This window comes from Syngnathus acus, chromosome 2 (assembly GCF_901709675.1).
Source record: "Syngnathus acus chromosome 2, fSynAcu1.2, whole genome shotgun sequence".
NCBI classification, from domain to species: domain Eukaryota; kingdom Metazoa; phylum Chordata; class Actinopteri; order Syngnathiformes; family Syngnathidae; genus Syngnathus; species Syngnathus acus.
The window spans coordinates 13,852,645-14,319,097 of record NC_051088.1 but is presented as its reverse complement, the minus strand read 5'-3'; the positions used below and the strand labels follow the sequence as shown (position 1 = coordinate 14,319,097).

General features: G+C 41.7%; 26 protein-coding genes and 2 long non-coding RNA genes across 57 annotated transcripts; 13 read left to right on the top strand and 15 right to left on the bottom strand.

Moving 5' to 3' along the window:
• Positions 1-17,421: 17,421 nt before the first annotated feature.
• LOC119138037 (metabotropic glutamate receptor 4-like) lies at positions 17,422-105,231 on the bottom strand. Its single transcript, XM_037277724.1, has 11 exons — positions 104,755-105,231; positions 77,122-78,031; positions 48,499-48,715; positions 38,026-38,161; positions 36,195-36,349; positions 35,160-35,300; positions 30,042-30,242; positions 26,262-26,398; positions 23,984-24,919; positions 21,121-21,367; positions 17,422-19,087 (listed from the first exon to the last, which is right to left on the bottom strand). Exons 2-11 carry the CDS (start codon positions 77,626-77,628, stop codon positions 19,038-19,040), a joined length of 2,727 nt encoding a protein of 908 aa, XP_037133619.1. The 5' UTR covers positions 77,629-78,031; positions 104,755-105,231; the 3' UTR covers positions 17,422-19,037.
• A 12,264-nt stretch (positions 105,232-117,495) lies between these two features.
• hmga1a (high mobility group AT-hook 1a) lies at positions 117,496-122,704 on the top strand. 2 transcript variants are annotated; one of them, XM_037269844.1, is made up of 5 exons: positions 117,496-117,644; positions 118,546-118,644; positions 119,268-119,363; positions 120,229-120,282; positions 120,994-122,704. In XM_037269844.1, the coding sequence occupies exons 2-5, from the start codon at positions 118,561-118,563 to the stop codon at positions 121,066-121,068; spliced, it is 309 nt and encodes a 102-aa protein (XP_037125739.1). In that variant the 5' UTR covers positions 117,496-117,644; positions 118,546-118,560; the 3' UTR covers positions 121,069-122,704. The 2 variants fall into 2 exon arrangements, with proteins under 2 accessions (XP_037125739.1, XP_037125749.1); XM_037269854.1 differs by lacking the exon at positions 117,496-117,644 and adding an exon at positions 117,718-117,866.
• smim29 (small integral membrane protein 29) lies at positions 122,298-126,377 on the bottom strand. 4 transcript variants are annotated; one of them, XM_037269867.1, is made up of 5 exons: positions 126,272-126,377; positions 125,185-125,455; positions 125,070-125,095; positions 124,880-124,985; positions 122,298-123,833 (listed from the first exon to the last, which is right to left on the bottom strand). In XM_037269867.1, the coding sequence occupies exons 2-5, from the start codon at positions 125,287-125,289 to the stop codon at positions 123,771-123,773; spliced, it is 300 nt and encodes a 99-aa protein (XP_037125762.1). In that variant the 5' UTR covers positions 125,290-125,455; positions 126,272-126,377; the 3' UTR covers positions 122,298-123,770. The 4 variants fall into 4 exon arrangements, with proteins under 4 accessions (XP_037125762.1, XP_037125771.1, XP_037125779.1 ...); XM_037269876.1 differs by having other exon boundaries at positions 125,185-125,458; positions 126,272-126,370; XM_037269884.1 differs by lacking the exon at positions 126,272-126,377 and adding an exon at positions 126,012-126,241 and having other exon boundaries at positions 125,185-125,458.
• A 616-nt stretch (positions 126,378-126,993) lies between these two features.
• On the top strand, positions 126,994-143,457 carry LOC119133720 (protein kinase C and casein kinase substrate in neurons protein 1-like). 2 transcript variants are annotated; one of them, XM_037269822.1, is made up of 10 exons: positions 126,994-127,316; positions 136,075-136,204; positions 137,434-137,590; positions 137,668-137,903; positions 138,238-138,393; positions 138,642-138,817; positions 139,498-139,618; positions 139,909-140,015; positions 140,226-140,422; positions 141,092-143,457. In XM_037269822.1, the coding sequence occupies exons 2-10, from the start codon at positions 136,145-136,147 to the stop codon at positions 141,199-141,201; spliced, it is 1,320 nt and encodes a 439-aa protein (XP_037125717.1). In that variant the 5' UTR covers positions 126,994-127,316; positions 136,075-136,144; the 3' UTR covers positions 141,202-143,457. The 2 variants fall into 2 exon arrangements, with proteins under 2 accessions (XP_037125717.1, XP_037125726.1); XM_037269831.1 differs by lacking the exon at positions 126,994-127,316 and adding an exon at positions 134,596-134,768.
• Positions 143,458-144,886: 1,429 nt separating this feature from the next.
• On the bottom strand, positions 144,887-148,244 carry LOC119119443 (SAM pointed domain-containing Ets transcription factor-like). Of its 3 annotated transcripts, none has more exons than XM_037245802.1 (7): positions 147,986-148,244; positions 147,763-147,815; positions 146,767-147,181; positions 145,842-146,039; positions 145,653-145,712; positions 145,428-145,550; positions 144,887-145,084 (listed from the first exon to the last, which is right to left on the bottom strand). In XM_037245802.1, the coding sequence occupies exons 2-7, from the start codon at positions 147,793-147,795 to the stop codon at positions 144,906-144,908; spliced, it is 1,008 nt and encodes a 335-aa protein (XP_037101697.1). In that variant the 5' UTR covers positions 147,796-147,815; positions 147,986-148,244; the 3' UTR covers positions 144,887-144,905. The 3 variants fall into 3 exon arrangements, with proteins under 3 accessions (XP_037101697.1, XP_037101699.1, XP_037101700.1); XM_037245804.1 differs by having other exon boundaries at positions 145,668-145,712; XM_037245805.1 differs by lacking the exon at positions 147,763-147,815.
• A 1,645-nt stretch (positions 148,245-149,889) lies between these two features.
• Positions 149,890-156,858, bottom strand: LOC119117720 (protein ILRUN-like). 3 transcript variants are annotated; one of them, XM_037244204.1, is made up of 6 exons: positions 156,840-156,858; positions 154,399-154,569; positions 153,017-153,171; positions 152,615-152,812; positions 152,213-152,535; positions 149,890-152,083 (listed from the first exon to the last, which is right to left on the bottom strand). In XM_037244204.1, exons 2-6 carry the CDS (start codon positions 154,554-154,556, stop codon positions 151,991-151,993), a joined length of 927 nt encoding a protein of 308 aa, XP_037100099.1. In that variant the 5' UTR covers positions 154,557-154,569; positions 156,840-156,858; the 3' UTR covers positions 149,890-151,990. The 3 variants fall into 3 exon arrangements, with proteins under 3 accessions (XP_037100099.1, XP_037100090.1, XP_037100107.1); XM_037244195.1 differs by lacking the exon at positions 156,840-156,858 and adding an exon at positions 156,306-156,430; XM_037244212.1 differs by lacking the exon at positions 156,840-156,858 and having other exon boundaries at positions 149,890-151,925; positions 154,399-154,676.
• uhrf1bp1 (UHRF1 binding protein 1) lies at positions 155,372-165,995 on the top strand. Of its 3 annotated transcripts, XM_037244128.1 has the most exons (21): positions 155,373-155,616; positions 156,798-156,960; positions 157,229-157,267; positions 157,396-157,487; positions 157,553-157,742; positions 157,869-158,009; positions 158,617-158,787; positions 158,992-159,172; positions 159,251-159,337; positions 159,435-159,605; positions 159,827-159,972; positions 160,491-160,632; positions 160,830-161,023; positions 161,090-162,300; positions 162,397-162,581; positions 162,721-162,851; positions 162,954-163,104; positions 163,192-163,448; positions 163,564-163,672; positions 163,736-163,788; positions 164,043-165,995. In XM_037244128.1, exons 1-21 carry the CDS (start codon positions 155,573-155,575, stop codon positions 164,157-164,159), a joined length of 3,975 nt encoding a protein of 1,324 aa, XP_037100023.1. In that variant the 5' UTR covers positions 155,373-155,572; the 3' UTR covers positions 164,160-165,995. The 3 variants fall into 3 exon arrangements, with proteins under 3 accessions (XP_037100013.1, XP_037100005.1, XP_037100023.1); XM_037244118.1 differs by having other exon boundaries at positions 155,372-155,616; positions 162,954-163,448; positions 163,742-163,788; XM_037244110.1 differs by having other exon boundaries at positions 155,372-155,616; positions 162,954-163,448.
• A 126-nt stretch (positions 165,996-166,121) lies between these two features.
• On the bottom strand, positions 166,122-167,996 carry taf11 (TAF11 RNA polymerase II, TATA box binding protein (TBP)-associated factor). The gene is made up of 6 exons (XM_037244223.1): positions 167,804-167,996; positions 167,410-167,617; positions 167,197-167,327; positions 167,034-167,121; positions 166,635-166,731; positions 166,122-166,561 (listed from the first exon to the last, which is right to left on the bottom strand). Exons 2-6 carry the CDS (start codon positions 167,584-167,586, stop codon positions 166,431-166,433), a joined length of 624 nt encoding a protein of 207 aa, XP_037100118.1. The 5' UTR covers positions 167,587-167,617; positions 167,804-167,996; the 3' UTR covers positions 166,122-166,430.
• A 411-nt stretch (positions 167,997-168,407) lies between these two features.
• LOC119117695 (ankyrin repeat and SAM domain-containing protein 1A) lies at positions 168,408-199,880 on the top strand. 6 transcript variants are annotated; one of them, XM_037244155.1, is made up of 28 exons: positions 168,409-169,168; positions 176,566-176,646; positions 176,805-176,961; positions 177,944-178,006; positions 181,996-182,292; positions 183,134-183,209; positions 183,297-183,398; positions 183,506-183,586; positions 183,762-183,931; positions 184,035-184,097; positions 184,258-184,390; positions 184,487-184,530; positions 184,627-184,705; positions 187,075-187,547; positions 190,269-190,325; positions 191,055-191,124; positions 192,977-193,089; positions 195,038-195,136; positions 195,256-195,402; positions 195,478-195,585; positions 195,674-195,799; positions 195,871-196,008; positions 196,094-196,165; positions 196,271-196,357; positions 196,792-196,929; positions 197,096-197,278; positions 197,773-197,867; positions 198,588-199,880. In XM_037244155.1, exons 1-28 carry the CDS (start codon positions 168,990-168,992, stop codon positions 198,589-198,591), a joined length of 3,435 nt encoding a protein of 1,144 aa, XP_037100050.1. In that variant the 5' UTR covers positions 168,409-168,989; the 3' UTR covers positions 198,592-199,880. The 6 variants fall into 6 exon arrangements, with proteins under 6 accessions (XP_037100043.1, XP_037100035.1, XP_037100069.1 ...); XM_037244148.1 differs by having other exon boundaries at positions 168,408-169,168; positions 190,272-190,325; positions 197,773-199,880; XM_037244140.1 differs by having other exon boundaries at positions 168,408-169,168; positions 197,773-199,880.
• Positions 199,881-200,379: 499 nt separating this feature from the next.
• Positions 200,380-204,900, top strand: LOC119115186 (specifically androgen-regulated gene protein). Its single transcript, XM_037239470.1, has 4 exons — positions 200,380-200,530; positions 202,062-202,213; positions 202,957-203,119; positions 203,241-204,900. Exons 2-4 carry the CDS (start codon positions 202,199-202,201, stop codon positions 204,743-204,745), a joined length of 1,683 nt encoding a protein of 560 aa, XP_037095365.1. The 5' UTR covers positions 200,380-200,530; positions 202,062-202,198; the 3' UTR covers positions 204,746-204,900.
• An 8,781-nt stretch (positions 204,901-213,681) lies between these two features.
• Positions 213,682-272,357, top strand: scube3 (signal peptide, CUB domain, EGF-like 3). 5 transcript variants are annotated; one of them, XM_037264703.1, is made up of 23 exons: positions 213,682-214,071; positions 227,177-227,299; positions 229,435-229,560; positions 237,378-237,512; positions 248,103-248,249; positions 249,449-249,565; positions 254,250-254,321; positions 257,177-257,293; positions 259,674-259,796; positions 262,122-262,238; positions 266,081-266,203; positions 266,320-266,436; positions 266,548-266,643; positions 266,710-266,826; positions 266,905-267,066; positions 267,167-267,370; positions 268,202-268,363; positions 268,444-268,611; positions 268,690-268,851; positions 268,927-269,124; positions 269,206-269,352; positions 269,427-269,506; positions 270,295-272,357. In XM_037264703.1, the coding sequence occupies exons 1-23, from the start codon at positions 213,972-213,974 to the stop codon at positions 270,445-270,447; spliced, it is 3,066 nt and encodes a 1,021-aa protein (XP_037120598.1). In that variant the 5' UTR covers positions 213,682-213,971; the 3' UTR covers positions 270,448-272,357. The 5 variants fall into 5 exon arrangements, with proteins under 5 accessions (XP_037120598.1, XP_037120607.1, XP_037120590.1 ...); XM_037264712.1 differs by having other exon boundaries at positions 213,683-214,071; positions 254,274-254,321; positions 269,200-269,352; XM_037264695.1 differs by having other exon boundaries at positions 213,683-214,071; positions 269,200-269,352.
• A 205-nt stretch (positions 272,358-272,562) lies between these two features.
• Positions 272,563-276,389, bottom strand: LOC119130815 (membrane cofactor protein-like). 2 transcript variants are annotated; one of them, XM_037264760.1, is made up of 7 exons: positions 276,296-276,389; positions 276,015-276,212; positions 273,824-273,920; positions 273,683-273,756; positions 273,445-273,621; positions 273,162-273,347; positions 272,563-273,057 (listed from the first exon to the last, which is right to left on the bottom strand). In XM_037264760.1, the coding sequence occupies exons 1-7, from the start codon at positions 276,348-276,350 to the stop codon at positions 273,020-273,022; spliced, it is 825 nt and encodes a 274-aa protein (XP_037120655.1). In that variant the 5' UTR covers positions 276,351-276,389; the 3' UTR covers positions 272,563-273,019. The 2 variants fall into 2 exon arrangements, with proteins under 2 accessions (XP_037120655.1, XP_037120646.1); XM_037264751.1 differs by having other exon boundaries at positions 272,898-273,347.
• A 125-nt stretch (positions 276,390-276,514) lies between these two features.
• On the bottom strand, positions 276,515-283,951 carry LOC119130798 (6-phosphofructo-2-kinase/fructose-2,6-bisphosphatase 2-like). 2 transcript variants are annotated; one of them, XM_037264733.1, is made up of 16 exons: positions 283,836-283,951; positions 283,293-283,424; positions 282,482-282,607; positions 282,123-282,219; positions 281,955-282,021; positions 281,636-281,710; positions 281,513-281,569; positions 281,220-281,344; positions 280,771-280,978; positions 280,069-280,215; positions 279,891-279,995; positions 279,687-279,816; positions 279,372-279,434; positions 279,211-279,275; positions 278,375-278,572; positions 276,515-278,190 (listed from the first exon to the last, which is right to left on the bottom strand). In XM_037264733.1, exons 2-16 carry the CDS (start codon positions 283,366-283,368, stop codon positions 278,137-278,139), a joined length of 1,593 nt encoding a protein of 530 aa, XP_037120628.1. In that variant the 5' UTR covers positions 283,369-283,424; positions 283,836-283,951; the 3' UTR covers positions 276,515-278,136. The 2 variants fall into 2 exon arrangements, with proteins under 2 accessions (XP_037120628.1, XP_037120635.1); XM_037264740.1 differs by lacking the exon at positions 276,515-278,190 and adding an exon at positions 278,920-278,949 and having other exon boundaries at positions 278,433-278,572.
• Positions 283,952-285,834: 1,883 nt separating this feature from the next.
• dlgap4a (discs, large (Drosophila) homolog-associated protein 4a) lies at positions 285,835-327,134 on the bottom strand. The gene is made up of 12 exons (XM_037276967.1): positions 326,867-327,134; positions 296,658-297,897; positions 296,198-296,433; positions 295,687-295,764; positions 295,013-295,154; positions 294,355-294,595; positions 289,935-290,353; positions 289,725-289,822; positions 288,851-289,278; positions 288,237-288,328; positions 287,957-288,103; positions 285,835-287,884 (listed from the first exon to the last, which is right to left on the bottom strand). The coding sequence occupies exons 2-12, from the start codon at positions 297,831-297,833 to the stop codon at positions 287,660-287,662; spliced, it is 3,282 nt and encodes a 1,093-aa protein (XP_037132862.1). The 5' UTR covers positions 297,834-297,897; positions 326,867-327,134; the 3' UTR covers positions 285,835-287,659.
• A 3,909-nt stretch (positions 327,135-331,043) lies between these two features.
• Positions 331,044-335,766, top strand: LOC119137620 (poly(rC)-binding protein 2-like). Of its 2 annotated transcripts, none has more exons than XM_037277100.1 (13): positions 331,044-331,212; positions 332,019-332,141; positions 332,227-332,250; positions 332,336-332,368; positions 332,444-332,560; positions 332,651-332,782; positions 333,116-333,244; positions 333,323-333,397; positions 333,826-333,867; positions 334,110-334,182; positions 334,259-334,314; positions 334,406-334,575; positions 334,655-335,766. In XM_037277100.1, the coding sequence occupies exons 2-13, from the start codon at positions 332,073-332,075 to the stop codon at positions 334,689-334,691; spliced, it is 957 nt and encodes a 318-aa protein (XP_037132995.1). In that variant the 5' UTR covers positions 331,044-331,212; positions 332,019-332,072; the 3' UTR covers positions 334,692-335,766. The 2 variants fall into 2 exon arrangements, with proteins under 2 accessions (XP_037132995.1, XP_037132985.1); XM_037277090.1 differs by having other exon boundaries at positions 333,826-333,885.
• Positions 335,767-335,873: 107 nt separating this feature from the next.
• Positions 335,874-344,442, bottom strand: map3k12 (mitogen-activated protein kinase kinase kinase 12). The gene is made up of 14 exons (XM_037277080.1): positions 344,196-344,442; positions 342,538-343,061; positions 341,032-341,215; positions 340,756-340,947; positions 340,297-340,455; positions 339,987-340,145; positions 339,764-339,872; positions 339,336-339,445; positions 338,989-339,105; positions 338,774-338,908; positions 337,961-338,681; positions 337,820-337,887; positions 337,441-337,738; positions 335,874-337,167 (listed from the first exon to the last, which is right to left on the bottom strand). Exons 2-14 carry the CDS (start codon positions 342,998-343,000, stop codon positions 337,012-337,014), a joined length of 2,871 nt encoding a protein of 956 aa, XP_037132975.1. The 5' UTR covers positions 343,001-343,061; positions 344,196-344,442; the 3' UTR covers positions 335,874-337,011.
• On the top strand, positions 340,018-342,464 carry LOC119137628. The gene is made up of 2 exons (XR_005100956.1): positions 340,018-340,112; positions 341,114-342,464. It is a non-coding gene; the product is annotated as an uncharacterized LOC119137628 (long non-coding RNA).
• Positions 344,443-345,046: 604 nt separating the features above from the next.
• On the top strand, positions 345,047-349,918 carry aaas (achalasia, adrenocortical insufficiency, alacrimia). 2 transcript variants are annotated; one of them, XM_037280323.1, is made up of 17 exons: positions 345,047-345,120; positions 345,353-345,485; positions 346,146-346,273; positions 346,493-346,548; positions 346,618-346,709; positions 346,791-346,837; positions 347,007-347,105; positions 347,187-347,330; positions 347,486-347,606; positions 347,676-347,800; positions 348,019-348,079; positions 348,158-348,248; positions 348,412-348,505; positions 348,591-348,658; positions 348,947-349,025; positions 349,140-349,224; positions 349,323-349,918. In XM_037280323.1, the coding sequence occupies exons 2-17, from the start codon at positions 345,378-345,380 to the stop codon at positions 349,473-349,475; spliced, it is 1,551 nt and encodes a 516-aa protein (XP_037136218.1). In that variant the 5' UTR covers positions 345,047-345,120; positions 345,353-345,377; the 3' UTR covers positions 349,476-349,918. The 2 variants fall into 2 exon arrangements, with proteins under 2 accessions (XP_037136218.1, XP_037136228.1); XM_037280333.1 differs by having other exon boundaries at positions 345,086-345,124.
• Positions 349,919-350,155: 237 nt separating this feature from the next.
• On the bottom strand, positions 350,156-364,987 carry col2a1a (collagen, type II, alpha 1a). Of its 2 annotated transcripts, XM_037280302.1 has the most exons (54): positions 364,669-364,987; positions 363,173-363,379; positions 362,483-362,499; positions 362,361-362,393; positions 361,828-361,860; positions 361,657-361,710; positions 361,237-361,338; positions 360,986-361,063; positions 360,637-360,681; positions 360,476-360,529; positions 360,281-360,334; positions 360,068-360,121; positions 359,934-359,987; positions 359,769-359,822; positions 359,642-359,686; positions 359,506-359,559; positions 359,382-359,426; positions 359,245-359,298; positions 359,063-359,161; positions 358,927-358,971; positions 358,729-358,827; positions 358,600-358,653; positions 358,412-358,519; positions 358,271-358,324; positions 358,095-358,193; positions 357,963-358,016; positions 357,709-357,807; positions 357,561-357,614; positions 357,396-357,449; positions 356,902-356,955; positions 356,567-356,620; positions 356,429-356,473; positions 356,196-356,294; positions 355,976-356,083; positions 355,834-355,887; positions 355,683-355,736; positions 355,528-355,581; positions 355,367-355,420; positions 355,155-355,262; positions 354,999-355,052; positions 354,837-354,890; positions 354,602-354,763; positions 354,417-354,524; positions 354,084-354,191; positions 353,921-353,974; positions 353,712-353,819; positions 353,556-353,609; positions 353,359-353,466; positions 353,228-353,281; positions 352,620-352,727; positions 352,245-352,533; positions 351,683-351,870; positions 351,366-351,608; positions 350,156-351,268 (listed from the first exon to the last, which is right to left on the bottom strand). In XM_037280302.1, exons 1-54 carry the CDS (start codon positions 364,760-364,762, stop codon positions 351,122-351,124), a joined length of 4,473 nt encoding a protein of 1,490 aa, XP_037136197.1. In that variant the 5' UTR covers positions 364,763-364,987; the 3' UTR covers positions 350,156-351,121. The 2 variants fall into 2 exon arrangements, with proteins under 2 accessions (XP_037136197.1, XP_037136206.1); XM_037280311.1 differs by lacking the exon at positions 363,173-363,379 and having other exon boundaries at positions 364,669-364,986.
• A 4,372-nt stretch (positions 364,988-369,359) lies between these two features.
• LOC119118321 (glutaminase kidney isoform, mitochondrial-like) lies at positions 369,360-378,463 on the top strand. The gene is made up of 18 exons (XM_037245260.1): positions 369,360-369,664; positions 369,851-369,932; positions 371,127-371,248; positions 372,011-372,140; positions 372,262-372,341; positions 372,418-372,581; positions 373,121-373,179; positions 376,493-376,525; positions 376,600-376,658; positions 376,744-376,810; positions 376,875-376,925; positions 377,041-377,217; positions 377,297-377,428; positions 377,493-377,585; positions 377,661-377,722; positions 377,911-377,987; positions 378,129-378,192; positions 378,294-378,463. The coding sequence occupies exons 1-18, from the start codon at positions 369,462-369,464 to the stop codon at positions 378,448-378,450; spliced, it is 1,812 nt and encodes a 603-aa protein (XP_037101155.1). The 5' UTR covers positions 369,360-369,461; the 3' UTR covers positions 378,451-378,463.
• A 1,343-nt stretch (positions 378,464-379,806) lies between these two features.
• Positions 379,807-381,242, bottom strand: spryd4 (SPRY domain containing 4). Of its 2 annotated transcripts, none has more exons than XM_037245323.1 (2): positions 381,068-381,242; positions 379,807-380,425 (listed from the first exon to the last, which is right to left on the bottom strand). In XM_037245323.1, the coding sequence occupies exons 1-2, from the start codon at positions 381,198-381,200 to the stop codon at positions 379,848-379,850; spliced, it is 711 nt and encodes a 236-aa protein (XP_037101218.1). In that variant the 5' UTR covers positions 381,201-381,242; the 3' UTR covers positions 379,807-379,847. The 2 variants fall into 2 exon arrangements, with proteins under 2 accessions (XP_037101218.1, XP_037101228.1); XM_037245333.1 differs by having other exon boundaries at positions 379,807-380,392; positions 381,068-381,239.
• Positions 381,243-381,905: 663 nt separating this feature from the next.
• On the top strand, positions 381,906-402,525 carry LOC119118344 (acid-sensing ion channel 1-like). Its single transcript, XM_037245303.1, has 10 exons — positions 381,906-382,771; positions 385,046-385,241; positions 398,504-398,654; positions 398,730-398,857; positions 399,002-399,152; positions 399,395-399,451; positions 399,579-399,732; positions 399,883-399,974; positions 400,076-400,155; positions 400,826-402,525. The coding sequence occupies exons 1-10, from the start codon at positions 382,410-382,412 to the stop codon at positions 400,937-400,939; spliced, it is 1,485 nt and encodes a 494-aa protein (XP_037101198.1). The 5' UTR covers positions 381,906-382,409; the 3' UTR covers positions 400,940-402,525.
• On the bottom strand, positions 383,889-403,524 carry LOC119118370. Its single transcript, XR_005096706.1, has 2 exons — positions 403,452-403,524; positions 383,889-384,109 (listed from the first exon to the last, which is right to left on the bottom strand). It is a non-coding gene; the product is annotated as an uncharacterized LOC119118370 (long non-coding RNA).
• On the top strand, positions 403,455-408,217 carry LOC119118354 (glycerol-3-phosphate dehydrogenase [NAD(+)], cytoplasmic). The gene is made up of 8 exons (XM_037245311.1): positions 403,455-403,702; positions 404,562-404,739; positions 404,920-405,060; positions 405,135-405,273; positions 405,873-405,985; positions 406,171-406,407; positions 406,475-406,581; positions 406,660-408,217. The coding sequence occupies exons 1-8, from the start codon at positions 403,659-403,661 to the stop codon at positions 406,754-406,756; spliced, it is 1,056 nt and encodes a 351-aa protein (XP_037101206.1). The 5' UTR covers positions 403,455-403,658; the 3' UTR covers positions 406,757-408,217.
• Positions 407,706-413,922, bottom strand: LOC119118329 (glucose-6-phosphate 1-dehydrogenase). Of its 3 annotated transcripts, none has more exons than XM_037245273.1 (13): positions 413,886-413,922; positions 412,674-412,795; positions 411,021-411,058; positions 410,783-410,891; positions 410,493-410,710; positions 410,232-410,390; positions 409,895-410,020; positions 409,628-409,721; positions 409,365-409,551; positions 409,034-409,269; positions 408,865-408,941; positions 408,647-408,739; positions 407,706-408,560 (listed from the first exon to the last, which is right to left on the bottom strand). In XM_037245273.1, the coding sequence occupies exons 1-13, from the start codon at positions 413,905-413,907 to the stop codon at positions 408,470-408,472; spliced, it is 1,572 nt and encodes a 523-aa protein (XP_037101168.1). In that variant the 5' UTR covers positions 413,908-413,922; the 3' UTR covers positions 407,706-408,469. The 3 variants fall into 3 exon arrangements, with proteins under 3 accessions (XP_037101168.1, XP_037101177.1, XP_037101185.1); XM_037245282.1 differs by lacking the exon at positions 413,886-413,922 and adding an exon at positions 413,733-413,879; XM_037245290.1 differs by lacking the exon at positions 413,886-413,922 and adding an exon at positions 413,737-413,860.
• Positions 413,923-415,275: 1,353 nt separating this feature from the next.
• On the bottom strand, positions 415,276-440,178 carry LOC119118317 (adenylate cyclase type 6-like). The gene is made up of 24 exons (XM_037245246.1): positions 439,979-440,178; positions 437,226-437,478; positions 436,205-437,135; positions 425,735-425,884; positions 425,203-425,324; positions 424,541-424,652; positions 423,810-423,937; positions 423,579-423,737; positions 423,350-423,491; positions 422,818-422,946; positions 422,710-422,738; positions 422,486-422,633; positions 422,300-422,397; positions 421,505-421,592; positions 421,301-421,417; positions 421,060-421,218; positions 420,756-420,931; positions 420,503-420,529; positions 420,386-420,415; positions 420,167-420,299; positions 419,246-419,509; positions 418,973-419,177; positions 418,761-418,885; positions 415,276-417,911 (listed from the first exon to the last, which is right to left on the bottom strand). Exons 2-24 carry the CDS (start codon positions 437,243-437,245, stop codon positions 417,783-417,785), a joined length of 3,621 nt encoding a protein of 1,206 aa, XP_037101141.1. The 5' UTR covers positions 437,246-437,478; positions 439,979-440,178; the 3' UTR covers positions 415,276-417,782.
• A 2,721-nt stretch (positions 440,179-442,899) lies between these two features.
• Positions 442,900-453,982, top strand: LOC119137278 (voltage-dependent L-type calcium channel subunit beta-3-like). The gene is made up of 14 exons (XM_037276484.1): positions 442,900-443,270; positions 444,686-444,778; positions 447,038-447,157; positions 447,658-447,780; positions 447,866-447,981; positions 448,194-448,273; positions 448,359-448,378; positions 448,519-448,596; positions 448,723-448,781; positions 448,875-448,975; positions 449,037-449,188; positions 449,258-449,353; positions 450,036-450,206; positions 451,642-453,982. The coding sequence occupies exons 1-14, from the start codon at positions 443,205-443,207 to the stop codon at positions 452,053-452,055; spliced, it is 1,689 nt and encodes a 562-aa protein (XP_037132379.1). The 5' UTR covers positions 442,900-443,204; the 3' UTR covers positions 452,056-453,982.
• Positions 453,983-454,319: 337 nt separating this feature from the next.
• On the bottom strand, positions 454,320-459,830 carry ddx23 (DEAD (Asp-Glu-Ala-Asp) box polypeptide 23). Of its 2 annotated transcripts, none has more exons than XM_037276462.1 (17): positions 459,720-459,830; positions 459,074-459,231; positions 458,529-458,642; positions 458,101-458,194; positions 457,965-458,030; positions 457,748-457,886; positions 457,529-457,662; positions 457,311-457,423; positions 457,071-457,214; positions 456,759-456,984; positions 456,514-456,659; positions 456,260-456,437; positions 455,767-456,009; positions 455,545-455,696; positions 455,356-455,464; positions 455,053-455,227; positions 454,320-454,844 (listed from the first exon to the last, which is right to left on the bottom strand). In XM_037276462.1, exons 2-17 carry the CDS (start codon positions 459,229-459,231, stop codon positions 454,621-454,623), a joined length of 2,415 nt encoding a protein of 804 aa, XP_037132357.1. In that variant the 5' UTR covers positions 459,720-459,830; the 3' UTR covers positions 454,320-454,620. The 2 variants fall into 2 exon arrangements, with proteins under 2 accessions (XP_037132357.1, XP_037132365.1); XM_037276470.1 differs by having other exon boundaries at positions 458,101-458,191.
• Positions 459,831-466,453: the final 6,623 nt, after the last annotated feature.

Genomic DNA, 466,453 nt, shown 5'->3' with positions numbered 1-466,453 from the left:
ATTAATTTTTACCACTTGAAAATGATGTCTTAATTTGTCAAGTCAAACTGCTTTGCTGATGTCTTTATTTTTAATTATGAAAACGTTTTCTAAGAGTTGTTTGTCGTTGCTCTCATTTAGGTCAATTTTAAATGGAATATCGAGTTACAGAGCGATAAGCATGACTACTTCCTTGACCTCATTTCTCTCTAGAGCTGAAATATGCAAAATATCGTTCATGGTCCATGTTCACATATATTTATGGGCCGTGTTCACAGATATTTTTATTGAGTTGTACTCATCATCATCCGCTCGTTTATTTAAGGCTGGAGCTTTATTATATTTCAGCAATGATCCATAACCAACTGTAATGAATATTCATGGTTTATTTAATCGGGTTTAACTTATATCTCCAAGCTTCCTTTGATTTTTTCATACATATTTTTTCATTTACATAACATATATTGCATTTACATTTTTCGAATTTATTTCTCAAGCTTCACATTAAATCCCTCTACAGAGCGAACTGTAGTTGCATTGATTATGTGGGAAATGTCAATAACTAATCCAAAAAGTAACTAGACATGGTTATAGGACATTAATGTAGCCCTCTAGATCTATTATTTATAGACTGAGAACAATTTATCACAGGCGAGAACCTGCAGTGCTCACATTGTGACGGAGGCCCATCTCATCCTCATTATTTGTAGCTTCAAAGACTTCGGTCCTGATTCCTTCACCCCTGCCTGACAAATAATCTGTGCGCTTGAAACACTCGTATTGTTGCTTATATGCGCATGCTTAGCAGCTAAATTTGAGTCCCATTCTTATGAGGTGACCAATCATATCCAAGGTGCACATGGCACCGAGCTTACACAAAGGCATGACTAGCATACTAAATGAGTATTCAAGACATAGCATTAGTGTTTGCCTAGTGACGATCAGCCTATTTAAATCAAAACTAAATATAGCCGAGTCTTAGATACTTTATTTTATAGATCTATATTATTATCATTTCAATGGAATCATGCTGTAGCAGTCCACAGACAACCGGGCTGTAGTTCCTGCTAACTCACCAGGTTGATTAAGTGTGTCCAGGAGGCTGTGGTGAGTCAAATGAGTCAGTGACAGGTTGATGGGTGCTCAAGGCTCAGTGATACATGCGGGCTGTGAAGGGTAGTCGGTATCGTCCATTCCTACGGAAGAGCCCAAGTGCAGCTGAGGTTTATGCTGCTTGCAATAGGAAAGCATCAGAACAGAGAAGATAACACACACAGTTGTTTGGGTTTGGGTCCCACTTTATGTCCAATCTACGTTCTAATAATTAAAGTCATACATTGTATTAATACATTTTGGCAGAACTTTTTATGTGGGGAAAACAGTGTGGGCTTTATTTATTCCTTGTTAATTCCACTTGATGGCAGTAGATTTCCTTTATTTGTCCAACATGGGGCAATGTCTGTGTCATGCAAACAAGAGGCTAAAACATAAAACACAGGAAAGGAATTTAAATCAATAACAGTTCTGTGCACAGGTGAAATGAACGGGGCTTGCAGTTTTGTTTTCTACGGACAAGTGTAACGTTATTACTGTGCATTTGGGACAGGGCGAGACAAATCATAATTGCAACAATAACCCATAATATTGCCAAATGAAGATTTATTACTGATAATCCTTCTCATTGGATTGTAGGCTATTTTCACAGATTTTTTTCATTTTGCAGGATATGAGAAAAGCACTATATGATGATATGGTGAGGCAATTTCAGTGCAATTATTGAAAAAGGCTCTTCTGGGTAGTGAGAGATGGTCATTCTTTAATGGTAGCTCAGCTACTCACTTTGGCTTGGTGGCAACCTTGCACCTCTGGCAGACACTTTGACCAGAAAACACAAAAATTTTTAGCTGTCCACTGCCGAGCAAACACGAATTGTTCACCAAAAGTCATCTACTAAAGTATAATCAATACCGGGGAAGGCCAATCGGCAGACTGTAGGTCATACTTTGACGGGTCACTTGATAAATTCCTACACCTTCCTTTTTTTTTTATTATTTCCATTTTTTTTTTCAAAACCCACTTTCAAAAAACAAACATTAAATATACAAATACAATATGAATAGTGATGTCGGAGGGTATTTTAAATATATGATGAAAAATAATACATCATTATAACATTGTAAACTAAAATGGGCTGCTTTTAGCAATGAAACTCCAGGGCTGAAAATGAGTCCCACTTCAGCCCTGCCTAGAGAAAATGAAACTTCACCTGGTGCAAATGATCACATAGATTAGAGGAAATTAAAGCTTCTCACTGAATCTTGTTCCATTTCTATTAGAACGTGACAGAGGCAAGCATAGTGGGTCTACCGCAGGGGCGGGCAGTAATTCTGCGAAGGGGCCATGTGAGAAACTGGAATGGGTGTCAGGGCCTATGCCATTATAGTAAACTCAGTTGTTGTCCATATTAATTGAACTTTTTTGGTTATTTAAAGCTACTGTGGATATATGATCCTCCTTTGATATTGGCTGAGCACTTGTGAGAGCATTTTGTCTGGAGTAATATAGGGCTAAAGATTTGCTTTGTGTCGAGGTCATAGCCTGACATCTAAAATTATAATCAACAATTTGTCAACATCATCAGTCACAATACAACAACCGAGGAGGTGAACTTAGTCTTTGCATTATTTTATTATTATTATTATTTTTTTAAAGCTCCATCTGTTGCTCGTCCCATGTGTTGTGTATGACATCTGCGCTGTGTTTATGGCCACCAGAATTGGCCCACAGGAGAAACTGTATGGTGAAAATGTAAACTGTTGTGAGGGCTATCATGTTTGTGTAGTTTTTTTTATGTTCATGTGACTTCCCAAATTCTCCTTCTTTAGATTTTGTATTTTAATACATTTTGAGCAGACCTCTGGCTTGCTTCCAACCCTTGCTTGTGGGTTCTCCTAAATCCACCACACAAACGCTACATCAGAACACAAACAAACCCTGCATCAGTCTACAAATTTGTTTTCATTGCACTACTTACAATCCCAAATAGGCCCTGCATCTTATTCCATTTTTACAGTAAATGTTCAAGTTTAAAAGATTTTTATTTGGAATGTCGAAGTAATGCTTTTATTAGTTTATAGACTAAAGCAAACAGACTAACTAACAAACAAACTAACAAACTAACAAACTAACTAACTAACTAACTAACTAACTAACTAACTAACTAACTAACTAACTAACTAACTAACTAACTAACTAACTAAAGATAATTTTACTAAAACACATCCCAATTAATAGTAAAACTATAGCTACTGTTTTGGTCTTTTTCTCATTGTTCATTTATGTTTCCTCTTCAGCCATTCGTTGGGAAGGCTAATCCTGTAGGCCAGAAGGGGTTTCTTAAGATAAAGATAATGAAAACTATTAGGGCATACTAATTTATCATGAACTAATTAGTGGTAGTGGCTGTGAATTTTAAATGATTAAATGAAGCGGCCTTAATAGTTGTTTAATTTGTAAAGAGCCACCAGCATTCGCTCACCTTGGGCACTGACGGATAACTCAGTTTAAAGTTAAAACAAGGTCATGGCTTTGTCACTGCCACCTGAAAGTTAAGAACTGCCCAATTCCCTTGCTGAAATAAAAACTCAATAAGTTAACATAATTTGCGACAATAATTTAAATGTTCCATCATTCAATTTTGCGAGCTTGAACGAGCTTAACCGTCTAACCAACTAACTAACTAACTAACTAACTAACTAACTAACTAACTAACTAACTAACTAACTAACCAACTAACCAACTAACCAACTAACTAACTAACTAACCATAACCAACTAACCAGCTAACCAGCTAACTAACTAACTAACTAACTAACTAATTAGGTCGAGAGCCGCTATCGGCCTCTGAACTACTGCTTAACTGCAATGTAGCAGAAGATCCACTTAATGCAGACAATTGAATATAAGACATTTGAATTTCTGGGCCCATAAAAGGATTGGTTTAAAGCCTTTTGTATATGGTAGATGCAGAAAAAAGTGTCACCTTATTGTTACATTGCGAAACACTGAATCAATTTTAATAAAGCTTTGATGAGGTTGTTGGATAAACAATAATATAAATGTGAGCTTTTTTTTTTTGTTCCACTATGGCATCGTTAAGTTTGGACTCAATAGGGATGCAAACTGAGAAACAGATACGACTTGAGAATGCGAATTTTCCATTTCGTCTTTTTCTTGTGTGCTGCTGTAACTTGTCGAGACAGAAACTGTTTCGCCAACGTGATCGCCACCTTCCCCATCTCATCAGATCTTGTCGTAGGTCACGAGAACAGGATCACTTTCTAATCAAGCGCTCACCCTTCATCATCTCCAACTGCCGCCTTTAAGCAGTCATAAATAAGCATGGGGTGAGCTCCTCATTTGTCATTTGCGGTCCTGCTCGCTATACATCTTCCCCTTTAGGAGCCATAGCTCTTCTTTACAACACCTGCCTTAAGTAGAAAACGCCGGCAACAAATAATTCTGGGAAAATAATGGGCTTCTCAATGATGAGGAAAGAAACCCCTCGTAAAATACCCTTTTAAGTTTTCATTTGAGCAAATAACAGGACTCCTATTAGCATATGTCATTTATTTTGTGCTGGGCCATTTTCGACCTTGACTGGCTGTATCCTCTGGAACAGGCGGAGCTAAAGGGGGGCAGGAGCACTGAAACCCTGCCCCTCTAAATATGTTTGGAGCCTCCAGGTGCCAGGCCACATCATTGACTTTTTTTCTGGGAATTCTTTTGTTTTCTTGAATTCTTTTGTTTTCCACATTTCCCCTCACCATACATAAAATGAATCTTTATCACCCTTTTTGGAAATTCCTTTTTGGATTTGTAATTTATTGTTTTTGGCTTGAGGAAGCCCTGAAATATCCTTGACTCACCCACCATGGCCCCCCCCCCAAAAGAAATACTCTGAGAAATATTTTAAAATTGAATTATGTATTCTTATTAGCATAAAACAATGTGCAATAGCCTAGTGTAGTATTGAAGTTGTGTATTTTCTTGGAGAAACTTGATCTGTCCAAGCGACTCTCTGGAATCATGGACGAGCCATTTCTGGGTTGACGATGAAAGAACTCTCTTTGACTCAACATTTTTGGTTGGACAAGGAAGGAAATAAGTTTGACATCTGTTATCTACATAAACAATGTATGTTCTACCAAAAATGCTTTCTGCTGGTATTAGTTTAATAAAAACTGATGTACGTATACATCAGGCTTACCTACTTTATATTTATGCTAAATGTTATTTGTTGGCAGACATACTGAATAGTTCAACATTAATTCCCAAAGACTATTACATTAAAATTATCTGCAACAACAACATGATTATCTCACACTGAAAAGCAATTTGTGAAGTAGGCAGTTGTTCAGGTCAAAGCCATTTCCTGTTCTGCTGATCAACATTGTAAATTGAAGAAAATGTCCAAGGTCACGGGTTCTTGTCATTATTTAGAGAGAGACTAGCTAAAAAGATACTGTTGATGCTGTATAATTAAGAAAAGACAAAACATTTGAGATAATTGTTTGTGATTGGGTATTAAAGGTTGAGCCTTGACATATTTGCAAAGGAAAAGGCAGTTTTTCTCATCAGAAGTAAAGTTTGATGTATTCTGCAATATGGAGACTACACAAATACTGTTGTCATTAAATTATTATTTACTAAATAGATAATTAAGAAAGATGTGTTTTGATTCCCCGCCCATTCACAGTCAGTGTCGTCAGACTGCTTTTGCCAAATGGTTTCAGTGCCTTCATTTGCTCCGAACGCTTGATGAGTCCTTTGTGGTTTGTAAATTCCCCTTGGGTCAATCCCCTGGCAATCCAGTCTTGCCAATATTGATTTCAAGTCAATAATGATGTGTATTGATTATATTACAACGGAACTTGTGGGAATTCTCTGGAGAAGGTTGTTGTATGACCCGTGAAGAAAAAAGAATGGGGAAGTTATATTGAATAGGCCAGTCATGAAAACATTTGATTTATACAAATGATTCATACATTGTCTCTTTTATGATATCAGCGTATTCATCAATAATCTACCAGAAAATAAATCCACTATGAATCTGAATGTATGTTGCATGTTATTTCTGTGTGGATGGAATACAATTCTTGTAAGAGGTTAACTGTGAAGTGAAGATCAGGTAACTCTGACTGTATTTGTAAACTGTATGTTTGTATAACTTTAGCTAGCACATTTGTTTAATCAATTTCTCAGTCTGTCTACCTCGCTGGTTCCATATTTAATAGTTGAAATTATAACGATCACATTGTATCCAAACCTCAGCTCAGCAGGTTTGTTATATGAGCAGAGTTAAATTGATGTGAAAGTTGGTTATTTCTTGCTTACTTGGCTGGCCAACCAACACCTGAGTCATAAAATGATTTATTTGTCTGCCCGGTACTTTCACAGCCCTTGCTTTGTGACTTTGAGATGGAAATAAATGATCACAGTATGATGTTGTGCTTTGCAGCCGCAAGCTGCGTGTTTTGGGCATTGATTACATTCTAGTGAAAGCTCTGGATGAATGCATGAGGGAAATCAATGGATTGACACTAACCATTACTTTCTATTTACTGTAATGTCTAATATACGTCATCGTTGTTTGGGAATGAACGGGTTTTAAAACATCACATGATGCTTACAGTACATCTAAAACAAATGATTATAACAATATAGTCGAGAGAAAAATCATGTTATTTTGCCTCATTCAAATCATGCAAAAACTGTCTATCATATCTGAACATTTAAATATGTAAACTAAAGTGCAATCACATTTGTAAATGAATGGCTTCTGGTTTTTGAAATGTAAATAAACCAATCTACTGTGATAAAACAACAAAATTGCAATAACTGCATTAACCATCAAAGTGAAGTCTAACTGTAACTGCTACCACTATTGTTGGGGAGCCAGAGGACTGTATAGGGGGTTGGCTCGGATGGTTATGCTCTTTTCGCCCCCGGGTGTCGGTCAGAACACAGGAGGGAAGACGTGGTTCAGTTACGATTGCTTTACTGAATTATTGGCAAAAAAGTAACAGGCACTGTGGCTCATAGGGGCATACAGGCAAACTGGCAAAAGGGTACAGGCACATGTTTGGTCGTAAGGATGTAAGAGCAGGTGTGTGTAGTGTACATGGCTGAGTCTTTGGGTGTATGAATGTGATTCTTGTGTGTGTGATTATTTTATGAAGCATGTGAAGGGTGTGTGTGTGTGTCCTGTGTGTGTGTATGTGGTTCTGCAACAGACAGAAATACAGCACGCTCAACTTCTGCGTCACACAACACTAGTAGACGGCACACATTACCGAACTAACTGTGCGTAACGGTTCCCCTAAATGAAATACTCTTGGCAACACACCAAACATAAGTCATCGGACAACAAAATACATTTGCTGGCGACCGTTAGTCGCTGTGCCGCTGCGTAACGGCTACTCGTACGATGCGAGGCAAACTTAAAGGAGGGCGCCGAAGCTATAAATCAAACGGCGCACACGCGAAACAAACGGCACAACAGTAGACAGTAGTAACAATGAAATGTATATACTCACTTTGTGTCAAAGACGCACACGATCACAGCAACATACTCAGTCGATACCAGCAACCTTTAACTTACCGCTGTGCACAAGCTCCAACAATCGCGATAAGCTGAGGTAACTCACGGGAGACTTAAGGCGCGGTGACGTAACGTTCCAACATTTTAACATCAATATAGGAACCTTTCTAACAGCTATTTTTATTTTTCTTCTTTGTGACAGGGGTTCGCTTTAAAGATATCTGGCGCCATCTAGCGTTGTGAATGGGCATAATGTCTAGACCCCGAATGTAAGTTGACCCCAACTTTTTCAGTCTTATTTCAATGCAAAAAACACCGTCTTATATTCGGGCCAATACGGTACTTTCCGTGTCCCAGTTGTTAGGCAGACAAGCTAACCCTTATCCAATGTTGCCTATGACAATATCCTTTTGGGGGAAATATATTGCCATCTAAAAAAAGTATGTTTTGGACATTGCCCTTCACATCGGCAATTTGTCAGCCGCAATCTGGAACGTCCACATGTTAACAGCTGGTGGCCACAAAGGGATGGATGAGGCAATTTTTTTTAATCCGTTCAATTGTGGCTGTGATTTGAAAACCATACTGAGGCAAGGCAAGACAAATAAAGTCAATACATGTCACTGAATTCCATCTTTTTCCCAATGCCAACATTGGATTACAGTGGATTGCAACATCCAGTTCAAACCTAGGTCAGGACCCACCAAACATACACAGAGTGGAAATTCAATTTAACGGACTCCAGATTGAACAGACCGAAAATGGGCACTCCAGTCCACTCAAAACAGCCCTTTGTACAATCGTTGTCACAGTCTGTTAGTTCCAGAATTGACCGCTGATATTTCCTGGCGCCATATGGTACAATCAAAAGACTGTTGCACGTATATGCGGGATGTGCCGTTATTGTTACAGGCATAGAGTCACTTGGAGTACAAACTAGATCTATGCCTATGTGGCGGCCATATTGGCATGTGCAGTGTTTTCAGCCGAGGCAATGAAAAGGACATTAGCTTAGTGTCATGATAGGCACACAGCTCAGAGGCATATCTACCTTTTCATAACTTTCACAACACAAGAGCAATTAAAAAGAGAGATTAAAAATACATTACAGGTTTCATTAGCGCACACTTTATGTTGCTCCGAGCACAAAATCTATGGATTGATCCTGACTATTGATCGAAATATTGATTATGCTATGTAGATACCCTGAGCTAATGTACATACACATCAAGTGTTTGTTTGAATATAAAAATAAACAATGGAGATGAAATCTAATAATTGAAATCCAGGCAATATGCTGTAGGAATCTGATGAAAATATATGTCTTCAGATTGTGATTTTAAGATAGATGGAAAGTTTACATGTTTGTTGGGTTGATGTAATGGATTAATTATAGCCACACGTCCCTGAAAATGATGACGGCACAGCATTGGATGGAACAAATGGATTTCTATAGGATATAAATGTGAGGTTTAACAAGCCCCCTCAATTACAGGGTAGCAAATGTCTTGGAATTAATATACGTACATTCATTTTATTTGGACTGATGAACTGATATCAAAGATTGAAAAGAAACGTGTGGGCCAGGAGCCAGTTTTTCATGCTGCATTCAGGCTTTTCTTTACAGGCATGATTTTAATGGGCTTGACATTAACATTAACACAATTGTGGTGGGCTTTATAGGTACAAAGGAAAAGTTTGAATTGAACAGGTTGGGGGATTTGGAAGTTGTGGAGGTTCTGGAGGACAGCGGCCATTTTGAAGAAGAAAAAGTTTTTGCCAAAGTTTTAAATTGATGTCTGGTATTTGGCAGTTTCAGCGGCAAATATCTTTTTTTCAGTCATTACTTTTTAATGTTGTCCCTTAACGTGCAATTGTGATGTGCATTCCAGTTTTTAAGTGAACAGAATCTTTAGAATCAGTTCACTCAAAAGATTTGTTCAAACAAATCGTTCAACGAAGTAGTGGTTAGTGCTCTGGACTCTTAACCCACCGACCCGAGTTCAATTCCCAGTACAACCTTATTTTTCTTTTCTTTACCTCGTGTAGTGTACCTATCGTAGGGTCCATGAGGTGTACCTAATCACAGGCCACTTCGTTAGGGAAAAAGCTTAAGTGAAAGTGAAAAGTGTTTGATCTGTGACATCCCTTGGACACTCCATTAGGTACACCGCCATTTTCAAGTGTAACTAATAACAGTCCACTTTATTAGGGAAATATCATGGTCAAAGGTCACAGGTGTCAAGCTCTAGTCCTCGGGGCCGCATTCCAACATGTTTTCCAAGATTCCCTCGTTAAGTGCACCTGCGTGAAAAGTTTTTGGTCATTTTCACGTTCTGCAGGAGCTAAAACTTTTCACGCAGGTGCGCTTAACGAGGGAATCACACGGACACTCCATTAGGTACACCGCCATTTTCAAGTGTACCTAATAACAGGCCACTTTATTAGGGAAATATCATGGTCAAAGGTCACAGGCGTCAAGCTCTAGTCCTTGGGGCCGCATTCCATCATGTTTTCCAAGATAATAAAGTGGCCTGTTATTAGGTACACTTGAAAATGGCGATGTACCTAATGGAGTGTCCATGTGATTCCCTCGTTAAGTGCACCTGCGTGAAAAGATTTTGGTCATTTTCACGTTCTGCAGGAGCTAAAACTTTTCACGCAGGTGCGCTTAACGAGGGAATCACACGGACACTCCATTAGGTACACCGCCATTTTCAAGTGTACGTAATAACAGGCCACTTTATTAGGGAAATATCATGGTCAAAGGTCACAGGCGTCAAGCTCTAGTCCTTGGGGCCGCATTCAAACATGTTTTCCAAGATAATAAAGTGGCCTGTTATTAGGTACACTTGAAATGTACCTCTACCTCTAAATGTAGCTCTAAACCTAACCCTAGCCCTAAGCTTTAGGGAGGTGTATGGTTATATGGGGCAGCACACGAGCAACTGTGTTGCAAATTTTTCTATGACAAAATATTTTAGTTCCCAATGGGATTTGAACACAGGTACCTGGGGTGAGAGTCCAGAGCACTAACCACTACACTATGGAACACTCGCTTATGGTAAATGGAATATATATGGTTTTATGGAGCAGCTCACAAGCAAATAGTTTAAAGGGGCAGCACACAAGCAACTGTGTTGCAAATATTTCTATGATAAAACATTTTAGGTGTCACTGGGATTTGAACCCAGGGCACTGGGGTGAGAGTGAAGGGCACTAACCACTATACGATTGAACCCTCGCTCTCATTGCATGAGATATATATGGTTTTATGGAGCAGCTCACAAGCAAATTGTTATAATGGTTATATGGGGCAGCACACGAGCAACTGTGTTGCAAATTATACTATGATAAAATATTTGAGGTCTCACTGGGATTTGAACCCAGGTCGCTGGGGTGAGAGTCCAGAGCACTAACCACTACACTAGGTAACCCATGCTTACATGACATGGAATAAATATGATTTTATGGAACAGCTCACAAGCAAATAGTTATAATGGTTATATGGGGCAGCACACGAGCAACTGTGTTGCAAAATTTATTATGATAAAATATTTTAAGTCTCACTGGGATTTGAACCCAGGTCGCTGGGGTGAGAGTTAGGGTATTAACCACTACACTACTGAACTCTCGCTCACATTGCATGGAATATATATGGTTTTATGGAGCAGCTCACAAGCAAATAGTTACAATGGTTATATGCGGCAGCACACGAGCAACTGTGTTGCAAATTTTTCTATGATTAAAGATTTTAGGTTTCACTGGGATTCGAACCGAGGTCACTGTGGTGACAGTCCAGAGAACTAACAACTACACTATGTAACACTCGCTCACATTGCATGGAATATATATGGTTTTATGGACCCTACCCCTAACTCTAACTAACTCTAGCTCTAACCCAAACCCTAACCCTAAGGGAGGTGTATGGTTATATGGGGCAGCACACGAGCAACTGTGTCTATGATAAAATATTTTAGGTCCCAACGGGATTTGAACCCAGGTCACCGGGGTGAAAGTCCAGAGAACTAACAACTACACTATGAAACCCTCGCTCACATTGCATGGAATATATATGGTTTTATGGACCCTACCCCTAACTCTAACCCTCACCCGAACCCTAGCTCTAACCCAAACCCTAACCCTAACCCTAGCTCTAACCCTAACCCTAGCTCTAACCCTAACCCTAACCCTAACCCTAACCCTAGCTCTAACCCTAACCCTAGCTCTAACCCTAACCCTAGCTCTAAACCTAACCCTAATCCTAGCTCTAACCCTAGCTCTAACCCTAACCCTAGCTCTAACCCTAACCCAAGCTCTAACCCTAACCCTAGCTCTAAACCTAACCCTAATCCTAGCTCTAACCCTAGCTCTAACCCTAAACCTAGCTCTAACCCTAACCCTAGCTCTAACCCTAACCCTAGCTCTAAACCTAACCCTAATCCTAGCTCTAACCCTAACCCTAACCCAAGCTCTAACCCTAACCCTAGCTCTAAACCTAACCCTAATCCTAGCTCTAACCCTAAACCTGGCTCTAACCCTAACCCTAGCACTAACCCTAACCCTAGCTCTAACCCTAACCCTAGCTCTAAACCTAGCTCTAAACCTAACCCTAATCCTAGCTCTAACCCTAACCCAAACCCTAACCCTAAACTTTAGGGAGGTGTATGGTTATATGGGCAGCACACGAGCAACTGTGTCTATGATAAAATATTTTAGGTCCCAACGGGATTTGAACCCGGGTCGCTGGGGCTGAGAGTCCAGAGCACTAACCACTACACTATGGAACCCTCGCTTACGTTACATGGAATATATATGGTTTTATGGAGCAGCTCACAAGCAAATAGCTATAATGGTTATATGCGGCAGCACACGAGCAACTGTGTTGCAAATATTTCTATGATAAAATGTATTAGGTCTCGCTGGGATTTGAACCCAGGTCATTGAGGTGAGAGTCCAGAGCACTAACCACTACACTATGGAAGCCTTGCTTATGTTACATGGAATATATATGGTTTTATGGATCAGCTCACAAGCAAATGGTTATATGGGGTAGCACACGAGCAACTGTGTTGCAAATATTTCTATGATAAAACATTTTAGGTGTCACTGGGTGAGAGTCCAGAGCACAAACTACTACACTATGGAACCCTCACTCACATTGTATGAAATATATAGGGTTTTATGGATCAGCTCACAAGCAAATTGTGATAGTTATATGGGGCAGCACACGAGCAACTGTGTTGCAAATTTTTCTATGATAAAATATTTGAGGTCTCACTGGGATTTGAACCCAAGTCGCTGGGGGTGAGAGTCCAGGGTACTAACCACTACACTATTGAAACCTCTCTGAAGTGTAGAAATAAGATAGAACCTCATAAAGGAAAATAAACAGTTAAAGGCAAATTGTAAAATGTACTATACAACATACCTTTCTGGTTGGGCTATGCACATTGTTCCCCATTGTACACTTGATTGTACTTAATTTTCTTGGACAAAAAAATAACACATAGGAAGCATCATAATAATATTTCTTCCTCTCTCCCACTGGTAAATCCTGTGGAGAGGGTTACGATTTTCAAACACCTCTGATAAAGACACCCAAAATAGCTTACACATACTGTAGATGGGAACTGGGAATTCAAATTACATAACAAGGAACAAATGACGCCAATCAAGAGAAAATCACTTTTTGATAAGACGACAAATACGTTCCAAAAAGTCAGCCAGGAGGCAAAGTACAGATTTTGGCCTTCAACCCCCCTAACCTTTTGTATTTACTGTACGTTTAATGGCATTTTGTAATTCTGCACAGCGCTGACATTTTCATCTCACAGCTTTTCATCAACTACTAACGATCAATAACTGATTTCAGTGCTCCGGTGGCGTCTTACCATGCCATTATTTGACGGTGATACATCATAAAAATGTCACTATGCGAAATGCAGTATGCGGAATTAAACAAAGTGCAGAATATACACTGACAAATCCATTTTGATCAAATACACTGATAATGAGTTACCGCTTATGAGCGATAAAAAAATGGATAGCCTTTTAATGCTAACGCAAAAAAAATACACATAACTTGGTATGCAGCAAACCTATTTGAGATCTGACAAAAGCAACACTTCACAGAACCAATGTCTGCATGGATGGATTTCGATTCCAGCTGGAAGAAACAGATGACAGATGAAGGATGTCTCACAAGTAGAATGGGGAAGCTAGTATGTATGTGTGCATCCGTATCTGAGTTTCTGAATTTTACTTTGAAACACACCCATTTTCCCTTTTGTCTCCATTATTAATTATATAATTCAATATAATTATGTAATATAATCATATATTATATAATACAATATAATTAATAATTTCAAAAAATTAATTCTAGAAACCTATTTTTACTTCTTTACTATTATAATTCTTTAAATGTTTGTAAAGTTTTGGTTCCTTTAGTAATTTGGCTAAGCTTTTGTTTTCTCTCCTTTGCTTCTGATTATTGTGTTTTTAAATGCTTATAAATATTGCGTCTTTGCTTGTGAAACACATTAAGTTGCTTTGTGTATGAAATGTGCTGTACAAATACAACTGCCTTGCCTTCACTGACAACTCCAACATGACGGGCGGGAACGCAACCATCATTCAATGATCCGAATGCTTGGAGGTGGCTCATTAATATAGATGGGGTTTTTATAGGAATGGCTGTTGAGCTAAATTATTCAGGGGAGGGGGGGGCAGGAGACCTATGGACTGCACAACTAACGTAACATGTAAATAGTGACTGAGGGGCAGCAGGTTGAAGCAGGGGAGCGAACATGTGAAGAGTAATGGCACAACGTCATGATTGTCCTAAATCAGGAGCCATACCAAAGTAGCAGCGGCCGCATGCACATGCAAATACAACAGAGTGACCAAGAAACAAAAAAACATGTGATACATACCAGTACTTAAATATACAAACAGCTGTGCATATCCAGTCGTAATCACAGCCCAAAGAAGGCAGGAAAGCGAGACTGCGTACGCCGCCATTCGTATTTAAAAATAGCTGCTTTAAATTTTGGGCCTTCCTGTCTGGCCATTTTTGATTGACAGCCCATCACTGATGACAATACTGCTGTCAACATGAGCACTTGACCCCATGGATCAGAGCTGTTTATATTGCTGCGTCTGTTTTCGGTTTGTCATTACAGATGCAATTACAAATCGTCGTTGAAGGGGTCAAAGCTTCTGTTTTGTCAATTAAGATGTTGGATTTATAAAAACACAGACAGGGGAGAATGGAGACAAATCATCAGTTGTTCACGAGCATTGATTTTTGACAGTTAATTGCCAAAATAAACCCTCTGCATTTATTAGGGCATGTTTGTCATGTGCAATACTGCTGTGCTCCAATATGATCACATTTTTACCTTTGGTGGTCTGGCAATGTCGATTTGAGCAGTAATGTAAACCTACTGTGTCTTCTTTGCACACTAAAATTATACTATACGCATTTCAAAAGCAAACGCCCAGACAAATATATATTCTGTGCGGTGGTTCTGTCATTTTTAAGTGATCAAACATTCATAATCCAGTACGTCCTATCAACTGGTTCCATTGTGCTGTCAAGAATTCTGTTACAATTATTTAATGTCCAGAAAAGGGCTGCTGTTATGCATAATGGGTTTTATGCCTGAGTAATTTAAAAGTTTGTCAGACAGTTTATGAGCCAAGTTGAGGATCAGTAATCCGACTTGTACATGCACGGTGATGCGTTTGATTGTTTGATGGAGCGTGCTCATAAAGCCCTCCACTTGTTGCCAAGTACGGCCGTAAAGTCGTCTCCAAAAGTAATGCTGAAATAGTGAGTGTCACCCTATGAGACACAAGACCTTTTACCCTTTATAAAGAAGTGTAGACAGATGCTTTAGTTCAAATGAACTGACACACGGTGGGGGGGGTTATCCCTGCAAGAACCACTTGAGTAACCTTTCACATCAGTCTCCGTGTGAGAGGATCGCATGACAGGTTCAACGTTACGGCCATATGTAAGGGATGTGACTCATCGGTTATCAATGCCTGTCACATATACCTGTCCACTTGCCTTTTGTAATTTACCCAACTGCACTAAAAGCCCACACTGCAGTCTTGAAAGACCATTCTGTTACTAGATTAGATATTCTGTCAATGACGCACTTGGCATAGACATGAAGACACTTCAGTCTTGAACTACGTGATACACAGGTAACCCTCCGATGTCTTCTCTTTAAATGGAAACACACAAGATTTTGTGTTCTTCCATTCGGAGTTCAGAAAAGTTGAGACTAACATTGAAGGAATGACAAACAGAAGAGGACCCAAAAGGGTTTGACCACTGCAGGGCAGCCATAGTGTGCTTGTGACCTCATTCGTTCCGCACACCATATTTTATGAGGCGGCGCAGTGGAGCAAAGGTGAAGTCAGCCCGCCCAGCATCCTGCTGGTGTCCTCACAGAGAAACTAAAACCTCACGCTACATTGAATGCTTTCCTCATGAGGAAAAAAACAACAAACACGCTTGGTTTAAGATGAAGTGTGAAATTATTAAAGTGATATTTCAAATGAAGAGAACCTTGGATTTTCTTGTATTCCCTAAATGTTCTTTTGAACAGTATTTAATTATTTGCACAACAGGGATTTGGCTGTTAAAATTATACACTTAATGGAGGCAATATTGAGTATTTCTACTGAAAACCACAGGATCTTTGAAAAGGCCTGATAATTGCTTAAGCCACCATACACGCTTACACGCCAAATTGGTGTAAAAAAAAAAAAAAAAGGCAACCTTAACAGAATCCAACCAGAAAACACCAAAAATGAATCATACTTTGCGGTAAGCCAGATAATTGACTTTCAGGTATTTTTTGGGCCATTTTTTCCCCAGATTCCTCTGATTTTTTTTTAAATTCTTTGGGGGGGATTTCTAAAAAAATCCATCTCTATTTGGTATATGTACCCTGTGACTATCTGGTGACCAGTTCAAGGTGTGAGTCAGGTTGGACAGGCTCTTAAGTGATGTTGAATATTGCTGCATATTTAAACTCACTTTACTGGGTCTGTTTGATTAGAAGTCAATACAAAGCATGTATGTTTTCTTTGAACTTTTTTCATCCTTCATTATACCCAAGCTCAATATTTGTCTCCGTGTACTGCCCGAGGGAGACCTTCTGTGGCTTTAAAACGCTGCTTAGTATTAATGGAGGCAGCTTGTAATTGCTTTAATTTATCACGTCTGATGACAAATGATTGCATAATTATTTCTAATAGATGCATCACTATGGAAAGCGGTTACGAGAGGGCACGGGGAAGAGGAGGTTCTCGTATGATGGCTGTCATTATTTTGGCACTCAAAGTGACCCATGACGAGTTAATCAGTTGCTGGTGATGGCATTTTTTTTCTGGAGAGCTGCTTTACCAAACGCTACAGGGAACATTAAATGTGGCCCGATGGCACTGTGCATGTTTGTATTTTAATTTGGCTTTCCATATGTTCATTATGTCACATGCTGTTGGAAAACCGAACATTTCCCAATGGGAAGTCCCCCCTGGATAAAAAGAGACTACAGTAAATGTATATTGCTACGTACGTCCAATGATGTCTTGAATTGAATTAGCCATCTATGCATACCTAGCATGTATGAAATTGTATCATCTATTGAACTCTTTTTTTTTTTTTTTTCTTCCCAATTTCAGTTGTCCATATTTTTGCTTGCATCTACCAAACCACAGTTTTGTATTCTAGTCAATATCATAGCTGCAAAACAACAACAACTACAACAAAACTATTCATAAAATAGTGAAGATAAAGTAAAACACATTATTACGAAAAGTGTGCTTTTATTAGAAACATCTCGTATAAAAATGAACATGCTCTACACATCTGTATTCTTTTCTATAGATAATTCATAAATATCCAGGCACTGTATTTATTTTTGTTTCCCTTTTTTTTAAATAATTTCCATACATAAAGCAAACATGATGAAACCATTTGTAAACATACATTTACTTGCCACTTACAGTAGTTTCAAAACTCAGCACTTAACATTTTTTTTATTTTGTTCCACATACAATGTTTTAGAAAAATAAAAGCAATATTGTGACAAAAAAAGCCGTTAAGTGTATTCATTATCACAAACACTTTTCCCACAAACAATACTTTATCCAAATAATGGAAAAAAATGCCTATGCAGCAATATCTTAAAACCATTCTTCTAGCTGAGAGCTGCAAGAATTTTTAATAAAACCCAATCCCTTGGTGTGTTATAATTCTCTTCAACAGTTACCTTCCGGGACATCAGACCTGAATATCAAGTTGTTCACATGACTTACATTTTTCGACATGCAACAAACGTATTCTGCATGGCTGAGGATAAGTATTGTGACAAATTCAAGAGTTGCTCTTTTCACGAGGAATACGGAAGGAGAATTAGAGAGACAGACGACAGAAGTGGAGTTTACACATTTCGATTTTGTACACTGAGTTCTTTCGTAGTGTTTGAACAGAATGCACTCAGACGTTACGCAAAGCATACGACACCATGAGCGGTCCGTGAGAGATGAGAGGTCAGTGCACAAAATGAAGGGAATGGATGCTAGAATACACGATCAGCCTTGATTTTGTAACTATCAATAACAGCTTCCAAAATCCCGTGTAAGGGGGGGGGATCCCAAATATATTCCATAAAAACAAAAGATTAATTAAATATGGGCCATTTAATTGGACATTTTTAAAGTAGACTCCATATCCTCATTGAGCTAAACAAATCAACTTCTGTGTTGTTGGACTCCGTTTTCAGAGGTTGGCTAATGGTCGCTACTGTTAATGACAATCATGACACATCGCATTCCATTGACAACACAGCACAGTACACGTGATGCGCCCACAAGCATGCTCTGGGACTGTACATTAGGTTTGCCCCAAAAATTGATGGCGATGTTGACACAATTATGAAACACTGATAGAAAACACAAATAAATCGGAATGACCGAGCGATTTCTTTTTGACTGTCGCCAGATATGGTTAGTTCACAAACTCTTGTAAGGCAGTGTACAGTTTGACGAGTAGCAACTCCATCAAGATTTAGTTCATCCCCCACCACCTAGGTTTTTATTGTTTGTTTTTTGAGTGAGTCGAATGGCTCAGCCAAGGAGATGCCTGAAATATGTGCTATTGACTTCTGAAAGCAAACAAAGTGTTGGTTTGAGGTGGCGCATTCATCCTGTGCCTGGAAACATCACAACCCAACATTATGTGTCTCAGGGAAGGGGGAAATGAACGGTTCCCGACTTTTCATCCCTCATCTCTTGCTTGCATTCGACTCATGTCTGATAGAAGTGGTGTTTATTATCTAAAAAAATATGACATCCTTTCAATCCCAGCTTTCGTCTGTGCGGCAGCATATCTTCTAGTATCTCTCCTTGGGCTCACACTCGGCTGCCTCTTAGATGGCATGGTTACTGTAGCTTATATATGTCTGCTTGGAGGCCAACACTGCAGGGGAGGGGGGTGCAACAACAAGAATAAACATGATTAAAAATGCTCACTGATTGATGTGGAAATTGGCATTAAACGGAAATCTTGGGAACACATGTCCTGATTGATGAGTTCTATTTATGACTTAATAAAATTAGGGCAAAAAAAACAGTTTCCCCCCCTTTCCATCAACCATTTTGCTGGATTTCAAAAATGTTGCTACGCTGTAGTAAAAATAAGTATTTCAAAAGCAGTTGCTTGGATTTAATTATCCTCTTATTATGGATAACTTTGTGGCATATAATGCACTTTAATATATATATATATATATATACGTATATATATATATATATATATATCAATCATGATGCAAAAACCTATTTACTCCGGGCATTGTGCAAAATGTGCAAGAATATAAAGTGAATTAGCTGTTGCTAAGTATGCATGTAATACCTCTTGGCACTGTAAACGTCGTCATTCATGTTTGATAGTAGAAACACTCTTTGATATGCTGTTGCTGTTCATGCAATCATATGTGACCTGCGAGTCAAACTTGTAAGACTGATAGAAAATACGTTCCGTGTGTCACAATCAAACAGTGAGCATGCACGGTGGTGGTAATCACTATACCAATCAGTCCGTGCAGCGGATTGAATGTCAGATGTGATGAATCTAGTCAGAAAATAGCTGAGTACCAGCATCAGGCCAGTGGTACCACAGACAAGGCGATGTAATGCTTCCAGCGTCAGCGGCACACGGTATAGAGTTGTAGTCACTTCATTCCAAACCTTTCCTCCAACCAGAGCATTGATAAATGAATATTATTTGAATATTTATAGGCTGTGAGGCCTAGATAAAAAATAGATGGTCCAGGAAGAATTGGAGCCATCTGTCTTTAACACTGTGTTGCTTTTGTTTGGAAGCACCACACACCGATTTTGTCATCCATGTTGTCGGTGTGCACTGATCAAGTAAGCAGTCACGATTATTGTTCCTAATGCTTTTTTTTTTTTTTTTTGCTGGTGTGCACACAGTGATGGTGAACGTCTGCATTAACGTAAAGATACAAAAAAGTGGTCACGAGGAGGAGCATCCAGTGGGTTACCTGAGAGCTTAAGATCCCTCACAAGGCTCCCTTACCTCAACATAGTCTGACACAGACACACAGAACACTTGTCAGCTTATCCCATTCAAGGAAGCACGTGAGAGTCAGCACGTACACAGATTTGCTATACTGCATTCTGAGGTTGCAAAAAAAGGCATACACCCAAGATAGATGTACGTGTGGGCGAATGCTTTTGAGTATTTCATACAGTTGAGTTTGTCTGTGAATCAGATCAGGACTTGGAGTAATCATGCACGGCTGCTTGATTTAATCCTTCTCCCCACACGTCGACCGCCTTTATCTTGGTGATTGAAAAAAAAAATCTTTTTGCAACACTACTCGGCTCTTTCATCCCTTTCAAAATCAGACCAGTGTGGGCTCCCCGTCACTCCCCCTGATTGGCAATTGGCGGTTTTACTGGAGATATGAAGAATAGAACCTTTTTGTGTACCCGAGGTGAAAGATTTTGAATCAACCCGGTGGAACAGACAAGTCACCTCCTGCTTTTCTTGTTACGCTCTTACACTGATTTGCTGATTTGTTTGTAGGATTACACACACACAAAAAAAGCATATTTAAAAAGATTAGTTCCATCACGCTTTGTGAAGTAGCAACACACGGATGAGTGAGAGCCTGCTTAATTTTGCAGCAGATGAAGAAAAATTCTATTTCATTCTTATTAAGATTGCAACAATCTATTATGGTATTTCCATAATTAAAGTAAATGGAATGCACAAATTTTATGAAAAAAAAAATTCGACTCTTTTCACTGTATTTCATATAAACAAGTGCGTTCAAACGGTACTGTGTGCATGAGGTGGGTATTTGATAATACTGGAAAGTACAAGATAAGAGCCATTCATTATTTGTAGACTTCCTTGTATGTCATCATCGGACATTCAAAGCTGTCACAACCGCTTACTACATGTGGGTGAGCAAGACCAACCTTGTGTTTCCAGACTTTCGCAGAGTTCTGACTTTGCCTCCCCATTGGGCCTCAGACCACCTTTTGGGTTGAACTTGTTGGACATGGTGGCTGCGGTGACCACAGCCTTCAGGCTGCGCTTGCGCTTTGGTACGTTCTGCTCCGGATGAAAGAGAACCACGTAGACCTTGGGCATGTAAAGCATACCCAGAGAGACGGATGCACTGAGGCTAACAGAGATGGTCAAGGTTGTGGTCTGGATGTACATCTGCATTATAGAAGAGACAGAATATCAGTAAAGTATTCTTTGTTGAGGCATGATGACACATGTCAAGAATGTGACCTATTCATCGGCGTTAGTGTTGACTGAATGAGTACATTTGCAGCTTGTCATAGCTTCACTGGTCTGTCAAAAAATGGTCAAAGATTGAACCCAAAATACAAACCACAGGAGTCATTGCTCCGTCAATCAATATTTCTCACTGTGTTTTTTTAATTATTATTTTTTATACTGTACACCAACTAAAGGAATGTCTCGATATGGATGTCAGTGTAGGCTGCTCTTTTATTTTTGCCTTGAGGCTTTAGACCACAGCATGAAGGCTTTCGGCCAGTGACAGCTGCAGCTCACAGCTGGGAGTCAGAAACATGGCTACAGGCTACAAAACGGAGCACAGACAAACATCTTCCCGTTGCTCAGAACAAGTGTTTTATTTTTTCAGGGTTTTTGGTTTTCTTTAATTCTGAGGAGGTGGGTAAATGCTGAGTTTGCAGAGGGTTTGAAAAATGAAGTTGTAGACTCAGTCAGGTACACCAAAGCAAATGTAATGAATGCTTGTGAAATACCAAAGCATCAAAAGGTTGGCATCATTTTCCATAGTGTGAATTTTATTTATATCTTCAAAAATGTTTGGAATGTGTTGCCTTAAGTGACAAAGCCTGTTGCATTGTGGTGGTAGAAATCCTTCAACAAGTTTGTCTACAGGTTTTTCATTGGCATGTAAGCTTGTGCAATAATAGTTATTATCCTCATACTAGGGTTATTTGATACCTCTTCTTTTCAGACCGATACCAATATGAGTCCTGAATGTTTTGAGTACTCACAATACATCTAACACTTTTGACACATTTGCATTTAAGCCAGTGCCAAAAATATAGTGAACAATGACATTTCTTTGTGACACAGATGACGACTTGCCAATGTGTCAAACTGCTGCAGGATAACGCCAACTCCTGCCGAGAAGGACTTAGTCAATATCTGATTTTTTTCTTTTTTTTTGATGAATGATTTTTGTGTGTGTGTCAAACAGGGAGGTGTTAATATGATATACATTTACTTTTTTCTTGTTTTTGTGTAGCTAATGTTGCGGTTCTGTGAATATGATACATAAAATGTAGAGTGGGCCAGTCGATGTCTACCAGGTAAGATGTCAATACAGACTGGACGTGATGGGTCATCGTGTTCCATCAACATTCCTTCATGGCGGAATGGCACTCTTGTAATCTCCAGAGAAGATTACACATTGCCTGGGGTAAAGTCACAACACTGTACAGACTAGAGTCACAGTGAGCGGAATGGAGACCATTGTCCACTTCCTGCAGCTGTCAATTTTCCCTGACGTGTCGATATGATTGTTGATCTGCTCCATGCACAGGTAGAAAGTGAGTATTTTCACACTTTGTTCAAGAATGGCTTTCTTTTGTCACAAGGTAAAACACGTTTTCTGTATGATGGACTCCGGTTGCACAATATTCCAAGGTAGCTCTTCAATCTACACTCACAACAATTATTTTATTTTTTGTGGACCTTTGATGATGATCTGCGTTTTGGCTGGACGTTTTTCCTCACAAGCTTGGTGAATATGGAAGTCTTTTGAAATGCCACTATCAAGAGAACATTCTACCCCGATAGAACATCAAGTCGAATGACCATATGATTAGGCAACTAGCATAATTCTAGTCTCTTCTTCTACATTCTCTCACACAAACACAGATTCCAAGAATTAACCTCACAAGCGTAATCTCTGCAGAAAGAAATGCTGGATCATTATCGTGATGCGTAGTCAAATCAGTGCCGGCTCTACGCAGGGGCAAGAGGGGGCAACGCCCCCTCAAACAGATGTCCTGCCCCCTCGAATCAAACTTATAGAAGTGAAAAATCCGCTGATAGAAACACACGTTAATCAGCCCCCTCTCTTCTCTCATGTCGGTGCAGTGTGTGTCCTCCCTCACACGGCCTGCTGTCAGGACTCCGCGCCCCTCCGTAAACATCCAATCACTGTGAGTATGCAAATGAGGCAAGACGCAGCCAGAGAGTGTCAAGTTACAGTCAGCGCGGTAGGAGTTGGAAGAAGCAGTAAAAACTCCACTAAACTCGTCGTAGCGACCCGTGATATAACTAATGATTAACGACAACTCAAATAATAGTTAATATAACATTCATATTATATGTCCCCCCCCTGAGAGATTGCCACCTTATTGTGGTCAGGGGGTTTGCGTGCCTCAGTGACCCTAAGAGCAATACCAGCAGAAGCTTTAATCTTCAGGTGGGACACCCAAGCTGGACAGGTCTTAGTGTAGAGGCCTGACAGAGTGCAATCCACTTCTCCAGGTTGAGATCTGGACACACAGCTAACAACCGCCGTGAAGAAAACACTAACAGTGTTGAAAATGTGTAAAAAAAAAAAAAGAAAAAAAAAAAAGAACATGCACACATTTCTGACTGCCCCCTTCACATCTCTGACTGCCCCCTCTTATGTGCATTCCTAGAACCGGCCCTGAGTCAAATACGACAAACAATAGTCAAGTGGCCATTTTGCACACAGGAAATAAAATAACTCAATATTGACTTCTAACACGTGCGAGTCAAATAATATTTATTTACCTTTTCTGCCGATTGTGACGTCCCAAAGAAGATGGGGATAAAGGCAAGCCATACTATGCAGGTGGTGTACATGGTGAAGCCGATGGGTTTGGCCTCGTTAAACGTCTCCGGAACCCCTCTGGTCTTGATGGCGTAAACCGTGCAGGTGACCATTAAGAGCATGCTGTATCCCAACAGACAGATGAGAGAAAGGTCCGATATGTCGCACTTTAAAACTCCGCGGGCCGTATCGGGATTGGCCGTGCGTTGGTCTTCGTAGTCGATGATGGCTTGCGAGGGGTCGACGCCAAACCAGATACACACCCCGAGGAGTTGCACTGAAATCAGGCTGAACGTGATGACTAACTGTGAGGCCGGGGAAATTAAGCGAGGGGCACTGACTGACATCTTGCCTTGCTCAAAAATTCTGTAGATACGATTTGTCTTCGTGAGCAGGGCTGCATAGCTGATACTCATACCCAGGCCAAGAAAGATCCTGCGCAGTGAACATATAAACACATCAGGAGCGGAGATCATGAGGAACGTTGTGGCATAGCACAAGAAGATACCAGTCAGAAGCACGTAGCTCAGTTCTCGACCCAACGCCTTGACAATGGGTGTGTCGTTGTAGCGCACAAAGGTAACAACCACAAACACGGTTGCCATGATGCCCAGGACGGCGATCAGGACGGGGATGACGGCCCACGGAGAGCTCCACTCCAGCTTGACGATAGGAATGGGAATGCAGCCAGTGTGGTTGTCATTGGGCCGAAGGTCGAAGCGACACATCTTGCATGTGTAAGTGTCTGCCTGGTACTGGTAGCCGTCACAATTCTCACAGTGCCAACAGCACGGTATTCCTTTCACAATTTTCTTGCGCTGGCCAGCGCGACAGGGTTGACTGCAAATGGATGAGGGCACTTCTTGTGTTTCACCTGGCCACTGCATTTCATCTGTCTGTCGGAGGATGGATAAAATCAAAAAATCAAAAAACATTCCTTTGGTACAACAATCTACATTCTTATTTCTTTTACTTTTTTAAATCCTAATACTTTAAATTATTTACTGACTGCAAAGTCAAATATTTTTGTTCTCTCGTGACTTTAAGGAAACAAATAGAAAAATTCTACCTTCTAAGAGTGAGAAGTATAATATTAAGGACTGTTGATGAATTACAGTTGACCAACAGAATCTTTTAAGCATGACAACACATTATGTGAAAGCCAACAAAATTAAAACAAAAAAAATATTCCCCCTCAAAAAATAATCTAATGGCTTCTGTTGGCCCATGGTCTCTAAATACTTTCAGATAATGATGACATGCGAAAATGAAGCTTCAAATTTGCTTCATGAAACAGTTGTTTTATTTTTTCACTGTTAGTTTGATCAAATGATTTAAGAAATGGCACATCAATGTTCTTTCAGCCCAATTTTGAACAGAGTGCCATCTAGAGAAGTCACAAAATATATTTGATTCATGGAGCAAATTGAAACGTAATTTTCAAATCACTTCTTTCAGATGTTCATACGCCAAAATAGTTGTAAAATCCTGCACTCATCTTGTGTTCATGACAACATAGTAAGCCTTACCTCTTCGGATGTGGCAAATATGAACAATGAATGAACTACATAGAATAGTTACTTGAGGGAAATAGGAGTAGATAGAGTTGATCCGTTTTCAGTTTTACGTGTATATCATGTTCCTATGACTTTTGATTGTGTCTGTGTAAAGAGTGAAAGAAAAACTAAAATCAAGTTTATACAACTACAAATCTATAATATAATATAGTTTAGAGGTATTGTTTTTACATCTTCATAGGGTGTTCATGATTATCCTAGGCAGTGCTGGGTGAGTCGATCAGTGCGCAAAAGAAACACGGAACCTTGATGTCTGCAATAATTCAATAGAATACCTGTGCTGTGTGCTGCAACAAAAATAGAGTACCTGGGGGGTTGAGTATAAAAGATTCAGAACCATAAAAAATAAGCAATGCTCATTGTTCCTGTGGTAGTTTGATGTTTGCATATGCGACACTGTTCGTTCAGATGTTTTGCTGGAGAATGAACTGGAGTTTTATTGCACTGACGATGCCAAAAGAAATCAATGCTAAAAGCTTTACTTGCACCTTTACCACATTAAAGTGAATGTTGCTTGTCTGTGAGTTTATGAACTGTTAACATAACCTGAAACCTTAACATTAGCACAACTACATGCATCCATCCATTTTGTCATAGTTAATTAGCGAGTTAGCTTTCCTTTCAAGACATTAGGTTAAATCATTAAGGAAGAGATCCCTACATCCAAGTGCAGATGGTCGGTCCAGTGGCCAATGATTTTATACTCTGTCGTGTTATTTTTCATCTGGTATTGGTAGATTTCATAGCGACCAGGAGCATCTCCGTTCACGTTGAAGACCACGGGCGTGCCAGCAATTCCTGCAGAGGACACAATCATAAAACAAAAATGTGTTATTGTAACAGTGCATTGTTTTATTATGCCCAATGTAAGTGATTTGCAAAATCGGAAATCTCTTGTTTTTGTAATACCCTGAGATTAAATGACTCCGCAGAGCTGTTAATGACAGGATCAAATGGATGTTGACAGCGAGGCTGTTGTGGTTCTTTGACAAGGGTCCACACAGCTGTCTGTTCACGTTCCCATATCACATGCCTTCCTTCCGTTTACTGCCCCATCGCTTGTTATGTTCAAGGTTGTCCTCAGAGTGCAGACAAACGACAGCACTGATTTTAATTACCGCTTTGAGGTCCCTATTGAGGTTTCATCCGTCCTCCCCATGTTCCTTTCTGTTACGAAGCAAACCTTTTGAACCTTCCTTGAATATCAGTGAATTGTGAAGTAGAGCATAAAAGATTAAAGTTCAGTAATCAGCTTCCACGTCTGCGAAAAGTCCTATTACAAGAATCTTCGTCTGTTTTCACTGACAACCGCAAAAGCTTGAAAAGAGATTCTCGGTTAACTTGCAGGCTGAACACATTTTCAATATCGTTCCGCTGTTTCAGTATGATATTCCATTAAAAAGACATATTAGATGTCATTTTATTTCATTTTAATTCATTCTTTGAGCGGTTGAATATCGGATACAGTTTTATGTTGTTTGCCTTCAAACATCAACCACAGTGGCTTTCATGTGATTGCAGGGTAACGTTTTTATTTAATAGCTCTGTGCCGCGCTGGTTAGCACATCCGCCTCACAGTTAGGAGGGTGCGGGCTCTATTCCATCTCCAGCCCTCCCTGTTTGGAGTTTGCATGTTCTCCCCGTGCCTGCGTGGGTTTTCTCTGACACTTTGGTTTCCTCCCACCTCCCAAAGACATGCTTGGTAGGCCGATTGAGCCCCTAGGTGCGAGTGCGAGTGTAGCGGTATAGAAAATGGATGGATGGATGGATGGATGGATGGATGGATGGATGGATGGATGGATGGATGGATGGATGGATGGATGGATGGATGGATGGATGGATGGATGGATGGATGGATGGATGGATGGATGGATGGATGGATGGATGGAGGTTTCACTTGGCTTTTACCACTCAGGAGGAGGACCAATTTATGCAGAATATCCATTATCAGGGGGTCACAAGTATTTTGACTTGGCACTTTGGAGAGTGGTTATGGAGTGTCTGCTTCACTGTCAGTTTGCATTTTCTCCTTCTTGCATGGGTTTTCATGAGACAGTTTATTTCCTCTCACATTTAAAAGATGTCCAGTTTATGGAATGCGCTACATCAGGGGTGTCAAACTTATTTTCACTGAGGGACACATACGTATGAACGATACAATATAAACATAACTAAATGTGACCAAATGTATGAAATTACTCCTTAATGTCAAATAATGCTGAATGTATTATTTATTTAAGTTAAAAATATTACACAGGCATTTGCATAGATCGTTGTTGTTTGGCGGAAAACTTTATGTCCAAATAGGGTCAATTTAATATTTTTTCATAACCTGATGCAAATGATTTGTCCTGACTTTGTTAGTTATTTTAGTGCAATATTAACCAATTTAAAATATCAACAAAAAAATCTTGAGAACAAATGCATTACCCTCTTGGGATCAGAATCAGCACCTCCAAATCTGAATTTTGTTTTGAAAGAAGAATGAGAAGAAATTATGTCAATCTCTCTTAGATAAATATTTCTACCACTGAGATGACTTCTAAAAAAACCTTTTAAATCTTAAAATGCCTAATTTAAAGTTATGATGTAACTCTATTCCTCTGTTGATAATTAGCCAAAGAGTATGGTGACTAATGTTGCAGGGAAAAGTGTTCATTTAAATTTGTACACTGATAATGTAGCTATTTATGATGCTGTCTGAAGTGGACCCAATTTATTTGATTTGTCACGAAATACAGCACAACATGCTTGCCACATGAACGCTGTAATTTAATAACAACAATATTATTCTGCTAAATATTTTCTTCAAATGAAGACTGCTAAGCATTAGGGGCAACATCAAATGCTGATTCTCTTAACATTTTTATTCAATTTTTTAAATTAAAGCATGTAAGGCTGGTTTAATAACTGTGCAGAGATGTCAACTAACACTTTCAGATTCTTCTGATTTATGCACCCATGTAAGCATGGCCTCTTTCAATCTCTTTCATTTCCTCCAGTAAAGTCTGAGCTACTCACTCTAATGTCCATGCTACAGTGATCCCGAGTGGTCCATCCACAAAGTTAAATCAGACCAGGCATCAATAACGGCTTTAAGTATAAATGTGACAGCAAATATTGAATCTTGCGCATGAAGCCGTGCTTTACTGTCTTATTAGGGAATTATAATGTTCCCCCATAAAAGACAATATTTTGCTATAAAGGGCTCTAAGTACGTCAGTAATTATTGAGTGCATAGTTAAGATTATGTAGGATACATGTCAAGTGTGTCCATCAATGCATATCAACGCAATCTTGGTTCATAGCTTGGTTTCTCATTTCCTTTAGTCAGCAGATATGGAAAATTCCCATCGTTTTCCAGGATTGTGTTGATGATTCCATTTTGTTTACCTACACAGCTTTTAAATTCATTTGTGCTCCTGAAAGAAAGTCAGGTTACTGTATACTATTATTATGAAATACGTACATTTGAATTCCAATTCCATGTTATGAATAATTCTAGCTTAATGCAATGTTTAGGGAACATATCTACAGTATTTTGTAAATTTGTATAATGTTTACACCAAGGCATACTGTACTATGTATGACTCAATGTATGTATGACTCAATGGGATTTTCTTTTTTTTTTTTTTAAATGAGGAATGACCTGCTTAGATCCCAATAAGGTCACTTGGGCTCGGGTCAACAACGTTTTTGAAAAGGAGGCCTGATGAGTTACTAGACAAGTGTTTTGAAAATCTATGTATAAAAAAGGTTGACTGCATTGTTAAAGGCTAATATCGTTTTTTAATCCCAACTCCAGTCTCCTCTTAAAACATTATCTGAAATCCTAACCCACTCTCTAAGAGCCAACTGTGCACGATCTGGTGGGTGTTTGTAGACCTTGGAAATTATTTTGTCACTTCCTTCTATACTGTAATTCCCATCAAGACTAATCCTCGGGGCTGTCAACCGCTGGTTCCCATGTGGAGGCTGGCGACTAACATGTACTCCCACAACTAATTCCCAAATCATTTTCTATGGGAAAAAAGTCCAAAACTAACTAAAGTTGACCTCACGTGTGTTCCTTTCCTATCTGCACCACAATAAAACCATTGCCGTTCTTTAAGTTTAACAGGAGCATAAATATACAGCAAGTACAAATTACCGGTGCTTGTTTTGTTTGATGTGCTGCCTACTGCTCTTCTTCTCCTTGTGTATAATTACAACCCAATAGAGAATGTATTTTAAAAACAAAGTTCACTTGTGAGAAGACAAAGAAAAACACTCTCCTGCTTTTAATTGTCAAGCCAATGGCCAGCCTCTCGGAAGAATTTCTATTCAGCAGCCAGATACTTGGAGACCAACATATAATCACGAAAGTATACACCTTGGATGTTGGTAGGACAACATACTTCATCTTGGTTCTCTTGTACTTTGCTATATCATGAATACATACCTGAGAAATTGACATTTCGAATGTATTTGAGCAGCAATGTGCCATTGATGGCATCCATCTTGGAGCAGAGGCCAACTTTCCCCGGGCAGAGATCTTTATGCATGTTGTGCAAAGCGTGAGCCATGGCGTAAACTGCATCAATCACAAACTGGACCTTTCCCTCTTGTTCATAGGATGAATCTTTACCGATCCTCTCGTGATCTGGTGATGAAAGTACAAAGGGAGATCATACATGGGAATGAAGAAAACAAAAGTGGACAATAACAAAATCAAGAAGACGTACCATATTTTTCGGACCATAAGTCGCAGGTTTTTTCATAGTTTGGCTGGGGGTGCGACTTATACTCAGGAGCAACTTATACGTGAAATTATTAACACATTATTACTTGATCATTAACATATTACTTACTCAATAGTATATCACTTCACGTGTTGTTTTCACACTAAACCGCATAAGGGCGCTCTAGGCCTCTGGAATAATTGGAACTGCAACTGACGATGAGTCTGACGTCAGCGCCGCATTTACTTCCGAAGTCAGCGGAGTTGTTTATAAGTGACACAGAGGATGAAGATTTCGAAGTATTTAATGATTTGGAGTGACAGATGGTAAACTTATTTATGTTATAGTTATTTGAATGACTCTTAATATGTTACGTCAGGCACGATCTCAGTTCCTCTTTTATGTGTTTATGTAATGTTAGCATAACGTACCGTTCAGCCTGTTGCCTATTAATGTCTGTTCTTGGTGTTGAATTTTGTCAAATAAATTTCCCCCAAAAATGCGACTTATACTCAGATATGACTTATATATGTTTTTTTCCCCCCTTTATTGTGCATTTTATGTGCGCCTTATACTCCGGTGCGCCTTATACTCCGGAAAGTATGGTAATCATTTTAATTATGAGGCCATTACGGCAAGCTAGGAATTGAAGACTTATTGATAAGACTTGGTGCCCTTCATTTAATGAGCAAAGGAGCTTATGTCTCAATCACAATGCATCTTACCACCGTCTCCAGATATCGACCCCATAATATTCTTCATGGAACATATCTCTTGTCTAACGTCTTGTTTTTGCGATCCGTTTGTCTCAACCAAGCTCAAATCCATTAATCAACAAGAGACAAGATGATTGAGTGGTGATCCAGGAGTGGAGGACAGAGCATCATTCTTCAATATTACCATAGATAAAGGATGATGTTTGTATATTAATCTTAGCCAAGCTTGTCTTACTATTTTGAAAATGTGTCATTTTGCAAAGTTCAGTTGGCAAGCTTATCCTTTGCTGGAACACAGAAAGAGATGAATCAGATAACACAGAAGACTACACGAGAGTAAGCGCCGTCTGGATTTCTTTCATAAGCCTTAATTGTAAGTTGTCTGTGACAGTCTTTGTAATCAATACAAAGACCCAAATTCAAATTTGGGAAAGAGAACGCTGAGACAGGAGTGCATGTGCCCAGATGGAATACAATGTCTTAAGAGGAGGAAGATTGGTTCTTTTAAGTCACTCTTGGAATATAATGAGGCGAAAGGTTCCCAAGGATTTCTGTCCTGATGCAGTAAAATTACAGAATAGCCAATCAATATCCTCCAATGATGGAGCTGCATTGTCAGCCTTCCATGTGTCGACCTTGTGGGTCATTGCAAGTGGGTGGTAACAATAATGTGAGCCAGCAGTACTCTCTCGTTGCATTTTTTCTAACAAAAACTGAACATTAAAAAATAACAATCTTGAGTGCTTATTTTGGGCATAGCAAAATATTGTGACCGTTTTACACATTACAGTATTTTGATGCACTCACACTTTCTTCAGATCCAAAGCATTCAGTATTGTCACTCGTCAGACACAAATTCACCAAGGTCAGATGTTGTGAACTACAAAATTGTATAAGATGCTAATAAAGAATAATTCACAATAAGAAAAAATATGATAACCACAGCGATGACTTGCTCTTGGGTGTTGAAGTAATACTTGCTGGATGTTGGTACAGAATATGCTTAGATGGAGAGATTTGAGAGAATCAAACAGCATGTCAAACACTGTTTATTTATTTTCTTGATGCATTATGTGAATGTGAAAATTGGGCTGTGGTTTTGATGACTCACCTTAATGACTCACGCCTGCAAGGATGCAAAGCTCGCTTCATTCAAACTGAAACCTTACTGGCCAGTCAGACTACATTAAATGAAGCAGGCATACTCATCTCTTAAATCTAATCCAATGATCATGAAGCAGGGCAAATAATTATATATGGACTTTTTGTGTAGAGTAGAAATGGTTTGACCAATGTCGTGCCCTTTATGGACCGAAGCGACTGACAAAACCATGATAGCGTGGAACATTTGTCTGGCTTGTGACACATTCAAGGTTATATCAGCAATTCATGACCCTCCGTCTGTGTAAAACTGAATCACATTTTATGCTTCAATAGTGTGAAACAGTGTGAACTGTGTGTCTGTGGGGAAAGAATTATTGAATTCTCTTCTTGCCTGCAAGAAGTTCAATGTACATTTAATCCTTGTAACCTGAAGGTTTATTTTATTTTCACTGTTAAAATCTTTTGTTATATATTTTATTATTAATACTGCTTGTTTAGTTTTATATTTTGGAATGAGGCTCATGATCTGATGCCTTTGGGTGATCATGCTGTCCTGTATATGTCTGACCTTTTAGCATACTGAGCAGTCATGTATCCCCCAGGTTTTAATGTCTTGCTAAATCCAGTTTTAGCTCCAGACTCCAAAGAGCATGCGACCTAAAAGGTCACATAAAAGGGTAGTTCTACTAGTACATACCCCCCAAAAAAAAAAAAAAAAAAATATATATATATATATATATATATATATATATATATATATATATATATATATATATAAATAAATTAATTTGGTGTTCAAGAAGTCTGTTTTCAAACTTGAGTCCTGAAAAAGAGGGGGTCGTCTTATAATCAGGGTCGTCTTATATTCGGGCCAATACGGTATGAGCTAATTCTCCTGGACAAAACAAAACAGCAACAGGTACATATAGTCATTTGTGGCCTTCGGCGAATTAGATTTTATACAATTCAAGTTGTGTGTTTTCACTTCTTTTTCAAAGTCAGAGAACCCGTCAAGGAGAAAATGAAAGCGCAACAACGGCGCAACAGAAGGCGACGGCGTATATGTTGGCAGTGTTTGAGACACCCAGGGGCATGGATGTTGAAATAGTTGCTGATTTTGTCCGAACCCTGAGGCTATCATTCAACCTTGCTGACTTTTGGAAAAGCAGCTTTCCAGCCAGACCAATCATTTCCATGCTTTACCGATGCTCGAGGTATCAGGTTAAATAATCTCACAGCAGACACACCATTTTTTTTTATTTACGGTCATAAGCATGGTATCCTGATTAAATAACACTTCGGAATAATTTTATACAGAATGAAATATATATATATATATATATATATATATATATATATATATATATATATATATATATATATATTAAAAAAAAAAGAAATCATGCTGTCTTTCAAAGCATACGTGAAGCTCTTTGTTTCCATATTCATTACTAACTTAACCAATTATGAAAAGTGCACAAGGTCAGACTTGGAAAGAGAATAATGTCCTAAATAATTGCATGGTCATCTAATTATTTTGGCTCATGAAGAATATTACATTCTCCATTCCAGTGGTTCTTACCCTGGGCTTTATTGAAAGAGCTGAATAATTTTCAGGGGTTCAGCAGAGTTTGAGAGTTCGAGTGAGTGTGTTTGTTTTTCTTCCCATTGTAATTTTTGTACATCCTCAAATGATATTGTCACTTATTCGTGGGCCTTGTACTTTGTTCCATCATTACAAATAACTGCTATTTACTATCTGCTTCTTTTATCAGCAAATGAGGATGATGTTAACGTTATTATAAAATAAGAGGGTTTCTGAGTTCTCCAATGTTCCTTTACATGCTTGCTTTGATGGTTGTCCCAGATGCAATTTATGAATTTATCTGCGTGCGTACGTGTATGCTGGGCTTGTACGACTAATGTTCTTGTAAAACGTACAGCGCATTACAGAATATACACCGACTGACAAGTCTGTTGGAACATTCTGATAACTTGCATAACATTTTTAAATGGATGCCTGCTTCTGCTTTTGTGGTTAAGGTAATAATGTTGATGCGGTGGACTTGTTTATGGCCATATTTACTGTAGCGCTCTTTCATATTGGTTAATGAATACCTTTCTCATAGTGTCAATTGAAACCGAACATTATGATCATTGTAATGGCGGAACATTATTCGGTGCAATTCGTCATAATGTTGCGGCTGTTTGGTGCATGATATTAATTATGTATTAAATGCCATAATGATTCAAAAATACTGCGATTGGCATCCCGTCTGCTGCCCAAAGACTGCTGAGAGAGGCTCCAACAAGCCCGTCACCCTCATGAGGATAAAGCAGTTCAAAAAATGGATGGATGGATTATAAAATATTCTTCTATCACAAGCACTCTGACACAACATTATGCAAAAAGATCATAGGAAATGTTTTTTGAATTGACTTTATATTCTGTATAGCGCTATGTGCGAATGCGAGCAGCCCATGTCTCCCGAGCACAATGAGGATTAGTTACAGAGGTTGAACAGGAAATGGGCTGATGCAAATGTATTAGGAGATGAAAACCTCTCTCCTCTTTGTGTTTTGCGACTCTTTACCATGCTGGGAATGCATCTGTTAGGTATGTGATTAAACCATTACTGGCTGTAGCTGCAAATCAGCCTGCGAGCATTGCAGTGTCGCATACTGAATCAGTGGGAGACAGTCTGGGGGATCCCTCTGACTTTAATGCCCTAAAGGCTTGTTGTCAGCATACTTTATTGGATTTACTTTCGATTATATTTTCAGCGCATGGGGTTTGTCGTCTTCCACAAGATAGGCAGCACACACAAAATCATTCATTTCAACAAAATTAGAGGCTCACCTTTGCTTCTCTACATCCATTACATTTTGGATGGATATGAGTGTGAAGTGTGCTTCTGAAATCCCAGAGGCTTTATAAATATACCTCAAATTACATGGTGATTGATTGAGAGTATTCCTATGCCTGAGTGCAGCTGGTTTTATTGCGTGTGTACTCACTTGTGCACTTTTTGATGCCAGAGCCTTTCTTCACAGCATGTCGACTAAGTTTGCACTGGAAGTTGTTCTCCCAAAACTCGGCGAACCAGATGTTTCGCCTGTTGTTTTCCAGTGTTCGACTGATGAAGTAGCGGTCAAACCCTAAAAGAGAAGTTTCAGAATTATACTTACAGACCTAAATCAACTGTTTTAGTTATTTTCCACAAAGTCAATCTGTGTCATTATCAAAGTTAGTGTAATGGTGAGAAGATCAGTGCCACTAGCTGGAACTTATCTCACTGACGGAGACATTGCAATGACTGATCAATCAATTCTGACTGATCAGGTCTGGGCTCTGAATGGAGCAATCACGAATGTTCACAGAGTTGTCCTGAAGCCACTCTTTTGATATACTGGCTAGGGGCTTAAGGATTTTCATCCTGCTGAAAGATGATACATCGCTCTTGTCTGAGTCAAAAGGGCTCTGGAGCAGGTATTCATCCGAGATGATCTGTATATTGCTTCACTTTCCCACAATTCCGACTAATCTCCCTGTTGCTGTCACATAAAAATATTCTCACACTGCTAAGCATTGTTGCGATGTTACTTGTTGGGCGGTGCCAACTTTTCTGAACATATCGCCTGGCATTTATATAAAAAATGTCAAACATCGTCTTTTGTCTTTAAAATCAACCAATGCGGGGCTTTTAGGCGAAATCAAGGGTGTCTTATCTCTACCTTGAACTAAGGAGTTGATTCTATCTGGTCCCACTACAGACCTGATTGGTGGATTGCTGCAAAGATGGTTGTCATTATGAAGGATATTTCCTCTTTACTCTGAGGAAGGCTTGAACTCCGACAGAGTGAAGACTGGGTTCTTTGTTGCCCCTAAGAGTAATGCCCTAACCCTCCCCCCCCTTATAGGTGCGCCTTATAATGCGGAAAATACGGTATGTCAGTTATGTAACATGTTTTATATTTTTTCTCAAGGTATTGTCCTTACTATGTGTGTAGGTGGAATGTTGTACAACATAATGTTTTTCAATTTCACAGCACCTTTGATGGATTGTCGTTTTGGCAGGATGGTTACAGCACCTTCAGCCATCTCTTCCTGGTTCAGTATTGGGGAGATTTTGGACCCCCAGCTGTCTGAACCTACCCAGATAAAATGGCCTGTTTGATTGGCCTTCTTTGCCGCTTGGAGCAGCCGCCTAAAAGACATGAAAGGCTTTGTAAATTTGGGCAGCATGTTGTTATTTGGTGATCTATTTAATGCAAGCAGGCATTTATCACCTGAAAGCATAAGGTTGTTATTCAATTGCACCCCAAAGAGTCAGCAAAGGCACTATACAGGTAATTCCATGTCTAGAATACTCTATTGACTCTAGGTGTATTTGCATATAAAGGCAATAGAAATGAGTGGCCTCCAAAGGCGGAAAATATCCTTAGAGTACATTCAGGTTTTTGCACAATCACCCCCGTGCCACATTTGTCCAGGCTTGCTGCCAATGGAAGTAAATATAAGGCCCTGTGCAGGCGCAGTTGAAAGCTGGAGTGTAGCAACATCAAAATTTTAAAATGCCATCTGGCCTGTGCGACTTTACTGACCCTCAATGCTCCTACAACACAAGCAACTTATTGTATTGTAGATGCATCCTTTATACTCGGAACTAGCTGTCAGAAGAAATATTATCAGTCTGAAAAGTTCCATGCAAGGCCACTATATCCTTGGGGCTACCATTTTTATGACCACAAGGTTGTGTACTTGATGAGGAATAATAGGGGGGGAAAAGTCTAATTTCCACAAGTGTGTTATGTGCCCTTTAGACCAAATTGTGAGGAATAGATTTTCTCACCACATGACAATGGTGGCAGATAAGTGAGCTCTGGAATGTTTAAGCGAGAAGTAAAAGTATGTATTCCACTTGGGAACTTTGTACTTTGAGTTCCCTTCCCCCATTCAATTTTCTACAATTAAACTATATATTATATATTTTAATATGATATACATATTATTTATATAAATATTATATTATTTATTTATTTTATGTTTTTTATTTAATTCATATTTTTGCAATATCAACCCTATTTATAGCAATTAAATGCAACAAGTACCCAATTAATTAGTCAGACTGAAACTTTAACAGTACAACTACAGGGTTCCATTTTCATTGTTTTCAACAATATGCATCCAAATTCTGAAATAATAAATTTGACAGACAAGTTGAAGAAACCAGCAAAACCAATGTTGCACAACAAGCCCACTCAACTAAAGAACCCAAAGTAATTCATCTGCAATGTGCAATGTACCTTGCGCTTCATTAATAGGACACTCTATTCAGAGCTAACTGCACAGGGTTCAAGGATGCAGCGGAAGTGTGCAGATCAGATCCCACTGGCTTTGGGTAATTACTATATATCCACACAAGGAGCCGTTATCTGGATGGGATTAAGTCAATGAGCAGCGGGACTTCTGGCCTTGTCATCACCAAGGGACCGCCCTAATTCACTGGCCCCGAGAAATACACTAGCCTACTAAGTGCTTGCCAGGGGACAACTTCCCTTACAAAGCTACAACAGTACTGTGTGTGATGATTATGCCTACAACTAATTATTCTTAATGGAGACAATCAGTCTTAAAACCAGATAATGAATTGGAACAGATATATTTTAGTCGGCACAAGGGGGACTTTAGTATTTCAATAAATGGAAACCTGTTTGTTTGAATGACAAAGGCATTCATTTTATGATGTACTCTTCAATAAAATTGTAGAAACATTTAGTGAAAGGTTACTCGTATAATGCTTCAAATGTTGGAGGAGCTAAGATTATACGCAACAAGACACAAACTACACATGACTACACAACATGATCTCATTTAACTTACCTGATGTCATCCTCGTTGGCAAATATAATGACCACCCGGGCGTTTGGGTTCTCACTTAGCCTGCGAATTATCTTGTCAAACTCCCCAGCTTTTGGTTCACGTGGGATTTTCACAGACTGGGAAATGCAGAGGTCACCTAAAAAGGGAGACAATTACAAAACATTTTGTCGTTAAAATGCCAATGATAACTTCAATTTCATAGTCCAACCTTTAGTGAGATTCTGTGTTTAGTGCGAGGGATAGCGGTGGACTTATTTTATTCAAGTGGACTCATTGTTTTTGTCTTTGACATTCTGGAATTTGGTCTTTCAATACATTAGAAAAATTCCATTGTATTGTCCAGTTAATTCAATGATTTATTCTTGGGATACACTTCAATAATTGCCCTCTGAGTGGTAGAGAGGAGAGAGTATATGTTCTCTTTGAGATGATCGGCTATTGACCAACAGTCAAAAGGTGACATTGGATTGGTCACCAATGAGGCTTTTAAATTCCCCATGCACAACTTTAATTTTATGTAGCATCTTGTCAAAATGCCAAAGGGACTTAGTGCATGATAATGAATGCTATTCCGTCGACCCTTTATCCAACCCAATAAACAATCAATGCAGGAATAAGACCTTAGTGAGTTCACAGCATACACACGACTCTGACATCAGAAATGCGTGGAAAAGTCTGACCTCAAATTTGAGAAATGAGGTGAGGAAAATAGCGGCTACCGTGAAACTAACTCTGATCATATACATGAAAAGTCACGCTTGATGCTTAACCGTTGGCCTGTACTAACATACAATGTGTAGTCTGTGGAGCCACATTCATCCCACCAGGAGAAGCCCCCGGGGATATCCCAGGACTGTTTCCTGGTTGGCCTGGGAATCGGAAATCCCCCGGAAGAGCTGGATGAAGTGGCTGGGGCCAGAAAAAAAGGCCTGTACCAAAGCTGCTAACCCTGTGACCCTACCCGAGATTAGCAGAAGAAAATAGATGGAACAAGTGAGTCTTTTATGTCTACGTCCATGTACTATCTTGTATTCAAGTGTATGCAGAACAGAAGAAACATCATAGACTTTTGCAATTATTTGTCCATATGTACCATTACCACTCTCTCCATGGCCATGGATAGGCAAAGCCTTGGTGAAACTGAAGTAGAGGTTATCAGCCCCCCTTTCTCTATCATTACACTTACACTACTCTTAGAGGCTCATGGGAAATTTAGCGGCGGTTCTCTGCTCTCTGAGACTCTATCAATCATTGAATTCTATGCCTTTGCTTCACCGGTACTTCAGTCCCCCATTCCCACAACATCTGCTATGTGGAAGCAGAGCACTCATCCCTTCCTTTTCGTCTCTCCTCACATCACTGGCAGCCGCCAGCCACCTCGGAAGAGAATAGAGGGAGGAGACAAGGGGATAAGAGTCCAGCCGCTGGGAGTTGGGCCACAATGCACTTGACTGGTTCGTTAGTTATTTTGTTAACAAAGCAATTTGATTCTCTGCTAACACAATCTTTTGTCAATGTGTGCATCTTCATATTGGTCATTGAAAGAAGTCTTCCCTGGACTGGAAGGACGTTGCTGAACTTGTGATAAATGAACTGACCTAAATCTGTCTCTTCACTCTTTGATTACTGTTTACAGAAAAGCCCCTGTGCAAATATAGTACGTACATCCGACAGTCTTTATAGTCAAATTTATGCTGCCTCAAAATAGTTTGACGATTCAATCTAACGATTTCAAGAAGCTCTAAAGCATAGGTGTCAAACTTAAGGCCCGGGGGCCAGATACGGCCCACCACATCATTTTATGTGGCCCCCGAAGACAAATTTTGCATCGATTTTGTGTCATTACTAAAATTACAAATTGATTTCACTTTTTATAAATAGAGATATTGCTGGCAATTGTTATTGCCATTCATCTTTTTAAACTAATTATTTGTGATTTCAAAACTGGTAAAAGGGACATTTCTTCCAAAGCAGTTTTACACCCAGGAAGTATGTTTTCTAATAACAGCTAATCAGAATACACTTACAAATATCAGATTTTTAACATTTTGTGTTTGTGTTTGTCTCTTCAAGAAAAGCTCTGGAGGCTCAGAATTTTAGAATGATTGCAAAGTTACAAGCTGTGGCCATTGTAAAACCAAACTCAGGTGGCTTTCAACTACATGACGCCTTAAGAAGGAAACTGGTCCCTCTCAAGTCCTGGTAGGTTGCAGGCCAAATAATAATGCTGCACGACTCCTGTCACTTTGTGTGACATGAGAGGCGAGGTGTGACAGCACCTGCAGAATTAAAGCTCAAAGTGACCTTCACGCTGGCAGTGACAGCTTGTGCCAGTGTCACACATTTTCTCTGACAGTTGAATAACGGATGGTGAAAATTATCAAAAGGGTCCAATTTAAGGCTCTTTGAGTCAAAACAGCAGGAATAGAATTAAAAACAAGTAAAACCAATAAACACAATTAAGTGTAAAATTAACAGTTAATATTAAAGTAATCATTTGAATGCTACATTGGCCTGTAAATCAGGACAAGTGATTGTACATTACGTTAGCACTTTTTTTTTTTTACTTCTTTAGCATTGGATCATGTCCTCTGCAGTAAGTCATGGTTGATACGAAATTAAATAATAAACCTGTGGTGGTTATCAAATTAAATAAAGTGGGAAAAAAAACTAGTTGTATTAGGCCCCTGCATAAATTAGATAGATGACTTGATCTAGGCTGTGACCTTTTTCAAATAATTTTTCCACATGAAATAAATCTTTGCCACCTCCGGACATACTACAAATTATTCTACACAAATAGATCACAGTCTATTTTCCTTGAATCACTTAGGTGCCAGAAGAAGTTGTATCACTAAATTTGATTCACCACAATTGATTCTACCATACAGCGATTAACTCAAATTGTCAGTGGCTCAAAGTAAAACGCTTTCTTTTAGCAGCATTTGCCTGTTTTTTGTGAAGATGCTCATAAATAACTTTGCTGAACAATCGGCTGTCGACAGACATCTTTTGTTCGTTAGTTCATGTGGATTCTCGCTTGCAAAGATTCAACCAATAAATAAGCGGGTGGCAACGTAATCTTTCTTGCCACGTTAATGAGCACACTGTGACAGACCCGTACTCCGGGGTGAGCCCCGCCCACCTCTGATAAAGCGAGAGGACGCTTGCTTGCTGCTGATGCAATAAGAGCATGAATATTCATCCTTATGAGAAAATCAGTTTTGGTTAACTGTCAGCATGTAAAGCAAACTGTAAATAACGGTGTTGTCATGTATGATAAGAGTAATAAAAATATAAGAACTGGAAATTGGCAATTCCAGTCCAACTATTTAAAAGACATGTTCATTTATTGCATGGCCTGCTGAAGCCATGCCAGACTAATCAAGCCATGAAACACACAATAAAATGGACAAATTGAAGGATCCCATACTATACTGCAGCAGCCACTCTTGAAAACTTAATGAGGAGTGTATTTCCCTCCCAACACTCATTGCTCCTAACAGCTGACCAGTTCTAAAAATAGCCGCAGGAAAGGAGACGGCAAGGCTCTTCTCTCATGTCTTCCATCGTTTGCCCGATTACATCAACAAATATTAGTTTTTGGTTGACACCTGTGGGTGAGTAGCTGCCTTGATCGTTGCTCACATTTGCATATTGGCTCATTGCAATTGAACAAAAGCTCACGAAGGGTTCCAATGCTAGAAGATATGAGCCATATAAATAAACTGTTCAGTCAATCTGACGATCGTTCTAATCACATTACATTTGTAGCTAGGTAGTCAAAACAACACCCACAGTAAACAGAATTAATTGTTGAACTTGGCAAGAAACATGACAAATATGATCTTCACATTGCATTGCAAAGAGGAAAAAGAAATCACAGCTTCTTTTCAATCATTTAATAAGAAACACTTAATAATTACAGAGCTGTGAATTCCCATCAGCTTTGATGGGGACTTTCAAAGCCCTGTGCAGACCGCACTGTATGCCTGGCTCCGGACCAGTAATCCAACGTGACGAATATCCACAGCCTATGGGACAGCGTGATGAAAACCCCCCAACAAAAATTCACAAAGTGAACAAAAAGACAGTGAAGCTCAACGTTGGCAAATAAATAATACATCCCTCTGATTTGGTAAACTATCACAAAGAATTTATGCAGTTGAATGTGGGCTCCATCTTAATTAAGATTGCAACATGTTTTTCTGCTTCCCAGTCGGCACATGCTGGGATGCTTTGACTTGCTTACTGGCAAAGTGAATTGAAAAACCCCCCCCAGTATTTTCTGCACTATAAGGCGCACTGGATTATAAGGCGCACCTTCATTGAATTTTTTTATTTTAGAAATTATTTCATATATATAGGGTGCACCGTATCAAAAGGCGCATAGAATATAAGATACTGCAACAAACTGGGGTTGACAAGGGTTGCGTTCTGCATGGAGCTGTGCTAAAGGGAATGTCAACCCAGTCAACGAGGTAAAAAAAAGAGTCCAACTCCCATTCCGTATGAAAGTGATACGGTTCTGCTTCTTATTTGGTCCAGCAACCCCACTCATTTTTGATGGTCATAAACATTCTTTAGTTTAAAAGAAAAAAGCGAGTGCGTGCGTTGAGATATATAAATATATATATATACGTATATATATCCCTGAGGAGCTAGTCGGTATCTGTCACTGTACCCTCCTTTTACATGGTGCGCATAACAAGGAATAAATTTCTCCTTGAGCAATCAATTGCAATGTAATACCCTATTACATTTACCGAAGGCTGCGGAGCCACAAATGTCTTTCTTATGAACATTGCTTTGAATTTATCGACAGACACTGACCTGCTGCTGAGATGATATTAGAAATATCGTTCAGTATGTTGCAGAATAATCACACACGCTACACAACAACAATAAACATAATGTTAGCTGTGTATCTCTGTCAAAACCATTGAATGGCATCAAAACTATTATTAAAACTGTAAATAATTTTCTATATACAGACAGACATATTTTTAAGTCTTCTAATAAGACAGGTAGGCTACAGAATGACTCTTTGCTTGTGTGAAACACATTGTGTTGTCTTGTGTATCATATGTGCAATATGAATAAAGCCGCCTTGCCTACAGTATACAGAATTCATTTCAGTGTATTTTTTTCTAAAAGAGGTCAGGTAGTAGAAAAGCACTGCACAGCTGCCATGATGTTTCGATAAATTAGATTTATTTCAGCTATAATAGCTAGAATATACTATTGAATATTTTAAGTGAAAGATTATTCAATACATCTTTGCAACAAGAAAAACTGTTTGCAACTCTTTGCAAACTTTTAGGAACCATGACGAGATCCCAACATTCGCTACGTGCACAAACCCTCAGTGAGATACAGGCTTTATAAACAACATGGTCTTTGGACACTGGTAGCAAAGAAATCAGCTCAAACTTACAGTATATTGATGACAGAGCTAACAATGCAATAAGGTCCTGTAAAGCCTAGCACTAGTCACACTCTGGCCTCAAAGTTGATGGATCAACTAATAACATGTGTTGGCATTGCTGTTTTCTTAAGCTGAACGGCAACCGGTTTCATCTGTCAGCAAGTCTGCTCTCACGTCAGCATACTGGAGGCTCATGAGTGAAAGTGGATGCTCTCCGTTTATCCCCTACATTGTTGAAACTTGCAATGGACAAAGCTAATCGAGAATATTGTGAATAATATCAGATGTCAACATTCAGGCCCGGAGTGGCAAGCCTGGAGCACAGGGAGAATTCCTGGTGGGCCAAGCTTCTTTAAGGGCTGCCTGGGGCGACTCTTCCGGTCCACAAAAAAAATTCCTACAGCCCGCAATTCTGTTTAAAAGTCAGTAAATTAAATACCGTTGGTAGAACGAGCTGGGTTTTCACCTTCTCGTTGCAGCTATGTTTTCCATATTCGATGTGACGGGTATGCATTTGTGATTTACATAATACCGACTGCACCACCTTGGTTACAAAGGGTATCAGCAAAAATCACATAATTTATTACCCAAAGGTAGAAATAATTTAATACACGACTAGAAACGACACCACTGTAACTATAATGCACTCTGTCTGTACAAAATAATACACTGAGAACATCCTTTTGCATGAAAATGAATCCCACAGAGGTCCTGCCTACATTTCGACATGGTCGCTTTAGAATGTGGACCTTTTTAACAGAAAAGTTAAAGTAGGTCTGATAAGTTAAACATTATGTCATGAAGATTTGATGTGAATCATTTTCTGTCTTGCGATACAAGAGTCATGAACCCACTTTGTCGACAAGCATGACGACTAATAGAAGATAAGATTATTTTGACTCACAGTCACTGCCACAAAAGATTTGTCTGTCTGCAAAAAAGATTTAAAAAATCAAACTATTTTCTAGTACGTCAAGTTCCGAGCTAAACTAGTTGATTTGTGGGTATGTTGACCTGCACATTTCCTTTTGGATATATTTTGTAGTAAGCAAGTGTCCCGATCTCGGCGTATACCACAATTGACATGATTTTGCCTGCTCAGCAAGTCTGCGCCAACATTTTGTTTGTAACCACAGAATCACAGCGGCTGTTAGGTGAGACGGGCAAAATTTTAGAAACGCTACTCAGCACGAAGCAGTGCCACCCCCACACCACCGCAAACAAAAACCACAATCACAAACATATTGATAAGTCAATACGTTGATGAGATCGTCAATCCAAAGCATTTTTTTGTGATAGTTATTGAGCGATGTTTATTGGTTGGTGAATTCGGACTCGAGAAATACTGGATCCTGTATGAGATTTTTTTTTATCTCATTTCAAATTCACATTGTAAAACTGTACCCATTCTTGTGCCAGTGCGCATATTAAATTTCATTTTCAAAATCTTTTCTGCACAGTGAAAAAAAAAAGAACACTCAGGCAACACATGTGTCTAGCACTAAAGTAAAAACGGGGGGCCTCGATGTGATGGCTCGCATGGTGAGAATGCTCATCAAAAGTCAATCAAAGTTGATAACGTGCATTTAGGACTCATTTTTGTCTCTGAGCACGACACGATTCTGTATTCCATCATGCTGCGGACATGATAAATAGCTTTGTGGCGAAGCACTTGGAACTGCACGTCTGAATGTGCATATGCAAACTATACAGCATTCGCTGTGGTTGTCATGGTTACAGCCTATTTTCTCCTCGCAGTATTTCTTTATTGTGGTGTAAATTATTATTATTATTCAAATTTATGTCAGCAGATTTTTTTAAACGATTTTAGATTAAAGAGAAAAAAAACATTTGCAACCATTCACACGATGTAAATTGTGTTTGAAAAACAATGCTGCTTTTGATAATTACTCACTAGACCTAATTGACTACAAGAGAATAATTTTCCGGCACCTTGTTTTATTCATTGCTGCTCTTGAAGTTCTTGAATGTCCTTGTTCCCTGTGAAAGGTCCAAATAATAAAGTACTTTTTTGTGTTAGAGGGTTCACCTGAAAATTTGCCTCCGGCAAGCCCCGGGACTCCTCCTGCAAAGGCCGCATTTGACGCAAGGCATTTCCATGATGAAATAGAAATTATTCTTACTAGACTTTTTCTTTTGTTCAATTATTAATGTGACAAAATGTTGCTCTAAATGCCATTGCCTTCTGTGTACACTAGAATGTGCGCCAATCCAAATACAATTAATGTTATGAAGAAAGATTTTAGTCACTGACGTCGTAATACACACAGGAGAGATTGGTGCAGCCAATGTGGGAAAGAATGAAGTTTGTTTTATGCACACCGTAAGGTGGGAAAGGCTCCAGCTTTGCCGTGCCCCTGACCAACTTAAACAGTTGAACATGGAAAGATAGAAAGATAAAATATATGATGGGATACTTAAAGCTTGACAAACTGACTCAAATATGAGTTTCTGTGCTCATCTCTACCTAAAGTTTCAATCGAATACGTATCAAAACTGGCGTGTGTGAGAGAGAGAGAGAGAGAGAGAGAGAGAGAGAGAGAGAGAGAGAGAGAGAGAGAGAGAGAGAGAGAGAGAGAGAGAGAGAGAGCGAGAGAGAGCGAGAGAGAGTTCTGAGACTGGCTTTTCAATCTAATACGTATCAAAACCGCCGTGTTTAACAATCTAAAAATGAACCAAAAGAAATAAAATAAGAAAATAAAAAAAGGAAAAATAACTTAATAGTAACCCTGAATTGAACACATGCTTACATCTTTGTCCTTTTCTCTTTTCTTTTCTGAAAAAGTAAAGATGGCTTGGAAAAGTGAAGTACGTTCCAGCGAGTAGATGTACGGAAATCTTTTCATCCCTCAGACACCAACAAAAGCAGCTCTACTTGTTGAACCCAAACATGAATAGCGGAATTCCCCTTTTAGACAATGTTAAGAATAATATGTTGTCAGATGATCTTTCCTTTTGTCATTTTTCTCACGACAAAAGGTGAAGTATGCGCCCCTCATGTCAAATATTTGCATAATTTCCCCGGTCACGATAGGAATACACTCTTTTTGACCTTCTCCTGAACCTCAACTGTCATTTAAGATTACCCCAAAAAATATTTCAAGAATGATCCTTATATGGCAAAATCACATCAGGGAAAACACAAAAGCTAAGCATCACCTTCCCAGACCAATGTGATGATTCCAGCAAACAATGACAGGTGCACAGTCTCCTGTGAAAGTGTCACACTTTTCATGAGAGAATAAAGTGACATGTCAGCTGCTATTACTGCACACGAGGTACGAGGGCTTTTCAAAGAGAAGCTCACACAGACAAGGAGCCACTGAGCAAGCATGAACCGCAAGCATTGAAAACAAGGCAGGATGACAGCGGCGAGGCATCAGATCGGAAAAGTGTTTCATCTTATCTTCCATAACGACAATGAAGCCTCATCTCACTGGAGGATTTCACTGATGTTGCAATGAGAACGTGTCGAAATGAAAATTTTGCCTTTTGGTGCCAAGTCTTAAAGAAGACTATTTTCAGCAGCGGTCCTCTCTTCATGATGACGTCCCCCCCCCCCCTCCCCCCCATTCGGGGGGCTCCCCATGCTGTTTCAACATCACAAAATAAACATTGCCAGAGGAGACGCAATGTTTGTGTACACTAAATGGTGACGTGAGCAGCAATGATTTTGCTAAAATAAGCAGGATAGTGTTCCAGCTAATCCAGTAGTTGCGGTTGCCATGGTTTTCAAGTCAAGCAATCGATGGGACAGAAACAGGTCAAGTACAATTTACTCTATATTGCTATTATCAGAACCAAGATGTCAGTAATTGCATCTTGAACACAAGTACTCATCATTTTAATGCAATGTAATGTACTCCGCTACTAATGTGTACAGAAGGCTCGCAATTTAAAAATAACTCCCGTAAAGCTTGTACAATAATGTATAATAGACAAGCTTATGTAAGAGGAGACACAAGTTCACTTCCCAGGAACAATAAATAATGTTCACAACCTCCAATGAGACATTAACTGTTATGGTGTTAACAACGTTCACCCGAGCGCTTTGCAAGCTTTCTGCTCGAATAATATTGCTAGCGCGCAAACGTCACATCAGTTATCAGCACGCCAAGCTTGACCTTGTGAGTCGTTTTGGTTGTAACTGGCTTTACGTTCAATTGTCAAAGTGACAGTGATGTATTTGTATAGCAGAAGACAAATGTTGCAAATGCTCATGAAACAAGTCAGCTTCGCGTTGCATTTGATCTTCCTGGCATGCCGGCTGTGACGTGACTTCAAACAGTAGAAAGAACGACGGTAACTGGAGCTGGAACAGGTGGAACGTGGATGTTGTTCCTGGCTGTTAAGTTTAAAGTTTGAAGGGCTGCAATGTGGTAGGAACCTTTTTCAGTTAAAGCAATTTGAATTATTGGATTCTGACTTGACACCAATTACGTCTCTTGCATTGAGTGTATTTTATGTTTCCCCGTTCTTGTTTCATATTATCCCACAATTGCCAAATAATTACTTCAATCTTAAACAAGTCTTTAATCTTGTACTAGATTGTAGGAGAGGGAAAAACATGATTATAAGGAAATGGACATTGATTTCTTGGAAATTGTGCCTGCACTTTTTAAAAGATATACTAATAGATTCTATCAGCTCTTTTCCCAAATTGGTTTCAGAGACAAACTCTGAAGTGGAGCAAATCATCTGGTTTGTCAATCCAGGATTAAAATACTTCCCGAAATGATGGCACCAGGGTGTCATCATACTAACAATATTTTACAACTGTATTTATTTATTTATTTATCTCTGAACAATTTACTGGAGCTATCAAACTGTGATCATGGAAGATATACAGTACAATTGGTGGTGCCCCCGCTTGACTTCTGTGCAGTCAGTGCAAGTTCAGTTCCCACTCAGTGATCTTGTGTATGAGAGTGTAAATGGTAATCTGTCTCCATACAGTTTGTGTCCTCTGATTAACTGGCAACCAGCACAAAATGGTATTTGTTGTTTGAGAACAAAAGACTCACCGTCCTCTCGAGACTTTTGAATGAATGCATCCACACCACTTTCTCCGTAGTTTCCCTCGGAGGCCACAGTGGAGACATAGTTCCAGTTCATGGCTTTGACGATGTCCACCATGGCCTGAGCCTGATAGGTGTCAGGCGGCACCACTCGGGAGAAGAAGTCATACCGCGTGTTGTCACTCAGCTCTGGAGCTGTGGAGGCGTAGCTCACTTGGGGGATCTGTCAGGACAAAATAATGCGGGATGAAAAGCTCTTGTTGGGTAACATGAATGAATGAATGAATAAATATGTTCTGTTAATTAATTTTAAGAAATTAATTTCACCATGCTGGTCAGTGCCTTAATGTCCAGCCGGTATCAGAAACAAGCACGGATAAAAATGAGTGAAATGCATCAGGAAGGGCAAAAAACTGCCAAACAACTGACTCGCCATGGCGACCCCTGACCATCTTGTGTCCGAGACTCGTGCCTAACAAGTTTTCCATGGACAATTGCAAAAACAGAAGAAACTGCGTCTGCATTTAACAATAAAACCGTCATTGCATGTTTAAATCTTAAATGTGTGTAAATGGAGCTTTTGACAACCCACGCACGTCACATTGCTTCATCCTAGAGTTATACAAATTGGAAGAATGTCGCTCAAGTGACTCATCCTGTTCTGAACAAAGTCAAGCAAAAGCATTCATCTCAAAATATTTTTACTCATTTCACATCCAAGTCACATGACAACTGAGTAATCCTTTCCCCTTCCGCAAGATGTGTAATGAATGTTGAGTCATTGCAGTTCATTGTATTGCCGGATTGCAATGTTGTAATCAGGCCAGATGTTAAAACAAATGAAGACGGTGTTACAAATTGGTACAAAAACTGCAAACTAGTAGTAGGTTCTTTATTAACTTGATTTACATCCGAAGAGCAGAGGAAGGCAGTGAGCTCTGTCTCAGGCTATCACGCTGCCTCTATAGAACATTTCCTGTCTTGTTTTGAGGCTGAATCTGGTGTGCAAACAGCATGCGTCAACGAGCGAATACCCGTGTTCCTCTGGGATGCTCTGAGAGGCAAGCCGTGTCAAGGTTGAGTATGCGTGGTGTTTTATCTGCAAGCACATGCCAGCCCTTTGACTCGTGTCAACAAAACCTTTCACACCTACTAAGGAAATAACGACTTTGCGTGTAGGAGAGTATGATTTTGGTCTTTCGAGATGGTTGAGGAACCTTTGGGGTCCAGGACACGCCGTCGCAAGTACAAGAAGCAATACCGTAGGACTACTCAGAGGATGCAATTCCAAAAGACTTAAGTGTAAACATAAAGTCTCATTGTAAAATTGTCACCTACTGTGTATCCAAATCCAAACATAGATGTGATTTTTTTTTTTTTTAATACTTGGCAGACTTGTGAGAAAGCCATCTACCGTAATTTCCGTGTCACATATCCCTCCGCCCAGCAAAGCGGTGCCGCACAACAGCGGCCCACAGCCTTTTTACGAGTGTATAAGTGATCAAGTCATCACAAAAATCAGGAAAAATCCATAGATACGCCACATCGGACAACAAGCAGCAGGGTTCAAAACTTGAGCAAAAAGTAGCAGCTTATAGTCCGGAAATTACGGTAATAGACTGTGTTCAAGTGTTGTTCAAAGGTGTTTGCAAGGTGTTAATAAGCTCACATTTCAGAATATTCTAGAATTCTCGCACTTACTGTAAAAACAAGGCATTACATTCACTCTTTTGTTCAATTTTGCAGTTGAAGCAAATGTGTTTTTTTTTTTTGCATATTGGAACAAGTAGAAGGATTCAGACAATAAGCTCCTCTCATTAACATGCTTCGCGGTTAACAATACTAAGATATAATAATAGTATTAAAAGTCATTGTGAATGATAACCAGCCTCTTTCGTGGAAGCTTTCTGGTCGTATGGATTAACTACACTCTAAAATTGTTGGGTTCAGTCGAAACGGCAAATACATTCTCTATTGTTTCTATAATACTGACGGACGTGGGTTTCAGGTAGAGATGGGCTCCGGCTTATCTCCTGCGCTTCTTAGTTACTTTGGCTACGCCTGTCAAGCTTTACAGCGCAGCATGGATGCCGACAGCGGCAGATTAAACATTTGAAAATCCTTCTAATATAGAAAGTAATTTCTGTCTGTGCTTCCGTGCCCCAGACTTTGCTTTGACTGTGCAAAGTGATCTATTTTATATTAGTGAATGGATCACTAGCACAAAAGGGGGCATGATAGAGTTGGGGATTTTCAATAAGATATATATATATATACTCAAATGCAAAATCTTGCAGCTTGTGGCAGATCTTATACTGTAGTTGATTTAAAGTACATATATACATATAAAACCTTGTGCATTTATTTTTTCTACGAAACAGGGCTTTTGGTTTAGTCCAGTGAGCAAGCAATGTCAGCCACATAACATGATAAGCTCTGCCTGCCCTGGTTGGTGACAGAATGAGGAAATGGTGTCATTGTTGCCGCACTGAAAAAGCCTGAAATGAAAAAGCACAGCGTCACTTCCCGCTTGATCTCCCTGATTTGGCCGAGACGGACAGCCTTGGACGTGCAACAGCACTCGGTATATGAGCAGCGAAATTCAAGGAGAGAAACTAATCAAGAGTAAAATAATTAAATTTACATTTAAATGGAGGACTTTTATTTTTTTTAATCATCTAACTTTATAAAATATTATCAATAGTGATAATACATTCTAAAAAGTCTGAAAAGAGAAATGGTCCCAGCGCTATGGGTGGGTATAAGAGAGTGATAATGAATTGAGATTATCAGACTTTTGGGAGAAGGCGAAAGCTTGAAGTGACTGAAGTTCATAGCCAGGGTTTGGTCTTCTAATTATAGTTTTCCTCAAGCAAAAATGATATCCCAATTCAAAAATGCTGAATCATAAGGTAAACTGAGATTCAACTTAGTTTAATTTAGTAATATCACAATGAGGGCCACAAAAAAGAAAAAAAACAGACCCATTTGACATCAGGGCCAAAATCTCAATCTCCTTTTTTTCTACCAGGGTTTGGTAAATAATCCCATATTCGTTTTGTAGTTGACACCTGTTAGTCAAACTTCACTTGTGAGGCGTGTCGACTCGAAAGTTTTGCATTTTATTTTACTGAATACCAGCGTTTCATACACTACTCACAATTTATCTACCATGATTTTTCACCTAAAATGAAGTTCACTGATTTTTTTTCTGGCTCCTGAGCTAGGAAACATTCGTTTGACTTCCCCATTTTCGAATTAAAAGTTTTTATTTCTTGATTTGATTTCAATGATTTATTTTTCATTTCAGATTTTTTTTTAAATTGGCTACACATTCATATATTTTATGTTTGAACAATTTATAAGATGTTGAAGCGTGATTAGATGTTTGATGGGCCTGGCACTGCTGGTATTTGTGCTTGTTAAGCGGTGACAAGCATTAATTAAGGCAATGACAACCGTGATTAATCATCTCATTACAAATTGAATTATCACTGGGGTACAACATGCAAATGGTGTTGATAAAGCACAACGGTAAAGTGAGATTTTAACTCAATGACATTTGTAATGAATGGAAGATACAAAACAATAATTCTCTTGTTTAACAGGATGCATGAACATCTTTGTCATTTTCTGTTTCTATCTTTGACTGTTTTGACAAAAATGTTCTATCTGTGTCATCCCTGGTTTGACTTCCTCGAGCTTTACCGCCCAGGCATATGTTCAATTTTTTAACAGCTCAAAAAACATTGATACAATGATGTGACGTGACATTCTCTACAGGCTTGCAGGATGTTGATAGGATTATTTTTTCAAGAACCAATTCAGCCCTGCTCTTGCAGGCTGTGGCAGATTTTACACTGTAGTTGAGTTATTCATGTCTTGTACATAAAAGCGTGCGTGATTCACAAAGAATCCAGTTTAGTGACGTGTCAGCAGGTTTTTTTTTTTTCCCGGAAAGTTCAACAATTATGCATGATTCATTATTCTCTAACGCTGATTTATAATCTAAAGAAGAAGAAAAAAAACCTGATGCCTCTTTTTGTGTGTAGCAGCTATGAAAAACAATCTGTCAACGCGTACAAATGTTTGTTGACAAGACAGTAACGCCGCTGTGTAAAATGGCTGATAATGGCCAGAGTGGCTAGAGCTAATTAAAAAGAATGACTTCATGGCCAATCACATTTTCCTGAGTAAACAGCCTAACCTAACCTGAGGCAAAGTGTACTTGCACTTTCATTCGCACTATAACACATTTCATTTGGAATTCATCTTATTTAACCAGCTGTTTTGTCTCACCGTTATGATCATCAATCACGCTATAACAATTCGATATGTAAATTAATAGATAGCAATCTTGGGGTATAATCATTCATTTATCCATCCACTCATTTTTTTTAGACATCTTATCCTTTTTTTTCATCTCATCATATGTAATGCTCCACAATCCACAGGTAGCAGGTGAAAAATACAAAATTTTTTCATGATGCCCAATTTACAGAGAACAGGTGGGGAAACTCACACTTCATTGCTAAAATAGAATGCAGTGCTTCTCAATTATTTACTGTTATAACCTCACACCCCTCCAACCGTTTGCCACAACTAAAATTAGTAATATTTGTCGCTTAAACTTTATGCACAACGTCATAGCCTCTATTAGCAACAAAAAGAAACCAAAGAACTTTGTTAACAATGCTTTTCACAGAATATTTGAAGTGCAACAATTTGCCTGGTTAAAAAATAAACCAATACATGAGCACCACTGCCACCTACTGTTGTGGGTGTGCAATTACAATCTAATATGTCCATAAAAAGCAAAATAATAATAATAATGATGCATGTCACCCCTTGCATTGGACCATGACCTCCCGTGCAGAACTATTTGAGAAGGACCGGCTTAATTTCCACCCCTGTAAAGAAGATTTTTCAACCAAACAAAACTTGTCCACTGTGGAACACAATGTTTATTTATATCCATATTTTTTTATACATATTTGGTAGTTAGATGTAGTAGTATAACTATAGCCATTTGATCCTCCATCTATACAGAACAAATTAAATGAAAAATGAATCAGTGACCCATCTCCTTGGCAGAAATTGATCTATTGAGCAGAAAGGGGATATTTTGAGAGTACATCCAAAGACAAATGGAGGACAAATTTGCCATAGTAGCCGCTTGCTTTTGTCTCACACCTGAGAAACTAGAACAAGATGGAATGTGGAACATAATGTGTATATACTTTTCCCAAGTGAATAAAGTAAATTGTCTTGTTGTCCAAGTGATGAAGAGCAAACAATGGAGGTCACTTTGATCTACTCTAACATCGGGGGAATGTACCGTAAATCACAAAAGAGAGCAAGTGATTGGGTCTTGATTAAATTGCTACATTTGGTGAAAGCCTTGTTCTAAAAACACAACACAAGGGATCTAAAGAGGCTGAAATCAAGTACACTAGAAATATTTCACTGCAGGTTTAAGGTTGAAGTTGAATATAAAAGTCGAGGCAAAGCTGAGTACTAAATTTCCTCTGTTGACCACATCAAATATTAATAGAGACGACATGTCTGTAGACTGCAACGCATACTCGGCAACTACCTGCTCCTTGAATTGTGTTTGTTCTGGAGTGCAAACAGTTGATTTTGCAAGCGCAGTATGCAGACATTCAGTGATTGGCCATAGAAAATGAGTCACAATTCACCAATTTGTCTCTTGAGTTGAAAATTACTTTTATCTTCACGCTGATTCATGTCCGTATTTCGACAGTCTCTGTTCTATGCTTCGCTTCAAAACCGGATATGTTTTCGTTTGAGTTGATCAAAGTCGTTTAATCAGCACTCACTGATTCAGGGTCAAATGGAGTTGCACTTCCATATACTGATTGTTTCGGTTATTGCTGTTTGAACAAGCTGCAACCTCCATTATCTACAAGTGGGAAACATGATTACACCATACGCCGTATGGCATACGGTATTATCATTTCATCCTTAAACACTAACAACATACTATAACCACAGTAAGGAGCAGGTTGGAGTCATGCCGTACATCCTCCAAAGAAAAAAAAACATCTTTACGTGTTTTGTATGGAAGTGTAGTTAGTAAATAAAATAAAATAAAACAGTATTATGGCAGGACTGTATGCAAGGCCTTCATGGCATCATGTATGGCTTTATGTTCATTCAGCTGAAAGTTCCCATTCAGATTTTGAGTACTGTCTCTTACTCTGCATAAATTGCACAATGTAGAGATATTTTGCATATGGTGACAAATTGATGTAGAATATACAATAAAAACTACCCTCATAGTCTTGAAGGTTTCTCTCACAAACGGTTGGACTTTGATGAACCAATAGATCCAATTAAATGGATTAAATTAGGGTCACCACTTTGTTCTGTTATTTTCAAAAGCTCAATGCTTTAGCAAGAAGAGTTTTAAATGATGTGGCTTCTTCCTAATAGAATGTAATACAATGATGCAGAAGCATGGGAGAAGAATGAGGGGTGAAGATGAAGGACAGCACTGCAACAAATTTTACAAGCCGTTCAAATCAATTCATAAAAAGAAAAAATCTCACATGCGCCACAGCACAATGTCTGGAGCAAAACAGAAGATATAAGCTTATGCGGGTCAAGGGGTTAACCTCCAAGAGAGGTCCACTGATAAATACTGAGGCAGAGGCGTTGAGTGAACAGACATGCGTTAAACATCCCAGGGTTATCGAAGTCACAGGCGGCAATACATTTATCTGGAGAATGTGCTATCTCCACCGGCAAACATTTGGTCTTCCACCTTGTTCTGTCCCTCATCTCTTATCACTTTTGAAAGAAATGGATGGGGAGGAATATTTAATAAAGCATCAAGACTGTGGACTCTTCATAGATGGCTGTTTCACCACCGAGCTGAGGTATGGCTTAAGGTTGGTATTGTCCTAGTTTCCAGAATCGGCTTTAAAATATTAACCGTGTTATTTGAGAACATTGTCGTTTTGACTGAAACTAAAATATCAGAGGAAAAAAGTTATCTTACAACAGTTATTAATTAAGTGACCCCTTTCTAACGAGAATGAGAGGATACACTTCTCTCACCATAGCAAGTGTAGCCTTGAAGATAAGCGACCTGCAAGGTTTGATGGACTTTTTGTGGGGCATACCACTGGCAGAGGCAAATTAATGACCCCCCTGGAGAGAGACACTGGTGTATTGGGAGCCTTATAAATAGAGCAATGTAGAGATGACCCACCAAGACTAGGACAAAAAAAAGTAGCCAAGCCCAGTCCTTCCAAGAGGTGTATTTTACCAATTTGGATCTATTAACCTCACAAAGGGTTTCAAAATAAAGTTTAAAACTATGGTCAAGGTTCCGAAGTAATGTTTAGAACTAGGGTTAGGGTTTCAAGCTAGGGTTAAGGTTTCAAACTAGGGTTTCAAACTATGGTCAGGGCTCCTAAGTAGGGCTTAAAGCTAGGGTTAGGGTTTCAAAGTAGGGTTTAATAGGAGGGTTAGGGTTTCAAAGTAGTGTTTAAAACGAGGGTTAGGGTTTCATACTAGGGTTAGGATTTGAAACAAGGGTTTGGATTTCAAGGCAGGCTTTCAAACGCGGGTTAGGGTTTCAAGCTAGGGTTCGGGTTTCAAACTAGGGTTAGCGTTTCAAACTCGGGTTTGCATTTCAAGGCAAATTTTCAAACTGGGGTTAGGGTTTAAATATTTTTTTCACTGAATCTTTACTTACACTTAAGTAATTATTCAGGGGACTACTTTTTGTTGTTATTGATGTTATTGTGGCCCAAAGGTGCTCTTACCAAAGCTTTCAGACCCCAACGATCCGAGGATTCAAGCTTGAGAACCACTGGTCCACGGCACTCATTTAAGAATATTACAACTTGGAAATTCACATAACAAAACCCATCAATATCAGATAATACTCTAGGTTTAAATCAATCTAATCCCAAGCAAACCAAGACTGTTTAGGTTTAGTCAATATGTTTGAGTATGGGGTAGCAAGGTAAATGGACGGTTAATGAGAAAGCGAAATTACAATTTATTTCAGTGTATATGTACAGAAAAGGACCAAAGCAATCCCGCAACGTTATCATCAACTATCAACTTTTCTGCACCTTGTCTGCATATATCCAACCCCAATCACACATATTGTATCGTATGTTCATGTACCACCCGCATCCATTATGCAATGTCAATACAAGCTCAAAAAGTTACAATCAGTACATCTGTATCCGGAGGACAAAACTAATGAGATGAATCCGTATTTGCTTTGTTACCTGCCGAATATTGAAAGCAAACCCGGCCAGATCGAATCACTTTCTTGTCATTAAACACGACCTTTCCCTCAAAGCAAAATCATTCGCCACAAAGTCAGCGCCCTCTGCCTTATCAATACTGGCCTCCGATAAAAGGTACTAACCCGTAGAAAGTCCTCCCTGACTTCTGAAGTACACAACTTCTCATATATGCTGCCGGAGCTGGAAGATGTTGCTTAACAGTGAAAGAGAATACTAGACAGACACACCTCCTTTGTTAAGAGCTTAAATGAAAGTTAAATCTCTGCTGTGCATGCAAGCAGCCAAATGTTTAATCCATACTAAAAAGACCAAGAAAGGCACCAGTGGAGGCTGTTGTTTACTTTTCTGATATTTTTTTAAGGAGGCAGATTACATTACAGTGAGAGGTTCCCGCTTGATGATTCTTAATAGGGAGAATGCTCAGTCTGCTGGCATTCTTATCAATCATTAAAAAAAAATCTCTATTTGGATTACTTCTTTTGATGCATTTAAAATGGAAAATTCAAATTTATAATTCCAGTGGTATATAATGATAATGGAAGAGACCTTTGTGTGACCCCTTTCAAATGTTTCTCTCCATTTTGATTCAGCTTGCAATTCCCATCCATATGGTAATTGGCCATTGGTAAACAATATATATTCTGCAGGTATGTTAGAAAGTGTGATTTGAGGAAATACTTTAAAATCTGAATGGCTCCACTGGGAAAAAAAAAAATCTAGCTCTAGGGCCTGCGGTCCCTTTCTCTACACAATCGAGGTTATTTCTCTCCGTTTGTTTGAAAAAGCACATCTTAAACCGGTTAGCCTGCACATTTAGAGATTACACTCACAGTTGGGGACAAAATAACTTCACTTCCAAACAAACATGATTTGAATCAACCAAGAACCCGGATAACAAACAAAAATGAATAAAGCAGCATTAGCGGGGTAAATAAAGGCATCATCGTGGAAGGAAGTAATCACACTATGTAAGCACCCTGCACATGTACACAAAATTTGACGTAAAGTACTACTAAAACCAAGTAATGGAAATGTGCTTAATATCAAATAAGCAAGGTTGAAATTAGAAATAGGATTTTGGAATTATCACCAGTGATGGGCATTAGTGGTGTTACTTGGAGAACTAACTATTATCCACTATCGTCCACACACTATATTTGTTATCCAATCCCAAAATGAAGCTGTGTAAACATTCAAGAAGTCAAACATACAGTAAATTCAAGTCACTCATGGATATTTGATACAATATGAATTCTGTTTAACCATTTTTTTAACGTGCTTTTCACAAGGCAGGCATTTTCACTTGTTAGAGAAATAGCCACCAAAATAACTGATCACCTTTGTGCCAAAGGTAATAAATACATTATCATATATACGCCTAAAATAAAACGTGAAAATCTTAAAATAGGATGAAACAGCTCCTTTAACACATGATCATCTCCTCCGATAAACAGGTCAAACTTTTTAAAGCTTCCGCCCTCTACTATATTCAGAAATATACTTGCATTGGAGATTGAAATACAGGCCAGTAAACCTTAATGGTCAAGTTGTTATTGAAGAGGTTTTACTGTTACTAGTATGCCCATTTTCTCTGTCTCCCCAATGACATTTTCTGATTAATTCTACCTGTTGCCCCACACGTTACGCTTATTCCAGACAGCAGGCTTTCATTTCATTTCTCCACTTTGAAGGAAATAGTAACAGTCAAGGCCGTTCACGTGTTAACCATTCGGACAATGCTGTTGTATTTCAGTCTCTACAACAACCACAGTATTCTTGAAGGGTAATCACCACGTACCACCTCGGTATCATCATTCCAAGACGGACGAAACGGGTGCAAATTGTTATCTTACAAGTGGACAGCCCATTTATCAACACATTCCCGTGGTTTTGTTTCCCCTCAAGGTGCAACACAACCATGGAGGCTCAGTGCTCACAAGACATCCCAGTCGGTTACAATTGATCGTCATTTACGAGCCTCTTGTCTTAGACCATAGGTGTCAAATCCAAGGCCTGGGGGGGCAGATACGGCCCGCCACATAATTGTATGTGGCCCGTAAAGATAAATCGTGCATCAACTTCATGTGTCAATACTAAAATTACAAATTGTCTTTTCTCCATTTTTATTTCCATTCAAGTTTTAAAAAATATTTGAACAGTTGTTTTCTAGTCTCTGACTCCAAAACTATTCATCAGTTTGTTGTGTAGCCTATACTGTGTATAGAACACTTTGACAGTCATAATGGCTGATACAATGACTACGATGCAGCCCGCGCTAAAAATGAGTTTGACACCCCTTCAGAGACAATCACCTCCTGTAGTTTTCCCTTCATGCCTTTGTGACAATAAACAGGCTGAGAAAAAAAAAATTGTTTGGTGACATTCTGGGAATCATTCTTTGACTTCAAGTGATGGCATGTTTGATTGCGTCCATATACTGTTTGACTGAGTTTTGTGCTCTCGCACGCTTACCTGCAGAAAATTTGATTACCTCTCAGAAAATATTATCCTGCATCCCCGGCATCACCTTCTCTCGCATATGGTCTGACCAAACTACAGCACAGTTTTGATTATAAAGATGGGAGTGAAACTGTCGGCTCGTAATCACTGCAGAACACCGCTCATTATAAACCAGAAGTATGTATTTGGGTGAGAAAGAGAGGCTGCATGCACGAAAAATACAGCACTGTCAATTATGTGGCCCTTAATTAGATAAAAAGTGAAATGTGCACTTAAAATTTAAACTATTTGTCAGTGATGTTGGTGGTGAGGGTGAGAGGGGGCGTATACGTTTATTGCTTGTGATTGCATCACATTGATATGTACAGCCGGTGCTCTAGAACTGTCAACCTCTTTGTAGACGTGTCTCAAATTGAAGACCACGTGTGCAATGCTGTACAGTGTTATGACATGAGGGGATCGCGATTATTTCGATTCACGTAAAATAGCCATTTATAGTCTGTGATTCTGCAGCCTTGATCTCACCAGTAATAATGTTCAGGGGTTTTTTTTTGTGGGGGAGGTGGGGTTATTTTGTTTAGTTTAGCTCTACTCCCCGCCAGCAAGCCAGTTTGGATGCTTTGATGCGTGTGCTGTGAGTCTTCACTCACAGATTGCCATCGTAGTCCCTCCGGACGACTTAGGAATGGAATTTGATGAGCTGATCACCAGTGTGAACCATCAGCAAGTTGGTGTGAAGATGTCATGGTGCAGGCCCAGAAGTGGGCGGGCCGGGTGTGAATCAATGCATCACCTGATGACAGGCAAATATTCTTGAGCCGTTTCAAGCTGCTTTGATGAATTTAGAGAAAAATCTTTTTCACAGAGAATTCATTTTTGGAAAAACCTTAATACTGTTATATTCCTACTTGACATTTTTTTTTTTTCCCAAATGGCTGTCAATGATTTACAGATTTTCACTATCCGTGTTCCTATTGCCCACAAAATTTATGAAGGAAATTTAAATAGCAAATAAAGTGAATCCTAAAAGTTTTTTATTCACCTTCCATTTCCACGTCAAACCATCTCAACAGTGTGACCATGCAAAGTATTCTGTACAAAAAATAATTTTATCTTTACAACCTTTTAGTTTTGCCATTTGTCTCATTTAACATTTCTTTTAAATAGCATCAAGTGTGTCAGTTTATGCAAATAGCCACCAGTCTTCAATACATAATCAATAATCAATTAAAAATACAAAATTAATTGTAGAACTTGAAAAACAGCAAATGAAAGTTTTAGAGACCAATTAATAATTGATAATTAATTAATTAATTAATTTTTTTCTATGCATACAGTAAACTTCTTTCAGACTAGGCAAAATTTCTTTCTGATGCCAGCACTACTCAAGAAAAGGAAAACTGTTTGAGAAGTTTTGCTTCACACAACATAACAGACTGTGTGAAGCTACCACAATGAAAAAGCTCACTTTATTTTAGGAAGATGAAACTGAAGAATGAAGCAACCTCTGGCAAGCATTAATTAAAAACTCAAGCACAAGCAAGCGAAAAGCCAAAAAAAAATAACAATTATCACCCGGAATCCACGTTGACTGTACATCTAGATTGCCTCCAGGGTTTTGCCGCAATGAATCATCACCAGCTTCTCATCTTACAGCACTCCCTTTTTTCTTCTCCTCATTGTTGATTAATTATGTTATCTATATTTGTCTTGTCTGGATTTTTGCGTGCGTGCATCAAAAGATAGTCTCTTTTGTTAAACTAGGCCACATCATCATTCATTAGATGCTCAGGAAGGGAAAAACTGCAAGAGGGTTTTGCGTTTGATTATTATCCGCACTAAAAGAAAGTACTCTTCTTTTCTCTTAAATGATTAAGTACATCCTCTCTGGCTCGGAGTATTGCACCACTTTCCCTTGGTTGTTTTGGAGCCATTAGAGGGGGAGGAGAACAAGCGGAGCTAACATTTAAACAAAAAGGCTTGGCACATAGCAATATCGGAGCTTCTCTCTCTCTCTTGGTATCACTGTCTATCTGCACACATACATGGAATTCAATAAACGTGAGTGATGCAAGAGCTACTTTGTATTTTCATTTATTAAAGGGAAGCGCTATTCCTTAAGACGTAAGATTTCAGATTGATTTGACAAAAAGTTTACCAGTCTTCTATCTTAACATACAGACCGGGTTGATTGGGCTGTGGTGCTGGACTGTCCAGTAGATTTGTGTCTTTGAGGCGCCGGCAGCCAGAAGGCACTCATGAGAGAGTAATACTTTGCAAATACTGTAGTATATGGGTCAAGAGGAAATGGACACAAGAAGAATGAAAAGTGAAATTAACAAGCAAGGTCTCAAGTTATCCTCCCTGAGCTGTGTTATGATGGTGGGGTCGGAGTGTCTCAGGGATCCTTGGAGATAAGAAGTCTGGGGCTTCATGCTCTTGGGAAATCGGATCTTAGGAAGCCTTCCCGTGGGTAAAGAAGAGTAAAACATGGAACCCTGTGATTGAGCATTTTTGCTTTTCACAGATTATCCATGACACCATGGAACATGGAAACTCCAAGACACCCTCATATAATCATTTGATAATCGACTTTGTGATAGTGTCGTTGGGCTTGTGGAAAATGCCGGTCTGACCTGGTACACCCAATCGTATTGTAAGGGTCCACTGGAACCATTTCACAGAATGTTTTACCAGAAATTGTTTCAACTCCCAACTCCGGCAGAACTTCAACCATGGGGACCATAAATTTAAGTAGGCCTGACCAAAGTTACTTACCATATTTCCCGGACTATAAGTCGCTCCAGAGTATAAGTCACACCAGTCATAAGATGCATAATAAAGAAGAAAAAGACATATATAAGTCGCACTGGAGTATAAGTCGCATTTTTGGGGGAATGTTTTAGGACAAAATTCAACACCAAGAATAGACATGAATAGGCAACAACAGGCTGAACGGTACGGTATGCTAACGTTACATAAACACATAAATGAGGAACTGAGACCGTGCCTGACGTAACATTAAGGTTATTTAAATAACTTTAGCATAAATAACATCCTAACAAGTTTATCAAACCATTCGTGTCACTCCGAATCATTAAATCCAACAAAATCGTCATCCTCTGTCTCACTTATAAACTCCGCTAATACAGTATTTCAGAAATTTTATATAGAGTAGCTGTTGCGTTGAAAGACTCTGCCAAAGTTAGAATGTTCCAATAAGTGACATTTAGCTTAGTAAGGGAATATAATTCTCAAAACCTAACCATTTGATTGGATTGCAAGAACATTTGCTTCATGAATCCGAAAGGATGCTGTTGTAAGCAAACAAGTTAATGTGATGTAATGCAAAGCTGGCCCTGAGGATCCAGACAGCATTAGACCTGCAGCCTGAGCTTTCCTTGCCCTTCGATTTAGGCCCGGGCTGGGCTTCACACAGAAGAACCGTGGGCTGTTGATTTTGGTATTTCGATCAAAGCAGCACTGCATCAAACTGTGCTCCGGGATATGCATCCACTTTCCCAAGCATGGCTGAGCTAATGGGTGTTCACAAACAGAATCATGTGTTAAACTTTTAGTGATGATGCCTCTATGAAGGTGCATACCTCAGCAGCAGCTGCGTTCAACTGAACATGTTCCCTTTCAAAATAATAGCAGTGAGATGTACCTAGCTCCATTTGCATTCTTCTTATTCTAAAAAATTATGTAAAAGTGTTTGACATAAAAGTTGACAAATAAAAATCTCCAAGCTACATTTCTTCTCAGGTTTTGGCTTAGCTTGGCTTAGCACTGTAAGATAAGCACAAATAACATTTATGTTATCTGCTGCCCAGTGGTCCAGGATGCCTCATTATCCAAAGAGGTCATAGGAAATTGGCTGGACCTTGGCTATCAGGAAAACTACCATTTGAGGAATTCAGGTCAGGTCAGGCGTATATTTTAACACAAGCATTGCACGCTTTCCAGCCGAAGCCTTCACAACAACGGAACTAGCGGAAATTAAACTAAGCAATGGCAACACCACATGATGCAGACAGTGCACAACACATTGACAGGGTGCACATACTGAAAAGTGACTCATGGTTGTATGCAGCAGCTGGCGGGATCTCACTGCAAGCAACTGATTGCCATTACAATTGAGCATATTTTTACCACTGGCAAAGTATGAGACCATACACGTATATATATATATATATATATATGTATATACCGTAATTTTCGGACTATAAGTCGCACCGGAGTATAAGTCGCACCAGCCATAAAATGCCCAAAAAGTGAAAAAAACCATATATATGTATATAAATCGCTCCTGAGTATAAGTCGCCCCCCCACCCAAACTATGAAAAAAAAACGCGACTTATAGTCCGAAAATTACGGTATATATATATATGACGATATATATATATATATATATATATAGAAAAACAATCCACACACTGTATTGTAAAATGGTCATCCCTAAGCAAGAGGACTTTTCTAAAATAAACTGTGCAAACTTTACAAACACTGGACTGAAGATATTGAAGAGAATAAGGCCCTAACTTGCATGAAAAGGCCCAAATTTCTGTATTGTGATTCAAAAGAAGCTGAATATGAGGCAATCATAGTTTTGACTGTTTGTGCAGAAAGCAGAGTAAATGAATCATTTAGTCAGACAAATCTCCACACTTCAGAGTGACAACTGATGTATTCCATTCTGCGGGGCTTCATTAGAAAAATGATTCAGCTTGCACACGTCAGAGCTTTTTTTTGCCCCAGGTGTGTAAACACTGATGAAATCACATTTAATTTGAGGGAACTAAATTGTCTATTCTGCACTATTCTAATTTTCTAGCTTATGTTTGAAGTAGCCTTTGTATTTTTTTTCATGATATTTATCCCAAAGATTTTGTCATTGTTCCTAGCTCCTGCATCAGCAAGGAATCAGACAGCAATCATTTGAAATTATATAGAAAGGTTAATCTCAAAATGTATGTTAATCTGCATAAAGACTATTTTTGAGCGAGACAGATGATTTTTTTCCTTTCGTCAACTATTATATAAGCTTATACTTGTTTTGGGGTTTGTTTTGTTATCAAAACAATCCAAAATGCAGTGTTCCGATTTATTATGCACAACAGTTAAAAAGTCAAGTAAATTGTAAAAAAAAAATGCATTTCAGTAATTCTATTATAAAAAGAAAATACAAATTCTATTTCATGAAAAATTATGTTCACTGACCAAATTACACGCATTGTATTTTTTTTTCTGTGTGAGCTGTGAGCTTTTGTCAATGATTGACAATTGACAATTTATTTTCTCGTATAACAAACGCTTCTTTTCATACAAAAGCAAGAAATGGTCAGTAAGAAATTTTACATATTTTGCTGAGGTCATTTTGACACATCCAGGCACTCGAAAGTGGCCTATTATCTCACTCCTCATTCCACGCCAAAGCATTATTCCGGCAAATGCTTTCTAATGGTGCAGCCATGTTGGGAGATGGTGGCCATCTAACAGTCATGCAGAACTCGATCCATCTGGACCAAAGTATGCATCACCAAGCAAAACTGCTCGGAAATCAGACTTAATGTCTTCCTAAGACCACCGCAACCATTTCTCCTTTGGTGTGGCCGAAATACAACTTTATGCATGACTGTAAGACTGCATCGAGAGTTCCTTAGGAACAAAGAGAATGGCTTTTTAAAAGCTGCTCACTTAATGTGATTTGTTTTCCTCACAGAACATTTCCTTAATATGCCTTTATCAGAATAAACCCCAGCGCTCTCTAAGTAACACACAAATTATTTAGTAGTACAATAATTTTCTTAGAAATCCATCTATTGCTTTATTTGGAGTGTTTTTTTTTACCAGCAAGAAAACTGATTTAAGGAATCTTGGATACTTAGATTTGTTTGATGATTTGTTTAAAAAGAGGATGTACTAATTTAATACTGCATTTAAGATATGGTTCATGTTTTGGTCTGAATGGAACAAGCAATAATATAGTAGTCCTTAAGCCTTCAAGCAGACATAAAAGACCACAAACTTCAAGTAATTCAAGTTTTGCACACAATTGTGCATGACAGAAACGGATAGAAGGTTAATTGCCTCTCTTCGGCTGACATGTAGGAAATCAGGGTGAGGGATAAACCAAACGGTACAGTTGCGTTTCTGAGTGCTCTCGGGTTTGAAGGGCCGCACCGCAAATCATTCCGAATTGGGTTACTATCAGCTGCTTGACTGATCGCAGTATTTTATGCACGTTAGTCTGCTGCCTTTTGAGCATCCAGTCACAAAACAGCTGTTTAAGTAAATCCCAGTAGGGATTTCCTACCTCACTGCATTCAGTAATGATCCCAGTCAACTACCAAGCAGTAAGTCGCTGTCACTGTTGTTAATTAGCTCAGCATTAATAGTTGCACCCCTTACATCCTTACAAAACGACACACGGATGGTCAGCATTGATCTCTTATGGCGATGAATTTTCTCATTCCACCGGACAGTCCCGATTGCAAGAACTGGGTGTTAATGCCTTTTTAGATGAGATTAAAAACTTAATATTTTTTATCATTATTTCGATTAGATTCATCATGTCTTCAAATTGCTATATATATATATATATATATATTTTTTTTTTTTTTTTTTCATTGTCTGAACAAAACAATCCTACATATATTTCTTATCATGTTTCCAATAACCAAAATGATCAGTTTAGTATTATTACAATACCAAAATAAACATCAAGCCAAACATTTAAACTCACCAATACACCCACCGACTGCAGGTAATATTAATAAATACTGGAAGATATAAACATAACCTTTTGCGTTCTCGAAATGTCATTGAGCATCTCATTATTGTTTAACTAATTGTTTATCGCCGCATCTGACTCTTTCTGTGAGGTTTTGAAATTGATTGAACAGGGAATGTCGGTGACAAGGTATGCTCTCAGGGAAGCACAGGCAATTGTGGGAAATGTCAATGAAATTTATGCTGGTGATGAATAACTCCACTGGTAATGGTGGTAAAATGAATGGCTGCAGGTGGGAAATGATTTTAAAGTGTAAATTGGGAGAAGTTTCTTTTCTGTTATAGGTGCTTGCCTGAAACTGCGGTTCTTCTTCTACCCTCCAACAATAACAGCACATAAAAACTCAATCTATTTTCGATACTGACTTAGGGGGGGAGTAGAAGACACCCTGGACTGATCACCAGTCAAGTGCAGGGCTGACAAAAATCTTCATGTAAAAATAAAAAATGCAGCATTGTGTCAGTATACGCTGCATTTTTTTGTCACGTTCCCATATTCGAACAGCCGGCACTAAATCCTCTCCACCATTCTTCCACACCCTTAGGTCTGTCAGTGTCAGTGCGCTAAATTACTGTATGCTCACAGTGGGCCGCCGTGCCAGGGGGCATATCAGTAACAGTCTCACTCGCCAGTAAAATGCAGAGGCTTCGCAGAGAGAGACAAAGAAACTCGGAAATATCCACTTCTTTCTCAAACCATGATATCACTGGCAGCAGCCTAATCCATTACCCTTGACGCCCACACTGGAAGGGATCTGTGGATGCCTGATAAACAAACAGGAACAAAGCCTGGAGACTCTTCCCACATTTACTGTATGTTTATCTGCCATTATGGTGCAGTGTTTTAAGAAGAGACGGTGGAAAACAAGCAAGTATATTCATCCCTGTTTGCTCAGGACAATCTAAGTGTTGCATGACCCTTATGAAATGCCATTTCATAGGCTGCCTAAGTACCTAAGATGCTTACACCGCTCGAGCTTCTCAAAGTCGTCTACATCCATTTGCTCAGCCTTCTTAAATGTTTTTGTGCCATTCCTCTCTAACAAATAGGTCCTCGTACACAGATTTCTATCTGGATATTTTTTGGCTCTTGGCTGCTCTGCGCCTTCCCTGCTTTTATCTTTCCTGCTTGCTGAGTTAGTTTAGACAGAGAGAAAGAAAGACCATCACCCCCCCCCTGCTGTATTTTCCACCCGAAAACCAAATTTCTTGAAATTGATCGACTCAAAGCAATCAATCAATTTTTCTCTTTAAGAAGATCAGGTAGAGCTGATGCCACCTGTCCAGATGGAACGTAAGGTATGCGTCCGGCGACACGCTGGACTCCTGGGGGACGAAACTCTACTTTGAAACGAAACTCATATTTAAAATCAGACTTTAAAACCCGAATTTGAAACCCTAACCTGTGTTTGAACCCTACATGTCGCCTTAAATGCGGGGCACAGATCGTAGTCCTAATGAAACTGCGGGGGACTTGACCCCCCCAACCCCATCCCCAGTGCCATCTGTGCCTATGTCAACTTGGACAAATCAACAGTTCACCTCGAAGGAACAAATTTGGCTAATTCTTGCCCATTGAGATGTTCTACGAGAGATTCAAAGCAGACTGACAATCAACGTCGGCTTGACCTAAAACAACTGTTATCTTTATTTACTTGGCCCTCGAGAAGGCCTTATCGCCTGGATTTTACGCAGACCAGACACTCAGCCGACGACATCGCCCTCAATCCTTCTTCTTCCGTGACCTTTGCAACTGGATCAGGATTCCCTGAGGACGTCTCGAAAGTGTTACACCATCAGTCAGGAGACGGCAGAGACCATGTTTGGGAGCCGGGTTTGAATCAGACACATAGAAATTCGTATGGATATACAAATGCAGCTCAGAATCTTTAGTCTTTCTACAGTGCATCATCTAGCAAACCATCAGATGATAAATCTTTTTAGAAAGTGATCCTTCGCAATCATTCAAACGAGCCTATTGATTTGCACTGTCTGCCCATTTTAACTGTGGCTGTTTTTTCATGTTTCTTGGACAGGTTGAAACCAAAACCAAAAGTATTCCATTGCTCTGCACTCACGACATGTCCAATGACAAGAAATTTGATTACGTGTCATAACAGTGAATGACATACGATTCCATGTTCTCTAAAATAAGACAACTTGAAGCCTTTCAGGATTCCTGAATGGAAGATGATGAGTGTCGAACTGTAACGAGCTTTCTTGGAAATGAGCGCTGGACAAAGGAGTTCCCCGGTAAGTAGCAGCAGCTAATTACATCTTGTCTCCTCGAGCTGCAGGTGACAAGTCTGTGCGGCCCAATGTTTTTGAACAAATGGAACGAGGATTAACTTGAGTGCATCCTAGTGTTGACAACTAATTAATTCTACTGACACCAAAACACAGAAGGCCAAAATATATGAAACTTATATAACTCATAAAAATCATACTTATTTAATATTTTACTACAGCGGGTGTGTCTTAGCGTTCTATTTCCCTCCCAGCTGTTAATAGCTTACTGTTCTGCTCCGACCTGTGAAAACTTCTGATATTTCACATCTTGGTCACTGCTCTTTGGAATGTTGCTGCGTAAACAGTCTGTGCTGACAAATTCACAGGGCTGTTAAATAATTCAAAGCACTCTGCAATCCATTCTCCCTGCCAGCTTTTAGAGCTCCAACCACCCTATTGATTTGTGTCGTGCCACCTCATTGAGCGTATGTGTATGTGTGGACACAACCAAATTAAAATTTGTTTGAAATAAAAACAAAAAAAGTTTGGTCAGTGGAAGTAGACAAAAGAAATGTATGTGTTATTTAAGACTTTTTTTTGATAACTGAACAGAATGTAGGGTACTTTTTTTAAATCCTTGACTAATATTTGAGCCCTTGTTGAATATCTCATAAGAACTTGAAGGGAGCTGATTAGCACCACTAAATTATCTATTACAACAGCTATTAAGAAACCATCACTTGAAAAGAAAAAATATCCATGAAGTGATTATTTTTCCTTCCATTAAAAACTGATTAGGGCGGTTCCCTTTGAAATAAGTTTCTGAATTAACTTTCAAAGGACAAGGACGGAAATCTGTAAAAAAATAAATACAACCCTCTTAATGATACATTCAGAGTACCTTGGGCATATGTGTTACTACAACTGCATGGCAAACATGGCTTAAAAATGCAGCGTGCATATCGCTGATGTGCAAAAAACACCTATGAATCTCCGGCCATCTATTACAGCAAAGCTTTGCATTTGCTGAGCAGTGCAAAAGGAAATACGATGAGGAAATAATGGAATTGACACACCAGATTATTGATAGATATGCACGAGTATTTGTATGTAGCGCTTTTCATAACTACACATAGTAGGTAATGTGAATTGGAGCCATTCCTTGTAACATAAACGAAAGCTTACACCTCCAGTACATGTTCAACTTCTCTACAACTTTAAAAAAGTACTCCTTTGCAAACCCCAATAGTATGTTCCATTAAATATTTGATTATTGCATTTTCCAGCTGTACTTGCAGAAAAGAGAAATGGGGCGCATTGATAGTGCATGCAGCTGAGTTAAGTGAGTGTGCCTGCAGTCTCTCAAGTTTAGAATCAAGCGGGAACTTGCTAATGACTAAGACCTGATAGCGGGTATGTTCGGATCGTGTCATTCCTGGATGTGCTTTGACGCTGACCACAGCAGACAGCTAACGTGAGCAAAGCATCCTTTTCATCCGAGGTGACTTTAGGTCCTGCAAATGGAGTAAATAAGGAGAAACTTAGGCCCCAGTCAGTATTCTTGACATTGGCATTGATTGATGCAACTGATCTTTTTGAGAGTCAGTGTTTGTCTGAATCTTAAATAGGGTCCAATATTAATGCGTGAAAATACACTAAGAATTACAAAAATCACTTTTTTGGGGGGTGGGTTCATATCATGATGATAACCAGGGGCTGAGTATGCGACAAAGTCGACATCATTCCTTCGCTAGCTAATAGCCAAACTACGGTAAAATAGCTAAGCTGATACCTAAAGCTAAGTTAAAGTTACTTTTAGTAAAGTTACTATTTTTTCCAAAAGGTGACAAGCAGGACCTTTTTGGCATAAAGCATCCTGATTGTGATGTGTGAGGATGTTTCCTTTAAAAAAAAAAAAGCTGTCTGCTTCACTACAAAGTCTGATATCCTCCATTACCCTTTTTTTCCCTTCTGCAATTATTCCAATGGGTAGAAAAATTAAGCTAAATCATTTTAGAGCGTAATGAGAGAAAAATGGAAGGACCGAACAATGTGATTAAATTGTTGCTCGGTGGTGTTATTCCAATTACAACAACTCAAGTGTGAGTCACTATATAATTTCAAGTGGCCCAAAATGAAAGAGCTGTCATGACGGTGCTGCTTATAAAAGGAGCACACACAAAAAACAGCTACAGAGTTGCAGATATTACAATATCCTTCACAATGTTAGGAAGCCTTGTTTAAAATCAATACAACCTAAAAGTGGCTAAATGCTGACTCTGAACCACACAGTGCCAACATATTTGGACAAGTTTTTATGAAATATAGCTGAGATTATATATTTGTATTTTTTTTTTTAAACGAATGGGCTTGTTGACCGGTGCAGGGTGCGCCCCCACACACTCTCCCCGAAAACCAGCTGCAGTTGACTCAATCTCACAGAGCATAAGCAATATTTCATTGTCCTGGCTCTCAAATAAATCAATGTTTTATTATTGTATTCATTTGTGCTGAGCTTAGTATAGCCAAGCCCTGAGTGACATTTCAATTAAACTTCCAACAGAGACGGCTTGTTTTTGCATTCATATTATTATTTTTTAAGTCACATTAGAATAGCCGCAAATTAGTTTCACTTGTATTATGTTTGAGATCTTTGAGTTCTATTTGATAAAGTATCCATCCATCTATCCATCTTTTTTAACACTTATGCTCATTAGGGTGCTGAAGCCTGTGTTCACTGACACCAGGGCTGAAAGGTAAGGAACACCGGTACCCAGCAAATTGGTAGATTCACAGGATGCTCCCGATTACTCGGCAAATTTGTTCCAATAAGATGAAGGTAACAGCTCAAATAAAATAGATAAAAATAATAATTACACAGGTCAACAGAAAATTTGATTCTCCATACCTTCATAGCAGCTAAACATCCTCTCTGTTTGTAGGTTAAGCCAGTATATTTTTTTTCTTTCAGTTTGTATTTTATATAGTATTTTTGGGGTGGCATGGTGGTTAGCACGTCTGGCTCACAGTTCAGAGAGTGCAGCTTTGATTCCACCTCCGGCCCTCCCTGTGTGGAGTTTGCATGTTCTCCCCGGGCCCGCGTGGGTTTTCTCCGGGCACTCCGGTTTCCTCCCATCCATCCATCCATTTTCTGTACCGCTTAGTCCCCACGGGGGTCGCGGGCCGGTTTCCTCCCACTTCCCGAAAAACATGCATGGTAGGCTGATTGAGCAACCCAAATTGCCCCTAGGTGTGAGTGCGAGTGTGGATGGTTGTTCGTTTCTGTGTGCCCTGCGATTGGCTGGCAACCGTTTCAGGGTGTCCCCCCCCCTACTGCCCGATGACGGCTAGGATAGACTCCAGCACACCGACGACCCCCGTGGGGACAAAGCAGTAGATGTTTTTCATTATCATTACAACATTCCCTGCTCCATTCCCTTTTGACAGTGAGCCCAAACTATTGTGTTTAAATTATTCATTAACACAGGTCAACTCTGTTTTGTGCTCATCTTTGACCAGATGACATTGTCGCTGACAGCTCAAGTATTAAAAAGTGAAATGAGAAAAAATGACTCGAATTGCCGCCCTTCACACAATCAATATGGCAGCTGTCATGAAACTATTGAGCGCTCTTAATTTAACGTGCTTGAGTTACTGAAGGCTTTCTGATTTCTTTCCAAGCTTTGTTAAAGTCAACTAAATCCGAGGCACGGCAGCCTGGATGATGGATGGTGGGCTGATGCTGAGATCTTGCAGGTTAGACAGCTGCCTGAGCCTTTAATCCCACGCTCTTTTCAAGGATGCGATGGCGCCGCCTCCGTTTGCTGGATTTTGTTCACTAAAATTGTTTTTTTTTGGGGTCTTTTAAACTTTTAAAGACGCGTTAGAGTGGAGTTCCACACGTACATGGCAAACGTGGGCGAGTCAACAGCCAGTGCGGTAAACTGACAGCAAGAAATCCTGTTGTGTCTTCCCTATTGGATCTCGTTCTGATTTTTACAGCAATGCTCAGCAGAATGCAATTAAACATAAAAATAAAGTCATTATACCCCCTGCCCCCCTGCTAACATGCCCTCAGTAGACCAGACAGTGCACACTAATTAAACAGCCAAAATTAATTTGTGTGAGATTTTTCGAACGAAGCAAGAAAAAGGTGCCAGAGGAGAGAGGCAGACTGGTGCTTATTGCGAATGTACTTGCTGATTACCAGCAGTGGCTCCAATTGCTTGCAGAGGGATTTCAAAACTTTAAGTGCAAATGGATGAAGTGGAGCAAGAATAAAAAAGGTATGATTTCTTAGAAAGCTTCACTTTGGGAAATGGCTGTGTTTTCTTGGGCTGGAGTTAGAGCTGAGTTAATCCTCACCCTAAAGCAGCTCCCTGTACAAGCAGAGATGCAGAGTTTCATGGATTTGGTGTGTTGAGCTGTAAAAGTCAAATTGAAGGGCAAAGCCCACCGCTCTGTAAAATGATGAGGGTATTTTCTTGTTGCTTGTTTCCTTCGCCTCAAAGTTGTTGGAGGAAGAATAAGGTGGTTTAATGGTTATAATTTTTACTGGCCATGGTTTGCGGGTTTCAAGGAATGTGTTGTGTAAATAAACTACAGCGTGTTGGCATGAAATTACTTGTTTAATGTAATTGAACTCTGAAATGTAGCCTTTGTGCAAAGGTGCTAAATATGATACAAAGCATGGATGCTCGCTTGTAAGACCTCATGACTGCACGAGGACTTCTATTTTCTACTGCTAATGCCAATTTACATAAAAAGATTTCGAGTTATAGATCAGGCAGAAATTGTATCATCATTTAAACCGACACTTAAGTCTGCCAGTGATAAAATACAAAAGCGCACATTATATGCTATCCCTTTATTTAATCATCTATCCACTCTTTGTCATGGTTGTAAACATCATACGTATATAAAATGCTATTTCGCAAATCTAGTAAATGAAAGATTGGTGAGGACCAACAAAGTTAATCTAAGCACGAGGAAGTAAAATGACTTTGTTTGCATTGCATTTACATAATGCTCAGTGATTGTGTTAGCAAATTATTGCTGAAGGTATAAGAATATAAACTAAAAATGTTCTTGTTCTCAAAAACATGGCTTATTGCAAATCTTCAATCATATTCTTCTACAGAGTCCTATATTTGTGATATGTGGATGTTAAGGTGTCACACTGTAACCATTAACTGTCTTAATTAATGTAGGCCCTATTGACATGCAAGGGATAACCTTTACATTAAACATTTCAACTCCTGACCGTATTTGGCCTTCAGGGTCCGATGAAGTGTGCATTTCAAGCACGTGTATGCACATTTTGGAGCTTCTCGTTTAGTGAAGGCTGACAAGTTGATCCAATAAGAGCTTGGTCTCAACACAGCGAAATGTAGGGATGCATGCGTGCGTGTGGGTGTGTGGGTGTATATAGGTGTGTGGGTGTGTATGGGGGTGCACTGCACTTCATGCCCTCTGTATGTCTTTAATGAATGATGAGAGGCAGACAGAACTTCTCAGAATGCACAGCAGGAAAGTTAAACCCATTTCTTGGTTCTGAGAGAACCAATCCAGCATCCTCCCTCATGGCTTTGCAGTGCCAATACACAGGAAAGACTTGTGCACACTGTCTGAGCTGGCTTGTACATTATTTACAAAGCTTCTGGGTGGAAGCTAACCCCCCCCCCACACACACACACACACACACGCTCCTCACCCCGTTTCTTTGTCTCAGCAAGTTAATTTCAACACCCGAAACACTGCCTTGTTTTCTGACTGCTGATTTCATATGCCCCATGCCGTGTCAGTAATGCTCAGGTGGGAGGAGTAGCCAAGAGGTGTACACGAGTATTGCTACTTTAATGATTCAAGTAAAAAAGTCCTACAAAAAACATCTAAAGTTAAAAAAATAGAAGAAAACTGAAGTTCTGATTTTATTTTTAATCAGAGGATGAATGGAAGAAAACTTGCAGCACACAATAATCACTTCGACTGCACCAATGGTCAATTACGTCTTACAAGACTAACAAATGAAGCCATGAAAAATTAAATTGTCTTTGTTTACTGACAGTAATTACGCAGAAAAACTTTACTCTCAACAATTTATCCACAAAGACGCTTATGTAAAAGTAATGATGTAAATGTAGCGCATTACTACCCACTTCTGATAATACTCTATTTAGAGATACATAGATACAGAAGAGGCCCCGATTATAATCGATATATCCTCCACTAACTACTATGTGGTCCAAGTGGTGTAGTCAAAGCTGGACTCGGGAGTTCAAAGAAGGAGCTTTCAACCTCAATCCCTTGGCATCAATTACATAACGGTATAGTAAAATATTCATAACACGCAACCAGGACGGACTCCTGCTTACCCGAGAGTGCTGAGCTAACACTTCACCATCAGCCACTCAGAGACCATGGGGAAGATAAAGAAAAGGCCAAAAGTTTAGAGGCTGAAAACATGAAGCCAATTACAGAGGACAAATAAATTATTCCCTCATGAATATGGCAAGCAGCTACAGAAGGACGACACAAATGAAGTTGGCCGGAACACTACATCAAGTTAGATTGCCTTTAGACTTGTGCCAGAACATCGAAAAATGATAAGCAGTTAACGCAAGCTAAGAAAAATACGATACAGCCGCGAGATTGGAGTATATCGTCTCGGTCCGTAAACAACTGGGCAAGTCACCATAGTGATGTATTGCTCTTGTTTTCAAGAGCAGCAAATTTATTTCACACAAAATGCAGGCTTTTGGAAAAAAAAAATGGGTTCAAAGATACCGACTGTCACGTTGCTTGTCTTATAAAGAGTGAAAGCAGATTCACAGCAATCTGTCGAGAGTCTCTATCTGTCAAATAAATGCTTGCAATGAAGACCACTGCGGTTTACCTATTCATTTGTTTTCGATTTTAACAACAGCAATGAATAAAATCACATCTTAAAAGAAACATTGAGGGGATACTCACATTATAATAAATAAATATATGCATTATTCAAAACAACAGTAGCTTTAGCTGTGTGATTTGAAATTGAGTGCAAAACTATGTTCAGCAAAAATGCTGCTATTGATCGAATACGAAGGAGCATATGGATCATTGCGTATTAAAAAGTCCATACTGTCATAACGGGACGGCAATAATAAATAAAAGTACAGCTTCAAGTTGACTGCTCAGCACGAGAAACATGCTGAAAGATGCAGACTAGAGTCTTAGCTTTCTAATGATTAGAAGGAAGTGGGGAGCGGTGAGACCTCCTCACCACTCAGAGGAGTCCTAATTATGGTTTTATGTGACTATAACGCTGGAGAAAAGAGCCGGAACCCGCTGGCTGAGCCGTGTGCCATGTGGGAGCACAACCTTAAGTTTACTTGCTAGTCAATATCCCTTTTGTGGCCTCAAAAGCTTACAAATAATGCCAGCAGAGTGGTTTCTGCCTGGTCTTGCTGAATTTCACACTTTGCTAATCCACTGTATGAAATTCTGAGAGATAATGGACCATTTTTAGCCTGGCCCATGTGTACTTTTTTAAATCAGGAAAATGATACTCACTTGCATTATCTTGGAATACCTTGTTTTCATCGACAATATAGATATGATCTCCCTGTCTGCCCCTTTATCTTTACGTCAGTGGCGAAACGGTCAAATCACGAAATGTCCAAAAACCGAGCTAAATTGTCACCAACAGCTCATCCTTGCACACATCTTCTCATTTACTTGCACTGATCTGTGAGTGAACAACGCCTGAACGCCATCAGTCTATAGAACACAGTTTGCCACCTTCTCCTATCAAATCCATTGTTCCCAAGAACACTATGTCCTGTGCTGTTAGCGCTCACAGTGCAGCTCAGTGACCTTTTTGACAGATAAAATTTAAACTAATTTGCTCCCACATAGTAATTGGAAGATGCGGCAACACCAAGGCATAATCCTTCCGACAGAATGCCTGGCCAGTTACGTTTGTGAAGCCGTATCACAAACTTGCTGTGGGTCTTCCTGCCATTAATGAAATCAATCTCTGCAGATTAAGTTGTAACAGAGTATATGAGGTGTTATAAGGTCTCTGCTGCGACCCTTCTCTTGTAGGTAAAGGGAAGAGGAATAAAGTTTCTCTTCAGAGCAAATATACAGCATCCTCTGAATGGAGCATGTCTGCACGTAGTGGGTATAAAATAAAAGTCTTCACACCCTCATTAAAATGTCAGGATTTTGTAGTGAGAACAAGAGCACCTTTATTATCTGTAATGTGAACACGGAATTGAAAAGAAAATTGGAATTTTTTTACGGGGCAAATAAAAAACAACTTGGTTGCATAAATATGCACACCCTTAAACTAATACTTAGCTGGAGCACCTTTTTATTTTATTACAGCACTCTACAGCACATCTTGGCAGGGCCATTCCAAAATTACACTTCTGGGGAAGATTATTTTTCTTTATTTGGAAGTATGCTTTGGGTTGGCGAAGGCGTCTAGCAAACGATCAAAGATTTTCTGCCAAAATGAAGATTTTAAGTGATTGCCATCTGACTGCGTCAATCAAAACTAGCCTTTATTAGGTTGGTAAAAGAATGTTTGGTGAAGGTCTTGTAATAATCCTGAATAGCTGACAAGCATAGCTACTAGCTGTTTACATTTTAAAAACACTATATGGGGTTCGTTTCAAACTACAATGAGACTCGCCATTGATTAATTCTGATTTATTCTCTTTGACACAGTTTGTGGTCTCGAAAAGAGAACATGAGAAGATGTGTGAAATAAATGGGATTTACACTGCTGAGCTACTGTCGACAGAGAATAAGATAATTTTGCAGATACCGAAGAAGCGGTGATTGTTGTTGTGCAAGGACTGACCTTAAAGAGACGCAGTATATTGGCCACCATGATTGACACAGAGCTCGCAGACGCGCCGATCACGCCGACCACCCGCTCCGGCTTTGTGATGATGGGCGGCCCTCCGCTGAGGCACTTGACATCGGTCGAGTCCTTCTCAATCAGAGCCTGTACGAACGTCAGCGATTGCTCCAGAGCGTGAGTGTCGCGGGAGCAGGTGTCCAAGATGCGAGCGCCCAGAGTGATGTTAGGCAGCAGCTCGTTGTCATTATTGATGCGGTCCAGAGCGAACAGCATGGCCTCCAACCGGTGAATCCCTTTCTCCTTCTTGAGCTCGCCACAGGCTTTGCCATCATTTCCCCTTGCATGCACTGGGAAAAGCCCACCCAGAGATATGTCCCCATCAATGCGTATTGAGTTGAGGTGCGTGTGGCCAGGCATTCTGGGCTTGGCCGCCCTGGAGGTGTAGAAACAACAAGCAAGCAGCGACAGCCACCAGCACCAGACAAAGCCACCTGGCAGGTTCATTTTGAATCAGCAGCCACCTGTCACCCTTTGACCATAAAAGAGGTGAGCACGCATAAACGCACATGCAAACGCCACAATATTCAGACCAAAGTCATCTTCTTTCCAGCGAGGACACAATTAATTATCCTAGTGCAGGTTTGTTGGGTATGGCTCTTTTCTTCTTTGCTTTTTCAGTCTTCCTGCAGTGGAATGCGGTCACTACGTGCACAACCTCAACGATGTAGAGAGAGCCGAGAGTGAAACTGCAAAGAGCATTCTTAGACAGCTTGAGTAGAAAACAAAAGGAAGCACGTTAGCCTTTCTTGTGCTTGTGGGGAAATCACTATGGAGCTCCTGGCTTTCTTGCTGTCCTTCAGGCTGGGGGAAATTCACACGAGGGCCCAGCGGACTGCACGGAAAGTGCCTGTGGAGAAAAAGAGGAAAAGCATATTAGCAACATTCAAAAGTAAAGGAAAAATAGAGGGAAATGTGCTTCCTCGCATTAGTACCCCACACAGTTAAAGGTTAATAAATCATTTGAAATCCAATTCAAGCGAAACACGTCTGGCACGTAAAGCAAGGCCATGAACTCTTTTCACCTTTTTTAAGTCCAGGTTGGCCCAAGAGATCATGTTTTGGATTTCACTCCTCGAGCGCTTTCCACAGTGAATTATTTTCCTTTTACCTTGAGCGGACCAGATTTGCTGCCATTGGGTATTCCAGTATACAAATGTTAACGATGAACTGATGGTATATTCCTGTCTCGACGCTTAAAAAATATTTCTAGTTCTATACCACATATCATGGTCAGGGTGACAGGGAAGCTGACTTATGAAGAGAGGATGGATACATCCTCAACTGATTACCTGTCAATCACAGGGCGGTGAGCTTTGCTTTGAAGCCTACTTTGTTTGATAAGTGTGGTATGAAAGAGGAAGGTGCCTTTTTTTTGGGCTGAATTCAACATGCCTTTCTGGCTTTACGTATGATCCAGATCTGACCTTATGGAGTTTCCATGAAGCAGATTGGCTTATTCCATTCTCTTGCTAAGTTGTACAAAATTCTAACAGTCATACTGAGACAAAAACCATTTTAGCCAAACATGTTGTAAACATATTATGTGGGTCAATTCATTTATTGGTTATCAGTCCATCCCAAGTGAATTATGATCGAGTCCAACACTTAAGTGACCAGATCGAAGATGTGCCAAATGGACGAATGGAATATTCCTTCATAAGCATCTGCTCTTTATATCAATATTCCACTTGCTCAGTATATATAGTGCTTGGGCTGCACATTTCTTCTTGGTCTTCTTCTGAGCATCTCAGCTTCGTCAGTATATGTGAGGTTCTTGTATTCCATGCTGCTCCCGTCTATGTAAACAAAGCCTCCTACTGTGGCCATAGCATGCAAGACCACAAATTCTGAAGCCCCATGGCTTTTTCAGTTATTCCACCAAAGATATATCGACGTCACTACTCCAAAATAACACGTTTTCCCCAATTTTGAGCTCGCCTTATTAATGAGAAGGTTTTGAAAGATTTGCATGAATTCTAGACAGCTTTTATGTCTTCTAGCATCCGCAGCACTTCTCTTTCTTTTACATCAACACGGCATCAGAACGATGCCCTGTACACTAACACAGTTCCCATCCTGCTGGGAATGAAAAGGAGATATTTATATAATCTGCACAGATCCACCTTCTAAAACGCAGCATCCATAATGGATGAGTGCTGAGCACTCGCTGGAAAACACCTTGTTCTGAGGAAAAGCCTCCATCTGATGGAAGCGGGAAACCTGGGAATGGTCTCTTTGGAAATGAGTTTAAAACTAAGATGTTATCAGCACACAATCAAACATTGGAGCAATAATGGCACCTGTCTTTTAGCCATAGGTCCGATACAACTTAACTATGCGATACTCTTACTTTGAGCAGAGAGCAACTTAAAAAAATGTTTTCGCTTTTAAAATATATTTTCTTTATTTGAGTCACATTGGGGGGGGAGCCCTCATATCACGGTGGATTAGAAAACAGATGCAGAACATTTAACGTTAATAAAGCACGTGAAAAAAAAAGTGAAAAAATTCCTTTGGTGTCTGAAGAAATGTGTCTAGACATCTCAGCGATGGAATCTTTGCTGCCACTGCATTGCTGTCCTCGCTCGGTGAAACTCAGTATGCACACTGGCACTTTGAGCAGCCGTTTGGTCAGGGTTAGGGGAGGGGAGGGGTGGGGGGGGGGATTTGTGCAGATAAACATCAGCTGTCTGTAGAGGCCAGGACTTGTGTACCAAATCCAGGCAGGCATGTGTATTGTGCTAGTTTTAAAGCAACGCCACTTCATAATATTTGTTTATGTTTCCTTTAGGAAATGCTTTGGGGTCAGAAGTAAGGCATAAGAATTGTGAACAACTTCAGGGGATTTTTAACTTAGAGAGGATTTTAAAAGTGGGGCAAAGTATAAATCTCAATTCTGACAAATGATTAAAGTTTGATGCGAGTGATTCTCCATTTTGAATGTGTCTTTGGCAAGTCGCCAACCAGCAAGCAAAAATAATTTAGCAAGCTTACGCATGCCAGACGGCTGCGAGGAAACCCTGCAGAACAATTAGCGACTGCGGCGCTCTCGTTTTGTTTTCAAGTCAAAAGTGATTCCCTTTGTGTCAAGCTGCAGGGAACAAAAATGTTGTTGAGGCTCTTCCAGCCTTGATGTGAAATGAACATGGGATAGTTTTACACACGTGAAAATAATGATGATGATATTCAAAGAGTTTGAATTTGAAATTTGACAGATGTAAATAAAAATGTGCTTGGTCAGCAGTTTACTGGAACCGCACAGTGGCCTCATTCTCAACAGCACTTTTTAAATAATATATTTATGATTTTTTGGTACTTTCAAAACAAATGTTATTTGATAAATGGCAACAGCCTTCAGACAAATAATGTATCCGGGTAAAAAAAAAAGGTCCCTCAGAGACAAGCTTCCTCCATCTGATAAAGTTGTTCAAATCCAACAGGGATCCATATGTCCATTGTGACAACTTCAGAAACAGTCTTCAAGTTGAAAGCTTGAAAATGAATATTTGATTGCTGGTCTGCTCAGAACATGAGAAAACATCAGGCGAGCCTCCATTCCATAATGTAGCACTCTGCAGTGCATGCTATTGACATTCAGCAGCATATGGAAACAGAAACGTAGCCTCTTTGCTTTCCAAACATGCAGCCATTGTTTTCTTTCCCACCTACACCAGGATGCAAGACTTCTCCGCTTTCTTTGTCAGTGACATAAGTTTAATAATTACCCTCATCAAACCGACTATTGTTCGTCGACAATAGCGGTGTCAAGAAGAAGGAAAGGAGTGACACATCTTTGCAATTCGGTGGCTCACTCGCGGGGTGACAAAAATGAAAGACAACAAATTACCGTGGGTAAATCACAAACATTTCAAGCCAAAACATTTTTTATACGTGTATCAAAATCGCATTGAAATTCAAAATATGACCCAGAGCCATGTTGATTTAGTCCGAGGCAAGTCAAGGTAGCACAAATGAACTGGAAAAGGCAGCGGGCATAAAAATGCGATGCAAAGGAATTTTAAAGGTGGTTCATTTCATTACATGCAATGCAACTTTCTTCTCGGCAGTCTTTATCCACACCATCTCAATAAGTGACACCTCTCCACGCCGCCATGATCTTAATTCTTGGGAACACCCACCATCAGCTCGCTCCACCAGACACGACTGATTCTTATTCACCCGCTAACATTTTTTTCAAGTAAAATGCAGATTCCATTAACAAACAATCGGCGCCTGCCGCAGCCCGGGGCCAGCCGGGTCTCATTTAATGGGGGAAATGCAGAATAGGACACTTGTCAACATTTATTGGAAAGCGAATCATTCTGAGAAATGAAATGCTGGAAGCCTGCCGAGTTTTGTCGTTTCTTACACACGTTATGTACAACAGGACAGTATGTTTCCCACCCGTAGGCTCATATGAAAGATCTGAATTATTCACAGGCAAAACTGAAACGTTACTCCCAACAGATGCACAATTAATGCAACAAAGGCATTATGAGGAAGGCAGTTATGATTTGTTCTGACTCAATGTCTTATTCATGACAGAATGCATTTCAAGATGGAAAGGTGATAACAAATGTGGTGTATGTATTTCCAAGCACGTAACTCACACAATAATTTTCCAAGCACAAGAGCCTAGTGGTGAAAAAACATCACAGATGAGGCTGAGTTACAAAATGACAATTGTGAGTCACCGTTTTTTTATCCAACGACTGAGTCACACAGTAACTCCATCCCAATCTTTAGACTATGGAAACGTAGTCTCTTTATTTCTAATTTTAAGGCACATGATCAGCTCTCCTCCTCACAAGTTAGATAATTTGTTGCACTCAATATTCATGGGATGTCTCCATGAAGTTCTTGTTAGCGTTCATCTCGACAGCAGTAGTGGAGATTTATATTTTTAAGGACTTGAGCTTTTACATTATGTGCATATTTTGTGACGTCTCCATAAGTATTTTATATTGCATATCTTGCGTACACAGAAAGTGTCCATAGCAAATACTGCTTTAAAAAAATAGTATGTTTTATGAGCTGAGTGACATGACAAACCACCATGGGAAAATTAGAACAATTATTTTCACTTCGCATTCCATGCATGTTTTTAGAATGTGGGCGGAAACTGATGAAATCCCGCACAAGTATGTGGGTATCATCATTGAACTTCAAAAAAAGTCCCGAGCCAAGATTTGAACCCACCCCGGAACTGTGAGGCAGACGTGCCACCATAGGATACCTATCCTGACAAAATGTATGCTTAATTAAATATTCATTACCAACAAATTTATATTTGATCATTAATTTACATGGGACAGCAATTTGTTTATATTAATTGAATTAATGTGGGAAATGTCTATGTATTCATGTCACCCAGTTCTTAACAATCAGTTTTTAAGCAAAATTTGCATGGCTCCAGTCCATATGAAGAGTTTTTTGTTTTTTTTACCACACGCTTAAACTAACATTTTAATGACTACAAACTTTGCAAAAACAAAGTCAATTGAAGCACCTGATCAGACAATGAAACACTAACAAATCCATATTATGTGCAACCATCATCTGGTGGCATCTCGCCTGCTAACTCCATCTGAGTTCTTACTAATATTAGCTGTGAAGCAAGCAGACAATTTTTAGTTTGATGCCAAGAGCAAGACCTGCCGAGTCCAAACAACTAACCAAGGTAGCCAAGCTCTGAAGCCCTCTTCAGAAGCCGCTTTCAGGCTGTAACATGAAGTAATACCTAGCTAACCCGTTGCGGAGTGTGCACCGTAGATAGTTTTGCCACAGAAAAGCGATTACTCCAACGGTGCCTCCCTCAGCAGCGACAATAAGCGGGCATTTGTCAGGATCCCAAATTTCGAATCACACTGGGTGCTTCTAAGTATAGCTGGGCTTTAACTGCACTTCTGGAAGCAGGAGCTATGAATACTGCCTCCCTCTGATTCCCACCACCCTGTCAAAGAGGGTTTCACTGTTGAGCCATGCTTGAATGGATAAAGTGGAATTCTTATCATGAGAGCACCACCATTTACTTCCTGTCTACACAGGCAAGGAGAGGAGCAGATTGTTCACCTCGGGGGCACGGATATTTGGATAGAAAATACAAGAGCCTGGAGGTTGTATTTGGAAATTTCATGATTGATTATCACCAGTCTAATGTGTAAAACGTGTGACAAAATGTGTAGGCGATGTGTAAAGCACAGATATTCTGTAAATATTTTCCATGGGGACTAAAAGTTTCATCAAGACATGAAAACAGTTGGGAAACAAACAATGTGATTTCCTAATGGTGGCCATCTTGTCCCCCCACGTTCAAGACTTCTTTCTCCCTGGCATGGTGGATGGTGGATACGTTGGCTTTCGATGGCGCCTTATGTGGGGTGGATGAGAGTTCCAAACCAAATTTGGCTGAGGAATTGACGCTTTTGACAGGCTGAACCGACAGCTTGTGGTGCAACTCACAACAGGGACTGACTGACATAGATGCCCAACGAGGCCCATAAAAAGTCGTAAAGCAAAAGGATTGGGGTAATTCGGTCTTCAATTGATTGGAGCGTTTCTAAGAATGTGCACGCTGTGCTGACTTTTAATCTCTGTCTGTCTGCTACTTTAGTCACAGCAGCTACTTTAGTGGTCTACAACAGGTGGCCTGCGGCCCACATGCAGCCCAAGCCCATAAAATGAGTGGTATCATATTGAGTAAAGCTCTCGTGACGTTCTGTTTCGAGGGAAGTGGCCTACAAACCAATGTAAGGACCAGCTTGTCAAATATTGTCGACCAGCACTAGAATGGCTTCATTCATTCGACGAGATCTACTGTATGCAACTTCAAAGACCATCCATGATTTGGATTTAAATCCCATTCCTTTTTTTCCATCCAGTTTTCTTCCTCTCACCATGAGTGCTTTCCTGGCAGCTGGAGTGTGACCCATACTTGATGTTATGGGTCCAACCAGGAGGAGGATAAATACACTAATATAAACAGTGAATCAGAGGATGTTTGGCTTGTAAGCTTTACATCATTGCTAATGTGGCTGCCAGAGCATGCTTATTAAAATCTGCCGCTTTATTCCTCTTGTGAGCCATCGTCTTGGATTCTGGAGCGGAAGATTCTTGTTGACCAGTCAATTGCTTCAGGCACAGACGTCAAAGTAATCTTCACAGTGAGATGAGTCAGACTTTGGGTGTAATTAAGCTTTTAAGTACATCACAAAAAAAACGACAATTAACTTTTCTCAGCTATTATTTTGCAAATGTTCTCTTTGGCATTCCGCCATGATTATTTATTTGTGTTTGTTGACCTTTTCAAGATTTTCTGAGGTCTGTTTCACCAATTACTGTTAATTGCTTCTTCTTGTCTCAAATATCATTTCTAAAATGGAATTGTAAGCTATGACATTTTAAATGGGGGGGGGGGACAAACAATTTATCTGGACAACATATCAAGACAACTCATTTAATTAGATGTTCTTTGGTTTGTTTCCTGTCCTGGGAGAACAAGCAGTTGGAAGATTATTTGTACGTGAATCGTTTTAAACACCCGCAGGAAAAAAATGTGCTGTTATTATTAGGTTTTTTATATGAAACCAAACTTTTACCTCAAATTTTAATAATCTTTACTATAACCTTTTATTCAGGCCTTCCTTATAGGCTGACATAACTGTCACTGTCCATTAATGCCACGTTCCTACAAAACAAGGCCCGGTCAAAGCGAGTTGAGTCTATTTACATGAAAAAGCACTAAGATAGAGCATAAAAATACATCACTTGGTCCTATTTTTATGATGACATACTATAGATTCAGACATGTAAAGCAGGTCGCAAGAGACGTGTAGTGCACAATTTAAAAAAATAAATAAAAAATCATAAGAATTGTAACATTCAGTCTAGTACTTGAAATCTAAAAATCAGAAAAGACCATGAAAATGGAAAGATTAAAGCAAAGTAAGTGTTCAACTTTGTTGCCTGCAGCCTGAAAGAAGTCCTTGATGTCCCTGCACGGTAACAGAAGAAACGTGCTTGGCCTCGGGGCGTCTTAAGCGTTGCCAGCCGCAAAAAATATATGCGATAACCGAATAAATGAGTCTTAGCTTCAAGGTCTCTCAAATGTCATTTTCCCATGCAAATATTTCAAAGTCAACGTCTTTTCAAACGGCCGAGTATCGAAATGCTTTGATTTTCATGAACTTGTTGCGTAAAAGTCATTTTTGAAAGGTTCTGTGCGGAGATGACAATGGGTATTATTCACTAACCGTACGTATGCAGAAAGTTGTCCGCCAAATGTGTGTATGCACGTTTGACACACAAATCTATGATTGAACAATATCATCGTACACGTTCTCCAATCTAAGATTGAAATTAATTAGAAATAAATGACATCATTATTATTTGTTGTCGGGTTCTGTGTTCAGCAAACTTTTCGATAATGCCGACCATCTGACAATACAATAAAGACTGAGAAAGTTTTGTGGCTTTAGGCTTTGAACCTCTTCTCATTGGCTGGGATGCATCAAGCAGATGCCCTTTTTGAGGAAATTATGTTGCGGGTTATGCAAATTGAAAAGCCGCCAGCACAAGATGTCATTTACAATGAATTCTGATTCATCAACAAAAGCACAGTGGTGTGAAGAAAATAGGCCGGTGCGCACGTTGTCAGGAGCCTGATGGTAATCTTGCTGATAAGCTCAACCTTTTGCACACAGTACAAACATTTCTATTCATTTGTAAGTAAATGAGTTATTAAAAATATCCTTCGTCACACAGAGCCGAGCATACTGGTGATATATAAATATGTCTATATTTAAGTAGCGGCAGCAATGTTTCTCTATTGGTTTCAATAAATGTACATTTTGGCAGAAAAGCATTATCAAGCTTATTATCTTGTGCAACACACAACAGTCAATCTAATAAAACTGAAAATAATTATGCATTCAATGAATTGACTTCTATAACGATTCTGAAGGTTTGATGTTTGGGTTGGTGTCAGGAAGGGCATCCGGCTGTAAAAAGTTTTGCTCCAAAAATGTTCTCAGTATAGGACTCTCAACCACGAGATGGCCATGGACCGTCCCCGGTGGAAGAAAGCCATATTGAGAATCCAGTCCAACCCAGCGGCGCCTGGAATGCGGACTTTAAACCGATGATGATAATGATGATGATGCAAGCTGTTGACTTTGGCCAGAATCTGACTGCCTCCAAAATCTCTTAGACCTGGTTTCCACGGAGCGCGTGAGAAAATTGCTAAAATCGTAGCCAAAACATATTTGTATATCTTTTGTGTCGCGTGAAAATGGCGGCCAACCAATATGAAAGAAGATGGATTGAAAAGGCAATTCTTTTTTCTCCACTTTTAAAAGCCAAAGTGCCAACATGACTTTGAAACTGTTATTTCCAGCTTTCACCTATTTACAAGTAAGTGCACTAATGACAAGGTTTGGATGCTGTAATTCAAATGCAAAGTGAAGATGTTTGGTGAACACACAAAATTATTTGTGATTGAGACTGACATTGAGAGCCAATCTTATAGAGCAAAAATCAAGCTACTCATGATAAGTTTTCAGAAATCACTATCATCCTGAAGTTGGAAATCAAAATAAAAGGTTTTGGGAGAGCTGAATCTCTTGTCGTAAATCTACACCTCAAATTTTTATGTCATGTTCCCAAATCCTCACGTTCACTTCCGCAGTGATCATACAAAGGCTAAATTAAAAATGCTGTCTTGGTAATTGTGCTTGAAAATTAATGTAGAGTTGGAGAAGCAATCTTCTGCTAGCATTCATCATGCACCGACAGCTTTGCCTAAAGATAAAGCATGCAGGCAAAAGGGGAGGGAGCAAGATGACAAACAGGGCAATTATCTCGCATCTTCCTCACACAAAAGTGTCTGATTGAACTATCGGAATATTTGGCTAAAGACAGCATTGAAAAGTCTGCATCTTGGTCAAACGTCTGGATCATCGGTGATGCTTTACAGAGACTTATCCAATCAGCGTTAATTCCCAAGCGATTCATTTATTACAAAAGCCGTAAGGTGTGTGGTGATCAACAGTCTTGCGAAGCAGATTAATTGCACGGTTGCCTCTTGGCCTGGAATTCATTTATAAAGGCGCGTTGGCTGCCCGCAGAAAGAAATAATGACACTTTAGCAGGTACTTGGGGTTATTTTTTTTCTTCTTACGAAGACAATGAAGACTCAATATTTCTAACAGAACAGAGGTTTACTGACGAAGCCCTAGTTCAATAAATAATCAAGATTGGACCTATGTTCCTTCACAATCTTAATTCTTTAACCTATTAACATTTCTTGTGCTTGTCTAGCCACTGCACATTCTGCTCGATCCAGTGCACATTTGATTGGAATGCGCATGGACAGTGACTATACCGTAAGAGGCACATCCAAGACGTCTTTACTGTCTACATTTGAGTATATAAGACTGATGAGCATGACAGCTAAGGTTGGTGCACAGTCTCAGCTGGAGGCTGAATTGAAATGAAAACCCTCACTTTTATCTATGGGTCACTGTGTATCGCCTGCGGGCTGCAGCCTTGGACTTACTGCCAAAATTCCATGCAGAGAAAAACATTTTCACAACAAAACTCTAACTTTGAAGTTGTAGTACGCACTAAGCTTTCGGATCTGCAGAGCAACGTGCAGAATGATTGCGGCAGCACACATTTGTAATGCGGTTCCAAGGCCACACGATTGCCTCTCTTCTGTCCAAATAGTATGAAAAAAAAATTATATGCCAGAACAAGCCGAGTTAAATGGCCATTATAGCTCAATTGTACTTGAGCCACAGATTGTCAAGTGTGTTGCTTGTGCCAACAAAAGGCATATACTGTCTCAATAATGTTGGCATTGAAGAAAATGAAAAATTGGATGGTAGTTGACCAGCTGACTAGTTTTTGAACTAATAAAAATGAATAAATTCATACCACAAAATCAAACCCAAGCCTGAAATTGTGTTTTTTGAAAGCCCCTAGTCAATGTCTTTAGCTTTTTAGATTCAACTTAATCATAAAATCAAGTTCGGAAGAGTAAGAAAGAGTAGAATCTTTGCAGAGCCAGCGAATATTTCCCATCACATCAAGTAGACATTCATGCTATTGCACCCAAAACCTTTACTGCACACTATGTATTTCTTTTATCATAATGTATCGTATATGCAGCGTGTGTCTGCTAGCCAATAAAAGCTCCTGTCAAGCTGAGTCTATGTTCGCCACAGGGCTGCTTTGCTCTGCTATTGCATAATTGTACAGGTCTCCCTTGTCAGCTCTCCAAAGCTCTCCGGGCTCAACGGGAGGTATCGCAGCAAAAGAACAAGGGTCGCGAGTACAAGACATATCATTAATCACACAATCTTTGGGGTTTAGCCTGGGATTATCTGTCCCTGGAGTGACTGAGTCGGTTACCGAACAGACGTTTGGTGTTGCTGCTCGACAGAAATATCAGTCTGCTGGTCCCTGATAGACTCTGCTGTGGCCCAGGCAAATATTACAAAGAAAAAGGTTAACTTCCAGGTTGGCTGCTACAAAAGCACTTCCAAATATAGGCAAGCTTGCACTGGTACTCTTGTCCCTGAGTGTTGACAAACAACAAAAAAACTAAGTGCAGTGTGAAAAGGTCTACATAACTGCACCAACGTTTACTGTATTTTCCAGACTATAAGCCGCTAGGTTTTGCACATGCTTTGAACCCTGCGGTTTATAGTCCAGAGCAGTTTATCTATGGATTTTTTTCATAGTTTTTATGTATTCATTTCTTTCTCATTCATTCATTCATTCATTTATTCATTCATTTATTATTTAGTATGAATTGTGCATATTCTCCTACATGCGGAAATTAAAACACCTGTGTTTATAGTCTAGTGTGCCTTATACTATATGAACAAATCTGGATTTTCCCCTAATTCTAGCTAGTGCGTCTTATATTTGGGTGCGATTTATGGTCCAGAAATTACGGTATCACTATCAATGCCCACATGAACTGATGAGAAGGGCTGAGCAGACCTTGGGTAACACCTATGCTAATCCCCAGACAAATTACGACCTGGGTTCCTGATGATATGGGTGGTAATTGTCATGTCAACTGCTCCCAAAGCTGTCGTTTTTACCTGTACGATGAGTAATACATTAACAAGATGGCAGGTCTTTGAGCACATCATACTGCTCACATTGCCTCTGCATTATTAATGTGACTGTAAAGTGCTTGTTTAATGAGCCATAACTCTCACAGTGGCTGTTGATTAGGCATACAACAGTTGTAAGGCTCGCCCTTATGGATGTGTCTACATTTTAGGAGGCCGTTTTGTTTTCCATCCTGAAGCGCTGCCAGGCAAGCACAGGGCAAATACAGTACAGGAATCTGTCAAACTAATTTAAACATCAGCTAGAGTTAGGGAGATTTTATTTATTTATTTATTTATTTTAAATTGAGCCAAGATTTGCATTTACAAGTTTCCAAAACAGTTTATAATAAGTACTTTGACCAGTTGTTATTATCTTTTCAGACAACAGTAAGGATGCACCAAAAGGTAGCAATTATGCCTCCTTCTTCTGGAAGACAAGGATTCATTATAGAACGCAATTAATTGCTGTAAAGTGTCCAACTGTTCTGTGTAAAATGGTCCCATCACAATGCTGCTGACGCTGATATGAGGAGGTCTTGAATTAGATCATTGAGGTTTAAGAGAACATTTTACAAGGTAGATTCAGATGCATAGTGGGCAAATAATTATAGTGGAATTGTAAATTCAAGACTAAAAGTGCTCTAATTTGTGTGTCTTTGGATTGAGGCTGGCTAGCAGTTCTTTGCATGAAGCATCTATTTTTTTTGTGTCACTTTTTGGAGTTGCAGCAGATGGATAACCATTCCGTGGCAGACCCAGACACAAATGGCCGCCAAATCCGCCAGTAGGCGCAAAAATATTTGCATTATTTCCTTCACAGTTGGCTCAGAGTGTGATATTCAGCATCACTCAAGCAACAGTGAACACAAGCAGTGATTCACTGGCTAATGTTTTGGAGCGGCACAGTTTTAATTTGTCACTCTTGAATAAATGAATGTCACATGATCACACAGGGGCTATTTGGAATAACTACATAGAAATATGTCCTTGTAAAAAAAACAATGGCAGATGGTTCCATTAACAGTTTTCTTCAGGCGGAGGTGGAACAAATTGCTAACGTTCACATTACTCGTCCCATGTTAATTGCTTTTGTCGATAGCTTTGCTTCTAGCACACATATCACCCGACACAATGACCCATCTGGGTCTGGTCCCATTATCAGCAACCTCAAAAGCATTCATTTGAAACTTTGATCAATATTTTTGCATTGCTTTCCCCAGGCACTTCATTTCAGTAGTGGTAAAAAATTATTTATCAATTTATCACAAGCCTTGATTGCAGCAACACATTGTTCTGACAGTGTGCATAATCCAACTTCAAATTTGACCAAAACTGAAGTACTGTGCATTTAAAAAATATATATTTTGTAATATGCTGTGATATGAAAGTAAAATAACATTTGAAAATCCTTTTGGCTCCTTACCTTCTGGTGGAGAAAATAGAGGATCTCTGATTAACAGTGCTTTGGGCAGAGTTTTAAACTGCAATACAAGGCCAAATATCCTCTTCTTTTTTTTCAGATCTGGAACATGAATGCAAAAAGACTTGAAGTGCAATTTACGGGAAAAAAGATACAAATTGGGGGCGGGCTCATGTGAAGGGTTATACATTAAAACCCATCTGCATCAAGCGCAACCTTAAGCAGACATGACTATAGCACTCGTGCTAAATTTATAATAAATGTAGAAAATGTATTGCAGCTGCCTCACAGTTGTCTATTTTCAGAAATGAAAAAAAAAAAGCAATTACCAGACTCAGTTAATACTCAATAGGTTCAGAAATGATTTGAACTTATGTGCCTTAGCATGTGCAGGAGGGAAGAATGCAGCGGGTGGATCCAGTGGAGACTCGCTACTGTACAGTGCCGGATCACGACACTATCGACAATGAATTTTTGCTCGTTTGCCTACTGACATTTGACAGCAGAAGAAGAGCCGAGAGCTTGTACACTCACAGTGACAATGCCCGTGGAGCTTTTAGATGAACTCACATAATCCCCTTAGCTATTCTCATTTCCAACAGTGTGGCCCTAAGTTTAGGTCAAGTCTTCTCATTTCTTCTGTCTCACCATGCCAGACCATGATGGACATGAGGTAATGATGAAAGTACATCAGACGTTGACCATACCTGAGGGTGGTCTCGTTTGTCCAGATGTGCGAAGGTGTGTGTGAATGGTTGACTATCGTTACAAGTCAGTCCGGGAGTTGCCGGTTCCACTGTGCACCCCCCACACCACACCTGCCGACCTCAAATCACCTGGGATAGACTCCAGTTTCTGATCAAGCAATGTATTGACCTACTGGATGAAAATATGGATAACGTTCAATTTTCTTTCTACATTTAATAGAATGTCTCCTCCGCATGAACTCCTCTTTCACTCCATTCTTTTTGAATGTCATGCTGGAGAATGGAGTACTCTGATGAAAGTTTTTGCAGTACCCATTACCTGATCTGCTATGAGTCACCTTTCAAAACTGCCTTACTGCAAACTTTTCCCAAATGCTTTCCATGAAGGAACGTCTTGCTATCATTTTGGAAGCTAAAACGAACGATTTGACTAATGGGGCCCTCCCCTCCACTTGTGTCTTGATCCCCTCAGCGAAATCATCAGCTATAATCTGAATACTCTCGACCCTCCACGTCGTATGATTTGACACGCCTGGATTACGCTCGTTGTTATCCTGTCTCCAGCCGTGGGAACGTTCACAAGCTCAAACACCCGACTGTTCAAAGTAGTGCAAGAGGATCCCTCGGAGAACTACATTGGAATGCCTGAATCTTCCCTGCTTTGCATTCCAGCATCACGCAATGCATTCACATGGCATGCGCTGTGTAAGAATCTTCAATATTTCATAATTCCTATGGGCTTCAATATGTGATTAAAAAAGATGAAGACAACGCTGAAACACACCCATCCATCTTACACACAGGGAGGCATCACTGAAGTAATGAACGTGGCGGGGACGGGTGGGGTAGAAAGATAAGGTAAAAAATTAAAAAGGAATTTCTTTAAAAATGAATGCAACATATTTCTCAAAGACAATTCACATGCTAGCGCTGTTGAATCAACCATCTATTTCTCATCGTTTTTTCATCACTAGGTAAATGCACACATTGGGATATTATGCATCTAAGGCATTTTAAAAAGGAGAAAGGTGAAGAAAACTAAGAGCGCAGAAAATAACTCTGGGAAACTTGTTGCGAATTCAAATAGCCTTAACCATTAGGCAAAACTAAAAAAATATTACAAAAAATAATGTGTTGAAAAATCAAGTCTCGGATCAAAACAGTCAAGAAGCTTAATTTACTTGAAACTCCCACGGATTGTTTCCCTTTTTACAATAAGACGCAAATTCCTTTTTGAATTAATGAGCAGGCATAAGCTTTAATACCAGAAACGTTGAAGTAGTATTACCAAAAAAACTGTCACAATATTTTACGTAGCCTATTCCTTCAGATTTTTTGGAGGCGTTACTTTTGTTCAGATTCACAACACATAAAAGATTTCGCACAAGATGAAAGAAATTAAACAGTTAGAAAAGTCATTTCAAAAGGCCAGCAAATACGATCATATTTGCTGAAACAAAGTGGAATTAAATTTGCATACTTGATAATACAAGCCAAACAAGTGGAGAACATCGACATGACACGGGGACAAAAGAGAATTGTTTTGTTCTCTCTGTTTCATCTCTGCAAGTTCATTTGCAACACAGCTTGGCCACTATGGTACCAGAGCAAGATAAAACAGCTTTAAACAGTTTTAAAAGGCAGCATGATGGCTGTGCCGCAAAGTGAGCATGACACGATACCCTGATGAGGGTTATTCTCTGTTGAGGTTTAACCGCTCTGCCGTTTCGAATCAGCGTAGGCCGTAAATGAATGGATGTTGGATGTTTTGTTGAGACAGGCGACAGACCAGCTCGAGCCTACATCGCTCCGACACTGCCTGCAGCCGACCATTCAAGATGACAAGTGTCGCTGTGCGGGGAAAACCGCAGCCCGCAGGAAGACGCCGGCCCGCAAAATCTTTGCGGGCGATTCGTGACAAGGGTCAATCGAGAGGCAGGAAAACAAGCCTTCGATTCTGACTCCTAAGTGCCAACTTCTGATGACCGCGGCTCCCTTGCACATTTGTTTTTGTTGTGACAACTGTAGTTGGACTAGCATATTTTTGACTTGAGGGTACATTAGTGTACACTCTGTGCCTCTGACCCTTTTTCACAACCCTAGGCCTTCTTTCTTGGCAGTAGCTCAGAGAAAAGAGCAGGGTCCCATGTGTCAGCACAACCCCTAGCGACAAGACTCTTTACATAACCACTGGCACACACTGAAACGTGCACATACCAAAAAAAATCTGCGCAGGAGCATCCCTAATGCGGTGAAAGACGGGGCCTTTGATTGGCTGGGTGTAACATTTGGATGGGAATTGGATGCATTGTCTATGAAGAGCTGCCAAAGTGAAGTAAGAATTTTTGCCCGTCAAAAAGTTGAAAATACGTTGCACCGTACTTGTACGCTAAATGCTACACATTAGCTTTATTACCCCATCATGCCACAGCGTATTAATTTGGCGCATGAGAGTACAGAAAAGATATTTTTAGATTTGGCATTCACATTAATGTCAAACAAGTTAAAGGGTACCTTTGGTCAACCTGTATAACACAGGCACTGATTTAGTATAAAGTAAATGTACAATATCAAAAAAGAAATAACACAACACCTCTTAGGGACAAGCGATATATAGCCTGTAACATTGCCGTTTGACCGGCACTTTTGCTGCCTGGGGAAGAAATATGGCGCCCCGGATATGACGTCACAAAGTTGATTCCGTTTTGGGGCGCCCCAATCAGGCCTATATATTACCTTTATAAGAAATCGATTATGTTAAAATTTAAGGGTAATGTAATAATCGCCCAGTAATTTATCAAAATCGGGGACAAAAACTGCTTATCACAGATACATACCTGTCTCTGGGATCTCTTTTCATGATGCTGCTGCCTTTTCACATCAGTTTTCCTCTGTTTAAGGGCAAAAATTGTTGGCACTGCACCAAGCTGGGAACGAGATTGGAGACAGCCAAGGTGATATCAACCTGCTGATGTCACGCAGCTGCCTGATCCGGGCCACAAACTAAGCAACATGGCTCCCAGTATTTCCATGTCACACTTCTAAAGGCCATTTATTTCCTACATGAGTTGCTTTTTTTTAAATAAACTTCAGGGATTTGATTAAGCCATATTCGTAGAATAGAAAAATGTTAATATGGCTAATGACCAAAGGTACCCTTTGAACCACAGGTGTCAAACTCAAGGCCCGGGGGTCAGATACGGCCCGCCACATCATTTTATGTGGCCCGCGAAGATAATTTGTGCATCAAATTTGTGTCATCACTAGAATTGCAAATTGTCTTCACTTTTAAAAATCTCTCTTTTTTTTTAAATATTTGACCAGTTTTTACTAGTCTGATTTGAAAACGAGTTATTTGTCAGTTTGTTCTGTAGCTTATACTGTCTATAATATGAGGTGCTCATACATTTATTTGGGTTGACAGTCATAATGGCCCTCCGAAAGAAACTATGACGACAATGCGGCCCGCGAAAAAAATGAGTTTGACACCCCTGCGTTAAACATTGATGGAAAATAACGGGGAAAAACACCAATTATGGTGGACGAGTAGCTGGCACATCTGCGTCATAGTTTGGAGCTTGGGGGTTCAAATTTGGACTCTGACTTTTCTGTGTGATGTTTGCACACCCTCCTCATGCTTGTATGTGTTTTCTCCAGATACCCTAATTTCATTTTGCATTCCTAAAACTTGAATTCTAATTACAGTAGGGCGATATGGGCCCTAACAGCTTCACCGAGTAATCAAGTATGTGCCACCTATAGGCAGGTAATGTTATTAGTATGAATTAATGCTACTTCACCATTTGATCATTCAACAATATCCCTCAGAGCCAAAATTGTTTCCCTCTGTGCATTTTCACCTGACAGCTTCAACATCTAAACAGACAGAACAGCTTTGACCTCCCCAGCTTTAGGCAATGATTTTTTTTCATTTAGCACTCTTCCCAGGAGAGAGCGTAAATCAAATGTTGGCTACTTATTTGTTAATTAACACTGTTGTCTCCATGGACTAGATCCAGTAAATCACATTCATTATTTGGCAGTGATGCAGAAGAATGACAATGGGGATGACACGGTCACTCGGCTAAACGCTAGAACCGTATGTGGCTCAATGGAGTAGTAACGTGCCGTGGGAACATTAAGGTTCATGACATTAAGTGTGAATGTGACTGGGAATGATTATCCGTCTATACATTGTGTCTGTCCTTTGACTGCAATAGTCATGGGTTGGTCATTCATTTTTTGTAGGACGGAATAGTCTCAGGTAAAAAAAATAATGGCAGCATTTTATTGTGACGTAAAGACATGAAATAAAATAAAATAGTCATTCCCCAGACAGGGACTGGATGTTCTTTATAAGTCATTTCCTTAGTGTCTGTCTGCTTATCAAGAGAGAAATCTAGGTGTTCTTTTTGTGTGTCCTAAAAGGTGTTCATCTCTGCCATTCATTAAGTTCTACCCACTGCAAATTCTGCCGATTTTGTAATGATCCTAAAAGTGGTCTGGTGTGGATCCATTGTTGAACTACATCAAGACACTTTTACCATAAAGGCGTGAAAAATGTCACGTGAACTGAGATGACATTTTGTGAAAACCTACCAAATGAAAAACTACACTCATTATTTGGACAAAAGTCTGGGCAGGAGCTTCCTAAAGAACTGAATAAAAAAATAAAAAAAACCGACATGGCTGATGGAATATGGACTTTCTGTCAAAGTTGGTAAATGGGCCAAAGAAAGGAAGTAATGTGACAAGCAAAACCCAGCAAAAGAGTGCAAGAACAATGATTTCATGCCAACACATCCTTTTAATTGTTAATGTTTGCTGTAATTTGAATGCCTCTAATAGCTGCCTGCAAACCCCTAGATTGAAAAACTGACTTTATTTCCAAACCCTCTGCTGTGGTTCCATCAAAAAACGTGTTCCACTTACTAACCTTGACAGTAAACCCAAAATACTGACCCAAAACCTCCTTTTCATGAGGAGCAAAAGGGCAGAGAGGTTGTTCTCCCGAGCCGCCAACTTCCAGCGGACAAGTCAATCTGTCAAACGGCATGTAATCTGGACCAGCACGGTCTGATCATGCCGCCCTGTCACCAGCAGTCCTTGTCCTTGATTAAGTCTTTTCATCCTCCGTTGGGCTTTGGGCTCTGGGCTTCCCACACTTTGTCTTGTGACATGGGTAATTTCCTCCACATAGGCCCCATCTTGATAGCGAGCTAATAGAAACTCTTTCCAGATCCGCTCCTAATGAAGACAGATCTCCAGATGGCCGAGCAGTCTCATTCATATTACCAGTCTATCAACTTGTTTTTAAATGGATTAAGCGGCTGCCGTGTGACAAGCGTGCAAGGGTGGGGAAAGGCGTTGAGTGAGCTACAAAAAGATTTTGGGTGACATTTTTACTTGAACCATACCATTGCGGGGCTAAAACTTTATAAATGACAGGAGAGAAGGTGAAAGATGGGGAATTGAGAATTTGGTTTGAGTGCTTAGTGTATTCATTGTGTGTGCTGAGCAGATGGTTTTAGATGAGATGAAAAGTTTAACATCTGTACGTAAGTGAAGTATTGCGCATCTATGAATTTATACAAGGGGAAATTCCATCAAAAATGAAGGGATCCCTTTCGCCCAACCATTTAGTTAGTCTAATCATTCATTCAACAGTGTTTGTCTGTCGGTAAAAATCCTAGAAATAATGGGGGGGGAAAATCAAGAAAAATCAATAATAACAATAAGAAAAACTAGAAAAAATTTGCAAGTATACGAGTCCCAATATGCGATTTTTTTGCGAAAACTTCAAATATGCATGTTTGTCGACTGTATATTTAAATTGCAAAATCATCCATCAGCACAAAATGGCAGCCAAGTCAAAGTCAAAGTCAAAGTCTGCTTTATTGTCAATTTCTTCACGTCAAGACACACAAAGAGATCGAAATTACGTTATGTCTGACTTGCGCTTACAAAAAAAACTATTTAAATTGTGTTTTGCCTAAATATAAATGCACCTCTACTGTGTTTTTATACAATATTTTTGACTCAATATGGTAGCCAATATTAGTCATTATTGCATGAGTGATCAAACATGACTGTATGCCAGAGAAGATAAGTCATGATCCTTGGTGCAACACATAGTTGGATATGTTTTCCTTTGAGAGCACCAGCAGCTGTCCAAAACTAGAAGCGGAACCATACTGACACTTGAACCTGAATCTCTCAAAAAAGCCGGAGGAAACAGAGTGTTCCATGTCATCTTTCTCATCTCGCTCTGCTTCTTTTGCATGGGGCTTGGTGAGATTGATAACTCACCAGAGCCTCATGAATGTAAAAATACCAATGGAGTATTTAAAAAAATAATTGTTTCAGTGTAGCAAAGGTATTTATGGATATTCTTGTGAATTGTATATATATGATTCATTTATTGGGACTGCAGTGACAGTCAGCAATTATTGACTTACTAGTCCCCACATTACATTGCCTATGAATCTAAAAGCACTTTAGTTCGGTGCGGATAGAGTCACAGAAATTTGCAACAGGAATTCATGATATTTTTGATAAGACAAATAAAACCAGAATTGACTCATTTCCCTTACAACAGATTTCTCTGAAGAGGCTTGTAAAAGTGTGCCACTGACCATTGCTCTCTGATCTTCTATTCTCATCAGAATCTGATACAGGGGTGCAGATAGAATTGTTCCAAGTGTTGCACTCGTCTGCACGGAGATGTTGTTACTGGTATCTGCTGGAGCCATATGTCTCCGAAGGCAACAACTACACATCCAACGCACTCGGCGAAAAGGAAAAAAAAAAAAAGCTAAAGCTCAAAGCTATGCATTTTCCTTTTTATAGTTGTGTGGACCAATTAGCAACTTCACAAGTACTGACTGCTTTTGTTTTACTGTGACATTTCAGCTTAATTGCACAAACACTGTGAGCATATGAATGTCGTTCTTATCGGACTGCAGCTGAGTGCCCGAGTTTCTGCTGGAGTCAGTGAACCCTCCCTTTTGTTTTCTAGCGCATATATTTGAACTCCCTCAAACATGATTAAACTGCAGAGTGCGCTCTTTTTTTTTTTTTTTTTGAATCAGCACTTTCATGAATAAAGTCATCGGGTACCCGTAGATATGAGCAATGAAACATTATTGTAAAATGCACCTCTATTGTTTTACAACTTTTTCTTCAACCGTGTTTGCAATGTTAATTGCACTTGTTTTTTTATCCTGTGCTCGAGGCTTTGTAGCCGCCTCTGCAGACCACCGCTGCAGGATGTGTGTGTATGTATGCAAGACAAGCAAGGCAGTGTGATTTTATAATCCCCCACTTACAGGTGTCAAACATGAAAGCTGGGAGTGGTAGACGCAGCATCCCATACTGCAGCCGTCGCATTTTTAATCAGGACTTTGTGTGCATGCCGACATCTCATTACGGGGGAGCGAGCTGCGATGTGGTACCGAAGGCCGGGGTGGGAGTGTGACTTAGGGGTGGGCAAGGGCAGTGACAAGGATTCTGTGAGTAATGTGCTCCTAACATCAGCACGCCATTAAGTGGACCTACGGTGCATGCTGCAGCCCTCCAGGCCCATTATGAAGCGAAACACAGAGGCGAGCGAGGCCTCTAATGGCAGTCTCCCTTTACAATTTAATCTTGTTAAACATAGCTCAGAAAGTTGTCGAGGATGTGATTGTTTGGCCAAAGTACACCAAACAAGTGTTAACAAGGACAACAAAAGCTTCCGTCTCTCTCGTCGGCGTCCCGCTGTGTTTTTTCGATTAGTCTCGCGGAGGCTAATTTGTGCAACGCAATCAACGGTGACCTGAAGCAGGATCTTGAAAGTCAATATGTTGATGCTTTTTGCTCGGGGACAATGACATTCTGCTTCCTCATATTTATCCAAATCCTCACTTTGGTGTGTGGATCACAGAAGGACACGTGGCTGTAATTAATCAAGTCCGGTATTATTCTCATGCTTACATCAACTGCATGTCAGTCATGATATATGAAGGGAGAGGGACGTGTAATGCATCTATCTTTTTTTGGTGCGGCTGGTAAGTTAATGGGAAAATAGTATCTCAGTCGTGGATCTATAAGCATTTAGTGCAGAGCAGAGCTGACACAAAATGAGATTACTACCTGCATACTGTTTGCTTTGCTATTTTTAAACTGTTCAGTTGTAATGAACATTTAGGCCTGGTATGCTACTGTATTTCTATGTTGGCCATGATTGTGGTAGTTTGAGCGCTCAGTATTTCTTTAGGCGGTAGGCCTACTTACAAAGAAAACGACTGCTGTACCTAAAAGTAAGTGAAGAAGTCCCACCCAATTAGACAAACTGCAGCTAGACAGAAATAGTGGATTGCCGGATTTAGAAACTTGGGCTGAGCTTCCCTCTTGCTGATGGCAAGAGGAGTCTGCCTGGCACTTTTGTGCGTGTGCAACAACTAATCCCGAGCAGAAACCGGCCCTTAAAACCTTGCATTATTTCCCATTTGGGTGTATATATTCTTATATCACATGATTGGATTCTGAATTTTGATTATAAGCAAGATTTGGAAATGCCAATGTTACAAATGACTGTCAGGCTGGGTCTTTCAAACTAAAAAAATGTGATCAATAAATTCAGACAAACAAATGGAAAACAGATATAAAATGAACATAAACATCAATTACAGTTGTTATAAATAATTGAAAACAGTCCTCACCCAATCAATCATCGCTCCAAAACCTTCTTTTGTGCCTATCTGCATGCAACTATTCTCTTAAACATAAAAATGATCACAAATCTGTGACACAAGGTTCATTATTCCACTGCTTCAACAGGTTCAACATGATTTGCGCGCTGATGATGAGCGGGAAGCAGTGAGAACAGGCAAGTACTCAACGATTGCCGTCCCTCATGATGTTAGTTGGGGATGGCAAATGCCTTAAAGCTGTCGCAGTCATCTTGTGGTTTTAGAAGTCATTTTGTCTGCACTTGTCTGAATCACTTGCCAGCTCTCATCTGCTACCTGTTTCATGACGCATGCAGGAATCACACTCAGTTACGGCTATCATGAGCAGTTTATCGCTTTGTAGCGAGGTGCAATTTCATCTGGGCCAGCCAGCTTTGGGCAGTTCAACGGTTTTGAAGTGAATTTGTCACTTACTGTCTTACTGCTTTAAATGAGCACTGAATAAAGATCTCAGCGATGTCTCTTGGTTGTCATCCCCGCAAAGCGGCAATAATCAAGTTTAATGACGATGGAGCGGGTGGTCGTAAAGTGTTTCATAAAAGTTGGGAGTGAGGTCGAACTTTATAACCTTTGATGGCGGCATTTGTTCGAGGCTAAACCTCAAGGCCATCCATGGAGAACACGCACCCTTGAAAAGGCTGGGTTTACAAATGGACCGATTCAGGAGGTTGATCCAATTTTTAAATCAGCAGTTATAAAAGGTATGGGAAGGAAATCAAAGAAAACAAAACAAAGCCAAAGTTGCTGTAAGTAAGTTATTTTCTCAGGGGACTGGAAGGGCATATAATAAGAAAAAGACGGATGGGCGGGCAGGCGGAAGCAAGGAAGGAAGGAAAGAAAGGAGATTTTTCATTTGCAGGCAAAGTGGCATGGTGTTCAATTGCAATCATCTGCTCATCTCTTGACAGAAGACTGAGATCTTCCATTGAAAAGAAGTAATGCAAGAAATGTATCAAAAGCATCAATCATCACTGCTCTTTATGGCACCATCCATAAATAGACACCACGGGCATCACAACCTTTGCCACCACGTAACCCTTGAAGAAATGAAATCATCTCGCCTCCTTCATGCACGACTACATTACAGAAAAAAAATGAAAGACTGCACGGCGGCGATGTAAAGTGAAATCCTCCTTTCGGCTTGTTTCTCGAAGGGGTCGCCACAGTGAAACACCCGTTTCTGTCCAGATGATTCACATGAGAAGTTTTGGCTCAGTTTTTACGCCAGATACCCTTCCTGACGCAACCCGGGCTTGGGACCAGCACAGGGGAGACACTGACAAGTGCCCCCCTATGGCTGCATATGGTTCCCTGAACGGGAATCGAACTCTGGCCCTGGCAGTGAAAGAACCACTGGGCCATCAGAGATAGAAAGATGAAAAAGTAAATTGCATTATTTTACACCACAAAGGTTTTTAGCAGGTTTTGAGATCTAACATGTTGCATGTATACAATATCACTGAAGGGGAGAAGCAGTCTTCATCGCTGTCACCAAGGCAACAGATGAAGCATTGTTTGAAAACTGCTGCCACAGAAGCATAACTAGTAGCTTGGCAGTCGTGCGTGCCAAAACGAGAAAAGTACTCATCTTCTCTGGTGGTAAAATAGGCTGGTGTTTGGTTTGTGTCATGACAACCATCCATTGGGCTCCATTGTCGATCCGAATACATTTTCCCTCTTTCAAATTTAAATTGAATCACTTCGTGCAGGGTTGTGTGTGGTTTTTGAAATATTTTGCAACTATCAGCTAACAATTCAAAGTGAGTTTGTTAACTTTCTTGTGGCCATAAAAGTGAGTGAAAGACTTGGAAAGGACCATTCAACAAGATTGTTTATCTCAGAAAAATTGAACCTCTTTTTGCCTCTGAGAATGAGCTCTCGGGGTTCGTCCCTCCTCATAAAGCCACTCTGACAAGTGTGTAATTTGGGGGAAGAAATGGTGAAGAGTAGAGAATCGTAAAGCTTTAGAGAAAACAATTTCGCCAAACGTCACACGCAGCAGAAATGACAAAGTCTTAAACCAGCCAATTGCCCAGAAGAGAAATAGGCGGTTTTAAAAAATAGGATCAAGATAGGACGGAACATTTTGTTTGGGAGACCCTCAGCCTATGGTCAACTCGCTGAGGTCGGAAGCTACCACTAAATTTTATCAAGCTTTTTTTTTTATCCATGTCTGCTTGTCTGGTATTAGAGGGAGCCCGTGTGCGGACATGTCTGCTAGTGTCAGACAATTGGAGCAAGAGACACTTCGAAGGGTGTGATGTATCACGCAAGTAGCACATAACTGCACAAAAAAAAATAATAATCAGGCCGATGATTGCTTAGATGTAAAGGTTGAAAGTGGCAGACGCTGTGCTACGTTCCTACTTTGTTTACTGCCGCTTGGCCAAGCGTTGCCTCTTAATGAGAACTTCCAGGTAGTCTCCCGAGACAAGACATTTTTAGGCTTTGTTCTGTCAACATTAAATTCTGCAGTAATTGTTTTTATCCCATTACTGATCCTCTGCACCCAAAGCATCATTATTATTCCGTCACGATGAATACACTTCAGTGGCAGCAACCAAATACAAACATTTTGACTGCATGCCAGTATCTGGAGTGCGATCAAAAATCATTTGTATGGACGTTGGGCTAAGAGGCACAATGCACATTGTACACAGTGCAGTTGTTGTTATTAATATAAATATATAAGTCAAAGACAACCCAAATATAAAATGTAGTTTTTAAAGAATCTAAGCTACCTGGGCCTGACTGGAAAATAATTGACTGCTTTGAATTTGAACTTTTTTTTTAGGGGGTGGGGGGCTATGTTAATCATCACTTACTTCAGTTCAGTCCTGAAATCACTTCAATAAAATCTGTCTGACAGAATGAAGTTGACCAAAAGATCTCAAAAACCAGTAACAAAATGCCCCGACACAAAGAAATTTCAAGAGCACATGAGAACGTAATTCACATCAATCAACCTGGAAAGGCATACGAAGCCATTCCTAAACCTTCAGAACTCCAGCAAACAACGTGAGCGCCATTACCAATAAATTAAGAAAACATCCAACACTTGAGAATAGCTGGCCCGCAAAAATGAGTCCAAGAACACAGGAAGCCCTCAGTCACTGGACTGACACAACCAACTAATCTTTGGGGCTCCCATTCAAACCAATTGACTAAATTTTGGGGGGATTGTAACAGGAAGCTGCAAAAACCTCATCGAGAAAGGTCTGAGCCAACACAGATTGCAATCTATGAAGGAAGAAGAAAGCTTGAGTCACTTCTTGTATGTGGTGCTGCCAACAGCTCTTATCTATGACATATTTTCGATGTACGATGAAAATTTAAATCATAATTTTTCACTAAGAAGCCTAAGGAGTCTTTTTTCTGTCAGTCATGTCACATCTGATGAAAAGTAACATTTTTCCTGGCTTTTTCTTCAGTTGGGGGGCAGGGCGGGGGATAAATCATTCTAGGCTGTTTGAATTCACATTTGATCATTAGTGGACTGTTTTGTACCAAGCAATGTCAGGGTGCAATCCGAAACTTTTTGAGTATGGCAGGTTGTAGCAAATCCAAAATTAGATTTTATATATAGCTTTATATTTAATTGTCTTGCCAACAGCTTTTTGCAACCTATTTGCTGTTTTGACATATTGGTAATTTGAGAATGCATATGTCTGAATGCTAAATGTGATCAAATGTCCAAATGTTGCTTAAAATTGAATTAATCATATATACTTTGCCTTTTTTCCAACAAATTAAATACACTACGCAGAATCCATTCATTATCGAACACCACTGATACATGTTGACAAAGCAAACCTTTCCAGCATCACACTTAATTGCAAAAAGATCACATTTTTGTGTGGCACACTGACCGTATACTTGAAAATTACTTCTCGCGTGACGTCATCGGACAGTTAAAACCTTCTGAAGTACGATAGGAATGCATTGCATGAATATTAGCTGACGGTGATGCATATACACAAACACTTAAAAGAGGCGTCCAACCAACATAAGAGACGTCGAGCCAGGCTTTAAAGTGATGAAACGCAACTACGGCTCGTGTGCAACAACAACCCGCTAAAAGAGTGCAAAATCCTTTCAGCGCGTCTGTGGGAATGCGCAATGCAAACTCATTTGCATTGCATTACTTTGAAGTTGTGTTGCTATGTGCGTGACTGAATCTATATGGATTCCTCTGTGTGAGGAGCGCCGCCAAGCCAAGTGAAGCGGAAAGGGGATTTGGGGGGCTCCCATACATGCAGCCAATGAAAGGCTCCATTGTGAAGGCTCATTTGCGATCAAAAAGCCTTTGGGCGATCCCCGTGAATCTGTTGAACGTCTGATGACAGAAAAACTAACGTCGTTTTTCTCTAAACATCAACATGTCATTAGAAGAGGTTTCGTATTAAACCACGTGCGCATTGGTTACGCATGACGCACATTGTTTCATCAATACAACAAAAGGGTGCTCCGAGACGCAGTTGTGTGACTATATGCACGCTGTCGTCACACACCCACACGTAAAAGAAATACAACAAACATTTGCCGTAAAAAATCTTCCAAGTGACATAAATGGAAAAACTTACCGTGCAGTTGTTTGTTTGTTTGTTTGTTTGTGTGTTTGTTTGTTTGCTCCTCTTGCTTCCTGGTTCGTTGGCGCAAACGAGACACGGATGCGACAAGAACGAGTGCGTACAAGTGCACAATTTAACTTCCAGTTTGCAGCTTTCCAGCGAATCTCCCGCTTTTCTCCAACCAGTCCACTGCTTCAGACGCTGTCCAGGGGCGAGTGGTGCTGAAGGGCTCCCCTCCTCTCCAGACTCCTCATTTTGATTGCACACATACTTCCCGCCCACACAGGGAGATTTTTACACATACACACACATGCACACACACGCCTCACCACATCACCGCTGGCGGTTTGGTTTTGAATTCCACCAGAACACACGAGTGCGTAAAACTCGACAAAATGGCACCTAAATGCGCTGCGTAAAAAGACAGGCACCCATTATGATGTATAATGACAGAAAAGAAGAAATGTACAATCCAGTGTATGTGCTTCAGAAATGCGGTTATTTAAGACTGACACTTAAACGTGACGTGAGTCAAACAATCCGTTTTTTTTTTTTTTTTACTTTGACCACATCTGTTTGTAAAGCGCCCACTTGCGTCTTTTTAGCATTACTGCAGTTTATGGACTCAACACGTGCACACGGTTTGAGTTTATAAAGTGTACATCTCATGAGAATCACCCCTCGAGTCATTTCAACATACCCTCATTGGAATTGCTTTTCTTTCTTTTTTTTAATCACCATGGCACTGATTGCACATATTGATCCATCAGTCCAATTAGTGTCGCTTTGATTATTAGACCACGTGATCAAGTCGACTCCATTTTCCAGATTCGTTTTTTTTTTCTGGGTGTGTGGTGGTTGACTGCATTTTGGGAGCGCCACTATGTTAGGGACTTAAAAGTAGGTTACTTACATTTGTCTAATACACAATCTAAGACACTGAACATGCCACTTGAAAAATGTCCCCACAAAAAAACTGATTTCATTTGAATTAAAGTGATATCCTAATGATAAGAAGCACATGAATGTGAAGGTGACATTTTCCGCCACGAGTGTAATCGTTATGTGTTTAAATCACCTTTTTTAAAGGTTGAATAAATAGCAATTACATTAATTTAACATGATAATTTAATTACTATCTCCTCGGAACAACAATGCCAATGTGAAAAGCAAACACATAAAACAAAACAGCATGTAGAAATAATTCATTCATTATTTTAGATCATTTGTGTTGCTCATTGCAGAGGGTCAAATTAAGCACGATCATTTGTCACGGCTAACTAATAAATGTTTGATTTAAACAGCTGCGTCATAAATTCCTTCTATGGCAAGGCACAAGCAATATACAGAACCGGATATTTGCAATTATAAAACTAAAAGTCTTGAACATAGTCCAACACTTGTGAATAAATGTTTGGCCTTCAGACAGAAATGTCCTCCAGTATATTCACTGGTGATGCTCAGCTTCAAATAATAGAATGTGTTCATATACATTCAGTTGAGGTGCAAATGTGAGTTTCAATGCTTTGTTTCCATAATGTATTTGAATAATTATAATGTACAGTATTTATTCATAATCGTAAAGATTTGTAGTAATCCAACGTGAACTGTACAGAATATGTAAAAACTCTTGTTTTATGAAAAACTGGCTACAATGCATGTGGAAAATATCAAAATGTATCTAACATTCCATCAGCTGCAACAGCTTGATGGAAAAGAAACCGAGACAAATGACAGTTCATGCGCCCATGCAAAATTCATGAGCTAATCATTGGAACAAATATAAAATAAAGCATTGTCTGTGTTCTTCACAAGCTAGACTGTCTTCATGTTGCCCAGCCAATTTGTTAATATGCTGCTCTGGTGTAACATCATTCTCAGATGTTGCTTCAGCTTGGAGGTAACTGTGCCCTCATCGCGTCAGTGTTGCCTCCATATCTTCTCGAGTTCTGCCTTCAGCTCTTTCTCCGGATGTTGCTATGATTTGGGATTGCTACATCTATCACAGATGCTGTCTGTCTACGGATGTTTACCCATCATAACTATGTCAGGCTGGTTGGCTCTCACCAGATTTGTCAGTCTGGATCTGGTAGTCCCACGAAATCTTGGTCCGGTTGTTTGCAGGGATTTGGTAATATCCAGTGGGATTCTTAGGCAAGACCCTTCATGCTATCCGCCGATACCTCAAGGTGTGACACAACTAGTGAGAAAATCATACTAGGTCGGACACGTTGCCCGGGACAACAGGGTCTTCGCCAGCTGTTAGGAAACCAGGACACAATGGTGTGAAACAGGCTACTGGAAAATATCTCCCAAAAAAAAAAAAACATTATCAGTGATACCACTATGGAACTATGGAACTACAGGTGCATGCATGATGATTTCTGGAGTCCCCAACAATTGAAATCCCCTGTTTGATGCTTTTCTGTAGTACAATATACTGCCCTCCATTGGTTGAGGGTAAAATTGCAACTACCCACCTGTAATTGCTTTTCCTGTTCTGGGTCAATTAGCATCGTCTAAAAATCACAAAGGCAACAAACAGCTTACAGTAACTTGCTGTCTAATTTTAACTCTGCTTTTGTAGTATTTGTAAAACTGGGTTGAAAAGTCAAAATAGGCCATATTGTAGATAAAGAAGCAATTTGAAGACTTACAGTGCAATCAAGACCAGTTTACAAATATTTTAAGAACTTTTTGATGAACGACAGATATTCATCCTCCATGCAGCAAATCTGTTAGCAAAATACAGATGTCTCTCCTCTACAATGCCTTCAGACCCTTACTCACACAGAAATACTGTGACAGCCACCTGACAGAGACAAAGTGCCACATTAAATAAAGATAAAAACACCCCTTAAGCCACATAAATCCCCACAAAAACAAAGCTTGGAAAATCTTGTGCAAACAACAGATGAAAGTTTCCAACTGCCTTCCCACAGATGGCTCCGTGCATGTTGCGCAATGGAAATCTCATTTCAGTACATCCGATTACACTTTAAGAAGTCATTTTTGGCTGTGCGATGGCACTTTTCTCCGTGGTCAACCCGCCTCTCTTGAGAGGTGGTGATTAAGGTTACATCAGCTGCGAGACAGACGGAAAAGTTCCGGGCACAGTGCCATCAAAGTGTCTTCCTGCTGTCCTACCTTTAAACACTGCAGCACTCCCACAGATGTAATTGTCACTGCAGGTGGCACTCACTGCAATAAGCATTCATCAACTGAGCGTTAACCTCTGCTCTTATATAGAGGAGGACTTGTCTTTGTGTCTGACTTTGTCACTTGTAGGTTATGGCACCGACAGTAGACGCCCGGATTTTGAATAGTCTGTTGGTCGATCACCTTTTGTAAAATGATATTAAAATCACACAAAGATAACCAGTAAAAAATAATATGTTCTTATAACTATCTTAAATTACTTAAATTTCAATTAAATCAAAGATTTAAAGGAACCACTGGCGGAGCTAGGATTTTTTTCTATTGGGTGGGCATGGAGGGGCCCAAGGATATCTCAAAGGGATCCGCAAAAATAATAAAAATACAAGTATAAAAAATGTGAGTGGGCCAAGACCTGCTTAAAAACCATCAGAAAATAAGCCTTAAGATCTCACTGAGTCTGTTTTGGGTCTCTGCAGACATCGTTTTTAAGTCTAGAACTATAAAATAAAGTAAGTACCAATGTTGGGCGCATTAGAGCGGAGCTTTAAAGTCCTCCTGGAACAAATTGTTCTCCTCGTGCTTTGCCTACAAGGATTTGTGTTTGGGATTTTAATTGCGCCAGGGTTGTTTCAAATTGGTTGTTGAAGAGATTCACGTCCCTCCTCGGCCCAAATGTGCCCGGATTGTTCTTTGTGTGATGTAATGCAAGACATAAACGTACAGGAGAGTAAAGAAATAAGTTCAATGGGATATATGTAATACATGGAAGGAAAGGAGGGGGCAAAAAATCAAATGCAATTAAAGGAAATACATCCCTGGCAGCCATCTGGTAAGCTAATAGCAAGGATTTGACAAATTGAAATGATCACTTATTCATTTATGAATTCTATGAATACACAATGTAGCCAACGTCTATCTTGTTCTGTGTTTTGAATTTCATTTGCACCACTTCATTAAATAGAAAAAAATATGTATAAAAAAAGTCAGCTCCTTTTCTATTACATATCTAAGCCACCATATTTCTCATACATACTTAAAATATCAGAATCAAATTCGTCTGCTCTCATCCTGAATAATAAAGGAAGAAAAATATTTTTTCCTGTTCTTGACAGCTGAACTTGTCCACTCCGAAATGGTCGTCAGCCAATTGCAGCGCAAACAACAGCAACGTATTCCTGTTGCGATGCTGTCGGAGATGATACACTCTCAGCTCAATGGCCATCAGACTTCAATAATTCTTCTATATTTATAAAACACTCGAGCAGCCATGAGGGATAAATGTGTCTGCATTTGCTCATTTGCGCTACTTGAACACAAATTGATCGATCGCTCACTGCATCTTCTAATGCCCTTAAAATCCATATTGCACACACACCAGATATTCCTTTTATGCATCACACGTCACATGATAAGACAGGAAATGACACTGCAGTCATATTGTATGATGGACCATTATGTTTTCTTGTCAGGCAGATGGCTAGGCCTGCTGTGATTATTGGACAGAATTAATAGTGCTATGCTTTTATTTTTTTCGCCTTTAAATATTTTGACAATATTTCAAGTGTCATTCTGAATCGCAACTCCAGCGCCTAAGAAATAAGGCATGTTCATGGTTTATTTATCAAACAAATATGGCATCTAATTTATAATTTACTTGCCTCTCCCAGCTTCGAATAAAGAATGTTCAGTCACATTTCTTTTTGCACCCATTCATCTTGAAGACAGTACACCTCAGATGACTTCACAGGGAACGGGTATCAATAAAATTAAACAAAAAACACTCACACATACACACAACATGCACTACTAAGCCACAGCAAAAAAAAAAACTGAAATTCCTAACATGTTACAAACCAATTTGATGCAGTATTGTTTTTTTTTTCACTGGGTCTGCAAAACGTAATTACAGTGGGACCTCTAAAGCTGTGATTCTCAATTGGTGGGTCGGGACCCAAAAGTGGTTCGCAAGCCATCTTTTGGTGGGTGGTGCACAGTTCCGATATGAAATCCATGTAGGCACATAATATTATAACTTACATCTCTGTGTATGGCAGCCATTCTATCCAATTCTTTGAATTTTTAGCCCTAATTCTATCTGATCACCAATATCCCTCCGTTATCTCTACTGAGAACCTTCTCCTCATTCTTTTATCCCTTGCCACAGATTATCTCAAGTGAGAATATTGTGTGTGAATGTAATCCGGTTCAGAGAAATGTTCATAGGTGGATCCAAGAGTCGTTCACGTTATCTGAAAAAAAGCCACCAAAAACACCTCTACAGGATGTCATGTTTGGCTGGACTCATTGGAAGACGTTGGAGTCAGACTAAACCTGGAGTGTATTTTATGTAAGATGAAGCTCTACATTATGGAAGGAAAGGCTGCCTCGGATGAACCCATAAATAGATTTACACCGAAAAAATAAGGCGTAGTGAACAGGATTACCACTCAGCAGCCCCAGGAAAAATAACAAAACAAAGGTTTTCTTGTTATACAATTGTACAGTATGTGTCCCAATGATCAAAACTATGACCGAGTGTGAAGATGCAAAATAAAGTGCACTGAACATTCACGCTTATCTTAATTGGTTTTACTTGTGATAGTTCTTACCAATCCATCAGTGCTAAACCGTCTTTGCGGCGGCTCTATTGAGGATGAGTCAGGGTGGGTTATCACTGCTTGCCTGGTATTAAATATGATATCTAAAACAGAAAGGCACATTTTGGTACAAACACATGATAATGTTGCCTCCAACGGTAAAATCAAAAATGAAGCCAGTTTGATTTTGTTTAACCGGTGTTCAAATGTTTCTATTTGATCTTACGGTCTTCTTCTGACTGAAATCCGTCAAACGCATGACAAAGTTAAATATACATTTGTTAATTCGGATTTTCCTTTGATTTGCAGGATTGAGGCAAATGACAAACCTCGGAAATGACACCTACCTATTCCCGCCAAGTGGCACAAATACATAAGAGTCAGGCTGGTTATTTTCATTTTTTTTTAACTTTGTACCAGTGCTTGGTCTAATTACATCCGTGTCTCTTCTTTCCTCCAGTTTCATTAGTTACTTCCGAGGTGACCTTTCTATCGGAGGCAGCAGCAGTCAGAGGCCTGAGTGCAAGTCAGTTATTGATAGAAAGACGAAGGTCATTGCCAGCAGTTGTCTTGGAGAGGCCTTTAATCGCCCCAGAGAGTGAGGGCAGAACTCGGGCTCTGCGTGGTTCTGTTCTGATTACTGACTGAGGCTAATTGGCTCCTCATAGGGGCTGCAAAGTCGGCAGGAGGTGACAAGGCAAGACTTCCAGGGCTGTTTCCCCTTTACGTCAGCCGCATTAACCTTCCCCTTCCACCTTTCTTCTGCCTTTTACGTTCAATTAAAGGCAATATCGAAATGTGCTGCACTTGTACAACTAAGAGTTACACGGGGAATATAAAAGGAAATAATTGCATCCCAATTTGCTATTCAAGGGCTCACCCTCGAGGTGAAACGTTTCGCCGTTTCTCCTCTCAATTATTCCTTTCACGTGTTGCATAAGGGTTCTTTATGAAGATGATCAGTGTGTGAAATGTGTGAAGCTATTGTTGGTTTTGTGGGTGTCTGCATTTCAGCTGTTGTCTATGTTTGCAATTTTCAAACCAAACAATGCTTCTCGCCGGGGAAGCTAAAGTCTGTAAAGTGAAAGCTCACTTGCTTTGGGTCTGTTTTCATATCCAGTAATTAATCACGCCACCTAACTGCATTTATTCACAGTCCCCTTTGGTTAATTGGACCGCAGCTCGCGAAAGTGCTAAGCAATGATTTATTCAGTGGGCAGGTCGAGCACCACTCTGCCTATCCCTACAGAGAATAGATGTCTCAATTCTGCACTCCTGGTGCATCCTCATCCCAATCCACTGTGAGGACAGAAAATGGACTGCAAGGTGACAAGACAGGAGAACATTGAACATTTATGTGTTGGGAGAGTTTTCACAGAAAGTCTTTCATCTTCCCAGGGCCAGGTAAAGGTGAAGAATATTTTTTGTAGAAAAAGTTGCAACTTGTTTGATTTTACAAATCATGCTCTGAGATACTTTTTGGCAAGCACAATTTCTTGCTCCCATATTGAGGAAGGGGCATGTAATGGAAGCCATTTAAAGATGGAGTAATCCATCAAGGTGAGCTTTAATTGAATCATTCAGTCAGCTAAGTAGCTGGAGGCAACCACCAAATCCAATTTAAAGTACATATGACTTCAAATGTGTAGGTCATACACTGTAGTTGTGATGACATAGCATGCGTTTGTGTCATTTTACACTGCGTTCACTGACTGCGCATTCTTTAGCAGCCACACGTGGCGTTTAGCAGATAATCAGTCAAAATGGAGAACGGACCTTATAATCCACAGACGCAGGTCCCATTTATCAACATTAAAATTGCACTTTCTCTTGTGGGACTCAGTTGCAGTGCTGCCGGCGTACCATTACCCGGGGATAACCACACTTGAATAGTTAATGCTGCCGCGGTGGCCCCTCTGCATTACAAATGGGCCCATCCGTCTCAGCTAGACCCCCGTGGGTGGCGGTGGCCCACTTCATCCTCAGCAACTCTAATCATTCATCAATAGACAGCTATCTGACGCACGCCGGTGTGGGATACCCAACACTGTCATATGGTCAAGAGATGGACATCCTGGTGTCAGGGAGATGATCTGTCAGGTGATATTGGACCTGACACAGTATTCAGGTCTCCATCACTCAATTTGCCATGGCAGATATGTAAACATAAAGCAGCAAACAAAGATGAATTTTTGTACCGGTAGCATATTCAGTGCCGGTACATAAGCTGTTCCCTTTAAAGATGAAATAAAATAAAATAAAAACATTGTTCAATCAAAAGCTGTGCATACTACATGTACAAATAGGATAGTGTGTTGTCCCCTGTGGAGTGCATGTCTTAGCCTGACACAGTAGGAATTAATCGATGATATCAAGAAGAAGTAGATGGTCAGTAACCTGAAGCTGAAGTAACCTCCAGGAATTCTAATACTCAGATGTTTAACCCTTAGGGCTCCTGCACATTGAGCGATAAGGCAGAACTCCACACACAACACTCGCCACTATCTTTGTGGCAATTCAACATATGAAAATGTAATGTGAATATAGTAACCAATCAAAATGCACAAATGTTTTCGCACAGGCAGAAAACAATGTACCGTAATTTTCGGACTATAAGCCGCGCCAGCTAATATATACTTTCATACTGTATGTTAGCATTAAGCTAGAAAACTAATGTTACACTCAATATAATGGCACTCATGTATGAAAGTACTTTGATAAACTTTCATGGAGAGAAATAAAAGCTTGAAGCAAAAAAAGATTTGCCTCTCGTTTGGAAAACTGTTGAAAATTGCTGCCCAATCACAGAGGGCACATTAGTGCAAAAACAAAAACAGATTTAAGGTTCATCAGCTCTGTTTGCTTTTTTTTTTTTTGTTTATGCTACGTTGTCATTGCAGTTGATCAATATACAGTGTATGTTGTCAGAAAGAAAGAGAGCACATAACCTCTCCCTACTTCAAAGTCATCATACGTCCCTGCCAATATTTGTTCCTTTCAAATTAGTTTGGTCTGTTGTGACAGGCAGTGGTGCCTTTTGTCCAACCTTCTTGACAGGAGGACAATTAAAGTGGAATCGATAGGACAAATGTTGAAGCCACTCAACTCTGCAGCTGAGCCTTGCACCTGTTTGAAGAAGTCTGTAAACACCGTTATCCACCAGCCCAGCTTTTATTTGTTGTGGTGGTTTTGCAGTCACATCAGTACTCCGTGAATGGATTCTGTGCCCCCTTTCTCGCTACATATAAACAAAAGTGCTGATAAATGAACACCGATCGTCGTTGTAGATGTAACAAGCACGGATGCCGTCAGGATTGTCGCCTGTCTCTGGGGATTGCAGTGGCTTTGTTGGAATGTGAGGAGGATCCCCTCCCCGTTTGATCAATCAGGTCAAACAGAGGAAGCGTGCAAGAAAGATAAACAAATAAACAAATGCATATATAGATATTTTTTTTCATATGTACCTCCATGGTGCAAGAATGCCAAAACATACGCTCATGTCAGCACTGAGCTTCTGTCCACGTGATGAGCTTCAGAGCAGGAATTAAGTTTCAATTCAATTCAAAAGCTTCTGGTTGTTATTTGTGAAGAGCAAGCTTCAGATGGCATTAAAGTGCTAACTGTATGGCAAAAAATGCTTGTATTCCTATTCTGTATTTTGTAATTCATCATCAACATCATCATCATCTTTAAAAAACAGTGCAAAACCTTAACGGCTAAATTAAGTGGAGGGTGTTTTTATTTTATTACATGATGTGAAGATTTCACGGCATACGACTGCTCTCTGGTGGATGATATTATTTCTGCGCCTTGCAATAGTTGTATGTTAAGTGTATCAACACCAGGGGGGGACATTGGTTCGGATTGTTGTGTTAGACCTAAAGAACCAGAAAGCCCGATTTTAATTGACTAAATAAATGAATAAACAAACGAATAAATAAATAAATAAATAAATAAATAAATAAATAAATAGGGTATTAAAAGGCTGGTAACCAGCCAAATGTAGAGCAGATATACTAATCATCTGCTCATCTTGCTATATTTGCTTGCCTTATCGCTGTAATATTAGAGTGGCTAAAAACACGGGGGACAAATTCCTTGAGTGTTTTTAATAAATTTGGCCAATCAAATTGATTCTGATTCTAGGATTGGTCCCAAGTCCAAAAAAAATTGAAGAATTTTAGTTTGACTTTTTTTTTTACTTGAAAAAAATGGAATATTCATGAGTGTTAATAAACTAATATTGGTGTGTGAAGTCTGTTCCATAAATATATCACAAGACATCATTCGAATTAAGAGACTTCGCCATTCACACACATGCCTGTGGACAATATAAAACCTTAGATAAAAATAAGGCATGTGTTGTTCTTTTTAAAAACATACAAACCACGAGTTCACTGTCAACTATAATAGACAACACTGACACTTGAAAGGCAACAGCACTTTCAAGTACACTGGACTACCGGAGCCCTTGACCTCTGACCTCCCACTCACAGCACTATGTGAATAAGGGGCAACATTGCACATTAAGATTTGAAATCGTCTCGTGCATCACATAACTAAAAATACATTTCTCAAATAATTCTACTATTCAAAAGATGAGTCATGTCCAAGATTGTGAGTGTTGGTGCCAAAACGAGTTTCAAATAGAACTCTGTTTTCACTCTTGAAAATATCAAACGCTTGAGTCACAGGGTGAGTGACGCTCAAATGTCAGGATGTGGCGATGTAAAGTTGACTCAGAGACGAAAGAAGGTAAAATGAAGTATTTTGAGAGCTCCAATTATTGTCTGCATATGGGGCCTCAACATAAATACAGCAGTGTGCTCACCAAACAAGCTGCACGCGCTACTTCCTGTGTTTGTGTGACTCAGATACTACTCATAAACGGCCCCATCCCCCCGCCCACTAACCTCCATCCACCCCCTCTCACAAGGGGAAAAGACGCCCACACACATTTGGGTCTCCACCCACCTTGCTACTCCCACACTTTCTTCACTCCTCCCAGTGGATGTGTCCGTCCCTCCTTCATGCTTTCCTCATCCTCTCCTATGGCGAGGAGGAGGATGTGAGTGGCGTGCGAACATGTTTGTTACTCAGCCCCATCCAAGGCCAGGGAAGGTGAATGGATGGTTCCGTCCACATCTGTCAGCCGGTTTGGCTGCAGCAGCGTTTGCGGTTTAAACACTGTGGATTGCTAGAAAGTGCGTGCCAGAGGGCAAGTATATATGAAGACGGAAAAGGGTAAGAGGACATCAGTGTGAGCATGAAAAAGTGGGCTAAGACCCCCACGCTGACCATCCCTCCCACTGAGATGCTTAATAGGATCTGTCTGCTTCGAGCTGCGGCACAGTTCAAGAGCCAGGAGAGGGTGAGCGAAGTGGTCGCCTCTTAGGAGATTTCAGTTTGGATTCCAAACCGTCTCACCAGTTCCTTGGGTGGCTTCTTTGAACGTAGGTTCCCAGAAGACCAGTGCTTAAAGTGGGGGAAAAAAATAGATGGCTGTAAGCTCCTTACACAAGGGAATTTTAAGCAAGTTCAAGAATGGTTTTTTATTTTTTTATTTTGTTGAAATTGAAATTTGAAAATAGACATTTTTGTGCACTCACTAATGGTAAAGCCACCAGAGTGAGGAAGGTGGATTCATTCAGATTCAAGCCCTCGCCCCAATCACAAGAAAATGTATTTTCACCTTCATCTTAATTGGCAAGATTATAAAAAATGGAATTGTAGAAAATTATAAAAGGATCTCTGGAAATATTGACTACTTTTCCATGTGCGAGTTTCAATTCACACTCATCATGTGCATGCATTGTTGCTCAATCCCCGCGTTGGGCTCCAGGTGGTGCCAATGGCTGAGAAGGACAAACCTACACAAGAGGACCTATTTCCTCCTCTCCATCCACATTCTGAGGGGCTGCTGTGACAGAGAAGGGGGATGGGCCTGAAGTTGTTGGGGAAGATGAAGAGGAAGGAAGTGAATAGAGTAAAAAACAAGGAACGAAGGGGGTGGCCACGCAAGGCTCGCACATGCTGAGCAGAACATTGGCCTCATTGGGACAAATGCATCCAACACACCCATACAGTGCATGTTAGATGTACATCTTATCATATGCAAAACAGCAGCACACGATGGAATGCGAGAATCTTTTGTCACTCGTGGAGCTTGTATTGTCATTCTGCAGCATATGGGCGTTTGCGCCGCAGTGGGAGTGAACACACAACAGTTAATATGGACGGAGGGGCTACTTTTAAATATATATTAACTCATTCACTGCCAGTCTATTTAAAGTGGATATTGGACATCTACAGCCATCAATGGCAATGAATGAGTTGATGAAGCGCTGCAAGAAGATGTCTTCGGTGAAGTGGGTCCTTATCAAAGTGGGTCCTTATCAGGAAATCTCCAGATCAAGAGTATACAAATAAGTCTTAAAACTACTGTTAGATTTATGTATAATATCACCAAGCAGAAGCATGTAGCTGCTGAGCAATCCCGCAGGTCAGATTGTAGTTATTTGCTCACTTAGTTTTAGTAGTTAGATGTGAGGCAGGCTTATGTTTAGACTTCTCAAAGGCCAGTGAGATGGTTGAAATTTGAGAATAAAAGGTCAATTCAATTTGAAATGTCTTTTTTTGAAATTGCTTCGACATACTTAATCCAAATATTAACAACACGATTTTTTTTTTAACTGTCAATTGTGGTAGCGTTGGATTCTGGAGAGATAAATTTGTGAACAAAGTGTTCTTTTTTCTTCATTCATTTATTTAAAGGACATCTTCTCCATCACTGTAAACTGCAGTTTCATGGGGAAAGATGCCTTGTAAAACACTTGAACACTCCCCTCCATTGTGTTCAGTAGTTGCAGTGTGCGTGCTGCGAGTTGTACACGCATTTTATTGTGTGGCCGAGTCCAACGAGGGAGGAAAGACATTGTGGGGGTGGGGGGAGGGCGCTTGAGCCGGTCCAGTGCCGTTGGTGGCCCACTTATCATATCTCCGCCCCCAGTCCCCCTGCTCCCATGAGGGCGGCTCTTTATATTGCCCCAAAACTCCTCCTGACTGGCGCCTTTTTCTTTATCTGCCGGAGAGGAGACGCACATGCTATTTTTAGGACCACGTTGGAATAAACCCATTAACCTGCCGGTAAGAAAAATGTTGAGGGGAAAACAGCCTTTTCGCCAATGCTGCGTTGCTTTAAATGCTTCACGAGCTGGGAGTTAAAGGGGCGGGCTGTGTGTTTGGATGTCGTCTCAACGCGACGCTTTGTGGGTCGGTGCAGGGCTCTTTAACCGGCTATAAGCACCCGGCTTAAAGGGGAAATTTCGCTGTGTAATTTAAGCTGGAGGTTAAACTTGAGCGGTAGAGGTGAGTGCATATTTTGCAAAGACCAACGCACCGTCACGATGGTTTGCGAATATTTTCAATCGCTCGAGCTCCGGTGAAAGGAGGGCGACATGCTTTCAATGAGAAGCCGTCCATTGTTGCTGTAGGCCCGCCACAAAACACGACGCGCACCTCGCAGGCTCGTTCGTACTCTCGGGCTCATTTTTTGAAATGCATTCTTGACATTTTTGCGCAGATGTAAGAAGGGTGCGATAGCAATAGCACACGCAACGCTTCCACGGGTTATTTTGTGCATGTGTGTGTGGCCAGAGGTGTGCGTGCATGCATGCACGCACGCACGCATGCATGGGCCTTGGGATGCGGTCGGTACGTGAATGCAACGGTGAGGCCTGCGGCTTGTGGCTACACCGTGCAAACCGCTTCAACGGAGATCCGCGAGGCGGAGGCGTGCGCTCCGTTCCGCTGTGGAGCGCACGCGGGACCGAAATAGCGCCTCTGGGAAGAGTTGATTTAAGGGCTGGATGCGTCGTGGCTTTGCGCCTTTTTTTTTTTTTTTTTTTTGCCCCCCTCCCTCCTCGCTCTCTCTCTCTCTCTCTTCCATCACGACCCATCCCCCCCCCCCCCCCCCCCCCCATTTATGTGAGCTCGGCACGTTGTCTTCTGCAAGCGACTCTGACCAGGTGTGGTTTTTATTTCCTAGGTGTGAGAAGTAAATATGAGCGACAAGGGGACAGTGTCATCTAAGGAGAAGGAGACGACAGAGAAGAGGGGGCGTGGAAGACCCCGCAAGCTTCCTCAGGTAAGACGGGCAAAATAAACTTTTAAGTGCAGGTTTTGTGATAAGGTGCATCAAGTTTGCATGACTCATCACTTTTGGGAATGTAGCCCGCACATGATCCAAAGTGTCTCCAAAGCTAATGGCGCATTTCAGGCGTCCCGTGAAAAGCAAGTCTTTACTTCAGGTACGAGTCCCAATTTGAACGTGCGTTTCGGCCATGATTAATGGGAGGTGTAGAAGCCCCCATCAACAAACTTCCTGTGTTTGTCGGGAACTTGTAACCCAACACACACAAACCAGTTTTAACCCTCTCAGACCCACCGCCACTCCTCATGCGTTGGCTGACATTGCAAGGTTGAGGGTGGCTGGTATGGCCGTCACGCTGCGCAGTCTATTGAATTGCGTTGATCGTCAAAAGCTGCAGTAGTAAACAAGATAGAAATTCAATCAGATGAGTCAAGGCCCACAAGTGCATGTTGTCACAAGAATACGAGTGGATCAATGTATTGCTTGCACAATTATTGGCACGTTTTGCAGTTTAGGTGTGTCTGCATATTTGGCATAGTTTCTTAGATACATTTACGAGCGCAGAGTAAATTGTGCGCAAGTCATTCATCACTCATTTTGTTTTGTTTTAACGTCAGCGTCCCGAGTCTCAGGAGCCCAGCGGATCGCCGACTCCAAAGAGGTCCAGAGGACGACCCAAGGGCAGCAAAAACAAACCCAGCAGCAAGGGCAAAGTAAGTCCATCATGTCTTCATGCGGCAAAGTAGCGGCTGCAAAGACTGGCTGACCGGGTCATAACCAGAAAATAAGACCTGGCAACCCATCAAGTTTGCTTATAGATTATTTCATTGTTTCCCTCCTGTCAAAAATTGTCTTCCCTATTGTAAATCCAGTTTTTTTTGCAGGAAGTACATGACTGTACTTCCTGATCTGCAGCATCCTGCAGCGTGTCATGCAAAGGGTGACGTAGGTACAGAGGCTGCAATGGTGTTTCCACGCTGAGACCCCGCCCCCAACACCCCGCTCCACACACTGTCCAAGTTCTTCTCAGCCTGTTGTCTCCATAGCAACAGCTGATTTTCTCCCTCGCCCTGAACCCTGCGACTCCCCCCATGAGCATTGTCCTCGCTGCTACTGTACGTGTGAGGGAAGGCAAATTGCTCCTGCATGCGCACGCGTTTGTGATATAGAGTTAGCAAGAAAAGCCAAGTGTCTGAGGGTTTACGTCTATGCCGGCTTCCACCAGCTGTCTCTGAGCTTCGGACCAGGTGGCCAGCGAACTGGAGTGCCCTGTGTGCAGTTCCTGTTGGCCTTCCAGATAATAGCCAATGAACCCAGTGCCCCTTGTCCAGATCTTATTGTGCAGGCTTTGCTGCCACCTGCAGGCAGCAAAAGCAAAACAAATATTTTGTGTTTAATATGTTATTTCAGACAATATTACTGCTGATATGTGGTTTGATTTCCCCCCCCCAGGTGCCCTTTTTAAATTTGACTATAATATGGTCAACCTGAATATGGGGTTCATGCATTTAGCATGATGCACTGATACTTAAGTTTTGCACAGTACTTTATCTAACCATGCCCCTTCCCTCTCCAAAGACAAAGGCAGAACCTGCTCCTGGTGCCAAACGCAGAGGAAGACCCAAGAAGGAGGTAAGAATTGTTTGGTTGTAACTGCATTAGAATTGATACGGTGATTTTGGGGCAAAATATTTTCCATACACGCATGCCAAAATCCTTCAAGATGAGTCACTTTTTGCTTTGGGTATTTTGACTTTGACTCTGCTGGCAATTGCTGCTGCCTGTCTTGAAATGGGTGATTTATAAAAGGAACAATCCAATTTTGTTTTCGACTCAATATGGTGAAAGAGGTTAGAGGTTAGCCACATGCTAACCAAACATCCAAATTTAACAGTTGATAAAAGACCCCAAATTTGGATAATAGTTTTCAACCCATTTTGCAAGTTTTCTAGTTGGAACACACAAAAACAAACAAAATCTTGACTTGACACCGTTCCATCAAGGAAGCCGATGTGGTTTCGTAGTAGAAAGTGTTCTATGCACGAGTAGTAATGGGTGTGTTTGGATTGCCGCCTGGATCACATTAGTCACATGAAGCAATGACCCGTAGTTACCCCGCCACTTCTTTTTATGAATGAACACATCCAGTTGGGAGTGAGTAAAGGAAGCCGGATGCCTCATTGTGACTCATCGGTCCACCATCCTGAGTCACCCATCCCTCCTCATGCCACAGCAGTTTGTCAAGATGTAGGATAACATTGATCCAAAGAAAGACTCGTCGAGATTTGACTCAGCATTTCTGTTGAGACACAGACTCATTTGTTTTTTTCCATCTCCTTTTAGGAAAAGGAAGAGAAAGCATCACAGGAGTCGTCGGAGCAGGAAGAAGACGAAGAGGATGAGGAAGAGGACCAGTAATAGCAACACGTGCTACCTCTCTCAGCATACTGACTTACTGTTAACTGTAACTGGACTGTATCTTCAACACCAGTGCCACTTTCATGACCACTATCCCCCTGATAGGGCCCTCGGCTCAAACAAGGGTCTACGCAGTACATTTCTCATGCAACAGCACTGGATAAAAACGCTGGACCTTGCGCAAGCGTAGCTCTGAGCATCACATACATGACAGATGACAAGCCCTTTTCTCTACGTCATGACATCGCAAGAATTTTTATGCCGGAGAAGGTGGGCTTCTCGGGGCCGAGTGTATTTTCATTTCTGCTGAAAGATGGTTTTTAGTCTTTTTTTTGTTTGTTTTCTATTTACTCAATGTTACTTATTGATTATACCCAAGTCTGAGATGGTAGGGGCTCTAGAGTTTCTCTGTTTTGTACAGGACAAAGGTGATTTTTACCAATACTCGTGTTTGTGTGGTGTGTGGTTTAACCTATCCTTCCCATCGTACGCTAGATGGAGTTGAGTTTCAGTATTTAGGATGAGAATAGGTCACTGGTGGTATACATACCCCCCCCCCCCTTTCCCGATGTCACCGCTCACAAGTAGAACATCTGCTCATGTAGGACATTTTAGGTGTTAGCTTATCTGACGGCCTCCTCTGTCATTGGTGTGTAGCGGGGGAGACAACTCGTGTTTGTAGTTTTTTGTTTTGATTACTTTCCAGTTCCATCCCATTTCAAGTTGTGTGCTGCTTCTTTTCAAGTGTTGTCAATTTTAAAGTATAGGGTTCCAGGTTGAGAGCATCAGTGTCGGTTTTTCAGGGAGCTTTTTACAGACGGTTTCTGCCTGCGCACACGCGCGCCCGGTCAACGGAAAGACAAAATGTACAGCCATAAGCAGTTTAATAATAAAATTGGGAGTTGTTGGTACTTCGCTAAAAAGGCTGCTCATGTTTTTTTTTGTTTTTTGCGCTTATTCACCTTGCGTGGGTTCCCATAAACTTACTTAATTGTAATAAGCCTGTTTAAAGGATGTTTTGCTTCCTGCAACAACAACAAAAGAACGTTCAAGTGTCCTCTTGGCCGTTCTTCAACACACCTCAGCCGCTACAACCTCGGTTATAAAACTGCAAAGTGACAACACAATGCCTGGACTTTCATACCTCATTCAGCAGTTTATATCATTGCATTTTACCGTTTTTGTGTTACTGTGTACTCTGGACACGAGTCAGTTTTTTTTTTTTTTTAAATACCTGACTGAAGCAGGCTGGCTCACAACGGAAGCTTGGCTGGTGTGAGTGAGAAGCAAGTCAGGGAGACTTGTCAGCTTGACAATACTGCGTTCGCTGACTGTGGTAGTTTAGCAAATTTTCATTTTTTTCTTCTGGTGCACTGAAACATTTTAAGGTTGGACACCTTTCCTGCTTTTTGCCTAACATTTTCCATCAAGTGGTTATGTTGTGCATTGACTTTCACAAAATCTGATTTACATCGCAAACTGACGTCTACATCTGTTCATTTATATACTGTAAACTGTTGAGGATGGAATCATTCTTTTTAATGGACACCGTATATAAATGTGCAATGTATATATTTTCTATGGTGCCCTGCAATTTGTATGAGATAAAACGGTCAATAAAGATAATTTTCTGTCATTGTCCTGTCTTTTGTTTAGTCATAAGTTGCTCTACTTATGAAGGTTTTTGTTCATAGTATATTTTCTGCCATCACTCCAGCGTAATTAATAATCATGACTGATTTCATCAGGAAAAAAAAAAAAGTTCTCTTTGACAGAAATGAAGCTTCATAACAGTGCAGACTAATTTGCATCAGTAGTTTTCCCATTCAGGTCCAAGTGAAACTCAGCAGCTCAGTAAAGGTACAGTTAAAACATTTTTGAGGAAAACCTGAGCAACAACAAATCACAATTCAAACAACCTGGCTTACGCACATGTCCTCTCTCCATCACAATGCACAACTTGTTCAAATGAATTGAATGGTTTAGAATTCCATGAGCTGCATCCGCACTTGCAAGCTAATAACAATCCTGAGTGGCTTCAAACAGTTGAGGGCAATAAAGTAGGCGGGTCTATCATTGAGTACAGTCACAATCATGGCATTCAACTCTGGCTGGAGGTGAATCTTTTCTGGTGACATGTGCTTGGGACATATTTGGAGCAGGAGTCATTCAGAAGAACACCGGATCGTGTTTATGTGCATATTGTGGCTTACATGCCTCACCCAAAGATCACAAATGGGGGGCTTATGATAATTTGGTGTGTAAACAAAAACAAAAGCTAGCAGCAACATTTGTTGAGTGAATTAGAAAGTGAAACACATGTAAAATACACTTTCATTCAGAGCTGACTTATTCAGAAAGAGTGCTAATTGAAATCTTTTCTTTTATATGTGACGCGGCTTCTCGGATGTGCCGCAAAATCTGCAGTCTGGAATGAATTCCAATGTATTGATCAATTCCAGAATGTTCAGTAACACCAGAAAGATGTGAACAAAGTGTGTTCTGGAGGACATGCACCTGTTTTAACAATAGACCCTGAAATTCAGTGTATGCTTGAGAATAAATACTTTACATTAAATACATTAAATGTTGAATGCATTTTGAAACATAGTTTCAATGCCTTTGCTTGTTGTACTTTAAGATAGGAGGGGCAGGCAAATAAACAAAAAACTATCTTTGTGGTTAGTGCAGGTTTGGATTCTTCAGGCATCTTTGGTCAGAAGAGGGCGTTGCTGTTGATAATTTCTTGCCCAACCTTGAACAACCTAACAAGACAAGAAAGCATTTTAGTGTCATCCTCAAATTGAAATCAAATTCAGAGAATCTAAATGTAGGTGATTTGTTCTCACTTTACAAGAATTACAATTTGAATGCAGCAGAGCACCTTAAGCGCAAAGAAGTCAGTGGTCATGTTTAACTTTTTTTTTTCTTTTTTTTACTGTTTTTGCGTAGTGAACATTGCCATCTACTGGTTTCCAAGCATTTGGGCAAGACTTGGATTACAGGACACCAATAAATTGCTGGGTTTATCTAATTAACAAAACGATTGTGGAAGAGTTTTTAACGTGACCGCAACACCAACATTTTCCAATTGCAACAAGACAGCTAATTTAGCTCAAAGTTCCAGTCCAGGGTGTACGTGACCAGAATGAGATAGGCTCCACCTCAATGTGACAAGTGCTATAGGAAATGAATGTACTTTTCAAATAGCTGCAATCGGCAGCGGTACCACGAGATGGTAACAATCCTAGCAGAGGGGGACAAAAAGTTGAAGCTTGAGTTACAAGTATGTGTTTACAAAATTTGTATTTTCTTTTCTCAACTTGTTGCAGCTGTTTTCCTACACATTAGAGGAACTGAATTGTGAAGAAACAAGAGTAAAAGCCTGGCCACGTCACCGTATGTTGCAACCAAGCAAAACCACAGATTAAAAAAAAAAAAAACTACACAGAAATCAATCGATTTGTACAAGTGCGCAAAAACAGGAACAGGAACCCTTGTGAGTAATTTTTCAATTTTTAAATTAAAGAAACCTGCATCCAGGCAAGGAAAAACTGAGTTCCATTAATTTCATTTGTCATCAGTGGTCAATGAACCGTGCTTTGTCTGGTTCCTCACTTAGGACTTGTTTGCTATGGGTGACCCTGCCAGAGGCATAAAACCCCAGAAAATGTAGCTCCAACAATTATTGGGACACACAAACCCCTCCACTGGGTCACGGAAGGTGATTCTTTATTAATATTTATCAATTTATTATTATTTTCTAATTTTAACTAAATAATGATTGTTTTCAAAGAAAGGTGTGCCTTACTCTGGTGTCCTCTTCTCGCCACAGCATTTCTTGTTCAGCTTCATTCACCTCTTCTGAGGGGTCATAAGAGTAGATTGGTAACAACTGATGGCGGAGTCTGTCAAGTCTGAGAAAACAACAAAGAAGACCAAAACACAGATTAAAAGGAGACATAAGTCCATCTTAAACAGGACTGGAACTGTATTTTTACCTTCGTTTCTTACGAACGTACAAGACCTGAAAAAGAAGTCAGAAATATACATTCTTATCCAATCATGACAAACATGACAGTTTGAGAAGCACCGGTACAGAACATGTCAACTTACCACTGCTACAATAATTCCAATGATGGTGATGAGGAAGAATGGCACCAAGACATAGCCCACCGCCGCATCTCCATTAATGGTGGGGGACGCAGTGGTACTATTCATTGCATATAATCAGGGCAAGGGGCGACAGGGGGTTGCTTTACAGCGAATGGAAACCCCCCACCCAGGGACACACACTGTGCAGTGGCTCTCTCCTTAAGCTACGCTCTGGTTGATCAGGCCTCATCCTTTTCATTCATGTGACTTCCACATGGTTTCACTGCTCCTCCTACTTGGGACAAACCACACAGGGGATTATGAGTACAGGTCAGGTCAATACATTTTGAAGGAGCTGTATGCTATTTTTAAGCTTTCCAAAATCAACTAAAATGATTTTTATGATTATATATTACCTTGGCGATCTAATTACTTGTTAAATAAGAGTTATTTTGGTGGCTTTTTTCTTTTTTTTTTACCCGGAAATAAAACGCCAGGTTCACAAACCCTCGCCACCTCGGTACTCCCACGCATTGAAATAGACTTGAGATGCGCTCAAAGATCACTCACAAAGTAGGAAATCTAAAAATTACATCGAAAAAAAACCATATTCAATGCTCTTTTAAATAACAGAATAGATGTATCTATTAGGGCTGCACAATTTTGGAATACCATGCGAAATTACATTTTTTTTACACTTTGTTTCCCATAAGCAGGCTCAATGATCAGATAAAGCATCCATTTGAAAATTATTGTAAGCCTTTGCGATATGCATATTTCGTCGTAAATATAGGAAACTTTCTCGTGCAAACAAAGATGCCATTTGCTTGCTACCGGGAGACACCTACCTGCACGACCTGTCCTCAACGCAACACAGTTGAAGGAAAGTAGACTATGAGCTTCCGGCTTACATATTGTTGCGCGTCCAAATCGATTAGCTTCCAGCTAACGTTTAGCTCTCGTTGCCGGCCGCTGCTCTAATCAAAGTTATTTGAACCAGTAAACACTTCCAGGCCAGCCATCTTCGCAAAGCTATTGTTCGTTTTAAATTGGTGACACAAGGCGCATCGTTGGTTTCGGGAGGAAAACAATGCGGCATTTCACTCACCTTCCGTGAATCACGTCGATTTGTTTGTGTTGCTTCCGCAACCAGTTTACCTTTAGCAAGCTGGGCGTAACAGCGAGTGCAATCGTAGTGATTCCGTTTTCAAAATAAGACGTTCGCTCACATCGGGACAATTTATTAACCCAAACCCAAAGGGATATCCTGATAAAATTTTAGTTCAACCAAATAAGGGCAAAGTTGTATTTTTAAATTGGACCCATCGAACATTTACACTATCAAGCGTCGAATAACCCGTTTTTCCTAAATAAATGCATAAGATTAAATAATTGGTGAATTTATTTCCTGTCAATATGTGTTTATAAATATTTTCTACATATATGTTTAACATTTTCGAATGTGTTTCATTTAAAAACATGTTGACTAAATTAGTGAAAATACTTTATTGTCCCACCAGGGAGCGCCACAGCGAGCCACTCGCACGGTTTGTTTGGTACACTAACAGTGGGCCCAGTTGTTCAAAGGTATAATCTGAAGAAATTATGGATGGTGGATTGATCCAATTCTTGAAAATGTGTTGTCCAAACTCTAAGATGCATTCTGAAATTAATTGGATCATGTCATACAATCTCGATATTAATCTGCATCAAACCCTCGGTTTGTCATGTTTAAATATCTCCTGCTCAGCGATTGGTTTAGGAAGTGGAAGTCGCATTTAGGGCTCTCCATATGGCTGAAACTCCCACTTTACCCAAATTTGGAAAAATCCACTACGTTCTCATTAGCAAAAATAGCGACCACGATTGTCATTGGAAATTAAATGTATTCAAATATAATAATAATAATAATAATAATGTTTGCATCAGCCCCCTTTTGCAGTCAATTTTGTGTGGTCCGTTGAAAGCAAAGCGTCGGGACATCCTCCCACGTCGCGCCTGTGCTGTTGTCCTCGCTCTTGCTGCGTGCATCGTGATCAGGCTGCAGAGAGTCTTGCGGAGGTCACCTTCTGTCACCGCAAGGGGAAATACTGAATCATTTGCAGTCAAGGCTAGGCTGGACTCGGTGCAGCTCGGCAAGCAGCGTGTATCTGGTAAGCGAGTGCGCCACGAATGTTTTGCTCTCTTTAGATGTTCAAATAATTGCAATGGTGAAGGTTCGATCGAGCAATCTCGTTGCATCATTTGCCTACCTTGTCCCTTCGTAATTTACTTTCATTGGCAATCCTGTACCTTCTAAATTATGCATGCGTCATACGGTATTGTTACCAAGTGAAGCATCTTAAGTCATGGCGGGTTTTTTGTTGCTAGAGACGGAATTAAATTGTTTTGCCGCGAAGACTATTTATGTCACATCATTTCGAACTCAATTAAATCTAGTTATTATTTTTCATATAAATGGATGCGTTTTATTGGGCAAACTGCTATAGCGATTCAGTATGGGGTGGTTTTCTACAAATAGAGGCTATAGGGGATCCGTGGCGTCTTCAAAGGTTGTTGCCATGTTATTGTAGTAGACAGAGATGGTGGCCATGTCTGCAAAGGATGGACATTTGTACGTACACAATTTCTTGCCTTTTCCATCCATGCAACATATTGTAAACGGGGAGGCAAACGACAAGCAAAATAACAGTTGTTTATTAATAGCTGGGTGAAAATCACTGCCTGTTAAATTTATGGAGAGGTGGGAGGAGGGGGACTCCAGTGTGGAGGACAGGACTATAAATGCGAGAGCTCCTCTGTGCCGTTATGTAATTGTTGTCACAGCTCAGCGAGGAGCCATCTCTCGCGTCATTTTCTTTCTTTCTTTCTTTCTTTTTTTTTTTTTTTGCATCTCTGACCAACGAGCAGCAGCACAGAGGATCATACATCCTGCGTTTGGTGCATGTGGTCTTTCAAATCTAAGGTGCACCCATGCGTCGAACTGTTATGGAACCATTACTCCGCAGCCACGTTTATGCGTTTGTTATAAGAGGCGGGGCTTGTGTGACGTCACGTGGTCTGTGTTGTAGGGGCTTGTCAACATTTTGTCCGACATCAATCGTTTTCAAAGGGTGACACGGAAGATGACCAACAGAATTTACTTACGGAACTGTCCGAGGTTCTGAATGCTCAGCTTGCCTGGCTTGGGTGTCTGCCAAGGGCCAAGGTGCCCCCAAGAACGAGAAGACGATGATCATACCGTCAAGGACGGTCATTTCATTTTATTGCAGGGGGAGTGGGGATGATTAAGTGCTTTTCATCTATCTATCTATCTATCTATCTATCTATCTATCTATCTATCTATCTATCTATCTATCTATCTATCTATCTATCTATCTATCTATCTATCTATCTATCTATCTATCTATCTATCTATCTATCTATCCATCTATCGATCTGTCAATCCACATCCGCACACACATGCTGTTTGGATGTTGTTTACACCCGTCAGTGAGCTCACTGAATGAATCATTGTCTCCTCTTTTCCTTTACTTCTTACCATTCACCAGTTTATTGCTCCCACTGCACTTGTTTACGCATGACTGCGAATAGCAGCGCCGCCAGCCTATAAAAAAAATCACTTCCATCACACTTTACCTGAATTTACATATTTTCTTCTCATTTTGTCAAGAAAGATACAGTGGAACAGTTAATATATTGACGCATTAACATTGCGTTATGTTTGTTGCAGGTTGTGAAAGAATTTATAATGTCGGAACCAGGAGAAAATTTGAAATAATCATTTGCGTTGATGTGCTAAATGAACAACCTGCTCAAAGAAATGAGAACCTATTTTTTTTTGCAAGTGACACGTTGATGTGAACATTGATTCAGTCATTTTGAGGAATTCAATCCTGATCTGAGAAACGTCCCAAAGCAGAAAGGAAAAACTGTAATGCCTTTCGCGACGTCATGACAGCTTAGCAATTAGCATGGCTTTTCTGTATTTCTCTCGTTAATTAGTCCTTGTCCTCCGTTTGTGTTAACGCTAATTGTCAGAAGTTGTTGTATATCCGCGACCGTGGTGAAATGATTAGTAACTTGTGCTGTGTTGACTCTGCCTCTGTAAAATGGCAGCACTGCTTTGGATGCTTGGTCATGTTTCATCCGCCTGGCTCTTCTTTGTGACCTTTATGCTGTCATCACATCATGTGTGGTGGCTCACAGAGGACAATGTGGGGAAAGATGTTGTTTTATTTTACACCCTCAAATCCCCTGCAATATAAAGAGGTGGCAAGTGCATTTCAACTGTTGGAAGTGGATGTAGCACTGTTTGACAGGGTGTGAGAAAAGGGGCCGCTGAGTGCACACATGGGAGAAGACTGTCCTTGGCGGAGAGGATTAAACTGAGTATATTTTACACGAAAAGCATGAGAGATAAACATTGACGATGCGTGTTTGCTTTATTTCTGTCGAACCACTGCAACCTTTCATATGCTTATTTGGTCTGTTTGCATATTTGAGGTTCAGTTCCTTGTTTGTTATTTATTACCTGCAGAAAAAAATGACTCAGCATTTTAACGTGCTTTATGCAAGACTCAGTGAGCCGTAGCTTGCATCTGTTGCTCGTGTCGGAATGAGTCAGCTTCATTGCACTTCTGTCCCAAAATCAGTCAGTGCAGTCATCAATTACTGTCCCTGATCTTCTGCATATGGTGTTTGTCATCAGACTGTGTAGATGACTTTATTGCCATATTTAAACAGAGAGAATACAATGAGAGACAGAAGCAATTGAACTCATTAAAGCCTCATCATCATTATATGTACATGGAAAGCAATAGACAAGATGGATGCATGGTAAAAGAGTGCTAATACGACCGCGTGGGCGCAAAATTTGCAAAATACACCCATTCGATTTTTACCCAATATGCACAAAGGTGCCTCCCAGCTATCTAAAATTAAAATAGGCACAATTCATTAGGTTGTAAAAGTGAAAAGCAGATAAGCAGTGTATGTGTGTGAGAATGTTTGAGATCGTTTCGACATGTATCAGTGATGATAATGCTACAAAAACAGTCCATGTTCGAAAATTATATCAACATTTAGATGTATGTTTGCCTAAGTGGGCTTTTTCACTGGCGGAGCTAAAGAGGGGCCACGGGGATACTGGCGTCCCTGAAATATGCTTTGTGGCCAGATAATTGACTTTATTCTGATTTTTCTGGGAATATTTTCCACATTTCCACCCATCTTCTGTAGAGAACTCTTAAAATAATTGACCTTTGACTATTTTTTACATTTTCACTCATCTTCTGTAGAGAACTCTTAAGGAATCTTTATCAGGATTTTTTGAAGAATTAATTGGGTTTGGTAAATTAGATTGATTAGACAGCACTATTGTATCCATATGAGAGCTCCTATAGCCAACGGAAATTTCTCTCCTCCATTTATGGCAGGGGTGTCAAACAAATTTTTTCGCAGGCCGCATTGTAGTCATAGCTTCTTTCGGAGGGCCGTTATGACTGAACCCAAATAAATGTACAAGCACCTCATATTATATACAGTCAAAGCTACAAAACAACCTGACAAATAACTCGTTTTCAAATCGGACGAGTAAAAACTGGTCAAATATTTAAAAAAAAGATATTATTAAAAGTGAAGACAATTTGCAATTCTAGTAATGACACGAATTTGATGCACAATTTGTCTTCGCGGGCCACATAAAATGATGTGGCGGGCCGTATCTGGCCCCCAAGCCTTGAGTTTGACACCTTTGATTTGTGGGAACCTGTTTTCCTCCTGGTTGAGAAGGTACGTTTTAGTTCCTAACAAGCCGACAAACACACATCTAAGCAGCTTTGGAGGTTTGTCAGGAATGTCTTCGTGTTTTGCTCTTAGGGGAGCTTCTTAGAAAGTTTAAGCATAGCCTTATCATGAACCTCCCTTGTTGACAGCTCATACAGAGACTTATAGATGAATTGTTGGATTAATGGATATGAGAGAAGTGTGCTAAACAAGGAGGGTGAAGCAACAGCCAAGACCTTTTGGGATACTAATGATAATAAAAAAGATAAATCTAAAAAAAAATCATGCTATTTGTAATGATATGGCTTAAACTGTGTCTCATCGGACTTCTCCGCAATTGACTGGGTGATTAAGCAGTGACTCGCCAGAATAAATCTTAAATAACTGTCGTGCTGAGTATAATAATATGAACATTAAGGAATCTTATTTCACCATTACACTTTTTCTTCTTCTTCACTTTTCTAATCCCACGACAGTATTAACCACATCAAATCCTATTACAATTTGCACATTACACTCGGAAAAAAAGGGTACTGGAGGGGTCCATTTGTCTTTCCCAAGATACACATTTTCAGCAGGGTTCACAATTGAACCACTAGCTACAAATAAGTTATTTTTATGGTCAGAAAAGGTACACAAATAGTCTAAACGGGTCAAGAGAACATCTGAGTTGGCTGGTGACATTCATTACCCACTGTGAGTGGCTCTGAAATGACTCAAATCGGGACGCTCCACCCAGAGTGCGTACATTTTATGAAAAATTAAGTCGATGGGAAAATATGCCCCCAAAGAGTGTCGCACCCTCAAGCTATGCCACATGTCAACATCAATGTACTGCTGTGTTCATCTCCTCATCAGTCACCATAGCACTGAGTCCCGCTCCTCTGTCCATCTCTATTTGCCCCGGCCCACCACCACCTCTCGTCTCCTCCATGCTGTCACTAGGAGGCTGGTGGCAAAAGCTTTGCTTGTTACATAACACTGCAGCATCATGCGGGACGCTGCCTGCAATCATAACTCAATTCAATTGTGTCGTGATAGTTGAGCAGTCACCTATGGATGATGTAATGCAGGGTGGTTGAGGAAGGCAGTGGATACTCATGTCCAATTATACCTTTGTATTTCCATACAGTATGTCCATCTACATGTGTGTTGCAAATGTTATTCTTATGCTAACATCATTTTATTCAGATGTACCTTTTCCTTGCTTTCATGTTGTTTCCATGTATCCATGTCCAACATCAATTAAATAGCAATGCTAGCAGCACTAACCCAATGTTAGCTAGCCATGGCTGCTGTGCAGGTAGCAGCACTTATTCATAATTGAGTGTTACTATAACGCAGAATTTATTGGAAGTTTTGTTTTTGGGTATGTACAAAAATAGAGTCCAACCGCTATCAGCAAACTCTGCAAGAGCCTGATAATGATCCTAAATATTTGAATTACCGCAGGTGTATTGGTGGCGGGAAACATCGGAAACATGCAGGACCGGAGTTTGCCAACTGTGATCTAAATTCTTTGTGCTCTGTTTCTAGGCATGACCTCTAATCTCTACGTGGGGCAGATTAAGATGAACATTATTTATATAATTAGGGCCTTTTTTATTCAGGTGGATTATCATCGTCTGACTTGTGGTTGACTCAGAAAAAAATTATATTTATTTTCAAGGACAAGATGTGTAAAATCCCTCACTAGGTTCAAAGAATGCAGAACCTTGAGTAGTGTAGCATTGCTGGAGGCGTTCATGAGGTAGCTGAGTCATCCCTTTACTATATAATATTCTGGTTTCAAGCCGTGATGCACAACACAATCCTTCATAGACTACTTCTGTGGGGAAAAAGGTTAAAAATGAAATGAATGTCATCTGATATTTCTCTAATTTACAAAATGGAAACTTTAATGGCGATGCAGCTGCCTCAATATTCCTGTGTTTGCTGCGGAATTGCTAAGTATGCTAAAAATGCTATTTGTGTTAGCTTCCAAGCCATAGTTGATAAATCCTTTTATAGGTCAAACCTAAATAGACACCCCAAAATATTTCAAAAACCTGATGTGGTAGAATAAAGTTCCAGACAAAATCAGCAAAAATACAATAAGGGACACATAAAGACACCTCTGATTCAAATTTGCTGTCACCTAACATGCAAACGCTTGACAATGTCCCCAGTTCAGATACTTGAAGCAGTTCTCTCTGCACTTTATCCTTAATTTTTGGTAATTTTTTTCCTGGTTCTGCATGTTAATGTTGGATGAAAAAATGCTGTACTATATACATCATGTTCATGCATTGTCACTCAGACAGTTAACTTAATGATGGCCAAATCTGCACCAGCTAGCTCTGTTTCCTGGCAACAACCAAGAGACGAATCACAACCCCGTTCTGCTACCCGTGTGACCACCTCCACTCTGCTCCTTGGGATTGCCGCACCTTCACTCTCTCTGCTGCCCCTCCGCTTGTCCCCAGCCTCCCCCATGTCACATGCCGCTCTGCCTCCATGTCAATCTCCATTGCTTGTCACCACCCAGACGCTGTTGTCGCACCCTGTTTGTCTCTGTCACCCCTGTGTCATTCTGCCTAAGCCCATGTCTCAATGAAAGACCTCCCTCTGTCTCGCGCCTAGTGTGTCCTGTTTTAGCCCCGTGTGGCACACGGGGTGATTCAAACACCACCCACGCAGGAGAAGCTCGTCGCCTGTGCAAATGTCTGCGGCAACATGAGTAGCTAACATTATTTTACATAACTTCCTACCTGAATTCTCAATCATCTAAGCAGTCAGGAGGGCTAATGTGCAGCAGGGTAAAGTTAGTTCATCTCTATGAAATCTTCTTACTGTAACAAGCTTACATGTTTGTTGCGATTCCCTTTGAGTGCTATAAGTGCTTCATTGTGGACATTCAAATGTATCAAGGACATAGCAATAGTTCCTTTTACTTTTGGATTTGATCAGTATTTTCTTTTTGCATATGTTAGGTTAACTGAAGACTACATCTCGGTTATAAAAGCAATTTTATTTTCAATTTCCGTACCTTTATTCTAAACCTGGTTATTATTTCAAATTGACAGAACATGCACAAACATGTATTGATTATGATGCAGTTACAGGTTTGGTCCATAACATCTGTGAGAAAATGGCCAAAAATGTTGATCTTTTTTTTCTCCCAAAAAAGTAAAAGTTTGCAAATGCTGAAATTTGATCAAAGATAATCATTCTGCTTTCATGGAGGACCACACAAATCTGAGAAAATTTACTGTGGAGAGGAAGAGTTGGACATGTCTAAGCTAAAAGTTCCAAACGATTAATCGGTTATCAAATTAGTTGTCGATGAATCAGATAATCACTTAGTTGTCGATTAATCGATAAATGTTTTGTGCCTCTGATTGAATGTGTTTAACATCACAATGAGGAGACATATTTGGTTTGTATCCAAGTCTTTTTTAGCTCCATGGCATACGGTACGTAACAATTTCGCATCGCCGCTATCGTTTCTGAATGAAGTCGCCACGACCAATCTGCGTTGCTGCCAGAGTTGTTGCATGGCCGTAACTAATTTGCATGTCAACCTCGCACTTGTGTCCGATCCACCTCTTTGCGCTTCTTGTCGCCGAGTTCCCTCCCCCTCTAAAGCTATTCAAGTGGAACACCGCAGGATTATCCCTCAGCCACCGAGACGCAGTTGTTTGCTCGACCTCTCCGAGTTGCCTTGATCAATCAATATTTGTTTTTCCGTTGAGTTCCCTATTTTTAAACAATACATTTGGACTACAAAATCTTTGAATCTTCTTGTGCTTTTTTGTTTTGTAATGGAGGCAATGATGGTAAGCAAATACGATGTTTCGTTACATACGTCCCATACTTAAGATGTGATGTACATTGAACAGGACATTATTTTGATGAATAGGAAAAAGTATTAGAAACAGTAAGTGTGAATATTACAGCAACCTTCTCAGCTATGAGATCCTGGAAAGTCTGAACGGTGTTGATTTTTCATATTTCATTACACTTGAAGGGCCACCTCCCACTATTGTTTTCTCTGTCGAACTGTAGGATGCCTTGTTTTGTGCTTTGCAGCCTTGTGAGTCACCAGTCTTTTATAAATTGTGCATTGTGAGTAACTCTTTAGTTCTTTCCACCTACATACTGTAAGTATGCACATGTGCAAAAATGCATGGTGCACAAGATTGTTCGTTAGGGTTGATTTTAGTTTCTCGCAACTTTGTTTGGTTTGTTGGGGGATTGTTGCATCATCCTCTATAGAGTTCACCTGACGTGTTGTCGTCACAAATTCAGAAGCTGATTGGACAACTCAGGTGATGGACAGACTACTTGACCAGCACCTTGTGATGGTTGCCGAGATTACGAGTGCTTAACTCCGAGGCTGCTTTTAGGCTTTCTCGGCATGACATGGCTAGGTAACATTAATCATGTCTCTGGGCTTGCCGTTTATCTTTTTCCATCAGAAACTTTTTTCTTGAAATTGCTTTTTTGCTACACTAACCTTCCATGTCAATGAAATTCATCTGTATGAACTCAGTGGAAGCTACGAAAATATTTGGTTGGAAGAGAACAGGGGGCCAGCTCCAAAGTGTTACCACAAAAATAGGAGCATTGTCCAGAATTGTTCAGAATCTCTTGGTATTCTAAATTTGGGAACCTTTGATGCCCAAAGAAGAAACTGATCTTGCTGGGCTTGATATGAATGTTTTTGCTCACCAGCCACTGTGGCTAACAGTTTGTCAGCGTTACCAGACCACTCGAGATTCCACGAGAGATTTACTTGAAATGAAACCAGCAGCTGCTGCTGTGACTACCGTGGAATTTGAATTTTATGTGTACACATTATAGTGTACAGTGGATGGATTCTGCAACATGCGTGTGTGACGGCAGTCGGTCTTTTCTAGGACATGCCAATATGAGCTGTGCATTTTCGTTCCTCGAGGCAGGGAAACTGGATGTGCGGCTGAGAATGCTAATTTTATCTCACTATTATGAAGGTCTCCCTGAAACAGTTCAGTAATTGCCACGTTGTACCGCAAGGGCTGCTTGGTTATTCTTGTGTGTAAATATTCATACATGAGCGTCTTGTATGTTTTATAATCATCTCCTTTCTTCCTTTTCTTTCAGTGTACGAAAAACCAAGTGCCGCTGCAGAGCACAGGTTTGGTTAAGATAGACAATTGCAACATCCGCAGAAATGTCTGGCTCCTACGATGAAACTGCAGGTGTTGACGACACCATGGACAGCTTCTGGGAGGTACAAAAACACAAGTTGGCACCTACAAGCATGACTCTGTTATCACCGGCAGATAGGATTTTCTTCTTTGGGGGAAGGGCAAGAATGTATCAGGAGGTCCAGTCCGCAACACCAAAAAGAAAACCCCCCAAAAATGTCAAACCCCCTATGGGGGATCGGGGAAAATGTGGAAAAATAATTCCCACACATCATAAAATACCCAAAAGTCATTGAATCATCCAGCTTGGCACCTGTAGGGGGGTGGAGGGCATGTCCAAGCATATTTTAAGGGGGCAGTGCCCTTGCAGCACCCCCTCTAGCTCCGCCAGTGGTCTGATTTTCCAAACACTTGTCCACCACGTGCCACAAATTGAATTTAAATTCAAGTTCATTTTAATTTTCAACGAAAACAAGATTTTAAAAAACATCTGCAATAACTAAAAAAAGAATATCACAAGTTGTTTTAGACAACATACAAATCCCAACAAGGTCACCGTACATTGATTGCGAGAGCATGATCACTTTAAAACCCATCAAATTAGAGTTAACGAATTCCCTCTGTACAGAGTCTCCTTTGTGTCACGGCACTCAACTACAGTGACACAAAGAGCCTCAGTCATCACAATTCTGAAGAGGACTTTCTCTCTGTGCACCACTTGTTCCATCCGCAGACGAGTAACGCACCCCGGCTCACTTTCTGCTGCGAAAATGTTATTCATGATTTCCAAAGAGAAATCACCTGTGTTGTTGTGGTTTTTGAGAGTACACTAAATGCACACAGACTCACACATCAGCTTCACAGCCTTCTCCAGAGACTGCACATGCGTGATCATGGTAGAGCCCGTTACAATGCGCGCAGAGCCACATGAAACTGTCTCTTCATGCATGCATGCATTTGACGTGTATACACATACAGTCTGCATCCTCTGTTCATTTCTGTCTCTTTTTTGTCATCCATCCCTTCAAATCTGTCCACTTGCTCTACACACCACTCGGGGGGGGGGGGATTAGTGTGCGCACACTCACACTTACGTCCACACACTAACAAGCCCATGCCATTGCATAACTACACATGCAAAGGCACGAGCCCCTCACTACCTCCCCTCCTCCATCATCATGCTGCATGAGCTCACAGCCTCACACCCCCCTGCAGGCACTGAGGAGGCGGAGCCACGCCGCCTGCCCCTGCTTTTTTAAGGACGTCCATCTTAAGGTGCCATCTCATCTCATAAATGTTCATGTTCTCCCAGGTGGGGAACTACAAACGTGCCGTCAAGAGATTTGACGACGGCCATCGACTGTGCAATGATCTCATGGGCTGCCTGCAGGAACGGGCCAAAATAGAAAAAGCTTACGGGGATCAGCTGACTGCCTGGTCCAAGAGATGGAGACAGCTTATTGAGAAAGGTGGAACACTATCAAACAATCAGTTGGTATAGTTGACATGAATGTAGTCTCAATGAATATTATTGGACTTGCCTCAGGGCCACAGTACGGCTCAGTGGAGAGAGCCTGGTTGGCTGTAATGACCGAGGCGGAGAAGGTAAGCGAGCTGCATCAAGACGTCAAGAACAACTTGATGATTGAGGATGTGGAGAAAGTCAAGAATTGGCAGAAGGAGGCCTATCACAAGCAAATGATTGGAGGCTTCAAAGAGGCAAAGGAGGCAGAGGAAGGATTTAAGAAGGCACAGAAACCCTGGGCAAAAAAACTCAAGGAGGTCAGAGAATGTTTTATTGCTCTATGTGTGTATAACTCTGAGAGACAAGATCGTTTTACTTGGATTCATAAATTCCTCAATAAAAAAGGGAAGACATAAAGTATACAACACACTCCATGGTGCTGGCTTGAGAAGAAGCCAGAGTGAAATGGTTTCTTCAAGATCAGCCACAACTTACAGTTTTAATTTGACACATATCAACATATGAAGCTAGTTAATAAAAGCAGTTTGGGATTCTTCACTTTTGAATTTGAGCACAGCATTATATATATATGTGGTCGCTGAACACTGTCCTCACGTCAGATTGTGAGAACGCGTGTGTTTGGACATGCAGATGGAGACAGCGAAGAAAGCTTACCACATGGCATGCAAGGAGGAGAAGCTGGCTGCGACTCGAGAGGCTAACGGCAAGACTGAGGCTTCTGTCACACCGGACCAACAGAAGAAACTCCACGAGAAAGTGGACAAATGCAAACAGGATGTGCAGAAAGTAGGGGAAAGACAGAAAAATTATTATCATCTTTGGTTTTGTAGATCCATAAAGATATTCCCATAATTGCTTATATAGTAGTATAAACAATTTGCGAGGTTTTTTTCTGGTTGAAGAACTGTAGAGAGTAAGTAATGTCTCTACATAGTACGCTGTATGTAAAATGTAAATCAGGACTTTTATCATGTCAGGTTTTCTGATTTTAAACAAATGTTGGCAAGTGAGTTGATTGTTTTAATTCCACTCAGGCTAAAGAAAAGTATGAGAAGTCTCTGGAAGAGCTGAACAAGTGCGCACCGGCCTACATGGAGTGCATGGAGCAGGTGTTTGACCAGTGCCAGCAGCATGAGGTGAAGAGGCTGACTTTCCTGAAGGAGGCCTTGCTGGACATCAAACGCCACCTCAACCTCACAGAGAACCAAAGGTCAGCCAAAAGGAAAACAGTTAAAACACCATAGACTCCGAGGTCTAATCATTTCTGCATCTTGCGAAGGATGTGTGACCTGAAAGTTCCGTTTTCTTCCCATGTGATATTGCAAGTAGGTCGTTCCAAATCGTGGTGTGCAGGGAGTGAAATGACCTACCACTTTCCTCATTTGAGTTTTTACATTACATTATATTGCATTACATGTGTTTTTTTTTTACAAAATGTACAGTAATATAGTGATAACATAACTGCTACATGTAGTCACTTCGTAATTGACGGATTCATCCAACGCATGCCGTAAGATTAAAACCATTGGAAATTGAGGCTCATCTCGGTATAACTGCCGTTCATCCATTATTAAATCCCATTTGGAAGATAATCGTGGTCTAATTAGTTCTGTACTTCATATTTCTAACAATTCATTAAAAGAAGTGACGTGTTTGTACGAGAGTGAAATTGGTTTGCATTTTACAGTGAATCAATCTACCAACAGTTGTCGTACGACAACTAACAGGTAAAATTATTTCATAATGAAGACAGTAAAAAAAACATAAAACCAGTTAAAGATGCTTCTAAGATAACATAACGAGATCATAATCGATATTTGAATGTAGGAAATACAAACTGGCAAACTGGACTGGATATTTCATGTCAATTTTTTATTTTCCTTCCCTCAGCTATGCCACAATATACAGAGAATTGGAACGTACCATCCTGTCTGCGAACACACAAGAGGATCTGAAGTGGTTCAGCAACAACCATGGGCCCGGCATGCACATGAATTGGCCCGCCTTCGAGGTACGACCCCAGACGGATTCTTACATAGGTTTGATTTTATCTTCATCTCAAACAGTCAGTGCAAAAAGGACAGAAGAAAGCAAAAGCTTCTCTTGTCTTTCCCCTCCTCACAATCCAAATTATTTCCTATGAACGTGGATTTATGTAAATGTTTGCTTGTGTATCCTCTACCCCACCCCCCCTTTTTTTTTAAACAATTTTTCACCATACATTTATGAGGCGGAGGTGTCAAAAAGCAGCTTGAAACTCAAACTTTACTTTTTGCACCCATTTGAATTTGTTTCGAGCAGGAATACAACCCAGACCAGGCAAATGCCCCTCCAAAGAAGAAGAAGCCAGATGGAGCACCACCCACTCCTAGCACTGACCACGTGGCGCCCCCTGGTGACCGGAGCAGGTTAGTTCCTTTGACTTGGAACAAAAATAGCAATTCTAAACAGAAAAGTATATTTGACAACAATTTTTTTTTTTGACACAAAAACGATTAATCTCACAACATTGCTACTTACTTGCAATGCTCACTCAAACCAATAACGTGATGTAAAATTTCATAGTGAGACTTATTAGTAACATATTCAATGTTTGCATTTCTATTCTGTTTCTCTAGCGTGAGCAGCTATGAAAAGAACCAAGCATACTCAACCGAGTGGTCTGACGATGAGCAGCCCGCAGCCAACTCTGGCAATGAAAACGGTGGGAACGGAAACTCATTCGAGGAGGATTCTAGCACTGGGAAAGGTGTTCGAGTGCGAGCGCTCTATGACTACGATGGCCAAGAGCAGGATGAACTCTCTTTCAAAGCAGGTAAACAAACACAGAAGAAAGATTTTTGCTATAACGTTTCGAGATATTTTGAGCAACTGCACTTTAGTTGCTGTTTATAATGACAGGAAGTGATCAGAAATTCTCACTGTTGCCTTCAAATGTATCTTAATGTGTCTTGCGCTTGAGAAAATGACTGTAATTAATCAAGAATGGCCACAAGGAGAACTAATTATATGTCAAATAAATAAATATAATAATAAATCAATTATGTCTCAATAAATGTGTAAAAGAAATTAACAGAACAGATAATAATAGAGCAAAACCAATTTTTGTAGTTTTTTTCTCTGATTCCAAATCTATGAACATTTCGCTATTATAGTACAATGCATGGTAAAATCCATATTGGGCAAGCTGTTATAGTGTCCAACTCTGTTTCAAATGATCAGCTCATTGCGGAAGCCTGATAATGATCAGGATCATATCACGCTGGATGGTGGCCCTTCAGGGCCAGATTTAGACACCCCAGGCCAAACTTGACATCTTGATATCTCAAAAACCTAATGTGGTGCGAAAAACAAAACGTAAAGACATTTGTTTTAGAAAAATATTTTTGGGACACATAAATCCCTCCCTAAATCAAATTTGCAGTTATTTTTACCATTTGACGCCATCCTGTGTATTGATCAAAAATATGCTACGACTTAACAGGCGATGAGCTGACCAAGACTGAGGATGAAGACGAACAAGGCTGGTGTCGAGGTCGTCTGGACGGCGGGCGAGAGGGACTGTACCCGGCCAATTATGTTGAGCCGATCTAGGCCAGTGGCCGGACAAAGAAAAGACATGCTCCTGGAGGCAGCTTGAACAGCACCATCAAATTGCACCGCACATAGCCAGAGACTTAAGAGCAACACATTCCCTTGCCCAACAGATGTGTGAAGCTGTCATCGAAACTTAGTAAGCTAAAAGACAAATATTTTATCCAGCTCTTGGGGTGGTTTGACTTCCACATTTCAAAATAAGAGAATATACACACTCAACTATAGACCTTGACAGGAACACATGGCTTCTCCGTGTTGTATATAATGTACAATGCAAGCTTATTTCAACAGGCAGTCTGTTGTGGAAACGGAAGGCGAATATAATCAGTTATACCCATTCGACAAATACGAGCTTCTCGAACCTGCATTGAGTATGTACAGTGCGATGCCATTTTTATGTAGCTTTTATTTTTTAACGCTTTGTGTGGTCAGTCATCATTCTTACATCAGGAATGCTGTGTCGTGTTTCAAGTACCACAAACAGTACCCTCTTTTATTTTTCATTTTTGGTGAAGTATTATTTTATCGTGCTAGTCCAACCCCTTTTGCGGTGTGTGCAGTGTTATGTGTTGAACTGTTCCCGAGCGCGCATAGCAGCATGCGCTATGCGACAACTCACATTCCCTGGATCGTCCCGCCTCGTCCGGGTCACGACCCAATGCAACGCTACGACTTCCAATGCACTTTGAAAGGATCGCATGCATCACCAGAGGAAGCTTGCTGACAATATCCTCGATTTTATGTTTGTTTTGTCATCATGCGATCCATTGAAAAAAGTGACACGCCCCCACAGCAGCTTTCATTCTAAAAGCATGTCTACTAACTAACCACTGCTGTCAGTGACCAAGCAAAGCCGGATCGGCGCATCCTTTTTGCGACGAGTACTGCAGTATGAGAGGGGTTTCGAACAATGGCCATGCCAGCATTTTTGTTTCTTCCAGGAAGGGGTCAATGGGGGCATGCTGAGCCCCATAGCACTGTGTGAAGACCAAGCCTCTTCAACAGGACATGAATGTACTAGTGTTCAGGCATGAAGAAGCCATGCTGTCACAGTTCTTCACTGTCGGAAAGCCCTAACTAGTCATGCTGAGCCAAAGAAAGACACGCTACCATCAACTGCGTTTTCCCTCCATGCTATAATCTTCACATATCATGTGACTCGATTTGTAGCTGCCTCCCAGTCCACCAAAGCTTTATTTGTCAATAACACGGGGAATCATCATCAATACACTGCACGTACATACAATGCTCGCAATGTATTGTGGACTGATTTCCATTTTATGTCTCAGAAGTTTCAACCATATCTTCATTTGCGTTCAGCAAATCGATGTGTGTGTTACTCTCAAATTTGTTTAAGTGGTTACTGCATGAGCGATATCCTTTTAGAAGCGCTGGAGTTTTGGACCGAGATGTGTTGAGCTCTCCCCGGGACATGATTCGACAGCTTTAGGTATCGCAGTGAGGAGAAAAACATCACCAGCTCACAAGTTGTGTCTTACGAGTCGAGTTGTCCAGCAAAGCAAAAAGGACTTGTATCATCCGTGGTCCACGCACACACAACAACAAATGCATCAGCCACAAAAAGTAACTGCATTGCCATTTTGAGGGAGACATCATTCCGTATGTACGCGTTGTGTAGAAAACGTTCAAAGAAAAAAAAACATGCAAGTGATTGACTACTAAGACAAAATGTAGTGTTATATATGTAAATGTGTTTCATTCAAATAACAGCAATGAAATATAAAGTAATAGGCACCATATCGTATGAATTTCATGGCGATGGTTAAGTGTATCATAAAAGAGTTACACCCCAAGCTGTCAGATTTGTAAATGAAGATGTAATTTAAAGATTATCTATTGTAACTGTACAACTGTGTTGAGTTGAAAATGAGACCTAACCATGTTGGGGCAGTAAAAATGTGTAAGTGTGTAAATGCTCTTTCTTTCTTTCTTTTTTTTTTTTTAAATGTTGATCTCTTCCTTATGCACACAGGGGACCACAGCTCATGACGTGGAAACCTGATATTAGGTCTAGGTGATGTATGTTCATAGTTAGTGATGTACTTTTATCTCCTAACTGGTGTAGTGCCTGTTCATCTGGATGTAACAAGACGTTCATTTAAATATGCATAAAGATGATTATGATCACAGATAAAATCGACGATAGTGATGAAAAAAATCTCAATCAAATTTGTTGTGATGATGTCAATATTACGATATTGGTATGAAAGGGAAACAAGTTTGTTTGAAAAAGCGTGGTCTCTTGTTTTTATTTGATCTATCTAGGTAGCTAGCACATAAGAGAATCTTAATATGAATATGTGAAAAGTGTTTTGTAACTTCCATAAATCACTTCTCAACTCTAGGACTAGATGATATGTGCTGGAAAAGAGACTTAGATATTGTGGAAGTAGAGTTGTCTCTGTAAATGAAATGTCAAAACATGAAGCCACTTGATTTATGACATAAGCAAAACATGGTGGATATCAATTTGTACATGAGGTGGTCTGATCTGAGCGCATCAATGTAAATCTTTGAGAAGAAGAAATCCTCAACTTTATTTTTTTTTCATATTGTAGTATTCGATTTGTAGAAACTCAATTCATTTTACAACCTAAAATTCAAAATGATTTAAAATGTCTGCAGTGGAGACATACGATCATGGAAAATCCACTTTTTTTGCTTTTATATTCATTTTATTGTGCACTTGGAGTCTCCAAGATTGTAGAAAGGTGTCGCAGAGATACTTTTATGATCTGTTCGGGGGCTATTTTTTTACTCAGTTCCGATTTTCTATAATGTATTTTTATTTATTACGTCACATCATTTGGGGCGGGACTACCAAACAAGGTACCAGGTGCGGCCAAACGGTTTTGCACATCCGCCATCTTTATTACTCGGAGAGACTTTTGTAGTCCAAACAACTCAAGGATGCCGAAGTGGAGAGATCAAATTGTTCCGTTGTTGGATGCATCAATCCACACAACTCCTCACACCGTACCCCAGCATCAGAACCATAAAAAGGTGCCCGGTTAAGTTTCGTTTTTCAGGACAAAGTTCCCGCGTCTGTGTGCAAAGTCTTGCTTAATCAAGGACGAGAAATCTCGTCAGTATAGAAAAGGATTTGCAGAAATTTTTTGTTTGATTGAGGGGTCAGTTCCTTCGATTTATGGAAACGACGGACACGTAAAGCTTGAGATGACACATTGCGTGTCTACGATGCCTTCGTTTTTATAGCAATAGCATCAGTCTTTTTGCTGATTTTAGTGCTGTGCGTTCTATATTTTCAGTTCTTGTTGACGTATTTTTAGTAGTCGTATCAGATGAATTGTGTCAAATGTGCTGTTTTATCCTTGGGGGACCACAATAATGTGTTGAACGCATTCGTTAGCTTCTCGCTAATGCTAGCAGTTAGCATTAGCTTACTTCTTAGCTTGACTGCAATGCTTGTTTACAAGACATTTTCATAAATTCATAAATATTGAGGAGACCACAACTGAATGAGTAAAACGGAAGAATTTATGAATGTGATATGCAAGATTTCAAACAAGAAAACTTAAATCTTTTTTTTTTTTTGTGGTAATAGGCAGAAGTGCACATTTTAGTAGGCAGTCTTTACAATTGAAATGATCAAGTACATCAGGAAGCTTACAAGTTCTTATGCTTATGTCCAGCACAACCTGATGCAACAAACAGCTCGGTCATATAGGATTTACAAATTGGTAGACCAATCTGCGTGACACATCCGGCTTTCGAATGATGCCCTTCTTGTAGTACTGACGTATAGATCGACTCAGTTTGTCATAGTTCATTGCTGGGCGGTTCTTTCGGATGCCCCAAAGCCTGGCCACATGAGCCGAGTCTTCTATTTTGAAAATCCCTATGGACACATTAGAGAACTTATATACCTTGAGAAAAATAGAAGTACAGTATGTGAACAGTACACCATATGTTGTTGGTTCACATCTACACTAGTGACACACAGCCCTACAAGTACCGTATTTTTTTTTCCAGATATGATCTTTTCTGGGTGATTAAATAACGACTGAATAGGAGAAATATAGACATTCAAAGATGTTACATCAGTCAAACCAAACCAGCTCTTAATCAAACTTAATTTACAATGGTGTCATGATATCAACTTTTTTCACTATTTCAGTGGTTTGATCTCATTCTCAGAGCTAACAAATATTTGAAATGGATGCCAGTTCTCTATGGCTTACCCTTTTCTTTGTTGATCCAGCGAATACAGCGGCTGTAGTTGTGCGGCTTGAGGAGCAGCTCCCGGAGGAACTGCCACAAATGGATTGGCTGACTAGGGCAGTTGCACCAAGAACTGTCATTTGCTAAAAATATTTTTTTTTAAAAAGGAGAGGTAGAGTCTCAGGCAACGCATTCATAGCTGTTAGTGGAAATAATGTTGTAGATCTATGCACAAATGTATAAACCTGTCCAAGATTTACCTGACTTAAAGTCTTCTGGTGGCCACAGGTCCTTCATTGCTGCAGCTAATGAAAAACAACACAAAATTGAATTCAGTAGCCGTTTCCAAAATACATCAAACATCTTTCTCTGCCCTCTAGTTTGCCTCTGGACATCACGGCAAGGTTCAACTTTGCACCTGCCTCGATTCTTACCAGATCTCCAGATGTCGAGATGAGCATATAGTATATCTCCAAACTGCAAGGAACGTTCTCTGAAGTTAGCCTCTGACATGGAGCACAAGTCCCTTCCACTCAGCTCCTTGAAGAGCAGGCTCATCTGTGGCAGTCCGTACAAGTGCTCTGTCCACAGCAGCCACTTGTAAACGTGCATGCAGCTCCATTCTTGCGGGTCTGTGGAGGAAAATTCAAACAAGAATAAACACAACGAGCCACATTATGTATTCCACAGGGTTCAATGCTGGGGCCCCTTCTGTTTTCATTACTTTTGTTGCCTCTGGGTTCCATTTTAAAGCATCCTTCCACTACGATGCAAAATTTCCACATAAAAGTAGCTGTGTTTACTGCATGGTGACGTAGGCCTTAAAGGGGTCCCTGCAGATGACACAGTCAGATCTATAGTATGTTCTTCCGAAGCAAAAATGACACTTTCTCCTTAGTGTACTCTCCTTGTGTTCTGCCGAGAGGAATTCAAAGACTGGATGACAGTACAGTAATCCCTCGTTTATTGCGGATAATTGGTTCCAAAAACCACCCGCGATAAGTGAAATCCGCAATCAAGTCCCAAGTATTTAACTCCCAAGTTCAAGTAAAGTTTCAAGTATTTACATTTTTTTTGTCAAATCCAATTAAAAATGATCCAGTGACTTCAGTCCAAGTTGCAATGACTGGCGTCATGACATTTGTATGTCTGCTTATTTCTGGGACTGAATGTGCTGTCACACAGCAAACAATCAGCATCACCAAGAAAGATTTTTAGGCTGTCAGTTCAAAAGGACCTATTAGGATTGTCTGTTTGCACAAGGTGTGGAGCTCCCCAAGGGTTGGGTCATATTGATAGCGAGCGCAGTGCAGTGTTTCGAGTTTAGCCAATAATCTGACATGGAACCAGCAGTTGTACCTGGTGCAATGTTGAGCAGCTTGCAGGCTTTCGTGACGTCACTTAGCACTTCTGCCACCACCATCGATTGGACCTGCTCCAGACAGTAGTCCTCTGCTTTACCCTGCACATCAATGGGAGGGTTCTGAGCCGGGCTGAGTATGGGCGGGTTTGGCTCTGGACGTCCAAGACCTTGAGCAGGAATTGCGGCAGCCTCTGCCATCCACAGTTCTTCACTCGCTAACTCTTCATAATCAGTTGGGCAGTTAAGAGATGGGAGGCTCAACAAACTGTGGGAAGGTTTGATATCCTCGAGCTCCTCCGCCCAGTGAATTCCATCGTCGTCAAATGGAGGACTTAGGCCGAGAGATGAATGTCCTCTGGAGCTCATGATGTCATCATAACCTGAACTCCCCATCCTCAACTGCACGCAAGGCTGCAAAAAAGCAGATTATTTTGTTGACGCACTTTGACAATGCTTATGATAGTTGTTGGACCAAAAGAAAACACATTATATTGGACAAAATTGTTCTTACGCTGATATCGGGAAAGAAAAGAAAACAAGGTACAATTCTGTTTTTAGTTGAGGTAGCGGATTACAATGAGCCTGACTTATATAGTTGAATGCTCCAATGACTGCCGTTCCAAAGTTTGGCTGCAGTGAAAACTTGCTCTTCTGGATATTCCTTCATCCAAAATAAACAATATCTCTCTCTCTCTCTTTTTCTCTCTCTCCCCTCACAGAAGTATGCCACAGATGAATTAATCAAAAGCAAGGGTCACCAATATGGAGCCCCCAAGGACCTTGTAAGTCGCCCGTTGTCAGCGTGTTGTAAAAATTGTTCACTAGAGATGTGTGTAATTCTTTGCATTGCTATTAAAAATAAAAATCCGATTCCAAAAGTGCATATCAAGTCAGTAATCAATTTGAATGTCAATGTTATGATGAGATTCATCTTCGTAATTATATACTGCAGATTCTTTTGTTCAGACAAGTAAAAATATTTAAGATGTTACCTGCTTGACAGTTTCGACTGTGTCTCCAGTCATCCTCAGATGCGTCCTCGAAACTGTCAAGCAGGTAGCAAATTTTTACTTGTCTGAACAAAAGAATCTGCAGTATATTGAATGTCAATGGTCGCATAAACAAGTACCCAAGAAGTAGTTAAAAAATGTTGGTGACCCCTGATCTAAAGGTTAACTTGCAGATGTGAAATAATAATGAATGGGAATTTCTTACCTTATCTGTTATCCCAAAGTGGCTGCCAGTGGAGATCAGTTTCCTCTCCTGATGCAACTGCTCCACCTTGTCTGTGTCCTTCCCTGAAATGGTTTTGCGCTCTTCTGGAGCCCTTAAACTCACTTGCCTCTCGGCAAAAATAGCTGCAGTGTCAAACGGAAGTTCTTGTTGGTTTAGAGCTGTTTTGCTTCAATCCACGATGACCCCTGAGACACCTTGTTTGGTCCCTGGCCCTCAGCAGAACATGCCTGACTTGTAGTTTGACATCTCAGTTGTGTAAAACGGGGTGTGACAAAATCAGGGAGGGGCTAATTTGGTCAAAACTTAAACGTAATCATAATCAGTAATCATTTTAGAAATGTTTCTCATGTAGACAAAAGTACATTGTATTTAAGGATTGTTAAAGCACGGATCACAATGTTTGAGTGAAAAATATATTAGTAGACCAGGTAACTGGCAAAATACAAACAAACCCCAACTTAGGCCTTAAGAGCTTTTTATTTTGCCAGCTTCTGTATTTCTATAAATAATCTGTTTTTGGTATCAATAAATGAAACCAATACAACTATTCCCACGAGTTGTTTTGTAAAGTTGCAGTCTCATTGGAAAGTCAAACAACAAGAAGTGGCAGAGTTAGGAAGAAATTGTGTCAATGTTTGCTTTGACTAAACAGTGTTGAATTATTCTAAAGAGCTGCTCATATTATCCCCCGATTTTAAAAACATTTTTTATAACAGGTTTGCACAACTTTATATTTATCCGCCTCCACATTTCTCTTGTGCTCCTCAGATCAGCAAGCATTTCCAGGTCGTTTTTAGTGCTGATGGACAGGAGCCGTTGAGGAGCCCCATGCAGACCAGTAAGCCTCCAGGCAAGCAAGTAACCTGACTCCTCCCTCCAATAAATGGAGGGCAAGAAAAGATCTGATAACATGTTCAGCTCTTCCTCTGAGTTTGATGCCAAAACTTTCTCTCTCATTAATTTTTTTGTTCATGTTTCAATGAGCCAAATGAGAGACATGCATAACTGTCCATTTACATACAGTATGACTACGCCTATGACAAATAAAATATGAATTTAGTTTGAAATCTTGCACATTAACTGCCACCCCCTTCACAATAATTATGACAGCTTAGAAAAAGGCTAAGGTGTTTAGTTCAAGTCTGGAACATTTTTTCCCCATTCTTTTGGCATTTTCGTAGTCGAACGCAATTAGACATGGGGGCTTGTGCTGTTGTGGTACACTTATTTATTTCTTTACTGATCATATACTATTGTATTTATATTATATATTCTTTACATTATATTAGTTATATCCACTTATATGTTATTTTACACTGCCTACGCCACAACTTAGACCTGGTTTCATCTGGTCTCGAGGCTAGTCTACTTTCTGTTACCGACTTATCAGGTGTGCCGCAGGCGTGTACAGTAATCCCTCGTTTATCGCGGATAACAGGTTCCAAAAACCACCCGCAATAAGTGAAATCCGCAAAGTACGGTCACCAACAAGAAGTACTAGGCAGGCTAACGAGTTAGCGGAAAGATGCTATTTTGTGATCGTGCTAACACGCGAAAACAGACTTCTAAAGGAATGTAAACGAACATTTGGAGCAATATCACATTGTCCTAAAGGTTAGACACGTTTCCTCAATTTAGGAGTTTTATTTAGACTTTTAAATGTTTTTTTAATTTGGAAAAAAATCTGCAATGTAGTGAAGCCGCGATAAACGAAACGCAAAGTAGCGAGGGATCACTGTATTTCAGACAACACAAGGCATTTGAATTTAGCCTTTAGGCTAATGTGATAACTTTGACGCGGGGGGGAGGCTTTATTTGAGCGTTCACGCCAAGGAGCAGTGTTCCATGTTTGTTTGATGCAAACAAGAAAAAAAAGCCTTCAATTATCAGTGATAATTTATTCATACAAACATTCATCAAACTTACAAGAAAAAAAAAATCTTTGAACACACCCTCGTCCTCAAGCATGCTGCTGTATGTATAACTCATCATTGGTAACTTCAGACAAAAACACATTGCACTTGACAAGTCACTACCCATTTTTTATCTCTTTTTGGCATGCTTCGCTGTTAGCTGGTTTTGTCAAAGTTCACCCTGGTTTTAGGGTTCACAAGATGCAGCCGCATGGAAGATGCTCACCAGTCAAAGTACTCTTAAAATTAGCTGTAACTAACACTCTCAGAGTCAATTAGCCCTTCGGAACTCAACTGTAGGAAGAAACACACGCGCACACGCACGTACACACAAGCCTGAAGAGGTCATGTTACTCAGTGCATAGATCAGCCAGTCCAGTGCTGCGAAATATGCAGCAAAAAAAAAGACACCACCACCATTGTTGTCGTGTCTGTTCTTAAGTAACGACGGGATTGATGATGTTTGCATCCATCCAAGGAAATCAAAGATGCAGAATAGTATTCAACACAAACACAAATGTGAGGGCTATTTAATCATTTTGCCAAATGTTTTTTCCTTCTCAACATTCATCAAATACATTCAAATTAAAGGATATTGTGCAAGCGCTATAAAATGAAAATGGGCATGATTTGACTTTTTTCAATAATGCGTTGCAGTTCATAAAAACCGCAGTCCGGTGATATGGATAAATTGATTCTGTCGATAGGGAATTGCGATAAATCACGCAATTCCTGAGCTTATAAGATGGAGACATGATTAGAATAGGTGTCAACTATAAAACAGCATACACGTTAAAGAAAATAATTCAAAGGCAGCACGGTGAAGCGCGTGTTTGTTAGCACATCAAAGGTTGTGAGTTTGAATCTCAGATTTCGCTGCGGAGTCTCCAGCTTCTCCACATAATTGTGTGAATATTCTCTGTATATTCTGGCTTTCTCCCAAAAAGATACATGAGTTTAATTGAATGCTCCACAGAAAAAAAGGTCGTTGTCCAAATTGTCTCTACATTGGATCAAAAGCCTATGGCTCTTATTTAGTAATATTTCCTCACCAGATGACTTGTGAAAAAATTGATTTTAGTCAATGAATATTACTTTGATATTTAACTTAATTCCATACAGCAAACCAAAGTTTGGGTTCAATCATCCCACACTAGCTTTTCCAGTCTAGTTCTGATGAAAACCAGTGTGAGGCATCCTAAAGAGTGCAGAATATAAGTTCTGTAAAAATTAAATTCTCGCAGTAATTCAAACGTGGCTGAAAAACTCGGGTACGAACTGTGTGAAGCGGCCCAGTACAGTGAACATGACACCCTCTAGTGGAAGATCATTGTAGTGTATTCTATTTCAGAAACTATTGCTTCAGTTTTAATGGGTGACCGATTGGGTGGGTGGGTGATTGTGTATAAATACACTATCTGGCTTAAGCTTTTCATATTTTCTGGAGTCTCTGTGTATTAAAAAAATAAGACATGCGTTTTATGTAATGACCACATTATTTTTCTTTGTTAAAGGGAAACTTTCCCGAAACCCAAGCAATCGATACGTTGGGCCATCAAAGCGGAAACCGGAGAATAAATTGGCAAAATAAATGGCTTTTCTTCCAAGGTTTCACCTTGAACTCACACTCACAAGAATACACACCCAATTTGACCAATACACGTAACTTTGCAGTCCGACTACTAAATTGTATGAAAAGAAGAAAAAAAAAGTGATCACTCAAAAGACTCAATTGCGCTACTTTTTAACTTAGCATTCACGTGAGCATACAGTGGTGGTGGGATGTCGGTGGATCCGACTTCAGAGACCTCTGCTGCTCAAGAGTGCCGCTGCAGGGTACAGTTGCTTTGCATAAATTGATTACAGACTTTCCTGCAGCAACTGATAGAAGAACCTCTTCCTTCTCTCATCCACGTGGTAGGCTCCAGAGGCGTTTATTACTGCAGCTTCTCTAGAACTAGTCCCAAAATTCATGAGTGACCAAACGGGGAAGGCTCCTGTAAACCCTGTAATGAGAAAGAACAAGTTAGGCAACATCAAGTGTACAGACCAAGGATTTTCATTTACAATATCACAACTGAGCTCGTGCAGACTTGTCAAGCCAAAATGTGGGCTCAGGCTGTTGGAGGGGAACACTTGGCTTTAATTTAATCCCACTTGAAACCTGAAGTATAAAGTGGACATTTCTGGTGATGAAAAAAAAAAAAATGAAATTGACCATATGTGACATATGGCATTTCTGTCAGACAGTTTGGAAATCAAAAATATCCTTGTGGGCCTTGTGTCACCTTACCTGGTTATAAGTGACTATTGACAGATTGCTTTGTAGGCTGTTTGCTACTATGTCCACAGAGTTGTGTGAAAGTCCATTCTGATCTGGCTGCAACTGGTTTGGGCTCCCCTGCCAGTGTTCCTCTGAGACTTTATGGCTGCCATCGTGGTGGAGGTCGCTGTTGCCGTTGGGCCATTTGCTTTTCTCCGGTGAGGCGAAGGGGTTGTAATCTCCCTCTACGTTGCGATGAGGTTGGGTGTTGAACTCCGCTTGGAAAGATGAAAGCTGCTGTGTGACACCAAGAAGGCCGCCGACCTCCACGCTCAGGATCACCCAAATAATATCTGTTCCAAAAAATCAGGGTGGATTAGCCTGATTGGTGCCTTGCAACAGTGGCTATGTATTTTGTTTGGTCACGCCTACCTCCATAGTAAAGTCCTGTCACTGTACACATTCTCCAAAGGCCCTGGTACATACCAGGAGAGCCTGGGCTATGCATAGGCACACTCACATCCGTCATTTCCTGAGGGGCTAGAGACCGGACCGTTATCATGTTTACATGACCAAACTGATCTCCTTCAACATACTTCAGGCAAACCCCAGGAGGCCAAGACTCTGCACCTAGAAGACAGGCAGGAATGAATGTGGCGCTATTTAACTTGATGTAACATTCATGTAGTACAAACTGCAAAAAAGGGGGAAACCCCCAAAACTCTTCTAGATATTCCACTGAGAAGCACATCAGAGCTACTTAAAATGGTAAATCCTCTTTTAAAAGATTTTACACCTGAGAGATATACTGCATGACTGTTGTGTGGGCTTTACCTGTGTTCTGTATCCTCCAGGTCTTGGTGAAACGTGTGTCAGGCGGAACTGATTCCCCTTCACCAATAGTCACATCTTTCACAAGTGACATGCATGGCGCACTGATATTAGGACTCTCAAAGTCATAGTAGGCTCCAATGGCTGCTTGTAAATTCCTGAAAAAGGTAGTCACACAACATTGATTAGCACTACTGTTTTTCATATTAATTTCATAGCTATCAATTATAAAGACTTCTAGAAGCTTGACTGCTTTTGTCATCAAATGTGAACATGACTATTGCATTAAATGTTACGAGCCAGTGAGATGTCACACATTTGGTGATGGCCAGGAAAATATAGATTTGACACATCACAAAAGAAAGAAATAATCCCAGACACATTTCTTTGCATTCTTTTTGGGTGGTGACTCGGGTTATTTTGCTCGATATTTTAATATAAATGTGTCTGCAACAAGCAGTAGGTGACAAATCAGGTCTTTTCTCATAATTCAATTTTAGCAGAGGGCAGAAATGCTTTGAAATGAAAAGAAGCAAATCCTCAGCATAGACGTCGGCGTCACTGCAACGTTAGCTCCAGACAGTCAAAAGGAGCATTTAAACATTGACTTAACTTGCCATATTTCAGCCCACTAAATGTGTGAGTGGGTGTTTCACGTGACGCGCTCGTCATCCATAAACCAGCAGATCTTATTTTTAGCAAACTGGTTGCGAGGAGCGCTTACAACGTTGTCACGTGACTTGCGCTAGCTCACAGCCGAATGTTGACACGACAGTGTAATAACAATATTTGTCTCCAAAGCAAAGTACAATCTACCTTCATTCATACATTGTGTAAATTGTAAGCTTATACTGTTACGTTAACATCTAATAACATGGAATGACAATTGGTCCAGGCTTGCTACACGTTTCGGTTTTGGCTGCCAGGTTACATAACACAGGACTCATGAGCAACTATCCTTCCGTGGATTAATGGTGTGTTTCACGAAACCCACGCAAAATTGGCATCTCGTGAAAGATATAGTAGATAGTTATTGCGTTCAGTTTAGCGAGTTTAACATGGGTGGCAAATATAATGATAGCCGTGGAAAGCAATAGATGAGGAAAACTACATGTATTCGTTCAGCTAACGGCGTAACTTTGTATTGTGACCACATAGTATCTAAATTCCTTTCAAAGTTAGCGTCAGCAATTTATCTATCATATATGCTTGTTCAAATAATTATCATAACATTATAGCATTCGATCTAACACACGCTACATTGATCAAAAAATATTCCCCGAGTATAAATATTGTCTTCCCTCCGCGAAAGTAATGTTAGCTGGCAAGCGTGCAATAGCTAACACCAAGTCCGAGCGACAGGCCAATTCAGTCCCCGAGCTCACCAGTTGGTCATGTCCAGAAAGAAGGCGCATCCGGCGGGGTTAAGCTGAAAGCCGAGCAGCCTCTGGAACTCCGAGATGAGGATGTCTTTGTCCGTTGTGCCCATGCAACTAAATTTCTGCGTGAGCTCCTGGTCTACGTCCAGGTCCATACCCTCCATCGTCACTTCGCCTCTTGAAAATGAAATTCAAAAAAGAAACTCCTTTTACAGAGGCAGGCCTGCTTTTGCCATAACAAAACTGTGAACAACAGAGCCCAGTGCGCATGTCACAATCGCATCGCTCACCTCTGACACCGCCGAGGCCATGTGACTGGGAAATACTACGTACCAGGCAAATAATAATGATAATCATAATAAGAATAGCAAAAATCATCATCATCGAAATATATGAATAATAAAATTAAAAACACGTATGTACCTACATGTACACAAGAACACATACTTTTCTGCTGTGAAACCTTTTGTTTGAAGCTACCCACCTTTCATGTGAACTAATGTATTTGAACAGATATTATTAATAAAGTAACCTAATTGAATGACATTTAATATTTGGTGGCATAACACGTACTTGAAATTTTGCTATCATAAGAAATCATGAGCATGATGTGTTTTTTAACATATGATATAAAAAGTGTTATTTACATACATAAAAAACATTAATAAATAACCTTTCATTTAAAATGTGTTATTTCAACCCTTTGCATCATAATGCATAGCCTTGTCCCCAAATAGTTCTCAAAAGATTCCAGCTTCCGGTTTTAACAGAATACGTACCGTGTTTACCTATAGGTACGTATTCTGTTAAAGCAATATATACATATATATTAATAATATATATGCGTATATACGTATATATTGTCCCGACAGATGACGCTATTGCTTCTTTAGTGCGGTTTATGGTGGCGAGCGTGAGAAAAAAAGGTGAGAGAGAGAGAGAGAGAGAGAGAGAGAGAGAGAGAGAGAGAGAGAGAGAGAGAGAGAGAGAGAGAGAGAGAGAGAGAGAATGCTCTACGATGGGGAGCGAGATACTAACTAGCCTAGCAGCATCGCCATGGCTTTTAAGATACCCCCAGCCAGTGATGCATTCTCAATAGAGCGTTTTCCAAGCTAGTAAATGTTGATATAAATAGAAACCCATTCGGCAGAGATACGGTACGACCACAGCAGCCTCAGCAATGGCCGGGATTATCAAAAAGCAAATTCTGAAACATTTGTCAAGGTAAGTGTCATGTAGGATAGCCTGCTAGCCTTGCAGGATGCTGGCTGGCGGCGTCAACAATCACTATAAAATGCTTCGCATCGGCAGTTGATGTGGCACTTGTTTTCTTTTTTTTCCTTTTTTTTTTTGTCGAACGTGTTTAAAACGTCTGCTTGCAGAATATCAAATGAGCAGAGAAATTACAATTATGCGTTAGAAGGCACATTCTTTATGAAACTTGAAAGCCCGTCTTTTGAATGAAAATCGATTGAATTAATCTTGGTACCATCACAGTTTTCCATTACATTTTTGGTTGGTGGTACTGCAGTGCGTTAGCGGATTTAGAGATCTAACTGTATCGTCGAAAAGCCTAACAATAAATAAACGTGACATATTTAAGAAAGAATCACAAATTCTTGATTTCAACTGATACCATATTAAGTTATTCGTTTTATCCCTACTTAAGTAATATTTAGATAAGACATCAACAATTGCATTAATGTAGGATAATGTGGCTGTACTCATTTCTAGCGGTTTGCCATGTATTCAAAGCCAGTCCAGCATGTAGTAGTCCCATTAAGTATTTTAAAACGGATCCTCTTTGTACATTGTTTAAGATCAATTTTAGAGCTGTTTAATTTTCAGGCCAACAGTTTTACAGTGCATATTTGAACTCATTTGAAGCATGTTAATCTTAACATTAATCTTACCTTAATCCTAAATTAATCGTAACGATTAACTTAAGTTACCAGAGCCGCTATAGTCTTTGAACTAATGTTGTTTTTAATTCCAGCAAATCAAAGTAGCAGAAGTGCAAACAAACCCGCATTTTTGTCTGACATTTGAAGTTTGTTATTGACCAAGTGTTCAACTGGTCTGTCAGGTCTGTCAGGCAGGTCACTGTGTTGACTAACAATTTTGCACAATTCTCTGAAATGTCACGTTGATGCGTCAGAATCCTGCTTTGTGTGTGAACTGTAGAGATTGTTGCTTGATTGCTGTTGCGTTGCCTTTTCCTTTTAATTCTGTCATTATTTTATTGGTTCTAGTTAACCAAGCTGTCTAAATATAAAATTGGAGTGTTTCTTTGGTGTTAAAAAAGCCCTGAAATATATTGTTGAGATTTTTCCCCCTAAATCTGTGACCTGATATTGTCAGATAAAAAAAGTAACGATTGTCTTTGGTCTGTTTATTCTTCTTAGGTTTACCAAGAATCTGTCCCCAGACAAGATCAACCTGAGTACCTTGAAGGGCGAAGGGCAGTTGTCCAATCTTGAGCTTGATGAAGAGGTTCTGCAGAACATGCTGGACCTGCCTACCTGGTTGGCCGTCACACGTGTCTACTGCAACAAAGCCGCGATCAGGGTGAGTCACTTTCAAAACAAGACAAGCTGACAGCTCTATTGGTTTGACCTATGAAAGCACCTTTTTCATTGGTTGGTAACTTGATTCAATGACCTCTATAAATCATGATCAAAGTAGTGCTATGTCATTATTGGATACTTAATTGGATTTAACATGTTGAACTGGATTTAACTTGCGTCATGCCTGGTGAATACAATGAAGTGTGGAATCCTGCACAAAAAATTTTGTGACGGCCTTGACTGACTTTGACTGACTGCTATCTTTGCAGATACAATGGACTAAATTAAAAACAAGCCCCATCTGCCTGGTAAGAAGTTCCCTCTATTTTCCAGTATTTAGTTTTCATTGCAAAGGTTGTTCTCTATCTTAAGTAAACTTTTTTTTTTTTTTTTAAATAACATCCTCAATTCTACTCTCTTTTCCTCTTTTGTGCAGTTTCTGGATAAAGTGGAGGTAGAAATGAGGACATGCGAGGAGCCACGTCCTCCCAATGGCCCCTCTCCTATCGCCATCACAGAAGGCCAGAGGTAAGCCTCCAGAGATCCTGCTGAAATTCAGCACATTGCCTCACCTTTGCCGCCACTCTTCGCAGCGAGTACGGCTTTGCCGAGAAAGTAGTGGAGGGCATGTCTGTTAGGATCAACTCCATCACCATCAAAGTGCACGCTCGGGCTTTCCATGCCTCCTTTGAGCTGTGGCAGTTGCAAGGCAACAGCCTCAACCCCAAATGGCAACGCAGCGACCTCCGCTTCACTCGCATCACAGACCCAAAGAGAGGAGAGGTACCAGTGCAATGCTTTACTCAAATCCTTTTCCCATCAACGACTGTCAGGTTTGCTGTGTGTGTTGTGGACCCATTCGTTCATTCGTTCGTTCACTTATTTATTTCTTATTTTTGTTTTCTGCAGGTGTTGACCTTCAAGGAAATTAACTGGCAGACTTTGAGGATCGAGGCAGACGCCATCGAGAGTGACGACCAGGATTTGGGTAGCACCCCGTTGCGCCTCATCACTAACCAGGGACGCATTCGCATTGCTCTAAAACGCAGAGTGAGACATTTTCCACTTCATTTGAATTTTTATCTTCCATCCATCCATCCATCTTCTGAACCGCTTAGTCCCCACGGGGGTCGCGGGCGTGCTGGAGCCTATCCCAGCCGTCATCGGGCAGTAGGCGGGGGACACCCTGAACCGGTTGCCAGCCGATCGCAGGGCACACAGAGACAAACAACCATTTGCACTCGCACTCACACCTAGGGACAATTTGGAGTCTTCAATCGGCCTACCAAGCATGTTTTTGGGATGTGGGAGGAAACCGGAGTGCCCGGAGAAAACCCACGCGGGCCCGGGGAGAACATGCAATCTCCGCACAGGGAGGGCCGGAGGTGGAATCGAACCCGCACCCTCCTAACTGTGAGGCGGACGTGCTACCCAGTGCGCCACCGAGCCGCTTGAATTTTTATCTTTTAAAATAATTTTTACATGAGGTCGAAGAAAACGTGCACAAAACAAGATACATTATTCTGTATTTTTTATTTATACTAATGTAATGTGTATGTGAGGATAAAAGTTGCCGGTTTTGGCATGAAAGCCCCTGAAAAGTATCATCACTGCCATTCGTGCATTTGGATCACAAATGTTTCATTGTCCCATCCAGATAAAGGACTGCAACGTGTTGGCTTCCAAGCTGCTTTTCATTCTGGATGACTTGTTGTGGGTACTGACCGACTCTCAGCTCAAAGCCATTATCCGCTACGCCAAGTCGCTCAGCGAGGCCATGGAGAAGTCTGCTCAGCAGAGGAAGAGCATGACTGCAGAGTCCCTGCAGGTCCTGCTGCCTATTGTGATCTCGTCACGTTGAACCTTCAAAGTCCTGATTTTGATTTTATTTGTTTTGTTTTCATTTTTAATCTGAAAACACATCTCAAAGATTGCATTCCTTTTTCAAGAACATAAACACGTTAACTTCAAATGTGAGCCCAAATAAATTTTTTATTCCTAAATATTGACAATTAGCTTTATTGTATTGCAGACTGCTCCGCCATCACCTGGGCTCCACAACCTTTGGGCCCAGTCAACACCCGCTCATATTGGCTCACCCAACAACATGAGTCAATATTTTGATCGCTTTGATGTGAAGGAATCTTCTTACCACACTTTCATTTCCCGCTTGGACCTTCATGTATGCAACGACAGTTCCTCTGTAGCTGAAGGTACGTTCGACAGACTTGGGTTCAAGTATAAAGGCCCAACAGAATCACTTTTAACTGCTACAATACGTATATTGACAGATCTAGAAGAACCTCCAGGTTTGCAAGGTGCAATGCAGTTGACCTTCAGGAAGTTGGGTTTTGACTACTATCCTGTTCACCGGCAGGGTGAGTGCGACGAGCCCTTATTTTACGATTAAACTCACTTCAGCCACTCGTTTTTGATGTCTACGTTTAACTGGCGCTTAATGTTGCTCCGCCACAGCCGATGGATGTCGACACTGGGAACGCCACAGCGGAGCTATGGAAGCTCAGGCGCAGTGGGCAGGCAAACTGCTACACGACTACCAGATGAGAGCAGAGTCGTTCGGGTTTCCGGGTCCGTGTACCGAGACGCCCGAGCCACACGACGATTCCCCCGCAAGGACGCCTCGAGGTATGCATTCAGAATTTATTTCACGTACTAGATGATACACACTACACTAGCACTGTAACAAATTATTTTTTTTCTTACAATCAATTATTCCATCGATTAGTCGTGTAAACATAACTCTCCACGATTGTTCGGTGGCGGCTTAAGGAGGACTTAAAACAAATGAAAGTTCACACTCAACTATTTTGTCTCTTGTAGTCAAGAGGTGCGCTTTCTTATTTCAGATGGAACAACAAGCCCAAAGTCAAATCTCTCTGACAAAGAACAGTCAGCCAGAAACAACTCCGGCGCCAGTCCTTCGAGCTCAACTCTGAAGAGTTTGCGATCAAGCTGCATGGTGGTTCGGATAGACGACGTTGACATTCACCAGGCATGATTTTATCATTCCCTCATTTGATTTGCCTGTTTACTGTCGTGCTCTGCAAGCAGGTTGCTATTTAAACAAGCTACAAAGTCGAGCAGATATTTTTTGGGGTGTGTCAAATTTCCATTTATTCAGGTCGGTTTGGTCACATGCAATAATACTGTCATGTTTTAAAAATGTTTTTCTTTTCATACAAAACAACAAAAAATAAGCTAAACATGTCATTACCATTTTTACTTAAATGGAAAATTGAAAAAAAGGTACTACACTGAATTTGTTTTTTTTTTTTATCTAAGTGTGTTTCACTTGTTATTTTCAGGGTTATTTAAAGGAGCTTTTAGTTCCCCTTTGGCCTGAGTGAGACCCTCAAGGGGAAATGTTTTTGGCTTTTTTTTTTTTTTTTTTTTTTAAAGAAAAAAGATTCATGTTTTCTTTTCTCTTCCTCACTCTCAACATATTTTTTAATAATTGGTAGCATTTGCCTAAAATTCTTATGATTATTATATTTTTCATTTTTCATTCAGGTGTCTACAAAGAGCCGCCAAAACAAGAAAACCCAGCCACTGTTGTCATGTAATCGTAAAGTTTTGCATCTGCCAGATAGTGTACCAGCAGTTCATCTGCAGTTTACTGAATACTACTTTCCCAACAACCCCAGTTTCTCAGGTAACTGACTTGATTTATTTTTATTTTATTGTGCTGTAACACAAAATCAGATGAGTTAGTACTGAAATGTTTAGCATGAATGAAGTCTACAATGTATTTGCATCAATGTACGTTTTTCCCTTAATTTCATAGTACTTTGACTTTATCTTGAGAAATTTGAACTAGACTTGAATTTAAACCTTGTTTTATACTTGCAGTGCCAACCTCGAACCTGTACGGCCAGGTGAATGGCCTCCAGCTGTGTGTTGACCCAGAAAGTGTCTTGTGGATTAATCTGTTTTCAAGAGGGCTGCTACACACTCTGGACCAGGTCAAAGCTTTCTACCATTTGCAAGACAGCAGCAAAGCAGACGAGCATGTTGACATCCGTCTGGATGCAGCTCAGCTCAAGGTGAGTTGTGATATTCGTTTAAAAAAAAGGCGGAATGGTTATTTTTGTTGTTGCTGCTTTCTTTAGGTGGTGATTCCCTTAGATTCTTCTATATTGGACCATCCAGAGCGTCCTCGGTCCCTTTCTGTTACTGTACCTCAGATGGCTCTCAGCAACACCCGCCACTGTCCCCACGGCTCCAAAGCTGACCTCAGCATGACCTGTGACACCTTTGCAAGCTGTTCCTTCTTCCAGCCCGAGCCGCCATGTCCTTACCCCAGAGACCGTAGTGCCTTCTGCGCCATCCCCTCCATTTTCTTCCAGCACTCCCAAGAGCCTTCACCGACCGTTCCGAAACAACTGCGATCCCAAGACGTCTGGTCCCTAAGCCTGTCCCGTGTCGCGCTAGGTTTCGATGGAACACGAAGACTCCCTAAAGGCAAAACGCACCCTTTTGTGGAGCCCTTTGCTGTGTCCGTATGGATGTGCAAGCCCGCTGCCTGGTTCGGGGATTCATCACATTACCCCACCAGCCCAAGCGAGGGCCATCCGCTCCCCTCTGAACAACTTGCCCACAGAGATGCCGCGCTTGCTTTTGTCCACGTCATTGCTCACGTCATCACGCCGGTCAAGATGTGGCTCAACCACTACCAATATGTTGCCTTGCTGAGAATGAAGGACGCCATGGCGCGTTTGGGAGTGGAATTAAGTCGGGATCTAAAGGACATGAAGCAGAGTTCTGACCAAAAGTCAAAACCGACCTCGGTTTGTCTTGCCCTGCTTTTGGACTCAGTGGAGGTGGGTCTCCTCTTACCACCAGCCGGCACGGACCACGAGGAAGAAGTCCCCCATACTCCAGAGACCGACAGCCCCAGTCTGACGGACTCCGACATCTCCCCTGCGCATCATTCTACAGATTTGATCCCCGAGGACAGCGGTTTAGAAAACGGCGTGTGCTCCCTCAGCACAGCCCACGATGATCAAGACGGAACGGTGGAGGAGGCTTGTGAGGCTGTAGAAGAGGCACTGGAAGGTGATGTCTCGGCCATCCTTGAGGACACCCCAGTCCTGTCACCTCAGTTCTCACCCGGAAACTCCCCGAGCCTCTCCAGAGAGCCTTCCACCTTCAGCCTGGAGGGAGAACTATCAAGCGCCATCAATGTCACCAAAGATGTGACCAAAGATGCCATCAGTGCCTCGCTGGACTTAACCAAAGGCGCCTTTTCAAAAACAAGAGACGCCTTTAGCATATTGAGCCGTGGCTCCGGGATGAGCAAACTGTTCAGTCCGCAGACCAAGTAAGTGTGATTGCTTTCCCGCTGAGCTGTTGTCAATTTAATCAGGCGTTTCCGCATCACAGGCTGACGCTCTTAACGAATGCGTGTGTTTGACAGGGAACAAGTCCAACATCCAGAGGAGCCTTCCCCCTCCCTGGTGTCCAGCCTACGGCACCAAATGATGAAGCAGTCGCCTTCCCTGCATTCTCTTGACAGTGCCATCTTGGATGGCAGTCTGCCAGATGAAAACCTGTCTGTGGGAAGTGACACCAGCGACAATTTTGTCGTTCTCATGGATTCAGGTACTTGCAATGGTTACATTTTTAATGACATGAACTACCACATACATCCAGATATGTGTGTGAGTGAGTTGGCTCTCATTAGTGCACGTCTAAACCTTTTTGTAAATCGGGCCTTCAGCGTGTTGTTTGACGTTTCCAGAGTCCGGCGTAGATTCCGCACGCGCCAGTGTCAATCCTTCAGGCAGCCCTGCTCTTGGCACAGAGGGAGGCTCATCAGCTGATCTCAGCAGCTCCTTGTCATTCAGTACAGAGGACGTGTCTGCGGATATGGTTGGTGTTTATATTCAGGGGTTACACATTTATGGAATTGCTCAACAGATTTTATTTTCACAAGTAATTATTCCGGTTCTTTTTTTCGTACGTTCCTTGTAGTCCTCTGTGTTGTTACTTATTCTAAATGGGACATCCTGCACTGTGGAAATAAAGGGAGAGGACCAAGTTATTGCTGTACAAGCCCAGAATCTAAGCTCTGTACAGATGGGTAACATCAGGGTTTTAGACCTGCTGGCTGGTGTCATTCAAGGTAAACTTGAACTGCTGCTAACAGACACACTGCTAACAACATACAACATGTATGGGTCACCTTGCCCTCAACTTTCCCTTTGTGCAGCTCCTGCCTACAAGTTGAATGGGCAAGGTAGCAGAGGCTCACCCGCAGTCCGTATGCGAGCAGAAAGTGGTCCATCTGCGGCACGACGCGCTGAAACGAGCGAGTCTTTGGGTTTGCTGGATGTCAGAGTGCAAGACTGCCACGTCGAGGTGTTAACCTCCACCGTAGCAAACATCGGACCTTTTCTGGAGGATGAATTTAGCGTGGATGGTCAGCCGATGAACGTACACGTCAGCAACGTAACCATTACAATTAAGGTGCGCCATTGAAGTCATTTTTTATTTAGAAATGTTTCCGCATCAGCACAGATCTAATTAAAAGGCTGTAAGGCGTTCTTTAATTGATCGTCGCTCTCGTTTTTCTTTTTAATAGGACGATAGCCCGAGAATTTACCCAACAGCTCCTCAGCCAACTTCAGCCACATTTGTTGTCGATCAGCTGCTTCTCAAACGCGGCGAAGATGGAATCATGAGGCTCAAAGGTGGGCATGTTATATAGTACAGCAAAAGTTTTGCTGATTTTGACCATTTTTTTTCCTTTGTAGCTGAAGGTCTGGACAGTCCAAAATATTCCTGCTCTGGTAAACAGCAGAGTGAGGTAAGCCATTTCCATGCTGGCACAACCATACACACCGAATGTTTTACATTTGTTAGACTAGTTGTGAAATCGAATGAGCCAATCAGCAAAAAAGTCAAAAGCAAATGTCTTATTTTGATTAAACACTAAAGATAACAGAAATCAGAATTGTTACGTCTGAGAGGCTGAAATCAAAACGATGTGGACAACGTCAGTTGAACGTAACCACTCTGCTTAAATGTAGGAAAACTAATCTCATAATGGTGCCATTACAGAGGCAAAACCTGCAGTCCGAGCTTTCGGATGCCCAGATGGCCCTCACGCAGGCCCTCAGTGACCGAGATCGCCTCCTACTAGAGATAAAGAAGTATGACCCTGAGTTTAGCCTCTGAGCCTCGCGGCTTTCATGCCTCTATGCTGATCTTGTCGAAGAACATCGTCAGAGGCCACTACTACTCTTTCCAAGCACATTTGGAAAGTCAAGCTGATTATATGATGACGCTGCAATAATTAGGCAGTGCAATTAGCCTACTAAAGTGGAACATGGTCCGATAACTAGCTGATTATATGATGACGCTGCAATAATTAGGCAGTGCAATTAGCCTACTAAAGCGGAACATGGTCCGATAACTGGTAGTTTGGTAATTATCTGGACAATGACAGTTTTTTTTTTGACTCAGTGGATTTGAAATAAAACGTTCAAATATTGACTTTTGAAGAATTTCAAAATGATTGCATTGCAATGCTTTGTGCGGCACATGTTATGATGATCGCTATTAAAGCTAACGTTTTGACTATATTTTTTTACGGAATAATTTCAAATCCATTGTGAGATTCTATTGAAGAAATGTATTGCTTTTCACTAAGTCAATGTCCAAATAATTCCTAGCCAAGTACACTACGCACTGTACTCTTATCAGACAGTGATTCAATTGTTTTCTGCCCACATGGACAGTAAACTCATTGTATGGTTTTTGTATTTGTCATGCAGCATGCTCCGTTAGATACCATCAAGCTTTAAATTCTTTCCACTTGATAGTTTGTGGCGTGGATATTAAGATTGATTGCGTGTCAAATACACACTAATCGCATGACTTGGTACTGTAGTTTGTACAATAGACGTATTTATTTATAAAATTATAACGTAGCATCTCAAGTCGAATACAACAAAACTGTTTTTTTTAAAGCGTAATACATTGGCATATGCAAGTCGAAGTTCACCTTGTTGCCATCTTCACAGTTTATTATTTCCGTGCAGTGTTGTAAAGGTTACGAAAAGTATTGTATGCATTTTTATTTCGGCGCCTTTGCAGCTTGTAAGGAAACAAGCTGCTAGTGTTACTACCTGTGGACACTTGACGGTGACAGCACACCGAGCTCGTTTGTTTACTTGTATGCGCGTAGGACGTATCGACGCAATTTTTTGGTTCACTAACACTCACAGTATTTTGGAACCATAAGATGTCTTTGCGGTACTAATTATGCATGCTCATGCAGTGTCACGTAAAGCACTTTTCTGAACATTCAATAATCCTGTGAATTAGAATTGATGTATTAGAGCAAATGCTTGCGTTTTCTATTTAATGCAGAATAATGACGTAGCCATTCATTGTAACACGTTATTCATTACATGAATGCTTTATTGAAAATGTTGATATCTTCTCTGTTGTCATATGTTGTACGGTATTTTTGCCTCCTATTTATTGCCTTTGGAGAGGTGCGCAATTTACAGACCTCTCAGGTCACTTGATCATCTCGGCCCACAAGGGAGACCTCTTGTGGTTCTAACTCGCCAATGCACTCCTGTCAAGGTTACTCCGCTGCCTTCCAGTAGTGGATGTAAAGAGGAATGTTACATTTCTAAGCAATAGAATGATCAAGAAAACGTAAATGTAGATTATCTCTGCCCTCCAAAGCAAATGTGTACTGCAGAAACGAGTGGCCCACTAAAGAGGATTTCTTTGTGTGTTTTCTCTCGAATGCATGAACTTCCAAATATCAAGGTGTTGTTTCCTTTGCACTTGTGTGAGTAAAACCACAGAATTTTTCACTCACTTTGACAAAGTAGCAAGATGGCAGGTGTAAGTGTTTTGAACCCTGCGGACATTACTTGTGTGGAATATTACAATTTATGTCTTTATCACTTAAGACTAATATGAAATTGGTTCTGTGAACCATTAGCGAGTGTAAAGTATTTTAACAGAATAAATGAACACTTGCTGAACACATTGAAGTTGTGCTTGTGTGGTATTATTGCACGCAGTCCTCACTCGGTCAAGAGCCAAATTACTTTTTTACGGTGGATATTGCAATTCATTTTTTTTTTTTAAAGCTTCAATAAAAAGGGCAAATGGTAATGTTATTTTCAATAATAAAATTTACTGTATTTACAACGATACTTTATCGGTACAACGTCATCCAAACTGAAGTGAATGTTTCATCAAACCTTTATACTGACAGTCTGGCGAGAACAAAGGCTGCTGCTTCGATTTCATAGTCCTTGATCAAAGTTCCTTCAGCAGAATGCACACTGATCTTGAGGTCTGCCCAGCCAGTGGTAAGTAGTCGGACCCTTGTAAGGTTTCTTCGGAGCAATGGTGCCTCTTTCTTCTTGGGTGGGGCCAGTGTATTCATCACTGAAATCTAATTTGAAGCTGCGCTCCTCAGTGAAACTGAATGTTTTTGTACTTAGTGTTGGGAATCTGATTGCGGCTCTTGAGCCTCCTCACTGCCTCCCTCATGTGTTTGGGCTGAAGAGGTGGCGTGTCTCCCCACTTCTCACAAACATCCAATGCTGTGAAAACCCAAAATATTTCATATTACTTATTTACATCTCAGTCTACCCAAGTGTGGTATAGATATCTTACCTTCCTCAACTATTTCCCCAGCAAAGACTTTGGAGATACCAGACATGGCAATGACCACGTTCTGGGACACTGAGGATCCCGTAATGGACTGGATCAGCTAGAAAACAAAGCACACATCAAGGTGATTCTTCGTCACCTTATTGTAAAATTATTACAATTATTATTTATAACCCCTTCAAATAAGATATGCTTCCTGCAGGCATAAATGCTTTGTGTTCAACTCAGAAGAACCAGACTATAAAGTATGTAAATTTGTGGGTAACAGAGATAAGATCATTATTTCAGTATATACTTTTTGAGGTAGTTTGGTAGTGTCCCATAACATTTTTCTGATAGTAAAAATGATGTGCCTTTGCTCAATAAAGCTTTGGAAACACTGCAATAGTCAAAACTTCATACCCTCTTAATAGCAGCCTTAGGGAAAGCAGAACGCCTGTACATTTCATAACGATTCAGTTGGTCTTCAGAGAAAGATGACACCAAAACCCTTCAAAAACGCAGGAAGAAATGTGTTAATGGGAATAAAACGAATAAGGCTTGTGTTTGGTTGAAAATATCTTACTGCATCTTTTGTATTTCATCCTCATCAACCTTTTGCCGCTTCTCCTTTTTCTTTTCTGATTCCACCTTCAGTCTTTTCGACGCAGGCTGACCCGAAGTCCCTTCTTCTTCATCCTCTGCTGCTGCCGGTTCCTTTAGAGACAAGAGAAAACAGTGGGCAAGAATTAGTAGCCAGTCAGCTAGGTATGTAGACCTAAACTTTACATTTATTTACATTTGCATCATCCTGTTTGTGCTGGTCTTGTGGGGAAGACTCCTTTGGTTCGTCTGTAGTCTTTTCAGGTGCAGGAGACGGTGTGTCCTCGGTCACCTTGGCGTTAGGCTTCTCATCTTGGCCGGCTGCTGAGTTCTCAAGTGTGCCCTCAGTTTTGATCCGCGCAGGATCAGCCATTATCACTCAATCACGACGACAGCGTCAGACGCTGCAGGATCAATAAGACTCTGACTCTTAAGCCTTGTTTATCGACACACAATAGTATTCGTAATATTGCAAAAAATGCGTAAGAATCGTTTTTTGTTTTTAATGCATGCAGTATTTGTTTAACTTTACTTAAATGCATGCGATGCTTGTTGGCTAGCTAAATAAACATTAAGAAAAAAGTCATTACCTTTAATGTTGTCAGGCGTCAACCTAACTTCAGGGAGCCTAACGAAGGTAAGCTAACACAAACGATCGTTTTGATGGGTAACTATTAAATAAACGCGGCCGATTTATCTTCAAATTATGCTATGTATCCAAAGAAGAGTCGGGCAGCACTGTAGTGCGTTACGTCACTTCCGGTTCCTGCCTGTACAACCTTTATTAACAAATAGCTTACAAAACAGACTGCATTTCGTCAAACCTTTATTGATAAAAACCCAACTTTTGAAACTGACACCGTTGTTTAAAATGGTCATTAGCGCACCATTTTCTGCCTTTTGAAGTTTGCTTTTAAAAATTTGACAGGATCATGTAAGAAATAAAAATAATAAAATCCTGTTGTAAAATTAATCAATTGCCATACACTTCGTGCGTGTTGATGAAACACGGCAAAAGACAAAAACCGAGCACCACTGCGCACGCTGTGATTATTGCTTTAAAGAGCAAACGTTATACAGATAAGCAAAAAGGTGTATTTCACCCTTTTTCTTTTATTGACTACAACTACGGATTAAACGTCACATTGTTATTGTTCACTGCCGTCACCTGACGAGCTATTGTGAAATGTTGCCGTCCACACCCACCGAGACAAGTTGACAGGTGACGCATAAAAATACAGAGAAAATCAAAAGGTGTTCAGGGATGACGCCGAGGTCCGCCACACTCTGTATTTTTCACTGATCACCAGAATACGGAAAATTAGTGGACACTGGACAGTTCACTTGGAAGGGACGCAGCCTGTCTCTGTGCCCGCTTGCGTATGTGCCATCACCTTGCTGGCATCAATATCGAGCCGTTCGGGGAAGGGTGTGTGCCATGTCCGGGTCCGTGCGTGTGATCGCCTGCGGGGGGCTCGGCTTGGAGATGCAGCAAGAGGGAGCAGTTTCGAGGAAGTGACGGACGCCGCTGAGGGGACTGGCCAGAGGAAGTTTGCTCCATGGTGGTGCCGTGCGCCGCAGCGAAACTTTCCCCCCTTTTTAGGCGCCAGCGACGCCGTGGAGCGGGTGGACGCGTAGAAAAAGCGGCGGAGGCAGCTTTTTGTTTCCGCACAATTGAGGAATACTAACTTGGGATCGGGAGAGGAAGGAGGGGTGTCGCGGAGGAATCTCACAAGCAAAGCCCGTCCTTCTCCTTTGGTTTTTAACGCATCCACAATGGGGAAGGAGCAGGAGCTCCTCGAAGCGGCGCGCACGGGAAACCTGGCCGCGGTGGAGAAGCTTTTATCCGGGAAACGACCATCGGCTGGCACCGGCAGCGGGTCGTACGGAACCGGTGGAAGTGGCAACAGCGGCGGCCACGCTGCCTCCTCGCATACGCTCTCCAGTCTGCTCAGGTAGGCTCTATTGGAGGGAAGGAGACGCTGAGTAATTCCATTCCGTTTTGCAATATTTCTCTGTCAAATAGTAGCCCTGTCTGTTCTGTTTTATTATGTTGACTAATCAAATCTGCAAACTCATATGAGTATGTTTAGTTGATGGTGCAAACATGATGTCAAAGCCAGCCGAGTGTATGCGCATGCATGCATGCATGCTTCTTTGTTAGCTCCAAGCCAGTTGTACTGTAATGTGCACAAACCACTGGCAGGCTATCATGCAGCTACATATCTATTATAAATTAGTACAAGTAGTTAAAGAAAATGATGAAAATAAAGTAAAAAAAGACTCTGCACTCTCACTGGTGAAAGTGTAGTCATCAAAGCAGCCCAACTTTCATCTAAACAAAAGTCAAATGTGTGAGGAAAGCTGATGTGTATAGTGCGTGTGCGTTGACTGACTTCAGCTGCTTGTTGCAGAGGTCGCAAGAAGGGGGAAGTCCTTGGTGAGGTAAACGGTTGATAAGGTTTTAGCCACCATCTTAAGGATTCTGTCTTCTAGCTGACTTTAATGATGCTTATTTCCATACAAACGATCAAGTCTGTACATGCCATTTGCAGTCTTCCAGGAGTCTGTCTTATAATAAATGCTCGGCCCTAAAAGGATGATATTGGTTGTGTGCCAGTAGATCCATTTCTGTTATCATTTTGAGGTTGATTGTTTTGCGAAGATTTTCCCATTACCTGAAATACCGGCGAGCCAAAACAGCATGCACTATCTCCACTTGTTCTATGTGTAAGTCTTTTATCCACAGTCTGCGTCATAGCTACGATGACAACTCAAAGTAATCGTAGCTATGACGCATCAGCATCATCAAATGCGGATGAACTGTCAGTCAAAGCATCCGAGCCAACTTGGTCGAAAGTGTTACTGTAAAATCAGGAGTGATAAGTCGGTCTACCTCATGCGGGTCATGTAGCGCACTCAAATTTAATTACGGTAAAACCTAATCGGAAATCCAATTCAGAGTCATAGTTGTTGAGGCTGACTGCCTCACAAGGGTGGCTCGCCCACCTCCTCAGACAGATTAATGGGAACGTTGTGAAATTAGTTATTTCAGAAATGATTGTGTATTCCACAAATTAAGGACGTAATAGTGAAAGCAGATTAAGCCTACCCTAACCCTAAACACTACCTTTATTAACAGGCTAAATGGAATCATTAATATCATGTAACGCAGTCTGACGTTTGTTTTCACTAGCTTTTGGCGTTCTTGCTTTGGAATGGGGCGCATGTCAAGACCTGCAGTGTTGTCATAAGCATGCAGTTGTGAAGCTCGGCTGTGCGGAATGTCAGCTTTCCCAAAAGGCCTCACCCCAGTAGTTGCCATGGGACAGGCATGGACCCAGGCATGTAAATGATGCCCCGGCCCTAAACATTTGCGCCATTAAAATCACAACAGGACAGGCAGGGCATCTTCAAGCTGCAAGGTCACGGCAGCCTTTGAATTGCAGACACGTGGTGCAACCTATGTAAGGCAGTCTAGACGCTAGCTGGTTAAGACTTAATCAGCTGCGCCTCTGCTGGTTGCAGGGAAGTAATCCGTGCCATTTACCCTCAATTTCTTCATAAAGCATTATTGACAATCAGTTCAACTTAATTAGCAGAATTCCAAGAATTAGGCTGTCACTATCGAATATTTTTAGATTCCACCGATTATTGCACAGAATAATTGAATAATCATATACAATTATTATTATAGTGTAGTAATTTGTCCATCACAAAAAATAAATCGGTCTGCTTTCATAAAAGACTAGGTAAATCAAAGAATCATTACTTTGGAGAGGATTTTTTTTTTGGTCCACTTTCTGCAAACGTAAGCAGTGGCTGTGGGTGAACTGAAGGTAATAAAAAGTACCTGGCAAAAAAAAAAAAAGAAGCAAACAATCTGCCTATTGAGAGGGAAATTAACCGAGGAATGCTGGGAGATCTGGACGGACACCCTGAGAGCTTAGCCAGATGAGGGCTTGTCTCGTAGCTTCACAGCCACATCCTTTGTCCAGCTGACAAAGCCTTGCAGGATAGCTTTTCATATTCATACAAGACCATTTGGGGGGGGGTTTCTCGCCTGTTTTGGTCTCACAAAGAAAATTGAGCTGTCATCTGGCTCGAACTAGACCACCTATTTAGGGTGCCCTCCTCATTAGACCAATAGAAATCTGCAGTATTTTGTGATAGAATACGCTGAAAAAGGTTCTCTGGATCCGTACGGTTTATTGTCTTGCCGGGTCACTTTTCGTAAGAACTCGGCTTGAATTTTAATTTTGGCTGGGCTCTGCTCCAGATGCTTCCATCCCATTACGTCCGCTATTTCTGGCTCATCCTAATCAGACTGAAGCTGTCAGACTCAAGTCACCTTCAAAAAAAAGAAATGTGCTGGAAAAAAACATTAACATCGAAGTTGCTCTCTTAAAATCAGCGTATGTGAACGAAGTGTTTCAATCCTGCAAAAATTGAGTTCCAAGTTATGCTACAGTACTGCACTGCGCTGACCATTCTAATGTGAGTGGCAGGCTTGCTAGTCACATTGCATCAATTGTAACCTCGGAACCTAGAGAAACTCTATCTGGTTCAACCGAGCCGGCAGCGTGGGTAGCTGGGAAAGTTTACACTGCCATGTTAGCATTCCAGGAGCATCTGAGTTTGCGACACGCTGTTCTGCGTGTGACGTTTACGGTGTTACGCGTTTGACAACAAGACACCTCGTAACAGTGACGAGTTCCTCGTATGTGTGAAGGAAGAGTTGAAAGTGGTCTTACATGTGGATGCTGAAAACCTTTGTAGACAAATATTGCACAGTCAAAACGCTATCTATGGATTGTTTATGAATATACATTCGTATCACAATGCAGAATGTCCATTCCGTTAAACATTAATATCTTGGATGGATCTGTCCTGACCTAGATTGTCGCTCGTGTGATGTGTGATGAATGAAATGGTACAAAACAGACTCGGGTAATCCCATGTGTGCGTGTTAATATAAACTTCAGTTCACTCCCCCATTGAAAATCTTGCAAAAACAAATAGATGAAAGAGAAAGATAAGAACTCTGACAGTTGTGGGGGTTTTTGTGGAAAGAATTTATGAGATATGGGCTCCCCACTGTTTGGACATGTGCAGGCCCATTAGTGGCCCAGACGTTTGTTCTGTGTGGTCCCGTGCATGGCGTCTCCCACCATCTCCCAGTCTTCCCTTCTCAGCAGTGTTTCTGCTCACCTGCTGGGTGCACAGCCGCACCCCTCTCCATATCCTGACTACGAACATCTGACACTCACTTTAGTTGAAGGTTGGTTTGCAGGAAGCAAATAACGTTTTTTGCAATTTTGCAATAAGTTAAATAAAACCTTTCTGGAATGAGGTTGACTAATTCGTATATACACAAATAGATTTTTTGGTTTAGTTTTCATGAGTCGCAAGTATCAAGATTGAACTACACTGTCATTAAGCAAAACACTTGATAGATGTTGGTGGTAGAGTCACAAGTTCAGTTTGGAAAAATGCCAGCGAGAAAATGGGCTGTGATTTAATGTGTGTGTGTGTTTTATAGCTTGCCATCCTTCTTTTCTACAAGTCATCTCCGCCCGTTGCCAACATTGCTTTTCATGCCCATCTTTTTGGTTCTGCTGTAGGCCTTTTGACTGCTCCCTTCTCAGTCTGTGGGCATCCGTAGTTAATCCACATGTCACCTCCTCCTCCTCTCTGTGAAATGCAATACCGCACTTGATGTGTTCATGAGCCCCTCTGTAGACTTTTAATTGGCTGGGGTCACAATTGAATTTAGCTTTCATTTCAGTAACAGAGCGTTAGTCTCTCAGATCTCTTTTTAATGTTCAATTTAAGGACATCATCGCATGTCACGTGTGTTTTATAGCTTAGTGCTGTGTGGTATGGAAAATCCTAAATCGTGACTTACCAAAGTAATAATTTTATATTCCGATAATGACATATAAGGTTTGTTTTTACACTTAAAATAACTAATGGTGGCAATTGAACTTTTCTCCATATAGTAATCAAGATAAAGAAAATACATTAAAATTAATAAAAGTTTGCTAGAAATAAAACAAAATCATCCAATGGCCAAATAAATACCACCATTATTTAAAATATCTCTTAGTATAAATATAACCAACAAAGTGCAACAAACTAAAATAAATACATAAATGAAACCATTATCAGGTTAGGTGTTTAGTTTTCGTTTTCTTATTTTCAGAAAGTTATAAAGACTAAAATAATAATAAAAAAAAGTCATCCTGATGAAAGACAATAAAAACTGAATTAGAGCTCTGAAGCAAGCATTTTCAGAATGACTATTATATTGAATAGAATAAGCAGGCATCCTGTTTTTTTCCCTTTGCTGTGTTACATTTTCATTTAGTCACTGTTTTGCAATCTGAGGTCATATGGCTTTCGAGAACATCGAAGTTTCAACTGTAACCAGGCAGACCATGAGATCACAAATTCCTCTTGTGGAGTAGTTTCCCGACATATGTGTCACAGACATCCCGAGGACTCATCCTTACTGCCATAGAATTGTTGCATAATTTGCTAGCGAGCTAACTTCAAGTGTTGCTTCAGAGGAATAGCCCTGTTGTTGTTTTATCTGTTTCAACATGCATCCATGCACGTTGCCTCTGTCTTCTGACTGATATTGTCAGACACTTAAGCAAGACTATAGTCTTAGTGTTATGTTCTTCAGTGAATTTGTGGCAGATCAGACCATTTTGGCTATTGACTGATTTTATGTTGGTTTGAATTGTACTGTAATCCTGAGTTAGGATGGTACAGATTATCAATAGAAATTTGCCAATCATATTGTCTGTCTAACATTGAAACACAAACTGAGCATTTAAGAAGAACAGTGGGGATTTATGATTAATCCAACTGTACATATATGCAACATGTCAGCATTCGACTAGTATCAGTAGGCTAATGGATAGGACTCGAGGGAAATATTATTATCTGTCGTCTCTTTAAAACCAAGCTTTGTACAGCACGGAATTACAGCAACCGAATCTCTTTCGACTTCTAGTTTCATCCCGTTGATATTCCCTCAGGGAAATTAAGGATTAATGTAGCCCCTTCAAAGAGGAATTCCTTCGTCGCTTCCCTTGAATGCCCACACCCCCTCGTCCGCTCGCGCTCCAATCCAAATTGTGTGTTCTGTCTTGCCCACCGCCCAGCTATTGGCCTTAAGCCCCGTCCCTGCGCTACGTTGGTTGTGAGCCCTAGTAAGAGGATGATGGTGGATTGTCCGGCACCACACTGATTTCTGGCCTGAGTGCCAGCTCGCCAAAACTCTGAGAGGATGAGGTGTTGTGACTTTTACTACTGCCTGCTGTAAATGTAGTGTGTGTGTGTGTGTGTATGTGTATGTGTATGTGTGTGTGTGTGTGTGTGTGTGTGTGTGTGTGTGTGTGTGTGTGTGTGTGTGTGTGTGTGTGTGTGTGTGTGTGTGTGTGTGTGTGTGTGTGTGTGTGTGTGTGTGTGTGTGTATACATACATGCATATACACACATATATATATATATATATGTATTATAATATTATTATATTATAATATATACATATACATATATATAGTACTATATGCCACCATTTCCCTTCCAAATAATGTTATGTAATCTCATACAACAAAAAACCCTGATTATAATTCACAATTGCAGTGCTAAAAAATATGTAAGTCCTCTTTGGAGTAACTATAAGTCCAACTAAATATTAAAATAGTCACACATCAGAGCCCTGTAGCAGATTTTGTGACATCTATCTACATACACTGTTAACATTGACCAAGTAACAAAAAGATTTGATTAAACCTGGCTCTAAATCTTGTATGAGAGTCTTACGATTAAACTACATTGTAGAAACTATCAATATTCAAGAGTGTGACCATCAGTGCAATAAAGTCAAAGCCGTACTAATTGTGTGCCTGATGCCAGGCGGGACTTCTTGTTCTTCTCTGGTAATGCTTTCTGCACTCTGCCTGATTTCGTTAACTTCTCCTGTCCTAGTTGCTGCTCTGTTCATGTTTGTTAATTTGTTTATGGTCTTTTTTCCCCCCTCCTGCTGTAAGCTGTTACATAATTCTTTCATCTAGGACAGAAACCAAAAGTCGGGTTCTCTCTCCACTTGTGCTTATGATGTGTTCACTGGCCACAGAAACGTGGCATTGGTGTACACTTTGAGCCACGTTGTGGTGGCCATTACGACTCCCTCGCACGGTTTTCAACCTTATGCAAAATGACAAATAAATACCAGCACTATTAATGTCGTACCCTAAAATGTCATTGCTGCTTCTTAGAGGGACGAGAAGGAAGCATGATTGTAGCTTCCCTTCTTACTTCACAGAAGCTTATCAAGGCCCGGCTTTTCCTTACACCCGAATAATTTATCCTTGCGCATTCTGTTTTTTTTAGTGCATCCTCTTGGCTGCCTTTTGTGATAAATGAAACTTTAAAGACATGCTGAAGGGAATGAACTGTCTGTGACTTGGAGATGGTTTCATCCCTGTGAATGAGTGTCAAGTTCATTGTTCCGTGGGCCGCAGATGTGCAGCGCTGACTATATAATTACACACTGCTAAGAACTACTATGGGACATGTGGTGTGAATGTTAGTCTACTCTTTCTCTAGCCACGTGGATAGAGGGTTCTTCCGATGTCGAAACAAATATAACTTTGTGTCTAGCCATCCACCCATCCATCCATCTATCTATCTTTTTTTTTTTTAATTCACCCAGTCGATCATCTCTGTAAAGACAGCACCTTGCAAATTCAAAGAACCAAATCACTGTTAGTTGAGTTAAGTGCATCTTCAACGGTGGAGGAGAGCGAGATTGGAGTTTTCCAAACTTGCAGTCGTTCGGTAATTTATTACTCAGTGCTTTATCTGGGTGCTGCTCACGATCGAATACATAACAAAGGTCTTTTGTGCGTTGGTCTTAACTGGGAATAACAAAGATACTGTAAACTAGATATGGTGAGCTAATTTTAGCTTCAGCAACCTGGTGATTTTCCTTCCTGGTTGGAAGCTGCAGACTGTCTCTACTGTCCTCATAAAGATCTTGCTCGAGAGGGAGCTTGCGATTTTCTCCCAACACGGGCGTTTTAGGTTTAAGCTTCGATTTCCCGTTTGTGGAATGATACACTAAAAGAACAAATCTTCATTATTTCTATTTAATTTTGTTTTGACAAAAGTTCTTCCCAAAATGCAGATACCCAAAACATCAATGTGATTTTTGATTAAAGGTACAATAGCTCTTCAATGATCAACAAATCAGCATAATGATTGTAACTTCGCTCAACAATAAAGAGGCAATTCAGCATTTTGTTAATTAATTATCACTCTCTTTTTTTGACCAGCATCTGGAGAGGTCCCAACGTGAATTGTGTGGACAGCACCGGATACAGTCCGCTCCATCACGCCGCCTTAAATGGACACAGGTAGTGGTTAAATGCCACATCTATATATCCTCCACATTACACGAGACCGCGAACCAGTCCCGATGGGACTATAAGGCTATTGATTACCTGTTTGTAAAGACTATTTATTATATTGCTCTTTAAAATCTGACCTGCCTCATCCCTTCTTTAACCGTCAGCGAAGTGGTGGAAATGCTCCTGCGAAACGAGGCCTTGACCAACATAGCCGACAACAAGGGTTGCTACCCTTTGCACCTGGCGGCGTGGAAGGGAGACGAGCGCATTGTCAGGTTGCTCATCCACCAAGGACCTTCCCATCCCAAACTCAACGAACAGGTTGGATTTACATTGTAATGGTGTGTGTTGATGTTATTATCGGAAGAGGTCAGCCATTAAATGTCTCAAGAACAGGCGTGTCAGACTCTTTATAGTTTTAGGGCACACAAATTGAGTTGTCATATAACTGGATAAATGTTATATATTAAAGATAAACAAATACATTGATACATGTATGAGTTGGAGTCCACCAAACGACGCTTTTTGTTTTTGTTGTGAAGATGTTTGATTACACATTTTGAAAGGATGGTGGCTGATAACAACAGAGGTCAGCTCAACATTCTGCTCACTTTCATACTCGCACTACGTCGGCCCTTTTGACTTATCCAATCACCAGTGAGGAGTCATCTTATAAATATTCATAGTCACATCAAAAGTCAGATAATATGGAACTCATAACACAACACATACTAACTGCAGGGTTGCTGCACTATTTTTTTTCCACATTCAAATTCATCTTGCGGGCCAGAGTAAATTATTTTGCAGGTTGGCTTTGGCCCACAAGCCATTTGTTTGATAACTCTGGGCCATTCGCTCTCCTACAATGGTCATCAACTGTTACCTCAGCATTGCACGTCTGGATGTTTCTAAGTATCTGACTTGTGTGCATTCTTCTCCCAGCATTATGACTCACACTTGATACTGATACTATGCTACATGGAAGTTCTTTGGCACCCAGTTTGCGTGAGAAGTGCTTGTTTGTGCTAACCATTTTTAAGCCAGTCACAGTAGGCAGGCCTATTTTGGACACGCAGAAATGACCCACTCTGAGCTTTATATTGCAGCTATGGTCAAATATTCTTGGGGGGGGACAGATCATAATCTAATTCTCATTGTGGGCCATTTCTCTTAAACTAATCCTGACATCTAATTGGTCATTAACAGTTGTGTTCACATATTTAGTTGTGATGATCATTCATGTGTATTCATTTCTTGTCTCTGATCCAAATCCATCAGCTTATCTTCTTTTCCTCCCTCCCAGAGCTCTGTAGACCATAAAGAGTTCAAACGCTGTGGGCCCTTTGACCCTTATATTAATGCCAAGGTGTGTACACTGCGCTGCTGCAATGTTTTCCTTTGAGCGCTTCTCTGCTTTGCTGCTGTCGCTTCGCTGTGGGTTTGTCGCTGCTGCTGCTTGCAAGGCCGCTCCGCTGCTGAACCTCACGGATGCTTTTATGTAGCTCTTGTGGTACTACTAACGCAACATTGGAAATGTTATGGCTGGGCCACCAATGCACATACATTTATTATTAGCAATCAAGTGTTATATGTACATGTCAGCAGTTATGATGAAGTGACACTGTAAGAGTTACTGTGTTCCTTGTTCACGTTAAATAATATCTTCATTTAAAGAGGGGCACCCATTACCTGCATCAATGTTTAAATTCAGTTGTTGACTCTGACTACCCCCCCCAACCCCCCCACCCCCCCATTTCTCCTTTGTAGCAGTGCAAACATTTCAAACCCAGCCTCCATAATTGTATTCATAGCAGGCATAGCTGGAAGCCCACCGAGGCCTGTACATAAAGCCGCACACTATTTTTGAACATGGTCAACTAATCCTCTTAGTGTTTGGATGGCTAAGGATGACTTTCTGCTATAGCGCCACGAAGCCTCGCTGTATTGTCCAATTTATCGTTGCCTTGCTTTTCAGTTGTATCTGTTTGGGTTGTGGTTAGAAATGATGTCTAAGTAAGCGCATCGTGGCAATTTGATGAGGGCACTAGCTACTTTTGCGGCTAAATAATTGATTTATTGTTATGAATAAATTAAAAAAAAAAACGCAAACATACTTTGGTTGATGGTGTCATGTGTGTCAGTGAGCCATTCCAAGAGGAGGAGGAGGATGGGTTGTGTTCAGTGTCGCCATCGCTTTGCATCAACATCAAACGGAGATTTCCATGACACACTTGTCCGTGCGGAGTGTGCAAATGGCTGGATTGGCCCCGCCTCCTACTTGGTGCTCATAAGGTTGCTCAGGAGAGGATGAGGCAGGCGGTTGCCATGGTAACGTTGTTGTTGGCCCTACGGTGGAGGCAAATGACCCACTAGAGAGGACAAGCAGGTGTAGGCTGGAACTTTCAAGAGGGAGTCTCGCTTCTTCTGTGGTCCACCTCACGCATTGGAAAACCTTCCCATCTGGAGTTGTCATCTTGGATCAAGAGGCCCAAATACCTGAATGCTGGACTTGCACTGTACTTTGTCAGAAGAATTTGTATCTAAAAAAGGTCCAGTGGTTTGGCACTGCCCTTAGAGCCTCTTAATCATTATTATTCGGTCATTTCTATAGTGCATTATCTTTTGTATTCAATCCATATCACTTTCAGTTTCAGTTTATTTTTTCCATCATTATTTTTTTTTATTTTGTGCAAATGGCAATTTTTTTTTTGCAAATCTTATTTTTTGCAAATAAAATTGATCAACAAAGGATATTTAGTGAAATGCATTTAAAGGTGCTCCGAAATACAGTCGTCATCATCGTTTCAATAATAGTATGGCCATTGGTCTGCTCAGGCTCATGTCACTGTACCTCTCACGCAGGCTTCATATCGCTATGTAGGTCACTTGTCTAATTAAATATATGTTTCGATGAATTCCTCCAACCATGCGTGCATATCTGAGCACACCACATTTGAAATGTAAAACCGGCTCTACTAGTGTTGCACCAAGTACCGGTTACCAATACCGAAACAAACACACGTATGGTATCAAAGTCAAACATTTTGGTATCGTGAAAACACCAGCTTGTCATAATAATCCACTGCTCTTATTTTCAAGGGATGTGGTGCCTTTTGCATGTCTATTTGTAATTTGAAATGTTTTTATGTCAGTTGTGTATTGGGCCCATCCCAATAAGTCCTTATGGAACCGAAGCTAATCTTTCATGCAAAAAGGAGTTAAAGTCCAGTGCAGAGAATCATAGTTTGTGGCAGGAAGTCAGTGAGATTCACCTCGTCCCCAACGCTGCAAGGCCTATTTACTCTGGAATGTGTGACGGTGTCCAAAAAACCAAAAAAAACTATCATTACAGTTCCCGCTCATAGATGAGCAACGCTATCATCAGAAGTGATGAAAACTAGTTTCCCAGAACCCATTTTTGTCTCACTTAAAAATCAAAATGGTGTTGAATGTCTTTAAAACCTGCTGTGGATGAATCTCCTGTTCATACGAGCGAGTGTATTATTCGATTGTGACCACAGGCAGATGAGACGCTGGCACACGCAGCCTCTTGGTGCACAAGCAGCAACAGCTGCTCCAGCCCACGCCTCCTCGGCCACCGCCGGGGGTCCATGGTGACGTAACCTCGCTGTGCCGCCAGCCAGCTTGGTCACGTGACAGAGGTCGCTCGTCAGACCGCGTTATCGTCTCTGGGGCATGTTTGCTTCTCTCTGTCACTAAGACTTCTCGATGGAGAAAAAAAAATAAAATTCAAGCCTAGCACAGTTATCGGTGTTGTGGCCATTTTGACAGCCTTCATGCGTGGAAAAAAAAAATTTTTTACTGAGGACATGGCACATTGTTTCAGGTGTGACAATTTGGGTTGCTAGAATATAAATATATGGCAACACCCACCTGTTTCATTTGCAATTCCTACAACATTCTAAGAAAAATCACAGTGTCCCATCTCTGGTAAGCTATTCCTAGAACAACCCACGCAGACTACTCATGCGGTCCATGGGTGCTACCAGGTGCCCGCGAGGAACATGTTTGTGACCCCTGGTCCAACCTCATGCAGAATCACTTGTCTGTGGGTGGTTAATATGTGCAAGAATAAATGAGATGGCCCCTGAGGCAGCAAACCTATATATTTGAGGAAGTGAATCATGCTGATGTAATCATGGCATGTATGTTTGCACGCTCAAGTCATCTGCATCCTCTGAGTTTATCCTACTAATAAGCAAATGCTTAACGGTGCATCACAGATGAAAGTCAGCACGCTCCTCTTAGGCGACGTCCCGCCTTTTCGCCGCTTGCACGTGACTTTGTGCTGTCACAAGACGGCGAAACAAAGCAAATGAGATCCAGTCCTGCTTAATTGTGTTTCTTTCAAGTGTGGACAGTGCCTTTGTGATGATGACAGGGGTTATTTGTTTTTAAGCTTCACCCCTTGCTTCTTGTCCAAGTGGTCACCGGCTTTGCTGGCATCTCTCCTCACCCCAGGAACCCAGAACTACCTGCTGATCCCATCTGTGGATGTCAAACGGTCTCCTGAGGCCACACAGCACGTAACTTGGCACCGTGTGTTGTCGTGTGTGTGCGCGTGTGTCGTAATAAGTGGGGGAGGTTTAGGGGCTTATCTGTTGAATGACTGGCCAGTGGCCATACAACTCTGTGGTCTTATCTGACACACCCATTTCGACACTCTGACTGCAGCAAAAAGCCTTCCGGGTATCATGTTTGCAATCGTGGGTCAGCATCACCGGTTTTTGTTGGATTTGTTGTGGTAGATACCATGTGGAATGTTCACTACTTTTTTTTTTTTTTATGTCGTTGACTATCACTACAGAATGTGAGTGCAGCACTCTCATCTTAGTCCCTGTACCGTCAGCTCTGCAAACTCTGCCTCCTGCTGGCTGTGATTGTTACAAGTAACCTAAATCCGTGCTGATTTCGTTGCAGCGTTGATTCAGTTCATGCAGTGAGTTTATATAACAACCAAATAATTAATTACTGCTGAGTCTATTTCATCAGTTCGGAGCGCGGAGCCACGATTACTTACTGCTTCATGGGATTAAGCGTGAATATAATGTTTGATTTGATGGTTAAAAATCCAAGTCTTCCAATTCCACACCTGCCTTGGTGCCTCTGTCTCCGTCAACGCCTTTTTGGCTGTGGCAATCCCTTTTGCCGCCGCTAATCGTCATCCTCCGTTCTTTTCCTTCTAAATGGCATTTTATTGGTGGTTGGGACATTTATTTTATCTAGTCCAATTGGTGCCAATAATTTTGGTTTCATGTTCTGTTTCCCCTAATATAGTTTTGTCCAATTTGCGCGTGTTGCCGCTTTTACACCCATTTGTCTACCCCTCGACAGAACAATGACAACGAGACGCCGCTGCACTGCGCCGCCCAGTACGGGCACTCGCAGGTAGTGCAGTTGCTGCTGGAAGAGCTGACGGACCCAACCATGAGGAACAACAAATTTGAGACTCCCCTAGATCTGGCTGCGCTGTACGGCCGGCTCGAGGTCGTCAAGCTGCTGCTCAGCGCTCACCCCAACTTACTTAGCTGCAACACTAAGAAGCACACGCCGCTGCACTTAGCCTCCCGTAACGGACATCTGTCTGTGGTGGAGGTGCTGCTTGACGCTGGCATGGACATTAACTATGAGGTATGTTTTTGTTCATTCTTAATTTTCCATCTAACCAAGTTTAGATATGCAGTCACCATTATTTTTTTTCTTCCCACTTGGCTCTAATGTGTTTTCTATCACAACCTTCAATATTACCTAATATGCAAACCCAGAATCGTCTTGCAGCATTTCCCGTGGCTTGTGCTACTTCTCCCTAAAACTTTGCAATATGGAGTTCTTGAGCACTGCAAAGGAAGACAAAAATTATACTAATCAAACCACGTGACAATGATTTAAAGTAAAAAAGCTGGATCATGAAACGCCACAAGCGGGAGGGGCATCTGTAGCTTGGTCTGTACAAAACCATCCATCTGTTTTGTCTTTTCTTCTTCCCTCCTTTTCTTCTAAATCAAGACTTGTCTCATGACTTCAGGCCGTGCATCCCGCTGCTTGTAATTAGCATGATCCTGTGACCCGGAAAATGAACTGCTATTAGAGGTGCTTACTCGGTGCTACTGCCAAGTAAATAGATTATATAGGATGCTCATTCTTGCCCCTAAATATTTGAATGTAAGGATGTAGAAAATAAAAGGGCCCGGTCTGCACCACAGGTGACGAATAAAAACATGAGCGCAATCAAGTTTGAAATTAGTGTGTCACAAAAAAGAATTGATCATTCTTGCACATTTTTTTGCATAAACTTGCTTGCTCTGAGTGAGAGTTAAGAACAAACTTCCTTTGTGGCTTGGTGATTATAAATAGCAATAATTGAGGAACCAAGAGTCAAAACCTCAAATAATCTAAGGAATAGTGTTCGAACACAATTTTCAATTTCCCTTTTTTACTTTCTCTTATTGCTTACACTTTCTTTTCTGATCAGACGGAGAAAGGCAGTGCGCTCCATGAAGCGGCCTTATTTGGGAAGATAGATGTGGTACAGAAACTTCTCAGTGCAGGTCTGACGTAAAATCTAATCTATTGCCTTGACAAATTGAGTGAAGAGGCTAAGTGCTAGCATAACTCTTCCGTGTGACGACTCTTAGGTATCGATGTGAACATTCTGGACCAGAAGGGCTTGACAGCGCTGGACACCGTCAAAGACATGCCCTCTCAGAAGAGCAGAGCAATAGCTGGGCTTATCCAAGGTAGGAGCATTCAGCCTGGAAAAAATAAAAAATAAAGCACAGAAATTACATTGGAAGTCCCCTCTTGTCGTGATTTAGTGATTAAATCGCATGTTTGTCTGCTCCAGGGCTTATGAGCGGAAAGCCTCCTGACATCGACCTTCCCCCTCCACCAATCCCACAATACCCGGAGAGCCCTCGAAACAATGGTGTGGTTTGCCAGATTTAAAAAAAAAATAAATAATAAAAATATTGCAGCAGCCCATTCTACTACAACTATAAAAAAAAGTGTTGCTTTTTTTTATGTGTCATGTTGTTGACAACCTGCTCATAGTTAAAACTGAATTGAGGCTTGATGAACACGCATTCTGAACTGTTTTGTAGGCGATCTGGAGAAAGTGAGTGAGTTGATCTCGGGTCTGGCCCCGGACCCTGAGGAGGAGAGTCCTTATGAAGCTCTGTTTGAAGCTACCTCTTGCCATTCTCTGGACAGCCTTACAAGTGGCAAATCCTCTGACAGGGATTCTGGAAGGCCAGAGAGTGAAGCGGGAAAGGTACACGTGGACGATGCAAACTGTGATACCAACTAGTTACCGCTAGAGGGGGATAGTGCTCTTCTTGGTTTTCCTCAACTTTGGAACAATATGTCTTTTACAGAAAGATCGCTTTATCCACTCATCACATGCTGGTCCTGGTCTTGAAGAAGATGTGAGCTCAGAGGTGAGGTTGAAAATTAAGAAAAAAGTTGTCTGAATTCAAGAGAAGTGGATAACTGGTGTTAACAGAATCATAGGACTTGATGGACATTTAGATTTTTTTTTTAGATGTAGGTCATCCAGTTCATTTCAAATTATTTTCTGCTCACTTCTGCTCTGCACAGGGACTCATTATGAATAGCAGTATTGCTGAGCGCGGAGAGACTGCTGAGGAAGAGGAGGATCACACGTATGAGTTATTAGTGACTGCGCAAACCAAAGTCCCATCGCCAAGCCAAGAGTCACAATTTTATGAAGGTGAATGCGGGGAATAGCTTGACAAACATTCATAGTCTCATCAAAGCAGAATGGGATGGTTCCTTCATCCATATCTTGTGCCTTTTGTTTCCTTAGATGAAAACGCACGTATCCAGTCATCTGACAGTGTCCTACCTCAGGTATGTTTCATATTCTATGTTTGTGAACATTAGCAAATTCCAAGATTGTTGGATTTGCTGGAATAAACGGACTGTTACTCCTCTGTTCCACTGTAGTGCAAATCCAACGTCCCAAATAACTCCACAAAAGAAACGCTGCATCCCTCAGGACGGGTGGACCTACGAGCATTAGAAGGTGACGTTAGACATCTTCGCTAAGGAAATTGTCCTTTTTCTGCCTTGTTTGTCCTTTGGTTCGTGTGTGTGTTTTGACTCTTCATTTCATGTTATATATGGAAAAAAAGCTTACCAGATTTCACTTGAGAGTTAACATTGAATTTGCAGGAGACAAATGTTTACACATTTGGGAAAGAGCTGCACCTTTGCGCCTGTTTTGGAAATTGCTTCTGGGCTAGCTTGTTGTGTGAAGAAAAAGGAGAGGAGGGGTTATCTATCATTAAAATCGCAAACCCAGCGTATCAGCCAAATACTGTATGTACCCTGCCAGGGTATGTACTGGAACAGCAGAGTGGACTTGGCTTGTCAGTGTAGTAGATTGGGTGATGTTCTGCAGCAGGAAAGGGGCAAGACCCATTTGACTGATAATATCCAAAAAGTTTGGAAGAGAGTATTGCTTTCTGTTTTGCATGATATCATTTCATATATGAATATCCTTCGACAAATCCTTTTAGATTAGAATGGACTGTCGTTGCCATGACAACCAATATCATAAGGGGAAGCGCATACTTGACCAATAAATGACCAATTCTGGTTCTGATACAAATGTTTTTCCCTCAGTGGTCCCCTCGACTTGACGCACCCCAGCAAATTGAAGGCACAACTTTCTTGCCATGATGAAATCCAAACCAGCTGTCTCAGTAGAATATTTCATTTTGCTCATGTGGGCGTGACTTTTGCTGCGCATGAGGCAGATCTGATTACCCGTCGTCCTGTGAAGCAGACCTCTGTACACTCAGCATGTGGCAGGTGGAGGATAAATGCATAGTCAGCGATACTTGTGCATATCACAAGTCACAAACTCAATATTGTTTGTTCCCTGTAGGAATGCTCTGCTCTGCATGAAGTTCAGACATCCATGGAGGAATAGTTCTTCCCTTACTGTAGGCAAAATATTAAAATGCAAATCAACCGAAAACAAGTAGATATGTCGCTGATTTTGACCTTCACAAATGGCCCCGCAACCTAAGTCCGGTCAGGAAATGCAACGATGTGGAACGATCGTTGGCACCATTGCATCTGTTTCCGTAAACCAAACATGACATCATCATTGAAACACGGTGCTTGGCGTGCCAAAGGAAACACGTCCTCCACATCTGTAGTGACCTAATCTACAGCATATGAGCCGCAATAATATCAAGCCGTGCTCTCGAACAAAGTCTTAAGATGAGCAGAGGTGGACGGTGTAGCGATCCTGGAGGGCGTTAACCGGTTGCGATATTGTGGAAAGCAGTGCTCGGAGGGCGTTCACGCTGCTTCGAGTTTGGCGAGGATCCCGACATATGTGCACCGTGCAACCGCTCACCTCTTTTATTACACATTAACCCTCCCATACTTCAAATGTTTGGCAGTGCATGACAAGAGTTCAAGGTGTTGTCAGCCAACAGAAAAGACAATGCAACTTTGTCTGTTTTGAAATAATGACCTACCTGCCCTTGCTTTTTGTTTAGTTTTTTCCTCCCCCTTGTGACCACTGCCCCAGTTTCCCTGTCACCAAACACGCTGACCCCATGACCCTACCAGAGACAGTCCATTCCCCTCTCTCTGCATGTGTCACTGTGCTAATTACCTCAAGTCTGGCCACCGAGGATGGGGGCGATTCAAATTACCATTCCTGAGCCTTCATCCGAGTCCAGAATTAGAATTCAGAAAACACAGAGCGCTACCAGTCAGACAGGCGGACAACAGCACACGACACAGCAGCGCCCAAGTGGGAGAGAAAAACGTGTTTATACCTCTTTAAAGCAAAGCCAAGCTGTGTGGTGGATTTGTTGGAGGAAAAAGGGGCTTACTTATGTGGCTGTAATTCCTTTGGGGAGGGAGGAGGGAAATGTAATTGTTTTTAATTGCACTTGCTATGCAGCAGTCTCATTGCGCAGTTGTTTTTGTTGGAGAAGGCTCCCTCTTTAAAGTGGAACTCCCCTTGGTGAGTCTTCATTCATTTCCCTTCTGCGTTTTATATGATGGAGCGTAGCTCTGTATGTCGTTTGGAGGAGTGTTTGTTGTGACCCTGTAAGGGAAAACAACAGACAAACGAAACGGCTCATACAGGCAGCTTGTCATCAGCTTGCCGCGAAGCGGGTGTGGAATCTTGAAATTTCTCTCGCAAACATATGCCGGCTGTCTTCTTCTCCTCCAACAACCCGCCCCCACCTCTCTCCATCACCCCTGCTAGGAAACAATTACAAAACTGTTTCAGCGCCCGCGTGGGCGGTTTCTTATGAGCCCTGCCCCGAGGATCTGACGCTCAGTCTTCCATCCACTTGCAGCCCTCCCAAAAAAAGCTCTCCCCTCCTTGCTGACCTTGTGATGTTTTTCTCTGTCTAGATAACTCCCAGCTCAGCCCGGATCAGGGTGCAGGTATCCCGGAGCAGTTCACTGGCCTTCTGCACGGATCATCTCCAGTGTTTGATTGCAGCGAGCAGCCGTTCAGAATTCCAGGTGTCCCGTCACCTGGTCAGAGCCAGCCGCAGACCAGAGCCAAAACCAAAGAGCGAGCTGTTTCAACTGCACCGAGCCGGCCCAGTATGGCTGCCATCCTGACCGACTGTGATCCAAAAGCCATTTATGCAACTGTGAACAAGGAGCCCAGGGACTCAGGCGCAGTATCTGGTAGGATGCGTCCTCCTGGGGACCTGAAGCTGGCCCGTAGCCTCTCCAAGTCGGACTCAGATTTGCTCGTGTCGCCTCCGAGTGAGGAAGACGGAGGACTGGGGAACCGAAGTGAATCGGTTTCCAATTGTAGCAGTGGGAAGAAAAGCCTCGAGAAATCGCCGTCATTCACCTCAGAATGGGATGAGGTAAGTTCCATGCGTCATTGTGCTGACATAAAAAAAAAAAAAGTCATCCAAAAATATCACTGCAATCAAACTACCTTGAATGAATTTTCAAAATGCTGGCTGAATGCAGTGCTACCAAATTTTACCAAGTATGAAAGTACTTTGTAGAGAATGCAAAGTATTAACATCACTACATTTTAAACAGTGGCTGTCATTTCACTGCCGTGTTATAAAAGTGTAACAATTTAGAAGCTTGAACACACTTGTTACTTAAGCCCCGCCCCTCCACCCCCTGCACAAAGCTCCTGCTGTTGACGCAGACAAAACTCTTAGTCACAAAGCTTTAAACCATAGGGTTGTTTTGTAATATAATGTATCCTTAGTTTAAAGCCAACTTTGATTTTACATTTCTTTACAGCTCCATTTTGCTAGGCAATTGTGTGCTATATATTTAAAGTAAACACACCGTCAACTTCCTTCAGCATGTTGATGTTCAATCTGGAGATTAGCCAGAACAAGGATACGGGGATAAACACGGAGAGAAGCTGAGGAAATAAGACGACAGGCGGCGATTTGTAAATTAAGATTCAGAAAGAAGAGACGGTAGACATTTTCCTTCAGCTCTGCTTTTCTCTTTTTTTTTTTCTTTTTTTTTTTGCAAAAGCTGCACAGAGGACCAGTCAAGCACTGCAGTTTCTTAAAGTTGTTCCTCACCATGTTAAGAATCTTGTTCTGGTACTTCTTCACACGTTTAATCCATTCATGCACTTTTTTTCAATCATGTGCAGCAATGTTAGATTTGTCAACATGGTTTCTACAAATGTCTTCGCCTGCCAATGAAGTGTTAGCTCAAGCTTGTTTGTTGAAATCCTATTTTGGACCCTCTCTATTTGGAATGGAATCCCCCCACACATTGTCTAATTTAAAAAAAAAAAAAAAAATCTTTTTAATCCAGTTTGCTAAAAATACACATTCTGTTTCTCTGTCATTCCCACACCTCACGTCTTTGGTGGATTTTAAAGACAAGCACATTTGACTTGCATGAGGTCTCGGCCTATCTTGGGCACTCTGAATGCGTGTGCATTGGTATGTAACGTGCATGCCAATGTGGCCTCGGATTGGTCCGTGGGTTCAGATTTAAGATGACAATCTGGGGGACACGATGTGAAATGCACAGATGGGAGGAGAGGCAGGGAGGCTGAGGGACACTTTCCCCCACCACCGTCACTTTTGAATGTTGCCCGTTAAGACCCTGCTATGAAGCCTGCTTTTGTGAGTATTGATTCCCTGTTGGTGGCTTGTTTTCCAAAGTAAATGATTCCAGTATTTAACTTTTTTTGTTTGAAATGTTTGGTTTGTAGCTTCATGTTATGAAAAGGCAAGGAGTAGATTGTTGCTCTAGCACAAGATTCTTACTCCAAAATAATTATTTGGTGTCCAAATGGTTTAAAAACCTTTTTGTTACAATTTATACAAACTAAATTTTGATTTCCAAAATGTATGTACATTTTTATTCCTATTTCCAAACTTGCTGTCAGTGTTTTTCTAGCACGTCAAGTATTTTTTCCCCCCCTAGTAAACACCAGATAAGCAAAATTCCAGCTGTGGTAAGACTTGCCAGCTTATTAGTCACAGTCACAAATGAAACGGTTCCCAATATATCAGTACTACCAATATCTGCAAACAGAAAGCTAGCATAGCAGGAATTAAGACGATTAGTGCGAATTTATCCTCACCAAGGGCCTACCATTCTAAGTTCTATTTTGTGTTAGCATCTTAGTGTTGTATTTTCATACAGACACATTTATTTCATACTTTTTAAGTAAACGTGGATCCTATAGCTCAAAAACCTGATGTGATCAAGAAAAACTGAGATCACTTTTAGATTCCGCTCCCAAAAGTTAGTTCAAAACATCTGTCAGACCGAATTAAACAAATATTGTGTTCCCCAGAGGAGCATTAAATGAATACTTTTCACTTTTTAACCAAACAGGATTTAATGGTGAAGGGATTTCCAATCTGCAGAAGGAACCTTGTTTCTAAAATAGTGAGCATGACATTGGACTATCATTGGACTCGTTGACAGGATTGCTGACAGTGCTTTGCCCCTGTGTGCCATTGAGGTGCTGACACCTGCCTGCTACAGTGATTCACTCGTTCCCCTTGACGTCATGTGCTAGTCCTTAATTTCCATCCAAGCCCAGCGTGTGTGCGCCGGCTTCCCAATTTAAGGCTTTTTGGTTTGTGCGCTCTATCCGTGCTGCCACCTTGTCTCACCTTGAAAAGCATCCAACTCTCCTTTTGCTGGTGTGCCTGAATCTCAGCCTCATTTCGTTTGAGTCTATTAATGAATAATAACGTAGTAGCCAAGTTATGTTGTGCAGTCATCCTGCTGTGAGACGCTTGATGAATGAGTTTCCTTCGCTTTAATCCCATGCTCGCCATCTCCTGCACCGGCTGGCTTTTCAGCTGTTGACCTCAACCTTAGCCGGTGACTTTTACCCCCCCATCCATTGTATGTCCTTGTTCATAGGCAGACTTTCCCACAATTCACCCAACTCCCATTTTAGGTCTGCGCAAAAACGTTTTCATTCCCATGAAGGTTGAGGCTGATTTTGCACAATTATTTGTGTGTACAGTTTTATTTTGGGAATTTATGGAAAGGATTGTTATAAGCCTCGGCACACTTGAGTGTAGGTATCGCGTGGGAAAAATGAAAACCCAGTCTGGATTCTCTCTCAGCAGACACTGATGTCCTCTCCCAGTACAAAAGCACCAGGATCTAATTCCTATGACAGCGTAAGATGTTGATGCTTTTTAATATTTTCTGGTTCTCTTGGGATTCGGTTCTCTTTCCTTCAGAGGCCTTGTTTGTGGAAGTTAAATTGGTTTCTCTTAGGAGTTCACAGATATGTTTGGAATTATTGAAATTATCCGCCGAGACTGGTTTGCATTGCATCTTTGCTCTTCTGTATTTTCCAAATGACTTTTTTTTTTTTGACAAAGCTTTAGAACGCTGCTTGATCATTCAAACTAAATCCGTGACATCAGTTATGACTCATAATGGAAGTTATTCAATTCACACTTTAAAGGTATGGTGCAAGATTAAAAAGATTCCATTGTGTACCTACGGACATTTTTTACAATTTTTTTTTTTTTTTTTAAAATATGTTTTGTAATAAAAAAAAAGACACGTTTATACAGTATGCTTTATTTTTTTTACAGAGGAGCAAAGAAGATGAAACAGGGATGAAATATTTGTGTATTCATTAAATATTAAACATGTGTTGCTTACTGAAGCTCGTATACTACTTGACGACTGGAAGAATTCTCATGCATTGTGCTGCGATGCATGGACGGACATACTTGTTTCTTTTTTAAGCCACACATTTGGCTGTTTTTTAGAATGAGTCCCAACAATGTTTATTTGAGGCATGCGGGCTTCTTGTCATTTCTGGTGGTTGGTGGAGGAGAAACGCTCATTGATCCTCCAGGTGCATAATGTCCCTCTTCTGCTTGTGCCCTCAGATCGAGAAGATCATGACGCTGATTGGCGCTGGCATCGACTTTTCCCGAGATCAGCAATACGCTACGCCAGGTACAGTATGGTCATTATTATCATGAATAATCATTACCTGTCAAGTTACATGTACTTACACTGATTGGATGGTGTGAAGTTTGCTAACGCCATCTAGTGGTGGAATGGATGGAGCCAAGTCACATTTTTACAAGCAACGCAAAAGGGAGGGGCAATCCTTGTATCTTGAGGAACATGAAGGTACCACATATGCTAATTTAAATGTAGTAGTTACCAATAACGTTGACAAACCAGCTGCTAACTTGCTTAACAGGGGCTGAAAGGGACGATAGAAAAAAATACATTTGAGTACTGCCCTCTCTGTGTTTCAGCCGTAGTTAAATTACATTTTTCGGGACCTCACTGTTACCTCGTGAGTTAAAAATAAAATAAAAAAGGCATCTTACACAATGAACAGAAAGAGGTGCATCAGGTTCCTTTTTAGTTTCTTTTAGAAAGCAGCAAATCACATTTGTGTGTCTTGTTTTATTCTGCTTGAGCATTTCCACATTTCAAATCACTTCCTCCTTTCAACTTTGACTATTTCAAATAAACCTCTGGTTTACAGATTTGCCCTCTCAATTAATTACGCTCAACCAATCAACCAAGTACCTGACTCTCCCTCCAGCATATTGTGTCATTCTATATTCCTTGTTTGTTATGCCACGTACAGGAGGGACATGTTTAAATATTAAGCATTACCCATGTCAGGGGATGAGCTCATCTTCCTTTATAGGCTTGAGGAAAGATGAGAGCACTGCAGTCAATCAGTAGGCGCCTGCACATCCCTGGCGCTCTCTATCTCCCCCTCCCTCCCTCCCTCCCTCCCTCCCTCCTTTATGTTGCGCTCTTAACTCTGCTTGCTGTGTGCATCAAAGCTTAAGCTTTCATCCGAGCACTCGCATCTTCGCCACAATCAAAGCAGAAGAGGTTCTGTGCTAGGTTTGCATCTTTTCAATTTTGTCTGGTCAACTCTGGTGTTTGATTGGCCCATTGCTTACGCAACTGATTTCTGTCAGGATCAAAAAGGGTGTTGTGGAGAAGAAAATGACCAGAACAAAAAGTTAATAAGGATGACGGTTGCCTCCCATTGACACAAAATTCACCCACCGCCTTCAGGCTGACATTGGAAGAGCAACACTCAAGAAGAGTGTGTGAGAGAGAGAGAAAGAGAGGAGAGAGAGTTGATAAGGGAGGGAGGGAGACATCACCAGAAACAAATAGACACTACCTCAACCATAGCTCTGGGAAAAGGCAGAAGGAGTCTTGTCGAAATGAGCTGACTAAGCACAGCCCCTCCTGTGAGAGTGCATTTTTGTTTCTCGCTTTTACTGATGTCCAAGTGATTGACTGGACCTTGGATTGGAGAAGTTTTGAGCTTTTTCTATTGATGGATTTATTTGATGGTGTCATCACCAGCAGGGTTGGTTTTGAACAAATTTAAGATGTACATTTTAGAAATCTCAATGTGACGTGCATCTAATAATTATCAATCGTGAATGAGAATCGTTGGCGGCTTGCTGTCGCCCACTTTTGAACCTTTCCAACGTAATAGAAGAACTTTTTTGCTATCTTCCTGAATCGACGACTAATTCAATGGTGGTCAACCAGCTCTCATCGATTCCACAATCGTCTCTGGCCCTCAGAACGGGGACGCTTAAGTCCGTCTTTGGAAACTGTGGCTCAGTCCCAGCCGCCCCGCGGGAGCTGGCCCCATGCCCGCAGAGGACACTGTCTCTTACGCCGTCCTGTTGCCGGTGTGCTCGGCACTGCTGGTGGAAGATGATGTGGTTATGTCACATGTCATCCTCAGCGTGCCGCTGTTACCGGCTGAATGGTTTCTCACTGCTGAAGCGTGTTCCGCTGTCGCCAGGTGCCTCTGTCCGACTGCTGCAGCAGCCCGTGGGAGATTGGCTGGAGCTGCTGGGGTTGCCTCAGTATGAAAGCAAGCTGCTCCTCAACGGTTTTGATGACCTTCACTACATGGTGAGTGCCTGCTGTTCTTTTATAATTTTGGGACCTAAAGATATCGTAGGGGCTTGGGGGAGGATGGGAAGGTTTGTTGTCTATTTTATGTAAAGATTTGCAGCATTCATTTCTTTTTAATCCTCTTTCCTGTTTAACTTAGTCGAGCTTTGATTCTTTTGATGTTACCAACAGCCTTATGTAATTGAAGTGATACTTCAAAGTTACTCGCCTAGCACTAATTCCTTGTTGGAATCATAATGTCCATGAAAACACACATTTGAAAACTCTTGATGGGTTCTTGATTATTTTGAAAGAAAGCTGAAATTATAAATAGATATACTTTTTATACTTTGTAATGATTTGAGGGAACACATTTTTGTTTTCCTGGCCTGCATGCAGCGCGTGCATGCGGGTCTTTTAATGGCTTTTCCCTGCCTCTGTTACAATAAAGTTGAATAAGCCGATGAAACTCGGGTTAAAACTGTTGTCAACTCAATTCAACCCCCACACCCATGTATCAGTTACCGGTAATCTGCAGTTGGACAGTAATGCAATGATCCATGTTCAGTGAATGTGCTATTATCTATCCAGCTCCCCAAGTAATTTAAGCCCCCCCCCCTCCCCCAGCAGAAGCAATCAGCAGTTTGCCTCAGTGCGATAATGGACTTTATATCGTCAAGCTACTATTTCTTCTGAAAGCATAAGAGATGCCTTGCGATGTCCTGCGGCATTTTGATTTGATTTGAGATTTTATTCTTGAAGTTAAACGGGGACAAAAAGGGCGGGAATCCCAAAAGGGTCTCCCACCTACCCTGGAACAACATGTGAGCAACCTGAAGCTTTTACTGAAAAGCAGCAACTTTCGACCTCATATTCAATCCCAATATAATCAATCACAACAGTTTGTGATAATCATCAGTTCATTCAATCTACAATTTTGTAGGCTTGATCTTGTCACCAAAAAGGAATCTTAAATCGTTTTAGTCGACCCCACTCAGTCGTCATGGCCGATTGACACACTTGCATTTTCCGTCTCATTGATTTCCTGTGTTGTTCCTTTTTGTACTATCCATCAATATGACGCACGGTCTCAAAGGTTGTATTGTGTGCGCAACCAGAAATGGCTCATCATTCACACTGTCAGCCGCTCCCTGCACTCAAATGTGTCTTTGGATGTTCTATTGATGCGGCCCCCCCATTTGCAGCAGGTGGGGCTCCCTGAAAGGGGTTTTTGCACGTCTTACCTAGGAAGAAATCGACATTTGTTTCTGCAAAGGTAGCATTTAGTTGTGATCAATACAAACCCTGAAGTGCCGACTCTTATTTTGCTTGACTGAAAGTAGTGGTCAATCCATAGCAGTGTTTTAGACGACTATATTTAGCGCTCTGGCAGGATGCTATAAGTTACTGATTTGAAGTACAACTTTTACAAAAACCTAACGCAAGTGTTGTCTGTAGCAAAAAACTTGATGGAAAGGAAAGCAAAGTGTACTTTATTTATGTGCAGACATCCTGATGTTTACCCCGGCAGAGAAGACCCATTTGCATGATTAAATTTGTAAATGCACCCCGGGCATCGTCTGATGATACAACATATGCAAATACTTCATTTCACTTTGCTTTTGGACTCAGTATGGTTCCGTCCATTATATCTTGATCCCTCTGGCTTTCAGTTCATTTTGTGGTGTTTATTATAAGATAAAATACAAACCGTAATACGCTCACTGGCGGAGCTAGAGAGATGGTGGCGCAGGGGCACTGCCCCCCTGAAATATGCTTGGACCTCCCCCAATACCAGGTCAGTTCATTGAAAAAAATTGGGTATTTTTTTTAATTTCAGGGAAATTGTTTTTCCACATTTCCCCACATCCACTGTAGGAAACATCCTACCCCAAGGAACAATCCTTGCTCTACTCGTGACTACAGTACAGTACATAATTTAGCTTTTCTTTACGTGGCATTACAGGGGAGCAATGTAATGGAGGAACAGGACTTGCGAGAGATCGGGATCGCAGACCCAGGCCACAGAAAGAAGATCCTGCATGCAGCACGTTCCCTACCCAAGGTATAAAGCGCAGACACTACGTCATTCTGAACTTGACTTCAAAGAACCACATTCAGTTGCTTGCTGGTCGTTGCTATATTTCTTCTTGTGGCTATGATGTAATGACTTGCTTCTTGCAGGTGAAAGCACTGGGCTGTGACGGCAGCAGTTCCCTCTCTTCCTGGTTGGAGAATCTGGGCCTGAATGAGTACCTTCATAACTTCCTGGCCAGTGGTTACCGCTCTCTGGACTGTGTCAAGAACCTTTGGGAACTGGAGATTGTCAACGTGAGTAGGCGTGATAAACCTTGTGTGAGTGTCTTTGTGGAAATTGGGATTTCTGATTTTGCTTGTTTTCCTCAGGTCCTGAAGATCACCCTGCTTGGTCACAGGAAGCGCATTATTGCATCATTAGCAGAGAGGCCTTATGAAGAACCTCCCATCAAGCCACCTCGGTTGTCTCAGATCAGGGTGATTGCAACCTTTTCGAGTTTAATCTGGTTTGATTGAAATGCTCTTAGACCTCCTAGAATCACAGTCTTCATTGTCACTTGCTCAGATGGACTCCTCCACATCTCAGTCCAGGGATCCTCTGCTTCCAGCCGGGGAACCGGTGAGGAAGAAAGCGCCAGATAACGACTATGACGTCGCCCAACGACAACGCCATGAACGCCGCCGATCACATGTGCGTTCATCAGCCTCTGTCCTTGCTACTCTTAAGACGCACCTGCCAGATGACTCACTTTTTCTCTTCAGGAACGCCAAGAGGAGCGGCACCGGGAATCCCGTCTGATTCTTCGGCCGCCAAGCCTGGCGGCGCCGTACGCTCCGGTCCAGAGCTGGCATCACCAGCCTGAGAAGCTCATCTTTGAATCCTGCGCATATGAAGCCAGTGTGAGTTATTAGCTCTCTGCTGGCAAAGATGCTCACGTTGAATATTTGGCGAATGCGTCAAACCACAATCTGGGTTTTGTTGCAGTACCTGGGTTCCATGCTTATTAAAGAGCTGCGGGGCACTGAGTCCACCCAGGACGCCTGCGCCAAAATGCGGGTCAGTACCAATTTCATAAATGTACCAAGAGCTGCGCTGTACATTTTAGCACAACATTATGACGTGCCTCCATGTCCTTACTACTTTATTTGCTGTTTCTTCCAGAGGTCAACAGAGCAAATGAGAAAAGTCCCCATCATTGTCCTCTCGATCACATACAAAGGTGTCAAGTTCATTGATGCAGTCAGCAAGGTCAGTGAGTCGTGCTACTTCATCTGAAAAGTAACTTTGAAGCTGGGCTCAATGTTGTGGTTTTGGTGAGTCACTGTTGGTGGTCTTTTACTGACACCTACCGGTGAGAGGTGGTGGTGTTAACCAAACTGGCTAGAAACTTGGGAATATGTTCCAGCTGTAGTTTAACTTCCTGGCCTAAATATATGAATACAAATATATAAAAACGGTCATGCCGCTATGAATGTATTTATGTCCTTTTCCCTTGCTTCCAAGGTGCCCCCCCCCACCTAATCAAAAATGGAAGATTGTTGGCATTTCCTATGAGACATTTTGTTCCAGTTGCAGCTGCTGTGCAACGATGCTTCAAATTTATATAATGGCTCCAGAATATATTCATCCAATCAAAAGCTCAGAAGACATTTGATTTGACCTCTTTTCCCGTCTTCCTGCAGAATATCATTGCAGAGCACGAGATCCGCAACATTTCATGTGCGGCGCAGGACCCGGAAGACTTGTGCACATTTGCCTACATCACCAAGGACTTGCAGACCAACCACCACTACTGTCATGTGTTCAGCACTGTCGATGTGGTAAAGACAATTGCACATAAGTTTCTATAAATTCAACCTTTGCTATTGCCTCAATGCGATAGTAAAGTAGTAAACACAGCTTAGGCAAAAAAAATGAAACTTTTCCAACCATATCTTGTTTTCTCAGAAAGTAAGCTTGTGACCTTTTTTGATCACGCTCTTTTAGAACCTTACCTATGAGATCATACTGACACTGGGTCAAGCTTTTGAGGTGGCCTATCAGCTGGCTCTGCAGGCCCAGCGGACCAAACAGCACCAGCACCTACCGTTGGGCACTGCTCCAGAGCTCATTGAGACTAAGTCAGGCCGACCTGTGCCCAAACCACGAGGAAGTGTTCGAAAGTCAGGGGTGAGTAGATCATTTAGTACAGAAACGTAATTTGAATGAGAAGCTGGAAGCTAACCTAATTATCCTAATTTGACCGTGTTGATGTTTTCCTGCTGTTAGCACGACGCCATTAGTGAGCAAGTGAATATGGATGAGACAAACAACACTTCAGGGATGCATATTTTACAGACTGCCGGCTTAATTAATGAGCTGAATAGAATCATGCGCTGTGTCGCATGCTGCTCAAATCTTCGTCACAACGTTCACATTACCATTTCAGCCTCTCCTTCCGTGTTGGCCCCGCCTCTCCTCTGCTGTTGCGACGTCTACAACTTCCTTTTGGAAACTTCCTTCCTCCATTTTAAGTGACAGTTTAGAGTCTGCTAACCTTGATTTAACCTTAGTGGCTGGTGTTCTCATTTGCCTTGCTGGGATAAATAAATTCTCTGAGTCTGAATAGCACCATTATGCAAAAAGAGGTTACATTCTTACGGTAATCTGATTTGTGTTTCTAGGGTGACCTTTTGGAACAGGATGGAGATTCCCAGTCGCAGGGTGGCGCCACGTGGCTGGTGGACTCCAAGGAACCCAAGCGTACAATCAGCACTAAGTATGAGACCACCATATTCTGAGTGGAACCCCACCCTCCCTCCTTCCTGACATCTGAACTTTTTACTTTTTTTCCTTTGCCTCGCCCTCAGTGTGCCTTTCACTGCAACTCTTTGCCCCCCCCACACACACACTTCTCCCCCCACTCTTCCAGGTGGTATTATGTACACTGCCAGCCTGCCAATCACTTTCACTGCTATGTCTTCTACCTTGTATGCTCCCTGAACTCGTACATCTCTCTATTTTTCTTTTTTTCTCCCCGGTCAACAATCTCAGTATTGCCTCTTGGTGAAAATACCTTTTTTTCTCGGTGCTTTTCCTGCTCTGCCAGGCGACGGCCACTCTGAGGCTTTTTACTTCTGCCACCCAGCGCTTTCCCACAGTTGAGAGGTTACACATATCCTACACATGGAAGCCATGGTCCTGTGATTATTATATATTTTTTTAATGTATCACTTGAAGCGACTTGGAGCAAAGGTTAGAAGCATTCTTTCTGCCGTAATTGTCAGGAGTTAGTTAAGGTCCAAAGGAGAGAAACATCCCTAAACACTGTGATACAGTCATGTAGCTTACAAAGTTAGCATCGAAGCACTTTCACAAACTCTCCAAATCAATTGTATCTTCCCGTGTTTTGGCCTTATTTGAAATGGGGGGCTGAATGATTTAATGTCTTGTAGTTTGACACTATTTTAACTGTGTGCATGTGTCATCTTCCCTGTAGCTAAACATTCCTCCCAGCCAGTATAAAAGGACAAGCCTATTGCATGATGGGTAGGATGTTTTGTGGGGGGACAAAAGGAGCATTCCCAACCATCGCCAGTCTGGAGATGGTCCGACCTCACAGCCGTCATCGCTTCAATTACCCTTCCTGCCCATCAGCGATGTTGCATTGCATACTGAGCGCCACACAAGTATGTCTTCTTATAGTGAGGGGTATTTTTTTTTTTAATTGTGTCTTTTTAAGATGCATTATTTAATTTGTCCTTTTATCATCTCAGCCTCAACATATATAACTGTGATCAGCAATCTTGTTTCTTAGTGTAACCAAACTGAAATGACCAGACGTAACACTACAAAGACTGTTTTCGAGGTATGTAACAGGGTGCAGCGTTGGCGTTAGAACTTGTTACCATGTAGTTTTATTTTTTATTTTTTAGGACATTGGAACTAATGCAGCAACTTAATTTGTCCCCGTGTTTCTTTGCCCAAATAATTGAGTGAGATTATTCACCAGAACTGCCCTGCAGGACAGTACTTCTTTGATTTGATTTGATTTTATTGCCACAGTACAAAAATAATGATAGGGAAAAGACTTTTCTCACTGTTAACGGTACTTGCTTGTCAGTTGATGAGTAAACAGTATATCTACATTAGCTAGCGTGTGATTTTCAGTGCTCTACATCAACAAGTACGTCCAAGTATTCAGCCACGGACGGGTGAGTCTAATTATTTTTGTGAAACGTGTAGAAATCTTCCTTTTCAGAGTGGCTGTACTTCATTTCTGTCGAGCACTGTGCAGCCTTTTGGTTTTGCTGCATTTGGTACGTTGTCACACCGGTTGAGTTAATTTTATGGTACACTGTCTTTAACACTCCGGTGACGGCACCTTCGGCCATCAGCGTGGTCCTGTTTTGCCTTTGCACATCACTGAGGATCGGAATAAATATTTTGGGACAAATCTGATGCAAATGATATTGTACATGAAACTAGTGGTCTTTATTTTGATACTTGAATGATTTTTGCTTTTATAGATCTCTATACAGTATGTAATATGTATGTATGTATGTACAATATGTATGTATGTAATTTTTGACTGATGTCAAAAGAGATTAAAAGGACTATGTCTTATAAAGTTACACATCGTTGTAAGCACCCCGTGATTATAGAGGTTGAGTGAACACGAGGGACCTCACTTTAGAAAAAAAAATATTGTAAATAATCTTGGGCTTCCGTTTTTTTTAATGATTATTTTCATGATTGTTCAATTAATAAATTGCGCAGTTTGAGAATTTGTCATTGTTGGTTTTTGATTCATAATTGTCATATTTTTAGTAAATGACGTTGATTTGGCCTGGAATGTTGAGATGTCACTCCGAGCATGATGTGTCTCGAGACAATAATAGCATCACTAGTAAAATTAGTGAAGTCCTTTCCATTAACTAGTATTTCTTTTGAGCATTTTCCCCTCAAACAAGTACCACTCGTGAGCATGTGGCAGTAAATACTCCAACAATGAAACTAAACACAGTCATAGCATTAGTTACTGCTACTATTTTCTATTAGTTACTGCTACTATTTTCTATTAGTTACTGCTACTATTTTCAACTAGTTGACTTTAAACGTGGCGATAACACCTGATAACACAATAAATACTCAAATGGTTTGTCATGCATTCACATCAAAACATGAAAACACTTTCAGTGCTTTGCTTAGAGTTTATTTAGACGTCATTCAAATTCCAGCAGCGCCACAGGTTAATTGCCTCCACATGACCACATGGCAGAAATCTGATTGGCTAAGCATAAGACACTTTTTTGCCCAATGTGCCCCACCCTATTTCTCGGCTTCAGTGGAGGCAGGTTGTGCAGCCTCAGCGATGGAATGACACACACACACACACACACAGCTCGACTCAACCTGCCTACATTAATGTCAAGCTTTTTGGTGAGTTCCGATTTTATTTGACTACACTTGCAACATGATTCCAATGTTAATCTCTTCCCTCCTTTATTTACGTGCTTCTCGTTAATATTTTTGTGTCAAAAGCAAATCAGTTTCTATGTTTCCTGATGAAGGCTCGAGAGATGTTTATCTGTATTTCCATTCTGCACCACTTCAACCCAAATGACCGTGTAAAAATTTATAAAGGCTTTTAATGCAACATGGAAACTGTTTGGTTACGAGGGATCGACGAATGAAAGAACTGTAAATATTTGCCATTGAAAACAAATGAGGGTACAATGTACTGAGTTTAATCATTAATCCGCTTTTGTGAGTTACACAACTGTGATATATTTTAAGACCAACATATTGCTATCACATATTTTAAATATTCTTCCCAAGTGCATCAAAGGCATTTTGCTGACTGATCCTCTCAAATGTTTAATGTGCTTCAAGTTCAACGCCCAGTTACTGCGAATGACAGCGTTCACTTTAATGTCCTAGTTGTCATGAAGGCATTTGAGCAAGCCAAGTGACATTCCAACTCACTATTAGATCCTGACTAAGCTGTGGGTGCACCCTGCTAGTTCACTTTTTGTGTGCAAAGGTGTTGGCTATGACTGAAACTTCTCATTTTGTTCTGCAGATTGTCAAATCGAAAGCAGTGAAACATTATTTTGTGTTGCTTACTTGTACCATTGCGTTAGGCCTGATTGCTCCTCGGTCAGACATTTATTTTCAGAAGGGGACACTCATACTTCTAATAATGTCTTTGTCACTTCTGTTCCTTTCTACAGCCGTAAAACAATTTAAAGGCTGCTCAACATCTTCATGTGGTGATATGAGGTGTTATCATAAAACCCCCAATTACAGTGAAGTTTGGACAAATACTGAATATTAGCAAATCCATTTTAACTATTCAATTGAATACACTACAAATAAAATCTGAAAATGTTCAACCTGGTGAATGCTATTGTAACACATCGCATTCCCCCCCAAAAAATTGGACGGGGAATCTTGAGGAATGCTCATAAAACACCTGTTTGGGACTTTCCACTGGAGAGCATTCTCCAAAAGGCTCAGGGTGAGGTTCACTGTGTGAGTAAGTAGTTGGACATTTCAAGAACAATGTTCGTCAATGTACGACTTCAAGGAATTTGTTGATTTCATCATTGATGGTGCATAATGTTGAAAAATTCTGAGAATCCTAAGCATCCAGACCAAAACTTTGCATTGAACCAGAAATGCCGGCAGGTTTTTTGTCGCCAAGCTCATCTAAGCGGACACAAAGTGAAAAGGTGTGCAGTGGTCGGGCGAGTCCTTATTTCAAATTATTGTTAGAAATCATAAATGTTGTGACCTCCGGGTCAAAAAGGGAAAGGACCATCCGGAATATTATCAACACAAAGTTGAAAAGCTAGCACATGTATGGTGTGGCATCGTAGTAAAAAAGTGCAAGAAATCCAAACCTGTCCCTTTAAAGATGTATGACTCAATATGAAGCTCATGAAATGTTTTCTCCTTAACACTTTAGATCCTGCCGCAGCTTGATGAACCAACTCCAAAACTGTACCCTGTGCAATGTGGACGGGTGACATGTGGAATGATGGTGTTGCTTTAGCACGCTAGAGCAATAAGGACAGCAGTGGAAGCCGTGACCGTGTGATCAGTATGAAATCTGGCTGTGTGAGTCAATTGTCTACTCACTGTTTTTGATATTCGATTCGCAAGTCTTTAACCATGTTTACATGCGCATCTGTCAAACTATTTGGTTTGACTTCTGTAGACACGCGTTACATCATACAAGTTTGAGATTTTTCAATGTAGTTATCATTTATGTCCTTGTGACTTTTTGTTGTTTAAATACAGTTAGTTTTAGTTTTTAGTGTTTTTTTTATTTTTTTTTAATTCAGAGTATTTGTCGCGTGCAAGACAAAAAAAACAGACTGTTTGAACTTCTTCCTTCTGTACGAAACGGTAAACCAAAACCGGAAAGCTTATTTATGATATTAGTCGACAAAGATAGAACTGATGTAGGTTTTCGTTAGAATTATATGGTGGGCCAGCCAGCGAATAGCAAAAATGTATGTGTAATTGAGGCCCATTGAAATGCATTGGAATAAAAAACAAATTTAAACGCAAAAACTTAAAATAACTGAAACTAATAAACCTATACAGTACCACAAAAAATGGGAGTTACACTCCCAAAAAACAAACAAAAATTCTTTTTTTTTCTTAATTTCTTAAGCACATTAGTCTTTTATTTACTTTTGTCATTGGGAATGTTTTTTTTTTAGTTATTTCATGAGTTTGCATTAACTGTAAGCATGTCTTCAGACTGACATTCATCATGATGTGATAATGAGAGAAAGGGAAAGAGAGGTGGAGAGTGAGACATTGGTCCAACTGTATGGTCAATTTGTCTGCAGAGTGACGACAGCATGGAGCACTTATCCCCTGAGGAGAGGGCGTGCCTCATGTTTCTGGAGCAGACACTCGAAGCATTCGAGTTGCAAGAGGATAGTGGACTCTCAAATGATGAACCAGACTCTGGACAACCCCCAGACAAAATGGCTCTGAATGAAATCAATGGTATGTAAAAGAGTGATCTCAGTACATTTAAAAAAATATATATATATATATTTATTATTTATTTGTTCATCGGTTTGTTTGTTGTCAACAAGGACATTGTTACTGTGCATTTGTCTTGCAGCTATTTCCAGACTAAATGGAGGGTCTGGAATGGATCGTCAGTCTGAGACCTTGCCCACTCCGGGGGGTGGCTTTCCAGTAGTGAAGAAGTCTGTGGTAATCAAGTTAACTGAAGAATACAAACCTGCCCAGAATTCTGTGAATCAAACCTATCAACCAAACTTCACCACTGCTTCTGAAGAGCGTCAAGCTTCTATGAATGTCACTGACTCAATCAGCGGTTGCAACATCCGTGATTTGCATACCGATGAACTGTGTTTAAGAACCGTTGGAGACGCTCCAAACACAATCACTTGCATTACTCCTGAGTTAGATCTAGGACTCATCCCACCGCCATCTGACTTCATGGATGACCCTAAATCTAATCGAAAGCTCGTACTCAACCCCTATCTAAAACCCGATCCAGGGACCCATCCAGTGCCCAATCCAGTGCCCAATCCAGGGACCGATCCAAGGTCCGATCCAGGGCCCGATCCAGAGCCTGATCCGAAGCATCATCCAGAGGCTGACATCATCAAAGCCTCCCCTCACTCCAAGAGCAACAGGCCAGTCCCTATTGACTTGAAACATCTATACCAGAGAGCCTTGGAAAAGAGACCTCCAGCTAGCCCCCCTGTTAACAAGAAACCTAAAGACAAGCTTTTGATCGACGCTCGTCAGACTCCCACTGCTTTGGAGTCTCTTCAACCAGGACTCTTTCATCATGAAGTCAAAGAGCCAGAGAGCCCACCATTTGTGGCTCATAAGCCAAAAAGGATTTCACTCAACTCACCAAAGGAGAGAAAAATAGAAGAATCCAATTCACCCATTGATAACGGCGACCGAGAGCTGTTGGACCATGAGCGAATCCACCTCCAGGCCCTCCAGAAGCTCGGGCTGCTCAAAGGTTCTCTGACTGACTTACGCCCCGACCTGAATCATAAGCTTTCCCCACAAACTCGAAGGTCGTGGGGAGATTTTCCAACTCCAAGCACTCCGTCACTCCCAAGTCTATCCAATCAAAGCAGCGAGTCCCCCGGCGCCATCTCTACTGCCTCAGATATTCTGCCCATCTCATCTGGGTCCAATGACCGAGCGAGACTTCTCTCAGCTCGCAAACAATTTCCTTCAGAGAGTTTAATTTATACTCAAGGAAAAGCCCCTGCTCGCTCAACTTCAGACCTGGTCAAGCAGTTAACCAAGGTCACGGGTGCCCACTCAGGAGCCGTGGCGAACTCCGGCTTCCGCCCGAGATACCCTGTAAATCATCATGAAAGAATTAGTGTTGAACAGTGCCTCAATCATGCCGCCAGCCCTGACCTTCGGAGACGTGAGTCCTCCCTCTCTGCCTTCAAGCATTCGAGAGCCTCTCACAAGGTTCCACGGTCGCAAGGCATCAGCGTGCTGATCTGCCCCCAGGATACAAATGGAGTGGACCACCATGCAGCTCTGAAGAAACTCGGATTAGGGACAAACCAAACCAGCCCCCCCGACCCCAAGGCCTTACACAAAATGAATGACCTTTAAATTACATCATATTCAGAGCTAGAGGAAGCATGTGTATTTCTCAGTGTGTTGATCACTGCCTCAACACCAGAATAATATACTCACAATTTGGCACCTGTGGATTAACCTAGGTTTGTTCAAAAACAATGTATATTTTTATTTATTTGTTTCTGGGAGGCGGCGCACTGGGTAGCACGTCCGCCACACAGTTAGGAGGGTGCGGGTTCGATTCCACCTCCGGCCCTCCCTGTGTGGAGTTTGCATGTTCTCCCCGTGCCCGCGTGGGTTTTCACCGAGCACTCCGGTTTCCTCCCACATCCCAAAAACATGCTTGGTAGGCCGATTGAAGACTCCAAATTGTCCCTAGGTGTGAGTGCGAGTGCAAATGGTTGTTTGTCTCTGTGTGCCCTGCGATTGGCTGGCAACCGGTTCAGGGTGTCCCCCGCCTACTGCCCGATGACCGCTGGGATAGGCTCCAGCACACCCGCGACCCCCGTGGGGGACTAAGCGGTTCAGAAAATGGATGGATGGATGGATGTTTCTGGGAGGGGTCAACCCTTATTTGCAGTATATCCCCACTTCGTCAAGAATTTTGGGAGTCAAAAAATGCATTTGAATGGGCATCATCTATTTGTGGATTTGCGGGCCAGCTCACTCATTGCCCCATGAATGGCGGACTTTCAATATAATGTTTTGCATTAGTAGTATTGATAGCCACATAAAGTGCCTTATAGTCTGTCTGCCTCTTAAGCTTTGATGGGCATATACCTCCATTAGCATCTGCTACTTTGATTGCAAAACATGCACACTATTGCACACACTCTCTCCTGAAACTGTCAGTTAAGCACTCAGGGATTCCTATTTAACTCTTATGAAGAAAATACTTATCGTACCTTATATTGATGAACGTCTTTTACTGTCTGTTTTCACTAGTTGTTCCTTTTGGCTGTTTTCCGACCACAGGAATTTTGGCAACATGCAAAGGTTTGTATTTTTAAGATACCACATTGAGGGAGTTGGCAGTGTATAAATTAAGTTGACGAAAAGCAGGACGGTGTTAATTAAAAAGAAAGAAAAAAACGTATGTTGTTTTGTGTGCATTGCTTGGAAACTCCCTTTTGTAACACAATTGCACTTATTGTGATACAAATGTCAGATGTAGAGCTTGTGTTTTCACAGTAGGTTTGGAATGTCACCTTAAGATTTGTAGATTAGCGCTGATTTTTAGTTAGAAAAGATTGAATTCAATTAATTAACTAATTGTGTGTGCACTCGGAATCATTCGTTTTGTGTGATTACGTGATCTCTTTGTATCATGTCAAGTCATAAATTTGAGGCACCAGTCGCTGGCTTGTCTTCACCGCTGGTATCTAATGCGTGGGTGCGAGAACTGGTGCAACCTGTTTCTCTGTAGTTAACATTCGCGTGTCTGCGTGTCTGTCTGAATAACATGCCTGATGAGATATTAACTCAAGTGTTGAGAGAAGAATTTGGAGGGAAGAGAGCCTAAGAACAGGTTGGGTTGGGTTTTTAACTTCTTGACAAAACTACACATTGGTAAGCCACTAGAAAGTAAGATACTGTAAATTTGGCCTAAACCTTCCAATTATTTATTTGTTTGTTCATAAATAGATGGATAGATGGATAGATGGATGGATGGATGGATGGATGGATGGATGGATGGATGGATGGATGGATGGATGGATGGATAGATGGATAGAAATACGTGTTCCTGGCCGCTAGAGGGCGGTCCTGATTAAGAAATTAGGTCGTGTCACTGGTGGACTGACAAGTTTGTTCAGCCATATCTGAACTACACAGTTTTCTACTTACCTATTGTATGCTAATTAACACAACTATTGATTGAAATAGCAATCAAACATCCTCGTTTTCAGTGCTTTATTCATTAAAAATAAAAGAACAAACAAAAAAAAAACCCGGTAGATTTCATTTGTTTAACATGACCTCGAACATCAGCATAAACTTCGTTGTCATGATAGGTGTGTTGTAATATTTCCAATGACCTTACATTTACATGCACATCGTGAAAGAACTTTAGGATAATGTTAACAAATTAGCCCCCTCAACAGTGAAAGTAATTGTCTGGAACTTTACTGCTGAGGATTAAACTCCCAGCGAACAATGCAAAAATCAATATTTTGAAGTCAATATCCATTTATGTGGATTTAAACTCCAAACGTGTTAGATTGTTTTTGCAATTGTATTTTATTTTGGACGACTGAGTAAACTTTTAACGCGTCTACGTTTTATATGGTTGCTGAAAGCTTTTTATTTGTCCTGGTGTCATCAGGACCTCAAGATGAGATCTGGTGTCGAGTGTTTCACTGGAAACGGGGGAGTTTTCATGACGCGCAGACAAACCATCTCACATAGCGTCTACTAAAAAGCCTCATCCTTTTCTTGACTTGCAAGGGCATCATTAGTGCTGACAAAGTGGCACAAAGCCATCGTTGAAGTTCAGTGCTGACGCAAAGCTGTAGTGTGGGAATTTTACGTAATAATAACAATAAATAGATGGCCATTACATCTGCAGCTTTGCCAAATGGCTTCAGACAATAATCAGGGAGCTAACCAAGGCCAAATAAGTCTTTTGAAATGAGCTGTGCTGCTGTTAAAACTTAGTACGCCTGAGTATTGTTTACTTTGGTTCTTGTAATTCATTATTTATTCACGGGAATCCCAAGACATTGTCGTTGATGGATTATTTTTGGGAACTTGCTTAAGAGCACAGTTAGTGTTCTTGGTGGGGGGGGGGGGGGGAAGAGATTAATTTGGTTTTGCTTTATTTTCGCCTTTTCATAAACTAAGAAAAATCCGCCATTCCTTGCCATTTTTTATTATCGAGAATAAAAGATAATGAGGCCATGATGACTTGTAGGAAATGCTTCATTTTTTGCTCTCTGCTCCACAGACATAAAGTTTATTTACGATCGCCAAATGGCTTTGTGTGAGGGGCAAACACACAGTTGACTATTATGACAGCAGGGCCTTGGTATTCAAAATGATGAAGAGACATGAAACTTGGCATTTATCGTCGCAAAGAAAATTACATTGTTTCCACTCACGCGAGAGGCAATTTAATATCCTGCAGCTTTCCAACAATAGCAGACAGCATGATTGGTTATCAGGCCGCTTTGTTCCTCACTCACTTCTAAATATACTTCCATTTATTAATTCAACTTTTTATTTATCCCCATTTAATCATTGTTGATTCTCCAAACACTGCACTGAATGATGAATGCCCTGCATTTGAATGGCGGCTGTTCCAGGGTGCACTCTGCCTCTCCCCCAAAGTCAGCTTTGACAGCCTCCAGTTCACCCGCAAGCCAACTAAAGTTAAGCTAGATAGAAAATAAATGGAAGGATGATTTTATAGGGTGGACCCAGATTTATTTGCGTTACATATTTGTCTCACTAAATGTAAATCAAAACTGAACTTTATTACCTTTATAAACTGAGCTATATTACCCTTGCTTTTATTGGATCTCGTCACATAATATTCTACCACTGGTCTTTTTTGGCTACTGTTGTCTTATCCCCTGCTAATCAGGGATCACATTTTTGTAGTTCAATATTATAAACACCACAGAAAAATAGACATGGAGTGGAAGTCAATACTTCTCGGAAAGTATTTCTGTTTGTTTGGAAGCACACAAGTAGTTTGTGTGGAAATACATTCCTTAGATAGTACAGGCATGTCAGGAAAGAATAATTTGGAATCGAAACCGGGATAAAGGTGTCTGTCCGTTTCTTATCCACTTTATTGCCTGTTTGCTGTACTCGCACGTCTGACAAAATATGACCTGAACCCCCTCAAGCGTTGGTGTGTTCACTCACACGACTGTTAAGCCTGTCTGTGCGTTGTCGACCTGCTGCAACAATGAGGAGACCTGCGAAACATGAAAGGGGATCTCACTTGAGAGTGGAGAACATCAGCGCCTGAGGGTCTATGACAAAACTGTAGTTTGAAGGTCTCAACTCGTTCTGTATGTCAGACAACTTCACACAAACTCGCTGTGGGAATATTACATGTGTCACATAAAAGCGGCAACAAAAGTAATGACTAGTGAACGAAGCTTCAAATTTGCTTCATGAACCAGTTCTCTAGATTGCACCATTTTTTTAAGGTTTAAGAAATGACAAGATAGTGTGCAATGTAGAAGAGTAAAACAAATTGCAACAACTGGTTCATGAAGCAAATTTGAAGCTTCATTTCCCCATCACTGGTAATGACTCATTGGGACATGTTAGCCCCAGATGTGGTTGAACAGTGAGGATGTTTGGGTGATTGTTCCTTGTAGAATGCGTCAATTCTCCCAATGTAGATGCACGACCTCAAGAGAGCATTTCATACCAAACATCCCAAAAAATTGACTGAAACCGTAATTTTCCTCTTGATCTAATCTGCAACTGCAGGAACAGTTTGGTTGAGGTTAGTGCTGCCAAAAGGAGGCTCAACCAGTTATTAAATCCAAAGACTTGCATACTTTTTTTCATCCTGCACTGTGACGTTCACATGTTATGTTCAGTCAAAAAAACATGGAAACAATAATTGTTTGGCGTTTGTCCAGCGCTTGGACACAATCCAGGTCATTTCAAATGGTTTGCGCCTTTACATGGATAATAATGGTATGGTTTCATTGGTGTTAATGATGTGACTGCTGACAGATGTGGAATTGTGAGGTGTATAGTGCTTTTCAATCTGCTCCCATTCAGTCAAAAGCAACAAAAATGATGGCAAAATGCTTCAGTGCAGATGGACAATGACCCTGTGAAAGCAGCCTAAGATTTTCTTTCGAAGGCAAAAAATATTGAATATTCTTTAATGGCCATTGAGTTATGCGAGCCAGTCGAGCATGTGTTTCACATACTGAAAGACCACAAAAACCACAAACAAGAGCTAACAGAGGAGGGGACCCAAGAGCATGGCACAAATGAATACAGCATTAAATCCTTGACTTACGCAAGAGAACAAAAATGTATCCAACAATACAAAAGTAATTCAAACACTAAGAAATCATGGTGAGACGAATTTGAGCTAGAATTCCAAGCTCGGGACAAACTGGCAGAAAAACACAGCAAAACTGAAGTATTGGACACCAATAAAAGGTGGAACACAACTAGTGACAGTACAGAATAGGAGTTCAAAACGTTAAGGAGGAAGTCAACCCCCAAATTTTCTTTGTAATAATATGTGCTGTGCAGCCAGACTAGTCAAAACACAATCTTCTGATTCATGTTTTGTTTTGGGAATATGAATGAAATGAGCAAAATCCGTTTTTGTCCATCTCATGGGAGATGCTGTCCACCGAAAATGACATCACAGTTGCCAGGTCACCAATCACGGCTCACCAGTTTTCTGAAGCTGGGCTGTGGTTGGGTGTGACTTGAGACCGCCCTCTGAGATTGCTAAAAACAGGTGAACTTTGTCGCTTAAACATTGTGGGAACAGCTAGGTCTCGAGATAAGTCTGAGAGCAACCCGAACCTAATTTTTGTGAGACAAAAGTAGCACGTTCGTGGAAAGTAGTGAATGGTGAACTATTTTAGAGACATTATCCCAAGTCGATGGGCTGGATAAATAGAACAAATATTCAACATATGAATTGATGTTGGAACTGAAAATGAAAGTAGGTCAGAGAAGGATGAAAGCAAGACTCCCAGTAGAAGAAAGTTGGGAGAAAGTACTCCCTTGTTGAGCTTTTGCTGTTCTTGTTTAAATGACTCTTATTCCACTGGAGTCCTTTTCAGCAATGATGCTGCAAAATGAGATTTAAGTGAGACAGGTTGTCTGTGACTCTGTAGCGCCACATTAAGTGCCAATGACTGAGGCTGCGGTCTGGAAGAATTCCTTGGGCCAGCCCACAGCCTTGACCCGTGATGCATGCAGCTCCCAAAAGCCACTCCGCTTCCCCTGTGGTGCTGGCATGGCGAGTACCAAGAGATCCTGCTGGGCCTGCGGCGGTGTTGGCATGCGGCGCCCACCGGGAGGAATGGGGTGAAAGTGGAGAAGGTTCTGAGCCTTGGCAGTGAGAAGAAAGCAAGTGTGGACCTGTGATATGTGTCTCTGCCTATGACCAGCTGGAAGAGAACATCAGGCTCGCTGCGAGGCTCCTCGCTCAGTGGAGCGCCGTAGTGGAGTGCGAGGCACTTACCCACGCTTCCCAACATGCATCCATCTTCTGTTTATCTTCCCCGAGCAGCTGTTGGAGCATTGTCTTTGTGCGATATGTCAGTCAGAATGAAAACACAGCTTGTAGCAACAGTCAGCTCGCCACATGTTTTTGGCTTGTCTTTTTTAAAGTTAGAATTCAATTTGTTTTCTCACGATGTATAATGGTTGAAGTAACTGGGCTCATCAGTAGAGTGGGGTAGGGCAACATTTTATAAACCACCTAAATCCTTCAAGTAAAGACTGAACATTTCAGACAAAGATAAAGCAATAAAAATATGCACTAAAAGAAATAAATATGTGCCGAACTTTGAATATCCAGTGGTCAACTGTAGTTTTAATAGTTTTAAATTGTAATATCACCAATCACCACTAGATGGCAGACCCGTCTTAGTAGCACTTACAACGGATCTTACACAGCCCTATACAAAAACCTGAGCAGGCTTTTTTTGCAGGTATGCAATAATATATAGAATGAACGACGTACCTTTATAATCAAACAAAAAAAAATACATTTTGAGTGCGTTGACTATTGTGGAAAAATGTGCAAAATGAGTTGTTGCACTTAAAGTTGGCTTTTAAATATTAGCGTACTTATTTTGCGCTTACGCTCATATTTTGTCCATATTTAAAGTGGCATTTTTGTCATACATCTGCTTAGGTCCAAGTTGCACTGATGGAAAAATCTTAGCCCCCCCCATCCCTGATGTTTTCTGTCATTACCATTGCATGAGTTTGACTTTTTACACTTTAACAATTTGTCAGGTTAGTTCTGTCATACTTCCCATATAGTAGTTGCTGCTGTTTTTTTTTTTTTTGTATTTTACATTTAACAAACTGAGAACCTGGGAAAGTGTGATAAAAATAAATTCTTTCTTACCTACAAAACTGAATATCAATACTAACGACACTCGAGGGTCTCTGGGCGGCCTCCTGCTGTCCAACTCCTCCATAGCCGGTGTGTATTTCATGATGTGGCTCATAAATGAAACATCACCCGGTCTTCCCCTCATGCGTCTGCCCTGTCGACGTAAAAATAACTCCTTTTGGTGCACAGCGTGATGCCCGTGTGAGGCCCACGTGTATTTAATGAAGCGTTGCCATGAAAAGTGCACAGATCCCACCGCAAGTCTCACTGCTCAGGCGGTGTGTCAGCCATATTGTGACTTTCTCAAACTCCCCCAGTGACTCTCTGAGCTCATTTGGTTGTGCAAGGACTTGCTGTGATCCAAAAATGTACACACAAGGACACGGAATATGCATCCACATCCCTGATGGGAGTGATTTTAATTACACTGAATGCTTCGGCTTTGCGCTGCACATTTGCATGTTGATTGTGTTGTGTGGGTGCAAACTGGGATTTCTTCGAAGATTGTTCTGTTGTGCTGAATATCTCATTTAACGAGAGCCCTGCTTTGCGGCAAAACATGCACACTGAGCTCATTTGAATGTTTCTTGCGCGGGGTGACATTATTTTAGTTTAATGTTGCTCCAGTTCTGATTAGACAGATGATAATGAAGAAAGATCTTCTCTCCTCCTTTTGACTGTAAATCACTATTTTTAGATTTTGTTCCCTTAACACCATGCCATGAAGACTGAATTATCTCCAGTCAGTCTTGTTTTGAAGTTGTAATTATATTTGATGAAGAAGACAAAAAGTACAGATGGAAGCAGCGATGATAATCATCCACCAAGTCAGAAATAAATGACTTTTTAATTTTGGCATTAATGTGACAAATGAAGGTAGGAGTCGTGATTTTTATTGTTTGTTTTACTGTGCAGGATGTTGCTGGAAAGCAAATGTTTTGTCACTCGTTAGCCCTACAATGTGACACTGTGGGTTGCGCTTGCGGTATTGAGAGATTTTGATTCATGGGACTCGTCAAGCCTCAGTCCTCTTGGGGGTGATGGTGAATGTGCAGCGCTGCAGTGGTCCGAAGGCCCCAAGTACTGAAAAGTAAATTTTATCTTGAATCCTCTCAACTTGCTAACTCCTCACATGTTGCTAATACCACGTGTCGTTTGGGTCCAAATGTGCGCTGTTGCTTTCTGGCAGGGCAATGTGACAGTTGAGCTTCATCTCCTCATTACACAGATAAAATGGTATTTGTCAAGGTTCTGGAAAGGTTTTGGTGATTATCTAAAGCTTTCATCACTGTTTCTGTAAACAATTACTGATTGTTCACCTGAGGAATTAATTCACCTTGATCTGGATTTTCAACTGCTGGAACTGTTTCAGCATAATAAAACAATTACAGCGGGACTTTTTGGGGTAATTAAATAATTCCCCCCATGGGCATTGTCTCAGATAATGTAGAGGTTAAGTAGGTCTCTCTCTCTCTCTCTCTCTCTCTCTCTCTCTCTCTCTCTCTCTCTCTCCATCTCTCTCCATCTCTCTCTCTCTCTCTCTCTCTCTCTCTCTCTCTCTCTCTCTCTCTCTCCAGCTCTCTCTCCATCTCTCTCTCTCTCTCCCTCTGTCTGTCCGTCTGTCTGACTGCTTTTGCTCATGTGCAATCATTAAGGGACACGCACGCAACAAAAGCCATGCAGGTAAGCAGCACCTGCATGAAGCTTGTCGATAAAAAGGAAAAGAATGCAAAGATCTTGCGCAGATGAGGAAAGGAAGAGCCCGTAGTGCATCGCAGACGCCTCTCTCCTCCCCTTTTCTTGCAAAGTCCGTCGCACGGCTCCATCTCTCTCTCTCTCTCTCTCTCTCTCTCTCTCTCTCTCTCTCTCTCTCTCTCTCTCTCTCTTAAAATGACATCGGTCTGCCTCGAAACATGATAACAGATAAGCCTCCCTGCGCTCCGCGTTGTCGGACAGTCCGCAATGACTCCAACTTGAAACTAAAATAAACGGGTTTAATACATTTATAAATCAATCAATCAATAAAGAAATACATTTATTTAAGAAAAAGGAGGGTTGCCCTGGATCCTGGTCCACGCGCGCCCACGAGGAATAACAACAGGAGAATTTCGTGGCGCGCACACGCTCCGCCGTGCTCCCGCACCTCGTCGATCTTGGCTAAAGTGCTCAACTGCAGGCAAAGTGAGCATGTATGTGCACGGTTTGATACGAGCTAGCCTTGGATTTGTTGGCTTCTGCCTGGTCGCCTTTGTCCAACAGTCCGCTTCAGGAAGTAAAAGCAGCCAAGGTAAGTTGTCACCTCCTGCACTTATGATCTAAGTGCAGCTTTTTGTTTGTTAGTGTTGTTGTTTTTGCAGCGTGTCCTTTTAAACAAATGTGTTTGCTGCATGGCTCATGACGGGCATTTAAGCGCGCTTCCCACTGAGCACTTGAAAGTATCCAAAGTGTGTTTGTCAGACACATTTCAAAGCATTTTATTCAGAAATGCAGGAAGCACGCGTGGAGTTCAAGCAGTCGACTCCCCTCTTTTGCGGTCACTTTGAGTCATCAGACAGTCGCTTCAACTCAAATGAAGTTTGCTGTCATTCCAGTGCTTGACTTTGATCTTGAGCGGTGTGAGCAGTTATGTTTCATAGGCCTGCAGGTACTTCGGCATTTGTCACAGTCCAGACAAGTATTTGACATCTGGCTGTAACGCACACACGCAGGAGCCTGTGAGTGTCAGACAGTGCAGCTACAGTGCCGAGCTGCCCCTGCCGCCTGCCCTCTTGCTCCCTTGTCCTGTGAGAAATGCTCCAGAGCACACAAGCGGCCCGGAGCTCAATCCCCTCGATTCCCGACACCTTGCGCGGAACAACGAGGCACAGTATTCCACAGCGATCCCCGGCCCCCTCGTCACTTCATGTTCCCACAATACAAAATGCCAGGCCGGGCCTGCCAGAAAGTATTTGCATGCAAAGAAAGACACATAATGGTTTGTGTGCGAGTGTTGATTGTGGGTTGGTGATGTTTCACACACACACACACACACACACACACACACACACACACACACACACACACACACACACACAAAAAGACATCTCTCGCGCTGTCGACAAGGCAAAAAAAAAAAAAGGGGGGTGGGTGACTATTTTGCACTCTGGGTGGTCTGCCCCCCTCCACTTGTGGGAAAACCCAATATTTACATTTTGCTATTAGAACTACTTTTTCCTCACTTTATTCTCCACAACATCAGACACGCTGCCTCGTAGAGAGGAATATATGTGAAATGGCGTGCACCTGTTTGTGGGTCACCAGTTAGCGGCCACCGAAAAGCCCTCGGGGCCACTTACCTACCGAGAGCATTGTGCGGCCTCTCGGCGCCTGAACTGAAAAACCCCACTTTGCTCGACATCGGTGCCAATGACGAGTCGACAAGCTGGAAGAAATGCACAATTTGTCATCTCAACACTTACTCAAGGTAGATGTGTGTGTGTGACAATCATCTTTGTCTTTTGTCATTGTCAGACTAATCGTGGCACTTCAGACATAAGTCATTACTCAGAGGGGTGGGAAGAGGTGCAGTGGAATGAGGGCGGGAGAACTTGAGGATGTGATGGAGAGGATGACAAAGAAGAGGAGAATGGCGCAGAAAGCGGAGAGATTAAGTGTGCCGAGAGGAGCGGCCGCATGGCGGCAAAGGCTGGAGGAGAGCCGCAGACGTCGCGGCAAATCACTTTCCTCGCAGGCAGGCAGGCAGGCAGGCAGTCAAGAGCGCTTCGCTAATGCGGCGGCACCAAGGCAACGGTTGGTGTGGGCCTGACATGTTGCTGTGCTTGGCTGTGTTGGTGTAACCTCTGCTCCAGGGCCTGGGGGCCTAAAGACACAGGGCCGCCCGAGTGGGGAGGAAGGCCACGTCTCGGTCCGCTCGCACTGTGGGAACCGGGCGGCCTTGGCAATATGAGACCCCGAGTGACGGGGCTGCTTACCTAGAGATGCTGCCGACCTCCCTCCACTCTGGAGAGGAGACGAGAGAGAGAGCGTGAGGGAGGGGAGCCCACCCGAGCCCACCCACCCCCGACATTCACTTTCCTTCTTCACCCAACTCTTGCTTTGTTTGCTTTGTCTTCGCTTCCTTTCCTTTGCATTTAATGAAGTAGCGCCGCTTTTCCTACTCGGCCATAGGGAAGCCCAGCGCTATACGAACACACGCACACACAAATGCACACACCACAAACCAAGCCATTCAGAGTTTTGCATATCAAAAAGGGTTGGGACTAAGCGCTTTTGACACTAAAATATACCAATATTTATTGCATTTGGAAATTGGAAAGTTTGGGAAAGTAAATGGAGAAAGTAGCAGAAGTTCATGTTTTCATTATGTTGTAAAAAAAAAAAAAATTAAAAAATGGTGAAAGGTACCAAAGTTCACAATTTGATTCGTACCATACGTATGTTGGCATCCTTTCTTGAGCTAGTGTTACATCTAAAAGGCAGAGCAATTAATTGAGAGAATGAAGAAGACATAATGCATCTTTTCTCAAAGAAGCCACGTCCACCCACCTAACAGACACCCTTATGGTCTATGAAACAGAAAATAAAAAGAAACAAAAAAAAAAGTGGGCAGCGGGGTTCACGTAAGGAAAAAAAGATTTTGGTCTTGTCCTTTCATCATCTGTGTATTTTGTGCAGTAGCCAGCGACGCTCCTGCGGAGGTGTTGGCTGAGTTGTTTGACTTTCTCCCTCAAAGGCAGCATGTGCCTTGAAAACAAGACAATGCAAAAGTCTGCCTGTCAAGTTGAGTTGCCAAATCTCAGTTGGTTCGCAAATATTAGATTAGAATTGATTTATGAATGGGATTTGTTTTCATTTTGCCCTGAGGACAAGCCTTGAATCCTTTTCAGGGTCAAATTTTGTTAAGTATTGTTTTAAATTATGGCCTCCACAACTTGGCCTTATAGGGCCACCATTAGCTGTTTCCTAAAAGTTGTTCTTCTTGGAAAAAAAACAAGTTTCCTTTTGTGAAAACTATCTTGATACCTGCTGGAAAGTTCTTCTCATTTGGATTCTTTCTGGCTTCTTGGAATTGTCAGCTACACAATTATTTCCCGGCCATGCTCACCCACCCCACTCTCTAATTGCCAAATTCAACCCGTTGAGCGTCCTAACCTTTCCTAGCCTTCATTCAAAACAAAGTGTTGTCTGGTCACAAGAAGCTCACCTTAGTCTGTGTCTGCCTCTGCAGGCAGCTCTCATTCGTTCGGCCATGACGAATGGGGTCGAGGGGATCGATTCGGCGTGGCTTTAGGCACTCGGCAAACGCGGCCACAAAGCATCTGCTTGCCAAGCGGCGCGCCAAGAGCACCGTACGTGTTGTTACACAGCAGCCGACGGAGCGCCGAGATGATTATCTTGCCATTACTTGAGTGGTGAACACATTCGATTGCAATTCTGTCCAAGAGCGATGCTGGATGATTCACGGTGAAACTTTGATCAGTGGGTGTGAGGGTGTTTGGCGGCGATGAGTGATTGTAGGTTGGCTATAAATGATTGCACCTCGCAGATGCAAGTGCTCCCACTCTCGCAAATGAGCCTCCTTTATGGAGAAGGGTTTTCTTTTTTGACACCGTGGCTTTTTTTTGAATGGTGCAGTGTGAGCATTGAGCTCCATGTTTGCAGGTGACACCAAGCATTTATTGTCTGTCATTCACTTTTCTCTTAATGGTGGAATGGTTAAGCGTGACATTTTCCTCTTTGCAAGCTCGTGTTAAGATGCAGTCCTGACGTTTTATACTGTAATGGAAATTGCATATTTGATTAAATTAATCACTCGGGGTAACAATTATTTTTCTTCTTATCAGCTGCTTATTTAAATGTAAGAGCTGGGACAGCTGCATTAGCATTTTGCAATTTTGTATTCACCTTGTACAAAAATAAATAAAAAAATTTGGTCCGTCTTAATTATGGCTACTGTTTTTATTGCCATGGTGACAAGTGTCATTCGCCAACTCGTTTTGTCTGTATTGTCCTGGATATTTAAAAAAACAAACAACCTGGAGCAAAAATAGTTGGCAGATAATTGCAATGTGTTTGACAGCACGTCAATTGGCGAGGCGGCATTGTCCAGCATTAGTGCTGTCTGCCCGCCATTTCACCAACAAACCAGGGGAAAAGTGCCCCGATGCTTGAGTGAGAATATCCTTGCACAATTGAAGCACATGACACATTATGAAGTGTCGGATGTGTCATGCAATTCACATGAGTTCTTGCATTGTGAGTTACGCAATTAAAACCACTTTATCCTACTTTTTAAAATCTGAACTTTCTAAAATCTTGATTTTTTTTTGCAACATACCTACATCGTGTAATTTATTATTATCTCAGGTTTTGAACTGTTGCGATACTGGTTTGACCGTTGTGTGCAAGTCTGATGTTGCTTACCGTGGTCCAAGGAATGTTCAGGGAGTTTGTGTGAATGTCACGCATGAACAAGTTAGAGGGAACATTGATTCGGTACAAACTTTACTGCTCATTAAAACGAATAGACATTGATTATTCCCAGACAGAACGTCATAACATAGTTTTGTTGGTGTTGAGCCAGTGCAGTTGTTGGCTTCACTCCGTTAGTTTCAGCTTGAACTTGGTTAGTTAATTCGAGTAACAACACCAATATAAATGAACTGAAAAAAAACAACATACAATATAAAGACTAGCAGAAGAGTGTTTACTTATGCAAGTCAATAATTTCAAAATAGAAGACAAGGCGTCCTGTTCTTGCTTCTTAGGGGAATTTACCAAACCACTAAAATGTGATTTAAGAGTTTGCATCCTGATTAGTTTGTCCGCTGTTTCAGCTTTTGATAGTTGTTGTAAATCAAAATTGTTTCACATTGCTCAGGGGCAATGTTGTTGGGTTTTGGTGAAGAACTCGAAACAGTATTCGTGTGTTTATCCATTCCAGTGTTACAACAGAAGTGCTAACTTGCTAACCCTTGCTAGCATGTCGCCACCGGTAGATGTAAACAATGAGTTCTTGCCTGGACAAGCAATATTGTGATTTTACTGTACCAAAAATGTGCATTACTGTTTGTAATTTGCATACAGATGTTTTTATTCATATAGAGACAAGTATGCTTGGTACTTCCCAGGGCAATTCTGATTGAAAATTTACACCTAAAAGTCCACGAAAGAGACAGCTTGTTAGCTCAAAAGGACGTGCGTTCCAAAATTTGGGGACAATAGACTGCAAGGCTCTATCATGTTTAGCTTTTGTGTCAGGGACACTAAGTAAAAGGCAGTTAGTAGACCACAGTGACCTAACAGGATGATCAAATGACACCAAATCCACAAAGTATGGAGGATCCTGTCTATTGAGGTCTGTGGGAGTGAACTTTTTGTTCTGCATCCGAAAATGAAGAGGGAGCCAGCCCGTGCGAGGACGACAGTGACTGGCGTCAGTGAGGGAGGGAGCGCAGAAAGCATTCAAACGAGCTTGTTTGTTTGTGGAGCTTTAATCTGAACAAGATGTTCCAAATGAGGCCTGGGATGCGTCTCTGCAGTGCGGCATTGCGGTTGAAATGACAGAAGTCACTCCCCTTGCTTCCATCTTCTCACCCCGTCAGTGGCCTTTGTCCTGCACGCAGACGCGACGGCGTGCTGACAGCATCGCCGTCGGGGGAGGATGGAGGTGGTGGCTGAAGGCTCTCTGTCTCCTCAAGTCTGAAACTCACCTCCAAAACACCCCATCTCCCCTCCGACCCCACCAGCGCTTACTGAGGAATCACTCTGCCGCTCTTCAGCCAGCTGCAGCAGATCATTAATCCTCAACCCCCCCCCCCAAATCCTCCCGCCTCCCTCCACCGCAAAGCCCACATTTGTTTTTTCTGTTACTAACTGATGGGACATGTTGAGGATCTCTCAGTAATATGAGTGGGACTGTCATCTTCGTAGGCCCTCTTCATACTCCTGTCACGTGCGGGCTGAATAACATAGCCGTGTCGCTCTTTGCACGATGAATCGGGGACGGCTGGGGGGGGGGTGTCAAAGAGGGACGTCATTAGGCCAGTCTTGTAGTGGTCAGTGATGTTTGAGGGGGTTGGGGTCACAGAGAGCCTTGTTTACAGACTGCGTGTGTTTACATTCCTGACGGCGAGCGCCAACTTTACTGTTGGAAGTGAAAGGAAATGCTTTTATTCTGCTGAGTAATGGAAAATCCAAGCCAATACATCAAGGAGTCCACATGAAAAAGAAAGAGCAAAGTTATTTATTTGGTGGGTTCTCACCAGTGCATTCAAGGCACGGCGGGGTGGGAGGAGTGAGAGGGGTCATTAGAAATGAATTTGAGGTCCTCAATGGACATAGGCATGGGAAAAAAGCTGAGCCACCTTCTGTATATTGAGCTCTTCTGTACATCTTGCAGTGTCTTGTTCTTTGTCCATCTTGCTGCTCATTTTTTTTTGACTGGCCACAATATAGGCAAGATATGCTTCTGAGATTACACACCAATACATTTTACAATTTAAACTCATTCACTGCCAGCACAGTTCAAATATCAAAATCAAACATAAATGTGACAGTTGACACAAACATAAAAGTCAAACACCATAAGTCACATTTGGGGGGATTTAATATTTTTTTCAAAAATCTATACTTTTGGTCAGTCCTGACGTGTAGGTGTTATTTAAAAAAAAATATTGATCAATCAAAAGTGTTAAACATGGCTTGTTTTTTTCATCATCCAATGCTAATGCTATTTTTCGGGGCCTCTTGACAAGTAATGATTTTGGAGATAAGAGGATTCCGTCCAACACCAGCAATATATGACATATTGGGAGAAGATGGGATGTGGCAAATGGCTGATTGAGCACCAACGCCCTTTTCATTCATCATTTTCATTCAATATTCACTGTGACCGGGAACATTTTGCTTCAACTTTCATTAATGAATGATTCAATTCATATGGTGTAATAAAACAGCAATGAAATGATTAATCATTTAGTTGTTGAGCAACTATTAAGAAACTTAGATAATATCTCTCATTAGCAAAGCTAACAAAAAATAAACGAGCTTTCACACATTTGATGTGACATAATTTAATAACACTGACAGTTTTCTAATATTAATTCCAACAGTTCAGTTAGTTCATCTTATTTTTTTCTTACAAGTAAAAGGATTAAAAGCAATATTTCTCCAGTTCTCCAATGTTCCCTTATTGAAAGTGACTGCCGCTCTTTGACAAACACCATTAAGCACTTAATACGGCGCTGTAAACAGATGTTTGTTAATTGTTCCGTCTCGCAAGTTCTAAACGAGGGGCCCATTCAGTCATTTCCAGGCCGCCGAACCTTTCATTTCAAAAGTCCGCTTCACAACTCACACAGAGACGCATTCACTTTACGTATAACTGGCTTGGACAGGAACAAACTAAAAATATCACACTTTTGCTGTAATTGCTATGTTGCCATCTTTCTAGTTGGTACCGTAGCTGGCTAAAGTGACCGCCAGTGAATGTAATGACTGTGTGCAGGCAGGGAGAGTGTCATGTCAGTTAACTCCTGTTGTATAAATATAAGGTGTATAGCTGGACTAACTACCACTCTGCACTGCAGCCATATAAAATAAACTGCATGGGCCAAGGATTTGTTAAGGAGCACACGTGCCATGGAGGGTGAACACTCCTTTGCATGTTACAAATGAATTTTGCACCACTCCAGCTGCAAACTGCTTGTATTCAATAATTCAGTTCATACATCTTCTAAAAAATGTTTTTGTGTTGTGCCATTTTTATTTTTCTTAATATTAGCTTAATTGTTAAAATAAATGTTTTCCATATGGAGCTGGTCTGAGGTCTGTTAGGACCGCATGCCAAAATGAAAGGCACAAGGAATAAAATAGGCACAAGGACCAGATTCTCGGTAGAGGTTTAAAATTGCAGAGATGCAGCGAGTTCATTCATTGTAATGTAACCTTCAAAGGGTTTTAATGAACAGTTCCTTTGCATTTTCCAACATCTTCCGGAGTCCTTGGAACTTTCTTCAGAAATTCAAAAACCCCTATTATGAAATCAAACAGTAAGACGTCACTGAAGACCTTCCAAAAAATAAATAAAATGGAATCGTCACCATATTAAACCTCTAAAATATGCATTGATGTAAAAAGAATTGATTCATTGATAAACTTTTCAATAATGAGGAAAAAGTTACAGATCTAAAAATAAAAATATCTTTTGATAGTAAAAATAGTTTGAGTGAATTGTTCCAGCCTTAGCTTTTTTTTTTTTTATGACACATTGTATGTCTTCATTTGACATTACTCACTAGTTTCGTATCAGCAAATATCAGACAACTTTGCCTAGAGGCTAATCTTAGTATAATATCTAAGGAGAATAGTGTCTGTCATTGCCATGGCAACCACGGATAACCTCCTTTAGTTGTCTAAGATTGGTGGACCAGTCAAGACACATCAAGAAAGGCAAGTGCATTTATTAGTTTGACTTTTGAACGTGTCTCTTATGTACTAGCTATCTATTTACTGCATTGTGGAGCAGAACCAAATTGTCAGCCTGGCCTTTTATTGAATCAAAAGTGAGTCTATTGAACGATTGGCAGCAGTTGTATCTGGAGCAGCGCCAGAAGGTCACAAAACATCAAACAGCGTACAGTCTTTCAGAGTTACCAGTGTTTGGTTGCAAACGGACCTGCAGGCAATTACCACAGGCGCCACACTGCGGGTTGTCCACACTGACCCCCCCCCCCCCCCGGCGAAATAAATCTCTCTGAAACGCCATCAACACGTTCTAACGCCAGTGTGTCTGAAAGTGGTGAAATGCTTCTGTTCAGGCTTGACATCACCAGCCCGGTCATGAGACGGCTAAACATGCTGACCTGGCGTGAACACCGCTCGTGAGAGCAACCGGATAACCGGTTGGAAATGTGCCAGGTCAGAGCACAAAGATCAACTATGAACCCAACTATGCAACTCTAAAAGTGAACTGGCATGTTCTTCTTTATTTTTTCTTCATGGTTGGTGGACATAAGCAGGGAGGGCTGGGAGGTGTTTGATCACCGTTTTCTTGAACGCAAAAGGATCAGTCAGCGGTGGTGATTCCTAAACATTTAGAGTGTGTGAAGGATGAGTGTAAATATTCCGAATGGAAGCAGTTGATATTTTTATTCACAAGGCTGGCCGGACAACCAACAGTGTGGCCCTTCATTAGCTCAAGGCAATCGAGACCGGAGTGGGGTGGAGCGGATGCTAAATTTTGTGTCCGTGTCGATGTCTGCATTTAATCAAACCATTTCGCAGCTCCGTTTGTCTTCGCAGCTTAAAAATCAACCCCCTTTTTTTTCCCCCCAAAAAAATACACAGCTTGGCCTGATTCAAGTCCTCTTCCTTACTTTGTGCCTGCTTCCTGTGCATCTGATTTATCTTGTTGGGTATTTGGCGAGCAATATTGTTGATACGTGATTAGTGCTGAAGCCACTCAGAAAAAAGTTTGGGGTTCAAATCTGTTTCATCTTTGACCTTTCCGTGTGGGCTTTGCTCAGCCCGTTTCACTGTAAATTTTCCGAAAGGATGACTGTTTCCGGTGAATGGTCCAGGTTGTACCCCACTTCTCACCCAAAGTCAGCTAGCATGCGTATCTGGCCTTGACCCTGATGCACTGTGCAGGTGTATCACAGTTCTTGCGTAATTATGTGCAGCAAAGCAAACCCGAGAACACCTTGTTTGCAGTTGACCTCCACCCTTACTCCCTAGCTACAAGAAGCTCATGGGAGCTCAAATGTGTGTGCATCTGTCCCGTATTTCAAGTCTATCTTATGCACCAGAAGGAAAGGTGAAGGCTTTGGGGAGGAAGGGTTAGGGGTAGGTTGTGTGGTGGGTGTTGGCAGATTTGGCTGCAAAGCAAGCAGCAATGGTCTGAGCGCTCAAAGTAAACATTGCCCTATGTTTGAACTGCACACCTACGAGTCCCTACAATTCTCCCACACACTCGCGCTCTCCCATCCGCGTCCTATTTCATCTAACACCCCCCTCTACTTTGCTTCTTATCCCAGGCCTTCTAATAAATCAGAGAGGAAAAGCAAATCTGACAAGGTCTCACCTCCGTAGCGAGCAGCTTATAGCAGGAGTTGAATGTGGTCATAACCAGGATTGGGCGGGTTCATTCAAAAATGTTCTGGAATTCAAAATGTTTCAGAAGATACACTTGGATCAGATCCAGGAGAACAAGCAGTTATATAGTTCATAAACCCCAATGAAAAAACTTTGACGATTATCCAAACATTCTTTTGTGAGTTCCACTTTGTTGAGTCGGGAATATTCAGTGTCGCGAGCAGGATTGGCCCGAGCCAATGTAGTGCCCCAGGCAACATTTTATAAGGCGTCCCGCTTCATCGACAATTTATCTAGGCTTACAAAACAAGTCACATTTTTTATTTTAACATTGTCTTGGATTCGTAAGATTTTTTTAAATTGTTCAGAACCTTTTTATTTTCATATAACATTTAAGTGCAGATCACCGATAATTCTGTTAAATTTGTTTGTCACAGCTCGTTCCTTCAAACTAAAACTAATTAGTTTGAAATGTGCTAAAACAAGGAGAGCTTTGGTGTCCTCATGGAAAATATGTTCTCTGGTGGAGACTATTTCAACTAAATGTCATTGGGTTTTCCCCCTACAGCCCTTTCTTCTTTGGTATTTTGTGTGTGTTTTGACTTTGTTTATTCGCCCTTGTCCCAACGCATTGGCTTCATCCTCCGCTGGCCTAACTTGTTCCCAACAAGTACGATTCCTCAACACAAAAGAATGAAAGAAACTCACTGGGAAAACCCAATCTTTTAATCTTGGGCATGAGTCAATTACCAGAGCGGCATTACTGAGCAAGCGGCATTTGGGTTTCAGACTGCACCGAAGGATGTATTGAGTCTGACATGTTTATTTCCTTGCCAAAGCAATTTGGAGCATATGCAACTTTTGTTGTCCATTGGAATGTTTTTATTCATGGGTACATACTTGCAAACAATAACGTGTCAGACCATGATCCAAGTCCGTGCGACTGGCATTACTGTGTTTATTTCCGTTTGTGTAGCTAACACCAAAGGCAACGGGGAAGTCGTGTATTTGCTTGGCTTCCCAGCCTGCTCATTTTGGTAAGTTTCGTGTCACTGCAAAAAAAAAAAAAAAAATTAATGTTTTGGCTGGTGGTTGGCATTTCCTTTGGTGACAGATTTGAAGAAATATGCAGCGGTACGACAAATTTCCCATTTGTCATTGATTAGAAGGGGATTTTTTTCCCCCCTATAATTTCTACATAGTTCCATTTTCCACCGGTTTTAGGTGGTTTCACTGAATGAAGTCGTTTTTTTTTTTTCTTCTACATAACGCCCAAAATATTTCAGTAGTCTGTTACATGGCATAGATTGTTGGAGGATTGTCACAACCACATTAAATCAAATGTAATCTCTTCTTTAAATGTTTAAATACAAGTCAAAGGGCTGCTTAACAGAAAACTTGGGAAATTAAATGTATTGATCCAATGGGAACATTATAAGCAGGATACCTGAACGCCGGCAGTGATGCCTGCTGAGAAATATGGACAGCCATTAATTTGATTAAAAAAGTGGAGATGTTTTTGACCTCCAAAATGCTTGACAGTGTTAGAAGATGATGAAGATGAGGAGTCAGTGTGAAACAGGTGGAAAAGTGAAAGCTCATTTACCATTGTCCAGTGATTTAGCTAAAGTGACATTTTCATACGAGATGACTTAGTCACTCGCCATCCCCGGCGTAGACCAAGGCTACAACACCGGAGATGTTGAAATCTTCACACATACTATAAATCAATACTGCAACTGGGGGAGCTTCTGCAATTCTAAATGGCCAGAAGGAAACTTGGCAGGAATGGAGCCACGACCACCCCGACTGCATACCGAATTCCATTTTCGCACAGTACTCCAAAATGTTTTTAGACAATAAAGTACTGATGACACGAATGCTTCGCTTACTTGAACACCGTACATCGTTACAGTCAATCATTTAATCTGCGGAATAATGAAGGTGATTAATCCCGAATAAAATAAATCTTCTGGTCTGCAGTCAGCTGTAACAGGGCGTTTGAAGACATTGTTCTGCCTTTAAATTCTAACCTTGGAGCTCAATGTTCTTGCTGAAATAAAACCGAGTTTATGAAACTTTCATGGCACAAACTTAGATGTTCTTCCCATTGCAGTTGCAAACCAAATGGGTCATGGAGCTGCTCCAGTTTAGGATTACAATCATGCAAGCATTGTTACAGCGCTCATCTCCATAGCGGCCCTCGTGTCCTCCAGGAATAGGCAACGTGCTAAGCGTGAGGGTTTATGTTGCAGGTCATTTCCCAGTGGGATCAGCTGACTCCTGCAGAGGACTTGTGATAAGAGTGGATATTGGAAGCTATGTAAACCTCATTAAACTGCCCTTCCCCTCTGTGCCGAGGGGTAATCCTCAACACCTGGGCTAGTTAGCTAGGATTTGGCTGGATTAGGGTTTCCGTAAAGGCTGACCAGACCGTGCGTTTGTTTGAATCCATTTCTTTGCTTATCTTTTCACATTCTCACCCGAATTATTCCGACGAGAGTAATTAACATTTAAAACGGAATACTTCAATTGAACTCACTGAGAAATGTCAAAGGTTTGTTTTATATTTAATTTGGGTCAGACGGTGTTTACGTGTAAATCCACACGTGTTAAAAAAATAAAAACATATAAGACCACCGTTACTGGTTTAGGCGGCTAATTGATTTATCAGATCGTTAAAGGCCAACTTCTGTTTGTTTTTTAGTGAATATATTATTTTTTGATTGTGGGTTTTGGCGTTTTATGGTCTTTGGTCCAGTCTTCAGAAATCTAAACAAAACACCTAAAGTGAATGGGCATGACCATGCATGCTAAATGCTCACACACGTACTTGCTAATTGATATCCTATTGAACTGTGAATGGTATGTAAACTCATGAATTTTTAGTACCACATCCCATTGACAGCATTTGCACTAGCATTAGCATTTCACATTAGCAGCAGTTGACATCAAATGGTCTCAATGACGTTTGTTGTTTTTTGTTTCTGTTTATGCTGAATTAAAACATGTTTTGTTATAGTCCCAGAAAAAGTCAGTTGCTACATTTTCAATGGGTTTGAATGTGATTGGCAGAAAAGTGTTAAAAGAAAAATATCACAAATAACAAAAGTGTTCTCTCCTCTTTCTGTGCTATACAACCTTTTGAAAGAAAAGCGCGTCAGTTCCATCAATATATGCAGATTGAGCCCGTCTTCGCTTCGCTTTGCGTTTTACAAGTCAAAGTCAATTGAGGTTTACATGGATTTTCTTTTCTGTGGTCGGATCGACTTCACAACCTCTTTCTTTCTTCCTAGATGTGGACGAGTGTGCAGAAGCACTCGACAACTGCAGCATCGACGCCATCTGCCAGAATACACTGAAATCCTACAAGTGCATCTGCAAGTCGGGCTATAAAGGAGATGGCAAACATTGTGAAGGTAAAAGATTCTGAATGAATTTTCACACCCACACACACACACACACACACGGTTAGGAGGCGCAACATTCCGTGGGTCCTTTTGGGACCATGGAGAAAAGTTACTCTCAAAGACGTCCACTTAATGTTGATTTTGCTTTATCACTTTGAAAACATTTCCACTTGAATTGATAAGAGCTTCTGCTGCACTCGGCGTTAGCCGTGAGACCGAAGAGAAGCGACCAGGGGATGAGAAAAGCCAGTTGCCAAGTATTACTTTATGACCAGACAAAATGAAGCAGTAAATTTCCTATACACATGTTGGAGAGAATTAAGACTGCGGCCGAGGCACAGCCAAGCAGTCAGGGTTATTTCCAGCAGGGGTTCTGAAGACTTTGCTCCCTCCCAAACTCAAACACTCTGGATCAGTATATTCCACCAATCTTATTTGTGTTATTACAAAGCCATAATCACAATGTTTTCTTTTTTATTACTGGTTGGGTGACGTCCATGGCTTTTTGCCTGTTGGCCCTTCAAGATTGATTTGTGAAGCTTTGCTTGTGCAATGTTCAGAGTGCATCAATCAGGGGATTAGGGTTAGCGGACCGTTTGAAAATATTGTTTTTGCAAAGCAAGTACAATGATAAGGTAGTTGGGTTCAGTTCCTTTTTCCAAGTTATATTATTGTTATGTTATTAGATACATAATAAATATTTGTTACTTGACTTCCCGGTGTCGAGAAGATACCCATTACTTTTACGATTTCTTGTCTTATTGAATTGTATTTAAGGTGCTAGTCACGATACACTTAAATGAAAGAAAACAAGGTCGTCTAATTTTTTTTCTCCCATGCCAGGAAATGTTGTTTCGTGCCATGCTTGATCAATACACAAACTTTGAAGCCTTGGCTTAACCATCAAATGCAAGTGGTTCGATGGCTTTTCCGGGCGCATGGTCAAAGTGTACTCATGCAATCTGAGCATTGAGTGACAACTGCAGACACTCCGATAGCGGCAGATTTATGCATAAGGTGCATACACACTTGAAGGGCACGGGGGTGAAAGTGATGAAGTGTCTTTCACGGTTATTTAGGACATTAGTCATCTCATTAGCAAATGCGCCACTGAAAATTATAATCAAAATTATCATTATTGATTTCATTATGTTCACTACTTGTACGTTGTGCATCGAGGGTAAAATGCATTTGATGCATTTTTTTTTTTCAAAAGTTAATCCATCAATATGCGTATGCGTCATCTGAGGGGGTTCTAAGTTTGTTTGCAAAATATATACATGATGGCGGAGCTAGGATTTCTTTTCCTTGGGCGTGGCATGGCCAAGAATATCACCAGGGGTCAGCAAATAAATATAAAAATACAAACCTTCCAAACACATTTGGAGGGGAGTGTACTTACTCTATATAATTGTGAGCCACATCTTACTGTTGTAATTTAGTCAGCCAAATGTTTTTGCGTGTTCCTGGGTAAAAGACAAATGGGCAAGTGATGGGTGAATTTGTGCTGAGCTTGGCAAATGGCGCTGATGTGTGGGAAGAAGAGACGTGGGGAGCAAAGTGTGTTCCTTTGTCTCGGTCCCGTCCCTCCGCTGTCAAGTCTAATTAAGCCTTGAGAGCGGCAGCCTCAAAGTGAAGCTGAACGACCAGGATCATAGGGCCTAAATGGGCCAGCAAGTGCTGAGTGGATATGCACAGTGTTCGCAATCCATCGTGTCCTGGGCTTCTCAGTGGGGCCCCGCGGCCATCATCATAACCATTACGGACAGCCTCACTCTCGCTGTCAAACCAATCTGTGATCTTTCTGTAAACGTCAGCCTGCACTCCGTTTTTGTGTGACACGTTTGTTTGCTTTTTGCACTTGTGAACTTACTTTCGGCTGTTAATGGTTTTTTAGTATGCGCCATTTTTTCCTTTGTATCATTGACATCATGAATAATAATGTACAATATGAATTGTAAATAAATAAACAAAGCACTAACCACTTTGAAATGATTGTTTGGTAGTGTTGCGGTAATTGTATATATTTAGCAGCTACTCCTGCTTCCACAATGGTCCACTTATTAACTGGAACATGACAAGTTTGCACCATTAAGTACCTGCTTTAATGCCAATTCATTTGTTGTTGTTGTTTTTTTTTGCAGATGTCGACGAGTGTGCGACCGAATACAATGGTGGCTGTGTCCATGAGTGCATCAACATTCCGGGAAATTACAGGTGCACATGCTATGATGGCTTCCGCTTGGCACATGATGGGCACAATTGTCTAGGTGAGTGTGTGAGTGAGTGTGTGCGTGTGAGCGTATGAGTGAGGGTTTGTGATTGTGTGTATATCTTTGAATTCCTTCCTCCCAGTTTTTTCTGCAAGTGAATTGTCTTTCGAAGTTATGCAAGAAAACCTTGTCATATATAGATTAGAGGTATGAGTAGGTTACATACAAGTCACAAGGAAGTCTCAAATCAAAATCTTCAAGTCTAAATTTACTGTGGCAAAAATCAATCAGTACATCAAAGCTGATTTGTTTTAATGGATGCCACTGGTTTTGATGCCACGTTTAGTCCTCGTTTGGATCAATGCTGACGCTATCTGCGGTGCTTCAAATCGGAGTATTGAGAAGCATGCAAATCAGCCACTTTGTGCTCACTGTTAATATGTAGAGACATTTAAGCGGGTGTCTGACTGAGCAGCAAAGGTTAGCGAGGATTTGCGCATGGCCTGAAAGTTGATTTTTTTATTAAAAAAAAAAAGAAAAAAATGATCAGGTCACAAACAGTTGCAAGGATGTTCGCCAAACATTTGCCAACAGTTTTAATAGACTTCAACTTTTTTTTTTTGTGGCAAATAAAAAAATTCTTTGCGACAATAAAAACTGTTTGCAACCGTTGGCGACTGTTTGCAACCTTTTAGGAACCCTGATGAAATACCAACATTCGCTTCGTGCACTAACGCTCGTGGCTCAGTGAGATACGCTCTTTACTCACATTAATGCATACATTCACTGCTTTTCATGTCACATCACAAATGCTATTAAATGCCCCAGGGCTCTTATTTCAATGCTTGCATGACATATTGGAAATATCCTCATTTCACAAACCCTGCAATTATCTAGTCTAGTTTCAGGAAAGAAATTCTGCTCTTTTTAATTAGCCTGACAAAAAGAGAGTGAATTTTTGAAGGGTCTGACCCTGAGTTCAGATCTCTGAGTGTGCCACTGGGTCAAGTACTCTCCCATGGTTTAATATTTCACCAGTGCGTTGAGCACATTAGCCACACTGAAAATAGTATTTTAAAAGTCTTATCAAATAATGTCTCCTTTAGCTAAACGTAGACACCACCCCTGCTTTCGAGCTATCCACCTGACCTATATCCTTTTATCCAATGCAAGTGCACTCAAAAGCTCCTTCGTCATGCTTTTAGTTTTCTCGTCACCTTGGTGTGGAAATGTAACCAGCTCTACGATAGAGCTCACATTCAGGTAAAACCATTACCCGTTTATTCATGGAGAGTCCGCTTTTATCTGCAGACACGCAAAGTAGCACAATGACATAAACCTCATAAATCATTTAGTTAAAGTGCATTGATGCCAGCATTAATGTACCTTTTAATGAAAAACACCCGCACCTCCTTGGTTTGATCATAAATGAGAATGGTGGCAAATTAGTCGTGTATAACGACATCCTGCAAATATCTGAATTTTGTCGTTTCGTTTTGTGCTGTGAAGTAAAAGACATCTGGCATCGTGTATGAAGCTCACTGGCGGCAGAGCCAGAAAGAAGTTCAATGGGTTCTTCCTCGGCTCGTTGAATGCTCTGCACCTCTACAAAGAAGTCTGTTGCCCTCCTCTTCAACGGAGGTTACCAATTGTGACTGTGAGAGGCCGCCATGGCTTTCTTTTACTCAGTCAGGCTTTCCCTCGCTTGTTCCCCTCTCGGCGTATCTCACTTAGATCTGCAGTGCAGGGCTATTTTCCAAGCCATTTAGAAAGTACATCCAGTTGCGAGTGGATCATTTGATGTGCTCAGCTCCTGACTTGCATGCAGGTGTGTAATTGCCCAAAAATGGTTGTATGCAGGTTATATCAAACTGTTTTATTTACCAGTCTTTTTGATATAGTTTGCGCCCGTAAATCAGGCGCCATCAAATCAACCCAACTTTTAAAGTTTTACTTACTTGCGGAGTTTAACTTTTGTTCTACAATGGGCCAGCAGTGAGAACAGGCTTCAGTTTTGAGTGACACTCTCAAGGAGTTCTTAATTTAACAGTATGTTGATATTATTGTGGTTGTGGATTTTTGACAAGTTCATGTCAATAATTTGGAACCCAAGTGCTAACAGTTCTAAACCACTGTTAACTACAACCGCATTGTGTTAAATGTTGTATGTCAACATTGTCAATAACAATTGTCCATTATTTTCTTTATAAAGATAGGATTTCATCCACCTCCTGTATTGGATGTATGACCAACTGGACGCCCATTGAAAATGTCTTCATTAGCTGGGACCTTTCTCGGGTGAAGAGCCTTGACTGCTCACCCACCAATTGTAGCACAACCATAATGTTGTGGCTTGTCGGTATATACGTCTGTAGCTTCCAAGTCCTTCTATTATCTTGAGACATGAAAGGATTCTTAGAAGGACTCCTTCTACAAAATTCCAAGGCAGCAACCCTCAACACAAACCTACAAAGAGAGGGAGAGGTATATTCACCTCAAGGCCCCAACTTGGTCTTTCAGGTTTAAGCTTCTTTTTGGCCCCAAAGTAAAGGTTAGTCCCTCTTGGCCCTGGAGTGGCGCACCTAAGCAGCTGGTTCCCAGACAGGGTCAGATCGACCCTCAGAGCCCTTAAAGACCAGATGTGCCCAAGGCTGCGGAGCAGTAGACGTTCTCTTGAGCCTTAAAAGTTCATGTTGAGTTCAGAATCCTAAATTGTTAAGGTGATTCTTTGTTTGTTTTTTGGAGGTTACATGGAAGTGGTAATCATGCGCATAACTTGCAGCTTTCGTCCTCTAAGGCTTCTTTGTGATACTGTCAACCCAGGGACGTCTCCTTCGTTCCATTTTTTGTGTGTGCGCGTTGCGGCACGTGCCACATGACTCCTTGTAATTGCATGTGTTGGCAGCATAATGGCACTGGGCGGTGGCAGAAGGCGGCGGAGCGTGAAGCAGAACGCTGCCTTGTGTGCCTCAACAGAGACGCTGTGGTTTCTGAGGTCTCTGCTGTCTGCCCTAAGCCTCACAAAGATGTCAAGAAGTCAGCAAGGTGGAAGCAATGCAATATCACGCTGCTTCTGTCGACACGGAGTGAGATGTCACTCACTGTATACGTATAATTAGCCCGCAGTGAGATTTTTGTAGCCTCTCCAGCTTCCCTCAGAAATAACAAGCAACGTGGCATTCTAGAGCCTGATTACATCTTTTATAACCATCATGCCCATTTGCTGGTGGAGGTGAGGGACGGATGGTAGTTAATCACCACATGGCCAAGCTGTAAAGGATTTTTAGAGTCTTAGGAAAAACAGAGGAATCAATGTCAATTTAATCCAAAACACACATCCCCTTTACAATGAAAACCAGATGCAGGAAGTCTATTAGTTCCCCACTGTAGCACCGCCGTCCCCACTTAGTATGACCTATGCATCTTGGACGAGGTCCTTTTGGAAACCCAAGTACATGTCATTATCACTGCGGTTTTCTACAGTAACTTGTCGGCTGAACATTTGCGATAATACTATTTCTAGTTTGAAAACAGGAACATGTTTGACAAGCCTGCCGTAAAAGATAAATCACGATCACCACATTGTTTACTTACTTCTCTGCTTTGTCAGACGACACATTGCTCCCTCTTTTCAAAGAACTGACTTCAGGGTCCACCCATAGACCGTGCTCCTTTTGATTCTTGTTGACTTACACTGATTTGGTTTGTATTGATTCAGTAGAGCTCAATTCCCTTTGCAATCTATAGGGAAATGAATGGCCTTTTACTTTAACCTCCCCAAAGTCATAACATGATCCATAACACAAAAGCAATGTCATTGCAGCTTTGGTGCATCAACAGCTTTGGAGTATCGCTTTTGAGAAGGTTGCATGAATTAACCCTGCTAAGTGATTAGATTTTTGCCAATCATTGTAAAAGTCATAATTGTATTGTGTTGCAATTTTGCAAATGCCGCTAGATGTAAAGAACGAAGTGAATCCTTTCTGTCACCCGATTAGTGGTAACTTCAGTCCCAAATCTTGTAATCCTCAGAGATTATTACCCAAGGGGAAGTTTCAGATGGATGCATTGATCGCGTTATCCAATGAGTCACCAAAGAGTATTCCAGTTGCTCTTCTAAATGCAATTCCTTTAATTATGTTGTGAATCAATCACGCGCTGTTGCTGACTGTTTGTGCAATGAGCTTGACCTTGGCGGCACAGTAGTTGAGTGGTTTACACATCCGCCTCACTGTTCTGAGGTTGGAGGGTTGAATCCAGGGTGGATTCCGGTTGGGGCAAGAGTCTCCACAGCTCGTAGGAAAGGAAGCGTAGCGATGTGTTAAGTAAGGTACAGATTTGAAATTGGTGCGTTAGCCGACTCCTGAGGATTATATCAACAAACAGCTTTCTCTATTCTTGGTGTTGTTCATTCCTATCCACCGTGAAATGAACAATTCCAGCTGAGCCTATTGGCAGAGAAGCTTGAGAGGAAACTCAAGCCTGAGACAGGGTTTAGCCATGTAAACGTCAAACAGCCTGGTAACCATCAGACGTCAGTATGAGGGCCTCTTGTCTCCTTGGCATAAGGTTGTCCACCAAGAAACCTATTCTAGGCTTGTGTTTCTTAAATACTTCCAGATTGTATGGGAGTCACAGCGAAATGCTATTTTGAAGCTCATTCCATGTAGTCTGTCTGCGTGATTTCTGACCGCACCTGTAAAGAAAGACCTAGGCATGGGATTTTCATGTTTAAATTAAAACAAAATAAAAACTAACTATAATGTAGAATCTGAAACTATTGTAACCCCGCTGATCACAATAAATAAACAGAAGTGTTCTCAAGTTCATTATGTTATTTCAATGAATTTATTTAATTATTATTTGCACTTTAAGATCCTTTTTTTTTTTTTAAACGTTTGCATTTTTATTCACAACACATCAATCTGTAAGAAAAGAAACAAGTAAAGAATCTGCTCCAGCACTCAGCTGACGCTCGAAAGACAAGATGTATGTTTGCACTCGGCTGTCCTCTCCGACTGGGTTCAAACCTGTTGCTGTGTTTAGTCAAGTGGCCGGGGGAAATGTGCTGTGTCACTGAACTCGCGAGGAAAGCTATCGGAAAATCGGAAATCCAGTTGAAAGTCTTTTGAAAGTACCAAATGTTGTTTTAATAGGAGCTCACCATGTACTTGCCACCTTTTCCTCATTGACGTTCAACTAAAACCGCCTATTCACAAACCCAAGCGGCAACTGAAGCCCCCACCCCACCCTGGCTTTCCTGTTGCCCGTTCCTGCACATGGGTCTGATTTGCTGCCTTATTAGAGGGTGTTTGCCTCCTGTAAATGAAATAGCCAAAGAGGCCAGTGTCCGTCCACTCACCTCCTTGTCTCTGGTCTGTCTAGACCACAGAGACCGTCCTGTCTGCGCCACACACAAGCCAAGCAGCGAGTCGACAGCCCCGATGACAGACGGCAGTTGTTTCTTCACTCCTACTGTACAATTAGTCAGTCGTAACTGTCACCGACATCGGTCAATCTCGGCGAAATAAAAGCGAGCGACAGAGTGAGGATTTTCAGGAAGGCAACCGCCATGTTTACATGGCTCTAAATCTCCGCGCAAGGCCAAATGTTATATATACAGTCAAGGCTATCTGAGAAAGCGGCGGACATGGCCTCCGCAAACACAACCAATCTCTTAATCTGGCTCTGTTTGAACCTTCCTTTTCCCTTTCGTTCCCTGGACGTGTCTCAATTCTCTTTAAACTTGATTAAGATGTCTGTCCTCAAGAGAATTTTTAAAAAATGCTTAAAGACCAAATAACATGTGCACTTCTTCGAGCCGTGCCAGAAACCCTTTCCGCTTGGAAATATTTGCTTTGGACGCCAGCCTTGCCCAGCACACAACATAGGCAATTATGGGAGCTATTTTAAACGGCAGAAATCTACTGACATGCGACGCCTCATTTGGAGGGATGAAGGAATCAGGAAATGAAACCTTCATTGATGCACTGAGAGTATGGAAAGAGAATTCCCGCAGGCCTTCTGAAGCTGTTTGCATATCTCACAGCTATGCTGTGCATGTGTAAGGGACTTTGGGGTTTGTGCACGCATTAAAACAACTTTTGCTGTCAAGTGGCTTCTTCAAGGAAAACCTAGCTCGTTGGTAATGGTTTAGTTGCTCAAATGGATGAATCGGACAGCAGATTTGAGTGCAACCTGCCCACTGACTTACTTGAGAGCTCGCCGTCTCTCTCGTAAGGTGCCGTTCCGCACTCGCGACTGTCTGTGCATTTTTGTAGGGAAGAAAAGAGAAGGCCGAGTCCATTTTAATTTGTAACTCTGCCGGGCTGAGAATTCCCCAGAAAGGAAACTTAACCTAGAGGCCTTCTCAGACTGGACAAATAGACAGTAATTTAGTTTCGCATGACGGTTTATTAAAAAAACAGCCTTGTATACACAGCAGATTATTGATGCAACGAGCGGTGGATAAGGATAAGGTTCCAGTAGTGATAGAGCCCAGCTCTCCGGGGGGAGAGAGAGAAAATGGAGTGTTACCTCCAAAGCCACAGTGCACTCACGCACACTTCTTCGGACCAAGAAAAGCAAGCAAGAGAGAGTGAGAAAAAAAAGATTTGTGATATTGAGAGACATATTTGGGGGTGAGGAGTGTGTGATTTATTATCAGTGGAAGTCTCAATTGTGTTCTGGTCCTGCGGGAGAGCGAGGCCTCAGGCCATACCTTTGAAAAGGCCTTGCCGCTGTGTGCACTCGAGGTGCATTAACTTGGTTGCTTGTCACCATCCTGCAACCGCGCTGGCCGTCAAGTCAGCCACCCCCACCCCGCCGACCCCCCACCCACCATCCCTCCCTCCTCCTCCACTCCTGCTTCCTCCCTTCAAACTGCATGCATTCCTCCGCCGTGGGGCTGACAGACACTCGTCATCAGCAGGTACTCTAGCCCAGGTGGATCGGGTTTCTCACTTGCCAGGGGTTTGTGCCGCATGTGCAATTTTATGGGTTAGGCATGCTGCAGTAGGCAGGCTGCCATTTCGGATACCTATTAGTGAAGTCATGCCCCCGTCGACAGATTAAGACAAGCCCTTTTGACATTCCTATATGCTGTATACAAATATACATCGATATTTCTCCCAAACTGAAATGAGATGAGTAAAGACCAGCTATATTTTCTGTTTTGAACTTGGTCACTTGTCACAGTTTGCCTCGAGCATTCGATTGTTTAAATTTTTTGGAGTCCACCTCCTGGCTGTCTTGAATTGTGTCCATTCCAATTGTCCATACCAGCTCTTATAACATTTACTTGAATATGTCACTCTATACAGGTTCAAAAAATCAATTACTAAATTAGGGACTGGGATTTATTGTTAGTCACAGATGATATTGAATTTCAGCATTGTGTGACATTATTGTTCTGGTTGTCCTGAGATTTTTTTTCTACAGTAAAATGAGTGCTTTGGCTCATCTGAGAATCAACCCGTAGTGCACAAGGCAAAGTCTATAAAAGTCATTTTTTGTTTGGTGTGGAAAATGTTATGACCTGCCACTTATGACATTCAAATTAACCCCAGAGGTACTTTGTGTTTACCGCATGCAGAGACATTGTGTTTGCTAAACATTATATTACGGCTTGTACTTATACTATATATTGGGATTTAACTCAAAGCATAAGGTCTGTCTAAGGCTTCGCAAAGTGACTGGAGGCTCTTAAAAAATTTTCATCTGTTCTGTGTTAGACCTCTCTCTGTTCAAAGACTTGCGTATTATGATTGTGCTACATGTAGTTTTCCAGACTTTGGCAGTTAAGCAGCCCTAGACATCACTTTTGTTCTAACCTTATTGTATTAATGGTGTCTTGTACGTGTCTCTCTATGTAGATGTAGACGAGTGTTCAGAGGGAAACGGTGGATGCCAGCAGATCTGCGTCAACATGATGGGCAGCTATGAATGTCGTTGCAGAGAAGGATTCCTCCTGAGTGACAACCAGCATACTTGCATCCAAAGGCCAAAAGGTAACCTATGCGCAAAAAGCACACATGGACTCCAGTGATGTAAGCGAAGGAAAAAGATTCGCCACAAAAATTGTATTGATTATTTATTCTAGCACATTAGGCCTACGCCACATCTTAAAGCCATTTTTACAATTTTATGACCACAATTATTTTCTGCTATACAATTTACTTATGCTGATGGGTAAGCAACATATGTTTTCATTCTGAAAGGGAAAACAAAAGAAGAGTGGTATAAATATATATTTTTTCCCTTCTGAAACTTCACATTGAACCCATTCAATGTTTGACAGCATTTGGTGCCATCGGCTGTTGGGAGTTAGCCCAAGATACTATGAATAGGCAAAACAATTAAAGGTAGCACTTAATGTTAATGCATGTTTATATTTACTGAAATAGAAAGCGAGTCACTATTTGTGTAGGCCTTGCGAGGATGTTTACAATACTTTTGACAACATCTTGTGGCAAATTATGTTGAACATTCTTTTTCAATTATTATTATTACTAACATCAGCATACCACAACAAAGAACAAGGACAAAGACGTTCCCACAATATAAAACAAGTGTACACAAAACAATCAACATTATATCGGCACGCATACATAAAACACACAAAAGAATGTTAGCGCAACAACATCAAAATTGAGTCCACAAATGTCTTGGACAAAATTCAATGACAGTCATATTATTAACATTTCTAACTTTTACAAGTTAACCACAAAATAATAACAGAAAAACAAAAGAATTCTGTGCAGTACTCGTCGATGTTGTAGATCATTTGTGATGGAAGGTTTGATTCATGAGCAGCAGGAGGAAGGAAAGTTGTGAGTTGCTTTGCATGAAGAAAACACACAGCAAACTTTTTTTTTTAATTTGTATTATTAGCAATTTCATGGTTCTGAAGTTTTTTAATTAGTATTAGCAATTTTCCGTCATAGTTCTGAATTCTGGGCCTTGACCCATCAATAAACATCCATTGGTCATCTCAAGCACAAAACAGTTTTTTTTGCAAGGCGTAATTATTCAGCAGATTCCAGCCCAGTTTGACCCAGCATTGAAGTGCGAGTCAATGGGCTCTGACTAGCCTGGATTGCGAACCGTGCATCTTGGAAGTCTGGGCTTTATGGGATCAGGCTGGCCCGGTGAACTGTCGCTGTTTACATTTCATAAAGGCAGTGTTATTTGAGTGGAGTAAAAATCTGGATTGTGTGTTTCAACGCACCAATATGCCAGAAGGAGAGCGTGAGCACCGGGTCGGTTTGACAAACGGCTCGCTATTCCCGTTAAAGTTTCATTTTTATATTAACTTCATTGCTTCCAGATGAAATTCAGATCAAGCGATAGTGGAGATAATGTAAATGTAATAAAAGTCTCCCTTTCACTCAGATAGCAGCTCTTTCTGTCATTGTTTCATTGCTTTGAAAGATGACTTGCCTGCGTATTATTCAACACCTTCTCATTTCTAACTCCTCCAAAGTGAACACTTAATAAGTGAAATACGAGTGGAGCTTAATAACTACCGGGAACAGTTCAAAGGGTGACTTTTAGATGTGAAAGCTCACTTGGAGACATGACGTGCAAGTAACGAGTACATTTATTAAAAAAGCCTTTGGAAATCATTATGTTATATGATGTGTGAACGCTCAAATTGAGCTCTGCTTCGGTTTATGCTCAAAAAGCACCTGGTTAGAGTTACACTATATTACGGCTTGGCCTTAAGTTATTACTTCCTCAGGACCGTGTGAGCTTTACCTTCGTGTTTACAGTAAGACTTTTTGGAAATGCTGGGCTTGTAAAGAACTAATGAACCAAGTGTTCTGTTTTTTTTTACTTGTGTAAGCTGAATATGAACTTTGGTCACCAGTAGCAAAGTATGGTGCGTGTTTGATCCATCTCTTATAACACAAATGGCAGCACCATCCATCATTCTTTGCGTTTAAAGAAGTAGAATCCTTGACGCTTGAATACTTGACAGCAACGAGCAACCCTGACAATTTAGATGTGACCTGTGTTGCTATTCATTTTTTTTCCAAGTATCATCACATCATTGTGAATCTGAAGGAAATTGGATGGCATGATTTTGTCTCTGCCTGTGGATTGGACTCAAAAAATAGATTCACGCTCGACTTTTTTTCGCGAGTGGCTCAGGAACATAAATCCTTGAGAAAATGAAGTGATCTTTTCGCCTGGCCAAGTAGGTTTAAATGCAACTCTCCTTCCATTCGACGGGATTTCTCCCTAATCCTGAGGGTGCAGTTTTCCCATAGGTTTTACTGTTACCTTGAAAAAGATGCTACCTTTTCATTTCTTTCAGGAATAGATATAGTATTGTGAGCAAATTTTGGCGAGCTCTACACAGTGGTGTCTGGCACTCTGGTTGCAATCTGTTTTCCTCGGCCTGTTAGCAAACACTTGTTAGCATTGAACCTGTGGCAATTAGGCAGCAGGGGTCTTGCTAGCCTCTCAGCGAATGACTAAGTTGCTGCAGGTCTGTCTCTGATTAGATTTGTCCCCCTCACACACATGCACACACACTAGCACCCCCCCCCCCCCCCCCCCGCAACCCCCTGAACAGAAATAACTCCAGCCAAATGAAGGTTCCATCGTCTCGCTGGCCAAAATGTAACAGTTCATTTATTCTCTCTGACCATTTCTCCTCATGAAGAGATAAAGTGTTGGAAAGGCCAGCCAAGGTGCTTGGTGGTTGATAGGAATGACATTTAGGTCAAGAAAGGGTCCAGTGCTTTGGATTTGATTTAATGTTTACTTTTAAAAGGAGGAGAACAGGAGCCCTACAACACACACACTTTGTGTGTGCGCGTGCATGTGTGTGTGTGTGTGCATTTGCGTGTGTGCGTGTGTGCATTTGCGTGCATGTGTGCGTGTGTGTGCGCATGTGTGTGTGCGTGCATGCATGCATGCATGCATGCGTGCGTGTGTGTGTGTGTGACAGGATCCAGTGCCCTGGAAATGGAGAATTTCAGACTCAGGAAACCCACACATCCATATTTTCTGTTTTGCACATTTATGAATGCAAAGTAGGGCAATTACTTGACGTGTGCGTTGATGGATTGATCCAAAAGTCACATGAAGCAGCTAATGTATTCGCTCTCCTTTCCCCCTGCTGCTTATTTCACAAAATGGAAATTGTTTGAAAGTGGAATCATAAAGTAGAGCCGCTTGAGACGTTGCGATTGAAGGAGAGATGCAATATTTAATACTATCATATATATTTTTTTCAACTCCTATGGGCTACACATCTTGTCATCGCTGCGCATCCATGTGGCCGCAAGTGTGGCCAGCATTTCATATTAAGATGAGAAATAACAGAAAGTAGTGTGAATATTCTCACCAGCCGATGATTACATGACAAAGTATTTGTGCTGGAAGAGGAAAATTATGACATTTTGATGTCTTTGAATTCCTGGACCATTATCGTCAACTGTCGGTGCTGGAGCGAAACTGCTTTGAAATGAACATGCATGTTGTCAGTTTTGCTGCATCAAAATGTTTTGTGGGTCTTGGCTGAACAAGTGTAGTCACCCGATTGTCTCTCATCTCATGATTTGGTAATGTTGAAAGGGACCAACATGGAGGGAAGGATGGTGATAATGTTGGTGCTATCTCAGGCAGCACAGTAGTCACAAATATTATGGCTGCTATAGTGTTGGTTGTGACCCGAGCGATGGCAGCAGGCCAACCCCCTAAATTTTATGAGGTATTGTGTCAGACATAGCGGAGGTATACGGGATGAACTTTTACATTGGAGGTTGTGATGCCTCGGTTTAATATCGATACCGTATAAATTATTACTATTATCGGTTAGCAGCTTGAAGCCACAATTATCTGTTATTTTCAGAAATATTTCAGATGTGGCAGCACTCTGAGGTTAGTGTCAGTGTTGGGTGTTTTTTTCTCCCCAGGTAGCCGCTACTGTGGCTGGCCTTCTAAGCTTAATGTTGCCAGTGATGAAGTCACTTATGAGTAAGATGCAGGGGAGGGGAGTTCTCCATGGCTAACACGCACTTTAGAACTAATACTAGCCAGGAGGGATGTCGCTCTCATGTATTTTTGAGTTTCACAACTTTCATTATATCTTCAGCGTGCTGTTGGCCCTTGTGCCGCACCTCTTATTAATTCTTTCACCACATTTAATTTTTAACACGCACAACTCTGTAGCTTTTATTTTATTCCTTCCTGAGACTTATTCAGACATGTTTTTATGACATTTAACCGCAGGCTGGGTTGTGTCTACTTGTGTGAGTGTGTTTTTGTGCCGGCCAGCCAGAAGTGTAACAATGCGAGGAATTTTCCAATAAATGTGATTCCATAATAAATACTGTAGTTGCATCAGTTTTGCTTTACAGGGCCTGTGTGAAAGGGTCTGAGTGATTGAAACCTTTTTGTCTATTTTTAAGTGTTATTTATTTATTTATTTATTTATTTATTTATGCTTTGAAGGAATGATGAAGTAATGTGCCATATAATGGCCAGTTTTTGTTCTTCCCATGATTCAAAATCATGCTCTGCCAGTAGTGTGAGGGTGTCCCACTGGGTGGGGGACTACCTGACGCATGTGTCCTGTTGGCTCTCAGTATGCCTGCCTGCCTGCCTGCCTGCCTGCCTGCATATTTGCCACAGAGCTGTTTTTACAAGTGCAGAAATCTCTGCTCCATTGCTCTGCAGCCCAGCCGTATAACCAGGCTCTTTTCCTGTTCCGGAGAAGTGGAGCAAACAAAAGGACACATTTCTGTCACCAGTCTTGCCCCCACCCTCCCCCTCTATTCTTATCGCCCTCTCACTGTGTCCATACTTCGTTATCTTACCATCATCCTTCCTCTTTGTCCACTTTCACAGGGTCTAGCCGCCCCCCCCCCCCCCTCCCTGAATAAATATATGTCGGTGGCTTGGGTTTTAGCAAATGCCGTCTTGCCTTGCCACTCCGTTTGCTGGACCTCAGTTTAGACGGGCATCCCTTTTGCTTGTGGCTTTCTTGAAGACTGAATCCTGAGGCTGGCCAGCCCAGCACACTGCGGTGGACTACCTCTGTGCCAGTGGGGTTTTTCCACTAACACTTGGCTGTCATGGCTATAACCAGCGGGCCAGACGGAGCTCTTCTGAGACATATTCAGCTGTCTGGCCCTTTTTGATTTCGGAAAGAATCTGCCTGTACAGTAACATACTGTACCTCTGCAGATGGCACACTTTCCTTTGTGAAAGGATACGCAATTGTAGAGGGGAGTCCTTTGGGACTGCATAGCAAGGTGACCCTGATAGAATATGAGTGAAGACAAGAGACGCTACATCCCCAGCAGGTGCTGCGCGACAGTCTGTGACACAGATGGACAAAAGCACGAAGATGCAAAATGCATACATTATGCAGATAAACCTCAATGCAGACCTTTGCATTACACACAATACGAAAAACGAGTTTGCAATTGCTGGCTGTCACAATATTCAAGACAGTTGAGTGTACATTTTAATAGCCATTAACTTTTGCTGCTACTAGTGGCCACTTGCAAATTAGCATATCTGAGTAATTTACTTAGTGAGGCACAATTTTAAAATAAAATCTGTACTTTCAGCACTTTGGTGGCATGTGTCCACCATCATATCGCAAAGTATTTGTTGTTTCAATCAGAAAAAGGGTCAACCCGCTTCACCCAACCAAGTTCAAACTGCACAGTAGCACATAGATGGCTCCTCTCTTTTCATATCCCACTAGTTGCCTCGTCACTCAATGTGACCATCTGTCGTGCAGCTCGGCCTGACCGAACCCTGCTCCTTTCCCATTCTTCTCTCTATGTGCTGACATTTTTATCCTTCTATTAAAACTTTTAAGGGCCCATTATCTAAAAGGAAGGAATGTTGCTTTTAATAGCGTGGCGGTTTCATACTTAGGCCCCTTCTTTTCAGTTCCTAACCAAGCAGCTCCCACTAGCTGCTCAATGTTCCCCAATCCGTAGAGCATCTCTCCTCGGAGTCGTCTGACAGCAGCTCAGTGTGGACCATGAACCCTCTTTTCACTGCTGCGAGTACTCAGAGCAGACTATAAACTCTTGGCATGCCTTGCGCTACTTCAGAGCCATTGTTTCAGTCTCTCGACTATGTGGTTCTCAGGTTTGAACAGAGCTTGCAGCGCCAACTTCAAAAACGTTTGCCGTCCTTGGATCCTTTGTTCCAAGATCTGTTGATTCGGCTTCTGAGTGAGCTTATATACCAAGCAATATGAGAGAGAGAAAATGTAGTATATGAATAAAAATTTGGGTTGAATCCGAGCAAGAACACCACCACTGAGTCTCACAGTTTGTGTTTTTACAAATAACATATTGATTGGCTGAGGTGTACATACAAAGATGTGCTATGCTAGTTTGATCTGAGAGTCCCATTCATCAGGATCAGAACATTTCCAACATTTCCAAGGAGATGGAGGAGCCGCGCCATAAGCTACATGAAAGGAATTTATTAGCTTTGAGTAGCGCTTCAGGTTCAGAGGTCACGACCTGTCCTGGGGAGAAAGAAGTTCCTGAGGGAAAGCTCCCACTTGTTTTCACGCCTAATTGCAGCGTTCTCATTTATTTACATGAGATGTCACGCTCTTGCTTCCCCGCTGCTTGGTTCCGTTCAATCTTAACATGTCTGACTTGTAAATCGTGCCTTTGTCTGTTTATTAAAAGGTCTGAGCTTTATGAGTTTCCCATTGTGTATGGGCAAACATGTTGCTTTAATGGAATGCGGTTCATATCTTGAGTTATTTTTCCCTTTCACTTTCCCATCCGTATTCATATTAAGGGTTGTTTTTCTTTCTGCTTCCCATCATTTAGTAATGATAAAAAAGCCCGAGCCAGTTCGAGAGAACGGCACACTGTGGATGATAGCTGTGCTTGGCCCAGAGAAAAGGTCCATTGTGTCAACACTGTGACTTTTATTGGTCCTCGGAGAGATGAAGGCCTCGGTTCTGGCCCCGGACCGGCATGTTATTGATGGATGGGTCTGTAGCATTCGGGTAGCGAGGCTGTATAAAAATGATGATGGGTTGGTGTGAGTTATGGGATGCATAATAGAGCTTCAGGAAGTAATTTTCAGTCCGGTGGGGTTACTCGGATAGAAATTGAACCCTATGTTGGGTTCATGGATTTTGCGCTCGTTTTCTTTCACCCTGGGTCTTTAGAAGAGGCATAGATGAGGAAGGAGACCAATGAATGTCTCACCCTCCTTACCGCCAACAGGATTCACATAAGTTAGCGTATAAGCACTTTGGTTATTTATACACCACATTTATCTACCGTACTTAATAGGCTCGACAAATTTAAAAGCAATTACCGTAATTTCTGGACTATAAGCCGCACCTGATTATAAACTGCACGAGCAAAAATTAGGGGAATATTTAGGTTTTTTTTCATAAATAAGACTCACCGTACTAAAGGCCGCATGTGCACGCGAGTTATTTACAAAGAAAGACGGTACACAGAAAGCCTTTTTAAAGTTTTAAGAACATACCTTAACATTTCTTTCCAAACACTCCCTGTGACATGGCAGTAATGCAGGAGCAACATGGAAGTAACACAGCACTAATAGGGCTGGATAAAATAAAAAACATACCGATAAAGGTCACTGAGACGCGGTGGTAACAAAGCAGCAACACGGTAGCACAGCACTAACAGGGCTGGTTAAAAATATATACCAGTAAAAGTCACTGAGAGCCGTCTTCATCTTCCTCCTGTGCACTGAAACCATCGAAGTCTTCCTCCTCAGTGTCCGATTGAAATAGCGTCAGATATACTTCGCCACACACTTTCTCAGTCTCTCTTTCATTGTCACTTTTATGCATTTCTTCTAGCATTTTCCATGATGAGGGTCTGTTCATGCTAATTTTATTCACGCACAAAGCGCTAAGTCACATTAAACTAGCGAGCTGTACGTATCGCTCCAGAGTAGACGTGACCAGGAAATAAAGAAAGAAAAGGGTGACGCAACAAGATGTCATCAACAATAGCCCAGTGCCCCCTAGTGACCGTAAGAAAACTCTACAGTGTATGAGCAGCTGTAGTTCCTACGGTAAGAGACAAATCGACTGCCTTTAACTTAAAAGCGGCATCATATGCATTTCTTTTGTCCCCCATAATGAGGGTTTGTGTATAAAAGCTTCCTTTCTTCAGTAATGTCCGTCTTGATCTCGTTCTGTCTCTTCTTTGTGTCAATTATACGGCACTATTTGCCTGGCGGATGGACATGCGATCACACACACCACTCTTCTCCCCAGTGACTGTGTCACTTATCCCTCCGCCCAGCAAAATGGTGCCGCACAACAGCGGTCCACAGCCTTTTTACGAGTGTATAAGTGATCAAGTCATCACAAAAATCACGGAAAATCCATAGATACGCCGCACCGGACCACAAGCCGCAGGGTTCAAAACTTGAGCAAAAAGTAGCGTCTTATAGTCCGGAAATTACGGTAATAACATGAATTATGTCAATGTTGTTGACACAGAAATGGATGATTTTGTTTTTTTATTTCAACCACAGCATAGTCTATTTTTGCTCAGTCCTTCATGATATTTTTGGACGAATGAACATAAGTGATAGCGGCATCACCATAGAAACACAAGCGAATGTGACTTGCTAATAAATTAGGCATAGGCGATAACGGTGACGTGGTACAGTGCTACATTTTGAATTCATACTGGAACAAACAATACAAACTTGTAATTAAATACCTTCCTTTGTCATAAATCACAGTAGATGGTATGTTTTGCTTTAGTTTTTGTTTCAATATATTCTTGCATTCCAATCAATAAATCCATCAAACCCAAGTACCTTCTGTTTTAACATTTCCGATGAAATACAATATAAATACAAAACTATTATCAATATTGTAGGGAATGTGGAAATATTTTTACCATTAAAACATGAACTAAAGTTGTCGGGTCCGAGCCATAAAACTCCAGGGCTGAAAATGAGTTTGGCTTCATTGTCGACATGGAAGTGAGAACTCTGACAACCAGTCATTGGACAGCGGCATAACTAGCTCCACATCACACAAGCAAACTATCATACTGCATGACTGCAACCGGTACCCAAATGAAAAGGTTTTGAAAAGCGGGCTAGTACGTGTCAGATATTTTTGGAACCCTCATCAATGAAACTACTTGAAAATGTGCGCCGTATCAAACGGAAGCACTTCTGACTCAAATAGTCAGCGTCTTATCGAGTCAGGTTGCATAAACCAGGAGACCAGAGTTAACGCAGGTTCTGGTAGCTAGAATCTATAAATATGCAATTAGGCCTGTTTCCGACATGCTGAGATCGTTCTCCCCTTGTAGCCCCTGAGTCGGAAAGTGTACGACAAGCACACGCGAGTCTCAAGGGTAACAACACACAAGGTTATACAAGCTTTAAAAGGTTACAATGCACATGTGGAAATTATTAAAATCATAGGAAAATGTTGGTTTATTATGGAAGTCAGCCCTCCAAATGCCCTTCGGAGCGGCAGCGTATATAATGAGACATTAATAGAGATGTCTTGGTGCTCACCGTCTCCCTTGTGCACCACAAGAGAAAGAGAAGCAGATGAGATTTGTTTGGTTTTTAATGAGCAGGGGAGCTGGGGTTTGTCACTTTGTCAGTGGTGGGACTGAGGTTTTGCAACAAATACATGCAATATCGGTCTTCTCCAGCCAAGGATGTTGAGAGAACATCTGTACATGAAGGTTCCAAGTGGTTGGGGTGGGGGGGGGGGGCTCTCATCTTTCCCCCCTTCAACAATCACATTTGCAGAAGTGTGTACATGCAATCACATAAATATTCAAGTGCTTATACGTATGCCATGTATGCAATGGTCAAGCCTCAAAGCGTATACATTTGTTTCATTGCTGATCAATTCATTTGAGGATCAGCTTTATCATTTTCAACTTTTTCATTTTGTGAAGCATTTTTAAGAGGTTAATCACAGGGAGCTAACGCAAGAGTTTTGTGAAACAAAAATATGACCACATGCCACTGGTGTCAAACTCAAGGCCCGGGGGACAGATACGGCCTGCCACATCATTTTATGTGGCCTGCAGAAACAGTATGTGTCGACTTCATGTGTCAATACTAAAATTGCAAATTGTCTTAACTTTAAAAAAAAAAAAAGACACATTGCTAGCAATTTTGTTGCCATTCATCTTTTCAAAATATTTTACTGGTTTTCGCTAGCCTCTGATTTGAAAACCAGTTGTACTTGATGACATATAAACATATACCTTGAAAGCCTTATATAGTCTTATTTGTTCTCTGTTTGCACTTTCTTTCTCCTTTCTTTCCTTCATGGTGTGCAGAATCAAGATGAGAGTTTTATCCTCTTTCTGTAGGCATCCTCCTTTTAATAGCCTGAAACAGGCGAGCGTGTTCTAACAAGTGTTTGGAGCTGAGCAAAGGGCTGCTCTGCACGTCAGTCACCAACAGTAGGCATAGATGTGATTTTAGCGCTTGTGACATTTTTTTACCCCGCTCACCAACCCTGAACCTTTGAAACCGAGCTTGTTGTAAGTCATGCAAAGCAGCGTGAATTCTGTGGAAGAGTTAAAAAGCTCTCCGTTTTTGCTTCCCAGTGCGACCAGAAGGAACAAAGGAGGGACCCACCTGCATGGACAAGAATCATGGCTGCGCACACATCTGCAGGGAAACACAGAAGGGTGGCATCTCCTGCGAATGTCGACCTGGATTCCAGCTCACGCGTAACATGAAGGACTGCAAATGTAAGGCAGAACTCACACGCACACACACACACGCACATGCATGAAACAGGGGAAGGATTTATAGGCTCCTCAGGAGAAGGTGAAAGGGGTTGGAAACCTGCCGATGATGGATAATTACTCTCATTCCACACATACCTCCAGGGCCGATTCAAAGAAGACATTTATATTACATTAGCAGCGAGGAACTAATCTACTAAATGATCCTCATCAAGAAAAGCATGTTTGTCAAATCGGGAATGCTCGTTTACACAACCTGGGCAAGTGTGGAGGTTACGCCAAGGGGACCGCTATGACGGACAGCGCGCACTTCCTGTTGCTGTGCAACCAAGATCTTCCTGTCAGAACCGGGGCCACGGTTGATGGGGGATTTGTCTGTGTTTGGACAAGGATTGGAGAAGTGTTATTCTATAGTTTTTCTGTGACAGCCCAGGAAAAGGGCAAAAGGGGCTGGGATGGTCGAGTGGAGACAGGATGGCGGTGGAAGCCTGAGCCGCTTGGTGCTCTTTTTCACTCTGTCATCACAGGTGTGTTAAAAGTGCCAAAGCCAAGGCTTCCTTCAGCAACCAGCGCAGAAATGTGGACTTGAAAAAAAATTAAAATGGCAAAGTCGTCAATGTGTACACACACGTAGAACAACAAACGTCCGCCTCTCATACATCTCAAGGGAAACCTCGCTGATTTGCCGTGTTCAGGAAATGGGGCAAAAAGAACCGCTGTTATGATCACAAGTTATTCTTGTGAGGTAATTCCACTTCACACTTGCAGATCTTGTTAAAAGTGAAATTCTTGTTGTAATTAACATTATAAATGTAAGTGTGACTTCTGAAACTTCACTTCAGATGTGACCTTGCGTGATATGTTACCCAACCATCCACCAAAACATCAAATGTTTTGGCCTCATTATTACTGTAGAAGATGCCACATTATTGAAGATGGCTGAGAAGATGCTTACTCTTGAGCAACTTCTACAGAGGCACAGTGGGAAAGCATCCTGACCAACTCAATCAGTCTGCTAAGGGAACTGTACCGTAAAGGACTGGAAGTCTCTGCAGCGTGTCATTAAAAATGTACAACGCATCTGCGGCGTTGCCCTCACACCACATATATGACAGCCGTGCCACAAGGAGGTCATGGAACATTACCAGACCGCACACATCTCCAACAGATCATTTTCAAATTGATTGTGTGCTCTTTGCTAGTGACGTGCAACTATGGGAATGGCGGTTGCCAGCACATCTGTGAGGAAACAGACCATGGCCCCAAGTGTTCGTGCCACATGAAGTTTGTCCTGCACACGGATGGGAAGACTTGTGTTGGTAAGTCTTAACACCTTTTTGCAAAAAAAATAAATAAACAACAGGAAGAAAATAGAGTAGAATCCCAAATTAGTCAGTATCACATGCCCTCAAGTAAATTCATTTTTTGTTAGATTTGAGTGTATTGTGATGACTTGAAATACAGGCCGTAATCGCTGTGAGCCTTTTCTCCTGATGTGTGATATGCAAGGGTAAAAGGCTACCACCGGCTGTGCATTTCCCTTTGCTGCTGCTCCAATAACCTCTCACTTCCTGCATCTGCTTTGGCTTCTCTTCCTCTTCCTCCTCTTCCTCCTCTTTGCTGGTCAGCTCGAGCAGTACCTCTCAATTTCTGCAGCCATGCAGACAGACACACACCCGCTCTTAGTTCCCGGGTCAATTCCTCCGCTGCTGCCCGTTGGGGATTAACTCATACACCTGACCTAACCTTCCATTGGCATTTATCAGTGTTTGCCTCAGTTGACTTACGTTGAGTAAAAATCATTCAGCTCCCAGAGCATATTGAACCACCCCAAAGGGCAGTTTTATATCAGATGGAACCTTTGGGTGCAGAGCAGTCAAAGCGCAGGCCTTCGTGTGGTTTTTACAGTTGGCCTTGTGGAATTTGCACAGGCATTCGATTTTATGATAATAATAAGTTAAAGCATAGGATGGTTCTTCTTATCTTTATTTGTTAATCCAAGGCTTGTGAATGCAATAGAAACACCTACTTACAGGAGGTACTACTATGCGATTCTTATGGCCTGTGTTTATGTTGGGTCGAACATTGGTTCCCGTTCAGAAGTTTGAGGACATTGCCAAAATTTGATGCCACTATTCCAGAAAAGGTTGTTGTGATGATTCATTGATTTTGGAAGGTGTTTAAGTTGGGAGCTCGGTTTGGCGAGCGGCTGATCCTCCTTACTACCGCAAATCCCATAGAGGCCACATTTACGTCAAGCTCTGGTCAACCAAGCTTCCATTATTGAGAGGCCAACGGGATGCCACAATGTTGACCACAACCTAATTGTACATCTTAGCCAGGCCATTTCCAAAGAAAAGCACATGTGAGCAAATAGGAAGAAAGCAGTTTGTTAAAGATCAGATTACCCGTCAGAGTCAGACTCCACATTTCCTCGACACGCTATTAGTTAATGAAACCTCAGGTAACAAAAACACGCTGCCAGATGAACCCCCGATGAGCTACTAAGTGATGACGCAACTGTGTTTCTACTGTGTAGTAACCGCATCCCTTTAGCATACACAGTAAATGTTTTTTGTTTGTTCTTAAATGAATACATTTCTTAAAATTATGGTAAATTTGACCAAATTCAAAGTTTGCTATAACCTTGGGCAATGATGATCATTTGAATTTCACACACACACTTTAAAAAATAGCATTCCTAAGGAAATAGATTTGATTTGTTTCTGAAATTGTTCCTATTTTTTTTTACCTAAAAACAAGAAAAACATCTTGATAAGTGAGTTTTGCATTTTAAAACGAATCTTTTTACACACTAAGTTACAAAAAAAAGTTCTTTCATTTACTGCTAATTTTAAGATTGCGAAAACCAATGTTAGCATCAGATCCCAGCCAAAGAGCAAGACTTTTTTTAATAGATATTTTAAGCGTAACACCAATTACATAACGTTTAGTTTCAAGGAATAAATTGACTCCTGTTTAAATACGATGGAATTCAAAAAAAGCAAGCATTCAGCAGTCAATGCAAATTGTTGTACTGAATCAAGCTCGGTTGATCCTGCCCATGTTGTCACGAGTGTGCGCCTTAGCTTACGTCAGGCAAGGTTGGGTGTTTGCATCTTATTTCATGAAATACTGACTGTGGGTTCCGTGGCAGACATTGGCCTTCAGGTCATGTCTACTGTCTTTTTAGAAGTTATCTGCCAGTTTACCAGTTGCGTAATATTATGCGTATCCTGCACAGTGTGTGTGCTTTGGTAACTTGTTTTCATACATCCGAATAACTCTTGATTAAGGATGAAACTGTTTGCTTCGTCGCTCTGGTAGAAGTCATAAAAAAAAAAAGATTTATAAATTAGTTTTTAGTTCATTTCATTCAACATCGTGTTTAGTATGAGTATTTCACCAGTTATTTTATTTTCTTACATAACAGAATTTCTTGCCTGTAATATGCAAGTTTTATAGATATTTTTCACTCCAAATAAGAAAATAGGACCAAATTTGAACAAATGCCTATCACATCCAATTTCAAATATTTGATTTCATCAGTAATCCGGTGAGCATTTGCAGAATTCAGATGCATGTCGTCCATCGTTGTCATTTAGATGTCTTTCTGACATGTTTTTTTTTTTGTGGTGTCTCTATATCCATTTTGTTAATACACCAAATCCTGCTCAGCTTGTAAGTGTTCTTGATCCCATTGTGTCTCAACCGGAGTCGTCGTTTGTTTGTCTTTTTAAAGTCAGCTGGGTGTCAGTCAGCTTTTCTTGCCTACACACGCAGACACACACACACAAGCACTTTAAGAAATACAGTATTTGCTCAGTTCGAACCCCACAATCAGATCTTTGATTTAAACCGTCAAAGCCAGGTTTATTTTTGCATAAACTGTCTTGTGTACCATGCTGGTTCAGATGTCAGAAAGGAGTGGCCATCATGTGGAAATGTTCACGCTGTTGGCAAATCATAAACATTCACAAATAGCAGGCAGATGCAGACATGCTCAGGAGTTCAGTCATCTAAAGAGTTGACACACACACACACACACACAAAGTTATCCAAATACCCTCACAAATATACAGCGCATATCGAGCATGCAGACGCACGCATATTGCCCATAACGTAAACACATTTAGCTTTCATTTCAGGTGGTCTTATGTTCATGCTGGCATACTGCAGGCTGTGTGCCCTTTCCCCCTGGCTGCTGATACTTGTTTCTGGATGTTGCATGTTGAGATGGTGGTGGAGGGGGGGAGTGCAGCTTAGGTGGATGTGCATAGTTTGTAGTGTTTATTTCTTTCTCTTAATCTGGCACCACATATAAATGTAGGCAGTAAAGACTCAAAGGTAAGCGCGCTCCAAACCACACATGCGCACTTCCCTGTCACATACTCCATTACATTCAAGTCTGACCGCAAAAGCGAAGATTTGTTCCGATCCAAGTCAGAGAATTATGATAGGGCAATTGCTTTTCCACAGCCACTTGAAACCCAGCCCACTGAGCAAGCCACTATAGAAACAAAGTTGTTTCCTTGTAATGGGCCGACATAAAAAGACAGACAATCTGGCATTACCTGATTTCGCCCCAAAAAAATTGTTAGAATGCTGGTTTTGAATTAATTATAGCCTCATTTATTTATACAAACATTATTTAAAACATTCACTTTATTACTGGTCCCATGAAAGTAAGCATGAAAATGTTACAGCATTTAAGAAAAAACATTCAAACACACTGTTGAGCCTGACCCGGACGTTCAAAATTGAGTCATTTGGAGGTCATGTCGACGTACAAATGTGGTCATGATCTGGTGATACACCGGACGTCGCACGTTTGGTGGGAATTTGAATTGCTACCAATTTGTGTACAGTCGTATTTTTCTCCGTTTTTTCATCGTCTTTCCATGGGCTTGATGTAATTGGTGGCTGGGCAATTATGACCTGCGGACCGATAGTTGTCATTAAGTCCTTTTCAAATGCACTTCCTAACCAGATGTATTAAAAAAAACACCATTTAAAAGTGCTTGCAAGCCTACAAAAAGCAAAAATCCACATATAATTGATGTCTATTGAAATGTAGAAGGAAAATTTGGGCCCTTTGGGAGATTTTTCTGTAAACCCTAAAAAATCTTCAAAAAACCACTGATTAACTTCCAAAATGCATTTGACCATAAAAAACGTGAGTTGTCTCACCCCCGAAAATTTTAAATAAAAATAAACTGGGGTTCCATGATCCTTACTTTCTAAAGATGTGATTGCTTCGGTAGCATGAAATTAAAGAAGAAACATTCACTGTTATAGAGAATTTTTTTTAAAATACTTTTCCCTACCTCTATTTATTTATTTATTTATTATCGAGGGGCCACTCAGTGAAAATGTGGGCACAGGCCACATGCATTTGCCCATCTCTAATCGAACTATTTTATTCCATGTTCACGTCTAATAGCGTGTGGCCCCAAATTTCCACCTCAAAGCCTATCATATAAAAAGCACGTGTTTGCTGACGCTAGTACCTGCAGATAAACCTAATATTGTTGAGAAATTCACAGAATCACAAAAAACTTCTGACACCACAATGAAACATAAAACACAAGTCGTCTCGTCTTTCAGCTTGCAGCACTAACCATTCCTCGCTCTGTCTGACAACGCTCACAATACTCTCGCTTCCCAGCAAACAGCTCAACTTACACACCAAACCACAACTACAATGTGTGTGAAGCATTTATTTGCATGACATGCATGCCGTGCGATAACACCTTTGCCTTGAGATGTCACCTTCAATCGTAGTTCTGTCACGCTGCTGTTGCCAATAAGAATCTTCAAGATGCCAAATGTCATTTTCACCGTTTGTATAATGAGCCAGCTCAGAAGACATAATTCCTCCTCATTATGTTCCTTTTTTGTGCACGTGCTGTGAAGCTCAGATGATTTACGACAAAGAGCAATGCTGCAAGGTTCAAGTGTAACGCGGGACTAAAGTGGTGTTTTTGCAATGTGTGTGTGTGGGCGTGGGTGTGCGTGTGCATGCAGGGGAGAGGAGTGTCCAGTCCCAGGCAGCCCCACAGCTGTTCCCTAATGGTAAATATGTGTTCCTCTGACTCCTCTCTCTAGGGGTACACGGGTGTGGGGAAGGATAGGAAGCTAACCTCACAGACAACTATCAGGCCCACAGGAGGGGCGTCATCCCTATGACCCTTGACCTCTTCTATCTTCCTCTTTCTTCTCTGAATGCCCTTTTTAATAACAACTGTTCCCTGTGTCAAACCGCACCTTTTTCAAAAACACAGCTGCAAATACAGTTCTTCTCGCAAGCGGCAGGAACTTTATAAAAAGATACCGAGGAGATACTCGAAGCCAGGTTGATGTGTTTGCACACGAAGGGTAATTTGCCACGCTCAACCCCCCCCCCATCTTTTTAAATGTGATGCCTTTAAAGACGTTTCTTTGTTTTGATCTGAGTGATCTGAGTGAAATGAAGCTTGCGCTATTTCCAACTCTTAGTGTAAGTGTTCCCCGAATACCATCAGTACAGCCTATTAGCTTCGGCGAAGGAGCCAATAATGAGTCCATGATTGGCACCAATACAAAGGAGGGGAAATAATAAGAAGTACACCATGTGTAGCAGTAGAAGTGGAATTAACTTAATATGGCAAAAAGGTATAGCTGAAGGTGATGATTGAAAGATTTGATTAGTGGACGCTAAATTGCAAGTTTGAGCTAGACTTTTTTTAGACATTTTATAACTTGGCCCATTTGGAGGAAATCGTGCTTCAAAGTTTGAGCATTCATACCTTTGTCGCGTATTCAGTTGAAGATAGGTTGAAAAGCACTTACAAATCATTCTATTTTATTTTTTATTAAAAGATTTTTAGCAGCAGTTGCAGCTCCATTTGATGTATGATGCAAACAAGGTGAAAAAGCAAAAGCTAAATATTTACAGTGTAAAAAGGGCAATTCAATCCAATTAGTGGCACATGTTTTAAGTCAACAAGTACAGCAAACACGGGAGACCTCATGAAACTCAGAGTGGGTAAAGTCTTGCCAGATCAAAGAAGCTCATGTTTTAAATATATCACAACAGGGGCGGTGGGAGGAGGCTCTCTGAGGAGCAGACTGCTCAAGGTAGCCATGGGAGACAACAGCGTGTTTAAGTTCCTACCACCGCACGCGCATCAACAACCACTTTTTCACAATTGAGTTGTCTGATTTATTTCTGGATATTCTGCCCTACTTTCTGCTATTTCTGTCCTAGAAAATAGGAAACATTAAAAAAGCTAGGCTGATTTAGTATCCCGCTTTATCTCATTAATTTTGTGTGTAGATGTAGCCCATGGGAATTAGCTTTTTCTGTTGCACCTCAGGGGAACAGCTTGATTTCTTATCATGTGGTTTCTAACGACAGCTCCGAGACTGATCTGTCTTTCCGTCCTGTTCAGGGTCGCAAGGTGCTCGGGGGTCTACCCCAGGTGACTTTGGGTTGTGTGCGATCCAAACTGCAGCAGCTCAGCTTCAGGCCGACATATTGGGAAATATCTGCCCGTTGTTAATTGCAGGTCCCGACCCGTTGATGCGGCTGGTGTGCATCCAAAACTCACAAAACCCGAGACATTCCATTGCGAGTGCCTTTTCGCCCGTCTTCGCTCAGCCAGAATGTCAGAAATACTTCTTTGCTCTCTTGCTGGAGATGTCTGGCTAAGCGTTTTAGAGGCATGTCCTGACACTGTCTTATCGTCATGTCTGCCAACCGTCTCCGCTCAGCATTTTGCAATTATGTGAAACCACAATGCTGAACTCTGTCCTGAGGGTTGAGGGCAGCGGAATCGACCGGAAGGCCCGCTCTACCCGCTGCTATCGGGTTGCACATCAGGATGTTCAGCCAGTTACGACACTCGACCGAATATTATCAGTAGATTACGAGAATGATCAACTCACTAGAGCGAAGAAAATGCGGTATTGTTTCTCTTGAAGATTTCGTTATCGAGAAACCCAGGGCAGGGCGACCCGCTTCATAACTGTTTGGAATGTTCATTTTTGAGTCAGACGTTCTTGGTCGGGTGTTTATTTTATGTAGCGTGTATCTGATATATTGACGTGTCATGTACAGCCTTCAGCAACAACATGCAATGTTTTCATCTGTTGTCAATGAGACGCCTATTAAACATCAAATGACATCACGCCAAGCACCTGTTTTGCTTGGATGCATCACTTGTGCCGTGTAGCTAAGCATTTTTTTTTTTGTCCGTGCCGTTTGTTTGTTTTTGTGAAGGTGAATAATGTTAGCAATTGCTCCAGTTTGATCCTCATTTGAAATTACGGTGCTTGATTTCACAACCAGCAGTAAAGAACAGAGTAGATGAGGAGTTACCTCCAATTAAAGTTACTTTTGTTTGTTTGACCTTAGACGACTTTAAAAAAAGCTGTTTGCTCACATTCAGGCTTCTTTGAGGGCACAATGCTTTTCCTCTGCTGTTACTGGAAATCACTGTGAAATTTGTTTCCGGCTCATCCCAGTCACACCGAACTCTGCCACCCAGGCTTGACCCCCCCCCAATCAGCCTGGCCATGCAGCAACCAGGTAGCTGAAATTGTTATTTCTTCCCCCAAGCACCTGGAAGATTTTGTTACAATCAGACCGAAACAGGAGCCACCTCAGAAACCTCGTTTCGCTGTGTTTGCAACAGGGCATGACTTTATTGCTAACCATTTGCATTTTTACTATTAACCATTATCGCTCCACCGTCATCATTCAGCATCTGCATCCCAACTTCTTCCAAGTTCTGTCGTTTCTGTGTACAACTCAAACCTCTTCAGTGCTTCTCCTCTTCCTTTTCTTCTGACACAAAAAGCTATTTGAATCTAACAGTGGGCTCAGAGACATAAGTAGGTCAGAGCAGCATCGTTGATTTTGATGGCCGTTGTCTGTTTCCCCGCAGAGACCTGCGCAGTGAACAATGGTGGCTGCGATAGCACGTGTCACGATTCAGTGACTGGAGTTCGCTGTAGCTGTCCTGTCGGCTTCACGCTGCAGCCGGACCGCAAGACCTGCAAAGGTGACTTTTCGCTCGTGTTTAATATGCAGCCGCGCATTGGACTCATTTAGTGGCGTGTGGGATTTGATTATGCATTTCAACCAAATGGCTTTGTATTGAATCAATCACAGCAGTGAACACAGCAAGGACACTTCATTAATTGAATTGGTAGCGAGGAAATCGACCTTCCAGTCTCCAGATCAAATTATTATAGACGCAGATTCTATTTAGGTTTCATTAGGTAACATGTGGCATTGTTTGACAGTTTGTCCTCAACTCTAATCCTTCACGCATACATTTCAAGACATTTAGGCCAATTCGAGACTTGCTTGCTTGTGGTCCAACATGACTGCGCAGAACGTGGTCCATAATTACACGGTTGAGAACTATGCTTGTACCCCCAGGTGCCAAGCCAGAAAATTTAATTCTGAGTATTTTTATTTTTTTCCCAGGAATTTATTTCCACATTTAGCCCGGTCCCCTGCAGTAAACATCGGTTATCACTGAATTTCTATCAGAATTTTCTGAAGAGTTTAATTTTCTAACCCCCACCACCACCACCACCACCCCAAGGAAAAAAGTTTAGCTCCGCCAATGTTGTGACATCCCAGTAATTCAGCCCTTCAGCCTAACCCCTAAATTTCTGCTCCATCTGCTAAGTTTTTACCCAAATGAAGTTTTGGAAAACAGTTCAACTCGTTCATGGACAGAGGCGTTTAACGACTGTCATTTTGCATTCCTAAAGAATGATCATTCGTGGTCCGTGGAGTCCCTCCAACTCGGTGTTTGAAAAGTTATCCTTTCCACAGCAAGCCAGGCTGGTGCAGGCTTAATAACCCTTCTTGCATGAAGCCTTCTCGAATGAGAGGCAAAACATCTTCTAAAACAATCAATACGGTCCAGTTTCAATCATTTGGGTGCCTCGAGGATCAGATGAGCAAGATGAAAGAGAGGCACAGCTCGTCTAACAAACCAAAGTGATTGTCGCTTTCAAGACTATCAACGATGGTTATTTGAACAGTCTCTAGATGCACTCTCCCTTTCAGTTTCAGTAGTTTTTGTCACGGTACCAGCTTTCCAAGTCAAAAAGTCTTATTTATATGAACGCTAACAGAATAAAATAAGCATTATATCAGGATACCGAGGAAACAAATATTTTACCGAAAGACAGTGAGAAGACACAGTGTCCAAAAAAAATCATTTTCCTACAGCTTGGAATCGCACACTAACTAACACCAAAGTCCATCTTCTGCTGTTAGTTTGGTTTGAGAGGAAAGCGCAGGAAAATAAACGTGGGTCCTTGTGGGTCGGCCACTTCTGAAGAGTGGAAAAGATGATCAAAACGTATTTGGAATAATTATTCAAGATGGACCCGAATGAGTTCCAAGGCAAAACACCATCCAGACAGAGATGGACACATGATATATTGATTGGGTATTGGCTGAAGAAATAAAGTGCCCACTAATCAGAAGAAGATGGCTAATGAGGATTTGGAGGCCTGGCTCAATCGTTAAAGCCAAATGGATTCTGCTTGCAGTATTTTCTGATTAAAGAGATAGCATGTTAAATGTAAGTATGACGTACCATGAACACACTGCCAATTTCTGTGTCTTAAGAATCCAGACTTTCAGTCCTGGAAAAATACATATTTTTATTTATTAAAAAAATCTCGTGGGTCTGAAAATGATACTTTCAATTAGGGCTGTGGTGGCCTTCAAAAAAACTTTGACTCTTGACATAAATTCCAAATTCTAATTTTAATTCACTCATAGCAAATGACAATGGTTAAAATCCAAACATGTTAAGCTTTTTTTTTGGGTTCCCACCTTCTGGTATTTGGTTTCTTCCTCCTAATAACAAACAAGCTTTAAAACGGTTTATTTCTTCCCAGCATTTTTCCCCTAACATTAACTTATAAGTATTAGTCATTAAAAAGTGCATCCTCTTTGAGAAATGTACCTTTCGTCAAAACATGCATGTTAAATGTGATTCTTAATAAATTACCGTTTTAAATGTTCAATAGTCATATCATAAAATGAGCCGTCAAACCTCATTCTCGCAAATTTTAAATTATTGGATACAATGGCTTTATTGCCATGACCTACTTTCAATGTAACTTTTGTTTGTTTGCTTTTTTTCACTGAATGAAACAAAAATATTTTTCTTATAGCATGGAATGAAATACACTTCCTGATTTGAGATTTTTGTTGTCAACTTTTGTAATTACAAATGTTTGTCCCATATTCCAGAAAGCGGATAGATATTTTTTAGTCATATTTATTCCAAGGTAAATCATAAGGACATCACTTAATCAGGTATCTGCATAGCTCTCTCATTGCAAGTTCCGCTTTTGTCATATTGTCATATGTGACCTCTCCTGTCGTTGTTTTCCCTCTCGCAGACATTGATGAGTGCCGGCTTAACAACGGGGGTTGTGACCACGTGTGTCGGAACACAGTGGGCAGCTTTGAGTGCAGCTGCAAAAAAGGTTACAAGCTGCTGACCAACGAGAGAACGTGTCAAGGTAGGGAGATGCTTATATGTGTGCCTTCACTTCACGAATGCGGCAATGAAACAATTACAAAAAAGGATTTGGTATTTATAATTGAAAGCACACATACTTGTGCATTCACGGAGCACAAAAAAACGTCTGCACATAGGTGTGGGAAATTACGGTCTCCATTTCTAAAACCTCTCCTTGTTGGATAAATGAAGCCACCTCAAGAACATCTGGTAGAAGACAGCAAGCAGGCTGAAACTACTCAGATGAGTTCTGCCTCATGCCGAGTCGAAAAACGCAAGACATGCCACGTTCTTTAATCTTCTGCTTTTTACTCGTGTGGTCAATCACGCTGCCGCCTGGTTCGCATCAGCATCTTGCATTTGCTTTCCAGCACAACCAGATAAACATCATATGTGTGAAAAGAAAACAGCGTGTCCCTTCGTGTGCTTTTTGTCACTTCAAATCTATTTTGGGTACAAGGCGTTTTCTCTTGTTACTTGGAAGCCTCATAATGATAAGTGAGAAAACGTGCAAAGCTTTTTATTTAAAAAAAAAAAAAAAAAATGAAAAAGCTTTTCAAAAATTGTTCTCAGGAGTAAAAATAAGGAGATTAACGGAGATTATCTGAAAAATTCTGCAAAGGAGCGAGGCCAGATTTACACTCTGAGTGTGACCTGTGCTGCAGTATGTCGACGCTGAGGCATTAAATACACTTAAATAGCAGTTTAGCGTCTCTCGCTCTCTCGCTCTCTTACTCTCTCTCTCTCCCCCTCTCTGGGGTGTTGAGATGCGCCAACTGAATGCTAAAGTTATCTTGGTTTAAACAGTCACGGTGCTTCCTCGCCGTCAGTGGACCGTGGCCCATATATCAGGATGGGGCATGTCTGCTGAACCAGGGCCAGCATTCCAAACTCAACACCCCCCTGTGTTATCGTCTGCTTCTGCCTTCTAATCCACATGAGGGCGGTCCGGGACACGTTCTTTGCATCCCGTGACGTCTGTAACGGCACTCTTAAATGGCATTACCTCACTTTTTTTTTTAGGTGTTTTATAGATTTGATGATTTGATGCCATATTATAATTTTCATCAGTCTTCGGGCCTCGTAGAAGGAGGCTAATGTTTCCGTTTTAGTGATGTTGCCCTGCCCAGGTCGTGCATACTTCACCTGAACTGACTGGTAAATAAGGGTTGCGCGAGTCCCAGCTGTCTTAGAGCGGAGACTCGGCAGCACACATTACATAATGATAAGTTACGCATCGACATCCCCTATTGCAACACCGGATTCAGTCAGCACTTTAAATCCCAACATGGCATAGCTTGCGCAGTTGTGCTGAGTGCAAATAAAGCTTGATAATCCTAAAAGAAATCCACACAGAAACACAAAATTTGACTCTGGTTCTCTGCGGCTCATCATCTCCACCAATCCTTTCACTGCGATGATTGTACGACACTTTACAGACAATAATGTCAAGGTATACCTCCAAAGCAAATATTCAATCGGTGCTTTGGCGCACTTGTCACCTGTAACCAACCTTTCAGAATACCAAGGCAAGGCAGCTAGCTTTATTTGTAGAGTGCATTTCTTATACAAGGTAACTCAATGTGCTTCCGTTGATTTAAAGTACATTTAAAAGCAAGTCAAAAGAGTCAAAGACAGTTCAAAGCAACATGAAGAAATAAAAGTAGCTTACTAACAAAACATACGGTGCAAGAACAGAAATCTAAGGAAATGCATTGCAAAACCTGACAACCTGGATTTGAAAACATTTTCATTTGGGGCTGACTTCACTTCGGTTGGCAGTTTATCCCATTTGCATGCAGCATAACGGCTAAATGCTTCTTCACCATGTTTAACTCTTTTCATTGTACATATGATGCCAAAGTGAACAGCTTATCAAAGTTGCAAACATGTTATGGGAGCATTTGTCGTACACAGCATTCGGAGAAATGTTTTTGAGCAGATGTCACACTCGTGTTATACGTTGACATGAGGTGCGTTGCAATCTCTGGACTCTTTGTATCTTTTTGATGGAAAAGAAAAAGACTGACAGGTGCTCAGAGGGAAGAAAGAAAACTCACTTGGCCACCTATTATCAGCTGACACCTGCCACTGCCGCTCACCGTTTCCAAAGGTTTTCAATTCCATTTCGCATCAAAATGAAAAACTTAGTTACTGCAGGGGGGACAATCAAAGCAACAGACGTGGGAGCAAAAGTACCAAGCTTGGTTGTTGTTTTGATGTGGCCCATTGAAATGCATGATAAACAATACAAAGAGTGTCCTGCTGTTTGTGATTTTTGGGTGATGGCAACATTTCTAACTGTCTCTCTTTCCATCTTGTGCAGACATTGACGAGTGCTCCTTTGACCGCGCCTGCGACCATTTCTGTGTCAACTCTGCAGGAAGCTTTCAGTGCCTTTGTCACAAGGGCTACGTCCTTTACGGCTTGGCGCACTGTGGAGGTGAGCCAGCGACGCTTTTTTTCTTTCTTTTTTTTTTTAAATCTCCTGTCTATCACATTTCCTTTTCCTCTTCAACACCTCAATGAGTTTCTGTCAGGAAGAAGCAGAGTGATTTATTTAAATTCATAAAAAGGTGTTAGCATGTTGAAACCTTCTGCACGCCATGTCAGCTTCAATATGTATAAACGTGAAGGTATGCCAGATGCCCTGGTTGCCCTTGAAGAGACTCTTAAGTATTCTTTTGAAAGGCTGGGAAAAAAAACAATGTTTTGTAATTAGATTAGTCTGAGAAGCTCTCGAGTCTTAAGATCTCTCAACCAACAATTCAACCTGATTTTTTATTACCATGGTTTCAGGGTGTAAAGTCTTTACACCGAGCGACTCATTAATCTCAATGTCACCACATTGAGAATATCAACATAAAAAAAAGTCCCTTCGTGCAACCGCATCTAAAGACAAAATGTAACTAAATGCTGGCTGTGATGGATTACCCAGCTCAAGCTGGTTTAAGTCTTTGCAAGTTGATTTCCAAATCGACTCAAATGAGCAGAAACAGGTGGCTGCCCGGAAGGCAGGAAATCAATCTAAGATTACGCTACACTTGGCAGCGATGTAAAGCATAGGTGATTTGTGCTGTAGTTAATGGACTTGAACATCATTTCAAAAATGCGTTAGGCTACTTCACTTCAAGGTGGAGCGTGACCTATGACACTCTAGTCTGTGGACCAGATAGGCCACGGAATAAGCTCTGAAGGATGGGTGTGTCACAGCTCCCTGACATGTGGTAAGAGGCCTGCTTGAGCACATCAGGCGCCCCGTTGAGTTTGTGCATATCGCCGCTGACAATCTTCCGCTGTCTCTGAAGCCTCAGGGCCTCACTCACTTGCATTGCAGGCGAGACAGTGTGAAGATTAAGTATGGGATTTTTTTGAATGGGTTAAATGACGTTTGACACACAGTATACTCAGTGCAAAGTCCAAACGAATCATGCACTACAAAAAACACAACATTTAAAAACATTTAAGAGCTTGAAAGCGTGCTATGAGCACCCCCCCGACCCAAATCAGACTTTCGGGTATTTTCCAAATTTCCAGGAATTTTTTCACACATTCAGTGTTTTCGGAAGAATTTCTTGGGTTTGTAAAAACAAAAAAAAAAGTTTTGCAAACACCTACTTGTCTTTTTCACATTTTTTACCTCGCTTATTTGCATTCCTGAACCTCAGTGTTTTTCTTCTCCTGTCTAATAATGGCTATCGACGCACACTTTGTGGTGATTTCGAAGCAGCCGTTATTTCTCCGTAGTGAATCTAAGATTATCCATACGACCTTGTGCTCCCAAATCTTGTGCGTATCGAGCATTTATACAAATGAATCAATGTTATACTAAGCACTATCTGGGAGGTTCTTGTGCTACATATGAAGGTACCATTCCCTCTGTGTAAAATGTGTACTGCTCTCACAAAGCAAAATTTCTTTTTTTTTTTTGAGGAAATAAAAGCACTGACAATATATTTGTTGGGCTTTTTCTCTCGTGATGGACTGACCTGACCAACATAAAGCACGTTCTGCCATTGTTTAGAACGCTGGTGATGAATGGCCTTTTATCACCGCTGTCTGAACTATTAGATAACCCTGAAGATTTATTGAGCTCCCCCCAGTGTACATCCTCACTCGACGCTCATAACTAAGCTTCGCTTGCTCCCGCTGTGCTTCATCAACCCCGAAAATATCGCAGAGGGCCTGGCTCGGTGTTTTAACAACAGGTCGGCACTCGACAAACCCAATCAGGTCGGCGACCTGCTGTCGAGTATTGTGCCGTGACCTGTCAGCATTCTTCCCAAGTGAGACTTTGTTTACCGGAACAATCAGCTTGCTTTTTTGCTTATCTGCTAAGAAAATACACTCAGTGCCATTTTAAAATGTTCCAGGTCTCATACGCAGAGCACAAATACATTCCTGGCATGTGTGTGTACTCATTAATATTGATTTATAAGCCAAAATCAAAGGCAAGAACTCCCTCTCTTTCACTACTTCAACAATGGTAGCAACAGATATTTGCTAAATTTGTCAAAACATCACAATTCCATGAAGTCAGTCCCTCTCGCTGGTGTAGGCATTGATTCCACATTTCAATTTGTCTTTTCTACTGTCTTTGTTCCTCTTGACTTGTCTGTCTGCGTAAAAAGGAAAAAGGCCTAAGGAGATTCGCAGAAAGGTCAGCGGAGATCTATTTGATTGTATTTCAAGGATGGAAAGGAATAAAAGAAGTCGAAACAACAGTTTCTGGCAGATGAGCAGCGTTCCATCAGATATTCATTAGAGTTTTTCGTCCTTTAAATCGGGTGCTTTGATGCGGAGGGTAAGCAGCGCATCTCTCGCCATGTTTCCAAGGCGTTCTGAGCGACACATTGGCAGACTGCGCTTGATGAAGTCATCATCCTCTTCGGGGAATGAAGACCATACTTCATTTTGGTTTGTTTTTTTGACTCGGGCTGAGCGATTGAACGAGATGAGCAGGAGCGTTTCATTTCAACAGTCAGCATCATTAATCACTGACATTATCTCTGTCTCTATCAGTTACTTTGATTCTTTATTTTATTCTTTCTCTTGACCTGGAAACCGTCCTAGTAGGTCCTGGAAAAAAAATGTCTCCAAATGTTTGTACCTCCTCACCATTTCTTTTTTTTTTTTAGTGTTTGTAGCCCTGCTTGTGTTAGCGAGCGGGATATCGGTCTTCCTCACTGCGATGTTTTGACCAATAAATTGAAAGTGGACTCTGTGGACTGCAACGGTGCAAACACATTCCATCTATCCATCCATTTTATATACCACGCTCATCATGTTCAGGGTCACGGCAGGGCCTGGAGCCTGTCCCGGTGACTCCACCCTAGGCTGACAGTTAAAGCAATATACTGAGACTGGATTTACACTTTACACTCCAAGTGCTGCGATTCCATTTTATTTTTATTTTTTTTGGGTGTGTGTGAATTGACCGCGTGCAAGCTAAGTGAAAGTAGTAAGTAAAACATCTAAGTGATAAGAGCCACTGGACAATCCACACACAGCTATTCTTTGGTCTTCCTCAAATGTCAGATGGACCTGTGGGACGAGCAATGCACTAACAATGATGCACCCTTAAAATAAAACGGTTTTGTTTTGTTTCTCCAAAAATTCAATCTCTGATTATAATCATTTATTCACCTTTAGTTTTAAAAACAAACAAGTTTTGCTTTTCTTCTTTCTATCTCCTTATTCCTCCAAAACCAAACAAGCTTTGTAACAAAGCAATATCGTGTCTCAACTTCCACAGAAATATATATTTTTTTATGTTCTTTGCAGGTAAAAATAGTAAAAAGGTGGACAGTGATAACCACTCCTTAATAAATTAATACATTTATATTTAGGTAGTTTGACTCAAAGGTTTCCAATACGTATGTCAATAAGTCACTGCTTTGATTGCCTTTCCCTGGAAAACACACAGAAAATAATGTGACAATAGTTCCACTCATCGTGGCTGCTTCTGAAGATAGTCTATTAAAAAAAACAGACAGCACCAAACAGAGAGGTTGGAAAAGTCCCTATTTTAGCAACGTTGACTGTTTAAACTTGCTCCTCACTGTCAGCAGTTGTTAGAACAAGCGAGAACTCATTTGAACTAGAGAAGCCACTAAAAAAGAAAACACTTCAAAAAAATAAAACCTTTCTGAGCAATAGACAATCAATAAAAATGACTTATCTCTAGCTATAATGTCGTGACGGTGATCTATTTCTCCCCCTTGGATGAAATGCAAAACACTTTTCTGTAATCCAAGGCCAATCAATGTCTCCTATATTTTTCAGATATTGATGAATGCAGTATAAATCGAGGAGGATGTAAATATGGTTGCATTAACAGTCTGGGAAGCTACGAGTGTACCTGCCCACCTGGATACAAGTTGCACTGGAACAGAAAAGACTGCATTGGTACGTAGCAACACTGCCCTCTAGTGGTAAAAAGCAATTTGTGTTTTCCCAGCTCTATTTCAACGCGTTATTTTGCATCATTGTTTGGTATGTCCTCCACTGTCTTGTCACCTCAGAGTTGGTGAAATGCCCTCCCGGCCTTATGGCCCCTAAGGCTACTCTGACCTGTAGCAAAACGGGCAAGAAGGAGAGCTGCTCGCTCACTTGTGCCTCCAAGGCACATTATCTGGCAGGTATGAATGAATGCATAGCTGCAAGCTTCAAATATGTTTGATTGTGTTTGACAACTACTCATTTAAAAAAAGAAATCTTTGTTTCAATTTTGCTTGTGTGTCTTCTAAAAGAGTCCGACAACAGCTACTCAGTGAGTTGCGGCATCCCCATCGTCCGAGGGAAGTCTCCTGTTCGGCTCAACTCCAGCAGCAGTCAGAGCTGCATAGGTGCCAACCATCAAATCGTTTACTTTTGTTCGATGTTTGGCCTCCTACTCACATCTTTGTCTGTAGAGACTTTGGCGCCGCCAGTGAAGCAGACGGCGTCTTTCAAGATTAAAAATGCCAAATGCCACCTGCATCCTAAACTGACTGGCAGGACGGAAGACAGGGGGCGGACCCTAGGACCAGGTCTGCCCTTATTTGGATTTGTCAATACATTTATCAACATGCCATTGGCTGACTGACTGTGAGGCTATTTTTTTGCAGGAAGTGGTCAGCCGTGCAGTAACTGCCTGGTGACATTTGTCAATCTCAAATGTGACTCGTCAAAGAAAACAAAAGGGCGGCGTGCTCGCAACCCTGCTAACAAAGAGGTAACACGCATAACTTTGGAGCTGGAAGCAGAGGTCAAAGCTGGAGACACAACAGGTCAGTCTTGCCATGTAACGACGATGACGAGCAGCCATTTTAATGTGCGTTTGTCTTCATAGATGTAACTGCTTGAAATGATTTTCTTTTCCCATGCCAGGGAGTTGTAACCTCAGTTGCCTCAGGCAACGTATGGAGAAGCAAGTTAAGACCTACATCAAGGCTCTAAAGAAGTCCATCAACCAAGAGCGCTTCCTGATCAGAGTTGCCGGTTTGGAGTATGAGGTGGCCCAGAAACTTCCGCAGGCCTCTCCCGTTCAAGAGAACTGCGGCCCAGGCTCGGAAAAGGACAGTGGCCGATGCGGTAAGAATTCACCTCATTCACTTTCCTTAACTTTGATCACAAAATGAAAGGCAAACATTTTGTGATGTAATGAGCATCATTTAGTATCCATGTAGCAATTTGAAAATAATTAATTGTGATCCGTTTAACATATTTCTTCAAAGGCTCAGTTTATCAAAAAATAACTTTTTTGCTGATGCAAACTATACAAGTTTAAGTTGTAATATCAGCAGTCACCACTAGATGGCAGACGTCTCAGTTGCGCTTGCGTTACTACTGCCCTATGCTACAATGTGAATAAGTCAAATCATTTTGAGATTTATAATGACATCCAGATCAGACATAATAACAGGTTAATGTTAAAAGTTTGTGTTTTTTCTATTTTTGTGGGAAAAAATGAACAAGATGAGTTTTTGCAATAAATGTTCAGCAGTTTTGTGCCATGGTCACTCTTATGCTCAAGAGCCCTTTGCACTGGAAAAAAATAACTCGGTGTGTAATTATGTTTTGGATTGTTCAAACCCTTTGTTATAGGCTGCGTCTTTTATTCATGCAACGAGCTTGGAATATATTAAGATATTGTGATTGGTTCCGTAAAAAAAAAATGGCATGCAGGTATTTTTTGTATAGATTTAAAATGACTCTCCTTGTCATAAAACTGATTAAGAAGTGCAGTAGAGCTAATAAAAAATGACGGCCCTCCACCATCATTTACTTTAAGTTGCCCATCCCCGGCTGTAGCAGATGGTAATCAAAACGATCATGTAAAATGATTGTAATTGAACTATAAAACAAATAATAGACTCATGGCGCTTCCTTGTTACTGGAGCTGTTGTGGATTTTGTTTTTCAGTCAGGTGCTTGCCAGGCTCGTACTACCACGGTGAGCAGGAGCGTTGCGTCCAGTGTCCGCCTGGCACCTTCCAGGAGAGGGAGGGGCAGCTGGCGTGCGATCTGTGTCCGGGCAGCGACGGCCACGGACCCACGGGAGCGCGAAACATTTCATCGTGTGCAGGTAGTAAAAATCCAACTTCCAGATGCAGTCCCGGTCAAACGTTCTTGCCAAATGTCATGTGGCTTGTCTGTGCTCCGCAGGCCAGTGTCCCACCGGGTCCTTCTCGAGCGACGGCTTCAAGCCTTGCCAGCCGTGTCCCCAGGGCACATACCAGCCGGATTTGGGTCGGACGTTGTGCTTTCCTTGCGGGGGAGGCCTGAGCACCAAGCGTGAGGGATCGAGCTCTTTCCATGATTGTGAGGTCAAAGGTGAGAGGAGCGTGCATGGAAGCCATCTGAGGGGGAAAAAAAATGCTGATGTCATGTGTGTCTTCATTGGTGCTGCAGTGCAGTGTTCTCCGGGTCACTACTACAACACCACGGTGCACAGGTGCATCCGCTGCCCAGTGGGAAGCTATCAGACGGAGTTTAGGCAGAACTACTGTATTACCTGCCCCGGAAACACCACCACGGATTTTGATGGCGCCACGAGTGTCTCGCAGTGCAAGAGTGAGTGTCCAAAAGACAGTTTGAGGATTTCACTTTGGAGTCAGACAGTAATGCGTCGAGTTTGTGCACGTCTAGACAGGCAGTGTGGCGGTGAGATGGGCGAGTTCATGGGCTACATCGAGTCCCCCAACTACCCGGGAAATTACCCGGCAAACGTGGAGTGCATTTGGAACATCAACCCGCCCAGCAAGCGCAAGATTCTCATTGTGGTGCCGGAGATCTTCCTGCCCTCGGAGGATGAATGCGGAGATGTGCTGGTGATGAGGAAGAACTGTGAGTGTGAGCGTCAGCGGGGGCCACCGTGTCCCTATACTTGATTCATCATTGCCCTTTCTGTGCTCTTGCAAGGGTCAGCTACATCCATCACCACCTACGAGACATGTCAGACGTACGAGCGGCCCATCGCCTTCACGGCACGCTCCAGGCGCCTCTGGATTAACTTCAAGTCCAACGAGGCCAACAGTGCCAGGGGCTTCCAGATCCCCTACGTGACTTATGACGGTACGTCATTCAAATGGCCCGCGGCGCTTCTGAACATCTCATGAAGAGTCATTGTGTTGTCTGTGTAACTTCAGAGGACTATGAACAGCTGGTTGAGGACATCGTACGGGACGGAAGACTCTACGCTTCAGAAAACCATCAAGAAATCCTCAAGGTTTGCTCGACTAGCCATTATTACTCTATGCTAGAAAATCAACGAGTGGAAGTGGTGAAGCTACATTAACTTTGACCTTAACTCTGAAAGAAGAACTTCACCCCATTAAACCCGTATAGAATACAGAAGTTCTCCTTTTCTCTGTTGTGATTTATGGGCAGGGGTGACACTTTAGTCTTTAATTACATGAGAAACCTGCTGAGGAACAAAAAGGTTTTATTGGTGGTATTGTTGTTTGTCGAAATAATTGGATACACTGCTGATTAAAGATCAATACAGCGGAACCTCCAGTCACAAATCTCCCGCTTTAAAAACAATTCCGGTTACACACAAAATAATCTCCATTTTCAAGTGCATTTTTTTAAGACAAGCGGTTAATCTTTCTTCCCTGGATTGGCATGAATTAGAAAAGAAACTGACATAATTTGAAAAATTCCCACATTATTGTGGAAAAAGACTCTTTTTCAATGGAGGAGCTATAGTCCTCTACTTTTTCCCCCCTCCTCAATTAAAGTCAATGAGTCATGAATTTATTATTTACTTTTAATTCTTTTATTTCTTATTCTATAGACAAGTTTGGACTTTTTTGTTCCATTATATTTATTCTTAACCACACACTGGCTAAAAAACATAAATTTTTGTTTTAAGTTGTCTGAAATGAATTAATTGCATTTCCTTTGATTTCCATATGAAACATTACCTTGTTCTATGAACTTTTTAACAGGTTACAAATAGGCTCACAGAACCACTCTTAATGAATGCACCCATGCCTGTTCTTGTGTTTGCAGGATAAAAAACTGATAAAGACTCTTTTTGACGTGCTGGCTCACCCAAACAACTACTTCAAGTACACCACACGGGAGTCCAACGAGATGCTGCCCCGATCTTTCATCCGCCTCATAAGCAGCAAAGTCTCTGCTTTCCTGCGACCATACAAGTAAACCTGCATCAGCGATTCACTTAAGACCCCCCCCCGTCGCCCTTACGGGCTACATCCCGCAACTCATAAAGGACTTCAACACACAAAATATACACACTTCTTTTTTTTTTTTAATCCTCTTTTTATTTCCATTGACAAACCTGACAAACGCTAAATATTTGTCAGTTTTCCCGTCACAGGTCCACAGTCCGGAGCGTAAGCGTTTAGTGGGGGGATGTAGAATATGTGAGTGGGTTTGGTTTCTATTGCCGTGTGCATTGAGACCATTCAAACGGATAGAAACGGCAATTTGAGACAGTAGGCGTGATGTTGTGTTAGAGCTTGTTGTTGTATTTGCTTAAATGACTGGTGTGTATTCCAGCTCCGACTGCGACGGTTAAGTATGACTGTAAGTGTTGTGCAAGATTCCAGGTTCCATCGCGTGTTTGTGTGCGTGCGTGTGTGTGTGCGTGCTGTGTGTGCGTCCTCGAGGAGGAGCAGTTGCTAACTAATTCATGTCGCAGCTGTGTTCCAGCTCATTTAAAGCCTTACTATGTTTGAGCTCTTAGAGCAGTTTTACTGTTAAAACAGTTCATCTGTGCTGTCTAGACTGCACCAGCCTTTTCCAACCCGCCCAGCATTTCTGTTGCTCTTTTTCTCCTTTTTTTTTTTTTTTTTTTTTTTTTTTTTTCTCCAAGGCAACTTTAAAGCAAATACAAAAAAAGAAGGTGGTTAATCATTCCAGGAACACAGAGGACATTTTTGCAAGATGAATAAGAAACTAATAAGTGGGAGAGTCACAGGAATGAGATGATGTGGAATGTGTCTGGGAGAGAGAGGGATTGAGAGTTGAATGTCTTTGAGGGACATGATGTTTGCTGCTTCTTGTAAAAGGTCACTTTAATTCTTCAATCTCATCTTGTCTTTCTCATGTACTATACTCATGACTAGTGTAAAGGTTTGAAGTGAAAAAAGGAAGCAAAGAATTTCAAGTACTTGACTTGTTACACGCTGGCAGGTCGATGATCTCGTCACCTGTCCGTGAAGCAGGTTTTTGATGTTTTGACTTGTAAATACGGAATATTAGTAAAACAACGGTTGGATTCCTTGAGGCCGACCACTAGAATCACACCTGCACCCCTGCCCCCTATAATGTCGTGCCCACATCAAATCCAAAGACACCCAACTCCCCTAGCTCATGTTTGGTCTGTCCCAGTAAAGACAGCTCTTCCAAAGAGTTCCCACAAAGGCGGCTCATGTTGTTTTGTGCACTAGATCGTGAGCCCATCCTTCTACCTTTGTAGTACAAGTGCAATGAATGAAAATAATACACCCTCAATTTGGTTTTAATCACCACACTGGCGGAGCTAGCGGTGGGGGGGGAGTGGGGGCACTGACCCCCCCCCCCCCAAATATGCTTGGACCCCACCAGGTGCCAGGCCAGACCAGATAATTGCCTTATTGGTATTTTCTGATTATTTTCAGGATTTCTTTTTCCACATTTCCACCCGTACCACATAGGGATCATGGAAAGAATTTTTATCAGAATTTCAGATTTTTTTGAGGGGTCTGTAAAGCAACATTTTTGTTTTGTGGACCCCCTGAGATATTCTTGACCCCCTCCCCAGGAAAAACTCCTAGCACCGCCAGTGAGCCGAAAATAATGTTTTGGAAAGCAGCACTGTTGACCCTTCATATGATTTTGCAGAGGGAGTCAAATATGTCATGAACATATAGCAGTTTGGAAAAAAAACTTTCTTTGTGATCACAGAACAACGACAGCAACAGGGTATGATAATTTAACTTTAAAAATCAAAGAACGCTCCCACAATACAAGCTAATGAGCAATTTTGAGCGTTCCACCAAAAGATGAAAACCTCACCTGGCTGTAAGCCAAGTGGGCCGCCATGGCTTGTTTTTGGCTTGGTTGTTAAAAAAAAAAGACTGGAAACGGGAAGCGGCTTGACTGGTTTAGGAACACACATGCGGGGGATTCCTTTGGCTGGGACGCCCTAAAGAAATTGAATAAACTTATGTTTGTGATTCTTACTAAATTTCCTTTAAATAGTATTACGACATGGCCCTCATGGGTAAAAAGTCCCTTCCCAACAGAATCAGCTTCTTCCCTGCAACCTGATTTTTTTTTTTTTTTTTTGGGGTTGAGATTGTTGCCTTTTAAAAGAGAGTTTGCTATGATGTATCATAGAGTTGATATTTGCACTTGAATTGTTATTGCTCATGTAAATGTCTGGATTTTGTATTGTCTTTTTAAATGAATGGAATTGGTGTTCTTATTTCCTTGTAACTTGTTTGTTCATGAATGCTCACTAGCAGCTTAGCCCATAGATGATGATACACATGGCGTTATCGACAGTAAAAAGGAAAAAAAAAAATGTATAGAGGTGACCGCAACAAGTTTGTACTCATTCTTGCCCAAAAACACTTATTGAAATAAACACCCTGTATGTCAGCTTCATCTTAAAAACATGTTTAATGTGTATAAGGCAGAGAAGTCTTGAGGTCCAAAGCTAATTTTCCATCTTCTGTTTGCTTCTATTATGCTGGTCTTGGACTGACTAATGTAGCATCACGTATCAGACACCATATCGGCTCTGCCATTTAGTGCGCCATGCTAATAAAAAAAAAAAGGGGGGAGAAAAGACGAGTTAAATGTGTTAAGAAAAGGAATTACAATAATAATCCTGTGATCGATTTCCACCAGAGTTGTTGTCTTACACGTGCGTCTACATTTGGGAAGGCTGGGACTCCACCGACCGTCGTCACCACAGGTGACTGTGCTCGCACCCACCACTGTGTAACCATGGCGACAGTCGATGTCGATCGTGTCCCGGTGTTGATAAAGCCTGGTGTGAGCTCGCGTCCAGGAGGCGTTGGGCACTTTTGGAGATGGACATGTGATTTCTGTGGAGAAACTCCCAACTTTTATTCACTTTTCTTCATGGCAAATTGTAAATAAATTTGTGTAAAGATGACCGTGTGGACTATTTGTGTGGCAGACCTCTGCATGAAGGCGGTGTGCTCCATGTGCCGTTCTCCATGCACCATATGACCTTGTTCCCCAGGAGGGTCCCCGTGCGACAGTCATACGCAATCACACTCTTGTACTTGTACGATGCTTCCTCGTTGCCGTTTCGCTCTGCGTTGGCCACCTCTGGAGGCTCGTCGCACTCCACCGCTGGAACGGAGAGTGAATGTCGTAAGCACTGTGGAAAGCGCAAGAAATGTCATCGCTGCACCTTCACAAGAGGGAGGGTGACCATCCCAGCCGAAACTCATGCATTTCCTGGTTCGCCGTCCGAAAAGCTGAAACCTGGTGACAGAGTGAACACTCACAACCTGTCCAGCGGTGCTAAGGGGAGATTGTTTGAATGTCTCACCCATCATCACAATGAGCTGTAGCAATGTCTCCAAATTCTACGCCGGTATACGTAAAGCGTCCGTTTCGAATCTCCCCAGCAGAGCCACACAGCATCCCTTTACAGAATTGAAAAGAGGACAAATATTTCATGACGCCAAAACCTTTCCATCCTGTGATTGGGTAGTAGTCAAAACTACAGCCAAGCAATGCAAATTAGCGATTTGCTCATTAATACATTTCATTACACATATTAAATAAGAGACCATTGTAATGTTTATCCTTTGCTGCTTCGCTTCAACTTGAATCACAACTAGGGTGTGGATTTAAAACTAGGGTTAAGGTTTCAAACTAGGGTTAGGTTTTAAAATTCGGGTTTCAAATTAAACAATAAATAAAGGGTTCATTGCACAATAAAAGCACATTTATTTACATTCTCACACCTGGGATCGAACCAAATTCTTACCGAGCAAGAGCCCGTGTCATTATCCAGTCGGCTATTTCGACCGGGAAGCCCACAGTCGTCTGCACTTTTTTGTACTAGTGATGTGCATTCCAGTTCTTTAGTGAACTGAATCTTTAGAATCGGTTCACTCACAATATTTGTTCAAAAGAATCGTTCACCGAATTGTTCACTACACTTTTTTATTTATTTATTTATTCTTTTTTCTTTTTTTTTTTACCTCGTGTAGTGTACCTATTGTAGTGTCCATGAGGTGTACCTAATCACAGGCCACTTCAATAGGGAAAATGCTTAAGTGAAAAGTGCCACACCCGCCCTCACCCCCACCTCCTGATTGGCTGTTTGATCTGTGACGTCACTTGGACACTCCATCGTTAAGTGCACCTGCGTGAAAAGTTTTTGGTCATTTTCACGTTCTGCAGAGCTAAAACTTTTCACGCAGGTGCACTTAACGAGGGACTCACACGGACACTCCATTAGGTACACCGCCACTTTCAAGTGTCCCTAATAACAGGCCACTTTATTAGGGAAATATCATGGTCAAAGGTCACAGGTGTCAAGCTTTAGTCCTCGGGGCCGCATTCCAACATGTTTTCCAACATTCCCTCGTTAAGCGCACCTGCGTGAAAAGTTTTAGCTCCTTTCACGTTCTGCAGGAGCTAAAACTTTTCACGCAGGTGCACCTAACGAGGGAATCACACGGACACTCCATTAGGTACACCGCCACTTTCAAGTGTACCTAATAACAGGCCACTTTATTAGGGAAATATTATGGTCAAAGGTCACAGGTGTCAAGCTTTAGTCCTCGGGGCCGCATTCCAACATGTTTTCCAACATTCCCTCGTTAAGCGCACCTGCGTGAAAAGTTTTAGTTCCTTTCACGTTCTGCAGGAGCTAAAACTTTTCACGCAGGTGCACTTAACGAGGGAATCACACGGACACTCCATTAGGTACACCGCCATTTTCAAGTGTACCTAATAACAGGCCACTTTATTAGGGAAATGTCATGGTCAAAGGTCACAGGTGTCAAGCTCTAGTCCTCGGGGCCGCGTTCCAATATGTTTTCCAAGTTACCCTCGTTAAACACACCTGCGTGAAAGGTTTTGTTCATTTTCACGGTCTGCAGGAGCTAAAACTTTTCACGCCGGTGCACCTTATGTATTTACACATAAATACTTGCATTTGTTTGCATATGCAGCGAGGTTCCAATTCTAAAAGCACATTTAGGTATATGCTCAGACCTGGGATCGAACCAAGTTCTTTCAGAGCGAGAGCCCGTGTCACTAACGAGTCAGCTATTTCGACCTGGCAGCCCTTGGCCGTCTGCACTGTTTTATACTAGTGCATTCCAGTTCGTTTAAGAATCTTTAGAATCGGTTCGCTCAAAATATTTGTTCAAAAGAATCGTTCACCGAATCGTTCGCGACACTTTTTTATTCTTTTTTTTTATCATAAAATAAAATGATGTGGCGGGCCGTATCTGGCCCCCGGGCTTTGAGTTTGACACCTGTGAGGTAGATCATCAACATCACTACAATATCTTTATTGAAAACGGGCAGAGTAGATTAATCAGACTTAAAATAAAATAATCAGATCTTGTTTTCCAGTTAAATAGAAATTGTGCATTTATGAGGGAAAAAAACCCTAACGTGCAGACGTCCCCCCGTGGCCATACGTGGAAACGACAACTGTCTTGAATTATATCACACTAGAAAAGAGGCCACTTCTGGCACAACCGTCACATTCTTACTGTCGCATTTGAGTGTCAACGTGGTCCAGGTTCCATTGACGCACATCACTGACAGGCTGCCCGCGGATGCGACCAAGTTCTCGGTGCACTTGTAGTAAACTTTCTCCCCACTGTCGAACTTGCTTCTGGTGCTGAATTTGTGGTGGAGTCTGGTGGATGGATACTTGGGCGGCGCTGAGCATCGCTTTGGAACCTCGGCTATGTATTTTAAGATTAAATGCTATCCGACTGTCGAGTCCAATAACTGGAATGTGCTATATAAATAAGAAAATTACACTTACCTGTGTCAAATAATAAAAAGAATAAACAGAGAATAATGCACACAATGGTCCTCATGATGTTGATTGCATTCAGGTAGACAGAGGATAATCACATGGGAGGATGATGGCAGTATTTATAGAGGGCTGACCCATCACCACCCACATGCGAGAACGGGCACACGCACACACAAACTCGGGCCGGCCAGGCTACAATTACATAAACACAACATACTCAAACGGTTCAGCAGCATATTGATGTATTTGGCTATTATAGTATTTATCAGACAGCATCTTTGAATAATAGAATGAAAATTTAAAAAAAAGAAAAAAAAGCTAAGTTAAATCAATAAAACAAAAAATGTGTGAAATGCAGGCAATTTTAAAAAATACTGTATAGTACACAAAGATGAAACTTGATCCTTATACTTTTCCCGTGAGCTTATAGTTTTAGATGACACAGAAGTTGTGTGCTTAACATCAAAACAAGTAAATTTGAGTTCCCAGACAGTTTTCAGACACTGCAGGCACAATTACATCATCGCATGCCCTTGTCACTGTTAATCAAAGTCAAAGTCTGACAGTCGAGCAAACCAATGGCTTCGACACAGTTGTAACTCATTCAAAATGGTGATGATTCTTAAATGCAAATCTGAAAACAAACAGCAACCAAACCAAATGGATCATGCAAAGGGAACACATTTACACTGCACATTTGAAAATAAATATTTCATTGATTCAAGTAGATTTATCATTGATTGCCTGTAAAATACACAGTTGTTGGTGTGATGCCAGCATGTGTGATACTTTAGAAGTAATATGAAACCAACCACAGGTTAGATGTGTAGAAACTTCAAACAACAAAACCAAAGTGTAAAATGTTGACTCGTCATTATTTTATCATGGTCATTTTAAGGACACTACTTCAAAATGCACCTTGGAGTGATAGGAAAATGAAGCTTCAAATTAGCTTCATTATCCAGTTGTTATTTTTCTTTTACCTCCCTAGATGGCACTCTGTTCAAAATTGGACTGAAAGCACATCAACCTATCAATTCTTAAACCTATTTTTGAAACCAACAGTGCCATCTAGAGCAGATAAAAAATACAACTGGTTCATAAAGCAATTTTGAAGCTTCATTTTCCTGTTATACAATATTCCTGACAATGCAGAAGGTAATTCAAACAATCATATTTAAACGCGTGTCCCTTATCTTTAAGACAACATTTCCATTATTTGGTAGACTTGATTACACTTGATTTTAGGGTGCACCATCTAAAAAGTTCAGACACCTATAGGACAGTCTTAAAATAATTTACATTTCACAGCAATAGCGATCATGAAGCCTCATGAAGTACTCAAAAATTTTCCTTAAATCAGCATATCTACATTCACGGCTGCCATTCCATTCTGGTGTGTTGTTTCCTATTCTATGTAATGAAAAGTTAAAAAGAGGGATAGATGCGGTGAGCATTAATTTACATCATCCGTTCTTAAGAACAAGGGGAAGTGGCAGACAAAGGGACAACAAAGATACAGAATAGCAGGGGACAAAAACAACACTTGACTGCTCTAATTGCTTGCTTGACGGACTTTGGCATGTTTGATAAATTAAATACAAATAAATGGCCCTTGCATTCTTCCATTTTTATGTGTGCGTCCCTAAAACAAAACAATAGTTAGCTGTTTGTAAACAACTACTGGATGGACACTTAGTTTATATAACAGACCTCTACATTGATTTTGTTGAGGTTGCATGTGGCAAAGAAACATTATTGGGGAGGTGCAAAAGCAGAAGGTACAAGGGGCCAGACATTTGATCAGTGATGAACGAACGTCAAGACTAAATTCAAGAAACCTTTCTTTAAGTGCCAGCACTGTCGTCTGTGTCTCCTGCACTGAAGCCGTTCAGGGAGTCCTGCAAGAGGCAAAAGGGGAGAGCTGAGGATTTAGCGAAAACACCGCAGCAAGAGTCACACAAGCATAACTTGTTCTAATTTTGACATGTGAGCTCACTAGCCAGGGTTAAACACTCCCTGTCTGGACGGCAATGACAAACACTTCATTTTCAGTTTCGCCTCCCTCTCAAATTCAACACTGACCTCACATTCTCGCTGCTCTACGCCCTCCGATGCCTCGGAGAACGGCATGCTGGATAAAACGAGAGTCTGGGACGAGCGAGGCTGCGGTGGGTTGCCGACGCTGTAGAGGCGAGGCCGTTTGATCTGGTCGTGGCTGGACAGCGGCGTGAAGCTATTCCGCCGGTAGAAAGCTGGCGGGACATCTTTCCTTATGCGGTCCTACTCGGCGATGGCAAACACACACCACAGAAACTTAGTAACATGTTTTATGTCAAATGATTTGGATCTCCCATAGTGACCCAAAAAAGCACATTGAGTGTTTTCTCTGCTGCTATGACATTGCACCAAAAATACAAGCGAAGATGACAGTCAGCTTTGAAAAGTGAGGGTGGGGTGGGGTGGGGGGGGGGGGGGGGGGTGAACATCAAGCTGCAGCGTTCGGCAAAACCAAAACTTCTAACACCTCCCCAAAGTCTGAAACATTTGTGTGCTTTGGAAGCCCGGAAGCCATTGTTAAGGTTGCGCTTGGCTAAACGTCCCTCAATATGTTCATGTAGAGCACTCACTCTGTCTAGGACTCCAGGCTGAACGTCTCACTGCAAATAACAAACAATTATGACCAGAAAACAAATTCGGAGTTGTTCCCAAAAAAGGTAGCAGGCGCAGGCTGTTGTGAGCTTGTACAAATAAATAAAGAGAAATACAATGCGGCAAGTATGTCAAACCTGCATCAACAGGAACATCTTTTGGACTCCAAAACCAAATAGTGATCCAGAGGTGGCCTCTGTTCATTTTTGATGATGAATGTTTTCAGGTGACACACAAATAATCCTCATAAGACATAATGGAAAGCTTACTAATGGTCTGTCCCTGTGAGTGTTGACAGCCTCCACCTTTAGGTCAAACATATCCACTTTACAACCTAGCGGCGGGGGGGCAAGAAAAGACATCTTAATACCACAAATGGATACGACGGATGTCAGGTTCAACTGACTCGAGAATGGTAGGGGGGGCTTACCATAAGCCACAGGGGTCAGTTTGAGGACAGTGTGCAGGGGACACTTCAAATGCGGAAGATCATCTGTGGCCACAGAAGTACAAATCATTCATTTTGTGCAGAGAAGAAAATCACTTTCTGTGCCTCTTTTTGTGTATATCAACCCCCACCCAGAAAAATCATGTTAACTGGAATGGCTTCATTTCATGTTCAGCAGCAAAAAATAAAAGAACTCAGACGATGAGTTTGCGATGCTTGTGAAAATCCCCGCAAGGATTCGTGGAATGTGAACTAAAAGTCAGGCTCGACTCAATATGATAGTTATTTTTTTTCTACCTGCGCTCTTGTCCAGAAAGTAAGCAAGCAGGCAGCGCATGACGGCTTGATGACAGATAACCAGCACGTTGCCCTGCCGCTCCAGCTCCATGATAACCGGCTCCAGACGCTGCACCAGGTCCTGATAAGACTAAAGCCAAAAGAAACACATAAACACAGGCGAGTTAAAAGCAACAGAGGTGAATTCATGAAATGGAATATTACCTCTCCTCCAGGATAGCGGTAGTGATACTTGTCCTGGTACCTCATGGCGTACTCATCTGGGTACGTTTCCTCAATGGTTTTGTATGTCATTTCTTCACAAACTCCCTGAAAAGCAAGGCCATTAAAGATGACTGACTCCCGGTAGGTTATGCCCGTCGTCTCTTTAAAGAGGACATACAGCATCTATCTCGTTCAGGATCTTCCACTGCTCGTAGGGAACGCCAAGCTCCTCTGCAGTTTGAATGGTGCGCCGCAGTTGACTGGTCCAAACTTTTAGGTCTGACAGACGATGTTCTTCTACAAAACCCTTTAGTGCCACAGAAAACTAAAAAAAAAAAAAAAAAAAAGATTTAGTATATTTTTAAGAATTACATGTCAAAGCAAATTCCCCAGATTATTATATATATATAATATTTTTAGAATGGATTATTCAATCTATTATTCCTACTCTTAATCGAATCATTTTATTTTGCATGAAAGAGTATTACAAAACCATTTTCGCAATTTACTGTTTATTTGTTATTGCTTTGTGATGAAAACAAGTAAATAATATCAAACAAGCGAGATTAACGTTGTCCTCACCAAACTTCTTGAAACTGAGTCAGTGAGTGGCGTGGTTATTGATTTCCGTTTGCAAATGTCTTGTTTTGATAAAAGACAAAAGATGTTCTCATGAATTAATACAAAAAATAATGAATAATTGCTATTGAGACGGACATTAGAGGATTAGAGGACCATTCTAAAGTAAAAATTCCTCGAAACGATGACTCGATTATTAAAATAGTCGATTAATTTAATAATCGATTACGCGTCAATTAATCGATTAATGTTGACAACTCTAAAATCCTGTTTCTCTGAAACACAAGAGTGAGCTCAGCACCTGTTTTCCTCGGTCTGACAGCTCAGAGTCGCCGCCAATGCGTCCCTGCAGATTGTGATGGCTCTCTCCGTGTCGACAGAGGTAGATGGAGTGGGAGTGCACGTGGATGTTCATGAGGTAGTAGACAATTTTACTCTGAATGTAATCCTGCACTCTGTTGACCAGGAAACGACGGCCGACGTTGATGACCTGAATAAAGGACAGGCTCCTACAAGCACAAAATGACTATTTGAGTCTCGTAGAAACGTACAGTAACTGAATAGTTTTAATTATTATCAGATAGCTCAGGGCTTAAAAAGGTATCCTGGAAGTGTGTGAATACCACAATTCTCACAAGTAAGTAACTGTAACTATAAAAGTGTACACAAATGACAACCTAATACTAGAGGAATCTGTCTCCCTCTGCTGGCCATTTTTAGCAAAATTCAATGCCATGTAAAACGTCTTACCTGTCATGTTCGTCTGGATCCAAAGGCTGGTAAGTTACTTTATAACACTCTATCCTCTTGAGAAAATCGCCCATGACACTTTCTCTGTCTCTCTCTGGGTAGTCTGGACTGGACACCTTCACGTCCTATAATTTAAAAAAAAAAAAAAAAATTTTTTAAAGCAAGCCGAAAAAAAATTAACAAATCATTATGTTGCCAGAATGTAACTTGAAGGTCGCAATACAGCATCAAGAATTTAGTTAGGTTTTTTTTCACCCAGTCTAATAAAAATATTATTTTGTTGATTTAATCACCAGGATGTTTGCAGCAATGACATCTGGATCATCACATATGGATTCCACAAAAAACACCTGAAAGGAAAAACATAGATATTATAAAATGATATAATACCGTACAATTAATCATCGGGTTTTGACCTTATATGAATGATCCTTCGCAAAATTAAGAATGAGTTCCCTCCTCTCCCTGGTGGTGTTGGTAGCATCAAACACCTGCACAACAAAATAAAGCATTCAGCCCAAATCAAGAAAAACCTCAGACATAGTGTGTTTTTGGATGGTGAAGAGAAAATGAAGCTTCAAATTTGCTTCACGAACCAGTTACTGTATTTTTTTACACCTCTAGATGGCACTGTTGGTTTGAATAAAGTGGTTTAGGAAAGCGTACATAAATACACAACTGGTTCATGAAGCAAATTTGAAGCTTCATTTTCCCATCAGTTTTTAATATTCTTACCGCAATCTGCCCTCCTTCCTCATTCAAGTAGGACTTGACATCTTGTAGTGCCACCAGAGCGCATTTTCTGTTCAAACAAAGACGATATGAATGTTTTGGCAACGCACAACCTGTCTTGTTTGTTTAACGTTTGTTCAAGAGCTTGCCGGGCGGGCTAGTCATACGCACTTTCTTATTTGCATAGCTTCTTCGTTGTCATGTCTGAAAAAGTCATAGGACTTGTACGACTTCACGGCTTGTCTCCTATAGACTCCAAGGTTGAATACTGTGGGGAAACCATACGAGAGTGTAAAAAGACAAAAAGCGTTCAATGCGGTCACCTTCATGTCGACTGCGCCCTACTAACACGTTCACCTGCATTCCAACTGTGTTGACATAAGACACTATCACATAACCTCTTATGCTGTACAACATGTGAGTGAAGGAACGTCTCTGAAGATAGCAATACTTGACAATTCATAACAAGCAAGTCACAGCATGTGAGTTCATGGAGGCTTTGTATTTACTCATCATGACTTGATACCAACCTTTAGTTGGCACTCCAATCCAATTGAGGTAGCGCGTCAGCTTCTTGGACATGTAGGTTTTCCCCCGAGCAGGCAACCCGATCATCACGATCACAGTTGGAGAATTGGTCATGTAGGAGGCCCAAGCTGCAAAATAATTTTAAGAATAAACTAGCTTTAATTGTTTGAGCAGTGGCCTGAGAATAAAGGTGCTCTCAGTTACCGCTGTACTTACTCCCCTTTGATTTTTTTTTTAATTCTGTTCTACAACTGATTTTATTTACATAGGTTAATGTTCCATCTTGCACATTTGTGTGGCGCTACTGCTAATGTAAAAAAAGAACTCGATCCTAAATTGACCCCTTTTATTGGATTTTTTTTTTTTTTAATGAGAACAAACATATCGGCATGCTGGGGAATAACACAAGTCAATGCAGCGTATCACATTTAGATTAATGTTTCACTGCATGTTTGTTGATTAACTTTTTAGCCAGCATGAGTAACCTAGTGGCACTTTATTGAAATGAATAACAAATTGTTTCTACCCAAACACGATTGACCTGTTTCCATAAAAGCAAGACAAATGTGTATCAAAAATTGCCTGACAAGACCAGACTTGACCCTAATCCTTTAAGGCTGTCAAGATGAAATCATTCAGAAAAATGATTCAAGGAATAATTTCCACTCCATCTTGACAATCGCATTTCTTCTGGTTCTGAATGACTCACCAGTGGTAATTCGCTTGGGTTATTATACAACGTTGAATAGTTAATACTTGAGAACCTCAACTGAATTCACCTTTAAGGCCTAGAGGCACAGAGGGGAAACTTACAGCACTTTTTCCCAGTGCGTTTGGACTCCATCAAGCCGTCTGTCATGTCTGTAGGTCTCTGATGGCGGGCAGCCATGGCGAGTCAGTTTGCTGATGTCCCCGAGTCACTCTCACGATGAAGTCAGCATCTTTCTGTGAAGGATCCGATAATATGGCCATACAAGGATAGATCCGTGCAGCCAGAAGCAAAATGTTAATAAGCAGCATGTGATTATGGAAATATTTTAAAAATGACAGTATAAGATAACGACACATTTGGAATCACACTTTTTAAACACAAATTGATTATGAACGATAATCAGCAATACAATGTTACAGGACATTAATTGCAAGATTAAATTGAGCACTGTTAACAGCAATATTTGTGAAAGTTTGAAGTATGTGCATGACGATCAAATGCGCAATTAAAGATACTAGCAAACATCAAATCTGCTCGAGAGACTTTAACAGTCCTAAGGAAACCGGATTTCAGTTTTATACAACATTATAGTGACAGAACAAAAGCGCTTGACAGCACGGAAAGAGCAGACGTTGAAAACTGACCAGATCTACGGCAAGTGTCCCAGAAAGGTTCGTTTTTTTTTCTTTGTTAAAGTGTCCGCATCAGTTGGCGACACCTTCCTCTCGTCGGATGTTTTCCTGCTCCTCCTCCAGGCGTCTTAGCAGGAAGTTCAGCGCGCTCAAGTTCACCTACACAACAACTACAAAATCCGGCAAAAGCGTCAAATTAATAAAATGATATCCTCCAAATCGAAGATAACACTTATTTGATTTATTCTAAGGCGGCATTTCTTTGTTTTTTTAAGGTGCCGTCTGTGGTGTTTAAGATGCACAGTATACTGCACAGTACACTAAATGTATACAATATGTTATATACAATATATATTGCATATATTTGGTATATTTCTCTTCACTCGCCTCTCTGACCAATTGGGGTTCCATTCAACCAAAGCAAAACATACATGCAATATGAATGACTTCATGTTGGAAAGATGCCAAACATGAAGTATTAGGTTTTTTTTTTAAATATAATCAATTATAATTATGTCAGAGGTGATTAAGTTGCTTTACCCCGCTGAGAATGGCGACTTAATTACAATATAATTAATTTACCATTTATTTTATTGAATGCTAAATCTATATTTAAAAATTAATTTGACAAATGTTTTGACCTATTAACAAGTCATTTAATGAATCGAATGACAAACAAACACACACATACACATTCAACGTATACTGCACAGCATAAATACAAATTCATGTGTATGTGTGTGTGCACCACACAGAGAATAAGAATTAAAATTGTCAACCATAAAATTCTGAGGGTGAAGACATAACGTCTCACTTTTATTGTGAAGGCTATTCGGCGCTTGTTATACCGTAGCATACAGTACGTACTTTGTTAATTGTCAATGACGAAAGATTCACAATGCAACCAGAAGGGGGCGCTATGGCCTTTATTTATGACGGAAGGGGCCGATCATTGGCAAAGGAGAATTATGCCCATTCTACTTTAGCTACAGGCGCCCTTGATTTCTTAGTTGAAGAGCATGATTCGGACATAAATTCACTTACTTGAAAAGGTAATTGAGGTGTAGCTGTCAGAATGGAAATATGTACATCTTGGCTACTTCACGGATTTTCAACTTGATTCAGATATGAATCCTCTGGGGAGGGCATTATTTTCTGCTAATTTTGCATTGCTTTGCAACAACAGTGCACTCTTCTCATTTAGACCGCACGTATGATTATTTTATATATTTAGCAGAAATGTAATTTGTATTTCAGACTCAGTATTTCGTAGAAATATGGTATTTTGTCTCAACGTATAACAAAGGCAAAAGGGGAAAAAACACAACCTCAAACAGTTAGTGGCATGTTCCACTTTAATTCGACAAGTCAATTTCTGAATGGGATTATGTCCGGTTGCGATCAAAATGTTTTATGCTCGCAGAAACCAACCTTATAATGTCAAACTAATACACCATAACATTAACCAAACCACCATCTCTAACATATGTGCTTAGTTTGTATAAATATACGCATTTGCCAAAGTTTTTGCTCACTTCTTGTTACGCAATCACCGTGTCGACAAGTACAAGGTGAATTTGCAGCTACTATGGACGTCGATTAGCCAGCCCAAATTTGATTTACCACGTTGCATTTAAGAAATGGTGGCGAAACGGCACATTGAAATAAAATCTGACTCTAGAGTTGTGCCTTCGCAACATGTGCCCATTTTGTAGCCCTTGGAAACTTGGGAAATACAGGTAAACAAATTGCCCGTACTCTCATGATCATAATGAAAATGAATAAAGGGATCCGTCTTTTACGCACGTTTCCAGGACACTTCACAGCAGTCCACATTTACAAAACACATCGAAAGGAATACTCGTTCGAAATATATTTTTACACGTATGAAAGCCATGCGTTGCGATTACAGTCAGGATAAAGGGACTATAGTTTATGATTATATTAATGGGAGCAGCTAATACTGTAATTAAAAAATAAAAACAAAAGACCCAGAATGATGACCAGGACATGTAGCAAAGGGATGTTTAATGATTTCTTTGGACAATGAAACGCACATGTCCGCTGTTGATGTCATACAAATTAAAAAAAATAAAATAAAATCAACAAGAATGGGATGCATTGCCAACATTGACAAATCAATGTTACTGGGCAGGACGAGAACATTGAAGTGTAACGCGGGGACTGACCAGTAGGGGGCGAGTCACATCTGATTAGTGGCTCGATCCTTCAAATGGGCTTCGTGTCAGATTCCACGCGTACCATTGGTATTTTTGCAAACAACCTTTGCTAAGACTCAGAAGTACATTAAATAATAAAAACATATTCAAATGACACAGATGTTGGTGACCACTACTTCCTTGGCACAAAAGGAAATCCCTTGCAGCACCGTAGGTGATTATAATTACACTCACCTCGTTTGAGCTAGAAGTCATAAGATGTGTCATACTAGGGAAGGGGAAACCACAGTTATTCATGTTCTAAACACGGGTGGGAGTGAAAAGTGGTAGGAAAACAATGTCTGTGCTTTGCACCAAAATCTATGCATGCACCAACTTGTCGGTTAAAAACATTTTTATAATTTACTTGGTTCGCATTTGCGATTGTTAAAAATTTCCATTTGATTCATAGTGGTTCTTACTGCCGACTTTAAGCTTTCAACCTGAGATTCAAGTGAATAAAGATGTGAAAGGAAACATTCATCCTTCATGCCAAGAAAGCCTTCCGTGGCCAAGAGTTAAAGCACTTAAAACTGGGCATGTCCTGCACTGCATGCACTGATGAAACTCCATTTTGTTATTGCGTTTCCATTTCCTTCCCAGTGGTCTGAAAACTCCCACACACTTGTCTGGTTGAATGGGAATGACTTATCAAGTGGGTGGGTGGCTTGGTCCCCCTACGTCACATGTTGCAGCTAAAGTCATAATGATTGGGCGAACAAAATAAAGACAAGGAAAACTTGATCTGAGGTGAAAGTGCAGTGATCAAGTTGGAATGAGCTGCAAAATGCATACGTGCTATACATTCATTGCCCCAAAGCTCATTGGCTGAGCAATGCTCCCAAAAATACCACCTAAGAAACAAACCCAAGGACTGTTAAGACTTAAATGACGATAATCACAAACACAAAATGTGTAGAGTGCGTTTGTGAGAGAAGGTATGGGGGGAGTGAAGTCAAAAATCATTGCTTCGGGTGCTAATATATCCTGACAGTACATGGACTTGATCTATTTAAAAAAAACTACCTTGGTACTGAACACGCAGCTCGTTCTACCAAATAATCAGGTATACAACATTTACAAAATGAACATCTTAATAGTGTTGTTATTATATATATATATATATATATATATATATATATATATATATATATGCTACTGCCTTCCTCTGGTTCTCTGCACTCCAAACCTCATCGCATAACTTTTACACATACAGCCAAAGAGTGGCAGCCATATACAAATAGAGAACAGGAAGACTCTGTGGTCAGTGAGTACGCCTGCAAGTGTATCCTGAGTGTATGGGGATGGTAGCTCACGTCGTAAACCAGGCAGCCACAACTTGTCGGTCCACTCCCGAGAGTTGAGAGACGGTAAACTTCTGCGATACCAAGATTCTTCACCGTGTCCTTGTCTGGAAGGTACTCGCACATTTCAGACGGGCTTGATATATTTGGGGAGAATATCACGATCATAATGTCAATAATCATCCTATGAAACAGCTTGCATGGTTATTTCTCTGTCCAATGTTCGGATCCCCATGTAGAACCGATGCATCAGTTCGGTCTGGGATTGAGTCGCTGGAGTCAGTGGAGACGTGGATGACGAGTGATGGCCCGCTCAAAGGCGAGTCTGTGCCTCCGGGACATAGATTTCGATGCTGTCGGCGCTCTCCGTCGCCGAGTTCTGCCGCACAGACGCGGCGCGCTTGGCTGCCATCAAGCGTTTTCTGGCTTCCTGTCGCTGCTTGTCCACAGCGGAGTCCACGCTTCTGTCCTTGCCGGCCGACAGCCTGAGCTTCGATTGCTTCTTTGGCACGAATGATGGGAGCCGCTTGTTTTCAACCTGAGGAGACTTAGAATTAACGTCACCTTTTTTTTTTTAGGGGAGGGGTCCGATTTCGCCGACAAAATTCACCTCTGATTTCTCAGGAAGTTGCCAGTTGTTGGTTTTCAATTGGTAGAGCTCATCAAACTTCATACTGATGTCTTCTATTGAGAGCTGCAGTAGATCCCAGAACCCGGCGAGGTCCTGCGCCGTTGGCCGTGGATTGGCATTCACGTTCTGATGGGAGATACACGACTAGAATCAATGAATTTGTGGCTTTGAGCTGAGCGGTGCAGGCATGCATGCGTCCCATTTCAAGGCAGTAGAAGAAAAATGACAAGTCAGTCATGAGGTAGTTTCAGTCTCTCACCAGATTTTCATTACATAGCCCCCTGAATTGCTCAAACTTTTTTGATATGAGGAGCTGGGCACTGCCGACTGCGCTGCGGATCGTCCCCAATACTACAAACGAGAGAAAAAAATCGTTAGAACAAACAGCTTGTCATAAAAAGGCCTAAATATGGAGATGGGTAGAGTTAGCGGGCTGCATCAAGAGCAAGGAGAACGTGAATGCACACCAAATATTGTTGCAGAAAAGTAATGAAATATTTATGAGCACTTAACATTCTGTGATGGTAAAAGGATCATTTAGAAGACGTTTATTAACTCGGTCCCAGGAAGGGTGGCAAATCTCTATTCTGCTGTTTGCCACCTAATATTAGCATGGAAATGGAAATGCATCATTCAGGTCTGTGGAGAGCTGGGACGCCTGATAATCTGATGGAGGCTCTCAAGTGAGTCGGCTCTCAACTCATTCATATTTCACAAAGTGCAATAATAGATCTGCCTAATGGCCCGAGTGGTATGCTGGGAGTGTTTCTCCCACCTTTTTTTAAAGGGGGGGGGGGGGCATGAAAGTGAGCAAACAGCAGTAATCCATTCCTCAACATGTTGCTGAAATAGTGACCTTATCACATCTCCTACCTTCCTCTGACAGCTTGTTGTCTTTGGTCTCCTGCTCCATCTGTTGACACCAGCCCTCCATGCGACCCGTTTCCGCCTGCAGCAGCTTCAGGAACCAGTTCCCGTCTCGGAGGCAAGCCGGCGTGCCGCCTTGTGCCGTGTCTCCTTGGGCGTTGCAGTTTCCGCTCGCCAAGCTAGGATCTGGTGGCGGCAGTGACGAAGGATCCAAAGCCGGGTCCAGTGTCAGAGAGGGCGGGGCGGACGTTTGGGATGGAACTGAGCTTTGTTTAAAAGACGTCTGTTCTGTGGCTGTGTCCTTTGCATTGCAATTTGTGGTTTTGGGGCCGGTGCCGTTGGCTATGCTGCTTTCGGAGGGTGCGGCTTCGTGGTGCTCCTGAGGCTCAGTCTCTGTGTTTTGTCTGGAGGCCATGCTGCTGTCCCGGCTAAGGCTACACAGACACACAGAAATCAGTCTCTGACAGGCACTTTGGTTGGAGAAAAAACAAGACAATGACGCCATGCCTCTAAAACTGATTCCTCACTACCACTTTGAGGTTTCTCAGAATACCACAAAGCTGACTTGCACGATCCTCTACTACACGGAAGCGCTAACATCAAGGTCAGCGGAAAGTGTTAAAATCTGGGTCATTTCGGATTTTCTTAAACATGGCACTACAAATGCAAGTTCCACAAAAGTCAAACTATTTTTTGAAACTGAAGTGGCCGTTTATGCCAACCTCTACAGTAGCCTCTACAACCGCTACATGATGCTATGAAATAACTCAATTTTCGCAAGGAGGCTGAATGAACTATTTCATGTCTCATCAAAACGTTTTACATTCAAAAGACAATTTTGCATTGCAGCAATATCTGATCATTTTGCGTCTGCACTTACGGCCTGCCGTTCTCCACTTGAACTCCAATCGACTGGAATTTTAGAGGGGCAGTCAAAGCTAAGATTTCCTCTCTTGGAACAGGTTGAAGGCAATCCACCTAATAATTAAATACAACAACAAATTATTTTTAACACACCCTCTGGAAGTAATAGATTGGCAATCTAACTTGCAAAACTCCCAATATACAAAACGGAAGCAAGAAATCTCACCTGAATTCCAATAGAAGATAGCTTTCGCTTGGGTGCAGTGGGGAGCTGCTCCAAAGTGACGCAGAGGCTCAGGGTGTCATTTTGGGGCTGAATAAATGTTGAAGCAGTGGAAGAGGTGGTGGGTGGAAGGTCACGAGGAGCTGGAACCGGGGCCACAGAGGCTGCGGCGGGTGCAGGGGCGGCAGCAGCAGGCTCAGAAGTAGGAGCCTGCTTCCTCTTAACCAGATCGCTAGTGAGGATGCTACAGAGACTCTCAGAGGAATTGCTGTGTTCTGATTGGCTGAGGGCTTCACTGACGTGGTCTTGTTGCTCAAGGTATGTGTCTTGGGCCGACTCTGTGCTGCTCTGAAGTGTCACTGAGATGAGAGGCTTGGAGGTGGTGCGGGGTGGGACTGGAGGTGGAGCTTTCCTATTGTTGACTGCAGAGGGGGAGAAGAAAAAGATAGATAAAAATGTTTAAAATTACTTATTCCTGCTTACAGAGACCTGCCATAGGTTGAATGGCTCAACGTTTGAAATGGTTTGGGGAAAAATATACTGCAAGCTATAAGGCATTAGATTCAAGCAAAAAATAAAACCATATCTGAAATTCTACATACTGAATGAAAACCTTCACTTTGTCCTTATTGCTGGCTGCCTCTATCAAGTGCAGCAAAAGCTGCCACTATTTGTCTTGTCAATCTGCTGCGGGTTAGGTTCCACTGACGTCAGTCCTACTCTCAGGGGATCGTCCTTTGCATGCTACTCCTTCACACTTCATTAACATCTCTGCTCAAAGTTCTTTTCAAACAAGTCTCATGACCCCGAATAATGACAATTTAAAAACTTATTAGGCAGGTGAAATAGCTAGCAAGACTTTAGAATCAATAATGATGCTTGTTGAAATAACCTGTGTTCCTCTAGTCAAAACAATAGTGACTGTTGGCCCTATGATGTAATTCTCAAAGTACAAAGGGCTAAACAAAAAGCTAGCAACACACCGAGTGCACAGATTAAAATGTCAGTCAAGGTATATAACCTCAAGAAAATTGCATTCATTTGTGCACAGATTAAAATGTCACTCAAGCTATATAACCTCAAGAAAATTGCATTCATGCCATTTCCCAATCTTCAATAGATAGGCAGGTGTTTGGAACATGGGAGGAAGTCGAAAATAAAACACATGTAATTAGGTCGAGAACATGCAAACGCTACACAGGAAGGCCGTAACAGAAAAGTCAAGTCAATCCATAAAAAGGGTTAAAAATGTAATTTGGGGAGTGCAACTCAACACTATGGAATTGTAAGGGCACTGCTCGTTACCACTATCATTTCCAATGACAGTTGGAAGATTTAATTAGGGTGTTAAACAAACATCCAAGCAAGGGCACGGATTGTTAAGCATTTCCAAATGGACTCAGATCAATGTACACAAACAACCAGCTCACAATCCCATTGTGGCAGAAATTTGTAAAGCTATGGATATGAGCCAAGCATTGTATTAAAAGATGATAAAATATATAAGGTCAGCAGTCCTTTGCTAAAATACAATGGCTAGCTTCCAAGTGTAGATTAAAAGGTCAAAACATTGCTGAGTAAAGTATCTGAAAAAGAAAACCAATCATTGCTTCAGAACAACTGCAGCATAAATAGTGCACAATGAGAACATTATAAAACTGAACAAGGCCAAAAAAAAAAAAAAGTACACTTGATACTGTTTCAGAGTTTTCTTTCCCACCCCCAGTCAATTCTCATGACAAGCAAACCAACACTTACTGGTAAATCCTGTTGAACTGAAGATAACAGAATAATCTGATCATGGATATCAACTTCAGGATGTGAAAACAGGCTGCAGGCGTGCACCTGGATGACCTGGTATTATTTACATACAGTTATTAAACAGGTGTATGGCATTGTGTTATTATAAACTAGGGGTCTTTGATAGCATTTTGATACCAGTAAGAGTACTCAAATCTTGAGTCGTCACAGATACGATACCACCAGTATTTGTAGACATAAAAGTTCCCCCCAAGAAACAATGACGACTCCACAAGTATTTGCTTTGGAGTTTACTGTGAAACTAGTGATGCGGTCTCCCATTCAGTTGAAAGGTGACCTCATCAATGAGAGAGAGGAAGTGTGTGTAATAGTTCTGGATGACTCACTGTCTCACCATGGTGATAACTCAGACAAACTGGGATCAACCCAGCCAATACAAGAAACACACCTTAATTGTGTATGAAGCTTAAAACATTAATACCAAAAGCTGCACTTCCCAAAACAGGTTAAACAATCTTCATCAAGCTAACAGTTTGCTATTATTAAGTTTTGAGTGCACATCTCTCTCGGGCGGTCAGGCAAGTTTGTTTTTTTAAAGAGCACTTATGAATTGAAATTGCACTAACTTTCAGTGTACACAAAGTAGGGAGCTGGACATTATTAATTCAGTATGTAACGTTAATAACCACGAAACTGCGATTTAAACTACTCCGTTCAATTCATCGGTTCGCAAGATGAATCTGGCTATCTGGGGTATGATTTATTTTATCCCCACGGCAAACGCCAAAGTTTACTGAATGAAAGAATGAAATTCTTAATAACGTACAATATCTGAAAGCTCGGGTTAAATCTTGTCGTCGCATTTGGAGACCGAGCCAAATTATGATAGTGGTCACGATGGATTGCAAATATTAGGCAAAAATATTACGATCGTGACGATTTCAACAGTTTTTTACCTTCTATTGACGCCTGATTGTCCCGTTAGCTTGCGCTGTGCTAGCTAGCTCGCCCCCGTCACGGTGTGCTGTTGCCACGCAGCCTGCAGGGCATTTAACTTGGAGTAGCGTAACCGGGGTTAGGGTTCTATGTCGGTTGCTAAACGCACCCAGAAAAGTGTCAGCGTTCGCCACGTTCACGCCACGCTGACAAGGGCGGCCCATTACTGCCAGCATCCTCGTTCCTTTCTTCACCCACGAAAGCTAAGCTACGTCAACCCCACAATACAATTTGGGTTAACCCAGGATAGCGTGTTTCAGGGAACGCGAGGGTTTCGTCTACTACAATGCACATCTCGAGTGAGGAGAATACAATGAAATGACCTACGGTTTCATCGGCGGGTCGAAAAGCATGACTCTATGTCCATTCTTGAAACAGAGACGAGGAGAAGCAGATGGTGAAACGAGCGCTGCCATTAGATACACGGCGACAATGTGAAAGAGGATTTTGGAGTTCACGCCCTACGACGAAGATTGGCATACACGTCTCGTCTGGATTTATTTCCTGAACAGCGATTGGACGGTTTCATCAACGACGTCACCGATGTCCACAGCCATTGGTTCATATGTCATCGTAGCGCGCTCTCAACCATCGGTGAGCTGTCGCGGGAATGGAACCGATATTTGACGTGCGGTCAATATCGAGCCGTCAGATTTAGATTTTTTGTTGTTGCTTATGTATTATTTTGCCTTTTCGGCACACGATTCGACACAAAGAAATAATGATCATTCCTGTAACCTCTCAGAACCTCTCACAAAAACACAAGTCTCCTGGTAACACAAAGTATACAGTAGCAACATGTTGCGGGCTTCTGCAAGCCAAAGGGGAAGCGATGCCACGGTTACAAAAATAAAGGACATTCTGCTGATTATTTTAGGCAAAACCCTTACATTCTTTATGACTGCGGAGGCTATCTGAAAAGGTTTTTTTCCTGCCATCTTGAGTGAGATCGTGCAAACAATTCCACATTGATGTTTTATTTATATTATCTATATAAGTACACTGAATTTTCGTTGAAGAAGTCAAAATGATTTAGTAAATTCACACACTGACTCAAAACAGGCAAAGCACTCACGTACATGGATGACAAATATAGTGTGTCAGGTCAACAAGTAAGTAATTTCATACTGGCCTTGGCTTGTGAAATGTGATGATGCTTCACATCCCATTCAGATTTATGTCAATGGCCTTGTTGCCTTTTCAACAACCACAAAACAGAGTCCTCCACAACATAATTAGGAAGACATAATTGAAACCTGCCTTGAAATCAAACAAGACAGTCACTGTTTTAAAAGAGCAAAAGGGATCTTAACCCATGAACGCAATCGTCAAAACGCCAAAGTCCTTCCAGATGAGCTGGGACACCTAAAAAGTATGTTATTGTAATCCATTGCGACATTATGCACAGTTTGAGTATTAACTTAAATAGAATTTAGTTTCTAAAAATGTAAATGATTAAGTGAAAACTGTACTGGATATAACAGTTAAATAAAAATTGTACTTCAAGCACATGATTTTATTGGATTCATTACAATGGTATAATATAAATAATCAATATACAATTTTCAGTATTGCATATTTCATAATGTGGTGATTGAATGATTTCCTCTCTTTCTCTGTTGTATCAATTTTGATCAATGTTATCAATGGGTTGAAAAATACTCACTGGTGTTTGAGTTGTAGCTTTTGGCGGTGGGCGGTGGTGAGTCGGAGTCCACAGAGGCCGTATCTTCATCCTGGGAGCAACCAGCCTGGATGGCCCTCAGATAGCTGTGACTTCTTGACCTGAAGCAGCTAGGTGCAGGAAGGTCCAAGGCGTCTACTGCCTGTGATTCCCCCTCGCAGTGCGGAACGGAGTGCCCAAAGCCACGCCCGCATACCTGAAAGATCGTGTGCAGATTCACACGCTATGGACAGAAGGTGGACAAACTAAGAAACAGACTAGTTACACCTTTAAATGCATTCTGCTTGGGTTTCAAGTATGTATTGATGAAAGCGAGCATTTTGCTTTTTAATGTCATTCAGTATCAGCACTGATTGTACACTGTTGTTGGGAGGGAAGAAAATATTTTTGTTACTAAAAATAATAGTGGGATGGATTAAACTGGAGGCGGTGAGTCATGAGATGATGTATTATTCTGTCTCTATAGAGACATCATGGAGATTAATAATTAAAAACAAACAATCCTCCTCACTATCATGATCTCACAACAATGTATTATATTGAAAATGAGTTTTTTTTTATTCTTATGTATAATGTGTGCCTTAAATGGCTTAATGAAGGTTGTGAAACACTGGTGTAAAGTTCCGTCAGACATTCATACCTGAGCGGAGGGTCCTCTGGCCAAAGTAGCGGGATAATAGCTGAAATCTTTATGTCCCGGTGATGTCTCGAGTGGGCTCACCAGGCAGTCTAAGTTGTCCAGGCTCCGATTTGTGGACAGCTCTTTTAGAGAGGGCAGAGAGCTGTGAAAGAGAGTGCAGTGCGCCAGTCAGCTTCAGAGAGGGCATCCAAAGTGCAGTGCAGAAAAGTCTTTAATATCCAGGAGAAACTTAAAATCCTACTCCAAAGTTCCCCTGGGTATTTTTAGATTAAAAACTGAGATGTGTGAAGAGTGACTCTTGGGTTTAAAATAGCAGCACAGAGGAAACATTCATTTATGAGAAAATATGCTTTCATAATTTGAATTGTCACAACTATTTATGGCACGTTTCCTCTGTTCTGGGCAGCAAAACTGGCACCAGGGAAGTTTGCTCCAAGCAGTGGCGGGACTTAAGGGGCTGCCATGGTCACTTGGCATGATATAGAGAGAAAAAAAAAAAGGAGGGAAGTCTTGTGGAAAAAATACATTGCAGAGTGAAGGTTCAAGAAGGCAGAGGCAAAAAAAGGCTGGGGGGGAATGTTTGACCAAAAATGATGCTGGATAGTGGGGTGGGGAGGGCAAGTGAGGTGGGCTTGACTCATTGGTCATACAACCTGCCCATGGATGGCACTGACCTCAGATGCTGCATAGAGCATGCACTCTGTAGTGGAGCCCAAAGAAAATCCTCCCGCATGAGAGCGTAGCAACGAGGCCTGTCGGTGTGGATGAAGGGGTAAATCACATGGCAAATAATCGCCTATCCTCGTTTTATTTCATCACAATATGAATAGTTAAACCAGGATCAGACGTCCAGGGGGCCCTACGCAAAAATATGTCAAGCCCCCCACGCTACGCTGCTGCAAGCAATACAGCGCTACTAGTTTACACAAGTTACAACACGTGACAGAATGATGATGTCACGGGAGGCCTAACGCTAACTGCATATAGGGGGCGCCGGTACTGACCATGATGCTGCTATACGGCCACAATTTTCATTTTTGGCTAAGTGTTCCCCCCTGCTGTCTAGTTTTGGAAACGTGAGGAATGCCACGCTAACGAGTTCTTTTCTGCTGGACTGTAAGAGAGGGGTACGAAAAAATAAAGCGTAACTATAAATATGGCTCTTGTACTGTGAGATCGACTCACTTGCGTGCAGGTGGAGGAGGCTGTTGTTCACTGAAGGACTGCTGAGTGGCCTTCAGATAGCTCTGGCGACGAGCTGCAGATTTGGGTGAAGGTTTGGGGCTACCCTCTGAGTCATCGCTGTCCTCCATGTCTCCCATTGCTTTTACGTAGCTGCCACTGCGCATCCTCCGACACGGGATTTCTGTTCCTTTTGCCCGGCCGGGTCCTAAAGTGCAAGACCAGTCCCCAAGAGGAACCTGAATTTAAGAAACACATTTTTAGTTGTCAATGTAATCCCGATAATGGCACTCATTGTTCGGTTGAATAAAGATTTTGAATTTGTTTTGTGAAATATGATTATGGAGGCTGTGAAATGAAAGACTTGCAACCAAAATAAGCATGTAAAACAAAAACAGCGCATTGACGAGTATGGTTTTCAAACTCAAATTTACCAAGAATAATGATGAAGATGAATACTCACTGGTACTCCTACCTGAAGGAACTGGTTAGCCAAATCTTGGTGACACGACTTTGTTTTTAAAAGTGTCCTGTTCACTGTAGCGGAGCCTTTCTGCAACACTTGCCGGGCCTGATTGAGGGTGAGATTAGACCAGGATCCCCTCTTCACCGATGTATCATCTTTGCTTCGAGCTCGTTCCTCCTCTTCCTTTGATCCAACTTGTGATACCGGACAGCCCAGGAGCTTGAGGTCACTGCTGCTTTTCGACGACTTGAGAGAATGTGCAGAAATGGTGTTGTAGCCATGTGGGATATGTCTCGGGTGGGCCTGGCTGTCCGATACTGCTCGACCGAGTGTCATCATGCACAAGGGGTTTCGGTACCCGACAGCAATAGTGCCAGCTTTGCTCGTATCACTGTCAAGAGCGTTGTCGGAGCTCCACAGGCCTAATGCATTTGGCCTTGATTTCTGCTTTGATCCTTCAGTCTTAGCCCTATCTTTACTCTTGCTCCTGTGGGTCGCTCTACCACCGTCCTCGCTGGCTCCGGTGATTGCGTTTCCTTTAACCGAAGAGTTTTCCAGGGATTGAGATTTGGCAAAGAGCTTCTGCACAGAATGCATCAGGTGGCGTATCCGTCCTGGACTCTCACTACGTTGTTTGGACATGCGTCCTCTGTGAAACTGCAAAGTGCTGAATCCGTCCCGCTGCAGTGGCAGATGCCTTTCGAGTTGATCCAAGATGTTGGATGGTAATCGATTCATTTTGGCCGCCGCAGCAGAGGAGATGGTGGCCGAGCCGCTCGTGATCATGGGAGCACCGGTGAGACCCAAGCCGAGGCCCATACCCATCGATAAAGAAGTGGAGAGCGTACCTGCCCGGCTGCCCTGCCCGCCTCCAGCACAGCCCTGGGGAAAGTCCGACTGCTCTGTCTGCGGGATGAAGCTCAGACGAGGGAAGGTGCCACTATTGGACATCTGGTTGAAAGGCAGCAGGCACTCTGAAGCCAAGGTGGTCGGGCTAGTTGGAGGATACTGGTGGAGGTGAGGATCTAGGGTGCCATAGTGGTTTATGGTTGGGCTCAACATAAAAGAGCAGTGAGGGTCAGAGGTCAAAGGGCAGAGAGGTTTCTGCGGGCACCCTGCCGGCTCACACGAGTCAGAGAGATGTCGACTGCGGTTGGCTCCTAACCCTTTCATGATGGCTGCTGGGTTGTCTTCAGCGCATGTCGCCAGTCAGTGCAGCAGAGCTGCAGTGCTCATCCTGCAAACAAAACAATACACGTAAATACCACCAGAGGGCGTTTGAGTGGACAGGACAGGAGTGACATATCCACTATATTTAATGCATACACACATTTAGAAAGACCCAGGAAGGGATGGAGAAGGGGATTCTAAGATGGAGGGCAGGTTAAGCATTAAAACACTGTGACAACAATTAGATTAGGATAAGATTTTCTGTCATGAGCCCTTTTCCGATCATCACATCTACTATAATACTGTATCATGCTAAAAAAAACACACCAAACCAGAAGGTTAGAGACCACAAGCACAGAAAATCAGAGGGCAAAGAAAACGAGAGGCCAATTGCGGTGCCATGTCCTCTCAAGGACCTTCATATTTTTAAAGCCTAGCGAGAGTCACATTTTACGTTATCTTATAAAGCTCCCTAATTCACCCAGCACATCTAGGCTGCATTTGATTCCCTCTAACAGATGCTGTCTGTATCATAGTGGAGTGAGTCACTGATCAGTCAATGGCGAGAGCCCTGTTGCCACCGCCGGCATGAAATCTTGCCCGGGAGCTAAATGTGAGGCGCACACATTTTCCCGACACTGTTGCTTTTGCCACCTCTCACAACTCTTTGACCTCGCATACAATTGCCCTTGCTCGGGAGCAGCCACTTATCTGAGTCAGTGTTCCTGGATAGATACAGCAGTGTGCTGACAAACGCACCAGTGTTTTACAACATGGTCACATGCTGTATCTCATCCCCCCCGTGTCCTGCAGGCGCCACCGCTGACACACTGACACACACCCACCTCCACACTGACACGACGCAGACATTTCTAACCTTACGCCCACCAACCTACTGCACTGATGAACCCCCGTCAACATCACAGAGCCAAGATGAAATAATGTTCAATGTCGGTGGCATTTTCTCACAGGTTCAAAAGATTTTTTGCAAGATGGACGTCAGCAGGCTTCTGTGTGACGACATGGCGAGTGGAATGGATTGGTTTTTTTTGGTAACTGCCCCTTGTAAAACATGTATGCACGCGTGCACACAAAAGGAAGCAATAGTTGATGGTTGGAGTTTACTCAGTCACTCTTGCTTGTTCACCGAATTCACTTGTCGATGCGCATGCAACTCATTGAAGCTCAAATGAAAGAAATCTTCAAAACATGCTGATAAAGGTTCACTATGTTCCCTTTGGGAGATGGGTTGGAATGTGGAGGAAAATTCCTGAAAAAATAGGAAAATACCCAAAAGTCAATTATCTGGCCTGACACTTGGGAGGTCCAAGCATGTTTTATAGGAGGCACTGCCCCTACGGCCCCCCCTAGCTCTACCACTGCTGTCTTTGCAGATGAAGAGTGATGAATGACTAAAATGATTGATACCATTGACTGTGATAAGAGCTACTACTAATATTACAGAAATATCACAATATGTCACGTGTAGGCTAAACATGAGAATTAATTTCTGAATATAACTCTCTATTTCAAGGAGCACGTCTGTAAATTATTATAATTGGTCTACACATCACGCTGATACATACACTTATTTGAACAGATGCAAAGTGGACCGTTACATTTATTTTTATTTGGCATCCAGCACAATACTGTGGCTAACCAATTTGTATATTAATATAAAATGATTTCTAATAATTTATAGAGGACAAGTGGTCGGACTAGTTATTGATAACATAATACATTCTGGACCCCGACACCTGAATTTGCATTAAGATTTAAAATGAGCAATTTTATGTAATTATACAATAAATCCTGATCATTTTAATAAGAAACAGATGGTAATTTGTGGCAAATGGAATATTATGTAGGCCTTTTTCTTTTTATTCCTTTTAGCTCTAAAGCAAGAAAAAGACAAATGACAAAGACAAAGAAAAAAATAAATCCCAATGAGATTTATTTTTCCACAGAGGTTTACCATGTAACAAATGCGCTTTGACACAACAATGATCCTCACAGGGTCGGTGAAATTACTGCTACTTTGTCACATTCACCATCATTGGCCCACTGGGAAGTACATAAGGCCAAGCAGACTCTTGGTGACATATAGCTTCAGTTGGCGTCATGCAACGCCTGATAACAAGCAGAATCACAACTATCGGACTGCCAATTGCCAAAGCAGCCGTGTAATATATGTCTCTTGTAGTCATGTGCCCCCACCCCCCAACCCTCACCTCTAGTAATGAGCAGAGGAGGGGAAATTTAAGTATCGATTTGGGTCTTGCTCCTTGTACAAAGGGTGAATTATACAGCTGCTGTGTATTGAATTGGCTTCTCTATGTCTGAGACAGAGCCGACACGACATCCTTTTTCCTTATTTCATATCCGTCTGGTTTTCCAACATTTTTTATTTGTCTTTATTTTTATCTTATGACATCAGATCATTTGTGTCATCTTTTTTTTTTTTTGCACCTTATTCGACAGCCTGTGAATAGATGGCTGCTTCCCACCGATCGTGTAAGTACATGGTCCACATCTATGGTAACTGACACTTGAGATGAGCCATGCGTTTCCCCGCTGTGCTTTGAGAACCTTCTAGTAGCTTGTTAGTGATGTCATCTGTGCTTCCTGCTGATCAAATCAAGTGTTGTTCGTTGCAGCCTTTCCAAACCACAGACAATTTTAATGCCCAATCTGTGGCTTGTTCACTTAACATGTGACCATGCTGCCTTTTCAATTGTTGGTCGGTGGGCTTTAGATTTTAAGTATATTTAATGTATAGTGTCACAATACATTCTTTCGAGGTGCAGTCTACATGTTTCATGAAACATTCAAATTTAAAGTGAAAAAGCCACAGATTTGCTTTCATTATTGTTATAATCTGACCTATTCTTTTTTTTATACCATAATTATTTGGTAGAACTTTGTAAAGATGTCAACGAATGCTTAAAAGAGTTATCTGTAATTGAAGTCCATAAATAGTCTTCATATTAATTCATGATTTATTTGCCTTTATTTCAAGGTGATCTTAACCTATAAAACCAAAACTTGTACATATAATAAATCAGACATTTTGAACTAGAGATTAGATGAATTATACATTTGAAGAGGACTTTGAAAAAATAACCGCAATACAAATGACAATACGATATGCCTGGGGGAAAAAAAATGCAAAGAGAAGTTTGTGACTAAGCTGCACAGCTCAATACCCGTAAATTCAAACATGGTTAATTTTGCCAAAAGGTATATAAATAGCACTGGGCTGCTTTTTCCTGCAGTGGGAATTAAACTGCCGAATGTTGGTCAGTCACATTGATCAAGGAGACCCCTACTGTTAAAAGGTTGGAAGAAAAAAAAAACATCCCAGAAGAAGCGGGTACCTTACGACTAATTCCTCTCACTGATGAGCTAATCAGTCCAAAAAGAGGACGACCGTTCGGATGTCATGATATGATAATGTTGCTCCGAATGCCAAAAATGCTGAACTATTCCAAGGTAAGTGCATTTGGCAGTTATTGGATGTTCATCAGTGCTTTGGCCATTAAAGCAATCCCAGTGCACACTTCTCTTTTCACCTCTTGCACGCACTGAAGTGTAATTAGAGAGAGAGCTTGTGCTTTTCCCTCAGGACATTTGCCAATCTGACTTCACTGCTTCTGCTTTCTTTCTACATGCTTCTGCTCGCTTTTGTGTTTTTGCATTGGCTGGCCACACGGGTCTGAATACAAGACATGGAGGTCTCGATATCAGGCCAAGCACACAGCAACGGTCGATTAAGTAACCATGCACATCTATGTTTTTGTGCCCCCAGAAAGCATAGAGCAGAAAATGCACGTGTGCCTGTTGTGATCTGTGATTAAATGACGTGCTGGTGCCGGGTGAAAGGAGACATAACGTAGCCAATAAGCCACATGCATTTCCCTGTGCAGTCATGTGTGCTTGTGTCATGCATGCTAAACATGTAGAACCTGCTGCGAACACTCTTAAAACACACTCGCCGTACATTTGCCTCCACACTGGGCCCCCGGGGAGTTATTGCATGCCATCGGTTATAGCTGGCAGGGTGAATCTCCGCCAGTGCTCGTTTAAAAGCCTGTCAAAGCTTTAATGGTCTTGGGGGGCTTGGTCTTAAATAGGAAATGCTTCGGTCTATTCTAGAAAGAGGCAGGGGAGACAATGGTGTTCCATAGTGAGCAGCACAATTTGCTTTTTTTTTTTTTTTTGCATCCAAACTGTTGGGGCTAAAGCTTTGCAAACTGGATTAAATTGGATCAGTTTTATGTTGAGCTGTTGGGGTTTATCCTTCTCTATGCATGCTGTGCCCCCTATTTCAACCGGCCCTAAATTGTCTGATGACATGCACGTTATATTAACACACAGCAAAATCACCGTTAGCATTGTTTGTACATTTTTATGGCTTGCATTTTCTCTGGCGACAAATTATCATGCTGAAAACGTTCTCCGAACTCAACATTACAACCGCAACTAATGACGCCACATCTAGAACAAAACGCTCTAATTTAATTGAGCGACATCAAAGGCATCCACTTCTATTAGCATAATCTCAACATTTTTGGCTCCATCGTATTCCAATCTGGGGTCTCATATTAAACGGATTTCTTGGAGATTGTCACACACAAATCCCATGGGAGAGATCGAGCTAGCTGTCTCCAGCTGCTTAAATTGGCTCCAGCACCGAAGACAAGAAGAACTTAATATTCAGCTTTGCTCTCGCTATAGCATGAGTGGGATTAGAGCATCATCAGCAGGCTGCAGGATTTAAGACTGGGTGTGTACGCAGTACGGCCACCATGACTAGTACCTCTGCAGGAGCCACAAGCTGTGTTCAAAATGACCTCCTTTCCACTATATAGTGGTCAACAGTATATATGTTTATATACCTACGGGATATGTTGATAACACCCCCAGAAGTCTTGAAAAAGATTTTAAAAAAATTACGAAAAAGAGAGTTTGACTCCTTCCTCAAAAACAATTGAACATTTTAAAGAATATATATGTTAGAATAAATCTGCAAGTAGGTAAATCCACTTCCATAAAAACAATAAACGTAAAAAAGAAATGCTCATTGAATAATGATTCAGCTGTTTGAATCTTGGCTGTCTTGTTTTGCTGTTTTGCTCTTATTGGTGACCACAAGCAAGACCAGCACGAAAGCACAACAAAATCATTTTGGTCCATGCAGAGTGGTCTAATTATGGAGACTGAAAGCTGGCACAGTGAGGGATGGACATAATGGGATCAGAGAGAAAGCTATGGGATCACGTTTATAAAGCAGTATACTGTCAGGTATTAAAAAGGATAGGATGTGATATTCTGGATGAGCCTGTGTGCTATTTGATTGGGGGTGACGGTTGATGCCAAAATCATGTTGACATTATTCCAATATTTATGAAAACATTTAGATGGATTAGAGAATTTACTAAATCAATTGCAAATTCGGAAATGAAGATTAAGGGAATGTCTAATGGGTCATAGTGGGGGTTTGTTTTCATGAGAGATTCATCAGGCGCGAGAAATTAGCAATTCCCCTTGATGTGTCCGTTTACCTATTATGACAGTGATGTAACCTATGTGTCCAATTTTTCATTATTTATTAGACTACATTTTCTTTATGGTAGTCTGTGTGAGTGTGCAATGTATCAAGAAACAGACATGATGAAGATGCTTATGGATCTGAGGACAGCGGGAGGGCAGCGCCTTAGCGCCCTCTATTGACAATTGGCGTTCCTGCTGCTAAAGTGTTAGTATTGCACAAATGACTGAGACTTATTATTACTAATTACCCATAATTCAAAGTTGCACTTGGGGCGACAAATTGTAGTGAAACGTGGCCGAAGACATTGCATTGTTTCATTTAGCGTAATTGAAAGATCATTTGATTATAACAATCAATCATGTGGGACAAAAGCAAAGTTGTTTGTGCCATTAAAATTGACAGTAAAGTCAAAGGTGTGCTTGAGCAGACAGCGGCTTTTCAGGGGAAGAAAAAAATTGTGAGCATTCATCCTTACAGGATTGTAAAATGCTGTAGGACAGAGTGTAAAACTGGCTCTGTCTCCTGGGTCTCCTGGGTTTTCTCGTCACCCTGAGTCACTCTGCTGTTAGGCATTCGGAATTTTGTGAAAATGGGCAAGCAGCCGCTGAGGTCTGGTATTCAGTGCAGCCCTGACATTTGTGCTAGCAGCTACTCCATTTGCTCTTGGCTGAAAAACTAGAATACAGTATCAATGAGAATCACAGTATCGTGTCACTTTGCTTGAATGCAGATTTGTCTTTTGTTTCCCCAGAAAACATGAGAGAGAAAAAAAACGACTCGTCATATTTTAATTTCATGGGTCGAAGTCAATGTTCTGTTTAAAGGATGTAGGCAATTTTAGCAACTCAGATGTCATCATGAGTTTTTGCTGTCAAATGTTTAGCAACTAACTCATCTTGGGCAATTAAATGAATGCAATTACTCAGTACGTTAAAGGAATTAAATCTCTATCGTAGATTTTTTTAGCTCTTGAATTCAATGTACTGAGTGAAAAGAAGAGTATAATAAAATAAGATAGAGAAAAATGTATTTGTATGTGTGCAGTAATTATGACATGAAACTACAGTAAATAGAAACAGTGGATTTTATATTTCACAGCTTCATTAGATTTCTTTTTCATCTTTCACTGTGCGTGACACTGATATTGAATAGTTGACATGATGGCGTGAACACAGACATTCCTTCTCACGCTGTTGGCAGCTCAGATTGTGTAGTCAAGTCACAATGCTCGTGACAACAATGGTACAAGCGTCGTGTCATCACATTGCCATTCCACCAACTGGGTGATATCGTGCTCCTGGATAAACAAAAATAAGAAAAAAAAAGATCCAAATGGTGGAGTGTTTTATTTAGAAAGATTGAGAAAAAACTGTGCATGTAAAGCTCCTCAGAGATTTAAGTTATTATGAAGGTTATCCATCTGTGGCCATTTTTATGAGCCTTCTGTTCTTTACTTAGAAGGCCGCCTTGTGTTGACAAAGAGCCGTATTGTCCTAGTGGCGCGTAAGTCCTTTTTAAGAGCCCAGATTTGCCTACCTTTTCATTTATGAGGATTCTCTTGCCGCTCCTACGCAGAGAAACCGAAAAGACGACCTATATTCCTTTTTCCCCCTCACCATTTTTGTGAGCAACAAATCGTCACTGTTTGGGCCCCAGCGGAGCTCCGTAGCTGCTCGATTGCCGTCGTTCACCGGGCACGTAAGTATGGCTTTGACCACATTAAACTCGGCTGTGTGCTAAACCTGTGACTGATGAACGCGGAGTAGGCTACGTTTCCCAAAGTAGTGTCGGGCGGGAAGGACACTCATTTACCAGATTGATGGGCCACTTTATTGCCTGCCACCTCTCTTCCGTCTCCCTTGCCATCCCATCCTTGCCACTCTCCCAGACCTATTTACCTCTCTTGCCTTGCTGGCATACAAACACACACAATGTAGATTCATGAAGTAGCCCTTGCTGTCTTTTACAATGTCAACACATCGAACCACAAACGGTCACTTTAGCTATTTTAAGTGCGTTTCCAGATGCAGTTCCATCCATCTATCCATTTTCTATACCGGGGGTCGCGGGCGTGCTGGAGCCTAGCCCAGCGGTCATCGGGCAGTAGGCGGGGGACACCCTGAACCGGTTGCCAGACAACCGCAGGGCACACAGAGACGCACTCGCACTCACACTTAGGGGCAATTTGGAGTGTTCAATCAGCCTACCAAGCATGTTTTTGGGATGTGGGAGAAAACCGGAGAATAAATATGATAATTATGATCATGAATGGATCAAGTTGCTGTTTTGGTTGAAATTGTCACACGGAGAGAAGCCATTTTATTAGTCATAGAACTTTTCTGGTAATATAAAGTAAAATCAGGAAAACCAGATCCCAGCAGCAATATCACATGGCAAATCAGATCAGTGATCACCTGGAAAAGTGCTGCCTCATCCATAAGTAAACGTTGCCTCTCTGTACACTTAAGCTCATCCACACGCAAAGATATGACACGCGAGTATCTGAAGAACACGTATGATAACTTATTAATAAGAATAAGCAGACCATAAATTGCAGATGACATATGGCTTTTGATTCCCCTAAGCTTAGTAACAGGAGGAATAACACATGGCGGCACAGATGTGGCAGCCAATGCCACTGAGCTCACTGCACCTCAATGACCTGAGAGAGATCAAGGACGCTAAATAAATCAAAACAACACACACTAAAAAGGTTACTTTGGAACCCTTCCTTTTCTTTCGACTCACCAGAAGCACTCACACCAATGTCAAAAGCTGGATATGACAATGTAAGTCTTGTTTTCTTTTTTGCAAACTCTCCTTTGAGGTGTTTGGGGGCCCTCGGCAATGAGTGACTTTTTAAGGTTGCAGCTCTGATGCTGAATCGTGCCAGTACTGTATTCTGTTTAGACGGATGCTGCTTTTTCAAGGTCCACATTAATAAGGTGGTGATCATTATCAATTTCCCACAGGTAATCATCAATTGTCACATTGCAGGCATCAGCAGGCTTAATGCGGCATAGCAAATTGCCCTGTGATGAATGAAAACAAAATCTAGTCTGTACCCACGGCCTCTGTGCTCGCTGTCAGTATAATGTAGTGGTGCAACACACCAAAATAAAAAACATTTGATCCATTTTTAACACAGTCCTCAGGGATGTACAAGTTTATCAAATTTAGCTGTGTTGAAGATCTTAAAAATTAAAGAGGTCAACCCCAACATTTTCTTGATGATAAAATGTTGTATGTGGCCCTACTTGTCTAAACACAGCTTTCTGATTAATATTCGTTCGTGGAATATGGGTTAAGCAGTAGAATTCACCCCTTTTTATACGTACATCTCAGTGGGGGGCCATTTTGCCACTTGCTGTTGACTGAAAATGACATCACAGTTGCCAGGTTTCGGGTAACAACAAATCACGGCTCACCACCAGAAGTTGTTTAATTATTGTTCTTGTAAAAAAAAATATATATACAATAAATGTTTATAATGATGGACTTCATCCGAGCTAAACTAGACTCACTTGAAATCAGTATTGTGTGCTTTGACCTGCCTTGGGGGGATTTTGGGAAGGCGCGAGTTCAATGTCGCCCACCAGAGCAGAGGTCAGCACCACGGACAGTTCCACCAAGACAGGCCTCTCTCCCTGCCAGTCAAGTCAAAGACGGCCCGGCCGGCTGTCAGCTTAGTACCAGGCAGCATTAGCAGTTCGGATCTCTTGACACTCTATGGAGACTTAACCTCAGCTTGTGTGGAACTTCATCATGTTACATCCTCTCCAGCTGTATCTCATTTGGGCCTTTGGTCTCGTGTGTCAAAGGTCACATTGTTATTACTGAATTGCTTTTTAATAAATGTCTGCCCAATTGTAAAACATGAATCCAACCCTAAACACCATTTAACCATAACATTTCAATTGAAATTAGGGGAAATGTGATTGTATATCAATTTAAGAAACGCTAATTTTACAAAGGTGAGCTATCAAAAAAACATTTCAACATTAAAACACATCATGGATAATAACGAGCTGTAATTTAAAAGCTCCATGAGGTCTACTCAAATTGAGGAGATTATACGCACATGACCTAGAAAGCCTTCTTATTCTTTGCACCGCCAGATTCATCTGAATTGACAACTTTCAAGGCAGCAGCGGGATGAAAATGGGAAAATAAAGAATGCAAGCACGAGAGAAGCAGACTGACAGCCATAGAAGATTTTGGTGTGAAAGATTTAGAGGTTGGGAATGAAAATGCATACAGGAAAAGAATGCTCATCTCCTCGACAAGATTCTTTTGGCTACTTCACCGTGTTTGAAACTGAATTAAATAGGTAAAAGCCTTTGGGGAGGTCCACGAAAACACAAGGCCAAGTTACAAGAAGCACAAAAAGATATTTTCTCAACTGCAGAGCCACAGATTTATTACGTGTGGTATTTGAGAATCGTATTTATTGCACAAATCTTCATTCAAGATTGTACAACTGTAAAGACTTGCAGAAGTGGATTTTGTTTCCATCATCTAGCACAGGTATTTTAGTTTGCGTCTTTTATGCGTTTAGACGGTTCCTGGCACACTTACAGTACGGCAAGTGAGGAGGGACAACACAATAGGGTCGGCAACTAAAGAGTCATTTCGACCCGTTTCATATAAGAAAGTAGGAGAACCACAAATCCTTTGGATACCTAAAATGAACAATAATGTTCTCTTTTAATTTCATTTCAGATGTCAGGGCATTCACAATATTTGTTGCAGCCATTATATTAGCCACAAATTCAGCAAATAATTGTCATAAAATTGAGTTTGAATGACATAATGCAATGAAAAGCAATGATTCGTTGATGATCCATCTCCAAGGAGACGCGAACGAGGCATCTTTTACAAAATCGCTCCACTGAGCCACATCCAATATGGCGGCAGCGGCCTTGATGTACACAACGCAATAGTATACAGTAACAACAAATATATTTGAGCAACGTAAGTACTGCTGATAGGTTCATAATAATAATAATTGCCCCCCCTCCCCACCATTTCATTAAGTCTCATAAATCAGCCCTCTGGATGGACATGCGTGTTGATATAGCGCAAAGGTGCTTGAAAGATAAAATAAAAGCTCCAGACAGATGACTTAGGTTAATTAGACACAAGCGCCCACCTAAATTGAATCATGCAACAAATATTCATACGTCAGTACACGCTGACCTCTTTCTACAGGCACTGCCAAGTAGGCGACATTGTAGCTCTTTGTGGACTGGTGTGTCATGAAATATAGCCTCCAAAAACTCATTAAGCAGAAGATGACTCACTTGACTTTGGAAAAGGCATGTGCCATATTAACCCGTTCACTGCCGTTTATGACTATAGACGTCAAACATCCATTTGAATTAGGCTGGCATTAAATGAGTGAAAGGCATTTGTTTGAAGATATTTAGCTCAGACAAGTGTAAACTCAGCTTGCTAGTCACTTTCTAAAGATGCTTAGAATGTAAAAACTCAGCAAATTGTTTTGGCGCAAACAAATTTCCTGTTTTATTGTGGTAACATTGTTAGCATAAATGTAAATAATTTACATTTTAATGACTGTTTTACCTGTTTTAGTTGTGCTCCAATGTAGCTTGTAAAATATTTACTAAACGGGTTTTGTTCTTGATGTTCTCCCAAAATATCGACAAACAGAGTAGAAGGACATCAGAGTGCAAGGCCTGCGACCATTATGGTTTTAATCTAAGTGCACACTTGCGTCAGCTCAGGTTTCGATAGCTGAGTGTGCAATACAACTGGACACATTTTGCTCCTTTCTAATATGTTTCTGGCGCCCAGAGGAAAGAAAGTAATAGAAACAGGTATTATCTTCTCCTATTTCATCCTCCTCAATTGCACCATTATTTTTGACCAAGATTCCATGTTGTGGTGAGTCTGTCACTTGCATTTGGTTCAAGCTAGCAAAAAACAAATTTGTCACCAATTAGGGCAAGGAAACTGAATGACTGAGAATACAGTCACGCAAAGTCACATCTTGTTAATGATTCAAAATGTCTTATCCCATCAGCTTTCACTTTTCTTGATGAATATTCCAGAATCTGTAATTGGCATTGGTTTTTTGGGATCAATGCTGATATTGGCACAGATTGTTCTACACGTATTGATGGTAGTTGGGCAATGTGTTCAAATCACTTCATCAACTTGTCAAACTGCGACTGTGTTTTCACAAATATTGCCTGTTAGCTCCCATTTGCAAAATAAGATTCTGCAACGGTTACATTTTTCTCTTCATCCTTTGTCAATATTTTGTCGAGCAACAAACAAGTGTCACCAGTAAGCACAATTGCTGCATTTGCTGAAACAGCAATAACTTGACAATTGTCCCGACTCTAAATAAGACCATATTTCGCTGATGGTGTTCGTATGACTTTCTGACAAAATACTCTATTAAAATTATGTTACAGAACGTTAGTTGTATTTACATTTCATGCCTTAATGCCCAAATCTGATTTAATGTCCATACATTTTTATACTAATAGAATTGCCGCACATTCGCTATTACTGCGCACATGCCCAAAATGCAAATAAAAAAAATGTACAGCGGTACAAAAACAGAAGCAATAACATCTAGCTGCAACAACATAATAAACAGATATTAATATAAAGACAATAATAATCTGTCCAACATATTTATTTCTAGCAACGATTCAGAGGATTTGTCATAAATTAATATATTGCCATAGCTCTTCCCATCTTTATGTCAAAATATTAGTGAATTAATTTCTAGTTGTTTTTAATAAGGTGGAACGGTGACACGCTGGTTAGCACGTCCACCTCACAGTTTGAAGGGTGCGGGTTCGATACCAACTCCGCCCCTCACTTTGTGGGGTTTGCATGTTCTCCCCGTGCCCGCGTGAGTTTTGTCCGGGCACTCCGGTTTCCTCCCACATCGCATAAACATGCTTGGTAAGCCGATTCAGCACTCCAAATTGCACATAGTGCGGATGGTTGTTCGTTTCTGTGTGCCCTGCGATTGGCTGGCGACCGGTTCAGGGTGTCCCCCGCCTACTGCCCGATGACTGCTGGGATAGGCTCCAGCACGCCCGCGACCCCCGTGGGGACAAGAAAATAGATGGATGGATGTTTGTAATAGTTCACTTGGAACTTCCTGCAATCTGTATTACTTTTCAACAAGTTGTTTTCGTGATCTAAAGCTCCAACACATTCAAATTGCTCCTGCTCATGTCACTCTGAGTGCAGGCTCACGAGGCTGCTTGCCTGCACGACCGTCGTCGTTACATAATATGAACATTGTCGTCATTTCGGATTTGTAACAGGAATGGGAAAAGGAAGTGATCCGACGCTTCGTATGCCTACTCAGACAAGTCACCTACCGCTCCATGCCAAAAGGGAGGAAATTAAAAAGCTTTTATTTGCTTCCTTGTGTTCATTAGCATAAGCACTGTAGCGCAGTGACTGTGGCAGCTGTTTTTAAAGACAGCGATAACCGGCTTGAAAGACCAGCTTAATCGCCACGTCTTAGAGGACCGTGTGAGAGTCAGAGGGACTGATCTCAAGTGCCGTCTGAATGAGGGCACCTGGATGCGGGGCGTTGTTTTATGGAGCTCACCGTCACTAGCTTTTAATCCACATCCTGTTCACGAGAGTCACATCTTCACTTAGATAATGAATTATGAATCCAAGCCGGGATGATATTCAATATTGGATGAACTTCAGTACACTCGCCGACGTGTGGGACAATCCTCACTCAGATGCTGAAGAAAAGCATGTTATCACCTCTAAGTGTGATGGGGATGTACAGTGTGCAAACCACTTTTAACAAAAAAGAGTAAACGTCTAAGTTCAAATGTGCAAAGACCTCATGCTTGCTTCACCATCTTCCATTCAAAGGTGTCCTTCAGACACTCAGGAGACTTGCTCGTCCAGTCCATCACATTGATCCTCTGCTTCTTTCGCAAGGTGGCGGTCGCCTTGGAGGTGTACTGTTGGGAATAGCTAATTAAGGCCAAAGCGGGTATTTTTACTCATGGTATACTGGACTAACATCAGTTGCTGTATAAATTTACACCACACTTTCATTGACCGCGAGTCACTGTAGCAAAGTGCCATTTCTTCATTGTTGTCTCAATGTACTATATCATTTATACTTATATACATATTCATATAATATATGATATAATCATTTTGTTAAGATAACATAAATGCAAGCCTTCGAACAATGGTGAAAATAAATGTCTGACTCTGACGTGAGCAGGTTGATTCTGCATGGCCTTTCAAAATAGTGAGAGGAGGATAAAAGTCACTAGTCACTACAGAACACAGCATAGTTTTTTCTTCTGCCTGAATTCACAAGTGGCCAGGCTGCTCTTTCCTTTGCTCTGGCTGCATTCAAAGACGCTAAGATGCTCAACACAGGACTGTATTGTACATTTATGAGAACACAGGAGAGACTGAAGGTTTACTGGAGCGTTAGCAAGCAAGGGGGGGGGGACTAACTAAAAAGACTATGACAAGCAGCCCTTAACTGCTGAGCCACTATATGCACCACTAGAAATACACTTGCCGCTTTGTGGGCCTTATCTATTTTTACTGCCTTTATCACGGGTCATTAAAGGATTAATGCTTAAAAAGTAATTGTCTGAAAATAGTCTGACACCTTCAAGATTCAAATGTACAGTCTTGCGTAACACTTGAATATTACAGGGTCAAAACCTTCCAAATGAAAGTATTAAAATATGTTGCGTGAGACAGACAGGTAATTCGTGTATCATTTGCTGTTTGTTTGAAGAGGTCAAGCCTGATAGACATGAGTATCAGTTAACTGTAAACTGTATTTGAGTTGAGCGGCACCATCCTGGCAGACAACAATTTTGGTGGCGAATAGGGCTTCACTAGCGTGTGAAATGCAAATGTATTCGTAGCTACACTATACTTATGTAACTATCTTTGAGGTAATATTTATTGCATAATTTTATTTACACATGTGCAAATAAAATTGAAAGCAGAGGGATCAAGACTAATCAAACTGTTAACCAAATTGGGTGGACAGAGCTCTGAAGGAAAGCGCGTGTCAGCTCCAGTGGTGCCGTTTCAAAAGCCCTCAAGTCGCACGCACGCACACACACACAGCAGAACTGCGATGCAAACAACACTTTGAAATGACAAACTTGTACTTAAGCATTCGGGCGATGGTTGAGGCAACCTCCTTGCTGTCATGCTGCTGCAGCGGCGCAGTCTCCGCGTTATCATTTGTCATGTGACAGCATCTGAATCATTTGGCCGAAAGGGGAAAAAGCCCACAGTTGCTGCTAAACTCACATGACAAGTAAAGCAAAAGCAAAAATCTCTATTTATTGGATAGGAATTTTTGGTCACACTCCATGGGCTTTATTTTCCACAGGCTGTGGGTCCTGTAGTTCACATCTTGAATGTGGTCCACGTTATGCTGACTTTGCTCTGGACTTTTTCAACAAGAATACAGCTTTTTAATTCTGCTGCTTGCAATCTGGTCCGATTTATTTTCTATAATGGCGGAATAAAGACATTGCGTATGATTTAATAACATTACAATGATTTTTTTTTACATACAAATCATAATAATAGCTCAACAATAGGATATTAAAAGAGATATTTGGGAACTAATACATTATTCAGACCTTATTTGTTTCTATATGTCTATATTTTATATGACGCAAGATTTATTGTACACCGGCTAAAGTAAACTGCAAGCTCCTAAACATTCAGTTGTAGTTTCATTGATTCAGAGACAAACAGAGCTCTGCCAAGGCAAAATGAAATTGAAAATCGCAATGGTGCAGCAGTTTAGTCTAAAATCAGCTCATTCACATCAAGGCTATCATGGTGATCAATGACACCACCAACCAAAATGCACAGCACGGACTTCGATCCTTCAATGTGAACATGAAGCAGGAATGCAGAGCCAAGTGCTGCAGGAGGAAATAAAAGCATGTGGCAATTTGTTAACCTGCCCAATTTTATCCCGTGGCCTTTGTTGGGAATTGTGTGATGATACACTTCCATTTGGATCAAGTGTGACAGCATGAACAGCTATTAGATCACGCAGAGAAGAAAACATTACAGAGGTGAATTGTCAGCGCTATCAAATGATTCAGCACGCCTCTCAAGTCTCACCTGCAATACAAACCGATCCCAGACAGTAACGCTCACACTTGCATGTGCACTCCATCATTATTATTACACACAGTGCGCACTACATACACAATAAATATTATTTTTGCCACCAAAGGCTCATTTTTCCTGCAGTCATTTTGACACAATATCCTTTGAACCTCAAAAACACATTTTTCCAAAGGTTCATTCATAGTCAGCCTCACGTGTTGTGTAAGTCTGGAAGAATTTCACTTTGAGACAACACGCAGGAGCAGAAGAACACTTAATGGCTTTTTATGGCACCGTGTCAGACATGAAAATCGTTTTGAGCCACACTGTTGGTGTGATTAGAACATTTTCAGAACCCGAGGGTCTGTTTAGGTTTGCTGAAGTGTGCAGCTTAACTAAAATCTAGGTGCAGTGCTGCTAAGAAGTCTCTGGTGTATTTCACTTTCAGCAAATTCCAGTACAGAGCCCAGCGCAATCCTCTGTGCGCACTTACATTGCTGAATGTGTCACATAATGTCATGTGTGCATTCAAACAGAGAAATCCATACAAGCACAAGGTTGGCTGCTAAAAGTTAAGGTCAGACAAAATGATGGCTCCCCGCACGATGCGACGGGCACACTGAGTCTTTGTGCTTGTTAAGCTGTCGCTCATTCAGTTGGATGAGAAAGTTGCTATATATAGCTTAGTCTTACTTGCCCGTCAAGTCCTTTCTCTAATAATCAAGCTATTTTCTGGAAAACGTCTATTTGCGGTTCCAATTGTGCTGTCACGTACCGGCTGCAGCCGGGGTGGCTTAGTAATACGGGGCTGATCTTCACATCAAATTCTGCGAGGCGTTCTCAAGAATAGCATTCACCATTTTGGCCATTCCTTATTCAGCTAATGCAGCCAATGAGATGACACTTTTTGAATGTTATTTGGCCATCATGTACATATGTGGCCCATTTGCTAAATGTGATTAGGTGAATCAACTCTGGCTTCCAGTCATTTATTTAGTTCCAAGCAGCAACTTTGTTGACAGAATTTGGGTATGTTAACCAGTACAAAGTCAAGGCCCGTATGTTTGTGTGGCATGTCCCCCCACCCGAAGGCGGAGGGAGGCTACCCTCTCGTTCACCGGGGTGAACCCCAATGTGCAGGCACCCAGCCGGGGGTCAACAAGTATGCCCACACCTGCTCGACGCCTCTCACTGTGGGCAACTCCAGAGTGGAAGAGAGTCCAGCCCCTCTCAAGAGGGCTTGTACCAGAACCCAAACTGTGTGTGAAGGCAAGTCCAACTATGTCTAGTCGGAACTTTTCTGCCTCTCACACCAGCTCGGGCTTCTTTCCAGCCTGAGAGGTGACATTCCATGTCCCAAGACCCAGTTTCTGCAGATGGGGATCGGACCGCCAAGGTCCTCGCCTTTGGCCGCCGCCCAGCTCACTTTGCACCCGACCCCTTTGGCCCCTCCCACAGTGAGCCCATGGGAAGGGGCACCCACCTTTCCTTTTCGGGCTGTGCCCGGCCGCGCCGCATGGGCGAAGCTCCGGCCATCAGACGCTTGCCTTCAAGCCCCACCTCCAGGTCTGACTCCAGAGGGGGGCCCCGGTGACCCACGTCCGGGCGAGGGAAAACCAAATCCTATTTTGTTAATCGTCATAAGGGGTTGTTGTGAGCGGTGCTTTGTCTGGCCCCTCACCTAGGACCCTTTTGCCATGGGTGACCCTGCCAGAGGCATGAAGCCCCAGACAACATAACTCCTCGAATCATTCGGAAACGCAAACCCGTCCACCACGATAAGGTGACGACTCATGGAGGGGTGATGTCAACATTCCAGTTGAATTTGCAAACACACTATAAACACTTGTGCAGCTAATGAGCAGCTAAGATGCCTCTAGTGCATGCTTTTATGAAGCTCGACTAGCAATTTAAGACTTCTCCCAGTAAATGAAGTACTAATATGACATATGGTGTGGATAACAGGGATATGTTTTATGTTTTACTGCGATATTTTAGTTGATTCATGACTGCGAATTGATTGGATGGCATTAAAAATAAATGAAGTGACCTAAAGTATTCAGTGTACAAGAGGGACCCAATTAGTTTGGTGCTTTCAGAGGCCTGCGTCTTACTGGACATTATGACTGCAGAGTGGTGTCTTTTCATCATTATAGAGATGACATTTTTAAAGCCACATTAGAAAAGAAATCCATAATGAGAAAGCAATTTCATATAGTCAAACAAAATTATGAACTGTATGACATTTTTGTTTACAATTACATGTTTGAAGTGTCCTTTGCTAAGAATGTTTTCACCCAGCAGTTGAATGTAAATTACTTGGTTTATGTACGTGTTCCCCGCAATGTAATAATCTGAAGAATAAATTCAATGCTGATTTTGGGTGCTATGCTTCTCTGAGAGTGCGATTCTGGTTTGATTTTCCTTTCCAGAGAGACACAGCATCACCAGATTTGAAGGTGACATTCTGCCTGCTCAAAGCTGCTCGTACCTCTTTGGTCATCAAAGGTTTGTTGTTAGCCCCTGATGTGGCGATCGTGGTGACGTCATCGTCAGCGTACATTAGGATGGACGCCCACGTGGTAGTCTGTGTGTCCATTCTATTTTTTTTAAACATGTTCCTTTCAAAGCAGTCTTGCAGCGACGACATCCCTCACGCTATTCTTGATATTGTTTGCAAAATATTATCGTATTGTCAGCTACTTTATAACTTCCCACCTTAACATTTTTATTCCGAGCTACAAACAGGAGCCACCTTCCCCCCATCCTGGCCCCTAAAACTGACCCACTGAACTGGACCTATCATTTTTTTTGTCTGACACTCACTGTGCCAAGATTGAGTCTGAGAATTTAAATACACACACAGATAGTGATAATGAAGCAAAGACAAAAAAACAGATGGATGGATGGATGGATGGATGGATGGATGGATGGATGGATGGATGGATGGATGGATGGATGGATGGATGGATGGATGGATGGATGGATGGATGGATGGATGGATGGATGGATGGATGGATGGATGGATGGATGGATGGATGGAGGACTCGGAATAACAAACTGCCAGCACAATGTAACATAACTGCCAGTCAGCAAACCTATATGACAAATAAATTGCCAAAAAGAGTTGAATGAGAGAATATAAATGACAAGGCGCCGCCGCCGTTTGATTTATAGGCCTCTTCTAGCAAGCAGCAAACGCATTAGCAAGAGAACTTGGAGGATAATATGTCAATATGTCTCACTGTGAGCACATGACGAACAAAATAGGTGCGTGTCAGTGTCTCTGAGTCATGCCGGGAAAGATTCCCAGCCCTGCTGCGAGTATAACATGGAGCAGGTGGGAGGTGGAGGAGGGAGGCTGCGAAACCACAATGATGTGATGTCTTGAAGTCAGATTTAGCAGGAGAGGGCAAACTACGCAGCGGGGGTCTCAGCGATCACAGCTCGGCAAAGCCCAGCTTGCCGGACGTGTTTATTACATCAATTCCTTTGGTAGTTTCACGCCCCCGACCCCTCTTTGTGCTGCGTGGCCTTCGGAAGCGAGCAAAGCATGACTCGGGGAGCTGATGCTGTGAAAGCTAAAAAGGGAACATTGCATAATCAGGTGACTTTGCAAAGGCAGTGAGGTTTCATCTTCCCGTCATGTGGCTGATGGCTGAATGAATGAAAGCCAAGAGCGATGACTCGGCAAGATATTGTCCGGGGTTTATCCTTGGGCCAAAAGGGATGGACAAAAGCTGATGTCCTTGAATGTGCAGCGTAACAATATTGTCTTGCGTATTATTGACCTTTTTACTCAGATGCTTTGAATATCAATCAAGAAAAAAGTTGAATTTATTTTTTGAATCATTTTTGTGACGGCACTAGCACTGACCTAATCTACACTTTTTTTTTCATAGACAGCCTGATATACTTAACACACAAGTACAGTTGCTATGGTTATTCATGAAGGGGCGCAAATGAATTTTGTGACAGTTGCTCAAACAAAAGACTTAGAAATAGACAAAGGTTTTAACATCATCTTGTGACAATGATATTATCCTTACTGTAGCAGACAGGTTACAGAAAAGATGACAACAATTACGATGTGAGACATTAGTCTGTCCGTTCATCCATCCAGCCAGCCAGCCGTTCTTTCATCCGGCATAGGTAAATCCCTTCTCTGTAGAAACATTTGAGGGTGCTAAAAATGCTATAGCATAGAAATGATTACATGACTTGAAGAAACTGCCAGACTATTAAATCTAAAATTAAATCTAAAAGGCATACTTGACTCACTTACAGTGACAGAGCCACAAGGACAAGCCATTTTTAACGTTCGAGAACAGAACAAGATAGAATAAAGAAAATCGTGTGTTGGCTCTATTGAAACTCAGCAGGCCGTTGGCGGAATAATGGCCAGCCACTGCGGCGCAGTGTCACCCTCGAGGGAACTTTGTTTTTTGTCGTTTTTGTCTACGTCTACCTCCATGGTGAAATTGTGCGACCTCACAGCCGCCTCGCAAACCCTTGGAGGCCAACTGAAAAGCGTCCCCGGCTGTTTTAAAGCTGTTTGCTACTTTCATCACTGGAAGAACTAGGATTTTTTTCTTGGGGTCCATGAGTGGGCCAAGAATATCTCAGGGGTTTGCAAAACTTTTTTTTTTTTTTAAACAAAAAAGTCTTCAAATAATGCTGAAAAGGATTGTGTACCCACCATCCAGCCATTCGGACACTACACTAAATTAAGACTTGCCTTTATACTGTAAAAATCCATGAAAGCAAATAATGAGAGTGAAAGATAAACCACATAAATGTGAGGGGGGGGGGGGGCTTCACTGTATAGCCATATGAATCATGAGTTATCCTCCTTCAGTCCGAGGAGGTCATGTCGCTCATTCTTGGGAGGAAACAGCAGCGGCAGTCTCTAATCAGCCATCCGGGGAAGAATGCGGCAGTTAGGCAAGCAGCTTGACTACAGTAGTGGCATGGCAGGTTCAGCTGAAGGAGAGACGCTAACACCCATACTAATGAGACCCTACGCCGCTCACTGCATGGAGGGGGATCACACACACGCACACACTTTCATAACTACCGGAGGGACTTTTATTTCACAGATGCCCCTTCAGAAAACTCCAAAAGCATATGTCCTCTCAGAAGTTCTTTGAGATAGGCAGTGGTGGGGAATGAAGTGCAAATACAGTCAGCTTATTTTTTTAGCCAGCTTGTCATGCATGACTATGAATTACTAGATATGACTGCAGCTGCTTAAGAGTCAAGTCAGGTTAAAGCTAGCCCCTAGTCATGGATATACACTCAGGCCTTCTTGCATTATGTCTGCAAGTCATCCAGGATGCCCAAATCTCCCGAAATGGAAAGGAGCATCTCAGTGCCACATGGCTTGCAGATCTTACACAACAGCTGCCGCCCTCCTGCTGTGAATTATGCAACGCTTGTGTGTTCAGGTGCGCTTTCCCAAGAAATGGAAGCAAGGACATATGAGGTCAGCGAGGTGAAGGATGGCTAAGGAATGAATTCCCTCCCTGAATATACCAAACTGACAGCTTGTATGACCTGCTTGCTGACGAACACTCCCCGGGGAGGTGGGACATTGTGATCTAAGGAGGACATCTGTGTGTTCCTCGAACTTTACGTGTACATCAATGAAAGGAGTCCGTTATTTTGCAGGCTTCATTCAGTTGCGGCAGAATAACTTGCAACTGCTTCCCCACAGGACAGCGCACATGCTCGCAATGCCCTGAGCGCCAATCCTGGAACTTTTCTGACACACCAGTATGTATGGTTAACACTTTTCCAATAATTATTGAATGTTATATTTGAAAAGAAGGTTCCAGTCTGACAATATACTGTAGTCTATCACAGGCATAGGCAGCTGCCATTATTGTATACTGAGATATGGAGTTTTTTTTTTAATTGTCTGTAATTATTCATGCCATTTTGAGTGCTTCTTAGCGTCATTCTAAATAATAAAACTGATATAAGGACGAGTTGAGAAAGGCAGTCATCGTACTGTATCTGCTAATGCAATTGTTCACTTTAAGAATGTGAGAATGTCAGCTCATTGTCATGCAAAGCTCATCGTTAAAATCAAGCGGGGCCAGATACAGTACTTGTGGATTAAAGAAACAGGGATTACCAAAGAATGAATACATTGTTTGACAAAGTGAAACTCTCCTTAAAGGCAGACAGAATGAGTTCCGAAAGTACGAACGTGTAGTATTTCTCAAATTTTCTGGGAATGCTAACCAAACAGGAGCACTGTTTTTTAACTACAGTAAATTATTGTACAATTATTTCACACCCTGACAGCACGTGCGATCATATATCACCGGGCTATAATGAATCTCCCCCATTTCACAAATTAAAAACCACATAGAGGTGCAGAGGGGGCAATAAACCCCAGATTGAGTGGTGTCTCACAGACCAATCCTTGTTTTAATCAGCAGAAACTATGGGCGGGCATCACCATGGCAACCGCTTCAACTGCAGTTAAACCCCTCCTGACAAACACACTGAATACGTCCATCATTCCTACATTTCAAATTTATGTAGCCCTAAAAGCTTTAGTGCACAATAATGTTTCCAGTACTTTAACTATTATTTTTTGTCTTTTTTTTTTTGTCACTCACACACATTCACACCGTCATATGTGGGCATCGAACTCACGGTGTCGGCAAACAGGATAAGCAAGTGCACCCCTACGCCATCAGCCACTCTCGTACTTTAACTATTGATCCCCTCATACTACAAAGTAACATTTAGTTCCAGGAGATTGTTTTTTTTAATAGTTTGACACGCTACAAAAGTAATTAAAATAGATATCCCAGACCATTGCTGCTGTTATCTTAAACTAACACAGAGCGCTCTGTTATTATGCAAGACCTATGCAAGACAATTTGCACATGCAGGATTAAGACAAAAACAAGTCTTAGTGTGTGTGCGCGGGTGCATGTGTGTGTGTGTGTTTCTCCCTCCTGTCTCCAAACGAAAGCTTAGTCTAAGCAGCAATTCACAAAGAGGCACAATATTTTTCCCTGAGTTCGTCCAGACGGATGTTTACATCTGCAGTACGTCTGGGTCAAAGTCAATAAATGTGGAAAATAATGCAAGTAGAATTTGGCTTTGTGTGTGATTATTAGTTTTAATTTACACCACAGGTGTCAAAGTCAAGGCCCGGTGGCCAGATACGGCCCGCCACATCTTTTTAGGTGGCCCGCAAAGACAGATTATGCATCGAATTCCAAAATTTCAAATTGTTTTCACTTTTAAAAAATAGAGATATTGTTAACAATTTTCATTACCATTCTTTTTTTTTTAAATACTTTTCTTTTTAAATATTTGATTTGATTTCGATATTTCATTTTTAAATATTTGAACAGTTTTTATTAGTCTCTGTTTTGACAACTACTTATTCATCAGTTTGTTGTGTAGCCTATACTATATATAGTAAATATATATATTGTATATATTATATACAATATGAGACGTTAACACATTTATTTGGGTTGACAATTTTAATAATAAATAAAACATGTAAAAATAAGTTTGACACGTCTGTCTTACACTATTCACAAAAAAGTTAGGGATGAACTTAAAGTGCAATAATATATTAACAGGTGAAGTTATTTTGTCCTGCGCTAAAGCTTTGACTCCACATGGACAGTACTTTTTTTTCTCCACGTCCTGCTCTCTAATAAGTAACCAAAAATAGATGTTTGCTGGCCGTGGATGTATTCTGGTTGCTTCTAAATGCACTTAACAGTTTCTCCTTCCACCATGTCAAGGACTGTGGGCCTCTCAGGTGCCAATTCTAAAGGGAATGAGAGGTAAGGCTTCGACTGGCAGTGAATCAAGTCGATGGTGTTCACGCCCATAACGGCGCAAAACTGCCTTTGTGAAAATACCAAAACTTGGTCTAACCTGCCTCTGCGGAGATTTAGACCAGGCCTCATGCTAGATTGGCACTAGGCATGAAAATAGCGCTCAAAGTGTCACATGGTCTTATCAGCAGGTTGCAGCAGAGACTGTAAGAATCACAGAAGGGCATAGAAGTGGATGACCTTGAAAATGATGTTTTTATTGGATTAAAACACATGCTGTGTATTTTGCTGTTTGCCTCGTTTAGAGAACAATGAGTTGTGCAAAAACGACAACATGCTGAAATGTTATGCCAAAGCCAAATGTCCTTTACTTTTAGGGAGTAGTGTATGCAGATCCATCCTTTGTTTTGTTTTTTTAATTCAAGCAGAACAATGCCGTGAAGTATATAAAGGGTAATGTTTCACTAGCCATTGGTATTGTGTACAAACACAACGTGAATAACTAGCATGGTCAACATATCAAAAATAATTTAAGACTAATTTAAGACACAGTACTGTAGAAGCAAATAGAAACAAGCAAACCTGACAGCAAGTGGAGACTGTGAGATATTTGTGATTTGAAAATATCAATGAAATAAATAAATGAAAACGCCAATTAAAAGGTGTGAGAAACAAAGCAGCGTAGATGTGAGACTCAATATGACATATTTTTCCAAGAAAAACATGTTTTTACTCCCTCAATGGACACCTTTTCACTCTTTCAAATTGTGCTTTAAGCTGTTAGTGCATCCATATTTGCTTTAGTAGCTACATAACGTGATTTATTTTCATCACCAAATGGATGATTTTTCAAACATACTCATTTCAACTCATTTACTGCCAGCCTAGTTCAAATGGATCATCTATAGCCGTCAATGGCAGTGAATGAGTTAATATGATGCAACCAGGCTTGATTTTTACTTAAGAGGGCCTCATTGATCAAATGTCAGCGTCTGTATCCACCACGTTCATGATCATCTCTATTGACAACTATTCCAATCTCATATCATGTTCGGCGTGCAAGTTAAGGACACCCACAATGTCAACATGGCCGATGACATGAAATGTGGTGTCCATATGGCGCCGTGTCAAAGGCGCACCCGGGGTCAAGTCTTGCTTTGAATGAATGTAATGAATGATGGTGGCAGAAGGCGATGTCCTGTGGTGTTAATCTTCAGCAAGCTCAGATCTGATCTCTGACTGACCATCAAGGCTCATGTCTATGCATAGTGACTCCATATTGTTATCGTGAGACTATCGCAACTTGCAAATAAGAATATTTTTTTATATACACAAACACCCACAGACAAAATCAGCAAGTACTGCCCAGGAAATCCAAGTGAGGGTTACACAAATTCTCTTTATAGTCGCAAAATAAAATATCCCCAAGCTTTAAGTATCACCCAGCATCCTTTAGCGTTGCTTATCTTTTTCTTTGACACAACAATTGCCCCTCAGTCATGTTGCGCAACTTCTCCCTCAAGCCTGTTTCGCCCGTTGGTTATATAATAAAATCATTTTAGGGCTATTTATTTGTAAACTGCAAGCGGAGCAAATAGCTACATTTCCCATTCATCTGTTTTCATATTTGCATTTAATTTGTATTTCTGTTTTTCTGCAGCACATTACCGACTGAGGAAACGATTATCATTTGGAGCGCCACAGAGAAAGTGAAATGAATAAACATCTGTTACTAGGCTCTCCCTCTCAATGGACACACGAGACATAATTAATCACCGAGGGACAGAATTTCACAATTGCAGCACACTGATGTATTTGTCCCTAGCGAGGAGCATTTGATTTAACATGCAAATTTGTGTCAGAGGATCTGTACAGTGAGGCAGCCCAGGAAGTGGCTTAAAATGACAAACACAGTGTGTGTGCGTGTGTGTGTGTGTGTGTGGGAAGGGCGGTAATAAACCAGGTGCATTTCAGTGATCTATTCTTAAAAAACATTGTTGAATTATTTTCGTGTTTAAGTTTGTACAGTTACTACACAAAAAAGAACCATTAGCACAGGTGCTAATGCTAACATCACGGGGAGTGATTGCTTTTCCTCTATTATAGACCGCAAAATAAGGTGATCGGGGGGGTGGTCACTTTGTCAATGACAGTTTTCTCTTTATCAGCAACTTGTTTTGAAGCACTTATTTTAAAAGTCAAATTGTTGTATAATGTTACATAAGGGTGCCCTTGTATGCTTTTATTTGTCCTTGGTCCACTGTTATTGTTCTCATACACGCTCAAATGAAGGAAGTTAGCCGAGCATGGTGATCTGTCGGCAGGAAAGCGGGAAAGGTCATTGGCTCTGCGATGACATCAGACTTTAGTTACCGCCGGGCAGTGGCACACACAAATGCAGGGCTGTGAGAAAGTATTTGTAAGGTACTCAAAATAATAGTAATAATAGTTTTGAATGGTGATTTTAGCTACCAGGCCCTGTGCAAATAAGTACCCCTAAGTGTTCTGTAATAAGTGGTTGCTCCAACCTCAGCAACAACAACGATTATATATTCTATACCTGGTGAAAAGTATTTCACAACTCTGCCGAGATATTTTTGACCCACTCTTTCTTCCAGAATTGCTTCTGTCCAACGACACTGGAGGATTTTCCAGCCCGTATGGCCTTTTTATGGACAGAAGTTGACTTACAGGTGTTGTCTATATCGTTCACCTGCTGCAGAACTTCATCTTAAGCTCATGAACAGATAACCAAATAGCCTCCCTCAGGATTTTCTGGTAAAGAGCAAGATTGATGGTTCTATCAATCACAGTATGTCATCCAGGTCCTGAAGTAGCAAAGTAGCCCCAGTCCATCACACTACTGTTGGTATGATGGTCTTTTTCTTGATACAACAAGGGGCCAAGTGTTTTTTTTCCCACAATTGGCCAGGTAGCTTTGATTATTTTTAATTATTAGATCAATTCATCATTTAACACTTGCATTTGATATTCACTTGGGTTAACTTTAGGAGTTTACCCAGGCTAGCCCTGTTAGGTTACACAAACTAGCATGTCAGTAATTCTATGTATATATCACTTTAACTTTGTTTACATTTACTGTCTCGTGACTGTGTTCATGGTGACACTTCTCAACATATCAGTAAGTACTTGTTGATTCAAAAGAAAGTTTTAAGCTTGAATAACTGCTTGGTTTTGAATACAATAATTAAAAAAATATTTACTTGACTTGCGCAATGAAACCGACCGGTCAAGATGTATACAACAAAAAATGCCACCCTCTTTAAAAGATGAGACCACACCATTTGGTTCTCCACTTCAGGCCTCTCGACTAAAAAATTGAGAGGGTGACAATGAGACAATAGCTGAACAGATGGAGCAGTAAGACACTTCTAACAGTGGTAAGGAGGAAGTGTACACAAGGCTGAACTCAAGTTACACCGAGGCCTTGTTGCTATGGTAAATGTGGAGGAACAACAGCTTGACATGATACATCGAATGTATTTGAAGTGTTTTATATCTAAGTCAGGACTTAACATGCAGCAAACGCATCAGTCATAGATATTCAACTGAAATTCCCAATGCGGCTCTTGCGTGCGATTGCACACTACTATAAAGCTCCACAGAGAATTTTGCATTGCATTGCACCACCTATGATTTAACAGGTATAACCTGGCTGAAATATTGAACACAAGGGACAACAGAGGCTTCTCTCTGTTGTGTATGTCGTGGCGTTACACCCACCAAACACAGCCAAGAGAGAAGACAAGATAAGGGGGAAAGATATGCAAATAAGACAGTTAGCTTTAGCGACATTCTTCTGCATCTCGTGATGCGATTAAGGTGCCCCAGCATGGGCAGTCACAAAGTGTATGAGAAGGCCTTATCATGTTCTAAGACAGTAGGTCAGACACACAATATTGTAACACTCTGTTAAAAAAAAATCCTCTGCCCTTATGAGACACACTTTTGCTTTCAGGGGGAAAAGGGTCAAAAGTAGAGCATCTGTACCTTTCTAGTGACAGTTGTATGTTCTCCTCATCATCAGGATTATTTCAATAGACTGTATGATGCCTTTTCTGACAGCATTGTTTTTTCTTTTCTCCTCTATGCTTGACTGACAGCCTGTAGCTATATGTCCCACCCAAGGTCATCTGGGATAGGTTGGCCCTGCACAGTCTGAGGGTGGATGATTTAGTATCTACAGTATCTACTTACAGTAGATGCAAAAGTGGCTACCTCTTGTTATTTTTGACAACTTCTTTCTTGGCCAGGAACCTGGCACACCTCAACAACAACATCCATGCATAAACCTAGAGCATAGAAATGTATACAGAGTCCATTTTGGTTTGCTTTTCTGCATATCAGCGTGTCCGCCATATTTGATGTGGCAAACTAATGCATATGAAATTGACTGAACTTCAAAAAGCCACATCCTACAAAGTGGACAAAGGTAATAACGCTTCTTATTCATTCATTTACACACGCAAATAAATTTGAGAAACAGATTGGCACCCAAAACAACATAACTGTAGTTTTTAAATCTGGTCATTCATATAGTTAACTTGTCAAAATGTATCATCACAGTGTTGATACATTTGTACTAGCTGTAAACAAAAATAACAAAATAATACATAAAATAATACATATTATAATTTCAATCTCAACTATCATTTATTGCAAATGCATCTTGCCTCCATGTATAGATTCTGAAACCAGACCAGGCTATATTTGTCAGAAAGAGCAAATCTTCAGCTGCCAATCATTCAAGGTGTCTCAGAGGCTGACAAGCTCCCCCCCCCTCCCCTCCCCTCTGTGCGCCATCCACAGGTTTGCGGTCCCATCCTGCCGATGAATTATTAATCAATCTTCCACTAACAAACGAGCTTTTAATTGTCGAGATTGCTGTTTGACAACAAGTGAAACACAGGCCTCGATCCAAACAGGCTATCGATCAACACAATGCAGCCTCGTCAACAACAGCAGAGGAGGCGAGTGGTGATATGAATCAACCCAGGCATGCAGGACCAGGCAAACTAAAAATAAATCTAATCTCCCCAGGAAATAAACTTTGAAAGGCAAGTTAATTCATTTTATTATTTCAAATTCTGCACCAAGTTGTGCAATCACAGAAACCTGCATCACTGCGCCTTTCCAAAACTTGCCTCGAGGCCACACACGCATGTTGCGAACGTCTCCCATGCAGATATTTGCCTCAATCCACAGACTGGGCTGAGGTTCCGAGGAGCATATGTGTACTCCATAGGCATCCTGAGCTGAACCTTACTTGCCAGGATCATGCAAACAGGCTGTCGGCGTCACACGCACCTACAAGTCTCTGCATCTTGCGCGCTCCTACACTCGAAGACGGTGACTTATTCGAAACGGGAAATCGTCAGTAGGTGGCCGGTCGACGTAACAATGCAGCCTGCTGAGCTCCCATCGATCATCGGGGGCTTGTTTGAAATGACCGAAAGGCGCAACGCCTGGCGTGAAAACGGCAAGCGTACCTTGCTTACCTTTTATTGCGATGAGCTGCAGATGTTGCTGCCTGTCACACGCCAATAGTTATCCTCCTCTTGCATGTCGAGCAAATCTCCGCCAAGCGACTCTTTCTATCTCTAGAAGGTAAACAACACGCCCCAGTATCACGGCGTGGAAAAACGCAAGAGTCACTCTATCGAGCCGCCCTCCGCTGGATGCGGCTCAGCGGCGCACAAGCTCCATGGCGGCACGGGGAGCTCTGTTGGGAGGCTGCCGCTGATGCAGCAGCCTTTTACTCCGACGAGACGTGGGATGAGTGCGCTGCGGGTGGGGGTGGGGTGGGGGCGTCCGAGGGCCCACGACTCGGCCCCCGAAATCAACCCTACGGAGTCATCATGACGGTTTCACAGTGGATGAATCACACCACGCGTGCGTGTTTTATCAGCAAGTCGATCAGAGAGAGCTCATCTTGGATGATTCAGCCACACCAACAAAGTGCCAGTATGGACAATGTAGAAGCACTCTAAACATTCCGGAGGAAGAAAAGCTCTCATATTTGACTGTGTTCTCTGTCTTTGTTAAGAAGAGATGCTCAAGTCACTTTTTGCAAGTTCAAGTGCTGCATGAAATACATCTTTTTAATTGGCCTTTTAAAATGAGTGAATGCAGTGTAAAGACAGACATTATTCCCCCCAAAAAATTGTTAGTGATCACAACATTATGAATGTATGATGTCAAATGCTGTCAAGTTATGTCTAATTATACACGTTTGCCTTTTGACGTCTCAATTAGCGCTTACTTGAGTTCCTCTTTGACCAAATATTGGTTGCTGAGCACAACACCAAAGCAACTCATGACCTATCGTCAGTTTACACAAGTTGTACTGTGTTGAACTCCCTTTATAAATCATTATCTTTGGTACCCTTGAGTGAATCCAGGCCAGTCAAATGTTTCAAAGGCATGAATGCATGCAGCATCAAGTACATAAATCGGACAATTTTTTGAATAGCGGAGTAAAATCCAGGAACAAAGGGTGGCTTGGATGATTGGATAACACCATGACTAATACTGTAATAGTGTATCTGATCCAAGAGTGCATATCCTAAGGGGTGTAAAAAGCCGGCCAATGGCTTTCATCTTTCAGAAAATACAATTTAAAAAATCCATGTCACTATGGTAAAGTTACCAGTCTGATGAAAACATGCAGGCTTCCCCCAGTGTCAACAGCACATCTTAGCAAACCAAGTTTCAGTGTGTGTGTGTGTGTGTGTGTGTGTGTGTGTGTGTGTGTGTGTGTGTGTGTGTGTGTGTGTGTGTGTGTGTGTGTGTGTGTGTGTGTGTGTGTGTGTGTTATTCCCACTTGGATGTAATTTCTCTTCTTCCAGGATTGACATAATTGACGTTAAAATCCAGGCGGTTCCTCATCTTTGTGCCCCCGAGATACCATACCAATTATTTGTCTCTGCGGGAGAAACCTATTTGTGAAAGTCCTTCATCCCATTGCCGCGGTGCGTCACGGTGCTGCTGCATCTTTTCTGCTTTCCGTCTGGACAGTTGACAGAGAAAACATTGCCCTCATCACTGTGACCCTCTGGGGATTCTATGGCTGTGGGAGGGTTGTGACATCGCAGTTGCCCTCCTGCAGAGAGAATTCATTCTAATTTGGGGGCGTTAACAAGTCTGTAGATATGCCCACGGCTCGAGCAAAAACACAAACTCCATCCTACTGCACACACAAGTGGAAAACATCTTCACTGTGTAGTGTGAACAATTTGTGTTAAATTATGAGTTATATTATGAGTTAAGTTAATCCTCCTTAGTGCATCTATTTTTTGGGAGACCTTTCATCTTTAAAGCAATATTCTTCATGTTCATTAATGAGGTGACTAATTGGAAACATTTCTGGCTTTGAGTTTGTCATCCAGTTTCTCACTGTCATTGCTTTAACAGATGAAAAAAAATGGAGCCAAAGAGAGTAAATAGCACTTGATCTCAGAGGCGTTTTCTGTGGTCTTATATGACATTGGATCATTTGCCCATCTCTTTTCACATGACAATATTACCCTGAACATGCCATTTGGAATACACAGAGAGAGTGGGTTGTCAGGGGCCACTGACAAGAGGATGTTAAGTGGGCGAGTGGCATTTCATCATACATTTCATGTGCTCTAATCAATGAGCACTCAGTAGTAGAAGAAAGAAAGGAGAGGAGAGCCAGTAAGAGCGCTAGGCAGCATTGTGGATAAAAGAAGCCAAGGAGAAAAACAGGAAACTCAAGGAGTTTACATTGGTGTGGGAGTACAACAGAGTATGGGAAAGTGTAATGGAGGAAAAAAAAAATTGTGATATAAGTACGCAGACAGTTATTTAAGAACAGGCACACACTATGAAGACGCACATGAAAGGCAAAGCAAAACAATGGAAAAACTGAAGAGCCTCCATTATTCTATTGCACCCATCAATTAAAAACTGCTGTACATTTATCTGAGAAGTGAGCAAACACATTTCTTTAGTTGGGACCAATCTGTATATGAATCCACTGACAACAGAAGGCAGGCAACAATCATGCAGCTCCGCAGATGGTTTAGCAAAATAATCTCTGCCTTGGCTTTGCCATGGGGAAAAAATAAAAATGTAAACATTAGAGTGAAATGGAGGCATATAGAAATGTTTGCTTTACCTTGACAAAAGTGTGATTATGGGGAATCTTTTTTATTTTAATAGGCTGGCCATTGACTGATTGTATTGTGGGTGCTCTGATGTGCACCAGATTAATGAACATATGCTGAGCGCAGTCAGGCAGAATATATGGCAAGCAGACCATGAAAACATGGTCACAGGGCTATACTGTTCCATTTGGAAATCCCTTTTTTTTCTCCAAAGTTCATAAATAGCTTGATACGACAATGTGGTTCTGCGGATTTTACTATCGAGCCCTGTGTTTCTATTCTTCTGATTCAAGTTAGCATCATCTGACAATCAATTTCCTTCATTACAGCAGAATGTCAAACAAGAGGGAAACAAGAGGGAAATAACCAAAAACAATGGCCAACTAAGCAAAACGATCTATCATGAATTCTAAAGTCATCAATCAAGAAATGAATAGGAAAGCAGATTGTATTATTTGCAGGCCAAAGGTCGAATATCGAGAGACTGGTTGTTTCCGCATCAGCAAAACTACTTTTGAATGACGACAAATAGCATCGATGACCAAAGCCTGAAGGGACATTTTGCCTAATTCATATTTAAAATACCCCAGTCCCTCTGACCATGAGTACAGAGAAGGCCAATTGAATAGAGATTGGTCACGCAACTGTCTATTTATTATATGGCAAATATGACTCCCTGCCTATTGGTATAATTCTGCCATCTAGTGGCTTCATATTTAACTTTAGCAAGGACAAAATTGAACTGCAATTATGGAAGTCGCCATTTCTAATTTATTATATGCGCGTGTTAATTTTTTATGGGAAAACTATTTGTGTAAATTATGTGCACTGGTTTCCAACAGCATTGATCAACTCACGTTTATGTACACCGGTCACGGATGCGTTGATCGGTGTTTTAAAAAATATATAGGTTTATCATAATGGTTGTGGTTAAAGTGCTGTAAAAATGTTACTGTATAACAGTAATTTAAATACAATTTAGTACAAATATGAAAAAACTAACTTCCTATGTATATTTATTATTATTTTTTGTTGCGGCGACCTGGGAGGTGCGCACCTGTCTGCGGGTACATGTGACCACAAGGGGTCACTGCAGGTGTACGGCGTGAACGCGCAGCACGCAGTGGAGCTCCACAGAGCGCCTCAACATCCGAGCGCAATTTATCCTTATTGAGAACGTGCACACACCAGAGTTCATAAACTGCAAACAACACAAACTAAGCTGCATTGTGTTATTTGGAAAAATATTGTACCTTTTTATTTCAACTCATCAATTTTTGTATGTTGTAAAGGTTTTTCACCTTGATTGTTTCGCTCAATAAAAACCCGAACAAAGAGTGAAATCCCAGTCTGGTCAAGTCCTTCCTTTTCAAGTGTGGAAACCCATGAAGTTAAAATATACTTGCCATTTTTATTTATTTACTATTTAAATACCAACTATTCATTGTACCCGTCTTTTCAGTTTGGAGAAAAATAGCGAAGTTGTGTATTTTTTCTGTCAGTGGAAGTAGCGCACGCGAGGGGCGTGGCCGTCGAGAGGTCAAAGTTGAATTCAGTCTGGCTTTTGTGCGAAGCGGAAGAGTGGAGTCCCATCGAAGCACGGCGTCTTTTCCCTCTTCCCCGGATCCTTTTCAAAGTCCCTCCCGAACCTCTCCCCCTTCTTCCCTTGTCACCCTACCCACCCCCTGGACATACGTCGACGGACGGTTCGGGTAAGCGATCCAAACGCGGCGGCAGTATGTGCGTTTGGGCGCTCTTTTCCCTTTAGCTTTGCTAGGTAGACTGAAGGACAGCGAGAAGTCGCTGCTCCCCATTGCTTTTGAAGGCCGCGGGTTGTGACTATTTCCTGGATGAGGCGACGATTAAGCTAGCAAGCCGGATGGAAAATTACCGGTTATGCTAACTAGCCGATCGAGCGTGCTAGCTTGTCGCTGCCGATCTTGATGTTTTATTGGTATGATATTGTCAAAAAAGCCAAATAATCATTTGTGAAATAAGGCATAATGTTAATTGGAATCCAGTTTGTATAGTCTGGTGTCGAACTTCCATCTGCCGTCTGCTTGCGTGACAGACAGATTGTGATGTAGACTTACCTTTTAAGTGGAGGTGTTAGCTTCCCATTCGGAGCCCCCTGCTGCCTGCTAAGAAGCTCTTGGCACGAACGCACTCGAATCCCAGGTGATAAAACAATCGTTGACACTTGCAATAACCGGATAGTACTAGTAGCATATGTCGCTTCTGCTTCTCGGTACCATGAAATAGCCGGCGCCCCACGTAGACAGTGGGTCATTGTACTGCCGTGAATGGGTGGACTCGCGCCAGTCGAATGCGAAATACAGTACAGCAGTCAAATGTGTCTATCTCCGTCATTCGCGGTTGCAAAGTGCTGCAGAAGTACTTTGTCACGACCATGCAGCATCGCACATCTACACATCTTCGTAAATAAACACTTCCACTTCTTACACAGATTCAGTTGCTTGAATTGTCTTTGACATTGCTGTTTTCCACGCTTTTGCAGGCACTTGGCCTGTGACCAAAGATTCACTCGTGTATATCACATCCAGCTGCATCAATGGACTCAAGTCTCGTTGAAGGAGGACTTAATGTCACCTTAACTATCAGGTTACTCATGCATGGAAAGGTGAGTTGTGGCTGCAGACTTTTAAGAGCTACCCATTGTCCCATTTGTGCACTTATAATTTACGTTTTGTGTGTTTATTCCGTAGGAGGTTGGAAGTATCATTGGCAAGGTATGCTGTTTTGCGCATTTAAATGGATCTTGTGTACTTCTCGCACTCCTGTTTGTTATGTAAATGATTTTTGTCTCCTCAACAGAAAGGAGAGTCAGTGAAGAAAATGAGAGAAGAGGTAAGATGCAAGAAAGCGATCATATGATTCCACTTGTGCTTCATCATTTGCGACATGGCTTGTCTGTACGTGCAGAGTGGTGCCCGCATCAACATCTCTGAGGGGAACTGTCCAGAGAGGATCATAACCCTGGCAGGACCCACCACCTCCATTTTCAAAGCGTTCTCCATGATCATAGAGAAACTGGAGGAGGTTTGGATGCGTAAACTACGTTTGATGATGAGGCGAGATTCCGCCGGTGAACTTCAAGCTGAACAACTTGCGTGTGGCTTTCTCCCTCAGGACATCAGCACCTCCATGACTAATAGTACAGCCACCAGCAAACCACCAGTCACCATGCGCCTCGTTGTGCCTGCCAGCCAGTGCGGCTCGCTCATCGGCAAAGGGGGCTGCAAGATCAAAGAAATCAGAGAAGTGCGTCTTCATAATCTGACAACTCCTATTGCATTTGGTCCGCTCAAGAGTGTCCTCTACCAATCACAGTGCACTTTGCAATTGTTTTGCATAAGAGGCAAATGACCATTGAGAGGATTCAAACAAATGTCCTCTGAAGTAATACGTTTAAATTGTGATAACACCAGATTTTCTCAAATAGACACCCTGCCTCAATTCATTCATGTTGTACATGGGAATAAATAGCTGCAGCATCTTTAATGAGGTCTTTTACTCCCTCAGCCAAAACTAGCATAATCCAATTCGCCCGTGTCAAGTTTTTTATTCCATGTGATTGTTGGTGTCCACCCACAGTCAGCAGGAGCTCAGGTACAAGTAGCAGGGGACATGCTGCCCAACTCAACAGAACGTGCCATCACTGTTGCAGGGACTCCGCAGTCCATCATTGAGTGTGTCAAGCAGATCTGCGTTGTCATGCTTGAGGTAACACCTCTTGAGGGTGAAACAACCTTTTGAGATCTGCCATGTTTTACTGATTTTTAATTGTGTCCGTTTCCTCAGTCCCCTCCAAAGGGAGTGACCATCCCATACCGACCTAAACCCTCAGGCTCTCCAGTCATCTTTGCAGGTGGTCAGGTAGGAATGTCTCTGTTTGGCTCTCTACAGTAGTGGTTCTTCAACTCGGGATCCCAAATGCTCATCTCGTAGTACAGATGAAGCGAGACAATATTTGAAAACTTCACACAGCCAATAAGGTTTGACAATTTGGATGTGTGGCGACGTCAGCACAAAAGCGGCAACACTTCCTTCCACTCATGCCTAAAGCACTCAACTTTACCCACAGGACAGCCAGTCGGCTTAGAATGTCATCGACTCAAATTACTTTATTGTTGGGTTTGCAGTCCTGTCAGCCTGTTAGTCCCGTTTGTTTTGTGGGGAAAGTTGCCTTTATAGCACTTTTGTAGTGTGCATGTGAGGACCTCAAGGACAGAACCCTGATGGATATTGAAGTACACTGCGTGTGACACCGTCCCAACCTCCTAAGTGCTTTTCTCTCCTTGCAGGCATATGCTGTCCAAGGACAGCACGCCATTCCTCAGCCTGATGTAAGTGAAGGGCCCTCTGTAAGTGATCCAATATATTTGCAAGTTTGCGCCCGAGATGCTTCATCCTAGTTTTCCAATCACCTCACGTTGCCACGTCCCATTTAACGTCTTCAAACAATATCAATCCGTGTCACGACCCAGGGAGAAATAATCCATTTCATTTGTTCCTCTCATTGACGCCGGGCTGTAATCACCAACATGATATGAGTAGTATGTTTTCTGTCTGTCTGTCTCTCTGGTAGCTCACCAAACTTCACCAGCTGGCCATGCAGCAGAGTCCCTTCCCCATTGCACACGGCAACCAGGGCTTCCAGGGTAGGCGGGCAGCCGCTGCTTTCGATTGGTCCTAATGCGTTCCGCTTTGTGACCGTCTTTCTTTGCAATTCCGCAGCTGGGATGGACGCCTCTGCGCAGACTGGCTCACATGAGCTCACCATTCCAAACGACGTAAAGCCCCAGTTGTTTTCAGTCGCACGATCCTCAAACGATGTCTTTCCCGGGTTTCGCTCTGTGCTCACATTACTCTTATTTCTCCCAGCTCATCGGCTGCATCATTGGGCGTCAGGGCGCCAAGATCAACGAGATCCGTCAGATGTCGGGCGCTCAGATAAAAATTGCCAATCCTGTGGAGGGTTCCACAGACAGACAGGTCACCATCACCGGCTCCCACGCCAGCATCAATCTTGCAGAGTACCTGATCAATGCTCGGTAAAGTTTGCTTCTGGCGTTCTAGTGCTTAAACAGTTCAAAATGGTGAGTTTGCAGCTTTCTGTTTTTGTTTTTACAGGCTGACCTCGGAAGCCACCGGACTCGCAGCCAACTGACATGGAGGAGCCTCGTTCGCATCTAATGTTGCCCCCGCCCCGACTTTTTACCAAGAGGTCCCTTATTGAACTTCATGCAAAAATACTACGAACTCACTGTCTCCTCTGTTTGGGTTCGATACGCCTCGGTTGTAACTATGGCGTCATCACGATCACGGTATGCTATTTATTTATAAACTTTGAAATTCCCATTACAATAATTTCGAAAGACTTCTTTTTCTTTTTTTAATGTATATCTTTATGGTATCGATAAAGGTTCAAATGTTTTAGAAAAATCTGAAAATGCATAAACGTTTTTTTATGTCAGATTTTTCTTAGAAAATGTAAAAATGAAGAAAAAAAACACTAAACATTATAGATGGACTGTTCTTTCCCTTCCCTTTTGAATATATTTATTTTTATTTAAGACGGCTCCTTGTAAGAAGAGAATCTATTGATGATATTTGGAGCTGTGCTTCTTGAGCAATGCATTGAGTTTGACGGGTTTTTAACGGGTCAAGGCCTCAGTTGAAGTCTATTGCAGGAATAATTTGGAAAGTTTGCCATTGTATGAATTTGAAATTGTTTGGTCTCACCTCACCACCGTAATTGTCATTCCTGTGTTTTATCAGTTTTAGTTCTTGATCATCAAATTTTGACTTTTGTTTTGTATTGCATTCTGATGTGGGCGGGTGGGTCTGAATAAGAAAACAAATATTTTTCTTTTTTCCAAATTTACTAAAGACCATACTAATTATGAGGATAACGTTTGCAATGTTTGTTTTAAATAGAGAAAATATTTTTTTTAACTGCTGGGCTGGGGAATGCTGCAAGACTACAAAAGATGTTGGTCTTTCAAAATATATTATGCTACGGTAATAAATTATGATAAACTAGAAGGATAATAGAATAACAAACACTAGTTTTCTCAGATTTGTTTTTTTTTTTTGCCTGGGTCAGATTTGTATTTTTATTCTTTGCAGGATGAAGAAACTCACGTTTTGTGCACGATTTCAAACTATTGTAGATCTGGGTGCATTTAAATTGTTGAAGACTTAAAATGCAGAAATAAAAAAAAAACATGTGAGATGCTTAACACATTGTTTTACTTATCTTCTTATTCAGAAAAACACTGGCCTTATACTAAGCTTAGGTTGGAAGCTTGGATATATTGATCATGGCAAGAATCAAAAAGCACAAACCTTGTTAACCAATACATTATTTATTGTAGCTCATATTTTTTTCTTTTGATATACTTCCTATATTACAGGTAAAATGTGCAATGCAGTATAAAAACAAAACATTTCTATTCAAAGGATACTTAACATTTCAACGAGTGACCACAAAGTGCTCTACGTGTATATACTTGACCAGGCAGGCTACTCCTGCAGAAATCTTAAAGGGTCGTGGGGGACCGTGGAGGTTTTTATGAAGGCGACCAGTCCTTGAAATTCATTACAAAAACACATTCACGTTTATTAGCACCTGCACCAGTAGCGTTGCTATTTAGAGAGAGTTGAAATAAATGTTGTCCTGGTTCAGTGCATGTCAGAGGAAAGTGTTGCCGTGAGTGCAGGCATGACTTGACACTCACCAAAGACAACACTTGGGACTTACTACTGGACAATCACAACCTTTTCATTTCACGTGAACCAAAAGGTCTCCATTCCACCACAAATCCGACAACCTTTGTAAAAACCTCACGCAAGTCTTGTGTGCTGGAAAACTTAGCGGGAATTGTGTTTTACAACTCAGACCTCCTAAATTTTCCATCCGTTTTCCCCTCCTTTTTAGTGCTAACATTTATTAACATAAGGAACAGAGGAAATACTTTCAGGATTAAAAAAGTGTAAACTTCCACAAAATATAAAACGGATACATTCGAATCATAAATTATAAACATAATCATGCATTTGTTCACAGGGCTGCAAACCATTTATTCTTTGTTTTTGTTTTTTTATAAATAAAATATTTCATGGTTATTTACATTATTAGTATTTTAATGCATTAGTGTATGGGGGTGTTCCCAGAGTGGGGATGGGGGGGTGAATGAAAGGTACCTATTAGTACCTGGTACCTATTTTGACGACAAAGAGTAGATGTCTCAATTATCAGAATATCACCCAAGCTGACAAAAGAAAATCAAAAGAATGTCAGTCAGGTTTGACAAATGTGTGTCACGTGCTGGAGTCTTGCCAGCCAGTGCGCTCGGTAGCCCTCGTAACTTTGTGAAAAACGTGTCATAGCTGTGACCCTTCGTGACATGCCGCACTGGCCGACCGGTGCACTGTGACGGTGACGGTTCAATGTATGCAAGTTAGAGGTATTTAAGTCCAGGTGTCTATGGGGGTCCTGTGTGAGACGCCTGTGGTGACCCTTGATGGGCTTGAGGGGGCGGCATCCATGCTCCAGCACTGGGAGGTCGGCTCGGCTCCCCGCTGCCCGACTGGTCCAGCTCGGCACTGTCGCAGTCCGAATCGTCACAAAGGACCCGACCCTGAGGAGAGCGTGGAAGACGTTTGTTAGACTTTTCAGGAAGAAAACATGGCACTGACACTAGCAGAGCTAGAGACTGTTTTCCTTTGGGGCCTGTGGGGGAGTCAAGGATTTCTCAGGGATCCACAAACCCTCAAAATTCTTCAGAAAATGTTTCATTATACAGTATGTTTCTTACCGGAGATTATCAATTATCTGGTCTGGCACCTGGGGGGGGCAGCTCCCCCACGGGCCCCCCCTCTAGGTCCGCCAAAGATGCAGAGCTCAAGCGTACCTCATTTGGATTCTGCTCGCTTTCCAGCTTTGCTTTGGCCTGACCCAGCATTCCGTCTTTCTCTGACAGGCCATCGGAAGCCTGCGCGGGATCCGTGATGTCTGCCGGGATCTCTGAGCCCTGAGAGAGGAGGTCGTCACTGCGGTAGTCCAACCTGTCATCCGTGTTGGTGCTGACCACATCGGGGGTGCCGCTGTGGGAGTGATCTGTAGTATGGCCCTCCTCGCCATCCGAAACTGACAGGTTCTCCGAGCTGAAGGTTGACACCGACTGACACTTGGTGATACTCGTCGGACGTCTGAGGAATGTGACGCAGTTCAGGTTCAAAATGATTATTTGAGCTCAAAACGTGTGTCCGAAAAATGAGTAAGTTACACACCGTCTCCGTGGTAACTCCACCTCACTGTCAACTTCCCCCTCCTCTTCTTCTGATGACACCCCACGCCTCTGTAGTGACCATAAATTGTTAAACAGAAAAGCATTTTCTGGGCAATTCCGGGACCAAATTCCCTCCTCTTACCTGTTTTCGTGTAATAGCTGCCCTGTACAGAATGGCCGAAGGTGTGAGGTGCTGACTCCCAATTCCCCCTGAAGCCCCCCGGGGCAACCTCACAGCGCCTGCTCCGTCCTCTTTATCCTCGCCTCCGTCATGAGGCAGACGGGGAGATCCAAGAGATCCGCGTCCGGCCGTCGCCCCCCGCCCACAAGGCGAGTCGGGGCTACTCGAGAAGGGGAACGATGCTGCATCCTCGCTAGGAGTGTCGCTGCGCGGGGGAGTTTCAGTGAGATCATCCAGACCGGCGACCCCCACCTCCGATTCCCCTAATCCCGCAGAAGCGCCTCCTCTTTGGAGCCCACCCACAGGGGGATCCTCTTTTCTCTGGCCGCCCACCTCTAGCGTGGTGCAGATCAGGTCAGGGCTGGAGGAGGATATCTGCCTTTGCTGTTGCTCGGGGTCGAGGCCCCGCAAGGCTGCAGAGGGCTCCAGCAGCTTCTTGGCGGAATCAGCGGGCAAGCTGTTAACCTGGGCCGCCGTCGTCTCTCTATTGGGAGACGACTGATTGGCTTTGAGTCCTGCCAGATCTCCACTGCTGCCTTTGCCAGGCTTACGGTGGCGTGTTTTTACCCTCCGAGACCGACTGGGAGAAGTGGAGCTTCTCGTGGGGCAGTTTGGGATGGTGACTTGCATTACGGAGGAATCCATTTTGGGAATGATTACCTCAGACTTAAGGATGTCTGGCCTGAAAGAATGGGGAGGGAAACAGCAAATCAAATCTATAATCCTCACTGCAGAGAATGGGTGTTTGGTTTGTTAACTGAAATGAGATCGCACCGCTTTCCTGAGGGCAGTTTCTGTGGGACATTTCTCTTCTTGATGAGCTTGTCCATGCTGTTGGAAGAGCTGCTCTGCCTGGAGCTGTGGTGTTTAAAAAAACCTGGATACTTTTTATCCAAAGACTGCTCCCTCCTGCAGATAAACATACGGCAAGTGACTTTGTACAAATTCCGTTCACGAGCCAAAGACAAAATGTTTGAATTCGGTCGAACCTCTGCAGCTCTTTTTCTTTGAGCTCCAGCTGCAGCATGACGGCACTGAGCTCCATGTAAAGGTTGTTAGCTCTCTCCAGTTTCCTCTCATAGTGTTCACGAATGTCTAAAGCATGTCTGACACAAGGGGGGAAAGCTGGGTGATGTCATCGTGCATCCGCATGAGAGACTTCCAATCCTCAGCAACTGGCATGCACTCAAGTCACTTTCATTCACCCTCGGGCATGGATAAAGGAGTGACATCAAGAAATGGCACAGACTCCGTGACAAGTGGCCTCATTCGTGACGTGTGCGCAAACACACTAAGAGCACAACTTTCCAAATGGAAAAAAAGAAAAGCCCCAAACCTGAGCTCTTCTCTGCGTCGGTTGATCAGCTCCTCATCGAGTCGGTGCAAACAAGTCCCCTCGGATTTAATCTTCTCAAAGTGCTGTTTCACCTCCTCTCGCCATTCAGCCTGATGTGAGCAGATTTTTTTTTTTGATCAGCTGCATATAGTTAGAGGCTGACTTGAGAGGTGGTTCTCTTTTGTTGGCACACAACAGATCAGATGACTAAGCAAGACTGTGTGGGTGATTGGCTGCGTGCATCCACAAATACTGTAGACTGGATGTACATTATACAGAAGCAAGCCTGTGTTCTTCACAATATCCAACCAACAGCTTTTGGGATAAATGAAATGACACAGAGATCACAAAACCAAAAATTCAGACACGCCCTTCAAAATCAAAGTCTTCTTAGAAGACAAACATTCGACCGGGTTTGTCAACGATACCTGCGACTTGAAGTACGTCTCCTGAGGAGTAGACAGAACGTCAGCCGACGCTATGTCAAGATGGAGAAGGATCTGACGGAACGAAGGCCGGTTCCTGGGTTTGCAGTTCCTGCATAAATCCAGATTGAACCCAATAACCATCGTTTCAGCTTTTACTGTATCTATTTATTTATGCCTCTAATCCTCTGCTCTGCCTCACTTCCAATATCCACTAATTGCCCACCAGCATTGTCTGAGGAGGACCTTGAAACCATCGGGGCAGCTCTCAGGTACGGGCAGCTGCAGGCTGTTGTTTCCCACGCCCCAGATGATGGCTGATGAATCTACATCTTTGTAAGGGATCTCTCCGGTGAGCATCTCCCACAGCACCACTCCAAATGACCTTAAAGTCAGGTTCAAGCTCCAATAAACAGTCTCACGAGAAAATCATAGAGAATGCAAAATCAAAAATAAGTACTAGTAGCAACACTGACTAGACGATTTGGAACGTTATCCTCACTAGAAAGATAGTCGGTTACAAAGATGGCACCTACCAGATGTCGACCTTTTCTGACACGGGCTCATTCCGGATGACCTCAGGAGCCATCCAGGCTACAGTGCCTGCAAAAGACATCTTTGTGCTCTTGTCGCTGAGCTCCTTTGAGGTTCCAAAGTCCGAGATCTTTACCAGGTCATCGTGTGTGATCAGCATGCTGAAAAAAAAGAATATCAAAGTGCTTTTACTGTCAAATATCCTGTTCTTGATAATACGGTGCAGAAACATGTGATTCTTGTAATGCTACTTTTTACCCAAAAGTACAAAAAAGCCACGTCTCCATGTGTAAGCGTCAAATATTAGCTAGCAAGTTAAAAAAAGTGAACATTTTCTTTGTATTGATAGATTTGGACAACCAATTGTAGCACAATGCTACCTCTGCTGGTTTGGAGTGTGACAAACGGATGACAGAAAAAAGCAGCCTTAGAAAATGTAATGGGGTGAATTGCTAACTTACTTCGGGGACTTGAGGTCTCGGTGTATGATTTTATGAAGGTGTAGGTAGTTCATGCCTCCTGCGATGCCCATGGACCAGTCAACTAGGAGTGAGGGGGTGATTTTACGACCTGCCCTCAGCACCTCGTATAGTTGCCCTTGGGCACAGTATTCCATCAAGATACAGTAACAAGGAGCCTGGGTACACACGCCCCTAGACAAAAACACGGCAATTCCATGAGGACGCTTAATGATCTGGTAAACAAATGGAATGTAGGAGAACTGGAGGAGAACCTACTTGAAAGTAATGATGTTGGGGTGCTTGAGCTTGCGAAGATGTTTGATTTCAGTCTCCTTGATGTCTCGTACTTTCTTCACAGCCACATCGTCTCCGTGGAACTTGCCGAGGAAGACGGCACCCTGCGCCCCGCTGCCCACCCACTGCAGGTCGGAGATCTCCTCAAATGGAACCTCCCAGCTTTCTGAACAGAGACCGGCAAATAGAAACAAACTAAGAAGAAACATTCCATTCATTTCAGACCCTCCAATTTGAGTCAATGGGTTCGGAACGTGCTTCACCACAGAATGGGCATCTTGCAACGCGCAGGCTGACAAATAATAGCGATTAATTAAACAATTAATCAAATTAATTAAACAGACAGACAAACAATACTGTGATTAGCATAATCAGCAGTGTTGTTCTTGTTGAAAGAAAATGAATGGATCTGTCTTCCACACCTTAAATAACAGAGTTCTTGGCCACTAAAGAGAAATGCAGCAGGCAGAGCCAAAGAGAGAAGCGAATCTATTCTTCATGAGGTCCACTGAAGTGTGAAGCTCTCTGGAGGCCCGCTTTAGCAGAGACGGATGCACACGACGTTTCCCCATAGCTAGCTGCTAAAACTCACTCTGTCTGATTTGTGTCAACAGACAACAGTGGCAAACTGGTGAGAGACAATCTTTTTTTTTTTTTTTTTTTTTTTTTTTTTTTATAAATATGTTCATTTAATCCTCCCATCATGTTAGCCCTGAGAGGATTGTGAGACAGCATTCAGTCGGGCCTATTTGGAAATGTTCTTACTTCATTTTAGCTGGTCGACGAGTGTAAGAGTGATGATGATGATGATGTAACCCTGACAAAATTGAGGAAATATGTTTTTGGCAACGAAGAAAACAGGACTGCTGTTAGCAAACACTTGGAGTCACTATTTTTAAAAAACAAAGGCCATGTCCAAAATCTTGAAATGCTACTAGATTGAGACCTGACTTTCAGCGGTCACATCAAATGACTTTGAAAAATATCTCCATACTGAAAGGGTTGCAGACCAGAAGAAGCTTTGCCATGCTTTTATTTCCAGGGTCAATTAATGCAGCCCAGGTTTCCAAGCAAACACGGTGAAGCGGCATTTAGCTGTTATGCTACACGCAAATCGAATAAGTGATATCAGCCCCAAGTATGAATGATTTTAAATCCAGGTTAAAAACAAAATTTTATTTTTCACATTCCATCCTTTGATTTTTTTTAAATATTTTGAAACTCAATTTCGTTTTTTCTTCGCTCTTTTGCTTTTGAATGTCTTTAAATCTTTAGTTTGTAAATATATTTAAACATCAATCTTCATTCTTTTAGTATTTTAACAAAATATGAACTTTTGTTCTCTTTGCTCTGCCTTTGAATATCTTCGGCTGTTCACATTGAATTGGCTTGTGTATAAAATGTGCCAATATGAATTGCTTTGCCTTACAAACTATTTGTCACGTGGTGCCAAGCATCCCGAAGCACAAAATTTACAATATCACGTACCTTCATGGCTATGCTTGTGCTCAGTGGAGTAGGCCTTCCCGATCATGGTCCACACAGGTTTTAGACATCCAAACAGACCCTCCAAAAACCCTCCACTACCCGATTGAAACCGAATATTCTCCGAATGGCTCCGGACGGCGCCGGCCTCCGGACTGTGGCCCGCCTCGGCCCCACTGCCACACTGGCAGGCTTCATGTTCGTGTAGTTTCAGCACACTGTTGTCAAAATGGCCTGAAGGTCCATCACTGGGCGTGGGACTGCTGCCTCCCGGTGCCCCCGACCCACCAGTGTCAATTGACAGCACGTTTCGGAGGACACACTGTGTGGGGGTCAGGTCCGTTTCCGGGGTGCAGGCTGGGGTGTCACCATCAAGTCTTCGATAAGGGGGTTCTGATACCGGGGTACTGAAGCCTGACAGGGAGGGGGAAGGGGCACGGGGCTCATGGATACAGGTCCCACTCATCAGGGGTTTTCCCAACCCAGCAGGTTAGGGTGGATGGTGGATGGACAGTGGAGAATATGACCTAAAGGTAAAGATAATGAAATGCATTGTTATTAGTGAAACACATCTCTAATTCAAACATCAGGAGATTAAATCTCGGTAGCCCAGTGGTAGTACCATGGCAGTAAGCATGTCTACATCACAGTTTGGTTTAATTGTCGGCCTTCTCGTGTGTGGAGTTTGCCTGTCCTCTTCATGCTTGCTTAGATGTTTTCTTACAGCTACCTCCTCCCACATTCCAACAACATACATAAGGATAAGCATATAAAATGGATGGATGAAAAAAAGGATCATTTGGGCAAAATAATCACACATTTCCAAAAGGTAAGCCATGTCTGAGTCGTGCAGAAAATCCTCATTCTGCTGCCTATGAATGGAAACTCGTGCAACCTGCCCAGTGGAGCTATCAACCAGCGTGGAAATGGGCTTTATGAATGAGTCGACGAAAGCATGGTGCTGCTGCTGCTCTGTTACCTGCACTTCTTCGCGGAGATGACGGCACACAAACCCCCACCACCCCCAACCATGACTCCATGCATTAAGTATGTGCATGCCTGGAAAATGATGAATTGCATAATCGTCCCCGTGAGGTTGTTTGTGTGTAGGAAAGGAGGGGGGGCTTATGCCCATTTCACACAGTAAATCACACAGCGGCTCCGTGACTTGGACTGCACCGTCGCATAAGAAGAACCACGGCGAAAAACAGAGCGTAGAAATCAGGGAATAAACAATCAGTGGGCCTTTGAGATGCGCGTACTCGCGCGCGCGGCCATGCATGCATGCATGCATGCAGTAAACTCAATCTTAAAATAACCGAGGATGTGATGTTGACAGTCAGTAGTCGAGGTGCAGCGTGCATTGCAAGCCACTACGCTGCGTGCCAAGTCAAAGTGCCGCAGCGTCGGTACATTTACTCAATGTTGGCACCGGCGCAAATGATACGGAATGTGCGCTTTCTCGTCACACACATACGATCTTCAAACAATCAAGCAAGCAAGCAAGCATCGTCGATGGTTCTTCGTTCGTCTATAAACGGCATCGTTTATTGGTGTAGCGTGAGCGGCGCCGCACTGAACCTCACGCGTAAAAGCACGCACTGTGATTCCAGACCTGGCGTTTCGTTAGCATTTAAGCGGTCAGGACGACATTCCCATACCTTTCAGCTCGCTTGTTGTCGCGTTGTCAAGTGAAAGGGTGGACTCGGCTTTCTCTTATCCTCACGATGAACAACCAATCGTCCCCCCCACCCCCCACCCCTCTCCCGTCCGTCTCTTCTATTTCTCGTCCTGTAATCCAGCAGTTTTATGTCGCCGGGACGGTTCCCAGCGGGCAAATGTGTATCGATAGCTGGGGACCCATGCAACGTGCAGGCGCGCTGGGTTTCGTAGGGGGGGAGGGAACTGTCTCACTCCCAGTGCTGAATTGACGTCACGTAAGTGACGGGATGCGCCGCGAGAGGGCGCTGCACCACCCCCAAAAAAACGGGATTACTGCACTTGGCTTACCTCATGGCAGCAGAGGTGGCCAAAGTACTCGCACTTTGTACCTAAGTAGAAGAACAAACTTTACAGTTAAAATACAAGAGTATGTACAGTTACTTGTTTAAAGAAAAAAAAAAAAGGGTTGGGGGAATATCTTGCTTCTCATAATCTGTTGCTGTTGTCATTAATAGGCCCTGGTTGACATTTCTCTCTACCGTCACTGTCACTGTTTCTTTGTACTAAAATCTTAATCAATCAATTTAACTTTTTTTTATTATTGCTTATGTAACTTTATTTATTACTGCTTATATCTTTTTATTTATGTCTATGTCGTTTGGAAAGGTAACCAACCTTTTTTGTGAAGGTAAGGATTTGAAAGTACATATATCTGCTTTCAAATGTCGCAATTATGTGTAAAACATGGGCAAAGAAAAGTAAATACTTGAGGCATGACATTGTTTGTTTGGATCAGTCTTTATGCACTGCTAACATTTGTCCTCTAGAGGGCGTTGCTTAAGTTTACAAGAAGGAAAACATTACGTCCTGTTTGTTCCTCCTGAGGACCCGTACGGCGGGTTACCAGCATTTCAAGTACCAAAAGTAGGTGTACAAAGACTTTGTTTTGTATTCATCAGAAACATAGCAAACGTCATTTGACCTGGCATATGGTTATTTAAATTTCTTATGAATCAAAACGCAAATAATAAGAGCCGTGCTGTCATCTTTGTCATTTGGCTGCGAAAGTGTTAGCTTGGCGTAGCAATAGCATAAGCACTTCGATGGTGTGGAACGGTTGTTTGTAACAAACAGTTGCTCTTCATTTGTACTTCAGGATTTGTTCCAACTCCTTCCAAAAGATGTGTTCTCTGGCTTTGTTTAACCCTCCGCTTCCCCCTGGACAAACGACTCTGTGCGAGACCAACAACGAGCTTCTGACGGGGAGCAACACGGAGGAGCTGCAGCAGGTCTAACCTAAAAAAAACTTTAGACATATCATTTTTTCCTCAGAGCTAAAAAGTATTATGTTTATATACAAACTCAGACATTGTTCACTTGACTACTAAAATAAAATCATGATATTTGCACATGTTGACAATTTTGCCACATATGCCCATTAAACTCTTAGCCAAAACAAGTAAACAACTATAGAGCCACTGTGTCGACAACTTACTGCCACGTGCTGTTACAAATTTCACGTCAAGCTTTAATGGGGCGAAATTTTCACGTTTGGGCAGACACACCACACTTCACTATGAAACTGTTTTTAATTTTTCTTCAACCACCCTTCAAGTGAGTCACAGACAGGCCGACTTCATGCGCTTGTTTGATTGGTGAAACAGAGTCAAATGTCACTTGTGATTACGTTTGATTGGTGAACAGCGCCTGAGCGAGAAGTCTCACATGACACACAAACAAATTATTGCACATGTATTAAATTGCAATAACATAAAATGGATAAAAATAAAAGCAGCAAATTAAATGTAGCTCTATGTCAAGTAAAACATGTGAAAACCGCATCAAAACTACTCTGCCAAGTACATTTTACTTTCTGTTTTTATACAATACATTGTGAACTGCTGCTTGATGTATAAATATCTCATGGTGACATTGTATGCTCTCGCCAGGACTCAAGTCCTCTGAGTTTGTACTTCCCCCGAGACTCCCTCAAGCTGCACAGTCGCACTGAGAACAGCAGCAAGGCGGCCTTCTTGGACCACTCTGAGACCTTGTGGATGAGGAGTGCAGCAGCTTGGTATGCGCAGTGCACCCTAAATGCTGACATGACGCAAACAGGATTTCAGTCAGATGGCTCGGCCAAGTGAAGGTTTTATTCCTGTTGTTTTTTTCTTCTGAAGAAGTTGAGTAGATATGGTACAAGTTCGGTCAGGGAAGTGTTTTGTAGGGGAGGAATAAACTATTTGAAACTGTGACAATTATTATGTATGTTAGAAAAGCTTTCTTTGTCTTTCAGGCGTGATGGTGGTTTTACAGGGCTGTTAAATGAAATCGCTAACTCCCACGAAGAGGGTACGTGAGTCATGATGAGTGAGGCGGGACATATTCAGTCATGTATATCTTCTACTCCTTTTTCCACAGTGCCGAAATGGTTGTCTGTGAGTTCTGGGTGCATCCTGGCATTGCTGCAGAAAATCTCCTCTTTTCACAACTCCTTGTTCCCTCATCTCACAGTAAGTGAGATCTTGGATCAATGGATCTCACAATGATGTTCGCTGCAAAGCTGAAGTTTGTATCTGTCTTGTGGTCCGTAGTTGAGCAGCGAGGACATGATTGCAGAATTTTCACAAACGCTTCACTGGTGAGTGAGATGTATGAAGACTTTAGACTTTAGCTCGAGTCAGAAGCATCTTGAATGGACGGATGGGTCACATTCAATTTTTAAGATTTTGTTGATTTAGAAAATTAGTTTAAAAAAAAAAAATCACTGTTTAAATGTGTAACTGTGTGCAATCGGTATGGTTTGTCAGGTCAGACTGTGTGGTGCGAGCCTTTGCTTGGCATCCTCACACAGATAAATTTGCCGTTGCCCTGCTGGATGACTCAATAAAGATCTACAATCCCCAAAGGTGACAAATCTCCAATGCTTGAAAGATCCTGAGAGACAATGAGGCTTTTCTTCATAAAACCATGCCCTTTGTTTGTTTTAGCGGCACGACTCCAACACTGAAGCACCGTCTCCAGAGGAGTGTCACGGCAGTGCAGTGGAAGCCGCTGTGTGCGTCTGGACTCGCTGTGGCGTGCCAGAACTGTTTACTGGTCTGGAATGTGGACCCTTGCTCGCTGTCCACCAGGCATGTAAATGCGGGTATCGTGTATTCCTACAACAGCGATAGAGAAGAAGGCGAAAATCATCACTTTTTATTCCCTCAATCACACTACTAATGGCAAATAGCACATTGCTTGTTTTTCTTTGTGGTGAAATCCCCCATATGTCTCTGTGAAACAGGCCTTCGTCCGGATGCGCACAGGTGTTGTCTCATCCCGGCCACTCGCCAGTCACTTCCATTGCTTGGTCACCCAACGGTTCTCTCCTGGTCTCGGCCTCGCCGAAGGACACAGCGATGATGGTACAAGGTTTCACCGTCGTTCACAATCATTTGGTGAAAGTGCTAAATTGTCAGTGTGACTTGTTTCAGGTATGGGATGTCGCGGCCGAGAGCTGTGTGCCTCTCCAGCGCGTTGGAGGTGGAGGGGTCAGCTTTCTGTCCTGGTCCACAGATGGGAGCCATCTTCTTGCCTCAACACCATCTGCGCTCTTCAGGTTCAAAATTCAAATCAGTCTCATTTGTAGACTGTCGAGGGTTCAGGGTTAATCAGAGTTACTTTAAATGTTGATAAGTTATTGGTCACATTGATGGTTGAAAAAGTTTACATTTATTTATCGTGGTTTCATTTTTTTCTACTTGCTAAAATCTGCAATTGAACAAGGGTGTGTAGACTTTTTATATCCTCATCAAATGGCGTCTGGTTATTCTTCAGGGTGTGGGAGACCAGGAGATGGACGTGTGAGCGTTGGCCATGTGAGAAAGGCCGCTGCCAGGTAAGCATTAGCGCCACATTTCAATCACTCTCATTTCTAGTTTCATTACAGCAAAGCAATTTTTTTTTTATGCTTTAGTCCGGCTGTTGGAGTCCAGATGGGAGTAGACTTCTATTCACCGTACAGGGAGAAACTGTTATCTACGCTCTCACCTTCACTGAAACACCAGGTTGCTACATACTATATACAAAATTGGGATAGTGCCATACAATTTGTCTTTCTAAATCAAATGGAGTACTAAATGTTGGTTCAGAGTCTTGACTTAAGAAAAATGCAAAGTAGCCAAACAAAGCGTGTTTTGGCTCGACTGTGATTTTATGATTGTTTGATAGGGGTCCTCACAGGCACAACCAAAGGGTCACCAGTGGCATCAGTGGTGGCCGACCTATCAGAGACAACCTTTAACACATCCCAGGGAGATGTCACGTAAGAGCTGTCATTTGAAGCAAAAGACCAAAAAAAAAAAAAAAACGGGTATGAAAAATATGATAATGGGAGTTTCTTTGTGCAGTGTCGGTGGAGAGATCCAGTCTCTGACTTGGGATCCGAGAGGAGAAAGACTCGCTGTGCTTCTCAAAGGTTTGCTTATCTTCACATTGACTAATTTACAGTACATTCTTGATTTTCATTTTTTCTCTTTCACTTTATTTTTTATTGATTCAGGCCACATAGCACAGAAAGTCAAGACGATTAGGAAACGGGAGTTTGGGGTTTCAGTCTGAACAGTAATTTTAATCGATGCAAGTTGCACCTGAGTTCTCGACAAGCTATGAAAAAAGTGACTTCCAGTCACAAATATGCTAATGAGAAATGTGGAGTATTGTTGACATTACATACAGCAGTTGCTCATTTTTATTGGCCTTCCAGGTGATCCACAACTAGACCGACCTGCAGTCATTCCCGTCTTTAAAACCAGAACAAAGCCCATTTTCGAACTTTTGCCATGGTACGTGTTTCTATCTGTGGTTGCCTTTCATACTTGTGCGCTGGAGTTTCTTGATGGCATTTTCAAAGGAAATGTATCCAAATGCTAAGATGGGTTTCTGTTTTCTATCCGTAGCGGTTTTGTTCAAGGGGAGCTTGGTGCCCAACCGAGACTGCTGCAGTTCCACCCGAATTTTCAACACGGAGCTCTGCTCACTGTGGTCAGTAGTCCCCTCGATTCGACTCCTTTTTAGAAAACAATGTGGTGTTTTCTCACCCCAACTGGCTAACGTATGATATCAAATGTTTGGCTCCATAGTGTTGGTCCACTGGAAGAATTACCCACATGCCTTTCTACTTCCAAAGTGACATCCGTCAATTTAGGATCAATGGCAGTCCGTCGCTACCACGCCCTCAGGAACATTCTGCCGACCTCGTCAATCAGTCGCTCTTTACTGAGCTCTTGTCATGACCATCAATCGCATCAAATTAGCGTCAATAAAATGTATTGAATTCATTTTTAAACTGATTCCTGATGTCAGTTTTTTTTAAATTAGACAAAACTATGGAAAATTCCATTCTGCTATCATAACTTGGGATAAAATGACAAAAGACTATTTGTAACGCTTTTCATTTACCTAGTTCCTATATGGACGCCTCTCACAATTATATCTCTATATTACATATGATTCTTTAGAGACAACAATCCTTAGCCACGCACTGAAAGCGCTTAAATTCAAATTTGTCGCATTATAAATGTTTCACTTTATAGCTAATGTTAGCTAGTATGATCTAAAGAAAGAGAAAACTTTCCCACGCCTGTGATATTTTTATTGAAAACTCAAAGCAAAAATCAACGTCTTCATTCTGTTTTCCTTTTATTTCCAATTTACATCAATGAGAAGTGTAACAAAATAAAAACAAAACGGATCATAATAAAATTAATTTAAAAAATGTACACACCCTCATGCACACAGAGGCGTCCCACCCTGGTTGTTATTGAGCCACTTGGTTCAGCTTTGGTGTGTGTGGACTTCAGCAGAGGTCTCGAAGTGTCCCCGGTCGCCACCTGTCTTACCCGACGGCCCCCACTTTCTGCAGAGGGGGAGGGGGGGGGGGGTTGTGTGAGCGTGGTGTGAGGCTAGTGGGAAATCGGGCTGGGGTAGAGGAGCATTTGCTACCGACTATTACAGAACTCATAGCACCTTCTGAAGAGAGAGCCACCTGAAGCAAAGGCAGCCGTTTGGATTTGAGATGTGTTTGTAGTCATCTCTACATTTTTGTTTTTCAGCGTGAGGTAGCTTCAAACCATCTGGGTGACTACAAGAAATGGCGAAATTGCTTAGGATTTTTGCAGAGCAAATTTTGCATGAGAGTAATGGGCAGTGAAGGGGTACAAGACTTTGGAACATACACCCCAAATGTGACCTCACTCTCCAAAAAGTGTTAGTGTGCATATAAACACATGTACACACATAATGTGGAAATACACATCAAACCATCTGGTTGCTTATAAACACAGACCTTTACAACAATAGAACCAAGGCTTTATAATACACAGTAAAGGTTTTGCTCCTGCTCACGATGGACAGGCGTGGAGTACCTGGAATATTTTCAGAATATTTTATTGGTCTACACGGATTCAAAATGCCATATTAGTGTGACAGGAGGGAACAGGGAGGGAGGTGGAGTAGGACTGGGACAGAGGTTGTGCGGCTGTTCTGTAGTGGAAAGGGGCTTGTCGTACTTACAAAGTGAAACCCCTCCAGTCCTACCTCATCTCTGCCCGTTCAAGTGAGACAATAAATAAGTGACATCAAGTCATGTTTCAGTTCTCCACAACTTTTGCTCAGTCCCTCTTCCTCCGGACTCATACCCGTCAACAGTGGGCCATGACTGGAAACATGACTGGATCTCAGGAAGCGTGTTGACAGAGATGTACACTTATTGCCGATGCCCTTCAGTGCTAGCATCCAACTTGGAGAGCACTTTGTTGTGAGATCAATTTTCTTTTCGAATTCCAGTCTTCTTTATTGTGGAATTGTGTGTAGTGTTTCATGGTTGAGTTTACTTCGTTCCTGTTATTCTGGGGGGTTGGGGTCACTGTGATATTCCACTTTACAAGAAGCAGACTGGGCCTACATCCACGCCAAACTCCTGATCCGCTCCTCCGATATCCATAGGAGCAATGTCCACGATAGGCAGACGGGAGGTTTTCTGTGTTTTGTACTCAAAGACAGTTTTGCCCCACCGGCCTGTGTGTTTCTGTTGCCGCAAACGAAAAAAAAACAAAAAAACATGTCACCTTCACTCTCGTTTACACTTCACGGAAGGTTGTTTTCTATCTGGCATCTGCACTCACCTTGCAGCCATCTTCCAACACGCTGTATGTGAAACGGCTGTTGCCTTCTGCGCGGACCTCCACATCGTTGGAGCCCTGCAGCAGCAAAGCCTTCTTCAGGTTGCCTGTGGCCTGATCCATGTAGGCGATGCTGTTCTTGCAGTGGTACGTGAGGTTCTGGGAAGCCTCATTGGAAAGAAGCCTCAAGAAGGTCAGTTGAACACTGGCGGCGTTGGCGGCAGGGCCATCCTGGGCGTAGCTGAACTGTAAACAAACAAGATGATTAGCTACTGTCATGAAATGCCAAAATGATCGCGAGGTTGTTCAGGTGCACTCACGTGGAATCCTCCATTCATGGTCTCTCCAAACCAGATGTGCTTGCGATCATTGCTCTTGTTGGTCCACCAGGACTTCTTTGGTATATTGGCAATAGTTGGGTAGACGCAGGTCTCGCCAGTCTCCATGTTGCAAAAGACCTTGATGGCATCAGCTATGCTTCCAATGTTGGGGTCAACCCAGTAGTCCCCTTGAGAGATGGAAGAAAGCCGTAGAGTTGAATTTATAAATGTCGCTATTACTTCAGGTACACGTGGCTAAGAAGAATTTGGCCCGTTTTTTTGGTATGAGTCACTGACCATTTGTATCTTCCTTTATTATGAGAACCATAACCCTTAATCCGACCTATCCACCTTTGTTTGTTCCGATTATTATTTGACTTCTCACTGAGGCTGAGAACAGATCCTTGTGGCGCTCCAATATATAGCTGTGTATTTCCCAGAGTGGATCGGATAGAAGCACTGAGTAATGCTTGAGTCTTCACAAGTTAGACTTTACCTTTATATCCGATTAGTTTTTATTTCTGTCATATATTTATTCTTCTACGACAGCGAATATACTTACCGCTCTTCCATTCAGGGTGGCACAGTTTGAGGTCTCTGCAAGAGCGAGCGGGGTTCTTCTGGGAGCCATCGGGGCTGCGCAGGTTCTCAATCTGGTTGTTGAGCGACTTGAGTGTGGAATCAACCTCAACATCGTGCTGTCTCAGGGAACTGGAGGCCTCATCAGCCCTCATGTACCTCAGTGGATCGGGAGACTTCTCAGTCTGACCCAAACCAGCGAAGGCAGACATGTCAATGCCAGGGCCTGGGGGCCCAGGAGGACCAGGGGGTCCAGCGTTTCCAGGAGGACCCTAAAGAATACCCAAAACAGCAAATGAAGCGGAAATACTATGCAGAAGAAATAACATGAAATAAAATTGAGATCTGATTCACGTACGGCTGGGCCACCCTCTCCAGAGCGTCCACGAGGTCCAGGTGGTCCAATGGGGCCAGGCTGTCCGTTAGATCCATCTTTGCCAGCGGGTCCAGTTGGTCCAGGTGGTCCCTAAAGAAACAGTGTTAAGCCAAATGGAAAAGTGGATGATGTAAATGTGATTTCTAAACTTTGCATATTGAGTATAAAACCTTCCTTGGTTCAGTGACGACACCCAAAAAGTCCAAAGTATTCAAAATGTACTTTCAGCTTCCCTGTATTACTCCAATCACTTCCAGACCACTTCCCTTATTATGCATGAAGATAATTGATGTGGTGACATTTCCCTTCATTCCTCTTATCATAACCCTTCTGCTTATCTCATCTACAAGAGATATTACAGCCTATTCTGAACCCCCCGCCCTCCCCAAGAGTGGTTACCCCCTGTCTGTCAACCTCTTTTCCTAATTACAAAATGCCTCCAGTGCTCATCTTATCACATGGACGGGGAATTAAGTCCTCGCACTTTGCTGTCCCCATCTTTGCCAAGAATTGCTCAGAGTGCACCCTGTGACCCTCATTACCATCAAATAGCACACGATGGAAAAATGTACGTGACTCATTTTTCACACCTTAGCTCCGTTTGGTCCTGCGGGTCCAGAAGCGCCAGCATCTCCAGCGGGACCCTGTTGGAATAAATGAAACAGATTAAGCAACAAAGTGAATGCAAATTAAAGATGCTTAATGGTTATGAGTTCCTTACGGGAGGTCCAGGAAGACCCTGCAAACCAGTGAAGCCACGGTGACCTTTCTGTCCTCTCTCGCCAGACTCACCACTCTCTCCCTTATCTCCACGTGGTCCTTGGGGTCCCTGGATTATAGGAGTGATGTCTCAAAATTCACAACTTAAATAAAAGCATCATCTTCACTCTAAAGTAGATTTTCATTTTAGATACTCACAGCCATTCCTCGTGCGCCTGCGAGTCCGGGAGGTCCAGCAGGTCCTTGTGAACCCTAAAGAGGGATGTTCTTTCTTGTTCACATTCAATGTAGTGCATTTCTCCTCTGCTCCTATGCTAGCTTTTTAGAAGTGTCAGTTTTTCCTGTGTTACTCACAGCTTCTCCTCTATCTCCTTGCTTGCCAAGAGGTCCAACAGGGCCAGGGGCACCAGGAGCGCCGGGAGCTCCAGGGGCACCAGAAGGACCAGTGTTACCTCGCTCTCCCTATAGGAAGAAGAGCTCATTGACTTAGCTGTTCTTGCCATAAAGTTTTTCCAATCCCTTTTTTCTCTCAGATTTGAAGAGCTTGTACTATTTTCTCTCACCTTGATTCCAACAGATCCATCTCTGCCAGGTGGACCATCTGATCCAGGAGTACCCTGAAACACAGACGGATATACTGAATACAGTATTACCATTTGTGTATACATATAGATTCACGTAAATTATGTGATTGATATGTCCATCTGTCTCTGTATTTAAGTTCACCTCTCTTCCAGTCTCTCCAGAAGGTCCAGTAAGTCCAGGGGGTCCTACAGGTCCAGGAGGTCCACGGTCACCACCGGAGCCAGGAGATCCTTGTTTACCAGGCTCACCCTTGACACAAATTCATTTTATACTTATTGTTCTTCTTTGGTGCCCCATCGATGTCCCAGAATCATGGTCTCTCTCATGACTTGAGAATATTCATAATTATAAGAGCGATATGATTTATAAGATGCAAATCAAAAGAAGAAAAACATTGGGGCAGTGGATGTTGAATAGTTTTTAAATGCAACTACAGTATGTAACAGAAAAATCCAGAAGGAATCAATAACTTACAGAAGGTCCAGGAAGACCAGGGAAGCCTCTCTCTCCACGCTGGCCAGGCAAACCAACAATGCCACGAGATCCAGCCAAACCCTGAGGCCCTGAAGGTCCATCAGCACCCTATACAGAGAGACAGCATATGAATCTAGTACAGATCCTCTCCTGGCAGTAAGAGTCAGTCGGAAAGGGCAACCCACAGGGGGTCCATCTTCTCCGGGTTCTCCCTTTTCTCCTTGCGCACCAACAGGTCCTCGAAGACCAGCATCTCCCTGTCTTCCCGGGGTCCCTGCATCACCACGGGCACCCTTTGGTCCGTCTTTACCAGCGGGTCCAGCAGGTCCAACGGAACCAGGGTTACCCTGTGACAGAGAAAACACCGTTGGTCAAGAGGAGTCATAAACAGAACTTTTGAGATCATTTGGAGATACTTACATTAGGCCCAGGAGCGCCTACTCTACCAGCAGCACCAGGGAAACCAGTGGCACCCTGTCAAAGACAGAACCGCTTGTAAATATAATACATTTTTACATTGCACTTTCACAACTGGTTATTCTGTTCATCCTGCCCTTGTAAAATTTTCTTGAGATGACTTACAGGAGCTCCCTGAGCACCACGTGCTCCTTTAGGACCAGAAACACCAGTTGGGCCCTGACAAAGAGAAACACCACACATAAGTACTGTACTTATATCTCATATAGAATCACCTTCTGTGGAATCAGATTCAATTTAGGGCTAATTCTGAGTACCCACCACAGGTCCGGGGGCTCCTGATGGTCCCTGAGGCCCGGAAGTACCAGCCTCTCCCTTCTGTCCGCTCTCACCAAGCTCTCCCTTGACTCCAGGCTGACCATCTGCACCCTGTATGTATCACACATGACAGCAACGTTGCTACGTTTGATAAAGAGGACTTTAAGATGAACGTTTCGTGAGATCAAATGTAAAGTAAATATAAATATACATACAGGAGGTCCAGCAAAACCAGCAGGCCCAGGAGGACCTCCCTCACCACGGTCACCCTGTAAAAGTTTAGAAGAGACTCAATCAAATCAGGCCGAATTGTAACAGGATAATACAAAACTCACTGATCAAAACAAACATCTAATGACAACAAGTACAAGCTTACAGGTGCACCACGAACGCCAGGAGCACCAGAAGGTCCTGCAGGTCCATTCTCACCCTGGGTAGAAGAAAAACAGTCAAGCCGATCATAATAACTTACAACTTGGATAGTGTACTATACAAAAGGGTTGATTTCAAATTGTGTCCTAGAAGTAGCACCTTGGCACCATTTGGTCCAGCAGGTCCAGGAGGACCAATAGGACCGGTCAAACCCTGAGGAGGAAGGGAAAGGACCCGAGTTATTGATGTTCATTAATGTTTAGGATTAAAAAAATAATAATTAAAAAGCACAGCATCGTTGTGGACTCACTCTAGAACCATCCTTTCCAGGAGCTCCTTCAGGTCCCTTTGCTCCATTATCACCCTGTTGGACAAAGGTAAAAAAATGTTCATCATACATATTGCCATAAGGTAAATGTGAAAGGATTTTTGAACAAGAAGTAACGACGCACTCTGTCTCCTTTGGCTCCTGGGATTCCACCGGCTCCTCTCTCTCCGGGCATACCCTGCAGGCCAGGGGGTCCCTGGGGTCCTGCAGCTCCAGCAGGTCCAATGGCTCCCTAAATGACGATCAAGGTAAGGATTTTGATGATGAACAAAAATGTTGGTGGTACAGACTGAGGACACTATTTTAGGTTGTATTCAATAAAAATGTTTTGGATCCTTACTGACCTTGGGTCCATCACTTCCAGGTGTTCCGGGAAGTCCGCGTGGTCCTTGCAGACCCTGAGGACCAGCGCCACCCCTCTCTCCAGGGAAACCACGTTCACCCTGTTTGGAAACAGGTAAACTGAATTAGCAGGAGCAACACAATTGTTATCATGGCATTTATGTACGATGAAGCGGTAAAGGTGTCGAAATTGTATTTCTCCTTTAAATAAGAGAAAAGGAAGACTAAAACGTACTCTGGGTCCAACAGCACCAGGAGCTCCACCTTCTCCAGGAACACCCTGTAGAGAGAAACCAAAAAAAGTTGCAATGACCACTCTGACAACAACATCACACTTTGTAGTATGGAGATGTTGAACTGAAAAAGTATTTACCTGGTCTCCGGGTTTTCCAGCCTCCCCAGGGGAACCAGTTGGTCCAGGCAGACCCTGTTTGACAAAAAAGGGAAATTTTTTCTATATTGTGTTTATCCATCTTTGTGAGAATAAATATAGTGGTAACTTTTTGAAAACTAAGGTTTTGACTGGTACACCTGTACTTGGTTACTATGAAAACACTGTGAGGTTTTGCATCTAGATCTCCATGTGTATTTCCCTAATGGGTCAACCATACATGTGTAGGATAATAAGCAGAGATAAATTCTTAGCTGGGAGGGACATTCATTGTGTTGGTCCTCAATATGATTGTAGGGTTTGATGAAGGCACTAACCTGGAAGCCAGAAGGTCCAGGTGAACCTTGCTCTCCTCTCTCCCCAGCGGGTCCCTGAGAAAGAAATTGGTGTTAGAAAAATAAAAACATTAAAAAAAGGAAATAGGAAAGACTTTGAAATCCAATCTTGTTCCAATAAGTTCCGCTATTTCATCGATTTTATTGTTGTTGTGAGACATGTAAAATGTTTGATAATGCCACTGCTGGCCATAAGATGGCGGCACTATTTTACACTTTGTAAGTTTGAAAGAAGAAGATGGAACAGGAACTAGGTCACCAGTACTTCAACATCAGCCTAGTTTATTCTGAAAATGAAAATTAAAAAAATAAAATTTAAAGTAATCATTTGAAATCCTCTGTAATCCTGCTTTTTTCATCTACAGAAATGTACATCTTTGGGCAAGATTATTGATGAGATGACAAGTTAAACGTGTTAGCTGGAATAGTCTTGAAGAGATAAGCAATCTAGTAAAGTGAGAGAGAATGACACTTACTGCGGGGCCTGGCGGTCCGGCTGATCCAGTCTCACCATCTTTTCCGGGCAGGCCCTGTTCAGAGAGGAACACTTCAGTTAGCATTTTGCTAATAGAATTTGATAAATCCATCAATGGGCGTGAAGGGCAGGTAGAAAACATTAGCAGTAGAGAAGGAACACTTACTCTCAGACCAGTACGGCCAATAAGACCTTTCTCTCCAGATTTCCCAGGCTCACCCTGTTGAACACAAATCAGACAGCCTTAGAAACATTCTCAATGATGAAACACAAAAGTAACTGGGATTTTTCTAATTCTATCCTGACAAACTTACATTGGCTCCTTTTGGTCCAGGGAATCCCATCACTCCCGGTTGTCCACGGGCTCCCTGAGGACCAGGGGGGCCGGGGCGACCATCCTCACCAGCGGCACCCTGTCATGATCAAATACACAAATGAAAACTGAGAAACAGATTTTGCTGCAGATGTAAAGAAAAACATTAAAGTGTTCTGGCTGGTCAACCATTTTAATTATTTATTCATGATATTGATTATCAGGCCACAAGGAGGAATTCCACTTAGTACTCACAGAAGGTCCAACTTTGCCCTGAGGACCAGTATCTCCAGGACGGCCAGTAAGACCCTGCAAAATGCAAAGCAGTTAGTCAGAGCATTTCAAATGTTTCACTAATTTATACTGTTGATGTGAGGCAGCACTCACTCTTGCTCCAGGAAGACCAGACTCTCCTGTGCGTCCGGGGTCCCCGGTAGCACCTTTAGGCCCAGCGGCACCAGCAACACCACGGTCACCTGGGGCACCCTGAAGAACACCAAAAGTCACAGTTAATTACAAGTGTCACCAGTCCAGCAGCCAATGCAGCTCAACAACGGACCCACCTTAGCGCCAGCAAGACCATCTTGACCAGGGAAACCACGGTTCCCAGGAGCTCCCTGGAAGGATTAGCGGCAAAAAGCATCATCAGAATTAGAACAACATAACTATATCAGATTTTCTTGCTAGATGGAGGCAAAGCCTACTCTCTCTCCGGGAGGTCCGAGTGGTCCGGCAGCTCCGGGCTCTCCTCTTGCACCTCTCTTTCCTTCCTCACCAGCTGGGCCAGGTGCACCTAGGGGACCAGCGGGGCCCTGGAAGCATCAGGTTATATTACTATAGCAATTCAATCATGTTGCAATATTTAGTCAAATATAAATCCAAAACCACTTACAAGTTCGCCCTTAGGTCCTGCTTCACCTTTGAATCCGGGAAGACCAGGGTCACCCTAAGCCAGACATGAAAAGGAAGAAGATGAGTAATGGTCAACAACTTTCAGAGCTTTACAAATCAAGTGACTCACAGACTGTCCTTTGGGTCCCAGGGGGCCTGTTGCTCCCTGTGGTCCAGGGGGGCCTCGGGGGCCAGGGAAACCAGGGGCACCAGCAATACCAGGACCACCCTTGATAATAAAAAAAAAAAACACAGGACACAACAAAAGTCAAAACTGAGCAAACACACATGCTTCACAATGTTATCAAATTGAGGAGCGTGGACTTACAGCAGATCCTTTGGCTCCAGGAATACCATCAGTTCCGGGGTTACCCTGTTAGGCAGTGATAAAGGACAACATGTCATAATCAGATCTTGAGGACAGTTTGAGGTCATTACTGGTGTGGACGATAATAATGACAAACCGATGCTCCGGCAGGTCCAGGAGATCCTGGAGTACCGGCCTCTCCACGGGGACCCTGTTGGCCTTCAGCTCCGCGGGCTCCAGTAGGACCAGCTTCACCCTGCCAGGATACGATGACAACATTTGTACCTCCACAACAAGCTGTTTTCTAAAACATAAAGTCCACTGGAGGTCTGTACACACCTTGGCTCCTGGAGATCCTGGGAAACCTGGAGCTCCAGCAGGACCAACAGGCCCCTAGAGACAGAAGGGCAACCTTCAGGTTAGTGCTGTGTCATTTAGAATTGAAATAATTTGAATGAGTTAAAAATATGACATACAGGTGGACCAGCAGGACCGGGCAAGCCATCATTTCCACGAGCGCCCTGTGGAGTTGGAACAGGAAAGTCAGGGAAGAGAAAGGAAAGGATGCTTGGACAAAATAAAAGAGAGACGAAAACTCACTGCGGCTCCAGCAGCACCGGTGCGTCCCCTCTCGCCTGGCAGACCGCGTGGGCCCTGAAATGTTGGAAAATCAAGTTGAATTGAGAATCAACCAAAAAGCAATGAATGAGAATTATCACTAGTGAGAAGCACTCACCATGGGTCCAGGGGCACCGTTCTCTCCAGAAGCACCAGACTCTCCCTATTTAAAACAGCCACAAGATTAAAAATCGATCAAATGCAGGGACTGAACGATGAATACGATTTTGAAGCGTTGTTCTCACCTTTGCTCCTGCAGCACCGTTCTCTCCTTTCGCTCCATCTAGACCAGGGTGTCCCTACAGTGAACAGTGACAAGATTGCTCAGACCTCAATGAGGAGCGTCACATTGCGTCATAATGCCCTTTTCACGAGGATGTTTTTGATATCAAGGAGTGATGCCCACTTACTCTGTGTCCTTTGATTCCGGGAAGGCCAGGAGTTCCGGGGAATCCACGAGCTCCCTGAAGTGAAAGAATTGAAATTAGATCTCGCTCCAGTTTCCTCACGTGACGTCACCAAGTGATTGAAGTTCATCTCCAACCTGAGGTCCGGCAGGTCCACGCTCACCAGCTTTGCCAGGTTTGCCACTCTCACCCTACAGTGAAACAAGTTGAAGGGTTACAATTGAATGGCAGCAATTGGTAACGACTGTGGTTGAAGGATGAGAATCCACAATGGAATAATATGGAGCGCAATTTTCTGTCCTGTCATATTATGACTGCTGTCTCAAATTTTGAAGATAACATATCCTTACATCACTTCCTGGTTTTCCTGAAGGTCCAGGTGGTCCACGGGGTCCCACTGCTCCCTGTTTTGAAATAAATGGGCAGTGAGCGTCATCTACGAAACAAACTTTAAAAAAAATACAAGCATTGCTGACGTAATATTCATCAACCGCTAAACATAAACGTTGGTTATCTCAATTATTAGAGCAATTGTGAGTACTTACAGCTGGACCGGGCTCTCCAGCCTCGCCAGGGGCACCCTGAAAACCTTGTGGCCCCTATGTGAAATATAACATATATATCAGGAAATGTACTTAAGTAAAAGCACATATAGAAGATTATTTTTTCCATGATTTGATTTTTGTGCGATAATAAATGCACTTACAGGGGCTCCGCTTGGTCCAGGAGGACCACGGGGACCCATTGGACCCTGCAAGGGAAACATACAATGGTAAATTAATTTTGTAAAAACATGGATATAACAGTATTAATGCATTTCTCAAGCACCTTGAGAAGGATGTCATTTTACACTTAAATTAAGTCGCAAAAAATATTGTATGCAATTGTGTGAAATGAATTATGTGTAAAATTCACAATTGTACATTAATACAAAAAAATAGACAAGAATCTGTGTATGATTATGACGTTGACCGCAAGAGGGCAGCATTTCAAACATTTCATTCAGCATGTCGACTTGACGTTGGAACTGAGCGCAAAACAGGATGCACATGTACCATTGGTCCCTGCATCACTCCCATCTGAGCACCTCCGGCCTTCTCATCAAAGCCTGTAGACATCTGTGCAGCAAAGTTCTGAAAAAAAAAAAAAGGTTTTGCACTAAAGGTACACTCACTGTGGCTTTATTCCAAGTAACACATGCCAGCTCCAAGTTAAACAAAAGCACCCTTTGAAAAGACATTTTCTTCCCATTTGCACAGAAAACAGTCATGGGATTGAAATATTGGCAACATGGATTAAGACTCACCCCTCCAAGTCCAGGGGGTCCAGCTGGGCCAGCTGGGCCAGGGGGTCCAGGGTTTCCGGGAATCCCAGGCTCTCCATCCCTTCCACGAGGTCCAGCGTTTCCCTTGGGGGGAAAAGGCATTACATTAGCCTTCAGTCACAGGTCATGTATTGAAGAAAAGACAAAGCTAGTGCTAAATTAGTATTTCTGTTGTTTTCTGAAGTCACAAAAAATGAACCAAAATTTGAATAAATTATATTATTTCAATTATTTTATTTCAGGGGTAGAATTGAATGATCTGTTCAACTAAGTATGTAGTCGATTTTAGCAAAGGACCCCCCCCCCAAAAAAAAAATCAATATACTTATCTGTAGTGCGTCAGTATTTGCGTGAACAAGATAATAATAGTACGCTTGATTTTTTTTTTTTTTTATCTCCTACCTTGTCACCCTTTGCACCAGCCGGTCCACGTACTCCCTGGTCCCCTGGGGGGCCCTGCGAGAACAAAATAGTTCAACTCAGCAGCTTTCCAAGTTTGGCCAACACTTGCTCAGGCCAGCAAGAAACAGCTTTTAGCGACCTAAAAGAAGGCCAAAAGATGATGATATTTACCATAGGGCCTGCTGGTCCTTTTGGTCCTACAACCTGCAGACAGAAAAGAAAATTGTTACAAATGGACAGTAAGCAGTCCTTTGTCTAACAGCAACAACATGATGGAGATTTGATTGGACAGGCCAAGTTTGGCTAAAAACATCACCTTTGCATGACCTCTGCTTGAACTGACTTCACCTGACGTGTGTGCGTGTGTGCTATGAAGCTGCTGAGAGGATCTAAGAGGATTTGATGGGGTTGACTGCGTGCAAAGAATGTTGGATTTTGCTCATTTATAGAGAGTAACAAGGCCCCCATGTCGATAACCCGTAATGATCATAAGCCCCTTTAGGGGGGCTTATTGAGCACTACAGGGATAAAGAAAGGGACTTTATGTGGATGATGAAGTGAAAGGGCATAATGGGACATTAAGGTGAGTCACTTTGAAATCTTTAAGAGGTGCAGGATTCATTGTTAGTCCAAACAATTGTTCTTTCGTGTGCTATGATCCTGTGTTATAAATTGCATTTCAGCCACCAAAAGGATTTACTCACATCTGCAATATCACCTGGTTCACCTTTTTGACCCTGGTTGATAGAAAAAACAATGTTAGTAAGCTAAACCTCAAGTTTAGAGAAATAAGAAAACTTCATATTGAATTTTCCCAGTGGCTCACCCTAGCGTTGATCGTCTCTGTCGGCGATGGGTGGGTGATGGGAAAGAAAAAACAACATATTTAAAAGCATTTCAAGACATTTTATGGGTTATTTTAAAATTAAATTCTACTGTTGAATTTGAAGGGAGGAGAAATGATCAAATATATCATGATGTTATAGTGACCAAACCCACAGGCCAAAAATCCATCTTGGTTAGTGGAGCTGAAGCAAAAGCAAGCATGCAATGTGATGTGATGATGATGAAGATGAATGGTGGTGGATTTCGCTTCTTTAAGATAAAAGATGCCAACAGATGGCATCACTTCACTCCAACCTTTCAATCATGGTCCGGTTCTATTAGAACCTTAGCAGAATACCTCCTAGCTTTGTTTGGGTTTTATATAAATCTAGACCACTTTGACGTCACATTGCAGAATTAATACAGTGTGGAACAGAACTGTAGTGATTAATTTGGACTTTAACTCATTCACCAGTTAGAATCGACGTGTATGTCCGTCAATGGCAGTGAATGCATGTGGATCCAATTTAAGTGAACTGTTCAAAATGAGTGATTAAAAAATGACACAAGTGCTAATCACGCAGCCAGTTTGGATCATGCAGCATTCCCCATTCGGTAGCGTTAGCAAAGGTGAGACAAGCGGAAAGAGTAATTTATTTATTTATGGCTAGGTGAATAAATAAATTACAACCAAAGGGGGCACTGGCATCAGCAGGGCACACGGGGCAGCACTCTCCAGGTGGGATGACAGGGTAGGCACACTCCTTCATCTCATCGCAGATTATCTCATCACACAGAACCGCGCCGCTGTCACACACACAGATTCGGCACGGCTCTGGCTTCCACACATCCTTATCGTGATACAGATGGGCGTCCTGGATGCAGCCGTCTGCCGCCTCTGTTGTGACAGCAGGGCGTGTGTGGAAGGGGTGAGGGGGGGGGGGGGGGGGGGAGTCAACGAAACAGTTCCAGAGAAAGTTAGGAGAAGTTTTAGCTTTTTAGATGAGCATTTGTTGTTTAGAAATTGCTTGGGAAAAGGAGGATGTGAGGTGGCGGGGGCATCATCAGGGTGAGATGGAAGGTGCGTGGTTTGTAAGTCACACAGGTAGACAATGGTGTCCCTGAGTCTGTAACAATTCAAAGCATTGCAAGGTGTACAAAGTTAAAACAGTAAAAGAGATTCAATCGTGTGATTGAATGATTTGAATGACATTTGCTTCAACTAGTGCTGCTGTGACCCACAAACACAAGTTTGAATTTTATTTCACAAACTTACAAAAGCTAAAACTTGGCATTTAAGTTGCTGTGTCCAAAGCTGGAGTGAGTTTTTTTTACTGTGTACAGTACCCAACGTGTTGGGCCTCTACTGCAGCTATGAATGAAACGCTCTTTCAGGAACACTGTGCCCAATTGACAAGCTGCTGCCTTAGGTAAACAGCGAGGTCTCCAAAAATTCTCCATCTGGACCACATAGTGGCGTCAAGCACCCGGACAAACACGCCGGCAACTTAAGAAAGCCTGATTTGTTTGTCTGGCCAACTGCTGCTATTTGCTTTTTAGGAGTATTTGAGGTGTTGAAGCACAGCATGAAAGTTGCCATCTACTCCCCAGCCAAAATTCAGAATGGAGAAAAATGCACTGAGCTATAAATTGTGTCTTTTATCCGTCGCCTTCCCACTCAATTCATAACCGCCACTGACTTGCTGCTCCCCTTTGAGCCTGCTAGGCTGAGGTCACACACACTGTTGAACCCTGACATTTCCTATCACGACAACAATCATTTTTGCTCCCAAGCTGAACCTTCCTGACTCTCCAATTGCATCCATAGCCAAGCATCCTTGCTGTAACTTTGAAACCCAACAGACAGGTGTCCCCTTCTGAGGCAGCAGAGTACAACCTTGAAGAATTTTGGAAAAACCTTTGTCTGTGCAGTCGGCACTGGGCGAGTACAAATGAGCACTTGTTCACCTGCTCGGCCATCCCGCACAGACAGACCTTGACATCCTCACCGAAGCTACAGAAGAAAAAACGGAATACCCCCCTCCCTTACAAAATCACAGTATTTCATATCGTACTGCAGACTTCAATCGTCTCGTAACTCCTTGTCCAAAAGAGATGCTCGTCAACATGTTTTTTCTGTGTCAAAACAAAAGTTACAAAAAGAAGAAAGAAAAGTGGACTACTTACGGCCCTCCTCTTGCTGACATCTGACGGCAGCCAGTAAAATAAGTTGGGATGCTACAAGTAGCAGAAGAGTCCTTGAATCCACAAAGCTGAACATGTCTAAATGTTAGACATGCAATAGCTCGGGTGAGAAATGAAGGGATGGAGGAGACGTTGAGTCACTTGTGTGTTGAATGTGTGTTCCCAGAGACGAAAGGCACCATGCAGTCAAACCCTCCAAAGACTAAGTGGAATCCAACGCGGGGCCCCAGCTGGCACTCTGCACCCACCGCGTCAGGGCAAGCACCGCGGTTTTATGTCCACGCTGTCTTGCATGGATCTTCGTATATTCCAAAATGCCAGTCCTTCCCCCAGACCCCCTGTCGAGCTGAAACCCGAACCTCATATCCCTCCCTCAATTCAGCACCGTCTACACTCCCAGGGATTTTTTTTTTTTTTCTGCAATTCCTTCTTCCCTTGACCCGTTTGGCCTGGCCAAGAGATGCACCTTCACTTGCAGCCGATGTGGAGACCTTTTGCGATATCAACTCCAGTACAACAAACTTGAAGGACGGGTATTCTCAAATTTGTTCGTACCTATGAAATATTGAGTACATCGAATAAAATTGAATTTCTGGCTTGAACCAAGCCGTGGGTCGGCAGGGTTGATTGTTACGTCTGTGGATTACGGATTCAACTTTTAGACAATGTGTTCAACTGGTCATTGTGTTATGTTCACAGTCCAGTCCAACTTTCTGTGACGTTGCTATGTTTGGACAGAGGTAATTAACAGGAAGTTGTGATGAACAGTAAAACATTCTGTGAGGAACTCATTGATGAGGTTTGACCACATCTTGCGGAAACATTTTGCTTCATTTTTTCAAAGATTTGAATCAGATTTGAATTTGAATCAGCAGGCGCATGATTTTGCATCTTGCCTCTTACATTTCTGTCACTATTGTATTTTGCGAAGCTGCAAGGTGATGAAACGTCCGCGTGATCGTTATCGCAAAGCGCCGTGTTAGCTCGGGCCAGGTGAGCAAGCTTGAAAGCGGGTCTTTGTCAGGCAGAGAGGCCGCGTAATTCCAGGGTTGTGACCTTCTGGCATGCGCCGTCATTCCACATGAAGCAAAGAAAGATTTGGACTGGATATCCTCGCTCCGGTTAATCAGTTTTATGGGACACCGTAGCCTGGTTCACAGCTTACAAATTCACAACAACTAATGTGCTTTAGCTATGTGGTTTAATTAATTCAAAAATGATAATGAGGTGCGCTTGGGTAACATTTCAGGAGTTTCTCAGCTGAATTGGCAATCATAAACTGTGTCATGTAAAAAAAAAAAATGTCAGTTTAAATCTCCGTATCGACCAAGCAGTAAACTCATAGCACAAATGTAAGAGCGCAAAGAACGGAGAGCATCTACTTATGAATGCAACCCTAATGCAACAACAGCCGTAATGCTAAATGCGAATCATATGCAACCTAAAGAGGGAGCATTATAATAATGTTGTATTAAAAGTTAATTTTTTAATTTCATTTCTCCACATCCCTTCTCTGTGCTGCTCTGACTGTACACTGCCGTCTGCCATCCCCCAGCATGCACAATAGGCCTCTGTGTGCACGGCGGCCCGCGGAATGCTGCGAGATGGCAAGGCGGTGGGATAGCTGCATGGTGAGGATGGGGGTTGGTGGGTGGATGGGTGAGGAAGGGTGTGCAAGCGGAATGGATTTAGAAGAAGGGAGGGGGGCCTCCTTAGGAGGTAGGGGAAGAGATGGCGGTGGCCTGAGGGTGGGGTGACGGGGATGTGATGGTGGGTGGGTGGTGATCTTTCACGACTGTACTGCTGCACACAGGCTCCAGGGGTCTACAGGGTGTCTAGGTTTCGGCATAACGGCCACAGAGCAATGAGGTGCTGCGCATCGGAGCTATTGGCTCATGCACTATACACATGGCCGTGGGGGTGTATCATGATAAATGTGACCAATAGACTCTCATGTCAATCTAAGCTTTTTGGAGGGGAAATGGATTTTAAACAGAAACTGCAGAAATAAAAATACATAGACATTTTTTTAATTGATTTTTGACTCCGATGTGAAACCAGCTTCAGCACAATACGTCTCTGAAGCAAAGTTAGTTAGTTTGTTAATTAGTTAGTTAGCTAGCTAGCTTGCTCGTTAATTAATGCCTGTAGAGAATGATCAATTGAATATGTTGTTGTTAAATGTGGAAATGTGAATTATTGAAGGATTTTCGGAGTGTCGCTGATGCTCTATGAAATTCTGTATTCATCACACATATGTATTCGAATGGAACATACGTTTTTCAAAGGCCAGGTTGATGTATGCATAGACTAAAGTCTGAACTAAGTGTCAATCAATCACAGGCAGACGGACAGTTACACTCACATTAACACACACATGGACTTCAGCCTTGAGTACCACGGCATTATGTGACTGCTGCGTTAAGGTAACTGAGTGGCCAGCAGGTAAGATAGTTCAGTAGGTAGGTAAGAAGATAGCTTGTACTTCAAACAACAAAGAGATACAGTACGTAAACTATAATACAAAATGTTATCTGTTTGTTAATGAGTAAATATGGTATAATGTACACGGTATCGTGCTAACAGACTTTAATCCTTAGCTAATGCCCAACGTTGGGCTGAGGCCACTAAAGCAACTCCTCAGCCAGTCCTCACTTTCCTGAGCCTGAATCAAAGCCTCGGGCCCGGTATGCTCCTTTTCCTGTGTGAGGTGTAGGGGGAAGAGGTTAAGTTTGTGCAGTCTCGGTGAGTGTAGCGAGGGGGGCTTTCTCACACAAGATGCAGGATGAAGGGACAAAGGTAGTATTCATTGGCCCAGGAATGGAAAACATTTTGGGCTGAAAACAGAGAGGGTACAACCGGCTGACATAGGACGCAGAGGCTGCGGGAGCCGCTCACCCCCTTGGACAAGTCGCAGGTCCAAAAGTGCTCGATAGACCTCCGGATGCCTAATTAGGGCCTGAACATTTGGAGATAGATGAGTGTAACTCAGCTCCCAAATGACATTGGTCACTGTCCACATGCTTCAAAAGTGATGACGATACGCTGATGATGATAATAATCATTTTCATTGACAATTTTTTCGGTTCCAAAGTGTTAGTTGCTATAATTTGTCATCCTAAGAAATGACTTCACTTATGATCAAGCTACTTGTGGCCTAAATCTTACATAGCCCCTTGGCCTATTCTAAAAACAGGTCATCAGGACATTGTGATTTTCTAGGAATGTTGTAAAAGTGATCATTTGAAAATTTAATTTCTTGCAGATTTACAGAAATTACGTGATACATATTAATTTTCATCTGTTCGTGTAAAATCGTTATGATCAGTGTCTTCACATAAACAGATAACATTAATTATTAATAATATCATCAGGTCATTTGCGCACATCTGTTATTTCAAAAGTGTGGATCAAATTGGTAGCCCTTCACATCCAAGAAGTAGCGTTCGCTTTCCAAACGGTTGGTGACCCCTGCACTAGAGGAAGCGTCTCAGACACATGAATGTGAAGTGTCCTCTCAGGAAGCCAGCCCAGAGAGCGCTTCTGGAGTGAGGGCGCTGCCTAGAGGAGGAACTTATTAATGTTCAGTAAAGTGATCTCACCATGAGGTGTCACTACAGGATCTGAGCAGCACCACTCAAGCACTGCAGTAAACTTCTTGCTCACTACACTTATGATGATGATGATGATGATGATGCCCATTACAAGAGCTGTGTGTTAAAATGTGCCTTTGCAAAGGCATATATGTGATTAACACTGTCAGAGTTAGGAAGAAGAAGAAGGAAGTCAGGAAAAGCCTACAAGAACTCAAGAACTTCATTTTCAGGGTTAATCTATGGCACTTTAAATGGTGGGAAGTGCTGGAGGGTTATAAGAGTTTTCATGATTGGTAGTTCTCAATTTTCGTGATTTTTTTATTTAATTCAGTTAGTTTTTATTAGTTTTTAGAGAAGGTTTGCATGTTTTTATGGGTTTTATTTGTTTTTTTATATATGGAGTATAGTATGTTGAGCACAACAAGAAAAAAAATGGTCTCAGTGTTGTGTAATAAATTGAAGTATTAGCTACAATTCAGTTGACCTTCCTTAATCAGTAGCTACGGATGTACAGCAATATCAAAATAAATACGTATAATAAAACTTGAATGCTCGTGTATTAAATTAATTGACAAACTTGAGAAAGAGGCCCTTTTTTGCAATAGTTATAGCTAGTTTTAGTCACTTTTATTGACTTACTATGTAGTTTCACGTCGTTTAGTTTTTATCTTATTTTGTGAATTTTTTCAATTTATTTCATGAGTTTTTGTAAACTATAATAACCTTAGTGTGGTGATTTTCATTGAACAATGATGTGTAGACATGGATCATCTGATTACAAAACCAAAATAGAATACGTGCAAATATTTGCAACCCACATCTAAAATTGAGATTGCGTAATCATGACTCAAAATACTTGCCATTTTAGTCTGTTGTCAAACCTCATGTGTATTTTGCAGTAGATAAAACTGCTGCTATAATATTTGACCAATCCGGATAATGAACGGTAGCTCAAAGTATATCCACTTTAGTCTCTGCAGCTGCTGTTGATTATTTACCCTGGCATCTCAACCATCACGCTGCGTGGCCCTGCCCCCTTACAGCAGCATGCGGTTGAAATAGCAGCTGCTTAGAACAACCCAGTGCACTGGGTACAGTAGTCTGGATCAAGCACTTGATGGGAGGGGGGAGGGAAATCAACTCCTTTCAATCATCAAGAATTAAGGCCTACTTATCACAATGCATTGTCTGAAAGCTCTGAGGACAGCCAACTTCCAACTATTTAAAAATGCCGGACTCACCACCAGAGTTGGAGCTGACAGCAGTATTTTGTCCAAGACGCAGCAAGCTGTTTTTCTGCCCTGTCGGGTCACGGCATCACCGCACACCCACAGAGCCCTTCATCAGCACACCGGTCCTGATGTGGACCCAGGACATACCAAGTAGGTCATCACAGGCCACACTTCTGTTGTTATAAATGAACACTTTTTGGTGAAAGTAATTTCACCATCTGGAAAAGTCATATACTATACAGTATCTATATATATTACAATAGGCCATGCTTTTCATGCTCATACTGTTCAGGGTGTACTGTATATGTCACTGTGTAATTTGTTTTGTGTAAATAGGTTGATGTCCAGTATGGAGGACCTTCTTTTCTACACCATCACCGACGGTAGGGAGATGATCCCCCTGTCGCAGTTCATATCAGTGAGTAAACAGCAACCACACATCGCCTGTGTCACATTGGTTTGACTTTTCCGTCACGGACATTCTGTTAATGTACACAAGCACATGTTCCCCTGCTGCCACTTGTGTTTCCTAAACACACCTCTGACATGTGTGCCAACTAACTTCAGGAGACATTCAACAGCCCAGTATAAAAATACATCTGCAGTTCAGCCAAAAGTCATGTGGTGTCTAAGTTTTTTTTTTTTTTTTTTTCTTGTGATAGATATAGTGGCGTTGACACGCTGGTAAAGGACACCACAGCCAAATGGATTGAGCTAATTTCTCATTATACTGAAAGAACTTTTAAAAGTATTTTTCCAAAGTGTCCAGTTGGACAATGTGATGTTTTTGTGTATTCCTTTCATTTATTGATCACATTATGTAAAATCAGATCTGGTGAACTTTGTGTCGACTTTCTTCCTTAATGGAACATTCTGGGTACCTTGGAGAAGAGACCCTTATGTACACAGTTGGTTTGCTCGCGCTCTTCGGATGACTGGATGTGTTTGTAGAAGTGATGCAAGTCGAATTAGTCAGTTCAACTAGGTGAGATTGCGCACAGACAGCAAACAATTGGCATCAGTGGTTGCAAAGACGCACGTTTGTTCTTGTTCTTTTGTATAAAATCTGTTGCTGCAAGAGTTTACACAGTCGAGGAACAGCTGAGATGATAATGTGAATAAATAAATTGTGTGACTTCATATAATCTTAAACCATGGAAAAAATATTCATATTTTGCCATTTTATTAAAATCATGTCACATATCATTGAATTGTTATTTTAGTATTTAGAAACACAAAACTAGCTAACTAAAAAAATGCAATGTTCTACAAAGTCATTCTTTTGACATTTTGACCTTCCATCCCATTCCCCCACCTCCTGAAATTTCCTTTTTTGCCATCCATGACGACTAATGCCCCTTGACCCCTCCACTCATGCTATGCCAGCTGAGCGAATCTCACGGCACACTATAACTAACTAACTAACTAACTAACTAACTAACTAACTAACTAACTAACTAACTAACTAACTAACTAACTAACTAACTAACTAACTAACTAAATACATAAATACATACATACATACATACATACATAAATAAATAATGATGATATTTCTGTATGTATATGTAACACATATAACCAGACAACTCTTCTTTTTTGGTCTGTCCAGGCTTTGCGAAAAACAGGTCTGTGGACCTCTGACCCTCGACTACGTGACTGCATGCGTCAGATTCGCAAGTTCACACTTGACTCCCTGGAACCAGCCATGATGGACAAAACGTTCTTTAGAAGGTATTTAAAGTGTCTTGGCTCTACTGCAATGCGCTCACGTGCTTCTATCACTTTGAACCCGTCGGTCATTCCGAGAATATGAAAGGATGAGTAAAGTTGCTGGGCTTTCTACGTTTTGAAGGTGATATTTAGGAAATGCTTTGGCGCTTGTGATATTTGAGGAGCAGAGACTGACAGAGACAGGCGTTTCGAGGCGACAGGTCTCACCAGAAACTTTTCACATGCTCAAGGGCCTCAAGGAAAGGCTGAGATCCATTACGTAACCACGCTCAACACTTCCATGTGCTAACAGATTGCTTCCCAACAAATGGAGCGAGAGAGAGAGAGAGAGAGAGAGAGAGAGAGAGAGAGAGAGAGAGAGAGAGAGAGAGATGGGAGACAAACTGGTTTTATGTGCTTTATTGTGTGTTCGTTTTTTAAATGTCTTTACATTTTCTAGCAGCTCAGGTTTGGAAGCGTTTGAAATATAGATTTTACCATGTGTTGTAAAATCAACTTGATGGTGAACCTAACCCATAATTCATAAGTATTAAACATAAACATATATTAACATATAACATAAAATACTGGCATATTCTATTATTGTTTTGTTATTAGTAATGATATTTTGACAACCCAATTTTAAAAAATCAGGGCAGATTTGTAATTAGCCATGGGAAATTTTAGTTGCATCTCTGATTGAAAAAAAATATTAAATATGATTGGCGCAATTCTTTCTTTCTGTGTTTTTTTTTTAACTTCAACTCTCTAATACTTCTGCAGGTGTGTGGGTAACAACATTATGCTGCTGACTAAGGCTTTCCGAAAAATGTTCATCATCCCAGACTTTCAAGTGTTCACTCAGAAGATCAATGAAATGTATGACAGTGCACAGCGTCAAGATGGAGGACAAGTAAGTAATAGATGAAATTTTTAGTACAGCTATCATTAAGAAAATTGTACATGTGTATCTAATGTAGCTAACATGCTAGCTAACAGGAAGGATGCGCGTCATTGCTTATGTCTTCACACAGGTCGCTAATTATATTCCTCAACTTGCAAAATTCAGCCCTGACCTTTGGGGAGCATCTCTGTGTACCATCGATGGACAAAGGTAACCATCTTCTTTCATCAAATACATGATTCTATTTGAAAATTATTCAGCACATGCTTAATTCTTCCGTGTACAGGCACTCAGTGGGTGACACCAAGGTTCCCTTCTGTCTACAGTCGTGTGTCAAGCCACTGGAGTATGCCATTGCTGTACATGAACTGGGCAGCGAACACGTCCACCGGTTTGTGGGCAAAGAGCCCAGTGGATTCGGGTTCAACAAACTGTCGCTGAATAAGGAGGGTAAACCAGATGTTATGCTCATTATTCTTTTTTACTTGAAAAACTGAAGCTGTATATGCAACCATATTCAGTTTAGGGCACCATCTGGCGCTGGTTTCCACCGTGGAGAGTATTTGCCATCTCGTCAAATTCTTACTTTTTGTGCATAATTTTCAAGATTTAATATCAAGGATCATCAGACAAATGTACAAGTATTTTGCTTTTTTGTTATAAATCATCATCTAGAAACTGCCTTTTATTTGTTCATTTGTTCACATTATCTTTGTCTGATTTTGATATTTGTTTGATGATCTAAAATATTACAGAGGAAAAACTATGCAACATTAGTCTGTATTCCCTGACAACTTCTGACAATGTAAACACGCTCTAAAATTTACTACCAAACAGTACAACCCCCCCCTCCCAAAAAAAAAAATTAAACCAGGTCATACAACTTTTGTTTTGCTAGATCCTGACCCATTACAACACATCTTGTGATAAGTGGTTACAAAGTAAATCTTTGAGGACGAACTGATAACATGCTGCCATTTGTTGTGCAGATAGACCACACAATCCAATGGTGAATGCTGGAGCTATCGTTATCAGTTCTTTAATAAAGGTAAACACTGCATGCCTGTCACCAGTAGGTTAGGTTTTTTATTTTTTATTTTTTTTTAGAAAATGTACCCTGGCCTTAACTTCTACTGTGCTATTTAACACTTTCAATTACAGGCATTGATATGATGCAATGGCGATCTGATTTCTTATGAAACATGAGTAATTTTGGTGACTATTTTTCTAACCCGGAAGTAAGACGCCTGGTTGGGCATGTATTTAGTCTGCAATAAAGCAGTAGCTCCTCACATTATGACGTCATACAGTGAGGTTCCGGTCATTTCTCTGGATTGGGCGGGGCTGTTGCTTAGAAAGCGAGCAAGAATGCTTCAAGATGAGTGAAGGGAGAGAAACGACACTGGTGGTGTTTTTGGTGAGGAATAGCATAAGTTAAATGTGGTCTTCATCCTGAAAATTCTGAAAAGCAAGCTGCAATTGAACCCGATGACCTAGTTGTTCATATCAGACAGATTTCTTAACCAAAAACTGTCTGCAAAGCCATCTTATTTGTATTTGTCTTGGCAAAGAGTCAGCAAACACCCAACAATCTCTTCTGGCCAGTCAGTTGTTGCAGATGCTGGACTTTGAACGTCACCGTTTAACTTGATGGACGACAAACTTACCTGTGGGCACAGAAAAACATTGCGTGTATTTGTTCCACCATTTGATGAATTTAGCTTAACGTTCACAGCTGACGAAAGTTAACTTTGGGTCAGTTGTGAGGTCTGTGTGGGAGGGGGGGGGGGCGTGGTGCTGCAGACCAATCGGAGCATCCACAGCAGTCGCGCCCTTGTCAGTTATGTATATTTAAGTGGTTGTATAAGGTAGAAAAAATGTGTTTAACTTATGCACTATGTACTGAATATTTAACTGAGGTGTACCAGGCAGCAGTTAATAAATATGACGTGAAAATTATGACGTCATGTCACCAGTCAAAGTACGCAAACACTGCCATCTATAGGACTGCTATACATCTTTGTTTCACTAGAACAGTGTTTTCCAACCAGTGTGCGGTGTGCCGTGAGAGATGTTCAGCTGTGCCGTGGGAAATTGTCCAACATTAAATACCGAGCGCATTGTAAACAGGATCGCCAAACCACAGATCAGTTAGCGCAAGGCCTGGTCAGCCACTTGCTAATCGTGCATGCGTGGCAAATCGGAGAATCTTGAGATTTCATGTTGTGGCATCGGCACATACTCAGTTTATGTGTGTGTTGCTGTTAGTGTTGGCTCGTGAGTGAACGATTCGTTCAAAAGAACGATTTTGTCTCAGTGAACGAGAGTGAACGAATCACTTCGTAAATCAGAACGAAGAAGAAAATGACGTCACTTCCCCTTCACAAACGAGTCGTGAATTGCATTTCCTGTTCACCAACTGAACGGATCTGTGAGTGAACGAGTCAGTGAGTGAGTGATTTGCATTTCCAGGGGTGTGGCACTTTTCACTTTCACTTAAGTTTTTCCCCTAATGAAGTGGCCTGTGATTAGGTACACCTCATGGACACTTCAACAGGTACACTACACGAGGTAAAAAAATAAATAAAGAATAAATAAATAAGAAAGTGTAGCGAACGATTCGGTGAACGATTCTTTTGAACAAAAATGTTTGAGTGAACCGATTCTAAAGATTTAGTTCTTAAAAGAACTGGAATGCACGAGTACAAAAGAGTGCAGACGGCCAGGAACTGCCAGGTCGAAATAGCTGACTCGTTAGTGCCACGGGCTCTCGCTCAGAAAGAACTTGGTTCGATCCTAGGTGTGGACATATACCTGAATGTGCTTTTAGAATTGGAATCTCGCTGCATATGCAAACAAATGCAAGTATTTATGTGTAAATACATAAGGTGGCCCCGCCCCCAAGTTGGCGGAGCAAACCAATGGATCACGCCCACTAACTAGGGGGCGGGGTGGAATCCAGTAGTGTAAGGGGCAGGGTGAAGAGAGTTAGGGTTCCAAAGTAGGGTTTAAAGCTAGGGTTAGGGGCGGGCCACCTTATGTATTTACACATAAATACTTGCATTTGATGGCATATGCGTACGCAGCGAGGGTCCAATTCTAAAAACTCATTCAGGTATATGCTCACACCTGGGCTCGAACTAAGTTCTTTCCGAGCGAGAGCCCGTATCACCAACCAGTCGGCTATTTCGACCATATTTCCCTAATAAAGTGGCCTGTTATTAGGTACACTTGAAAATGGCGGTGTACCTAATGGAGTGTCCGTGTGATTCCCTCGTTAAGTGCACCTGCGTGAAAAGTTTTAGCTCTGTAGAACGTGAAAATGACCCAAAACTTTTCACGCAGGTGCACTTAACGAGGGACTCTTGGAAAACATGTTGGAATGCGGCCCCGAGGACTAGAGCTTGACACCTGTGACCTTTGACCATGATATTTCCCTAATAAAGTGGCCTGTTATTAGGTACACTTGAAAATGGCGGTGTACCTAATGGAGTGTCCGTGTGATTCCCTCGTTAAGTGCACCTGCGTGAAAAGTTTTAGCTCTGTAGAACGTGAAAATGACCAAAAACTTTTCACGCAGGTGCACTTAACGAGGGACTCTTTGAAAACATGTTGGAATGCGGCCCCGAGGACTAGAGCTTGACACCTGTGACCTTTGATCATGATATTTCCCTAATAAAGTGGCCTGTTATTAGGTACACTTGAAAATGGCGGTGTACCTAATGGAGTGTCCGTGTGATTCCCTCGTTAAGTGCACCTGCGTGAAAAGTTTTAGCTCTGTAGAACGTGAAAATGACCAAAAACTTTTCACGCAGGTGCACTTAACGAGGGACTCTTGGAAAACATGTTGGAATGCGGCCCCGATTCTAAAGATTCAGTTCACTTAAGAACTGGAATGCACATCACTAGTACAAAACAGTGCAGACGACCACAGGCTTCCAGGTCAAAATAGCGACTGCATAATGACACGGGCTCTTGCTTGGTAAGAACTTGGTTCAATCCCAGGTGTGAGACTGTACATAAATGTGCATTTATTGTGCAATTATTATTTAATTAATATATTTTCAAAAACTGTCACTTTCATTTACAAAAGAAATACAATTTAAAGAATATTTTGTATTTATTTTTATTCAATTATTCGACTCTCCATACATATATAGGAATAGAACTTTACGTCTTTTGTTGTAATATAACTGATTTTAATATAGAAGCTGGTGTAACACTTAACAGATTTTTGTTGGTGGTGTGCCTCGAGATTTTTTTCCAATGAAAAGGTGTGCCGTGAATGAAAAAAGGTTGGGAAACACTCCACTAGAACATAAAGTTTTTACGTTTGTCTTTTTTTGTTTGTTTCTTTACAGCCTGATTCCAAGACAGCAGAGAGATTCGACTATGTGAGCAAAGTGTTTTTAGTTTCATTCACTGTGTTTCCACTTCCCGCAATGGCATCTGCTCACATCGTTTGCAGGTAATGGACTTTTTGAAGCGTACAGCGGGATCAGAGTATGTTGGCTTCAGCAATGCAACGTGAGTATTAGGAGTACCTGCTAGCATTTTATTATTATTAAAATTATTAATTATCATTATTATTATCGCTGTAATGTGCTCACAGGTTCCAATCAGAACGGGTGACGGGCGATCGGAATTATGCAATTGGTTATTACCTCAAGGAAAAAAAGGTAAGTTTGCTAAGTTTGTTGCTTTTATTTCCAAATGAAATACTAATTTTTTTTATACTTGTAGTGCTTTCCCGAGAACGCTGACATGATTGATGCCCTCGACTTCTACTTTCAGGTGAACGTATTTCCGACTCTGTAGTGACTGTTGCCATATTAAATCAAATGTATTGATTTTGAAGAGCTAAGTCTCAATGGACCGATACATACTGTATGAGTTCTTTGCATCCCAGCTGTGCTCCATCGAGATGACGTGCGAGTCGGGCAGCGTCATGGCGGCCACGCTGGCCAACGGCGGCATTTGTCCAATCACTGGCGAGCGCGTGCTGAGTACAGATGCGGTTCGGAACACGCTGAGTCTCATGCATTCCTGCGGGATGTACGACTTCTCCGGACAGTTTGCCTTCCATGTGAGACTCTCTTTCAAAGGGCTCACCCACAAGAGTTGTTTCTTTTCCATAGATGGGGCTTGTTTGTTGTTCTTTGCAGGTGGGCTTGCCCGCTAAATCTGGGGTTTCGGGTGCCGTGCTCCTGGTGGTCCCCAATGTCATGGGTATGATGTGTTGGTCTCCCTCGTTGGATCGTCTGGGGAACAGCGTGCGAGGCATTCATTTCTGCCAGGTACATTGCAGATTTATCGATGGTCCTCAAAAAAAGTGATTGATTCAAATATTTGTTTCGTAAGGAGCTAGTGTCTTATTTTAACTTCCACAATTACGACAACCTGAGACATTTCACCAAGAAGCACGACCCCAGAAAAGGCTTAGGTGACGAGCCGGTGAGTTCGCAGCCAGGTTGCATCTGGTCTCAAGATCAAAACGTCTTCATCTTCATTTCCCTGTCCATCCTTTAGAACCAGTCCATTGTAAACTTGATGTTTGCGGCCTACAGCGGCGATGTCTCTGCTCTAAGGAGGTACCAGAAGGGTTCTTAATTTTCCCTTCCAAAAAAAACCCAAAACGTTTTGGAACCGTTTTATTTCAGGAATAAAAATGTGTTTTGTTTTGTTTCTCAATTTCAGCTTGACCTAAAATAAGCTTTCTATTGAGTTTTTCCTGGCAAACAAAGTCAGTGTTTGTGTCCCATCTCTTCTTGACCTGCAGGTTTGCTCTTTCTACTTTGGACATGAATCAGAGAGACTACGACTCTCGAACAGCGCTCCACGTTGCTGCCTCAGAAGGTGGCTCACTTTTAGTCTATCCATCCATTTTCTATACTACTTGCCCTCAGGTCAAGGGTAACTAACAGCTTACTAGTCTGCGCAGGGTACACCCCTTAACTAGTCTCTTATCTGACACTTCCACAAACCTTCTTCTTCTAGGTCACATAGAAGCTGTGATCTTCCTCACTGATGAATGTAAAGTGAATCCTTACATCAAAGACAGGTAGATGCAATTTACAATGTACTGTGCATTCATTGGTGTAATATTCAATAAAAGCCATCACCCAAAGATTTTTGGTCTTCTGGCATGGTGCTCATTGGCAGATGGGGGAACACACCTCTGGATGACGCCAGGCAGTTTGATCATCACGTCATCGCCACCATTCTGCAGCAGTACCAGCTTGCGTACAGTGGCGGGGAGTCGGCCAGCTTCAAGGAGGAGCGGAAGACCACCATGGACACACTGAACATCATCAACTGAGGGACCAGACCAGGATCAAATGTAAAGCACTTGAAAGGAAGCAGCAGGGTGACTCAGATACGGGATGAATGCTGGATTTTAGATGTAATTTGGGCAATTTATGCACATTTTCCAGTCAGAAAATTAGGTACACTTGGGCATACAAAAGATCCATGAAAGCGCTGTGGATCATGGAAAGTGTAGTATAGAGTAACGTTGCACAATATTTTATGGTACTGTACTGTGGAGGAAGATTTAATTTCATTTGTGATATAACATGTATAAGTTTACGTGCTGTATATACTAATTGTAGGAGTTGAGCTTGTTTCAATAGCGATAAAAAGCCAATTCCATTCAGGTAGTTTTATTTGTCCTCCCTGAACAGATAATGTAAATCTCAACTTGACAACATTTGTGATAAGCTCAGGATAAGGAATAATATTCTGAACTTCTGTTACGCACACATTGTTACTTCAAACATTTTTAGTAGCTTCATTCAGGCTAAGTTTCATTGAAGTGTGGCAGAAGACAAAATCCTTCATGTTGTTCTCTTGTATAAAAATGACACGATGATGTGAAGAAAACAAAATTGAAGTGATGCTGTTTTAATAAACAATATACAATATTAACATAACCGTGTGTGTGTGTAGCACCAGAAAAGTTGATCAACGCATGGCCTGATCAACATTAACAAGCTGCGTCAAAATTGATTTGACAAGCCTCACTTGTAAACACTAATATATGAGACAGCATTAGATAATTACAAAATTAATTTATGGACACAAGTAAGGAATTAACAAAATTGGCTCTTGAAAGGAGACTTAATAATGTTGGATGTTATCCTGACTAACAATCCTATTGCATGCAAGCACAGCGCTCTTGACTTCCAAGTGCCCCAAGTTACATTTTTTTTTTTTTTTACTTATTGGCAGAGCTAGAGGGGGGCCGTGAGGGCACTGGCCACCCCCCCTTAAAATACACTTGGACCACCCCAGGTGTCAGAGTAGATAATTGACTTTTGAGTGTTCCCCAATTCTTCCAGTAATTATTTTCTGCATTTCCACCCATCCCACAAAAGGAACATCTAATGAATCTTAATCAGTGTTTTCTGAATAATATTGCGGACCATCTGAGATAACCTCGCCCCCCCCAAGGGAAAAAATCTTAGCCCCATCAGTGCTTACAAGCAGTTTCTTAGTCAATGATACATAACCCAGAAATTGAATGAGCAAGCTTCTGATCCGCTGACTAAGTGAACTGAGAAGCAAAATTGGACGATTAAGGCACTATAATGTCTTCGCGTGTTAGCGAGGTGAGCTATCAAGTTAGCATGCATGTCATCTTAACACACAGCAAAATGCTTGAATGGGACACTTCGTTGAAATCACCCAAATCAGTCCTTTGCAGGCCTAATTGCGCTATCCCTCGAGACCCTCCGGCTCTGTCAAACCCGAGTGCGTGAGCAGCTCCCCATCCCAAAGTCCAAAGGCAGGGCAGAGGGGAATCTTGAAGCGCCCCCTAATGGAATGAACGATCTTTCGTTTCTCAATGTCGACCAGCCCCAGAGTGGCCGCTTCGAAGTCCAGCAAGATGCCCACACGGTCCGCTTTGCCCACCAAGGTGACGGGAACGATCTTATTGTTGGTCATGGCAAACCACTTGCGCTGAGCATAGCCAAACACCCATGAGGAGCTGCTGGTACCCACGCAGTCGTCGCGGGACATCAGCGCTTCGGCCACGCCCACGCGAAACTCCTGGGACCTTTTGACCGTCACCTCCCAGTAGTGGCGCCCGCCGGTGATCTTCTCATCGCCAAACACCACGGCCCAGTCACGAAAACGCTCGGGGTTGTCTTGCGTGTGGCTGGGGTCCAGACCCAGCATGCGATAAATGACGCCTGTGTCTTTCTTGAAGAGGTCCAGACTGCTGTGAGCTGTCTTCTCATCAAGGCGGAACTGCAGGTCTGCAAATGGGCCAAATTTGCTTTTACTATTTGCTTTGGGCAACAGAAATTATTTGTCAAATATTTTATACATGAACTCTTTTGTTTGTTTGAAGTCTGTTAAAAACTCATTTTTCTCTCTCTTTCGTTCTGCCTGTTAATAAATTAAACCCTGAATCAAAATATATTCATTATTATTATCATTACTCTTATCATTATCTTCATTATTATCATATTTATAACTATTAACCTGGTGAAGATAACCTTAGGCACATGAGAAAAAACGAGGGCATATTCTGACTCAACGCTATAAATCACCTAGAAAGGTTTATTTGCATCTTTGATAAAAAAAAAAAAATCCTAATAATCTGTTGACCAGTGTAAACCTTTCTTTTTTGTATTAGAACGACTAATATACTCACAATCCACGTAAATGTGTTTTCTAATCTACAGTACTAAACAATAAACAACAGGAAAAGATATTTGAAATGCGTCGTTTTGAATCAGAATAAAAATTTTACGCATCAGGTTGGGATTAAAAATTAAAAGTTTGCAAAGTTATCCAAGGCGCTGTGCAGTCTCTTACCACTTCCGTCGCGTTCGAGCGAGAGAAACATGAGCGCCTACTGACCTCCGAGCAGCTTCGAATTCCAAGTTATCTTTTTTTGTGTGTGCAATTTTGAAATGTTCACTTACTGTTCGCAGGCGACGTAATGAATAGTCTTCCCGCCGTCCAGAGAACAATTTTTGGTCTTTGTCTCGCTGAAATAAAGTTGACAGTTCGTCCGGCCAGACAACACAATCGAGCAACGCTGCCCGGTAACGCCATGTTTACTTGCTCATGCGCTCTCTTCGCTTCCGTTTTTCTCGTAAACCAAGACTAACTGACGTTATCGCCCCCTGCAGGCACGGGGGAGAATAATTAACAGCACCATGGACAGCGACATCGCAAAATCTGTGGCGTCAATTTTGCAATCCGGAAGTTCCAAAACATAAGAACGGAACGCGCGCTAAATAATAAAATTCGTCGTATGTATAGTAAACTAAAACTCCTAAAAATAAATAAATAAATAAATAAATAAATAAATAAATAAATAAATAAACAGTCAAGAGTTCATTGCTAAAACAATACCAGTGTTGACATGTCAACATGATGAAATGTACTATGAGTTATTATGACTGCATCTGTTTATATTATGTCTAATATTCCAAGCAGGGCCAGTGCCCTAGATAAAAAGACTTCATTGCAATATCTGAAACTTGGATTATAAAGACTCTTATGAACTTTCAAGAATCCTGATTATTCGGACACTTGCACACAAAAATTAATCACCACGTTGTTGTTGTATACAACTTACAATGTCACTCTTGTTTGGGTTTTTTTTGGTAGCAAAAGTCACATATAGAAGTGTAATTATGGAGCTATGTGATGTAAATTTCTGGTTAAAAATTTCTGGCTATTATTAGTCTGTTCAAGACCTCCGCCACTGCTGCTATTGCTGTTTACTCAAACACACAAGAACGCGTACACGCAACCCCTTGCGCACACACGAAACCTCCCGACTCAGCAGCGACCGCAACAAGCAAGCGTCTCACACGCACGTCCGGGAGGAGAGAATCCGGACGTGAAAATGTTCTCCTCCAAAGAGACACTGGTGGTTCTAACTCTTCTCAAATGAGCTGATTTGTCTGGAAGGATTTGCAAGTGTCTTGTTTTTTTTTTTCGTGACGTGCAGACACCACGCGCGCTCCACTGCACACAGAATCGACGATCAAACGTGCAGCCCGATTTCGTGCTGCGTTCGCTGCACTTGACACTGACTCTTTGTGCTTATCGGGACTTTTTTGTCTGGTCACACCCATGTGGGTGGAAAATGGCGAGACGACTCCGTGAGTGGTTTTCTGCGTGTCTGCACCTGCGCAGGTGGACGGTCGGCGCCACAGGTGAATGAATGAGTGAGTGAACGGAGGAGTGGGTTGAAGTACGCGGTGACGCTCTCGCTGGCATCGAACGTTTGACCTGCACCGCGGCGCGACGATGGACCTCAAGGTGGAACGGGAGGAAATGGACGGCGATCACCCCGCACCGATTGAAGTTTTCGCCCATAGGTCCACCCTGCACGGCATCTCGCACATTTTCACCTACGAGCGCTTCTGCTTCCGACGCTGCCTGTGGCTCGTCGTCTTTTTCGCCTCTCTCGCCGTGCTGCTTTTCGTGTGTGTGGACCGGATCCATTTCTACTTGGAGTATCCACACGTCACTAAACTGGACGAGGTCGTCAGCCCGATCTTGACGTTCCCCGCTGTGACTTTCTGCAACCTGAACGCCTTCCGCTTTAGTCGCGTGACACGCAACGACTTGTATCACGCAGGGGAGCTGCTGGCGCTGCTGAACCACAGGTAGCCTTCACTTACTTTGCAGTACGGGCGGCTCGCTGGGCAGCTCCTTGAATTCAAAGCTCATAAAATAACTTTTTTGTGTGTGTCTCTGGTGACATAATTCCAAACACAACAATTGGGTCACTGTCACATTTCTACCACACATCAAGGATCATGCCTATTATTTACCAACGAGCTTAGGGTTAGTTGTTGATGCAGTGGGGGCGGGGTGAGGCTTTGGGGGGGCTTGCGTGTGCTTCAGTTGGCAGTAGCCCCCACCCCCATCCCACCCAAATATTTGGGACTTAAACTGTGGAGTCCGCCATGGTGATGCAATCCAATTGAGACACTTAAAATGTCTGATTTCAGCAAAACAAAATCGGGTGTGTAATGTGTTTTATAATTGTTTATCCTTGGGATATTATGACAAAAGCAACTTTTAAATGACACCTGGGTTGTTTTGTTAGTGTGGCTGGGCTCACAGGAGCGAACAGAAAACTCTTGTTTTCTCTGATCACAAAATGTGGCAAAAGCCGTGAGTTAAACGTTCATGCATTTAAAATCACCATGTTTGCAAAACCTGAAGAACAGATCTCAGGGAGGAAAACAATGTCCTCTTGTTTCTGGGATGTTCAAGATGCAGCTTACCTGCTAAATAAAAGAAGAGTTTGAGTTGAATATTGTTCGAGCAATCATTTCAGTGTGTGAGATCATGCACAGAGGGCTGCCTGAACACACAAAGTGGGAGAATGCAAAAGTAGCGAGGCAGCTTGCGAGACTTGGAGTTGTAAACTCCATTTGCGTGTCGAGATCATACCACTGAATCAGGACCAGAGCAGCTTTTTATTAAGGTGTTATTATTTGGAATGAATGTTTGAAATTAGACTGTGACATCGCTGCCAGCCACCACAGGGAAGGGGTGATGGTATTGTTCACTGTTCCGAGAAGACTTTCATAGAAATGCTATGAAGGAATTTAATGAGGTCAAATTTGACCCGACCCTGTCAAACACTTTCAAGATCAACCTGAACAGAAATTTAGTTCTTCCAACCTCAGTGACCTTTTGACTTTACAATGATTTTCTGCATGAATGGACAAGACGGCGCACTTGAAGAGAAACCTCTCCCAGAATAGCGAATGATGTTATGGCTGTGTTTTATTTTTCCATGCCGCCAGTTATCGCGAACAACAATGAAGGTTAAATATATTAGAAAGAGAAACGTAGCTCGGAGCTTGAGGTGACGTCATCCTCTGATGAGCTGCCGCTGCAGTGATGTTGACAGTCTGGTGGCGGGCGGCAGATTCAACTTGTATCACCAATCTTTGAAGGTCTGGATGCACACCACCATTGCACACTTCCTGGGAGAAAAAAAAACACTCAGCTCAGAAGCATAGCTAACACTAGCTCATTATCCTGCTTAAGAAGTGAGGCAATTCAAATGCAGGTGGAATCCGAGTAATTCAAGTCTGTTTGAATGTCGTATTTGTACGAAAGTCCGCAGCCGATGCATGCGCGGCTATTCAACTCGCTTTTGATGCGAGGCGCTGCGGCCAGAAATTTATGAGCTCCATTTGATGAAAGGAAACCTTCCCGGGGCAAAGTATAATGCCGAGGGTGATGTGGGATATTTGGCTTCCTCGCTCAGTTCCTCGGCTGGCATTTAACACGGACCAATGACGCCTGGTGGCTTGTGCAAGACAAATATCAAGACATTTCACTGAATGCCAAATTCCTGAATCCATACTGTGATTATGTGGGTGACAGATTACGATTACCTCTCAAATATATAATAGGGCAGGAAACCACGTAGGCTAAAGCCGAGAGCTACTGTTATTAAAAGAAAAGAAAAAACGATTGCGACATACAGAATGTTTCTATGAGGGGCCGTTAGGGATTAACTTCTATTTCCTGAAAGCTATTGATCTTAAGTTTTTAAAACAAAAATGCAAATGCAGTGTATATTCTTTTAATCATTGGGCTGATTAATCAGTCTTTTTTCTGCCAAAATTTGCCATCAGCCTCAAAAATAAAATGAATCAGTTTGGTTTTGACAGACAAATTTAGCTTAACAAAATTCATGTTTTTTTTCTTTTCCTCAAGCTGTTTGACAACTGGGGAGCAAGACAACAAAATGAACTTTTAATGGGTATTGTCCTACCTGGAAGAAATGTCAGTACTGGAATAAAATTTGATTTTTATGACTCCTTACTGCTACTTGGGTTGAATTTCACACAATTGACTTCTAATCAGGCAAAATGATATCATTTCCATCTCTAAACGATGGTCTACTTTAGGTATGAGATCCGAGACGTGCATCTTGTGGAGGAGAGCGTTTTGGAGAGCCTGAAGGTCAAATCGGACTTCCACAACTTCAAGCCGCGACCTTTCAACATGTTGGAGTTCTTCGACCGCACCGGCCACGACATCAATGACATGTTGCTCTCCTGCCACTTCCACGGCACCGAGTGCAGAGCCGACGACTTCAAAGTGGTACGTTTGGATATCATGTGATCTTTTTTTTATTCTTGTGAGTATGACTATAACTTTATTGATACTGTCATGGGAACAATGAAAATCAGGTAGTAACATTTTTCATTTGAAATCCCACAGTCTGAAAGTTGGATTGATGGTATTGATGAAGCGATAGCCGGATTACAAGCTGGTTTGCTGAAGTGTGTTTTGAAGATTTTACTCTGTTGTATTTCATCACACAACAAATACATTTACATTTCTGGAATTATAATTCACGGAGTCCTTTTAAGTTCTGTTGATCTGTCGTATTTTGCTGCACAGTTTAGTCAGCCCCTCCGGTCCTAAGCAAATGTTTACACCTGTCTTTTTCATCTTTTCAGTGTTTGCCTCCTCTGTTTGAGAGTGAAGTTCTGTATAATTAAGCAGTTGTGGAGAGTAAACGAAGTGAGTAGCCTGTCTACTGCGATCATGACTGAAGAGAGACATGCCTGTACTCGAGTGAAATTGCAAGGCAACAATAGGACAGAAAAGCCCTTTTTTTTGTGCAACAATCCAGACTAGGTAGATCCACTTGTAAAATTACTCACTGAGCTCAAGCTGGGGAAATGGTTGTTGTTGCTTAGAGCTGTGAAAATTAAATCGATTAATCGGCAACTATTCGATTATCAAATTAATCAACAACTATTTTAAGAATCGGGTAATTGTTTAGAGCCATTTTTAAATCACTAAACAATATCAAATAAACAACAATAATTGGTTAATAGACAGTAAAAGGGGGCATAAAAGATTGTTTTCATTTCCATGCAAAATACATTTTTAGCCGATTAATGGATAGTATAATCGATTCTAAAAATATTCAGTAGTGACAACCTGATAGTTGTTTTTGAATATGAGCAAACTGACACAACATCTCTTCTTGGGCTGTGCCCCGAAGTGGTTGAGTGAGTGGATGAACATTCCCCTCATAAAATTTTAAATTAAGGGATGAAACTGGAGGTTGTTTTTTTTGGGGGTGTTTCAATACAGTAAACTCAGCTCACAACACAGACAGGACTCTCCAGTAATTAAAAAAAAAAAAAAAAAATCCTAAACTGTACCATTGATAAAACTGAGTGATGATTTTTCTCCAGCCTGTATGTAAGTTCCTTCATTTGTTATCAGCATGACTCAAAAACGACTTTACCAATTTTCAAGTAACTGAAGCAGTGTCAAGATGAAAAGATTTTTTTTATTTAGAGAATAAAGGAATTGGGACTTATTTTCCTGTTCGCTCGGGGCTCAAAAACGGACGCTTCGTGCCATGCCAGACTCGTTTAAGAAAGAAAACTCCAGTCATGCGCGCAGGTAGACTGCACTTCCTGCTAGACTTGCACTTGCCACAAAATAGGGACTATAATGTTACTAATTAGTACAAATTGTAAGATTAGTGATTAGTAGTATCAGTAATCAGTGACTGGGTATCAACGTACACCAGCTCCACCCCACTTGAAATTAAAATTGAGCCAAAGAGCAGATGTGAGGTTTGGGCTGCTGCCGTGCTGAGTTTCCCCTTCGATGTGGTTCACTGATCAAAAGTCTTGAAACTTTAAGACTCCTTAACCTTTTCTTCTCATTTGAGACCAATGTATAATTGATGTGAAGAATGTGAAGGTACACTGGCAGCCTGACGACTGTGATCAAGCCATTCCGGTGGGCTTTGAAGAAAGCGCTGCTCGGTAGGAAATTACATCTGTCCACAACGCAGAGGGAGAGGGGAGGGGCTTCCCCCCAGAGCATTATGGGGCCTTTATTTCCCTCCGTAACTACCCTTTGTTGCCTCAATCTGTGCAGAGTTCTCTCCAACATGGACTCTCTTTGAAGACGCCTTAGATGCAATGCATTGGTAATCTGTTCATTGTTTTGTTGGCGCGGTGCTGGATGAATGAAGAAAGACGGGCGTCCCGATTGATTTTTGGTGTCGAGATCAAAGGAGGGGGGGGGGGGGGGGCAAAGACGCTGATAGAACATTTTGAAACATTTGCATCGAGAATGCTGAGTCCAAGCGAGATGGATGGTCGACTTGCATGTTAAGCTTTTTCACCTTGAAGCTAGAAACTGTCAAGTTTCACAATGTGTGGAGTAGGAAGAGGGTAAAGTTGAGAATATGCAGTGGATGGATTGGAAATGTTTTTGGAGCATGATGAAATATTAAATCGCAAGGCCAAGAAAAGTCGGTCGTTTGTGAGTTTTGTCTTTGTTCCTACTGCCAGTTCCAACTTCTCTTTTTTGTCAACTTGTATCCAGATGAAGCCCCAACAGCAGAATGAACTAAATTCCATATTTGCAAATCAGATCCCAAGCGCATGCGGGGGTGGGCATGAATTAAGATTAATTCCAGACGATATCAGATCCATTTGTATTCATTCTCTCACTTCCCCGTTTATGTTCGCAATTGCTATTTCCCCGGAATTGCTTACAGCAATAATGTCGTAACCGCAGGCAGCGAGACACGTTGCTATTTTTCCCATTTGATTTTTCAGCTGTATTAGCATGAGGTGAATCCAATAGACTTGTCGACAGAAACAAATGTGAAATGCTGCTCGCTGCAAAGCGGTCATGAAAAATATAGTCTTTAGGGATGAAATAGAACCACAAAGGTTGCATTTCAACGCTGTGATGTTTTTGCACATACTCAGCATGACGCGCAGGTCTGGTTTTCAGTTTGAGTGCTCTTCAGCTCAAAGTGTTTGGCCCCAGTCGGAATCATCTCATAACAAGCCCGTAGCACCCGCCGGCAATCTCTGCCGTTGCTTGGAGATGGAAGTGAAGCACAATCCTTGGAGAGGGAGCCTTCCACTTCCTTGATGGTTTGAAGGGACAGATTTGAAAAACTGCCCAGCGGCTTGTGGGTCAGCAACGCTCCTGAACATGCTAGCATCGTCCAAGTCATGTCACCTCTTGTGTCCCCTGGTGCCCTCTCGCCAGCTTCACTTGCATTCCTACTTAGTCGAAAGCCCTGTGCAGCGAATCCCTCACGTCAGCCCCCATGGGCATGACAATCCTCATTATGTTTTCATGTCAGGCTCTTTACTCCCTTCCTTCCCTCCCTTCCTTCCTTCCTCCCTCCCTCGCTCACTCTCATGCTTTCCCCTTTGTTCTGCACATTCGGGTGCTGTCCCCATTTTCAATTAGGAGTTAAGGGCTTTGCAGGCAGATAAATAATTCTGAATGAGTCCAGCTATTCTTTTTTCGTACCGCTTAACGTGTAGCTCAGCAGACCGCACGTGAAAGGCGGACTACATTGTGGACTGGTCCACCGTCGAGTCCCTGAGACAGACCACCATTCAAACTCACATCCCTGCCACTCCGCCTGCAACAAAATCAAGCCAGTAACTTTTTACTCATAGTGAAGATATTAAGCAGCAAATCTTTCAAACGACCTCGTTAATGTTCATTTCTCAGCACGCACTTTGGTGATAAACAAACAAACACAGGTGGCGGATTAAAGTCATATTTGCCACACATGCTGAACTTGGACTATTTAATGCTGACCACCAGCAAAGAGTCATCAGGAGCTGAAGTAACCACATTTCCTAAATCAGCAGGTGAATAGTTTACTCAGGGCTCATAAAGGAGACTAATCTTATGCGCAAAAGACATTCGTCAGCGGTGGGACTATTACATGTAGCAGGAGTTGAAATTTGACTTCACCAAGCATCTTTTCAAAAAGGACCTTGAGAAAGACTGACAGTGCTTGTTTCATTGATTTCTTTGTGTTTGTTAATGAAACAAATACAACAAAGTCTTTAGGGGAAGATTAGAAAGTGTTCTTGGTGACAGTTTAAAGTTTAATTACAAAAAAAATTGTGAAATACGACAATACACAGTAGGACAGCAAGTCAGCAGGCAGGTTAGCTCTGTTAGTTCAAAGTCACAGTGTGCTTTTAACTCATTCACTACCGTTGACGGGAATAGACGTCAAACATCACTTTGTACTCGGCTGGCGGTGACTGAGTTAAGTTAGTCGTAGACTTGTACAACTGCTGGTCAACAGGGAAACGTGTGGGTGGAGTCATGGCCACTGTTGACCCAATTATGCTCAACTTGAAGGTCCTGGAGATCATTCCATGTTGTTAAAAGGCGGACAGCCACGCAACAACTTCGTGACTCCGGCTGGTTTTCTAGACGGATCAGTAGTGCCGCTTCAGCACGCTCTATTTGCCCAGGCCGGTGAGGGGATGGCGGGGGGACGAGGGGGGGGTTGCTTTTTATGAAAGCATTTTGGACCGAGTGATGCTGAAAATAGCTCAAGTGGTCTGCATTGCTCTACCCATGGTTTATTCATCTTGAGGTTTAGTGCAGGTGACTCTGCAAGTCCAGGCTCTGTTTGCTAGCTTCAGTGACATGCTGACTGCAGGAAAGCGGGCAGACGCCCAGATCCCACCTCGCGTCACCTCACCTCAAATTCAGCTCGATCGTTCTGGATGAAATCAGCCACAGGGTGACAGCGTGGAAGATTCCAGTGGCCGGCATGATGAGTTTTTCCTGTTTATCCCCGCTGAGCGTTGCCAAGGTCACCACGTCAGTCTGAATCGCAATCATGTGCTTCAATATTTCACACTGTGTGAATGGGAGATCACTTTAATGACATGCAGTAACAAGCCGCTGGGTAAGAGAGTGGAAGGAATGAAGCTTTGTAGCGGGAATTTAAGGGAGAGAGTAACAACATCTGTGTGGTTAAAATGGGTTACCCAGGCACGCATGTTGTTTTTCTTCTGTTGAGACTTTGGGAGAGGGAATTACAGCTTGTTTTGTTTTGATTACAATCACTGTACAAAAGCTCCCCGTGTGGGAAGGTGGATTTAGTGACGACAGACATTTGCAGGAATAGGTACGGCGAATTTGGTGCACAAAAACTGTAGACCAAATGTAGGCAAGGAAAGAAAGAAGATTCAGCTGCAGGCGAAAATTAAAAGTTATAATTAGGATGAGAATAGGAGGAGAAAGCATCGGGAAATAAGGACATGGCCCGGCTCTGCGCGCTCATCTGACTCGGGGATAATGAGCGACTTATTTTATAATTCAGGAAGCGCCATCCCAAAATGCTGGCTTACATTAAATGATCTTTAAATGTTAATGCGGAGCTCGGCGATGTCAATAATTTGCCGAGAGCTGCTACAGCGCACACACGGAAAACAAAAAACACACAAGATAAAATGCGGCGGGGAGCGGTGGCATTCGGCAAGAACAACAACTGCCTCGTGAGAGATTATCTGACACACTGATTAGTATTTCTTCGATGTGCCCTTTCACTTTTCTATGGGCTTCGGTCTGGCAGTTCCTCTGCAATTACTGAGCGAATCTATTCACTAACTTGGCCTGTAGCCTGAGTTTGGCCTACTGTTATTTTGAATCTTGTCTCTGGGGAAAATTCAGACGTGCCCACGGAAATCCATCTTCAGAAGTCAAATGATGAACGTATGCTCCACAACCACATGGGAAATGAAAAGCATCATTTCCTCTCGCTTCGCGGCGATATGAGGAAAAATAGGCATTAGCGGCTAATGAGTGATGCTATGACTGCCACCTAGAGCAGAGGACATCAATCACTGCAGCAGGCAGCCACGCTTAGCAGCGGCAGGTCCAATTGGCCGTCACGAAGATGAAGGTGGAACCAAGATCACGTCGTCTTTTTTCTAAGTGCGTCCTTTGAACGCACCTGTTTAAGGTAGCTGAATCTCGCTTACTATGCACCTCCAGTCTTCAGTCACCGCTCCACCTCATTTACGCCCTTGTGCTTGAGTAAAAAGGAAATGGCATTGCACTTTGCCACAGAAACTGAAAGAACAAGGTTGAGAGAAATGTACGTGGTTTTTGCTCTGATGATTCAGTTCCTTTATTCGCTTTATGTCTCCGCGAAGCTTTTCACTACCGAGGTGAGTCAGATTGAAAATGATGCGACCGAAAGCTGCTCAGCTGTGACCAATCTCCTCACTATCCAGGGACAACGGGGACAAAATATCAGTCCTGACATATTGCAGTCTATAAAGTTTATGGGGTGAATTTGAAAGCAAACAGACACATCAAGAAAATGATGGTGAACATTTGGAGAAGAGGAAGAGGTCGCAGAGGTTCAGAACGTGGCGGCTGAGTGATTGCTATGGCAAAGGTCAAAGTTCACTAGTTCAGATTCACGGTCAAATCAAGTGAACATCTTCAAGTGCTCTGATGAGTTCTGTCACAGAGAGAAATTATGCGCCGGGGGTAGAAGGTTAATTGAAATATGAATAACTTTAGACAACAACCTGCTTGGTAGGTCATTTTGTAATCACAACGTTACCCCTTTTACTTGCAAATGAGTTGCTCCTCATTATAACGTTATTGTTGCCTAGCAGCATGGGGGTGATTTCTGTTTGTGAATGTGTGTCTTTTTGAAGTTGTTGCCACTTTGTGTGGTCACCTAGCTCCGACTCATTAATGCCGGTCTTGTTTTAATCATACGTTGATGGAAAGGGAACGAATTACGTTTGAGTGGCATTCACTGTGGAGATCATTAGCATGAAAAGACACACAAATGAGCTCCACTGCAAATGTTCATATTTAGATATACAAGGAGCGACTCTCACCTTTATTATAATAAGGATATATGGATAGAATTTCAAACATAGAATTATTCAGATGAAAACATCATGCTATTAAGACATCCTGGCACTGTTTTAACTTGTTTCTTCTTTAAAACATATTTTTTCTGCTGAAAAATACGTACAATGGCCAAAAATATAACCACAGACTATGAAAATGGAATGAAATTAATTGATGAATAGATTTATCATTCTGTTACTCGAGGGGAAAAGAGCCAAAAAACAGGAGTGGCACAAGAAAAGTGAACGTTCGCATGATCGATTGAAACACTGGAATACTGGCTCACTGTGAAAATGCTTTTGAGCAAAGCAAAGAGAGACAAAGAGCCAAAATTATAAATGAGTTCATTCACAAGGAAACAAAAAAAGACACCGAGGGGGAAGGAACGTGCTAGAAGGTGACCTGAGACTCAGCGGGAAGTTGCACCTGGGTCTCTTTTACACGGCACACGATTCCTCTTGCCCCGAAGCTTGTTTTCATTTTAATTAATTCATCTATTTGCATTCAGAAACAGTATGCGAGTAGCTTGGCGGTCCTAGTTTTTTTCCTCTGCAGAATGTGAAACTCATTTGTTAGTTTTATTTGTGCTTTTATTAATTAATTCCAAATAATCCTAAATTAGAGTGAGTTATGTTTTATTTTTAAATTGAAGTCATTCTTGGAGACTTTTCAACCCCAAATAAAATAAATTAAATTTGAATGAATGAATGAATGAATGAATGAATGAATGAATGAATAAAACATTGGTTTCATTGAAATTGTATGTATCTAGAGTATGAGTGGTATCATACTCGTATTGGTATCAATCTGAAAAAAGTGGTATCGACCATCCCTAATAATGCACAATTAATTTGGTCTCTGAGCCTGGTTCCTGCGTTTGCCGTTGGACTGGTTTGTACTACAAAATGGCCAAAACATCAAATAGTTGTACCCTGCTACCGATACATCTCTGGAGGGACAAACAATATTTGAAAACCAGCATTGCTTGGAAGGTCCAATGTATGAAACCAGTCCCATCCCAACCCACACAGAGCTAAATAGTTTTAATACTGCCACCCGGGTGATGAATCATAGAGGTATGCCAAAAATACACCAAAGAGTACTCCAATGCTCAAGTACGCTACGCGAGAGTGTTGCACGCAAGTTGAGAGTGAGCATATTTGAAACACATCTGTGTTCACCTTGTGCATCTATGCGCATCTTCAGTTCTGTGCCATGCTGCCATATGTCCATATTTTCATCTCACCGTTGGGCAAACTGCCTGTGACTTATTCGCACGGCTTTCTCTTAGAATGCGGTCACGGTCGCACACAACACCCTGAGCTACAACAAAGTCCACAGAGTGCTCAACAAATTAGATTGCGGCTCATATATTCTGTGCACTTCAAAGATGACCCGGAAAAAATAATTGCTATTAAAGTGATGTAAGCATTCTAAATCATTTCATTATGTGACTATTGAATGAAGTCAGGGTAAATTATAAGAAGAGCTGCGCTGTCTCAAGGAAGTGATCTCTGAGAATCTTTGCTGAGGTCAAGTAAGGGAAATTAATACGTATATCTAAATCGTAATCCATTTCGGGCTACTCTTCCCACTTCTGGCTTTTAAATGATCGACCTGGAAACCATCATGGAATTGAAAGACATAAAGAGAGAGAGAGATTTGCTGTCTACATCTCTCCATCACTTTTGAGAAAATCATCTTTAATCCTAGTTAACCCCACTGTCTGCCACCTAGAACGTTGTCAGCTGTAATAAGGGGATGTCTTGCCTCTGTGACTGGCCTCGAGGCTGTTTATGTCTCCATGTTTACTCAGCTATGCCTGACGAGGGGTTGGTGCACAGTGAATGTTGCTGTGCCTGCGCCTGTTTCCAGCAGAGCTGGAGCATGTATACATGTCTGTTTATCACGAATGGACGTGCAGGAGATTAGTGGGTGGGGATTCAAACATGCATGTCGAAAGACCAACAAGTTAAGGCATCCTAGAGGAAATGTAAAGAAGTATGACGTATGGTTGTTTTCATAAAACTGCTTTACAATTCACAATAAATTAGCAAAACTCTGGCCGATTGTGATTAACTTGAAAAGATTGATCGGTGAGATTTAATTTTACCGTGTTATTCATCTTTTATACATTCAGTTGTCATGTTCATGCTTTTTTTTTTTTAGGTTGCTTTTTGGATGCTTCGAAAGAGATGAGCACTTTATTTATATGTATTCATTCATTTGACTCCTGGATCATTTTCAGTTTGTAAAATATACCTATACATTGAGTGACTTTTATGAGGAATGAATTGACATTTAACCAATACTGCAGCTTGACAATAAATGTCGTACTGCTATAAATTACACTTGGGGAAAAACCAAACTGAGGGAAAAAAAACACTAATTTAAATGTGTTTTAAATTAAAGCTGATAATTTGCCTTGGACAACCTCTGAAGTCCCTAACGTGATTTCATTTCTCCCTACATCGTCCGCCATTACTTCAAACATCATTCTAATTTATTGCATTTCTCACGGGCCAGATGGTTTATAGTGTTGGAAGCAAAGGCAGCTGCTCTCCTAAACAACTCCCTACGGATTAAAAGGAGCCATCTCAACATTAGCCATGAACATATTAGACGTCGACTCAGTGACTTTTCCTTACAACCTCAACCTTTTTAGCCCCTTGTTGGAATATTGCCTTGCTTTAAATGATAATATCCATCAAACGCCACAAATGTTTCAAAATACCGTAATTTTCGGACTATAAGTCGCACCGGAGTATAAGTCGCACCAGCCATAAAATGCCCAAAAAAGTGAAAAAAAACATATATATGTATATAAGTCGCTCCTGAGTATAAGTCGCCCCCCCACCCAAACTATGAAAAAAACCGCGACTTATAGTCCGAAAATTACGGTATGTGTAAATGTACGTGCGAGTAAGTTGTGGATGAGCCCAATTGATGAATGGATGGATTGACTATAACTACCATAGCATACCATAACATTGTTTTTAACAAGAAAGGAAACAACTTAGTAAATGTGTTACAGTATTTCTAATGACTTACTCGACTCTAAAGAAAAACACACACCAAAAAAACGTGGGATTTAATAAGCCGTCCTGATATTTCAAGAAGAGTAACGCTCATCCGTACACCCACCCAGTCCCCTCAAGTGCCCCTATCGTCTCTGAGGGTGATAGGTAGTGAGAGGCTGGACAGAGCCTGGGAATAGGATGAGAGAGGCAGAGCGTCTCTACTGGCCTGTGAAATATTCATCAAATGAAGCAGAGGTGGGTGGGGAAGTGCGGCAGGAGATGGAGACTACTCCACAGGGCTAAAGTACGTCAGACTTTTCAGATAAGGTGAGGCAGGCGAAAAAAACATGACCAAGGAGAGGGAGGAAATTAGTATAATTATCACTCGACGTAAGCAGCTTCTTAAAACCCAGAATTGTCGTAGCCAAACTTAAAGGAGGGTTTTAATTGATGTTTTGTTGGAGCAACTGGCATAAATTTCACATCATGGCCTCAAAGTCAGGAGCGAGTTTAAAAGTCTTGTCACAAACCGCACGATCAATTGTTAGCCTTAATTTTGACTTTGAGCAAGGTTTTACCCCTTATATCATGATGCAAACAAACTAAGATATGTCCATCCAGTCTGGCTAGACTCAGCTGAATTCTGACTCTTAAGAGTATACCAAAGTAGAAAAGGTTAATGTATATTTTGCCCCTTGCATTCGACTGAAAATGACATCACTCTTGCCAAGTCTCAGGTCACAACCAATCACAGTTTAGCTTCAGAAAACTGCTGAGCCGTGATTGGTTGTGAGCTGAGACCTGGCAACTGTGATGTCATTTTCAGTTGACAGTAAGTGGCAAAATGGCCGCCCCTGAGGTGGATGAAAACAGAAGGATTTTGCCTCTTTAATTAATATTCCACGAACGAAACTTTAATCAGAAGATTGTGTTCGACTAGTTGGACTGCACAGAACATACTATTACAAACAAAAGCCGCAGGGTTCAAAACCTGAGCAGAAAGTAGCGGCTTATAATCCAGAAATTACGGTATTTATAATTACTGCAAATTTATGGTCAAAATGATGTGCATATATCTCTATGGACGTGTATAAATGCTGAATGTGTAAAGTGTACATATGTGCTTATGTTTACATGGATTATATATAGTATATATAGTAATCGTAATGAATATATATATGGATGAATGTGTGCATGCATTGTTTAGTGTTTGTGTGGGTGTCTCATGATTGTATGTATGAATTTCAATGTTGACTATGCCAATTTTTTTTTGGGTGTCTTTTTTTTCATTAATATCCTTTTGCCCACCAAAAGGGCAGACAATATAAGCCCAGGCTTCAGGCTTAAGTCTGTACCCCTTTTGCTTTTAGTGTGATCTTTAAGATATTTGACTGACTATTGCTGTGTGGAAATAGCAGAGCCAAATTAAACTACCGTGTGTTTGAGCACACCGTGTCTTCAGTCCATGAAGGCGTATTTAACATTAGCAATGTCTCCTTGGAGATGCTTGATTTTGACTTCAACCTATTGGGTCTGAGAAGGGCATGTTGAAAGCATCATTAAGTCATTTGCATTTTCAGTCTCACTGAGCCTCTGGCTTTGATTCTCTTACCTATGATTTATTCTTTCAATGCGGTGTCGCGCTCTCTTCCAGCCAAGAATGATTATCACCTTGGCCAGTCAGCAGGGTAATCAAACATTTCAGAGGATTGGGTTGCAGGGGATTGCCTTGGAGCTGTTTTAATTGTTAGTAAGTGGCATGGACTGTACATTGATGTGGAGTTTGATATTACAAAACCAGGGCGCATAATATAGGCAAAACTGTCTGTCTTTACCAACATGCTTTAAATCAGGGATGTTTTTTCGCAGGCCGCATTGTAGTCATGGCTTCTTTCGGAGGGCCATTATGACTGTCAACCCAAATAAATGTATGAGCACCTCATATATACAGTAAAAGCTACAAGAAAAACTGACAAAAGACTCGTTTTCAAATCAGACGAGTAAAAACTGGTCAAATACTTTGAAAAAAAGATATTAAAAGTGAAGACAATTTGCAATTCTAGTAACGACACCCGAATTTGATGCACAATTTGTCTTCGCGGGCCACATAAAATGATGTGGCAGGCCGTATCTGGCCCCCAGGCCTTGAGTTTGACACCTGTGCTTTAAATCTTCCAATAATATGAAAGTGTTTCCATAAACGCGAGAGCACTAATGGAATGAAGTTACCCTGTCGGGACCTCTTTTAACAGCTGTAGAAAATACCTTGTTAACTGGATGGGAAAGTGCAAATCTAATGTGCATCTCAAGTAAGACATGAATATTTATGTGCAGTATGTTTAATAACAATAGTGCTGTACTGGGTGTTTCTAAAGGCACTCAACCGGCAAAAATGGTCATGACGGATAACTTCATTTATCCGAGCCCTCCGATGGGTTCTTTGTAAATGAAGTGCCGAAAATTGTGGGGGGAACCAACTGTAAAGTACTATAACAAATTACAAGTAAAGTTCATCGTAATTATTTATAATCACCCGTGACTACAATGATCTGTGATGTCAATTTTTAACACTTGCCTCATACAGTATGCATGATGTGTAATGCACATGTGCTTTGTGATTTATTCATTCCTCTGAACAAGCCTTTGCGGGCTGCGCACGTGTTGGATGCTTTTTCACATATCCCATCTCTACTGTCACACGACCGACCATTACACAAGACATGACGCGCCCTCACCATAATCAATTGTGATGATGCTGAACATCATGCACCTGTCATGGCCGTTCAATTTACGTTTATGCATGGCTGACTTATTTATGAGTAGCAGAACATGCAGGAAGTGTTTGTAGTGTGCAGCGTAGCCTACAGTGATGGGCTGAAGCTGTTCTGACAGCAGATTAGTTCAAAACAGAATATCGGTTTGTTTTTAGGTAATTAAGCAAAAATTTCAAAATACATCACAAGTTTTATCAAATGTCCACACTTCTAAGTATGATTGCATTATGTGAACAAGACCACATTTTGAAAAATACCTGATGCATGATGTTACGGGGTTTCAGGAATTGTTGTTCATTATCCATAGCAAGCTCAATGGACACTTCCGCAAATGTCAGCATCCTTGAACTTGTTTTTTTCATCCTAATTAGGTTAAGCGTGTATCTTTCCACCCCTTTCACTTTGACTCTTGCTCACATTGCATTGCTGCCCTCCCATGTTCGCCAAAATAACATAACCCCCCCCCCCCCCCCCCCCTCCTTATGTCACATTGCTTCTAACGTTTGTTAATAGTGCAGCCTTTCTTAAACATCAAGGCATCAATCTTCCTGGCAGGTAAGCTTGGTCACCATGGTAACATAAGGGCGATGAAAAGGAATGCTCAATCACAAGCCTGCAGGTCTCTATAACCTCACTGAGATGAGTTTTCTTCACAAATGCAAGAGTAGGGGAGTTCAACCTAATTTCCCCCCTCTTTCCTAGTCTTCAACGTTTTTTACTTCGAAAGGTTATTTTTCTATACTACACGTTGAGCCACGAATGGAGACAAACAGTGCCCTCTAGCGGAACTACCAAAAACAATAAAATAAATAAATAATAATAATAAATAAATAAATAAAAATCTCTGCACTGGTGTATCTTTCAGGTCTTCACTCGCTATGGCAAATGTTACACCTTCAACGCCGGGGGTAATGATCGCCCTCCCCTTATTACCACCAAGGGGGGGATGGGGAATGGGCTTGAGCTCATGTTGGACATTCAGCAGGACGAGTACCTGCCTGTCTGGGGAGAATCGGGTGAGTTGGAACACTTTTTGGGGAAGGCACACTGGTATGGCGGCTGTGTTGCAATGACGTCACATTCTTTCTCAGATGAGACATCATTTGAAGCCGGAATCAAAGTGCAGATCCACAGTCAAGATGAACCTTCTTTCATCGATCAGCTCGGTTTCGGTGTGGCTCCCGGATTCCAAACTTTTGTCTCTTGTCAAGAACAGAGGGTAGGAACTTTTTCTGCTTTTATTAAGTAAATCCATCCAGGGTCGCTGCACTAGAGCCTATTTTAAATAAATGTATTGTTTATTCCATTTTTTTTTTTTTTAATGATCAAGTTGGAGAAAAAAACATTTTATGCATGGTTTCAGCTGATATATCTTCCACCACCATGGGGTGACTGCAAGGTGACACCCATGGACTCCGACTTCTTTGATACTTACAGCATCACAGCCTGTCGCATTGATTGTGAAACGCGCTACCTAGTGGACAACTGCAACTGCCGCATGGTGCACATGCCAGGTAGGAAATCTTCCATCAATTACTACACGCTAAAAAAATTAAATATATGTGTTGTGGATTTCTTTATTAACCGGTCATAAAAAAAAAAAAGTACATTTACTTGGATGAGAGAACCTACATTTCATGCAGTAGGCCTGTCAACAACAAAAATAAACACTATATATCACCTAATTCATGGAAATAATGATTATAAAGTGCATTTTCTGCAAGACCTAAGACTTCTCTTTGTTCATGTGTTGCAGGCGATGCACCCTACTGCACCCCGGAGCTATACAAAGAATGTGCTGATCCGGCTCTTGGTAAGAAAGAGGCTTTGTTCAACTCTTCCATACACCCATTCTTGTAAATGATATCATGACATTACCTAATTGGACCAAAAAAAAAATCTATTCGTCTATGATGCGGTTTTTTTTTTTTGCCCTCCAGATTTCTTGGTGCAGAGAGATAATGATTTCTGTGTGTGCGAAACACCTTGCAACATGACCAGATACAGTAAAGAGCTGTCCTTTGTGAAAATCCCCAGCAAGGCCTCTGCTAAATATCTTGCCAAGAAATATAACAAATCTGAGCAGTACATTAAGTAAGTATCAACAGTGAACAATGAGTCAATCAGATTCAAAGACTATAGACTTTTTAAAGGTGGAGTCGGTGCCTCCCCACCCGTCAAGCATAAAATTAAGTTATTAAAAAAAATGCTTTAAATGATAAATATGAATTCTGAATTCTTCAGGGAAAATCTCCTGGTTTTGGACATCTTTTTTGAGGCTCTCAACTATGAAACCATTGAACAGAAAAAGGCCTATGAAGTGGCCGGACTATTAGGTAACAGTATTATGTGAATCATCTATAAATGAGTATATAGTCAATGTGTACTTAATGTTTTTAACTTAATTATCATGCATGGCTTGATTGAACTATTCCAGGTGATATTGGTGGTCAAATGGGACTTTTCATTGGCGCAAGCATACTCACCATTCTGGAGATATTTGACTACCTTTATGAGGTGAGTCATCTTTGAAGATGTTCAGTGGATATAAAAAGTTTACACACCCCCTGTTCAAATGCCAGGTCCAACTATTTTAAAGCTGTCTAATCTATGAATGTGGCCTTAACTCAGAAACAAAATTATGAAAATGGAATTATAAATAGACAACTGAGATAACAAAGTTGCACAAGTGTGCACACCTTATAACAGGGGATTAAACGCAATCTATTTATTTTTAAACTAAATATGGCATACTTGGCACATTAAGATACTATGTGTACCAGGCAGAGTTTAAATGAACGAATGAGTGAATATTACAATTCTGCCTCTTTTTTAGTTAATCTCAGAAGTCACATCACTGGTGGGCTATTTTTAGAACAGACCAGCAGGTTATTCACAATGTCCTTGTGAGCTTCTACCCTCTGGCACCATGTGTTGTCGTTGCTGTTGTTCTTAGGACAATGCACATTAATCAACATTGCCAAAAGGTATCTGTTCATCTTTGTCCGTCCTCCAACCCTCGTAACTGCTCACCCATCCCCAGTTCAAGTTATAAGTCACATTAATGTTAAAAAGTGTTGCAATAATTTTGGGCTCGTTTTTTTCAAAGGGGTTGTCGACTTTTTATATCCACGGCAGTTGAGTCTGGTTTCTTTAGTCACTGACCATTCTGTTTTTATCGTCTCAGGTGATAAAGTACAAACTGTGTCGCTGCTCTGATAAAAAGCACAAACACAACAATGGTCAAGGCACTGTGCTCAGCCTTGATGATGTCAAGTGTCACGTCAGTAACTTCCATTAGGTGTCCAGAGTCTCAAAGCCTCTTCATGGACTTTGCTCAGTGCTGTGAGCCAACAGGCCAAGTGTCCCAACCGCTCCCAAACTTGTGGCAGAAGCGAAGAAAACAACATTCTTGAATGGGCTCGACTGACTTTGCTCATCCGGCTCAGCCTCACAAAACATTAGCATGAACAAAAGTGATGCGTTTGGGTTATCAGCTTCAAGAGATTTTGGTTTGTGGTGAATTAATTGTGGTAAAATCAACATTTTTTAAGCCATCCATACTTGATGACTTGCATGTAATTTGCATTGATAACATTTCATTTTTATTATCATGCTATCAAAGATCATATCTTCCCCTGTGAAGCTCCTGAAAACATCTTGATGTTATACCGTTATTCTTACGGTTTTCTACCTCATTGGCCAAATTGACTGCAAGTGCGATTGGTAAAAATGGGCACAAATTCCTAAATTGGCATAGCAAAGTAGTATGCTTTCATCAGGACTTCCGAACGGAAGGAGATGGGTGTGTCGCACTGTGCTGCAGTTTCAAACGTGACAGGTTCACCTGCAAGTGAGGTTGCACCCAAGTATGTTGGTGGTTGAAAAATGCAAGTGCCGAAGGCTGACGCTGATATCGGAAGAGCAAAGGTTGTTTTCCAGCAGTGCCTGTTTGAAAGTTTCTCTCTTGCAACATTACCTTTGCATATTATTTATATTGTATATAAGTCATCAATCATTCCCAATGAGCTCAATGCAAAGGTCCGACTTCGAGACCATCAGCTGACATGAAAACACGAAACAGTTCTTTTGGATCGTAAAGCCGTTGCATTTGTCTAAATTGTATATGACTGTACTCCATTTGCGTCTCTGTTTTCTATATGATGTCATCTGTAAACAATATGAATATTAAGATTTACTTTTCAGTTTTGTGGATATGGTCAGAGCGTCTTATATTGTTTGACGTAATTAGAGAGCTAGATTGCGTTTTGCAGCGGGCGCCGCATGAAATCTTTCATTTTCACTGTCCACAGAAAAGCATTCATCTCCAAATATTATGGCTCTTTATTTATTTATTTATTTATTTATTTATTTACTCACTCATTTATTTATTAATATTAATCCAATACTTTCTTTGCTTTTAAGTCTACAAATACTGTACGCAACTCTCATAACTTGGAGATACATGCTTTCATGGGACAGTTCTTATGATGACATTCGAATGATGAATATAAATGATGGAATTGAAGAAATTGTTTCATTAAAGTTCAAGTCGTAATGTTATCTTTTAGTCAACCTTCTGTCTTCTGTGTCTGTTACTTCAAAATTTTGGTTGCACTTCCTGTTTATCTTCCTCCCTTCCTCCACTAAGTTTTTCTCAATTCAGAAAAATAAGAGGTTACAGAGAGGATGTTTATTTTTCTGAAGTTTAACAGAGGTCTCTTTATAGAAAAGTATTTACACTAACTCCAAGGTCTCAGCAGCCGTACTTGAAATAGTGCCACCATGTTAATAAGCAGTCTGCTATACAATAAAATCACTGTAAGCATGTCAGAATAAATGCAGAAATCACCGTAAGCATGTCAAAATAAATGCAGATCATTTTTATTACTCACCTTTTTACCTTTTGTGTTGAGTTTGACACTCAAATTTCATTTTTCTAAACTAAGCTGGTTTATTTTTAAACCCCACAGAACACCAGCAGACTGCTGAATCTGTACTTAACAGTTCTTCCACAACTCTCTGCCCTCTTGTTCAAGTCTTGCACAACAAGGTTCTCTTTATCCGAGTCCTGCAACACTGAAGTTTGGATGCTCCACTTTGTGACTTTCAATGTGCTGCTTATATTTTTAAGCAAGAATTAATACACACGACTGTTAAGTACTTCATCTGCTGAGGGATTAAATACAATATTATAATTCTAAAGTTCTAAAAGCACCATTAAATTAACCAACTAAAGGCAAAGTAATGAAAATAATTTTAAAGCCATCATTAGTAGTCCATGTATTATAAAATACTGTCAACTTGGTAAACAACATGTATAAGTCAGAAAATGATATCAATCTCAATTGGACGCACACAATTTAAAATCATGCAGATTTTCAATTTTGATTTCAAGTGCAGAAGAGAATGAAAAGATTGAATTAATGATTAATTCAATAACGGAATTAAATTGGCGGGGAAAATCTATCTTATTGAAAGACTTTAAATCTATGTTTAACACTGCTGTCTTAATTATCTCAAAGGGTAGGTTGCTTGTGTAATGATCAGTTTTTGTGACTAGTTATTGGAAATAAACGTCTAAAGGTTGCGTCGAGATCAATGTAAATAATTTGGAACATAAGACGATGTGCCAGGCCAGATCTGGCCCCTGGGCCTTGACTTTGACACCTTATCGTTTTATTATTATTTGACATTTTCATGATGACGGGTTGATAAGGACGGGACTATTTCCGGTCATATTTTTGTTTTAACCCGGATAATAAAGACAAGCGAGCTGAGACTTTTGCCCGAGTTACTTTGAGCCCACTAACCTCATGTCGGACTCGATGGATGAATGAATGACCAAGCGGGGTTGGAGCGTCGACAGCAATGGGCGGTCCAGAGTCTCCCCTCATGCGAAGTGCACGGCTAGTGGACATCGGCACATTTGGCAGGCTGGCAGCTGCTTGAGCGTTGTTGCATAACCTCACGAAGAGTTCTCTCACTCACGCACTTACTCATCGATTTGCTTTTTCACCATGGCAGCCGCGAAGAAAGTCTGCATCATCGGATCTGGAAATTGGCAAGTAGTAGCGGCGATGCTTCAATGTCTACCGAGCGAGGGAAAGGAGGTGCTGGATCGGGCTGACTTCAAAACGCGTGGCTGTCTCCACTGTATTCCCCGGTGCTACTTTTGTTAGCCCAATTAGCATCACCGGCCGACCGGGTGTCAACAGCTAGCTAACCAGCAGCTTTTCTCATAGCATTTGCTTCGCTAAAATCTCTGTGGTACTTCGCCATTCATTTGACCGTGTCGTTCAAAAAAGGACTCATTCGCTTATTTTTATTTCGCACGCTGCCTTTTTGCTTACTGTTGGTAGTTTTTTGGCACCTGACTCGACCACTGTATGACGTCATACATCACAGACCGTTCGTCCAGTCACACAACTTAGCTCTCAATTATATATTCAAATATGCAACTGAGGTGTCCTTTTAAAATGGTTTTTGTTCATGGTTAGACAGGTGATCGTGTATATTGATCTGATAACACTGATCATTTTTACAAAGTTTTGTAAATCAGAGATGTAAATTAACCCTTTTTCTGCCCCGAAATCTGCCCTCATTTTTTCTGGAAACTTAACTAAAAATCTATGATGTGCAACCTGTAATAATAATAATTTAAAAAAAACATGATCAGTGTCTTCACATGGATGAATATAATTATTTCTAGGTTGAGCAAATTTGGTATTTCAGACGTGTGTCTCCAATTGCTGGCCCTTAATATTAATCAGTGCTCAAGACGTAGCTCTGTTTTAAAAAAGCTGGTCAACCATGCACGAGGTGAACAGCTTTAATCTAGCAAGACTCCATCAATTTTTATGTGACTAACTAAATATTTTGGGGTCAAGTCAAAAACTAACGATACATTATGAACAACACAGGGGCTCTGCCATTGCCAAGATAGTCGGTGCCAATGCCGCTCGGAATTCCAAATTTGACAGCACGGTAAAAATGTGGGTGTTTGAGGAGTTGGTGAATGGGCGCAAACTGACTGAAATTATCAACACTGACCATGAGAATGTGAAGTACCTTCCTGGGCACAAGCTACCAGCAAATGTGGTAAGACCATGTTGGTTTCTTATCATTTACCAAAACATTTGTGGGATATTGCTTTGGCCTTTTTGCATGAACGCTTGTTAGAATGCACATTTGACTTCCTACTATGTGGATGATTTCTGTCTGTCTCTCATAGAATTTGATAGCGCATCACATAAATGCCTCAATGTCATTTGTCCTCAGCTGGCAGTTCCAGACTTGCCGGAGGCAGCCGGTGATGCAGACATTCTGGTGTTTGTCATCCCGCATCAGTTCATTGCCAAAGCCTGCGACGCCATGAAGGGCAAGATAAAGAGTGACGCACTTGGCATATCTCTAATCAAGGTTTGACTTTGCGGTATGACTGCTTACCTGAACACGACTTCTCAATTGGATACGCAACAACTTTTTTTTTGTAGGGTGTTGACGAGGGGCCCAATGGACTGAAGCTCATCTCTGATGTGATCCAAGAGAAGCTTGGCATTGCAATGAGTGTGCTGATGGGGGCCAACATTGCCAACGAAGTAGCGGATGAAAAGTTTTGTGAGACCACCATCGGTTAGTGTTTATTTTTTGCTTGGGCTTGTTTTGTTGGCCTCACTCCCACCGTGTTTGCTTGCCCAGCCTTATTGAATTTGTTTTTTCATACCACATATTTGAACATTATGTATAAGACTTAACAACTCCTTTTTGAAGGTTAATTATTTTTATATGCTTCCTTTTTCTGTTATCAGGATAAGACAAGAGATGGCTATTGTGCATGTAATTAATTTCAGTTTGGAATGTCTTACAGAGTTGATAAGCCTTGTGGAGAGAAATCAAAGTTCAGATGTAGTAACAGTCTCAAGCTACAATTTTAAAGCAGCCATTCATGCTGGAATGGAGATAAAACGGAAAGCTGTGTTTAACATTGAAAGTAACTTGAAGAAAATGTTCTTGCCGGTGTAGGTTCTAAATTGCACTTTTAAGCCTAGGTTGTTAAATCCGCCGTCTATTTTCTTGTCAAACGAAAGAGCAGGCTTGTTTGGATTCACATCTCCGCAGTTTGAGTAACATTTAACACAGCCTGCTTCTGCCTTAAGCCAAACCATAGCTGAAGGCAACATTAGCTCTGGTAATCATTCTTTTCAGGACTTGGTTGGGTTTTTATCTTTCAGGATGCAAGAACGAAAACCACGGGGCTTTGCTGAAGGAACTCATGCAGACCAACAACTTCCGCGTGACTGTCGTGCCAGAGCATGATGTGGTGGAAATCTGTGGCGCTTTAAAGGTGAGCTTTCTACACAAAATGTCAGCTGACATTATTAGCATTTACCACATTACCAGTTTTTAACTTGTATTTATTGTGAATGTGGAATTGTTACATTAAATATCCATTGAATTCATGAGAAAGTTGTGGGAGTATTGTGTAATATTGAATAACATTGGAGCTTTTCTCCTCTCCATATCGTATAGAACATTGTTGCCGTGGGAGCAGGTTTCTGTGACGGTCTGGGTTTCGGGGACAACACAAAAGCGGCAGTAATCCGGTTGGGTCTAATGGAGATGATCGCGTTTGCCCGTATTTTCTGCACTGCCGGGCCTGTGTCTTCTGCAACCTTTCTGGAAAGCTGCGGCGTCGCCGATCTCATCACCACCTGCTACGGTGGGCGCAATCGCAAAGTGGCCGAGGCCTTTGCAAAGACGGGAAAGGTGAGTGTGAGGAATACGCCTCAAGTGTGTCTGAGTTTTTATCGAGACGTCATTTTCTCTCTGTCAGTCCATTGAAGAGCTTGAGAAAGAGATGTTGAACGGTCAGAAGCTGCAAGGACCGGCGACTGCGGCTGAGGTTTATCTCATCCTCAAGCATAAAAATTTGGTGGACAAGTAAGCCAAGCATCAAACACGCAACCCAACTTGGGACAACCAAATGGCTAATTTTTTACACTCATTGCCCTCCATCAGGTTCCCACTATTCAATGCTGTCTATCAGATCTGCTACCAAGGCCATCCAGTCACAGAGTTCATCAGCTGCTTGCAAAACCATCCAGAGCACATGTAAAATGCAAAAACACTGACCAAGTGCCTTCTACATGAAAAGCGTTACCACTTCCGTCATCTGTTACACATCCAAAACGTGAGGCGACCAGTCACTCCGCAGCCGCAACGCAGTGGCCCTCGTGTTCACTCCATGGAGACGCTACATAACATTTGTCAACCGCTTTGGCCTTAATTCAAGTGCTTTTCATTTCACGAAATCATGCTGAAGCTTGAAAGATTTTGCCCTCCCCTGTATTAAGTGCTGATAGATCTTGACCAAATCCAGGCTCTTAATGTCATACTTGACTTCTACCACTAGGAGGCTGTCAACGGTGACTTGGCCAGATTTATGGGACATAAACGCATGCATTCAAATTCAAACTTCCAACAGATATGGACAAGATCGATGAAACTAGTTGGGAGTGAGGCGGAATGATGATGATGATAATAATGCCGTCCAGTGGACACCTGTCCCATTACCTGAAGTTATTGCATCATCATGTAACCCTGCTTCATGTCTTTGTAGCTTTTAGTGTCCGCAAATCATTTCCTGCCTTGTATTTTATATTAATCACGCCCGGCAACTGATTTGACTAAACGCAAGTGCCTTTGAATACACGGTTGCTACATTAAGTCTCGGATAGTGCACCTATTTGTGCAAAGCAAATACTTGCTTCTGAAATGTCCGTCCATTTGTTAACATGACTGCCAAAGCGCTTGCATTTTTAAATGTTATGTCAACATTTGTCTCTGAATAAATGACTATCTGGGCATTGGTGGAATCATATTTTATCCAAGTTACAACTACATACAGCACCAAAGTAGGAAATGCGGATGTTAAAACTTCCAAAATAGGAAATGAATCCAGAAACATTTTGGGTAAAATTAGATGCAAACGCCGTTTGGAAAATACTGCTGCCAGTTGAAATTATTTATAACTGAAATAAAACTTCTACTGTGAAACATGCTCATAAAGAAGCATAAGTAGTTTATTACGTAATAGAGTATTGCTAGCATGACATGACAGAAAAGAGCAGTGCACCGTTGGGCATTACAAGTAGTGCACCGTTGGGCATTACAAGTACAATCAAAGCTGACGTGTAGACCTGCTTCATGATTTGTAGAATATGGAATACATGGAATGAACTTCAGTAAGTGTGAATATGTAAACTGCTGTAAATGCTGCAAAGATAAAATGATCAGCACTCTCCTGTGTGTCTATTTACAAGAGCCATTGGTTTTTTTTGGCCACAGGCAGAGAAGGCAAAAAAGTTCCACTAAATGTGATCAACAAAATGCAATCAAAGCTTTGTGGTATTACAATCACAATGATAGGTTTTTGCTTGTGCACAGTCCTTCCTGTGTTCCACTCTACTGTAGTTACCATCCTTTTTGGTTTGGTATAAGACTTAAGTGAATGTGTTAGTTGCCTCGTTAATGAATGATAGGGAGCATGTTTATCAGACTAGGTCCCAAAAAAAAATCAATTGGTTTTGTTTCCAAAGTGAAGTGAATTTAAATGTTCCCCACAACCAATCACATAGCGGGATAAAGTCCTGATTGTCAGCTTTGTTAAATTGCTCACACTTCTAATAAAGTGGCTCAGAGGAAAAACCTATTTACCTGAGATAAAATAACCAGAGCCACCGAGTGGAAGTGTGTCACTCTGTAAAGCGCTTCGGGACACACTAACTCACCAAATATGGCGCACCCCTCAAACTATCGAATTTCTAACTCAAAGTTTGTTGGGGTTCACCCATACGTAAGTGCCTTCATAGCGGAATCCAACTCGCTTTACGAGGTCATCTGCTTCTGCCGGGCCCCGGCTAAAAAAGGAGGGAGGGAGAGGTGACTCTCAAAAGGTGTTTAGGGTGTTTTCCTTCCAATTGAAGACATAAAAACTGTGACTAACCTTCCATATTTGTAAGGGATAGGTTCTGGCTTCTCCTTGTCTATTTGATGAAGGAGTGGAGTGAAGATCCTCCAGGCTTCCTTTAATTCATCACTGTAGAGGCATTAGAATCTTTCATTGTACTATTTTTTTTTTTTTTTTAAAAAGGCACGCAAACTGCTTCAATGCCGCCAAACGTCTCTAAAAACAGTTTTCAGGTGGTAGCGTCGACTACAGACCTGCGTACAAAGTGCATCTGACTTCCGCAGAAGACATCCAGAATGAGACGTTCATAGGCATCTGGTAGCTTCACATCCTACAAAAAACAACAATCATTTTGTTTTGCGAGGTCGAGCGCTTATTTGCAACGCGCGGTAGGTAGCACGAATGAAACCCGTCAACGCATGCCTTATATCTGCTCTTGTAGGTGAGGTCCAGCTCAGTTTCCTCAGGGCAGAAGTACACGCCGGGTTTCTTGCTCATCATCTTGGCGTAGACGGCTTCATTGGGTTGCACGCGGACCACCAGCTCGTTCCGGCGACACTGATTTCCAAAAATGTCCCCTGGGACATCGGTGAATTGCAGCCGCACCTCGGCCTTCCTCTCGTTTAAAGCTTTTCCGCAGCGGAGGATGAAAGGAACGCCTGAGGAAGTAGCAGGCGTACAAATTTGGATCAGAATACGTGCGAGCGATAGATTTGTCAGTGTGGACGTTTTCTAAAGAGCCACACAACTTTACCATCCCAGCGCTCGTTGTGCACGTAGAGCACAGCTGTGGCAAATGTGGACTGAGTCGAGCCTATGGGAACGGTGGGATCATCGCGATAACCCAATTTGGCATCTCCTTCCCCCTCTGGGTCACCCACATACTGACCCAGCACCACATCTGACATTACAATTGGATTGATGCATTTCAGCACTTTGACCTTTGAGAAGAACAAACATGAAAAGAATCAATCATGAAATTCCATATTGCGGCGCTAAGAACAACGAGTACCGCACCTTTTCGTCCCTGACATCATCAGAGCTGGTGGAGGCTGGTTTCTCCATGGCAACCAAAGACAGCAGCTGGAGCAAGTGGTTTTGCATGACATCTCTAATCAGGACAAAGAAGAGGAGAGATTGCAGAAAGGAAGCTGCGACGCCTGCCGTGCGGCACGTGATCATGCTGATTATTATGAGAGCTGATCATGTGACTTAATCACATCTCTTCATCGGTGAACGGCCAAGTGAATTGAAACGCGGCGCAATGCCATTCCGGCCTCTCACCGGATGATTCCAAAGTCGTCAAAGTAGCCTCCTCTTCCCTGAGTGCCAAATGGTTCTTTAAATGTGAGGACCACACAGGCCACACTGTCTCTATTCCAGATTGGTCCAAAAATGCGGTTTCCAAATCTGTAACAACATCACATAGAGCAGGGGTGCCCAAACCTTTTCAACTCGCGAGCTACTTTTGAAATGACAAAGTCACAAAGACCTTAATTGTGACCTTAATTAGTTACATAAGAAAGTCATTGTATGTATTTTCTATGGGAAATGTGGTTGAGCATCCTAAATTACAGAATTTTCAAATACACCCAAAAATGCAACATTTGTTATTTCTTACCTGAGCACCATAAGGTTCTGCACCATTTCCTTGCCAAGGTAGTGATCTATACGGTAGATCTGGTCTTCGGTGAAAAGGGAAGACAGGTGAGCGGACAGCTCTTCGGAGCTCTGAAGGTCGTGTCCAAACGGCTTCTCGACAATCACTCTGGTCCAGCCTCTACAAAAACCAGATGGGAGAACACATCTTTTTGCCTTTATTTCCTTCAAAACATCCAGTCGCACACAAATGATAAAGGAGGGGAAAAAAGTGCACACTGACTTTTCACTCATACAATGGTGCTTGATGTTCTTGGTAACGTCGTGGTAGACTGTGGGTGGCAGTGCCAAGTAGAAAAGCCGGTTTGCTTGGGCTCCTCCCGGCAAAGTGAGGATGTGTTTATTGAGATTGGCGAAGGAATCTTCATCTGCATATCTTCCGCTTATGTACGAGTTTCTGCTGAAGAAGACTGACAAGCGATCTGCTTCAGAGTCGGTCACCTAGGTCGGGAGATGGAATGCCGGTGAATCACAACCAGGTGACATTTCCGTTCTTACAAAGAGCTTTGCTACCTTAAGGTACGGCATGCAGGATGCTCTGATGGCGTCTACCGTCAGGTCAGAGCGAGCAAAGCCGATAAAAAATGTTTTCTCCGGGAGGAGACCGTCTCTGAACAACCACCTGGAAGACAACTTTCAGAAGTTACTCAGAACCTCGAGGAGTACTAGTCGACCGTGGAACTGTGCATGGCATTGCTATTTTCAATATTACTGCATGTAAGGATTTTTCCAAGGTTATAAATGGACTTACCAGAGAGTTGGGTAGATTTTCTTCTTGGCCAGATCACCCTGCAGGTCCAAACACACAAATGTAATGTTGAATTTAAAATATTGTACAGGTTGCCCGGCTGAACTAAGTCATGACTCAACAACACAAAGACGGCCTCTAGCGGAAACGTGTGCAAAAATAAATTCTTATGGCTAATGGGGAAAATGCTCAAACTGGGTTCAATGATTTATAGACTTTGCTAACCTTATGTTTACTTGTTAGTTATGATTAGTAGAGTGACCAACAAGCATCAATGAAATAAAAAGCATTTACACCAGTAAACAGGTTCAACTCGAGTGAAACAACACATGCTTTCCATTTATCTGCTAGTAGAGCGGCCTGAAAGGAAAATGCTGACAACCAATGACCTAGCAAAAAACACAGGTCAACCAAGAGCAAACAAAGCAAAAGAGTGAAGTGGTAACCCTGGAAGGCAATACTTATATCCTTACACGGCAGAGAAAGTGCTCTTTTGACTGTACAAACAAACAAAAAACAGAAACAGAAAAAAACCGGACCTTTAAAGTTTCATTTCATAAGGCCACAAACAACCTTAGTTAATTAAGTCGCGCCGCTTCCTCTTCTGGCCAGCAGGTGGCAGTAGTTTTAACGAATTCCGTGATACTCAAGTCCAGAACCAGAAAAGCTATCAAAAGTTAAGAGAACATTAGCCATAATCAATTGTGACATCACGAGATGTAACTCGGTTTGGCGTTCAACTCAAAACTGGAAAAATGTGGCTCAAAAGTTACATTTTTAAAGTTTAATTTTCAAACCAGAAAAGTTATCAAAAGTTAAGAGAACATTAGCCATAATCAATTGTGACATCACGAGATGTCAGCAAATATTACGAGACTCCAGCGAGTGTGTTTTTTTCCTTTGCCTTTTTAGCAAAAGAGAACCAGTGGTGACAAAATGAAAATCATGATGAATGTACCTAACTGCCATTTTGACCAATACATTTGACCACACTTTCATTAATCTTTCATCCGCAAATGAGACACAGATCACTTTTGCTCTTTTGTTTATCATTCTGAAATGGTAAGTCATTCCGACTTCCAGAGTTAAAATAGTCAACAATGCCTTCAAATGGCCGGTGCTATAGTGACATTGCAGAATGGACGACATCATCCAAATTCTGAGCTAAGAGGAACCTTGAGGTGTTGCTTTCGAAACCTTGGACTACTGAGCCACCCTTTTTATTTGGAGAAGCTCAGCGAAATCACTTTCAACATTTCCTCAATCAGGTCACGTGCAACTTCTTTGGTATTTTTGAATACTTACAACATACTCTTTCGAACATCTATTTGTACAAATGGATTTATTCAATCCACTGTAGTTAACGTAAGTGGTTACCTAAGTGCACATCTGGAAAGCACTGGTTAATAGATAATTAAATTAGGATGCAGTATGTCCAAATTACAATATCAAACCCCAAATAACATTTCAAATTCATTTTTCAGTATTACTCATGAAAAGAAATAGATTTTAGATTGCAAACAAGCCAGGCTAAATTTCACTTGTCTGCAAAGATGTCTCTCAGATGGGTTCTCCAACTCTGCTTTCCTATTAACTGGGGCTTTGGCGCCATCCTGTGGCCTTTTAGAGTGTTACAAGTCACACTTCAATTCTCACCGAAGCTCCCATGATGATAAATACATGAACGTCGGAATGTCGGAACTCATGATCGTTGTGCAGCTCCTTCCTCAGCTCTCCAAACACCTCAGAGCGAGACAGGGGAATGGCGCTCATTTTCACTATAAAAAGACAGCAAAGAGGACAAAGGCATGTGAAACTGAGAATGGATGGATAGTTAAAAACTTCATGAAACAACAACGCTCTCTACATTTCAACACAGATATCTGTACATTCTACTCTTGACATTATCTAAATTCGAGGGGTATCTTTCTATCTGTTGATGGAAAAAAACAGAAAGGGATTAATGAAAAGAAAACCAGGAAAACCATGGAGGAATGCACACCGGGGAGCATTGGCACAACAGATTTGGAGAAGCAAAACATTCAAAAATGTATTTTCTTGTTTAATTCGCTGATTACTTATTTACAGAGTGTGCGTACTTTTTACCGGCTTTGGATAGATTGTATCATGCCATGGGAATGCTGTACTACTACAAAATTACTTCCTCGTCCATTAGAAAGAAAGTGGCGGTGTAGGAAATTCCTCCACTTTGAGTGATAAGTAAAAAGTTGTACAGTGCTTCCTGGTCTACTACGATTATTCTTTAAGTCGCTTCTGACAAATAGCAGGTACTAAACAACGGACAGCACGTGGGTTTGGGCTCAACTAACTAACAGTCACTACAACTCCTACAAATAGCCAAGACAAAGTATAATGATATTAGTCAAATCCTCCCCCAAATCCCCGTATTAAGCAGGGATCAACCTTTCCGCTGAGCACCTTTATAGATGACGATTCTTGTCCATCATTCAGGTTCCCTCATTGAAATCAAACGCTAACACTGGCTCGTAAAAGTATGACAATACAATTTTTGGCTTCTGCGGTTTTGCTTTGCATGAGGTATTTTGCAGCTGACTGCCAACCGCGCACACTAATAACAGAAATCGCCGTGTCATCAATAGCTTCACGTGCTGTTATGACAACACAAGCTGCTTTCTTCCAAGCTAGCAAGCACAAGCTCGGCAAAAGCCCATTTCAACAAAAACAAAGTCTTACCTACGTGCCCGTTCTGAAGACGACTAACAGAACACACTTTGTTTGCGGGTAATTAATAAACACGAAAACGCCAGCGAACCGGGTCGGCGCGTTACTTCCCTGTTCTGGTGACAAGGCAAAATTGAGCGATATTATTGGTTTGTAGAAACTCACCAGCGCTCGCTCGAGTTCCCATTGCTGCCAGATGACGTCACGGCCTGGCTGGTGGGCGGGGCGACAGTGTACAGTGTAAGCCTACTTTGCTCGCTCACGCCACGTGCGCGTGCACGAATAGTCCTGCAAAACCATTAACTGTAATCTTTTTATGAACTATTTAATAATTGTATCATATGTTCTGATGGGTTTGTATCAGCAGCCCACGAGCACTAGGTAGACAGAAAGACAACAACTGAAAAATAAGTAAAAATAATAGAATTTTAAAATATTCACAGCGAAACAGTGTTTTTTTGCATTGCTTTTCTAAAATATATCAAATACACACTCACATCTGAGCTGTACTTAACTTGTGTTTGTTGCTATTTTTCTTCAAACGTACTAACATGAGTGCAATTGTGTAAACAACAATATTTTAAAACTTTATTTTAGGACTGAACGGTAGAACTACAAAAAGAATAACCCCAAACAAATTCAGAAAATTTGTCATTTCAGGAGTGTGTAGGGATCTTATAGACCTTTGCATTATCAGTACCCAATAAGTATCTCTCGGTTTCAATTTAATTCTAGTATGACTCTAATGACACCAACAGAATTGTTTCAAATCAATGCTAAAGTTTGTTACATGCTAGCTATGTTAGCTGATATGCTAATTAGTGAAGAGCAACGTTTGATATATAATTAAAAAGAAAAACATTGATATTAAACATGTCTTTTGTTCACATGTGTTGTAATACTGTGCTTGAATAATCTTCCTAACCTGATTTATACAATATAATCATTGTGTTAAATGTGCAATACATAGGTCACATTCAAATCCACGAGTATGCAAGTAAAATGAATCCGTCAAACTCCGAGGAGGAACCTATAAACAAAAGTAGATTTGTTCAATGACTCTTTAAACGGGTCTAAGGTTCTTCCTTTAAGATATGGCAGAGCCAGTCTGACTAGTATGAGGAAATGAATTTCACAAAGTGTTTCATCATCTATAGGTGACTTAATGATGGTTGACTGTTGCTACAGCTTCTGTGCTTCTTTAGCAGCTTGCGGTGGCTCTTAAATACCTCTTACAAGATACTTGTAAAGCCACATATTAGCGAAAATAATAGAACTTGTTAAAGATTGTCTGGAAAGTAAATGAAGGGTAGCAGCGAGGTGGGCAGTTCTTCAGTTTTGTGTTTTCACATTGCCACGGTTCAGTACAGTAAAAGCTGCCAAACCGGTAAATCACGTAGGGACTGTAACTGCTCATATAATGCACTGTCAAATACTGCACCTTTTATTGGTATATACTAATTCTTAAACCATTTAGTTATCTGGCCTAAAATGTCCTTACATTTCCCACCACTACATTTATGCAGCACTTATCAGTAAAAAAAACATACAAATGAGCCATTGATCCCTGTTTTAATTTTCTTTCTTCAAGGGGGAATTTTATTTTTCTCTTTGTCATAGTCCTCAACTCTTGTCATGTGGCGCAAAACACGGCCACTCCCACTCAGGAAAAACACAAATAAAACCAAACAAGTACGGAAGGTTATTTATCAGGCCTGAGCAAAAATACTGTTTCAGTTGTGTGGGGAGAATATTCTTCTCCTGCTTCCGCAAAACATCCCAAGAGTTAACAATGAACAGAGGTCCGTGGACAGCCAATAGAAATAAATACATACGTACAATGCACATTTTTATAAACGCTTGTCCAATCTATCTGCTTCTATGACCCACTCTTTGTTGGTCACACTTTAGTTGGTGTTCCCCATTACGTTGCTGTCTTCCGGCACTCGTGCAACACCTGATGAGCGACAAAGCAGAGACTGAAAGCACATGGCTGCACGAGCTGGCTTTAGTCCAAACTTTTTGTCGCTGTTGGTGTGGCAAAAGTCGAGTCAGGGCTTTCGCTTGTGGCCCAAAAAAAAAAAAACATGGGCGATGAGCTGTTGCACGGAGAATATTCTCAACAAGCCCTTTTTCTTTTCTCTCCATCAGCAGTCCAGAAAGGGCCAGCAGGCACAGTTCCAATATAGTGTCATTCTAATAAATGTCTTATATTAACTTAAGGCAATCAAACTCAGCCGACAGCACAACTGTTTCTGAAGGACTGGGAAAATAATACGTGAACTGAAGAATTTTTATCCTGAAAGAAATATGTGCAGCCTCCAATCCCCCCCATCCACTCACCACATAGTGGTATAATACCATGAAATATAGGTATCTTCTGTTCTCTGCTAAGTCGTGGAAAGGAGACATCACTTCAAAGCCTGGCTGAGATTTACAATACTGCGGGAGTGTCATAAAAAAATAAAATAAAATCAAGAAGCACAGTGAATCCTTCAAAAATCTGTTCACTATATGTGAGCACACACCAGCCAGCAAGTTATTACTTGCCATACATGATCGCACCAACGGCCAGCGGAAATACCGCGTCGTATATTAGGTCGGAAAAGCAAAATTCATTGGCTGCATGTTGAGCGGTTGCTTTCCGTGAGCTTGAGCTTTACCACTGGCGTTTAACAAGAAAGCGTGCTGGTCTTTGATCCTTTCACTGGAATGGAATCATCAGAATAAGCGTTATAATTAATCATCATCATCATAACATTAAGAATATACAAATGATGGATACAGAAGTGGTAGAAATTCCCCAAAGCAAAATGAACTGAAGATAGCACAATAAGACATGCTTCAAAGCGATTATGTTTGGCAAGAAAGCAGTTTTGCTGCAGAATAAAAACCTCACAGTGAAAATAGTTATGCCCCTCCAGGATTACAAAGCACAGTATTCAGTCAAAACAAGATATACTTCTTTCATTCTTCTCGTTTTTCAATCAGGCTGCGGCAAAATCCAAACTTCTCTCCCCGATTCCTTCGCAACTGCTCGCTAGCAAAGTTCCCGCGTTTGCATCAAAAATCAAACCTCCAAAAAAGGGGAAAGAGGGGTTGACATAATCGGCTCCAACTCCGGAAAAAGCAACCAATGATGTTGTGAAACAGGAGCTTGAACCCGAAGCTGAAGCTACTTGCGCTCCTCAAAGAGCACAAATAAAATATTGAAAATAGAGCCATCTTTAAAAACATCCTCCGTCATCTAAAGGTTGAGGGCACGATGATAATTTAGACTTAATGCGCTTTGCTGCCAGAACGACAGACAAAAAATAAATACTTTTTATTCAATATATTTTATGAAAACAATAAAGCAGTCTTTACCGCCAGCAGCTGGGCAAGAAGAAAAAAAAAGGTTCAGGCCGAGCAAACAGGCGGCGATCGTTGCTGACGTTTGCCAGAACATATCACAAAACATGTCTTGCCTTGCTTTTAGTAAATACTTTAGTCTTTGGTCAATATAGTCCTCCTCATTTTATCGTTATATTCATACACAAATATGCATGTACGTACACACTTATTATCGTGTGGTAAACTGGATATTTGTGCACGCACTTTACGTAGTCACACTTTTTCATAAAGGACCTTTTGCACGATACATTTGAAATTGAAATAAATAATTGATCCGGAACTAAAATACTATAGTACCTCTTCTTAATCCATGTAAAAACATAAACAAAGTCAAAGAATGTAGCCTTATGTACAGCATCACATCTTCTTTTTGACACAGGCTAAAAGGCGTTGATTTGAAATAAACAGACTTTGCATCTTTCAAGAAGCCCGACAGAGGCTCGACATGAGAAAATAAAACGGCTGTCCTTTGAGTTGTGCCGCGAAGGCTGTCACGTGAGACATTTTTTTCCTCTCTTCAAGGACATGTTTTGTCGTCCACTTTCCCCCTCCTGGCTTGGGATTCAAGTGATGGCGTTTGTGGTTGGTTCAGCCATTTGCTCACCCAGTGAGTGCTCACTCAGCGGTGCTGTGTCCCTGCAGTATAGCAACCTGCTGTTGCCGTGGCTGCTAACTGTTGGGTGGCCCGTCATTGAGGAAGTAGGTTGTCATTTCCCCTTTACCTTTGACCTTAACCACCCCGCGACACTCCAGCACATAGCCTTTACTTGCCAGCACCTGGTGGAGGTCTGTTGTTACCTGAGAACGGCACAAGACAAGACATGAAGCTGAAACCTTTGTCAACTTTAAATGAACTTTTGTTCATTATTGTGTTAGATAGATGATGAAAATGTGAACAGTGTTGGCTGTCAATGTCTTGTGCAATTCACATTAGCATCAAAGCTACTAGCTGCCTTATTCATGGTCCGACTTTATTATTGTTGCCTGCAAAAAGGCTCGTTGTTCAAATGAAGTAACTGTTAAAAACTTGTTTTGCTAAGTATTTGTTTTAAATTGTCCCATTAAAAGTGTTTCGAGACAATAAAATACAGTTTGCCGCGATGCACAATGTACATTTAGGGAATTAAAAATTATATTAAAAATGTCTCTAAGATGGTACTGTAATGTCATGATAAGACGGTAATACTGAAATATTTATATTATTATAATAATAATATTTACTATTTACTTACTATAATATTTCCCTCATAGCGTTAATTTTGACGTCACACTTTTTTTGTTTTAACACTATATTTACGATCGAATATTACAAACTATTGACTGACAGAAATCCAAATACTAGCACCAATCCTACGGGGAGTGCGCCTTCTGCTGGGGGTATGAGGTACAGCAACCCCTCCCACTCATTTTCAATGTGGAGGACGTCTTTTGTCTTTTTCAACTTTTGAACCCAATGGCCTAAACACTCAGACCCAACGTCGACTTCCTCATGTTGAGGATCCTCTTGAAAATTAGCAAGCTTCTCCTCAAATATAGTGCTTGATTAGCAAAATTGCTAGCTGTTTTGGGCCTTGTCCTCATTCACGTCAGATGTGGGCTAAAGCCAATCCAGAGTGAGGAGATGACAAGCAGAGGCATGCAACCCACCTGTATGCAGTCCGGAACGCCTGTGCTGTCCATCCGGCTGGCCACATTGACAGTGTTTCCCCAAATGTCATATTGAGGCTTCCGTGCACCAATGACTCCTGCTACCACTGGTCCAATGTTCAGACCTGGATATTGAAGGGGAAAAAAAGAGTGCACAACCCATTTTTTGCTATGTTGGAGAGAGAAAAAAAAGATACATCTCATCTCGTTACCTATCTTCATCTGGAAGTTGTTGAAGGAATGCTCATTGATGTATTTCATCTGCTCCCTCAGTCTCATGGCGTAGTCGGCCAGAGCTGTAATGTGGGTTCGACCTTCTTTGTCATAGGTGGAGTCATTGAGGCCGGAGGCGGCCATGTAGGTGGAGCCAATGGTCTTGATCTTCTCCAGCTGCCTGTATTTCTCCTCACTGATAATCTGCCGATAAACGACCCACAAAAGAGGTGAAATCTGTCGTGTCACTGCAGCCTCGCCGATATTCGTACCTCATCAAAGTCAGCAATGATCTCATTGAGCAGACGTAGACACTCCACTCCCTCATTGTTGGCCTCCAGTTCTACGTAGAACTCTGAGAAATTGCTTATGGAGGCAAACATGACGGCCACGCACTCGCAGGACTGGTAGTAGAGCTCATCGTTCCGCCGCTCACGTGCCAAGAAGTGAGCAGCCACGTCTTTAGGCAGAATATTGTGGAGGAGGCGACGGTTGTAAGCTTGGAGTTCCTCCATCTCCTCCTTTTCTTCAGTGGCCTGAGAGGAAAGGTTCTTTATTAGTGACATTCATATTGAATGTTTCTGGTTCGCGTGTTTTGAGCACACTTGTAAAACTAATCTGTCATGTCAATAGTGTGTGGTGAAATAAAAACAAATTAAAGCTGAGATCAGGACCCCCCATACTCATCAGGGACATGGGATAAATCTGCCAGGCGGAGGACTAGATGTGAGTACTTTGGGCTTGAAGGAAATCAGAACATCAGGACCACCTATGAATCTCAAGGGTGGGACCTTCATCACACAAAAACATTTTGTTCAGTTCTGACTTTGTGGGGCCAAGCTTTTACGCTCTTCAACAAATATAACTGTCTATTAGCTACGTGTGGTTCTAGTTTTGTTCCAGTGGGACAAAATATCTGGGACACGTTAATCTTAGAAGGAACACAGAAACTGGCCTCAAATTTCATTTCAACCTAGAAGTGTCTGAATTAATCGATTCATTGATAACCAATCAATTATCAAATTAACTGACATCTATTTTAATGGTCGAGTAATTGTTTAGAGGCTTCGGGAGCCGCTATACTGTATATTTTAAAAGTTTCTCTCCTCCAACAAACCTGATTCAAATAATAAGCGCAGCAACACGTAGCTTAAAGTTTTAGCATGACGCCCTCTTGTGGGCACAGAAGATACCTGTAATTTCCACAGGAAGTCGAGGCGTGCAGTCGATTCGACCTGCTGAGCGTGCAGGTACAGCGCCAGTACAAAGACTGTGAGGATCACTGGCGTCATGACCCTCAGGGACACTTTGGTCACAACAAATGGGCTGCAAAGAGGACGGACGACATGTAACAAGGCGGGAGATTAAGCTGACAATTGATAGAAATGCAAAATGGAGCTGAGGCATCTCACCACTGGTTTGTAGTTTCATTGAAACTGGACCTAATTTACAAACACAAGGAAATTAGCTCTTGAATAGTTTTAAGAAAAAAAGTACAATTTCATTAATATTAGAATGTTATTGCTTACCACTGAGTATTTGTTTCATTTAGATCACTACAATGACAAGAGAAAAACACTATTAGAAATCCTAAAAAATGATATCTTCAAGAAGTTCTTGGTTGACGTGCGTAGTACCGGTAAGCCCACCGCAACCCGCGTTGAGTTTTAAAATGAATGAATTTTGCCTTGATCCATGAACATGAAATTTGAGGAACAATTGGAACAACATAATGAAACCCCATCCTGGTCGTCCCAGGAGAGGCCCTCATGTGGCACTTACATGGCATTGGAGGTGACAAAGAGGTCTGCATTGTCGAACAGTGCTACTTGTGGCCACTCGACCAGCAGCAGGAATGTGAGCTGGATGAGCAGCATCAGAGCCAACTTGCCAATGCTGCTGATCTGCAGGAACACTGAGCAGGCCAGCAGCGTCAGCAGCACACTGTAGCTGAAGTACTGCCGCAAACAGAAGAGCATCTTCAACTACGGAGCTCGCAAATGCAAATGTGACATTTGCTCACTCGCTAGAACCAAAGCGGTTAATTGGAGGTGCACGACGGACTCGCCATGGAGTCACCGCTCACCTCGGGAAAGGGGCAGGAGGGGCCTTGACTGGGACAGATCTCCAGACCTCCTTCAACAGACACATTCAATCGGCGGATCACACAGGGCGTCACCATGGCTGCAGATGTGTTGGACTTCTCCGCAACACACTCCACTAAGCTCTTGGTGTCACATGCAAACTATAACAAAGCCAAAGACAAATGCTTCCAGTGCCGTTTAATTTATTGTGTGTGTGTGTGTAGGAAGCGATTTGGATCGTACCATGTTGACGAAGGCAGAAATGAAGACGAGGATAATTGTGAACACTCCAACTAGAGTGCTGTTGGTGCGAGACTGGACAATCTTCTTTGAAACTGTCTGCATTGCAGCAGGAAAGAGCTGTGAGACAAACCAAAGGAATTGTGTCACCTCAAATCCACAGTGGAGAAAAATTGCCTTTTTTTTTTTTTTTACAAGCTCTTCTACCTTAATGCAAGAATATATGGCACAGATGAAAAGGATGTTGGCCAGGATGATGAAGATACTGATGTAAATTCCCAGCATGACCGGAGTGCTGCAAGAAAGAGTAGAGTTTGAGAAACATTGAGGATTATTTCTCTGCTTATTTACTCGACAGTGGAGAGGACGCATTCATCGTTTAATTGCATCACACGCATCATTAAAGTGAAGGCCACTATTTAATTATTATTATTATTGTGAAAGCTGTCAATCATCTTGAGTTATTCGACAAACACCACTCAAACATTTGTATTTGATTTGCCGAAAAAAAATGGTGTCAATTAAATGTTAGTCATAGAAGTACTATGTTTTCTTGCTGGTACAAATTGTGTGAAGGGGGATAAATGTTCTGGCAACAGTACAGTGTGTGTAAAGAGTGACATTTGTGGAGGCGAGACAGTTTTTTTTAGACTTTCAGTCACTCCCTCACTCTGCAGTCCGTGTACATTTCGTCAATAGAAAGTCTACCATATCAAACAAAAATGGGTTTAGTTTCCTTTTGAAGAGAAAAAAAAAAGAAACTGATAACTAATGTCAAGAAAAATATTTTTGTAAACCTGGATTAAGATAGATGGGAGTGCAGTTAAATTATACTGTACTGAAAGTTTATTTTAGGAAGTTTCCTCTTGGCCTCAATTCCCTGTACTCCATTGCGTCTCTCTGAGTTAAGTGCATGGAAATAAACAAGGCTAGAGATTTATTTATTTTTTCGTTCCAGAATTAACATATAATATACATTCAGAGTATGTGTAAGCTACTCACTGTGGAAAAATAACAATCTGTATGAAGCATATGAAGCAAAATACTAGTAGCGTGCAAGCCACGTAGCCACCAAAACGATCATCCACTTTCTTGGAATACTGAAAAAAATGAAGAAAAAAAAAGGTAAGTGGAGGTGAGCTTTATACAGCATCCAGTGATGTTTAAAAAAAAAAAAAAATCTCAGACCTTCTTTTCCAAACTCGAGGTTTGAAAGGTGAGTAGGAACTTTTTAACATGGTCTTTTCTTAGCTGGTCGATGCTGCGAGCATCAATAGCGCGTCCCAGGAATTCATCCACCTCGTCCTCCGGATTCATTGTCTCCTGAACACAGCGGCTGAAAAAGGAACAGATGGTAAGAAGAAGAAGAAAAAGGGATGCAAACAGTTCATCACGTTTGTAAGACGTCTTACTTGTCTTTACTGGAGGTTTCATCGATGCCCTGAAGAAGACAAACACGGTACTTCAGAAACCATAACACATCCGTCCTAGCTCTGTCCACGCTGTTGGTGGAAACTCACCATTTGTCTGAATACTTTCGAGTCTTTGGTCCTGGAGAAAGTTCTGTCAGGGACCCAGCGTGGCATCAGTCCCTCGTTGGAGTTGGCTCTCGTCCTCTGCATCTTAGCCATCATCGCCTTTTCTTCCTTCTGTTCGGAGAGAAAAACATGAGGGCTTTACCAACTGCTCTCATGCTGAGAGCAGCGCAAGACATAATTGTCATAAGTGTTTCTCAGTTCAAGATCAAACCTTTTTTTTTTTGCATCTTCTTACTGACTTGTTCTAGTATCTCATTGACTTAGGAAGTGATGCTTGTCTTTATAGTTACTTGTTTTTATGGTAAAAGCTTGTTGGAACAATATTAATGAGAAAGAAGTCAGAATTTTCTTCTTTCTTCTCCTTTTTAGCCATTACTCTTTATCGTTCTTGTATTTCCTTATTAATTACGATATGAAATAAGGATTGAGATTGTTTATCTCATTGTGTATTATTGTAACATGCTTTGGGCTGAAATAAATGCTGACATGTTAAAAAAAAAAAATCCTCATTGACCCGCTTTTGGCTGCAACCGAGGACCAGGAAGGTCTCGATGCTGTTCTCCTTCAGGTAAGCGTTCCGCTCGCCTCCGAAGCCTGGCTCCACTTCGTAATCTCCATTGAGATATTGCAGGGTGGCCTTGGTGATGTGGATCCGTCTAAATGGCGACATAAGGATCAGGTATCCCATAATAACCGAACTTGAGTCCACGCTTGCTGTCAAAAAGTGTGCGAATTCTGCCCACCCTGCTTTGCCTCCCGCTTCCATGTGATTGGCCAGCGTAACGTCGTTTGACCATACGTCAAACTGCCACTTCCGGAGTCCCAGAACGCCGCAGTGGACGCGTCCGCTGTGTATGCCGACACGCATGTTGACGTTGACTCCCGTTACCTCGCGCACTAACCTGAAGACACAATGGTGTGATATCTCCCCACTGCAAGACAAACAAAGTGTTTCATTTTGTCGTTCTACTCACGAGATGGCCTCGATCATGTCCACGCCCATCTCCACGCAGCAGTGGGCATGGTCCGCACGGGGTTCGGGGAGCCCAGACACACAGTAGTAACAATCACCCAAAATTTTAATACGCAGACAGTGGTTCTCCTGAAGAAGTGATGGGGCACAATTGAAGAAACAAAATTTACTCAGAAGCATCTACCTGCTTTACTTTCGTTTTTTAAACACAAAAATGTGCGTCATCGGTTACCATTTATCGTTTCAAACTGTTGATATTATTTTTAATATATATGTACATACACAATGTAAAATAATATTTGGCAAAATGTAGAATTTTAACCCAAGTCTTGTATTAAATTTTACGACATTATGCAGGAGTATCTAATGTTACATTTGTGAGGTAATAAAATAAATATTTCTTGTTATACTATGTTAATGAACATTATAATGGAGAAGATGATAATTCGTGCAGCATAACAGCGAAATGCTGCTCCACCATGTTTGAGTTGAACTCACTAGTTGACCCCAGTCTGCAGACCTCAGAGCCCGACTGGGTTTATAATCCATAAGCATTTCTTTAATGTATTCAAGACATAAACGTTTTGATGATTTATAGAGCAGTAGTATAATTTTAAAATCTAAAAGGTGCAAATAAAATCAGTTTGCTTTCCATTACATCTATTTATTACCTCAAACTATCCCTTGACAAAAACACGTGTCGAAATAAGACAGGTGAGTGCGGAGCATTACCGAGGCCAGTTTGTCGAAGCGGGCAAAGAGCTCATTGAGTGTCATGACCAATTCCTGAGCCGTGCACTGGGAGGCCAGGCTGGTAAAACCCTCAATGTCGGCAAAGAGAATACTGAGAAGGACACAAGCAAGAGTTTTATTGATAACATTTTGCTTTGGTGAGTAGCAAAACATCCAACCATCCATGAAGCACGAGTGTTTCTACTCTAACATCACTTTAGTCAGCCACATAGCTTGGAATATTGAGGATGAAAATCAAATCACATCCAATCAATGCACATGACAGAATTACATTTCAGGATGAAGAATAGTTTGTTTCAGATAGTGAATCTGCTCCTTGTGTTGGCAGAGTGCTGTAATTGAATGTGCGCCGAGGTTCTTAATCTTTGGGGATTATCTTTCCTTGGCTGCTGGTGATTAAGTATTCCCTCACTAGTGTTAATTAGGCTGCACTCCACCAAGCCACACTAACCTGTGTCTGACTGTGTGTGTGTGTGTGTGTGTGTGCGTATATGCGAGTACTATGTTGTGACCTTGTTATTCATCATCGTTATCCACATGCTGCAGCTAACACCATCATACATGAAACCACCAGAGTGGAAATTTTAAATCAATTGAGCAAAATGAGCTTAAAGTGTGTGACATCGTGTGTCCAGACTGACCTGACATTGTCGTGTTTCTGGATATAGATCTTATGAAACATCATGTCTTCCTTCTTGGCGTTGATGTCAGCCTTCATCTCCATGGCAACATGCCTTGGCAGCACTGAGAGCAACAGACGTTCCTGGGAAACATGCAAAAAAAAAAAAAAGCAGAGTGCATCACTTTCTAGCTGTCTATGATCTACGGTATGAGTGTGTCGCATGATTAAGAGAGTTAATTCATAGTTTAAAAGTGTGCAAAGACGCAATGCAGTAAAGGTGTGAATGCAGTAGAATGAAAATAAACTCTCTTGAATTTTACCTGATATTTACAAGGTCATTTTGTACTTGATAAAAAGAATGGAGTATTCAAGAATAAAGCATTCAACATGCAGGGATGAATAGGCTTGAGTGTACGATGGCAGTTTTGAGTAGTTGACTTTTGATAGTTGTTCAACATTTACAAAAAATGGGAAAAAAAATAAGAAATGCTGAACCACAATGAGATGATGAAGAAAGGAAATGTCACACATTCCCGCCGATGTTACAGTACCTGTTGCTGATTCTCCCTCTGCAGATGCAGTCTGGCCTGGATGTATCCTCGAGTCTCTTGGAAGGCTTGTCTCTGGGAAACCTCAGCAGGGTAGTGGGTGCAGATTCCAATGATGTTGGTGCACAGGAAAATAAGGACGTTTGCACTCACCTATCAAGAAGGGTGTGGGTGGAGGATTATGTTTGAAAAACATTGTGAAAGAGTGCAGTTGCATTCTTTTTCTAAGCTGTTGGGGGGGATTCCGAACATTTACACCAGAGGTAACTTACCAAATATTATGCTGTCATTAATTACATTTTCCCACATAACATGGAACAAAACATTAACTGGTGACACATTTACCCTGCTCTAAATTTGTAATCCTGTTTTTTTTAGGTTACGCCCATTTGAAATTGTAATTTATTCCTGTTCTTATTATGTCTTCAATGTTCATTCATATCTGCATAGGCTTTCTACATGTAACTGTAAAAAGTCTGATAATTTGCAGTCCATAATAAATAAAGTCGACAAAGACATATTCAACTTTTTTTTTGGTGGGATTTAGTTCATTACATGAAAAAAAAAAATTGTGTGACAAAAACAAACAGTGAAAATATGGTGTCGTCTGTGATATTATGTGGCCTGGTGTTCAAGTTTCCATTTCATCGTGGGAATTGCTATTGACCCGTCACTTCCTTTAAACATCTTCATGTTTGCAGAGTGAACGTGACATTTGGACACTGATAAAGCGGAGGGGGGGTGTCGGGGGCTTTGGGGGCTGGACGCCAAGGAAGCAAGATAGAGAAAATACATCCTGTATCAAACATTAATAAGAAGACCAGCTACATTGGACTGGATTGTGTCAACTGAAAGGGAAAGTGGAAACAGGCCAGAATCCGACTATTCTTTTGTCGGAAAATAAACACTATTGTGATTTGAAAAGGTTTCACACTGACATCTCCTGGGTAGAGAGGGGAACACACAAAGTCTAAAAGCGTTCCACACGTACACAAATAAAGATGAAAACAGATCCTATTATAAATACTTGTAGAATAATCAAGAGAAGGAGTTCCTCTACTGTAAACACCCGCAACACGTAAAAAAAAAAAAGTCAGCTCTCTAGTACCCGATAATGAATAGAATAATAATTATAGTTAAAATACGAACGCAGTCATGACAAAACCATGACTTTGGTTTTAATTTGAAAAGTATAGTGATTACTGTAAGCCACAGTTGAAAGATTCACTTAAATTTGGGGATTTTTTGTTATTTGTTTTATTTTTCAACATTATAATGTAGGAAATGAAAAATGCACTGAATGAATCAATTAAAACGTATTGTCCAAGTTAAATAAAACTGTACTTCAATAAATTTTTAAAACATTAACATATAATTGTACTTAAAAGTTAAATATAACTGAACTGTACTTAAAACATATATTAATATATATTTTTTTGTATTTTATGTCTTCAGTGCTGTAATAAAGGACACAGGTGAGAATGAACGGTACCAAAAATGAATGATGAATAATCTGTCAAACCCTCATTAGCAAAATAGCCATAATAAAAAAAACGTCAAAATTTGGACAAACCATTCGTGGTTTTACATGTAAGGAAGATTACAACTTTTGTTAAACAAACATTCTAGCCAAACAGGATGACATTTTGTTACCTTGCGAAGTATCACAAGACAAACAATGTAAAATAAAGTTGACTCAAGACAACAGCTAGTGGAGAAGGGCATGGGGTTAAAAAAAAAAACCGAACATAAATGATGAAGTTGAAGACATCAAGTGGCAATAAGCAGGATGAGGAAGGAAGAAGACGGAAAAAAAAGAAGTGTGTGAGTGAGTGATATCTGCAGCGGACAGATTTAGGCCGCGGTGACATGAGGCAGATGGCCCCGGGCGCTCACTTCTGTTTACATTTCACTTGCTATTCAAGCAAAAAAACCAGCCAGGACACCAAAAGCGCTGCATGATGTTTGTCTGCAGCGACAGGTAAGTTGGTCTTAAAGTGCACAGGTAAAGACTTGAAAAAAAAATGCTTTCCTTCTGATAGGCTAAGCGCTATTTGATGCGATGAGATTCACCCCACATGCTTCTCATGTGCCGTGTGCTAATTGCTTGCTTTTCTCAAGAGGCTAAGGGCTTGTGCGTTTGCAGAGTACACAGGAAGCTCCCGTGTTTACGCAACAGCACTCCACCTCTTCAGGAGCTTAGCAGCGTTTACCTGCTACTTGTCTCTGCGAGTGCTGCGGTACCTGTGCACCTGCGCTCACACATCACTTTGGGCCGATACCATTTTAACGCCGCACCGTTTGGGTTGTGTTTATTTCACAAGGTGAAAATAGATCAGTAATGACATAGTTCCATGTTGCGATGGCAGAGGTTATTTCCACCGAGTACAGCCAGCCAGGACAGGACCACATCCTAATCCCCACATATCAAAATGGCATTATGTAAGAGATGTTCTCATCTACATAAAAAGGACAAGCAGCATAGATGAAATATAGATTCAAATTTTTTTTCATAAAAAGCCTCCATCATATTAGGCAATGACTCAATAAATGATCAACTCATTACGAAGTGAAAATATTGAAAATACAACATAATCGTCCGACAGGCGTCCTCCAATTGTTTTTGTGCGCTACAGTTGCCTGGTGAAACAACGTTAACATCTGTCAAATGGCAAAACATAATTTTTATAAAACACATTGGTGTTTTGATTGGGTCTTTTCCCTTTCCCTTACTTGTTCACCCATCTGGTTGGAGTTACACTTGTGTTTTTTTGTTGTTGTTATTGTTGTACTGCCACAAGTTCCGGCATGACACACTTTTGGCACTTGCAGTTTAAATGATATCAATCAATCAATCAATCAATCAATCAATCAATCAATCAATCAATCAATCAATCAATCCATGTTATAGAAAATGAAAAAAATATATATACGTATATAGGTACATAGGAAAAATATTAACAGTGCTCATAAAAAAACAACAACATTCCTGCTAATGCTGATCAGAGGACGGAAGATAAGAAGTTGAATGTCTCTCCATTCAAAATACATCTCTTTGGGGTGAACATTCCAATAAATGAAGCTGCAGGATGTGCACGCTGCATCTAATAAAACACTTCCTTTTGTTGCATCCGCAAGGATAAATCCATCACATGGTTTATCTTAGTAGACCTGCTCTCCGTCTCCTGCGATGTCCCTTTTCGAAGCTGCAGCAGAGTCATTAAAGATCTCCACAGCATGAGCGAGGGGGGCGGCGGTGCTGATTTCAAGTGCAATTCTCATTCGCTCCACGCGTGCGTATTTTTCGCAGTCCTGCGCGAGGTTCTGCACAGTGTTGGTCCGAGACTCACACCCACGAAAACTGTGAATTATCATCCAGGCTGCGCAGCTTTCACTTAGCAACTATCACCCACATTCCACGGCTTTCCTCTAAAGAGCCGCAGCACCCCCACCTGGGTTCAGGGCCGGTGGGACCATCCAAGGAGAAAAGGCCACTGATGACTCGCATGGGCTCATTAGAGCAGCATTCCACACTGCCTGCTTATAAATGTTGGCACTGCTTTTCCACTTGGCTGAAAACAAATGTTTCCCATGATGTTACCGTAGCCACCATCAGTCATTAGCACCATCACAAGAATTTTGTCTTCCACTTTGCATGCAAATTGGGATGTCCGATACCACTTTTCTTAAATCGATACTGCGAAAAAAAACTCACCAAGCAATAAACTGACAATCGATTAATCACCTAGCTCTTGTCTACTTTCTCATATTTTTCGGAGAGCACAAATTAAATCAAATCATGTTGCATTAGCTTTTTGAATTCAAGCTTAAATGCAACTTGTCCAGTCATAACTTTTGCCTTTGAGAAGCATCTGGAACTCTTTTGAACATCTGTGTTAGATCAGGCCCTGTATACCACACCACAGAAGCCCAAACACAATGACAGCGCTCCAACCGGGCTTGAGCAGGTTGCAACTTATCTTTGCTTGAGAGGTTACTTAATTCAATATCCTTTCATTTCATTCATTGGATTCCCCACCTCCTCCCCATGCACACTTGTGTCACATGATCCTTGGTGAGCACACTGAGTGTGCCAAGCATCTGCCGGGTTTGTGTACGCAGCTCCGGCCTCGTGTCTACAAGCGGCGCTCGCTAAGCCTTATCACAAATGACCAGAACCGCACTCGATAACAAGCCAGGCCCCGCCTTCACACTGACTCTGCAGCTGCAGGGTGTTTGTGCCTGCTTCAGCCGCAAAAAGTTGGGGAGTAAAAAATTATGACTTCCAAAAATTGATCATTAAAATTTTCAAAAGATGTTCCAACTATAGTATTTAGTTGTGCTTTAATTTGACTGTGCGTGTGTTTAGTTTAGTTTTGCATTGCATGTTTTGAAAGCAGCTATATTGTTAATACAAATCAAATTCTGTTTGTTTTTTATCAAAATGTGTTTTATATTCACATCATTCTCCTTGTGGTTTTTTTTCCTTTCCTTCCTTGGGACATAGGAAACATTATGAAACCTTGGCAAAATGCTCAAGAATACTTTACAGATGCTTATAGTAAATACCGGTACAGCGAGTAAGTAATTTAAATTGTGATACAGTGTTCTTCAACATGCGATCAGATCGGTGATGGGTATATTTAAAGTCGCTGATTGGTGATCAGCTCTAAAAATTACTCGTCACACTTGTACACAACAATTTCTTGTCCTTAGTACACAAAGCGTGGATTCATTCAACATTATACACAAATACAGTGGCTGTGAAAATATATCTTTTTAACAATCGAAGCAATAATTACCAAAAGTTTAACAAAATACTCTTGTCTATTGTTGTACATTTAGTTCAGTTCAAAAGTCCTGAGCCATATCTTGATTTGTTGTTTTAGCTATGTAGCAATGAGCATTTATGATTAGCATATCACTCAATTGAGCAGATCTGGGCAAAGTACACCGCAAGTTGGCAAAATCTTGTTCCTTTCCAAATGAGAATCTGTCCTTCTCAGCTATGCTTCTGTATATTTGAGCAGGGACATGCTGAGGGTCCTGGTAGTGCCAAAGTCTTCACCACATATTTCACTTGGCAATCATGCCGGTGTGACTTCTGTGGAGAGAGTGTGACTACTAAAGTGTTCTGTCACTGGACTTGCCAATGTGCTTTCATTTAAAGAACTGCAAAATATACTGGAAAAAAAACTAAAAAGCCTTATCAAACAAAAAGCTTGAGAAAGGATTTCATGACAAGAAAACTTGCATTTTGAAGGTTTGCACGGCATTGAGGTTAAAACACGTGCCTACCAAAGATAAACTTCAACTAACATCCAGTGTGTGGTTCTGTCTTTCTTGACTCCTGACAACCCCTACTCATATGACCCATGTTTAATTATGGACCGTGTCATTACGACAACAGTGGGGGTAGCAAAACAGCAGACAACTCAGAGCCCTCGCTCGCACGTTTTTGCCCTTCTGTATTCAAAGTGAAAAGCGGGAATATGTTTGGAAAATATTATTTATTAACTCATGTGTTTGTCTTTTTTTCCTGGAAGGGGTTGAAATGACAATAACCAAACTGCACACCAGTCGAATGAACTGGGTCTCGGCAGCTTGAGTCATAACTGTTTCCATGGCAACCGCTGGACCAACAGAGCACAAGCGCAGAGGGAGACACTTAGCAATGCTGTTTATTCCCCATCATTCTCAGAAGTGATGCTGAACTGGTACTTCATTTCCAGACTACTTCTTATTGGCTCACTGACTAGCAGCCATGGTATGTGTGTGAAATGTGTGTGTGTCTATATATATAGGTGGTAGTCGTAGTAGTTGTAGTCGAGACCTCTTATGTCGTCTGCACTATAATCTCTCTAAATTAAGACAAGCTGTGATGTGATTTGCATCAGCAGCAAAGATCACAGTTGTGAGCCATGTGTACCCGTGAAAGGTCTCCTAGTTAAAATGCTGTTGCCACGTTAAACGCACAAATTATTTATCAAGCAGCCAGTGGAGGAACTGCGTGCGGAGAATGTCAGATTCTTGCTGAGTCCTCCCGCCCACCTTGGAAGCTTATTGTACAGCTGTAGCTTTGCACAGGTGATCACAGATTGACACTTGCTCCGCTGGGATCTGCTAAGACTCCCATCTTGATGCATAATGAACACGGACACATTTTCACACCACTTGCATCTGTGAGGCTGTGAACAGCTGATGGGATTGAGAAAGTGTAACGTTTCATTTGAATAGTTTCATCATTCGAGTCGGCTTTTTTAAAACTAAGCAAACGACATTGTGGAGAGTTTTTTTTTTGCAGACATATTTTGTAAGGAGACTGATTTGGAGATTTGGAGTAAAAGGGATAATATTGCCGTCAAGTTTGAATCGCACAAGGTTGACACTTATCTTTTTTCAAATTTCTTGAAACATATTAAGCAGCTTTTCACAATTCCAACTTGTCAGTGATTAATAAAACTCAAACTACATCTGCCATTCCTGAGTCTTCCACTACGTGAGCATTAAAATTAAAATGAAAGCTCAGAATAGAATTCAACATTAATCAAGTTCTATTTTATCACTGTTGTAAGTTTTCTTCTGAAACAAACTAACTAAAAAATGAACCAGGCAAAAGTTAAAAACACGACCAAATCAGATGTTTTCATTCAGCACATGTAGAATACAGTGATCCCTCGCTACTTTGCGTTTCGTTTCTCGCGGCTTCACTAAATCGCGGATTTTTGTCCAAATTAAAAAAACATTTAAAAGTCGAAATAAAACTTCTAAATTGAGGAAACATGTGTCTAACCTTTAGGACAATGTAGTATTGTGTGTATAATGTTCGTTTACATTCCTTTAGAAATCCGTTTTCGCGTGTTAGCACGATCGCGAATTAGTATTTTTCCGCTAACTCGTTAGCCTGTACTTCTTGTTGGTGACCGTACTTTGCGGATTTCACTTATCGCAGGTAGTTTTTGGAACCAATTATCCGCGATAAACGAGGGATTACTGTAATACAATAATCCACATCACATTAAGATATCAGATTGCAAGTGTGCAATTGCTGACTTGCACATTCCCATTCTGATAGCAGTAAGATATCATTTGTCGCCCCATATTGACAAGCAGACTCTTAGAAACATTGCATATCTTGTCCCAAAGTCTATGAGACTGGAGGAATGATGTCCCCCAAGCAGGGCGGGAATCTTCATCAATGAAGCCAATACTACATATCTTGACACAAAGTCAACAAAAGTGTAGCTAAACCTGAGAGAGTGACTTGCCTGTTCCTCTAACAAAAAAAAGCTCCATGTGACCCAACGGTTAGCTTGAAATGCCAATGACTTTGTTTCTTTGTTTTTAGCAAATCTCTCAGGCTCTTTTCATCAACAGCAGCTTCGTGACAAAGCATCCATTGTTTTGCGCTACAAAACAAACGCAGGCTACAGGAAAATATTGTTCATCAAATGAAGCACCCACTAAGAATTTTCTGACTCTTGGAAAGAAGTTTGCAATACGAGCTTTTCCGACTAAGAAGCTTTTCCAAACGGCAGACTTATTGTGAATCACAGAAATATCTGTGCATTTACGTTAGAAGCAAATGTCACCTCATCTGTTCTTGAAAATGACCAAAATGAATCATTTCCAAGAATTCGAGCCTCAGATAGTCCTGTGAAAAGATAAGATTCACATTTGGCTTGTGTGTGTGAATTAACCAAATTATATTTCTTGGTCCCAAATGGTGTACCACAATGATTCATTTTAGGTTCTCTTTGGAACCTAAATATCAACCAAGTACTCCAATTCTCGTTAAAAAACAGAATCTTAACTCATATCTCTACACATAGGCATGTTGTTTTTCAACTGTAATATGTGTGTGTGTAGTACAGTATGTGCTGGGTGTGTAAGAACTGCACAACACTGGCTAATTTGTTTCAGATGTGAGGACTGAGGATCCGAAAAACGAGCAGAATAATGAACTCGATACGTCATTGCTACAAGTGGGTGCATGTTTGGTCGATTATAAGCATGTGCAAGCCTCTCAAGTTAAACAAAGAGGGTTAAACTCGCCAAAAGTAGCCAAAGCCGATAGCAATAGAGGTCATCAGTAAATGGGTTTGACTGTTGACAGGAATTTAGGAGGTTCCATTTCAAGAGCCAACCTTGTAATACCAGTCATCAATGTAAAAAATTAAAAATCATGTCACATTATTTCCAACAGCCAGTTAACACGTAAACAGCCAGTCTAATAGATTTGGATGAAATCCGCAAGAGGGATTGAGTATGGCTAAAAGAATACATTTTATAACTGTAATGAAATTCTGACATTACGTGACAGAAATATTTCAGACTTGATCCTCGAAAAAAATACCATGTATTCATACGATGCTTTTTCCATTTGTTATAATACATGGTTGTCATTGCATGACACAAACTTTGCAACAGCAGAACCACACTTCTGAATCACAACATTAACAAAGCTTTCCTTCTTAGAAGTCCTTTTGTTTTCAAGTGCAGAAAGCAAAAAAAGAAAAAAAATGAGGTATCTGGAACCATCACCACTGACAGAAACAAACCCAGTGGGGTTAATGAGTAAGTGGAGAAAGAGGAAATACACCCAAGTGAGAAGCAGTGATTAATGACACTGTAAAACTGTGCCTCATCGGACACAGGCGGCATCGCTGAGCCGCAGTTATCTCACAGCATTCATTCTCTTAACGAAGGCAAACATTGTTGAAGGGGTTGATGGATTGCACTAGCGTATATTGTGTGCCGGATGTGTACCCTCTAATTGCAGCGTTCCCACGAATGCGCTTCACGTGGCTTTACTCCTTCATTTAAGGATTGCCAAACATCACAGTTAAGATGGATATTCATTTCTTTTTATAGCTATAAAAGTAGGGATGGGCAACTACCACGACCAGCCTTATTTCAGCATATTGTTGAGGACTCGTACTGGTATCAGTTTGAAAGAAACAAGTGGTATTGAAAATCCATGACAGATCCATCGTACTGTAACCCCCAACCCAACTTCTCTCGTCCTCACCATGAGCCTTTCTATTGGGGAAATGCACAAAGCAACTCTTGTGTGTGGACACAGAGACCTGAGTGACCCTGCTTAATATCATAGTACTCTCCCACTGGCAAGCACAGAGCCGTCCAGCCGAGGCAGCTTCACTCGGCCGGCTGACCTTCAGCGAGCCCCCGGGCCCTTGGCGTGACGCACAAACAACACGCTGTCCGAACAAAGCCACTCAGTCCGTGTCGGTTTGCGGATGTGACGTGGTGATAAACATGGAAGACATTTTGCAACAATGTCTCTTCACGCAATATTAGCCCATAATAAATATTGTGGTGACATTTGAAACCGACAAATACATATGTATGTTATGTGCATTAAAAAAATCGATTTAGGGCTACAACTATCAGTTTTGATTATTTTGTTGATTTGATTTTTTTTAAGTGTTTTAATTTCTAACCTTTACTCAGAAAACTGGTTTTATTGCAAAAAATATACAAAAGTTTATTTACTTGGGATTCTATATATTAGAGATTTGGTCTGTAACAGACAAAATAGGCAAAAATGTTGATTACTGCTCTCCAAAGTAATCAGCAAACAGTGCCAAATGTCTGATTTTGAAAAAAATAAAAACACAAATATTATGTCTGATTTAATAGAGGACTACATAAGTCTGATTATATATATATTGCTGAAAGGCTAAAATTCCGAGGAGGATAAAATTCCGATGAATTGATTAATAGAAAATATCAACATAATTATTCATTTCATAATATATTAGTGGTCAATTAAACACCACGTTTCTATGTATGTATTTTAAAATAAATAAATAAACAAATTAAGAATTGAATAAATTAATGTTTTTAATCTCACTCTGAATGTTGTGAAAATCCTAGTTTGATGCCAGAGTTATACAATATTTCATTTTTAACGCGAAATTGATCCTCCTATAGATGATTTGTTGTTCTTGAGACTCAATCAACAGCTCCTCTGCTGGTTACAGCCAAGTAGTACACTTCATTTAGTAGCAAAATAAGCAGTTCGGATGATGAATGAATGAATGCTTCAAAATGTTATGAGTGAGCAATTAATTCCACACAATTGGTGGATTTCTTTATCATTTAAGCACTTGATTGATTGCACTACACATCCCTGTAAATTTTCCACTTGAAATGGCAGGATGACATCAAATGTGCTGCTGAGTCAATATTGGACTACTATAGTAGCTTAAATGTCCTCCCGGCTTGTTCCGCTTTGTTTTGTGTGCTCTAAGTTCAAATGTTTTTCATTTTTCACACGTGCTCTGAAACATTTCACTCCCAACACCTTAGTCTGGAAGGTCTTGAAGAACAACCGAGGAACTAAAAAAGTATCTCCAACTGTCAACCTATTTTGTGTCCTGTTTACCACGCGCCAACCAAGATGAGCAAAGCAAGCAGCGTAACCGGTCGGGTGTGAAGCTTTCTTACCTGTTTCCAAAGGAATTTGTCCTCCTGGTTGATCTGCCAGGTGGTGACCACGTGTATGATGGACAGGACAGCTCCGCTCAGCACCGCCGCCCTCATCCTCACAGGCAAGAGGGTGTAGATGATGTAGATGAAAAACACAGACCACCAGATGCCCTCTGATGCGCTGCGGGGTGCCACCATGAGCACCCCAAACACTTGGACTGACACCAAGACGCCAATGACCAGGTAACTGACCATCCACATGTAGTCCTGATGGAAGCCGTTGCGGTTGCACACCACCATGAGAGCCATGAAAAGCGCCATTGCCACCGACAAGGCGGACGAATAGGCCACGTGAGGGGCGGCGTGGACACAGTGGAAGGTCAGCATGATCCCGCACACAATCACGAGGACCCCCATCAACATGGTCAAAGAGCTCTGGTTGAGCCTGAAGAAGTATCGCTGGTAAAGGCGCTCCAGTTTGCGGGACTGGAACTTTTTCGATTGGAATACCCGCACCACCCTGAGCCAGCAGTCGGCAGCTGTCACCACGCCGTTGGCGCCGTCGTCTCCCATGTCGCCACCTCCTCCGTTGCACCCGCCTTTCCGGCTCTTCAGCTCCCCGTCCTCAAAGTCCAAGTCCACGGATTTCAGCCCCACCCCTTCCCTAAGTGGCACGGCTCTCTTTCCGTAGTGGTCCTCCTGCCATCCGCAACGGGCGCCAAAGTTGCCCCCGCCCCCCATGGCCCCCGCCATCCCTCCACGGTGAGGCTGGTGGAGGGGGGCCCCGGAGGGAGGCTCCATAGCATCTGGATCCCGCAGACAGCTCATGTAACGTGGGTTGCAGAGAGATGAGCCTCCCCTCCGTTTGGACTTCTTGCCATTGCGCTCCCCCCACGCGGTCTTACGGTCATCCACTCTGGCGACTAGGAAACCACTGAACCAGGACATTCTGTTCCAACAGAGTGAGTGACACAAACAGGTCAAAATGTGGACAAATGCGGACATCTCCAGGTCATGCTGGAGTGCTTTGGCATCTCACCTGTTGGGGTTCTGGTACATGTCCCCGCCCTTTCCTTGGCAGCCGGCTCACTCATTTATACAAAGTTTCGAAGGGGTGAGTGGGTTCTCGGAGCCACGCTACAGGGCTGAGAGTGACCGGATGGGGCCAGGATGTGTGCCACAAAGCTGCGGGTGTCGATGCCCGGTGACGAGACGGGTGACAATCAAAGCACAGAGGTTTGCGAGAGGACCGTTCCCTGCTGTCAAGTCTACCTCCACGGTTTTCTCAGGGCCTAAAGGACACATTTAAATATAGTACACAAAGAGACAAAGAGTTACTCAAACATGTGACTGGCTACGACTTTACATTAGGATTTTTTTAAAGGATCAACAATCTGATCAGAAGATATACCAATCTATCAATCCAGTCAAACAATTTATTTACTGTACTGCTGACCCCCACTGAGCATCATATCATCAGATTTATGTTTACATTTGGAGCTGTCTCCGTGTTTCTCGAGGAGGTAATCGGTTTACTATTTTGGGCATAATCTGCTAAAACACTTAAGGCACAGCGAGTTATTTCATATTTTTCTACACCATTTGTAATGTTGAAGAACAATTGTTTCAATCATTTTTCATGTTCATTTTTGGAAAAAAAATACTAAATGGATTATTTGCTCTGTACCAAGGGTGTCAAACTCATTTTTTTCGCGGGCCGCATTGTAGTCATAGCTTCTTTCGGAGGGCCATTGTGACTGTCAACCCAAATAAATGTATGAGCACCTCATATCATATACAGTAAAAGCTACAAAACAAACTGACAAATAAGTCATTTTCAAATCAGACGAGTAAAAACTGGTATTTTAAAAAAAGATATGATTAAAAGTAAAGACAATTTGCAATTCGAGTAATGACACACGAATTTGATGCACAATTTGTCTTCGCAGGCCACATAAAATGATGTGGCGGGTCGTATCTGGCCCCCGGGCCTTGAGTTTGACACCTGTGCTCTACACAATAGAGATGAACCAACACAATTGTCATCCCTTGCAAAATAAGGCACTCCTTTTGGTAATGCACTTTGAAAGAACTTTGCACTTGTAGTTTATTATCAAAACTGATGATAAAGAATGAGTGAGTAATAAATACAGATAAATGCCACTGGACAACAGGACTCTGTCAAGATGAATATCACAATCAGAGATAATATTCACCATGGCAAAGCTGCACATCCTTAAAATCACAAAACGCTCCAGAGTCCACTTGGACTTTCAATTCCACATTTTCTGTTACTTGTTTAGATGTTCAATAAACATACAAACAAACGAAAATCTCAATTCTTCATTCGCATAGCAAAGATGTTCTCCATCATCGACTCATTGTGGTTTTCATCTGAGCCCCAATCAAGCACAAGGGGGAATGTAAAGTTCCCACAGAAAATGTCGAAATATTTCATGGATACAATTTTTGTAAATTTGCCATTTAAAATGTGTGTCTCGTGAGTTTGTGTCGTCCTATTTCTGCAGTAGGCGCAGTGGGTCCACTTTGCACTGCCATAGAAAACATCCGTCGTTTTAGCACCTGGATTACTGATGATATCAGGCCTGCAGACCTGCATTTTGAACCAGGGGGGAGCATGCTGTGTTGATGAAGCAAAAATAGCATTTCCTCGCTACATCTTGCCTGCCTGCGCCTTCTCTGGCACGTCCAAGCTCCCCCTCCGCCTCCTCCTCCTCCATCGACCAGATTCAAGGAGACACCCCCTCCTCCTTTCCACCCTCGCCGGCTTCGTCCCTCCTCTCCCCTGCACAAGGTCGACCGGCGTGGACCCACTCGCGTCGCGGTGGTCGCTGTGAGCACGGAGGTCGCTCGGGAGGTGGGCGGGGTGGGTTATAAGAGAGGGCGTGGGGCTGACTATCCCACAGGGGCCATTTTTAACCGGACTGCCGCTACATTGGCGCTAACTCCCATATCCCCCTACACACACAAAAACAAAGTCATTCATCAAGCAGTTTTTCGACGTGATGCCCAAACCGGGCTGCGCATCTTTTCCTCTCGTCCAGATGTTACAAAAAAAAAAAAAAAGAAATCACGCGATCTACGGGGAAATAAATGTTTCATTCTGCCTGAGTCAAATAGGAATGATGTGATGTAAATGGAAGAGAGGGAAAAAGGCCACGCGCAGGCCGTGTTGTGCGGGACCGCATTCAAACAGCGTAGGCTTCTTGTTACATAACAGCGTGGCCTATGTGACAACCATAGCGGGGACCATTCGTCCAGCGGGCCAGTGGACCGACACAGACACGCCGCGCGCAGCCATTTAGCCTTTTCTATTCAAGCGCATCCTCGAAATCGTTTATTACCAGCGACACGTACATGCAAATGCTACTGCACATTCCTCAGCATCAATTCGTTCTTAATCGTCTACAAACTGCACTGGAAGCGACGTCCAGTGTGTGTGTGTGAGAGGGGGGGGTTATTCGAATACATCTGTAGCCGCGCGTCTACGATGAGTGACAACAAGAAACACAACAGCCCGAACGTCCACACAGAGACCGCGGGTTCTTATCGTCTGAGTGCAAAACATGCACCGGCCGCGTCTCCTTTGCCAACAAGCAGCAGCAGCAGAATGGCGGCCTCCAGCTATGTCATTCACTCCACTTTGACGGAGGGTCGCCAAGCGGTTCCGTGCAACAGCTTCGGGATCGTGTGTTTGACATGTACTGCACATGTCGGTTTGTCATTGTGTGAGCAAGCGACAGCTGACATGGGAGCAAGACGCGGACTCACCGTGATCATCTCCGCGACCGCAGCGGACAAGCCAATTCGGAGTCGGAGGGAGCGTTCAGGGTGGAGGACCATTGGTGGGGCTAGCTGTCCACGGACGGTGCCGCTGAAGTGGTCACCCTGTGTTTCGCCTCCTGGAATCGTCTTGCTCCACTCCCTTGCATCTCCTCCCCCCTGACCCTCTCGGGCTCCGAGCACCACTGTCAAGGCGAGGGAGGCAACACGAAGGAGACGAACCACACTTCCGTGTGTTTCTTTTAAAATAAAACTCGCGCGTGGTGTTCACTATCCTCAGACCGACCTGGCCCTCGCTAAAATTATGCTAATTGCATTTTCTGGTCAACAAATTTTAACTGGAGCTGGAAATGTAATTTTCTAATTTTTTTTTTGGGGGGGGGGGCGCTATTTCTGAATCTCTTTGATTTCTCTCTACCACATCACCATGACAAAAAACAACAAGCGTATATTTTCATTTAGAGAAGATTTGGCAAATTAAGGTCTCTGTGTAACCGTATAGTGCCAGTTAATTGGTATATAAAATAAAATTTCACTAAGGTATACGGTGCAAGATTGGGCTCGTCGTAATGGAAGCTCTTATTTTGAAAAGCCATCTCCCTATTATTTGGTGTAAGTGGGTCAAACTTTGCCTAGTTGGCGCAGCTTTCCTCAGCCATGCGCGCCTTTGCCCAGTGCGCTCGCATTTAGGAAGGCGGCACTCCCTCTATTGGTGAAAATGGTGTCTGCAGTGATCCGTCCTCACCTGTTTGAGGTGCCATTTGATTATTCTTTCATTTTACTTTATACCAGCAGTGTTTTGGGCAGAAGTACACCCTGAACGGTTCGCCAGCCAACTGCAAGGCACATATAGATGAAGAATCATTCACACTTCCAATTACACCTGGGGACAAAATGAAGTGGTTCATCAGACTACCATGCATGTTTTTGAAATGTGGGAAGAAACCGGAGCAACCTGAGGAAACAGGCATGGGGAGAACATGCAAACTCCACTTAGGAAGGCAGGAATCGAACTCTGCATTCGTGGGTTCATGCAACTTGTAAGCAAGCTTGTAAAGTAGCAGAATAGATCTGTTTGTCACGTCCCCACGTCACCTGACTTCCAGCCTAGCCCGACTCATGGAATTGCCAGCACCTGCTACAGCTCGTTAGGTTCCCTATTTAACCTCTCTGTGTTCTGCCAGTAGTTGTCAGTTCGTCTGATTACCCTGCACGTGATACTGCTGCCTGTTTGTCCCCGGACCAAACTTTGTAGCCAACAGCTTCCTTGACCTTCGACCACGCTCCAGATCGCCGCCTGTCCTGACTACTTGCCTGACCTTCGACCACGCTCCAGATCGCCGCCTGTCCTGACTACTTGCCTGACCTTCGACCACGCTCCAGATCGCCGCCTGTCCTGACTACTTGCCTGACCTTCGACCACGCTCCAGATCGCCGCCTGCCCTGACTACTTGCTCGTTCTACATCCCCGTTTTCCCTCTCACCATTAAAGGATCGTGCTGCACTTGGTTCCCTGTCTTTGTTGCCTGACACTGTTATCTTTTTGGGACACTCAAAATATAATTCCAATCTGTTACAGAAAAAAAAAAATCATGTTATCCTTGACTGATTTATATTCATGGATCAAAAAGTGGTATGCTGCAACATAATATATGAGAAGCCTTAGAACATGTATAGCTGTTGTATATCATGTTCAAGTTGCAAACCTTGAAAAAAAATTTTTTCCTTGGTTTAATCAAAAAGTCTACTCTTGAATTCATATTCACCTTTCCTCCGTGACACTTGCTTAGCGCACTGGAGGGGAGCCGCATAGGCACTGGAAATATCCTTGGACCCCCTGAAAATTAACTTTTGGGTATTTTTAGGTTTTAACGGGAATTTTCTTCTACATTTCCATGAAAATAAAACTGAACTGAAGGCTGCAGTTGTTCAATGGGCTCAGGTACATAATTCGGGATATATTCCCAGCCAGTAATCCATACAAATCTCACAAGTGGTCCTGGATGATTTTCTTCCCACTGCACTTTCCTGATTATATGAGAGAACATGATGTTCGGCACCATTCAAGCAGAATTAAAAAAATAAACTCCCAGGTAACCTTGAGAATGATGGTTATCCAGTCAGAAGAATTCCGTAAACTAAGGTATCCTACAAGTAGTTGGCCCGAGAATCTGGTGCAGAGTGATCTCCACGCCTCACCTGACAAGCACCTGCATAAAAACAGTGGAGAGCAGTGGCAACACATGGAGAGATTTTACAAGGACCTTAGCTAGCAGTTGGTGGACCCACTGGGTTTTGTTTTGTGACGTGGAGTGCTAAACATGTGCCTTGTCTCCAAACTTGCCTACTATACCCTCTACCTTACTCTCACTCTCCCATGCATTATTTAATTGCCATGTCTAGAGACATATATATATATTCTATATAATATATTTACCCCTTTGGGGCCAAGGGGCAAAAGGTCATGGGTAATCAGTGAGGATTTTTTTTTTTTTTGCTGTGGTGCACTTTGTTTGGGTAAGGATGGGCCTAAGTAAGGGAAACCATGTTCTGTATCTTTTTTCTTCTTATTATTATTATTCTTCAAATATCACTGGTCGAAGTTCTACTATGCTGTTGGTCCAAAAGTGAAGTGGGAAGGTATATCTAGGCATGGTGGCCATATTCATAAACCATATTGGTATCTGACATGAAAAGATATTATCAAGCCATAAGTGAACCCCATCGTCAAAACCACAAATTGTCACATCGTCGATGTCAAATACCCGAATACACAAAGCCACATAACATGAATTAAAATGGAAATTTAAAAGGTAAATGATCACAACGGCTTGTCACCTTGGCCGTGTGGAGGCATTTTCCATCAATCTAAACCAGTTGGACACCCCCGGCATGGAGGCACTTAGTACGGACCTGTGCTGGCAGCCTCAGCTTCATCTCCTCCGAGGCGCGTCATTACATAGCTCCTCTCCTCTTCTGTTGCCACTGCTGCACGTTTTTGGTTGTTGTTGTTTTTTTTTATGTTTGTTTTTACACGACGATGATATCGATCGCTTCGCCATGCGTCTTGGCTTCGACGCGCTTTTGAATCACTGATGTCCATGTGTTTGCTGTCGCCTACTGCCTCTCCCCACCTCCAGTAACCCATGTCCGCGTGCATTCCGCCTCCTCCTCCCCGCGCCCCCGCTCACGCTCCGCGGTGCCCGCTGTCACCATGTCCAGTCCGCCTGTAGACCCGCTGTCGGCTGTGGAAAGCGGCCCCCAGTCGCACTATTTCCAGGTAGGATTCAAGAGTTGATTCGTTGTGTCTACTTGGGGTTGCAAATGACGACGTCGCATTTTGACAGAAGCTACTTTCTTCTTTTTTCCTGCAATTGATGCTCGATCGACAAAAAACAGCGGTATCGTAATGATGGCCATCTTTTCACCTAAAATTATAATATTGGTGCATTTGCCGGTTGTCTTTCGCTGTTTTATAACGGCGTGTTTTTGCGACAATATGAAAGGAGCAAATACTGCTGTGATGATCTGCCTCACCTGTAGCCTCAATTTACAGGGCCTTTAGCATTTAAGCTTCCTCATTTATTTAATCTTTGACTCTCTTTTATTCCACAAATTGCCAAGTACCATATATCACATAACCTGCATCCTTCTGCAGTCTTAATTTGTGATTTGAGGAAAGCTGCAGTTCAAGAAAATAGCTGCTCTTTTCCACTCAGCCGCTCTTAAAAGGCTATTATACGGTTCAAGATGATATCTGGGTTTTGTGTTTGAAGCAGGTACCGACACTCAAAACGACAGCTGACGGTTTAATGCCAACGCCGTCGATAAGTATTTGGATGTCTTAAAAATGTCTAATTAGGTGATCAAAAATGCTTAAATCACGTGGTCTCAAAATATATAAAAACAAAACAACGTGAGTTCTTTTTAAAACTAAATATACAGATTATATCTTGTAAAAGTCCAATGTCAACTTGGCACTAAGCAGCAGTATGTGCCTTTGCTTTGTGCAGTTTGTTATTTCAATTTATATGAATAGAAACGAAAATCCATCCATGTATTTGTTGGCCAATTTCAGCTGGAATTGCGCAAGAGGTGAGGCAACAACCTGACTGGTCGCCCGTCAATCGTAGAGCACATGGCCATGCCATGAGCACAAAAAAATCTTTACAGGTGCCGGATTTTGAACATTGCGCTTATAAAAATCCCAATGGTCCTTTCTTCTCTTTGACTGACATAATGGCCATGATTTCCAAAAACAATTTTATATATGGACTCGTCAGACCACACGTCACTTTTCCAAATGCGGATGATGAGGTTGAACTAGCTGGCGTCTTTTCTGGGTGTTGTTGACACATGGATTTTGCTTTGTGAGACTTTCAACTTGCATTTGTAGATGTAGCCACAAACTGTGTCACCTGGCTATGGTTTTAACACAATTATGCTTTTTTTATTTAATGCAGTGCCGCCTGACAGATCAAAGGTCACAGGTGGGCACGGGTCTGCTAGCTAAAGGCTAACGATGTGCAATATATGCTGGAAATAATGTCATGTAATTTTGATAAAGGATTAGACCTAAGAATCAACGTGTCAAAGAAGCAAATAAACAAACCTTACATTATACTGATATTGGATGAGGTGTATTGGAATATTGATCTGTTGAATGTATTGCTGTTTCTTTGTGTTTGTCCACAGCTGCCCAGGAAGTTGCCTAAACGCAAGAGCCGCTTCAAACGCTCGGATGGCAGCACGTCCTCGGACACAACATCTAGTTTCATCAAACGGCAGGTACAAAAAAAAAAAAAGGCTTTCATTACTTTTTTCTTCTCTTCTTCTCAACCTTTAATTTAACCAGGTTACAAAAATCTGACATTTGCAATTTCCTTTGCAAGAGTGACCTGGCCATCGAGGCAGCAGCACATAAGAGTCCATAATATCACAATCTAATCATATTTCTCATCATTTTTGTTTGTAATATTCACGGCTTGGTTGTCTGATGCGAGTAGAGATTGCAGGGCCATTTTGTGCCATGTTAAGAACTAATTCAGGCTTTAAAGAAGTCATGGGAGGCTGGCCTTTGTATGTCTATGCTTATTCTAAACTATGAAAACAATGAATGTTTGTGGTATTTTTGCCATGATCAATATTTAGACCACATTAGATTTCTAAATCATTAACGTTTTAGTTGTAGTTTTGACTTTGATCAGGAGAGGGCTACAACGTGCTTAAACATGGTACTCCCAGCAGAGGTTCAATTTGTAATTAAAGTTTTTGGGGTCAAATGCACGATGGGTGCACTCTAAATTTTCCTTAGGTGTGGCTCTAACACGCGTGTATCTATGTCTCATGTTCTGTGGCAAGAAGCATATACATGAGGAAATGGGGCAGCTGCAAGAAAAAAAGAGGAAAGGCTGAGCAGACACCTTCTTCAGGAGGGAACATTAGTTATCCCGATCGGAAGGGGGGGGGGTAGTAATGACAACCTCCAGATCCCCTGAAAATATTGTAATGGCGTGAAATATCCATGACGTTCCCTTAAAGGCCTCGGGTGACACGATGCGTGGGTTCGACGCTCGCACGGGCGGGCCCCTCTCAGTCATTACCTCGTCTCCCTCCACGCAGGCGGTGGCACCCAAAGGTGATCTGACAAAATGTGTGCGATGCAGAGCGAGGCCATTTCCCCCAACTGAGCAGATACTTTTTTGTCTGTGGTGGGGTGGGGTGGGGTGGGCTGGGGTGTCCATGGAGGAGCTGTGGTGTATGACTCATTTCTGCAGCAGCGTGCTGCCATAAGTAGTACTGAACTGTTGCTAGGCCTCGAATGCTCCCAAGTTTTTGAAACAAATCGGTTGTTGGGATTAGGTGAGGTCGCTGGGGTGTCGTTTGGGTGGGGGCAGGGAGGGAGGGGGGTTGTATCAATCAGATTGTATGGGAGGGAGGGAACAGTTGCCGGCGACTCTGCCACATCTGACTTGTCCGTCCGACTTTGTGCACATTGTCGTCTTCACTTTTCAATGACGCTTTTGTTGCTTCTCTCTACCTACTTTTCTTACTTCCATTTTCCTCGAGACCACCCTCCTCCTCCCCCTCCCCACTCAGAATGATCAATTGACATATCTTGACTTTGATATTGATAGAACCACACTGTGATTTATGGCATTGTCCACCAGAAAGCTATACACGTCATTTTTTGACATTGAATTACGACTGTGCAGTTAATAGAATTTCTTTTGTAGATATTTGGTGACTGGATTCTCAAATCTCTGACGCTTGCATTTTTTTTTTGCTGTTGGGAGATGAGGAGAGCTGTTTCAGCCTCCTGAATAATATATTCTATTTTTGTGCATAATCTTTTTTGCAGCAAATGAAACCACATGAGCATGCAGTCCTGGCACATTATTTGACCGGAACGAGTTCTGCTTTTGTTAAAATTCTGGTACATATTGCTCCTCGAGTTGATTGTGACGGCAGTGACTCGTCTGTAGGAAATTGGGCTTTGGAATCGTATTGTCATTGGTTTTACCAATTGTGAAGATTAGAAAGAGAACGTCTTGAACACAGAAATGCAAAGGAGCGCGCTGAACCCATTTGCAGTACTAAATCGAAAAGTTAGTCTTGGTTTGATCTGTTGTTTTGCGCACAATGCAGAAGCCAAACTAGGATGCGTCCTTAAACCGCAAGGAGTGAAAAATGATGGCAGGCATATATTTTGCTAATGAGGAGATGCCTTTGGAGAATAAACAGGGCAAAAAAACGGATGTATATGTGCTGCACTGTGGGGGCTGATGGGATGGAATGGGGCCAAGCAGGCGAGAAGAGGAAGCAGTTTCCTCCTTTGTGCTATATTTGGTCTTCCAGAGGATGGCGGGTGTGGGAGAGCAGCACATTGTGTTGTACGTACACACAAGCTCCCCCGTGAGCGTTTCGGGGCGAACAGACACCTGCAAAGGAACACGGCAGCACAAAAACGCAGCACACGCTCGATCTGGCGTCGCAATGCAAATCAGGAAATGACTGCATAAAGATTCTCGCGTTCCCTTGAACCAGGGGTCGGCCGATTCCTATACCAGTAGACCGTCGGATTCCGACCTGTCAGCAGAGGAGGACCGCGAGGCGTATCGGCGTGAAGCCGAGCGCCAGGCACAACTTCAGCTCGACAGAGCGAAGGTAGGATATCAGTTTATTGTTGTTGTTTTTTTTTTTTCCTCATTTTTTGTGGCACATGAAAACACAAATTTCTAAAATTAGTGATGCATGTCATCCCGTATTACAAAACAGGAAAATTCTGAATCAGTGTCACAATCATAAATGAATCATGTTACTGTTTGATCTGTAACATGTCAGAAATTAGTCAAAATCATTGATCATTGTTTTCCAAAATAAAAAACAAATGTTTTATTTTCCTTCCACACAAAAATCAGTTCACGTTCATGGATGATTATAGAAATTGGATAATAAAATTGGTTATAATTGAATCTTAAATTCTGACAAAAAATGTATCTAAACAATTCATCCACTATCAATAATTATCAATGAATTTAATCATCAACTAACAAATTGGCCCCAGTGGGATTAATGAAATATCGATCGATCGATCGATTGATTGATTGATTGATTGATTGATTGATTGAATATTGACATCAAGCAACTTTGTGTTTTCCTGCTAGTCCAAACCTGTGGCATTTGCAGTCAAGACAAATGTGAGTTACTGCGGCGCTCTGGATGAGGACTGTCCTGTACAAGGAGCTGCAGTCAACTTTGACGCCAAAGACTTTCTGCACATCAAAGAAGTGAGTGATTCCCTCCAACAAGCTCCTGCTCTCCATTCAAACGGCACATATTTGTCTGGCGCTGATACGGTCGTCAATTGAACAGAAGTACAGTAATGACTGGTGGATCGGCCGTCTCGTCAAAGAGGGAGCTGACATCGCTTTCATTCCCAGCCCGCTACGACTGGAAGCAATGAGACTCAAGCAAGAGCAGAAGCAGAGGTACTCTGTCATTGCCGGCCGGGGTTACTTCGGAATCATTGCCGGGGTGCAGGTGGACGGAATATGAATTAACAGAAATAGAGCAGTAGAAATTAAATTACAATGCTACAATAACAACACTGTATAATAATGCAAATGTTGTGATAAATTAGTTAACAATATCAATGTACAAACGTGTCTTTTTTTTTTTAAATTGTGGTTTGGCATCGCAGAAAAATAGGGGGCAACTCCTCCAGTTTAGGAGACATGGTGACTGGGAACTGGAGGACCACACCGCCGTCTGCAGGTGAATGTAAGTATTACACCGGCAGCCTGGTGGTCACATTTCTGCCGGTGTTTTTGATGAATCAACTGAATCGCTTTTTTATTTTCAAAAGCTAAACAGAGGCAAAAACAGGTAGGTTTATTCAAGAATCTTTATGACATTTTTTGTGGTTGTCCTTTCCCTCCAACTTCCTCTGCCCACCCTTTTTTTTTGTATCCGTTCTGCGGCGATCATCATCTCTTTCACCCTTTGCCTTTCTTTGTGTGTGATAGGAACATGTCCCTCCGTATGACGTAGTGCCATCCATGAGGCCGGTGGTCCTCGTGGGACCGTCACTCAAGGGTTACGAGGTCAGCGTGCCGTATCGAACCTCTGGCCAATAGCGGAACGCAAACACGTTGCACTAAAACCACCACTGCTCCATTAATTGTTGAAGACAGTTTTATTAAATGTTCTTTTCTTCTCTCTTCCCCCAGGTTACAGATATGATGCAGAAAGCCCTTTTTGACTTCCTGAAACACAGATTTGAAGGAAGGTCAGCCCAAATCATCATTTCCTGATTGTCCTGTTTAATCAATGGGGCCCAAATATTGACTGCATGTTTTTGCTACTTCCACCAAAACCGCAGAATCTCAATCACCCGTGTCACTGCCGACTTGTCCCTTGCTAAAAGGTCCGTCCTCAATAAAAGACCCATAATGGAGAGGTCCAACACTCGCTCCAGTTTGGGTAAGAATCCCATTCAAAAGATGGGCACTTTTTGAGGACTGAATATTTGTGGTTTATGCAGCAGAGGTTCAGAGTGAGATCGAGAGGATATTTGAACTCGCCAAAACGTTACAGCTGGTGGTTCTGGATGCGGACACCATCAACCACCCTGCACAGCTCGCCAAAACTTCCCTCGCACCTATCGTTGTCTACGTAAAAGTCTCCTCACCAAAGGTACCGTCCACAAGAATGCCCTTTTTGTTACGCAGTGTAGAACAACTCTGCCATTTTGGCTCCTTCCAGGTACTCCAGAGGTTGATCAAGTCCAGGGGGAAGTCTCAGAGCAAGCACCTGAATGTGCAGATGATGGCCTCAGACAAACTTTCTCAGTGCCCCCCTGTGAGTGAACTATAATTTTTTTACATGAATGGAAATGGCACATACAGTATTCCCTGTAACGTTTTTATGATGACTAGTTGGTTCACAATGATGAACTAGATGTTTGAACAACAAGCTGCTAGCAAATCAGATCTTAAAGTTATTAACGCCTACAAACAAATGTCTGTAATCACAAAGCACCTAAATGTTATTCCTCTCAGAAAGATGTATTTAATGTATTTAATATTAATGTATTTCGTTAGCTGTCAACATGAGTGGTGGCTTTGCCAAATGCACAAGGCGGAACAGAGCAAGCAGCAATTAACTAATTATTTTTATTGACTCAAGAGAGCTGCGAGAATTACACACCGACAAGTAAATCAATTGCCTAAAAAGGAATGAACATAAACAAGAGCATAAAGTGTACTAATTACAAAAGAGCCACTGTTGCTCAAACACGAGGGCTAGTCAAGAGTTGATTAGGATGTTGGAAGGCGGTCTCCAGGTCACCACTTTGCATAATCCGCAAGTCTTTCTTGCAGTTCACTTTAAACATACTTTGCATATGCCAATCACCTCCACAGATGACATCAAGTCAGATGTGTTCACGCCCACAACGGCGCAATTGCTTTGCTTGAGGAGCACCAAAATGGGCATCACGATTTAACTGCCTTTTTTAAGTTGCACTTTTTGTTGCCTGTAGGATTTGTTTGATGTCATTTTGGATGAAAACCAGCTGGAGGATGCTTGTGAGCATCTGGCTGAATACCTGGAGATATACTGGCGGGCCACTCATCTCCCAGGCACCTCTCCTCTTAATCCTCTATTAGAGCAGACTCTGATGACCCCGCCGTCCGCCATCTCCAGCCTCCAGGTGAGTTGCTCCTCACCGATCGAGAGTGTCACGATGTTGTCGCTGTTTTCAATGCCTCCCAATTCTCCCTCTCGTGTCTTTGATATAATTGTCTCCGCTTGTGTGTCCTCTCGCTCATCCATGCTTAACATTTTCTGAAATACAGGAATTAATTGAATGATGGCTTTACCAGCTGGGGTGAGTAGTGGGGTACATACAACACACACCTATGAACACCTCAGCCAAACATGGGGATGAGAGTATTTTATTTGTGCGCCGCATCCTTCCTCCTCTCCTTGAGTTGACGGTCTCAAGTGAATCAACACTTTGAATTCACCGCAATGAATGACACATGGGAGTCTAAAATGACTAAATGTGCGTGTCATTTGACAGATTCTCCTCATTACTCCTTCTTGTCTGTTGACCCGTTTCCACGCATGCCACGTAAATGTGCCGATCCTCGCGGTGGCACATGACGCTATCGGGAATGTGTGTACTTCTTGTTCCACAAGAATAGTGATAAGAACACAAGACAGTATGTGGACACTAACACTGGTGCCACATGGCCTCGCCATTCTTTCCATCTTCACCGTTTGACTGGCATTTAGTACTTACTTTGGTGTAACAATGACAAAACTTTGCAAACACCTCACTGAAAAGGACCTCACACAAACTTCAAATTCACACACTTTGAGAACATTTCCCAGCTAGGTCTCGTATTGTCTGTGACATTCGAAATACGCAAAGGATATCTAGCTAGGTAGCGAGACAGATAGAAAATGGATTCATGCCTACCCCCACCAATTCCATTTCATTTTTACAAGCATTTCTTCAGCAAGCCGCCAACTTACACATCAATTTGTGTCGCAGTGTAGCACGTTTCCCCACCTCATGTTTACAACTTAGTTTTATGCATTGAACTAGAGTTGTCAAAATTAATCGATTAAAAAAAGAATTGACAACTATTTTAATATTCGAGTCATCGTATAGAGCCATTTTCTACCCTAGATTTGTCTAAATCCTCCAAGGTCAGCCGTTCAACACTAAATATTATTATTTATTTATTTCTAAAACAAAAAGATTATCCTTCTTGTCGAATCAAATCAAGACATTTGCAAACGTCTGCTTTCATTTTAGAAAATAACTTAAAATAGTGTCTCTTTCGTCTTTCACGTTTGTTATATTTGGCATAACATCAGTCAAAAATGACTAGTTTAATTAGATTAAAAGACTACATTGCACACTTACTTGAAAGACCCACAACGCACAATATATATATATTTTTTTTTTAAAGCTGCACATATAGTAAGTCCTCCTTCACATGGTGTTTGCAGTCCTTTTGTCACCCTTCTTTGTTTGCATCCACCAAAACTTTGACGTGGCAGAACAGCTGCAGGAAGTGTGAAGCCACTTGTCGACTTGTGCCCCATTAGTCAGTCTCCTTTTGCTCTTCCAGAACAAGAACCAGCCGCAGCCCAGTGAGACAGTAGAAATGGAGGCTGAAGAGCAGGAAGAGGAGGAGGAGGGGGAAGAGGAAGAAGAGGTGGGCGAGGAGGCCGTTTCCCCCTTGGAGCAGGACAGTCTCATGCCTTCGGACGAAGCAAGCGACTCACTGTCTCACGGCCAGAGGGGGAGCCCGTGTCGACGTGGGCGAGAAGAAGACGAGGAAGAGGAGGAGGATGAGTACGCCTCTCCTTGCCACGGCCGCACGTACAGGGGCATGTACCCCGCCCGCCGCGGCCACGCCGGCGGGCGCAACGCCAACAGCCACGAGTCACAGGACAGGCTGCTTCAAAGTGAAGCCCAGCAGGGTCACAACCAGAGGAACAACCGCCAGCGCAGCCGCCCTTGGCCTCGAGACACCTACTGATGAATCCCCAAGTCCAGGTCTATTTTTAGAGCATCACTTTCTCTCCACCGAGGGGACTTTGTGACATCTCTGGGCAGATTGTCAGCTTGTCAACAGGGCTCCTCTGCAATGGAATGTCTTCAGGCAAACTTGCTCTGCTTTGCCTGTGTTTCTCTATTGTAGGATGTCTCCGTAAACCGGCCTTAAAGCAAAACGTGTTAAGATATCTTTACTGTTGCATGTGTGACTAGAGTATCATCATTTTGAGACTATTTGCACATTGATGCCAGAACTGGAGCTGAATGATCTTTACGGCGAAACTAATGCAGGAATGCTTACTATTGAATCCATCGATTGGAGACACGAATGCATTTTCGGATCGTGTAAATACGAACGGGCACCCTAGTTTAGTTACATTGCTTCTTGATTTGGTCGCTTGTTTCAGGTATACGCTGCCACCCGCGTTTTGTCTTTTTTTTTTTTTTTAACTTAGGAGATGGCGAATGGCACATTGCAAGTGTGAAGCTGCAGTACATGACCGTGTCACCATCAGTGCATCTCTCTCGCTCTCTCTCTTGCTCTCTCTCTCCTCACACAGTCAGTATCTCCTCCCTCTTTCTTTCTCCCTCTCGCTGTCTTTCTGCTATTGCAAAATCACTCACTAACACCTCAAAAAAGCTGACGGGCACAGAGAATGTAAAATTGTTTAAAAAAACAAACACTAAAGGGAATGTTGGTGCCCACATTGCTTGTTTACATTGACCCATCCACCATACACGATGCACGCTACTCAATGGCGGCTTTCGTGAATGTACGTTCGCATGGGCTTGTGGTGTCTCCGAGGCACCCCGTCATCCGATTGTAGCACATTGATTGTAGCATCCCCCGGGTTACGTCGCTATTCTTTCCGTCATCATCGCACCCGCTTTGTGGACTGCAGATTTACCACGGCCGACCCTCAGGTGTCCCTCGGCTCCATGTGACAAGCGTGCGGCGAAGGACTCGCAGCTGTAGCACTTGCCCGTGACACGTCATTGTGTTCTTAAGCCGTCAACCTGCGAGCGTTTCACAGGGTCCGTACCGGCCGATTTAATTACTCGGTTACTGCTTCTATGTCGCACATGTATTCAGTGTTGTACGTATATTTTGAAGAGGATAAAAAACGGCATGATTGAGAAAAAACAAAGACAAAAAAACTATGCAAGTGCTGCATGAATTCTGATTATTTTTACCGTTAAGTATTTTAGTAATGCATCGTTTCTGGTTGTGCCCGTTGTCTTGCAGTGATAGTCGTTTTTGGGGCGCTTTCCTTCTCCACTTTGAACTTACGGCACTCTTACTCCCCCCCCCCCCCCCAAGTTCAAGTTGAGCTTGGCGCTCACGTACTTGACGCACTTTGAAAGTCCTTCACTGAAAATGCTCTCCACATCAGATAGATGAATGATGTCCTGCATGTCTTAGTTCTACAATTAGCTATTTTCATTCTATTTTGCCAGAGTGGACCAATGATTAAACAACTGATGAAGCGGTTGAGGTTTCTTTCCAATTTATGAAGCACAATTTTTACAAGGTTATCATTTAAGTTTCCTACGTCTTATTCTGTATGCAATACTAAGCCTAACATTGAAAAATGAAACGCCTTACACCATCTGGACTTCCTCTTTAGTGTGAGTTTGGGAAAAAAAAAAAAAAACAGAAAAAAAATTGCACTACTTTTTGGGGATGGTTGCTTTGTAATGCAATAACTGCACTAAATCTAACCGTGTATCCGTCACACTACCAGAGTGTACTAGCGTGACAACACGCCTCTTCCTGCTCCTGATCAAAAGGTGTACAAAGTGAGACATTTCCTGCCTGATGCTGTAAAGAATGCTTTCTATTTGAAAAATAGATTTACAATGCTAAGAAAATTATGACCAACAAAATAAACACATTTTATGTATTTAAATTGTTTACGCCCATTTTGTGTTTCCTATTAAGCCCATGTTCAAAGGTGCACATTATTAAATACCATTGCTTTACGTAGGTGTAAAAATCAGGATTACAGAAGATGTGATTCAAGTGTTCTATCAAAATTGGGCTGTGTGAAAATTCCTTTCCCATTATGGTTTTCTTTCAAATTCACACCATCTCATACTAAATGTTGTGCGATATTTACTGATCAACAATGGAATCACACCCAGTGTAAAAGAAAGTTCAACCAAAATAGTTAACTACGGTCCAAAGAGAATCTGCACACCATCGGTGGGGGGGTTACTCAAGTCTGTTCAAAAAAAAAAAAAAAATCTGATGCAGGCATTTGCTGATGATTTATTCACAAGACTGACAACTCGTATTCATACAAATGCTTGCAATTAAAACTAAGAGCAAAAAAAATAGAGTAATTAGAGAGGGAAAAACTAACAATTGGTCTGTATGTATCCTGACTTATTTGCAGTACTGCCATATCCATCTTTCTAACCACTTCCATCACAGATCATCAAGAGGAATATGACATTTTTGATGACGTGCACCCAAGACATGTTACCAAATTTTAAACAAGTTTAAAACATAAAAAAGACCTCAAGTTAAGTCCTTTGTAGATGTTCAGGCAAAGATTGTCTCCTCTCGCCTCTTCTTGGTCAAGATGGTTCCAGGTTTGTGCTGTGCATCCGGGTGGTTAGCCAACTCTGGCGGGCAAGTGGACACGGGGCTCTCTAGGATGGCCTGCTTCAAGTCGTAGAAGACAGCAGCGTCCTCCTTGGTGAGGAAGGTCAAGGCCACGCCGCTCTTACCAGCACGACCCGTACGGCCAATACGATGGATGTAATCTGCAGGGGGGGGGGGGGGGGGGGGGGGCAATCAATGGAATGTTACTCGAGTGATACGATAAAAGCAAATTACAATGGAAGGCTACTCAAGAGAGCGCAGTCCGGTTGAAAAAGTCAAACTGGGTTTGACTGAGGTTCCATTTGTTAGTGAGAAGGCTATTCGATGATTCGACTTCAGTAAAAGACACAATGGTGGAGAAGTGCTTACCCTCAATGTTCTTGGCCATGTCGTAGTTGATGACCATGGACACGTCGTGGATGTCGATACCTCGGCCAGCCACGTCCGTGGCCACCAGAATGTCTTTGGCCCCTGCCTTAAGGTTGGAGAGAGCAAACTCTCTCTGCTCCTGACCTTTGCCGCCGTGCAATGTGCAAGCGTTGTACTGGTGAAAAGAGATTCTCAGTTACTAGAAATTGCAACATGAACATTTACATACAGAGATGATTAAAAAGATGACATCCTCTGTTATGAGCAAAGTGATCACAGGTTTAATAATCCACAATGACTTACGCCCATCTTCTCCAAGGACTTGGCCAGCACGTCACAGCCCTTCTTCTGGTTGACAAAGATAATGATGGGGGGCTCGAAACCATGCGCCAGCACCTCCAACATTTTCTTCCTGTAGCACAAAGATCACATGAACACGTTAAGTGTTGGAGCAGCAAATACGATGCTGGCTGTTTACGCCACGAGTCTCACCTTTTCTCTCCCTCGGACATGAGCACCACTTTCTGTTCGACTCTCTCGTGAGGTTTGCCCGCCGACCCGATGTAAACCACGGCGGCGCGTCTCAGGTAGCTCCTTGCCAGTCGCTCCACGGCGGGAGGCATGGTTGCCGTGAACATGACAGTCTGCAAGGCAACAATCAAGCAATGGAAGACAAATGGCGAGAGAAAACCGCAACGACGGGAAGTGACATACCTGTCTGTATTTATGTTTCCCAGACTCAAAGTTCATGGTCATTTTCTCGGGGTCCTCTGCTTCTTCCGTGTCCGGTTTCTGATTAGTCACTGGGATATACTCCAGAATCTTTTGGACGTCAGGTTCGAAGCCCATGTCAATCATACGATCGGCTTCGTCCAGGACCACGTAAGTGCAGCGGCCCAGGACCAGGTAGCGATTCTCCAGTACGTCGATCAGACGACCGGGCGTGGCAATAACGATCTGATGAGAAAATGTTGTCAGCATTGATTAGGTTTGGTTAGCTAAGAGTTATCCTTCTATCCTCCTTATCGACAAGCCGTTACAATAAATTCCCGTGTACCTTGACTTACAAGCTTCATTCCCACCATGCATCAATATCCCCCATTGAAATTACTTGAAATGGCATGAATGAAGTTAAAAGGGGTCAGCCGAGTTGGTTTACGAAACGCTCAAGCCCTTTTCACTTTGCACTTTCATACGTTCATCTCACCTCACAGCCCATCCTGAGACGGAAGCCCTGGTCCTCCCTGGAGATTCCTCCAATAACAGCCACAGTGCGGATGCCCAGAGGTTTACCAAATTTGATCGTTTCCTCCTCGATCTGCTGCGCCAGCTCACGAGTCGGGGCCAGGATCACAGCGTAAGGACCTTGGTCCGAGTCCTCGATCCTGTACCGTCGACGAATGTAAGTTGTGCGGATGAAGTCGGCGAGCCGAGATGTGTACAGGGGTCACGTTATATCACCTGTCGATTTTCGGAAGGGTTGTGATCCAGACGAGCAGCGGGATGAGGAAAGCGGCCGTTTTACCGCTGCCAGTCTCGGCCACACCGATGATGTCACGATTCTGTAAGCCAATAGGAATGGCTTGCCTCTGAATAGGGGTTGGATCCTGGACATTAGGAAGAAAACATGTTGCTGTTAGTAAATAAACTCAACACAGATGGCAGTCACAGAAAGCACACAAGTCTGAATTTCAGTGTCGGCTGACCTTGTAGCCGCATTTGTCGATGACCTCGAGGATGTGTGCCGGGAGCTGGTACTCCTTCCAGTTCCTGATAGGGTTTGGAATTTTCCCGCCCTTCGTGGTGATGCTGTAGTCCTCGCGGAAGATTCTCCAATCTCTGTCAGTCATCTCGTCCAGCTTCTTCTGCGACCAGTGCCTGTCGTCCCAGCGCTGCTTGGCTTCTTTCTTCCGCATCTTTTTCAGTCTCGTCCTGAGAGCGCAGACGACATCGTGTCGAGACATTGTGAGTTGGGGTCGCAATGCGACGGCGGGGGTCGTTCAAAAATGTAAACTCACTCTTCCTGCTCCTTCTCCTCCATGGTACGCCTTTTCTCCATCAGGTCACCATAGAAACGTGACTGTTCCCTTTTCTGCTGTTTGAGGTCTATGCCGGCGATGAAGCCGCGTCCGTACAGCTGCACCGAATGTTTTTCTTTGTATCTTTAGCAACGACACATTGATCACCCCCCCAGTTCAATTTGACCACATATTGAAATACAGGCATGTCTTACACATACAGTGTGAAATTTGACTTACATGGGGTTGTAGTCGACCGACGTGTCTTCAGAAGCATCCCACTCAAAAACAAATTTCCTGTCATTCAGGTGACGTGTCCGTCGACGTTTCTTCATCCCGCCCAAGTAACGTTCCTGGCACCGACACATTTCCACCCTTAATCACACTGAGCGGCTGCTCCGCAACCTTTTCTGTATCTCTACCTCACAATCCAAATAAAATGATAAGACATTTCCAACCTTGATAGCCTGCAGTTCTTTGCCTTTGTCTTTTTCCTCTCTTATCTTTTGCCGCCCATCGTCCTCCTCGTTCCCATTGCTCTCCCGCTCCATCCGCTCTCGTCGTTCCCGTCGCTCCCTTTCCTGCGGATCCTCTACAAGACACATCGCCGGCTCGTACTGACACCGCCACCGTGCAACAAACGACAGAAACCGAGTGAACCAAAAGATGACACGCACCGAGCATTTTTCGTCCGATGTCTTGAAAAACCCTTCTCCTCTTCCTCTCATCCTCCATCAACTTCCTCCTCTCCTCTGTCTCTTGCTCCCGCCGCTTCAGAGCCTCCGCCTCTCTTTCTGCTTTTGACAGGAACTTTGGCTGAAATGAGTGCAAAGATATGATTGAAGAGATGAGGGAAGAAATGGGCTTTGAATGTTTTTTTGGTAAACTCCCTACCTTTGCCTCTGCTTCTTCCTCTGCCTTCTTCTTGGCGAGAAGCTCCTCCAAAGATAACGGCTGCACCTGAAAAAAGGAGAACAAGTTATACCTACAGTACAAAAGTCACAGCATAAAATTCTTAGCCAGACCCCACCTTCTCTTTTTTCTTTTTGTCATCTTCTTCTTCGTCAGGTTTGATGTCTTTGTCGCCCTTTAGCTTGGCATCCTTTGACCTGGGTGAGAGACTTCTTTGGAAAAGGTGACAAAACAGTGTTGTAAGGAACTCAAGATCATGTTTTATGGTGCAGATCTTTTTCTATATTATCTTATCCTCACTAGTGTCACGAGTCAATTACACTCATACGTTCATGACGATTTGTAGTCTTCAATGTATCCAAGAAGCATGTTTTGGGGAAGCTAGAGTACTCAGGGAAAACCCATGCAAGCACCAAGAGACCATGCAAACTCCACTCTTATTTGATTACAAAATTGTAAAGGTCAAGTAAAATTGAAACCAAAATACTGAAATATTATCAAAAGTATTTGGTCTCCCCAAATAATGCACACAAGGTGTTTATGTACCTGGAGCGCCGACTCCGATCCTTATCACGCCGATGGCTGTCTCGGTCCTTCCGGCTTCTGTCTCGGTCCTTGTCTCTGTCGCGTTCCTTTTCCCTGTCTTTTAGGCGGCGGTCTCTACAATCATAATTCAAGTCAAACGAGGAGACAAGTTGAAGCACAGCCACGCACAAAACGGGTGAGTGGGTTGTAGATACAGTGGTTCTCAACTGTTGTTACCTTGGGAGCCAGTTTTGTAAAGGTTTTGAAGAAAGAACGTGTTTTGTTGGAAAATCGCCAGAAAAAACACATAAATTGAGTAGAATATTTTCAAAGACATTTTCAAATGAATTTGTTGAACTGGACTTAAATTGTGGCTTATTTAATATGTTCTATGTGGGATCTTCGTACGCCTCTGTACTGTCCCGGGAATAATCAAAATAAGAATACATGTAATTTTGTACTCTGTATTGTCCCGGAATAATCAAAATAAGAATACAAGTAATTTTTCCCAAGCTGTCCGTGATCCACCAGTTGAGAATCACTGTTGCATTCATGCATTGGGATACCTTTCAATAGATTTTGAGCGATTGCGTTCTCGAGATCGACGGCGTTTGCGTAAAGGTGATGGTTTCCGATCTCTTTCCCGCGAGCGGCTGCGTTTCCTCTCTCTGTCTTTGGTCCCTAAGGAATCAACATCTTTCTTCTCTGAGGAATCAGCTGCCATCTGCAAGCATAAAGATAACATGGAGAAAGTTGAGTGTACTGTCTTCATACAAACAGATATTTAATGACAATCCTTAATATTTGGCACTTCATATATAAGCATCATTTTTGTTTTGTTGGACTTAGAGTCAGTCAATAAAGATATCATTTGAAATCCTGCATGATCAGGCCAGTGTAAATTGCAAGCAACACACGATCGAAATAAATGCATGTCTTAATGATTATGGACTTCATTTAAGCTTCTCTCTAAGGTGTCAGAAAGCAACAACAACGCAGCAGGTCCCTTTTAAACCGATGTTTCACTTCCACCTGTGAAAATATACTTTAGCTTAATGACTGCCGTGCGAACTGTGGAGCAGCTGAACTAGCACTTGAGAGTAGAGGGCTAACAATTAAGTAACGGGCGAATCCTGCATCAGAAAATTCACGGATGTTCAGCACTGATCTTATAATCAAGTCGAGTGTTTAAAAGTAATATTTTCATCTTACCGCAATCCCTTGTAAACAAAACGCTTGCGATTAATGTACGATTCAAGACAACGCCATAGCGCTCGACGCAAGGAAAGGCAACAAGGATTTGTGGGGATTGTAGTATTGAAGTCCCTCAGTACAATTTCTAATCTCAATATAAAACTACGTTTCCCTACAAGAGGAAGCGAACTCAGGGCCATGTTTATGAATACCTAAATGCCTGTTCAAAAAAACCAAGATGCAACTCTTCTCGTTTCAGGCACATGGTGGCGACCGTGTTTTACGTAAAATGAGCATTTGTTAAAGTGTATATTTTGTTGAAAGTAAACCACTTTTGGCGCCATTGAAATTATGCACATCTGTTTAGGTATGCGATTAAATTTTCAAAGAATCACATGAAACCAGCACTATCAGACAGGTATTTGAAAGACGATTCCGATGGTGTACGTACTATATCGTTTTCTTGTGAATTTGGTGTTAATACAATACAATGTTGATTATTCGTCATCCGTCATCATTTTAAAACTATAATGACAATTAAATAGACAATGTCAACAGAAAATAACATGAAAGTCTTCTTTTAGTAAAGTAACCTAATGTATAAATGTAATGTGAAAATAATACAATACAGCAGTAAGGCAACAATAATGACTATTATTGCCCAACATAATTTTTGTAATAGTTGTTTTGGGAAAGGTGTTTTTCCTTGAATGTATGTATACCAAAAAGTTTGTCTTAGTTTTATTTTTAATAAAAACAAACGTAAACGTCACCGTAAAAAATGCATATACAATTAAGTGGAAAATTCGCTCATTTTTATGTTCAACAAGAGGTCGGTATCGGCTGAATGTAACTTGTAATCTATAGTTAAGTTGAAAATAAAGTAATCAGTAAAATAACTCATTTACTCAAGTAATCAGTAAAGTTACCTTTTCAAGCTAATTGTGGCACCACTGATATTGGTAGGTTGTCTTTTTGATAAATCTTGTTTTCCTTGAGAGGTATCAGCCGTGATTATGAATCACTCACCAAGAATGCAAATTGCTTTGCAAGCAACTTTTCAGGATTAGAATGACATGAGTGACTACAAATAGTGACGGCTACTGGCGTTTGATGCAGATGGCTCTGCAGACTAAAACAAAGACCTTGAAAAGAAAACATTCAACAGCAGACTGAGTGTGCTGATTCATATTCTGTACTTGTCTTTCCCTCCGCCAGAAGATCAAGAGAAGGAAACATTGCCCTTCTGGAGGGAAAGCAGTGTCCGTTGACTTGATGTCTTGAGGTAAAATAAACATGAGAGTGAATGAACTGATGAAAATGGCAGTTTGCCTGAGGATTTATTTAAGCACAGGCATTAATGTCTCATTTTTGCAATTCGCTGTGTCCATACTCTATGCTGCTACCACACCATAATGTTACATTATGTTACGATCACCAAGATTATTTTTGTTAAAGAAAAAAATGTGGAAATAAATTAAAATCAAAACTCCAAATACATGTATCTCTAAAAACCTGAGAACATGCTAATGCCATAGCAGATGCTGTGCAACATTTCCACATTTATTGTTAATTACATTTGGCTCGCAACATTGTTCCTGTCTGGTTGCATTTTGTTGGCATTTTCTAATGTTGACTACTGGCTGAATTCATATCCGAAATGTTGGACTGGTGGTTTAAAATTGGAGTTTCCAAATTATACCAACTGTAGTCATTTCTATACCGATGTAACATGGAAAACATGCTACAGATCAGCAAACACTTAGCAGAATGTATGTATCTGAAGTTCCATGGCAGGATGGCACAAAGCCTAACTGCAGTCCACCCCCAATTCAGGCAGCACTTGTGCCCCAGCTTTAGCCCCCCCTTCCCCACCTTACTCCCCGATGCCCAAGCAAGCCTGTCTCATTAAATCCCTGGAAGAGCACTCACTCTTGACGTCCCCTCTGGGTGTGCCAAACTGGGCACTGGGACATTAAAACAAGTGCATCTGTATCAGGACGTTTTCCATTTGGTGAAGGTGAACAGGAGGGCATCATGTGTTACGTATCGGAGAAGTCTCTATAATCCCTTGCAGACATACGGAGTCTTTGTTTTTCCGAGCTGACGGGCAGCGTGTTCACAAACATGCCTCACTTACCCCACTGCACTGGAAATATTCAGAGCAGATGACATAAACTGCTTAGTATAGTACGCAACACATTTGACACACATGCATTCACCGCTTCACATGTTTGCATGAATGCCCCGTGCTGCAAATAGTGCACAGGCGGACCTGAACTAATGTTGAGAGAAAGAATAATAACAATTAAGGCTATCACAGCCAGCAGAAGCCATCTGGTTAATAATCATCAAAGCATCTGGGTTCATGGTTAATGATGACTTGGATTGTCACAGTGCGTCTCACTTTTCATGTTAGATGAAGGAATGATTTGAAGCAGACTTTGGGTGCCTTTTTTTGGACAAAGAAATCCCAAATGTAAGCTGACATATGTAGCCTACTGTAGACAGGTGAACCTAGCATGAGGATAGACATCTTAGTGGCTCTGAGACCTGAACCACATAATGACACTCCGGAGATTGTCTCTTTCCACCCAGCTGAGCCCGATATATACAACCCCCTACCTACCCCCACACCGCCCCATTTCCAAACGCAGATAGGAGTTATGATGGTGTCAGTGCAGCTGTGGCACTGCTCGCTATTTTGTATGTGCGCCGGCTGGCAGGGGATGTGAGGGAATGTGATCTATATGTCAGTGCAGATAGCTAATCAGTAAGCAGGCAGCATAGTGTTGCAAACCCCCATCAGAGCCCCAGCACTTGCTTTCTCTGCCGCTGTAGCTCTCTTAAAAGAGACAGCATCATCGGAATGTGTTTATTTGTCCGCAATGCCACGTCTGATAGATGATAATGAGATACGCAGCGCAGCGTCCATTTTACTCTCAGAGGGTTTTTGATGAAAACAAAATTGGGACAAATTCATCGCTCTTCCGGGTCCCTGATCCACAACTGGCTCTGCTGCAGGTTTTGGTCCATCCTGGAAAAGCTAAATGTCAAGACTGCACAGATCACTTGTTCTGGACAGTTCATTATTTTGTATCAAACTCCCAAACCTGTGTCGTGGTTGGCCTGCACAAACCTTCTGTCATGCATGGCTTGAAATTCTGAGATTGTTCCCGACATGGTGGAAATTGTTTCTATTAGCAGTGTGCTCATTACATTTTCATTTCCTTCATGCAAATGCAAGTAAAAAAAAATTATGGTTCAAAACGTTGAATTCCTCAATCCTTTTCCAATAGTAACAAGCCTCCATTAGAGCACGAAATGATAGTATTGATGTGGAGGTGGTCTAATAAACGTGTTGAGCACACGTGTGCGTATGTATCATGAGAGAGTGGCAGGCCAGACAGAAAGCGAGGAATCAATGTTTGCGCAGACGAGATGACATTTATCAGAGCGCGTGTCACTGTATATCCTCGCAAGTGATATCCCCCCGTCGTCGCACTAATGGATAAGAAGGCCACGATCGAGTCACCTCACTGCCGTCCGTATCCTGAGCGTGATAGCTGAGGAATGCCAAACGTTCAGTCACTGCAGACTGTGGTGGAGGTCCTGATAAGATTTCGTGCAAATCAAAGGAAGACAAAGCAAATGCAATAAAAGGAGGTGGGGCAGATCATTGGTTGAGTCAGGAAATAACGCAAGCATGAAAAGGATGCAGATCAGAGTTCTTTGGGTTAAGTGTACCTTGTGGCATTGCTAATTAATAAGACTTCATGTGTACAAATGCATAAACATCAAAGACACGTTCAGATATTGCACTGCAGCCGTATTCTTGATCGACATAGACACTTACTAAAGCTAACAGCGGTAGCCACGGATGAGAGGACATGTTCATTAATTTTTTTTTTCATCCCACAGTGAGGAAATCATATTTATTTATTTATTTACTTGAATAGGGGCAATGCACACAAATTAACATCAGTATAAAAACAAATGTAAACATTACGGATTATAGCTACAGTGCTAGTTTTCATCCGACGCTTTCGTGCATTTTCCTCACCTGAAATGTTACGTTGGACTTCTGTAGACAGGACATCGTGTACAGTAAGCCAGTGTGTGTATTACCTTTACTGGAGGTAATTCCAGTGCGCAATGTCACAAGACAAAAAAAATCCAAAGTGACAGGTTTTCATAGTGAATCATACATAGAAACTGATGCATAGTATACATGTGGCATTGGTCATGCATGTGTGTGTATTGGGGGAAGGGTGGATCCCCACAGCTACGTATGCTCAGCATGCTTCAGTGGCATCACTTTTATAGGCTCGTTCCGACACCGTGTCTTCATCTGATTGTAGGCCACACGGCCCCTAAGGGACAGAAAGGTTGCCAGCACACAGTGATCAGTGCTATGAACGCAAACCTGGCTCGAACTTAATTGAAACTGGTTTGATTTTAAATTGAAGAGTCGGAAGTTTAGAGAAATGAGGAAGGCTGCAGTCCACTTCAGAAGTATTGAAACGGCAAGGTTAAGATTTTGTTTTTATTGTGTATCGAAAACATTTGGGTTTCAGATCAACAGATAAATATAAGACACAAGTTCAGAATTCCAGCTTTTAATTAGTGCTATTAACATCTCGATAAATTAAATGACTCAGCACAGAGCAACTTTTGTTTCAAATCACCCAGATTTCAAGTGAGCAAACGTTTTGGAACCAACATTATTGAATTCACCCAAAGTGAATAACACTGAATATTTGGTGACATCACCCTTATTTGCAATAATTGCATCAAGCCTGTGACTGTTGCACTCTTCATTTGAAATGCCGTTCCGGCTTCATTGTGTGTATTGGATCATGCTGTTCCAATACTTTTGGAGGGGACATGAAATGTTATAACCTTGACCAAAAACAGAAGGCCATATTTTGACTTGCTTGAGACAAAATAGACACAATGCTATTATCCGGTGCCTTCAATTAGATTAGACAAATATCTTTGGTCTAATTTGATAAGGCTTCTAAAAAACGTGGTTCAAGAATAAAATAAAGATGATGTTAAAAACCGACCAGGAAATGTGCTTTTAAAGTATAACACGTTGAGCCCAAATGGGATTTTTTAATATTTTTATTTAAATAAAGATTTGAAGATGAAAAATAGAGTATGGCAATAACAAATACAGAATTGAGTCAATAATTTAAGACATTGTCAACTTCACTGAAACATTCTTTCAAACAGGCAAGGGGAGATACGTAGAGGAGGAAAAAAGAGCAAGGGAGTAAACAGATAGTTAGTTTTAGGAAACTGGATGCTCTAGAAACGGCTGTGGAATAAAACAATATCATTTGAGCTGAAGGTGCATTTGAGAAGTTGTTCTATTTGTCTTCTCTCGCGCGCTACCGATTGATGTCTTTCAAATTGTGTTCTTTAATAGGAGACCACGCCACCTTTGCCGTGGCTTGGTCTAATGCTACAAATGAAAGGTGATGCGCCCTCTCGCAGAATCATCCCTCTATCTCTGCGCAAGGCAGGAACCCTGCACACTGTTGCTAGGCAACATGTTAAATTCCAGTGTTCTCCATTACCAGACAACTCCGGTCTTCTTGGTGCAGCCCTACAAATCATCCAGTCTTCCATTAGCTTAGCTGTCAACAGACGCTAATGCCAGAAGACTCAAGTGAATACAACAACAGCGACAGCTAGTGAAAACACTCAAGAAAGCTAGCCGTAAAGAGAAATACGAGGATATATTTTTGTTCGGAATGCATATTCGGGAACTTGAAAAGGAAAATGGAAAAGAAAAAGGTGGAAAAAGTCTTTCTGCAAACAGGACCAGCCCATTTGAGTGATTCTGCTTCCACCCCCTCCTTGGAAATCAGCATCTGCTCAGGACGTTTGTGTTTATGCGAAAAAGGCAACACACGCAAAAAAATGTTGCATAACCAGCTACAGGGCAAGTTTGTTCGAAGATCATGTGAAAATCAAAAACAATATATGTCAAAAGGAACGTTTAATGAATGTTGCTTGGATGTGGATTGCGGGCGTCTGGAGATGACGTGCTCGCGCCCGCCACTAAAATCAAGGCCTATAGTTATCGCTGCCTCGACGCTGGACGGCTCACGTGAGTGCTGAGTCACAACTCATCCCTTGAGTACATCCTCCCACCGCCTTTGCCAATCGACGCTCGTCTTGCTAAAACCGCTAGCCTTGCTACTACTTTCTCCGCTGTCAGCTTTAATCCGAATGAAAAACAGCAAATGGGTAGCAAGGGAAGCAATCGTTCAAGGACCGCTGTTGAGGGAGCTTTCGCACTCTTGCTCTTTGTGCGCCACGGTGCCACACACATGAGAAGGCATGAATGTAGCAAAATGACAACACTTACATAATATTCAGGGGGAGAGCAGCATTTAACCTTTGTAAGTAACAGTATTGGATACACCTGCACAACATGAGCTCCATAGAGCTGCATTGACCTTTCCAAGATAATGTTGATTGTCTTTGTCGGACTCTGGATCATTCGTTTGGCGTTATATCACGTGTGGTCGGACTAGTGAGACAGGATAGTGTGTTTTAGACCGAGACTCTGTGGCACGCCTAAAACGAAATAAAAACAAAGTTGCACCAGTGATTCTCTCTGTGCCAAACGTGTAGTATTTTCGTAAGTAATTTTTTTTTTTTTTAACCGAGCCTGAGTCTGTTATGCTTGTATATTTTAATTCATCGAAATTAATTTGTTCCACATTTCAATGCCA

Excerpts from the sequence above, each read along its gene's own strand:
- LOC119138037 (XM_037277724.1), bottom strand. The coding sequence starts at position 77,628 with ATGAACCTGCCAGGTGGCTTTGTCTGGTGCTGGTGGCTGTCGCTGCTT. Across the intron at positions 30,243-35,159 it reads TGGCATCAAAAAGTGCACAA|ATCACGAGAGGATCGGTAAA; the intron begins GTGAGTACACAC and ends TTTCATCACCAG. Across the intron at positions 26,399-30,041 it reads TCGAAATGTCAATTTCTCAG|GAATTGCTGGCACGCCCGTG; the intron begins GTATGTATTCAT and ends TGTCCTCTGCAG.
- hmga1a (XM_037269844.1), top strand. The coding sequence starts at position 118,561 with ATGAGCGACAAGGGGACAGTGTCATCTAAGGAGAAGGAGACGACAGAG. Across the intron at positions 118,645-119,267 it reads GACCCCGCAAGCTTCCTCAG|CGTCCCGAGTCTCAGGAGCC; the intron begins GTAAGACGGGCA and ends TTTTAACGTCAG. Across the intron at positions 120,283-120,993 it reads GAGGAAGACCCAAGAAGGAG|GAAAAGGAAGAGAAAGCATC; the intron begins GTAAGAATTGTT and ends ATCTCCTTTTAG.
- smim29 (XM_037269867.1), bottom strand. The coding sequence starts at position 125,289 with ATGAATAGTACCACTGCGTCCCCCACCATTAATGGAGATGCGGCGGTG. Across the intron at positions 124,986-125,069 it reads TACGTTCGTAAGAAACGAAG|ACTTGACAGACTCCGCCATC; the intron begins GTAAAAATACAG and ends TTGTTTTCTCAG. Across the intron at positions 123,834-124,879 it reads GGCGAGAAGAGGACACCAGA|GTTGTTCAAGGTTGGGCAAG; the intron begins GTAAGGCACACC and ends TTGTCTTGTTAG.
- LOC119133720 (XM_037269822.1), top strand. The coding sequence starts at position 136,145 with ATGTCTGGCTCCTACGATGAAACTGCAGGTGTTGACGACACCATGGAC. Across the intron at positions 137,904-138,237 it reads GGGCAAAAAAACTCAAGGAG|ATGGAGACAGCGAAGAAAGC; the intron begins GTCAGAGAATGT and ends TTGGACATGCAG. Across the intron at positions 140,423-141,091 it reads TGAACTCTCTTTCAAAGCAG|GCGATGAGCTGACCAAGACT; the intron begins GTAAACAAACAC and ends ACGACTTAACAG.
- LOC119119443 (XM_037245802.1), bottom strand. The coding sequence starts at position 147,795 with ATGACTGGAGACACAGTCGAAACTGTCAAGCAG. Across the intron at positions 147,182-147,762 it reads CAGTCGAAACTGTCAAGCAG|CCTTGCGTGCAGTTGAGGAT; the intron begins GTAACATCTTAA and ends GCTTTTTTGCAG. Across the intron at positions 145,713-145,841 it reads TCTCGACATCTGGAGATCTG|CTGCAGCAATGAAGGACCTG; the intron begins GTAAGAATCGAG and ends GTTTTTCATTAG.
- LOC119117720 (XM_037244204.1), bottom strand. The coding sequence starts at position 154,556 with ATGGAGGGTATGGACCTGGACGTAGACCAGGAGCTCACGCAGAAATTT. Across the intron at positions 152,813-153,016 it reads CTGGAGGATACAGAACACAG|GTGCAGAGTCTTGGCCTCCT; the intron begins GTAAAGCCCACA and ends CCTGTCTTCTAG. Across the intron at positions 152,536-152,614 it reads GACAGGACTTTACTATGGAG|ATATTATTTGGGTGATCCTG; the intron begins GTAGGCGTGACC and ends TTTTTGGAACAG.
- uhrf1bp1 (XM_037244110.1), top strand. The coding sequence starts at position 155,573 with ATGGCCGGGATTATCAAAAAGCAAATTCTGAAACATTTGTCAAG. Across the intron at positions 155,617-156,797 it reads ATTCTGAAACATTTGTCAAG|GTTTACCAAGAATCTGTCCC; the intron begins GTAAGTGTCATG and ends TATTCTTCTTAG. Across the intron at positions 163,789-164,042 it reads CTGGTAAACAGCAGAGTGAG|AGGCAAAACCTGCAGTCCGA; the intron begins GTAAGCCATTTC and ends GTGCCATTACAG.
- taf11 (XM_037244223.1), bottom strand. The coding sequence starts at position 167,586 with ATGGCTGATCCTGCGCGGATCAAAACTGAGGGCACACTTGAGAACTCA. Across the intron at positions 167,122-167,196 it reads GATGAAATACAAAAGATGCA|GGTTTTGGTGTCATCTTTCT; the intron begins GTAAGATATTTT and ends GCGTTTTTGAAG. Across the intron at positions 166,732-167,033 it reads CTAAGGCTGCTATTAAGAGG|CTGATCCAGTCCATTACGGG; the intron begins GTATGAAGTTTT and ends TTTGTTTTCTAG.
- LOC119117695 (XM_037244140.1), top strand. The coding sequence starts at position 168,990 with ATGGGGAAGGAGCAGGAGCTCCTCGAAGCGGCGCGCACGGGAAACCTG. Across the intron at positions 176,647-176,804 it reads GCCGCCTTAAATGGACACAG|CGAAGTGGTGGAAATGCTCC; the intron begins GTAGTGGTTAAA and ends TTTAACCGTCAG. Across the intron at positions 176,962-177,943 it reads ATCCCAAACTCAACGAACAG|AGCTCTGTAGACCATAAAGA; the intron begins GTTGGATTTACA and ends CCTCCCTCCCAG.
- LOC119115186 (XM_037239470.1), top strand. Across the intron at positions 203,120-203,240 it reads GGCTCTGAATGAAATCAATG|CTATTTCCAGACTAAATGGA; the intron begins GTATGTAAAAGA and ends TTTGTCTTGCAG.
- scube3 (XM_037264695.1), top strand. The coding sequence starts at position 213,972 with ATGTATGTGCACGGTTTGATACGAGCTAGCCTTGGATTTGTTGGCTTC. Across the intron at positions 268,612-268,689 it reads CCATGATTGTGAGGTCAAAG|TGCAGTGTTCTCCGGGTCAC; the intron begins GTGAGAGGAGCG and ends TTGGTGCTGCAG. Across the intron at positions 269,125-269,199 it reads GCTGGTGATGAGGAAGAACT|GGTCAGCTACATCCATCACC; the intron begins GTGAGTGTGAGC and ends TGCTCTTGCAAG.
- LOC119130815 (XM_037264751.1), bottom strand. The coding sequence starts at position 276,350 with ATGAGGACCATTGTGTGCATTATTCTCTGTTTATTCTTTTTATTATTT. Across the intron at positions 276,213-276,295 it reads CTTTTTATTATTTGACACAG|CCGAGGTTCCAAAGCGATGC; the intron begins GTAAGTGTAATT and ends TAAAATACATAG. Across the intron at positions 273,921-276,014 it reads GTTGACACTCAAATGCGACA|GGATGCTGTGTGGCTCTGCT; the intron begins GTAAGAATGTGA and ends AATTCTGTAAAG.
- LOC119130798 (XM_037264733.1), bottom strand. The coding sequence starts at position 283,368 with ATGGCTGCCCGCCATCAGAGACCTACAGACATGACAGACGGCTTGATG. Across the intron at positions 282,608-283,292 it reads ACGCACTGGGAAAAAGTGCT|CTTGGGCCTCCTACATGACC; the intron begins GTAAGTTTCCCC and ends ATTATTTTGCAG. Across the intron at positions 279,996-280,068 it reads TCCTGAACGAGATAGATGCT|GGAGTTTGTGAAGAAATGAC; the intron begins GTATGTCCTCTT and ends CTTGCTTTTCAG.
- dlgap4a (XM_037276967.1), bottom strand. The coding sequence starts at position 297,833 with ATGAAAGGGTTAGGAGCCAACCGCAGTCGACATCTCTCTGACTCGTGT. Across the intron at positions 294,596-295,012 it reads CCAGAGGACCCTCCGCTCAG|CGTGTGAATCTGCACACGAT; the intron begins GTATGAATGTCT and ends TTCTGTCCATAG. Across the intron at positions 287,885-287,956 it reads AACTTCCTGAGAAATCAGAG|GTTGAAAACAAGCGGCTCCC; the intron begins GTGAATTTTGTC and ends AAGTCTCCTCAG.
- LOC119137620 (XM_037277090.1), top strand. The coding sequence starts at position 332,073 with ATGGACTCAAGTCTCGTTGAAGGAGGACTTAATGTCACCTTAACTATC. Across the intron at positions 333,398-333,825 it reads TCATCTTTGCAGGTGGTCAG|GCATATGCTGTCCAAGGACA; the intron begins GTAGGAATGTCT and ends CTCTCCTTGCAG. Across the intron at positions 334,576-334,654 it reads GAGTACCTGATCAATGCTCG|GCTGACCTCGGAAGCCACCG; the intron begins GTAAAGTTTGCT and ends TTGTTTTTACAG.
- map3k12 (XM_037277080.1), bottom strand. The coding sequence starts at position 343,000 with ATGAGTGGGACCTGTATCCATGAGCCCCGTGCCCCTTCCCCCTCCCTG. Across the intron at positions 338,682-338,773 it reads AAACTGCCCTCAGGAAAGCG|GCCAGACATCCTTAAGTCTG; the intron begins GTGCGATCTCAT and ends CCATTCTTTCAG. Across the intron at positions 337,888-337,960 it reads CAGCTATTACACGAAAACAG|AGGCGTGGGGTGTCATCAGA; the intron begins GTAAGAGGAGGG and ends TGGTCACTACAG.
- aaas (XM_037280323.1), top strand. The coding sequence starts at position 345,378 with ATGTGTTCTCTGGCTTTGTTTAACCCTCCGCTTCCCCCTGGACAAACG. Across the intron at positions 346,710-346,790 it reads CCTTGTTCCCTCATCTCACA|TTGAGCAGCGAGGACATGAT; the intron begins GTAAGTGAGATC and ends TGTGGTCCGTAG. Across the intron at positions 346,838-347,006 it reads TTTTCACAAACGCTTCACTG|GTCAGACTGTGTGGTGCGAG; the intron begins GTGAGTGAGATG and ends ATGGTTTGTCAG.
- col2a1a (XM_037280302.1), bottom strand. The coding sequence starts at position 364,762 with ATGTTCAGCTTTGTGGATTCAAGGACTCTTCTGCTACTTGTAGCATCC. Across the intron at positions 360,335-360,475 it reads CTGGAGAGCCCGGTCCAGCT|GGAGCAGTGGGACCCCGTGG; the intron begins GTAAGTACTCAC and ends ATTTCAAAACAG. Across the intron at positions 360,122-360,280 it reads CAGGAAAACCAGGAAGTGAT|GGTGAGAGTGGCAAACCTGG; the intron begins GTAAGGATATGT and ends GTTTCACTGTAG.
- LOC119118321 (XM_037245260.1), top strand. The coding sequence starts at position 369,462 with ATGCATTGTCTGAAAGCTCTGAGGACAGCCAACTTCCAACTATTTAAA. Across the intron at positions 369,933-371,126 it reads CCCTGTCGCAGTTCATATCA|GCTTTGCGAAAAACAGGTCT; the intron begins GTGAGTAAACAG and ends TGGTCTGTCCAG. Across the intron at positions 373,180-376,492 it reads TTATCAGTTCTTTAATAAAG|CCTGATTCCAAGACAGCAGA; the intron begins GTAAACACTGCA and ends GTTTCTTTACAG.
- spryd4 (XM_037245323.1), bottom strand. The coding sequence starts at position 381,200 with ATGGCGTTACCGGGCAGCGTTGCTCGATTGTGTTGTCTGGCCGGACGA. Across the intron at positions 380,426-381,067 it reads CATTACGTCGCCTGCGAACA|CAAATAGTAAAAGCAAATTT; the intron begins GTAAGTGAACAT and ends TGTTGCCCAAAG.
- LOC119118344 (XM_037245303.1), top strand. The coding sequence starts at position 382,410 with ATGGACCTCAAGGTGGAACGGGAGGAAATGGACGGCGATCACCCCGCA. Across the intron at positions 382,772-385,045 it reads CTGGCGCTGCTGAACCACAG|GTATGAGATCCGAGACGTGC; the intron begins GTAGCCTTCACT and ends GGTCTACTTTAG. Across the intron at positions 398,655-398,729 it reads GCCTGTCTGGGGAGAATCGG|ATGAGACATCATTTGAAGCC; the intron begins GTGAGTTGGAAC and ends ATTCTTTCTCAG.
- LOC119118354 (XM_037245311.1), top strand. The coding sequence starts at position 403,659 with ATGGCAGCCGCGAAGAAAGTCTGCATCATCGGATCTGGAAATTG. Across the intron at positions 405,061-405,134 it reads TTGGCATATCTCTAATCAAG|GGTGTTGACGAGGGGCCCAA; the intron begins GTTTGACTTTGC and ends TTTTTTTTGTAG. Across the intron at positions 405,986-406,170 it reads AAATCTGTGGCGCTTTAAAG|AACATTGTTGCCGTGGGAGC; the intron begins GTGAGCTTTCTA and ends CATATCGTATAG.
- LOC119118329 (XM_037245273.1), bottom strand. The coding sequence starts at position 413,907 with ATGGGAACTCGAGCGAGCGCTG. Across the intron at positions 409,722-409,894 it reads GACGACTTTGGAATCATCCG|AGATGTCATGCAAAACCACT; the intron begins GTGAGAGGCCGG and ends TGTCCTGATTAG. Across the intron at positions 409,270-409,364 it reads GCACAACGAGCGCTGGGATG|GCGTTCCTTTCATCCTCCGC; the intron begins GTAAAGTTGTGT and ends CTACTTCCTCAG.
- LOC119118317 (XM_037245246.1), bottom strand. The coding sequence starts at position 437,245 with ATGTACCAGAACCCCAACAG. Across the intron at positions 437,136-437,225 it reads ATGTACCAGAACCCCAACAG|AATGTCCTGGTTCAGTGGTT; the intron begins GTGAGATGCCAA and ends CTGTTGGAACAG. Across the intron at positions 418,886-418,972 it reads CAACTTCCAGATGAAGATAG|GTCTGAACATTGGACCAGTG; the intron begins GTAACGAGATGA and ends TTCAATATCCAG.
- LOC119137278 (XM_037276484.1), top strand. The coding sequence starts at position 443,205 with ATGTCCAGTCCGCCTGTAGACCCGCTGTCGGCTGTGGAAAGCGGCCCC. Across the intron at positions 447,781-447,865 it reads ACTTTCTGCACATCAAAGAA|AAGTACAGTAATGACTGGTG; the intron begins GTGAGTGATTCC and ends TCAATTGAACAG. Across the intron at positions 447,982-448,193 it reads AAGCAAGAGCAGAAGCAGAG|AAAAATAGGGGGCAACTCCT; the intron begins GTACTCTGTCAT and ends TTGGCATCGCAG.
- ddx23 (XM_037276462.1), bottom strand. The coding sequence starts at position 459,231 with ATGGCAGCTGATTCCTCAGAGAAGAAAGATGTTGATTCCTTAGGGACC. Across the intron at positions 458,031-458,100 it reads ACAAAAAGAAAAAAGAGAAG|GTGCAGCCGTTATCTTTGGA; the intron begins GTGGGGTCTGGC and ends TCCTTTTTTCAG. Across the intron at positions 455,697-455,766 it reads GGAAACATAAATACAGACAG|ACTGTCATGTTCACGGCAAC; the intron begins GTATGTCACTTC and ends GTTGCCTTGCAG.